General features: G+C 40.9%; 16 protein-coding genes, 2 long non-coding RNA genes and 1 pseudogene across 33 annotated transcripts; 13 read left to right on the top strand and 6 right to left on the bottom strand.

Annotated features, from left to right (window-relative positions):
- Positions 1-8,586: 8,586 nt before the first annotated feature.
- On the top strand, positions 8,587-9,715 carry LOC146571497 (eotaxin-like). Its single transcript, XM_085281298.1, has 3 exons — positions 8,587-8,682; positions 9,242-9,365; positions 9,493-9,715. The coding sequence occupies exons 1-3, from the start codon at positions 8,622-8,624 to the stop codon at positions 9,581-9,583; spliced, it is 276 nt and encodes a 91-aa protein (XP_085137424.1). The 5' UTR covers positions 8,587-8,621; the 3' UTR covers positions 9,584-9,715.
- Positions 9,716-13,589: 3,874 nt separating this feature from the next.
- On the top strand, positions 13,590-15,239 carry LOC146571496 (C-C motif chemokine 4-like). Its single transcript, XM_085281297.1, has 3 exons — positions 13,590-13,710; positions 14,399-14,522; positions 14,995-15,239. The coding sequence occupies exons 1-3, from the start codon at positions 13,650-13,652 to the stop codon at positions 15,086-15,088; spliced, it is 279 nt and encodes a 92-aa protein (XP_085137423.1). The 5' UTR covers positions 13,590-13,649; the 3' UTR covers positions 15,089-15,239.
- A 2,161-nt stretch (positions 15,240-17,400) lies between these two features.
- On the top strand, positions 17,401-19,824 carry LOC146571495 (C-C motif chemokine 7-like). 2 transcript variants are annotated; one of them, XM_085280733.1, is made up of 5 exons: positions 17,401-17,588; positions 17,715-17,742; positions 17,859-17,960; positions 19,126-19,252; positions 19,373-19,824. In XM_085280733.1, the coding sequence occupies exons 2-5, from the start codon at positions 17,733-17,735 to the stop codon at positions 19,473-19,475; spliced, it is 342 nt and encodes a 113-aa protein (XP_085136859.1). In that variant the 5' UTR covers positions 17,401-17,588; positions 17,715-17,732; the 3' UTR covers positions 19,476-19,824. The 2 variants fall into 2 exon arrangements, with proteins under 2 accessions (XP_085136859.1, XP_085136860.1); XM_085280734.1 differs by lacking the exon at positions 17,715-17,742 and having other exon boundaries at positions 17,403-17,588.
- A 1,406-nt stretch (positions 19,825-21,230) lies between these two features.
- Positions 21,231-32,864, bottom strand: LOC146571494 (uncharacterized). 2 transcript variants are annotated; one of them, XM_085281295.1, is made up of 3 exons: positions 32,817-32,864; positions 24,879-26,268; positions 21,231-22,368 (listed from the first exon to the last, which is right to left on the bottom strand). In XM_085281295.1, the coding sequence occupies exons 2-3, from the start codon at positions 26,262-26,264 to the stop codon at positions 22,234-22,236; spliced, it is 1,521 nt and encodes a 506-aa protein (XP_085137421.1). In that variant the 5' UTR covers positions 26,265-26,268; positions 32,817-32,864; the 3' UTR covers positions 21,231-22,233. The 2 variants fall into 2 exon arrangements, with proteins under 2 accessions (XP_085137421.1, XP_085137422.1); XM_085281296.1 differs by lacking the exon at positions 32,817-32,864 and adding an exon at positions 32,584-32,768.
- A 9,731-nt stretch (positions 32,865-42,595) lies between these two features.
- On the top strand, positions 42,596-43,391 carry LOC146571493 (parathyroid hormone-like). Its single transcript, XM_085281294.1, has 2 exons — positions 42,596-42,678; positions 42,771-43,391. Exons 1-2 carry the CDS (start codon positions 42,596-42,598, stop codon positions 43,027-43,029), a joined length of 342 nt encoding a protein of 113 aa, XP_085137420.1. The 3' UTR covers positions 43,030-43,391.
- Positions 43,392-43,648: 257 nt separating this feature from the next.
- Positions 43,649-66,577, top strand: LOC146571492 (BTB/POZ domain-containing protein 10-like). 2 transcript variants are annotated; one of them, XM_085280732.1, is made up of 8 exons: positions 43,649-43,814; positions 54,175-54,416; positions 54,503-54,806; positions 55,084-55,186; positions 58,180-58,300; positions 61,460-61,657; positions 61,977-62,087; positions 64,761-66,577. In XM_085280732.1, exons 2-8 carry the CDS (start codon positions 54,236-54,238, stop codon positions 65,213-65,215), a joined length of 1,473 nt encoding a protein of 490 aa, XP_085136858.1. In that variant the 5' UTR covers positions 43,649-43,814; positions 54,175-54,235; the 3' UTR covers positions 65,216-66,577. The 2 variants fall into 2 exon arrangements, with proteins under 2 accessions (XP_085136858.1, XP_085136857.1); XM_085280731.1 differs by lacking the exon at positions 43,649-43,814 and adding an exon at positions 48,419-48,779.
- A 1,427-nt stretch (positions 66,578-68,004) lies between these two features.
- Positions 68,005-100,266, bottom strand: LOC146571491 (basic helix-loop-helix ARNT-like protein 1). Of its 3 annotated transcripts, none has more exons than XM_085280727.1 (20): positions 100,131-100,266; positions 91,627-91,805; positions 88,284-88,347; positions 86,170-86,317; positions 85,718-85,738; positions 85,463-85,495; positions 84,128-84,157; positions 83,393-83,550; positions 82,884-82,963; positions 82,676-82,768; positions 82,289-82,406; positions 81,760-81,909; positions 76,437-76,683; positions 75,613-75,719; positions 75,359-75,509; positions 75,158-75,237; positions 74,930-75,038; positions 73,575-73,668; positions 72,277-72,370; positions 68,005-72,195 (listed from the first exon to the last, which is right to left on the bottom strand). In XM_085280727.1, the coding sequence occupies exons 3-20, from the start codon at positions 88,327-88,329 to the stop codon at positions 72,038-72,040; spliced, it is 1,917 nt and encodes a 638-aa protein (XP_085136853.1). In that variant the 5' UTR covers positions 88,330-88,347; positions 91,627-91,805; positions 100,131-100,266; the 3' UTR covers positions 68,005-72,037. The 3 variants fall into 3 exon arrangements, with proteins under 3 accessions (XP_085136853.1, XP_085136854.1, XP_085136855.1); XM_085280728.1 differs by lacking the exon at positions 100,131-100,266 and adding an exon at positions 99,809-99,952; XM_085280729.1 differs by lacking the exon at positions 85,718-85,738.
- A 5,746-nt stretch (positions 100,267-106,012) lies between these two features.
- dkk3b (dickkopf WNT signaling pathway inhibitor 3b) lies at positions 106,013-114,061 on the bottom strand. The gene is made up of 7 exons (XM_085280726.1): positions 113,754-114,061; positions 113,027-113,152; positions 112,790-112,870; positions 109,236-109,328; positions 107,409-107,553; positions 106,971-107,121; positions 106,013-106,875 (listed from the first exon to the last, which is right to left on the bottom strand). Exons 1-7 carry the CDS (start codon positions 113,946-113,948, stop codon positions 106,854-106,856), a joined length of 813 nt encoding a protein of 270 aa, XP_085136852.1. The 5' UTR covers positions 113,949-114,061; the 3' UTR covers positions 106,013-106,853.
- Positions 114,062-118,819: 4,758 nt separating this feature from the next.
- On the top strand, positions 118,820-121,455 carry LOC146571489 (E3 ubiquitin-protein ligase CBL pseudogene; annotated as a pseudogene).
- Positions 121,456-127,418: 5,963 nt separating this feature from the next.
- Positions 127,419-156,728, top strand: far1 (fatty acyl CoA reductase 1). Of its 2 annotated transcripts, none has more exons than XM_085280724.1 (13): positions 127,419-127,537; positions 138,787-138,888; positions 140,046-140,162; positions 140,809-140,984; positions 142,684-142,863; positions 144,523-144,700; positions 145,042-145,086; positions 145,384-145,511; positions 145,602-145,669; positions 148,186-148,357; positions 150,653-150,782; positions 151,997-152,124; positions 152,881-156,728. In XM_085280724.1, exons 2-13 carry the CDS (start codon positions 138,817-138,819, stop codon positions 153,038-153,040), a joined length of 1,554 nt encoding a protein of 517 aa, XP_085136850.1. In that variant the 5' UTR covers positions 127,419-127,537; positions 138,787-138,816; the 3' UTR covers positions 153,041-156,728. The 2 variants fall into 2 exon arrangements, with proteins under 2 accessions (XP_085136850.1, XP_085136851.1); XM_085280725.1 differs by lacking the exon at positions 148,186-148,357 and adding an exon at positions 147,501-147,672.
- Positions 156,729-160,457: 3,729 nt separating this feature from the next.
- ovch2 (ovochymase 2) lies at positions 160,458-176,258 on the top strand. 5 transcript variants are annotated; one of them, XM_085280721.1, is made up of 18 exons: positions 160,458-160,569; positions 161,191-161,291; positions 161,409-161,506; positions 162,383-162,480; positions 162,582-162,754; positions 163,718-163,813; positions 163,898-164,076; positions 164,238-164,439; positions 165,879-165,911; positions 166,002-166,092; positions 166,584-166,717; positions 168,197-168,340; positions 168,709-168,833; positions 168,924-169,017; positions 169,096-169,227; positions 170,552-170,611; positions 171,472-171,526; positions 174,543-174,679. In XM_085280721.1, the coding sequence occupies exons 2-17, from the start codon at positions 161,192-161,194 to the stop codon at positions 171,504-171,506; spliced, it is 1,794 nt and encodes a 597-aa protein (XP_085136847.1). In that variant the 5' UTR covers positions 160,458-160,569; position 161,191; the 3' UTR covers positions 171,507-171,526; positions 174,543-174,679. The 5 variants fall into 5 exon arrangements, with proteins under 5 accessions (XP_085136847.1, XP_085136846.1, XP_085136842.1 ...); XM_085280720.1 differs by lacking the exon at positions 171,472-171,526 and having other exon boundaries at positions 163,985-164,076; positions 174,543-176,258; XM_085280716.1 differs by lacking the exon at positions 171,472-171,526 and having other exon boundaries at positions 174,543-176,258.
- A 137-nt stretch (positions 176,259-176,395) lies between these two features.
- cyb5r2 (cytochrome b5 reductase 2) lies at positions 176,396-184,993 on the top strand. 2 transcript variants are annotated; one of them, XM_085280723.1, is made up of 9 exons: positions 176,396-176,547; positions 176,687-176,833; positions 177,431-177,503; positions 177,880-177,986; positions 180,448-180,577; positions 180,699-180,782; positions 181,153-181,238; positions 181,345-181,444; positions 184,631-184,993. In XM_085280723.1, exons 1-9 carry the CDS (start codon positions 176,533-176,535, stop codon positions 184,801-184,803), a joined length of 915 nt encoding a protein of 304 aa, XP_085136849.1. In that variant the 5' UTR covers positions 176,396-176,532; the 3' UTR covers positions 184,804-184,993. The 2 variants fall into 2 exon arrangements, with proteins under 2 accessions (XP_085136849.1, XP_085136848.1); XM_085280722.1 differs by lacking the exon at positions 176,396-176,547 and having other exon boundaries at positions 176,651-176,833.
- Positions 184,994-189,827: 4,834 nt separating this feature from the next.
- On the top strand, positions 189,828-203,999 carry poglut3 (protein O-glucosyltransferase 3). The gene is made up of 6 exons (XM_085280715.1): positions 189,828-190,185; positions 190,430-190,627; positions 191,579-191,862; positions 191,952-192,156; positions 202,430-202,626; positions 202,807-203,999. Exons 1-6 carry the CDS (start codon positions 189,948-189,950, stop codon positions 203,245-203,247), a joined length of 1,563 nt encoding a protein of 520 aa, XP_085136841.1. The 5' UTR covers positions 189,828-189,947; the 3' UTR covers positions 203,248-203,999.
- Positions 204,000-212,426: 8,427 nt separating this feature from the next.
- LOC146571484 (uncharacterized) lies at positions 212,427-252,095 on the bottom strand. Its single transcript, XR_014893132.1, has 3 exons — positions 251,875-252,095; positions 212,849-212,967; positions 212,427-212,774 (listed from the first exon to the last, which is right to left on the bottom strand). It is a non-coding gene; the product is annotated as an uncharacterized LOC146571484 (long non-coding RNA).
- Positions 252,096-252,186: 91 nt separating this feature from the next.
- On the top strand, positions 252,187-254,340 carry LOC146571483 (uncharacterized). The gene is made up of 4 exons (XR_014893243.1): positions 252,187-252,476; positions 253,170-253,218; positions 253,387-253,450; positions 253,846-254,340. It is a non-coding gene; the product is annotated as an uncharacterized LOC146571483 (long non-coding RNA).
- A 5,422-nt stretch (positions 254,341-259,762) lies between these two features.
- On the bottom strand, positions 259,763-262,180 carry rep15 (RAB15 effector protein). Its single transcript, XM_085280714.1, has 2 exons — positions 261,905-262,180; positions 259,763-261,816 (listed from the first exon to the last, which is right to left on the bottom strand). The coding sequence occupies exons 1-2, from the start codon at positions 262,178-262,180 to the stop codon at positions 261,277-261,279; spliced, it is 816 nt and encodes a 271-aa protein (XP_085136840.1). The 3' UTR covers positions 259,763-261,276.
- Positions 262,090-362,920, bottom strand: ppfibp2b (PPFIA binding protein 2b). Of its 3 annotated transcripts, none has more exons than XM_085280712.1 (32): positions 362,767-362,920; positions 332,732-332,836; positions 328,129-328,337; positions 311,524-311,610; positions 309,448-309,561; positions 295,132-295,281; positions 288,224-288,451; positions 287,226-287,318; positions 281,956-282,067; positions 281,749-281,781; positions 280,626-280,687; positions 280,456-280,531; positions 280,274-280,356; positions 280,108-280,175; positions 279,962-280,027; positions 279,820-279,880; positions 279,551-279,598; positions 276,757-276,913; positions 276,264-276,296; positions 275,105-275,137; positions 273,844-273,979; positions 273,628-273,747; positions 273,387-273,537; positions 271,034-271,145; positions 270,860-270,948; positions 270,599-270,721; positions 269,966-270,091; positions 269,692-269,880; positions 268,054-268,254; positions 266,165-266,230; positions 263,301-263,369; positions 262,090-262,228 (listed from the first exon to the last, which is right to left on the bottom strand). In XM_085280712.1, the coding sequence occupies exons 2-32, from the start codon at positions 332,811-332,813 to the stop codon at positions 262,205-262,207; spliced, it is 3,201 nt and encodes a 1,066-aa protein (XP_085136838.1). In that variant the 5' UTR covers positions 332,814-332,836; positions 362,767-362,920; the 3' UTR covers positions 262,090-262,204. The 3 variants fall into 3 exon arrangements, with proteins under 3 accessions (XP_085136838.1, XP_085136839.1, XP_085136837.1); XM_085280711.1 differs by lacking the exons at positions 262,090-262,228; positions 263,301-263,369 and adding exons at positions 265,132-265,271; positions 285,563-285,691; XM_085280713.1 differs by lacking the exons at positions 275,105-275,137; positions 276,264-276,296; positions 281,749-281,781.
- Positions 362,921-367,815: 4,895 nt separating this feature from the next.
- mical2b (microtubule associated monooxygenase, calponin and LIM domain containing 2b) lies at positions 367,816-429,198 on the top strand. 3 transcript variants are annotated; one of them, XM_085280708.1, is made up of 37 exons: positions 367,816-367,994; positions 386,585-386,975; positions 389,537-389,744; positions 392,436-392,552; positions 393,148-393,249; positions 395,493-395,648; positions 395,760-395,860; positions 396,787-397,044; positions 397,853-397,968; positions 398,130-398,256; positions 399,605-399,695; positions 401,907-402,054; positions 402,725-402,921; positions 405,442-405,536; positions 405,963-406,031; positions 406,139-406,267; positions 406,889-407,071; positions 407,170-407,442; positions 407,524-407,652; positions 408,026-408,496; positions 409,193-409,294; positions 409,481-409,573; positions 410,335-410,521; positions 410,605-410,678; positions 411,777-411,864; positions 416,511-416,663; positions 418,307-418,360; positions 420,622-420,743; positions 420,884-421,108; positions 421,290-421,465; positions 421,580-421,947; positions 422,848-422,921; positions 423,043-423,132; positions 425,980-426,073; positions 426,563-426,671; positions 426,745-426,818; positions 426,899-429,198. In XM_085280708.1, exons 2-37 carry the CDS (start codon positions 386,670-386,672, stop codon positions 427,117-427,119), a joined length of 5,580 nt encoding a protein of 1,859 aa, XP_085136834.1. In that variant the 5' UTR covers positions 367,816-367,994; positions 386,585-386,669; the 3' UTR covers positions 427,120-429,198. The 3 variants fall into 3 exon arrangements, with proteins under 3 accessions (XP_085136834.1, XP_085136835.1, XP_085136836.1); XM_085280709.1 differs by lacking the exons at positions 407,170-407,442; positions 407,524-407,652; positions 408,026-408,496; positions 409,193-409,294; positions 409,481-409,573; XM_085280710.1 differs by lacking the exons at positions 406,889-407,071; positions 407,170-407,442; positions 407,524-407,652; ... (1 more) ...; positions 409,193-409,294; positions 409,481-409,573.
- Positions 429,199-430,365: 1,167 nt separating this feature from the next.
- Positions 430,366-456,342, top strand: parvaa (parvin, alpha a). The gene is made up of 13 exons (XM_085280707.1): positions 430,366-430,700; positions 439,792-439,881; positions 440,147-440,217; positions 440,448-440,550; positions 442,397-442,537; positions 446,658-446,773; positions 449,082-449,140; positions 450,473-450,492; positions 450,575-450,636; positions 451,854-451,922; positions 452,213-452,314; positions 454,173-454,245; positions 455,504-456,342. Exons 1-13 carry the CDS (start codon positions 430,565-430,567, stop codon positions 455,578-455,580), a joined length of 1,119 nt encoding a protein of 372 aa, XP_085136833.1. The 5' UTR covers positions 430,366-430,564; the 3' UTR covers positions 455,581-456,342.
- Positions 456,343-463,504: the final 7,162 nt, after the last annotated feature.

Below are 463,504 nucleotides of genomic sequence, written 5' to 3'. Positions count from 1 at the left end.
TTGCAGATGCAAGCACGGAAGTGATTTAGATGCACACTTGCTCCTTTACACCACTGAACACAGATAAGATCTTGTGTGCATGAAGTTACAATTACTTCACTTCACCACACACACATTTTCATTAAAATGGGGGAATGACTCATGACAAACATGTTTTTGTGGTTTTGTTTGTGCATTTATAATGCAATAGTCATTATGCAGTCTAAAGCACCTCTTTATCTTATCTTTATCTTTGAATACTGGTTTTTACAATAATATAAAGAATAAACAACACATACAGTCAAAACTATTCCTTTAGCGAACAGTCAAACTGACTAGAATGTGAACATCCAAATGTGAGGAACACTACTGAAAACTACACATGAGGCTGAAATGAAAAGAAAATATTCAGTTGTGGAAATCAGCAAAAATGTATGAACGACTATATAGAGTTCTATAAACAGTGTAAACTGTATGTAGAAAGATAGACATGTGCTTTTTTGTAAGATGCTGTGTTCCTGTAGACTGTGTTCCTCATCATTGTTAGTAATCAGTCCACGACTGTTGTGTCATCTCCATCTAATGGAGTTTTTCACATGGACGGTTTCGTGGTTGAAGACAGCATACAGGCGAGGGAACAGCATACATCCATGGGGAATGCCAAGGTTCAGGGTGACAGGGTGCAAACATGACACTCAGGGGACATTTCATGTGGACCAGAGTCATCCTTTCACTATGGCCAAAGTGAGTGAAACTGGCCTGTGGTCATTTAGACTACCGATACTCACATGTTTCTGCTCAGGTATGGGCTCAGTGGTTTTGGATTTGAGGCAGGAAGGCATGATTGCTTCGGTCAGGCTGAGGTTGAAGATTTCCCTGAATACCTCAGCTAGCTGGTCTGCACATGCCTCAAGTACACGTTCTGGGACACCGTCAGGCCCTGATGCTTTCCAGTTTCTGACTCCACGCAGTGCACTCCTTGCTTTCCTTCTGTTCGGTCTCAGCTCCAGGTGATCCGGCTTCAACTGAGCCGTGTGTCTAGTGCCAGTGTTAAAATGAGCAAAGAACATGGTTAAGGTCCTCGGGCTGCGTGTAATTTGTTGTTGCAGTGTTGCATTATTTTTATCTGTGTGAACCTCCAAGTATCTGCTTCCCCAGATCATCACTAACACATGGTCACACTGGTCAGAAACATACACACAAGTAACCTGCTGTAGCAGCATTCCTGTTGTTTCTTCCTCTCACAAGGAGGCTCACGCCTCTTGGGTTGATGCCCTTCTACAGCCGTGTCTGGCTCTCCTTCTTTGACAGTGGTGGGAGACATAGTAAACATTCCAGTGGACTACCTCTGCGACCTGAATGAGCTCTTTTCTGAGGAATTAAGCTCCTAATTAAAAGAAAAGGTTGCAAGAGTCATCAAGATGCACAGCACCATGTAAGTTTGTACGTCATTCTTTAGATACTTTTTAAATGAAACCGATGACAAAATGAAAGATGAATAATTTATGACCCACAGAAAACTAAAGAAAGAAGGGAGTAAACAGATTTGTACTTTTTATTTTTTCCATCTGCATGTTTATCAGAGTCCACACAGGAAAAGATCTGCTGCAAACAAACTTTCCCGTGGGCTCAGGAGCTCTATCAGCGCTACAAAACTGAAGGCAGCTGCTAGCCACCATGAAGATACATGTCTTTTAACCCATAACAACTTAATATACTATTAGTACATAATTGTTATAAAATATATTATTGTGTACATCTAACTTGCCTTTTCTTCCTGACCCTTGTGCTGCTGTAACAAGAAAATTTCCCCAATGTGGTATTAATAACGTTTATATCAGTCTTTGTTTTAAAGCTCTTTTACTACATAATAATTTGATAAGCTGCTGTCTGGTTTTAGAATCTCAAAGGTGTGAAGATTTGTTTGTTGTCAGTTATTGGTTATGAGCACGGCTGTGTCAGGGACATTTACGTTTCATTAGATCTATTTTCACTAAAGGAGACTCCTTACACTGAGGGGTTTATGTCTAGTTCTTTTGTGTATGATGTGACTTTTTCTCCTGCCTAATATGTTTTTATTTTCTTATAACACACATTTAATGTCACGGACCCGGTTCCGGGGACTCGGGGTTCGTGAACAGTGTGGACCTTTATTGTTATTAGTGTATTGGATGTATGTTTGCTGCACTGTGTTCTTGTGTTCAATGCTGGTGTGTGTATGTGTGTGAGGCTGGAGGATGAAGGACAGCCACCTGCAGGCCTGATGGGTGTGGCCCTGCCAGCTGCTGGTCACGCCTAGCTTACCACACACCTGCTTCTGATCAGGATCGTCGGGGGAGCTACTTAACAGAGCGATGGAGCTTCCTCCGGCGCAGGATCGTTGAGTTAGACTCCATGTCAGTGTTTCTAGTGTTGTTAAAGTGTATGCCTGCCGGAGTTGGTGCCATAACGGCTGTGTCTGTGTTTTTCCCCAGGAGGACAGCGGAACACAGGACTGCAAGACACACGGGGTGTGTGAAGGCACAGGGGCAGAGAGCACGGGATACCAGCACTTGGGAGAAGACACGTCACGGGAGTCGAGGGAGCACTTTTGGAGATTCAATGTGTGGTGTACCATTACCTCACTGTAAATAAACCCACTGTTCATTCCATTAAGTCCAGCGTTTGGGTCCTATTTCCCCATCTCCCCACGATCTGCCAGCCAGACCGTGACATTTAAACACAGCCGAGTTCTTCCTAATGGTCAGAAAGTACAAAAGTCTGAGGTAACTAGTAAACATATCTGTATTCCATCTGTTTAAATAAAAGACTTTAAGGCAGTCATCATGCACAGTGATTTCTATTTTTTTACATATCCATCATTTTCAAACATCTGGATGTTTGAAACTCCACCAGTCCCCCATCCTGACCTAAATAATCACTTTCCTGATGAGTTTATGGGCTCAATCTCTTTTTTGGGACATACTGAATAAAACTTTAAAAGTATTTTCTATATTTTATTCATTCTAAGTCCAAAGAAGAATTACCCAGGGTATGCTCAGTGAGCATGCAGTCAGCTCCACCTTTTCTTAAGTCGTTTGGTTTCAGAAAACCAAGATGACGACTTTGGAAACACAGACTTCAAGGCTTCAAAACGAGACTTCACACAACAGGGAACGATGTCAGGGTATGAACTGTACATCTGTATTTTATGAATATGTTAATGACATACAGTGAAGAGGTCCAGTATTGTGCAGAGATGAGACCACCGATTGGCTCCAGCTGCCTGTCAGAACCAGCCATTCAGGCTTGTTATGAGGGGGAAACTACCCACAGAGGCCCAAACTGTGTTATATACCAAGCTATAAATAAGCTTTTTAATGCTGTAAAGTAATGAGTCTGTGGGGATTAGCTCCCTTTTTGGAAGCCGCCTCATGTGTTGCTGAAAGTAACTGTAACTTTTGCCACTTCCATGCTGGCATCATATTTCAGCTTGAGTCAATCATGACCCAGGCTAGCCACTTATCAATCAAAGGGTAGTTACACCCTAAAGCTTGTTATTTCTTTTTTTACATTAAAAAAGAGCCATAATTTACAAACACGCTTTATTAAAGACTGAAATTTGTTGACTGATGACATCAGCTCATCAGGAAAGTTTTTTCTGAGTCATTTCCTCATCAGCTTCCAGACACCAACTTGCCTCCTGCTGATCATTAGAAAAAAACCTAGAGACTAACTTTTACTTACAGTCTATGTTGCAGACATTTCCATCTAATGGCATGTTCCCAACCATCACAGCACAGTGTTACTGTATCATCAATGTTCTGCTGGAAACTTTCACTGGAACAGATTCAAGCATGTTATCTGATTGTTGAGGTTCTCTGACTAATACTAGAAAATCTTTATTCAAATCAATAAAAAGCACCTTGAGGTGAACCGATGCTATTTTCTGTAAACCTGAATTGAACCAAGTGTCACATGACCAATTTTAAACATGATCAGTGCATCAAATCTGCTGGAGTTCCACCGCTGAGTGAGAAACAGTTGGCACGTAAAAACATCTTGTAATTCAATATTTCTGATTCATTTGGGGTTCACATGGAAACATGAATCAAATGATGAGACAAAATAGAACAAAAAGCTGCTACTAATATTTTACTAATATTTTTTTACAGATTAATTTGCTAAACATTACTAAACATTTACAAATCAGAAAAAATGCTCTCATAGTTATCCAGAGACAAAAGCTGCTTTTCTTTGTGACATGTCTTTACAACCATTAAGAATGTGTTAAAAATAATTCATAGAAAATTTAAAAAATAGTGATTTTTTTTCATGTGTCATATTGCAACTACTAAAAAACCTAAAATGAATCATTGCAGTCTTGTTTCATGTTCATTAAGTGCTTGGTATTAGCTGTATTTAAGCATTAATAGTGATTTCTTACTATAGGCTTCATTCACTCAGGCTCTTTTTCAAACACACATTTACACACTCTGATGGGCGCATCGGGGTCGGCCTCGGGGTCAGCTTCGTCACCATGTTTGGAGTGCAAAACTATTTATAAACAAAATGAAGAAATGTTGTCAAGCAAATTTTGTGAGGTGAGAAAGTGCAGCGCTTCCTGTTGAGACGCTCGGTGGACTTGATGCTGGAACCAAAAAGTTCCTGAATCTGGCAAACATGACATTAAACGTTATCACCATGCATAGACTGTGCAACTGTTGACTGATAAATGTCAGCTGAAACCACAGAATCACTGCTAATTTCACAGAACTACAGCACATTGTCTCTAAAAACAGATTCTCATGTGAGAACATGCAGCTCTGAGTCAGCTTGCAAAGGGCACATAGTTCATGCAGTTTATATCGACACTGTACGATCAGGGCACAGGACTGCACATGAGCCCGAAATAATTGGACTAATTGGTTTAGAGACACTGAGCAAGTCAGAGCTGCACTGAGGGGGCAAAGTGCTTTGCATGTGTAAGAACTCTGACTGCTGATGATTTGGACAATCCTCCAAATAGAGCGTTACGCCAAGAGCCGAGGCTCGAGGAACCCCTGACTGATTTTTTGCTTGTGCCGATCTAAAGCTACTGATTGAAACTGAATAATGAAGCCTTTGAATTAAAATATTATGACACGCAGTCAAAGGAAATGGCGATCGAGCTCAGACTGAAACTCCGTGTGAGTCACTGTTGATCTACAGGTTACTTTTATCTTTAGTAAGAGCTATTTCTGTGCTATGATTGGTTAGAAACCTGATTGGTACTTATCACAAAGACCATGAGATAAAAGGTATTCCTTCAGCTGATTAAAAATAAAAATGTTTTCAAATATTTTGCTGATATAAAGAAAAAATCTATAATTATTCAAAACTGAAAGATACAGCGCATTTGAGAGAAAGAGGGAAAACTCCTGTCTGTTGATAATATTTATTACTTGATTTATAAAACACACACACAACCACACACACGCAGAGGTAACATAAAGAAAATGCATAAATAAATATATAAATAATATTATAAATACAAATAAATGAAATAAATAACAGCAGTCCATCCACGTGAGCCTTTTCCCTCACTTTGCTGAAGCAACATGTTCAACAATGATTATGTGAAACCAAAGGCCAATCCGGTCTCATGATCAAATACAAAGAAAAAACACAATAAATAATTTCACTCTGAATTATGCTAAAAAAAAGACAGATATGTGTATTTGTGTATTAAAGTTGGAGGCTTTTACTTTGAATAACCTTTAGCTTTACTTTTTAGTTAAAACTGTGTAGGTGAGACCAGAGCTGAGAATCATAGCTGTAATTTTATGCTGATCTGTGGAATTTCACACACGCAAATGTGTGAAATTACAGACGCACCACGCACATGTACCCAGACCCATGCGTTGCGTAATGGGTATTATATTTTACAATTTTACAATACCCAGATATGCAGTCGTTGTGTGGATTCCTCTCTGAACCACAAGCTGCTTCCTTGTGATAAGATCAGGGGCAACAGGCTTACAATGGAACACACAAATAGCAATCTCACACAATCTTTTCTGTTTGTCGCTGTCATCTATATCAGTCGAGATGGTATCACGAAAGGTGCTGGGCTGTGGTTAAAAGAGTACATTCTAATTTCTCAGATCTGCCTCTCATTTACTGGGGCTGCTAAAAGGTTAGAGACATTTTACTGCAACTTTTTACTTCATCATTGTTTCAGTTTTCTCGTAATAATGATTCACTGCTTTCTTTCAAGGAAACGCCTCCTCAGAGTGCACTTCAGTCACCTCGTTGACCACTCTACTGTTTTAATCACAATTCCAACATTTTGAGGCACTGACTTCTTTTTTTTTCTTAAAGTTACATTAAATATATATATTTAAGACTTTTCTGAAGTGGGGGAATGGGATGGGGTGATGACACACTGTTTTTTGTGGCTCTATAATTCCAAAATCGTTACAGATAAGGAGGAAAGTGCAAACTCCTATTCAAATTTCATGGTGAAATTAGTGTATAAATGCAGTTTTTTTGTTTCTGGCTTCACTTACAGCTGAACTTCAGAAAATGGTGATGGAATATTTTTCTGGGGCGTCAACCACAAAGCAGCACGGAGGCCAGCGACAGGGTTAAGGTATCTGCTTTTTGTGTTTTACTTAAGTCTCTTCTGGTGCAGAGCAACCCAAATGATGTTTGATGCAAAAGAGAGAAAATTTGTTCCTGTGATAACAGTTGCAGTGGTTACGGTCTGACCGACTAATGCTCGTCACACCAACACATGAACAGGAACTAAAGGTTGTGGTTAAACATTTGTCTGCGCCTGTTCATCTCTGAACTGTCCTTCACTTGTGAATAAAACAGTTTTGACTGGTGTTTGTTTCTGTTTGTTTTGCATGACTTTCCCATAGCTACTCTGTTCTGTGGAATTCATTAAATAATGCTTTCAGAAATAAATCCACACCACATACAACCACGTTGACTAAGGCTCAGCTGTCAGTGAAGCACCAGTAAGAGCACACGTGCATGCTGGAATATAAAAATTGAATTCAAATTCAAAGTTGCAAAGACTTATAAAAGAGTGCACTACCCACTTTATTACGTATGCCTGTTCAACTGCTTATTAATACTAATCAGCCAATCATATTGCGGTACTTTGGTGCATTTAGGCGTGTGCACGTGGTCAAGACAATTTGATGAAAATTAAACTGGGCGTCTAAATGACAAAAGAAGGTGAATTAAGGTGGCTTTGAACTTTGGCTGTTGGTGCCAGATGGGCTGGGAGCTTCTCCACACAGCCATGTCTAGAGTTCACATAGATTAGTCACAGTCTAAATAATACAAAATATCTTCTAAGCGGTTCTTTGGGTAAAAATACACTTTTGATGTGAGAGGTCAGAGGAGAGAGGCCAAACTAGCTTTCGTTGCAGTTGTCACGTTTGCTTGGCTGGAAAAAAAAAATGCTGGTTTGATTCGAGCTCAAATGCTGTTTGAGGTTGTGTCAGGAAAGGCATCCTGTGTAAAACCAAATCAAACTACTAACAACTAAACTAGTTGTGGTGGCCCCTTGTGTCAAGGAAGAAGCTAAAAGCAGCCTCTTCATCTTCGAGCTGATAGAAAGGCAATGGCAGATACAGAAGAGTATCTCTGAACACACAACATATCAAAGCATGAAGAAGATGGGCTTTGTCTGGTTAGTCTGCCTGATGGTGGATTAAGAATTTGGTTCAAATAACATGAGATCCATCCTACCTTGTCTGCTGGTGGTGGTGTCATGGGGTGTGGGATATTTTATTGGGCCTCTTAGTGACCACATCCATTACTTTTTAACCACAGTTTACCCATTGACTGACAGCTGCATCCAGCAGGATGGTTGTCGTGGTCCCAGGCTTGCCCATAAAAAACTCACAACCCTGGGTCCACACCCATGTGCCATGTCATGAAGCTCAAATCATCTGAAACTGGTTTCTTGAAGATGACAGCGCACTCACGGTACTCAAATGGCCTTCACATTCAGATGGAGAACCTTTGGGGCTTGATGGATGTGCAACCAACAAATCTGCAGCAAATATTTGATGTCAACATGGACCAAAACCTCTGGGGAATGTTTCCAGTATCTCGTTGAACCTGAGGCATGAGTGCTTGAGTCAGTTCATAAGCCAGATTGATTCAACCTGGTGTGATCAAGGTATAGCTGATAAAGTGTCAGGTGACTGTGATGTTGAGGGGGTCTGGAACCTCATACCAGCAGCTGTTTATCATTTCAGTTTTTAGAAATAGAAAATTTCCATTTTGCTTCCATTGCTTCTGAGTGAAGCAGGTGCCTATGAGTACTGTAGAGTCATGTGACTCGAGAACATATGGTAGTGAAAATGGAGTGATCGTTGTTAGTTGAGTTGAATCCATGTTACATCCTTGATGTTATCTATTTCTATACTCAAGGTGGAGGAGCTGCAGAGGTGTTGCTTGATGGGTGATTTTTAATCTACGTGTTTAAGTGACAAAGACATCTGTGTCTCTTACACTTCCTTTTACCCAAAAAGGCAAGTCACTACGACAGATCTGTTAAGACTGCCCTATTTATGAGTGTGGCAAAGCATTAAACTTTCAGATCACTTTTTAGAACGACAGCCAAAGAACATCATCACATCCAGAGTGAAGTCACCATGAAGGCCACAGTGGGACTGCTGCTTCTGCTGCTCACTGTTTATTGCTGCGCTGCTGCACGTAAGTCTGTCAGTCTGCATGTGGCTAAGGATAAATTACACCTGAGGCACTTTGATGTTTTTATTTCAATTTTCATCTAATTTAATAGTAATCATCATAAATTGCATGACTTACAAGGTTTGCATTTGACTAAATTAACCTCAGATTAGTTATGGTTTTTGGTGTGCTGTTATTTTGAGTAAATACATTTAAAAAGGTTGTTTTTTGGCTTTGGTTATAAAATATGCATGCGTAACAAAGATGCATTTGTACCACAGACATGATATTAGGTTTTCAGATGTCATGTTACAGAGTTAAAGTGACATCTGAAAACCTAATATCATGGATGAGGACCTCAAGGATGAGGTTTTGCATGGTGTCAACTAAGATGGATTTTGCAGGGTTAGCTTGTTATCATGAGTTGTACACTCATAACTAAGGCTGTGTTTAATCACTCATAGAGTCAGAAGGCCTCTGGCTATTTTTTGTCCAGAGGCTTCTTAGCAGGTTGATTCACGTAATTTTAACATGAAGGATGCTGAGGTCACTGAACTGATGTGGCTCTTTTTCTTTCTTCCAGCTGAAGCATTGGATGAGACAGCTCCTGGAGAATGCTGTTTCCATTTCTTTACAGAACGCATACCAGTGAAGAACATAGTCTCTGTCACCAAGACTCACAGCAGCTGTCTGGAAAAAGCATTTGTGTATGTCACCACAATGAGTAATTAGATTAATAATAACAGTTTCTGAACACAAAACAAATTGCACGAACATTTTACTGAGACACAGCGTAATATTTTCAGTACTAACTCTTTTGTAATATCCCTGCAGGATCCATACAGCCAAAGGAAGACGCTTCTGCGTGGGCCACAGTGTCACCTGGGCTCAAGATGCTTTTAAGAAAGAGCAGAGCAGTGACTAACAATGCTCTTCAGTGTCCACGATCAAGCATAATAACAGGCTCTGTTATGTTACTCTTCACTGCCAGCATTTTTATAATGACTGTATTTTACAAGACGCTTTGCAAAGCATAAATAAACCCATGTTCTCTTGATTTGCTTGCGATCCTCTCCAAGAATGTTTCAATTAAAAAAAAAAAAAAACAAGCATCTGCAGTTGTGGTCAGAAGTTTCATGTCGATGATGAGTGTATGTAGTGTCACATTAATTTTGGGACTTTTAATTATTTTTTTTGAACTCAGGAATCTCAGGACGAGTGTACATGAACTTGTGTACTGTAAGAACATGCATGGATGTTTTTAACTTAGTGAAAGAGGTTTCATCGTGGGTAATTAAACATTAAGAAAGTTAGTGAATAGTTAATGAAGCATTAAAACCGCACAGGTCAGCCGTTTGTCCCGGGTATGAAGTGAGAAAACATTTGAAAAGTTTGTCACAACATAGACAGACAGGCACTGATGTCAGGATATCCAGCTCCTACAATGAAGCCTGCCTTCCTCACAATTTTGTACAGGTGTGAAATGCCCCTCTTCTTCGTGCCGATAGAAAATCTGCAGCAGCGTTTTGCAGATGTTGAAGGAGTCTGTGCTGACTCCTGCAAGGCTTCTCTGCCTCCCTCGGCTAGACTCTGAGTACCTTCTGCATGCGCTTGAGCTCCTGCTGATCACCAACTTTCACGTTACCTGTGATCCAGGGCTTGTTGTTAGCATAGCAATATACAGTCCTTACTGGAACAACAACATCCATACAGAAGTTCATGTTGCAATAATAATGTATACTTTATTGATCCCCGTGGGGAAATTAATCTCTCTGCATTTAACCCATTCACTCAGTGAAGCAGTGTGCAGCCACTAATCAGGTGCCCAGGGAGCCGTGTGTAGGGACGATACCTTGCTCAGGTGCTTCTGGGTAGCCATTCAGTGGATTCGAACCCTGACCTTCCAACTACCTACTGAGCACAACATAGCCTGATATGGGGTCACAAGTTTTTCACTCCTGGAACAGTACATGCTACATTTTGACATTTATTTTTTTTTACCATATATTTTTGCAATTTCACCATTGGATTTTAACTGAAACAGTGAAGGGCATCAACAGATGTATAATATTAATTAAGAATTGTAGGCATTTTTATTCACAGTCCTCCATTTTCAGAGGCTTAAAGAAACTGAATAATTGAGTGAGAGCAGTTTCATGGCCAAGTGAGGCCTGTTCCTGGTATTACGTGACAAATAAGCAGTTTAATGTCTAACTTGTCTTAGAGAAGACAGAAGATTTTTTAAAAAGTGGATGATTGCAGAAAATCTTCCCTCACATCTTGAGGAGAAACGTGTATCATTCTCAAACTCGACAATCAAGAGAAACGTTCATGAATGGGAATACAGAGTTTACTGAAGGCGGCTGCAGTCAAAGAAGAAGATCTCAGGAAAGAAATTCTTTTTGTTGTGACTTTTATGGAGTAAATTACAAAAATGAACAGGAACGACTAGAAAAAGTGTCTTCCAGATTTATGAGACAGACCATCTGCCCATTCCCAGCATGATCCCTCAGGAGGCCAGCTTTTTTTATGGTCAACCATAATAAAGCTCTAGTTATTTTAATCTGTGAACAGATTAAACAGCAATTTTATAATGACTGTATTTTCTAAGATGTTTTGCAAAGCATAAGTAAACCCACGATTGTTTTGCTTTCGATGCCCTCCAGGAATCTCTCTAATACTGTGGTCAGAAATTTACATACACTCATTATGGCCAGATTGGGTGTACATAAACCACAACTATATGAACACACGGAAATTTTGAATGAAAAGGATACGCTTTAATTGCAGGGTGTTTTTGAACAAATGACACTCACTGGGCACATGTGGACTCTCACGGTCTAAAACTGAATCTGCCTGCACTCTGACAGTATAAACACTAGGGAGAGTAGATGTGCAATAGCTGACTTTTGAGATTTGTTGTGTTACGGAAAAATTCTAATTTATCCTCACATTTAGATTTATGTGTTTAGAATCTTACTGTATGATTTTTGTGTATCTGCCTGCTTAAGATGAAGCAAGTATGTGCCAGCATGACCTTGTGAAAACTGCTTAGCTAGGCCTAATGATGTTTTACTATGTTATCTGCTAACTGTTTTGCTCAGAGGGATGTAACCTGGGAAAGGATAGTGGGAGTCTTCTCTGTTCAGCAACAGCTGAAAGGCTGTTGTAACTGAAAAGATACACGGAGTTTGTGCGGTGTTATAAAAGGGGCGCTGCAAGGTTAGAACACTCATCGCTATGAACCTGTTATGTTTTGATGTGTGTGTGTGAGACCTCCTGCGTGCAGTAATAAATAGCTTGATCACAGCTCCTACCATGTTGCAGACTTTATTTACAAAGTTCCACGACAGCTGGAGCAGGAGATTCAAATTAATAAATAATATCAATAAATCTGCAGGAAGTGTGTGATGTTATCATGTCAATATGGATAAAAAAATCTCTCCAAATGTTTTCAGCACCTTTTTGTATCTATACAATGAAAAACGTGATACAATAAATATGGTCCAACTCAGTACAGTGTGCATAACTGTGTTCACTGAATGCATTTATGTGTGCACATATGCAACCTGTTACCATCCGAGTGACGAGTTACTGTCATTGCTGATTGTAGCGGGTGCCCACTACTGCAGAGTCATTTGGCTGGAGAATAAGTAGTAACCGTGCTGTCCAGTGTAGCAAGTGATGTATTCACCATTTTTGTGACCAAACAATATTTACAAAAATAAATAAGAAAGTCAACTTCTTAGTTAACTCAGTAAAAATAAACATAACTGAACTTAAATCAGCAGAAATTATGGTCACATGCACACAGCTATACTGACCTGGTCCTTTCTCCCACTAACACCAGAGTTCTTCTGCTATCCAAACAATTTCTCCTCTGAACTATTCCATGCAGTAGGTAAGACAAATATTACCATTCTCATAAACGTATAATGCTACTCTTTATTAGCTATAAAAACTAAGGTGTAGTCAATACATATCACAACAATAAATCCATTTCTCAACAAACACAAAGTCAAATTACAAGACTTTATCAAATTACAAGAATTCTCCCCCTTCTTGACCTGGTCTCTTCCTGTGATCTCAGACTAACCTGGACGCTATAAATACGGGGAATTGAAACTACATTTCCTCCTATTGTTCCTGGCACACAGGTAGGTTAGGTGAGTTCAAACTAGACAATTAACAAACTTGTCAGAGTTGATTTAAACCAAGATGTTACATTAAATAATCTGTAACAGTGCGAAACATAAACAAACCCGGGATAGTACACGTTTGCCTACTACAGAATACATATGAGATATGGCTAAATCAAAACAAGAATGTTAACTAAGAATATCCAGCTTTTAACTCTGAACAAAAGGTGTTCTCACCCACTTTGTCACACAAACATTATAAAGGAGGTCATGATAGCTGGCATATTAATGATCATGAAACTGACCTCATGGCCCATTATTAGTCAGTGGTGCTAGTTTCAGTCATTATGCAAATGTACTGGTTATAAGGTTGGGGAACCCTGCAGTCGAGCTGAGACTAAACAAGTAATTGAATAAGCGACAAAATGTTTCTTGCACTGAAGACGCTATGTCCAGATGAACAGAATCAGCTTTGGGGGATTATAAAGAATCATATGGCAGAAATAAACAGACATTATGCTGTTACGCATGTCTTCTCAAACAAAATTACTTTAATTAAAAAAATTTAAAATGTGGTCATCGTTCTCAGCTGACTTGAATAGATGGAACATGATGTTATCTGTTTCCATAATCGATGTGGAGAAGCTGCAGAGGTGTTGCTTGGTGAGTGATCTTTAATCTACATGTTTAAGTGGTGGTGTGTCTCTTACACTTCCTTTTACCCAAAAAGGCAACTCACAATAATAGATCTGTTAAGACTGCCCTTTGTATCAGTGTGACAAAGCATTAAGTATTCAGTTAACTTTCTAGAGCGACAGCCGAAGGACATCATCACATCAGAGTGAAGTCAACATGAAGGCCACAGTGGGACTGCTGCTTCTGCTGCTCACGGTTTATTGCTGCGCTGCTGGACGTAAGTCTGTCAGTCTGCTTTTAACTGGGGATAAATGCCCTCTTGAATGTTTTTATTAGATTTTTATCTGATTTTATTAGTAATCGTCATAACTTAAATGAGTTACAAGTTAAAAACTTTTACTGTTTATTGTGAATGAACTTCACATTACGTGGGTGAGGTTATTACAAAACTTCAAAAGGGCGATGAGTTATTTTAAAAATTCATTTTCAAATGTTTTGAGTTTGATGACAAAACACGTTAAAATGTTACGAAGACAAACTTTTGCTTTTATCACATACATGACGTGAGGTTATGTATGTGTTTACTTTATGACCGTTTGATCCAGATAAAAAAAATAAGCTGTGGCGTTTTTAGAAACGAAGTGACAGTTTGACCTGAACAACCGGTCGAAAGATAATAATCAGAGGAAGAAAGACTTTATTTTTGTTCTAAAGAAAGAAATATATATATATATATATTATATGTACAACACTACTGGGTCACTAACAAATTACACATATAGCTCAGCCATGGAGAGCAATGCCATGAAGCTCCCAGCACACAGTTTTGTGACCTGAGCGCTCTGACAGTGTTAATGTCATTGCCTTTCTATTTAAAGACTGAGTTCCAGGCTGAGTGCTCAACACCTTTGACACATGCTGCTATGAAACTGAATTTTTTACTGTCTTTTTATTTTTTCTTTCAGCTCAAGGATTGCATGAAATGTCTCCTGGACAATGCTGTTTCAAATTCTTTACTGGAAGGATACCACCGAAGAAAATAGTCTCTGTCATCAAGACTCACAGCGCCTGTCTGGAAAAAGCATTTGTGTATGTCACCACAATGAGTAATTACAGTAATCGTAATTTCTGAACACAAAACAGTGTGCATGCTTTTTTAGGGTCTTCTCTCACTGTCCCTCTTCACCTGTTTTTCTTTCCCTTCTTTCCCTAATAATAATAATAATAATAATAATAATAATAATAATAATAATAATAATAATAATAATAATAATAATAATTTTATTATTAAGATCTATCAAGTGGAGCAATTTGGCAAAGCCATGACCAAAAATAAATGGAAAAATAAATCAGTTGGGCATCTTTCTTGTCCTTCAGACAATAATCCCGGTAATAATAATTATTGTTAAGTACCGAATGGGACAGGCAAAAAAAAGAAGAAGAAGAAACCCGAAAAAAAAAACCCACCAACAGCAACAAAAACAAAAAAACTCCGAATCCATAAACACGCGAGTCACAGCGTGGTATCTTCTGTTCTAACTCTTTTGTAATCTTCCTGCAGGATCGGTACAGCCACCGGGAGGCGCATCTGTGTGAGTCAGAGTGTCACCTGGGCTCAAGACGCTTTTAAGCAAAAGCAGATCGGTGATGAATGAATGCTCTTCAGAGTTCATGATCAGCCATAATAAAGCTCTGTGTTATGTTAACCCATGCTAGCAGCAATTTTATAATGACTGTATTTTCCAAAATGCTTTGTGTATATATATTAAAAAAACAACCCACGCATGTTTTTTCAATAAAAATGTTCGGCTTTGAATCGGGCGTTTACTTTTTTGTTTTGTTTTGTTTTTTAAGGAGAAATTTCCACACTTCATCTTTACCCTGCCAAAAAAAAAAAAATCCAGTAGCCTATCATACTGGTAGCGGACACAGGGCCTTCTGATTAGGAGTGAGGCCGAAAACAGTGGTTGTTTCGTGTAACCTGAACATGAACTCTCGTGTTCTGATTAACCTTTCAACACCGTTTCAGCTTAAAGCTATTAAAACTGAACGGTGTTCCAGACGTTTCGCTGTGTGCTACAGAAGTTTAAGATAGCTGCGGTTATAAAGTTCTGGGTCCAAATCAACGTGTGAAATTACATTTTTTATTTTTTATTTTTTTAGTGTTCTTTGTTTGTTTGTGTTTTAATAATTTCATTAAATTGTTCGAGGAAAGAAAAATATCTAGTATAAAATTTTTAAAGGCTTTCAGATTAAATTTTGAACATTTAGTCAGCACCAAATTGATATGATTTAACAGATAAATATTGACTACTCACATTAAAATATGCCATCTTATTTGCTCATATGTCGATATCGGCCAGCAGGGCTAATATCACCCCATAATAATAATTTAAAAAATATAGATATATATATATCTTTGCATGAACTGCAGTTTAGCAACCAGTCACCTCAGCGGCTCTTCCTGCTTTTAATGCTTTTAATTTATCTGCCTGAGAGAGTTTCATCTGCGGTGATATTTCCTTTCTTGAACATGAGTCGCCCCCTGCTGGCTGCTAAAAGAATGCGACTTCAACCATTTGTAAAGGTGACAAAAGAAATCTGACAGATTGCGAGATGTATGGTGCTGTAATAAAATTGAATTTAACTCGAGGAATGAAAGGTGAATGAAACTTCGTGTGGTTTTTTTAAAAATATTTTTTAATAGTTGTTATGGGCCCTGTTAAAAACTCAGACATCTTTGTGACATCCATACTTATTTTTGTGACCTGGTAACAAAGTCCTAAGTAAAATTACTTACTTGCATTACTGTCTTTATCCTTATTTCCTGTTACATGTGTATTGTTACATCGCAGAGACTTACATTAAACATGGCCAGAGTTTCAAATAATGAGGTCAGCGTATATTCATGTAATCTCTATGACTGCTCTGCAGGACACTCCATATCAGACACCTGGACCTCCATTACTGACAAACAGCTCCCGTGGGCCTTTCTCACCCTGTGTGGAAGGCTCGGGTCTAAAGGTTTCAGGTCCTCTAATCAAGCTGGTCTATTTTTCTAGCAGAAGCTGAGATAGGAGGAGAGCTCAGTGGTGAAAAAGTTTTCTGTCTGTGTGGAAAGGCTCACTGTGGACCTGGAGTAATGACTTCTTATAGAGAAGGCTCATGACAGTGAGGTCAGTGTACTCAAATGGGCTCCACGTCACCCCTCAATCCAAAGGAGGACCTTTGGGATGTGCTGGAACAGGAGAGACACATCATGGATGTACAGCACACAATTTGCTCACCAAATTCTGAAATGTTTTCAGCATCTTTTTGAATCTGTGCCATGAAGAACTGAGACAGCTCTGATGGTAAAATGGGGAAAACCTGATAAAGGCACGTTGTACCAGAGAAAGTGTCAAGTGAGTGTAATTTTGGGACATATGGAACCACCCAGCTTCTGATTGGAGCAGGTGCCCATGACTGCTGTGAAGTCATTTGACTCTGCTAAATGTTTGTTATGTTGTTTCCTAGTGAAGCCCATATGGATTGTAAGGGTTAATAGAGGCGTGTTAGAAAAAAGAACTACACGTGGAAGAAAAAAACTGGAATTATTCTTTCACTCCTTTCTTTTCGTGTCACGTTCATGTTTTTTCCATCATGGGAGTTTGTGGATTTTAGGATTATTTAGAGCTTTTCTCTCAATTACTTTCATTTTTAGTTTTCTATTGTAATCTCTTGATTAACTTTTGTTTCCTGTTTATTTTCTGTTTAGTATTTTGCCTTCGGGTTTATTTGTTGTAGTTCTTTGTGTTAGTTTCAAAGCCTTTTCCAGTGTTTCCCAGAGTCTATTTTCTGTGTCCTGGCTTCAGTGTTTACTTACTTCCTGTTTTAATGTGTTAGCTTGTTTCTTTTGTGTCTTGTGTCAAGTTTTACTTCCTCTGTGTTGTTTTTCTTCTTTCCCATTTGCTCTCCTTAGTTTCCCTCCCATTTCCTATTGTTACATAATCCTGTTTTGACAGCCATCTCCCTTTAATCTTTGAGGTGGCATTTCTTTAACTCCTCAGTGATCTGCCTTTGTGTGCTTCTTGTCTGTTTCTTGGACTTATTTTGCTTTTTTTGCACTGTCTGGACTTGTTGCATCTTTTGGACTTTGGACTGTCCTCATAAAAGGTGCGTTTTCTCCTTGTACAGTATGCATTTGGGTCATCTCATTTCAGATTAATATATTTTAAATGTAACTACTTAGTTGAGTCGCATACATTTATATCTCTTGATGTTATCTGTCTCTGTATGCAGTGTGGAGTAGCTGCAGAGATGTCGCTTGGTCGGTGATTTCTAATCTTTGTGTTTAAGTGACAGGAAAAACTCACCGTGACAAACATATAACGGCCCTTTAAGTGAGCGTGAGACTGCATTAAACATTCAGATCACTTCTTACAGCAACAGCAGAAGGACATCATCACATCCAGAGAGGAGTAAACATGAAGGCCACAGTGGGACTGCTGCTTCTGCTACTCACGGTTTATTACTGCGCTGCTGCACGTAAGTCTGTCAGTCTGCTTTACAGTCTGAAGATAAATGTAATCTGAGGCCTTTTAATGATTTTATTTGATTGGTCAAAACTTTTACAAGTTACACTGAGAAAACGAGTGAACATTATACCTCAGATTAATTAACTGGGACCACATCTGCAAAAAGGTTTGACAGCATTTCTAGTAGATAATGGCAGATGGTTTGAGCATGAATTGAGGCTGGGGTTTGAGGAAGGCCTCAGAGGGGACTGGTCAGATAGTAGTGCAGGCGAGTGTATGGAGAAACGCTCCTGCTCCTGAAATTTAGCTGAATTATTTCCAATTATACCTGTTTTTATCTGGTTTTAAATAAACTTATTGTTGTTAATCAGTTCTATATGCTGCATTTTAATCTGTTATGAAACTTTTTGGAGGGATTTATTATGATTTTTTATTTTATTTTGTGCAACTGCATTTTAGAAATGTCAATTTCAAGATTCTGAATCACCTTTTTCTCTTAGTTTACAAAACATGTTGAAAATAATATCATCCTCACAGCTGCGTTACCAGCTGGTTAAATGAGCCCCAAATGGATATTTGCATCACTAAAGAACAGCGTCAACTAAGAGGAATTCTGCAGTATTAGCTAGTTATCTTGCCATGAGTCATTTAGGACCATTATAATGATCATGACTAAGGTTGTGTTTATTCTAATCGATACAGATTACTGTCACATGAGTTCTGGTTGAAGGGTTTAATGGGAGCTGATAGTTCATGTTCAGTGAGTGTTAGTAGAGTCAGAAGGGAACAAAGGTTCTGCTGGCTTTAAGAAATCCCTAAATAGCTGTGGTGTTTAAAAATCTTTTTTATTGTCTTTCAGTTCAATCAATGTTCAGTTCAGCTGAACTTCAGATTATATTTGGTTGTTAACTTTAACTTACTATTGTTAATGCATTTTACATGTTACAAAAATTGAAAGCAACTCCACTCTGTTTAAAATTTAATCTTGGGCTGATGAGTTATTTTAAAACATCACCAGTGTATATCATAAAGGACCTGAGCGCTCTGACAGTGTTAATGTCATTGCCTTTCTATTTAAAGACTGTCAGTTTCAGCAACAATGCTCAACACCTTTGACACATGCTGCTATGAAACTGAATTTTTTACTGTCTTTTTATTATTTTTTTTCCTTTTAGCTCAACAAGGATTGCTTGAAATGTCTCCTGGACAATGCTGTTACAAATTCTTTACTGGAAGGATACCACCGAAGAAAATAGTCTCTGTCTTCAAGTCGGACAGCACCTGTCTGGAAAAAGCATTTGTGTATGTCACCACAATGAGTAATTAAAGTAATCGTAATTTCTGAACACAAAACAGAATGCATGAAAACACGAGCCACAGCGTGGTATCTTCTATCCTAACTCTCTTGTAATCTTCCTGCAGGATCGGTACAACCAGCAGGAGGCGCATCTGTGTGAGCCAGAGCGTCACCTGGGCTCAAGAAGCTTTTGCATCAATGACCAATCCGCACAACGATTATGAATAAAGCTCTTCAGAGTTCATGATCAAGCATAATAAAGCTTTGTGTTATGTTAACCCATGCTAGCAATTTTATAAGACAGCTGCAGCCTGGGTTTTGTACCGGGCATACCCAGTTTCCTGTTTTATATTCTCCTTTTTATATTTTTGGAGGTTTTCAGTTTGGATGTTACCTTTGCCTAGGTTATGTTTTTATTCTGATATTGTTAGGTGTTAAGCTTTTCCTGTCCTCCTATGTTCTCCATGCCTAGTTCTGTTTTGCTGTAGTACTTCCTTGATTTAGTTCATCTCTGTCTTCATTTGTACTATGGATTTGCAGCTGCCAACTAAATAAAGGTCAGTCTTTGGTTATTCAAGGTTGCCTCCAAGTCTGCATCTTTGGGTCCATTTCCTGCCTCACCATTAAAGAACGACACGGCTGCAGAATGGAACCAGCAGACCACACCATGCTTTTGGATGGGAGCTTACTGGAGAGTTTTCATGGCTTCTCAGGATTTAGGCCCAGATATCTGATTCAAAAGATATCAAGGTACTAACAATTGCACTTTCAGATATGAAAAGCATAATCAACTAGCATCCTCAGCTGCTTCCATTCCCAACTATTTTGAACATGCACTCCACAAACACCCACAACGGAGAACAAAAATGAAAAACATTCACACCTCTCTCCTCCATATTCCCCGGTTCCTAGTTGCAGCAACGGCAGCAAACCCGCGCCGAAGCCCTGTCGCATCAGCTGCAGTTAGGGAAGCGAGCGGGAAGCTGGCTATCACAAAAAAAGGGAGCAATGTTTTGAAACAATAAGGTTGTGAAGGTCTTGAGACAGCTCATTGGTTTTACACATAGTGAAATGTTTCTTGCGTGACACCTTGGTAAAATACCTTTTTATAGGCCATTAGTTGGGACGGGACCAGTGGATATTTAAAGTGACACTAGTTGTGTTGTTTTCATGCTGTTAAGCCCATCTTGTAAGGGCAACAGCTGACCCCTGGTGGCCACTTTGACTTGGACTGAATTACACTGATTTTGGGGGATTTTAGGGAAACGTGAAAACACAAGCGGAGAAGAAAGAGGTGTGTTTCAACAAAGTAACTTTTTTATCTTTTTTTTAATCTTGTTTCCAGAATGATTAAAAGTAAGAATTGAAATAAAATTGGTTTCAGAAGAATAATTAGGAAAAAGAGAGCTCTGAATTCAATCTTCCATATCTGATTGCTGTGAGATGTGAGGCTGAGACCAGTGAGGAGTGAAGCTTTCCCAGGATCAGACTCTAGGATGCTTTAGACACATTTAAGCAATAACAGCTTGACCAAAGTGAAAACCGACTGGACTCTGACCAAAAGCTTTTTGTCCAATGAGACGGAGGTGCTGGATTACCTCTGCACCACTGCTGTTCGGCTCTGATGTTCAAAGAGTATGTTTCATTTGTGCAAGCAAAACACATGTAATACATCAGCTGGCATTTATTCAGTAGTTTGTGCATCAGAACTTATCTGCAAGCATGTTCTCCTTGTCTGTGATGGTGGGTCTGGCCCACCTCTGGATCTGTACTCTCACTAATCCATCTGAAAACACTGAGATCATTTTAAAACATCTGTTGCTCATGTAGCTTGCCTTTTGTAGCACTTGGTTGAATATAAGGTCTTAATTCATCTTCACATATTCTCCATGTTTCATAGCAGAACACACAAACTCTGCTGGCAGACAGACTTAAATAATAAAGATCTTTATTTAGCATCGTTTAAGAACTTGGTAAATACTGCATCAACACTCAACAGAAAGTGAACTTCTACTACGTCACAATAAATAAACTTTAACAACAGATTATTTGTTATGATGTTATGAACTACGACATGCTGTCATAGCGACATGGCATCAAAAAACTGCCACTGCCGGACAAACTTACAGAGCAATTTAAAAAAACATGACAGAATACTAAAAACTTTAGAACAACAGGTCAAAAGACAGTAATCAGTAATTTCTATCCCAGAAGTTTATTTTTCTTTTAATGGAAGCATGTTTCTTCTGTTCATGTTCCTAACATATAGTATTTGGATAAACGTACAGCTACACGTTACACGTACAGGAGCTGCTCAGCCATGAAGCTCCCAGCACACAGTGTTTGTGCTGATGTTGCAGGACCATGTTCATACTTGTAAAGGCAGACTGCACATCTGGGTGTATGATGTTTTAACCTTATGATAATGGGACCGAAAACACCTGAACTGAGGCGTGTGGCCCAATACTGTTGTCCATATAATGTAGATCAGAACTTTACAGCATATATAATAAAAGACCTGAGCTCACTGATAGTGTTAATGTAGCTGTCCTTCTACTTAAAGACCCTCAGGCACAGGCTGAGTTTCAGCAGGAATGCTCGACACTTGACACACGCTGCTTCTCAGCTGAAGCTCATAAAATTGAACAGTTTTCCAGACGTTAGATGGTGTCTGCTAGGAAAGTTTAAGCGTGCTCCAATTGTGAAGTTCTAGGTCCATATTAATGTGTTAAATAATTGTTTTTAAAGTCTTCTTTGTTTGTTCGTGTGGCAGTAACGATTTCATTTAATTGTTCCAGGGAAGCAAAAAAATCTTATATAAAAGTTTTTAAAGGCTTTCAGATGAAATTCTGAACATTTAGTCAGCACGAAATTGATATGACTGAACAGATAACTATTGGCCACTAACGTCAACACAAACGTCACATCTTATTTGTTGACGTCAGCCAACAGGGCTAATAGCAGCCTATATTAAAACCTTGTGACCTCAGCGACTCTTCCTCCTTTTAGTGTCTCTGCCCTGAGAGAGTTTCATCAGCGGTGACTCAGGCCTGGGTGACCGTCCCTCTCCTTTGGGTTTGAAAAAGAAGGATTCGTTGAGTTTCATCTGGACCGCTCTGACCTGAGGACCAAAAAAAGTCACAGTGTTACTGAACAGTGGAAGAAACTTCAGTTACTCCATTTCTCCTGAGAAACATTTCTTACTGCTCAGCAAAAACAGAAATTCTTAAGTGTTTATAATGTCAAAATACACGAACCAACTGAAATGGACAGCCCTGGATAATTTTCTTTCTTGAACATGAGTTGCCCCCAATAAGATGCCTAAATTTGATACTCTCAGCCTCCTAGTAGTGTGTCTACTAGGAGGCTGAGGGGTAGCACTGCTGGTCACCAGTATTTTTAAGGGTGATAAGAGAAATCTGACAGATTGAGAGATGTTTAAAAAAGTGAATGAATCTTCATGCATTGTAACATCTAGTCCTTACTGAATTAATACTTTTTATCGGCCCTGCCAACAACTCGGACATCTACGTGACACTAATTTTTGCAACTTGTCAAAAGAGTCCTAAACAAAAGCATTAAAGGTGACCATATTATCTTTATCCTTATTTTGTGTTATATATGTACTTTTACAAGGTGTTACTCATAATCAACATGGGCTCAAATATTGAAGTCAGCGTACATGCACGTAATCCTTATTAGTGCTCTGGACATACGATATCAACAATGGTTTTCTAGTCTTGGTTATTGGAACTAGTCAAAGAACGTCTGTCACTGATTGAAAGATAATAATAATAATAATATATACATTATTGATCCCTGTGGGGAAATTCCTCTCTGCATTTAACCAATTCACTCAGCCATTGGGCGCCTGGGGAGCAGCGTAGGGACGGTACCTTGCTCAGGTACCTTCCAATCATGGGGCCACCACGCTACCTACTGAGCAACCCCTGCTCCTAAAACTTTGAACAACACAATGGTCGCTACTAGGGCTGGGTATCGTCACTGATTTCTAGAATAGATTCGATTCTGATCCACAAGGTCCCGAATCGATTCGATCCACGATTCGATTCAATCCGATTCGATTCGATTTTAATCGGGGAAATTTTGCCTCAGTCAGAAATACTATAATTCTGATCACGCATCAGTACATTTCCATATTTTTATATCTATAAAAAGAAAGCTGACACTTGCGAGACTTTATCAAAGGTGTAAGCATCACAGCAGATGCCTTTGTGTCAAAGTAACACAGAAAAACATGAAGGAGATTTTCCTGGCCTGGGATTTTATAGCAGATGACCTTAAAAATATTCTGCAGTAGATCAAAACGAAAGAGAACCATTAATCAACACATGAACATTACCTGATGCTGCTGAAGTGAAGCAGAGCAAAGTTACAGAATTGCAACACAGCTAAGTGTTTTGCAATTTTGCATAATTTTAAAAAGTTTAAATTTGTTCATAATTGAACAGCAGAAATTAGGCTTTCTTTTCAGAAGCGAGTAAAAGGGGGGAAAAAACAGCGGCCGACAGCGCTGTAAACAACGGCAGACTTGTGTGTAATAAGCAAGCGAGAGAGAGAGAGAGAGAGAGAGAGAGCGAGCGAGCTCTGCATGAAGTGTGATTTTATTGTGGTGGAAGCAAAACAGCAAAACTGGGAGGGAATTCATGACGATGTTTAGTGTGAAGTGTAGTTTGGATCTTCTTTTGCTGCTGGTTCAGTCAATATTGTTTGGAGAGAGATAAAAACCTACAGCTTCTGAATCTAGCGCAAAAAGGGCGTAAACACAAAGCGCGGACTCGCCGAAACATCAGAATCAGCGAGCTGTCGGCTTCCAGCCCCGACCGTGTCCGTGCCGTCGGGTGAGAAAGCCACATCTCCGCGCTTTGTGTTTACGTCTTTGTGCAGAATCCGTGTACCTGCTCTTATTTACTGCTTTAGCTGTTTGGTGGTTGCTGAAATTTTGTGAGGTTTAACCCGAGATTCTTGCATTTCGGGCAAAATAAATTTATATTCAAAAATCGATTCAGCATTTTAATAAATCGATATCACGTTATCCAAGCTAGAATCGATTTTAATCGATAAATCGATAATCAAAATCCACCTGTAGTCGCTACTAGCGTGAGAGTGTCCTTAGAGCTGGTTAACTGACCCTGCTGGTGAGTGTGTGTTTATATTGAATACTTTTAGTAAAAAATAGGATACAGGATAGGCTTTGAGTGGCAAAGAATGGGAAAATAAATATCAATAATTTGTAACTGTTAAATCTGTTTTTCATATTTTATCATGGTTCTTACACCTAAATCTTCCACAAACTAATCTTTACAGTCATACTTTTATTTTTTTTAAATCTCCCAGTAATCTCCTAAAAGAGCTGTACATTACATTTTTTTTCCACAAACAGGATAAAACAGCAGAATTCCCATCAGTGGGACATCTTACGCCAGTATTTTCAGTATTTTTGTGAAAAAAAAGAGAGAACTGCGATTTCAAGAGGCTTGAAGCTGAAAAACACATAAAAAGATATCTGGTGTTAGCTCTGAAGTTTGTAATATAAAGTTCAATATGTAAGATGAATTAATTTATCATCTGTTGCTCTGTAACTACACAAATAGGATCATGTGGTATCACCTGAATCAGGTCCAGCTTGCCAGCGCGGCACGGCTGCTCGCTGTCCTCGCTGGATGTCGTTGTATCAGCAGACTTTTGATCAGATTCTGACAACTGCGGACTGGGAGTTGTTTCTCCTCGACCCAAAAGCACCTGATTTTCTTTCACAAGTGAAGACCCAGATGGACCCATGCCTCCTTCTCCTTCACGGTTGACCTCCATTACTGACAAACAGCTCCTGTGGTCTTTTCTCACCCTGTGTGGAAGGCTCAGGTCTAAAGGTTTCACGTCATCGAAACAAACAGCTGGTCTACTTTTCTGGCAGAAGCTGAGGTAGGAGGAGAGCTCAGTGGTGAAGAAGTTTTCTGTCTGTGTGGAAGAGCTCACTGTGGACCTGGTTGGAAGTAATGACTTATTAATATGTGGCAGGCATGAAGAGGAACGCTTATTTGGAGGGTAGTTGTTGCACTCTCCAAGATCCAGGGAGGAGTCGATAATGATTGGCTCCTCCAGGAAAGGATGCCCCTCACTGAGCTTTAAATGCACTGAAGGTGAGACTCTTTGCTCTCCAGATAAGTTTGTGTTTTCTTGTTTCAGAAGGGACTTTTTTCTCTGCTTATGTATCTTATGATGTCCTTTACCTTCTTCAGGTTCTTCTGGGTTTGGCTGCACAAAGAGCTGATGAGGCTGTGAGTCATGTGGCCATTTTTCTGATTCTTCATGAAATTGTTTAAGCTGTTGGCACTCGCCTTGCTGTGTTCGCACCTGAGGAGATAGCATAAGGGCTCCGTCATTGACTTCCCCGCTGGAGGGTTCGGAGAGCGATGTTCTGAAAGTCTTCTGGGTAATAAACAAGTCCTGGCTGTTGATGTCATCACTGGTGCCCTGAGAGTCCTGATCGCGGCTGTTCCCCGTCACTGCGTCCTGTGAACAGCTCTCAGCGCCTTTCACAGCCGCCTCCTCTTTGGTGGAGGATGACGCAAGTTTAGGCCGTTTGACACGGATGTAACAGGGTGACACTTCAAACACCACTTTTTTTTTTCTTTTGCATTTCTTTTTGGAGTCTTGAGTCAGACGATCAGGCTTCAGCTTTTCATTTTGTTGCGGCTTTGATGCTTCAGGCTTCTCAAAAGGTTTTTCCTGGGCACTACCGCACTGTTTAAATACAACACTGCTGCCTAGCTCTAAGGCCAGTCTCCTTCTTTGCCTTTCTTTCTTCTTTTCCTTTTTCTTTTGTTTCCTTTCCTTCTTTTCTTCTTTGAGCTGGGAGTTTTTCTTTTTCTTCTGGATGCTCTCTTGTGGTTTCACAGTCATGTTGGTTTTGTGTTTTTTGTCTTTTTTGAGATCTTTTTTTCTTTTTCTTTTCTGATTTTCCAAAATGAAGTCTGTCTCCTCAAAGTCAATCATGATTCTGTTTAACAGGAAAAGGAAAGTAGATTATTCTCAAATACACCAAGTTTATGGTTCTTTTTTGTATAACGAATTAATTTTATTACAGCAAAGACAAACATACCATTCAATAATATTGATGTCATATCACTAAGTGTGCTATGTTTTTGTTTAGAGCCTTACCAAGAGCCTAAAGCATTACACAAACTCTCCCACACTTTACATTATATCAGAAAGAGACACGACACTCAAAGAATCCTGAATACTTTGCATTACATAATTTGATGAGAAGATTAATAGGTAACAACAGTCATTGGAAACCAAAATCAGCAATGCTTTGAGGACTGTTTTCAAAATCATACCAACAACATTAAAAATTGAAATCCGAGGCTGATCAAACTTGTGCCATAATGTGGATGAGTCATGTTTATGGACCCCATGTCCATAAGACCCTCCGGGACACTGTCGAAAGATCAGGCTCCTCTCAGAGCTAAATCAGGTCACTGATGGGCTCCTGGAACTCTGTGGTGCTTTTTGGCAGCTTTGGATGCTCGTAACATCCCAGATTCTCAATTTGATTCAAATCTGGGGAACATGAGGGCCATCAGTGAAATGAATACCTTCATTATACAAGAACTGCCTTTACCCTTTCGCCACATGAGGCTGGGAATTGTCCTGTTTTGGTCCTGCTGGAGGTCCTTTTCTAGGCCTCCAGCAGTGCTCCTTGGGCAGATACTGGTCCTGCTGCTAGTTTGATGTAATTTTATAGCCCTGACCAGCTCCTCTCACGTAACATCACTTCTCCTGCTATCTCTTGAGATTGTAGTGGGAGACACAGCAAACCTTCTTGCAACAACATGCGTGGATGTGGTATCAGGGAGGAGCGGGACTACTTGTGCAACGTGAATGGCTGCAGGCGCAGTCTCATTGTGCCAGCAGTGATAAAAACACATAAAAAACTAAACTAAACTAAACTAAAACATATCTCAGAAGGGATAAGAAGCAATGATGTGTGGCCACCATCTCATGTTCTACTAGTGACTCAAGCAGAAGACATTTATGAGATTAAAAATTTAGACTGAAATGAAGTTTTTCTTTTACTTTTACAACACCGGTGAACATCCAAGGGAAAGACATTGAGATAGTGGACTCTTATAAGTACCTGGGTGTTCACCTCAACAATAAACTGGACTGGACTACAAATACAGACATCCTGTATAAGAAGGGCCAGAGTCGACTCCACCTGCTGAGGAGACTGAGGTCCTTCGGAGTCTGCAGGACTCTGTTAAGGACATTCTATGACACTGTGGTAGCATCTGCCCTTTTCTATGCAGTGGCCTGCTGGGGGAGTGGCTGCACGGACAGGGACAGGAGCAGGATTGACAAACTGGTGCGGAGGTCTAGCTCCGTGCTGGGATGTCCCCTGGAGTCTGTGGAGGTGGTTGGCGAGAGGAGGATGTTAGTAAAGCTGACATCCATCATGAACAACCCACATCACCCACTGCATGAGTATGTGAGTGGGCTGAGCAGCTCCTTTAGTCAGAGACTGAAACACCCTCGCTGCAGGAAGGAGCGCTTTCGCAGATCATTCATCCCAACAGCAGTTAGACTCTATAACTCCTCAATCACGATGTCATAAGTCACTGGACACTGAACATCCACGGTCACCACTTCATGCATAATGGACCTTCCATGTGTACGGACATGTGCAGGTATATATGTATGTATATGTATGCATATGTATATTTAGTGTGTACATGTGTGTGTGTACATGTCTATACATAGGAATAGTAGTGGTACAATAGTTATGCCAAGCTATATAGTTTATGTCTTCCATATTTCCAACCATATCCATAATCACATACTGTGTATGCTACCATTGTATATAGTGTATTATCTTACTTTTTTTCATTGATTGTACTTATTTGTATTTTTGTATTTCCTTCTGATGTCTGTACCTGAGCTGAGGTGACGCAAAAATTTCCCCGTTGTGGGATCAATAAAGTCTTATCTTATCTTATCTCTTTCTTACTTTGAGTACATTTCAGAACCTGTACTTTTTCACTTTTACTTGAGAAAAGAATTTGAATCTGTACCTTTTTCAGCGCTTTTATTTAAGTACATAATGTGTATACTTTTGCCACCTCTGCCTCTATGTGAGTGAAGTTGCCCCCCCCCCCCCCCCCCCCCACCTTCTTCAAATCCAACAAAAGTGGTATCAAACGTTTGTGCTAATTTGTGCTGCAAAAATTTTCTTTTGTGCTGCTATCATTTTAAAGATATTAATAAAAATTTCTAGAGGTCATCAGAGGTCAACCAGCCCCCCCACATGAATTAAATCAAACAAAATGGGTGTCAATCAACTGTGCTACGTTTGTGCTGGTTTGTGCTGCTAAAATTGTTGTTTGTGCTGCTTCTGTTTTAAAGATATTAATGAAAATGTAAAGGTCAAAAGGTCAACCAGCCCCCCCACAATACCCAAATCAAACAAAATTCATGTCAAACGTTTGTGCTGGTTTGTGCTTCAAAAATTTTCGTGTGTGCTGCTATTATTTTAAAAATCTTAATAAAATAACGTCTTGATGCGTGCCTAATCATCCAGGTAAGTAAATCCCAAAGGGTTGATACTGTTCATCTGGACATTTTCAGTGGGAGAAACATTTCATCACTCATCCAAGTGACTTCTTCAGTCTCAGCTGACTGCAGGAGAACCTTCCAGATGAGGCAGGTGCAGTAGATGGGGAGGGAGGCAAGAGAGGTCCCCACAATGCTCTCGGCTGCTCTCACTACCCGTTGTCATTTTTTCCTGCAGAACCCAATGCAGGAGTCATACCACACAGTGATGCAGCTGGTGAGGATACTCTTAACTGTGCCTCTGTAGAAGGTGCTCATAATGGGGGTTGAATCTCTTGTGCTTCTCAGTTTGCAGAGGAAGTAGAGTCGCTGTTGGTCTTCTCCACATTCAGGGACAGGTTTTTGTTGCTGTACCACTCTGCAAGATGGTTAACTTCACCCCTGTAGTAGATCTCGTTGTGGGTCAGCAGAATGAAGAGAAGGGGGCTCAACACACATCCTTGGGGAGCCCCCGTATTCAGTGTTCTTGGGCTGCAGGTGTTGCTGTCGACCCATACTGTCTGCTGTCTTCCTGTCAAGAAATCTAGCAGCCCGTTATACAGCAAGGTGCTGATCCCCAGCAGATCCAGTTTGTGAATGAGTTGCTGAGTTCGGTATGCGAACTCAAATGGATCCAGGTTGGGCGAAAGCGATAATTTGATTTGATGCATGACTAACCGTTCAAAGCACTTAATAAGGGTTAGGGTGAGCAGCACCAAGTTCCTGGGGGTCCACATCAGTGAGGACCTCTCCTGGACCACTAACACAGCATCACTGGCCAAGAAAGCACAACAGCGCCTCTACTTCCTGCGCAAACTCAAGCGGGCAAGTGCTCCACCACCCATCCTGACCACATTCTACAGAGGAACTATTGAAAGTATCCTCTCCAGCTGCATCACTGTGTGGGGCGGTAGCTGCACTGACTATAACAGGAAAGCTCTACAACGCATTGTGAGAACAGCTGAGAGGATAGTTGGTGTACCACTTCCCTCCCTGCAAAACATTTACACCACTCGCCTCGCCCGCAAAGCCATCACAATTGTCAACGATGCAACCCACCCCGCGCACTGTCTGTTCAGCCTCCTGCCCTCTGGAAAGAGATACAGAAGTCTCCGCTCCCGCACTACTAGGCTCACCAACAGCTTCATCCACCAGGCTGTGAGACTGCTGAACTCTCTTCCCTCCTGGCTCCCAGCCAGCAGAATCACCAGATTGGCAGAAGTATAGGAAGACAGACTGGACTCTACCCCTCCCACCCACCCCCATCCACGCACACTCTCCAACAAGGAAACACTCTCTGAACTAAGAACTGGAAAACATTCCTGACTGGAAACAACTACCTCTGCATTGCAATTGCACACACCTGCTGCTATATATTTTTAGTATTTCTTTTAGCACCATTTGTATTATTATATTACTATTACTGCTGCTATAGTCTTATGCTGCATTAAAACAAAATACCCCTACCAACCACAACCTGGGACTACCTCAAGTAGACTAGTATACTATTTTCCAGGGAACACTGTTGGAACACTTTTATTTATTTTTTTGTCTATCCTGTTACCTATTTAATATTACCTTATTGTTAGGGCTGTTTTTTGTTGTGCATCTGCACTTTATTGTTGTCAATGTCTACGCATGGGACAGTGTGAAACGTAATTTTAATTCCTTTGTATGGCAAGTACATTTGAAGAAATTGACAAATAAAGTTTTCTATTCTATTCTATTCTATTCTATAATGATGGAGGTGAGTTTGACAGGACAGTAGTCCTTAAAGCAGGAGGTAGATGACTTCTTGGGTACAGTAATGATGGTGGAGGCTTTGAGGCATGTGGGAACGACGGCCTGACCCTAGTGATGTGTTAAAGATGTCTGTGAAGACATTTGGGAGTTCCACAGCATAGTCCATCAGTGCTCGTCCAAGGATGTTATCAGGACCTGGAGCTTTGCGTGTATTGATTTTGGCAAGGGATCTCTGTGACATCATCGATGCATTTTGGGATGTAAGCAATGACAGTTTCTGTATATTCCTGAAAGTCTGTGGTGTTGTCATGTGTGGCAGCCTGTGGTGGAAAAGCAGTCTTGCAGTGCCTCTGAGGACCCTTCTGGCCACACCTGTACCTGCTTATGAACTGGTTTGGTGACTTTGACCAGGGGCCTGGGGGAACCCATGACACACCTAGGTTTCTGCCTAATAGGTGGAATTAAGACAGTTCCAAAAGCAAACACAACTGATCAGTGCTGAGAGTGGTCCTGTTGCTGAGGTTGGGGTGATCCTGTAATCTCTTATGAACTACCTACAACGCTTCCGTGACTGGGATGCAAGTGAAGACAGATGTAACATCTCTCTCTCACTGTACATGTACTGTTTATAAAATTAGGGAAACATAACCAGAACAAAAAAAATAATTTGCAGGACAAATGTTTGACATCCATTTTGTTCGATTTGAAGAAGGTAGGGGGGCCAACTTCACTCACATGTGTTTATAAGGTTGGGAAAACCTGCAGTCAGCTGAGACTGAAGAAGTCACTTGGATGAGTGACGTTTCTCCAACTGAAAATGTCCAGATGAACAGTATCAACCTTTTGGGATTTACTTACCTGGATGATTAAGCACACATCAAGACGTTATTTTATTAATATTTTTAAAATGATAGCAGCACAAATAAAAATGTTTGCAGCACAAACCAGCACAAACATAGCACAAACGTTTGACATAAATTTTGTTTGATTTGGGTAATGTGGTGGTGGGGGGCTGGTTGACCCTTTGACCTTTACATTTTCATTAATATCTTTAAAACAGAAGCAGCACAAACAACAATTTTAGCAGCACAAACGTAGCACAGTTGATTGACACCCATTTTGTTTGATTTAACCTCCTAGGACCTGGCGTCCACATATGTGGACATCACATTTTCGGTTATTTAGACCAAAATACTCAATCTTGCTCTAGAAGGGCCTGATATCCACCTACGAGGACATTATACTGCTACAGTTCTATCAAAATTTTAAACGAATATCCTCATATGTGGCTCTTATTTTTCTTAAAAATAAAAATAAGTTAAAAAAAATAAAATCTGGTAATTCTTTGTTTTTACATTCATCGGGCCCCAATATGCCCAAATATCAAAGAGAAATTAAAAATGAATGCCGTGGAAGAGTTCGGCTCATAGGAGGTTAATTAACGTGGGGGGGCTGGTTGACCTCTGATGACCTCTAGAAATTTTTATTAATATCTTTAAAATGATAGCAGCACAAAAGAAAATTTTTGCAGCACAAACCAGCACAAACGTAGCACAAACGTTTGATACCACTTTTGTTGGATTTGAAGAAAGGGGGGGCAACTTTACTCACATCCTCTAGCCTGCCTTTAACACTTCACTCCATCCTAAAAGGTGAGGGGAATGATACGAATCAGCGACTGAAACCTACTGAATGGAAGTATTTCGTGTGCTTCTCCACACGTTTCTTCCCCTTTCTGTACCTTATTATAAATTATGGTGCCTAAATCAGTAAGCTCCTATATAACTGGTTACTACTGACGTTTCAAACTAAACTGTTTAATGGTTGTAGGACCAAGCAAGGTTATGCTATCTTTACTTTTATTTGAAGATTCTAAGTACAAGTGGAGTGTGTAACATTGTAGCGATCAGTGTAACTGAATCTGGGGATTAGCAACACGAGTTAAAATGACTATATTACAGGGTAATGGATGTTCACTCACTTTTTTTCCAGTTCAAGGTGGCGGCGGGTGGGGGTGGGAGCTTTAGCCTATCCCAGGTTAAGAAGGGGAAAAAACCCGTGGCGAATTATCAGAAGAATAGACTGAAAGTTGAGGTTTTAAAAGTCAATTTCGTAGGTCAACTATTCCGGAGGGCGCTATTACCTGTTTAGAGCCTGAAAATTATAATATCATTATACAGAAACCTTTTTTTTTTAACATAAGCTAATTGTTACCTCCGAGGGCAGCTTCAGCTCCAGCCACAAACTGCACTTCAAAGGGACCGCCGAGAGTTCATGCGGCGTTCACGGACTTCTGTTAAATCCCGACTCTTGAGAGTTAGTGGAACGCGTATTAAAATATTTAGACATAATGCATTAGAAAAGCTAAGTGTATAAAATGGGGTTTTGTTTTTTATCGCTTGTAAATAGTTTACATTTCCCTGCTGTCACAGGTTACCAGTCCATCACAAAGAAAGACAGAGAGGTGTCTAGACTCATACTGGCTGATTTATTTCCATCAGACTTTATGAACATGTTTCTGGACTGTGAGAGAACAATACAAACTCCACAGAAGGACCCAACAAGTAAGCAATTTTCTTGTTTCCCACTAAGGGCAAGCACACTAACACTTTCACCTAGTGAAACACTGTCACCTAGTGGTAGACCAAATACTTTTACCAATAGTATTTTAAACTACAGTTTAAGACATGTACTCATAACAACGTATTAAAAAAAATTAAGGGGCATGGCGTTGGTGGGTATAAAAATCCATGAAAAAATAACGTTTTTTCACATTAAAGTGGCAAATTTTGGAGAAAAAAAGCGTGAAAACTTGGTGAGAAAATGACTAAATATATCTATAATTATATATTTAGATATATAATATATAAATCTCCCTCTACCATTGCTTTTTCTAAAGAAATTACTGTACTGTGATTCTATTATAACTTATGGGCAGATTTGGGGCTCAACATAGCAATATACAGTGCAGAAGTCTTGAGCCGCCAAACAACACAGCTTGAACTGTCTTAGCAAAGCGCTCCTGTAATTTCTTTCAATAGTCTTCAGGAATATATATATATGTGTGTGTGTGTGTGTGTGTGTGTGTGTGTGTGTGTGTGTGTGTAGGGAGAGAAGGGAGAGAGAGATGTATATATATATATATATATATATATATATATATATATATATATGTATATATATGTATAAAACCCTTTCCCTGGGAACTTTGCACATATACCAGAAGTATGTTTTGTGTTGCCATGCAGACTCCCAAAATTGTCAGCTATTTTTGGTCTGCCTGGGAGTTTGAAGGATGCTATGAGTAAGACTTTTGCTGCCCTGCAGCTCTAAATGACCGCAGTCTGTGGGGGCTGATGGGGGTGATTAACACGTATGACTCAGACGATACTTTGCCTCAGGGTGAGATTTCTACTCTTTTCACTCTGTTGTGGGTTTACAAAAGAATTTAGATACTAAAACAGCAACAATAAGCTCTGACACATGTGGAATAATCATTGTTTTTTGGTGGGGTCTAACATGTGGACTGATTTAAATCTCCTCATGTGAAGACTGACAATGAAGACCTATCAAAGGCATTAGCATGTTGGATGTTATTCCTATAATTCCTCATCTTAATGTTCCCATTGTGCTCCCACGTGAATCGTATTGGGGGCATCTCATTTTCATCTGGGGGGAGTTTTTCTGTTTCCATGCCAACCACATGGAGCTAGGCATCGAAGCTCAGAGAGAAGGGGTATGTGTGTATGTGCGAGTATGTGTGTGTCTACGTGTGTGTGTGTGGAGGTATATTTCCCTTCAGGTGTTTTGGTCTTAAATTGCTTCCCTCCCAATCTACCACTGTTGCACTCCAGATGACAGTTCACAGCATTACTGTGTGTGTCTCTGTGTCCTGAAAGAAGCTTTTAGGTGTGAGGTCTATATTTAATGCCATGCTACACAGTCCTTATATACAGGGAGTGCAGAATTATTAGGCAAGTTGTATTTTTGAGGAATAATTTTATTATTGAACAACAACCATGTTCTCAATGAACCCAAAAAACTCATTAATATCAAAGCTGAATGTTTTTGGAAGTAGTTTTTAGTTTGTTTTTAGTTTTAGCTATTTTAGGGGGATATCTGTGTGTGCAGGTGACTATTACTGTGCATAATTATTAGGCAACTTAACAAAAAACAAATATATACCCATTTCAATTATTTATTTTTACCAGTGAAACCAATATAACATCTCCACATTCACAAATATACATTTCTGACATTCAAAAACAAAACAAAAACAAATCAGCGACCAATATAGCCACCTTTCTTTGCAAGGACACTCAAAAGCCTGCCATCCATGGATTCTGTCAGTGTTTTGATCTGTTCACCATCAACATTGCGTGCAGCAGCAACCACAGCCTCCCAGACACTGTTCAGAGAGGTGTACTGTTTTCCCTCCTTGTAAATCTCACATTTGATGATGGACCACAGGTTCTCAATGGGGTTCAGATCAGGTGAACAAGGTGGCCATGTCATTAGTTTTTCTTCTTTTATACCCTTTCTTGCCAGCCACGCTGTGGAGTACTTGGACGCGTGTGATGGAGCATTGTCCTGCATGGAAATCATGTTTTTCTTGAAGGATGCAGACTTCTTCCTGTACCACTGCTTGAAGAAGGTGTCTTCCAGAAACTGGCAGTAGGACTGGGAGTTGAGCTTGACTCCATCCTCAACCCAAAAAGGCCCCACAAGCTCATCTTTGATGATACCAGCCCAAACCAGTACTCCACCTCCACCTTGCTGGCGTCTGAGTCGGACTGGAGCTCTCTGCCCTTTACCAATCCAGCCACGGGCCCATCCATCTGGCCCATCAAGACTCACTCTCATTTCATCAGTCCATAAAACCTTAGAAAAACCAGTCTTGAGATATTTCTTGGCCCAGTCTTGACGTTTCAGCTTGTGTGTCTTGTTCAGTGGTGGTCGTCTTTCAGCCTTTCTTACCTTGGCCATGTCTCTGAGTATTGCACACCTTGTGCTTTTGGGCACTCCAGTGATGTTGCAGCTCTGAAATATGGCCAAACTGGTGGCAAGTGGCATGTTGGCAGCTGCACGCTTTACTTTTCTCAGTTCATGGGCAGTTATTTTGTGCCTTGGTTTTTCCACACGCTTCTTGCGACCCTGTTGACTATTTTGAATGAAACGCTTGATTGTTCGATGATCACGCTTCAGAAGCTTTGCAATTTTGAGACTGCTGCATCCCTCTGCAAGATATCTCACTATTTTTGACTTTTCTGAGCCTGTCAAGTCCTTCTTTCGACCCATTTTGCCAAAGGAAAGGACATTGCCTAATAATTATGCACACCTGATATAGGGTGTTGATGTCATTAGACCACACCCCTTCTCATTACAGAGATGCACATCACCTAATATGCTTAATTGGTAGTAGGCTTTCGAGCCTATACAGCTTGGAGTAAGACAACATGCATGAAGAGGATGATGTGGACAAAATACTCATTTGCCTACTAATTCTGCACTCCCTGTAAAAAAGTCTCCAACATCCACATTTACACATCACATATTTCTTCATTATTATTCATTCATTCCTTCAAACTGACTGAAAATCTGACTTTGAAGCCAGACATATTTTTTTTCTTGTTTCCTTAAACCTCACGATGGACTACTTAAAAACTTTCACTTTTTATCTTTGGCACTCATGGTGATTATTAAGTGTGTTTGGTTTCACTGCTTTTTGAGAGCCTTAAGATTTTTATTATTGTTAGGTTGAGGTTTTGAATTAATTCAATTATAATTTGAGTAATTTTAAGCATTTATTCTTGTTGTAGTTAAGCTCTAGTTATAGGTTTGTTTGTTTTTTAGACTTTTGGATGCGGATTTAGATGGTTTACAGTTCTGGTGCTGTCTTTGAATTCAGTCCCTGTGTTTTCCCTTCACTGTCTCGTCTTTCTGTATTTTTTCCCTTGTCCTCCCTCCAGAGTCTCTTTGTCTCGGTCTTTTGTTCGACTTTGTATTCAGTAATATGTCTTTTGGATTGTTTCCTGTTTGCCTTGATAGTGTATTATGGGATTTACTTCCTATTTACTCTGTTCTCTTGATTACTTTCACATGTTTCTTGTCCCCTTCCTTATTGATATTTGTAGTTTTGTGTAATATCCCTGTATACTGTTGTGTACTCAGACTCCTACATGCAGCTACTAGAGTCAGGTTAACTGGCTATTTCAAATTGCCCATAGGTGTGAATGTGAGTATAAATGGTGCTCTCCATTAGCCTTGTAACAGATTGCCGACCTGCCCAGTGTGTGTGCCCCGCTTCTCACTCTATAGCAGCTGGGACAGGCTCCAGTTCCTCTACGACCCTAAAGTGGGTAAGCAGAAGAAGATAGATGGACTTTATGTCTTTCATATACATTCAAACTACCGTCACAGTGGTTTGAGTGTGTATGAAATATTTGCCAGATTTACTACTACTCATGTTTGTAACATATTTTGCTGTCAGTTTGGGCTCTTTTGCCATTAGTCAAGTTAATTTATTCATAAGCAAATTTAAAAACAACAGAGGAAGACCAAAGTGCGGAACACACTGAAAAAAAAGGATGACAAGACACAAAAACAAAGAAAAGTGGGGGAAAAAAAGCTTTAGAGTGTTAAAGTAACCAAAGAATTATTCCAGAGTGTTCTAGCTTAAAAGACAGGTCTTCCTGTCGTGTCCGATTTGGACTCAATGCAGAACTCATAAAATAGGTTTCATGTACAGGAAGGAACAGGAAAACAAACGCCAAATCAGACAAACGTAAGAATTCATAAGAGACAATTCCACTAACTGTTTGCAATTCAACAATCAACAATCAAATCCTCCACCTTAGGTAGAGAGCAGCCGAGTCATCCCAGGTGTGGGAGCTGAAGAGCGAGAAAAAAGGAGGACCCGCCTCTGAAACACAAGGCGTGGTTAACTTGCACACACTCAAACACCATACACACACTGACAGGGAGAAGGGGATAGAAAGATAGTTTAATAATAAAATAAAACAACTGCCTTCTCATCCCAGTCAGTACTCTAAGTGTTGACTTCTTGGCATCACTACAGCACCAATAAGGGCATCACCAAAGTCAATATAATTTATTTACTCAGAGCATCCACATAAATCAATTTAACTGATTTCTGACAGATACCAACACTTTGGCATTTTTAAAAGCCTTACTTTGGTTTGATTCAGTTTTATAGCTACCTGTTCTAGTTTGAAAGCCTTCGACAGATGTCAGGTTCACATTGTGTGGTAGTCACTGCTGGCCTTAACCGCCCAGTCCATGTTGGATTGATAACATTCAAAACTGGTGCCTTGACTTAGCTTTTAAAAATTGGTTTCAGGATTCCTTAGCAAGAGTGTTAGCTTGTAACAGCTTTCCCAAGATATTTTTTATCCATCAGTTTGGCTGTTTTCACAATCAGAGAGCTGAGTGCAGCAGAATAAAGTGAATTTATTAAAAGAAAACTGTATGAAGCTGAAAGCCAGAATCTGATGAATCGTAATAACCTACTTTTCAGCAGTTAGACTGCTTCAAATTGTCAGACAAACACTTTCTCTTTCAGCATTAAATGATGTACTCTGGCAAAATCGCAGAGATTGGTGGAATGTGAAAATGCCTTATCAAAGCAATCAGTCCAGCTACGTGTAGGGAATTCTGACTGTAGTAACAGTGCAGTGTGGTAGTAAAACCACGCCTCAGGTGGCAGTGTGCATCTCTGGGAGAAGAAGTGAGAGGCATGAACAGCTTGTAACCCCTACATCATAAATCCCACCTCCTCACCATTCTGTGTGCATACATGGAAAGGAGGAGGTGAGAAGAGCAACAGCAAGACCCTCAGCCCCAAATAGAGCAGGCATCAGTGGCAGCAGACGGCTTAAGTGGAGGTGGTGCAAAGTGGCCCACAGATGCACAGCAGTTTCAGCTTCAGATTAGACATTAGTCAGTGTGGGATAACATTTCACCTAACTAATGCAATCCTCAGTATTTTGTGAAAGCCTTACATTAGTGAAAACCTGTAACTGTCACAATCTTTTATACTAAACTGCATATTTCTAGCAGACTTACTCACAGGACATCTGACCTTTTTGTTACTATTTTCATCTGCAGCAAAAGCCCTTATATATGTGTGCAACATTACAGTAAACTGTTATAGATATCATCATTTCATGTTTCATGAGTTTTGCTCAAATCCCATCATATTTTTTATTCTTGCACTCTTCTAATGTTGCATGATTTACAGTTGGAAATAATCTTGTTATTGGGCTTTGGTGCTGCCCTTCAGTTTACTGATGATCTGAAACAAGTGTTTACAGCTTCCTACGGGGAATACGTTGGTTGTCCTACGTCCCCGTAGACAGAAATATGATTGTAACCCATGTGAAGTCAGGAAAGTGTTTACTGAGATTACAGAGAAAGAAAACCATTTCTTCATAGACTTCTAAATAACTGCCCATGGCAACTGTTTTCAGTGTAAAACATCTGATGATATGAATTGACTGGACTGATGAGCTGTGGAAACACAGTAGCCAGCTGGTGATGGTGTTTGCTGAGGTGATAATGTCAGACGCTGTGTTTTCACTGTATTCCATTTTCCACAAATGGTCAAAATGATCCATAACTCAAGATTTTAGTATTTAAATCACATGTGTGACAATCCACAGCCTTTAATCACACCCTACGTCTCAGTTGGAAAGAGCCACTCCTGCACTCCGTCGTTTGTCAATGTCAGCCGTCATCTTGGGACCTTCTAAAAGCCAAAACATCAACTGAAATAGGAATCCCCTTATTTACACCCCTTTACCTAGTTTTAATGCTTATGTTATTTAGCATTAATGCTGTTCACTTCTTTGTTTATAGCCTCACTTGCCCTTCTGGTGATACAGAGAGAAAGTCTTTTCCTTGTCTTTCAGAAATAAACCATCTTCTTACTTGGAGACAGAAATAAGGATTAAAAGAATACATCCGTCTCAGACAGTTTCTCCTGTCCAGTTTGAGAATATCAGGAGAAACACAGAAAAGCAGAAGGTAAAATACAACACTGTCAGTTTCCTTGTCTTTTTGGCTTTGCGTGCCATAAGAAAGTCTCTACACATTGAATGAGCATGAGGCAATAAGAATGACAAGGTCCTAAGCTAAGGTCAGAGGTCGCTGTAGTAGTGTCAAGGCGAGTGGAGGTCAGCCCGTCTGAGAAGACCCCATAAATCTTACAGGGCTGGTATGCAAACAACTTTAATCACTGAACACGAGACCTGTTTGTTGGATCAACGGGTTCAACAGCAGACTTCAGAGTAAAGCCAATATTTATGAATTAACATGTTTGCTTTGCATGATGGTTAAACACAAAAGGCTCTGCAGGTAAATCTAAAACCAATGATTTGGCTTTGTTGTCTCTGTGTGGATTTATAAATAAGACACATTTACTTCTTCTCTCACGTTTTAGTTATGAATGCTTGAGCTGCTTGGCATAACTAGTGATGCCGTCATTCCCGTTTTTACTCGTTCAAAAAGAGGTCAAACAATTGTCAGTATATCCACCGGGGATGATCACATTTCACGAGAGATGATTTTTTCTGCACTTTGTGAAGCGTTGCAATAAGACACTTGTTGTTTTTTGTTTAATTTACAGTAAGGAACAGCTCTCAGATTACAGTAGGTGTAGTGTGAAATATCAGTTTAATGCTGGCAAATTTAGCTGCCAGTACTTTACTGTAATTCGACAGCGTGTCATGACATAGACATCCCCGGCTCCTCCACATTTAGAAAACTCATACCTTTGTGCTTACCTAATATGCAGCGTATGTGCCCGTAATAAGGCCTAGACTTCTTCTTTCAAGTATAAGCTATTTGGTCCCGTGGCTCAATTACCCTTGGGACACCTGTGACTGAAAACTAACCCAGACGTCTAAATGACAGAGCTGCACTGAGTGAGACAGGGAAGGGATGAATTAGGATTATTCAGATTTTGTAAAGATAAAAAAAACGATATTGCTTTTTGTCTAATATAGTTTAAAACATTTACCTTCTGAATGCTGCAAAACTGTTATCAAAGCTTATGGGAGGTATGCCTGAGAGCCAAGAGAAGCAATAAATAAGGTTAAGGAAATACATAGTACAGTTACATGTTCCAGTCAGAGTCTGACGCTTTACAAAGAGAGAAATGATCATTTTGATTGTAATAAGAGTATTTTTTTTTAAATGTCTTCATACAGTACAAAGGGAACAACAAGCATCCAGCAAGTAATGCAACTTTTAGACATCATTAAACAATGCAACAATAAATGGAACTGGGCTATTTGGTTTAAACTAACAGGACAACTCAAAAAATATATCCATCCATCCATCCATCCATCCATTCGCTTCCGCTTATCCTTTTCAGGGTCGGGGGGGGGGGCATTTTGCTGGCGTGGTTCAGATGCACATGTCCCCTTAGAGGGAACAGGACACTGCAAATCAATACACAGATTTTCTGAACTATTGCCTTTCTCCTGTAATGCAACATTTTTATGGTTTGGATGGTATATAAATGGTCAGTCACCAGTTCTTAACACTGATCACCTACAGGGTGTTACAGAGCACTCCGTAACACATAATCAAAATGCTGAATAAGGGAAAATCTTTTAGAGGATCTTAGATACTTAAAGCAGCAGGTTTATGGTTCACTGATGGTGTTATTGTACGCGATCACCAAGAAATCTGTATGAAAATGAAAATGATGTTTTCTTTTTTTAATAAAAATCCTCACTATTTAAATGTTTTTTAACTTAATAAAAAAGAAAAATGTGTAACTCTCCATGTATGCTTGCCAGTCATGGTGAAGACGGTGACGGCAGTGGCATCACCCAGCCATGCACCTCCTGAACTACTGCTTACTCTTTGATTCAGGATGTTTCCTCTGACGTCAACTTGGTGCAAAAGCTCTTTTTTTGGGAGACAAACTCATTAAGATAATGTTAATTCTTGGGTAAGAAGTCGGCGTAACCAGGGCGACTCCCTATAAGTCAATGAGGGTCATAAACCCATCCAAATGTTGCTGCTATTGTTGTGAGGCGCACGGGAGTCAGACAAAAAAGGTCACTTCAGATGTGAACTAATAGATCTGGATGGCTCACAGAAATAAAGAAAAAACAAAAGAGAAGCATGCTAAATTGAGAATGTGGAGAGAAGTTTGAACTGAAGCTTGGGAATGTGTAGTTTTGGACCCTGAAACAAGACCCTCTGTGTAGTCCCACTACCATCATCTTATTACAATAAGTAACTTCATAACACGATTCTGTGCCAGTTAGAAAAACTGCACTGTCACAGTCACATAGATAAAATGTCTCCAGGCGCAAAATCCCTGTGCATAAAAGTAGTTAATGGATCTGCAATATACCAACAATGCATTCATTCTGACAAAAGTTTGTGTGTGTAAAATAAGTGTGTGTGGGTATTTGGGGTCAAAAGCATTTATTTGCTCTCGTATGACAAAAGTGAAAGCCTGGAGTTCAGAGGCGGTGTTGTCATTCCTCTTCTGCCCCCTCCACGAGCTAGAGGTGTGACATCAACAGCAATAATGAAGGCAGCTCATCAATGGCAGGAGCCCGAGGATATAAAAAGGAACTTGGGGAGTCCTGGTCTAATCATAACTGATAGGAGCGGACCACCAAAGCAGGCTGACTCACTTTACAACACAGGTAAGTTCATCTTGGGCTATACTTGGGCTAAAACGGAGGCCCACTAAGGCTTGAATCTAATTGAAGTTATTAGTTGTGTAAGCTTTATTGTAATATATTAGCATTTTTATACATTAATACATTAATAAAATTAATATATGTTGAGATAAAGGATGCAGTGGTTTCAAGGTAGATTAAATTTAAAAATAAATTGACACTTTTAAGACTAAAGGTCAAATATTTTTTTCATTTCAGGCAGTTTTAAAAAAAATATTGAAGTTTTGTTCTTTTTGTATTTTTTGTTTTTAACAGGTAATCAAAATGGGAAAAACTGACTATAAGATTCTACTTATTTCACTCTGCCTTTTACACTTCTCCGTTCACTGTCAAGGACGACCACTAAGGTAATCCTCACAGACCATTTAAGATGATTTTTTTTTCACCATAACAAGTTCATCACTATTAGATCCTAGCTATATCACATATCTGTGCACAGTAAAAGGACAGTGAGTGAGGTCCAGTTCATGCACAACCTCGGAGAGCACAAGCAGGTGCAGGAGCGCCGGGAGTGGCTACAGATGAGACTCCGGGGTATCCACACGGCAGGGGCCCGGAACAGCAGTCGGGAGACGGCGAGCCGGAGGAGGAGAAGGTGGCCGCTGCGTCTGGAGGAGCTGGACGAGCTGAGCGATCTGACTTCTGATGAGATCCAGCACGCTTTGAACGTTTTGGACGAGCTCCTCAAGTCAGAATGAGTTTAGATTTTTTTTAAAATTGTTATTATTATATGACCGCAGCAACATTTCCAGAACCTTCACGGTGCAAAACTTGAGGCTACTTTGTAGATTCTTGTTTCTTTTATAAGTGTTAGCCTGCCTTTACTGTCAGTGTGCATTTTTACTCTATTTATTTAGACTGATTTTATTTATTAAACTGATATTTATGAATTTTTTTGGATTAGGCAAAGCTTCCCTGTTGTGCGTGCACTTTTATATGACAGGTGGTGTGTAGGCCACTCATAAAAACGACTTCTACATCTTGAAGGAGATAAAATTTTGGACCAAATGTGTCGTGTTTTTAATTTCATATATTTTTACATGTATAAATTAATTTATATGATTGCATTGCAGGTTTGCGCGCTGTTTACTTTACTTTTGACTGCAAAGCCAAAATAAATAAGTAGGCTGCAATGCACTTCAAAAATATAAAAAATATAGTTTAAATGACTTTAGTAAGAAGTATGACACTAATGAAGTGGAATAAACGGAATAAAATATTTAAATGTCATGTCATTGTTGTAATTCTTATTATGTGCAGTGTGCGCCTGTGTCAGCACGCTGAACTGTTTTCTCGCGATATTCCACGCTAACTCCGCTCACCCAAACCAAAACAAAGAGTCCTCAAGCTAACAGTAGTTTGTCTACACAGGGTTTTCTTACAAAAACGCTCGTCTTTTTCTGCCTCTCCAATCTTCGGTTAAAGGTGCAGCGGGCTGTTTAAGCAACTGTCACGACTACAAATCGGAATGTAACGCAAAAAGGTAACAGGGAGCTTTTATAAACTCCTTTTTCTGGTAGCAGTTAGCTCCTAGCAGTCAGGAGATGCTGTAAGCGCTAACTTAATAGGCTAACCTGGTTTCTTATAATTTTATCAGATTACGCAGCTCAACTAAAGTTAACCAACTTAATTTGATATTAACTCAACTCTTTGCTGAGCTGGAGCTGCACTTTGTGTTTAGTGTAGTTCTGTTAAGTGTCAAAACTCTGTAGTGGGTGGTTGTTTGTAGTTGCTGTAAAATAAGAAGCTAATGTGATAATTCACCATTATGCGATATGAAAGCAGGGTACATTGCAATCCATATGGACAGACAGGTGATGTAATGGTTAATCCCAGCTTGAGTGAGTGAATATTTGTGAAATAGTTTGATGGCTCCACTACTTCTGGATCCATAAATTTATTACTGAGCTGGGAGTTGACCTTTGCAAAAACAGCTAATTTTCCCGTAGATGAGGAGGCGGTAGTGCTGTTGTTAATGCAAGGAAGGCTGTCTGTATTGATTTTTGCTGTTGTCCAGATCTTTGAGGAATGGTCTTATCAGTGCATGATGGTGAGAGTTATTATAAGTGCGCTTTGAAGCTTATCTTGGAGGTTAATGAACTGTCTTGTTGCCGTGACAGCAGAATAGGATGCTAAGGATAGGGGTGAGATAGAATAAGTAGTAAGAAGAGTCTTGTTGCAGGCTAAAACCTTTATGGATTAGCTATATACACTGCTCCAAAAAAATTAAGGGAACACTGGATCATCACAGCATAACACAAAGTCAGCTCATGGATCACATAAATCATTGTGAAACTGTTTAACCTGCTTTTTGTGCAGATGAAAGTGACAACAGGTCAAACAGGAGAGGCAACAACAAGACAACCCCTGTTAAAGGGAATAGCCACAGACCTTTGCTCCCTTCATATCTTTCCTGACTGTTTTTTTTTTCTTGAGTTTTGATTTTTGCTAGTGTCCTTGTCAGTGCTAAGACCGTGAGAGTATACCGAGGTATACTGATGAAACGGTCGATATAAAAATTTAACACGGTGTCAAACACAAACATGCATCATCATCCGTTCAGTCTCATATGTACCGATTTGTGTGCATGTAGACTGAATTTAGTATTTACGCCCACATTTGGAGGATGCAGGAATTAATTATTTTGTTGCTCATATCAGAGAACACAGTTCAGCTAAGACCGGTGATTTTTTTAAATAAAATGTAGTTAATTTTATTAATTGACATTACAGACAACTTGGTTTGGGGTTTGTCGGTAAGTGTCCAGGACTAGGTTCAAAAAGATTTCTCCTGACCACTACTCATGCGAGGGCCTTCAGCTGGGTCCGAATTTTCTCCAGGACACATGTCAGATTGACTACTTTTTCTTTTTAAATATTTATCTATTGCTATTACACACTGCGTCGTCTCACAGCATCACTATTATGTAATTAGTGTTGATGTTTCTGTGATCTTGCACTTTTCCAGCTTGAAAGCTGCTGAGAGACAACAAGGTTTTGTCCCCCTTTGCTACTCATGTCAATGCAGCGGTAACTCTTAGAGACCCGGGTCTTGTCTTTGTTTGAATGGTGTCCGTAGGTGAGTATGTGGAAGTAGTTAAAGATTTGAAGATTCTCCCACTGAAATACATAATAAATTATTGTTGAATAAAGTTTAATAATTGAAAAAGTATAAAAGTTAAAAGTAAGACAAATACAAGCACACGTGTCCAAAAGAAGTTCACAGGCTAGAGTCAAATGTCAATCATAAATATTCCACCCCTGTAATATTCTCAGCTTTGTAATTCTTTGTCAATATTCTTGATATTTATAATTGAGCGATTTTTATATATTAGTACTATTTCTTAAATTTGTAAACTCTGTAACATATTGTATTATTTAAATAGTTTAGTCTGTTACTGTTACTGTCTCGGAGCAACTGTAACCCACATAATTTCCGTAGGGATTAATAAAGTATTCTGATTCTGATTTATTTAGAGCAGGTAGTTGTACTGCCCTCTAGTGGAAGAGAATGTAATTGTTCTGCCCCTTCCTCACTCCGATGGCTTAGAGCAGCGGTCCCCAACCCCAGTCCGCGAGAGTTGAGGCTCGGGTGTGAAATTAATGGTTTCCGGGTTTTATCGGTTTTTATCATTTTTTTTAATAGTTTTTATCGTTAACTCGCTTTCCCTGGGTCTTTTCCCGTGTGTTATGAGTAAATCTTTTTTGGGGGGTACCGGTACTGGTTTTATTTTGTTGTATTTATCCACGACACCTTAAAGGCCGGTCCATGAAAATATTGTCGGACATAAACCGGTCCGTGGCGCAAAAAGGGTTGGAGACCGCTGTTATAGAGTACTAATCAGGTGGAACCAGATAACCTTCCACGGCACGCCTGATCATTTCTCACTGCACACCTATGTGCCGCTGCACAGTGTTTGAGAAACACTGCTTTAAAACTCAGCTTTCTTGGTTGCGATGGTGACGTGTTGAACTTTCTGCACAAAATATCTGCTGACTCACAGAACAAACGTGGCAAGTTGTGTTCACAAACATGAGCAAATAATTTTAAGTAGTGCAGCTGGCAAGTCCATGTACAAGGTACATGTTGTTGACATTTAGTCTTCTCCACCTTAATTCTTCATGCTACAGATTCAACAAAGTACTGGAAACATTCCTCAGACTTTGATAAATGCTGTCATATCATACACTCTAGGAAGCTTGGAAAGAAAAGCGAATGGACTTCTTTATGTTTTTTAAAGACTTAGATTACCATGACCTGGGTGACTCTTTACAGACATGTCATATTTACAGTTGTTGCAGATTTGTCAGTTGTGCTTCACTGACCATGGAGGCCATTTGTGTACAGTGAACTCACTGTCATGTTTAAGAAACCCCTTTGATGAATTTCATGAACATGGTCAACAACAGTATTCAGGTAAGCTGCGGTATTTTAACAATACACGGGACTATGGTCCCCAAAGTGTGCCAAGAAAATATCCCAGCAGAGGCCTGATCCACTGATACAAGGCAGATTGGATCCATGCTTTAATTTTGTTTACGTCAAATTTTGACTATGCTGCCCAAATCCTGCAGCAAAAATTAAGCCTCAGTTTGCTGTCTTAGCTGACAGGAGTGGCACACATTGTGATCCTCTACCACTCTATCCCATCTGCTTTAAGGTTTGACGTGTAGTGCATTCAGAGATGCTTTTTAGCATACCTGGGCTGTAATGAGTGATTATTTGAATTACCGTTGCCTTCACTGGAAGGTTTCTCTTTTTCAGTCCATTCTCCGTTAAACCTGGAGCTGGTTGGGTGAAAAAATCCCAGTAGATCAACAGCTTTTGAAATACTCAGACCAGCCCGTCTGGCACTGATAACCTCTAAATCAACACCAACAAAGTCTTAATCACCTTTCTTACCATTCTCATTCTTGGTTTCAAGTTTAACTGTTTTTTACCATGTCTACACGTGATTGGATGATTAGATGTTTGTGTTAACGAGCAGCTAAACAGGTGTACCAAATGAAATGGCCAGTGAGTGTATGTTTTCTTGACATTTCTTCAACTCAAATATTATCTGACCACCGTGTTAAGAATATTTAAAAAGGCTATGCAAGACTCAAAAAAAAGATTTGTTGCCAGGTTGCTGAAAGTTCAAGAGTTACGAATTGGGTATAAAGAATTTAGCATTTGTAGTATGCAGCACTTAAGTAGGTGTAATGCCTTAGACATCTAGCTGAAGATAGAAGTAGGCTGTGTTGAACAGTCAGTGCCCATGAAATGCAAGATTAAAAAAATGTATGTGTAAAATGTAGTAATAATTACAAAAGTAGCTCCATGTCTTAGTGGTCCTATCTAAAGAGATTTTTAACCCATTTACAAGGCACAATAAACAAGTTTTCCCCCACAGGAAATATATTAGGCAAAAAGAAATGGAGGAATAAGAGATAAAAAGACAACAATAAATAAGCAAAATACAAGAATATCCAGTTATAAAACACCTGGGGACTAAACTTACCAAATTAAGAAACAAAGCAAGGAGATAAAATATATTGCTTTCAGATGCAAGTCCAGGGTTTCTGCTGTTTCAGTAGTTCAGCATTCAGCACAGTGAGGGAGATTCTGCTAATGATATTGTTATCCAGGAATTCATCCTGTTTGTTCTTCAGTCACTTCAAACTGGAAGTTGTTGAAGGCACAAACAAAAAGAAAAAGAAAAAAAAAGCGTATTAATGCATTTTTATTTCATGCGAAGGGTTAAGTATAAAAGAGGCTGTGTTATCTCTGCATTTCATCTTCATCAAACTAGGATCCAGAGCCTATGAAATTTGAAGAATTAATCTCATTTGCGGTTTTTCAAATATATTTATGAGGAATGGGAAACTGGAGGATTTCCGTTTTATTAGATAATATCACAGTTTTGAAAATAATTTTTAAAGTTCAGTAACCTTCTGGATAAGCCAGGGTAAATTTTCTTTACGATATAATGTCAAACAAATAAATCGTTATAATTGTTGTGCGCAAAGAAAGAACGACTTAAAAGCAAACCAAAAAAAAATAAAAAATTAAAAAATACACGGAGCCCTGAGAAGTGGCAACTTACGAGGATCACGTGAAGGCAGCACCGCTCTGATTCAGCGAAGCACGCGGCCATTCACAGTTTAAGGTCCCTCCGGTGACTCTGAATGACTAGCCCGAGCGAGTCTTCCCCCCCTCGCCATCCAGACACGTTAAACGCTTTTGGTGGATTTTTATTTGTGTTTTTCTTTTTTAAACCAGCGAGTTAAGTCTGGCCTGAGTGTGTGTGTGTGAAACGATGCTGATGAAGTTGGAAAGTAATGAGCGAGGATGCTGAAGCTGCCGGCAAGCCCGCTTTGTTCGGAGGAGCGCAAGGCTTTTGTGCCGCTGTCATCCCGCAGCTCGTTCCCTGCTGCTTTGTCTTCACTTGGCCCTCTGATACCGAGCGGTAGGTGCACGTCGGCTTTCAAAGCACCGAGGCTTTTCAGCTCTGTCATTGTGTTACATGTGTTAGTGCTCTGCTCTCGGTATGCCTCCCTGTCACGAAAAGAATTATAATAGTGGTCCAAAAAGGAAGAGCAGTGACAGGAGGTTTATCCTTGATGGGACTCTGTGGAGTGTGTGATGATATAATGATATTTATGGTAGTCTCACATCCACTCATCCTGGGCAAGGGGTGGCATTTATATCCTTGTTATGAATGGTAATTCCCATTTTTATGCCTTTTTAATTAATTGTCCTTTTGTTGGATTTATTTTGTACAGGGCAGCTTCCCTGCCTTCGCCCATCAGTAGTGTCAGCTGCCCCTAAATAATAGATTGGACCCTCACCACTTGGGGCTCTCACCTCATGCTTTTAATAGACTGCCAGGACGCCATGCATCGTTGCCTGTCTTACTGTGTCTTAGATGGGTTGCTGACTTGCATTAAAACTGCACACACAGAACCAATGTACCTCTTGAGATGAATAAGAAAGTAGAAATGGTGGTATAGGAGGGGGGAGGGAGGGGTGTCCAGTAGCAGGAAATTAGACAAGTGAAATGTTAGCCCTGTCTGTGTGAAATCGTGGCTTCTGTAGACTTGCATTGCCATGTGAAAGATGAGAGGATCTGCCTGCCCTGAGTGAAGTATTGCCTTCTCAGTTCCTTTGTTCCCTCCACTCTGCTGGTGTGGCTGCTGGCTGGCAGCCTGTTTGGCTGCAAGACCCGCTTTTATTCTTAATTTCCCATTTCGGCCAAGCATTAGAATCCCATTGGAGATTCATGCTGTGTCAGGCACTGGTGTAAATACATATATTACATAATCAGCCACATCTTGCCAGAACTCTTAACTGTGGTGTTTTTGAAAAGGAGACTTCATTATTAATGAGCGTGTCATGAGTCGAGGTATGCTGTGTTGGATGACGGGCCGGGCTGTTGCTCTCTGTATGAATAATGGTGTTTTTCACATTTCAGCAATGGTCAGTGCCCGCTTTGTGTGTGCGCCTGTCGTACAGTTCACCTGAAGACACTGAACCTGAAGCAGACATTGGTGTTTTTGTGTGTGTCTGCACCCGTTTCTCCTTTTGCTCAGCTACTATGGTGACCCTTCCCTTCAAGGACACTGGCGGAGTCTGCAGCTCTTTATTAATACGGAAATTATTATTAATTTTTGTTTCCACTTTGATGTCTGAGAGGTTATCCTGCTTGAGAAGTTAACTATCTCCATGTGCATGGCTTTAAATTTTTATTTTTATTTTAGACACGCTAAATTTGTAGAAATTTGTGCGCAAACAGTTGAGCTTTTTGCTTCACAAGAGTGATGGGTTGCCGTCTGGTAAAATGAATAAATGACCTTGAATCGCCATAGAGGCAAGTCATTGCTGCATTGCTTTTGCGGAGAATTCTTTTTTTTTTTTTTTAATTTATCAGTTTGCTTGTCTTCTGACATTATGGTCTACCCTCCCGCTGACCCAGCCAGACAGTTAACCAATTAACCACTCAATCAGTCTGTCAGCCAGCCGGTCAACCCGTCTGACCAGCAGCAGCAAGCCGGCTGTCCGGCACGCTGAGATCTCAGCCAGCATCCAGGGAGCCTTTTCTAATTACCAGCCTTTGAAGCTCTGCCAAAACATGCAAAACCTGTTTAGTGGGCATGGTGCAGGGAAATAAAGTTCAGTTCTGCTGTGTTATTGAACAGCTTACTTAACCCTTGGTTCTAGAATAAACCCCAGTGATTTTCCTCACTTAGTGTCTTGTTAAAAACACAAAGTGCTGTCATTATTTGAATTATCCTAGATGTATATAAAACCATCCAAAGGGCGACAGTACTTGGAGTGTGCAGTCCTCCACTCTGGGTTGATGACAAATCCCTGGTGGCACTCCCGAGTTATAGTTATAGAGTTGCTATATCTAACAGTCTGGGGTATACAAAGTATCCAGAAATGCCACAGTGCACTTTTTAAAGGTTGTAATTTCAGGTGGAAAGGAAACGAGACAAGAGACGTTACTATTCACAGCTTTCCTGTGGAGAAAACTTCCAAAAGATGGATTTCTCTCCTGGTGTATTCACTCGACTAAAAGAGCTCACGCCACAAATGCTGTTGTTTGTTTTGTTTTACGCAAAGACTAAAACCAAATAAAGCACAGATATTGAAGTACTGCTGCCTGTGACCACAAATCAAAACTATTGTAATGTAAAGTTTGGATGGGTTTTAATAGCAAAAATACTGTAGACATTTATTCCAAAATTTGATTTCTTTTTCCTTTTTTTGTGCTTTACTGCCACCTTTTCATGGTTGTAGTGTGTTATGTCACATCAAGAGTGAAAAAATGTCCCCACAAACAATTTCATTTAAGAATAATGATTATTTGAATGTTCAAACACATTCACATCCTAAATAAAAGTATCCCACATTGTGGCAGTGGATGCTAGTTACTATAAGTAGACACTCTCACCTCTTCTCTGTTATCATCTTTATTTTGATGTACAGTTTGAGTGATGCCCTAAATGTTGTCCTCCTCGATGATCATGTTCAAGTTCAAATTGAAAAGACTGAACAGAATACATGTTAGAAATCCAGACCAGACGCTTTTTAGTGTATGTTAATGTAACAACTTATATGTGTTGTCATTGTCAGAGTTGAAGCCACTTTTACAGGACCTTGTTTTTTTTATGGAAGAAGTCAGCCTGTTTCTTCCATTTTATGTCTCTCTGATGATATCACCTCCAGTAGACGGTCATCATCATATTTCATAGCGACTCCTCTCGGGAGACCCAGCTCTCTTCATTACTGAGACCTGGATTTGTTTCTGCCTTATAAGCTCAGTGCTATTGATCAAAGAGCCAGCTGTACTGTCGCAGTGGATCTATAATGGGTGCATTCATCAACACATCTAACAGAGTTATCAATCAGTAATAACTAAATAATGATTTAATTATCAGAACCTTTGGTAGTACAGTACTGTGTTAGTAACTGTTTGGTTACATTTTTGTACACTTCAGTGATTTGTCAACCTTTAGGTTCTGGACTGTTATTAGGCTAAAGACATTCATGTATTTTATAGTCCTTTTCAAGTTTTCTTTCAAACAAATAAATAATTGAGTCAGATTAATCAATACTGTCATTAACCGTTTGGTACAGACCTGTGTTAATAGTAAATGCAGTGATATAATTATCACACAGCTATCCAAGCAGATTTTATGTTCCCTATTCATCCTATTCGTCTGCTTGTAACTACATTATATGACTTCAGTGTACTGCACCTGTATTCTGTGTAAGCTCATTTTAGCTCCATCTTTTTATTTTGGGAATCTCCTAAGGCAGCTTTGTATGATTCACAGTTCAAACAAATCCATATTTGTTGATCCTGGGTTAAAATTAACAGAATGTACTGACGGCATCTGAATTTTAGTATTTTTTTGGGGAAGAATGTGGAGAAAATTGATGTTCACATCTCTAAGATCTGGTTGAAGGGGACATGTTAAGCTAGTGTCCAGCTCATATAATAGCTTTGCATGATTAACAGTTCAAAATAATGATAGAGTGAGAAATCCCTGCTCTGTGACATCACAAAGATTCACGAGCAGATAAAATGTCTGAAACAGTGTTTAGAACAATCTGAACCTGAGCTTTGGGCTCCTGGGGATTGTTTTGTACCTTTTTGAAACTTTGTCAGTGTTTAATATGAGCACCTATATATGTAAAAGTATAGATAATGCTTTACATTTGGTATTTGTCATGTAGTTTAACATGACTGAAGATCCGTTTTTGCAAGTATTTCTCTTTCAGTCTTAAAACAATGAAAGCCTGAAGCCAATAATGGAAGCGAGTTGCTTTTCGCTTGAGTGTGCGTGCCTGCTTCTGCATTTCTCGAGTGCATTAATGCACGCAGGAGCTTGTGTGTTTAACTCCTTTCTGAAATGGAGGGCAGATATTGTAAGAGCTCTCTCAGGGCTGCTTGTCTGTCTCTGGAAAAAACACTCAAGGAAGCATCGCTCACTCCGAAGCAAGGTGGATCGGTCATTACCTATCTGTCAAAAACCTGTGAAAAACCAGCTTGTGGAGCAAATAAACAATCAAGACGATTTCTCTTTGTTGTCCTGTAGCCAAGTGAGTTCGTCTCACTCAGATTGTTTCACATGGATGCACCCTCTAATTGATGCTGATGTAGTGTGTGCCTGTAGCTGAAGGCTGAGGTCGGTGGTGCTCACAGTTTGGTGCAGTTGTGTTTCTGCAGCACTTAGGGCCTGTTGGGGTTCACGCGAGTTGACTGCAGACTTTTCTCGTCCCGCGGCTCGGCATGTAAAAAAACGACTCTTTTGCTCCTCGAGCGATTTCTGCACGACAGTGTGAATGAGTCTAGAGAGGATGCAGTCGACGCACAGAGTAATGTGCCTCGCCGCTCCATGAAGTCACGCATCAGTACTTTGGGTTTCTGTGCGATCATTAGTCCCGTCCCACTTGGACTCGAAGCTTTGAGCACATCAAACCTGAATGGCTGCTTTGAATGAGTTTCTAAAGGGATGCTTTAAATATAAAAACCTTTATGGAGTTGCTCGATTATCTACTCACTGTTCAGCTCCATGAAGTATAAGACGATGAGAAGCTGTCAGATATGAGGTGTTTTTCTAGAGCTACAGACACAGTTAATGAAACGCTTAATATATGTGTATATATATGGGATAAACATTTTAGAGATTGGTATACTTTAAAGTTTTGCGACCTAATAATTAATACCAAATCTTCTTATATTTTCCGTTTTGCTCTAATGAAATGATGCTAGTTGCTCTAAATATTAAGGAATAAATGAGAAGGGCAGATGAAGGTCATCATTGCAGCGGACAAACAAAGTAATGCAATTTCTGACTTGTATTGATTCCACTCTTAATTTATGAGAACCAGTATTTGGCAGTTGCTCTCATTAAATTAAAAAAACCTGTTTAATCTTTGCAATCATGGATTTCCATAAGACAGTAAAGAAATGCAGGATTATGCTGTTTTTATGTATATAAAAGCCACAGAAGTGATAGAGATAAATATACGGAGCCAAATTAGTGTACGAGTCAGTCTTTGTGTTGATGCACTTTCGCGGTCATTTACATGTTACTGCATTACACTATTAGCGCATAACTCGACATGTTCTGCATCCATTTCATATTAAAAGCATTGCAGGGTTTTATGTACCTTACACAGCTGTAGCTAGTTGACCTGACATGTATAACTGTAGGAGGCATCAAGTGTTCTTAAAAAAACTCTGTTAATCTTCTCTAGTTTTATTCTACTGCATCCTATTACTATTTATTTTTAATAATCGAACTTTACGAGATGTGCGTCATTGTGATTTCCTCCCATCTCTTCACAAGTGAGCAGTGTGGTGTGTCAGCGTTGGACTGCAACCACCAGCAGCGGCCGGAGGTCAGGACCATGAGTCTGTACGGGGGCGGTGCCAGTGGCGGTGCGAGAGAAAGAGGAGGAGGAGCAGAACATTACCGGGAACAGCAGCGGCGGCGCTCCAGCGATCGTTCACGCGACTCCTCCCATGAGCGGGGAGAGAGCCAGTTGACGCCTTGCATCAGGAATGTTACCTCTCCCACTCGGCAGCACGGTGAGGAGGATAAAGGTGCTTGTTGTAGATGGTAAAAGCAGGCCAAATATTCTCTGCATTAATTGTCCACATTTCTCCATCCATAGACCGTGAACGTGGCGAAGGAGGCTCATCATCCAGGTCCTCCAGCCCACGTCCACCCAGGGTTTCTCTTCCCCATTCCCACGTAGGACACATACCTCGTTCCCTGGCTTCCCCTGGAGGTGACCACCACTCCAAAACTTTGAGCCAAGGATCCTCTGATATGATCTACATCTATGACCTGAGCAGTAAAGAAGGACATCGCAGTGGGCTGAGACTGGGAGAAAGAGTAACACTCATTGTGGACAACACACGATTTGTGGTGGATCCTGCTATTTTCACAGCTCAGCCTAACACCATGCTGGGCAGGTAATTGTCCAGACCACATCAGAGCACATTAACTTTTAAGTTTTATTATTTTACCAACAAAAATAAGTATTGAGGTAGTCACTCTGAAAATCAGACGACGGGCAAAAAAAGAAGTTCTCTGTTAGATTATAACTGCATAGAGATAACACAGGCCAGGTATATCATCAGCAGCTTATGCATTTTAATGAACACAAAGCATGGCAGTACAGATAGATGGTCATTTATCTGTTCAGCCGTTGTTTGCAGTCATTAAAAAAAACCTGCCGTGTATTTTCAGGATGTTCGGTTCTGGGCGGGACAACAATTTCACTCGGCCCAATGAAAAAGGAGAGTTTGAGGTGGCAGATGGTATCAGCTCCACTGTCTTCAGAGCCATCCTGGTGAGAAAGGATGTACACGGTGTCTGTGTGTCGGTCACTTTCTGTGTAATCCTCTCATTAGTGTTCGCTTCACTGTCATTTCTTTCCCTGACTTTGTCTCAGACTTTTCCATTTCCCCTCTATTAACCACAGACCCAATGAGTGTCTTCTCTTGTATTCTCTGTGTGATTATTTCGGCATATTCATTCTTTTTTGTAACCTTTCTCTCTCTTTTTCCATCCTGTGTTTGGGGCCCAGAACCTCTCTGAAAACGTTGGATTATTTGCATGATCTAAACTCTCATTTATTATGGTTATCATAGGTCCTAAAATAAATATGTAGTTCCCCACACAGGGATTGCAATTACAGAAGCAGCAAAGTACCTCAAACAAGCTGATGTTGTATCCTAAAGACACAACATCAGCTCTTTTTATTCTAAGAAGCACGGCTCATTGAGGAAAGTTGGGGTCGTATATCTGCTGAGAATATTTGCAGTCTCAGTAAAGTGTCTGTTTCTGGTGGGATCCTATAGTTACAGTCAGACCTGTATGCCACATGCTGGCATATTCTAGTGGGTTGCAGAGGATAAGAAGCTGATGGGAGTTTATTTAAAATTGAAGCTCTTCTTCCATCTGTTCATATGATGTGGGCTAAATAGAAGCACCCGTACATTGCAGTGCAGTTCAGTCATATCCACCTATCCTGGTATAGTCTTGCTAAGATTTTGGGGGCTTTTGCTGCAATTCAGCAACTTTTGCAAATGATTTGTGTCCCTTTTAGAGAGGGATTGTGTGACGGAGACATTCAGTCCTCCAAAATGCTAGAAGCGGGTGGCCTGACAGCAGGGACTTTATCCACAGGTAGAATGCTGGTTGGCTTAAAATTGACTTGAATAGTAGAGAGTAGAGTAGAAGAAGAAGAAGTAGCATTAAAAATCGCCACAGTGGACATTTTCATCTGTTTTAACACTCTGCTTCACTACAAAGAATTTCTTTGTATATTATTTTTATAGTCACCACATACATGAACAAGAATATTACCATATTACTGCTTGTTCCACGTATTTTTCACACACTGCACCTATAAACTACCAGCACAATACCACACCATGCACTTTAGTCCCCACACTAGCTGTCTGCTTCTTCATTCTGTAGCCCATCACCAGGTAACAGGGATAACAGTTTAACACGCTCACACTCAGAGGTAGATTCATGTGAAAGTCCTATGTGCAGTTGTACTAGGTGAGTTTTAGTATCACTAAAATGTCAATTTGTGCCGTCTAAAGACGTCTAATACAAATTAAAGTTGAGGCATTGCAGTTAAATGTAGAGAGAGGAACTAAATGCTTCCTGCTCTTTCCTCTAACATAGATTATTACTCTTTTGTCATTTGTTTTGCCCGAAGAAAGAAAGAATCACTTTAATTAAATACTGCAGAATTTAAATTGTGCCAGGTGCAGCAGAGTACTTCCGGTGAGGATGCAAAAATACATCAGCCAAGTGTCTTGTTGCGTATCAGCTGCTAAGCAACTAGTAAATAAGGTGACATTTACCGGTGTCACTGTCGCTCATTTATCTGCTTTTGTCATGAAAGTTTTGCAGTGGCTAAGTGTAGAAAAATAACACATATCAGTTTTTAGGTATTTATCAAGTCAGATTTTATACCCTTAAATTCTTTTCTGCTAAAAGAAAACTGAAGGGGAGAATTATTACAGCGTGACACGTCGACGGCCGTAATTAAAAGCAAAACTGATAAAGAAGGAGCGGGAGGTAGGGATTTTTTTGTATGCACCAATTGACAACTAACCCCCAACATGAAAAAAAAAAACTGTCAGTATAAACTATTGCAAAAGCACTCAACACGTCGAGAACCCACAGCCCCTTGGGGCATGCTTTGATGGGAGAAGCTGGCTTATAATGCTAATACTGTGCGAACAAGCTGAAAACAAAGATCCCTTCTGAAAGAAACTTGGCCAGCTTTAAAAGGTGAATCTGACCCAGAGGCTGCAGGACTGTCTGGTTTGCTGGATCGTGTAAAAGTGTCTCGTAAGGCCGCGAAGGAAACTTTTATGTTAGTGGAGCTTTTTACAGAGGGGAAAAAACTGCAGGTGTCACGTTGCATGTTTTTATCTGAGAGTACAACGGAAAGAGGAACTGCTGGTGAAAATAATGTGAGATAACGTAAAGACTGTTATGCACAGATATGAATACAGTTGTGGTTTGAAATGTTTGGTATGTGTTACAGCATACTGCTTCTTCTTTTTCCTGGACTATTTACTGTCCAGCTGAAAGAGCACCCAGTGCACAGACCGCAGTGAACATGCTCATTCATTAATGCTGATTTCATCTGTTCATAGCAAAATAATCATTAGCACAACAGCAGCCTGAGGAGAGGAAATATTCTGAAAGCCGTCCAAGTTGTCTGCTTCCAAAAGTGTTTGTGGCAGGTGTAAAATGTTATGTGTTTGCCTCTTCTCTTTGGGAGAGCATTAGTAACAACAGGCGAAAAGCTGCTCGATTGTGGTCGTGGTATAATGGATTTTGGCAAAAGCCTGCATGTCTGTGGGAATTACACAAGGAGACATGAGGCAGAGCAGGAAATGAGATGTGCCAGAACTTTCTGTCCTGTGTGCCCCGAGTGTCTCCACTCTTTCTTTTTCTCCCCATCAGTAGAAAGTCTCCTGGGTAACAGCCACCGTGAGGGTGCACAGGGACAGACAGAGGATGGAAAGTGGGGCAGGGAGGGAGGCTGACGTCGGAAGCTTTTACTTTCATCACCCTTCACCCTTTCTCCTCTAAGCCTCTCTCTCCTCTGTGACGTTGCTTTTTACTTTCATCTCCACTCGCTCGCTCTCCATCCCTCCCTCCCCCCTCTCCTCATCCTCTCTTTCGCTCTCTCTCAGCAGCAGCAGCATTAATAATGGCGCCTTGTTTTTTCTCCCTTGCTCATGTGCGTGCACGAACATCCACCGCTCCGTCCATTTATGTGTGCGATCGCGCCGCTGAAAATGGCAGGATTACTACAAGTCGGGGATAATCCGCTGCCCTGACGGCGTTTCCATTCCCGAGCTGAGGGAGGCATGTGACTACCTCTGTATCTCCTTCAACTACAGCACCATCAAGTGCAGAGACCTCAGTGAGTATCTAAATGGCTAGCTGTTGATTTACTGCATGCACACTGATGTAGTTCCTCCTTCTGTCAGTGCACAGTTTGGTGAGTGTGTTGGTTTTTTACTTCTTTTGTTTTTTAATGGGAAAAAGTACACGTCTCTGCATGTTGCATGGGTACAGGCAGTTACTTCAGGAATAGGAAAGCAATAATTTCACACTAACAGGCTGGATATTGTTCACTGTCCTTTACTGAAGCCATCAGTTGAATGTGGAGCAGATTATGCGATTGATTTATTGTGAAAAAGAAAGAGCTGAAATAACATTGTTTGCTTAAATTTATTGCACAGCTACATTGTACTGGTTTGTGACAATGCTGCGTGTGATGGACGTTTGTTGTTGTTGTCGTTGTGCATGGCTGTGCCTCTTGTTTGTGTGTCTGAGTGTGTGGGAGGAGTGGCTTCAGCGCGCAGCCTGCTGCTTGCTGCTGCTCTATGCTGAGCTCTAAAGTAGGTCATGATTAGCTGTGAGATTCAGTGCTTGTTATGCAGGCACATAACAAGCCAAAGCTGGTAAAGTTAATTAATCCACAACAGGATGGGATTTTTTTTTAATTCTACTTTTTAGAGTTCTTTTTTTCAGTCAGCATGTCTCTGATTTCAATTGATTGCTGTTCCAGGTAGAAACACCAGGGATGTACTGATATATCAGCTCAGTATCAGAATACCCTGTTCAGTGATACTGGCAAATAAGATTACATTTACCGATGTCACTGGCTGATATTTATCTTTTGTGTCACAGTACAGCTTACAAATATTAATTAATAAACCTTAAATCTTAATAAACATTAAGTAAATACAACCACAGGTGAGCAACAACACATGACAAGATGATTGGCTGGTGTGAGGGGGAGGAGTCAGAGATTAATAATAACTAATGATTAAATGCAGAGTGGTGCATGAACACATGGTGAGTGAAAGGGGACACCCGATCCAGCCCTGACGGTATACTTTATCAAAAAGGAAAGTTTGGATTAAAAGTAAAAAGGGTGCCTGTCTCTTGAATCCAAACTGGGAGCTGGTTCCACAAAAGGAAGCTGACGGCTCTGCCTCCCATTCTACTGGTATACACGCTAGGATCCACAAGTAAGCCCACAGTCTGAGAGAGACTTAATTAGTTAACTAAGAAGGTAAGCAGCAGCCAGGTGCTGCTAATCAAATGCACTTGATTAACTGACCATCAGCAAGTGTGAGCACTTTTGAAAAGTTAGAAGTAAATCATCATCAAAGATCTTAGAACAGCAACTGTTGCTGCCATGATGTCAGTCTGGGAAAGGTTATAAGGCCATTTCTAATGATTTCAAAGTCCACCGTTATACACTGAGAAAGATTATCCTCAAGTGGAAAACATTCAGGACAGTTGCAGTTCTTCCCAGGAGTGGATGCCACAGGAAATACATCCCAAGGTCAGATGGCACAATGCTTAGAGAAACTGCAAAAATCCCAAGAGCTCAGGCTCTACAAGCCTCAGTTAGCTTGTTAAATGTTAAATGTTAAAGTTCATGACAGTATAATAAAAAAGACTGAACAAGGAAAGGTTGTTAGGAGAAAGCCTCTCCCCTCTGAAAAGAAAAGGGCTGCACAGTTTAGATAAAGTTGCATCTGAGCAAACCTCTACTGGAACAATCTCCTTCGAAGCGACGACACCAAAGTTGAGATGTTCAGCATTAATGCACCGTGCCACATGTGGTGAAAATCAAACACGGCATATCAGCACAAACATCTCGTATCAACTCGCAGCACAGCGTTGGAGGTCTATGCTTTGGGCCTGTTTTGCAGCCACACTGAGGCGTATTTTATAGTCAAATGTGAGGGCATCTGTCTGAGAGCTAAAGCTTGCGGTGGAACCTTAAGAAAGCCGTGCATAAACAAATGCCCGCAAACCTCAATGAACTGAAGCAGCATTGTAACGAAGAGTGAGCCACAATTCCTCCACAACACTCTGAGAGACTGATAAAGACATTCAATGAACGATTAAATCAAATTAGAGCAGGGCGATATGACCAAAAATATTTATCACGATATACATTTGAAAATTTGTGATAACGACATAACTGACGATATAATTGACACGAGACAAAATACTTTACAATTCCACAACTTTATTAGTGCAAAAAAAAAAATCAGTATATTTTCACTTAAACAAGCAGCTGTTTTTTTTTATGTGCATTAAAGTTGTAAAAAAATATAAAAGTGCAAATGCAAATTCCTTGCTGGCAGTTTAACCAAAACGCATTTCCAGTGGAAATTGGCCGACATATCCTCAGCATAACCATGTATAATATCCACAAAACTTAAAAAGAGGTTATACACACACAATAAGGTAATATTATGTTGAAGCACAGTACGTATCACTCCGCAAGGAGTACATAAGGCACACGGGATTATAAGGGGCACTGTCGATTTTCAGAAAATCAAAGGATTGATTTTAAGTGTGCCGTATTTTCTAAAAAACATGATAATAACAACGGCCCGCTAGCATGCGCTACCAAAAATAGTGCTTTGTTGTGTATCTGACGGACGAAAGTTAAACCAGTTGCACACCACTGAAGTTGCAGCATTTTTACAAACCAGTTCTGGTTCATCCGTTTCATTCAACGATCCGCTTTCGCTCTTCTCATTCTCCGTTGCCGCCATGTGCGTATGAAAGCAAAGGCACTGCGCATGCGCGTTTTACCCATATTCTATCGCGATATTTCATTTTCTTATCGTTGCCGAACATTATACCGGTATTACCGTGAACGGTATGATATGGTCCAGCCCGATTTCCAATTATTCCTGCTAAAGGTTGAATCATGTGGTGCCTCCACCACCACCTAAAGCTTCTAGTCTTCCTTAGAAATAACTTCTGTGGACACAAACTGCATTTTCAGAACTGTTAGTCAAATTTGATTAAAAAAACAACCCACAGTTAAAAGACTCCTCCATATGCTTCTATTCAGGATTATCTGAGTGTCTCGACTGTTTCTATTATTAATCCAATACAATAACAAGTTTGATACAGATAGTCGTTCATGTGGGGTAATTAAAGTCTTCTACTTGCTTTGATTAGAGCAAGAATCACAGCTCAGTATCGTTTCTGGCTTCTGCTTTCTGTCCACAATGACGTCTGGTCTGTTCGTCCTCAGGCGCCCTCATGCACGAGCTGTCCAACGACGGAGCCCGGCATCAGTTTGAGTGTTACCTGGAGGAGATGGTGCTGCCGCTGATGGTGGCCAGCGCCCAGAGCGGAGAGAGGGAGTGTCACGTGGTGGTGCTGACTGACGACGATGTGGTGGACTGGGACGAAGAGTACCCACCGCAGATGGGAGAGGAGTACTCGCAGAGTAAGATTTCATAGTGAACCCTGCTGCTCCACTGATCTGGTTTGTTAGCCTCATAACTGGGTGACATTAATCTGATGGAGGCCGTGCTCCACTTTACAGAAACCAGGCTAAGGTGCCTCGGTGTGTGAAAGCAGGCCACAGTGGCACGAACACTTCCTGCAGCTCCCGCTTACTTTCTGTTTGTGTGGCTTTTTCTTGTTCACCTTTTAAATGTCTCAGATAGGGCAGGAAAGTCGTGCATTCGGAGAGTTGTCGGTTTTGCTTCATATTTTAATGCGCTCACTAGTTCGATTTTGAATGTATCTCTTGTCTTCCGCAGTCATCTACAGCACCAAACTTTACCGCTTCTTCAAGTACATCGAGAACAGAGACGTGGCCAAGTCGGTGCTGAAGGACAGAGGACTGAAAAAGATCCGACTGGGAATTGAAGGTACACCACAAAGGGGTTTTTTTGTTACTCGTGGCTTTCAGAATAGTTTTTGTCTTCAAATGCAGTCTGGTCCTTGAATGTCTAAAGCCAATGTAAAATATTTTGTAAAAGTAATTGCTTTCAAAGATGATGTCACAAAGAGTCCTTATCAGCTTACCAGCCAGGCTGGCACAGGCACAGCCACAGTTGTCAGTGGAGTTCCTCAGGGGCCTATGATGGGCCCAGTATTTTTCACCCTATACCTGTTTCCCTTGAGTTTCAAAATAAAATTAAATTGGTGAGCTCTTGTCCTAGTTCAGGGGTCGGCAACCTGCGGCTCTGGAGCCGAATGCGGCTCTTTTGTCCTTATACTGCGGCTCCGGGTGGTTTGGGAAAATAAATTAGAAGTATTTAGCTGAAGTGTATTTTATTTGTGTTTAGTTCTTTTTTTAACTTTTAAGATTATTGTGATTTTGAAATATAAAAATAAAATTACATCTTATTATTTTTTCATCGCTCAAAATAAGCGCCACACTCGCGGAAACCGGTGTACCCACCGAAACGCCGTGCATTTATCGAGACTTTTGACCCCAGACCCCAGTTATGCATCTTCGAATCCACATTATGTCGGCAGCTGTTCTCCACCGTGAACTATGTTAAAAACAAACGCCGCTCACGCCTCACAGATTACAGCTTACAGTCCTGCATAAAGATGAAAGCCCCGATTTGCAGACGCTCTGTGCGCAGAGGTTCGGGACCATAAGTCTTATTGTAAACATGTCACGGCAGACCCGACGATGTTTCCATGAACACGCTTTTCAGCATCTCTTTATTGACCACTTTTCACACACGGTTGCTGTACGCACACAGCCGGCTGTAGCTTTTCCGCTCACAGCCCGACACACCAACACAACAGCAGAGAGAGCACAGACTTTAAGGCGGCGAGGCGTGATTGCGGGTGCTGCTCAGGTGCGTCCGCCTCCCCTGCAGCGGCGCTGCAGACCACGCCCCGCCACACACATTAACCAGGTAAAATACATATTTGTAATGTAATGTAATTTTCTCTGTAGCACTTCATGGATTTCTTAAGCAACACACCTTAGTTGCTCTGTGGATTCTTTTAAAAAGCAGTTAAAAACTTTTCTGTTCAAACAAGCCTTTTGTTGATCTACATATTTTATATTCTTTACATTATTTACATTTGATCTTTTACATTGTGTATAATGTCTATTGATTGTATTGTTTATTTTAATTTTGTGTACAGCGCTTTGTGTTAATAAATAAACTTTACTTACTTACTTTAGTTGTTCACACAAAGCATAAAGGTAAAAAAAACCAATATATACAGTGTTATCATCATTTTAGATTTCAAAAAGTATTTGCGGCTCCCAGTGTTTTCTTTTGTGTGGAAACCGGGTCCAAGTGGCTCTTTGGGTGTAAAAGGTTGCAGACCCCTGCCCTAGTTCTTCTCTATGTTTAGACCACATTGGTATCTACCGTCTCCTAATACAAGTGACTTGGTGAGGTCATGTCTGTGTGAGGAGAGGATGGAATGAATTCATTTAGGAGACATCAGTCACCTTCTTGATGATGCTTTATGATGGACCGCTATCTAATCGTCATAAGCAGCATAAAAGTCTGCAGAGTACAGTACTTGTCATGATGGCTTGTTATGCCTGCTCTACCTCCTGTAGTTCAGGAGGAAGTTGCTCTCCGATGCATCCTTTGGAGTATAAATGTTAGCTAGTACTCCGCTATGTAAGAATCACTCCATTTACCAAGCTAAAAAACACAACAGCAAACCTGGAAGGAAAAACAGTTGTAGGTCATGGAAACAGTTTCACAGGAACAAACGGGAGCGTTCCTGCGGGCCTGCAGAGGGACGTTTTTACCCACACTACACACAGTAAATGATGTTGTTTAACAGGTTGTTAAAATCTAAAAGGCCAAATCTGAGGCAAGAATTTCCACAACAACAGTAAAATGCCAGTAAATGTGGCTTTCATTACATGACTTTTAGGAAAATGTTAAATACAAGCTCTAGCTTCATGCTAAAACTCTCAGTAACATTCGCCTCTATGCGTGAAGCCAAGTAACACTTTCTTCTGGCATGTCTCAAAGCTGGAGCTCGAAAAGAATCAGGGCCACACATCCCACATTTTTTCAATTATCAGTAATTAACAATATCCAAGTTGAATTTTTTTTTTTTAAATATAGGTTAGTTTGATGCCATCAGCAGAGTCTTGTTGGTTTATTTTCCCATCATATTATATTAACTCAAACACCATTTGACTCAAACAGTGTTTGAGTCAAATGGTGAATCTCACAGAGTCATTAGTTATAGTTCAGCTGCTTAGTTTGGATTCGGGAGGCAGACAGCCTCTACTTTTAAGATTTGGCTTAAAACGTAACTTTTTGATAAAACATAGTTGGGGTTGGATCGGGTGACTCTGAATCCTCGCTTAGTTACACTGCTCTAAGCTCAGACTGCTGGAGGAGGCTACCCATGATGGTTTTATACCAATAACAGTATGTCATTAACTTGTGTGCACTCGCACCTGTAGTGAGTAGTTGTTTCTCCTCATCCTCCAACCAATAGATGCTGTTAGTGCGTATCTGTCTGCAAGCTATTTTGCAACCCAGCTCCACTCGAGCTTGTTTTGTCCCGATTACATATTGTTCCTTCCTTCCCAGGATACCCGACCTACAAAGAGAAGGTGAAGCGACGACCTGGAGGCCGTCCGGAAGTCATCTACAACTACGTGCAGCGCCCCTTCATCAGGATGTCCTGGGAGAAGGAGGAAGGCAAGAGTCGGCATGTGGACTTTCAGTGCGTCAAGTCCAAGTCGACCACCAACCTGGCAGCGGCGGCCGCAGACATTCCGCAGGACCAGCTGGTGGTCATGCACCCTCCCGGGCCGCAGGTGGACGAGCTGGACACTCTCCCCCAGCAGGTGGTGCTGGGGCCGGCGTCTGAGAGCAGTGCAGCCCCCCAGCCAGCACAGGCCTACGAGGGCCTGAACCAGCAGGCTCAGGACGGCTCGGGCCCGGCCGCACACAGCAACCAGCAGCAGCATAGCAGCGGCAGCCAGACTCAGGCCACTTACCGCTACGAGCCGGACCCCGACATGCCGTCACCCTCTGCATGAGACGGTTTGCTACACACTCCCCCCCTCCACCTCTGTGTTCACACCTCCAGCAACAAATGCTTTCACCTTCACCAACAAGGCTTCTTGCATTCTCATCACAGCTGCACACATGTTGCCACCTAATGAAGCACACACACGTGTGATTGGCCTTTAGCAGTCAGCAAGCGCACAAAGTTGTAGAGTTTAAGCGGCGTGTTGCTTTCAGTGTGAGCACAGACTTTTCCAGTGTCTCCTCCACCACCACCTCTTCCTCCTGAGTGGCAAAACACCAGTTTGCCTTGTGTTGCACCTCTGCTGCAGCTGCTTTCAGTCCACACGGCGTCCGAATGAATGAGAACTAGAAGCACATCAGCAAACCTCCCCTCCCAGCTCTGTTTACTCTTTGATTTGTCAACCAAAGGAGAGTTTAGTGGACCTTTGTGTACACGTGAGGAAAGATCTGTTTTACATGTGTGAATGCTGAGTGCTGTGTGTGTGTTGTAGAATACTGTACCTCACTGGGAAAGTGGATTTCAGTGCCTCTGCATATTTCTGTGGGGGGGGGGGGGGCAATAATTTGATGTGAAGATGGACTCTTTTTCTTGTGTCACAACGTTTCACACAACATACATGTGTTTACTTCAGAGGGGTGCACTACAGAGCGGGTTCAGCATTGCCAGACTTTGAGTTAGCTGATTCGACAGTAATTAAAACCCCCAGTATCCCAGAGATGACGGTAATAATGGTGGTTATAAGTTTTCTCTGTCAACACAGATTTTCTGCACGCTTCCATAAAACCAGGTGTTTGATGTGGCTTTTTACTCTTCTTCCTCACAAATCTGATCGAGTGCCATATATCTCACTCTGAGATATTATAAAGAGGGGATAAATAGTGTGTGTGTATAAGTAATATAAATAAAACAGCAGAAGGCAACACTGCTGTGGATTAATAAATTAGAACTCAGCATGCTCGATGTGCTGCTGTTTATTTGGACAGCTGGATATCAGAGCTATGAAACTGTGTCATGCACAGTTTGCAGAGCTGTAGCTTTACGGCAGGACTTGATGGTATGCTCTGCAAACAGAAATGTGCCACTTGCAACAGATTTTAAACCAAAACTCTGAATATAATTTGCTCCGGATCAGATTATATGATCATCACCTGTTAACTGAAGACTGATTTTCGTTTTGCAGTACACCCCTCTGATAAGTTAGGTGTTAGTTTAAGTCTTGTTTATTTTCTGCTCCACTCCTGAGTCTTGACCGCGGTGCTCTGAAACTCTGCACAGATCCATCATCACTGCTGCGAGCACACAGGATGTCAGAAAAGATGCTGAACACGTTTTTTGGTTTGTTTTTTTTAAATAAATGCTATTTACAACACTTTCAAGAATCACAGTCGCTTTCTTATTTAAGCTGTTTTCTTCATGTCTCAGAATTAATGAGGTCTTGGAAACATTCCTCAGATTTTGGAGGTGGGCAACTCCAGGCCTCGAGGGCCGGTGTCCCTGCAGGTTTTATATGTGTCCTTGAACCAACACAGCTGATTTAAATGGCTAAATTACCTCCTCAACATGTCCTGAAGTTCTCCAGAGGCCTGGTTACGAACTAATCATGTGATTCAGGTGTGTTGACCTAAGGTGAGATCTAAAACCTGCAGGACACCGGCCCTCGAGGCCTGGAATTGCCCACCCCTGTCATAAAGGGGTAGACATGGTCAGCAGCAATACTTGAGACCACTGGAACCTCTAAACCTGAAAGATGGTTGTTTGGGGAAATCCCAGCAGATCAGCTGTTTCTGAAATACTCAAATTAGCCCATCTGGCAGCAACAACATTAAAAGTCACCTTTCTTTTTATTCTGATGCTTGGTTTGAGCTTCAGCAGGTCACCTTGAATGCATCGAGTTGCTGCCATGTGATTGGCTGATTATAGATTTACTTAGATTAGGTATATATTAACAATTAGCTGAAAAGGTGTACCTAATAAAGTGGCTATAAGTATATACATGGCAGAAAATGAGTCCTCTCGAACCCTAAGGTGCTTATGGTGATTAAAATCTCCACCTCAGATGTTTCCAACACTGGCTGTTTACATGTTAATCACTCATTAATAAGTCAAACATTGTGTCATTTGAATGCAAGCCGTCCTGCTGAAGCCTTCTGCTGTTATAACAGCTTCACGTCCAGGTCTTGGCGCCGCACACTGATCCAGGCTGCGTGATTAGTGATGTTTGAAGCCTGCAGATGTGATCGGCGTGCAGTGACTCAGCTTTAGAAGACATCCCTCCAGATGCAGCAGCACTGAAAGTTTTGAAATATTAAAATTCAGATGCCTTCGCATAACACGCAGAGTCTCAAGAAGAAACTTTACTTTCAATTTTTAAAGCGGCATCTGAGGTGTTGTGAAGCTTTGGCAGAGGATGAAAGAAATGCTCAGTAACAGGAAAACGACCCAACCTCGGCTGGACAGATCAAATATAGATACGCTGCTTCCACTGTAACCATGATTATTTAATGTGCGTCCAGTGTCTGCTCATGCTTTGAGCAACTTTACAGGGCCGCGGGAAGCAAACCACGACGAACCTCTCGGGTTAACCTACAAGCTCTTTGTCCCGCTGAAGTGTGCTTTAACCGCTCAGCTCTATTCAGCTGCATGTGGCGGTGGAGAAGCAGCAGCAGCAGCAGCGTTTCTCTGTTGCAGATTCTGCCCGAGCTGGATGGCAACACCATATAAAAATACCAGCGGGCTTCACCGATTGGCTGAGAGTTGTGAATGAAGCCAGCAAGCGACTGTAAACACGGGCGAATCTCGATGACAGAAACAAATAATTTTATTTGAAAAATATTTCACTGCTGATACATACAATACACTCATCATACTCATATATATTTGCATAAAGTATACTCTTAACATGATAATATTTAAAGATTTGATACATTATCGTCAGGTGGGGCAGGGAGATATCAACAAGGAGAACACTTTATTGTAGTGTGTAGAGTAGAAACACTTAAAACAGAAATAAACCCACTAGAACAGATACAGAGGGGACCTTGCCAGCTGCTGCCTGATTGGAGGAGGACGGCGGAGGCGGAGTCTGAGCCCGGCTTAAACTTAAGCGGCTGAGGTCCAAACAGCAGCTGGTGCTGCAGCTGCCACTCTCGCAGCATTCAGCCTCCTCAAATAAGGATTTCTTTTAAAAGCTGCTGCCACAGTTGGTCGATGTTAACATTGTCTGCCCACGTGGAAATAAAAAAGGGGACTTGTATTAGCCCAGCTTGTGTCTCACATGTATTTTCTTTGAAAGTTAAAAACAGAAAACCCATCATGAAAAAGTATTTTCCTCAAGTGTTAGCCCCGCCCACATCAAAAGTGTTCTAAGTTTGACAGGAAGCCTCGTGTTTGTATAAGAACGTGCTGGTCACTGTGAGAAGCTGAGAAGTTATACATCAGCCCTTTAAAGACCTTTTTCATGTCATACACAAGAACACAGTTTACTTTTGTTTATGCTTTGCAAATAGAGCGATGAAGAAAACTTCTTTTGTTTCTGTGTTTTTTATTCATTTACTTTTTTTAAATACATCTCTGGGATTTCGTCTTTCAGACTCAAATCCAGGCTTTATCGCTGCGCCTCCAAACCGGAGCCTTCATAATGTATTTATAATGCAGCGCCATTAAAAAAATATTTCCAAACATCTAATTAGATTTTTTTTTTGTTTCCAAAACTGATTTCAGAAAGTTAAAAGGCAAATCTGATTGTGTCTTTGCTTCTTTTGGTTTTTGTCATGTCTGCCTCTAATTTATCAGACAACACAAAGGCCTGGGGCTGTGACAGCAGAGAGGTGAAGAGGTCAAATTAGGGATCATCTTCATCATCGAGGGAAAAAAAAGTCTATTAAAAATCTCTCGTGACCCCCAGAAACTGTTGCAGGAAGTGATTAGAGATGTTGGTGAGCTCCATCTTCGTTACAAAGTCCTCTTTGTTCACCAGCAGTTAGTAAGGTAGTTTGAATTAACAGTTGGGTGAAACGGGCAAAAAAAAAAAAAAAGACCAAATTTAAGAGTAAATGCAGTCTGGCAAGTCTGCAAATAAATCAGCTGAGAGGTTTTTTGGGGGGTTTTTCAGCTTCTTTTAGCCCCATCCAGGCTGGTTAAAAAAGGGGGTGGATCCTTCTGTGGGTGGTGTAAAGTAAAGCCCAAAGAGCCCATCCAGTCCTCTCTGCTGAGAACACAGTTCAACACAAGACTGAGAGGCTGAAGGATCAGTGAGGGGGTGAGCAGGTGGAGACCCTGTAACCCAAGCTTATTGGTTTTTATGTTAGCAGGCTGACGCCGCGTCGCCTCCCACATTGTCAATAAAATGGCAGTGAAGAACATTTCCTCATGGAGGAGCACTTGAACAGTCCTGGTTTGCTGTCGAGCACACCGAGTGTGCCCGCCCATACAGCTGCTGCTCCCACCGGACTCAATTAACCACCTTTTCCCCCCATTAAAGCCTCGTTCTTTGTTCTGACAGCTGTCAGAGCTTCACTCCAGCTGTTCGCTCCTCTCCTGCGGAGCGCTCGCTGCAAACGCTCAGAAGCCCACCAGAGATAAACGAGCAGGAGGCCGTCCACGAGGAGGAACAGATCTTCGCTGATGGTCTTTTTTTTTTATTATTCCTTTGACCTACAATGCTGGAGTCTTTCAATCTATGCACCAAGACTGTCTTATATTCAGAGCTGGTTTATGGGTCTCCCTGTGGGACTGTGCTGCTCGATTAGGTTCAGTGCAGTTTCACCCGTGTTTATAGGCCTTGTTTTTGAAATAATGAATGATGGGAGTAGATTTACACTTTTTAGCCTTTTTGGTCCAATAGAAATCAAAACGTTTATGACAGATTGGAGATTTTCAGTTGGCTAAGCTGATTAAGGACTGAGCTTGACTCTCATGCAGCACGTCGGAGCTGCAGACGCTGCCGACGCTGCCGACATTCTCTCAAGGTTTGGGTCTTGGATCGGTTGGGTTTTTCCCTCCTCTTTCTTCTTCGGGGAGAAACTTAACGCAAATAAAAGATTTGGCACTTTTTTTTCTTTTTTTAAATAGATGGCTTCAGTAGTTTGGACTTAAGATCACTACTGAGCACCAGTCATTTAAAAAGCTTCAGTGGTGAAAGGAAAAAGCTTAACGTTGGTTAATAAAGCATCACTTGCCAATAATGCAAAGATTTAAAACTGCAAGTGCAGCAGGCGAGCTGGGAACTCAGTAAAGATGACGCTGAAAAAATAAGATTCTGGAGTCTGCTCGAGTCTGAGTGATGCAAATTTGTCACAAATTACGAACCAAACGGACCTTCGAGGCTTTGCAATCAGTGAGTGTGAGGATCTGTGTGGATGTCTGCTCGCCTGCCTGTTCTCTGTGACCACATGGACTCATCTGTGGAGAATCTACACTACACTGCGTCCACGCCCGTCTACCTGCAGAGAGCATTTGGATTGGTATGAGGAAGAACCGCTCTGTGGGCTGAAGAGAAAGACTAAGTTCTAAAACAAGAACCAGAGTATTAAAACCACTGCAGCCACTGTCCGCTTTTATTCTGCATCTTTTATGTTCATACGCAAGCAGACAGTGGCAGTACCATCGACTACGTCATGTTATTACTGCAGCCGTGTGGCGTTTGGTCCTTGGTGTGTGAGTTTAGACCCGTGGCTGTGTTTAGTCCCTCTTAAATCTATCCACGATCCCGAGGCTGTTCTAATCGCCTGCTTTATTTCACCAGCGCCTTTTAAATAGACGGGAACACGTGACGCAGGGAACCCCGACCTAACGGAGCTCTGCACACCCGTCTCGCTTACTGCTGGGATTTTTATTATATTTGCAATGTTTCAACTTATCCCTCCTTCTTCCGTATAGGAAGCATGTCTGCATTCACTAGAAAATAACAGTAAAAAGATCAGTTTGATTTATAAGCAAGGCCACACAGGCCAACCTGTTAAACCTTACTGGTCTGTTTCTCAACACACACACACACAGGCACACGCACAGGGATCCTCAACCCAACAACCCCCCCCCTCAATTCCAGCGCTTTCGCCTTTTTTTTCTAGCTTCCTAATGCCTCTCTCAGAAGCACTGCAGGCTGTTTGAGTGAACACAGAAGGAAACTGAGAAGTTCGGTATTTCTGAGGAAACAGACGAGGATGAGCAGCTTGGAGTAAAAGTTTGCGTAAACTCTGGAAACAGCAGCTGGGCGGTGCCTTCCAAAACAATTCAGTCTTTACAAAAAAGAAGGAAGAAGTTAAATACATGAGATACACCTGGTAGTGGAATTTTGGGAATAAAGGTCCTCTGAGTATCTTCTGTTGTGTGTTCACGTCCTCGTGCTTGTACAGTATCCTACAGGGAAACCTCAGAGACAGGGGGCTCACCACCCAACACAACACCATTAAACTTCTGCCACCGTCTCGAGTGTCTTGGGGGAGGGGAGGGGGGCCTTCTGTTAATTTGCGTTGATGGGGTAGAGAGTGAAGGAGCATTGACATGTCAGCACCGCCGTTGTTAGAGAAATGGTTTCTCACCGTGGCAACGTTAGAAAACCAGCACTGGAAAAATTAGCATCTTAACAGGATCTCAGCTCCACCTGCAGGGAATGACGAACCAAAAACTTGGGGGTGAAACCTAACGGCCATCCAGTCTGATGGACACCTAAAGAGAGAGGATCTCCTCTGTATCTACAGAGCGTTTTTTTTTCTTCCTTTTTTTGTTAAGATGGACATTTTTGCGGTGCCGTCATGCACACAGGTTGGAAAACGTGGCAACCAGACGTCGACCCCACGTCAGCAGCTCCGGCTCGTCCCTCCCAGCTTCCTCACAACGGCCAGGGTAGGTCGCTGAAGTCGACGGGCCCCCCGAGGCCAGCGTCCGCCTCCAGCAAGGACATAATGACAGCCATGGCCGCCTCGTCGTTGCTGGGGCTGCTGGAACCGGGCTCATCCATGATGTCTATGCTCAGGTGGGAGTTGTCACCTTTACAGAGAGCAACTTGTTAAGAAGATGACTGATGAAGAGGTCATAATCATAAAATGACAGATTTACTCAGTGACTTACTCATGATGGACTGGTTGGAGTAGGGGTAGCCAACAGAGTCGGGTCCAGGAAGCATCCCCGTGCTTTGCAGCTCGGGCGTCCCGCCGTTCTGAATCTGCAGAGACGACATGAGTAAACATCAGTTCAATGTAAAAACATTGAACTTGTTCAGTGAGAGCGAACACTGAGGTTCGCGGAAGCATGAACTTGTATACACATGTTAAACTGTTAAGCAGCATTTTTATCATTATTAAAACAGGATAAAATAATTTTGTACATTTTGATCTTCTGGGTTTGTTCTAGGGGCATTTTTTTCAGGTTTTAGACAGACCCATGAAGTTCCTGCACTATAAATACTAAGATTAGACCAGACGAGTTTGGTGTTTCAACAATGCAATTATGTCTAAAGTAGAGACGAGGACAGTTATTCTGTTAGGGTAGTGCAGGAGCTAGAGCAGTGGTGTCAAACATGAAGCCTGGGGCCCAGAGTTGGCCTCTGAAAGACTCCAGCCCACTGGATGGCTCTGAAAAATGTGAAGGAGTGCATAGATTTGAAGTTTTAACAGTTTTTACAACTTCTCCTAATGATAAAGAACCCAGATTAATTGCCATTCACACAGCAAAGTAATTAGGTAATAGATAAACACTTAAATGACATAAAGTTCCTGGTTTTTCCGTATTTACTATATAAAATTATGATTTTTACATTAAGTACACAGGACATTTTCTCTGAATTAACAAAAATGTAATATTTTACAATTTCAGGACCATCTGGGCAAAGAACTACCAGAACCTTTTCTGTAATTATACACATTTATCGTGTAGTCTAAGGAGCTTCTTGAAGATGATTCACCTCTCATCTGAGAAGTGAATCATCTTCAAGAAACTCAGACTACGATGACCTGAATGACTAAGAACCATCACAGACATTCATCGTGTAGTTTCACTGATTCAGCTCACTCAGAGTCAGAGTCTGGATTTGGCCCACATTGTAAAAGGAGTCTGACATCCCTGCCCTGGAGGGTCAAACTGTTTAATTTTATCCTAAAATAAATAAATGTGCATGACAACAGAGAGATGACAATACCGAGCAAGTGATTTACAGAATTATTTTATTAGTAGTGACTTTTAAAGACACCATCTCAAAATAAAGGACATCTAAAGACTTTATTTTTCACGTTTTATTTACAGATATATGAATATTTTTTTTAAATGTCCTGCAGGAACCCCGAGCACGTGGCCCTCACCACAGTGCACGTTCACAGAGAAGCACACAAATTCAACTGCTTTCAGGTCAATTAGGTGTGTGTGTGTGTTACCTTCTTGCCCCCTGGGGAGCAGGTGTCGGGTGGAGGTGTGCTGGTAATATTCAGAGGGCTGGAGCCACAGCTGGAGGGGGAGGAGCCTCGAATCCTGATAGGGAGAAACAGATAACAGCAGTGTTTCTGAATCAGATCTAGGCTGTCTCCAATCGTCTATTCCTGTATTCACACTCGCCATTTTGAATGAACTGAAAAGTACAAGTACATGAAACACAACAAGTACACCATTCCAGGTACTCGTAGAGTCGATATCAAGTACCAACACGATGCTAGTGCTACAATAAGCCTATTTATTTTGTGACTATGTTAATTGCTCTCAAACACTTAAAGAAAGGTTTTTCCATTGCATGTATGCTGATCCTTTGTGGTTTCTTCTCCTAGCAACCAGTGCAGCGCTGAGGTATCACACACTAAATACAAGGGAACTGAACAGATTATACCTGAAACAGCTTTGTGAGTCCAGATCAAACATACTTCAGATTTAAATATCAGGTCGGTAAATCCCTCGTCATGGTTGGAGAGACTCTACGAGGTTTGCAGCTGGCAACAATAATTTGTTTTCCTGCCTCAGAACCTGCACCAGGTGGAGAATGTCTTCATGCTGCTCTCTTATGTGACATGCCAGAGCAGAACAAGGACGACTAATCCTCTGTGTATTTGCTAAAGAGGCAGCCAATTATTGCCTTGTTATTTTTTTGTCCTACAGGATAAAAGAAAATGTGCATGTTCACACGTACTGCATGAGTAATTACACACACGCGTGTATGTATCGCTGCATCAGGCATGAATTCATGTGGTCTGCAAATTTGACCAGTCTCAGAAGGTCAAACAGCATCTTTCCCTAAAATGCCAAAAAATCTTCCAGCACATGAAAACCCCAAATAAAAAAAGTCCCTCTTCTATCAGCCTCACTGAACACAATCATTTTTCAGAACTGCCATAACAATCGGGCGATCATTTATCAGCAGAGACAGTCTGTGGTATTTTGGCTGGGTTTCATCATCAGCCTTGAAGTTTCACAAAGCGAGGAGAAGAGCCTGCAGCGCGAACACACTGTCCTACTTTAGACAGCACAGAACATGTGCCTATTCTCCATTTTATTGTAACCTGACATTTGAAATGATTCAGTGCAGAAAAATGAGGTAAAATCCTGCATATGGTTTGTCATATACTCACCTGCCAGTGTGTACAGCTGGCTTGTAATACCTGATAATTCATTCTCTGTGTCACCTCTATCAGCATGATCTGAGTAAGAAACTAGGCCACGGTGATTTTCCATTAGAGCACTAATGCTGGTTTTCTGCTCGACTGGTTTGAGATTGTAAAAACCACAGAAATTCTCCTATTCTCACCTCTGGATCTCCATCACTTCCTCAGCAATCATGCGTCCAATCTTCCCAGCTCCCGCTCTTGTGCCGCCGGGGATACCAGGCACCGTCTGCAGCGCCCGCCTCCCCCCACCTACCAATCAGCAGCAATCAAGAGAAGAAGAATGTATGCACTGTGAAGAATAACTGTGGACATGGGCTGATGTTTTTGATAAATAAGCAGGGAGTGAAAGAATGAAGGAAGTCATTTACCCTCTGAGGTCAGGACGCTGTCCATACTCTGTGGAGAGGCAGCAGACTGAGGGTAATCTGATCCCTCCATCATAGGACACCTGAAGAAGGGGGGGAAAGCGCACAGGTGATGTACCCGAGTCTTCAAAGAGCCAAAATATTTTTGTTTATAGCTTAAAAACTTCCAGGTAAAGCAAATAAAATGCGTTTTCAGATACTTACGACACCACAGTGTTGGTAGACACGATGTACTCCACCTCCTTGGTCCAGGGGTTCATAAAGCTGAACCATCTGCTTCTTAACGTGATGAAGGAGCCATCTTTGATCTTGAACTTGTAACAGTTGGTGTTGATCTTCTCCCTCATCTGTAGCACTGTGGACATTTGCGATACATTCGCAGTGAGCACACGCATTCATTCATTCACATCTTCTCTATTAAACTCTAACAAGGATTCTAGAGGTTTCTCAGAAGGCACCTTGTCTATGACATTCTGCCAGGTGGCTGATGTCGTCCTGGTGGAAATACTCATAGAAGGAAGTTCCCAGCAGCTCCTGGGGTAGGTAGGCTAGGATGGCTGTGGCTCTGGAAGAACACACAGACACAAAGAGGATTGTTCGCTTGCAGCTGCTGGTGAGAGTCTTAATTATGGGCAACAAAGGTTTTCTAAGATAGTGAATCACCCAAAAACAGATCACTGTGTCCTGAAACCTCACTGCACTTAATGCACTGAGCAAGAATAAAACTCATTTAACTGAAAAGCTTTTCATCTGTACTAAAGGCCGGTTGTAACACAGCACCAAGGTAAAACAGTGTGTACTGAAACATAATGTGTTCATCTAAACAGCTAAAATTAAAAACTCAAAAATCACCGCATCCTAAACAGGGGTGTATTTGACTCCATCGTGTTTGTTGCTAACAAAGGCTGTGCTAAATGACACAGCGCTGCAGGTAAAAGCAGACTATTTGTGGCTCTACTCTGACATTTTATGCACTACAAGTTATTTCGATTTCTCTGAATCCATATTTCCTCACAGCTCTCACCCCTCCACCCTTCAGGAGGCAATTTCATATCAAACTCTCATATCAAAATTACAGTCTGTTCAATTTTTGGCCATTTTATCCTTTTATTATCCAATCTTTTGCTCTCTAAATATATCAACAAGCAGGCGGACTCTGAGGATAAGCTGAGGGAAATGCGACCTTGAAAATCATGTGAGTATGGAAGCAGCTGAACTTTACTGTCCTGTCACATAAATCAAGACGAGGTGACCTATTCGGCTCTCCCCTTTTGCCTCTCACCTCTGGTCAACGAAGACGAACTTGCCGTCGATGGCGTGCCGGGAGACGTACTCTGTCGGCTTCACCCTGATGTCTGCCAGGCTGGGCTGGGGGACGATGTGGGGGTGCAGGCGGCCGATGGCCACCAGGCAGCTCAGGTTGCAGCCCTCGTTGTCGGGTTCATTGTCTTCGTCGAGACCCATCTTGGTAGGTGGCCAGCTCTTCAAGTAGCCTGTGCTGTGGATAGTGCAGAAGCTCTTACGGTCCGCTGTAATGAGAGTGAAGAGACGCGAGAGAGAGGCGTTAAAATTAGAAATAAGCAGGGCCATCTTAGTGGGATACCGTCACCATGCTGTGGGGTATGATGGAGCATTTTTTACAGTTCACTGAACTGAATGTGATGGGGATTTATTTTTGATTATGAACCCACATCTGAACAGTTTGGCTGATTGATTCAAAATCTCTTACAAAACGCTGAGGAAGCCACAGCAGTGATGCAGTTACAGCTAATTAGGGCTGCTCGATTATGGCAAAAATGATAATCACGATTATTTTCACTGAAATTGAGATCACGATTATTTGACGATATTTATTTAACCCTTTAAGACCTACTATAGAACCAAGTCCACCAGAGCTTATATTATTTTTTTTACATGCTGTAGTGCCATTTGTGGGAGCATTTCAAGTTGCTATACATCAATACAACTGTTATAGCCCATATTTTAATAATATGTATGCATTAAGTGCATAGTAATTACATAAATTGCAAAAAAGTGCAATAAACTACAAAAAAAAATTGAAAATCGCTTTTGTTTTGTTTACATATATTTCTACTTGGAGAAATTTAAGAGGTTTATCCCTCAAAACTTTAAATACAATAAAGTTGCAAAAAATAGTTTACAACAACAGGAAATTTATTTTGAGTGTCTTCATAGTTTTATTTTGGAGATACAGCAATTTTTATATACTGCAGGAAAAACAAAAAACAATCCTATGATGCAAATTTGCAAAGAAAACAGCAGGTGCATCATTTCACTGTGGGAAGTGTTACGAACAGCTGATAGGAACGGCAAAGCGTGTTTCTGGAATATTATGTTTTTGTTCCTGCAAGCGCTTTTTATGCAATTTTTGCAAAGCTATATGTGGAACGAAACCGTGACCGAGGACAAGCTGATGGCATCAGATGTAAGTACAACTCCTCCGGTTTCATATGCAAAACAAATTATTGCGCTAGCTTACACAGTTCAGGTTCTACAGGGATTTAAAAATAGTTACGCAAAACGGAGCGTGCTGCTCTGACCGGCTTTAAAGGGTTAACAATGACTTTTAAAAAAATAATATAAAATAGTGTGCAACACCACTGAAGTTTTTTTTTTAAACTCTTTTCAACCAACGGCAGTCACTCTCCAAATAACTTCTGCTTAGCTTTCCGAGCTTCCCTCGGGTCCTCTTAATCAGCGGTCTCCAACCTTTTTTGCGCCACGGACCAGTTTATGCCCGACAATATTTTCACGGACCGGCCTTTAAGGTGTCGCGGATAAATGAGGGAGGGGCTAATAATCGGCTCAGTCATTTTTAATGATCGTTGAAAGCCCAGATCGTAATCGTGATTAAAATTCGATTAATTGAGCAGCCCTACAGCTAATTATCAAATACAAATCAAAACACTAGGCTGAACCCTTGAAGACAAATCATACGGTCGTCCCTGCAGGATTAAAGGATCACAGTTAATCAGCTAGTGCTGTGTGGACTTTGGCCTGTACCCTCTTTAAACTATTTTTGACAAATGAGCCCATCTGTGATTTTCAGGGCTGTTTATTTCTTGCTCTTTGCCATAAAACTACAAGATTAGAAACTACAAGAACCTCCTGCCTGGCAACTTCATCTTCAACAGCCTTTGTCCAGTATATCTGCCATCCTTCCTCTGCAAACGCCCAAACCATCTGGAACACCTTTCCACTCTCTATGAAGACGGGAGTACTTCTCCCATCTCCTCAACACATGTTACACAAGTAAAATACCTTCTTGGCGGTTTCACTTCTGTAGCTGTACTGAACTTTGCAGCCCCCCCCCATGTAACACAGAGAAGTGTGTCTCCATGAACGTTAACTGCTAACATTTTTTAACATGAACTGTGACAATCAGCTGCATGTATGTGCCTGCAAATGTTCCTCTGATTATAAAAGACGTTTTACACTCCAGTTCCTCAATAAGCTACTAAGTAGCTCCAAACGCAGCCAGCCATGTTTTCATTTGCTCTTAGACCAGTGGAGCAGATGCTGCTATGTATTCCAGGAAAATCTTCTTATATTGACTGATCGAAGTGCAAATGTCCCGTGCGTCACTTTCCGACGAGGAAAATTGAGCGACCCAGGCTCCGTTCGTGTCTTGTTCTAAACCTTTGATTTTTAATCTTAAAAACTCGAGTCCAGGCGTGATGTTACACTGCACTCCAATGTGTTCCAGCTAATTCACCACGGCTGAAACCACCGTCTGCCAAGCTGACTCAGACTGCTTTCAGCCCTGACCTGCTTGGCACACAGCTAATGAAGTGTGATATAGAGGTTGCCAGAACAGCCCAGGTGCAATTTCCAAATAAGATTCACACAAATCAGAATTTGGTCAGTTAAATGTGATTCAGCAGGTCCCATGTGTTGTTGTCGTTCATATTTTTTTACTTGATTAATGGGCCATCACGTGTTTCTGTTCAAATTAAACTACCTCAGTGCTTTTTAATTGCAACATAACATTTTCTTGTAGTTTGTGATGTTGTTAAATGATAGTCTGGTTCTTGCTCAGAGTTCAAATTCATTTTTGGCTTTAGCCGTTTTTGTGTTAACTTTTACTGTTTGGACCAACTCTGCAGAAATGAGCCGGAGGCAGAGCGTGACACCAGCAGAACCAAACTGTTTTCTGTATGATTTAATCAGCCTTACACACTGTTGCGGATCAATTTTGGCCCGCCCACTCTACCTTACAGTGTTACTTCATTGAGATTTTTAGGCATTTGCTCAGCACAGCTGAATCTTAAGGTCCAACCACATCATTACATTCAGGGTGAGGTCTGGACTTTTACTGGCCCATTGCAACTGTTCATCAACAACAAAGCAAACTGTTAAGGTAGTTAGGCCAAAGTTCACTTTAATGAGAACGTTGTCATCTTGCGAGAATAAAAATCCATCTTCACATTTTCACTCTGTGGATCTCTTCACAATAAAAGTCCAACTGAAGTAATCGTAAGAGTGAAGAAACAGCTTGATACTTTTCTTTCCAGCCACCCAGCTGTAGATTTGCTGCTGTGCAGGGGATCGCTGTCGTGTCACACGACCCAACTTCGTCATTTCCAAGCTTTATTAAGGGGCAGACGGCCTCAGATGTGTCTCTAGAATACCTATGTATACAGCTGAGTTCATGATCTTTTTCTAAATATAATGTTATGAACTTTAACAGTTAACATGTTAACTGAGGCCTGTAGAGCCGGAGATGTAGCTCCTGGGTTATTTGTAGTGCCTTTGAGCATTGCACAGTCTGACCTTGGGGTGAATTCTGGAAAGATTATAGCGTTATGTTATCACCCTCCTGAATGCTCCATAGAAGCAAACTGCACAACTTCTGCTTTTACAGAGGTAGTCATTCTTGCTCATCAGTTTGTCAAGTGCATTTGATTATCAGCACCTGGCTTCTTCTTCCCCTTTAAATTATAGAAGCAGTTAATAAAGATCATAAAGATTCCGGCAAAAATCTTCTTCATCTGACTTTACCGAGCAACCGCCTATCAGGAAAAAAAGGCCCTGCGCCTCAGGTTTCAGCTCCTCTCATCTACAAGTGCAGCGCATGTTGTTTGCAGATAAGCGCTCGCAGTCTCACTCAACTGAAAGCATCTTTGATTGATGCTTCATAGCTCTGACTTTCAGAGGCAGCCCTATTTTCAAAGATTATCACTGGTGAGATTCTTTTATGGCGTGTAAGCTTTGCTGATTAATTAAAAGGTTTTCAAATGAATAAATAAACTCTGTCCTCTCATCGGGTAATAGGACGCATTCATACACAGAAAACACATCATTCAAATAACTACTTAAACACAAAAGAAATACCTGAAACATGAATAAATAATCACTGCTCCATCATTACTGTTATAGCTTCCCCACCTGAGCCCTCATGCATTACCGAAATAGGATGCATCTATTTTAGCCAGTTCTAGTATAAAAGACAAGAAAAAAGCTGATAACTGTCAAATGTATCGTTTTCATTATAATATGAAAAATTTGAATAGTTAAACTAACAAAAGCCGACCAAAAATTTAACCTTTTCAAGCACTAAAATCTAAGCAGACAGGTCTTTCTCTAGAATTTGTTTTTGACAATATAGAGCGGGTAAATAAAGGTTAAATAAACACCATGCTCTCATGCCAACTGAGGTGCAATTCCTTGTTATGAAAAGGATGTGAACCTAAAAATAGAAGAACAGGAACACCAGGAAATGAGGGCTTTTGGTTTCATAAGGAGGTGATGGAGATATTTACAAAGCACTGTGTGAGATGTAAATAGAGAGGAGAGAGAAGCCGCTCCAAAGGTCTCTTAAGACACGGGATGCAAAACACTGCTGGCTTCATCGAGCTGATATAGTGGAAGCTCTCCGCAATTCAGACGTGGCTTATTTTTATGTTAATGCTCCTCACCCGTTCTGTCAGACGATGTGGGAGAAACGAGCCACAGCAGCAATACCTTTTACCCTTTAGGCCTGACAGTGATGTAAAATGCTTGAAATTAGAGTTTGTTTAAAACGACGATACTTTGGTAATTACAGATGCTACATCCTACATGTAGTCATGATGGTGCATCTACACCCTTAGATAATTGTTAAAGGGAAAAACACACCATGTCATTTATTGTTAGATCCTGACCAGTCCTATCTCTGTGTCAAGGGTAATTAAGTTCTTGCTGTAGTGCTGCGTGCATAAATGAGTGCATCCTTCTTTATTTAGAGATGCTTGCACACGGACCCTGCAGGTATGTCATTAACTTAGAATAAAGAGTTTTAGAAGCAACTGGGAACAACAAACTAACTTCAGCTGTTACTTTTTGTCAGATCTAGACACCAATCTCCAAAAGAGTAAGTGGTAACTTGACTGCACGTGCTTCATAAGATTGCTGTCACAGCTTTTCACAAGGCTGTGATCAGTCCACCCATACAGAAACAGCACTGACAAGCAGAGACATCAGATTTACAGAAATGAGTGGATGTCAGAAAGGGACCAGAGAGCTGATAAGCACAGAGCTTTTTCAGGTGGTGCTCTGACAGAGAGGAAGGTTGTCAGGTTTTAATGAAGACGATGGCACGCTACCTTTTTTCTTAGAGCAGGTGGAGGGAAAGTCTTTATCTTCTACTTTGACAGACTGCCTGTTGCACTTCATCCTGCAGAAAAATGACCGCCTAGCTCCAGAACAGAGTCTAGAAGGACCGGGGGTGATGTCCGTCTTCACAGGAAGACCAGCTGCAAAAATAAAGGAAAGAAAATAATCAGTCAACAGAAAACGACTATTCTTTCAAGCCTCAGCAATTTTAGAAAGAAGGACTTGCACACAAATAACAAAGGAAACGCACATGTGGAAAATAAATCCATTTGGAGCTCTTGGTTGCATTTTCTATTCTTAGTGCCTTGAATGATGCACACTTCCCCTGTTTTACCTCCAGCTGTGTTTGCCATCGTTAAATCAACAGGCTTTTCCTTTGAGAAAATGCACTGACTGTTTCTAGCCTTCAGTTCCCTATATGGGGTTCCTTTTTCACACCATTTGGTGTGACAGATTTTAACGGCATTGACCAAACTCTTGGCTCTACAAAACAGATTACACACGTCCATTTTTGCTTACTTTTAGCATCGATGAGTCTCTCTCGTGGGGCTGTATCAGAGGACGACAGCTGCTCTTTGACCTTGGCGATGTCCTTGGGGTGAAGGTAGTCAAACAGGCTCTGACCTATCAGGTCATTCTTGAGAGGAGAGAGAAAGATGAATAAATTTGAATTGTTTAATTTGTGGAATTTCAAATTAGGATGGATAGACAGATGTTTGCTGGCTATGAATTGTCCACTTGTTTGTGTAGTAATAGTGATTGAGCAGATTCACAGCATCCTTCTTTTGCTTTGTAAAGGAACTAACGCATGCCTGACGCAGATCCACAGTAAAGCCTTTTAAGGTGGCTTAAAAATCATCCACCATTAACAAAAAGATCCCTTCATTCCTCAGGCTGTCAGCGTACCTGGCTGTAGTTGAGAATCTTGTACACGGATTCAGAAACAAACAGGATCTTGCCACGATCGCATCCGACCACAAACAGGAAGCCATCAGCAGCCTGCATTATTAAACAGAACGTTAAAAACTGGATTAAAAGTTCATTTCTGGAGGTTTTTCTCCCCCTTTGTATAGTTATAAAAAGAACCTTAATTATTTTTGATTTTTCCACTCACCCTTAGTATCAAGTGCTTCAGTTCATCATCTGAGAGGAAGGAAGGCTTGTAGTTTGCCTCTGTGTACGGGTTGGCTGCACCTGCACACAACATTAAAACACACGCAGGTCACACCTGTGACTATTCAGACTGCACATGCACACATAAGAGCATTTTTAGAAAGCTGTATGCTCCCACTTAATCTTATTTGCTTTGAGTACCATGAATTTATCTCCCTTTAAGAATTGCACACAGTTCCATATTTGGAAATGTTTACCAAAGGATTACCAATATCAACTGACCATCATCAATTATCTTCTTTATTTGTCACCTGATCAGTAAAAACCTCTCACGTTTCCCATGTTTATGAATATGTTTCGTTGTTTAATCTTTATTTAACTGGGATGGAAACCCTCAGGTCCTCAACAGCGCATATTTCACATGTTAGTACAAAAACTGATGCGAGCAAGTGTTTGAATGAGAAGACTTTTCACTTCGTTGCCTCCCCAACCCTCCCAGTTGATTCTAACCTCTGAGCGTCTTCATGTGTTGGACAGCCATCCGGAGGACTGTCAGTTTATCCAGCTTGCGGGACATGGCATTGCAGGTGGGCACCAGTGACGCCAGCTCATCGATGAAGCTGTTCATCTTGTCTCTGCGACGTTTCTCAATCTGGCTATGGGCCTCTCTGTGCAGGAGAAGACATCAGACATCAAAAAAGTGTCAATGAACAAAGTCATTTTCCACCCATCTTGCTGGCAGAAATCCACAGTAAATAATAATAAACCAGCTTGGCTGAACTTTACCTGCTCTACAAAATACAAACTCCTAGCACCTTATCCAACAGACTCCACTGTCTACGCATTCATAGTCCTGTCTAACATGATATAAATCAGCTAGCAAGACGCAAAGAAAACAGCCTCAAGAGACATGAAGAAATCCAGTTTTTGTTGTTCTGCCGATCCTCCACGACTATAAGGTTATATCCTTCCTGCTTGTCTGCTCTCGCTTTGCACAGAAGCAGCTATAAAAGAGAATTCTTTCCATGTAAGAGAAAGACAGCTTGGCTTTAGCAATTAGGTTTGCTTTTACAGTCCCCTTCCACATAATGCTTGGATCTATACACTTCAATGTATAAAGTTTCTTATTATCAGTGTGCACAAAGATCTCTCTGTCCCCATCCACAGAGTGACATTTAATTCATGCAAGGGAGCTTAGCAGGTAAGGGGGAATGGGAGAGAGAGAAAGAAAAGGAGTGTTTATACCTGGCATTCTTAATCCTGCCCTGTTGGTCACTGAAAAGACAAAACAGAGAAAGAATTAGAGAGAGAAATTAGAGAGGACTGAAGGGTTTGATTGTTAAATTAATGCGATAGCACATACTTTAAAAGGGCAGCAAGAGGGCAAATCTGATGACTAATGCAGTACAAACATGACACATCTCTTTATCTCATATTTACAGTTAGGAAAAAAGAGCAACAACAAGGAAAATGTCCACTCCACTCTACAGACACACCCAGACGATGACTTCATAGTACATGCAAATGATTCCTTGACTTTCCAAAAACAATTAGGACGAGTTAAACTCGTCTAAAAAGTCAGGAGACTGACTTTATTTTGAGATAAAGCATCTCTCCAAACTCGGCGTTGTCTGTGTCTTTTTTGGGTTATTTCTGCTAGTGGAAGATTTGTCTAATCCAGTGTGTGGCGAGCACTTAGTTCAGTAAAACCAAAGGGTTAAGTAATACATCCAAAGCCCCTTAAGTTGCTATGTAACGTGACTACGTCATTCACTCTCCTTCAGGCAGCACTCCCTACTGCACCCCCAGCTGAACTGCAGACATGTCTGTACAGTAGTGAAATGGTTCTCCTCGATTGGCTTTGGTGTCACAGTGCAGTGTGCAAGAGATTTTCCCCTGGAGAGTAACATGCATTACAGCAGCTGTAGTAGTTTATGATACTTTTCCTGTGCAGCTTATTACATTCATTCAACTTTGCTTTAACTTTATGAACATTTCTGCAAAAAATTATTTTAATACACCCATCACTGCCTTTCTTTCCCTGTTAAGTGAAATTAAATTGCACTGATGACGTCCGATGCAATAAAATGATCGAACATGCAGTCCTAACATGGTGAAAAACTCTGACGTGTCAGATTTGGTCATATAGATCATGGCAAAAGTCCTCGTGGCGGAAAACTTAAACATCTTTACTGGGTGTTTATTACCCGATCGTTCTCTACTGTGCTCTAAAGGACAAACCTTGGAATCTGTGTAATATTCAGAGCAACATGGATTTTTATTCTAGTAAGAGCTGCTGTTGTTAAAAATAACATCTCTCAATACTCTGAGCAGCATCCAGTGTAAAACCTCCATTCACCTCCTCTGTGTTTATGTGGGCACTGAAACATCCAAATACAGATCTCTGAGATTCACAAATGTGAGTGTGAAAACACGAACGTTATGATTTGGCTCAACGGACCCTTTAAGTTGAAATCAACAGGGAACCCAATCGTGCCAGAAGCAGGATATTTCAAGAGCAATAAACAGACACATCCAGCAGATTAAAGCTCTATCACCATGGCAATAATGGCGCCTTACCTGCCCAGTTTATCTTTATCTGGGTCCATGTCACTGAGAAGGAGAAAACAGGAGATATAAGTTTCAGCAAGACCACAGGAACACATTCAAATAACCAGAGCACTTCACAAAGGGTTCACTGGGTTGAGTAGGTTTGCTTTTCAGTCTGTTCAATATTTCATGGTGCAAAAGATTATGTGTGAGGGTTCAGTGGCATTTCAGGCTGATTAATTGAGTTTGCTAGATCTACTAACATCGAGTCAGGTTTGAACTTACTCAAATGAGAAGCCATCAATTCTGCAAAGAAACACAAATTTATCAATCAATTTTTTGTCACTGAATGATTCAGATCATTATGTTTTTTTTAAACAACGTGTAAAGTGTTAGCAACATTGGCTAACAGTGTTTAAGGACACAAATGTTATGAATATTGTAGCACACCTGCACTAATGAATGCAAAAGACTTTGTGTCTCCATAATCAGACATGGTTAATAGGACCAGAAACACTCTGTCTATCTAGTCATTTCACTTTATCACTTCTTCCCATAATTCTCAGTCTGTATATTTTTCCCCTTTCTCTGTGCACCTTATTGCCAAGAATAAATTCAAGGTCTATTTATGTGATGTTACAGTTACCACTGCTGGTAAGTCAAGCAGTAGTAGCAAATATGTTTATATTACCAATAAAGTGAGCATTTGAGCTTCTCTTTCTTCCTTGTCTACTTACTGGTAGTCGGTGGTGCTGCCTTTCCTTTTGCGGGTGTAGTCCATGCCAGGCGTGCTGATGGAACTGGAGATGAGGTCAGTGGAGCTGGGGGACATGAAGTCGGTCATTGTAGACGAGATGTCCATCCTTTGGTCTGCCATCAGGTCATCTGCACAGCACAATGAGACACTGAGCTTAAAAACAGACATCTCTCTGTGTGCGGATTTAAGGCCTTTATACACAGTGTCACAAAAAAATAAATAAAAAAATAAATAAAAATAAATAAAAAAAAACCCCAAGATTCCATTCTTTTGTTGGTTTGTTTTTGGGGTTTTTTGTAGGTACGAACTGGTCGTGTAAAGCGTATACACACTGAAAGCAGTCTGTTTTTGTGAAAAATGCACTGCAAAAGTTGGTGTTTTTCCTTCATTTATTTGTCACCGCATTTGTGGCTTTACCAGTGCACAAGTGTTTCACCAAATTTAAAAAAAATACTACATACACATTTTTAGTAACCATTTTTATTTCACCGGCTGCTGAAGCTACATAATCTTAAGACAAACTGGCAACCTAGTAAACCACACTGCCAAACCAGAATAACAACAGTTGACGACTTTCTTTGTTGTGACTCTTTCTGGGTGACTCTGCAGTGGTTATCAAGCCGCCTGCCTGCACAGGGCTCCAGATGAGGAGGAGTGACTGCTGTGCCACTGCTGACTGAGATCACAACACTCTGCGTGGTTGGAATAATTACATTTGCCCCAAACGAGTTGGTGGCTGTGTGAGTCTATAACTCATATTCATAGCAAAAAGTAAAACAAAAGCTCCCACTCCTGTATGAGACATCATTGCGGCTATATAAAGCTCTTGCAGTTTGACCAAGTACGGTAAATGTTATTTTATTCACTTATTTATTTTTTTTTAAATTGAAGGACAAATGCACATATTTAAAGGGGACCTATATATTGTTTTATTGGTGTAAAGATTCTTAAACCACAGTCTGTTGTTGTAGACAGCAAACCAGATGGATGATGCCTCTGGCACACATTTCAAAAATCCAAAAGGACTATCCAGCAGTTTCAAATACAGCACAATAAACCAGCAACTGTCATGATTGCCAGATTAGTTCAACAGCTAAACAAACGTATCAGCTGCTGTTTTGACAATGTAGCACAATTACATGAATAACCGAGCTGACGCTAATCTGACACGTAAATGTATTAACCAGGGGGCGTTAAACAAGCTGCTCAGAGGACAGAACCGGCCAGCAAAAACATCCACTATGGTTCCCTGGATGGCACTGCAAAGTGTGAAAATTTCACCTCATTAATATCCAGAATTGTTCATTAAATGTAAATCATGGCGAGGTAACGTCAGCGTAACAGCACTGACAAACGCTGAGAAATTGCTTCAATCGTAGGAGGAAGAAAAAATGCTTATTCATAGACGAAGGCAGGTAATTATGAAACAGGTTTGCTGCCTTAAAGATGTTTTCTGTGGTTCGTGAACTAAATTTTTTAATATTTTTAAGACAGGTCTACTTTACTAATAGAAAATGAATGGATCCTACGGTTCATACACAAACACATTCTTGCTAAATGACAGCTGCAACATAAGGACGAATATTTCCCCAGAAATATAAAAATCCATTTGCAAATCTAAAAAGGCTCTTGTGCCAGATTTCAACAGACCCGTGTGCAACCTTGTTATTCAGTCTTTTGGTGATTAAACCCTCTCTTTTAAGAAATAGCTGCAATGCAGGCATCTGTGTGTATTAGAAGCTAAAATAAAAGAAACAATCCACTGTTTCTTTGCAGAAGAAAATAAGCAACACAGAGCAGACAGTCACACAAATGTCGCATGCATATGCATGCATAGACCGAAACTACTGGGTCTAAGTATGTAAATGAACTGACAAATAATAAGCGCGACATGTGCGGGATTACTCATATTATCCGTGCTGACAAGAAATCACTATAAAAGGTCTGAGGTCAAGATCAAAGCGGAAATACTGTAGTTGTGAGAAACGGAGGTGACTATCTGCACAGACCTTTTTTTCAATAAAGCGTGCACACTTAATTGAGAGATGCACAGAGGGAAATACTAATTTATTTTTTAGGAAGGGCCAAACTCACCACAGATGTTCATCACAGCCTGTGTGTTAAAATCATCTCCTTCCATCCACTCTGGAGCCCTCAACTGTGAACACACAAAAGCAACACTTTAAGATGGAATCATTCTGAGAATCTGCAAAGACAAAAACAAAGAAATCCCAAAACAAAGAAAATACAGACAGAGTAACTGTTGCCTGGACACATGCAGCAAACATCGTGTCATCTGGGTCAAGTGTGCAGGCGCAATAAACAGGAAGCCACTATTACAACTGCATGTATTGAAATACTGTAAGCTATTTAGGTCGCACCGTATCAGTTACATGACACATAAATCAGACTGGTTGAGATGTGCCATGTGCATTCCAATTCGCCAACTACAACCCTGGCAAGTGTTTAAACTTCAGAGATGATGAAACCTTCCCAAGTGACTCTGAGCTGACTGAAGAAGGCCTGTCGTTAACAAGAGTTCTTGCTTAATTATTCAGTCATTTTCTGTAAAGGTTTCGATTAGAGTTTTCGAGCACATGCATGCGCAAACAGGTGGCATGACTCATCAAGAGCCACACTAATGTTTCAGAGGAATGGGTGAACCCCCCCCAAAAAAAAAACAATATAAGCAAATGTATTTACTGTGAAGCCTCTAAACCAGGGGTGTCAAACTCAATTGCACAGGGGGCCAAAACTCAAGGCACACTTTAGGTCGCGGGCCAAACAAGATAAACATTTATTGAACATGTTTATGTTTTTTTAAACATAAATATGAATAAAAACAGACAGGAATATTATTCCAGATTAAATAAACTTAAAAAAATAAACTTTAACTTTAAATATTTTGCTCTTCATAAAAATATATCCTGTCAAAATTATGCAAGTTAGAAATATGAACATGCTGCCAAAAACCCCAGAAAAAATAAATGAAAGCATACACAAGGTTGGAGCCGCATGTAGACGGAGCTGAGGCATTGCTTCAGGAATGGAAATAATAAACTGTGCGGGCCATTCAGTGTCGTACTTTCCCTTGAGTGTATCATTACACTGCAGCTCCATCTGAATCTGCACAGGTGCAGTTCAGCAAAGTCCGCTGACTTGGTTCAACATTACTTGGCAACAGGGAAAGTGAGGCAGGTTGCACTGGTGCATTTGTGACAGCTTCACTTGAAATGCCTTCACCGCATCATACATGCCATGTCCATGAACTGACAGATTTCCTTGCTGAGCTCAAAAACTCTATTGAGAATTTTTATCCCAACTCAGCCAACCGACCTCTGTATGATGGCATGTCGGCAAACTCTGAATCTATTTCCCACATAAAAGACTGACATTGACGGTGATTTAAACTTTTAGCTCAGATAAAATTTACGGTTTACGTTACGGTGATCATTACATGCTCCATTTTTAGGACTTTACCACACAGCGTTTCCTGGTGTATGATGCAGTGATATGCTGTTAACTCACCGGTACAGTTCTCCTCCTGCATCTTTACTCACAACCTGCTGACTAGTTGCTTTTTTCACCGCACAACACCGGCGCACCATCTGTTGTAAGTCCAACAAGTTTGTCCCAGGGCAGTTTCATGTCGGTTACACTTTAACATACGTTTTAAAAAATGTCTTTCCCTGTCGTTGTCCTGTGCATCGATTTAATGTTCAATATTTCCTCTCCAAGGATGAAGATGGCCAGCTGTGCAATCAGCTGTGCAATGTCCATCATGTCTGTACTTTCATCCACAGCAAGAGAGTATGCGATAAAGTTTTTGCTTCTTTCACACAACTGTGTTCTTAAATCAGTGGCCATCTCACAAACCCGATCAGCAATCGTATTTCTCCTCAGGCTCACATTTGCCAAAATCTGCGTTTTGTCTGGACACAAGACGTCGCACAGCTTCATCATGCAGCTCTTCAGAGTGGTACCGGGCTAATTTGGCTCCTCTGCTACAATAAAACTTGCTTTCACAACAGCTTCACTTTGTGATTTTGCTCTGGTGAAAAACGTCTGCTGAAATGTCACATTCTTCTTTAGCTCTTCTACTTTCTGTAGTTTCTGCTCTGCGTTTAGGTTTTTCAGCTATCCTGACGTTTTGTCTCGTAGTGCCGTCTTAAATTAAATTCCTTAATTACAGCCACATTAGCTCCACTAATAAGACACACGGGTTTACCAGCATGTCTGTAAACATATATTCAGTCACCCACTGGCGCTGAAAGGCTCTGCTTTCAGAATCAACTTTTCTCTCCACCATTGTGAGCGGCTAGCTTCGCAATAACAGAAGTTTGACTTGTTTGAGGCGGGAATGTTCCCAGTTAGCCTAGCGTTCAGCAAGGAGGCTCCAGTGCTGCATTATGGAATCTGTAGTTTGTATATCATTAGCACCTCATATTGCCGGGCCATGCATAACAATAATAGTACATCTATAAAAAATATTCTCACGGGACACGTGCTCTAAACGAACAAACCTTTGCTATTGAATGAGTTTGCCAAGTAAATGCACTATTCATACAGCTCCAGGTCAAAACAATATTTGCCTCGAAGAGCTTTATACTGTAAGCTAAAGACTAGAGAAAAGCAAAGAGAAACCCAAAGATCAGATCATCCCGTACGGTTAAAGAACGCCTGTCAAAGAACTCCTTTGACAGGAAGAGACCTCCAGCACAACCAGGCTCAGGGAGTGGAGAGGTCAGGTGAAATAGAGGACAGAAAAGAGAAGTAAAGAGGAATCTCTATCTCTCACTGCAACTCAACACCACAAAAAAAAAAGGAAGTAGGCATCACCTCGTCATTCAGGAGTTCAGGATACGAAACAAGAACAAAACAAAGACAAAAAAACTAGATATTCGATGCCATTATCTATTCACTCAACCGCAAGCAGGTGTGTGCACTAAACCACTTGTTCAAGGCCAAGCATACCATTTAAATGTTTTGCAATGGGAGTGCTGTGTTTTTATAAGATGCTAAAAATGTCAGCAGCATGTGGAGGCGGTGAGCCTTTTTTCTGGGGTGAATGCTGATAAAGTTAAACAGCAGTCAGCCAGAATCAGATGCATGCAACATGTCACTGCTCTGAAAACATGACTCCTTTAAAACCAGATTTAGTCCTTAAATTGTGTAAGCAAATATAACAGAGGTGTATTAATACATAAGTTCACTGATAACTTAAATTGAACCAAACACTACAAATATTACATGGAAATAAAAATACATAAATATCACATTTTTAATGTCACACTTATTCCAAAGCAAATGCTGGCCTAGTTTTCAAATATGTTAATTATTTCTCGCACTGTGAAGGAGGACTCCTTGGTTCAAATTCACATCTCTGAAATATGAGTAGGCACCTCCTACAGATGGCGTGCAGAGCGGCTTCAGTTACCTGGACAGGAAACTGGAACAGGCTTCCTGGACGGGCCTGGTATCGTCTGAATCAATCTGGTCTGCTCGGTTGTGATCTGGTCTGAGTCTGGTTTGATTCAGCCTGACCTAGTTTCATCCACTTTGAAGTGGTCTCCCCTCATATGATCAGATCCTTAAGCAGCTGGGGCCCGTCTACATCTGCAGGGGGATGAAGAGAAATCTATGAGTCAGGTGCAAAATCAATCTGTCGCCAATCTCTAAATGTAAGCAAAATGTATTCAAGTAACACACTCAAAATCCAGGGCTAAACATTCATTCTGGTACGAGATAAAAGCCAACTACAAGTCACATTCTGCAAAATATTTACTCATTAGTCCCAGCAAATTAATGAATCACTTTTTGGAGTATATCTCCTGCACAGATTCAAGCTCAGTTTCATTGTCAGTAGCTTTATATTAACTGGATACATTGCTTCAGAAAATGCCTGAGTGATGGAGATGGGAGAAGCGCAGCACATCAAGGTGGCAACACGGCTGCCAACATAGATCTGTATGAGATTTAAGAAAAAGTATTTTCCAACACGGTGAGCTACCCAGCTGTTCCCACTGTGCTATAGAAATGTGAGGAGTAACTGGGTAAAGATTCTACTTTACATTTATGAAAATGTCAAAATGACGTCTGTGTGCAGAGACAAGTTATGGAGAAAGATCTTTTCAGCTTTAGTTAACAGGTGTATCCATCAATTCCAATCTTAAGAGCGTAATATTAATGAACCTTTATTAGAAAAAGTAGATGAAGATAGATGTAGAATGAGTGCCGATCGGGTTCATAAAACAACTATCTAATTTTCAGTAACAACACAATGTGAAACTCAAGATGCAGGCAGGAGAGTACTAGGTCAGGACGAGTTTGGTGAGCTCTTTTATTGGGACAAAGCCCTGGGCTAGAAGGGGAAAACCACTATGTCATGATTGAGCACTGAAAGGAACTGGTGCTGGAGTAAAAAGTGGGTCAGCCAATCTCTATGGTCTCTAACCAGCCAGCCTCGATTTCCATCCACCACCTACTTCTACTTCATCAGTGAATCAGCAAGGCATTCTGCTTTGATTCCCTGTTGAACAGGGAAACACCCACTCAGACAGGCAGGAAGCAGGCAGAAAGCCCGTTCATACACGAAAGACGCATCCAGCCGGCAAGTCAGCTGCCAAATCTCCCAAATACTTCCACCATGGCCAGTGATGGAACGTTTTTGTAAAGATGTGAAAAGATTTTACAAATATCAAATACACTACAAATTAATACTCGATGCTTCAAACAGGGATGAACCGAAACCCTTGCACTCTCATCTTCTCTTACCCAGAAATATCAAAACTGTACACTGGCTTGTGCAAAGACCTCTGGTCAGTGAAATAAAATGGAATATTTTAACGACTGCTATTATATCCAGCTTCCTGTGAGATTTAATAGTTTCAACCCCAACATGAGTCATTTAAAAAATAATTTAAAAAATTATTACAGCTTTCAGAGCTCCACAGATGGAATCTGCAAGCATGACATAATTCTGTGGGTACTTGTAATGTGATTTCACTCAGCATTAACTCTTAACTGGTGACTTTTAAACTCATAAAGCTTTAAATGTGCCCCTTTTGAATGACCAATTTAATTAAAAAATAAAAAATAAAACTCACAGTACAATGCAAACCTTTTGGACAAACATCACAATACAGCCAATTCTGAAATATGCAAGAGACTACAATAAGTTGACCTGTAAAACAACCTGATATACAGGTACAACTATGTCAGACTTTAAGTCCCTGCACACTCACACAGGTGTTTTCTTTTAATTCTATTCGTGGGTGGAGCTATTCTGGGAATTTCTCTACGTGAGGTCACCAAATCTTACGTGCATAGTTGGGGTTTGTATTGTTGCAGCAGTCAGGGTGTAGCAGCCTGTCTGCAAGGATGTGAAAGGGTTTACTGCATAGATTGAGTGCAGTGTGCTCACATTCAGCTTTTTACAGCCGAGAACTAACTGTGTGCCGAGGTTGAGTTTTTCATCATCACTGGGCAGGTCTTGCCAAACGATAACAATCCCAGCTACATTTCTAAACAAATGATAAACAACCGATTTAAATTTAAGCACTGACAAGGAAGTAAAGTCTGGTTGTCAAGTCTCAGGGCTCAACATTGCTGACCCAAGAAGACCCTAGCAGCGCTGTATGTGGAAATTATAATCTCAGATTCAGGGCAACAGGTCCAAGTAAGTGTCTGGATATGCTTGTTATCTAGAAAGACCTGTGCTTCTCTGGCAGCATGAGATTGCGCCCTGTCCAGCTGAAAAAAAAAAAAAGCACAGGTCAAGGTGCTGCTACAAAAATGGCCCGAGTACAGGTTGGAGCATTTCCATTGCGAACAATCAGATCACAGATTGTGCTCTCATGGATATGCATGGCTGCTGATCCAGCTGGGACACTCATGCAGGCATCCGGCATGCCAACAAGTCCAACCTCGGTTGATGGCGGCACTCATGACAATGCTGTGCACACACTGCTTTTTGTGTTCTGAGACGAGTGGCTAGAAAATGCAGAAATGTATATATTCTGTTCTTGTGCTGAGTAACATAGCAGTCATTACTGCTGTTATTCAAATACAAAGGCATAAGCTTATGATGGAAAAAGTAATGAATTAATACTCTACAGCTGGAGAGTGTTCAACAGGGAAAACGTCACATAGTGCCCAGTCTGTTGTTACATAGAGCGAGTGTCAATAACTGCACCTTAACTGAGAGACATCTCAAATGGCAAAGAGATTATGCAATCACTCAAGCCAGTGCTGGTGGCGACAAACAACATGTGCAGCGACAAGAGCGAAACCAACTTTCACTTTTGAGTGACACAATAAGCACCGATCCTCTTTCCTCATAGTAATAATAGACCCCATCCATCAAGACCCATCACAATGATATGACAGCACCAGCAGCCCCAGACACCAGTTTTAAATCTTTGCTTTTCTTGTTGCCATGATATCTGAAATCTACTTTGACAGAAGGCAGGTAATTATTACAGATGGCCATGACATTATATTTATTTATTACAATACAAAGTAATAAATAGAAAGGCCATTACTAAACAACAGGACTGCCACGATTACGTCGACTATTAAAATCGTGGATGTGTCGTTTGAAGCTTTGTAAGATCCTGAAAGACGCAGGAATAAGTAGTAGGATTTAAGAGTGTAATAACAGACTGAAACAGCAGATGGCAGCACTGCATGTCCAGGGATGCCAGCTGCCGTTAAACCCCAAAGAAGAAGCAGCAGTGTCTGGTTTCATAGCTGTGTCCAAATTTAGCGGCCGCATCCTTCGGAGGCCGCATTTGTAGGCCAATTACGTTACAGCGACGTGGCGAAGCCTGTCCAAATTTGAAGATTTCCCCAAACGTGGCTGAAAAATGCATCCTTCATTTCCCCAGATTTGAAGGATGGGTCGGGTGTATCCTTCGTGGCCCAAACTATTCCAGAATTCATAGCGTGGCCCAGCCAATTCCAGTTTTCAACAATGGCGGCAGCTACTTAGTTTTAATATTACTCTTATTACTATTTCTGGGTCACAAAATAAACTTTTAACATATTTTCAGGCGAGAATGTAGCTGTGTAGCTTCAAATATCTGCTCGGTTTATCAAGACATCACACTTTTGCAAAAGTGCTCCGACGTTTTCGGAGACGTCTGTTACCCACCAGCTCGATAACTAGAGGGTTCAAGGCTCACTAGAGCCGGTGAGAACGGCAAACTCCCGGGACATCATTTTCAAACCCGCCGCAGTCTTTCGCTACTCAGGTTAAACATGATATAAAAGCCACTCAGATAATTTAAAAATGTTATTGTTTGGCTTTTTTTTTATGTTTTATTTGTTCCTCAGTAAATCGGTTTGGCTGAGATTAAAGTTATAGTTTTTACACAGCTGAATAAACGTCAAACAGAGAACTGATTAAACAGAAGTGTGAAATGGTAGAGAATTTACTCCAGTGTCCTGTTATATTTCACATAGAAAGAAGAGATGGCCGAGTTTATTAAACTCCACCGAGACAATCTGAAAAATTCATTAAAAGTTTAATAAACTGTCATCTTGTCTTTATTTTTAGTTATCACATACATTAAACACTTCAAGCTGTCAGCTAATGATAGTTATATAGAGCAGACGCATGCTGGTGCAATAAGCTGTACGTTTTACGTCCAATGGATGCATGATCTGATTAGTCGACTAATCGCAAAAATAATCGGTGACTAGTCGACTATCAAAATAATCGTTTGTGGCAGCCCTACTAAACAATACAGTGTCCATCATTTTATTTGACAAAGTTATTCACAAGAGGAAAACATTCATAAAATCTTCACAAAAGTGGTCGTCCAAGCAAATTCACCCCAAAGTCAGAGAAACTTCTCAGTTAACAGTTAAATGTTAAAATTCATAACAGTAAAATTAGAAAGACTGAACAAATACATCTTATTTTAAAGGGTTTTCAAACACCTAATCTCTCTAAGAAGAACATGGCAAATGACTTAGATTAGCAAAATTACATCTGAGCAAACCACATGACTTCTGGAACAATGTTCATTGGACATTGAAAATGTCTGGGCAAAATCCACAGCACCACGTTTGTCAAAACCAAACCACAGCATATCGGCACAAACACCTCATACCTGAAGGGGTGATGATGTGGGCACCTTGCAGTAATTAAGGCAACCACGAGCTCCTTTGTAAGCAAAGTATTCTTGAGCCCAATGTGAGGCCATCTGTCCCAACAAGCTACTGAACCATGGGGTATACTCAGTTTTTACTTTAGTTTTTGTTAAACAAATGACAGTGCAATATGTTGTGAGTTGTTCCTCAACACAAACTGTATTTAAAAATTTTTAGAAGTTGATGAGGACCAGATGATTGTTTATTATCTCCCTAACTTGAGAATTGAAAAGAAGGTGTACTTTATTTTTTCCACTTGTGACTGTAAGTCAATTTTGAGTACAAAAGCAGTAAATAATTTCCATCCACCTAGCAACCCCTTCTTGTATACCTCAATTTCACAGTTGTACTCAACGGCCAGTTTAAGGTGGTAAACACGTTTCTTGTTTCCACATGTAGTGGAAACTGTTTTCTTGCTTATTGTTTTGCATATTTATAAGCTGGCATTTTTGGTGGAGCTTGTTGAAGTAGCTCCCTTTATAAACACTAAATACATGTCCCACTTTGTGTTGTGTATGCCAGCAGAATAAATGTATGGTGTATAGAATAGGACAGCTGGGTTAGACTTCCAACACCCTTGTGATTCTGATCTGGACAAGCATAAGAAGATCGATGCATGGATGGATGCTTCGAATCCCTTATGCAATCTATATGCAATGGGGAATAATGAGCAATATGTGCAGAAAGAATCCTTGGGATTTCAGGAAAATTGACCAATCAGGCCTGATAATATACAGGCCTGAAAAACCTGCATATTTGGAGACCAAAATTAGTCCAGCCAAGGATAAGGTTAAGTTTCCTTTTAAACATACTTAAACATACACCTGAGAACATTTTGTTTTTAGAGAAATTAGATTTTAATTTATTTAATATCAGGAAAAAATTACATTAAAATGCATTATTTGAAGTACAATGGAAAAAATTGTTTTTTTATTTATTTATTGTATTTACACGAGTTAAAATCTTTTGGCTTGTTATCTCTACTTGTGTCTTTTTATTTAGATAAACACATTTATTGATCAATTTTCCTTTCAACCCCAACAATTCTTTACCTTTTCCCTTTTTTAAACCACAGAAGCTTACAGGGGAGAAATAAGTAAGTGTCAAGCATCGTATCTTCTTAGTTACATGCAAGGGTTTCCTGATGGATGTGGAACCTCTCTGTTTAGTCAATGGCATGGCTTGTTAGGTTTGTCCGGCCAAAGCATATGGCCAGTCACTGTGGCCAACATCTCCTATTGGGAATTAGACAGGAGGCATCTTTATTAAACTTGGCAGGGTGCCTTGGTTACATCCATCCATTTTCTTAACTGCTTATCCTACTTAGGGAAATGCGGTGGAGCTATCATAAGATCAGAGGCCGGGTACACACACTGGACAGGTTGCCAGACCATCACAGGGCCGACACAGAGATAGACAACCACACAATCTCTCACCTGCAGTCACAAGTAAACTCAACATGCATATCTTTGGACTTTGGGAAGGAGTGGGAGTACCCAGAAGAAGCCCATGTAGGCACATAAAGAATGTGTAAACTCCACAAAGAAAGACCTCAGCAGATCAGAAGATCCAAACTTTGTTGTGAGGCATCAGCGCTACAAACTACACCTTCATGCCATGTCCTTTATTTATTATTATTCATTACTGACAATGCTATTCACCCCTTAAGAAGGACATTTTCAGTAGCTCTCATACATTCACCTCTAAATAAACTGTGTCCCGTAATCTCATTTAAGCAAGCCTCACCAATTGGAACTTTCCTTGAGCACTTGTGGGCTCTTATGTTGAAGAATTATCCAAATGAATATTCATTACAATGGTTAACAGGAAATAACAGCTACATGTGTAGGATCACAACTTAAATCTCATTAAAAAAAATATGTTTAATAAGTTTACTAAGGTTGCCCTAAAATAAGGTTTTAAAAAGCTTTTCCCCCACTAACGTTATACTTCTACCACAATATTAGGCATTGAAGAATTTTCCACATACATTTTAATACAAGAAACTTTTAGTGTGACAGTCTCTCTCACATAATTACTTAGAATGATCTCTAGTTAATCTAAATTAGCATCCACATAGTCATGACAAGGATCTTTTTCTCTATAACGTTTTATATCATACAGTTTCCTCATAGAAACCAGAAGTTTGTCATCTGGCCTTCATGATCAACAGGATGGTTAACTGCAACCCTTCTGAGTCATCACAACAAATGTCTGCTGTAAAAATGTCTTTGTGGCTACATAGATCCGTACTGATAAGATCTGATATAGGTTGCTACCTGGCTAGAAACAAAAACAAAGACACAGTCTGAAGTTCACAGCAAGTGCCTTTCATGTGGTGAAACAGTTAATGGATAATCTACTCAAGGCAGGCATGAGAAACTACAAAAACACAAGGTGCACCTGTCAAACTAACACACGAGACAGTAATCCAACAAAAAAAAAAAGATTAACAGCAAACTGCCTTTAACACAACGTCCAAAGGCTTAATATGATGTATCCCCAAATAGATCCATAAACCCTGTGTACTAAAAAAAGGCTTCAGTGTGGTGAGAGTGACTCAGATGATGAATCAACAGTGACAACCAACTGTTTCCTATCCTGCTCAAGACCATTTCATATCCTCCCAGTCAAAACCAGCTGGTCCTCAGCAGGACCCGCCTGAAACCAGGTATGACATGCAAGGAGACCTGCATGCTCATTGGCTAACACCTAATCCTCCTGTCTGTCTCTAATAATGACAGTACATTAGAAAATGTATTTGACGTCTTACTCAATGTGACCTGAAATTAGTTGCTGTGCCCATAAACACATAAGGAAAGTGTTTATTGATGCCAGGGCAGAGGGCTGTTTTCCCATAGACTTATACAGGACAGGAAGGCTTTTCTACAACCACAGGTATCGCCCTCTGGTGCTCATTAGCCTTGCCAGCTGACATCCCTGGGTATTAGGCCTTCTGCACTTGTTTCACTTTTAAGCCACGTCCACCCTTTATGATGCCCAAGATGTGTAACAACAAACAACTAAAATCGTCACTCACTCAGCTTTCGAGCGGTTTGGTTAGGTTTTGTTTCGGATTTTATATTATCTATCACACCCCATATCCTCCTGCTTCAATAATACACTAATTACATGCACAGTATAACCACAACCCAATCAAATAGTCTTTGATCAACCACAGCAGAGACACCTAGCGGTGGCCACATTTCCACAGCAAGTGCATACACCGTCGCGATACTTAAGACAAGCACAGGTCTCCAAATAAATAGAAGAATAGCACAGTACCGTTGAGGCCTTTTAAAGAGACAAGCAATGGAGGCTTTGAAGTTACCGGAGCAGGATAGATGCTGCTGAGTATACCCACCAAGGCCCGTTTTACACAGCTAATGCGCTAGCACTGGAGCTTTACTCACTTGGGTCACGTTCAGTTAATAAACTGAAAGCCACTGACCGGCACTTACCCACGCCCGAGCTTCCTCTAAGTCCCGGCGATTCCTGGCACCACTTAAACCAACCCCGCCAAACTAAAGGCGTTTTCCGCACTTTTTGACCATAACGGCATTTCTCCCCCGTCTGCTAACATTAGCATACAGCTCACTGCTAGCTACTGACTGTCAAGACTTGGCCAGCAAAGCTAAAGTCCCTCCTCCTGCTCTAGAAAACCACACTGACATGACCACAGCGCTGGGAAAACATCGACGATATCCATCACAGACTGAAGCCCAGCAAAGTCACACAGACGCGGCGTCAACAAACATATCCTCGTTCTTGTGTTATACTTACAAAAGATCCAGGGGGACTAATCCATCCATTGAACGCCGCTGGTAATATGTAATAGCAACACACAGAAGTGTGACATAAACGATTTTCAATCGGTGACCCAGTTTCTCTTCACCGTCATGCCTGTCGGACCACTAACCTAGTTTTTCAACCAATAGCGTTTGCCCTACCGTCGTAGGTGTCCTGTCAGCCAATCAGACGCGAGTTCAGGCTGGGAAACAATGACCGACGTGCTCATTAGCCAATGACGGTCGGAGATGAAGGGAACGCAGACGCTAGCCGTGTGTGAGCCGTAGGCCCGAGTCCAATCCGTCCACTGCGCCCTCCCACTTCGTGACGAACCTAACCTCTCTTCTCATTTCACAGGTTGTCCTGGAGGTTATTCTGCTCCGTAACTAGTGTTCAGAAAAAAATCCCATTTAATTGAATAATTTTTCATCATTTTAGAAAAAACATTAATGTACTTTTTATTAATTTTTTTTCTCTGAAATTTTCATTTACTACAGAAATATTTGCTTAAGACGGTGGCTTAACTTGATGTGACATATCAAGGGTTAGGGTTAGGGTTCTCAAGTTCCACAACCACAAATGTAAATTTATGACTCAATTTTTCTTGTTTGTTTATCACGAAGCTTCATTTCAATTATTTGATTCTGTTTTGTTATGTTTGGTCTTTCTTAACAGCCTGAAATAAATTTTATTGAAACAAAGTTTGTAGATCCTGGAGTCCAGACACCACACCAAAATGCAGATGTAAAAAGGTGAGCAAGAGACACCAAAAGAGGGGAACAGAACAAAAGGAATTACTTAACCTAAGGGATTTTCCTATTTCTCTCATTTCTGCCTCCTCTCTCCTCCGTTCTTCTCACCGTAATCCGAAAACACATTTCATTACACATTTTGAAGGACATTTCAATTCCTAAAGTGCATTTGGTCCAGTAACGAATTGGGGAATGACATGGGACTCAGTATACCACTGATTGTTCCTCTTACTCTAAATCACAGACATTAAGTTGGTGCAGTATTGTTACTTGTGTGAGTACAAGAAAATAATTATTATAATATGATGTGTTAAATTTGTTTAGATCACAGGAATAAGGAAGGATTGGTCTGTGTTTTAGTTTGGCTTAGCTGTAGGCCTGAGAGTGTGTGAAATTGTTTAGAGAGAAAGGAATTTATGGACACTGGGGGTCTGGTGTCATAAAAGGAGACAGGAAGCTACAGTTGGGGGTTGCTGATGCTGATGCTTGTACCTTTAATAAAAATGCATAATTGTTATAACTTAGAAGTAGGTTTGCAGGAGACTCTCCACATGCTTATCTGTAAATGTAAAACAACAAGAGGCCAATGGCCCAGTGGAGGCAGAGTGGGGGTCTCAGTGTTTGTAATATGTTAACTTGTTTTGTTTGTTGTCTAAAGGAACCTAGTGTAGCTTGGGTGAGGAGATTACTTTTGACCGGCAGGAAGTCACACACACACACACACACACACACACACACACACACACAGTGCTTTAACTGTTACGCACCCACACCCACATGCACACTCACTCACGTGCACACACATACACACGGGTACGCGCACACACAGGCACTCACGTGCTCGTGCATACACACACAGAGTTTACACACAGAGTTTGCAGCACATCATGGGGGTTTTATGATGGGGTCACTTCTATAAAGCTGGCTGTAACTAACAAAGAGGTGGAAGATTTGCAGAGGGACACCGGCCTTGCACGTCTTCCCTTCTAGAAGATGCGTGCTTAAATGAAGATGAATAAAGATGAATAAAGGTTTTGTGAAATAATTACTGAGTTCCGGTGCCGTCTCTGGATGCCTGAGGAATAAAAAGAACCGGGGTAAAACTGATTTCGTAACACTTGAAACTATGATAATGAAACTAATTGTGCAAAAGAAGATTGTGGCTTTTTTCAGGTGGGTGTCTCCTGTACTTCAAAAGTTATGAAGGTAAAAAAAAAAAAAAGAGCTGGACCCATTTATATAATATACTATATACACTATACAACCCACCTTTCAGAAGTAGTTAATTTAATATGGAGTAATTATTTTCTGGAATTGAGACATTCTTGAAGATGACGTTCAAGTAGTACAGAGGGTGCAGGAAACACAGGTTGTATCCCAATTCAGGGTCTGCAGCCTTAAAGGCCGCATTTTAAGGCCGATTACGTCACTGCGACGCGACGAAGGCTGCTCGAAATGCAGCCCTCAAATGTATCCTTCATTTCCCTGAATTTTAAGGATGTGGCGGTGTAGACTTCATGGCCCAACATATCCCAGACTTCATAGCGCTGCGGTGGGTGTGGATAATTTTGCCGAAAAAAACGGCTGAATCGGAGAGGCCAAAGAGTAAACTTTTAAAAGTAAGTACTGAATATTATGTAACTTATTTATGTGCTAGTGATGGTAAATTCGATTCTTTTTACTGAATCGCGTTTTAATGAGTCACTCACCAAAGTGAATCGGATTTCCTTGAGTCATTTGAGTCAATGAGTCAGTTGACCAGAGAGTGCAAAAATGTATATTTTCACTCAAACTTAATTTGTTTCTCTTTTAATGTAAATCCTACTGCTAAGATGAATGATTGTAAAAGAAAACAACTATTTTATAGAGCAAAAAAAATCTAAAGGGAACATTTTTATTTTATTTCATTAGTATTTTCCTTAAATGTGTCAAATATATATTTTCTCATCTAAATGTGCACTGAGCTGTGAGCCAGGGGGCGGTAATGCGCCTTAACATTGGTTGCCAACCAAGAAGAAGAAGAAGAAGCTGTGTGCCAGGAGGGAGGAGGTGATACACCAAAAGGACACCGAGGCTCCGAGAAAGAATGCAGTCTATTATACTTGCTTTCTTTTTTATGGCCAGCAGAGGGCGACTTGTGGAGTTACAAAAAGAAAGCTGTATAGAAGCTGAAACACTTTCCTGATGACGTCATAAGCTCAATCACTAGTGTTAAGTTAAATTTAAATTTAAGATGTTCATTTTTTAAATGAAGAGGGCTTTACTGTATAATTCCCATGCTGGTAACCTTTGAGTGTGCAGTATACTTGTAATTGAGTTTCTCAGTCAGATCTGCCTCTTGCTCGTCACCTCAGTTTTAAAACATTACCTTTTGACTTCATAACAGAACTGCACTAAAAGAATCATAGCATAATTAATAAATACATCAAAAATACTTGGAAAAGTGAGAATCAGAAAGGCTGGAGAAACAGCCTGCAGAGGTAAACTACAGAGACACAGACATATAGACTGATGGAGACAGCCAGTCTAACAACGGGTTGTCTTGACTGTGAAGAAGGAGTCAGTAATTACACTCTTACACTGCTGTGTGTTGATGGCATGGATGATTTATTTATTGTCTACTTATTTTTCCTGTATAGAATGAACTGTATGCTCTGGGGTATTAGTGACAGCAGACACATGCACCAATTTAGACAATAATGCATGTTAGTAATAAATTACTGTTGCAAAACTATGTTTATATTTTCTACCAAAAACAGTTTGAATGGAATGAGAAACATTAACTTTCATGAATTCTTCCACTCCCGGAGACCCCTCAGACATGATCTCAAATGCCTGTTTATGCCATCCGATCCGTCAAACACCTTCATACAGTTCATCAACAGCAGATGACAGAGGCTTCCACACTACAAACATTAGAAACAGGATATAAACTTAAAGGGGAAATTAAAGTGATATATAGTACTGACAGTGGTATGAAATCAATTTAAGGTGAAAAGCTGTGACACATTCTAACTTGTTTTTTTTTTTAAAGGAATAAACAAGGCTATTTTCAGATATTACTGGATATCTTCATTTTCTTTTTTTAACAGCCAAAACAGGGAACAAACCAGGGGCCAGCTATGCAGCTACTGCTTCTGCTGCCATGCAGTTTGTGCTATCTCCTCTGCTTGGTTCAGTGACTGCCAAATCCTGATGGAAAAAAAAAAATCAACGAAAAACAGGGAGACCAAAACATCAAAACTGGTCTGACACTACTAACTATATTTAAAAATTCTGGAGGATGATTTCAATATTCTTCTGGATTTAAAAAAGCAATGCTCAAGTAGAAGTGAAATTCTTGTGTTGCAGATGTAAATGTAACTGTTGTACATATGAGCTAGAGTTTAGACTAAAATCAACATGAGCTAAAGATAAATAGCTGCAAACAGAGGTGGACTCAGGTTTGAGTCAAAATGACTTTTTTAAAAAATTTTTTTTTATTAATCAACGCTTCTCTTCTTCACGATTAGATTTGTAGTTGTATTTTTGATCATGTAGCACTGCTTAGCTTTATTTTTTAGCACGTTTGTAATCTTGGTGATCCTTAAATAACAAACAGTGTTATTTTTCCCTTTTTGTAATATTATGATTTGGCATGGGCAATCAAAGAAGTTTTCACCAGTAAGTCTTTTGGGATTCAAGTCATTGGATTTTAAAACAGTTTAACAATATAATGTAAGGAAACGGGTGAATTAAAAGACTATATTTCCGGATGACTGACATAAATGCACTTTTTTCCTAATTAAAATATTGCCTTATTTAGCGATTTTACTTCATTTTGAATTTATTAAATACAGGACGAAGATTAAAAAAAACAAAAAACGGTCCGTGAGTCGTTTGGTACCGCTGTTATTTGGCGTTGGTGTTGTGCGCATGCGCCGCGTCTGCGCAGAAACATTGGGTAGAATGTTTTTCCAGGTAGGATGGATTCCCAGAACTCCGGCCTGCGATAACTTAAGCTCGGGTGTGAAATTTATGATTTTCCCGTGTGATATGAATAAACATTCTTTGGTTTTGGTACCGGTTTTATTTTGTTATATTTATCCGCGACACCTTAAACGCCGGTCAGTGAAAAAACTGTCGGACATAAACAGGTCCGTGGCGGAAAAAAGGTTGGGGATCGCTGTTCTAGTGTTTCTGTAATGAGGTCAGAGGAAAAGTGTGTGTCTGACTGTGAGCACCAGCAGGTGGTGATATTGCTCTACTTACAGATGAAGTGCTCAGACACTCATAAATGGAAAGCGTGACATCTTTCTTTGTAAGTGTTTTGCCCATGTTGCACCGTTACAACCTATGTTTTTAGGTGTGCATGCAGAGTCACCGCTCTACAATGTAGGCAACAGAAAATATAGATATATCTTTTTAAATTCCCTTTATTTTCTTTGGTCTAGTTTTATATAACAGATGTTTAAGTTGAATGTTTTATTAATTTAAAATACACTTTTTCCCTTGAAGAAGTTGAATTAGTACTCCCAGTTTTGCCAGAGTATTTTTAACACATCTTTTCTGCTACGTACGTGACAAATGTCTGCGCTTTTGCCCCCTCTGCTGTATTATATCTTGTCACATTGACAATTTATTACACTATTATATCTTGTTCATACAAATTCATTGCAACAGTTGGAATTTTCTAAATCCATAATTTATAGCAACACACCATCAGCCCTTTAATGAAAACAAACTATCAAAAGGACTGACAAATCATGTAAATGTTGATTAAAATTACATTTAATATTTTATGTCATAACCTGATCAACAGCCTGTTGATTATGCGGCTGTAATAACATCTGCTTCATATCCAGGTATTGTGTTGCATGAAGAACATAGATTTATATCCAGATTATGAGCTATATAACTGTTTAAAGTTAACTATAGTTTAATTTGCATTTTTATGCACATTTGTTTGTTTTGCCAGCATTTAGGCATCATTTTTAATTTTTTACTTTGGGTAATATGAGACAGCCTCCAGCCTGAACTCGATAAGAGATGAGTGGAAGAAATTTTTCTTCAGTCACAGAAAGGAGTTATACTGGATCCCCTTCCCAGCAAAAAACACAAAAACAAATGAAAAAACAAACAAACCAGGATCTATTTTATTTGTTTGCGTGGCTCTCCCCCGGCTTCCTCCCACAGTCCAAAGACATGCAGTTAGTGGGGACAGGTTAACTGGAAAACATAAAATTGCCCATAGGATTGAATGCAGGAGTGAATGTGAGTATGATTGGTCGCCTGTGACAGACTGGTGACCTGACCAGGGTGTACCCTGCCTCTCGCCCTAAGACAGCTGGGATAGGCTCCAGCGCCCCCCAGGACCCTGAAAAGGATAAGTGGATAGATGGATCCAACTTTTTGAATTTGTAAGTGATATTTTTCACCTCTGGTTCTTTTTTATATGACCTGCATGAAATAATATGAGTCAGAAAGTCAGGCTGAAGTACGATGTGCATTTTGTAGTCCAGCAGATATCACAAGGTTAAGGAGCCGAGTGCACATGCAGTCTGATTCACTGATTCTCCTCCTTATTAATTCTCCTTCACACATTTTCTTGACATTTAATAGTTTCCAGTAATGTCAATGAAAGGTCATTACAAAAAGAGATACCCACCAAGTTTTTAAATGTGTAAAAGTTCGCCCTCTAGTGTTCACTGCTGACAAACCAAAAATAAGATCACCAGTAAATAACAGAACGTGCTTTCCTTGGTTCTCAAAGCTGAAAACAAGTCATTTATTGTTGTTGTTGTTGTTGTTTTTAATATATATATAATATACACTGGCAGTAAGGCATAAATAATACAGTGAGTGCAAGTTCAGTCCTGAAGCAACAGCCTGTACTTTCAGCAGCTGTTGATCAGCAGAGGCGTCCGTCTTTGGATCGTTAAGGTCATTTAATCTAACTCTGCTGCACTGTAAATCTCTAGTACTGTTATCCACACACAGACCCACGGCTGCAAGAAAAGAGAAAAATGTGAATTTCAAGCAAAAAAATAATTACACTTGCTCTTTTTTCACTGTAAACGTGTGCTGCTGTGTTTGGTCTCACCCATGAGGCTGGCACTGAAGGTCATCGGCACAGGGGCAGTGGTCACGGGGACCCTCCTGGTCCCAGGCTAGCATATCCATCAGCAGGTTGGGGTGGCTTAGACAGGACTCCCCCTTGCCCGGTTTGGGGTTACATACTGGAAACAAAAGCTCTGATGGAAGCAGCAGTGAAAAAAATACATGAAGTTTAAAATTGCCTTTATTGAATCTTCTAAGTCATTGACTGGTCAGTCCAAATCACAATGTCTCACTTAGACTATCCCCGTTCTGACTTTGTTAGTCTTGGACTATGTTTGATTCCTAAATTCTGTCACCAAGCATTTAGAACTGGTTACAGGTTGAGATAATAACATATTACAGATTGCTTGAAAATAGCAAACAGATCCAATTAGGCACTTTAAGGTAGTCTCTCTGGTGTTCCAACCCAGATGAAACTTACCTGGTTGGAAAGCACAGCAGAGGTGTGGCCTGCAGTCACTCTGACTCTGACAGATGGTTCCCTCTGTTCCACTGGTGGCGTTCACTGTGCACTGGCCCCAAACACACATCTGATCAGAGCAGCACTCCTCATCCTTGATGCAGGGCTATGTGAGGACACGCAATCAGATATGTTAAAAAAAAGTATGTCAAGTGCATCCTTTTGGATTCATGTAGATAGCATTACATCACGGCATAAAGGGCACTTTTTTTTTTTTGCTTGATGCATTTTTATGTCACTTATGTTACTTTTGAACATTTTCAAGTCCAGGGGTGTGTGGAGAGGGGGGCATGGGGTGGTATTTCTATGTTATGCTACATTCCGCTTCTAATCTGCTATTTAGGAGCAAATATTGCACATATTGTAGTATACATCATTTATTTCAGAAACGTTGGTACCATTAATTAACCAAGATTATGGATTGTATTATGTAAACGATCTAAATACTTGTTTCTGCCACTTTACAATAGAAAATGTTTTATTCAAAACAAACATTCAACACAAATTATCTTTAAACTCAAGTTCAGTGCTACTTTTTGTCTACTGCACATAACATTAAAACTATGTCCAATATTTTCTATGCTGTATATTTCTAATAAAAAAAAACTGCAGAAATTGCAGTTCCTCTATTGGCCACGTGAGGCTTCAAATATATAAGTCCCCATATTGTCATGGTTTGCAAGGGCAGACTGTGTGGAGATGAGAGGTGCAGACACAAGTGCAGACAAGTAGAGAAACAGGTGGAGGTTTAAACTGAAAGTGAGCCTTTCATTGGTGGCTGTAAAAAACACTGTAAAGCATTTAACGGAAGGGGAACTGAAAACACTAACAAAACCTAAACTGGGAGAAGCTAAACAAAAGAACATGAAGAACAAGCAGATGATCCAATGAGGAACAGCGGGAAACATATATACACACAGAGGGAAAGGAGGAAATGGCAAACAGGTGAGGAACACAGCTGTGACTAATCAGACAAGACCAGACAGGGAGGAAGGAAAACAGAATACACTGACACAGGACACAGACTGTCAAAGTAAAACAGGAAATACACAAACGTAGAGTCAAGGATTATCAATACGTAGCACAATGGACACAAGGGAGGCACAGTAACACAGTAACAATGCTGTCCAACTTATCAGCATTATAAAGGATGTTTACAGCTTAGAACAGAATTAGCTTCTGTGGACGTTTCTCCTAGATAACAACTGTTTGTTTGTGATTTTTCAATTTTAATTTTTTCCCCTGTATGTATTATGTTGAGACAAAGTTAGCCATGTTGTCTCTGTGACTGACAGGTTTTAGCCAAGCACTGCTAATCTGAGTGACTGAACTGAACCTCTCAACGGCAGAGCTCCTATCAGTGAGTGAAATTCCAGTATTTTATTAGTCTGTTAGCACTTATCATCCAAACCATTTATGGATGCATCCACTACTCAAACTTTCAAGCATAACTGATAAACTTGTACTCCACTCTTTTTGCCCAAATTCCTTTGTAGCTCAACAAAAACAACATGGAGGCTAAAGCTGAGCTTTCAGACCGATGGGACTGACAGTCCAGAAACCACCAGGTTAAGTTATGGTGATTACTTTTACATGCAGCCAGTCACACTGTACTGTAGCTGGAAGGTTGTTCCCTCGAAAGCTGAAAGGCAATACTTCCCCTCCATTAGAGGGGAAGTGTGAATCGTCTGTGGGTTCATCGTGACTAGTGATGCTGTACTTGAAGCAAAGACACTGATTATAGTAGCTCATCGCAACCACAAAAGACAACACTAACTGTCTCCCCACCATGTCTGTTGGGATACAGGGGAGGCATTTGGAGTTCTCAATCTCATACAGGCAGTATTTCAGGTTGCCACAGTCCTCGTCCACCATGCATTCCTGTGGGATGAGAAAAATGAATTACAAATATATGAAGTGATGAAGAACCTAACAGAAGTATTTATATAGTTTTAGATAAGAAATACATGCATCTTGAAAATAATCTCATCTCACAATGGATATCATTATCAAGAAGCACTCAGCCAAACAGAATTCAGTGTAGCTGAGTGCTATTTGCCTGTATCACAATAACAGTCGTACGTTATTCCACTGCACCCCCACATAATGACTTCCCGGTATCTGCTGGGTCCATCTCCATGCAAACTGCATTAAGGATAACATCAGTGGCATCCGAATGCAACAGAAGGGCTGGGTCTCTAGAGTATCCCCTCCTTCTGTCCTCTACACTTGATTTGCACTCCAGCATGTTGAAGGTAAAGAAATTATCTTCAAATATGTGCCCTTTCTAGGATGACTCACAGAAAGAAACGGTGCTTAAAAGAAAACACAATTTTTTTTAATGCCTGAAACAATCTGGGCTTTTAAGACCAAGCTGGAAATATTATAAACTTGTTGTTAAATGATGCTAACTGTGAGTTTGTTGCAGGAACACCGTGTACACCATGCAACAATTCAATTCAATTCAATTTTATTTATATAGCGCCAAATCACAACAAAAGTCGCCTCAAGGCGCTTCATAGATACAACAAAGCGACAAATATTGTGCATGCTGAAAAATGCGCTTTTAAGGGTGGATTTTCCAGCAGAGGAAGTCAACAAGTCTTTATGCTAATGAGATATTTGAGATTTAGTTTGACTTGTTTCCAGTGGTGAGAGGAAACAGTGCATGCCAAAAACCATCCCAGCCACATGGGTGGATTTCTCTGATTTATCTTTGAAAGTGTGGCCTGTGAAAGTTTAACACAGGAAGCAAACAAAGAACATCTTTAAACCAGACCTCCTTTCCCACTGTAAATTTAGATTTCAGTTTTCTTGCCCGAAAGCGTTATTACTGTCTGCGTTTCTACCTCATCAATACAGGAAAACAGGTCAAATGAAGCTAAAAGGTTAGATATTAATCACACATTACAGAGTCCTGGTTTTATTTGTGAGGAATGGATGACTTAAAGTTCCTCTATGATCCTTTTTTGGGGGTTTCTTCTTTATATTTTTCTGAGGAAATGTAACATGACAAAGTTGCAAAGCTTGGAAATCAACTGTTATTTTTTGCAGGTCGGGGAGTCAAGTTCAGCAGATTTCAGATGCCAGCTCTCATCAGCTGGCGGCTTAGCAGATTCTATTCTGCTCATCCTATTAGCAAGTCTTATAGGAGCGTGCTATTTTGCTGCAAGCTGCTTTGTCACCCACCACCACCTCATATTGTTCAACCTGTTTGCGCTATTTGTCGGTTGTCTGCTTTGTTCTGTGGGCAATCCTTGCTTGCCTGCAGTGTTGACCTTTCTCTCCCTGCATTTGTGTACATTTGTGTGTTTCCCAGAGCCATGGCTACACAACTGTTATCACTGGTTCCCTGGATTGTGCACTTGTCCCATCCACCATGGCGCCAACTCTTCCGCCTACACTCTACAGATTGTTTATAATATAATTCATACTCTTTAGTGTTAATTTTTTTGTGTTTTCAAGTTAACACCTTAGAATTGTGCTGTGCTCCAGATTTCCTCCTTGTGTGCCAGGAATTCCACACAGTATTTTATTGTTTTGCTCTCTAGTCTGCTTGTTTGTTTTCACCACTCTCCTACAATGTCTCTCCTCTCTGGCTTTGCCTCTGAAAATTCCACTTCACATTATGAATTGGTGAATAAACCTTGTCAACTGCTTTTCTTGTGTCCCGTCCTGCTTCGGTTAAATCATAACAGTAGGAGGATCTTGCTGCTGTTCCCCCTCCTCTTAGGCTTTCTACGTATGATTTTCAAATGGCGGGGAGGTCCCAGAAATGCCACCAAATATAAATGTCTGAAAATGGAGAAACAATCCTAGGTTTGTCTGAAGTGCTCCTGGCAGAAGCTCAGTTATTCTCTCACACAGCTTAATACAATTTGTCTTCTCATTACTTATCTATCTTACAAGTTGACACAAAGGCACGGTTTCTGCCTAGTAGCTCTTTCAGCACACTCACAAGCAAAGAGGGAGCGCATGCCTTGCAGTTTTATTGGCAACTGACATTTTCTAAGAATGCTGCACTGCTACTTAACGAGTTAGGTAGAGAACTCATGCCAACGCAGTGTCTTAGCTGGGCTAGGTAACCCATCAGAAAATTCAGCAGCAGAAATGGAGGTATGCAGAATCAGGGTAAAAAGAGCACAGACCAGAGTTATGAAACCACAAAGGAGCAAAATACGGGACATTTAACGCAACAGCTGAAATGTAGTAGCCACAGTTGTCTGCAACGCTTTGTAGCAACAATAAGGCATTTGACTGACAATTGTTATGGACAGCAGTGCTGTAGGAAATTATCTAGGCCCTCTATTCACTTAAATCACATTAATCGCAGACTGCCTCTACTCATCCAAAAAGCATCCACATTTTAACCAAATGTTTCCACATTTTAGCTTACATGTGCTTTTCTTCAACTCCCCATGCGCTGACTAATTTTTTTTTCTGAAGCAGCAACAGTGCCATGCGATTAACTGACTCTACTCTACTGTGACTTAACAAATAAGGTTAAATACATATGGCATTAGTTGTTTAATTTGTTTGCTTGTTTGTTTTAGTAGTTTCTTTACAAAAGTACAGTTTTTTGGCTTACAATCTTCCTTGCTTCCTTGGCATTTTTTCCTCTATTAACATAACCACCATCTGTACAGCTGCCAGGAAAGAAAAAGATCAAAACCACCACCGTAAAGTAAAGAGCAGGCAGCAAGCAGCAGCAGCAACCTCAATCCAAACTGGCCTCCTCTTGGTGAAAACTATGAAAAGTATATGGTAGGTTTCTTTGCTGGATGAGATCATTCTTTTTTTTGAAAAAACGTATTAATACAATGGTCCCATGGTTTCAAAAACCTCTCTTTCTCTCTGTCTCGTCTTACAAATGTGGAATATTTCCCAAACTGAAGGAAAATGCATCTGAAATCAAGCACTCTAAAAGCTGATAAATATTTAAAATAATACTGACAGATTCTCATTGGAATGTAATAAAAAAGAGGCTTGAGCTTTTATCTGTTTCCAAAAGGCAGCCTGTAAACTTTCCATCGCTTTGAAAAGAGGTCTGAAACTAAGTGAGTTGGATTTTGTGTTTCTCCAAAATATTTCCAGAATCCCAACTTGATACAAGCCAAAATGTTAAACTATTAATCTCAGTACAAAATACTGACTCACCATAAGCAAACTTATATCACTAAAAGATTATACTGACTACTAAATACAATTTTCCATTGACACATAAAAATAGCAGCTTCATGGCAGCATCGGGAAAATGTGGACACAGAAGAAAAAGACAAAACCTTGTTTAAAACTTGGTTTAGGTTTAGGTCTGGATCAAGGACAAGAGGTAAAAGACTCACATGATTCATGTTGTTCCACTGGCTGGAGATCTCCATATGAACATGGGACAAATGAGTCTCCCCAGTGTTGTTGTTAGTGTCCTATAAAAACAGTAAGGGGGTGAAATACTGTATCAGACCTGGGGAAGAAAAACAACTTTTCTTTTCTTACCAATTAATCCTAAACCCACTCAGACACTGTAGACTGAAGTGAATGGCTTGTGTGCGAAAGTTACACGGTAATGAGTGAATCCCTACCTTGTCAGTTCTGTCTAGCACCTTAACTGCTTTGTCTCCGTTCTTTATCACCATCGTAGTCTCATTGTGGTAGTTAGGACCCAGCTCCAGTGAGCCTGAAGAGGATTTTGCACTCTCTGTAGTGATCTGTTGGAAGGAAAATTAGGGTAAATCTTAAATAAAGAGCAGCATATGTTATACTGTACATCTGTTGTTCATATTTTGGAAAATATGGATCCTTAAGGGGGCTATAAAAATGGATAGTTTGCATTCTCTGCTTGATGCAACAGGGAAACCTCCCAGTAGCCCAGAAATGATTAAAACCAGACGCTCACTGACATCAGGAAATGTATCGGACCTGCTGAAATTCAATTCTTGGGAAGGAAAATAACAAACACAAGGTACTGAAGGCTGTCTAGAAAAAGCTGTTTGTATGAAGTTCTTGCAGGAGCTCTTCCGTATTGCCTTTTCTTTTATTGAACTGAGTGTCTGGCCGGGAAATCTCTATTTTAAGCAAATACTATCATGATGAGTGACGGTGGTACTCAGCATGGCGTGGGTCAGATTTAAAGCAGACACGGAAACTATGTGTCTGCTAAAAGTAACTGAGCATTAAAATAATTTGAAACACTTTTTTATCCCCCTGCTTTCTAATAAAACTGTTGCGTATTTACTTTAATATGGACACATTGGATTTCTCTGCCAGTCAGCACTGGCTTTATATGAATGGATAAAATATGACGCCAACCTGGTCCACTGCCTCCTCCAGTATGTGCTGAGTGTCCTCCATCAACTCCTCTACCTCTCGGAACATATCGGTCAAGCTGACCGGCCCCCGCTCCAGGCTCTCCCGCGGGAACAAGGTCCCGCTCCTCGCCGTGCCGACGGCTGCCCACAGAAAGCACAAACCCCGGAACACCGACAGCTGCGCGATGCCGGACATCTTTCCTTCTCTTCCACCTAGTCTGTCTACCGAGCAGCACACGGGTGTGACGCACGCAGGGCACACAGCTGGACACAGCTGGATCCGTTTTATTTGGAAAGTATGAGGAGCGCAGCAGCAGCGGTGGTGAGGGGGAGGCGGAGGAGGGGAGGAAGGTGGGGGGGGGGGGGGGGGTATTAGCAGGATCAGGTTTAATGGGGTGGAAAAAGTTCACGCTGCATTTCGTGATTTAAACGTCAAACACAGGCGAGTGGCCTTTATAAAGACATAAATGTGAACCGGACTGTAAAACAAACAGAAGTAAAGGCTGACAGACGAATGCCAGATGTGATCTGTAGAGGCAAGTTCCCACGTAGGCCTGCGCTTAATCACCGGTCACTTCAGTGGAGCTGACAGCAAGAAATACACATCATGTCAGACAGCTTTAGTGAAGGTCTGCCCGTTCTTTTGAAAATCGAGACAAAGTTTGGACTCTTTTGCACAATCCTACAGAAAAAAAGATTTGATTTTAGTTATATTTATGTGATGAAGAGCAACTCCATGTTTCATTACTGATACTGTGTAGCTTGGATACTTAGTCTCCTCAGTTTATGACGCTTAATTTGAGGTTTTTCGTTCATTTCTGAGTGTTGGTTCTGGTTTGATCTTATTACCCTGATGATGAGTTTTAGTATTATAATTTTGGGTTAATGTCTTTATTACTATTATTACTATTATTATTATTATTATTATTAGTAGTAGTAGTAGTAGTAGTAGTAGTAGTAGTATTAATAATATAATAGTAGTATAATATTATATTACATTATTATAGTAGTATAATAATATAATAGAGTAGTAGTAGTAGAGGTCGGCTCTCCAGTGCCTCCCTCCGTCTGGTTTTAGTCCCTTTGTGTTCTTTTGTCTGTAACTTTTTATGTCTTTTATTATGTTTTGGTTATTTCCTGTTTTATGTTGAAGGTTAGTTTTACTTCCGGTCTCTTTCTTCCTATGTTTCCTTGACTGTTATCGTCTGCTGTCAGGTGATTCCTCCCGTGTCCTGTTGTCTAATCAGTCCTGTTTGTGTATATAGTCTTGTGTTACTCCTGCATGTCTAAGTCTCTTGTTTGTGGGTTTTAGATTTCACCTGTTGGACTTTGTATTTTAAGAAACGCTTACCTTTTCTTAAAATATCCCTCGCTGTTCTCCTATATGTTTCACATATTCAGATGGTTATGGCATCTTTTAGTTACATTTGTTTCAGTCTTGCCTTGTATTTTTGACTGTGTTTCCTCCTGCTGGAGTCTTTGTTCTTACTGCTTTTAGATCAGTCTGTATTCTGGGTTACCTACCTTAGCCACCTGAGCTGATTGCACCCACTCAAAATGATGCTTGGGGTTCCCCCAGAGAAGCAAGTTTCACAACTTGGCAACCATCTTGGATCAACTCCAGGTGTCTGAGAGCTTTATTTTTTGTCCGGAGGTTAAATATTTGGTGATTCTGCCCCCAAAATGAGATTTAAAAGAACAACTTCCTGGTCAGATTATTCTTTTGCACATTACACATGAGGTTTCACAACTTTACACGTCCTGAAACAACTGTGAACCTCAGTACATTGTGCATATATGTCAGTACAATAAAGTGACTGTCTGATTGTACAGGGTGTATTAAAAAAGCATCATCCGATTTCAAAGTGCTTTGATTCCACAGCCGTTCACCAATAAAGACCAAACACGTTCTGTTGGAAGGAGTACTGTTTGTGAGTTTCACATGGTTACCGGTAGGTAGCATAACAACAGCTGCGGCTACAGTGACTCCAATCTTACTTGCAGAAATATGAAACAAGTTTGAATATAGTACAGACATATGCTGTGTGGTCTGTTTCTATGTGTTAGCCCTGCGACAGACTGGGTGTATCCTGCCTCTTTCTCTCCGACAGCCAGTATAGGCTCCAGCCCCCCAACTACCCTGAATTGGAGAAGTGGAAGAGAATGGATGGACATACTGTGTATCCAGAGGGGTACGGCATACATCACGTGTGAACACTGTAAGTTTTTTGTATGTAAAAATATAGTCAAGTATTTTAAAGTTTACTGCAAGCTTCACTCTTTCATAAAGTTCTTTGTATGTGTAACACTTTTACCACCGGCTCGTGTGACAAGACTCCCCCCTTATGCCCTCGGGTGCAGTCTTGACTCTACTTAAACATTCTGTGATAAAAGATACATCTCGAAAAATAAATATCAGTCTAAGGTTCATATGATTCTCGTGTCTACACAGACAAGCGGAGGCTAAGGAAATACACTTAACCGATTAAGGCTAATACATGTGAATACTCAAATGATAAGACACCATGCAATAAACCCAACACAGGATCTCAGGGTTAGAAAATGTATTAAACAATTGCAGGAAATTCACATCCAACCCTTTTTTTCTTCATGAAAAAAACACATATACAAAACATACAATAAACCCCCGGGGGATAGATTTTAGTATTTTTTCCCTTAACCTGTCCAATGTTATTCTTTCCCCAGAGTGCACTCTTAGTTTATTTTTGTTGTTGGCGCGCTTTAGTTGGAGCTCTTAATAATAACAACAATACCTCCGAGTATCCGTGATGTCTCCACCTCCTCCGATGAATAACTCGCTCGTTGTGGTAGCAACCGTCTCCACTCGCGGCAGCGAGCAACGAATCTCCGGTTCCTTAGATGGCAGCAAATCATCCACGGTTAGCGACTCTCTCCCGAGACAACTCTCAAACTCCGTCTCTTCGCTCCGGCGGAATCTCCGTTAGCCAGGACCGTGGCGTTAGCCTAGCTCCAGCTAGCCAACGTAGCCAAACGTGCCTCGTGCTTAGCCAAGCACAAAAGATACGGGAAGCCCGGCTCAAACGCTCCGAATGATTACCGGGAAGTCCGCAGACGGGTGATATGTTGTTGCCGAACAACTTTGGTGACATAAGCAGTCCCGAAGTCCGTGCTTCGTCTATGCCATTTTAGTAATCCTCCTTTTTCTCCTCTCTTCCTCCCGAGTCTCTTTCCCCCGGAAGTCATCTGCAAGTCATGACCTCTCGTGACGTAGCATATAAGACAAGTTACACCTCCTCTCTTTTAACAGACATTCACATTCCATGAAATTATGTTTTTTTAACATAACTGATTTTTTCACACACGATTTATGCATTTTAATACAAACATTTATATCACATATTTATACCACTCTTAACCTCACCATGAACAATTATTTTCTCTTTAACTTATTCTCATGAAAACAAAATAAATACCACTGATATTTATCAGAGTATTACACTCTCCCCCCACCAAAGAAAAGCATGCCCTCATGACTTTGTACCTTGAAAACATAAACCATTATGGCACAACAGGTGAGTAAAACACACAACTAAGCAAAGATGGATGTACCTATCCACTTATAAAAACAAGAGACATATTTCACTGTAGTGGCGGCTACCACACTGGGATGACCTGGTTCATTATAAGTTAACCTCAAAGGAGCCCTCTTTAACCTCTGAGGTCTGGTCTTAATGTCAAAGTCAGGATTAGTCTCAGAGTTAAATCCAGTATCTTCTTCTTGCGAAATAAGGTCTGCATTCAGTGTTTTCTCTTTCCCTGCCTCCTCAGGATTCTCGCAAGTATCAGGTGATTCGGCTTCGGTGATCTCAACAGACTCAGATTCATTTACACTGTCCGTCTCAGGTTCCTCTACACATTCCTGTGTTACTCCCAGCCCAACTGTTTTTGGTTGTTCAGCTACGTCGCTTAAGGAAATACCCAAATCCAGACTGAATGGTTCCAGAGTATCACTATCCATGTTGCACCTGAGAGGTTCAACAGTCAGATCACACCAAAGGCCAAAATCCTCATCTTCGGAGTCAGTGTACTCTTTCTCATCTTTATCACTGGGTGTGACTCCTTCCCTTTCAGAGTCTTTATCTGCCGTTCTCTGTGATAGTGTCTTTTCCTTTCCAGGCTTGTCTGTGCATTCTTTCTGTTTCCTCCATCGCAAGACTCTCCTTGTAGGGGTGAGATCCGTATGGGATGCAGAGTCTAGACATATCCTCTCCCCAAGAGGCAGTAAGTGATTTCGATGGAGGATCTTGATTGGTCCATCACCATCTTCAGGTTTCAACCGGAACACTGGTAGGTTCGGCATCTTGCTTTCCACAACATATGGTTTTGACGCCCAGCGATCGGCCAGTTTATGCTTCCCCTGTAACCCGAGGTTTCGTAGCAAGACTCTGTCTCCAGGTAACAACTGTGCGAACCTGATTCTTTTGTCATACCGCTGCTTATTGTTCTCATTCTGTTTGGCCGCGACGGACTCTGCTAGTTCATAGGCAGCCTTCAACTCCTTCCTCAGGTCAGAAACGTACTTGAGGTAAGTTTTCTGTGGTGTGCCATCACTAGAAGTCTCGAAACACAAATCCACAGGTAACCTAGCTTCACGCCCAAACATAAGGAAATAAGGAGAGAAACCTGTAGCTTCATTTGGAGTGCAATTATAAGCATGAACCAAATGAACGACGTGCTGACTCCATTTTTTCTTTCTGTTCGGTTCCAGGGTCCCCAACATGTCCAACAACGTCCTATTAAATCTCTCGGGTTGAGGGTCTCCTTGAGGATGATAGGGCGTCGTTCTTGACTTTTCAACTCCAAGCGAACTCAACACTTCATGAACAAGACGACTTTCAAAATCTCTGCCCTGATCACTGTGCATCCTCCGTGGCAGTCCGTAATGAACGAAATACTTCTCCAGCAACACCTTTGCAACCGTAGAGGCTCTCTGATCTTTTGTTGGAAAAGCTTGAGCATAACGAGTGAAGTTTTCTCTCTGCATGAGTTTGATGTCGGATGCAGTAAGAGCACCCAGCACACTATTAAAACCACAGAGGACAAACCATTTCGGGAGAGGTCTCGTCGGTTGCCACCTGCTGACGTAGAGGCATTGAGACAGCATCTAGCGCAGCTAAAAACTGCTGGTGTTATTACAGAGTCACGCAGTCCTTATGCCTCACCCATTGTGGTCGTGAGAAAGAAGAATGGGAAAATAAGGATGTGTGTGGATTTTCGGACCCTAAACCGCCGCACCACTCCCGACCAATACACGGTGCCAAGAATTGAAGATGCTTTGGCATGTCTCAGTGGAAGCAAGTGGTTCAGTGTGCTTGACCTTCGGAGTGGATACTATCAAGTGCCCATGGCAGACTCCGACAAGGAAAAGACAGCTTTCATTTGCCCGGCTGGATTCTTCCAATTTGAAAGAATGCCACAGGGAGTGACAGGGGCTCCCGCTACATTTCAGCGGGTAATGGAACAAACTGTTGGAGACATGAACTTGCTTGAGGTGTTGGTCTATCTCGACGATCTCATTGTGTTTGGAGCCACGCTTGAGGAGCATGAGATCCGGTTGCTGAAGGTGCTTGACCGTCTAAAGGACGAAGGACTGAAGCTGTCACTGGATAAATGTCAGTTTTGTCAGGTTGTCAGCCACCCACCCCCAGAAGAGCCCCGGGCTAACCCCCTGTCACCAACCGAATTAATGGCCGGAAATCCGAGAAGGGGCGCCGGTCTCATCGGCTTGATGAAGGACGCCTTTCAGCCTCACCAGCAAGCTCTCCAGCCTCACCAGCCCGCAGTGGTTGACAAGAAAATGGTGGAAAAATGCTGGAAACTCATGGATAAGGTGGTGCATCTGTGCGAGAACCCCAAGGTGGCGTTGAAGAGCAATCTGCCCTACATCCCGGATCTTTTGCCGAATACCTACCAGCATTTACGCACCATTCTGTCCAGGTATGAGGGCAAAATAGAGATCCTCGGCGAGAACGAGTATTTCCGCGTGGTCATCGACAACTTGACGAACAAGACGAAGCAGACCATGAGTCTTTTTAAGGAGGCCAAGAAGAGGATGTACGAGGAGAACTCCCAGCCCAGGCAAAACCTTACCAAGCTATCTCTGATCTTCAGTCACATGCTAGCGGAGTTAAAAGCCATCTTCCCCAATGGCCTATTTCAGGGCGACAACTTCAGGATTACCAAAGCTGATGCTGCTGAATTCTGGAGAAGGTCATTCGGGGACAAGACCATAGTGCCATGGAGGACATTTCGGCAGGCTCTTCATGAGTTTCACCCTATTAGCTCAGGTCTGGAGGCCATGGCGCTCAAATCCATTATCGACCTCACCTGTAACGACTACATCTCCGTCTTCGAGTTTGACATCTTTACAAGGCTCTTTCAGCCATGGTCATCTCTTCTAAGGAACTGGAACAGCCTGGCTGTTACACACCCTGGTTATATAGCCTTCTTAACCTATGATGAGATGAAGGCTCGACTGCACAGGTTCATCAGCTATATCTTCAGGCTGAGCTGCACTCGGCTGGGCCAGTGGGTAATTGGCTATGTGACAGATGATGGGAACATCCTGCAGACCATCCCGCATAACAAACCACTCTTCCAAGCACTCATTGATGGATACAGAGAGGGATTCTATCTTTTCCCAGATGGCCGTGTACGGAACCCAGACCTTACAGGGTTGTGTGAACCGTCTCCACAGGACCACATCAAAGTTACTCAGGAATCGGAGGGTCAGGGCTGCCCGTTTAGCCGATGTGAGATTAAAGGCACAGAGCCTATTGTAGTGGACCCCTTTCACCCGAAGGCCACTGGGGCTTCCTTTGCTGGTTTCCAGGGGTCGAGCAGAGCAGAAGCCGCAGGCAAGGAAGAGGAAAAGGATGATCGGCTGGAAGACCAGCAACTTGTCATGATCAGGCTGGCCTGCACCAAAGTGGAGCGCCCTCCGTCTCCAGTGTCTCAGCTGCCTCCGGTGCCTCTGCGACTGGACCTCTTACAGCAGAGGTCCTCCACCTCCCATAGTGCACTGAGTCAGGGAGCCACAGTCAAAATGGTAGCCACTCACAGGGACAAGCCTCTACCTCTGCCTCCAGCACTGAGAGAGCCTCCCCCTCCTCCCCCACCGGAGCGCCCCTCCCTGGTCGGCCAGGAATCCAGACTCGAAAGGAGACCCCTCCCCTCCACCCTGGACCAGCCAGCCTGGGCAGCAAACTACATGGTGCCACGCCCTGCAACGAAGGCCCCACCACAACAGGGCTATATGGCGCTGTCTTTAAGGGAAAAATATAGATCTTGGGTTGTTAGAAATACCGGCAGATCAACAAACATGCTCAGACCTTCCGGCAGTGAGGTGGGGGACAGAGACTCTGAGGACCCCCAGGATTACGAATCCATGTGTAACATCCAGGCCCAGGCCGGCTCGTCGGAGACGACGCAGAACTCTGAGCTACCATCCTCAGCATTCAGCTGTTCCGCAGGACAAAAAGGAGGAGGCCAGTGTGGAGGATGTTTACGAGTATGACTTTCCCAGACCAGTGGTCCCTCCTGCCCCCGCCAGAAGAGCCCTGTCAGATATCGGCGGCCCTTCTGCAGCCTTCAGCAATCTCAACATAGACTCTGCAGTAGATCCCAGTATGTTTGTAGCAGGCGGCGATCCCGGACGAGCCCCCAAAAATGTAACACTTTTACCACCGGCTCGTGTGACAAGACTCCCCCCTTATGCCCTCGGGTGCAGTCTTGACTCTACTTAAACATTCTGTGATAAAAGATACATCTCGAAAAATAAATATCAGTCTAAGGTTCATATGATTCTCGTGTCTACACAGACAAGCGGAGGCTAAGGAAATACACTTAACCGATTAAGGCTAATACATGTGAATACTCAAATGATAAGACACCATGCAATAAACCCAACACAGGATCTCAGGGTTAGAAAATGCATTAAACAATTGCAGGAAATTCACATCCAACCCTTTTTTTCTTCATGAAAAAAACACATATACAAAACATACAATAAACCCCCGGGGGATAGATTTTAGTATTTTTTCCCTTAACCTGTCCAATGTTATTCTTTCCCCAGAGTGCACTCTTAGTTTATTTTTGTTGTTGGCGCGCTTTAGTTGGAGCTCTTAATAATAACAACAATACCTCCGAGTATCCGTGATGTCTCCACCTCCTCCGATGAATAACTCGCTCGTTGTGGTAGCAACCGTCTCCACTCGCGGCAGCGAGCAACGAATCTCCGGTTCCTTAGATAGCAGCAAATCATCCACGGTTAGCGACTCTCTCCCGAGACAACTCTCAAACTCCGTCTCTTCGCTCCGGCGGAATCTCCGTTAGCCAGGACCGTGGCGTTAGCCTAGCTCCAGCTAGCCAACGTAGCCAAACGTGCCTCATGCTTAGCCAAGCACAAAGGATACGGGAAGCCCGGCTCAAACGCTCCGAATGATTACCGGGAAGCCCGCAGACGGGTGATATGTTGTTGCCGAACAACTTTGGTGACATAAGCAGTCCCGAAGTCCGTGCTTCGTCTATGCCATTTTAGTAATCCTCCTTTTTCTCCTCTCTTCCTCCCGAGTCTCTTTCCCCCGGAAGTCATCTGCAAGTCATGACCTCTCGTGACGTAGCATATAAGACAAGTTACACCTCCTCTCTTTTAACAGACATTCACATTCCATGAAATTATGTTTTTTTAACATAACTGATTTTTTCACACACGATTTATGCATTTTAATACAAACATTTATATCACATATTTATACCACTCTTAACCTCACCATGAACAATTATTTTCTCTTTAACTTATTCTCATGAAAACAAAATAAATACCACTGATATTTATCAGAGTATTACATATGCTACGACTTCTGTTTTCTCTGGGGCAAGAGCTAAGCTAGAGCCAATAAAAACAGAAACAGGTGGCTGGAAATATTGTCTGATACTGTCCCCTGGTGACAGTTCATAGCTACAACATGAAGTCATGGCTCAGTAACACTGCGTAGAAATAGAAAGCTTCATCTTAACTCTATACACTACAGCATAGCCTAAGCAATAATGAGCAGAACTAAGTTCAGCGTATTGGTGCAGCCCTCCACAACAGTCCTAGTGTCTCATGTGGCCCCTTTGGAGAATGAATTGCCCACCCATGGAAGCCTCAGCCTAGCATACACTTTCTCAGAAATGTAGCTTCATGCTACAGGGACACGTACCTCAGCAGATCTGATAGGTCTGTTTGGCAGCAATATACTGTGTTGGCACAGTAATACAGTTAACGATAAGATAATATCTCTATGAATCTAAAGTAATTGAGCTAAGAGTCGGCGCCACGTATAGCTCAATTCTGAAGTCATCGCTTCATCCTAGTTTTTAACTTCCAGTAAAAGTAACTGTTGTTCAAGATTTATTAGCTACAGTTCCAAGGGGGAATCACCATTTGATCCAAAAGTAATTAAGTGTATGAAGTCAGTAATTTAAAAAGATCTGAACATGATTTTCAAGCACATCTTGAACCCTGTCCCCTCATACATGAAACTGGCTCTATGATTACAGATTTTTGTCATAACAGAGAAAGAGTAAAAACTGCTACATATGATACTAAAGATATACCTGCTTTGATCCAATTGTTGTCCCGCCCTCTAACTTTAGCTCATCTACATGGGTTGCAAATTCAAATATAAAGCACTGTGTAATTGTATTCAAAAGAGAGATACCAGTGTAACACAAAAGAACAGAGAAACACCTGTTTTGTGCAATGACAGTGGCATAAAAATGGATTAGCAGCATCACCATGCCGAAATGTGAATACAACAACTGTGTGTTTGATATACACGTTCAGATATGTAAATAAGCGCGAAGTATACATATTGTTTAGTGATATCAAACAAGTAAATGGTTATATGTTTGTTAAAATAATCAGGGGTTTTAGGTCTGCTAGTTTTATTGCACATGCATGCATTTATGCTATATGTTTTGTATATGTTTACACTATAACACTATGTAATACAAAGAGAATCCAAATATTTAAGTTTAAAAAATCCCAAAAAATCACAAGTACCTTAATACTTTGTGACCTTTTCTCATCTATCTATGTACTTTTCATTGAGCAGCACTCAGTTATTTGCACGTTGGAATCAAGTCCAAACACAGCCGTGAACACTAGAGGGCGAAATGTTGCCTGCTTTGTGTTTGGCAGCACATAACATTCTTTCACACACATGCACCCACCAAACCACCCACACTGGGAAAATGCTAAGAGGCTGATCCCCACATGATCATACCGTGGACTGATGCTGATTTTTTTTCTTTCTTTGATTTCCACATTAAGAGCCCGTGTTTTTCCACAAATAAATGTGATATCTCCAAACCTCTCCACACATACACACCAGACTCCCATATGTTCTACTTAGATTTTGATTCTTTCATGAATATGGATATTGCAGATGTAAGCCTTTCTGTAAACTCTTGGCTTATATTGTGTAAAGTATGGAAAAAAATTTCAGATCCTTCTCTTTCGTTAGGACTGCTCATGCCCTGCTCTTGCATCTGGAGCCTGCTGCCTGTGATTCTGTACATTTAGCTTCTAATTTTTGTACTATAAGTATACAAGGTATATCTTTAATAATGTAGTCTATGAGTAATATTGGAGCTGGAACACTACTCTTTCAGTATTCATCCAGAATGAAACAAGTCTCTGTTAAACTAGTTTGTCCACCCAGCTAAACAAAAGCACAGTCTCTTGCTTCTGATGATCTACTATTATATGTCCTTGTTAACTTAACATGGGGCCATTTTGTATTATTTCAGCGTAAGAGTGCTAGTTTAGCTCTGGGTTTCAGTAGATACAACTAAGCTAACCTGTTTTCTCTGCAGCGTGCAGGCAGAATAGGGAAGAATGAGCGTAGCTTTTGGATGTTCCCCAGGAAACTTTGACCTTCAAACACTTCATTTCCTGAATTCTGATGATATTTGTTTTCCTTGTGCACTGATTTGTGCCTTCTCTGCAATCATTTACAGTGCACATTTATTTATGTAAAAGAAAAACACAAAAATCAGGTAACACAGTGGCATATTTTACTGTTTCGTCCTCCTTTCTTGTTTCCTTGGTCGAAGTATAAAAGTCAAAGTGTATTCAGATGGCTACTCTGTCTGATATCAGCCCATTTTTGTACATTTTGTTTAGGGAAAAGTTGCGAAACTTGTTTGCATTTCTCTTTTACTTAAAATCTGTTTGATCAGATTCACCAAATTTTTATATTTAGAAATATAAAGCTATCTGATGATTGGTGTATTATTTAACAATGACCACATATGACAGAGGTTAGTGTCCAAATGTCTCAAGACATCCCTCTTTTTTTCATATTGTGCTTCCAAGGAGTAATTTTTTTAAGTGGTGCTGCGCAACAGTTCTCAAGTCTTTCTGCAGAGCTTTAAAAGTTTCAGAACCCTGTCTGCTTTAAGAGGAGAAAAGAGGGAGAGAGATGAGAGTCCACAGTGTCACCAGCTCCAGCACACTGCACTCTGCATACATGACTAATGGAAAATCTCAATTTTACTGCACACACACAAGACTCTCAGCTTCATAGGAAATACACAGTATCTGTGTTGGTGTTGCAGTTCAGTCAGTTGTTAATGTGGAGGCCCCAGTGCTTGTACTCAAACATTACATCAGCATCCTGTGTCAGGATAGACACGGGTCATAGAGCTGTCCTCTTCCTGTTGAAGTCAGTCATCGTTTCTGTTCTTATTCACACACATAACCAGATGATTCCTTTCAGGCCACTCCACAAATTACCTACTAATGCTCTGTATTCTTTCTTATGCTCATCACTAATACTTCCAAGCACTCCAACACTTTGTCATATTATCTCGTTAGTTGGCATGACCAGGCGTTGTACTGAAAGTCTGAGGTTTACAGGGTGAACAGGAATGGAGACAGTACAGACTCCTGCACTGCACATCAGACAGACCACCGTCCAGTCCAGAGTATACACACAAGTCCTGGAGGATGAAGGAATTACTACCACTGAGTGGCCCTCAGACGCCTGTCCTAAATCCAACAGAACACTCTGGAACAATATGTTTCGTAGTATCCAACCCCACCAGGTCGCACCTCAGACTGTCCAAGAGTTCAGTGATGCTGGTCCAGATCTGGGAGAGGATCCCCAGGACATCATCTATCGTCTCATTAGAAGCATGCCCTGACATTGTCACACATGCATACAAACACCTGGGGGACATACAATCTATTGAGTACCATTTTTAGCTGCTACTATAAAATTTTGGCAAAATGGATTAGCCTGCCACATCATTTTTTCTCTTTGATTTCAGCCCTTTATAGGCTGATCATTTTCTTTTCCATCAAACGATGTGGTATCCTTTCATTCATATCACATTACCCAGTACATATCAGTATAGATATGCAGAATAATTTTTTTTTCTTTATCCAGTTGTGATCTGATGTGTTTTCAGAGCATTCTTTTAATTTTCTGAGCAGTGTACTTATACACTGGTGTGAGTTTTGCATTTACATTAGGAATAAGAGGCTCGATGAAATCGACAGCCTACGACAGCATAATGTTACTTTTCCTCACTTTTAGAACAACTTCCATGGCTTTTTAATGGCCCTGCTTCCTTCCTCACTGGGCAGGGTGAGGAATTTCAAAGTACCTGCCTTTGTTAGGTGTGCCATGTGACCCAGAGTGGAGACATGTAACTACATGTAGCTAGTATAGTGTTTGCAGTCTGGGAACCACCCATCTACATGCCACTTTTTTTTTTTTTTAATTATCTAATCCTTTTAAAACCATCCTATCCACCTCATCACTGGTTCAGTGAATGGGACCAATTAAACCCATTTCCAAAAATAGAAATATGATTGCACACTTTTGCCGTTTTTGTTGCAGCAGTACATCATATTTCAGTTTCTATCAAGGAACTAATTTTCCCAAGGGGCCAGATGAGAAATAGGACTGCTGTGGAGGGCCTCAGCAATGAGCTCATACAGTAAGGAGGATAACATTTATATGAGCTGAACTGGGCTCTGTGTTTTGATGCAGCCCTCCACAACAGTCCCAGTTTCTCACGAGGCCCCTTGGGGAAATTAACTGCCCACGCCTGAGAAATGCGCTAGTTACAAAAATGTTATGACCTGATTGTGTCTCCTTTTCCTCAGCCCATGCTTTTCAGGGTGAACTGTTTGATGCTTACTCCGCCCACTTTTGCTATGTTAAAGATGCAAATTTGATGAAGTGGTTTCACACCAACGGTGCTGAAACAACAAAAGGTTTTGCACAGAAAACTTATTTAGTCCTAGCTACTGCCATTTTTCTTCATCTAACGTACCACGAGGATACTTCCAGTTTCTACGAAAGTGTTACTGTGAACGTGATGTCCTAATAAATTGATGATTTAAGGCTTAGAAAGCCTTGCAGGTTTTGCCTCAGGTAATAATGACCTCTGTCTCATAATTAAACGATAGTAAGTCATAATTAGGAGAAAAGTCTCAGTCGAAAGTCTTTTCGTGTCTCCGTAGGCCGAGTAGTTGAAACAGGTAGGAGTGAGACCTCATCTTCTTCCTATCTGTGCGCGAGACCGCTGTCCCTGACGTCACGGGGTTCATTTATTCCGCTGGCTTCCTGCTGGGGCTCCACTCAGTCTTTCGTAGCGGTACTCGCTACTTTTCGCTTCCCGCCTCACTTCAACACTCTCTCCTAAGTTTTCACGCCGGGAGGAAAAGCGCCGACATTTCTGGTACGTACACGCTTCAAATCGCCTTGTGGAGACACGCGCGCGCCCCTGTGTGCGTCTCTGTCCGTGTATGCTCGTGCTCCTGTAACTGTAAGCGGGGTTTCAGAGCTTCAAGTACCCGTGCGACAGGCTGTCAACGTGTAGGCAGAGATGCGACACAGAGAAGGGAGGGGTGGCTCGAGGCTTCTGTAGCGCAACTCCAACAAATTACGCAGATATGAGGACCAGCTGCGACTCTGCTGGCATTTCTCGCACATCGCGCACAAACGTGGCAGCCAGCCACCGCGAAACTCGTGCAGCATTTCTTGTGGGGTGGCCACTCTTCCTCGTTTTTACTACTTAAACGAGGAAGGGGGAACTACTTCAGCAGCACAGGAGACTCTTAATTTGTGGCGAGGCTCTAGCTGAGGCGCACACCTTCTAATTTCCTCGCAGATTCTGCTACTAATCACATTAAAGGCAGTCACAGCCAAACATTAGTCTGCGTGGTCGGTTTAATCGTCGCCTACTGTGCAAATGGAGAGTGAGTGGTGACCGTGATAATGATTTGAGGCAGCTGTGTGTAATGAGAATCACGGGCTCCACTGCTCACTCTACCTAATGGAGTCTGCCTTTTTTTTATTCCCCCTCCTCTTTCACGCTTTTTCTAATTACACACACTGGCTTAGGTAAAATCTCAAAGAATTACTTCATCACGATGATTATGGTGACATGCTGACTGAAAGAAAATGGAATTGTTGCAATCATCAGAGGGTTTATTGAATTTTTTCCCCTCAGAGATATTTCTGAGGTCTCCTACAAATATAAACTTTCAGAAGAGGTTTGTCTCTCAATGATTAACACACACATGTGTAAAATGTTTATTAAGTGCTCTAGGATTTGGCTCTGTTCCCACTTGGTTGGCATACTTAGTTTGAAACTAAGTTAACCTGCAATGCTAGTACATAGATGGCTGTGCTTTGTCAACCATTACAGGCAGGAAGTTGATTTTGACTGGAATAAGCACATTGTTGGCATTTGCACCTGCAGGACTTTAAGTCAACGCATGCTTGTTGGCCTCCCCAGAGAGCGAGCAAGTGATTCATGATTCCCCCCCCCGGTAGTTGCACTACCTCTACGAACACATTCTTAAAAAACCTGCCTAGCAGCAACAAAATGGCAAGGCAAACCTCTTTATCGCAACATCTGTGTTCAGTATAAATCACTGAAAGTTGCAATTAAGCACATTTAGTAGAATCTTCATTTAAAAACGGGACCAGGATGGTGTCAGTTGGAGATATTGATGCTACTACACAATCAAAAAGTCAGATGGAAAAAACAAAATGGGTTTCTATCAGTTAAGCTTCATTCAGCATCTCTGCAGTCTCACCCTCTTGCAAGATAACTTGTGCAACATCATAAAATCAAGTATGTTTGTTAGCAAACAAACTTCTGCTAAATCTTTACTTGCCTTTGTTTTACTTCTCTTTTTCAAAAGGGGAAGCCAGCTATCCTCTTTCTTTTTTTGTTTGTTTGTTTGTTTGTTTGTTTGTGGTTGCTCATTTGTTGGCTAGCTAAGGAAAAATGCACTGCCAAGGAGCACCAGAAATGTTGTCCATGTAATAAAACGATGTTAACCCCAGTTGTCCATCTTCAAGTGTAAAAACATGCAGTCAGAAATGCAAACACATAAACCAGTTAACTAATCGGAAGACTGGACGTTAAACTGGTGCTTTCAAGATGTTGTAAAGGGCTTTAAAAAATGTACGCACAGGATTAAAGTTGTCGTCACACTGGCCTGAGATATTGTTTTTATTTCAGTTGTCTTCTGCAAACACCAGGCTATGAATTGCATGTGTCCAGGTTTCGCTTAAGCCTGGAGACTCCGGGGAATGGGGGGGGGGTCCTCACCGAAGATGTTTTGCACATGAGATGTGTGTTTGTTTTGTTACTTTTTGCATCAGTTTATGATTCTGTCTTTAGTGTGGGGAAGTATCCTACTTAAATCTTAAGTCTTCACTCATTACTACTTTCAAGAAGAGGGAGCATCAGCTTTCAGGCCATTCAGAAACCCTCTGTTTTTAAGATTAGCTTTTTAACTTTCCTTTTTTGATAAAGATCATAGGGCTGGATCAGATGACCGTCCCTTAGATAAGTTGCAGAAGGCTTAGGCCTCTGGGGGCTTCCCATGATGCACTTTCTTTTCTTTAATTTGCATCTTTTTGCTCACAGTGTTTATACACCACACTGCATTTAATCATTAGTTATTATTCTCTGGCTCTCTTCTACAGTGTGACTTTTGTTCTGTCTTCCTCCCCTCACCACTAACCAGTCACAATAGATGCCCCACCCCACCCCCTGAGCCTGGTTCTGCTGGAGGTTTTTTCCTGTTAAAGGGGAATTCTTCCTTCCCCCTGTTGCCAAGTGCGTGCTCATAGGTGATCCTGTGATGGTTGGGGTTTTCTCTGTATTATTGTTGGAACTACCTTACAATATAAAGTGCCTTGAGGCAACTCTTGCTGTTATTTGGTGTTATATAAATGAATTCAATTGAATTAATTTAAATGTATTACTCTAAATTTTATTTAGCACATTCAAAAATGAGAGCTAACTGAAAGTACTTTCCGTTTGAAACAAATGTATTAACGTTTAAGCGTGTGAAACAAAATTGAACCGCAAAATCTACATAAACTGTGGTAAATAGAACAGTTACAGGGAAATCAAGTGCAACTGAAATGGAAAAAGAGAATCTCTAATCAGAATTAAATGAATAAATTACAAAGAAAATGTTAACATTACAAAAGGAGAACAAATATATGAAAAATTCCACAAATGGAGAATAAGAGAGAAAAGACACACAAAGGACTCTTTGGGTGATTCCCTTAGTGACCTTTAGTCATAATACAAAGTTAACAGACTTGTAATATAAGTGCTATATAGTCTGATGCACAGAGAGCGTTGAAAATGCAATTTTTAACTTTACCAGTGCAGCTGAGCTTAAACGGGAGCGAAGTGTTGTCTTCTCTTTGTACCAGTTAAGTTTTGTAGTTGCCACAGACTTGCATTACAGCATCCTAAAGCAAAACTCAATAACTTAAGCCCAGTGTAATGTAGGTAGATCTGTCCTCGTCTGGATATTTGATTGCATCACATCAACATAAGACAGAAAGCACACAATATACAAATACTTTGACTATCATTGCATCGCATGGATAATTTTAACCAGAACCAATTGGACAAATTACGTGTTTCATTTGTTAAGAAATTTGATGGCCTGAGGATTAAGCCTCCCATCAATCACAATATTATTTGCCTTGCTGCTTTATAAATGCTTTTTAAGCTTGGTAATCCAATTCCCAACAACCTACCAGCTATTGTTACCATCTTTTTAATTGCCTTTTTCTGTGCCTCAGAGGCTGTTACAAACCCAAAGATAATACAGTCAACACACTTTCAGTAAAAGCATGATCAAACGTGTGAAACATGTATTAAACTATAGCGTTTGTTGGCTACCCATCGCAACGCTAAAGGATTTTCTCATTAAATTTAAAGCAAGGATCTTTAAGGATTCAAGCATGAATAAAGTGAATTACCATTTCATATCATGACATTTTTATTATTATCATCTCTAATATCTTTGAGTTTGGTTAGATTAGTGTTGTGAATATATACATTTTAGTGTCTGTAACGCTTTATCATTTAATTCAAAGATCTATCGCTCTCCCACTTGTTTGGCATTAGGTGGGGTTTCACATCAGTCAGGTGTGGATTGTTCCTCTGAGAGCATTTGTCAAAAGCTTAGACTTCCTCTGTCTGTAAACAATTAAACCTCAGCCACAGGTGCCCAGTTGGGGCATTATAATGCATTTGATCAATTATTTAGAGTGAAGCATCAGGGATCAACTTGCTGTCTGCCTGCCTGCCTGTAGGCTTCAGTAGCTCTTTCACAAACATTTGATCAAACGCCTTAGCAGGCCCTGCAAGGCTACATCCAGGGACAGAGCTTTCTGTTCATTCACATGAAGACACACGATTTGAGGGAGTATTTCAGTGTAGGCTGATGAGTTTTCAAGGGCAGCTGTATGTGGGATGCTAGATATGTTCGGGGAGAGAAAGCTTTTACAGTCTTTTGTTCCAGGGTCTTTTTTTTTTTTTTTCCCTGTGATGTGCACACTTTCTCTGCAGCTTTAAAGGGGTTAATGCATGCATGATCCTTTGTTGTTTGTTTGTTTTTTGGTCAGGCTAAGAGACATGCCTCCCCTCTCTCCCCTGCACTCCCGTTTTTCTTCACAATCACATCTTGTTTGTTTTTCTCAATTATCTCATCTCTATAATCATAGACCAGGCACCACAAGGAAACATGAGCATTACTAGATTCCTGCCTGTGAAGCAGCTTCACAGCAATTCTTGCTATTAGCCAAAAAAGTTTGTCGTCCTCCAACCCTGGATATATTGGCCAAAAGAGGCATGCAGTGCTTCCAGGTAGGCTCTGGTGGGGTTTTTATCCTTATAAATACCATTTATAAGTGGGCACATGCTGGTATTTGTCTATATTTTGGTCTATCATTCTATACTGCCACTTTGATAATGTTTTTTCAATAGAGCTGGGTGAACTAAAAAAGAAATAAAATTAAAAAAAAAAAAATGACAGTTTTAGTATAGTGGATGGGGATTTGCGTCTTTATTTTTGAGAAACCAACAGGTTGGATGCCAAAAAGTGACTGTAAAATTACACCTCAATTACTCCTCAACCACTTGGGGAGTGGTTGCTGGAGGTTGGTGTCTAATGCTAGGTGGAATCGCTCACAAAGAGCACCATAAACCTTGTGATTGTTGATTCTGACTCTTCTGAAAACACTTACAAAAGTGCAAAGCAAACCAGAATATGAGACAACCACTGGCAGGTGGTCACTGAGCAGTGCCTAGGCCCGTGTGGTTTGCCCTTTACTTGCAGTGGACGGTGGCAGGCATGCCCCCAAGCAGACAGGACCTATTAGTAGCAGCAAGGACTTAAGCCACTTACAAGAATCATTGTTTTATATTTATGTGGCATATAGAACATGTTCTATGTAGTTTTATTTGTATAGCACCAAAACAACAGTCACCTGACTTTGTAATATGAAACTCTTCAAAGTGTTGGCGTCACCAGCATTGGTGAGAGAACTCCACACAACAATGACCTGTTTTACCGGCTGTCAGGTTATGTTTCACGAGGAAGTGAAGCTACACTCCACCACACTCAACAATCGACTTCTTTGCCAACTGCTGCTTTGAGTGGTTAGTCTGTGCTGGTTGACTTTAGAGTTTGAAGGTGCTTTGAAGGTCAGACTTCGACATAAAAATTTTTTGATCCCTCCCCCTCCTACAAACTGTCGGCTACCATGCAAAATGTATACAAAAACTGGCTGCTGGATATACTGCTAAATTCAAATGATAATTTAGGCATGTAGTGAATCAGTGAGTGCAGTAACTAGCTGCAGATTGCACTACATGAGTGATCGATTCAATGATCAGCATGGTCATTTGTGTTCATCTTTCAGGAGGTGCTTTGCATTGACCATTTACAGTTAAATGTGGAATAGCCCACATTTACTGGTTTGTAAAATCACTTGGTTTTACTCAGGCACTTAAACACTCTTTAGTTTTTATGTTGCAGATCCTTCAAGGGCCCTAAACACAAAGCAAGAAAAACTAGAAGGATGGTTATTCGCACACAGACACAAACAAGGGGCAAATCTACAGCTACAGCAGAATTAATAAATGCTTGCAGAAGGCACCTGGGGGTTTAATACAGCTGGCTTGTTGTTCTAGTCTTGGTTATTAAAGCACCATAACACAGCAGCGTGATGTGAATAATTGTCTTGCATGTTTGCGGTTTAAATGCCAGGATGAGTAGGCTGACACACCTCCTGACTTTCTAAACTCTGTGGCCTGTATAACCTTTGCATGATTGAATACTGATCCTGTTGGCTCCTGTTCTTTAGCTGGTACTTTGTTTTTCTGGCCACTGGTTTGACCCATCTTAGTGTTATGTAATACATTTTCCACACACTTTAATTCATATGATAATCCAGTTTAAGCATATGTACGTCCTCCTTAGTTTAGCTGTGACACTGCTGTTTTCGAAGTTGCTCTGCAGTGTGAGTTTGAAGAGTTTGTTCTGCTGGACACCTGCAGTTATGTTGTCCCCATTACCTCTGCTCTTTTGATCCAAAATAATCCTCTCACAGATATGTGTGTTCTTAACTTGATGCAGATACTTGATACTTTGACCCTCTCCAAAACAGAAAAAAGAAATCTGGCGTAGGAAGCCAGCAGTTGGCTGTTCTGTGACCATTTTAAATAACTTGACATTCTGGTGCTCGTTTTCTTCAAAAGGCAGACTTAGCTTTGTGGGGTAAGCCAACTACTGTCAGCAACAAGTGAAAGATGACAACAGTAGCTGGCCGGTCAAATAGCTTCACATTTGTGTCATCCACTTTTACTGCCAGTGGGTTTAGGTGTGTCACGGACATCGTGCACACGCTCCAGCCTCTCGAGCCCAACTTCCTCCCCAAATGACCTCATGCATTGACAGCTTTTGTGGGTGTTTTTTGTTTTGGTTTTCTTCCTTGAAACATGTTTAAGCTAATTTTTTTTTCTTAATATTAATGTGTAAACTGAAGTTTGTGCAAATTGTTAAACTGCTCAGCAAGAGCACAGCCCACTTGCATATTTGGAACCTTGTGGATCAGCTCAGAAAGAAGACGGATCCTAAAAGTAGATAAATGACAGAAATGCACACAAAGCGACGGTGCCTCTTCTGCTTGTGTTTTCCGTATCGTAAGATTCATCGTGGGAATGATCGGATAACCTTATCAATAAAATCTTACGTAGAGTTTGAGACGGTGGGAGAATAATAGTCTAGAGTGCAGACTAAAGGTTTAATAAACTACACCTGATGTTTGGGTTTGCTGAATAGAAGATAAGAGACAAGCGGCTTCAATTTTCCATATTGAAACCGAAAATTTAATTTAACCTTGGTTCTGAAAGTTCATGGAGTTCACGCAGTCCTGATAGGCTGATTGTAACATCAGCTGATGGCTCAGCTGAGACCCTTTTGTGTATCCCGTTGGCAAATTTCCCCAGCTTCTCCATTTCATGCTATTTCTGACTTAATGTGCTCCCACTTGCCTTACCCTGACAGTTGGTCACTACAATAGATAATCAAGCTCGGTTCATGTCAAATAGTGTTGTCATTTACTCCCATTAGTGGGCCTTTCAATGTGGCATTTTTAATATTCTGTACAGTTTTCCTTACTAATAACGTATTAGTAAGGAATAAATTTCTTATTCTTGCATGTTTAAATCCTAGTTTGGTTTTTTTTGTATTTTACTGTTATTAAAACGTATTTTCCCTGTTATTGCTTCAAGCTGCTGAATTTCATGGACGTTACATGGTGTGAATGCCCCTTTCAGCTTTCCACTTATCACTTGGGGTCAGAGCAATACCATGCTATAGAAATGATTGCAGATGCAGTAACAATACTTTTGACCAAATTGGTCCTGACAGAACTAGTTTTTGAACCATGCTTCCTGTCAGCGTTTAGTCTAAGCTAGTCTTTCCCTCCCCTTTCAGTTGAGTTTGGAGGCCAGTCACATTATGGGCATTGTGTGATGTTTTTAATAAGGTCAGTCTCAGGCCCAGTATAACCCACAAGCTATATCAGACTAAAATATCTGTTTTTATAATATAGATATTTATAATAAAGATCTTTTATAATCTCTTTCTGGTGTGAGTGCTGTTTTGCGCTCACACAGTGAAACTTGGTCCTAGTTGCAGCAGGGATCAGACAGATGTACAGCTGGAGCTTGGCACTTGGCACAAGATGTGATGCAGCAAACTGTGCATCTGCAGCACTGGCCAGGGATCCACGGAGCGTCTACAGCAGTGGGACCTGGGGAGTTGTTCCTCACATCAGTCCATATGAGCTCCAGAGCCCAGCAGCTGCAGTACCGTGTTAGCAAAAGTTATGCAATCAGTGTCCAGAGTTAATGTTTGTTTGATATTTTTAATCATCTGCTGTGTATGAGCTATTACTCTGCATCGCAGCAGAATTCACTGACAGTTTAAGTCTTCAGGCTGGTGGCAGTGGCTCTTTGCATTCAGTGAGCGTTGTGCCCACCAGGATTTTTCCACCAGCTGACAATGAAAATAAGGTGTCAATGTAGCCCTTGACTTGGTGTCTAGTTTTCAAGTAATAAATCAGTTTATGCTGCATGTCGTGATGTGCTGTTTTCTCAAGCAACCAGCCATCTGGTTTAGAAATGAGACTCCTGTAAAGCGATCTGTAATGTTTACCAGATGCTTGGAGTATAATTTAAACCTTTTATATAACAACTGAAAGGAAACTAAGATAGAGGAGGATGTTGCCCACCCTCGTCCTAGTCTGACAGTGCAAACCTGAATAACCAGTTTAACTGTAACTACGTGTGTGGCGATTAGGGATGGGTACCAGTAGATTAGGGATGGGTAAACGGTAGTAACCAGACCGAAAAGCAGCGCACATTTCGGTGCTTTTTAAAAAATTTTTCCCTTAGATGTCATACAATTTGGATTCCAGCCAATCATTTTACCTTTGCGAGCGTAGTAGGCGGGCCCAGGTACGTATGTTCTTTTAGAGCAGAGCTACAGATTAAAAATGCCCGAAGCGGTCAAAGTCTGGCTGTACTTCACAGCAAAATATGCAAACTCAGCAGCCTGCAACAAGTGCTTTAAGGTGATACTGTGATACTGTCAAAGGAGGTAACACCTCGAATCTGATTAAACATATGGCGACGTATAGCATTTTGTTAAAAGCCGAGAAATGCGCCGTATTTGATAGCTTGCTGCGAGACCTCACACCGTGCACATCTACTGCGGGTGTGGTGCCTGTTATCGGACCCGGAGTTAGCAACATCCCCCAAGAACCCGAAGAGTAGAGTCCTGGCCCCTAGCCCTGCCAGTGTAGCAGAAATGATGACGGATGATGATGGCAGCAGCCATTCTTCTCTGGGCGAGTAGCTTAATGTTGTTCGTGTGTAATTTACGTTGAGTAGGCTAACCACGTTATTAAATTAATGCATGTAAGGTGAACTAGCAAACACCGTCGTAGTTACATGCGGCTGTCTTCTTGTTTGATGGCAGATACTCCCTTCATCCTGGCCAAAAAGGCTAAAATGACCAAAGAAAAAGTGGAAAACAGCTAAACATGAGAGGTTTTTGGACAAAGTTTGTTTTTTCCATTGATTAAGCACTGCTTCCAGCCAAGAGTGATACCATATATGCCCCATAGCTGCAGAAAAGTCTAACATCGTTATCTTTTTACTAAAAACAGCTGGACATGGTTTTTGGACCAATTTTGTGTTCTCCATTCTTTAAGCACCGGTTCGAGCACCGTTTAAGCACCAGCACCGTTTCAAAAGTACCAGTTTGGTACTGGTATCGGATAAAACCTAAACGATAGCCATCCCTAGTGGCGATAGCGCCAAAATGCAAACATGAATGACCACGGAATCGCCCTTTAGCACTGTCAATGTGAACAAAAGAGCTGGATAGCTAACATGGAATCTTAGTTTACCCCCTTTTTTAAAAACTTTATACACTTTAATCTACAGTGGTTAAACAACCTGAGATAATCTGAAACCTGCAGTTTATATTTGCAGCTATGTGTATTTTTGTAATTTTAGAAAGCCATTTAATGCAAAGAAATAACTCTGGATCTGGCGGAAACTGCTCAGAGGAAAGGATAAAAGATAAAGTCAGTACGAGCAGACCATGATAACGATTTGCATGGTTGTTGTTCCTGTAAGGATGGATGAATGGCTTAGAGTATACATAAGTCTAATAGAAAATTGTAATAGCTTTCCAAACATTAGTTTCTTATATTTTGTGTGTTTATTGGTTGAATGGACCTATCATCACTCTAAATATATCATTTTCCCAGTGGAAATTAGGGAAGCTTGCGGTGTTGACCTTCTGATCTCATTTAAAGCCAGCTACTGTGTGTTATCACACAGGCAGACCGATGCACACAACTAAAAATGCTTCATAATAAATAAAATCATATGAATTATATTCACAATAATGCAGTTTGTTCTGAAAGCCACTTTCAGACACGCTGCACGGTATAAAGTTCTAGCAGTACAACACCCTAATAGTAAAACTGGAGAAGGATTTGGATTTCTGTAACGGTGCCGTACAATAATCGGCTCCAGTCAGCCGACGGGAGAAAACCACCTGCGTTAATGATTATGTGAAATATCTATCCTAGTGGCCAGTTATCAGCTGGACGGTGTCATTCTTCATAAAAGCCAATAATGCGACTGATAAAGTTGACACACATCAAAGTGCTTTGTCTACTGCAGTGTTTGCAGACTTGGGTTTAGAGCTGCAATCGACAGCTGATTTGATTTTGTGTGCGTTTGTGTTTTATAAGCCAGGCCACAGAACACTTGTTTCATATTTGGATTATCATTTAATAATTTGGTGCATTTAAAAAATGAGTAAATACATAAAATAACATGCAGTTATCAATTCATTATTTTGTCAGAAACTCACTGTGAACCATTATGTTCTTGGGGAAATCCTTGTTAGTGGTATTACAGCACTATTCTAAAAATAAACAATACTGTTCCTATACTTCATGGAAATTATTCAGCTTGTTAAAGTTATATTTGCATATTTGGAGGTCTTTCAAGGACAGCAAAGTTGTGCGCTTTGGACTTTTGTTTTCCTAATATATAAAATTGTCCAGGTCCAACTACTTCCTTTTGATTTATAGTAAGAAAACCATTTAATTGGTCTCTACTTTAAAGAGTTGTATAATTGATGAAGCCACCATGTTCTTATTTTTAGCATTAAATAATCAAAACATACTAAAATAACTGGAAAACCCTCCCAGTCAAGCTGTGGATACAGACTGGTTCAGTTACAGCTGCCGTTCTCCAGCTAAACCTACTTCAAACCAGTTTAGAAAAGCACAGGCATGTTTAAAAACTTTACACATTGCTATGTTGGAGACTTTAAAATGAAGTTAGATTTTAAAGTGCAGAATCACTTTCATGTTTGCAGCATTTCCTGGTGTGGTGTGTTTTCAGAAGGAAGCGGATGTTACAGGCTGATTTAAAATTTTGCACAAAACAGGTTTGGCAACCTTGAAGTTCCTCAAATGTGAGTCTGTGTAGGACTTCACTGTCCTTGTAACACAGCTTTATTTTATTTTACTCATCTTTTTCTTATCATGTCTATGCAGGTCGTGTGGTATTGAGAGACTGCAGACATCATGGTGAACATCCCAGAATACTATGCAGGAAAAAACGTGCTGATCTCCGGAGCGACCGGCTTCATGGGCAAGGTACAGTTGTGGTTTTCATCATCTAGCAGCCAGCAGGACTGAGCCCAGCAATATGAACTTTGGTAATCTTTAAAGTGGCTATCTGGAGAGTTTCCAGTCTGAAGCATGTTACACACACTTGACTTGAGTTGTATGTTAAAGTGAAGTGGCACACACGATGACTCTCCATCAGCTGGAACGTCTCTGCACAACTGCAGCCATCCAGTGAACTGCAGTGTTGCAGTTTTGTGATGATGCAAACACATCGAATTCTATTGTCAGCTACTATTTTGCAATATAGAGCTCAGCAGTGACCACTCATTTTAAAAGGCTCTGGTTCCAGAAGTGAGTTTCTCATTAATTTCCTCCAGTGACGCATCGCAACTTTTATATAAAAGATTTAAGCGTCAAACCAAGCCGAGCAGCTGTGAGTCAAAAATATTTGATTTGGGTCCTCAAAATAAAGGGAACCGGAAGAAGGCAAAAGTGCAAGAATGTGTACAGAACAAATCTTTGGCAAGAGGAAAATGATTACTCAACCCATAATGCATTGCAAATCTCAAGTTCCAACTTCAAACATCTTTCAGCGTTTTCGAATGTGATCTTTTTATTATCACTGTGTTTTTATATGGTTAATAAAAATGTTGCACATTAGTAGTGTGTATATATATGTTTGGAATGATATACAGTGTTTGAGTTTTTTGGTTTGTTAGGGCTTATTGGATTCAATTTCTAAGCTGCTTTTGGTTTGTGACTGTATAGCAGTCATGGTGATGATAAGAGTCATGTCCTGAATTTCTTACTTCCACTTTACTTAAGCTGTTAGAGGAGAGTCAGAAGGCCTCTTAGTCAACCACCATGTAGTGGTTAACACATTCAACTTGCATGTGACAGACCCCAGTTTGAGATGGGGATGGGACACGAAGTCAGCCTCACTGTGTTCACAAGCTAGTGTACTCCTTGTGCCAGTACCAAGCGCACATAAGTGGGAGTTGTATAAGGAGGACTCTTGTGCAAAATCTTTGCCTAATAAAATATGCAACCTCTTTGAAACAAGAGAGAAGCTAAAAAAACATTTTTGTTCTGTATCAGTTTGTCTTTTGTGAAGATTTAGCAGGACTGACCAGTTGTAACAATCTCAGTCCAAACTGAGTCATTTTGCTTGCTTGTTATTGAAGGTGCTGCTGGAGAAGCTGCTGAGGTCCTGTCCAGAAGTCAGATCAGTCTATGTGCTGGTCAGATCGAAAGCTGGTCAAAGCCCTAAAGCCCGCATCTCCGAAATCGTCAACAGCAAGGTGAGTAATGGGCAAAGAGAGGATGGTGTGATGTGATGAATGGTTTTGAGGCTCTTCTGTAGCTGGCAGATGGAACAAAAATGGCGCACAGAAATGTTATACTGCATATTTTTGCCACATTGACAACAAACACCCTCTGGATGGACTGCCTTTGCACTTTTGCAAAGTCCAGCAGTTTCTCATTTTGCTCTAGTTTGGTCTTTTTCTCCCCTCTTACTTCATCACTTCCACAGTTTGGAGACTGTAGTGGCTTGCGTGTGCCAAAATTTGTCCTCGGTCATCTTCAGAGTCTCAGTGGGGTTCATATCAGGCTCTGGGATCGCAGTGTCATTATTTTAGTTTCAGCCAATTTTGCAGAGTGACAAGCAGCAACATGTTGGTGAAGCAGCTTCTGATAAAGATTGTGCAGAAACCCCCCACACCGTGATACTACCACATTCTTTGGGAACAGTTTTCCAGTTTGATGCCAAATGCAATGTTTAAAAACAAGGAAAAACAGGCTGGTCTGAGAAGTGACGACTCTTCATCCTAAATTGTGACTAGGTCAAAAAAAAGGGGTCTTCTACAGCATGACAGTCATCTGTATTTGGTTATGGTCTTCTGTAATTTCCATGTCGTACTGACTTTACTTTTTTCACTATTTTAGCTGTTTGAAAAATTGCAACAAGATCAGCCGGACTTTGCAGAGAAGATCATTGCAGTGAACTCTGACCTCACACAACCGGAGCTGAATCTGAGTAAAGCGGACCAGAGCATCCTTGCTGAAAACATTGACATCGTCTTCCACTGTGCTGCCACTGTCCGCTTTAGTGAGCCACTCAAGTGAGTTATTTTTTTCCTCTTTTTAACCCTTTAAAACTGGTCGGAGCGGGCACGCTCTGTTTTGCATAACTATTTTTAAATCCCGGTAGCACTGCAACCACGTAAGCTAGCGCAATAATTTTTTTTTGCATATGAAACCGGAGAAGTTGTACTTACATCTTGTGCCATCAGCTTGTCCTAGGTCACGGTTTCCTTCCACATAAAGCTTTGCAAAAACTGCATAAAAAGCGCTTGCAGGAACAAAAACATAATATTCCAGAAACACGCTTTGCCGATCCGATCAGCTGTTCATAACACTTCCTACGTTGGAATAGACGTCAGAGCGAACTTTCGCATGTCCGCTATTACCTGCCTGAAACCGGAAGTGACGTAATTTTCGCGGAAATGTAGTTTTTTACCATCAGGGCCTCATGAGCCTGTACTGGTGTTTTTAAAAGTTATGTTTGACTTTATGACTTTCTGTGTCGTTTCTGGGATGCTTAGGACTCATATTGCACTGCTGGAAATAGTTTATTTTGATGCATATGCTGCTTTTTTGCATATTTGCATTATAATATTTATTTTCGTTTTTCCTGCAGTATATAAAAATTTGTGTATTTCAAAAATAAAACTGTGAAGACACTCAAAATAAATTTCCTGTGGTGGGAAACTATTTTTAACTTTTTTGTAGTTACAATTTTGAGGGATAAACCTCTTAAATTTCTCTAACTAGAAATATATGTTAAAAAAAACAAACGATTTTCAATTTTTTTTGTAGTTTATTGCACTTTTTTGCAATTTATGTAATTGCTATGCACTTAATGCATCCATATTATTAAAATTTGGGCTATAATGGTTGTATTGATGTATAGCAACTTGAAATGCTCCCAAAAATGGCACTACAGCATGTAAAAATATAATATAAGCTCTGGCGGACTTGGTTCTATGGTAGGTCTTAAAGGGTTAAATTTCTATATTAGTTTTAAGCTGTATGGTCTTATGTTTGGGGCTCCTGATTGTAGCTTTGCTCATTTATATTCTGACCTTGCACCTTCCTTCGTTCTTTGCCTAAAACTTGCTGCTTTTAGCTTCTCCTAAAAGCTTAGTTTCTTCTTATTAAATTCTGTGAGCCTGGTAAAGGGCAGCACCTTAGTGTGTGCGATCTACTGCCTTTTTAAAAAATAGCTGTTATTTATTCAAATGAATGGTGATGGAGTCAGTGTTTGCTTGGTGCGGCACGAGAAAAAAACAGCAATGTTGACGGACTGCCCACTGTTGTTTTGAACCACACAGACTGATGACACCTGACCCGGCATGCAAAGGGCACGCCTGGAGCTGCTTTGAGATTTAACTCTTGCAGCCTTTTGGAGATGGTACATTATGCTTGGAGGAAATTATTTGTGCTAAATGGGTGGAATTGGATGTTGTTTATAATTAGTATTGTGGACATTTGTGTTCTTGTTCAAAGTTTTCGGGCAGTGTGCAAGCAGGAAATTGTGCACATCAGTGTAGTGTAGATTTTGAGTCAGACTAGGAGTCAGGTAAACATTTGATAAGGAACTTTTGTTTGTGGAAGCTTAAATGATACTTCTGTGTTTTGCGACGACAGATATGTGAACCTTATGTAATCAAAACGGAAGTAAGCATTTTTAGGTGGAGCTGCAATCACGTCTTGCTTTCCTGACATGTACTATCCTGTCTTTTACCCTCTTTCACTCAGGGATGCAGTGCAGCTGAATGTCCTGGCCACTCAGATGATGCTGGCCCTGGCTCACAGGATGAAGCACCTGGAGGTTTTTATTCACATCTCCACAGCCTATGCCAACTGTAACCGAGAGCTCATCGAGGAAGTTGTCTACTCTCCCTCCGTAGACTACCGAAAACTCATCGATACTCTGGAGTAAGCTTATCTGGAATGTGATCAAACAGCACTGACACCAAACGTCTGCTTCACGTGTGCAGATATGAGGACGTAGCAGTCATTGCTAAATGGCAGCATTAAGTTTAATAGTTTTTTTTTTTTTTTTTTTTCCAGACTTTGATGGATTTAAAAGCAAGTAGGAAGTGCATTTCAAGATTAATGCCAGTGAAATAAAGCGAAGCACTTCAGCTTAACTCTGGCTTTACAGTAAATGGCTCAAGATAGATTAGTAAAGTCTGTGGAGTAGAGATTAGTGCTATGATTCTGGGGGATTTTATGTACAGAGCTGTTCAGTGAACGTTTGAGTGCGTGTGCAAAGAGACAGCATGCAGAGTTTGTTGTGTACTGTACACACTGATCTTCTGGATGGGCAGAGTTGCTCGAGGTTGTTGTGTAGCGGTTGAATAGTGATGAGTGAAACGACCTAATGAGCTGGAATATAATTTTTCCTTTTGCCCAACTCTGGATTTTATATGGAAGGTGGAGCAGATGGGCATTGTTGACACACGTAATTCGCTCTTCAGGTTTCTTTTTACCTTGTTCCAGTTATGTAATCATGACAACTGTGTTGTTCGTGTTTGCATTTCTTTGTTCTGAGCACATTTTTAGGAGTGTAATCACATGTGGTTTGCATGGAAGAGAGGGTTAAACTCTTTTCCCACCTGGTCTGTTGGAGACTTTTTTCCTTTTCTTTTTCTCTCACGCTTGAGAACAGTCCAAAAGAGCAAATCGTATTGCTTAGCAGACTTTCTGCAGACTGAATAAATTAATAAAACTGTGGGCACTGGTAATGAAATGAGGTATTTTGGTCCATTTAATGAACTTGTGCATCAAACAGCAGTTATTCTCTTTACACGCATTATCTATAGACTGTATATAAAAAATGGATATGTATACATGTCCATTTATTTATTATTTTTTTTTATTAAAAAAAGCAAAAATATGGAAGTTGCCATTTTGAGATGCCTACAACTTTCTGAATTCCACATTGTAGAGATTTTTGGATGTTTTTGGTGTTGACGGCCGTCCCAAAATCCCTTCTTTGTTCACTGTAGTTTTAGAGTAATCTTTGATGAGTGAACGCTGTTGGTTTGGCTTTAATTTGAGCTTAATGTAGCTCATTACTACTTGTTTGCCCTTTCCCCTGGTGTGTTTGTCAGTGAAATGTTGTGTGTAATGAGAGCGTGGTGCAGCGTGGGAGAGACGATGACATTTTACACAAACGGGTTTAAGCAGTTGGTGAATTCTAAGTCTAAAGGAAAATAAAGTGAAAAGAAGGACATGAATATTGTTTTGGCTGTTATACTTTTGTCCTGTAATTACAGCTGGTTTGATTTTTTTGTGTGAGTAAGGCTCCCCTGGAGGTGTGGCTTCCTAACACTTGAAGAGAGTTTTTCTGAACAGCAGCAGTAGTGCTAGTGACAGATGTGACAACCTACAATACCTACGTATTGCAAAGTGTTGAGGGGAATGTGCCATTGCTTTTTGGATATTCTCTGTTGGGGCAGTCACCCACACAGTGATTAGTACTGGAGAATGAGCAATATTTCTGTTTACTTCAGACTGGAAAGCCCTGCAGGTCATAAAATTAAATGAAGCAAATACAGGGCTAATCTCTCTCTGTCTCTCTCGGTCCAGCTGGATGGATGACGATCTGGTATCTACACTGACTCCCAAGCTAATTGGAGAACATCCCAACACTTACACCTTCACCAAATCTCTGGCCGAATATATGGTGCAGCAGGAGGCTGGAGACCTCAACGTAGGCATTGTCAGACCCTCCATAGTTGGAGCCAGCTGGAAAGAGCCCTTTCCAGTGAGTAATTCCAGATGCTGGTGTTACGCTGCGTTTTCATTATTACTGTAGAACCTTAAATTGGTAAAGAACAATGCATAATCGTGTCTTTTATATATTATTTGGATTTGTTCCCCCCCAAATTTGGTCTTCTTCACCTCTCCTTTTTGCCAAGCACAATTGTGGGAATTCTCCTAAAGTTTAAGCAGCAGTGTGATTGATTTATTTTTTTTATTAAGTCAGTTGAACATCTGCCTGAAAGTTATATTTCAGCTTTAATATTTTCATTGCTTTTGTTAAACTTTGTCATTCAGCTTTGGTGAGTAAGCGCATTGTTTCAACATTAATATTCTATCTTTCAGGGCTGGATTGATAACTTCAATGGACCCAGTGGGATTTTCATTGCAGTAAGTACACAGGAAAAATAACTGTAGGTGGGGTCTAGAAGCCTAAACTGTTTTATGATTGCTCGTATTTACAGCACAATCAGAGAGCTTTGAGTGGTATTGAAGTATTTAAGATTCTGGTGGTAATTTACTGTTATTCATGATGATTGGTTACATAAACAACTGTGCCGTATGTTTGCTTTGAAGAGCTAGTTGTGGTTTATTAATTGTTATAAAGTCTGTGGTGTGATTTGTGATTGTGGTGTGTTTTCCACAAATCGGTTGCATTAATACTTCCTCTACGCCACCCGCTCTTAGGCTGGTAAAGGGATCCTCCGAACAATGAGAGCATCTAATAATGCTGTGGCTGACCTGGTTCCTGTAGATGTGGTCATCAACACTACGCTGGCTGCAGGCTGGTACTCAGGATCACAGGTGCTTAACAGGTGAGAGACCCACACATTAACACAACTTTAGTCAATATTTGTTTTTTAATTCATCTTAGTTCCTCTGACATCTTTCCCTTTTTACGGCAGGCCTAAAAGCATACCCGTGTACAATTGTACAACTGGTGGGATTAACCCGTTTCGCTGGGGAGAAGTCGGTAAGACAATTTCTTGCCTAAACGCAGCCTATGAGGGGGAAGCCCCTGACAGTGGAAGCTTATGCGCTTTAACGTGGCGTCTAATGATATACCCTCACTGTAACTTGATTCCCGACCTGCCACACCCAAAGCAGAAGCTTTTGTTTACCTGTCCCTTATGGATATTGATTTAGGGCAGTAAAGTATCCCAAGCGCATCTTTCCCCAGTATAGAAGTTGCACATTTTGGAAAACTGTTCATAATCTCATCATGTCCTGTATTTGTGCTGAATTCTCTTAATGCTTTGCATTTAAATTTCATGGTTTAAACTGTAGCTCCTGCTCTAAGTGCAGTGTTTTAAGCTTTTAAATGTAAAACCGCTATGTCCTAAAACTTGAATTCTGGTGTGCTGGCAGTTAAATTACTGAGCCAGGTGCAGGGCTTGCATATATAAAATTAGGGTGGCAGCGACCGTGACAGAACGAGCTTGAGAGTCACTCCCCTTTGTTTAAAGTTGCACTGTGCATTAAAAAGGTGACAGATAACAGCATGACACAGTTTCAAATAGGAACTGAGAACGAAATGAGTTTATCCAGATCATGTAGAGGCTCGCCTCAGGGTTTAAATGATATTACACAATTTCTCAGTTTGCAGATCTTGACAACTCCTGCTGCATACAGTGCTGTGCAAAAGTCTTGAGCCACCCCTCATTTAATTAGTTTGCTTCCAAGTTGCCAGATTTCTTTAGTATTATTATTGGTGGCCGTGAGTAACAGTTCTCCAGGCTTTCTAAAGGTCCTTTAAAGTTTTTTTTGTTAGCTGCTTTTTTCACTAATAAAAGAAGTGAGACAGGGACACTGCACAAAAACTAGAGCAAAAACCAGCGGCAACAGGTCTGATGGAGCGATTCATCCAAATGTGAAATTATTGTTCAAATCATTAGTATGTACAGAGCTGGTCAAAGGTTCACAGTGAGTGTCTACACCCATCTATAGAGCAGGGTGGAGGCTCTCTCATGGTTTGTGGCTACATTTCACCCAGTGTTGTTGGATATCTTGTCAAAATTGGAACTGTGAACACAAACGTGCCTCTGTAGACTGATCCACTATGCAGTACCATCTGCTTGGCAACAGTTTCATTTTTCAGCATGACGATGATCCTGAACACACAGTAAACCTGGATGGAAAAGTGTAGGATCATCTCGACAGAGAATGGAACAAAGGGCACCCAAAATTCAAAGAAGAGCTTTAAATGCCCTTAAAGAACCCTGGAGAACAGTTCCTGAGGACTAATAAAAGAAATTACAAATTTTTTCTCCACATGGAGCATGCATTCACATCCATTTTGATAGTTTGGACAGGTTGCTGAGTTCTCATATTGAGGTGAAGTGTGATTATTCTCACACTGAGCCATTCAACAGCGGTAACGAGTAGCTCAAATGTAGAGGAGGAGTCAACAGGACTGAACAGGCCAATCGCAGCAGTTGCAGGCTGATCGCCACACAGGTGGTGGAGGTGCACATTTGGTTGCATCAGTTGCTGTTATGACACACCTCATCCCCTGTAATGCTGCCATTTTTAGATGCCTGATGTTATTCACCTTACATTATTTGTTATTGTATTAGCACCCTTTTGTCTAGCTAGTTTCCTAACAGCTAAGGCAGTTGAAAACTAGGAAATCTAACTTTTTCTAGTTCCGGTACAAACCTTGTGGCTTTGTATATCTGCAGAACATATAGTATAGTTTTCCCACATGGCTCAACCTTCTAGCCAGTCATAAAGGCAAAACAATGTAACGGCAATCTTAAAGCTGCTCATTGATGACTTGTGTTGAACAACCTTCTGTTTCTTAGAGTACCATGTAATATCCACATTCAAGAGGAACCCCCTTGAGCAGGCCTTCCGTCGGCCCAATGTTAATCTCACATCCAATCACCTAATCAATCAGTACTGGATCGCCGTGAGCCACAAAGCTCCGGCCTTCCTCTATGATCTGTACCTCAGGCTGATTGGACGAGAACCCAGGTAACCTCGTCATTGCCGTTTCGGATGTGCCGTGCCGCTGCTGTTCTAACAGAACCCCCTACCCCAAACACACACACACTCGCATTTCCGCCGGCTTACACTGTCACCCTTCCTTTATCGAAGTAGCCTAACGTCATAGCTGCAGTGCTGCTGTGTTAAAGATGCTTGTGTGCAGTTTTGCAGGTGAAGAATGTATAACCCAGCTGTTCTCCTGAACATGCTGGATTCTGCACTCTTTGCGTCTTTCTAATGTTTGTATTTTCAGTTAGATTTCCAAAACCTCGGCACCAAGTTCACTTCAGTCCAGCTCATAAATGGACTGAAGTGGACTCAAACTGTCTTGTTTTGTTTCCAAAGACTAGATCCAGTGTTCTGTTGTGCTGCTAATTAGACGATTACAGTGGGCCTGCGTCTTTCCTTGTATCAAAAGGAGGAGAAAATGAACGTGCATTCCTTTTCTTCTCGTCCTCTGTGTCCTTCCTGTTCCGTCATATGTGATTCTCTCTCCTACAGAGTACTGTATAAACATGTCCTTCAAGACCAATCCCTTAGAGCAGGCTTTCAGAAGGCCCAATGTCAATCTACGCTCCAACCCCTTTACTAATCAGTACTGGACCACTGTCAGCCACACGCTGCCAGCCCTGCTCTATGATGGCTATCTCACGCTGATGGGCCGGAAGCCCCGGTAAGGTTGCAACTGCCCCTCAACCCTCTCCTGTCTGCCAGTCTGCCCCCTGCCTCTCCCAATTTCCCCACACTCCACTCCTCCCTGAATGTGTCTTTTTTTTTTTTTTTTTTTTTTCCTGGGAAGGTGGAAACAAGGGCAGAAGGAACAATGTTTGCAGTGTCTTTTCTTGACGTCAGCTGTTAATGTAGGCAGTATCCGAGCATGTGTTTTCAATTCAAAGAAGATGCCACGTGCCTTTTTTTTCTTTTTTTTTTTTTTCTTTTTTTTTTTCTTTCGTGAACAAGCCATGCTGTGAACATGACATCCATTATCCGCCGGTCTTCACCCAATCATGGAAAATGCTGAGGCACCACGAGACTTCTTGACCAATCGAGAAAGTTGTGCTCAGTTGGACATCTTGTGTCTCACTGAAAACAACACTACTGCATGCAAACTGATTGGTAATTCATTCTTAGTCTAAATTCTAAAGCCACAAATATTTCAGACGGCAAAAGTGACACCTTTATAGTTTTAAAATCAGCAGTGCTGTTTCTGATTCTAAATAAATAAATAATAAAAATAAATGAAAAATGAATTGGACAAAACTTGCTGTGCTTAACTGTCTGAAATACTCATGGATGGCTGAATGGGTAATTTGTATTGAACCTAACTGGCTTTGTCACCAGCTACAAGAAATGATTATCCCTGCTTCTGTATGCTGATCAACCATGCATGTTTGTCACATCTTTGAATCATTTGTGTTCGCAGAAGGAATCTGAGTCATATCAATCTGCCTTCATTAGTGTAGCAGTTTAAAAGGACAGCATTACAGGCCTCGCGTTGCAGCCTGCCATTTCTGTTCATGACAAATTGAAACGTCTGAAGTAATTTGATCCAAAAGTGGTTAACATTTACAATTTACTGGATGACAAAAAAGGTGGCATTTGAAGACTCGGATCCCTTTTATCCTGCTAACAATATTGGCTGCTTCTTTGCACACTGATCACAACATCACCTTGAATCATTCCTACTAAAAATTTGATTATCTCCATCTGAACTAACACAAAAATTAAGTATCCTAACTGGATTCATCTGTGTTACCAGGAGGACAATATCACCTCCACTGTAAGTTTATTTTCTGAGGAACTTAAGCTGATTTAGTTCATTTTTGTGTTGAGCTTTTAATTATTTTGGGTAAAATATTGACCTAGACTGGGTCATGGGTTCATTTGAGTGAACTGTCTGTCCTCCTGGCCTATAAACAGATTAAATCCAGTTGATTTGTTTGCTGATTTGTGTGACTCACTTTGCCGCAGGGGAGAAATTGCCACCTTGACTTGCAGTGCTATGAAAAAGTTTGGAAAATACTCCTATCTTTCAGGCAAGCTATAACCTTACCAAAAACTGTGAAAAAAGTATGACCTCCAAATGTCCTAATCTGGGGTTTAATAAAATTATTACACGATTGAATTTAAATTGTCTGGAAAAACTACAACATGCTTCCTTTGTTCTCTCCAGGAGTAAGAAAGTTTTAAAAAGTGCTGGCAAAAGAAAATGATGTGGAGTAGCTGACAAATCTGTTTTCCACAAAGCTTAAAACTTTTTCTTGGCACTTTTTAAGATTTTGACAGGATGGGAACAATAAAAACTCAAAGTTTAGATCAATAAATCAGCCACAGCATTAACTCCACCTACCTAATAGTTTCAGATTGCTTCATTTGAGTTTTCTAACCAATCTGGTCATGGGCAAACATCAGCTGAGATGTACCTTTGGTTTCTGGCACCAGGACTTTGGTATTACTAGTTTGAGAATGTGGTTTGTAACACTGAGTGTTCACTTCTTCTGTCATTTGCGTTAACGCTGTGGCTGATGGCTACCGTATGCAATCTCATAGCACTGTACAGCTCAAATGATCACTTTTTTAAATCAAGATCAGCTTAATCAAATGTGCAAATCAGTGAAGTCATGCCCATAGCGTAATCGGAGAGGTCAAATCGATCTGAGATATACAGGAATAACAAATTTGACTGCAAACGGTTAATTTATATACATACATATATACATTGCTCTCTCTGGTACCTGTCTTTTATAGCCTAATATTTCTCTAGACTGTCTAACCTCTGCCCCTGCTCCCAAACACTTTGGCATACTCTTCTCCTTTCCTTCTCATCCTGCCTCTTTATCCCACCACTTTTTATCTGTCCTGTCCTCTTCCTCATCTTCCTTCTGGTCCTACTCTGCAAACACTATTTATCCACAACACTGCTGTCTTTTCCTTACACTGCCCCTCCGCTACATGCCGTTTGCCATAGGATGATGAAGACGATCACTCGCCTCCACAAAGCCATGATGGTACTGGAGTATTTCACCAGTCACTCCTGGGTGTGGAACACTGACAACATGGCCATGCTGTTGGCCCAGATGAGCCCTGAGGATAAAAAGGTAGGGAGGGTCGCGATGATTAAACAATGTTTAATCATCGCTCCGCACACTGCTTCATTCACACTCCGTGCCTCAGTTTCCCGTGCCTGCCCCGCCCACGCTGCAGTCGTTTACACGCTGTGGCAGAGTGGAGTGCCAGAGTGATAATGTCTAGTAGTCGGCTGGTAAGGCAGAGCGTGATTCATTCACTGCTGACGTCAGTTTGTTGTGAACGGGATCATTGTTCTGCGTTGCAACTGTCTGGAGGAATCTGGACTCAACATTACGACACTGACGTCTTGTGGAGTCTTTTCGAGAAAATAATCAGATGCTTTCAATCCGGGGCGTCAAATTCATGTTACACTGGCCACATACAGCATACTTTCATCTCAGAACTTTAGCTACACATTTAATCCCTGATGTCTTAGTAATTTAAGAAAGAAGGGCAAATTCAACAGTTTTTCTAATGTTGCTGTAGCAAAGAAGGAAATCTCCTGGGATGCCTCTTTGAGCTTAAAGTAATAAATAAATGTGCAAGTTCACAGAAAGTTCTGGTAGCTCACTGCCCAGACTAATTATGAAAATTATTAAATGAATTCACTACTACTTTTTCTACGGCAGTTCTGTTGCAAAGAACGGAAATTTCTATAGTGGATGGGTTACTCCGTTATTTAGGTGTAGCATGAATGGCCATCTGAGATGTTTTTATGTAGGAGAAGCTGTAACGGTTATGAAAATACAGTTAACTTAAAAATACTGGGCTTGTTCCAAGCTGTCCAGTGGTTTGATTCTGGCCCCCGGGCCTTATGTTTGACACCTCTGCTTTACATTATATTAGCAAAGTTAAACTTTTAATTTCACAGAATTTTTTTTTTTTTTTTAGTGCATTTGTCTCGCCTAACGAGGATACAGGCTCCTTAGACGGAGGATTCAAGGGCTTGAATTTCCTTACTGAAGCAGAGACTCTGTTCCCACGTCCCCCAACAGTTGACCACACAGTGCCTCGCTTGTATTATTTCCTAGAAGGCACCACTGGGGGGGGGGACTGCCACAGTAAGCTGGAACACTGTCAGATCCACAATGCAGCCTTCTTACCATGAAAGCGTCCCCTGTTGAGAGTTGATTTAAATGTTTGTTAATTCAGAATCGATAAAGGTTTGTCATGAGTACATCTCTCATAAACAAATGTTGCTGCTGAGGCATACTGAGGGTGTTTCTTGTTTCTCTTGCTGCAGATATTTAACTTTGACGTGCGTCAGCTGCACTGGGCAGAGTACATGGAAAATTACTGTATGGGCACCAAAAAATATGTCCTCAACGAAGAGCTGTCGGGGCTGCCTGCTGCACGCAAACACCTCAACAAGTAAGAAGTCTATGAAATTAAATCTGTCATCCTTTCCTCCAACACAGAGACACAGGAAGTAGTAGCATTCAAAGTGATGGGCTCTGGCAGGCTCTTTAAAGTTCACCACACAAAAGATGCTTTTCTGCATCGCCAGTTAAATGTGCTGTATGCAACTTTTCGTTAATGGGTTTGAAAACTTTTTATTGACAATATTTAAAAAATTTTTTTTAAAATATTTTAAATATTTTTTTTAATATTTAATTTTTAAATATTTGCACAAAAGATGCAGAATTGTTGCTCACAAATCCAAATACTGTATTGGCTGATTAAAGTAAAAATGCAGGGTGGTTTGTTTTTAGTTTTTTTGTTTTTCCTCTTTGGGGAGGGGGTGTTTATGCAAGACCCACACTGGGGTAGATGGCCAACTAGTTATAACTTGGCTACACAATATTTGTCTAGTATTACTTTGGCACATCCAACTCACTCTTATTATACTGATACAAGAGTACACAGGGTATATGCACCAGTGTCCTAGTTCGTGTACAGTGTACAGGACTTTGGTACATGCTGCACTCGACCATTGCAGGACAGTGTGATGTATATGGTATTACTGTTTGGTTGGTCGCTTATACACAGTTTACAAGCATGTCTTAACGCCTGTGAGTCTTATTAATTAGGTTATTATTAGAGAGCATTCATTGGAAATGACACATTATCAATATGAAACAGTCTAAGGTGGTGTATCGCATGTCTCACAATCTGTTTTATTTCCAGGCTGAGGAACATTCGTTACACCTTCAACACCATCCTGGTGGTGTTTATTTGGCGCATATTCATTGCCCGATCCCAGATGGCCAGAAACATCTGGTACTTTGTGGTGAGCCTCTGCTTCAAATTCCTGTCCTACTTCCGAGCTTCTTCGACCATGAGATAGTGACCGAGGGACGTGGTGGCGGGTTGCGAGGCGGAGCGACAAAAGAAAGACTGGCTGTGGATGGTGAAAGGTGCTTGTGTTCAAAGTGCTTGGAAAAGAAAAAAAAAACAATAAAAACATCAGTCTCTGGTCTCTTTTTCATTGACACCACCAAACCATTTAACAACTCAAATACAGATGGAACTACCTGACAAGCCTGGAGTTCACAGGGGTCTGTTGGCTATCTGGATCTCTGGCATTTCATAGAAACTCAGTGCATGGATTTATTGCACCATACAGCTCCGATTCATAGCACTTGGACTAGTTGGAACAAGCCTCGTTCTGTTTATTCCCAGCATGTCCGGTCCTCCTCCTCGGCGCCAGCTTTGCTCAAGAGCAACCTTCTCTAAACCTGCTCATCTCGCATCTTTGTGCTCGCCTGGCTGTCTTCCTGCAAAACGAAGCTATGCATTGGATGATGCTGCTGCAAAAATCCCCAGCTGGTTTTGAATCAGTCCAGGCTTCAGTCGCGTCAGATGTTTTAAGTTGCAAGTGTAAGTTGTATATCTGTCATCTGAAAAGATAACTGGTTTTGCTGTTTTTCTTCCGGATTGTCTGTGGTTTGTGTCATTTTTATGCTATGGAACGTTTTTTTTTTTTAAAGCAGTCTGTAAGAATCAGGGTTGTTTTGTTTTGTGTTTTTGTTTTTTGTTTTTTTGTTTTTTTTCACCTGACAGCAGCGTTGGCTAGATGCTTAAACAGTTGGTTGATTTGACATTTTAAGAGGCTTATTCAGGGACCGGCTGACCTAGGGATCACTGTTTAACTCTGTCATGACCTAACACCAAGAGCGAAGCCATTTTAGCTAACACGTGACATTTGCAGCGATGGCTTGTGGAAACTGAAGTATAAACACGGGAGGGGCTTGCTTATGCTGATTTTTATGTCCCACAAAAAGAATGGCCTTTAGCCCCTCTCGCTGCTTGTGAGAAAGAAACTGTCAGCAATGATGCACCTCTGCATGTTCCTCCAGTGGACTACGGTGGCAGACTCCCTAATTACAGCAAAGCACAATGTAGATTGTACTGTAGTGGCTTTACCCAGTGCCTACAAACCAACGGTTCTTGCATCAGCAGATATCCAGCTTCTTCTTCAGTTTCCTTTTTTGTTTTAAATCACGTCTGAAAGTTATTAAGCTACACTTTTGCCAAAATGCATCTTGGCTAACTTGCTCATACCTCTGTGAAACGGTGGGGGTGAGATGGTTATTTCTTTCTTCTCGAATGCTTTGAAATTAAACGCTCTTGTACCGGTACAAATCTTGAGTTCCACACTGTTCTTTTAGTACACTACTTTTCAGGTAGCACTAATTGTAGCTCGCCAACATTGTGAAGGGTTTAAGTCGTTTTTCTTTGCAAGTGCTTGTGTGTGCATGTGTTAGAGTAACTTCGCGGGACATACTGTATTCTATTGCTGCTGTTTATAACCTCTTGGACCATTCGTTGCCATGTTAAGTCTTAAATTGTTGGAACTGAGCTAATCTGCGCACTATGTTATGTTTGTCTTTTCCCCGAGCTTTAATGAAGCAGGGTGTGACTGCGTGCTGTTTGCTTGCATCTTAGGCCATAGAGATTTCAAGCACCTACATGTTTGTCGTGCCAGAGTCACTGAGGAGTGTGATTTATTTATTTTTTCTCCCCTTCTCCCAAATCTCACAGCATGAGTCATTTTGCATAGATCGTATGAAAGTCCAAGACTCAAACCTGAATTGTGCCTGAACTTTTGTCAAGATAATGTGAAAAGAAAGCAATCAAATCTGTTTTCTAGTTATTTTCTGTATAACTCTATTTAGGTAGACGACATATAACACAACAGATGTATTTTTATGCTGATAACATTGTGACTAGTTTACTGATAAAGAGCTAACTGAACCAACTTCAGCTGCTGTATATTTAAAAAAAAAAAAAAAAAAAAAAAAAAAAGAATTTAACCTGTTAAAAAAATGTAAATGCAGTAGATTAAATACTGAATTTGGCTGTTACAAGTTGCTCGTCATATCACTTTGTATATACATGCACATTTTAACTTTTTCCATCACGGAATGTAGTAAACATTCAACAGCCTGACTTCATTGCTCAGCCAGATTCTCCCTGACTGAGCTCTGAAAAATTCTGTAATTGCCTGTGATTTTAATATGGGAAAAGCTGAGGGACCATGTGACGAATTCTTGCTTAACTCTGTTTCCTTGCGAGGGTGTGAAGTCTCTGGTGTGATTATGACTGTTCTTGTGTAGTGTGGTGGGGGGAGGGAGGGGAAATAAAGCGCCGCCATGTCTAATTCAGGGTTTTCTCACTTCTGATGTCAGGAACTACTGAATCCTACCAGTGGATTGTTAAAACGGGGCATTGCACACAAGCATTGAAATGATTGTAAACCTCTGAAATCACAGCTTTGAACAGTTTAGGAATTGCATTGCGTTATAGCATTATTTTTGCAACAACCAGTTTTTCTTTGGGACATTTACATTTTTGTGATATAAGCTTGCTTGCAAGAATTTTATTTTTTATTTTTTTTATTTTTTGGTACATGTTAGAGGAATTTAATGTCATACAAGCAGCTTACGGAAAAATGTTTGGTGTGCCTCTGTCCAAAACGAAATCCAGCCACCAGAGTAGTTTCTGCAGGGCCAAACCTGATTGCAGCAGAAATTTGGCAAAGAAATAATGTAACACAATGCATAACAGACGTTTGTACGTTTTGATAGAGTAGGTGATGCCAGTTTCCTTTAAGCTAAATTACATTTTGGGACTTGAGAGGTATCCATAGACTGTAGATAAAAGATGTACCCACAGTGCCAACATCCACTGACTTCTTTGAAACAGGATGTGACCATATTTGGATAAAAGGTTGAGCGGGAAAAGTGATGCTACTGCTACTAATGGCTAGATAACTTGGTAAAGTGCCAAAGGTCAAATGTTATGCTAATGTTTGGCTAGCTTAAAAACTTGGCAGAAAACTGAACACAAAAGAACGGCCACTTAAGTGCATATCTTTAAACATGATTGCAGTTTTAAAAAGTATTTTCTTCATAAGATGCCAAGTTTGGATATTGCGTTGAGCCGGCCTCAAGTGGCCATTCAAGGAACTGCAATTATTGCCATTTCTACTGTGGTTTCATTTTCCTAGCAATCTATTTCCAACAGACTCGAGATCAAAATCTCTTACGTGAAACAACTTTAGCTCTCGTAACCTGGCAGAAAAAAAAATGCAATCAAGCAGAACCCTACTTTTCATAGAGGGAAGGGACAAAAAGATTAAAATGTGTTTTCAGGGGTTTTAAAAAGACTCGATGTCCTGAGTATTTATCCCCTGCATCAAAGGAGGAGCGGTAGTTTTATTTGGCCTTTTTAAATGATCAGTTGATCGCAGGGCACGTTTAAGGTGCAGAATAAAGCTTTCATCAGTGGTTGTGAATGCATTTAAAATGATTTAGTTTCAGTGTTTGATTTTTAAAATGTGAGGTTCTTGAGGGGAGGCCTGTTTAATCGCTCCTACTTTGAGTGCAGTGATGAATATCGGCCCCACTCTACTCTCAGAAGTTGGGAAAGGGATTCTTGTCATTCATTTTAATGTGACACTCCTCAAAATATATCAATGGGTGCCTTTTGTTTGTAAACCAAAAAGAAGGAATAAACAATGTTTAATCTTCTCCTAGTTCAGAAGTTATGTTTTTCTTTTGTAGTTGAGTCATTCTGGCACACAGCTGTAAATCACATGACTGAAGCATTAGTCTCAATCTGTCCAGCTGACCTGTTTTCCTGTTTCCTGTAGTGCATTACAGATCAGCACTCCACCTCACGCGCTGTATCTGGAAGCCAGATTAAAGTGGAAGCTATTAGACGGCTCCATTAAGATTCAATATGATCAGGATTATACTTCAGGGATGAGAGGATTGGCCTGTCATCATTTTTGATGGCTGTTTTCATTTTCTAGAAACCACGACTGGAAGGGCTGCATTTCTAATAAAGCTCAGAAGCCAATCATTGACGCTGCACTGTGTTAACCTTTACTTTGGTTTTAGACTTAAAAGTGTGCAGTCTTGCCACAGTTCTGAAAGCTCAGTCACACTGTGTGAGCCCGGACAGGAGCGGGTAACATGATTAATGTAAGTAAAAAGCACCTCCAGAAGAGAGGTTGTGGATGCTGGAGTCTGCATTCCAACAAGACTGCAGTCATGAGAGATTCCATCTTACCAGGTTTTATCAACATGCAGTTTGTTGCGCCACAGTTGGTGTGTATGCTTCACTAATGTCCTTTCATCAACGCTATTTCAGACCTGGTGGCGTATTGCTGGAGATCTGAGTAAGTGCAGTTATTTGGATAAGTAGTTGTCTAATTTTCTGACTCCGATTTATGATCTCAGATGTTCACACAGTTCCGTCACACTCTTTGTATTGATAAAATTGGAGCACTGTAAATCTGTGGACTGGCCTAAATCCATAAGTGTTGGGACAATGACACAATGGCTTCCTTCGCTTGCATCAACTTCTCTTTGGACCTTATATTGAGTTCCCGTAAACGGCTCCCAAATTCACTTGGATCAATCCCAGATCTTTTCTGTTTTGTCTGTCCTTGAATAAAAAAGGAAAAGGTGCTGTTTGTCATATAGTTGTCAAATTAGTGTTTGAGCCTCTGAAAATGGGCCATTGTGTATAAAAATGGCTGTAATTCCTAAACATTTAATGGTGTACTTTGTTAAATCACTTGAATTAAAACTGAAAGTCTGCACTTCAATCAAAGATTAGCAAGCTACTGTGACCATAAACTGTATTTTAAAGATGGATGTTGCCATCGTTATATCAGCTTTACCAACCTCAATGTTGGTGTTTTGGAGCCAATAGTGATCTCTGAGCAAGAGGATGGAGTTATCAGCTAATTCTGCAAAGTTTGATATGCAAGCTAAATACTGCTAAGCAAGAGAATTATAAAATACTAGAAGTTTTCTCACCAAAAGTGTAGCAAAAAACTTCTTGGATGGGTTGTACAGCATCGCAGCTCCTATGTTTTTGCCAGATAATTCGGTTACAAAAGCTCAAAGTGGTCGAGGGGTTTGGTTCTTGAATTTGTGGAGGTGAGTTCAAGTAGACGGTGTCAAACATGGCCTTAATTAGGGAGTCTTACCCTTAATTTCAAGTATCTGACTGGGAGAGTAATAAAACAAATATTACATGCATACCATTATGTGGAAGAACCAGCATGGTTTCTAATTTGATTGGAATTTTTAACACTGCACATTTGCTCACATTAGTTTTGGTTATTTGCAGGTACTTTGTTCTCTTTATATCAGAATTCTATATTAACTAAGTTATATGTTTTAACTTAGTAAATGCTCTTAGAAACTGGATCCAGAATCCCACTAACAAGGCTGGGATAAACGTACACAGTGAGTTCGGGGAAAAAGCAGATGTAAACATGCAACATAGTTTGGTGCATGTTAATGCTTCCTCTTTTACATAAAGAATTTATAAAGACTGAATTGCTTCCTACCAATCGGATGCTATTGTGTACAGCTACTACATATTGCTCAGACATTGATCTGGATTTATGTGTGAGGAGGGAACCTTTCATCGCTCCTCTTGTCCAGCTTTACACAAACAAGAGAAATGAAGACAATGATCCGTTGAAGGCTGACCTCGTTTCACGCTTCCATTTATTGTTTATGCCAATTGTTACCGACAGCACGGTATTTTACGCGTCTCTCTGCAACACCTGGCAACAGCAGCCCCGGCAACTGTGGCCAAGCAACTATGCCAAGCACTGAGTCACATCCAGCCATGTACACCCTGTGGGGTCTGGGCCACTGGGCTGCATAAACAGGAAGCAGGGGGCTTATAAGGCTTAGAGTGGGAGCCCCGAGGCAGAAAACACTCACATAAATACACACTAAACGTCTATTCCATTTTTTAATTCAGGGAATGCTGATGTGCAGGCTTTTAAACACTCGTGGTCAATAGCTGCTCATTTGTGTACTTGTTAACAAAATGGCGATTCAATCTATAAGTACTTTATGAAAGCTTTTGGAAGTGTTTTCATGTGAGTTACTTGGAAAACCCTCCGTGGGATTGCTGAGTAAAGCCGGGAAATGAGAATGTGGAAAGTTGATAGCAGGGATACTTGTGGCTATGGTTGTGCCTGTCGTCGTTGTCATGTAATTTATTGAGTTGTCATGTAATAATATGAGAAATTTGTAATCTGCAGTTCACCTCAAATCTGTGGAGTTTTTTAACGTCTTTCAGCTCGTCGTCGTGGTTCCGTGGCCTGCAATGCTACTTTTTATGATTTAGGCCATGGACCGTACAAAAGATGGACGTCGCTACCCACTGGTTTGTGAACTCCTGTTTAAAAACCCTGAGATGAGTGTCGCCATCTTGGTGTGATGAGTGAGGGTCGATTCTGATGGTGATATCCTGCACAATCCACCTTTTTTGACTCTCAAGGCCTTCAGGACACGTAAAATCCATGTGAATCTTTCGTGCATTAAAAATGTTTTTCGGATTATTCATAATGCAGCCGCTCACACCAAAAGTATACTCAGAACCAAGCTCGATTCTTCTGATTTTTCAGATACAACAGATCTAACTAATCGGATCACTGAATTTGGCAACAAGCGAGCTCGTACCTCAAATCGCACAGCGGTAGAGATTACACAGCGAGATGGAAATAGTAACCTCAGACACAACAAAACAGGATGTTGCTTGATGTTGACATAATTTTATTTTTACAGTGCATTTGGTGTGTGTACACATTACACAACGAGGTCAGATATGGAAGATTCAACATGTTATGTCATTTTTTTCATCACACATACGATGTGTAACGGCCTTTAGAATGATCAAAACTTGCAAAATGGATTTAATGTTTTATTCAGTATAAGTAATTTACTACATCAATAAACTCACTCTGTAGAAACCACAATTCTTTTTGCAACCACAGACATCAACCTCTGGTGGAGTTCAAAGAGATGCAGGTTTAAGGCACTTGCGCTTCACTTTAGGATCTGAGAATTAAGTGGATCTTTTATGCCGTCTGTGCTTTATATGGTCAGCAAATCTGGTTACAAAGTTAGCATGAAGCTGGACTTGGTGGAGCCCAAAGCAGAGCCAGAAGAGAGGATATATAAATATATTAACCTAATAGATTATTATGCTCATACCTGCACACTCATGTCTTCCTGGCTGTTAATGAAACAATATGAGCAGCTTTTGATGAAAATCTGTTTTTACTTGTAACCCACTGGTTTTAGTTGGAACAATGTATTTCTTAAAATATCTACAGTACACTTTCCTTTTGGGAATACTCTACTGATACTGCTACTTTGCTGATATGCCACACTCGGTGTGTATCTAATTTCCACCTCTCAGAGCAGAATACTCCTCCGCACTTCTCAGTCATTTGCAAATGTAACTGGGAGAGGAAACTCTCATGTTGAGGTATTTTTTTTGTAGCACAAGTTAAGAAAAAGAGAAACGTTCTCACAGTGCTGCTTTCTGGTAAGTAAAATAACTTTTCAGCTGCCTGTTGTCGTTTTTGTTATCACAAAGTGACAAATGCGATCAGGACTTGTTATTTTTAAGCTTTTACAACACATTTCTTGACCAAGCAATACAGTAAGTGGTGTTAATCTAATATCCAATAAAGCAAACATCTCTGAAAATGAGATTTGTGTGAAATTTTAAAAATGTAAATATTTTTCTGAATGTCAGATGATTCAGAGGACTCCTTCACAGAGGCTGCAGCTTTGGAAGATTTTGTCGTTTTATTTCTCTGCTTTCCCCGTTTCCTCCCTTTCTGGCTGCTTTTACGTCAGCACTTCTTTTCACACAGGCTGTGCGGCAGTAAGTGTGCTCTCTGTCCTTTTGTGCGTGTTTTATGACTGTTTCTCCCCCTTGAAGGCTTTACAGCTGCTGCCCTGTTTTTGAGGCACCAATAACACTCTGCACACCTCACCACAGCTGACCTTGAGATGATAAACACTTTCACCACTTTTCTCCAACTAATTTTTACTGCGACATTTGAACTCACCAATCACCATCACGGCCAGCCTTTACTGGTTTGTTTGTGAGTATACCCTCACATCACACTAGTCCTTATAAACCTTTTTGTCTGCCCAGTATGAGACCTTTTCTCCATGCTCGGGTTATGATGAGGACCACCGCCGCTCTGCTCTCTCTGTATTTTTGGGTAAACACTGACATCCATGCTGCTCAAACAGGTGAGTAATAGGATGGGTGCTGAAAAAAGGAACACACAACCTTTCATGTCTTAAAATGACACAGAGCTGAGGGAAAATGTTGTCAGTGGTCTCAAAAGTATTGATGCTTTCTGTTAGGTTCGAAATGTGGAATTTCTCAAGTGTGGAACCCGACGGTTTCCTCTCTGAGGGTGGTAGGAGGAACTGAAGCCATGTACGGATCACACCCGTGGTTGGTCAGTTATTTAGTTCTTCTTTCAGGTTTCTCTCTTTCTTTCTTTTCTTTAGCTTAGCTGTCTGATCTGACTGCTATTTTGCTTATCTTTAAAGATGCATATCAGTGGTTAAAGTTATTGTTGAACTTTCCTTTCTTGTTCACCCCTGATGGTTATCAGCGGCCATGCAGGCTCACCACGTATTCTGTCCTCCACAAACATGACATGGTTGCTCATGCTGGTATTTCCTGAGGATCACTCAATGACAAAGAGATGGGAGTAACCTTTTACACTATGAACCAAAAAGGACAGCTCCGTGGAATTTTGTGGATAAATTGCTTCGTTGCTCAATTGCTCTGTTTAACCCCTTTAACGCCTAGTATATCATATTTGACACATACAAACTTTTGAAAGTTTTTTTTAAAACTTCTAAATCATCCGTGTGTTTTTCCCCTAGAAAAATGTAAATAAATCACACACACAAAAATATAAAGTATGTAGCAAACAAAATACGAATTGAAACTTGTTTCTTTTTTTTAATTATCAAAAGGTTCAATAAATGCTTCACTTTCAAAAATATATATATTTCTCTGGTTATTATTTAATGTTTCAGGCTTTAAAGGGTTGCTATTAAAAAAAAAAAAAAAAACTTATTCAGCACCGCAGTCCTGCAATATGAGAGACTGCAACTTTGCTCATCATTTTAAACATTTAAACTTCACACATCTGCTGCATTTTACATGAATCTTGCATTCATGGGTCTGCATGAAAAAAGTGTCATTTTTAAGGCTGGCATAGCAAACACAAAGAAAAGGGTAAACCAGCCTTTTCTTTTAGTGACAAACTGACTCATGCTGTTGGCTCTGCTTAATCTTCTTATGGATCGTCTGTCCTCAGGTTTCCCTCCAGAACAGGGGCTCTCATTTCTGTGGAGGATCCATCTTGAGTGACTGCTGGATAATGACTGCTGCACACTGCTTCACATCTTTGTCAAAGTATAAAGCGTTATGTCGCTGACACGACTTATAATTGAGCAGAATTGAATTAACATTTTATCTAACGGGAATAAATGATAAGCTTTGAATGTTCTCTCTAGAGAGTTTCTCAGTGGTGTGAGAGTCCTTGTTGGAGAGTTTGACCAGAGAGTACACGATGAGGAGGAGCAAGTCTTTCTGGTCAAGTCTGTCTCAGTCCATGAAAAGTACAACCCTGCTCTGCCGATGAACTATGACATAGCTCTCATAGAGCTGAACCAACGCATCCAGATGGGCAAGTTTTCTGTTCGCATTGGTTCAAAATCAAATAACGTGTCATACTGATCACTGTGTTCGACTCAGAGACTCAAACAAGTGCCTTAAACCTGCATTTTGGGTCATATTGAGTAAAAAATCAAGTCTACTGTGTGAATTCCAGTCCAGTTCCGCTCATTTGCCGATGATTTGCAATTGAGTCGATCAGCATGTTTTCTCAGATCCACACCTCATCTGTCACATCTGGTTTCAAGACATCAATATGGTAAAGGAGAAAATGTTATTACAGAAAGCTATGTGGCTACAAATGGAGCAAATCAACTATAAAAATAGAATTATATCTTTTGTATCAACTCTTTCTATCAAATTTTAAAAAAAACAAACCAATTTCTTCTGGATTATTTCACAAGAACCGGGTATCTGAATCTAGGTGGGAGGTCTCTGTTACATTAGAAGTTTTCTGACAGCACTGAATTTTTAAGTTTGAAATGCTGGGATGGTGTGGCTACATGGTGCATGGTTAACACATTCACTTAACATGTGACTACTCGTTGTTTGAGACAAATTCCTCAAGAGTTGTGAGGAAGATTGTCCGACCAATCAGATATGCAGATTTGCTGCGGTGACCCTTTGCAAAGAAGGGAGCAGCAGACTGAAGGTCAGTGCAGTTTTAACATGTAATGGCTCTAAGATGTTCCTTCAGATCCTCAGAGCACAGTGATGTGTATGCAGTCTGCATGCTTGCTTGAAGCATCATAGCTCGTCACAGGACACACATAGCTCACATGCAAGCAAGTACAACTTACAGATTCTTTGTCAGGTTCAACAATGACAAAAGTCACACAAGGACACTGCTGAGAATAACATTCAAGCATGATGCAATGATGTGAAAACAGAAACAAGGAATGTTGTGTTTCTGTTGTGTTTTGTACTTTCGGGCCACCATGGTTTTTAATTTGACCTGATGTGACTTTTTCAACAGGAGCTCGTGTCCAGCCGATATGTCTGCCTTTACCTAATGACAATATCCTTCCTCAGACCGCTTGCATGACGGCTGGATGGGGGAGGATAAAGGAACGTATGTCGTTTTTCTGACTTTTAAATATTGTTAAATTAGACTGGAGCTTTTTAATCTATTCCAATCTATGTAACTGTTTCTTAGGGGGTCATCTTCCTATGGTTCTGAGAGAGGTGCATTTGGATTTGGTTGACCGAGCCAAATGTAAATATGTCCTCCAAACTCTTAAAGGTTCTATGATGAACCAGAGACTCGTCCGGCCTCAGCCGAGCATGACAGTTCTGTGTGCCGGCCCAGAGACAGGAGGGAGGGATGCCTGTCAGGTATTAAAAATCTTTTCATTATCTATAACTTCAGATTTTTTCTCCATCCTCACAGATGCTCTATTTACAGCACAATTCAGTGCCGTAAATCAGTCATTCTATCCCACTGAGCTTTAAATAATTGACTCATCCCTTGACCCACGACTTCATCCTCTGTCCAGGGAGACTCAGGAGGTCCTTTGGTGTGTCCAGCAGGGTCAGAAGGTCATCGCTGGGTGGCGCTGGGCGTGACTTCCTGGGGTAAAGGATGTGGTAGGAGCTGGGGAAACAACAGCAGCCGCCCCCCTTCCAAACGAGGTTCTCCGGGGATTTTCACTGACGTCAGGCTGCTGCTGCCTTGGATCAAGCGTAAATTGAGAGAGGGTAGGTTTTGATACAGCATATACAGCATATTTGCTTCTAAAGAGTGTGATAGACATGGTGTGTCACATGATAACCATATATGGAGGTAGTACAGTGCTGCTACAAAGTGCCTATTACACCCTGAGATCCATCTGATAACATCTGAATGTCACTTTGTAGTTTAGTCAGGGACAAACTTAAAAAGTAGCTAAAGCTTGTAGAAACATATTGCAGTAAATATGCCTCCACCCACATATCAAGGTGGTGAGAAACCTGTTTTCCTAACCTTTAAAGTGCTGCTTGACCATCAAAATGTGATGTAACAGACAGGAATGTAAACAATGTCTGTTTGTTGAAATATCAGGAGATGAAGGTAAAGATTCTTTGTTTCCTCATCAGCAATCGATTCAAATATGTTCTTAAAAAACAGACCTTCATGACGTAATATACAAACACACTTGCCTTTGTGACATTCCTTTAACTAATCGCCCAGCTTTCTAAGTGTTGTGAGTACAGTACTGTGAAAAAGCATTGAGTCACCTTTCCTTTCTTTATACTTTGCTTCCAAGGAGCCCGACTTACTTGTAACTGTTTTTAAAGAGCAGTCTTAATAGCTGTCCCGGCTCTCTGAAGGCCTTTCCAAGTTCATTCCGGCCCTCGTATCGGACCCTTATCAGAGCAGTGCTCCTTTCCTCTGAAGAAAACCACTTAACACTGTCTAAACACAACAGATAACTCAAATAAACAATAAACAAAAGTTAAGATGTATGTGATACTTTGTTACTACTGTTTGTCACAAAAATGTCTCATTTCTTGCCTTTCTGTAGTTGGATCTATGAAAACAATAACATATTATTCCTATTTTCCAAGCAGAATATGAAGAAATGAGGGTTTCCTCAGGACTTTTGTACAGTAGACGCATAGCATCTTGTATGTGTCATCCCTGTATGATGACGTTAGCTTTCACACAGTGTGTGATGCACAAACATGAGCAGCAGATTGTCTGCAGTTCATTTAGCAGCTGCTGCTGTTATTAATATTTAACGTGATACAATTTAAAGCTGTTGCTTCTCCATATGGGGCCACTTTGTGGATCCCAACAAAGACAACTTTTGAGGCTGAGCTTTATCAAAGCATGCTGGACTTAATCTGATGCTGTCATCATGGTTAGAACAGATTTTTATTATTATTTTTATGAGAAGAAAAGGTTACAAAAACCACGTCTGTAGGCATTTTTGAATTGTTTAAACTCAGCAGTGTCATTCTGAAAATTAGGAGAAAAAACATTTTGTATTGAATAAATATGAATTAACTAATTAGAACATTTTAGATTACGTTAATCTGCGGTTTAACTCTGTGGGGTTTTGTCCACAGTTCCTCCAGAAACAAATATTCTGATGACAGATGAACTTCTTCCATCTATATTTATGTTCTCTCTTTCATCTTTCTACTTCTTTCAGCTGAGCACCAGCAGCAGACAACGGTTTCATCAAGTGAGTTGTCTTTCCACTCATTACACCAACTCTTGTTCATCTATATTTCATAATGTGCTCATGCTTCTTTGATGTTTGCGTGTGTCTCAGGACTCTGCAGTGTGAGAGATGGGCCTGTGTCTGACATTAACGGGGTAATCAAAAATCCCAGGCTCCATGGCGATCGCTATGACAACAACCAGTGAGTGACACGTCAGAGAAGAACTAAGCGGCGGTGCTAACTGCCTGCTCAGTCAGAATCAGTGTAGTCAAGAGAACACTGTAAATCCATCTGTAGTGATTTATATTTGAGGCCATTTACGTGCATAAATTTAAAAGATGGCAGAGAGAGCAACAACCAGTCCATGCAACAGATGCGATATCAATTGATTTCGATGCAGACTGAATGGACAAGCTGGGGTGGAGGTGGGTTATGAGGTGGCTTACAGATGTGCAGCCTAAAGCAAATGAATCAGATGTGCTGATATGAGCAGTCACTGAGATCAGCCGATGTGCCAGAAGCTGCCTGAGCTAACGCCATGCTTAATAAGATAACTGGCAATCAATATTTCCTATAATTCTGTGAGGATGAGAAACTCTAAAAAACTAACATTTGACTTTTAGCTCAGGATTATATGGATGTAAAGAAGGGAAATACAGTGCCCTGGTTAAACTGTTCATGCCTTCCCACAGGTTGTGTTTGTGGAGCATCAGCGTTCCTCCAGGTTATAGTATTCTGCTGGAGTTCGATCTTTTTGACTTGGAGAACGACTCATACTGTCGGTATGATCGACTCACTGTTTCAGTAGGAAGCCATCGGCCTGTTGGTGAGTTTCAAACACCTTCATTTCAGCTTACAGTGCACTGACTCACAATCATTTCCTGGCTAACCTCAACAATAACAACTAGTTTGTATGTTGTGGGAATCGCAGAGTCTCACAATACTATCATTATATGTAGTCTATTGTAGTAATGTAATGAAAAATATCAATATATGTGCAACTGAAAAAGAAAAAGCCAGTTATTGAGCTTCTGTTCAGTTCACCTTCATTCATTTAATACGAGCAACCATGGGGGTCATGAAGTAATGACTCTCCTAACTCTTTCCCACTTGGAGCCCGATTGGAGGAGTTGTGAAATGTCATCTTCATGGGTGAAAGAATTCAGATACTGTAAGGGAAAGGAATCCAATACACCAGCTTATACTGTACTAAAGATGCATCAGAGCCAGCCTGGACCTCTGGGGATGGCTGTGTTAAAGGACATGTGAAACATTTCTAAAAATACATTCTTATATATCACGTCTTTGAAATGAGAAGTAATATTTCTGATATGTCTGGACTTCATGCAGAAGTGCCCACAATGGCAACCTCAAACCGCGATGTTAAAATACCTTTAGAAAACATGTTGGTGAACAAAATAATGTGGTCTCCCCTTTTGTAACAACTCTGTTTTTACACCTCATCCATTTGGATGCAGGTGAGGCTTAAAATTAGAAGCGCAGCCACACTGAGTGACATGTGATGACACATGCAGCTGTAGCTCATGGCTCTCTGCTGGGCTTCAGTTTCACTAAGTCACTTATTGGATTTTTTTTTTTTTTTTTAAATTATCTTCCAAATAACATGACCTGCTATTTGGCACAGACCTAAGAAAATTGTGCGTCTGTTCTGGTAAGTTAGCCTGTTACAAATACTAAGTAGCAGATGTGGATGTTGCACCCATTGCCAGTAGGAGCTGATAACTCAGCACTCCACCCTCTCCGCTTCAAATGTGGTCACTTGTGGCTTAAAAAGAAGTGAATATGGTTGCTAAACCACTATGAGGCTTCAAACAGAGCCCACCAACCCAGTGATTGGTATTGTGGAGGCTATGCCCATCTTTTATATACAGGGTATGTTCCTATTGCCAGTTCAAATAATTTACAAATGGCTGTAAGAGGTAGCAGTTTTTCTGTGTCTTGGCTGTGAGTTAAAACTGTGCCGGTGTCAGCATGTGGTTGGCCTACATAATATATCTTATCGTAAACAGCTTGGCTGAAAACATGAAGCTTCCCACAGCTTTGACGGTGTATCTAATTCTTTCTTTCACATGAATTGATGAATGTAGGATTAGGATTTTCTGTAGGATTTTTTTTGATGACCATGCAGCTAAATGTTGCTGGTAAGCACAGGTTTAGTCTTTGCAAAACACTGAATGACACCCCGAACGCACACACTGACAACGAGAGAATCTTGTTCATGGAATACATATCAAGAAAAGTGTGTGTAAATATCTAAACGTCTTCATGTGCCTCTGTGTTTCAGGGATATTCTGTGGAAGTGTGCTGCCCGGCCCAGTTCTTCTAAATAATTCCCACAATGCCACACTTCTCTTTTCCTCTGATGTTAGCAGAGCAGGAAGTGGCTTTGTAATTAGGCACCATGCGGTCAAAGGACACTCTCATCCTGGTGGGAAATACAACATACACTGCAAACATACACGAGCGCATTGTGCAATCCAGATTATACACTATACAGCTGGCAGAGTGATGCACGCACTGCGTACTCAGCTCATACACAATTTTAGCTTCTGCTGTGTCTGTGGGTTGTGGTTTTTGTAACAAACAGCAAATTATGCAGGTGGATGCTGCTTGAGACACCAACAGGCTAACTGAGGACTCTAAAAAATACACACACGCTCTAGGTTTAAAAACAGCACATTTGTGCATTTGTGTGCAGATGAGTGTTCTTAAATGTTTTAAACTGAACTGTCTAATGTAAGCGTGTGTGTGTGTGTGTGTGTGTGTGTGTGTGTGTGTGTGTGTGTGCGCACTCAGGATGTGGAACACTTGTTCTGGTTGACGATAAGGCTTCTATACACAGTCCAAATCACCCACAAGCCTACAGTAATGACTGTGTCCTCCACTGGGTAATCCATGCTCCTCTGGGTCATGTGGTTAAGGTGAGCTGCACAACTTACCTACCTGGTATTCTTCTTAAGGTATTATTAGGACATGTGTGATTAGAAGCTGGTTGATTTCTATATTTTCAGCTGGAGTTTACTGATTTTGACCTGGAGGAGTCGGAGAGATGCTTGTATGATTCCCTCACTGTCCTGGGAGATGTTGAAGGAACAGAGGAGATTGGTAGGATGGATACATCAAATCAGAATTCATCTTTTTATACCTGTATCACTCAGTATCTTGTTGCATTTCTTTGTTTAGCCTTGCTGTGTGGCGGCAGTATCCCTCCTCCTGTCCTTTCCTACCACAGCACCATGGTGCTTCGGTTTACGTCGGACAGCAGCATCGCTCGTAGGGGTTTCAGGGCTACACTGACATTCATCAGCATTACAGGTACCCCACTGCACGTGTGTTTCCCACCACTGAGTAACTACTAACATACCAAAGGTCTAGCGATATGGGTTTAGTGGATTAGTGATGGGTTAAATGTAGCCGGCCCGCAGACCATATCAGTGCCCCATCTTATTTCCCTGTAAAAGTAAAAGATGTTATGAACTCTGTCCCACTGGAGGCCACTCCACTTACATGTGCAGACTAACATGTTACAGTTATTGTCTGTGAATATGATTTTTTTCCTTCATTCAGTAATATGAGTCTATTAGTAAATAGTAATACCAATGATTGTAAGCCAGCCCAATAATCTGTTGTCTTTACAAAATTTGTGGAGCTTTGTTTAATTTAATACTTTAAATGTTGTGTAATTATCTTCATCTACCGTATCCTAGTGAGCATGAGCCTCTGAAAAATGCTGGCCAACAAGAATAAACAAACCTTTACTTTTAAAACAATATATATCACACGTTCCCTTATATTCTTTTATGCCTGCACACTTGAGTTGATGATGGCTGCACTTAAAAATTACCTTTCATTAAATCCAAGTCTGGCAGGTCAGCTGATGAGCTCAGTGCCATCTCCCACCCTTTCATTACACATGAAACTTTATCAGTTGTTATATTTCTCGTCTGTTCGGTGCTCGAGTCCTGTTGCCCTGCTCTCTGACGTCTCAGGCCAAGAGTAGAGCCATGTCCCCAAATACAAATATCAAAATTACAAATTGGAGACATTATTTTCTAACTATGGTGTTCCAAATGTAACTGGAATGAAGTTTCATGACTGTGTGAAGGCAGGAATTGTGGACCCAAGAGCAAACTTGTGGAGGCAAAAGTGAACTTAAAACTACTCAGCTTTATTGCTCGACAGCAGGCAAAACAGAAAACTGGCAAAGTAACTAAACTAAACAAGCAAACAGGCGGGCAGACAAAACGCACAGTGGGGAATGACGCGACAACGAGCAGGGAGAGACGCAGACACTAAATACAAGAAGTGAACAGGACTGAGAGGAAACAGCTGGGAGACAGGGCTGACACTCATTACACAGACGAGAAGGAGGAACACAGACCTTCAAAGTAAAACAGGAAACTCAACACATATGCAGAGACAGACTCAGAACAGGAACAGAGGGAGTACAGAACCGAAACCTACCAAACAGCAAATCTTAACAAAAGACATAACCAGAATAAACGAGAACAAAAGTTAATATAAACAAACACAAAACACAGAATCATCAGACTCAGGACATAAAGTTAAAAAGTAAAACCTATAAAGGTAATAATTACCCATGAAAGTATGATACAAATCTTGTTGCATTTTTCTGCAGACCTTCAGAACCAAAAGAGGACAGATGTTGAGGATCTGCCAGATGTTTTGACAACTTTTGGTTGGTGCTTTGCTCTTTTTTTTTTTTGTCTTTAATGTGTTTTTTCTTTGTTAATTAAGAAATAAGGAACAGTGACAGTGGCCGGTCTGTCCGTGCTGCTCAGGAGTTCCTGAGCAAGGCATTAAATATTGAGCTGCTGCAGTGGAGCTGCTCGCTGGTCAGGAGTGGAATGAGTGAATAAATGAGTGAATGAATTAATGAATGAATGGTATTTGCCAACTCCAAGTGTTGAGCTTATCCACCGGTGGTGTTATGGGCCCAGCAAAGCTGTGTCATTGGCATTTAGAATGGCAGTAAGACATTTAACACTGGCGTCACCGCTTACAATGTGAGAAACAACAGTTTGTATAAAGCAGGCTGATGAACACATTTCCAAAAGACTGTTCAGCTTTATATGTTATCTGTTTCATGAATTTGTCAAACACAGTATTACTTTTTTTCAAACAGTCTTCTTGTAGGGCCGAGATAACTGAACTATTTTTTAAATCTTTGTAACAGATGATATTGTTTCATGAATTCCCTCCTTTGTTTTTGTCATGGTATTTTCTGAGAAATACTCTGTAAAAACTAAATATCTGAGTGCAAGCTGTTCCAAAAATGATACAGAAATGGCTTTCAGTTTCTGACTGAGTTCATACCCTGTAGAGCTCTGAGGGTTTCCTGTGAGCTGCTGTTAAAGAGCATTAGACCTTTGGCATTACTACTAGTATGTGGGTGCAACATATCAGTTTTCAGAATCAAATCCACTAGTCTTGATGTAATGCATCCTCTGAGAAGAGACACGTGCATTCATCACATACAGTATATGCTAGTCATTTAGTCGAGCTTTCCATGTTTAATGACTCTACTGTGCACTGCAGAGAGACAGAGTCCCTTGGCAGGCTGCCCCTCATGACAACAGCACCTGAGAAACAGGTAGTTCCACCTGTGTCTGTGTGTGCGTGTGTGTGTGCATGCGTGTGTGTGTGTGCGTGTGTGTGTGTGTGTGTGGTTCCACCTTCACCTCTCTCACTGTCTCGCTTCTCAGTGTTTTTTTTAATCCTTTGAATTGGGATTCAGATCTGTTATGACCTTTTATTTTAATTGAAAACATTTTGTAATTTTTTTCTGATCTGTTCTGTTTTTCATCAGCTCTCTGTCTAAACCTGTTAGTTGTCTTTGCATGTCTGCCGGGTTAACCGCCAACCACACCCAGTACCTGTGAGACCATGGTGTTGCTTTGCTGTTGCTTTTTCCCAACTGAACCTCATCTTCCCAGTTCTGAGAAAGTAGAAGCTCCACCCCGTTTCAAAGACTTTGATTAAATGAAATGACTCAGGATGAATGTAGGTGGCAGGTGTGTTTGAATGTTTGACGGTTTTCAACGATGCACATGAAGCAAGAAGTAAAAACTGGTCAGTCACATTTTCAGGTTTTAGCCTCTAAAATTTTATGAAATTTATATTTTCTGTGATTTACCATCACTTCTCAAAGCATGTTGTTTATTTAATGATGTCAGGACTGAAGCCCGACTACTATTGGATGGAGATCTGGCGGCTGTTGAGGCCAGTTTGATGCTAGTTTGATTTGTCATGTTCAAGAAACCAGTTTGAGCTCATTTAAGCTTCTGACATGTTATTGTTGGACGTCCTCATCAGAAGATGGTCACACTTTGGTCATAAAGGGATGGACACGGTCAGCAGCAATGCTCGGGTAGGCTGTGGAGTTTGAACGACACTCAGTTGGTACCAAGGGTCCCTCGCACTATTACACCACCACCAACGTGAACTGTTGATACAGTTTGCAGGTGGATCAATGTTTCCACATTTTTATGCCAAATTCTGATGCAAACAGCCAAACGTTGCAGCAGAAATCGATACTCATCAGACCAGTGAAAGTTTTTCTTTTATTACAATCTTGTATTGTCTAGATTTGGTGAGCTTGTGTTAATTATAGCCTCAGTTTCCTTTTCTTAGTTAGGTACAGGAGAGGTACCAGGTGGTCTTCTGCTGCTGCAGCCCATCTGCTTCAAAGTTTGTGTTCAGAAGTGCTCTTCTGCATGCCTTGGTTGTAACAAGTGGTTATTTGAGCTATCATCAATACATCATTTTAGCTGAGAGAACTCCCACTCGCTGGATTTTTACTTTGTTCCTGTATTTTTCAGACTATCCTGTGTAAACCCTACAGATGATTATGTCAGAAAATCCCAGTAGGTCAGCAGTTTGTGAAATACTCAGACCAGCCAGTCTGGAATCACCAGCTGTGCCACATTCAGACTCACTTGAATCACCTCTCTTCCCCATTCTGATGCTCAGTTTGTGCTTCAGCAGGTCGTCTTGATCACGTCTATATGCCTAAATGCATTTAGTGATTGGCTGATTAGATATTTGTGTTGATGTGCAGCTGACCTAACAAAATGAGGGGCGGGTGTATATTTTACCAAAAAAAAAGGTCATAGCTATTTGTCTTTCAATCACAAATCCATTAATTACATTAAGAAAATTAGACCGGTTCAGGGCTTTCTCTTTTACCAGGCTGTCTGGGTGCTTGTAAACACAACAGGCGCTGGGCAGAGATAAACATCACATGATGCAACAGCACACCACTGTTATGGCCTCATAGCCTCCCTGTTTCCCCCAAAGATTATTTTTAGATTCATTTCACAATATTTAACTGATTTGATATTAAAAGAGGGTGATGAGTAACCTGCAGTGATAACCTGCAGTGATAGCGTTTGACTTTAAAATGTTAAGCATTTGAGATGCATCTTTTGGTTTTCATGCTTCTCTTTGTGCTGCTTTGTGTTTTATATATATATTTTCACATGCTGAGTATTGAGAGTACCTAAAATATTTTTAGTTAACCCATCATCAACCATCGTCCTCAACAGGAAGCATGAAAAGGATTCACGTGATCAGCGAATCAAACTTTTTTTCTAGACACAAGTCTTGGTTCAGACCGCCTGACTGAGGCTGTGCAAATGTGTGGGTACAGAGCGCCCTCTAGTGATATTTTATGGGTACTGAAGGTAAAGCAGTTTTAAAAAAAGTTGCTGTTGCTAAATACCATTTCTGATTCGGCATTTGCCATTTAAATTGCTTTAATATTTGCAAATGTAAAAAAACAAACAAAAAAAAAAAACATCTCTAGTACTTTTTTTATTTTCTGTGCACACAGGCGCAGTTTTCAGGAAACGTGCAGATCATCTCAAACAAACCCGTTTTGCTGGCGTTTCTTGATAACTGTGAAGGTTATTATCCTCCTTGGTATATACTGTAAAATAAGCTGCAGTGAGTCAAGCTTTTATTAGTGATTATTATCAGGTGTTAGCCAAAACTTTTTTTAAGACATGAACACAACTGATACAACAAGAGTTATATCAGTTCCATTTCAAAATATAATGCACAGATTTATTAATGCAGGATCTATTGTTTAGACGAGGGGTGTCAAACATGAGGCTCCTGAATCAAAGACTCCAATCCAGCCCGAAGGGTGGCTTTGGAAAATGTGAGTTAGGACTTTTAACTGTATTTTCACAACAATTTTACAAGTTTAACAGCGTTTCCTATTGATAACGATCTCGTCATGGCCATTCACAATACACCAGAGTAATTAAACAATAGATTTGTGTAATTTTACACATTTTCTTCTTACAAATTAGGCCCAGAGTCATGCTGACAGATTTCTTTCATTTATTACTGCACTGTTTCATTATCTATAGAAAAACTGAGACATAATGTCAAAATTGTGTTTCTGTGTCTCAGAAACTGAATGTGTAGTTTAACTTCTTTACAGTGATGGAAACTCGAGTCCAAAATTGGAGTAAAATGGTTTGACATTCCAGGCTTAGTTATATTCATGTAGTATTTTGCTTTCACATTATCCCACAATTACATAATGAGATTACGACTGGTTCACATAAATCTTTTTTAATTTAACATCTGTGTTGCAGAACTAGTTGTGCAGCAGTACAGAACCAGAGCCCTGCCTCACCGGGCCGATGTGGACCATGACGCCTCAGAGGATGTTACCTTAAATGTGGACCGGAGTGTAGATGAAGATTACAGTAGGGAATCATCAGAGCTGGCACAGTAACCTGCAGGAAGGAGGCTACCTGTTAAATTCTGCTGTCTTTAAGTCTGCTGCTGCTGCTTGGGAATGCAAAAACGGGAGTTTTCAATCGCTTGTCTGTTACTTGTTGCTGTTTCCTAGAATGTTTGCTCTCCAGTTTTCAACATACTGATAGTTCAAGAACCACACTGGTAGTTTAGTTTAGTCATTTTTGTTACAGAAACCTCAGGATATTCCTCGCACCATTTTGTCATCTTGCTATTTTCTTACCCTGAAGTTATGCTCAAGTATTAAAGACTGTATTAAAAATCTGCCTCATAATTTTGCAACGATTTGGTCAACATTTGTTGCTTTTAAATCATTTGACTTGACACAGAGACACAGAGTGCATTATTCTACCCCGTGCTATGTTTTTATCAGTGTTGGTGACTGTGACTAAACAAAATGGTTAAAATGCTGCAACTGTTACTGGGTACAAATAAAATTGGCTCATCTTTTTTAGGATACTCCCAAAGACACGCAGTTGGATGTTACATTGATTTTTAGCAATTCCAACTGCCAAAAACATGATTTTTGTAAAGAATAAAATATAGTATCTAATAAAAGGAATATAGTGGCGTATAACAAAAGACCACAAAGCCAAACTCAGCTTCAATCCCAGGAGATCAACTGGACACCAGCTCAGTGCAACACCACATGAGGTGACGGGTCAGCTGGTAAAGTCTACACTCCCAACCAGCTAATCTCATACAGGATGCAGTATTTGAGCAAACCACTTTGCAACCCACCTCCACCCAGCCCAATATCATAAATGTCTGCTTTGTTTTCCCAAATATAATTTTTGTGATTGTCAATAAATATAGTCCTGACTGAGCTATACTTAAGCACAAATTCAATGAACTTGCAGCTTACGCATGCATTGCCATAATATGCTCTTGTGTACTTTGCATTTGTAAAAATTCTTAAATGATAGAATAAGATACATTAATCCATGCAACATAGTACAACATTAAAATACTATTGTTTTAATGCATTCAGTGATTATAATGATAGAGTGTGTTATTGCAATAGATTCACAGTGACTTTTGCTGCATTGAGCGCTTTTACTTTTTACTGTTCTTCAAACACAAATGCATTAAAAACAATGTAAGGATTCATAATATTTGCCCCACTTTTTCTTTCATTAGTATAAAAAAACAAGTTTTTGAACATTGTTCTCTAATTTCTCAGATTTTTTTAACCAAACTAAGTTTGATCATGAGATATGGTGGAAAGGCTGATTTTTGTTTTTCTTGCCTTTTTGTATTTCGGTTACTTTGTACCGAAAAAGAAAGAAAGAACTTGCTTCACAGTGATTCATTAAGACTGGGCTCACAGTTAAAGATTACTAGTTAACTCTAGGACATATTTAATGCCAGCTAAAACTTTTATCACTGTTGTGTTTAACTTGAATAAATTAATGAATTAGATGCCTTTTTGTGGAAATATTCATACACGAGTTCATTATTTTCTGAAAAGCATGTTTTTCTCTGAAGTGAGTAAAGTATTTTGTGCCCCTGTACAGAGCAGTGAAGGTCTTTGTTATATAATCTGATATGCCTGTCTCTCCTCCCCTCTGTCAGTGGTGTGATTTCAAGGCTCTGCTCCTCACTGTCTGAATACCACCTCTGTACTATATAGCGTCATGATGAAATCTGTCTTCCTATTGGTGCTTCGGGCCCCGTGTCACCTTTCACCTCAGTGGGAAGCCAAGCCCCTTTTGAGATTTGTGTGTAGAGTGAATGTGGCAAGGCTGTCACTGCCTTAACTGTGTGGACTCTGGTCTGTGGGAGGAGAGGGAGGCTCTGACTGACTAATTTGTCACGTTAAACATGGACGAGACCTTGGTGAGAAAAAAATGAGCTTTATTTCTCCTTTCAGTTATTGAATGTAAACTGTTTCTCTATCTTAACTGTTGTGCAAGTCGCTATGCGTGCTACAAACGGCTGAATGCAGCATGTTCACACTTTGATCTTTGTCCTGCAGGTGATCCCTGGATTGGTGGCTGTCTTTGTGTTGGTAGGAACAGTTTTCTACTTCCTGCTAGGTTCTTCAGGTGAGAAGACGAAGAAGCTGCCCGTCACTCTCCAAGATCCCACAGTGAAATATCCTCTCCCACTTATACGCAAAGAGGTGGGCTGCATACAAACTTACAGGCTTAACAAAATCCAGTGTGTGTTTAGACCTGCATCTATGTTTATGATAAATAAGCACGTACATTTTTAAATGACTGCAAAAAAAAAACAAGATTTGCATATTTGTAGTCACAAGATTTCTGTTCAGTAATCTTTGAAATTCACTCAAAGACCCTAAAAAAAGAACAGTTCAGATTTAGTGTACCAAGAGCCCGTGTAAATCCTTTCACACACCACATTTTAAACATTAAGGTCTGTTGAGTTGCATTGTGGGCAATGTAGGACTCATTCTTTCATCAAAAATTCCCATCATAAGAAAGTATTATTGGGGGTGCAGTGATAGATTTGCTGCTCTCACTGAGTTAGCTGTAACAGCTCTGTTTTTGTGCAGTGCACCGGTTTGCAGGCCTGGAACGGTCTTTATGTTTTAAATACCCTTAAGATGCAGTTACATAATAGGACAAATATCTGTTAATGTATTGCATAAACATAAAGCTTCAAACAGAAGCCATGGGAGATTTATTTAGCCAGCCCAGAAGGATAATATTATATGTATTTTCTCTTTTTATGGTACTGTGGCTGTGTCCTTGTGCAGGAAATCAGTCATGACACAAAGAAATTTCGGTTTGGCCTTCCATCTGCAAGTCACATCCTTGGGCTGCCAGTAGGTACTGTACCAGCTCTTTTCTTTCTCTCTTCTGATAAAATCCTAGTAGAAAAAGCAAGCATGCAGATTTTCTTATCTGAGCACTCAGCACTTTTAGCACTTCCTCATACTTATGCTGCGGTATAACCAGACAAAAAAACAAGAAGGCAAGCTCACTTGCCGATTACACCGGTTAAACATCAAAAATAAAAAATTATTGGACTTTGATTAGAATAGATAAGTATTAGCACTTGACAGTGATTCTCACGATTCCTTGCTGCAGCCGTAGAACTGCCCTCATTTCCTGTATCAACATTTTCCCCACCGTCCTGTTTCACTTTAACCCAACACTACACCAAACCTGCCACTTCTCTTCCCCGTCTCTGTCCACTGTGCAGGCCAGCACGTGTACTTGTCAGCAAAGGTGAACGGCGTTCTGGCGGTTAGAGCCTACACTCCAGTCTCCAGTGATGAGCACCAAGGATATGTTGACCTCGTGGTTAAGGTGGTTAACCTTAACATGTTCACATTTGATCTGTAGAGCAATTATTAAGAAATTTGGTAAAGATCTGAGTGTCTGTATTGCATCCTGAGCTACTATCATCAGTGAGATTATCAGTTGGACAGTCAGTCATTGCTTAATAAACACTTTTATCACTTTTATTACACTATAAGCCATTTGTACAAAGCCCTAGAAACTGATGAAAGGCCATGAGTTTGTTTTTAATAGGCAACCAAGTCTGAAGCAATAATACCTTAAAAAAACTGAGCCTGTTGGAGCAGGAGCGTAAGTTCCAGGGGGGTTAGGGGGGTTATGACCCCTCCAATAATCAGACCCAACCAATATATACCCCCCCCCCCCCCCCCAATAAAATTGTGAATTATCTTGCATAAATAGGCTGTTGATTTTCTTTACTCATTTCAGTTATTACCAACAAAACAGTTGCATGTTTAATCATCTGGGAATGAGTGACTGTCCCACTCTGCCTGAAGTCCTCCACCATAGTCCCCTTGCCTAAGAAGCCCCACATCACCGGCCTGAATGACTACAGACCGGTGGCACTCACCCCAGTGGTAATGAAATGCTTTGAGAAGCTGGTCCGCAGACACATCACAGCAGCCCTGCCCCGCAGCCTGGATCCACACCAGTTTGCCTACAGAGCAAACCGATCCACGGAAGACGCTGTAGCCACAGCACTCCATGCTGCATTAACTCACCTGGAAGAGCATGGTAGCTATGTGCGGATGCTCTTCGTGGATTACTGCTCAGCTTTTAACACCATCCTTCCACACAAACTGGTGGCCAAGCTACAAGACCTGGGGCTTCCATACAGCACCTGCATGTGGATCAATAGCTTCCTCTCGGGCCGTAGACAGAGAGTCATAGTTGGCCATCACACATCCTCAGCCCTGAGTCTCAGCACTGGCTCACCCCAGGGCTGTGTGCTCAGTCCACTGCTCTACTCTCTCTACACACACGACTGCACTCCTCGCCACCACAGCAACATCTTTGTGAAATTTGCAGATGACACCACAGTGGTGGGGCTCATTTCCAAGGGAGACGAGTCTACGTACAGAGACGAGGTGGAGCAGCTGACGTCATGGTGTAAGGCCAATAACCTCCTCCTCAACACTTCAAAAACCAAAGAACTCATAATAGACTTCAGAAGGAAAAAGGCAGAGATCCAACCACTATTCATAAATGGGGACTGTGTAGAAAGGGTGGCAAGCTTCCGCTTCCTGGGAGTCAATATAGAGGAGAACCTTTCCTGGAGTGTGAACACCTCCGAGCTGCTGAAAAAGGCCCAACAGAGACTGTACTTCCTGAGAATTCTCAGGAGGAATAACATCACACAGAGACTGCTGGTGTCCTTCTACAGAGCCACCATTGAGAGTGTTCTAACTTACTGCATATGTATTTGGTACACTAGCTGCACAGGGGCTCAGAGGAAAGCACTCCAAGGGATCATTAACACCGCCCAAAAGATCACTGGCTGCCCTCTCCCCACACTGGAAGTTCTACACAACGCCCACTGTTTTAAAAAGGCCCAAAACATCATAAAAGACACCTCACATCCTGGCCACTCCCTGTTCGAACTGTTGCCCTCAGGCAGACGGTACAGGGCAATCAGAGCAAGGACTAATAGACTCAAACACAGCTGTTATCCAACTGCAATAACACATCTGAATACTACAAAAAAATGTCCATCACGCCACTCTTGTGTTAATCTATGCACGGCCTGAAGCATGTGTGTGGGAATGTATGTGAATGTTTTACTGTTATATCTTATTAGTATTTTAAGTATTCTATCTATTTTATTTATTGAATTTTATTGTTTTATTTATATTTTGATATTGCTAGGGATGATGCAATGATCGGGGACCATTCTTAATTTCGTTGTTCTCATGACAATGACAATAAACTTTCTGATTCTGATTCTGATTCTGATTTACCCAGATTTATTTATTTAGACAGAGATCTTGACCCTCCCCAATGTCTAGCACAAAGTTACGTAGATGTTCTGGAGTAATTTTATATGTATATAAAATTAATTTTATATGTATATAAAATTACTGAGTGCTAAGCTAACAGCTAACACTAGAATATCATTCATACAGAAAACTGAAGCACAATGTTGTGAGATGCTTTGTACCGCACAGGTTTTATCATTTGTCACATAACTGTGATCGTGATGCTTTCTCCAAAAGCATAAATAAAATTTTGAATATTGGTTTTACATACTCTTTTTCTGTTTTCTGGATTATAGGGAAGCTTTTCCAGTAAGAGAAAAAGGCCATATCAATAGTAATATTAGACAATATGTCTAAAGTTTGACATTTGATTATTACCGGCTGAGTGGATCATTTGAGAGCCTGGAAGTCATTTTTATTGCACTGTTGTGGAAAATGAGACTGCATAAGAAGGTGAAAATAAAAATGTGATGTCCTTCTGTAAACTCCTCCAGGTCTACTACAAGAACACCCACCCGTCTTTCCCTGATGGAGGGAAGATGTCGCAGTACCTGGACGGCATGACCATTGGAGACACTATTGACTTCAGAGGGCCCAATGGACTCCTGGTGTATAAGGGCAATGGTGTGGTGATGGTGTTTTTTATGAAAAGAACCAAAAAAAGAAGTTTCTACATTAACCTGCTGACACCAGCAGGAGGCGCTGTGTGATCTGCTTTGGTTGAGACTTTGTGTCATCCACTCAGGTCAGTTTGCCATCAGACCAGATAAGAAGTCGGAGCCAAAGGTTCGGAAGTTTAAGCACGTGGGAATGATCGCTGGCGGAACAGGTCCATTTTCAGATCACTCTAATAACTTTAACTATACACGCACTTCATTCAGAGGAACATCACAGAGGACAAAAATCTGCAGAAGTGTTATTTACCTTAAAGTGATTCTAAGGCCTGCGTGTAATCACACTTTTCAAGTGCTTTACTGCATCATGTTATTATTTTAGTGTGTTTTAGACGACTGGGATGTAATACAGAGCGTTTGAAAAGAGCTGTTCTGCTCGTGTGGTCCTCAAATCTGTGACATGCTTTAACTTTTAGAAAGTTTTGATATTTGCTTTGCACTGCTGACACATTCAGTTCACTGGAAAAATGAGAAAAGTCTGTATTTCACCTCTGAGACTAACTCCAGTGTCTTTCACCCTCCCAGGTATCACTCCTATGCTGCAGTTAATTCGCAGTATCTCATCAGACTCCACTGACAACACCAAGTGCTCTCTCATATTCGCCAACCAGGTCAGCTGTGTGCGGGATATTGCGTTGTCTCAGTTGAATTCTATAACTGCATATAAAGGGAAAGTGTTGTGGTCAAACCGCTTTACTGGGTTTTACTTTATCTTAGACTGAGAAAGACATCTTACTGAGGGAGGAGCTGGAGGAGGTGAAGAAGAACCATCCTGAGAGACTTCAGCTGTGGTTCACACTGGACAAACCTCCACAGAGTAAGAGGAAATGTCTTCATCTATGGATCTAAAATTCACTCTGTGTAATGTTCACTCCAGAATAGAGTGGGAGGCTCAGTTTAAGCACTAATTCATAGTCTGAATGTGGAAAAAAGCAGCATTGAGACAAATGCTTCCACGATTACAATACACTTAATGCATATATAAAACAGTATATTCAATAAGATAAAGCTATATCACTACAGTTATTTCTTTTATCATTTATTTTTGCTGCAAAATGCAATTATCAAGCATACCAGCACTGTCGCTAAAACCTGCCAGACTATAAATGTTGCCAGACTAATATCAGCCTGAATCGGAGTTTCTGATAATACAGCAACTAACTGTGATAAATCAGCAAAAATCACATATCTGTTGGAGTCTGCATAGACAGAAAGTTCAATTTCATAGAAGTTCAATTTTAACGGTGCTATAGTAAATTAACCAGAATACAACCAGATTCAAATCCTGTTGATCTGTGCTCACTGACAAAGACTCAGACTGATGACAACTTATTGGTAATTTGTCTGCATTTATAACTAGACATCAACTATTTGCAAACCTTCAACAATCTCTGAGAAAATGATTGCAGTCAAAGTCAGACGGCGACTGTTTGCAGAAATGTTTCTTCCTATCAGGCAACTTGTGCAATCAAAAGCAGCTGTGGATGTGCAACATCCTTAAGGGGAACTATTTAGTCACCACAAGTTGCAATCGCTCACAGAATGTGAAATAATTCAGTACGACAAACGCAGGCAGCCGATGATATTTTTCAGTTGCAAAGAGGCTGCTGTCCTATTTTTCCTTGTGTGACTGAACCATTAACCATGAGCTCTCAGGTAGAAGGGAAAAGCTGGGTGTGTTCAAATACTGAATGTTTTTCAGTTGAGACAGTTCAAGTAATATATTGCAAATATCATAATCACCACACAGAATATTCCAATATTATTCTGTATGGATTGTTTTTCCCCACGCTTACCAACACTGGCTCTAAAACCTGCCATAAATGTTGCCACAAGATGGAGTCAAGTCGATATCAGTCTGCATATGAATGGGGTCAAGTTGGCAGCTTCAGTTCATCAGGTGCCTAGAAGCACAACTCTGACGAAATTCTCATGCTGCTCCGTCTGCAGAGACAACACTTCCTTTGTGTTGCAAATTCCCAGCCAGTGTTGTTTTTTACTCCCTCACTCGTGACTGCCATGTAGCAGTGCACCTGTGTGACTCACCTGTGATGTGTGAGTGCACGAGTTGTACAGAAGAAGTTCTGCAAAAAGAAAAGGAAGATGTTTGTAAATCCATAATGAGTTTCACCATTTGTTTTATGAATATATGTGAATATGGACCTTCTTATCTTCACCTAGTCTTTCATTTCATTTCTATTTATGTTACTCTGAAGATGTCTTTGTTGTCTTAGAAAACCAACAGGGAATGAAGATAAATCATTACTAGTATTTTTCCCTTTTTCTTGTGAAGTAAACCAGATATGAGTAATATTTTCTTGGCTTTAAAAATACGCCTGATATCAGGAAATAGCAAATGAAGAAGATGATGATGAGATGTCAGTCGCAGGTCTTTTGCCCACAACCGAGATGACAGACCTTGCCGACCGTACATACAATACACAAACATCACATTGGGGAGACAGGTCAGGCCAGGTAGTGAGGAAAAAAACATTGAAATGTGTAACACAAAAGGATAATACAGGAATGCAAAGATATCAACACACCATAGCACAATAAACACAGACAAGCAACATGGGAAAGAGTTCCAGTGTGTACATCTGATCTGGGACCGCTGCAATCTTTCGACTGCGCCTCCAACTGACCCGATGTCCACATCAGAGGGGAGGTAAGCGTTGGAGGTGGCGTTGGATCCGGAGCACTCAGGCTCACCCAAGCCCAAACTTCTCGTTGAGAAAGGGGTGTCAATTGCATTTAGGGACCAGCTGATCCAATCCATAATTCCTCTTTTAGGTTTTAGAGAACAGACTGAGATGCAGGTCGCATGAACAAGCTGACCCTGACCTTAACCCTAACCTTTTGGAGCCCCAGATGAAGCTTAAAATGCTTAGAGATGATAAAATTGCTGTGACCACAGCCTTACTCAGATTATCCATTAAGGAAAACCTTTATTGTTAAAAATGACCAATAGTGACTTCAAACTGATACTTGTAACCTTTCCAAACATATTGGCCAGACAGCATCCAAACATACATACAAATTAAGTCCTACAGTGGCTTTATAACTTTGTAACTACATTCAAGTTGATGCTGAGAAACATTTTCTGTGACTAATTTGATCATTTTACCACACAGGATATACGGCAGGCCTGTATGTGAGTATTAGAGACTCTCCAGGCTACATGCAGCAGGATAAATCTTGATACTCAGGCGTTTGGTTTCACTGCTGACACCAAACAAAGACGCCTCAGCTGAAGGAAAATCCCTGCGGGCTGAGGAGGGAGATACTTCCCACGAGGTGTTACAGTAGCTTAGCAAAACATTCCCGTTTTCTCTCGTATAATCCTTAAAGCCAGCTTGAATTAACAAGCATATTATTGTTACATAATCTCTGTTGTGGAGACCTTTTATTTTGTCGTGTCACGTCTTCATTAGCTCCCCTCAGAAAGGGGACACATCAGCCCTTGATCATTATTTATTTGAAGAGCTCTTCATTAGCAGTGCCATTATTTGCTGGCCTTTGATGGAGAGATGACTGTTGTTGAACAAGCATCTTCAGCAAATGGCTTCATTGACACTAAAATCTTCGTCTCACCAAAAACCGCAGCAGACAGTGTCATCTTTCTTTGAATGTCTCCTGTTTTATCTGTTAATGGAGGTTGTCTTTTAGTTCTGCCTGCCTTTCACCAAAAGGCCTCCCTTCCTTTCTCTGAGGCCTCGAGGACAGAGACAGATTCAAAATGAGAGAAAGAAGAAGTGTTTAATATTCAGCGTTTAGAGAAGGAGTAAAAAGCAGAATAAAAGACACGCTTCTATGTTGAATAAGCCATATATAGATCGGCTGTACTGTTTTTTCTTGTGGCTGTTTGGTACAATAAACCCTATGACATCATGCACGACTGAAACGCTTTCACATTTCAGTAAGCATGTGCTAAAAACACGACCCGAATTGTGCATATACTGGTGAAAATTCAGCTTTGTGGTTCTTTGATCTTATTCTCCAGACTGGAGCTACAGCTCAGGATTTGTGACCTATGACATGATCAAGGACCACCTCCCCGCTGCATCCAACGATGTCCTCATCGTCCTCTGCGGCCCTGCGCCTATGATCCAGAATGCCTGTCTGCCAAATCTGGAAAAGCTGGGACACAGAACGGAAAACATCTTTACGTACTAGTATCTCGTCGTTTAGCAGTCGCTGCAGATGTTCCTTCCATTCAAAATCACAAACGACTGTCATTTAAATGACCTGTTTGTAATTTTCTGTATTTCATTCAGGTTATGTGTGAGTTTTGATATCAGTGACACTACCACGTGTAAAAGATGCAAAATAAAGACGAAAAACAAGTGTTGATTTTGTGTATACATCATGCTGCATTAGTGTTTTTGTTATTCTTCACATTACCACTTAATTCCTCAAGTGCTGACTAATCAGTGAGCAAAGGTGAACAGAAAAGGTGCAGAACATAACATGCAGCTGAAGCAATATACAAACGTCTGCTTTTGTTAGAAATGTGAAAATTAAAATGTATTCACAGTTTATTCACATCACTTTTTAAAAAATTTATTGCAAATGTATTTACCATATAAGTTTTTTAAAATCTGATTATTTTCTTCCAATAGATTGAACAGGAAACCATCCATCCATGCATTTTTCACATATCCAATCAAATATGCAAAAACTGTTGAATGAACTGATTCATAACTGAAATTGTTTAATGACAGACCTGACAATTATTTACATTTTCTATTTTGTTGCCACACGATGCATGATTCATAACCCTGTTATTTTGTTTATTGAGTGAATGTTGTAGGCATCCACACTTTCCTGTTTCTCTTTATTCTTTCTCTTTATTATTCTTCTTGCCTTCGTATGTTTTTTCAAATTTTAGAATATTTCTGCTCTTTACAACTATATCTTTGGTTTGTATATTTTTTATACTTTTTAAAAAGGCTAGCCATCCTATCGAAAGCTGTTCAGTTCAACTTGGAGGAGGTGAAAGAATGTAGACAGAAGGTTAAAGAGTTGGAGAGAAGATATGAGCAGCTGACCAAAGACAACTACGATCTGAAGGAGTCGGTTCGGCTGTCTGTTCACTTTGCTGAGGTACTGCCGCGGGAGGATTTGGAAGAGAGGAAGCAGATGTGGCCTCAAATTGAACAAGCAAGCAAGACTGACCTTTTTCCGAGGTCCTCGTGGATACATTGAAGGACGGAGGATTGGCGACGCTAAATGAAAGGCTCAGACTGTTATACGGTGGATTATTATTAATGGGACAACAGAGCTCAGCTGAAAATGAGAGGTTACTAGTCACTGAGTGGGTGACAAGAGTTATGGGTTAAACTCATACCTCTTTATTTTTTTCCATTTCATTTTTTCTTTACTTGTTATGGTTCACTCACAAATTATATTTAGTTCATTAAACATTCAGGGTTTGAAGGACCTTGTTAAGAAAAAATGCACTTTTATTTTGCAAGGGGCAAAAATGTCACTCTTTATTTCTACAAGACACTCACTCTGTAGATGCTGATGTTACATTTTGGACTAATCGGTGGGGAGACCAGATTCTTTTCAGCCATGGATCTAATCCATCTGGAGGTGTGGCGATTTGTTTTAATAAATTCCCAGGGTAAATTATAACTTACAAAGCTGACAGAGAGGGCCACTGGTTAACTGTAGTGTTGAAATGCGAAGGTTTATTCCTTATTGTCACAAGGCTTTATGGACATAAATAATCAGGGTCAAAATAAAAGTCTATTGGAAAATTTAACAAATGTGATTTCAGAGTTAAAGTTATGTACCCCACAGATTATATTGTCGTTGGAGGTGATGGGAACGTGACACCAGATGAATGGATGGACAGATGGGCGCCTCGCTTAGGAAGGAGGCAGCAGAATAACATTATTGAGAACTTTGCTTGTGATAATAATTTCACAGACATTTGGAGATGTATGAATCCTGGACTTAAGAAATATTCGTGGTTTAAACCTAATGGAGAAAGCAGGTCAGGAATTGATTATTGGTTGGTGAGCGATGCCATTTTTTGGTGTACCTCACAATCTAAAATCTCTAAAGCCAAAACCAACAAGGAAGAAACTTAGTAGCAGGGGATATTAATATTGGGAATTCAATGCCAGCCTTTTAAATAGGGATGAATATCGTGATGAAATTAGACATATAATCAGAGATACTGAAAATAAGGAATCAATAGTGTGTATTATACAGAAATTGGAATTTGTTCAATTCAAGATCAAAGAATTTACTATAAAATTCTGCAAATAACTGAATATGGAAAAATGAGAATATGAAAGTAATTTACTTCGAGAAATAACTCAGTGCTGTAGTAAAGAAAAACCAAACAGAAAAACAGGGAAAACAACAGAAAAATAAATTGATGGAGTACCAGACTAAATTAGATGATCTTTACCTTGAGAAAGCCCAGGGTGCTTTCATAAGATGAAGAGCCAAATGGATTGAGGCGGGTGAAAAAAATTCATTGTATTTTAGTAAGCTGGAGAAATGTAGACAGCTGAGAAATTTAATTACAAGCCTGCTGATAAATGGGACTGAATGCAAAGATTTCATAGAGATTGAAAGAGAAGTCTTTACTTTCTATTCCAAGTTGTACTCCTCAGAATATTTGGCAGCTGCGTTTATTAAGGCTGTTGTTACTTTAACATGTTTTAATGCTTTGTATCTTGTTCTATTTAATCTCAACAAGCCCCTAAAAAGTCGGTGATCACTGTCAGTCTCTCTTGGTTATTATTACCACTATTCATTTTAAAGTTCAGTTTTACAATGTAACTACATGCAGCAGTATATTAATGACTAACCTGGTATTGTGGATGGATTCTCTCAGTTGTTCTCCTGACTGAGGTTTGGGCCGTTTACAGCATCCTGCAGTGCATTTGCATTTGTCCCTAACCATCAGGAACCCTCACATTAACTTATGGAGTGGAAAGGCAGGCATCACTGAAGTGTTTGAAGGCCACCATGGTCCGGTTACTGGACTGAGCTGCCACAGTGCTGGAGGACCTGTTGATTTCTCTCACCTCTTCATCTCGTCCTCGTTTGACTGAACCGTCAAACTCTGGAGCACTAAGAGTACCCGTCCACTATACTCTTTTGAGGACAGTTGTGACTACGTCTACGATGTGATGTGGTCTCCAACACACCCTGCCCTGTTTGCTTGTGTGGACTTAGCTGGACGTCTGGACTTGTGGAACCTCAACAATGATACCGAAGTTCCAACTGCTAGTGTGTATGTGGATGGGGCTCCGGCACTGAACCGTGTCAGATGGTCTCACACTGGAAAGGAGATTGCCACTGGGGACTCAGAGGGACAGGTTCAGGTCTATGATGTTGGCGAGCAAATCTGTGTTCCCAAAGCGGATGAGTGGACCCGCTTCGTCAGGACGCTGGCTGAGATCAATGAAAACAGAGATGAAGCTGAGGAACTGGCCAATGCATGATGTTGCAAACCCCACCCACCCTCACACACAACCACTCATACAATTCTCTCCAGTCCGCTACACCTATAGTACATTACACAGTACTGCCAGAGGAGCTGCGCTCGCCTCTCTCTGGTTGCCAGCTTCTCCACATTCTACATTTGGCCTGAGGAGATGTGCAGAGCTAGAATGGATAGAAGTGGCAGCTTTAGATGTGTTTTTGAATGTCTCTTTCAGAGTTTTAGAGTACATTTGTAGGAGCAATGAATGTCAGGTGTAGTAGTAGCACAAAACCAGAGTAAGTTGTTGAAAGCTTAGAGGAATAGAGGAAAGTGATTTTCAGCGTAGATGTGGCTGTCCACTCTGAACTTCTAGCTTTGATAACATCCTCAGGGCTCCAGAAACTGCTCTTCTCCTGAGGCCTCAGACTCGGCTCTTTTTTTAAATATGCAAACCTTTGTACTTGCACCTTTTTATTACCACTTGAGTGTTTTTACATGTTTTCCCAGACACGCTTGTGCACAGCTGGCAAATTTTGAAAAGACTGAAAACACCCTTTTATTCTGAGAAGCACTAAAACAGCTAATGCAATCACACACATAGATACCTGGCCTGTGTCATCTTACATTTTAACCACTATATTTAATATTTATCACAGTGGTTGTACTTATTTAAATATTGTGTGTATTATTTTAAAGACGCTGCTTTGTACTAAAAGTTTGAATTGTACAATCTTGAAATTAGCACTACAAGCTTCTTAATAAGCAAAAATATGTTACTCTACTTGGCTTGAATTTATTGACACTAGTACAGTGAAAAGGGGATGTGTTTTTCCTGTACCAAAGGTTAATGTTATTGGAAACAGTTCCCTGACACATCCTCTTTAAGAGGAGCCAGATAAACTAAATTAAGTTTTAGATGAAGGCATGAAGCAAAAGTTGGAAACTAACTTAACCACAAAATGGGAGTCCTTTATTTCACTTTTTGTCCATCCTGTTTTTCATTCCTTCCATGATTGATGGATTCAACATCCTGCCTCACAAAGTTAACATTTAAAACAAAGAACAAAGCTTAAAGCACACTGAAGCAACCACACCTGATGTAAAATAAGACAAGTGCTCTGCTTACACTACTTGTACTGTATTCTTCTCCATTTCTGTTCCTGATACAATGGATGGTTGCACTTTCCCATTGGAATAAAATTTGAGACATACTGGTAAAATTAAAAACAAAAAACAAAAAAAACATATGGAGTGGAAAAAGGTTAGCGTTCAGCTTTCACCTTCACTGTTTATATTATGCAAACAGAGCTGCGCTGCTACACAATAACAATACAAATAAATAAATAAATAAATAAATGAATAAATAAATAACAGTACCCCACCAGCTACAACAGTAAAGGGATTTGTGAATTGAACGCAGCACAGGTCAGCCACATATATTGGCCTGACGGTACTTGTGTACTTTTGCTCAAGTAGAACTTGAACTTTTACCTGTAAATGAGATGCAATAATATAAGTTTCTGATGTAGTAAATCTGAAGACTTCCTTTACCCCTGACAATAACTAATCCTGGTGCTGTTATCTGCAGTATTTTGCAAAGTTGGTTAAAAAACAAGAACAACAACAAAGGAGTGGTTAATTAGTGTTAAGATCTTTTTTTTTATCAGTAATGTGGAGTATTTATGTCTGTAGGGGGCGTTCACAATATGTATACCCCCCAAAATTTCCAACTTCCCGTGAAGGCGTCACTGGCCATCACCAGTGGGCGTGTTGTCTTCACCAACATGTCGGAGTAGGAGTTTCTATCAAAACTTTGCACTTAAAATTTAGTGACTGTACACGTTTACTTGGTGCCAGCTGCTGGAGTATGGCGTGTTACCGGAACGTAGATGTAGTCGAGCCGTTTCCGAGTGGTTTAATTAGCCGATTTGTAATTTTACTAGTATTTCAAAGTACAAGCTTCCCGGTTTGTGACTCTGAAGGAATCAGTCCAGAGAGGTGTCTGATATGGGGTCCGGGGCTAAACCCGGACACCGTGTTACCAGTCCGCTACTTCTTTATTCAGGCAGTGAATTCAAAAGGAGAAAACCTGACTCTGTCTCCAGGTAAATGACCACCAACGCGACATTATTAGCTCACTAAAGTCCTGTTGCAGTGTTTTTAAGCTAACCTTAAACTGTTTTTGCAGCATTCTTTTGTTATTACAACCCGGTGGCTAGCAAGCTACGTTTAAAGTTTTTGGGGGGCTAATGTTAACGAAAACGTGCACGAGCGGCCGAATATGCATAACTGTTACTTGCGTTAGCACTCAAACTGTTCATTGAAATGCTTTTTGAATGTGGTGCTCAGGAAAAGACACGTTTAAAGTGAAGATCGGCTCACTGGATAAGAATGAGTACCTCCGTATCCACGTCCCTCCACCTCTGGACAGAGGAGACGGCTCCTTCCTGTTGAGGTATCGGCTCTACAGCACTGCTCACAAGGGTCTGAAGATCCAGGTCTCTTACAGAGATGCTGCTGTGGCTAGCTCACCCTACACCATCCAAGGTTAGTCAGAAAACCTGTTGCATCACCTTCTGTCCTCAGACCCTTTATACGAAGGTGAAAAATCAATTTAATGGTGAGAAATCGGGATAAAAATGACGAATTGCTTTTACATGCAAAGTTTATCTCCAGAGTGCATTGCTCTTAATTATGATGCCAGTGTTTTGCACAAAAAATAAAGTCAGGATTGATAACAGAGCCAAGAGTGGCCACAAACTAAAGTCTCACCACTCCATGGGTAACCCACACAATGAATGATGAAGATAGATATGAAAGGGACCTCAAAATACTCATCCTAGAACTGCAGCATTTATACTTAAACTCTTCCATCACGAGTCACACTGTCCACTTCATGTTGTACTACTGGAAGACTGATGTTTACTGAAGCACAGGAAGGAGTAAAGACTTAAGAGCAGAGTGACTGTCAGAGCTATTAAAATTATTTTAAAAAGAATGCAGTAAATGTTACATAGACTGGTTCATGCAATTACTTTTCTCTACACGTAAGTGCTTTTTATTTAACACTCACACTGCGATGAACACGCTGGAGAGCAGCTTTGGGTTTGGTATGTTGCCCAATTATACTTTGACATGCAGACTCAAGTAACCAGATGTTTCACCACCAACCTTAGATAACCTGCTCCACCTCCTCATTACAGCCAGCTCATATGTATAGAGCAGAAGAACACTAACTATAGCATTGGCATAAAGAAGTGTTGTCTTTGTGCTGCTTTGTAGTCACATTTGGGGGTGAGTGCACATACATACGCTAGATTTAACACAGCTTTACATCCAGTAACTTGTGTTTTTTGGGATTTATCAACATTGACTGACTTCATCGACTGTTCCAGATATTTTGGGGTTTGTTTTTTTCAGTAAGTTGACAGTGACTCCTCATCTTCCACATTGCATTTATACGTGTATCTAACCCTGATGGCTCATTCCCATGCTCAGGTCCAGTGCATCATGAATACTGTGACTGTCCTGAGCCCGATGCCTCCGTCTGGCAGAGCGTCATGCAGTGTCCTGCCGATGACCGACAGATTCTAGCTGACTTTAAGTCTTTTCCCACCATCGACCTGCAGCATCTCAGGCAGGAAGTGCCTCACAGATTCTCCAACAGAGGAGGGCTCATTCACTACGCCATCATCAACAACCACGTGTACCGGCGCACGCTGGGAAAATACACCGACTTCAAGATGTTCTCTGATGAAATTTTGCTATCATTGACGAGGAAGGTAGAGTTGTTCTGCTGTTTTTTCCATGCTGTGCTGTTGCATATATATATATAAAGTCTTTACAGTCACACAGCGATGTTCTGTTGCAGGTGAGGGTGCCTGATGTGGAGTTTTACATCAATGTGGGTGACTGGCCGCTAGAGACAAAGACGTCGGCTGCTGTTCCGATCTTATCGTGGTGTGGCTCCACAGACACACGGGATATCGTCCTCCCTACCTATGAGGTCACACACTCCACCCTGGAGACACTGAGAGGGGTCACTAATGACCTCCTATCTGTCCAAGGGAATACAGGTAACTTTGATACTCCTGAGCAAAACAGCCCTCAGTTTATGTTATCATCATTCGTATATTTCTGTCTGTGCTACAAGTTGTTAAAACTTCTTATTGAGTATCTGAGTTTGAAGGAAATTGCACTTAAACTGCAACTGGCAGGAGTAAATTATGTTGGGATGTACTTCTACACAGAGGTGTACTTTTTATTGATTTATTGCTTTTAATACTGTGCAGCAGTTTAAGACCTTTTATTGCTTTGAACTTGCCAGCGTTCAGCAAAAATAAAATAAAAAAGAAAGAAAGTGCTGCCTCTGCTGTATTTTCCCAAAATGTTCTCAAGAGCCATAAAGCACTACCTTTTTTAAAAAATCTACAGTGTGCAAGGTTTCCTGAACTACATAATCCAACTTAGTGGGCTGTTCTTCTTCAGGCAGTATAGAGGTTGAACTTGTTGTAGAAGCTGTATGTTTAGCTGCAGCTAGTTTAACGAAGATCCAAAAGATCCCAACCAAAGAATCCATCTATGAGGGTGATGTCACGTTATGAAGGCAGTTTCTCCTTTGGTTTGTTTTTGTAACTGTCCACCAGAGGGCACCACAGTCCATAGACTCTATACCAGGGGAAGGCAACTGCAGACCTCGAGTGCAGGTGTCCTTCAGGTTTTAGATATCACCCTGAGTCAACACAGCTGAATCAAAAGTCATTACCAGGACTTTGGAGAACTTCAAGACATGTTGAGGAGGTCTTTTAGCAATTTGAATCTGCAGTATTGGATCAAGGACACGTCTAAAACCTGCAGGACACTTGGCACTTGAGGCCTGGAGTTGCCTACCCCTGCTCTATACACTATATGAACAAAACCTACACATTACACCTACAGGAGCTGCTGAGCCATGTCATCAACCTCCCAGAGCACACTTTCTGTTTTGATGTTGATTCCAGAGGCGGTTTGGGACTGTGGAGTTTTTGAGTTTGCAACACTTGTTTGTAAAAATATCATAAGCCTGTTGCAGTGGGACTGAAAACAGATGAATTCAAAGATTAAGAGGTGTGAGCCAATACGTTTGTCCATGTGATGAATGATAGATATAAGATGGCACTTCTTTCTGCGCACAACATTCCCAATGTCGGCCGACATGTTAGATTTTTGGAGTCAGAAGCAGTTTTCATCTAAAGTCACTGTTTTTTCTAAATTACACATTCTGCTGTTGTTTGTTAACATTTTAAAGATAGAAATGACAAGGAAGTGGTTTTTTTAATGGATTTCATACATATATTGACTCAGATGTAACTTTCAGGAAATCTGAGTGTGTGTGTGTGTGTGTATATATATATATATATATATATATATATATATATATATATATATATATATATATATATATATATATATATATATATATATATATATATATATATATATATATATATATATATAATGTGTGTGTATATATATATATATATATATATATATATATATATATATATATATATATATATATAATGTGTATATGTATAAAAAAACACCCAGCACGCCCCTGCAGGCAGTTTATCCTTCAAGCTCGGGTCCTCTACCAGAGGCCTGGGAGCTTGAGGGTCCTGCGCAGTATCTTAGCTGTTCCCAGGACTGCGCTCTTCTGGACAGAGATCTCCGATGTTATTCCCAGGATCTGCTGGAGCCACTCGCCTAGCTTGGGAGTCACCGCACCTAGTGCTCCGATTACCACGGGGACCACCGTTACCTTCACCCTCCACATCCTCTCGAGCTCTTCTCTGAGCCCTTGGTATTTCTCCAGCTTCTCGTGTTCCTTCTTCCTGATATTGCTGTCATTCGGAACCGCTACATCGATCACTACGGCCGTCTTCTTCTGTTTGTCTACCACCACTATGTCCGGTTGGTTAGCCACCACCATTTTGTCCGTCTGTATCTGGAAGTCCCACAGGATCTTAGCTCGGTCATTCTCCACCACCCTTGGGGGCATCTCCCATTTTGACCTCGGGACTTCCAGGTTATACTCGGCACAGATGTTCCTGTACACTATGCCGGCCACTTGGTTATGGCGTTCCATGTATGCCTTGCCTGCTAGCATCTTGCACCCTGCTGTTATGTGCTGGATTGTCTCTGGGGCATCTTTACACAGCCTGCACCTGGGGTCTTGCCTGGTGTGATAGACCCCAGCCTCTATGGATCTTGTGCTCAGAGCTTGTTCTTGTGCTGCCATGATTAGTGCCTCTGTGCTGTCTTTCAGTCCAGCTTTGTCCAGCCACTGGTAGGATTTCTGGATAACAGCCACCTCCTCTATCTGCCGGTGGTACATACCGTGCAGGGGCCTGTTCTTCCATGATGGTTCCTCGTCTCCCTCCTCTTTCTTGGGTTTCTGCTGCCTGAGGTATTCATTGAGCACTCGGTCAGTTGGGGCCATCTTCCCAATGTATTCTTGGATGTTCGTTGTCTCATCCTGGACTGTGGTGCTGACACTCACCAGTCCCCGGCCCCCTTCCTTCCGCTTAGCGTACAGCCTCAGGGTGCTGGACTTGGGGTGAAACCCTCCATGCATGGTAAGGAGCTTTCTTGTCTTTATGTCAGTGGCTTCTATCTCCTCCTTTGGCCAGCCTATTACCCCAGCAGGGTACCTGATCACGGGCAGGGCGTACGTGTTGATGGCCCGGATCTTGTTCTTACCATTCAGCTGACTCCTCAGGACTTGCCTGACCCTCTGCAGGTACTTGGTGGTTGCAGCTTTTCTAGCGGCCTCTTCATGGTTCCCATTCGCCTGCGGGATCCCCAGGTACTTGTAACTGTCCTCTATGTCTGCAATGTTGCCTTCTGGTAGTTCAATCCCCTCAGTTCTGACTACCTTCCCTCTCTTTGTTACCATCTGACTACACTTCTCCAGTCCGAATGACATTCCAATGTCATTGCTGTATAGCCTGGTAGTGTGGATCAGTGAATCGATGTCTCGTTCACTCTTGGCATACAGCTTCATGTCATCCATGTACAGGAGGTGGCTGACAACTGCTCCGTTCCGTAGTCGGTATCCGTAGCCAGTCTTGTTAATGATCTCACTGAGGGGGTTCAGGCCTATGCAGAACAGCAGTGGGGACAGAGCATCTCCTTGGTAGATCCCGCACTTGATGGTGACTTGTGCTATGGGCTTGGAGTTGGCCTCTAGTGTTGTACGCCACATCCCCATTGAGTTCCTGATGAAGGCTCTTAGGGTCCCATTGATCTTGTACAATTCTAAGCATTCCAGTATCCAGCTGTGGGGCATTGAGTCATAGCCCTTCTTGTAATCAATCCAGGCAGTGCACAGGTTGGTCAGTCTGGTCTTGCAGTCTCGGCTGACTGTTCTGTCTACCAGTAGCTGGTGTTTTGCGCCTCTGGTATTCTTGCCAATTCCTTTCTGTGTCCCGCTCATGTATTGACCCATGTGCCTGTTCATCTTAGCCGATATGATGCCTGACAGGAGCTTCCATGTAGTACTGAGGCAGGTTATTGGTCGGTAGTTGGAGGGGACCGGTCCCTTCTTGGGGTCCTTGGGGATCAGGACCGTCCGACCTTCGGTTAGCCATTCCGGGTGTCTCTTGTTAACTAGCAGCTGCTTCATTTGTGCTGCCAGACGCTCGTGGAGTGCAGTCAGCTTCTTTAGCCAGTAGGCGTGAACCATGTCGGGCCCTGGTGCTGTCCAACTCTTCATACTGGAGACCCTTTCTTGGATATCTGCCACTGTGATGGTTACTGGACCCTGTTCAGGGAGGTCGCTGTGGTCAGCCCTCAGATCCACTAGCCACTGAGCATTGCCGTTATGGGTTGCGTCCTTCTCCCATATGCTCTTCCAGTATTGCTCCGTCTCCAGCCTTGGTGGTGCTGTTCTCTTATTGTTCCCTTGCCACTGAGAGTACACCTTTGCTGGTTCTGTGGAGAACAGCTGGTTTATTCTCCTGCCTTCTATCTCTCTGGTGTACCTCCTCAAGCGGCTGGCCAAGGCTGTGAGTCTTTGCTTGGCAGTTTCCAAGGCCTCAGGTATGGACAGCTTGCTGTATTTCTTATGCACCTTCTTTGTCGCACCTTTCTGCAACTCCGTTAGTTAGCTAACCTCCCTCCGTGCTACTTTGATCTTGCCCTCTAGCCTCCTTCTCCATGGAGGGTACTGCCCCTTGTCGCTGTTCAACTTGTAGCCAAGCATCTCACTGATCACTGCTGCCATATTGTAGATCAGCTTGCTGTCGGTAATCGTGGTTGTAGGTATTGCCCATAGTGCTGCATTAACATCATCTAGCAGACCTTCTGAGGGTACTTCACGTAATCTTGGTAACCGACTATGGGGGATACAGGTTTCAAGCTTGGCCATGATCCTATTTTTCAGGTCAGTTCCTCTCGCACTCAACGATCCTTCTCCTATAGCACTTGGGGCTATGTACCCAATCTCGGGTGGGGGTGATGATATCTCCCCCCTGACCTGGCGTCCTGACTCCTCCTTGCCATAGCATTTGTGTTGTACCTCGTCAATCTCTAGCTGTGAGAGCAGTCTCTTCTTTCGAATGTTGGAACACTGAGCTACTAGTTGTTTCGCCGTCATTGTGGATGTTGGATATCGAAGAATCCATAGGTCCCGCATCCTATTCATGTAGCCCCTTCCGCCGGGGTACTTGCGTAGTAGCATTCCAACAACGCCCTGTTTTTGTGTCTTGCCCACCGATGCCTTCTTGTTCCAGTAGGCCACTTTTCATCAGGGTGCCCTGGTTCCTCAACACCTGACGCGGACCTTGTTGATCCGGGCGACGTCCGAGCCGGCATGCCTTCATATTTATCTGTCTCGCTCATGCTTGCTTAGCATAGGGGGTCTAGCCTTAGGACCCTTAATGAATGAATGAATGAATGAATGAATGAATGAATGAATGAATGAATGAATGAATGAATGAATGAATGAATGAATGAATGAATGAATCTATCTATCTATCTATCTATCTATCTATCTATCTATCTATCTATCTATCTATCTATCTATCTATCTATCTATCTATCTATCTATCTATCTATCTATCTATCTATCTATCTATCTATCTATCTATCTATCTATCTATCTATCTATCTATCTATCTATCTATCTATCTATCTATCTATCTATCTATCTATCTATCTATCTATCTATCTATCTATCTATCTATCTATCTATCTATCTATTCCGCTGTTTTCATTCAAATTCCGCTGTTTTCATTCAAATTCCGCTGTTTTCATTCAAATTCCGCTGTTTTCATTCAAATTCCGCTGTTTTCATTCAAATTCCGCTGTTTTCATTCAAATTCCGCTGTTTTCATTCAAATTCCGCTGTTTTCATTCAAATTCCGCTGTTTTCATTCAAATTCCGCTGTTTTCATTCAAATTCCGCTGTTTTCATTCAAATTCCGCTGTTTTCATTCAAATTCCGCTGTTTTCATTCAAATTCCGCTGTTTTCATTCAAATTCCGCTGTTTTCATTCAAATTCCGCTGTTTTCATTCAAATTCCGCTGTTTTCATTCAAATTCCGCTGTTTTCATTCAAATTCCGCTGTTTTCATTCAAATTCCGCTGTTTTCATTCAAATTCCGCTGTTTTCATTCAAATTCCGCTGTTTTCATTCAAATTCCGCTGTTTTCATTCAAATTCCGCTGTTTTCATTCAAATTCCGCTGTTTTCATTCAAATTCCGCTGTTTTCATTCAAATTCCGCTGTTTTCATTCAAATTCCGCTGTTTTCATTCAAATTCCGCTGTTTTCATTCAAATTCCGCTGTTTTCATTCAAATTCCGCTGTTTTCATTCAAATTCCGCTGTTTTCATTCAAATTCCGCTGTTTTCATTCAAATTCCGCTGTTTTCATTCAAATTCCGCTGTTTTCATTCAAATTCCGCTGTTTTCATTCAAATTCCGCTGTTTTCATTCAAATTCCGCTGTTTTCATTCAAATTCCGCTGTTTTCATTCAAATTCCGCTGTTTTCATTCAAATTCCGCTGTTTTCATTCAAATTCCGCTGTTTTCATTCAAATTCCGCTGTTTTCATTCAAATTCCGCTGTTTTCATTCAAATTCCGCTGTTTTCATTCAAATTCCGCTGTTTTCATTCAAATTCCGCTGTTTTCATTCAAATTCCGCTGTTTTCATTCAAATTCCGCTGTTTTCATTCAAATTCCGCTGTTTTCATTCAAATTCCGCTGTTTTCATTCAAATTCCGCTGTTTTCATTCAAATTCCGCTGTTTTCATTCAAATTCCGCTGTTTTCATTCAAATTCCGCTGTTTTCATTCAAATTCCGCTGTTTTCATTCAAATTCCGCTGTTTTCATTCAAATTCCGCTGTTTTCATTCAAATTCCGCTGTTTTCATTCAAATTCCGCTGTTTTCATTCAAATTCCGCTGTTTTCATTCAAATTCCGCTGTTTTCATTCAAATTCCGCTGTTTTCATTCAAATTCCGCTGTTTTCATTCAAATTCCGCTGTTTTCATTCAAATTCCGCTGTTTTCATTCAAATTCCGCTGTTTTCATTCAAATTCCGCTGTTTTCATTCAAATTCCGCTGTTTTCATTCAAATTCCGCTGTTTTCATTCAAATTCCGCTGTTTTCATTCAAATTCCGCTGTTTTCATTCAAATTCCGCTGTTTTCATTCAAATTCCGCTGTTTTCATTCAAATTCCGCTGTTTTCATTCAAATTCCGCTGTTTTCATTCAAATTCCGCTGTTTTCATTCAAATTCCGCTGTTTTCATTCAAATTCCGCTGTTTTCATTCAAATTCCGCTGTTTTCATTCAAATTCCGCTGTTTTCATTCAAATTCCGCTGTTTTCATTCAAATTCCGCTGTTTTCATTCAAATTCCGCTGTTTTCATTCAAATTCCGCTGTTTTCATTCAAATTCCGCTGTTTTCATTCAAATTCCGCTGTTTTCATTCAAATTCCGCTGTTTTCATTCAAATTCCGCTGTTTTCATTCAAATTCCGCTGTTTTCATTCAAATTCCGCTGTTTTCATTCAAATTCCGCTGTTTTCATTCAAATTCCGCTGTTTTCATTCAAATTCCGCTGTTTTCATTCAAATTCCGCTGTTTTCATTCAAATTCCGCTGTTTTCATTCAAATTCCGCTGTTTTCATTCAAATTCCGCTGTTTTCATTCAAATTCCGCTGTTTTCATTCAAATTCCGCTGTTTTCATTCAAATTCCGCTGTTTTCATTCAAATTCCGCTGTTTTCATTCAAATTCCGCTGTTTTCATTCAAATTCCGCTGTTTTCATTCAAATTCCGCTGTTTTCATTCAAATTCCGCTGTTTTCATTCAAATTCCGCTGTTTTCATTCAAATTCCGCTGTTTTCATTCAAATTCCGCTGTTTTCATTCAAATTCCGCTGTTTTCATTCAAATTCCGCTGTTTTCATTCAAATTCCGCTGTTTTCATTCAAATTCCGCTGTTTTCATTCAAATTCCGCTGTTTTCATTCAAATTCCGCTGTTTTCATTCAAATTCCGCTGTTTTCATTCAAATTCCGCTGTTTTCATTCAAATTCCGCTGTTTTCATTCAAATTCCGCTGTTTTCATTCAAATTCCGCTGTTTTCATTCAAATTCCGCTGTTTTCATTCAAATTCCGCTGTTTTCATTCAAATTCCGCTGTTTTCATTCAAATTCCGCTGTTTTCATTCAAATTCCGCTGTTTTCATTCAAATTCCGCTGTTTTCATTCAAATTCCGCTGTTTTCATTCAAATTCCGCTGTTTTCATTCAAATTCCGCTGTTTTCATTCAAATTCCGCTGTTTTCATTCAAATTCCGCTGTTTTCATTCAAATTCCGCTGTTTTCATTCAAATTCCGCTGTTTTCATTCAAATTCCGCTGTTTTCATTCAAATTCCGCTGTTTTCATTCAAATTCCGCTGTTTTCATTCAAATTCCGCTGTTTTCATTCAAATTCCGCTGTTTTCATTCAAATTCCGCTGTTTTCATTCAAATTCCGCTGTTTTCATTCAAATTCCGCTGTTTTCATTCAAATTCCGCTGTTTTCATTCAAATTCCGCTGTTTTCATTCAAATTCCGCTGTTTTCATTCAAATTCCGCTGTTTTCATTCAAATTCCGCTGTTTTCATTCAAATTCCGCTGTTTTCATTCAAATTCCGCTGTTTTCATTCAAATTCCGCTGTTTTCATTCAAATTCCGCTGTTTTCATTCAAATTCCGCTGTTTTCATTCAAATTCCGCTGTTTTCATTCAAATTCCGCTGTTTTCATTCAAATTCCGCTGTTTTCATTCAAATTCCGCTGTTTTCATTCAAATTCCGCTGTTTTCATTCAAATTCCGCTGTTTTCATTCAAATTCCGCTGTTTTCATTCAAATTCCGCTGTTTTCATTCAAATTCCGCTGTTTTCATTCAAATTCCGCTGTTTTCATTCAAATTCCGCTGTTTTCATTCAAATTCCGCTGTTTTCATTCAAATTCCGCTGTTTTCATTCAAATTCCGCTGTTTTCATTCAAATTCCGCTGTTTTCATTCAAATTCCGCTGTTTTCATTCAAATTCCGCTGTTTTCATTCAAATTCCGCTGTTTTCATTCAAATTCCGCTGTTTTCATTCAAATTCCGCTGTTTTCATTCAAATTCCGCTGTTTTCATTCAAATTCCGCTGTTTTCATTCAAATTCCGCTGTTTTCATTCAAATTCCGCTGTTTTCATTCAAATTCCGCTGTTTTCATTCAAATTCCGCTGTTTTCATTCAAATTCCGCTGTTTTCATTCAAATTCCGCTGTTTTCATTCAAATTCCGCTGTTTTCATTCAAATTCCGCTGTTTTCATTCAAATTCCGCTGTTTTCATTCAAATTCCGCTGTTTTCATTCAAATTCCGCTGTTTTCATTCAAATTCCGCTGTTTTCATTCAAATTCCGCTGTTTTCATTCAAATTCCGCTGTTTTCATTCAAATTCCGCTGTTTTCATTCAAATTCCGCTGTTTTCATTCAAATTCCGCTGTTTTCATTCAAATTCCGCTGTTTTCATTCAAATTCCGCTGTTTTCATTCAAATTCCGCTGTTTTCATTCAAATTCCGCTGTTTTCATTCAAATTCCGCTGTTTTCATTCAAATTCCGCTGTTTTCATTCAAATTCCGCTGTTTTCATTCAAATTCCGCTGTTTTCATTCAAATTCCGCTGTTTTCATTCACATTCCGCTGTTTTCATTCACATTCCGCTGTTTTCATTCACATTCCGCTGTTTTCATTCACATTCCGCTGTTTTCATTCACATTCCGCTGTTTTCATTCACATTCCGCTGTTTTCATTCACATTCCGCTGTTTTCATTCACATTCCGCTGTTTTCATTCACATTCCGCTGTTTTCATTCACATTCCGCTGTTTTCATTCACATTCCGCTGTTTTCATTCACATTCCGCTGTTTGTTTTAACCTGATTTCACAGTTTCATAGCCAATGATAAATCTAAAGTAATGAAATCACAGCTTAACTATTATTTCAAAATACGGTGTCAAATCTCCACCCCACCAGGAGACAACAATGAGCGTCTTAATTTCTAATAGCTCAGAGTCACTCCCAACATAAGGAAATCTATTTTTAGAATAACAAGGGGGGAGGGGAGGAATCAGAGATTCTTCTCCCAGTTATTGAATAATTTACAGACCTTGCCAGTGTACTCATTAAAGCCTCCACGGTAGGCAGACAACGAGGGGGTGGGTGGGATGGAGGGAGAGTGCTGTCAAATGGAGAGGGAGAGAAAAAGAAGGATTGGCTATTTGGTAAGACGGCTTAGAGGAGAGGCGAGGAGAGAGAGCACGGGAGATGTTGGAGACAAAAGAAGAAAGAGAAGGAGTACAGAAAATACTGGCATATCAAGGGAGATGGAAGGGGAAAAAACACTTCCTGTCAGTGTGATGATTAAAAGATTTATGGGAGTTGAAAGGGAGGGGGTTGACTCTTCCCACAGCCACTCTTCCTTTTGTCTTCTTTGAACTTGGGATGTGTCGACAGGCTAAGGGAGTTTGGTTAAACCCGACTGATCGCACATATGAGGTGCCGCTTGGTCTTTGAATTAGCAGGTCCGGGAACAGACTCGGAGGGAGGACAGAGAAAGGCAAAATGAAGGAGGTGTGGTGGCATGAGAAATTGGAAGTGTGGTTAAGGGAATCTGTGGAAAGCAGGTCAGATAGATAGATAGATAGATAGATAGATAGATAGATGAGAAGCAGTCAACACCTTTAGGAGAAATATGGTTATGATCTGTGAATTTGTATGTAAATGTAGACAATTCTTCCCACTCAGTAATATATACTTCCATCAGGGCCTCCGTGGGTGAATAAAACTGAGCGGGCGTTTTTCCGGGGTCGGGACAGTCGAGAGGAGCGTCTTCAGCTTGTATCACTGTCCAAAAAAAACCCAGAGCTCCTTGATGCCGGCATCACTGCGTGGTTCTTCTTTAGAGACCAGGAGAAACACGTTGGCAAAGCATCACTTGTTGGATTCTTTGACTTCTTTAAGGTAAGGAAGCGTAAAATAGTCTTCTCTTTAATAAATATAATTATAAATATATACATCCATACGTTACTCACTTCACTACAATGATTTAGTTTAGCTCCTTGATGCCTCGTCTTTATGAATAGATTTAATACATCCATAACGTGTGTATGCAACTCGTGCCACCTTGTCTTCATCTTGCAGTACAAATATCAGGTGAACATTGATGGAACAGTGGCAGCGTACCGGTTTCCTTACCTGATGCTCGGGAACAGTCTGGTTCTGAAACAAGACTCTCAGTACTATGAACATTTCTACAGCCACCTGAAGGCAGGAACACATTACATTCCTGTGAAGAGAAACCTGTCGGACCTTCTGGAGAAGATCAGATGGGCTAAAGAGAACGACGCTGAAGCACAAGAGATCGCCAGAGCGGGCCAGGCAGCAGCCAGAGAGCTGCTGCAGCCCAGCAGGCTGTACTGTTACTACTACAAAGTGCTGCACATGTATTCAGAGCGACAGACGGGACAGCCGACACAACACGCAGACATGGAGCTGGTGCCTCAGCTGGATGACCACACTGCTGCCTGCAAATGTGAGCGTAAAAGCTACAAAGAAGAAACGGACGTGAAGGATGAACTATGACGGGCTCCGGCTTTAGTCTTTAAGCACTCGAGTCTCTTTTTCTGTGTGAAAACATTCCTGATATCTAAAGAGTGAAGATGATAACGTAATGTTCCTGATGCCTAAGGGCATATGAATGCTCAGCATTCCACTTTAATTTTGGACAGTAGAGGGATTTTATGATAAAACCATAGCTGTCAGAAATTTTGAGATCGAGCTCAAAAACAATCTGTGATCATGTGAGCATTAATGTTTTAAAATGTGTTTTATGTTGTTGTTGTGGGAGTTTTTTTTTTATACCTGTTTAGTAATGGAGGAACTTGGATGAGTGTAAATGTACCTTTAAATTGGATACTTGTGTGCTTTATCTAAACTAAAAACTTTGTCTTAAAATATTTAACAAGTGCAGATTTTTTTATATTGTTGTGCATACAGCTTTCACTGCAGTTTCGAGTAGTTATTACTCTGTTGAATCACTAAGCTACATTAGTAATTGAGTGGGCAGCGTGGTGGTGCGGTGGTTAACACCATCGCCACACAGTGAGGAGGTCTGGGTTTGAATCTACCGGCCAGCTAAGGCCCTGTGATTCTCTCTGGGTGCTCCAGCTTGTTCCCATAGTCCAAAGACCTGCATGTTATGATAATTGGTGATTCTTAATTGGCTGTAGTTGTGACTGGTTGGCTGCCTCTCACCCTGTGACCACTGGAATGGGCTCCAGCTGCACTGCAACCCATAACTGGATGAGGGGAAGAGAATAAATGGATGTGTGGAACATGTTAGTGGTCTCCTTTGATGACATTTTGAGTGGGTAAGTACATCTACTGTGTCCGCCCCTTTCTGTAGCTTAACCACTGGTCAAGCTGTACTAAGCTCTAACACCAGGATTGAAAACATGACTCTGAAGTTGTTGTAATACCTAATAGGAGTTTATTTGCATGTCACGTATCAAAATCAGCGTTAGAAAATGCTTTCCAAAAACAGTATTAAAAAGGTAAAAGTTAAAATGAAATGAAAAGATAGAACTCCAAACAATAATGAATTAAATAATAGAATTAAGAGAAAAGAGGTAACATGAGGGGGAAAAAGTAGAACCACATGCAGAAAGCACCACCAAAGAAGTGAAACAGATTTTCAGGAAGCGCTAAGTGGAGTTCCTCAGGCAGGTTGTTCCAAACGGCAAACATACAGTTACCCATTGGCCACTTTGTTGGGTACACCTGTTAACTGCTTGCTAAGACAAATATCTAATCAGCCAATCACATGGCAGCAGCTGATTGCTGTAAGGCATGTAGACATGGTGAAGACGACCTGCTGAAGTTCAAACCGAGCATCAGAATGGGGAAGAGCGGCGTAGTTGTTGGTGTCAGAAGGGCTGGTCTGAGTATTTCTGTTCAGCTCGAATACCTTTTATATTGTTACAAATGGATTAGGTTTCAATTTCTTATATGTTTATGATATAATTCTTTTTATATATCATATATAAGAGTCTGATATATTTATAGAATGCAGACCCTCTTTTGGGGTGTTTCTATCTGTAGTGCCTGTGGTGCCCCTGTGTTGCTGATCACCTTGTCAGACACACACTGTGGGAGACGTACAAATTGTGGTCTTCCTGTCAGGTAATCAACAATCCAGGACACCAGAGAAGCATCCACCTGCATCGCTGCTAACTTATCACCCAGGAGGGTCGGCCTGATGGTGTTGAAAGCACTGGAAAAGTCAAAAAACATGACCCTCACAGTGCTCGCCGGCTGGTCCAGATGGGTGTAGACACGATTGAGCAGGTAGATGATGGCGTCCTCAGTTCCGAGACGAGGCTGATAAGCGAACTGAAGGGGATCCAGATGTGGTCTTACTATGGGTCGCAGCTGGTCCAGGATGGGCCTTTCCAGGGTCTTCATGATGTGGGAGGTCAGTAATCCTGGGGGCCACTGAGACGTGGCGTCTTTGGTACAGGGACGAGGCATGATGTCTTCCACATCACCGGGACCCTCTGCAGACTCAGACTCAGCATAAACAGTTTATGAAAGACTCCACACAGCTGGGGGGCACAGGTCTTGAGGACGAGGGGACTCACTCCGTCTGGTCCAGCAGACTTGCCTGAGTGAAGTTTCCTCATTTGCATCTCAACCTGGTATTGAGTGAAGGTGATGGGTGGGGGAGGGGTGTCAGGAATCTCACAGGAGGCAACATGTGAAGAGAGAGGCTGGCACAGTGGTGTGGTTCTGGATTCCAGGCTGACTACAGGTGAGGTTGTGGGGGTGGGAGCAGACACTGTGGTGTCGAATCTATTGAAAAACAGATTCAACTCATTGGCTCTATTCTCACCTCCCTCAGCTCCCCTGCTGTTGGTTGGCCTGAATCCAGTGATGGTCTTCATGCCCCTCCACACCTCTCTCATGCTGTTCTGCTGGAGTTTCCACTCCAGCTTCCTCCTGTAATTGTCCTTAGCCTCTCTGATCTTGTCCTTTAGTAACACCTGGATCTTCCTCACCTCCTCTTTGTTGCCCCCTCTGAAAGCCCTCTTCTTGTTGTTGAGGAGGGCTTTGATGTCCGTAGTCACCCACGGCTTGTTATTTGGGTAACAATGAACAGTCTGAGCTGGAACAATGGAGTCGGTGCAGAAAGTTATGTAGCCTGTGATACACTCAGTAAGCCCATTGATGTCCTCGGCGTGAGGCTCACAGAGTGTTTCCCAGTCGGTCACCTCGAAACAGCCCTGTAGTTCCGCTATTGCCTCCTCTGACCACCTCCTGACAGTCCTGGTGGTCACAGGTTCCCTCCTCACAATTGGCACATAGCGGGGGGTGAGGTGAATCAAGTTATGATCTGACCTACCAAGTGGGGGGAGGGAGGAGGAGCTGTATGCATCCTTGACGTTAGCATACAGTAAGTCTAAAATTTTCTCTCCCCTGGTGGGACAGTCCACATATTGTTTGAATGTTGGTAGTGTATTGATAGTGTACTGATAGTGTATTACACATATCAGTGTATGTGTGTGTGTGTGTGTGTGTGTGTGTGTGTGTGTGTGTGTGTGTGTATCCAGAGTTCAGCTGAGACAGTGTCCTTCGCCCCGACAGGCTAAGTAAACAGTCTTCCAGCCAACCCAGGTGGCCTTGCATGGGATGGGAAGAACAGTCATAACCGTGATGGGGGTCCGCAAATTTGATAAGCTCAATGTTCTGACTGTCACATGAAGTCTTTCAGGTTGTTTTACGTTTACTATCACAAATGAATGTTTTTTTCCCCTAATGAATATACATTTTAGGTCTAAAGTGTCTAAAATCTGCAGTTTTGGAATTTTTCATGTGGGATAACAAAATTAAAAAACAAAGAAAAAAAACACTCCAAAAAAACAAGTGATACATGTGATGAAGGACTGACATAATTTGATTCATAAGACTTTATTTGATATTCACATACTGTAAGCAGAAAACAGCTTTAACAAAGGAAACTTGATGGAAAGGACTAACACCAAGCTTATCCATCTTTTCCTGTAAAGAAAAACTGAAAAATCAAACCAAAGTAATAAATTACAGATCTCCCTTAAATGTAAAGTGAACTTTCTAATAGGCTCTTCTGGCCTTTGTCTGCAGTCATAAAACATGGCACGCAAGGTACCCACAGCTGTTTTGTCCCCGTACAGTTCTTTAAATTGAAGAAAGATCTTATCTGGCGTATCCCGCTCCACTTGCTCTCCTAATGCACTCAGCACAAAATCACACTGCTGCTCTATAGACCACTTTTGAGCATGGAGCATTGCACTAATCTGGCTCTCCCGGTCTTCATAATTCGTGTTATGCCACAAAATTCTGGTACACAGGGTGCACCAATAAAAAATGGTGACACCATATTAACGGTTTCAGATGGTTCATCAGCCATATTGATCAGTCTAAGGCAGGTGGTTTTGTATGCTGGTCAAAAATCCTGTCAACAAACGTCAAATGTTACGTATGGTTCAAAATGACTCCCGTACAAGAACATTGTAAGGTCTACTATTGACCAGTAAGAAACCACCACACTCACACTGCAATGGGGTCCACAAGATTTAGTTTTCTTCCTCCAAGTCAGACTACAGGCTGAGGACACAACTCCGGCCTGGAATCCAAGGCCCAAAGCCATGAACTTCTTCTTTTTGCATGTTGTTGTAAGTTAAAATCCTAATAAAACGTCTAATTATTTATTTACCTGCTGACTGCAAAACAGCCACCACACCTCCGGCTGTCACTTCTCCTCCATTAGAAGCTGCAGCAGACGACATCATGCCTGCAGCGCAGGAGCCTGCAGCTATTCCAGCTGAATTGAAACCTGCAGCTCCCAGAAGAGCAGGAGCAGTGACTACAGCACCTACTGCAGGAAGACAAGACATGTATCAGACATGGATCGGGCTTTGATTCAAATTAGTTAAAGATAAATAAACTGCTTACTTGCTCCTGCAGCAGTACACACAGCTGTCACTATAACACAACATAAGAACACACATTAACATCTAACTGGGCCATAGCTCAGCACACAGCTGATCAAGGATTTAGATCAAGTAACTGAGCTACAGAGAAGACGGGGAGGCTTTATGTTACGATGGAGTATTAGAGCCACAAGAAAAAACTTGTTGATATGGACATTACTGTTCCACAACAAACTGCTATAATTACTGTTTCTGCTACAAAATTCCTTATTTAGATGAGTTAGTGAAACAAATTGATCAGGCATTGTGTGATACAACATTCAACCTCTTTATTGCACGAGGATGTAACCATCGATAACCTTGCATCTGTCCATTAGATCGTGGCTCAAGAGTTGGCAGTTTGTCTTGTAATTGGAAGGTTGCCGGTTCAAGCCGCGGCTCGGACAGTCTTGGTCGTTGTGTCCTTGGGCAAGACACTTCACCTACTGCCTACTAGTAGAGGCCAGATGGCGTGATATGGCAGCCTCGCTTCTGTCAGTCTGCCTCAGGGCAGCTGTGGCTACAAAGTACCGCAGTGTAATCCATTTATTTCAACAAAGTAACTGTATTCTGAATACCACCTTTTTAAACGGTAACTGTAACGGAATACAGTTACTCATATTTTGTATTTTAAATACGTAACGGCGGTACATGTATTCCGTTACTCCCCAACACTGGTTACATGTAATTGTTTCAGGAAGAAACACTTGGTTATTGATCATCAGGATGCTTCACGATGAATACATGTATTGATATGTATTTACCTATGAGTTTTAGAGATAAAAATAAATAAATAAGCAAATAGGTTTGTGATGGCTAAGGCTGTCACTGAAACACAAGAAAGAAAACTAAAGATCTCACCACAGCTCAGTCTGGAAATATTAAGACATTTTCTGTAATGCTAGAATCATCAACTCATATAATGTAGAGATTGTTACGTTCCCCTGAGGGGTCTAGGCGGGGAGGGGGAAGTAACAAAAGGGACCGGGTCAGAAAAAGGAGTCAAGGAGGCAAAGGGGTTAAATTAAAGAGTTTTATTAAAGTTTCAATTTATACTAACTAAAAGAGACGGACAAGCCGCTATTACCATTTAAGAAAACAAACAAAACTCAGGCGTTGGTCAATAAAGTAAAACGTAAGCCAAAAAGAAAGAGCAGCTCACTAGCTGAAAACCACCAAAAACACAGCTCACTAGCTGCAAACACAACAACCACTCAGCTCACTAGCTGTAACCACACTACTGGCACTCTGGCCCAGAGCTCACCTTTCCCTGGGCTTAAATACTTTTAATTACTGATGTGAGTCAGCTGTGTAACAGGGAAAGGTGGCACCTCAGGCAGAAGAGGTGGTGGGACACGCCCACACAGGCACCTTCAGGAGGAGGCCCTGCTAGGGCCGTAACAAGATGATGTGAAAAAGGCAGCTGTACTCACATAGACCCATTGTTCCACTCAGGATGAGGAACCTAAGATTGGACTGTGTCTTAAACAGAAGTGAGCATCAGCTGTTACTTCCTGGATAATGAAACTGAATGGGCGTCACTGGGTCTGTGACGTAAATAAACTTCCTTTAGTCATCATAGAACAAGTGATTGTGAGGCTGGATCTAAGGGGATTTGACATATTTATTTATTTTATGTTTTGTATTATGTATTTCACACACATGTGTTATTTCAAGGATTGTTCTTTCTATTTTAATCCTTATGTTAAATCAACTGCTTAAAATAAACACAAACAAAAAGGAGGTTATGATACGGAGCGTGTTTGAATGTTATTTGGGTCACTGAAAATGTGTCTGCATTATGTGTGCCCTTTCTTTGGGGTGTGGTATGTAACATAAGAAAGACCGCGGGTACCAATTAGTGTAGAATTTCCTCACATACTTGAGTCATACCTTGATTCTGGTTTAATCTTGTTAAGAAAAATAGTGAGAAACAGAAATGGAAATAAAATGGGTGAGTATAAAAGGCGCCACACAGCAAGAAGGTCCTGAGTTCAATTCCACCATCAGGCCGGGGTCTTTCTGTGTGGAGTTTGCATGTTCTCCCCGTGTTTGCGTGGGTTCTCTCCGGGTACTCCGGCTTCCTCCCACCGTCCAAAGACATGCAGCTTGTGGGGATAGGTTAATTGGATAATCCAAATTGTCACTAGGTATGAATGTGAGTGCGAATGGTTGTCTGTCCCTGTGTGTTGGCCCTGCGACAGACTGGCGACCTGTCCAGGGTGTACCCTGCCTCTCGCCCTATGACAGCTGGGATAGGCTCCAGCGCCCCCCGCGACCCTGAAAAGGAGAAGCGGAAGTGAATGGATGGATGGATGGATGGAGTATAAAAGGCTTATCACAGCAGACACAAGAGCAGAAGGTGAGAGGAGTTATAAAAACAACCAACGTCTGAGAAGCCCTGGACAGGAGATCCTATGAAATGGCAGCACTGGAGATCATGACAAGACACACGTTCAGGAAAGTTTATTATACTGCATTTAATCCCAGTCATTTTCAGAGAGAGATTAAAGGTTGAAGACTGATTTATAACAAGTCCCCACACAAACATAGATAAAGCACTAAAAGTGCCTCACTGACGAGCAAGAAGTGCAATAAATAACTGAGAAGTGATACATGCTGTATGGGCGTCGCACATATGACGAGTTAGGAGTGAGAACGTGTTGATCTGCAGGGAAGCAGGAGACTGCTGTTATAGAGTGGATTGAAGATTTTTATTCTTTATTTCTATTTTTCAAGACTTTGTGAATTGTCTTTTTTTAAATAACTTGGCTTACCCTTTTTGGTTTTGTTAATATTGGCAATAGTGTGAAGTACTATTGTTGGGTTCGATAATATTTATTATATAGGTCATCCAGTTAAGGTAAATGTCATGTTTTGAATTGTTAGAATCTGATGAGCATTATTTTATTTTATTTTTTGTTGTTTTGTTTTTCTGTTTTCCCCCTGAGAGATTACCACCTTAACGTGGTCAGGCGGTGTGATGGCTGCAGTTACAGCCACACAGTGGTAATATCAGTGTAGAGGCTTACACACAACACTGCATCCACATTGGTCTTTCCTTAAATATAAGGTTTAATTTACAGGATAATAAATAACTGGTTTTGGTCTCAGTTAGGTTTTTGTGTGTTTTACCCCTTTTTGTGATTTTTGTGGGCTGATCAGCCACTATTTAAGTTTCCCCCTTTGTCTTCTTTAGTGAGGTCAGTTTGTTTGAGGTATCAGTATTGGTTGTTGTTAACTTTGAGTAGAGTTCTGTGATTTTGACCTCTTTTATGGGCACATATGATTTTTTTTTTTGTATAATTTAACCAACTATGTTGTTGGGTTAAATTTAAAAAAATTGGGGGGGACTGTACTGCGGTGGCCCTGAGAGGCCGAACGGACTGCAACTTAAGAAAACACCAGCAATAAGAAAAACCCTGCAAAAGCACACAAAACACAGCGGAAATAGGAAAAACAAAACAGAAATAGGAAAAAATAGATTTCCAAAAGCACAAGGAAAGTGTTTCTGGGGAGACAATAACCCGACAGACCAGTTGCAGGAACCAAAATATGGTAAGAATTGCGCTGGGAGACACTTAAAAGAAGTGGAGGATCACACATGATGGGAGGAAAAGGACCAACGTTACTGACACGCAGTAGTGATATATTAACACACTGAGAGTAAAAGACAGAAGTGCTCAGTGCATGATGGGAAGTTAATGAGCAGTTGTGGCCTATAACAGCATAACTAAAGGATGGGACAGGGTCAGCTGATCCAGCTGTAGCTGTAAGACTGATCAAAAAGGAAAGTTATGAGTTTAATGTTAAAAGACGAGAGCGTTTCTGGTTAAACAGGACAGGGACAGGAAAGCTGAAGGCTCAGCCTCCCATTAGACTCATTAGACCTCACCAGAGTGAACAACTTTCTCTGCAGCAACGCAACTCATAACTTTTATTCACACCCTGTCCTGATACTTCATCTGCTATTTCATCTGCTATAAACAATAACCATACACTATTATTGCAATCTATACTACAGCTCAAACGTCTGTAGAGAATTAGAAATGTCTTATTTACTGTCAACAGTGAAAATCTTTTGATGTTTTACTAAATTAATCAGAAGCGTAAAGAAATATAAATAATTAATGGTAACATTTAGCATAAATCACAAATGAGATTTAGTGGAATATCTACTTAGTGTTGTTGAGACAACGTCGGTCTCTCCGATTCTTTTTGTCTTGGTAGAGATCACGCAGAGATGTTTCCAAATTTCACACAATCCTTTCATTACCCATTTTCCTTACAGATGCATCTGGAGATCAGCACACTGCATCCTGTGCAGTCCTACTCTAAAGGCTGATCTGAAGGGTTTCACACAACAATTACAGTTATAGTCTCTGGTCTCCAATTTCTACAGTAAATCCCCCACAATGGAAAAACACTGGTAAAGTGGCCTGGGGTGCTGACACCCTGACCCCCATCTCCTTTTAAGGTAATGTACATTGGCAATTGTCTGCCCCTCACCCTCAGTAAATCTTGCTACTGTCCTGTGTTTGGGGGTTAACTGCCGCACTTCCCTGCACCTCAGTTCTTTGTTCCCATCCCAGGACTATTTTCTATTTTGTAATCTTAAATCCTATCAACAACAAAATCATACTACGACACACACTAATAAACTACATTCACTATGACCTCAATACCTAATACACAGTCCATTATTTCTACAGTGTACTGTTATGAAAACAACAGAATTCAATTCAATTCAATTCAGTTTTATTTATATAGCGCCAAATCACAACAAAAGTCACCTCAAGGCGCTTCATAGATACAGAGAAAAACCCAACAATCATATGACCCCCTATGAGCAAGCACTTTGGCAACAGTGGGAAGGAAAAACTCCCTTTTAACAGGAAGAAACCTCCGGCAGAACCAGGCTCAGGGAGGGGCGGCCATCTGCTGCGACCGGTTGGGGTGAGAGAAGGAAGACAGGATAAAAGACATGCTGTGGAAGAGAGACAGAGGTTAATAACAGGTATGATTCAATGGTAGTGAAGGTTGTCTGGAGGCACACTCAGACACTGTCACAGAAGGTCGTGGAGATCCGTAACGCTGAAACGTCTGCACAGAAACAGAGAGTGAGCAAAGGCAAGAACTGATGGAAAATGTGACATGACTGTGGCATGATACGTTACCTTGGTACTGCAATGATCTGGTTGTTTAGAAGCCAGCATGAAGACCTCGCGAGGAACAGGCGAGTAATCAGCTGATTCTTCACAAGTGACTGAGGGACGGGAAGGTGGAGGAGCATCCCCTAAAAAAGACAAGCACACGGACAACAACACAGGCATACACCGAAAGAGGAGAGAGAGAAAGAAGCAGGCCAGCAAAAGAGGGCAAGGGAACCGTGACATCTACAGAGGCCCATTTTTATTTGGTACATCGTGTCACCAGATGTCAGTTTGTGATGTTACATCCAAACTTGTCAGTCAAGAAACCTTTTTCCAAAGATATCAGCACAAACCAAAATCATTGTGTGGATTAAAAACAGTAAAATATCGAGGTTTCTGATGGATCATCCCATTTTCTGTTTGTAATCTGATTGAATCAAGTGTGTTCCATGTGGCCATAAAGGAGTGAGTGTTACTAAAATTTGGTCCATGTATAAATATGCAGACATTTCCTAATGCATCATGAGTGATTTAACCAATAAAAGATTCATTAAACACACATCTGTGAAAACATTACTGGTAAACTTTGCGTAATATTATGTTAAAGCAAATATAATTTTACAATTAAGACAAGAATGTTTTAATCTGACCACAAACTTTTGAGCAGTAGTGTGTGTTGTATGCATGTGTCTGTCTGTATCTGACCAGGATTTTGTCATCAGTGTCAACAAAACGCTCATTTTTTTAGCTGTGTCCATCATCAAAATTGAGGTGGAGTGTTTTAACTCTGATGGCAATCTCTCCCTAACAAGTCCACTTTATTGCGTGCTCATTTTCTCCTATTAGTGGCTCATACGTATATAATTAGGAAACATGCATTAAGTCAGCGGTCTTCAACCTTTTTTGCGCCACGGACCCGTTTATGCCCGACAATATTTTCAAGGACCGGCCTTTAAGGTTTCGCAGATAAATACAACAAAATAAAACTAGTACCGGTACCGAAAAAAAGAAGATTTATTCATATAACACTTGAAAAGGCCCAGGGACACCGAGTTAACGATAAAAACGATAACAAAATAACCCTGAAAACCGATAAAAACCCTGAAAACCATACATTTCACACCTGAGCCTCAACTCTCGTGGCCCGGTACCAAACGACTCACGGACCGGTACCGGACCGAGGCCCGGGGGATGGGGACCGCTGCATTAAGTGCACTAATTTCTCACACTTATCAGTGGCTCATGGTTGCTTAAGGCCTATGTCTGTACTTGACCACAGAGGCAGAGCATCATTCAACCTGCCAGCTGCCTATCTTGGGAGCTTTTCAAGGATGACAGACTCCACTTTCTCTGCAGCAAGACAGCTCATAACTTTTTTACAGTGTCTCCCTGTCCTCATACTTCTATATATTCTTCTGTAATAGATAACTATACACTATCATTGCAATCTACACTACAGCTCAAAAGTTTGAAGTCAATTTTCACCTGGTTTATAACCATGTGATCGGTCCACACAGCAGTGATTGTTTCTAAGATTTGGCGCACGTATAAGTGTGTAGACATTTCCTAATGCATCATGGGTGATTCAACATAAATGATTCATTAAACACACATCTGTGAAAACATTTCTGATCATTTTCATGTAATATTATGTTAAAGTAAATGTAAATTATTAATTAAAAGACAACTGTTTGAATCTGACCACAAACTTTTGAGCAGTAGTGTGTGTTGTATGCATGTGTCTGTCTGTATCTGACCAGGATTTTGTCATCAGTGTCAACAACGTTTCCCAACCAGAAGCCGTGGGTGGATAAAACCATCCGCGACGCTCTGAGATCCCGCACCGCTGCCTACAACACGGGACTCATGACGGGGGACATGGACCCGTACAAAGCCGCGTCATATAACGTGCGGAGGGCGGTGAAAGAGGCGAAGCAGCGCTACGGGAGGAAACTAGAGTCACAACTCCAACAGAGTGACTCTAGGAGCCTGTGGCGGGGACTAAGGACAATAACGGACTATAAAGCACCAACAACCGGTATGACGAACGCGGCCGTGACTCTGGCAGACGAGCTGAACACTTTCTATGCTCGCTTCGAGGCTGCAGCTAAGGTCTCCAACAATGCTAGTGCTAGCGGCGCTAACGGCTGCAGACAGGAAGATACTGCCAGCACCGGAAACGTGCTCGTCATCTCCGAGCATGAAGTAAGGAGAGCCTTCAAAAGAGTGAACACCAGGAAAGCAGCAGGACCAGACGGCATCCCAGGTCGTATCCTAAGAGACTGCGCATACCAGCTAGCTCCTGTGTTCACTGAGATATTCAACATCTCTTTATCTCAGTCGGTGATCCCCACATGCTTCAAAGAGTCCATCATTGTTCCTGTCCCGAAGAAACCCCACCCTGCTTCTCTCAATGACTATCGCCCTGTAGCCCTCACCTCAGTAGTGATGAAGTGCTTTGAACGCCTGGTCAGAGACTTCATCATTTCTTCACTACCAGACACACTGGACCCACTACAGTTCGCTTACCGTCCAAATCGTTCCACAGACGATGCCATCTCTCATCTCCTCCACACATCACTCACTCACTTGGACACTAGAAGGGGGAATTATGTTAAAATGCTCTTCATAGACTACAGCTCTGCATTTAACACCATAATTCCCTCCACACTCACCACCAAGCTGGAGCATCTGGGACTCAGCTCATCTATGTGTCAGTGGATCTCCAACTTCCTAACTGGCAGACCACAGGCAGTAAGGATGGGCGGACATGTCTCAGCCTCCACCACTCTCAGCACTGGAGCCCCCCAGGGGTGTGTTCTGAGCCCCCTGCTGTACTCTTTGTACACATATGACTGTGTGGCCACTACCAGCTCCACCACCATCATCAAGTTTGCTGACGACACCGTCGTGGTGGGCCTGATCTCTGATAACAACGAGACGGCCTACCTGAAGGAGATTAGGAATCTGGAGAACTGGTGCCAGAGGAACAACCTCCTTCTAAACGTCAGTAAGACAAAGGAGCTGATAGTGGACTTCAGCACTAAGCAGGAGAGGAACTACCAGACCCCCGTCATCAACGAGTGCCCAGTGGAGAGAGTGGACAGCTTCAAATACCTCGGAGTTCACATCACGCAGGACCTGTCATGGTCCTGTCACATCAACACCGTGGTGAAAAAGGCCCGACAGCGTCTCTACCACCTCAGACGCTTGAGAGACTTCCAACTGCCCTCCAAGGTGCTCAGGAACTTTTACTCCTGCACCATAGAGAGCATCCTGGCGGGAAACATCTTAACCTGGTTCGGGAACAGCACCATGCAGGACAGACGAGCTCTACAGAGGGTTGTGCGGTCAGCTGAGCGCACCATCCGCTCCGAGCTCCCTGACCTGCACTCAATCTACAGCAGGCGGTGCTGGACCAAGGCCAGGAAGATCGTGAAGGACCTCAGCCATCCCAACAACAGACTGTTCTCTCTGTTGAGGTCAGGAAAGCGATTCCGCTCCCTGAAGACCAACACAGAGAGACTGAGGAGGAGCTTCTTCCCGCAGGCGATACGGTCTCTCAATCACACCACCACACAGTACTGACCCACACATATGGTTCTTACACACACACTGGACTTTCTGGACTTTGGTTTTGCACAACACTGGTCACTATATTCTTCATTTCCGGTTAATACTTGTACAGCTGCTGTTATTGTGTATATATTTATTTATATTTAGATTTCTTCATACATTCTTATATAGTTCTATATTGTGTATTGTGTATTTTGTTGTACAGTTATTTTATTTTCAACTTTAATTTATATATTTATCTTTATCTTATTCTTCCCAGTTAAATTTACCCTTCATTCTAATTTGTGTTGTACAGTTATTTCATTTTTAACCTTAATTTATATTTTATTCCTTCCTAGTTAAATTTACCCTTTTTAATTTTTCATATTTATTTCCTATCTTATTCATAGCCTTTTCCTTTTTTGTTTTCTTTAGGTCACGAGCAGTTGTCCAAGCATTTCACTACATATCGTACTGTGTATGACTGTGTACGTGACAAATAAAATTTGAATTTGAATTTGAATTTGAACAAAACGCTCATTTTTTTAGCTGTGTCCATCATCAAAATTGAGGTGGAGTGTTTTAACTCTGATGGCAATCTCTCCCTAACAAGTCCACTTTATTGCGTGCTCATTTTCTCCTATTAGTGGCTCATACGTATATAATTAGGAAACATGCATTAAGTCAGCGGTCCTCAACCTTTTTTGCGCCACGGACCCGTTTATGCCCGACAATATTTTAAAGGACCGGCCTTTAAGGTGTCGCAGATAAATACAACAAAATAAAACTAGTACCGGTACCGAAAAAAGAAGATTTATTCATATAACACTTGAAAAGGCCCAGGGACACCGAGTTAACGATAAAAACGATAACAAAATAACGCTGAAAACCGATAAAAACCCTGAAAACCATACATTTCACACCTGAGCCTCAACTCTCGCGGCCCGGTACCAAACGACTCACGGACCGGTACCGGACCGAGGCCCGGGGGATGGGGACCGCTGCATTAAGTGCACTAATTTCTCACACTTATCAGTGGCTCATGGTTGCTTAAGGCCTATGTCTGTACTTGACCACAGAGGCAGAGCATCATTCAACCTGCCAGCTGCCTATCTTGGGAGCTTTTCAAGGATGACAGACTCCACTTTCTCTGCAGCAAGACAGCTCATAACTTTTTTACAGTGTCTCCCTGTCCTCATACTTCTATATATTCTTCTGTAATAGATAACTATACACTATCATTGCAATCTACACTACAGCTCAAAAGTTTGAAGTCAATTTTCACCTGGTTTATAACCATGTGATCAGTCCATACAGCAGTGATTGTTACTAAAAATGGGCCCATGTATAAGTGTGTAGACATTTCCTAATGCATCATGGGTGATTCAACATAAATGATTCATTAAACACACATCTGTGAAAACATTTCTGATCATTTTCATGTAATATTATGTTAAAGTAAATGTAAATTATTAATTAAAAGACAACTGTTTGAAACTGACCACAAACTTTTGAGCAGTAGTGTGTGTTGTATGCATGTGTCTGTCTGTATCTGACCAGGATTTTGTCATCAGTGTCAACAAAACGCTCATTTTTTTTAGCTGTGTCCATCATCAAAATTGAGGTGGAGTGTTTTAACTCTGATGGCAATCTCTCCCTAACAAGTCCACTTTATTGCGTGCTCATTTTCTCCTATTAGTGGCTCATACGTATATAATTAGGAAACATGCATTAAGTCAGCGGTCCTCAACCTTATTTGCGCCATGGACCGGTTTATGCCCGACAGTATTTTCAAGGACCGGCCTTTAAGGTGTCGCGGATAATTACAACAAAATAAAACTAGTACCAGTACCGAAAAAAGAAGATTTATTCATAACACACTTGAAAAGGCCCAGGGACACCGAGTTAACGATAAAAACGATAACAAAATAACCCTGAAAACCGATAAAAACCCTGAAAACCATACATTTCACACCTGAGCCTCAACTCTCGCGGCCCGGTACCAAACGACTCACGGACCGGTACCGGTCCGAGGCCCGGGGGATGGGGACCGCTGCATTAAGTGCACTAATTTCTCACACTTATCAGTGGCTCATGGTTGCTTAAGGCCTATGTCTGTACTTGACCACAGAGGCAGAGCATCATTCAACCTGCCAGCTGCCTATCTTGGGAGCTTTTCAAGGATGACAGACTCCACTTTCTCTGCAGCAAGACAGCTCATAACTTTTTTACAGTGTCTCCCTGTCCTCATACTTCTATATATTCTTCTGTAATAGATAACTATACACTATCATTGCAATCTACACTACAGCTCAAAAGTTTGAGGTCAATTTTCACCTGGTTTATAACCATGTGATTGGTCCACACAGCAGTGATTGTTTCTAAGATTTGGCGCACGTATAAGTGTGTAGACATTTCCTAATGCATCATGGGTGATTCAACATAAATGATTCATTAAACACACATCTGTGAAAACATTTCTGATCATTTTCATGTAATATTATGTTAAAGTAAATGTAAATTATTAATTAAAAGACAACTGTTTGAATCTGACCACAAACTTTTGAGCAGTAGTGTGTGTTGTATGCATGTGTCTGTCTGTATCTGACCAGGATTTTGTCATCAGTGTCAACAAAACGCTCATTCTTTTAGCTGTGTCCATCATCAAAATTGAGGTGGAGTGTTTTAACTCTGATGGCAATCTCTCCCTAACAAGTCCACTTTATTGCGTGCTCATTTTCTCCTATTAGTGGCTCATACGTATATAATTAGGAAATATGCATTAAGTCAGCGGTCCTCAACCTTTTTTGCGCCACGGACCGGTTTATGCCCGACAGTATTTTCAAGGACCGACCTTTAAGGTGTCGCGGATAATTACAACAAAATAAAACTAGTACCAGTACCGAAAAAAGAAGATTTATTCATATAACACTTGAAAAGACCCAGGGACACCGAGTTAACGATAAAAACGATAACAAAATAACCCTGAAAACCGATAAAAACCCTGAAAACCATACATTTCACACCTGAGCCTCAACACTCGCGGCCCGGTACCAAACGACTCACGGACCGGTACCGGTCCGAGGCCCGGGGGATGGGGACCGCTGCATTAAGTGCACTAATTTCTCACACTTATCAGTGGCTCATGGTTGCTTAAGGCCTATGTCTGTACTTGACCACAGAGGCAGAGCATCATTCAACCTGCCAGCTGCCTATCTTGGGAGCTTTTCAAGGATGACAGACTCCACTTTCTCTGCAGCAAGACAGCTCATAACTTTTTTACAGTGTCTCCCTGTCCTCATACTTCTATATATTCTTCTGTAATAAATAACTATACACTATCATTGCAATCTACACTACAGCTCAAAAGTTTGAAGTCAATTTTCACCTGGTTTATAACCATGTGATTGGTCCACACAGCAGTGATTGTTTCTAAGATTTGGCGCACGTATAAGTGTGTAGACATTTCCTAATGCATCATGGGTGATTCAACATAAATGATTCATTAAACACACATCTGTGAAAACATTTCTGATCATTTTCATGTAATATTATGTTAAAGTAAATGTAAATTATTAATTAAAAGACAACTGATTGAAACTGACCACAAACTTTTGAGCAGTAGTGTGTGTTGTATGCATGTGTCTGTCTGTATCTGACCAGGATTTTGTCATCAGTGTCAACAAAACGCTCATTTTTTTAGCTGTGTCCATCATCAAAATTGAGGTGGAGTGTTTTAACTCTGATGGCAATCTCTCCCTAACAAGTCCACTTTATTGCGTGCTCATTTTCTCCTATTAGTGGCTCATACGTATATAATTAGGAAACATGCATTAAGTCAGCGGTCCTCAACCTTATTTGCGCCATGGACCGGTTTATGCCCGACAATATTTTCAAGGACCGGCCTTTAAGGTGTCGCGGATAAATACAACAAAATAAAACTAGTACCGGTACCGAAAAAAGAAGATTTATTCATAACACACTTGAAAAGGCCCAGGGACACCGAGTTAACGATAAAAACGATAACAAAATAACGCTGAAAACCGATAAAAACCCTGAAAACCATACATTTCACACCTGAGCCTCAACTCTCGCGGCCCGGTACCAAACGACTCACGGACCGGTACCGGACCGAGGCCCGGGGGATGGGGACCGCTGCATTAAGTGCACTAATTTCTCACACTTATCAGTGGCTCATGGTTGCTTAAGGCCTATGTCTGTACTTGACCACAGAGGCAGAGCATCATTCAACCTGCCAGCTGCCTATCTTGGGAGCTTTTCAAGGATGACAGACTCCACTTTCTCTGCAGCAAGACAGCTCATAACTTTTTTACAGTGTCTCCCTGTCCTCATACTTCTATATATTCTTCTGTAATAAATAAATATACACTATCATTGCAATCTACACTACAGCTCAAAAGTTTGAGGTCAATTTTCACCTGGTTTATAACCATGTGATCGGTCCATACAGCAGTGATTGTTTCTAAGATTTGGCGCACGTATAAGTGTGTAGACATTTCCTAATGCATCATGGGTGATTCAACATAAATGATTCATTAAACACACATCTGTGAAAACATTTCTGATCATTTTCATGTAATATTATGTTAAAGTAAATGTAAATTATTAATTAAAAGACAACTGTTTGAATCTGACCACAAACTTTTGAGCAGTAGTGTGTGTTGTATGCATGTGTCTGTCTGTATCTGACCAGGATTTTGTCATCAGTGTCAACAAAACGCTCATTTTTTTAGCTGTGTCCATCATCAAAATTGAGGTGGAGTGTTTTAACTCTGATGGCAATCTCTCCCTAACAAGTCCACTTTATTGCGTGCTCATTTTCTCCTATTAGTGGCTCATACGTATATAATTAGGAAACATGCATTAAGTCAGCGGTCTTCAACCTTTTTTGCGCCACGGACCCGTTTATGCCCGACAATATTTTCAAGGACCGGCCTTTAAGGTTTCGCAGATAAATACAACAAAATAAAACTAGTACCGGTACCGAAAAAAAGAAGATTTATTCATATAACACTTGAAAAGGCCCAGGGACACCGAGTTAACGATAAAAACGATAACAAAATAACCCTGAAAACCGATAAAAACCCTGAAAACCATACATTTCACACCTGAGCCTCAACTCTCGTGGCCCGGTACCAAACGACTCACGGACCGGTACCGGACCGAGGCCCGGGGGATGGGGACCGCTGCATTAAGTGCACTAATTTCTCACACTTATCAGTGGCTCATGGTTGCTTAAGGCCTATGTCTGTACTTGACCACAGAGGCAGAGCATCATTCAACCTGCCAGCTGCCTATCTTGGGAGCTTTTCAAGGATGACAGACTCCACTTTCTCTGCAGCAAGACAGCTCATAACTTTTTTACAGTGTCTCCCTGTCCTCATACTTCTATATATTCTTCTGTAATAGATAACTATACACTATCATTGCAATCTACACTACAGCTCAAAAGTTTGAAGTCAATTTTCACCTGGTTTATAACCATGTGATCGGTCCACACAGCAGTGATTGTTTCTAAGATTTGGCGCACGTATAAGTGTGTAGACATTTCCTAATGCATCATGGGTGATTCAACATAAATGATTCATTAAACACACATCTGTGAAAACATTTCTGATCATTTTCATGTAATATTATGTTAAAGTAAATGTAAATTATTAATTAAAAGACAACTGTTTGAATCTGACCACAAACTTTTGAGCAGTAGTGTGTGTTGTATGCATGTGTCTGTCTGTATCTGACCAGGATTTTGTCATCAGTGTCAACAACGTTTCCCAACCAGAAGCCGTGGGTGGATAAAACCATCCGCGACGCTCTGAGATCCCGCACCGCTGCCTACAACACGGGACTCATGACGGGGGACATGGACCCGTACAAAGCCGCGTCATATAACGTGCGGAGGGCGGTGAAAGAGGCGAAGCAGCGCTACGGGAGGAAACTAGAGTCACAACTCCAACAGAGTGACTCTAGGAGCCTGTGGCGGGGACTAAGGACAATAACGGACTATAAAGCACCAACAACCGGTATGACGAACGCGGCCGTGACTCTGGCAGACGAGCTGAACACTTTCTATGCTCGCTTCGAGGCTGCAGCTAAGGTCTCCAACAATGCTAGTGCTAGCGGCGCTAACGGCTGCAGACAGGAAGATACTGCCAGCACCGGAAACGTGCTCGTCATCTCCGAGCATGAAGTAAGGAGAGCCTTCAAAAGAGTGAACACCAGGAAAGCAGCAGGACCAGACGGCATCCCAGGTCGTATCCTAAGAGACTGCGCATACCAGCTAGCTCCTGTGTTCACTGAGATATTCAACATCTCTTTATCTCAGTCGGTGATCCCCACATGCTTCAAAGAGTCCATCATTGTTCCTGTCCCGAAGAAACCCCACCCTGCTTCTCTCAATGACTATCGCCCTGTAGCCCTCACCTCAGTAGTGATGAAGTGCTTTGAACGCCTGGTCAGAGACTTCATCATTTCTTCACTACCAGACACACTGGACCCACTACAGTTCGCTTACCGTCCAAATCGTTCCACAGACGATGCCATCTCTCATCTCCTCCACACATCACTCACTCACTTGGACACTAGAAGGGGGAATTATGTTAAAATGCTCTTCATAGACTACAGCTCTGCATTTAACACCATAATTCCCTCCACACTCACCACCAAGCTGGAGCATCTGGGACTCAGCTCATCTATGTGTCAGTGGATCTCCAACTTCCTAACTGGCAGACCACAGGCAGTAAGGATGGGCGGACATGTCTCAGCCTCCACCACTCTCAGCACTGGAGCCCCCCAGGGGTGTGTTCTGAGCCCCCTGCTGTACTCTTTGTACACATATGACTGTGTGGCCACTACCAGCTCCACCACCATCATCAAGTTTGCTGACGACACCGTCGTGGTGGGCCTGATCTCTGATAACAACGAGACGGCCTACCTGAAGGAGATTAGGAATCTGGAGAACTGGTGCCAGAGGAACAACCTCCTTCTAAACGTCAGTAAGACAAAGGAGCTGATAGTGGACTTCAGCACTAAGCAGGAGAGGAACTACCAGACCCCCGTCATCAACGAGTGCCCAGTGGAGAGAGTGGACAGCTTCAAATACCTCGGAGTTCACATCACGCAGGACCTGTCATGGTCCTGTCACATCAACACCGTGGTGAAAAAGGCCCGACAGCGTCTCTACCACCTCAGACGCTTGAGAGACTTCCAACTGCCCTCCAAGGTGCTCAGGAACTTTTACTCGTGCACCATAGAGAGCATCCTGGCGGGAAACATCTTAACCTGGTTCGGGAACAGCACCATGCAGGACAGACGAGCTCTACAGAGGGTTGTGCGGTCAGCTGAGCGCACCATCCGCTCCGAGCTCCCTGACCTGCACTCAATCTACAGCAGGCGGTGCTGGACCAAGGCCAGGAAGATCGTGAAGGACCTCAGCCATCCCAACAACAGACTGTTCTCTCTGTTGAGGTCAGGAAAGCGATTCCGCTCCCTGAAGACCAACACAGAGAGACTGAGGAGGAGCTTCTTCCCGCAGGCGATACGGTCTCTCAATCACACCACCACACAGTACTGACCCACACATATGGTTCTTACACACACACTGGACTTTCTGGACTTTGGTTTTGCACAACACTGGTCACTATATTCTTCATTTCCGGTTAATACTTGTACAGCTGCTGTTATTGTGTATATATTTATTTATATTTAGATTTCTTCATACATTCTTATATAGTTCTATATTGTGTATTGTGTATTTTGTTGTACAGTTATTTTATTTTCAACTTTAATTTATATATTTATCTTTATCTTATTCTTCCCAGTTAAATTTACCCTTCATTCTAATTTGTGTTGTACAGTTATTTCATTTTTAACCTTAATTTATATTTTATTCCTTCCTAGTTAAATTTACCCTTTTTAATTTTTCATATTTATTTCCTATCTTATTCATAGCCTTTTCCTTTTTTGTTTTCTTTAGGTCACGAGCAGTTGTCCAAGCATTTCACTACATATCGTACTGTGTATGACTGTGTACGTGACAAATAAAATTTGAATTTGAATTTGAATTTGAACAAAACGCTCATTTTTTTAGCTGTGTCCATCATCAAAATTGAGGTGGAGTGTTTTAACTCTGATGGCAATCTCTCCCTAACAAGTCCACTTTATTGCGTGCTCATTTTCTCCTATTAGTGGCTCATACGTATATAATTAGGAAACATGCATTAAGTCAGCGGTCCTCAACCTTTTTTGCGCCACGGACCGGTTTATGCCCGACAATATTTTAAAGGACCGGCCTTTAAGGTGTCGCGGATAAATACAACAAAATAAAACTAGTACCAGTACCGAAAAAAGAAGATTTATTCATATAACACTTGAAAAGGCCCAGGGACACCGAGTTAACGATAAAAACGATAACAAAATAACGCTGAAAACCGATAAAAACCCTGAAAACCATACATTTCACAACTGAGCCTCAACTCTCGCGGCCCGGTACCAAACGACTCACGGACCGGTACCGGTCCGAGGCCCGGGGGATGGGGACCGCTGCATTAAGTGCACTAATTTCTCACACTTATCAGTGGCTCATGGTTGCTTAAGGCCTATGTCTGTACTTGACCACAGAGGCAGAGCATCATTCAACCTGCCAGCTGCCTATCTTGGGAGCTTTTCAAGGATGACAGACTCCACTTTCTCTGCAGCAAGACAGCTCATAACTTTTTTACAGTGTCTCCCTGTCCTCATACTTCTATATATTCTTCTGTAATAGATAACTATACACTATCATTGCAATCTACACTACAGCTCAAAAGTTTGAAGTCAATTTTCACCTGGTTTATAACCATGTGATCAGTCCATACAGCAGTGATTGTTACTAAAAATGGGCCCATGTATAAGTGTGTAGACATTTCCTAATGCATCATGGGTGATTCAACATAAATGATTCATTAAACACACATCTGTGAAAACATTTCTGATCATTTTCATGTAATATTATGTTAAAGTAAATGTAAATTATTAATTAAAAGACAACTGTTTGAAACTGACCACAAACTTTTGAGCAGTAGTGTGTGTTGTATGCATGTGTCTGTCTGTATCTGACCAGGATTTTGTCATCAGTGTCAACAAAACGCTCATTTTTTTTAGCTGTGTCCATCATCAAAATTGAGGTGGAGTGTTTTAACTCTGATGGCAATCTCTCCCTAACAAGTCCACTTTATTGCGTGCTCATTTTCTCCTATTAGTGGCTCATACGTATATAATTAGGAAACATGCATTAAGTCAGCGGTCCTCAACCTTATTTGCGCCATGGACCGGTTTATGCCCGACAGTATTTTCAAGGACCGGCCTTTAAGGTGTCGCGGATAATTACAACAAAATAAAACTAGTACCAGTACCGAAAAAAGAAGATTTATTCATAACACACTTGAAAAGGCCCAGGGACACCGAGTTAACGATAAAAACGATAACAAAATAACCCTGAAAACCGATAAAAACCCTGAAAACCATACATTTCACACCTGAGCCTCAACTCTCGCGGCCCGGTACCAAACGACTCACGGACCGGTACCGGTCCGAGGCCCGGGGGATGGGGACCGCTGCATTAAGTGCACTAATTTCTCACACTTATCAGTGGCTCATGGTTGCTTAAGGCCTATGTCTGTACTTGACCACAGAGGCAGAGCATCATTCAACCTGCCAGCTGCCTATCTTGGGAGCTTTTCAAGGATGACAGACTCCACTTTCTCTGCAGCAAGACAGCTCATAACTTTTTTACAGTGTCTCCCTGTCCTCATACTTCTATATATTCTTCTGTAATAGATAACTATACACTATCATTGCAATCTACACTACAGCTCAAAAGTTTGAGGTCAATTTTCACCTGGTTTATAACCATGTGATTGGTCCACACAGCAGTGATTGTTTCTAAGATTTGGCGCACGTATAAGTGTGTAGACATTTCCTAATGCATCATGGGTGATTCAACATAAATGATTCATTAAACACACATCTGTGAAAACATTTCTGATCATTTTCATGTAATATTATGTTAAAGTAAATGTAAATTATTAATTAAAAGACAACTGTTTGAATCTGACCACAAACTTTTGAGCAGAGTGTGTGTTGTATGCATGTGTCTGTCTGTATCTGACCAGGATTTTGTCATCAGTGTCAACAAAACGCTCATTTTTTTAGCTGTGTCCATCATCAAAATTGAGGTGGAGTGTTTTAACTCTGATGGCAATCTCTCCCTAACAAGTCCACTTTATTGCGTGCTCATTTTCTCCTATTAGTGGCTCATACGTATATAATTAGGAAATATGCATTAAGTCAGCGGTCCTCAACCTTTTTTGCGCCACGGACCGGTTTATGCCCGACAGTATTTTCAAGGACCGACCTTTAAGGTGTCGCGGATAATTACAACAAAATAAAACTAGTACCAGTACCGAAAAAAGAAGATTTATTCATATAACACTTGAAAAGACCCAGGGACACCGAGTTAACGATAAAAACGATAACAAAATAACCCTGAAAACCGATAAAAACCCTGAAAACCATACATTTCACACCTGAGCCTCAACACTCGCGGCCCGGTACCAAACGACTCACGGACCGGTACCGGTCCGAGGCCCGGGGGATGGGGACCGCTGCATTAAGTGCACTAATTTCTCACACTTATCAGTGGCTCATGGTTGCTTAAGGCCTATGTCTGTACTTGACCACAGAGGCAGAGCATCATTCAACCTGCCAGCTGCCTATCTTGGGAGCTTTTCAAGGATGACAGACTCCACTTTCTCTGCAGCAAGACAGCTCATAACTTTTTTACAGTGTCTCCCTGTCCTCATACTTCTATATATTCTTCTGTAATAGATAACTATACACTATCATTGCAATCTACACTACAGCTCAAAAGTTTGAAGTCAATTTTCACCTGGTTTATAACCATGTGATTGGTCCACACAGCAGTGATTGTTTCTAAGATTTGGCGCACGTATAAGTGTGTAGACATTTCCTAATGCATCATGGGTGATTTAACATAAATGATTCATTAAACACACATCTGTGAAAACATTTCTGATCATTTTCATGTAATATTATGTTAAAGTAAATGTAAATTATTAATTAAAAGACAACTGATTGAAACTGACCACAAACTTTTGAGCAGTAATGTGTGTTGTATGCATGTGTCTGTCTGTATCTGACCAGGATTTTGTCATCAGTGTCAACAAAACGCTCATTTTTTTAGCTGTGTCCATCATCAAAATTGAGGTGGAGTGTTTTAACTCTGATGGCAATCTCTCCCTAACAAGTCCACTTTATTGCGTGCTCATTTTCTCCTATTAGTGGCTCATACGTATATAATTAGGAAACATGCATTAAGTCAGCGGTCCTCAACCTTATTTGCGCCATGGACCGGTTTATGCCCGACAATATTTTCAAGGACCGGCCTTTAAGGTGTCGCGGATAAATACAACAAAATAAAACTAGTACCGGTACCGAAAAAAGAAGATTTATTCATAACACACTTGAAAAGGCCCAGGGACACCGAGTTAACGATAAAAACGATAACAAAATAACGCTGAAAACCGATAAAAACCCTGAAAACCATACATTTCACACCTGAGCCTCAACTCTCGCGGCCCGGTACCAAACGACTCACGGACCGGTACCGGTCCGAGGCCCGGGGGATGGGGACCGCTGCATTAAGTGCACTAATTTCTCACACTTATCAGTGGCTCATGGTTGCTTAAGGCCTATGTCTGTACTTGACCACAGAGGCAGAGCATCATTCAACCTGCCAGCTGCCTATCTTGGGAGCTTTTCAAGGATGACAGACTCCACTTTCTCTGCAGCAAGACAGCTCATAACTTTTTTACAGTGTCTCCCTGTCCTCATACTTCTATATATTCTTCTGTAATAAATAAATATACACTATCATTGCAATCTACACTACAGCTCAAAAGTTTGAGGTCAATTTTCACCTGGTTTATAACCATGTGATTGGTCCACACAGCAGTGATTGTTTCTAAGATTTGGCGCACGTATAAGTGTGTAGACATTTCCTAATGCATCATGGGTGATTCAACATAAATGATTCATTAAACACACATCTGTGAAAACATTTCTGATCATTTTCATGTAATATTATGTTAAAGTAAATGTAAATTATTAATTAAAAGACAACTGTTTGAATCTGACCACAAACTTTTGAGCAGTAGTGTGTGTTGTATGCATGTGTCTGTCTGTATCTGACCAGGATTTTGTCATCAGTGTCAACAAAACGCTCATTTTTTTAGCTGTGTCCATCATCAAAATTGAGGTGGAGTGTTTTAACTCTGATGGCAATCTCTCCCTAACAAGTCCACTTTATTGCGTGCTCATTTTCTCCTATTAGTGGCTCATACGTATATAATTAGGAAACATGCATTAAGTCAGCGGTCCTCAACCTTTTTTGCGCCACAGACCGGTTTATGCCTGACAATATTTTCAAGGACCGACCTTTAAGGTGTCGCAGATAAATACAACAAAATAAAACTAGTACCGGTACCGAAAAAAGAAGATTTATTCATAACACTTGAAAAGACCCAGGGACACCGAGTTAACGATAAAAACGATAACAAAATAACGCTGAAAACCGATAAAAACCCTGAAAACCATACATTTCACAACTGAGCCTCAACTCTCGCGGCCCGGTACCAAACGACTCACGGACCGGTACCGGTCCGAGGCCCGGGGGTTGGGGACCGCTGCATTAAGTGCACTAATTTCTCACACTTATCAGTGGCTCATGGTTGCTTAAGGCCTATGTCTGTACTTGACCACAGAGGCAGAGCATCATTCAACCTGCCAGCTGCCTATCTTGGGAGCTTTTCAAGGATGACAGACTCCACTTTCTCTGCAGCAAGACAGCTCATAACTTTTTTACAGTGTCTCACTGTCCTCATACTTCTATATATTCTTCTGTAATAGATAACTATACACTATCATTGCAATCTACACTACAGCTCAAAAGTTTGAAGTCAATTTTCACCTGGTTTATAACCATGTGATCGGTCCACACAGCAGTGATTGTTTCTAAGATTTGGCGCACGTATAAGTGTGTAGACATTTCCTAATGCATCATGGGTGATTCAACATAAATGATTCATTAAACACACATCTGTGAAAACATTTCTGATCATTTTCATGTAATATTATGTTAAAGTAAATGTAAATTATTAATTAAAAGACAACTGTTTGAAACTGACCACAAACTTTTGAGCAGTAGTGTGTGTTGTATGCATGTGTCTGTCTGTATCTGACCAGGATTTTGTCATCAGTGTCAACAAAACGCTCATTTTTTTAGCTGTGTCCATCATCAAAATTGAGGTGGAGTGTTTTAACTCTGATGGCAATCTCTCCCTAACAAGTCCACTTTATTGCGTGCTCATTTTCTCCTATTAGTGGCTCATACGTATATAATTAGGAAACATGCATTAAGTCAGCGGTCCTCAACCTTTTTTGCGCCACGGACCGGTTTATGCCCGACAATATTTTCAAGGACCGACCTTTAAGGTGTCGCAGATAAATACAACAAAATAAAACTAGTACCGGTACCGAAAAAGAAGATTTATTCATAACACACTTGAAAAGGCCCAGGGACACCGAGTTAACGATAAAAACGATAACAAAATAACGCTGAAAACCGATAAAAACCCTGAAAACCATACATTTCACACCTGAGCCTCAACTCTCGCGGCCCGGTACCAAACGACTAACGGACTGGTACCGGTCCGAGGCCCGGGGGTTGGGGACCGCTGCATTAAGTGCACTAATTTCTCACGCTTATCAGTGGCTCATGGTTGCTTAAGGCCTATGTCTGTACTTGACCACAGAGGCAGAGCATCATTCAACCTGCCAGCTGCCTATCTTGGGAGCTTTTCAAGGATGACAGACTCCACTTTCTCTGCAGCAAGACAGCTCATAACTTTTTTACAGTGTCTCTCTGTCCTCATACTTCTATATATTCTTCTGTAATAGATAACTATACACTATCATTGCAATCTACACTACAGCTCAAAAGTTTGAGGTCAATTTTCACCTGGTTTATAACCATGTGATCAGTCCATACAGCAGTGATTGTTACTAAAAATGGGCCCATGTATAAGTGTGTAGACATTTCCTAATGCATCATGGGTGATTTAACATAAATGATTCATTAAACACACATCTGTGAAAACATTTCTGATCATTTTCATGTAATATTATGTTAAAGTAAATGTAAATTATTAATTAAAAGACAACTGTTTGAAACTGACCACAAACTTTTGAGCAGTAGTGTGTGTTGTATGCATGTGTCTGTCTGTATCTGACCAGGATTTTGTCATCAGTGTCAACAAAACGCTCATTCTTTTAGCTGTGTCCATCATCAAAATTGAGGTGGAGTGTTTTAACTCTGATGGCAATCTCTCCCTAACAAGTCCACTTTATTGCGTGCTCATTTTCTCCTATTAGTGGCTCATACGTATATAATTAGGAAACATGCATTAAGTCAGCGGTCCTCAACCTTATTTGCGCCACAGACCGGTTTATGCCCGACAATATTTTCAAGGACTGGCCTTTAAGGTGTCGCGGATAAATACAACAAAATAAAACTAGTACCAGTACCGAAAAAAAGAAGATTTATTCATAACACACTTGAAAAGGCCCAGGGACACCGAGTTAACGATAAAAACGATAACAAAATAACCCTGAAAACCGATAAAAACCCTGAAAACCATACATTTCACACCTGAGCCTCAACTCTCGCGGCCCGGTACCAAACGACTCACGGACCGGTACCGGTCCGAGGCCCGGGGGATGGGGACCGCTGCATTAAGTGCACTAATTTCTCACACTTATCAGTGGCTCATGGTTGCTTAAGGCCTATGTCTGTACTTGACCACAGAGGCAGAGCATCATTCAACCTGCCAGCTGCCTATCTTGGGAGCTTTTCAAGGATGACAGACTCCACTTTCTCTGCAGCAAGACAGCTCATAACTTTTTTACAGTGTCTCCCTGTCCTCATACTTCTATATATTCTTCTGTAATAGATAACTATACACTATCATTGCAATCTACACTACAGCTCAAAAGTTTGAAGTCAATTTTCACCTGGTTTATAACCATGTGATTGGTCCACACAGCAGTGATTGTTTCTAAGATTTGGCGCACGTATAAGTGTGTAGACATTTCCTAATGCATCATGGGTGATTCAACATAAATGATTCATTAAACACACATCTGTGAAAACATTTCTGATCATTTTCATGTAATATTATGTTAAAGTAAATGTAAATTATTAATTAAAAGACAACTGTTTGAAACTGACCACAAACTTTTGAGCAGTAGTGTGTGTTGTATGCATGTGTCTGTCTGTATCTGACCAGGATTTTGTCATCAGTGTCAACAAAACGCTCATTTTTTTAGCTGTGTCCATCATCAAAATTGAGGTGGAGTGTTTAACTCTGATGGCAATCTCTCCCTAACAAGTCCACTTTATTGCGTGCTCATTTTCTCCTATTAGTGGCTCATACGTATATAATTAGGAAACATGCATTAAGTCAGCGGTCCTCAACCTTTTTTGCGCCACAGACCGGTTTATGCCCGACAATATTTTCAAGGACCGACCTTTAAGGTGTCGCGGATAAATACAACAAAATAAAACTAGTACCGGTACCGAAAAAAGAAGATTTATTCATAACACACTTGAAAAGGCCCAGGGACACCGAGTTAACGATAAAAACGATAACAAAATAACGCTGAAAACCGATAAAAACCCTGAAAACCATACATTTCACACCTGAGCCTCAACTCTCGCGGCCCGGTACCAAACGACTCACGGACCGGTACCGGACCGAGGCCCGGGGGATGGGGACCGCTGCATTAAGTGCACTAATTTCTCACACTTATCAGTGGCTCATGGTTGCTTAAGGCCTATGTCTGTACTTGACCACAGAGGCCGAGCATCATTCAACCTGCCAGCTGCCTATCTTGGGAGCTTTTCAAGGATGACAGACTCCACTTTCTCTGCAGCAAGACAGCTCATAACTTTTTTACAGTGTCTCCCTGTCCTCATACTTCTATATATTCTTCTGTAATAGTTAACTATACACTATCATTGCAATCTACACTACAGCTCAAAAGTTTGAGGTCAATTTTCACCTGGTTTATAACCATGTGATCGGTCCATACAGCAGTGATTGTTTCTAAGATTTGGCGCACGTATAAGTGTGTAGACATTTCCTAATGCATCATGGGTGATTCAACATAAATGATTCATTAAACACACATCTGTGAAAACATTTCTGATCATTTTCATGTAATATTATGTTAAAGTAAATGTAAATTATTAATTAAAAGACAACTGTTTGAATCTGACCACAAACTTTTGAGCAGTAGTGTGTGTTGTATGCATGTGTCTGTCTGTATCTGACCAGGATTTTGTCATCAGTGTCAACAAAACGCTCATTTTTTTAGCTGTGTCCATCATCAAAATTGAGGTGGAGTGTTTTAACTCTGATGGCAATCTCTCCCTAACAAGTCCACTTTATTGCGTGCTCATTTTCTCCTATTAGTGGCTCATACGTATATAATTAGGAAACATGCAGCGGTCCTCAACCTTTTTTGCGCCACGGACCGGTTTATGCCCGACAATATTTTAAAGGACCGGCCTTTAAGGTTTCTCAGATAAATACAACAAAATAAAACTAGTACCGGTACCGAAAAAAGAAGATTTATTCATAACACACTTGAAAAGGCCCAGGGACACCGAGTTAACGATAAAAACGATAACAAAATAACGCTGAAAACCGATAAAAACCCTGAAAACCATACATTTCACACCTGAGCCTCAACTCTCGCGGCCCGGTACCAAACGACTCACGGACCGGTACCGGACCGAGGCCCGGGGGTTGGGGACCGCTGCATTAAGTGCACTAATTTCTCACACTTATCAGTGGCTCATGGTTGCTTAAGGCCTATGTCTGTACTTGACCACAGAGGCAGAGCATCATTCAACCTGCCAGCTGCCTATCTTGGGAGCTTTTCAAGGATGACAGACTCCACTTTCTCTGCAGCAAGACAGCTCATAACTTTTTTACAGTGTCTCTCTGTCCTCATACTTCTATATATTCTTCTGTAATAGATAACTATACACTATCATTGCAATCTACACTACAGCTCAAAAGTTTGAAGTCAATTTTCACCTGGTTTATAACCATGTGATTGGTCCACACAGCAGTGATTGTTTCTAAGATTTGGCGCACGTATAAGTGTGTAGACATTTCCTAATGCATCATGGGTGATTCAACATAAATGATTCATTAAACACACATCTGTGAAAACATTTCTGATCATTTTCATGTAATATTATGTTAAAGTAAATGTAAATTATTAATTAAAAGACAACTGTTTGAAACTGACCACAAACTTTTGAGCAGTAGTGTGTGTTGTATGCATGTGTCTGTCTGTATCTGACCAGGATTTTGTCATCAGTGTCAACAAAACGCTCATTCTTTTAGCTGTGTCCATCATCAAAATTGAGGTGGAGTGTTTTAACTCTGATGGCAATCTCTCCCTAACAAGTCCACTTTATTGCGTGCTCATTTTCTCCTATTAGTGGCTCATACGTATATAATTAGGAAACATGCATTAAGTCAGCGGTCCTCAACCTTTTTTGCGCCACGGACCGGTTTATGCCCGACAATATTTTCAAGGACCGACCTTTAAGGTGTCGCGGATAAATACAACAAAATAAAACTAGTACCGGTACCGAAAAAAGAAGATTTATTCATAACACACTTGAAAAGGCCCAGGGACACCGAGTTAACGATAAAAACGATAACAAAATAACGCTGAAAACCGATAAAAACCCTGAAAACCATACATTTCACACCTGAGCCTCAACTCTCGCGGCCCGGTACCAAACGACTCACGGACCGGTACCGGACCGAGGCCCGGGGGATGGGGACCGCTGCATTAAGTGCACTAATTTCTCACACTTATCAGTGGCTCATGGTTGCTTAAGGCCTATGTCTGTACTTGACCACAGAGGCCGAGCATCATTCAACCTGCCAGCTGCCTATCTTGGGAGCTTTTCAAGGATGACAGACTCCACTTTCTCTGCAGCAAGACAGCTCATAACTTTTTTACAGTGTCTCCCTGTCCTCATACTTCTATATATTCTTCTGTAATAGTTAACTATACACTATCATTGCAATCTACACTACAGCTCAAAAGTTTGAGGTCAATTTTCACCTGGTTTATAACCATGTGATCGGTCCATACAGCAGTGATTGTTTCTAAGATTTGGCGCACGTATAAGTGTGTAGACATTTCCTAATGCATCATGGGTGATTCAACATAAATGATTCATTAAACACACATCTGTGAAAACATTTCTGATCATTTTCATGTAATATTATGTTAAAGTAAATGTAAATTATTAATTAAAAGACAACTGTTTGAATCTGACCACAAACTTTTGAGCAGTAGTGTGTGTTGTATGCATGTGTCTGTCTGTATCTGATCAGGATTTTGTCATCAGTGTCAACAAAACGCTCATTTTTTTAGCTGTGTCCATCATCAAAATTGAGGTGGAGTGTTTTAACTCTGATGGCAATCTCTCCCTAACAAGTCCACTTTATTGCGTGCTCATTTTCTCCTATTAGTGGCTCATACGTATATAATTAGGAAACATGCAGCGGTCCTCAACCTTTTTTGCGCCACGGACCGGTTTATGCCCGACAATATTTTAAAGGACTGGCCTTTAAGGTTTCTCAGATAAATACAACAAAATAAAACTAGTACCGGTACCGAAAAAAGAAGATTTATTCATAACACACTTGAAAAGACCCAGGGACACCGAGTTAACGATAAAAACGATAACAAAATAACGCTGAAAACCGATAAAAACCCTGAAAACCATACATTTCACACCTGAGCCTCAACTCTCGCGGCCCGGTACCAAACGACTCACGGACCGGTACCGGTCCGAGGCCCGGGGGTTGGGGACCGCTGCATTAAGTGCACTAATTTCTCACACTTATCAGTGGCTCATGGTTGCTTAAGGCCTATGTCTGTACTTGACCACAGAGGCAGAGCATCATTCAACCTGCCAGCTGCCTATCTTGGGAGCTTTTCAAGGATGACAGACTCCACTTTCTCTGCAGCAAGACAGCTCATAACTTTTTTACAGTGTCTCCCTGTCCTCATCCTTCTATATATTCTTCTGTAATAGATAACTATACACTATCATTGCAATCTACACTACAGCTCAAAAGTTTGAAGTCAATTTTCACCTGGTTTATAACCATGTGATCGGTCCATACAGCAGTGATTGTTTCTAAGATTTGGCGCACGTATAAGTGTGTAGACATTTCCTAATGCATCATGGGTGATTCAACATAAATGATTCATTAAACACACATCTGTGAAAACATTTCTGATCATTTTCATGTAATATTATGTTAAAGTAAATGTAAATTATTAATTAAAAGACAACTGTTTGAAACTGACCACAAACTTTTGAGCAGTAGTGTGTGTTGTATGCATGTGTCTGTCTGTATCTGACCAGGATTTTGTCATCAGTGTCAACAAAACGCTCATTTTTTAGCTGTGTCCATCATCAAAATTGAGGTGGAGTGTTTTAACTCTGATGGCAATCTCTCCCTAACAAGTCCACTTTATTGCGTGCTCATTTTCTCCTATTAGTGGCTCATACGTATATAATTAGGAAACATGCATTAAGTCAGCGGTCCTCAACCTTTTTTGCGCCACAGACCGGTTTATGCCCGACAATATTTTAAAGGACCGACCTTTAAGGTGTCGCGGATAAATACAACAAAATAAAACTAGTACCGGTACCGAAAAAAGAAGATTTATTCATAACACACTTGAAAAGGCCCAGGGACACCGAGTTAACGATAAAAACGATAACAAAATAAACCTGAAAACCGATAAAAACCCTGAAAACCATACATTTCACACCTGAGCCTCAACTCTCGCGGCCCGGTACCAAACGACTCACGGACAGGTACCGGTCCGAGGCCCGGGGGTTGGGGACCGCTGCATTAAGTGCACTAATTTCTCACACTTATCAGTGGCTCATGGTTGCTTAAGGCCTATGTCTGTACTTGACCACAGAGGCAGAGCATCATTCAACCTGCCAGCTGCCTATCTTGGGAGCTTTTCAAGGATGACAGACTCCACTTTCTCTGCAACAAGACAGCTCATAACTTTTTTACAGTGTCTCCCTGTCCTCATACTTCTATATATTCTTCTGTAATAGATAACTATACACTATCATTGCAATCTACACTACAGCTCAAAAGTTTGAGGTCAATTTTCACCTGGTTTATAACCATGTGATCAGTCCATACAGCAGTGATTGTTACTAAAAATGGGCCCATGTATAAGTGTGTAGACATTTCCTAATGCATCATGGGTGATTCAACATAAATGATTCATTAAACACACATCTGTGAAAACATTTCTGATCATTTTCATGTAATATTATGTTAAAGTAAATGTAAATTATTAATTAAAAGACAACTGTTTGAAACTGACCACAAACTTTTGAGCAGTAGTGTGTGTTGTATGCATGTGTCTGTCTTTATCTGACCAGGATTTTGTCATCAGTGTCAACAAAACGCTCATTCTTTTAGCTGTGTCCATCATCAAAATTGAGGTGGAGTGTTTTAACTCTGATGGCAATCTCTCCCTAACAAGTCCACTTTATTGCGTGCTCATTTTCTCCTATTAGTGACTCATACGTATATAATTAGGAAACATGCATTAAGTCAGCGGTCCTCAACCTTTTTTGCGCCACGGACCGGTTTATGCCCGACAATATTTTCAAGGACCGGCCTTTAAGGTGTCGCAGATAAATACAACAAAATAAAACTAGTACCGGTACCGAAAAAAAGAAGATTTATTCATAACACACTTGAAAAGGCCCAGGGACACCGAGTTAACGATAAAAACGATAACAAAATAACGCTGAAAACCGATAAAAACCCTGAAAACCATACATTTCACACCTGAGCCTCAACTCTCGCGGCCCGGTACCAAACGACTCACGGACAGGTACCGGTCCGAGGCCCGGGGGTTGGGGACCGCTGCATTAAGTGCACTAATTTCTCACACTTATCAGTGGCTCATGGTTGCTTAAGGCCTATGTCTGTACTTGACCACAGAGGCAGAGCATCATTCAACCTGCCAGCTGCCTATCTTGGGAGCTTTTCAAGGATGACAGACTCCACTTTCTCTGCAACAAGACAGCTCATAACTTTTTTACAGTGTCTCACTGTCCTCATACTTCTATATATTCTTCTGTAATAGATAACTATACACTATCATTGCAATCTACACTACAGCTCAAAAGTTTGAGGTCAATTTTCACCTGGTTTATAACCATGTGATCAGTCCATACAGCAGTGATTGTTACTAAAAATGGGCCCATGTATAAGTGTGTAGACATTTCCTAATGCATCATCGGTGATTTAACATAAATGATTCATTAAACACACATCTGTGAAAACATTTCTGATCATTTTCATGTAATATTATGTTAAAGTAAATGTAAATTATTAATTAAAAGACAACTGTTTGAAACTGACCACAAACTTTTGAGCAGTAGTGTGTGTTGTATGCATGTGTCTGTCTGTATCTGACCAGGATTTTGTCATCAGTGTCAACAAAACGCTCATTCTTTTAGCTGTGTCCATCATCAAAATTGAGGTGGAGTGTTTTAACTCTGATGGCAATCTCTCCCTAACAAGTCCACTTTATTGCGTGCTCATTTTCTCCTATTAGTGGCTCATACGTATATAATTAGGAAACATGCATTAAGTCAGCGGTCCTCAACCTTATTTGCGCCACAGACCGGTTTATGCCCGACAATATTTTCAAGGACTGGCCTTTAAGGTGTCGCGGATAAATACAACAAAATAAAACTAGTACCAGTACCGAAAAAAAGAAGATTTATTCATAACACACTTGAAAAGGCCCAGGGACACCGAGTTAACGATAAAAACGATAACAAAATAACCCTGAAAACCGATAAAAACCCTGAAAACCATACATTTCACACCTGAGCCTCAACTCTCGCGGCCCGGTACCAAACGACTCACGGACCGGTACCGGTCCGAGGCCCGGGGGATGGGGACCGCTGCATTAAGTGCACTAATTTCTCACACTTATCAGTGGCTCATGGTTGCTTAAGGCCTATGTCTGTACTTGACCACAGAGGCAGAGCATCATTCAACCTGCCAGCTGCCTATCTTGGGAGCTTTTCAAGGATGACAGACTCCACTTTCTCTGCAGCAAGACAGCTCATAACTTTTTTACAGTGTCTCCCTGTCCTCATACTTCTATATATTCTTCTGTAATAGATAACTATACACTATCATTGCAATCTACACTACAGCTCAAAAGTTTGAAGTCAATTTTCACCTGGTTTATAACCATGTGATTGGTCCACACAGCAGTGATTGTTTCTAAGATTTGGCGCACGTATAAGTGTGTAGACATTTCCTAATGCATCATGGGTGATTCAACATAAATGATTCATTAAACACACATCTGTGAAAACATTTCTGATCATTTTCATGTAATATTATGTTAAAGTAAATGTAAATTATTAATTAAAAGACAACTGTTTGAAACTGACCACAAACTTTTGAGCAGTAGTGTGTGTTGTATGCATGTGTCTGTCTGTATCTGACCAGGATTTTGTCATCAGTGTCAACAAAACGCTCATTTTTTTAGCTGTGTCCATCATCAAAATTGAGGTGGAGTGTTTAACTCTGATGGCAATCTCTCCCTAACAAGTCCACTTTATTGCGTGCTCATTTTCTCCTATTAGTGGCTCATACGTATATAATTAGGAAACATGCATTAAGTCAGCGGTCCTCAACCTTTTTTGCGCCACAGACCGGTTTATGCCCGACAATATTTTCAAGGACCGACCTTTAAGGTGTCGCGGATAAATACAACAAAATAAAACTAGTACCGGTACCGAAAAAAGAAGATTTATTCATAACACACTTGAAAAGGCCCAGGGACACCGAGTTAACGATAAAAACGATAACAAAATAACGCTGAAAACCGATAAAAACCCTGAAAACCATACATTTCACACCTGAGCCTCAACTCTCGCGGCCCGGTACCAAACGACTCACGGACCGGTACCGGACCGAGGCCCGGGGGATGGGGACCGCTGCATTAAGTGCACTAATTTCTCACACTTATCAGTGGCTCATGGTTGCTTAAGGCCTATGTCTGTACTTGACCACAGAGGCCGAGCATCATTCAACCTGCCAGCTGCCTATCTTGGGAGCTTTTCAAGGATGACAGACTCCACTTTCTCTGCAGCAAGACAGCTCATAACTTTTTTACAGTGTCTCCCTGTCCTCATACTTCTATATATTCTTCTGTAATAGTTAACTATACACTATCATTGCAATCTACACTACAGCTCAAAAGTTTGAGGTCAATTTTCACCTGGTTTATAACCATGTGATCGGTCCATACAGCAGTGATTGTTTCTAAGATTTGGCGCACGTATAAGTGTGTAGACATTTCCTAATGCATCATGGGTGATTCAACATAAATGATTCATTAAACACACATCTGTGAAAACATTTCTGATCATTTTCATGTAATATTATGTTAAAGTAAATGTAAATTATTAATTAAAAGACAACTGTTTGAATCTGACCACAAACTTTTGAGCAGTAGTGTGTGTTGTATGCATGTGTCTGTCTGTATCTGACCAGGATTTTGTCATCAGTGTCAACAAAACGCTCATTTTTTTAGCTGTGTCCATCATCAAAATTGAGGTGGAGTGTTTTAACTCTGATGGCAATCTCTCCCTAACAAGTCCACTTTATTGCGTGCTCATTTTCTCCTATTAGTGGCTCATACGTATATAATTAGGAAACATGCAGCGGTCCTCAACCTTTTTTGCGCCACGGACCGGTTTATGCCCGACAATATTTTAAAGGACCGGCCTTTAAGGTTTCTCAGATAAATACAACAAAATAAAACTAGTACCGGTACCGAAAAAAGAAGATTTATTCATAACACACTTGAAAAGGCCCAGGGACACCGAGTTAACGATAAAAACGATAACAAAATAACGCTGAAAACCGATAAAAACCCTGAAAACCATACATTTCACACCTGAGCCTCAACTCTCGCGGCCCGGTACCAAACGACTCACGGACCGGTACCGGACCGAGGCCCGGGGGTTGGGGACCGCTGCATTAAGTGCACTAATTTCTCACACTTATCAGTGGCTCATGGTTGCTTAAGGCCTATGTCTGTACTTGACCACAGAGGCAGAGCATCATTCAACCTGCCAGCTGCCTATCTTGGGAGCTTTTCAAGGATGACAGACTCCACTTTCTCTGCAGCAAGACAGCTCATAACTTTTTTACAGTGTCTCTCTGTCCTCATACTTCTATATATTCTTCTGTAATAGATAACTATACACTATCATTGCAATCTACACTACAGCTCAAAAGTTTGAAGTCAATTTTCACCTGGTTTATAACCATGTGATTGGTCCACACAGCAGTGATTGTTTCTAAGATTTGGCGCACGTATAAGTGTGTAGACATTTCCTAATGCATCATGGGTGATTCAACATAAATGATTCATTAAACACACATCTGTGAAAACATTTCTGATCATTTTCATGTAATATTATGTTAAAGTAAATGTAAATTATTAATTAAAAGACAACTGTTTGAAACTGACCACAAACTTTTGAGCAGTAGTGTGTGTTGTATGCATGTGTCTGTCTGTATCTGACCAGGATTTTGTCATCAGTGTCAACAAAACGCTCATTCTTTTAGCTGTGTCCATCATCAAAATTGAGGTGGAGTGTTTTAACTCTGATGGCAATCTCTCCCTAACAAGTCCACTTTATTGCGTGCTCATTTTCTCCTATTAGTGGCTCATACGTATATAATTAGGAAACATGCATTAAGTCAGCGGTCCTCAACCTTTTTTGCGCCACGGACCGGTTTATGCCCGACAATATTTTCAAGGACCGACCTTTAAGGTGTCGCGGATAAATACAACAAAATAAAACTAGTACCGGTACCGAAAAAAGAAGATTTATTCATAACACACTTGAAAAGGCCCAGGGACACCGAGTTAACGATAAAAACGATAACAAAATAACGCTGAAAACCGATAAAAACCCTGAAAACCATACATTTCACACCTGAGCCTCAACTCTCGCGGCCCGGTACCAAACGACTCACGGACCGGTACCGGACCGAGGCCCGGGGGATGGGGACCGCTGCATTAAGTGCACTAATTTCTCACACTTATCAGTGGCTCATGGTTGCTTAAGGCCTATGTCTGTACTTGACCACAGAGGCCGAGCATCATTCAACCTGCCAGCTGCCTATCTTGGGAGCTTTTCAAGGATGACAGACTCCACTTTCTCTGCAGCAAGACAGCTCATAACTTTTTTACAGTGTCTCCCTGTCCTCATACTTCTATATATTCTTCTGTAATAGTTAACTATACACTATCATTGCAATCTACACTACAGCTCAAAAGTTTGAGGTCAATTTTCACCTGGTTTATAACCATGTGATCGGTCCATACAGCAGTGATTGTTTCTAAGATTTGGCGCACGTATAAGTGTGTAGACATTTCCTAATGCATCATGGGTGATTCAACATAAATGATTCATTAAACACACATCTGTGAAAACATTTCTGATCATTTTCATGTAATATTATGTTAAAGTAAATGTAAATTATTAATTAAAAGACAACTGTTTGAATCTGACCACAAACTTTTGAGCAGTAGTGTGTGTTGTATGCATGTGTCTGTCTGTATCTGATCAGGATTTTGTCATCAGTGTCAACAAAACGCTCATTTTTTTAGCTGTGTCCATCATCAAAATTGAGGTGGAGTGTTTTAACTCTGATGGCAATCTCTCCCTAACAAGTCCACTTTATTGCGTGCTCATTTTCTCCTATTAGTGGCTCATACGTATATAATTAGGAAACATGCAGCGGTCCTCAACCTTTTTTGCGCCACGGACCGGTTTATGCCCGACAATATTTTAAAGGACTGGCCTTTAAGGTTTCTCAGATAAATACAACAAAATAAAACTAGTACCGGTACCGAAAAAAGAAGATTTATTCATAACACACTTGAAAAGACCCAGGGACACCGAGTTAACGATAAAAACGATAACAAAATAACGCTGAAAACCGATAAAAACCCTGAAAACCATACATTTCACACCTGAGCCTCAACTCTCGCGGCCCGGTACCAAACGACTCACGGACCGGTACCGGTCCGAGGCCCGGGGGTTGGGGACCGCTGCATTAAGTGCACTAATTTCTCACACTTATCAGTGGCTCATGGTTGCTTAAGGCCTATGTCTGTACTTGACCACAGAGGCAGAGCATCATTCAACCTGCCAGCTGCCTATCTTGGGAGCTTTTCAAGGATGACAGACTCCACTTTCTCTGCAGCAAGACAGCTCATAACTTTTTTACAGTGTCTCCCTGTCCTCATCCTTCTATATATTCTTCTGTAATAGATAACTATACACTATCATTGCAATCTACACTACAGCTCAAAAGTTTGAAGTCAATTTTCACCTGGTTTATAACCATGTGATCGGTCCATACAGCAGTGATTGTTTCTAAGATTTGGCGCACGTATAAGTGTGTAGACATTTCCTAATGCATCATGGGTGATTCAACATAAATGATTCATTAAACACACATCTGTGAAAACATTTCTGATCATTTTCATGTAATATTATGTTAAAGTAAATGTAAATTATTAATTAAAAGACAACTGTTTGAAACTGACCACAAACTTTTGAGCAGTAGTGTGTGTTGTATGCATGTGTCTGTCTGTATCTGACCAGGATTTTGTCATCAGTGTCAACAAAACGCTCATTTTTTAGCTGTGTCCATCATCAAAATTGAGGTGGAGTGTTTTAACTCTGATGGCAATCTCTCCCTAACAAGTCCACTTTATTGCGTGCTCATTTTCTCCTATTAGTGGCTCATACGTATATAATTAGGAAACATGCATTAAGTCAGCGGTCCTCAACCTTTTTTGCGCCACAGACCGGTTTATGCCCGACAATATTTTAAAGGACCGACCTTTAAGGTGTCGCGGATAAATACAACAAAATAAAACTAGTACCGGTACCGAAAAAAGAAGATTTATTCATAACACACTTGAAAAGGCCCAGGGACACCGAGTTAACGATAAAAACGATAACAAAATAAACCTGAAAACCGATAAAAACCCTGAAAACCATACATTTCACACCTGAGCCTCAACTCTCGCGGCCCGGTACCAAACGACTCACGGACAGGTACCGGTCCGAGGCCCGGGGGTTGGGGACCGCTGCATTAAGTGCACTAATTTCTCACACTTATCAGTGGCTCATGGTTGCTTAAGGCCTATGTCTGTACTTGACCACAGAGGCAGAGCATCATTCAACCTGCCAGCTGCCTATCTTGGGAGCTTTTCAAGGATGACAGACTCCACTTTCTCTGCAACAAGACAGCTCATAACTTTTTTACAGTGTCTCCCTGTCCTCATACTTCTATATATTCTTCTGTAATAGATAACTATACACTATCATTGCAATCTACACTACAGCTCAAAAGTTTGAGGTCAATTTTCACCTGGTTTATAACCATGTGATCAGTCCATACAGCAGTGATTGTTACTAAAAATGGGCCCATGTATAAGTGTGTAGACATTTCCTAATGCATCATGGGTGATTCAACATAAATGATTCATTAAACACACATCTGTGAAAACATTTCTGATCATTTTCATGTAATATTATGTTAAAGTAAATGTAAATTATTAATTAAAAGACAACTGTTTGAAACTGACCACAAACTTTTGAGCAGTAGTGTGTGTTGTATGCATGTGTCTGTCTTTATCTGACCAGGATTTTGTCATCAGTGTCAACAAAACGCTCATTCTTTTAGCTGTGTCCATCATCAAAATTGAGGTGGAGTGTTTTAACTCTGATGGCAATCTCTCCCTAACAAGTCCACTTTATTGCGTGCTCATTTTCTCCTATTAGTGACTCATACGTATATAATTAGGAAACATGCATTAAGTCAGCGGTCCTCAACCTTTTTTGCGCCACGGACCGGTTTATGCCCGACAATATTTTCAAGGACCGGCCTTTAAGGTGTCGCAGATAAATACAACAAAATAAAACTAGTACCGGTACCGAAAAAAAGAAGATTTATTCATAACACACTTGAAAAGGCCCAGGGACACCGAGTTAACGATAAAAACGATAACAAAATAACGCTGAAAACCGATAAAAACCCTGAAAACCATACATTTCACACCTGAGCCTCAACTCTCGCGGCCCGGTACCAAACGACTCACGGACAGGTACCGGTCCGAGGCCCGGGGGTTGGGGACCGCTGCATTAAGTGCACTAATTTCTCACACTTATCAGTGGCTCATGGTTGCTTAAGGCCTATGTCTGTACTTGACCACAGAGGCAGAGCATCATTCAACCTGCCAGCTGCCTATCTTGGGAGCTTTTCAAGGATGACAGACTCCACTTTCTCTGCAACAAGACAGCTCATAACTTTTTTACAGTGTCTCACTGTCCTCATACTTCTATATATTCTTCTGTAATAGATAACTATACACTATCATTGCAATCTACACTACAGCTCAAAAGTTTGAGGTCAATTTTCACCTGGTTTATAACCATGTGATCAGTCCATACAGCAGTGATTGTTACTAAAAATGGGCCCATGTATAAGTGTGTAGACATTTCCTAATGCATCATCGGTGATTTAACATAAATGATTCATTAAACACACATCTGTGAAAACATTTCTGATCATTTTCATGTAATATTATGTTAAAGTAAATGTAAATTATTAATTAAAAGACAACTGTTTGAAACTGACCACAAACTTTTGAGCAGTAGTGTGTGTTGTATGCATGTGTCTGTCTGTATCTGACCAGGATTTTGTCATCAGTGTCAACAAAACGCTCATTTTTTAGCTGTTTTTGTCATCAAAATTGAGGTGGAGTGTTTTAACTCTGATGGCAATCTCTCCCTAACAAGTCCACTTTATTGCGTGCTCATTTTCTCCTATTAGTGGCTCATACGTATATAATTAGGAAACATGCATTAAGTCAGCGGTCCTAAACCTTATTTGCGCCACAGACCGGTTTATGCCCGACAATATTTTCAAGGACCGGCCTTTAAGGTGTCGCGGATAAATACAACAAAATAAAACTAGTACCGGTACCGAAAAAAGAAGATTTATTCATAACACACTTGAAAAGGCCCAGGGACACCGAGTTAACGATAAAAACGATAACAAAATGACCCTGAAAACCGATAAAAACCCTGAAAACCATACATTTCACACCTGAGCCTCAACTCTCGCGGCCCGGTACCAAACGACTCACGGACCGGTACCGGACCGAGGCCCGGGGGATGGGGACCGCTGCATTAAGTGCACTAATTTCTCACACTTATCAGTGGCTCATGGTTGCTTAAGGCCTATGTCTGTACTTGACCACAGAGGCAGAGCATCATTCAACCTGCCAGCTGCCTATCTTGGGAGCTTTTCAAGGATGACAGACTCCACTTTCTCTGCAGCAAGACAGCTCATAACTTTTTTACAGTGTCTCCCTGTCCTCATACTTCTATATATTCTTCTGTAATAGATAACTATACACTATCATTGCAATCTACACTACAGCTCAAAAGTTTGAAGTCAATTTTCACCTGGTTTATAACCATGTGATCAGTCCATACAGCAGTGATTGTTACTAAAAATGGGCCCATGTATAAATGTGTAGACATTTCCTAATGCATCATGGGTGATTCAACATAAATGATTCATTAAACACACATCTGTGAAAACATTTCTGATCATTTTCATGTAATATTATGTTAAAGTAAATGTAAATTATTAATTAAAAGACAACTGTTTGAAACTGACCACAAACTTTTGAGCAGTAGTGTGTGTTGTATGCATGTGTCTGTCTGTATCTGACCAGGATTTTGTCATCAGTGTCAACAAAACGCTCATTTTTTAGCTGTGTCCATCATCAAAATTGAGGTGGAGTGTTTTAACTCTGATGGCAATCTCTCCCTAACAAGTCCACTTTATTGCGTGCTCATTTTCTCCTATTAGTGGCTCATACGTATATAATTAGGAAACATGCACTAAGTCAGCGGTCCTCAACCTTATTTGCGCCACAGACCGGTTTATGCCCGACAATATTTTCAAGGACTGGCCTTTAAGGTGTCGCGGATAAATACAACAAAATAAAACTAGTACCGGTACCGAAAAAAAGAAGATTTATTCATAACACACTTGAAAAGGCCCAGGGACACCGAGTTAACGATAAAAACGATAACAAAATAACGCTGAAAACCGATAAAAACCCTGAAAACCATATATTTCACACCTGAGCCTCAACTCTCACGGCCCGGTACCAAACGACTCACGGACCGGTACCGGTCCGAGGCCCGGGGGATGGGGACCGCTGCATTAAGTGCACTAATTTCTCACACTTATCAGTGGCTCATGGTTGCTTAAGGCCTATGTCTGTACTTGACCACAGAGGCAGAGCATCATTCAACCTGCCAGCTGCCTATCTTGGGAGCTTTTCAAGGATGACAGACTCCACTTTCTCTGCAGCAAGACAGCTCATAACTTTTTTACAGTGTCTCCCTGTCCTCATACTTCTATATATTCTTCTGTAATAGATAACTATACACTATCATTGCAATCTACACTACAGCTCAAAAGTTTGAAGTCAATTTTCACCTGGTTTATAACCATGTGATCGGTCCATACAGCAGTGATTGTTACTAAAAATGGGCCCATGTATAAATGTGTAGACATTTCCTAATGCATCATGGGTGATTCAACATAAATGATTCATTAAACACACATCTGTGAAAACATTTCTGATCATTTTCATGTAATATTATGTTAAAGTAAATGTAAATTATTAATTAAAAGACAACTGTTTGAAACTGACCACAAACTTTTGAGCAGTAGTGTGTGTTGTATGCATGTGTCTGTCTGTATCTGACCAGGATTTTGTCATCAGTGTCAACAAAACGCTCATTTTTTAGCTGTGTCCATCATCAAAATTGAGGTGGAGTGTTTTAACTCTGATGGCAATCTCTCCCTAACAAGTCCACTTTATTGCGTGCTCATTTTCTCCTATTAGTGGCTCATACGTATATAATTAGGAAACATGCATTAAGTCAGCGGTCCTCAACCTTTTTTGCGCCACGGACCCGTTTATGCCCGACAATATTTTCAAGGACTGGCCTTTAAGGTGTCGCGGATAAATACAACAAAATAAAACTAGTACCGGTACCGAAAAAAAGAAGATTTATTCATAACACACTTGAAAAGGCCCAGGGACACCGAGTTAACGATAAAAACGATAACAAAATAACACTGAAAACCGATAAAAACCCTGAAAACCATACATTTCACACCTGAGCCTCAACTCTCGCGGCCCGGTACCAAACGACTCACGGACCGGTACCGGTCCGAGGCCCGGGGGATGGGGACCGCTGCATTAAGTGCACTAATTTCTCACACTTATCAGTGGCTCATGGTTGCTTAAGGCCTATGTCTGTACTTGACCACAGAGGCAGAGCATCATTCAACCTGCCAGCTGCCTATCTTGGGAGCTTTTCAAGGATGACAGACTCCACTTTCTCTGCAGCAAGACAGCTCATAACTTTTTTACAGTGTCTCCCTGTCCTCATACTTCTATATATTCTTCTGTAATAGATAACTATACACTATCATTGCAATCTACACTACAGCTCAAAAGTTTGAAGTCAATTTTCACCTGGTTTATAACCATGTGATTGGTCCATACAGCAGTGATTGTTTCTAAGATTTGGCGCACGTATAAGTGTGTAGACATTTCCTAATGCATCATCGGTGATTTAACATAAATGATTCATTAAACACACATCTGTGAAAACATTTCTGATCATTTTCATGTAATATTATGTTAAAGTAAATGTAAATTATTAATTAAAAGACAACTGTTTGAAACTGACCACAAACTTTTGAGCAGTAGTGTGTGTTGTATGCATGTGTCTGTCTGTATCTGACCAGGATTTTGTCATCAGCGTCAACAAAACGCTCATTTTTTTAGCTGTGTCCATCATCAAAATTGAGGTGGAGTGTTTTAACTCTGATGGCAATCTCTCCCTAACAAGTCCACTTTATTGCGTGCTCATTTTCTCCTATTAGTGGCTCATACGTATATAATTAGGAAACATGCACTAAGTCAGCGGTCCTCAACCTTATTTGCGCCACAGACCGGTTTATGCCCGACAATATTTTCAAGGACTGGCCTTTAAGGTGTCGCGGATAAATACAACAAAATAAAACTAGTACCGGTACCGAAAAAAAGAAGATTTATTCATAACACACTTGAAAAGGCCCAGGGACACCGAGTTAACGATAAAAACGATAACAAAATAACGCTGAAAACCGATAAAAACCCTGAAAACCATATATTTCACACCTGAGCCTCAACTCTCACGGCCCGGTACCAAACGACTCACGGACCGGTACCGGTCCGAGGCCCGGGGGTTGGGGACCGCTGCATTAAGTGCACTAATTTCTCACACTTATCAGTGGCTCATGGTTGCTTAAGGCCTATGTCTGTACTTGACCACAGAGGCAGAGCATCATTCAACCTGCCAGCTGCCTATCTTGGGAGCTTTTCAAGGATGACAGACTCCACTTTCTCTGCAGCAAGACAGCTCATAACTTTTTTACAGTGTCTCCCTTTCCTCATACTTCTATATATTCTTCTGTAATAGATAACTATACACTATCATTGCAATCTACACTACAGCTCAAAAGTTTGAAGTCAATTTTCACCTGGTTTATAACCATGTGATCAGTCCATACAGCAGTGATTGTTACTAAAAATGGGCCCATGTATAAATGTGTAGACATTTCCTAATGCATCATGGGTGATTCAACATAAATGATTCATTAAACACACATCTGTGAAAACATTTCTGATCATTTTCATGTAATATTATGTTAAAGTAAATGTAAATTATTAATTAAAAGACAACTGTTTGAAACTGACCACAAACTTTTGAGCAGTAGTGTGTGTTGTATGCATGTGTCTGTCTGTATCTGACCAGGATTTTGTCATCAGTGTCAACAAAACGCTCATTTTTTAGCTGTGTCCATCATCAAAATTGAGGTGGAGTGTTTTAACTCTGATGGCAATCTCTCCCTAACAAGTCCACTTTATTGCGTGCTCATTTTCTCCTATTAGTGGCTCATACGTATATAATTAGGAAACATGCAGCGGTCCTCAACCTTTTTTGTGCCACGGACCGGTTTATGCCCGACAATATTTTAAAGGACCGGCCTTTAAGGTTTCGCAGATAAATACAACAAAATAAAACTAGTACCGGTACCGAAAAAAGAAGATTTATTCATAACACACTTGAAAAGACCCAGGGACACCGAGTTAACGATAAAAACGATAACAAAATAAGGCTGAAAACCGATAAAAACCCTGAAAACCATACATTTCACACCTGAGCCTCAACTCTCGCGGCCCGGTACCAAATGACTCACGGACCGGTACCGGTCCGAGGCCCGGGGGTTGGGGACCGCTGCATTAAGTGCACTAATTTCTCACACTTATCAGTGGCTCATGGTTGCTTAAGGCCTATGTCTGTACTTGACCACAGAGGCAGAGCATCATTCAACCTGCCAGCTGCCTATCTTGGGAGCTTTTCAAGGATGACAGACTCCACTTTCTCTGCAGCAAGACAGCTCATAACTTTTTTACAGTGTCTCCCTGTCCTCATACTTCTATATATTCTTCTGTAATAGATAACTATACACTATCATTGCAATCTACACTACAGCTCAAAAGTTTGAAGTCAATTTTCACCTGGTTTATAACCATGTGATTGGTCCACACAGCAGTGATTGTTTCTAAGATTTGGCGCACGTATAAGTGAGTAGACATTTCCTAATGCATCATGGGTGATTCAACATAAATGATTCATTAAACACACATCTGTGAAAACATTTCTGATCATTTTCATGTAATAATATGTTAAAGTAAATGTAAATTATTAATTAAAAGACAACTGTTTGAATCTGACCACAAACTTTTGAGCAGTAGTGTGTGTTGTATGCATGTGTCTGTCTGTATCTGACCAGGATTTTGTCATCAGTGTCAACAAAACGCTCATTCTTTTAGCTGTTTTTGTCATCAAAATTGAGTTCATGGCAATCTCTCCCTAACATGTTCACTTTATTCTGTGCTCCTCAATTTACTCTACAGCTGAAAAAAGTTTCAAGTCAGTTAGAAACGTCTTTTTAAAAAAAAACAAAAAAAAAAACAACCAAGATCCGCTTTTAGATTTTGCAAATTAATTGGGAATGCAAATAAATATTATTCCTTAAAACTTGCATAGATCACCAATTATGAATGATGATTGATTAAATATTACCTGGTGTATGGATTACAATAATAATAGCAAGTGTGTAGATTATATTACCTTTCCTCAGTTTATCACATTAAATCTCAGCTTACTAGTGACCCAGCATTTTTCTAAGTACAGAAGCACTAACCAACATCATTTTTTCAAGTAATATAAAAATCATCTTTATATATTACCTTTTTAAACATCCCATTTTCTTTCTAATGTCATTAAAACAAGTTTGCACATTTGAATAACAGTAATCAGACCTCCAGATCTTTTAAGCTTTCAGTTTTTTTCTCAGTGTCACACATGGATTAGTTTTCGTCTCTTTCAATAAGAAAGTCAAATCTTCAAACCCTAAAGCAATCTTTGTTTCTTTCAATCATTCCAATATTTTTCATCTCCTGTTATATAATTGCAGTTAACCAGGGCTTAGCTACTCTGATCCACAGCAATTTTGGGGGTGTGGATACCTATTTTCTTTTTTTCACAGGTGCGGAGCCTTTTTTAAAAAAATAACGAATAAACTGCATTTTTTAAAAGTACCTTTAACATAAATGTAGACTGACAAGTAACTCAACCTTTAACACGGTGATCATAGTGAAGTTTCTAGTTCAGATCAAAATTATTGTTCTGATTAAGGAAACAGTAAATCTGGCCACATTATTGTCCCGATCCTCCAATCTTCCCTTTCCAATGTGACTAAATAAAATGCAACTTTTTTTTAATAAAAGCAGTTAATAAACCCAGATATTTCTTACAGTAAGAATCCTCCAACAACCTTTCAAAAGAATTTTTTTTGTCTTTCCTCAATTTTGAGACCAACTGAACCCACAAACCTGAAGCTGCAGACCCCAAACTAACCAAATTTAATGTTTCCTTAATCAGCACAGTAATTTTTAAGTCTTTATGTGTTATGTTTACTCACAGTTTTGATGCTTGCTTCTTCGACTTGATCCACGATTAGCTCTGCACCATCGCTCTGCTGTTTTCTCTCTCCTCATGCTTCTCCTTCATTCGTCCTGTCCTCAGATATAATCCAACCTGCCTCCTTGTTTCCTCCTTGACTTGTATTCGCAAAATTTCCAGTTAAATTAAGAGTAATCCAGAAAAGTTTCCCTGGTTCAAAAGCTCTTCCAGTTGCCTGTCTTCTTGTCCTCCTTCAAATGTGCAGTTTATATATTTGTATTTATTTGACTTCATATTGCCATGGCAACATAACACAGAGCATCATGGTAGATTAAAGCAGGTGGTTCTGTCCTCTACAGAAATGCTGATAAACTCAATTTATTTGAGTTGTCTTAATTTAGAAAAACTAAGTAAGACAGAAGTTTTTCTTCTCAGTGCGGAGGGATGAAAGATGTGTTTTGAAAATGCCACTCACTACCGTCCTCCTCCCTAGCACGGATCAGTCCGCAAGTTCATGGTGCCAGCATTTTTTATGGAATATGTTGAGCAAACCTAGGAAAGCGTCAGCTCAAGAGATTATTGTTGTCATTGCTGTGGATCTTTACCTGATACACTGACTTGGTGAGTAAATGTTTACTCTTATTCAAACTGATTTTGTGGCTTCTCTTAGTTTAGCACCGTGCTAGCTAGTTAGTGTTAGCCTAGCGTTGCTGCTGCGGCTGGGCTCATGTTACTTAGAAATGAACACCACAGCCTTAAAAACCTTATATAAAAATGTGTCTGTGAAATTTTCTGTTGATTGTTTGAAATAAAAAAGTGAGATAAGAGCCCAGACAAAATTCTTCGGGGGGGTGAAAACAATAAGCCAGGAGTTAGCTGTGCTCGCGGACTCTTACCAAGCCTTGACCTCCCGGTCAGCTATAACAGAGCTCTCGTCGGAGCCTGTGCGTACTTGTAAGCGCAGCAATGGTGGAGGAGCGCGGCTAAAAAACCTATTACTTTTTCTGGGTCACAAAATCAACTTTTAAGATATTTTCAGGCGAGAATGTAGCTGTCGAAAGTTCAAATATCTGCTCGATTTATCAAGACGTCACATATTTGCAAAAATGCCCAGACGTTTTCCAAGACGTCCATTTTTTTCATGCTTTGTGGCACCTTGAACATCTGTGGCATCTATTAATGTCAAATCTAGCCTTTATTTAACAACATAAGCAAACTCTATGTTACAATGATTGCACAGCCATTAAGGATCAAATCGGTTTCTGAAAAATGTTCTGTTTTTTCTCCCTCTGCTTGCTTCATACTGTCTTTGAGGCTCGGGACCAGCACTCCTGCTGTTGGACAGAAAGACATCAACTCAGTGGTAAGTATTTTGGTTTTCCAATATATTAGCAACTGTCAGTGACATTTATATTAATCAGGCTGAACTTTAATCATACTTTAGATCAGCCTGTTTTACTTATTGTTTTACTTCTTTTTTGGTTTGGGGAAGTTGTTTCTTTACTGATCTTTTCCTGTCTTCTGTTATTAGACTTGAGATATGACTGCACTAGGCTGTTGCTGGTGACTCCAGTTAATTCTACAAGACATGCTGTGTAAGTAAACAAACAACAACAGTTTGGTCTGCATTTCTTGAAAGATCACATCCCCCAAACTTAGTTTAGAGGGTCTACACTGAATATAGTGAAGTCTGCAAGTTTAACAGCAAAATTTGTTTTGTGCCCAAATCATTTTGCACATCATTAGAATGAAAGTTATTGGCCATCTTTGCATAGCCCTTTTTAAAATGATGCTTTCATGACATTATTGTGTGTCGGGTGGGGGTCACGGCTATCCAGACTGACAATTTGGACATTGAATGTCACCTCTCCAGTGGGGAGGGAGCCTGAGATTGTCTAAATTGGAGTCTGTTTCATACCAAATGCAGAAAAAAATGTTTTAAGAAAGCAATTAAGTTCATGTTCCAAAAAATATGATTGTTTGCTTGCAGGACAACAGGAGAGATGAGTCCTCCGTCACAGATGGTGTGGTCAGTGAAGATGGTCGCCTGCAGGTTCAAGCTCATTGCATCTCCAACCCACATCCACTGCCACTGTACTTAAGGGAAGTTAAAGACTTTCTTCTGCACCTATATTTGGATCACCTCGATCCGTGATAGTCATTCAGGCAGTAATGCCTGGACTGGAAACAAGCCATCCTTAAAATATTACAACATTCCAGCTCATGTGTTGGAATGAAAAACAAATGTGTTGTTTAAATTAGAGACTACACTTGTGACAGAACAACAAATATTTTATTTTGATTATATAAGTAATTTAAGTACAAAACAAACTTGTGGTAGGCCTAAACTTATTTTTAGAATAACTAAATCTGAGACTTTGTTTCATTGTAAGATTATAACCGTGATGGCAATATAATTGTTTGTTGTTCAGCAGAACAGTGTCCAGTATGTTGGCTGTTATACTTTGTTGTGTTTGAAAATAAAAGTTGGTCTGATTTTAACATCATTACAAAAAGTGTTGTTAATTATTTTTAATCATATTCAGGTTACCACAAATTGTTTTTCATTTAGTTGAACTTGAAATGTTTGTCAGTAAGTAAACAATTAGTACTGTACAGTCAGAAATATCAAGTTATTCTTAATACTGCAGACTTGCAATATTAGTCATCTTAAGTAAGCTTTACTTAGTTTTTTTGAGGCAACGAGTTCTGGGAACTAACAAGGCTGTACAGTGTACTCAAAATGAGTAAGTTGCCCTAACTTGGTCATCTCACTTGATCCAATTTTTTTGAGTTCTGGGAACAAATGAGCTTGTACAGAGTACTCAAAATAAACAAGTTGTCCTAATTTAGTCATTTTAAGTTAAGCTTTACTCAATTCTTTTGAGGCAATGAGTTTCCTCAATTTTTTTGAGTTCTGGGAACTAATTAAATTTTACAGTGTATGTTAATAATCTTTAAACAGACACTCCCTGATCCTGTAAGAGCAGGAATTTAACTACAAACCCTCATAGTTCCCATCAGTATCATTCATTCTGCTCTGCCTCAATGGTCACAGTGGCTTGTTTAAGTACGTTTGCCCCATAGAAATCCACTGATGTTCAGTGAGTCCCTTTGATACATGTTTAGACCTTCATAATTTTCACGGTGCATGAGTGTTATATCTCCATCTCATCCTAAACATTTTACCAACATGTAAAAGGCACACGTCCACAAGATTTTGATTTGTTTAATTTTAATTGAAACTTGTTTTTTTTTTCTGAATAAATGTGTGAGATGGCCCTCAGGCCTCTAAATCCACGTCCAGGTTTGGGTGACTACTTGGATTAGGGGAGAATTATTTAGAGCAATGTTTGTCACTTTGGTTAATTGCTAAACTCAGGCCGTTTTTGTTCAGTCTTTTTCTAACTGAACTTTCACATTTAACATGCTAACTGAAGCCTGTAGAGTCTGAGCTGTAGCTCTTTTATTTTCTGTATTGTACAGTCTGACTTAGGGGTGGATTTGCTGGGATTGGTGACTGTGTTGCATGTTTTGAATAATCTTCTTCAGCGTAGACTTTTGGTGTAAGATGATAGTGAATGAAGAAAACTATAAAAAGCTGCTGTGGTTTTAATTTTCCAAGAGAGGTAATGCACATAATACAGAGACGAGCGCACGGGGGATATCCAAATTCTAGGAAGGCAGCCTGCTGCTGTACACAGGCGGATTCTTCTCAGTCATAGTTCTTAACAACTTGACTGTTTTCTCCAACCACACAAAGAGTGCTGTTTCCATTCTGGGAAGTCTACTCATTGGTGTAGGTAGTTCTTCAAATTACCTATATATGAGCAGCTGTATTAGCTTTAACTTATCATATGTTAAATATTATACTTTCCTGGTTTAAAATTTATGATGGCTCAAAATTCAAACCTTACAAATTAAAACCCTGAATCATCACCACCTGTGTGAACTACAAGAGTGCCATCATTTTTCTTTTCAATCCATTAAGTACCAAATGTTTATTTTGTTTTATTTTCACTTGCTGAACATGGGACGGATTTGACTGGGGGAAAGAAAACCGAGAAAGAAAGAGGAAAAGAAAAACAGCGGGGAAGATGAACGTGATAAAGGACAAAAAAGAAAAACAAACAGACAAAAAAATACATATATCAATCACCTGGATCACCTGTCAGGAAAAAAAGAGAAAACGAGCAAAAAAGAGAGCAATTTAATAAATAACATCATCGCGATGATCTATGTGAATATAACAGTAAACACTAACTATTGAATATTATTGTGCAGCACGTAAGATCGACAGCGCACAGTGTGCTTTGAGGTAGGAGCCAGAGTGACGGGGGGGGTCACTGCTCGAGATCTCACAGTACAGTATAAGAGTCCCGCCACAAGGAGACACTAAAGGCTTTCAAACCAACAGTTTCTGCTTCCAAAGTGGCGCCAGCCGTCACCACTGATCATCATACTTATGTAACATAGACTGTGGATGCATGTTTAAGTTGATACATCACTTAAAGCCACCACTGTTCAGGCATCACATCTGTCCATTAGGTTTCCCTTTCATACTCAACATTTTTATCCCTGGGTACTAACTTTTTTGTTTTTGCTGACTGTTTATTTATTTGTTTGTTTGTCTAATGCTCTTGTTGCACTGCTAAATAGGCTGTAGCCAACATGATTTATAAAATGATTATAAAATCTAAGAAATTACTGCATTATTTTACCTACTCTTATTAAACTCACTTTCCTAAAAACTGATTGCAACTTCTAACTTGTGACGTAAATGTTATGCCTCAAATTTATTTCACATCATTCATGGGAGACCTGTTTGATAAATGATAAGTTAACAAGTCACTGCTACCAGCCTAATCTATTCATTGGGGCGACCTGCGTGTTGTGTTGCATTGTCTGATTTGGTGGTAGTGTGTAAACACCTCTAGAGGCCACTGTTGTATAGCTGCTGCAAACTGAACGTGCCCGTACCAGAGGTTATACTCAAAATGGCAGCTGCCAGGAAGTCTCTTTGGACATTTGTGTTCACCCTTTATGAAATAGATATGTTGTATTACAAGGTACTAATGCACCCTTGCATTGGTAAAATAAATTCTACTAGAATAGCTGATACTCCCTTACAGAAGATTTATTTTGACCTTTCTAAAGCCTTCTTTAAAAATTAGAAAATAAAATGAAAACAGGCATATCAAAACAAGCCTACTAGAAATACTACTCTGCATTACATCCTAACACTTGGCTAAATCCTAATATGTAATTCTGGTTTAATAGTTTATTTCACTAAATGTGATTATGCACTAAAAAAAACATGTTGGGTTTACTTAATTCAATAGTGGACACTGGTTGCACACTGATGTTTTGCTTTGGCAGGAGCTTAAACAACTGAGGTGAAGTTATTCATATTCAATAAACCTGTGCAATTTGTGTTGATAAAGTTTGATTGAAACAAAATATCCAATTTGAGCTCCTGGATATTTTAATCCTTCACAATTTTCACACTTTATTCCAACACTATTCAGTGACTTTTACCCAAATACTATTTGGTCACTGGAATACTATATGTTATCTTCAAATGACATGTTGGTATTATATTCCAAATACACAATTTTCCAGTGAAGGCCTTATAACAGATTGTATTGTTCTCTTCCAAGATTGTTGCCAGCATCCACTAGTAACCTTTCAAAACAAAAACGCTAATATCACTGCAGTGACAGTAGGTAAACCAGGGGTCTCAAACTCACGGCTCGGGGCCAACTTGCGTGAGGCCCGTGTCAGCCCTACTTGCCACCCTTACTGTTGACGTGAAGAAAGGAAATACAATTTGGCCCTTGAAGTTCGTTTTTGTTACGAGGGGTTTTGTTGTTGAGTGCAATTTGAAAATAAGTTGTTTTAAAAGCAAAAATGTTTTAAAATGAGGGCAATATGAGCAGAGTAAAAACATATTGAGGGATTGGCTGTATTAGTTCAGTGAGAGAGTTATATGTGAAGAAAACAATTTTCACTAGCAGTCAAAAACTAATGTGTTCACTTATGTCTGCATTTTTATTTTGTTAAATATGGACAAAACTATTGTAGAAATGCTTCCACGTGTCTGGCCAGAAAGAGAGTATCTTTCCTTTTTATTTGTTAGTTCAATAAAAAGGTTTCAGTTAGTGAGAAGTTTTTTGCATTCACATTTGCAGTTTTGTTATACAATATTTGAAACAAACAAACAAAACACTACATTTTCTGAAAGATTTGTGGGTGTTTTCTTGTTTGTTTGTTTTTGTACTACTTGAACACTAAAGTGGCCCTCCAATGACATGACAGTACCAGCAGTGGCCCACAGCTCATTTAAGATTGACACCCCTGCTTTAAGGTGTTATTATGTGGATATGTTGGTTTTATTTAGTTGCTGTCAACAAGTGGAAGGTAACCTAATGAAGCCTGTTATTTCTTTCTGTGGCTCAGAAGTTGGAAATTTCAATAACAGTGCGTTATCCAATTACTCAGATTGTCAGAGGAGTTCACATTTCCCTATATACTCGATTAAAATACCCCATCTTCGATCCATCCCATACAGGTCACCCTGACAACACTGAGCAGTCCCTTCAGTGACAGGCTGCTGCTGCTGTCAGACTGTACACTGCACAACAGCAGTGAATGTACACCACATATGAACACACTGGGGTCTTTACATATATCAGTGTGCAATACTAAATACCTGCTACTATTAACACCCAAACACTGCACTATGTTTCATTCTTCTTCTATTAGTAATCTGTATAATTGCATCATATATGTGTATATATGTATGTCTGTATATGTATGTGTGTGTATTTGTGTGTGTGTACGTCTGTGTGTATGTGTAGATAGATAGACAGAGTGATTTACATATATAAGTACATATCTATTCATTGTACCTGCATAGTCCATATTTCTTCTATTTTTGCAAAGCATTATTGCTGTTAGGTATGCTGCATGTGTTCATTTGTTCCTGCCTTGTGTACTCTGCTGCAGTAACAATTTGAATTTCCCAACTTATCTGAACTGTATCTAAACCCAGCTGATATCTGGCTAAATTTTCTGGTGAGCATCCAAATCACACTGGACTGAAGTTTACACTGTATAATGCCTGATTTCTTGTAAATATTTAACAAAATATATATTGATAAAATGCTTAACAGGCCACAGTGAACAATGGAAAATAAAATTTAAATAAATAATTAAAAAACACCCAAAAACACTCAAAAATATATATTTTTTAGAGATGTCTTAACCTGGTTATGCTGTACCATCCAGATGAAGTCGTGAGCCAAAGATCCTTTAAGTTTCATCTAATGAACTTACCTTTTCCTACATATGAGAAATGATCTGGTGTGAAGTAAATTGGGTTTGTATATATGTAGCCTCAGATGAGCATGAAACTTCATTTTTGACCTGCTTAATAGCAGTCTCAAATATTAAAGTCTATTAAATCAATTAACCAATGCAGCAGCTGAAATATGACACCAAAGGCCACTCTTAATACAGACAGAAGTCAGGTAGTCAAAAATCTCTTATTCTGCTTTTTGTATTCTGAACTCTGAATCTTGAGTGGACAGCCAACAATCCTACAAATAGACTAGAGCAGGGCTGCCCAATCCCGGTCCTCGAGAGCTACCGTCCTGCAGCTTTTAGATGCATCCCTACTCCAACACAACTGAATCAAATGAATGGCTTGTTATCAGGCCTTTGCCAAACACGATGGCATGCTGAAGAGGTAATCAAACCATTTGATTCAGCTGTGTTGGAGTAGGGATGCATCTAAAAGCTGCAGGACGGTAGCTCTCGAGGACTGGGATTGGGCACCCCTGGACTAGAGGATGTGCCTGAAATGTTTGTTAAAACAAATAACTGGACCTTAGTTGTTAATCAGAATCAGAATACTTTATTAATCCCGTGGGAAATTAGGGTTACAGCAGGCAGCACGCCAATGGCACATGCGCACTTACAAAGGAACCTTCTGACCAACTTTACACAAACATCACATTGGGGAGACATGTAAGAAAGGTAGGCTGATAGGAAAAAACAACGAAAATACACTACATGAGGTAAGAGGAGGAGGGAAAAAAACTCCACTCAGACTGAGCTCCTAGTGGGAGAACAGTTTGATAACAGAAAAAACACCTCAGCACAAAAGCACATGACTATCAATACACCATAGAAACACAAGACAAGCAACAGGGGCAGGTAAAGGGTAAGAGAGAGCCGGTGTAGACAGCGCATCCGGTCCTGCAGCATATCTGCGCTGGTCCAGTTGACTGCCATCTTCCCCGGTAGGGCACAATCATCGAAGGCGTATGGAAAGGGAGGGGGGATCAGTGTGTGCATATCAGAATCAGAATCAGAATACTTTATTGATCCCTGGGGGAAATTATTTTTTGTTACAGTGCTCCATTATAAACCAACATTAAGACAAGACAGACAATACGCTAACTAAGAATAGTACAATATATACATATATATACATACATACATAAGTCACTCATAAATAAATAGCTGGAAAAGAAACATGTGTAGCTGTAGCAGCAAACAGTGTGTTAAGTGGATGCGTTGTACAGGGAGATGGCCACAGGCAGGAAAGATTTCCTGTGTCGTTCAGTGGTGCTTTTCGGTAATCTCAGTCTCTCACTGAATGTGCTCCTGTGACTGACCAGCATGTCATGGAGTGGGTGGGAGGTGTTATCCAACATTGTCTTTATCTTGGACAGCATCCGCCTCTCTGGCACCCCCTTGAGGGAGTCCAGCTCCATCCCCACAACATTGCTGGCCTTACGGATTAGTTTATTGAGTCTGTTGGCATCTGCGACCCTCAGCCTGCTCCCCCAGCATGCAACAGCATAGAGGATCGCACTGGCCACAACAGACTCATAGAAAATCCTCAGCATTTTCTGGCAGATGTTGAAGGACCTCAGTCGCCTCAAAAAATAGAGACGACTCTGGCCCTTCCTGTAAAGTGCTGTGGTGTTTTTAGCCCAGTCCAGTTTATTGTCAATGTGTACTCCAAGGTATTTATAGTCCTCCACAATGTCAACACTGACCCCCTGGATTGAAACAGGGGTCAAGTGTTTCCTGGTCTTCCTGAAGTCCACGATCAGTTCCTTGGTCTTTGCCACGTTGAGCTGCAGATGATTCTGCTCACACCACGTGACAAAGGAGTCGACCACAGCCCGGTACTCTGTCTCATCATCCCTGCTGATGCATCCAACCACCGCAGAGTCATCAGAAAACTTCTGAAGATGGCAGGTCTCTGTGCAGTGGCTGAAGTCTGTGGTGCAGAGGGTGAAGAGGAAGGGGGAGAGGACAGACAGAGAGGACCAGATTTTGTGTGACCTTTGACCTCTTCGATACAACATAACTACGTAGCTCAGCGTGCTCGTCTTACTGTGATTCAGCTGAATTTAATCATGACAGTGATGGGTTCGCCTTTATTTTTGGTCATAATCGCCTGCATCATTCCTAAAGGCGTATGGAGATACCTCAAACCTTTAAAGAAGTTCTCGATCAGAGGTCTGTCAATCCTGCATTTTCCTTTGGCCGCCTCAAAATTATTGCTGAGGACGCCATAGATATTCACCTTGTCGGTTTTTTTCCCAAAAAACAAGAAGAGAGCGTAGCAGTCCTTGCCGATGGAGGTGCAGAAGTTCACCATTCTCTCGTACATGTTATTGTTGCTGGACTCCATCTGGGCCATCTGGATGGATTCACTGCAGGTGTCCATAGAGACCTTCTGCTCAGCCTCCTCCCTTTCAGACAGGTGCAGGACCTGCACGACAATCTGGAACTTGGGGTTCTTGGTCGGCCTCTCCAGCACTGCCCAAACCCAGTCAGCACCCAGGAGGACGCGCTGCTCAGGAGTCATGACTGTGCAGTTAAGGGTATCCTGCAGGTTGACCTCAACACTCCGAGTGATGTAGGTCATCAGGAAGACCTGTTAAAGCGTGAGATATTTCAGTAACTTCTCTAAAGCAAAATGTCTTGGATATTGATGACGTATTTTGTTCAATAAGTGTTGCTACCTGAGTGAGCACATCAGGACTCGGGCGTAACTTGTCCTCTGGATCCTTGAAGGTGAGGTACTCTTGGGTTCTGGCTGTAGCAGCAGAGATGCAGTTGCTGAAAAGATGTATGAACTCGTTGGGCCTGGGGACATTGCGCCTCTTTAGTGTAGCAAAGATGCTCGGTTGGGGGGATATATTATGATAAAAGGATGGTTGCCTGGATTGGCCACATTTGAAACAGGAAAACACGTTTCTCAGTGGGTTAGATGTAGGTTTGCTGAATTTTGCACCCATGGTCGACGGATGATGGGCAGCAGATCACAAGCTGGTCTCCCTGATACACTGGAAAGATAATGGTCAGATTTTGGTGTAAAATTTAAGCTGAAATGCACATACTGGTGCTAAAACATACTCAGATTTTCACATTAGTTCTAAATATAGATGAAAACAAACCCAGTTAAAAAAATTAGAAATATCAGAGTTGGTCGTTTGAGAAAAAAAATGAGCCAACATTACATGTGGAAAATTCCAAAAACTGCAGTTCCTCCAATGACCATTTGAGGCTGACTCCTAAAGCAAATCATCCCTCAGAGACTCTTCTATGGATAGTTTCCCTCAGATTTTTTTTTTTAAATAAAATAAATATTTCACATGAATACTTGAGTTAGTGGCATGGTCACTCTGACAGCTGTCCGGACACATGCAGCTGGATCCAATTGGAGTCTGCTAGGCTTCGGTTCTATTCATTAGAATCATTAAAAACGACCTCACGACTGTGTCTGTCAGTGCCTTCTAGTTCATAACAAAGACTGCTAGTGTTAGCCAATAACTTAGCACTCTTCTCTCTTCCAAATATGGTCCTCAAACCAGTGAATGACATCACAGCAGCTACGTCCATCCATTACCTTTAGGACAGCGTTGGTTTTGTGAAAAACCAGCCCTGGAGAAAGTGCAGGCTTCCTAAGTTTAAACTTAGATTTAGTTGCATATTTTTTTCTAAACAGAGGTCAAATGTTAACCTTTTACAGATGTGTAACAATGGATGGTTTTCTCAGTAAACAGACAACCCATATTTTGGATCCATTTGCTTAAATGGGTTTTCTTTATCTACTTTTATTAATTCTGAGGTCATATATACAGAGAAATGAAGAAAATTTAAAGGCTTCACAACCGTTTAAGCACTGCTGTGTGACTGCTATCGCTTTATATTTAAATCAGTTGCATTTTTGAGGAGCAAAAGAACCCACTGTCTGTTCTGCTTTTGTCCCAGCACATGGAATTAGTGTCACTGTTCATTTATTTGAGAGCATAATTGACTCTGACACTACTTTCCACATTAAATATTGATCAGTTTCTGGTCCACCAGCGCGTTGCACATAAACAGAAAGAGCATTGTCAATCAGTAGATACTCACCAGGACTGGTATGGGAGCTTCCACAGTTCCAAATACACTACATTTCCTTTCTTCTTCTCCCTCGTCCTGCTGAGATACACAGAGTCTGTGTGAGTGTTTTATGGTTGTTTGTGTCCTGATGTGTAGAGAACTTCCAGCAGAATACTGAGAATTTTCTGCTGAAGCAGAGTTTTCGCTGACAGTGGCAGCAAGGGTGTGGTGTTTGCATCTTGTCAAATTTTAGGTAAGTCAACAAAAGACTCATCTTACCAGTTAGCTTGGTGCAGCAGCTTGAGGACTGGGGTGAGCCTGAAGGGGTTGGCGGGTAAACAAAATGTGTAACTGTCTGCTTTTAGAAAGAAGCAGCAATGAGGACAGGTAGGCTGGGACAGCAACTTATAGTGTGGAGGCTCTCAAGGTCAGTTTAGGAAATGATAAAAGTTTCACAGGTGGAGAAATCCCAGATTTGACCAGTAGAGGTTAATGTAGGACTACAGTGAACTGTAATCCTACAAAACCGTTTAGAGGACCCAGTCTTATCATTTTTCTTTGATTTTTGTCAACCGAATATCACAAACTACTGTCCTACTGTTCCAGACTTCTACCATATATTTGGATGTGCTTTAAAAAGTTACTTGTAAAAGTAAATTTAGTAAAGTGTTCACATCACAGCTGGGGAGGGTTAAATGAACCATAGTAAATTCTGGTGTTAGTTTTGTGATCATGTTAAAATAGCTGAATAGCCATAGAAATTAAAGTCACAGAAACATAAATTTATATGATGTTTCAGAGCAAAGTCCAGGTTTTGGCCACTTTTAGTATGCTGAAAACACTGTGGGATTAAATTCTTTTACAAGCAACCAGACTTCTCTTTCCTGTGCACAATCTTTGATCTCTACCTGTAAACTTATTCCCTTGAGTTAGGGAATGAAATTAAATTCATGATGGGTGTCCTCTTTAGCCAAACTGCAAAGCTGGATGTAGTATCCAAATGTTCAGGATTAATGGAGTCAAACAACAATAATTTAATATTTTGTCCATCTAATTTATATTGTAGTAAATTTAAAAAGTTATGTTTCATGATTGAAATAATGCAGCTTGTTCATTTTCATTAAATTTTAATTATATAGCTCCTGTTCACAAAAGTATGGGTCTTCAGGTATTTAGCTTAACCCCACGATCAGACAACACACAACTCACTTAGAGCAAGCTCTGAGTGAAGGTGGGGAAAAAGAACTTCCTTTTAACAGGAAGAGACCTCCAGCAGGACCAAGCTCAGGGAGGGGCAGTGCTCTATCATGGCCAGTACTACTTTGAGGCAAAAGAGGAGTTTCAACAATTTTTTGTTCCATACAGTCATTTAGGAAGCATTGGTAGTTCTTGTAACTTCTTTATTTCAACATGTGATATGTAGCATCTTTCTCTGCAGAACAATAGAATGACAATGTCGAGGAACCAGCTCCTTCTTCTTTGGCTGCTCTGCTCTTAAAAATGGCTTCAACACCATTTTTGATGGAATGTCCAGTTTGTCCATTCTAAACTGCATGTTCACTGCTTTGCACAGTCCTCCCCAATGAAATACCAGCACAGTATTTACAGTACACAGTGGTCAGTATGCTCATTAAAAGCTACATTGCATAGGGAATTAAGGAAAGCAGTAACAAAAAAAGTGTATAAATAACTGTTCAATTCAGCACTCTAGAAAATAAAAATAAGACCTTTGATTGTTGTCAAAATGTGTAGGTCCGTTTGTGTTTCCCAGTCCTCTGTGCAGGAGTTAACTTGAGGTATCAGGGGCTAGTAGAAGTAAATACAAGGAGCTCCACGCTGCAGTGTTAGCTTGAGGGCTGAGGTACAATTCAGCTGTGAGACAGGTCGCTACAGGTCTTTGTGGTTGATTGACAGCCTACAGCTTAGGGTCATCGTCCTTCAAACTAGCGCCGTCTGTGAACGCCTCATCTCCTTCCGCAGCTCATCTCGGCTGAGCAGATACTGGGGGCAGAGCATCATGGGAGTGGCAATGGGTTAGAGAGATTAGAAGTTAGTGTTTGCTTCTGAGCTGGGGTCAGTATACTTTACTGAAATGAGAACATCAGATCCGATGTGAGATTGTTTTATGACATGTCACAAAGGAGAAGCATAGGTGGAATTTATAAAATGAAGATGCCCAACATGAAGATGAATCTGTAGGAAATCCTCAGACATGGCTACCTTGAATGTGTGACACTAACTCACCTTAGCAAATATGAACATTATTAATGTTTGTAAAAAGACTGTGCTTTTCATTCTATGACATCTTAAAAGGTCTGCTCTGAAAAAAAGTATGCCTTGGTTATCGTCTCTCTGCTCTCTAGTGCAATGGAAGCTTGTTGATTCTAATTACTGTGATTACTTCAAATAATAAATCTGAGGTTTAAATTCGCCCTTCCTTGTTCTGATGTAACTCCTGCAGATTCTTGGACTTAAAATTTAACTTCAAATAATAAAAAGATATAAATAATGCTCAAATTTCTTTTTTTACCAAGATCTTCACTGATGTACTGACGCTGCAAACGTGTTATCAAACATCTCAGACTTCAGTTACTGTCATGATTTTCTTGACTTGAACGAACAGAACAAATGCTAAAGAACCAAGCCTGGCATCTGGATGATAGCCGCAAGTAATAAAGAAGCAAGTACCAGCGAGCAGGTTTCACACTAGCAGCATTGCTTTAATTTGTACACAGACACAAGACGTGGTGTTTTAATGGCATTTCCATCTGAGTATCTGCAGTTTTCCATCTGAGTGACTCAAACTTCTCTTACAGCAGACTACAAGCAGATTCCCAGTGAGCGAATCAGCTGCACAAGTCATTAGGCAGCAGCTTGTGTGTGTTGGCGCTTACTGTGAGGTTGTTGATGCTTTCAGAAAGAGCTTCTATTTGCAAAATGGTACCCTCTGTGGTCTCCATCTGCAACACACACGCACACACACAGATTCCTTATAAACTCATTACAACTCACAATTACAGGCTTACTATCATCAAAACAATATGTTTCTTAAACCTTTTAAAATTACCGTAGAAAGATATGAAAACGTGCAACAGATCACTGATAATGAGGATTGTACCTGCAGCTGAGTCATAGTCAAACATGCACTTCCCATGTCACCTTTAACAGGGTTACCATGGTGATGATCATCAGCCATCTTGGCTCAGACCGCTCAGCCGAAGGGGGGAAACGTGGCGTCATAAACAGCAATGACAGCCACTGTGATGGTGAGAATGGAGATGATGATGATGATGGAAGCAGGTTAGTGCTTGATGTAGGTTATTAAGGCATGCTGCTGCTCGTGGCTCCGCCCAGCAGCGTAGTCTGTTACGTTATCTTACAGAAATACAGAATATGCTTCCTGAGGAATTCAGTGTTTTCCACATGAAGTCACCTAACTCTTAGTTTGTGAGTTCAACCACATTAACAGGCAGCATGCTTTGACATTGGCAGGGTAGCCGGGTCACTGTTGTTGCTGTCTTGATGTCACTGAGCTATTCTCCAGTCAGTCTCTTGTTCCCGCGGTGAACAGATTCCAACTCTACCACCTCGGACTGCTGGTAAAGGTAATCCCTGTTCTAAACTGGAAAACTGCTGTCAACTGGAAGTTGAAGCAGAGGGACAGCTGGTTCTGGTTACTAACCTGAACTTACTGCGGTTATATGCAGCAAGCCAGAAATGCCAAATATCACTTTGTGAACTGATGATGTTACAGAGCAGAACAAGAGCTGGAGTCGCTACATGCGGTAAATTTTGAGTCCTTACATAGAATGAGAAATTGACTTTAATGGCAACAATTTATGGCTCTTATAAGTTAAGACAGCATGGATGTTCCTCCTTTTGCACGTGCAATCTACCTCTGTGGGAAACACTGAAAATGTCCAGTACAGGCCCCTATACCGATGTACAACTAAAAACTAAATAAATAAAGGACATTGAACATTTTACACATCTGCTTCTACTCTGATCATCAGAAAGAATGAATCAACTTTGCTCATGTCGGATTTTGTTTATTAAATGATTTGATAAACCACACGTTAGCTTCCTTTCTTTGCTATAAAAATACTATTACAGTCAAATATGAAAAATAACGGTACAAAAATCACCACCTCAAGTTTCAAACAAAACATGCTATTTTATGATTTTCTCTGCAATGATATAAATAAAATCCCTCCATTATTTTATGTAAATATTGCACAAGTTCATCTCGACCATGTAACAGAACTGCATTCAACCTGGTTAGAAAAATCAAAGGTCACACATAAAAAATAATCTACTGGTGGTGCACACATGTTGGCTTAATACTGTACAAGAAGACATGTCTGTATATGCTGTATGGATTACAGGAAGTGATGTCACAGGAATCCAGAGAGAGGCTGTGTTCTCTCGTGATGAGTTAGAGTCATGGCACAGGTTTGAGGCTGAGGTTGGGTTAGTTAGGCATCTGACCGGAGCTGAAATCAAAATACTTGAATTGTGCTCGTCTCAGGACTCCCTGCAGCGTGACAAGCAGCTGACTGAGAAACAATCTCTAAATGTAAGGCACAGGGTCGGGCTGATGGGCGGGGCTTAAAGAAGCACATCAGGGGATGGACTGAGGTATTATGGGCTGCAAGCAAAGGAAGCAGAGTAGTAGCAGAGATAGCTGAATGGCTAATAGACAGGATGACAACAGTCATCCGTGTTGTTGGCGTTACAGTTGTTGCCATGGAGATGGGTCGGCTCTGCTATCTTCTAGCCCCACCTGGTCCCTGGAGCGGTCAGGCTCTCGGTCTAGGATGGGGCTCAGGCCTCTGAAGCCAGTGTAGGGCCGCATCTGCACCCCGTTCACTGCAGACTGTCCCGACTGAGGCGAGGAGGACTCGATGGGGCAGACATAGTCTGTAGATTCATCCGGCCGTCTCCTCCTGAGGTGAGTCAAGTTAGAGAAGCCCAACTTCTTCGGCTGCAGTGAAACAGGAACAAAAGCATCGTCATGCTGTCACGCTTCAACAAAGCAACAGTGACTGCTGAGAAGACTTTTAATGTTAGAACAATGTGACTAATGATAGGCTCTACAACAAGAAGCAACACGTTTAAAGCGTGCCAATCACTACTCCTACATCAACAATGTCAATAAGAATGATTACCCAACTCACTGATGTGATTTTCTTTACTGATTTGCCATCATTAACAGCTGCAGGCAACTAAATCTTTGATAAAACTGCACGTCGCGTGTCAAGCATCAAACCACAAACAGATGTTGTGACTAGCAGCTGAACTTTATGGAAGATGCAGCCGCCTGTTGAGGACTATATGGAGACCAAAACAGAGCTAAAAGGAGATTCCTTAGATGTTGTAGATTAAATGTTATTGTTACAAGTTATTCAGATGCAAACTGGAGATCTTAACACCAACACTACAAAGGGGTGGACTCCCAGTCCTATGCACAAAAACTACAGCAAGGACAAACAACTCTGAGAGCTTCCTTGATCAGATTTAAATCAGGTAATGGGGTTTTTGGTTCCCTGGTTCTTTTGATCACACCTTGGAAACTTGAGATGCACTGAATATCTTGAATACTTGTAATTCAACTGATACACTGCACTGGTATTACTGCCAAGTGAAAAGACCAGAGCAGCATGAAAGGGAAGCTGGCATTGCAGTGGGCTGCAAAGGAGCTTGCAGCTAAAACGCTATTTCTGAAATGCAGGCTGACACTGAGATCAAAACAATGCTGTGCTCAGTTTTGTTCCATTTCCTGTAATCACATCTGAATGGATTTCCCTAATATCTGCTCTTTTTTGTGTTTAGTAGATGTGAATGAGGGACACCGGGCAGCGACACACAACAACATTCATCAAATGTGTCCTCTAACATCTGTGATATCGTCACAAAGCACTGCTGGATTTTACTTCATAGCTGGCTCATCTTGAGGGGAAAATCTAACTTAACAATAACAATTTCGTTTTGGGATTTTTTTCCCATCCACAGTATTATATACCTCCACAAAAACATCCACATACATACTTCCTGCATTAGATGTCTAAGTGTCCAAGATCATAAGTGGATCAAATGCAAGCGTGAATTCTCTTATGATGAATTATTCTTCTATTATTACTTAATTATTTTCTTCAAGAGGCACTTTGAGCTGACGCTGTGGCTGATGGCTGAGTCTTAAAGATGTGAGGAGCAGCAGAGCAGTTCTCACTGGCTTAAACTTTTGGAAGAGCTCGGAGATTAAACCGAGCTGACACACTGAGGTCTCACCGTGGATTAAGGCGCTTTTCTCACACTTGCAGGGAGAGGGAAGGTGTTAACTGGTCTCTTATGATGCCTTATTTTACCTACTGCCTGTGCTACTCTCAACTTTATAATTGAGTCTTTTCTTGTATTTTCTTACCTTGACTTTAGCGGTGATGCTGAGTGGGGAGTATCCTGTCGCCTCAGTGTACTCCCTCTTCTCCTGCTGAGCCTGTGCTCCTACTAGGTTGTTGAAGTTGGTGGTTAAGTGGCGCCTCAGCAGAGTTTTCTGAGGAGGGATGTTCAGCAGCATGGCCATGCTATCAGAGTTAAACCGAGGCTCCAGCATCTATTTGAGGAGAAATGATGTCAGATGCTTTTTAAATTCTTGTTTTCCATTTTGCTCCAGATGCCGGCTGCTTTTATGTACTCACTATCAGCCCTCCATGCACGCCGCTGCCCCTCAGGTTTGGGGCATACTCTGCAAGGTCCACAGATCTCAACCACTCCATGACTCGGTGGTTAGACCACTGGACAACCTCACTGGGAGTGAACTGGCTCTGTAACACACACAAATGAATGTATTTTTTGTTCTAGTTTGACTTTTTAACAGTTTCCCAGCCTTACAAAGTGATGTTTTCTGGCAAATTTTGTTTGCACGAACTGATTAAAAAAATACAAACCAACATAGTTATATAAACTGTACTCAGTCTGCATGTGCAAATGTGGCACAAGTGGATGTCCCATTCTGACCACCAACATGTGCATCTGTGAGCAGGAATCTATGAACTTAGCTAACTCTGATGTGACACCATGTGATGCCACACACACATACAGGTAGTCAGAACAAGGACTTCCACAAGTGATGACCTTGAACGGGTGATCAAGTTTTTGACTTTCATGGATGGAGTCTTTATGAAAAATGCGTGAGATACAAATACAATGTACAAAAAGAACTTACAAAGAAGAAGACAGTGGATCTGATTTGAAGTTTTAATTTAAGAGTTCACTCACTAATGGCTCTTTTGCCATCTTTGTACTTTGCCGTATAAATGAGTTAACAATACCTCATTGCCGGGCCTGCGTTTGAGGCAGTTGGGATTGAATTTGTTGACATGGAGAACATGAATGGCACACTTGATACTGAGGTGGTGCAGCTGGCTGGTCACTTTAAGGAATAATAAGTCGTTCTAACATGGAGAGCAGAGACAGATACAAGAAGGGAAACATGTCATACATCCCTTTTATTTTTGGGCAACTGTAAGCTCATTCCCCCCATATGGTAACGCTGATTTAACTTCACATGAATTGATTAGTTACAAACTCACCACAGTGAGATACTGCAGCATCTGCCCATCCACTCTTCCTTCATTAAACTGGTCTTTGTACTGAGGAAGGCCAATATCATCAAGCCAACCTGGAACAAAGAACATAACTGTTTTCTCGGAGATTTTCCCATATGTGTGTCTGTGCGTATGTGAGAGAAAGAATCCTTTACATACGGGTAACCCAGAGGTAATCGAGCTCTGCAGATTTTTCAGGCTGTTTGCTACTGATTGCTTTGATGGACAACTGAAGCTTCTTCCTGTGGAGTGGATTCTTCATGGCCATCTCCTGTGGACAAAGAGAAACGATTGGCTTTTTCCTCCTGTTACAGTTTAGTCAAGTCAACCAGATTTAAAAGCAACATTGGTCAAAGTGCTGTACTACCAAAAAAGAACTCTTTAGAATATCAAAATTAATAAAATCTTACAAATAAATAAAAGCAAATGTTGAGGCTTAGTTTAAAAGCCAGTGTTTTGAATGGATTTTAAAACATTTCCAGTGTTGATTAGGTTCTGATGTGAACAGGTAAACCACAGTTTAAAAGCGACAGCAAGGGTCCTGTCGTAAAGGTTCTTCATGATTTTATGTGGCTAGGCAGCGATGTTCTGGAGCAGCTGCAGATGTGAAATCAAAGACTTGCTTACACTCAACTGTTGCAGTAGTCGCCAAGTAGTATGTCAAAATGCTACAACTCCCATGCCATTAAGAGTGGGGAGAAGGTCTGAACAACAGAACCTCTGCTATCTCTTCGTAAAGTCTAATGACATCCATTTTTAGCGTGTACGATCAGCAAAGGTTGTAGCATTACTGTAGCATCAGTGCATCGTCTGCATAGTGAAGTGCTGTAATGAACGGTGGACCTTTTTTTTAAAAAATTGACCCTCATAGTCGAATGTGGAATGATGCTGAAATAACTCCAATAACAGGCAAAACATGAAAGAGTTTTCCAAATTCTCCAAAGTCTCCTATCTGTGAAATTATTGTTTAAAAATATTTTAGTGCTTTATACATTCATCGAACAAGTGAAAAATCCCTGGTCAGATCATGGGAGGAGACGCAAATCCCTTTAGGTTCGCGTCAGGAAAAGCATCCAACATAAAACAAATCTGCCAAATATAACTTGCAGAGCTGCTGCAACAGCAGCAACCATCCATTCGCTCATCCTTTTCAGGGTGGTGGGGGGGTGCTGGAGCCTATCCCAGCTGTCATAGGGCGAGATATACCCTGGTTGCCAGTCTGTCTCGGGGCTAGCACACAGGGACACCATTTGCTCTCACATTTACTCCTGTGTTTTGGACTGTGGGAGGAAACCACGCATGGGGAGAACATGCAAACTCCACACAGAAAGATGGTGGAATTGAACTCAGGACCTTCTTGCTGTGAGGCAACAGTGCCAATGACGTGCCACCGTGCTGCCCGTGCTGCAGCAACCCTTTGTGAATAAAGCAACAGGTTGAAGTAGCCTCTTCTACTGCAAAAGTGGTTAAATTGGCAGATAATGTGGAGCACCCATAAATTAGTAAACCTGCAAAATATTAATTCAATCATTGATAAAATGACTGACAATCTGACCATCCATCCATCTCCTTCCGCTTATCCGTGGCCGGATCGCGGGGGCAGGAGCCTAAGCAGAGAAGCCCAGACCTTCCTCTCCCCAGCCATCTCCTCTAGCTTGCCTGGGGGAACATCAAGGCATTCCCAGTACACCCAAAAGGTGCCCAGGAGACATACTTGTCAGATGCCTGAACCACCTCAACTGGCTCCTTTGGATGTGGAGGAGCAGCAGCTCTACTCTGAGCCCCTCCCGGATGGCTGAACTTCTCACCCTATCTTTCAATCTGACTATCTGATGGTAATTTCATTGAATTTAAATGATTAAACTAACCTTTTAGTAATAAAAGCCATTCAAGTTCTGGTTGCACCTAAATTTAAAGAAATACTGCAAGCTGCATACCATAAAGGACAAATCTGAAAAGTATATTCAAAGACCCACTTTCTATTAAAAAGATGAAGAATTTAATGAAGAACAACTTAAAGAAAAATAACAAAATGGTCAAAAACCAAGGTAAACACAGTACATAAATAAACAAACAGTTGTGTACTCCTAGCAGAAGGATATATAAGGTGAGGTATTTAAAAAGAAAAACAGAAACTCCTGATACGGCGATCCAAGGTTTGACAGTTTCCATGGATCACAGTATTAATATAGATTAACCCGAAGAAAGAAACAGAACTGATCAAAATGATCTGGATGAGATGCAGAGAAAGGTTGGAGGTGGAGATGAGGTGTATGATGTGACAGTGTTGAAGGCGAAACTAAAGAGCTGGTTGAAAGGCAGAGGCAGGCGTTACTAAAGACCAAACAAACAGACAGACGGCAACAATGATCAGACAGGTAGAAATGGAAAATATGTGACACGCTGTATGGAAAACCAACACAGTGTGATTGTGTGTGCCGGTTGTCTTAGAAGCATCACTTTAGGAACCACACTCTATAAAGCAGTGATGTGTGCGTTTGAGTGTGTATACCTTCTCTAGGTCTTGTGGCGTGGCTGATAGCAGAGTCTGACCGCTGGTGACCCACTGGCGAGCGAGGATGCTGTACTGACCTAGTCCAATGTCTTCAATCCAGTCACACACCTGCTCTGTGTTCCACTTAGAAAATGGCGTCTTCAGATCTCTGCATAGGAACAAAACACCAAAAAGTGAACCGTGCACCTAATCACTACTATTCACTTTATTAATATAGATATTTTATTAATTAATATACTGTGTTTTCCCTGGACGGGCCAATCGAGGTCCAGCTGTAGCTCTGAATCCTCCCCTCTTGAAGTCTCCTAACTCTGGGTCATGAACTTGGACAGGACTACCCGACTGACTGCGACGGATCCTTGCAGACAGAAATGAGAACATGAGTATAAATATAAAAAGTTTAGGACACCAAACATGTTGTTAAGTGTGTGCTCTGTATATCCTTAAAACATACTTCCCCCAGAGTTTCCTAATTCCTCTGTGACCCTTCCTGTTCTCTGGTGAGACAGGAGACTGCTGTCCAGAGTCCACTCCAGAGGACAGCGGGGACTGGTCTGATGGAAAGCACTCCTCCAGCTTCTCTGAATGCTCTGCCACAGGAAAAAAAACAATGAGGAGGGGAATCACTGCAGGAACCTGAGAGGAGCTCTGGGATCCAGAGTATCTGTGTTTCCTGCTATGGACAAGAACAACATGAACATCTGCTGCTACAAATTAAATCACACGTACGGGAGATTGTTCTGTTTGGAAAATTGACCGTCTCACATTGAGATTTTTCATACATGCAATAATAAACCACTTTTTGTACAGCACTACACCTTTTATGTGCACCAAACCAACAGTTTGAAATTCCCAGTAAGGTCCTCTATTTCTGATCACAATATTAAAGCTCCTACTCATACCTATAGTCACTGTTCTGGAATTACTTTCCTGGCTACTTCTAGGTCATAGGCTTTGTGTTTAAGCAAATATTCAATACTAAAACCTACTACAAATAGTCAAAGGACAACTCAAAAAGAGATTTAGGATTACTCTAAAGAAATCCCAAAACACAGCACAAACACTACACATCCAAAGACAACACAAAAGTAACCAAGTGACCACAAAGACACAAGAGAACAATTGCAAAAAGAAGGCTCTATACACAAAAACAGAATTTCACTACAAAAGAGACACGAATTTGTGTCTGAGAGAGAGACAGGACTACCTTAGAGAACACAAATAACCATAAAGATATGCAAAAGACAAAACAAAATAACAAAAGAAACAAAGCTCCAAAGATTTGCATCCCACAGTGACCACAGAGATGCTAAATTGCTGCAAGAAAGGCCTTAGACAAGGCTAGAAACAAATCTGAAACGTCTGCAAAAAACATAAAAAAATATACCAAGTGACTTGGTACAACCAACAACACAAAGAAACAGGAAGATGCACAGAGCAGCTGGAAAAAAGACACCAAAGGAAAACAGCTACTAAGTGGAACAAAGACATAATTGTTAGAAAAAGACTCAAAACTACAGTTTGTGTGTCTTTCTCCTATGTTGGAGTGCTTACTGTGTCAGAATTCAAATGTGGCTGTTAAACTGTCCAATATTTGACAGTGCTACATAAAATGATGCAGATAACCTATTTAGCCCCAGAAACAGACAAGCTGGCAAATTCTTCTCAACAGGTTTGTAAGACTCCTACACTTAGGGGTGAAATGATATACCCACCAACATCATAGAGGTCATGTTTTCCAGGAGATCCTGATGCAGAAGAGGTTAGTTAAGTGAGAAGGATGCAAGCAGAAAAAAAGCAGAAGGCATTATTAGTCAAAGCGTCTTTATCTCCGAAATAAATGCTGAATACATGTTTGATTGTAAAGCAGAGCTGTTGACGGTTAAGTCTTTAGAAGTACTCTAAATTACTGCTTCAAGCCCATTACTCTAAATATCTGTCTCAGTTAATATGCGCTGACCTCTGAATATGCATGCTAGTCCATGCTACATCTATCCATCCTATCTGCCACTCAGCAGTAGGATCAAGAATATCTGCCCAAATATTCTAGAACCAGAAAACGATTTTCTAAGATAAGTGCAAAATATACAGGGTTTCTTAAAAGTCCTTGAATAAGAACAGTAATGTATTTTAAATAGTGCTCTCATAGACTGTATAGAAAGGATGGACACAGCCAACACAGTACCACAGACTGGTTAGTGCAGCCTTGTTGTGAAGGATCAAAATGAATGTTCTCCCCACAACAGTCTTCAGATTGTGAAACCTATTTGAAGCAGCTACCTTTTGATTTTGAACACTTGCTCCTTCAACAGGGAGCATCAGCTGTGGACTGTGAGCGAGTGCAACCCCAGTGAGGCCACGAGAGCGAGTGGGAGCGGATGTCAGATTGCATCCTTCTTTGTTTACTTTGGGGTGTTTTAGCTAGTTGAACTTCATACATACTTAAGCTTGCACTCCTCGCCCTCTCGCAGTCCTCTGATTACCCTCCTGCCTTCTTAAGCTCTGGCTCTGTGTACGCAGATATATACGGGTGGCCGTGTGCTTTTATGCCTATTAGCTTTAAAGCGTATGTTTAATTCAGCAAATGCTGATGCGAGAGAGGCGGGCATTATCTTCGACAGCTCTCTGAGTCGTGAGGGAGTCCTAATAATCCTGGGCTTTAAAGCTGCTTCATCCTCAGCGAAAACGGCTGCTCACCCTGACTCCGCTCACCTCTCAGAAAATCTTGTTTTGCTCACAAGATAGGTGATGCTTTTGTTTGCTCAAAGAGGCTTTCTCTCAGTGACTTCACAGTCACAGAAACACTGCGTTTCAGTTCTTCTGAAAGTGTATTTTCAGTTTTGACATTTGCGTTTCTGTGAGGGCATACAGTACCTAAAACCGGAGCACTGGCACTCCTGCAGCGAACTGCAGTCAGAGCACAAACAGGAGACAAGAGCAATCCGACAGCAGAGCAGGCATGAGGAGGAGGAGAAAGAAAAGGCACAGAAAGGAAGCAGTGGGCGAAGAGTTAGTTGACAAAGACAAAAAATATTTTTGTTTTGTTTTGCTTTGCAGTGCCAAATGATCTGTTCACTAAAATCACTTGCTTTATATTCCAAGGAAAAGTTACACAAGAGGGGAAATATGCATGTTGGCTTTCTTGCAAAGCTAAATAAGATGTGTATGGTCACTATGAAGCTACAGCCAGAAGGCTGCTTGATTAGCTCAGCCGAATAAATGTATTCCCCAAAATATACAAACATTTAAATTTTTCCCTTGAGTGCAAGGTCATGCAGATTTTTTAGGTTTAAATTACAAAGAGCGAGAGACCTGCATTTGAGATTTCACAGATTAAAACATGGTGCTTAACAGATACAACACTAACTCAGACTGTAGTCCTGGCTGTGGCTGTGGACAGGCGAGAGCTGGACGGGAGATAAATACTCTCCGTCTCCGTCGCCGTTCAGCTCGGCCCGCGGCTCGTTCTTTTTACTCAGTTTCCCCGGCAGAGTTTGGTACTTGTTCAGCTCCATGTGGGGATTCTGTACAATATAAAAAGCAAACAGTGTGTTACTCTTTCAGCCAAGTCTGGCATCACATTCCAGATATAATCTTAAAATGTATACAATTCAATAAATTCACTGCAGCTTTGAATCTAAAATGATTTTCAGACACCTCTGACTCTAACAAAGTGGACACCTTAATCTCTGTAGTGTTGCTATGTGGCTCCGATTCTCTTTTTTTACATTCTTCTTTAACTACACTGAAAGTTAGTGGCTTTACCCGATGGCTTTCATAAGATCACAGCGGGGCCGTGAGGTGATTTGTGTTTTTCCTCTGTTGCATAACCGTCTGTCCTTTAGACAGTGAATGTCTGATGATGCTGGAATATAACCGCACATTAAAGTCATCGGGGTCTGAGAGAATAACTGGAGAAAGGCCAGCAGAAAGAAACAGCTGGGAGGCAGCTGTGATGTCAAGTACTAGCGACAGCCACTTCAGGTGGGTCTTGGCCCTTTTGTGTGTGTGTGTGTGTGTGTGTGTGCGCGTTTGTGTGTGTGTTTGTTAGTGTAGACGCAGTATGATTATACGATTATATATTGACTATAATGCACTGTGAACTTGTCATGCTGAGAACAAGAGGTCAGAGGGCACCAGGACAGTTACATCACTGTCTGCTATAAAGCACAACATTACTACACATTCTAGCAGTTTATAAGTGGCCTCACAGAAAAGACGACAACGCTGTGAGCTTGTTTTTGTCTATTATATCCCTCGAACATATCACTAGGTCATCAGTCATTACTTGTTGATGTAAGTGCATCGGGTATATTTAAGAGATGCTTTGCCTTGTGTGGATCTTTTTATGCAGCCATATAACTACTCACACAGAAACTACTCCATTACTTTTTGCTTTTCTGTTACATCTCTCAGTACTCTGCCTCTTTCTGTATGACGAACACTCTGTGTACTTTCAATGTATGATAATTAGTATGTTCAAGTCTTAATTCATATGGCTTGATACTAATTAGTATGTCCCCTTGCCCTTGATTGGCTCCTCCACTTGCCTGTCCTGCTGCTGCCTCCTTCCCCTGCACCTGATTGGTTCCACAGTAGAACGTTCTTTACTGCTTATTAAAAGATCATTTCACCCTCCTGCTAGAGAGCTGGGGTCCAATCTCTACTTAACCTTTATTTATTAAAGTTACTTTTTTTAAAGTTAAAACTTAGTATTAAAGTGTTTCCTGTTATTTGTGAAACACGTATAATGAGGATGGATGACTTGCTGGCACAAACCAAATAATGCGAACCTGTTAGAAATCACTGAATAGGATAGAAGAAGGAGCGCATCATTCTAGACGTTTTAGACTATTTGTTTACTTATAATAACTACAAAATAACAGAAAATTTAGGAACTCTTAGAGGAAAGTTGCCCATTACCTGGACAAAAACAGTCACAATCACATTTTATAGCCAACAAATATTTTACCCTTTCATAAATAAATAGATTTTCTGCTTGAAAAATGTAAGCTGGTGGCCAAAAAGAAGTCAAAAATCATCAGGTGAATGACGTGATAGGTGAAAATTATGTTTGGCATTAAAAAAAACAGCAAAAGCAAGAATGTGGTCATGATCCAAATTTTAGAGGGATATATGTGAATATATCTTTAGATACAGTTTCTTATCAATCGGGGGGGGGGGGAGTTGGTCATGAAGATTAGTTAAGGAAGGAGAGAAGGAAAGTGGCCCTAATATATCCCTGTGGCCGCTGTAATAAGAACTGTCTGAATTCTCTTAATACTGAAGAAAAGGTGCTTCAGTGCTTCATTTATTGCCTCATTTAACAGAGGAAACCCTAATCCACCCTTTCTGAAAGGAAAGGTGATCATCTTGACAATTCAAAGCATCGCACGTCAGACCATTCACAACAATAAACGATCAAAGTAACTGACGTTTGGTGCAGATTATCACATAAATAAATCCTGCTTTCTTATTACATAACATGCAAATATGTGGATATGTTTTAGCCCAAAGCTGGACTATGAACCACTCTGTTAAAATTCTTGCTTTAATCAAGGCAACGACTACAAAGGATCATCTCTTTAGTCGAAAGAGAAAATACGAGTGGACAGCAGGGTGAGATTTCCTGCGGGGAGTCTACACAGGAGAAGATTAGTGATGTAGTAGAGACGAGAGACCACAGAACGTATGAACCTGTAGTTTCGCCAAGTAAGATAGCCAATGTGATATGAGCAGGTGGTGGCGACTACATTAAAGGGTTACCTCAGTAAGATTCACCGTGTTGTTCATTTTTATACAGCCTGCATAAAACAACAAGGTAAAAACAGACAAGGCAAAGTATCCAATATGTGTTTGAAGCTCTTTTTGTGCCACGCCAACATTTTAATGAGCAGTCGGATTCTCTTTTCCTTATGAAATTACATCTTCCCCTGACTTCATGGTGTTTTCCATACAGGTCATGGAAAAACTGATTAGGAGTCATTTTTTTTGACTAAAAAAAATAAAAAATCTATAAACAAGACCCAAGTCTTGTTTATATTTTGATTTATTTCATCTTCTTTACAAAAAATATATACTAATCCTGCAATCTAAAGATGTATAATGAATACATGGGATTTGTGTAGCTAAATGTGTGACATCATGTTGCAGATCAGTACCTCGGCCCCTACATCTGATTCACTTTCAAGTGGCTGGATCTCTACAGCCTACAGCCAACAGAGAGACGGGAGAGACCAGAGAACACACACACACAAACCCAGAATTAGAAGGTTAGCAATCACACAGTCAGATTAACAGGACGTTAAAGATTAGCTAGAAAGGACTGATTTAAAGTACTTTTTAGTAAGCAGATGTGATAGGCTGGATTAGATAGAGATTAGTATGTTTATATTAAACAAGCGAATCGTGGAGGCAAACACTAACAGACCTTTTGTAAAGATCCACTCTGCAACTCTTCAAGACTGCTGGACATCAACCGGCGTCGATGCCTGCAGAAAAAATATTGTATCACTGACATCTGGTTAAGCAGACGTACACTTTGAATGTGCTTGTACTGTAGCAGGGCTTACCAAGACCCATTAAACAAACTTGGGTCAGCAGCGGACACCAGCGATGTCTCCACAGAGTTCTGGAAACTGCAACAGACACCGCACAGAGTTAACTCAGAGTCTGGCGTTCATTCATCGCGTACAGTACGTGCACTGCACGTTCATACCTGAAATCCAAATCCCTCTGATACGGCGATGAGGACAACATAAGCGGTGACGATCCTCTTGATGATAGCTATGAAGGAAAAAACATTTTTTCAAAGCATTTGTGGAAGTGAGATTATTAACCCAATAATTCTTTGACTTTTATTTAAAATTTCTTGTGAATCCTACCTCTGATCTGAGGATGTCAGAGTGTGCTTTGTGAGTGATGGCTTTGAGCTTTAAACTGCCGCTCAGCTCCTCTTCACTGCTTCCTGGTAGATAGAAACCAAAACAATTGGCGGCATAGTGACGTTAGAGAGAAAAGACAGGTTTCCAAGCAGAAACTCACAATACAGAAAAAGGAAGCTCACCCTGCGTGAGTGCCATGACCTCCCTCATCTTTCTGTATTGGCTGAGCAGAATGGTAAGCTCCTCTATACGCCGATCCTGTTATCACCAAGGCAGAAATGGTCATTCTCTTTTTATTTAATCTTGTTGTAAATTATATATATTGTAGCAGTGGCAAAAATTATTTCATTACCTTCTCGTCATTTGAAGCCAACAAAGACTCCATCCCCACCTTTAACCTCTGGTATTCCTGGTCTAACAAAGAAGACAAAGAAGTTAAAAAGGATCCTATTGTACCCTCACGCTAGCTAGTTAGATCAGGGCAGCTGATGGGTGCACGAAGCGGTGCTGGTGACAGACACGAGAGCCGTGCAAATAGGACTAATCAAGCAAAACAAATACATGCTGACAGCACAACTGCCCATGCAGCATCACCTGGGACACACGTGGAAACTGAGCATTGTCAACAGCACCATTACCGAGAGAAGAACTAATGAGGCTTGCATCAGTATCAGCCACACAAACACGAGCCGGCACCAGATTTCATTTAACATCCTTTCAAATGCAGAAACTTATCTAAATGGGATTTTTTTTGTTTAATCAAACGACTCAGCTTTGAAATGATATGCATGTCATCGGTGGCTTTAGAGCAGCATTTATAAGGCAACAAGAAAGCAATGAACTGCAATATGACAATGCCAGGAGGAAAAACAAAGCACAAAATGTCAGGATACTGCAACGCTCTCTGGTGACTCCTCCTGCAGGAATCAATAAACTAGTTGCATAGTTTTATCTACTACTTGTCCCACTCTCTTCTGAGATTTTCTTTAGATGACATGTTTATATTATAGTCCTCTCAATGTGCTTGTTATGTTCTATTTACTCAGATTTGAATCTATTTTTTTACATGCCTCACTGTGTGCATTTATCAGCGTGTTTGTGTGGTACTTTTATACTGTACTTTATATTCTATGTGTTCTTCCCAAACCGGAAGGCACTTTGGGTGAACTCCTGTTAAATAAAGATGATTCGATGTGGTATAAGAAGTTTGCACAGGACAGTGGACGCTGCATAGCCTGACACTCTTCTGAGTCTTTTTGATTTGAAAGGATGTACAGGCTCACATCACAGACACACACTGAAGCTTAGCTGTGGTCCACATTCCCGATGAAGAGACTACTTAGCCTCGACATTTAAAGTGTTTCCCTGTTTGGTTTTAAGTTTCACATTTGAGTCATAAATGACCAAAACAGAAAAATCCAGCTGTCCAGGAGGTTGCTTAGAAATTAGCCCCATTAGCAACATAAATGCCTTACATTTGTTAATCAGATGCTTGATATACACCTCCTCTACAGCAGAGGGCAGCAAAGAGTGGAAAAAACACAAGCCAAGTGGAGAACAGAGAAGAGAGGAACTGTTGATTAGATGTTACAGTAATCAGAGTTGACAGACGTGCACATCGCTGCCTCTCACACATATCTGCACTGACAGATTTGATTGGTCAGACTGTCAGCTGAGTGTACCTCTCTCTGCGTTGTCATTGGCGCTGCCGCCTCTGGCCAGCAGCTGGGTCTGTAGGCACACGATCTCAGCATCTTTGGAGGCCAGGAGCTGCTGCAGCTCTGAGATTTCTGCCTGTGGAGGAAGTCAGAGTAGATGTCTGTGAACTGGGTCGATCTTCCAGGTCAGTGGATGTCTGTGAGCTGTAAGTGTGAAGCAACTAAGCAAATCATTTTTCTTAAAAAGGAATCATTTCTAAAAACCAACCAGCCAACTGATGAGCCATCAGAGTAACACATAAAATGAGTTGTGAATTCTGAGATTATTCTATATTATCATCATTATTATTATTATTATTTGGCACTGAGCACCTTCTTTCAAATAAAAACTACACAATGGAAATATAAAACAAGCACTGAAAGCCACATGTAGCCACAAGTTATTTTGGTTTTCTGCTTTAAATCAACCCCACTATTTCACTTTTTTACAATACTTTGTTAAAACAAACTCTACCACAGCTTTCTCCACACGATCTAAGGAACCTGCATCACCACTCAAGCATCTATCCAATGGAAGTATTTCTGGCAAAAAAACACAATTTCTGACACGTACTACAGTCTCCACCCTCAGCTGTTAACTGTAACATGACTGACATTACTGCATTGTAGGGATGGGTATCGAAAACCGGTTCTTGTTGAGAACCGGTTCCCACTGTTTCAATTCCTTGGAATTGTTTGCCATTTTTGCAAACGATTCCCTTATCGATTCCAGTCGCCCCGAATGACGTCACCACGTTCCGGAGCATCATTTACCTGGCAAACGCTCAAAAGTTTGGTTATACTTTACGAGAACAGATGACAACAGGGCAACTTGCAATACTTGCAAAGTAGATATTTCATTTAAGGGAGGAAACACTACGAATATGCAAAAGCATTTGCTCACAAAACACACGATAACCTTAAATGAATGTCATGTTTTTAATCCCGCTCGACTCGTGAATCTCAACCCAGCAGCAGCGGTAACGTTTGCACGTCCTCTCCCGTTAATGCGGCAGGTAAATAATCAACTAACAGTGCATATTATGTTAGCGCGATCTGCCTTATTACAAACCTGCCATTACTGTGCATTTAGGCGATCATGATGAGAGAGACAGACAGAGTCTGGCTCAGATGCTGGCAGTTGTCGCTGCAGCGGTGTGTGTGTCCGGTAGCGTCTCCTTTCAGGCCAGGATAGACGAATGTCACCGAGCAGTGTCTGAGTTTGTGGTCAAAGGCTTGCACCCATTTGCCACAGCAGATGCCCCGATTTTTGGTAAGTGAATGTGTTTAATTGTAGGCAGGGACATTACTGGATATTCTTGTGTAATTGCTACAGAATAATTTATGTTATACTTTGTTATTGTTACAGAAGAATATTTATTTTATTATTTTGTATTTACAATTTTTTTTTCCTGGGGACTCTGTGACCCCATTGAAGAGCCGTAGGCTGGATCTCGTAAGATCTCACTGTTGGGTTTGTAAGGCCATGTTACTCCTAAATTTCTATCTTGTTCAAAGAGAAGATATAAAACAAAGTTCTAAGCTAATCGACCTCTGTGTACTCCTTTTTTTTTTTTAAAGAATCGATAAGAGAATCTATAAAGAATCAAATCGTTAAACAGAATCGAAAATTGAATCGGAATCGTGAAAATCTTATCAATACCCATCCCTACTGCATTGTGCCCAAACAGCTGAAAATGAGGCCAGGACGATGTGCCATAAACTGCACTTGGCTGTGGGAAGACTTCTTAACAAATTTATAGCATAGTACAAAAAGGTTTTGACAGATTGTTTCCTCTGAATAATTGGTTCAGTTTTGTTGAATGACATTCTGATATTTATTTGATCTATCACTAAGCAAATATGTGTGTTTCTGTGCACTGCATTCATACAGTTTACGTAACTTTAGCTTACTAGCATTATCTGATAGCATAGCATGCCACCTTCTCATGCTAATATAGTTCTTTTTGGCTCCAAAAACAACATGGCAATGGTCAAACAAACAAAATTTGAGGTCCAGGAAACAATAGGTGGCATCACTTTCATAATGTCCATCTTTTATATACAGATGGTGTAAAAACTACATTGTTTTTGTAGATTTGGGGCAGAGGACATATTTAAAGCCCCACACAACACAGAACACCCCCACATATGTGCGTTTGTTTTATGTGCATTTGTCCAGGTGAACTTTTGTTCTCCGGCCAGTAGTGACAACTTTCAAGAATAACCATTTCAAGATTATCAATCACGTCCATCTTTTATATACAGTCTACAGCCTAGTGACTAAGAGCTAAGAGCTCAGTCAGACCTCTCATCACTTTAATTGAAGCCAACACAAACGGACAAATTAGGGTACCGATGCTTCCGTGTAGGGAAAATTCAAATACAACAGCAAAAGGGAATGTTAGCATCAAAGGAAGAAACATCTTCTGCAGTATCATTTTTTAAAAGAAACAATAATACTGATATTTTATACATATGCAAGCGTTAAGCCTCTGTCTTATTTTTCAGTATTGACCCTCTAATATAATAAAAACTGCTGTACTTCAGTCTGCCTTCAGTCACATGCAATCCACGTTTTCTTTATCCATTACAACTTTCCTATTCTCAGACATCAGATTAAATGACTAAAGTGCCAAAATAAGAATTAAACAGGAAAACATTTATCTCCAAAAAATCATAAAGTGGACCCTGTTATTTAAGCTATTTGCTTGTGTCTGCTCTGAGGCCTTGACATGTTATGACAACCTAATCTGAGTTAAGATGAAAAGAATAGTAAAAAAAAGTAATCACACATTATGCTAACAAATACAGTGGAGGCAACAGCTGAAGACAACAGGTGTGTGCACAGACTGTATGGTGGCATGCTATAAGTGCAAACTTAACAATGCCTGCAGCTGCTCTGCAATAAAACCCAGAAGCAAAAACCTACAATAGGGTAAGAAGCAGGGAAAGCCAGAGAATAACTCAGAGATGTGCAGGGTTTTGTTACTACCATCAGATCTGTGTTTGTCTCGAAGGCTCCAAATATTACAGAGCATATAAAATAAAATGAAAGGCACCAGCCAGGAAATCTGCTGAAGTGAGACTATGTGGAAGCCATCATTACCGTGTTATATCCTTAGTGCACAATATGAACACAGTAGGGTCGCACAAACACACAAAACTGATAGAATCAAATAAATTCACAAAATCCATGCAAACGCACACTAAAAATCACAACGACGGGAAAGAAAAAGCCACAAGTAAAAGGATGGAATCTACTGGTTTCTGCTTTTAAAAAATACAAACCTTGTCCTTATCAAAACCAGTGTAGGTTTTGATTTATTTATTTATTGTGTAGGTTTCTCTGTCCGGTCCCTTCCTGCTCAAAGGGACAGGACAGAGCTTCACAGCTATCGCAAGACCAACAAAAACAAATGCAACTAAGGAAACTAAGGAAAGAAAAGAAATGAGAAAAAAACACGAGAAGGGGAGGAGCAAGACGAGAAAAGTAGAAAAGAAGAGGCCAAACATAACACTAATCATAGGAAAGAAATCAACACGGGGAGATGACAAGCGGCAAGAGCAGGAGAGGAGGAAGAGGAGGCACCTGTGCGCTGCGCCAGCGCTCCTCCCAATGCTGCTTCTCCAGCTGTGTGTGCTCGACAGTCAGCTTGAGGCTGGACAGCTGGGTCATGAGCGACTGGTAACACACATGGAGAGAGTAAGAGATAGAGAGCTAGAGAGGGAGAGAGGACAGGAAGAGAGTAATGACGGGGAGAGATTTAGGGATGTGAAGAGAAAGGAGGAGCGGAAAAAAGTGAAGAGAGCAAGCCGCAGAGAGGGGTTAGTAGAGAAGAGGAGAGGAGGCGGATAGTGAAGGAGGGAGAGAGGAGGAAGGAAGCACTGTAAGCACAGAGAAACCAATGGCAGTTTGACCTCCTTCAGACAATATCCAACAATATGTTAGAGAGAGACTCTGTCATAACAAAGGAAATGAAGCTGCACGTCTCTGCTGCTGAGAAACACAAATGAGTGAAGCTCTGATTATTTCATCCTGATGAATGAAGGTTAAAGAAATTCACCTGGTGACGGTCTGATCAAATTATCGAACGTTTACGTATAACATCACAGTAACACCAGCTGTTAATTTTATCTTCTGTTACAGTATCCAGCATCCATTCTTGTCTACATCTGCTCTATTTCCTTTTTCATATGTGCAATTATCAGATTAGGAAGTCCGTCCTTTACACAGGTTTGCTGGAGTGACTTCACAGGCCAGTTTCCACATTTTGAAAAGTCTTCTTCCAGTGAGTTTGATGAGAAGTATACACCACACTCACATCTATGATATGAAGTTAGTCAGATTAGTTTAGAGCAATGTTTGGATTCGTTTAATGCAAGTCTGGAAGAAAAGGGGAACAAGCCGCCTGGCTTTGTCCAAAGGAAACCCACCCTAATGAAAACTTCAGAGCTCATTAAGTCCCATTTTTTTATTCATTTTTTATTTATTCTATTGTATTCTACACAAAATAACTCTCGAAAAAAAAGCAAGAGCTGCATTTTATTAAAAATAGTGGAAAAACACAACAAATCTCAAAACTATATATGCGCTCCTTACAATTTCACATCAATAATGCAATTTAACTTAAATTTAAGAAACGCCAAGAAAATACCAGATGGAAGATCTCAGAGACTAATGAGCTCAATTAGTGATGTTGTTGGATATTAAAAAAAACATCTTAAAGAGGCCGAGCTGTTCAGAAGAAAAACTCGGAAGGGACTAACTGCTCCGTGAAAAACTATGTGGGCAAAGAGTTCAACAATTTAAGGGTAAAATAACAAAAGATTAGAGAAGTTCAAAGTATTGGGGCATTGCATCATAACATTTAAAGATCCAGAGATTCTGGAGACACCTCTAGACCAAGTACCAAGGCTAAAAACCAATGAAACGCTGCAATTTTGGGGCCCTACGACAAGTGAAATGGACATCTGTGAAGACACCACTAATACTAAATGATGTTTACAGATTTTGGAGTAACATTGAAAGAACTTCTTTCGCACAGAAGACAATGCCAAACCACAATTTACATGTTTTCCAGCAGTAGTGAAACACATTTTTAAGTCTTCATATTTAAAAATATAATAAGATTTCTCAGTTTCAACATTTGATATGCTTTTTGTATATGTTACACAGCATCCCAGCTTCTACAAACAGATTTTAAGTGCATGTAAAATGCATTTTACACTGCTCTGTGTGCTTTAGCGAGTACCTTGGTGGCTCTTAATTTCCTCTCATACTGGCTCTTCTCTCCCTCCAACTCATCCACTTTGCTCTTCAGCTGCTTAACTTCTTGTTGCAAATCCTGCAGAAAAGCCAAACCATAGCATTCTTCAGTTAGCCAGACCACTTTACATACATGTGCACAATTACGAAACTTTTCTGATGTTTCAAGCAATTCTCAAAAAAAGTTATACATTTCATCTACATGTCACAATCGGCACGAGGTTCATCTACATGAGTGGGCACGCATGCCAGCATATAAATGGGAGGGTATTCAAACACCAGGTTCACATTCAGTGCAGTTATAAAGGTCCCCGGGGCCAGACAGTGGTTAATAAAGGGAACAAGATCCTCCTGAAACAGACACCACAACGTGCAGTTAACAACCAGGAAACCCAGAACACTACTGAAAGCCTTCCGGGTCGCACATCTGCCAGCTGCGCACTGCCACCATCTGGGGGAAACTTTGGACAGCAGGGTTATAGGGACCGTAACATGACCCATCCACCTGGTCAGTGTATTAGGAAGCTGACAGATGTAAACTTTGTTAGTGGAGGAATCACTGTCATGCAAGGAAACCACATCGAATCTAATACAAAACACAATTCTGGTCCTAAAGGCAAGCTTGAAAGGATTTATAGAGACAACATCCTGATCGGTGCTGAAATACATTCCAAATGTTTCAAATACTTGAGGAGTTCACTCTACGTCATACTGCTGGAAGACTTTTTAGGTAAATAACTCCTCAAATGTATGGAAGCATTTAGAAAACCCAATCGAAAGCCTCAATCACTGCAAGAACCAGAGCAGAGTGTGACCCCAACATCCTGCAGTACACATACAGACACTACAAGAGAGGTTGTTAGCTTGATTCTGTGGAATATTCCAAATACCGGGTGGTGTGTGGACTGGTTAAAAGGGAAGAAGAGAAGAGAAGAAATGATGGGGAAGGAGGGTAAGATGAGTTCATCCATCAAGTCTCCCTACGTGAACAGTCTTTCCTCCATTGTGCTGCCGGGCATCAGAGCCAGACAGGCTCAGGTCCAAGCCGACCAACCCAACTTGAGGGCTGTAGCCCTGGGCTTGGCCGTCTCTTGGCTCCCCCTGCTGGGCCTCCTTCTCCTCCAGGGCCCGTTTCTCCTGAATGCGAGTGCTGATCTCCTCCTGAAACCTGCACATCTGCTCCTGGAGCTCACTGATGAGATTTACCACACACTGGGAGGGTTGGAAGACAAATGAAGGGTGGCAGAAGAGGTGAAATGGTGAGATGAGGAGAAGAAAAGAGGAATAAATGAAAGTCAGTTGAGAGGAGGAGAGGAGAATAAAACATGAACTTATTTGTTAATCAGTCAGTACAGGGAAAATGGTTGATGCCACATCTGGATCACTGTTGGCCATTTGTAGTAGAAACTCAGAAAACACATAAAAATCTTGTGAAACACACAAAGCACAAAGATTTACACAAACACTTGAAGCGGAAGAAAGAAATGCTTAAATTCAACTGGAGAAAATGTTAGAATCCTAGAAAAGAAGGAGCATTACACCTCAGCACATTGACAAACAACTGAAAACACAAGAGTAACTTTTACTCCTTTAAAAACTTTTGCATTATGCAATGCCCTCCTCTTGTATTAGTGCTGTAACGGTGAGATTGTGGGAGACAGATGCAGGCAAGGCATCATGCCTCACCGTCTTACATTGTTGAAATAGTGTGAAAAACAGATCTGTGCTCATCTACAGCGCGAGTGTTTCTGCGCCACCTCCCTGCTGGCTCAATGTGACCACTGACAGGAAAGGAGCGACCACTTTATTCTTAAGGTTAGTCTGGGGTCAGAGGAAAAAGCAGGAAGTCTAGTGGAGTTTGGAGAGCAGCGGTGAGCAGACAAACACCTCCTGACAGCCAGAATTAGAGTGGGGTGGTTAAGAATGGGTTGTATTGTTTGGGCGAACTGTGCTCCAACTGAGTGGATGAATCATTGTGTCCAATTAAATCAAGACAGTGGTCACAAATCACTAATTTGTCTCAGAGGGTTTTCCCAGTCGAACCAGCTTTTGTACAGGAATTAAAGATCGAAAGGTCAAACACAACACGCCCCGTTGTGATACGACCACGACACTTTAGGCGTTCCAAAAGCCCTCAACCAACAAGTCTGTCATGCTGATGCACTTAGTGATTTTGCATTGTACTGGCTGTTAAGCTAATGTCGAGCGTATCCACTGAGGACAGATCAGGGCTAACATCTGTCTTCTGCTGACATTAGAATAGTTTCCATGGCAACTTCTGATGTTGCACAATATAAGTATGATACCATATTGTAAATATAAAAAATGGCAATAGGAACAAGCTGCCAAGATTTCAGTCTCTGTCATTGTGCTTCGTGGCCTATTTTACATGAAAAGCAGCTCAGCAGGCAGGGCTGTTTTAAACTACATAAAATCCACATTTCAGGCATCTAAAGCATAATTTTGTATAAGTAATAACCCCATCTGGCGCACCAGGGTTATTATATCATGCCTGAGCTCCAGCCAAGTCTAGTCGCATGGGAAACAGAGCCGTAACCCAGAATTTAGACCAATAAAACAAAACAAGACAGGATGTAAAGACAGGAAAAAAACAGAGCGTACAATAAAGAAGAGACATGAAGGTGCACAGAGCAAAGTCTCTAACTGTTCTTTTTGTTCACACACATTAAATGTTGAGCAAACTGTTGATCTAAGAAAATGTCACAGCTCAGGGGAATCTTGTTCCTGAAAAGTGGTTGCTTTAGTACTTAAAGGTGTTCGTGAGACGGCAGCGAGCCTGTGTGTGGTGTTGGTGTGGTTTCCTGAGGTGAAAGTGTTTGGCCCCGAGGAATGCTCAGAGTGGATGCTTGCCATTCCTCCTGACAGCCTACCGGAGCCTCGCAGCTGTTACTAACCACACACACAGACACACGCACAGACACACACATCCTGACTTTACTGACAAAAATGCAGCCCCATCATAACGTAAACAAAGCAAAGCACCTCAGCTGCACACCGGACATGTTGGATTCTGGTGAGTACGTATGTGCATCTCAATACTGAATCAATACTAAACCAAGACAGCACCAACTTATAAAAACGGCTCATTGACAGGACTGATGTTAGATTTATGTGGTGGAGCCTCAAGCTGAGAGAATAGGCCTCATGATCCCTGAAGCAGCCTGAAAAACAGACTAGATAAAGTGAATAAGTGCCGCCCAATTCCTGTTGAAGTTTGTGCTGCTTTTTTACATTTTTTGCAATATAACCTATTAAAAAAGGACTGCTTGATAATATCCTGCACTATTTTGTTTAATCTGCCTGTTAGATTTAATGACTCATTAACTGAAGGTGCCGAAATGCTGTTCCGGATTGTTCCAGCTCATTGGCTACATGAACTCATGCATGTAACCTAAATGGATTTTTTGGATACATTTCAGCACCAAAACTACTGTGTTAGGTACAGGCATGATGCCTTGGATTAACAGTAGCCACATGCTAGAAAGTGACAAGATTGCATGTAAAAGATGGGAACATGCTGCAAATATATTTCTAGGAGCACACAAACGGATTTACTAACATCTGCGATATGCAGGTTACTGCTAATTGCACCAGTATTTAATGCTGAAAACAGGTATTGCATTTTTTGTGCTGGATATTAAAATGAACTGACCACCCGTGCTAAGCAAACAGTGCAACTTTTGTAAATCACTATTTTAAACCAACATTTTAAACATCAATTTAACGGTAGTGTGAGACAAAGTGGTGCAGCTAGCATGACGTGAGTAGAAAGTGCCAAGATGTTGGCACTTTCTACTCAAACCAAGGGTTTGCAGGCAGTTTTCTTATGAAATAAGGATCATGTCAGGTACACTAAACTCAGGTTCACTGTACCTGAAATGGTATCTGAAATACTGGACAGCTCCCAGGATTTATTGACAGAATGTGGCTTCCTGACTGAATAAAAAAGTTTTCTGCTAAGACAAATGTTCTTCTTGTTATTGAGTGAATGTGAGCTTTGCACAAGAAGCAAAGTCAGCTCACACTTGGTTTTCTCATAGAATCCGACATCGCTGGCAGTCACGTCCTGCAGGATTTGCAGTGTGGCTATCATGCACGTTCAGTTAATGTGCACCTTACAGGTCAGAAAACAATATTTCAAACTACATCCTGTCACTTTTTGTACATCAGCCGTCTGTTCCTTCTTTTTTCTCTGTCCTCTCTTTTTTCATCTGTTCCCTTCACTATCTCCTCCCCTCTGTCTGCTTCCGCTGATGCTTATCACACTCCATCCATGTGCGGTTGCAGAGTATGGGCCCCTGCGTGTCAAAAATGCTGTATCGTGTTTATTCTATCAGAGCACGGCCCTGGATGGCTTGTGATAGCTTTACACACAGACACACACACAGCGAAACCACATGAGCAGCCTTAGTATCCGTTTGTGCCAGTGGGAAGCAGCTGGGTGTCACAATGAACAAAGTCCACACAAAGAAACTAGTGAAGACAAGCAAAGGCTGCTCAGCCGGACTTGGTTGGAATGCGTGTATGTGTGCATCGTTATTGTGCGTTCTGTCAGTGAGGGAAACAGCGTCCTAATGTAACTCTCACCTTCACCGAGGCCCAAACCTGTTGCTGAGCTGAGCAGTCGTTTTCACCTACAATCATTGGCCACTTCATTGGGTACACCTGTTCAAGTGCTTGCTAATCAAAATAGCTAATCAGTAAATCAAATGGCACCAACTCAATGGATTTAGGCATGCATGCATAGTCAAGATGACCTGCTGAAGTTAAAACTGAGGACCTACATGGTTGTTGGTGTATTTCAGTGGGTGCTGATCTACTGGGATTTTTCTGCATAACCATCTCTACGGTTTACAGAGAATGGTCCAAAACAGCGGTCCCCAACCTTTTTTTGCTCCACGGACCGGTTTATGCCCGACAATATTTTTACGGACCGGCCTTTAAGGTGTCGCGGATAAATACAACAAAATAAAAGAAGTTTTAAGAAAAGAAGATTTATTCATAACACGTGAAAAGACCCAGGAAAACAGAGTTAACGATAAAAACGATAACAAAATGACGCTGAAAACCGATAAAAACCCTGAAAGCCATACATTTCACACCTGAGCCTCAACTCTCGCGGCCCGGTACCAAACGACTCACGGACCAGTACCGGTCCGAGGCCCGGGGGTTGGGGACCGCTGGTCCAAAAAACTGAAGATACCCAGTGAGTGACAGTTATCTGTGAGAAAAAAACCTTGTTGATGCAAGAGGTCAGACATGAGCAGCTGCTTTGAGATTATGAGAAGGCAACAGTAACTTGAATGACCATTCCTCACAACCAAGGTTTAAGATCACCTCTCAACATGTCAAAGCTTGAAGCAGAGGAACTACAGCAGCAGAGGACTACACCAGGTTTCACACCTGTCAGCTAGAAAAAGAAAACCGAGGCTACAGTTTAAATGGGCTCACCGAAATTGGAGAGGACTGGAAAAATGCTGCCTGGTCTGATGAGTTTTCTGCCGCAGCATTCCTGGTTAGATCAGAATGTGGTGTGAACGGCATTAAAGCTCCAGCCTGGCTTGCATCAACAGTTCAGGCTGTTGGTGGTGTAAAAGTGTTGGGGGATATTTTAATGACGCACTATGACACACTCACTTAAATGCCATCGCCTACCTGAGTACTGTTGGTGACCAAGTCCATCCCTATATAACCACAGTGTACTCATATTCTAATGGCTGCTTCCAGCGGGATAATGTGCCATGACACAGATTGTATTAAAATGGTTTCTTGAACATGACAATGAGCTCACAATACTTAAATGGAGGGTGTTCACTTTTCTGTAAAAGTCATGACGGCCATACTAGAATTATTGATTTCTTGACTTCACAAGGTGGAAGGGCTTTAGGTGCACCAGGTATTAGTGAGGCTCGTGAGTTTCAGGTGTTTTTTCACAGTTTCAGTTAATTATTTCTAAAGTCTCCGATCAAAAACAAAAACTGTTCCGCTGACTCTTTGCAGGATGTGAGCAGGGTGGTGCTTAAACTACTGTTTGATGTGTTCTGGCTTGTTTCAGAGCCTCACCAGTGAAGTTTGTACCCCATCCAGACACATTTCATCATTACCTTTGCCAGTCAAGTTGGCCAGAGGGTGGGCATGTTTTCACCATCTGCCTGGTTATTATCTGGGTGACAGATATTTCAGGATCGCAGGACAGATTCTTCATTTGGCCTCTACGATTTCCATTTAAATGTGGGACAAAAACTGTGGGAAAATCCTGCTCGTGTGACTTTTTCACTGGTTTAGTGGGTAAACCAAACCTGAAAAACAACAAAAGTAACAGCAGGCTGCTGCTGTGGAAACGAGAGTCAACATGAGAGTTTCTAGAGAAAGCTGTAACGGTTTTTCCTTTTTGTTACACATGGCTTAAAGACAAACCGCTATACAAGCGTAAAAAGTTTAACCGTTACCATGAAACTTCAGCAACTGAAAGGATTTTTTTTAGAAAGATAGCAAGAGGTCTGTAAGTAAATCTTTGAATAAGAAAATTATGAAATCTGTACTAATTTGCATAAATTTCCAACAGACAAGTGTACAAGGTTTCATGTACAGACTGTGCCTTGTGTGAAATAGCCGTTGCCTATACAATAATGTACTTACAACTCTGAGGCTGATAAGAGCCCTGTGAATAGACCCGGTTAGCATCAAACACACATTCCACCAATCACACTCCTCTTTAGCGGGATCGTCTGCCACCAGCCGACAGGTGAGGTCTCACAGACAGGAGACGGGAGGAATCAGCGCCACATAGTTTAATCCACACATTAACATTTGTTTTCCTTCTTTATAAAAAGCTTGGATGAGAGAGTATAACTTGTGAGAACAAGCACAGACGCAGAAACCAAAGTTGCAGAAAGAGTTAAAAAGCAGACATGTAGTTACTGTTATATCTGTAAGGCAAAATATTGCAAATACATATTATACAATAACATAATAATCCCCCCTCCCCCCAATCTGTGCCTTTCTACTGTGACAGCAGTAGCCCCTGGTGAATGTGCATGTTCCCTCCTGGCTTTGAGACAAAAAACACAATAAAACCAGACAAACAGCTTCCATACATCCTTAGACAGCATGTCTGAACTCCCCAATCCTGTGGTACTGCTCGTACCACAGGATGCGTGTCCCTAAATAACCCCTCATGGAACATACGGAATAAAGATTATTAAGCTTTATTTGAAAAACAGTGGTAAAAACAATTGTGTTGTCTATTGATGTGCATTTTGAAGGTGATTTCATTCAAACCAAGCGGTGGCTGCAGACCTGATCATACCAGCGATGATGTTTTTGTTCCACTGGTTGCTCTTTGCAGCTGATAAATAGCCCAAACTAGCAGAAATGTAGTGAAGGATCACCCAGGCAAACACAGCTGAACAGTTAATGACAGTTGTGATTATTCAAGACGCTAATATCACATATTCTGATGTTGCATTACAGAGTTTTAGAGTTGGGCAAGATGAAAAGTATGAGACAGTCGGTATCTGGCCTTTCCACCTAATGAAGTACCTGAAAATCAATGTGTATAATCAAAGTACCAATAACTGTTTAATACCAACAAGTAAGTTAAAATAATACTCTTAATCTGTGCCCTAAAATTAGATAATGGTTTATTTCCCAACCATAAACAGGATTAACTGTGCAAAGTAAAATGTTCATCCTCCTGTTATTTAACTCTACAATACATCAATATGTACACAGAAGGGAAAACTTCCACTCAGGCAAGTGTGGCAGGGATCTTGGCTTATAGCCCATTAAACACAGACATCATACAAGTTTTCCATTTCTAGATCAAAGACTTGAATGTGTTTGAAAACATGTTTGTTGACTTTCCGTACCTCAGCTTTGTTCTGCTTTGTGTCTGTCGAATCCTGCGGGTGTGAGTTGGTTTGCGTCTCCTCCATGCTGACCAGCTTCAGTTTGAGAAAGGACACCTCATCCATCAGATCCAGCTTCTGAGTTTCTAGCGAGGTCCTGCTCATCAGCTCCTGGGAGAATCACATGTGCACCATCTAAGTCAGATGCATGGGAAGCAAACACGCAACTTACTCAAGCTAGAGCAACGCAGCTTTTGGAGATCGGTGTTGTGAGACTAAGCAGGCTACTCCACTCAGCGTATTATTGTTCCCACACTAACAGAGCAGAGCGGTTGGGGCCCAGACCCCACAAAGCTAAATATATACACACACACAAGCGTGCTAGAGACTCTATTAATATATGCCTTCTTTAGTATGAGAGAGAGTAAAAGAAAGAGCATCTAAAAAAGAGAGGGAACGAAAAAAAGCACTCTAGTGGACATGAAGGAACGTTTTTCTGACTCATACAAAACTCTGTTGCTTTCAATTCCTCATCTAAACTCCTTTAAATTGCACTTCCTCCTTTCTAAACTCAAACTACAGTTGACCTGGATTGCTGATTAAGCCTTTAACGTCCATCTTCTTGCTCCATACTTGTTTAGTATGAAACATTTAGAAAGAAATGGGAAGAAAAAACACCCCCAAACAGACCAAATATGAACTTACCAGCTTTTTGTGCACCAATTTAAAAAGCTTAATAAGGAAAAACAAAATTGGGACACGTGTAAAAACTAGGACTGCCAACTCAAGTGTGACCCCCACTCATGATAATATAACAATAACTGTGGAAAAAAAATTACAACTTTATATGATTCCAGGAGGTTTGGTTCTGGGGCAATGGTGTCGAATGGCGGTGGCTAAAGCTGCCATATCCCTGTTACTTTTAACTTTGCTAAACAGGACAAATGTCGTTGATATATGCAGGACTCAGCTTGTCCAGTTAAAGCAGAGCACTCGATTAGACCAGCTACGCCCTGTAGTCACACATGTGCGAGTCAAAACGCACAGTTGGGTATTTAACCGAGCAGTTAGCGTTAGCTCAGAGCGCTGTGAAGGCAAAGAGGAGTGGGAGCTTTAGAAAGAGCACAAACAAATCTGAAAATGAACTAACTGAATGAAGGCTCGCAAAAGTTCACCTCTTTCTAGTCCAGTCCTTCAGTCAGAAAAGCAACAAAAGCCAAGTGAGTGAGTCAGTGTAACGTAACCGCTTTGTTATGGGAAGTGATTTTCCCGTAGAAGCTGCCGCTTTGACAGAAATGTTTTTGCTGTAAGAGGTAGTCATATTTTCTTTAGTCACAGTCAGCAGTAGGTACTGAAAGTCTTTTACTGAGAAAGCAGAGAGCTGTGATGAAGTGCAAACTGAGGCTGTAAACATACATTTTCTGCTGTTTAATAGTTTTTAATGTATCACACTCTTGTTTTAAATCTCTCGTAGAGACATCGGATAGGCAGACTTTCTCAATGCCTCCAAATCGAGCTACTTTTATGTTGTCACTTGTGTTTCATGAGCCTTTGATTATTTTTGTGTGCTTTTACTGTACTTGTTTGTAATTCTTCATTTTCTTTGTTCTGCTTTTAACTGTCTTGTGCTCTCCCTCCCAGTTTTCTGTAACTGATAGGTTTGTAGCATAAACCTATTCGCTGAAACGTTAAGACAATATAATTACACTGCTAAGCAAGACACAAATAGGCAAAGTTCTTCATGTTACTCGTGCACGGGAGAGAACCGGACAACCGCTTGACTCCAGTTGGTCTCGTCCGTTCTCCCATACACTGTCCTTTTATTGAGGTTACATGAATATGCATAGGTTCATTAACATACGACGTCTACATACAAACAAAGAGTACCTTGCCTGTGTGTGTGTGTGTGTGTGTGTGTGTGTGTGTGTGTGTGTGTGTGTGTGTGTGTGGGGACTGCTGATCAAAGGGTCAAACATCCTTGGTCAGGAAGAGGGTAGCCTCCCCCTCACCCTAGATGGTTCATCCTAGATAACACGGTGAGGAAGTCCTGCAGTTCATCTAAACAAAGAGCACTTAGACTAGAACAGACGCAACTACGTTAATCCTACCATAAAATAATAAGACACGGTATGACCTCTCATGCTCCCAAAGTGCTGTCTAATACACACAAAGTTTGCAGACTATCAAGGATCAAAACCTCTACCAATCTACAACTAATTACAAAACTCTAAGCATATATAAGTAAATATTTCTAAGCATAAATGACAATCAACAATACAAATCTAACAGTAACCTTTAAATGTTTCTCAAACGTTTTATTACGATTTGCTTTACCGTGACTATCTTGTCTTGTGAAGCATCTTGTAGCCTTATAGTTGAGCTATATAAACGTATTATTAATGCAAAACTTTTTTGAGATGGTTTTGGAGCAGAACAACAATCAGAATCATTTTTTGCTTCTCTATTTTTTCATTTGTGCGTGCACATTTTCAAAATGCCAAATGAATCAAATTCAATAAAAAAGATGCTGGGATTTTTTTAGAATTATAGCCACACACTTCTCACATGAGCCTATTTTAAATAACATATATTTAAGACAGAAATTCAATGACTTGTGAGCGGTCAAATAAAGTAGATTACTGTCCATTAAATGTCAGACAAGGAATTTCTTTCTAAACGGAAACATCACACAGTAAACAAACTGTGTCAACACCACAGCCACACAAATGAACAACTAAACCCCATAATCACTCCAGCTCAGCAGCCACACACACACACACACACACACACACACACACACACACACACACACACACACACACACACACACACACAGATATTTAGAAAATCTCTTTCGTTATGGCAGCTGACTGTCAGTTTGCAATCTAACACCAGTGTCACTTACAGAGGGATAAGCCGCAATATTTAGAGGTAATTCATCCACACGCTGTGGTCATGGCCCACGGCTCAGCTGCCTGACATTTGCTTTCCTTTAATAATGAGGCCGTGCCGTGCATGTGACTAATTATCATATGCACCACATGTCATGGTCCTGGGCCATGTTGGCCCAGTGTTCTTAGTTTTCTTGTATGTTTGTATTTTGTTCCTTGCTTAGGCCATGTTTTCTGAGTTGCCCTGTTGTGTTGTTCCCTAAGTGTTTTCCCTTCATGGCTTTTACCCCCTGTGTGCCCCTCTGTGTATCTGTGAGCCCTCGTCTCTCCTTATGTTTTATTCCATGTTTCCCCTGCCCATTATGTCTAAGTTCTCCCCGTGCTCTCTCTTCCCCCTGTGTGCCCTCTATGTATTTATGAGCCCTTGTCTCCCTTTGTGGTTGTTTCATGTTTTCCCAGCCCGTTATGTCTGTGTTTTCCCCGTGCTCTCTCTCCTCCTGTCTGAACCTCTGTGCACTTCCTGTTTACTTTGTGACTCTCACGCCCGTACATGTCATGTTCAGTTCACCCCGCCCTGTCTCGTTATGATTATCAGTGTCAACTGTGTTCCCCGTGTGTTCCCACTTTCCTCGTTAACCCTCTGTGTATTTCTGTCTGCGTCTCCCTCTGTTCAGCGTGACGTCGTCCCTCATGTTGTGTGGATCTTCCTGTGCCTTCCTGCGAATGTTAGTTTACTTTTTCCCAGTTAGTTCTGTATTTCCTGTATTCTGCCGTGCCAGCATTAAAGCTGTGTTCTTTAAGTTTATCCCCATGTCTGTGAGTCTGCATCCTGGGTCCTTCTCCTGCCTGCCGCACAGCGATTCATGACAGTACAACGTCACCACAACATGGACCCAGCGGATTCATCCCGGGAACATGACCTCTCCCGCATCCACCGCCTGATCGAGCGGGTTTCCCTCACTAAGGACGCTAAGACCATGGCAGTTGGGATTAACGCTATAGAAGCGATCCTGGAGGGGAATCCTCATTTGCGCATACTAAAGGGATTTATGGGCTTCATGGACCAGCTGCATGAAGCCCAGGAGGTGCTACAAGCTCGGGAACTCGCGGCTTTTGCCCGCTCCCAGTTTGCTAACCCGAAGCCACCGCAGCAGCAGCCGCGGAGCACGGAGCTTCGCGCTACGCAGCAGCGACGGTCACGGGGGAGAGGCGTCTCCACTCCTCTGCCGCGGGATTCCTCCGCGTGCTGTTCCGAGCCAAATTCACCGGCCTCCTTCTTGGCAGCGATGTGGTCAGAGGATGAGGAGCAAGTTGTCATCCCTCCGCCATCACAAGTTTCCTCCGCCACTTCCGTTCCCTCGTCTGGGAGGAAACGCCGCTCACGCCGCCGGCACCCCTTACCTCAACTGGATTCGGGAACTTCTGAGCAGCCGGCTGGGGTGAGTGACAAGAACACTTTTTCTGTCTCGTCTGCGGGGGGCTGTTCCCTCTCAGGGGATTTAAAGGACTTTGTTCATTCTCCTTTGGAGCTTAGAACCATACACGGCAAACCGAAGGTTAACCCAGAGACTAAAAATTCCAGAGAAGCGCTTGTTGCTGCTAAACTAGCGTCTCCTGACCCTATTGGGCTAGTGCAGCCTGCTCTTCCCCCCACTGGCAGCTCAGCTGAGCCGTCTTTGTCTCCTATTTCTACTAAGAGCCCAGACGAGCTCAGCCTGCCTGCTAAAGACTGTTTTTTACCTGCCCACTCAGAGCAGGGGAACCCAAGGAAAACTGTTTTCTCTGAGCCCATCCAGCGGGTTAAACTGTGCTCTGGAGGCTCAGGAGAACATAGGCCACCACCCTCTTTACGTTTGCTACAAACACCTCTTCAGCCAGAAGCTCAGTTAGCTGCCCGGCAGTCCCCGGTTCAGTCTCCTCCTGTTCTCCAGTCAGTTCAGTCGAGTTCAGTGCACTCTCTTGTATTGCCAGCACCTCAGCCACTAGCACTGCCTGCACCTCAGCCACCATCTCCACCCACTCGTTTTCAGGAGGAGGATAGCCCCACACAGACTTTTGTTGCTCCACAAGACCTGGCTACCTTTGTGACTTTTGCTCTCTCCAGGGCCTCCCCAGAGGTTAGATGTCAGCATTCAGTTAACTCTGGCCCCCTGGATGTAAAGAAGCCAGCGCTACCTGTTTTTTCCCTGCCAGAGGTCCCCGTGCCTGCTGGTTCTGTTGCGTCCCTGCCAGAGGCCCGTGTGCCTGCTGGTTCTGTTGCGTTCCTGCCAGAGGCCCGTGTGCCTGCTGGTTCTGTTGCGTTCCTGCCAGAGGCCCGTGTGCCTGCTGGTCCTGTTGCGTTCCTGCCAGAAGTCTCCGCACCTGCTGGTTCTGTTCTGTGTGTGCCAGGGGCTCCAGTGCCCACTGGTTCTGAGACTGTTTTTGCTGGGGGGCCCGAGGGGCCCGTTCAGCCTCACGCCGCATCAGCTGGAGGGCCCGAGGAGCCTGTCCAGCCGCCACCTGCGACCGCCTCGTCGTCGCCTGGTCCGGCTGCATCCGCCTGTGCTTCTGCTACGCCTGGGCCAGCCTCTGCCTGTGCTTCTGTTACGCCTGGGCCAGCCTCTGCCTGTGCTTCTGCTACGCCTGGGCCAGCCTCTGCCTGTGCTTCTGCTACACCTGGTCCGGTCTCAGCCTCTGCTTCTGCTACGCCTGGTCCGGTCTCAGCCTCTGCTTCTGGTCCAGCTTTGGCTTCTGCTTCTGCTCCGCCTGGCCCAGCTTCAGCTTCAGCCTGTGCTCCGCCTGGTCCAGCCTCAGCCTCTGCAGCTCCGCCTGGTCCGGCCTCAGCCTCTGCAGCTCCGCCTGGTCCGGCCTCAGCCTCTGCAGCTCCGCCTGGTCCGGCCTCAGCCTCTGCAACCTCGTCTGGTCCGGCCTCCGAGTCTTCGTCCTCGTCTGGTCCGGCCTCCGAGTCTTCGTCCTCGTCTGGTCCTGCCTCGTCTGGTCCTGCCTCGACTGGTCCTGTGCCCACCAGGCCATGGCCAGCACGCCTGGGACTGGAGGGCCGCCGCTGCCTTCCGCGCGGTCGGCCCCCTGAACTGCTCCGTCGTCTCCTTCGCCGCCGCCGCCGCCTTCCGCGCGGTCGGCCTCCTGAACTGCTCCGTTGTCTCCTTCGCCGCCGCCGTTGCCTTGCGCACGGCCGGCCTCCTGAACTGTTTCCACGTCTCCGCCGTTGCCTTCCGCATGGTCGGCCCCCTGAACTGCTCTGTGTTTGGGTTGTTTTCTTGGGCTCCGGTGTTTGCTGTGCTCTTCTTTTGTTTTCTGTTCCGAGCCCTCCGTCCTGGGCCCCCGCCGCCCGCCCTGGGTTGTTTTCTGTTTGGTTTTGTTTTTCTGTGTTTGGGCTGTCTGGAGCCAGCCCTTGAGGGGGGGGTACTGTCATGGTCCTGGGCCATGTTGGCCCAGTGTTCTTAGTTTTCTTGTATGTTTGTATTTTGTTCCTTGCTTAGGCCATGTTTTCTGAGTTGCCCTGTTGTGTTGTTCCCTAAGTGTTTTCCCTTCATGGCTTTTACCCCCTGTGTGCCCCTCTGTGTATCTGTGAGCCCTCGTCTCTCCTTATGTTTTATTCCATGTTTCCCCTGCCCATTATGTCTAAGTTCTCCCCGTGCTCTCTCTTCCCCCTGTGTGCCCTCTATGTATTTATGAGCCCTCGTCTCCCTTTGTGGTTGTTTCATGTTTTCCCAGCCCGTTATGTCTGTGTTTTCCCCGTGCTCTCTCTCCTCCTGTCTGAACCTCTGTGCACTTCCTGTTTACTTTGTGACTCTCACGCCCGTACATGTCATGTTCAGTTCACCCCGCCCTGTCTCGTTATGATTATCAGTGTCACCTGTGTTCCCCGTGTGTTCCCACTTTCCTCGTTAACCCTCTGTGTATTTCTGTCTGCGTCTCCCTCTGTTCAGCGTGACGTCGTCCCTCATGTTGTGTGGATCTTCCTGTGCCTTCCTGCGAATGTTAGTTTACTTTTTCCCAGTTAGTTCTGTATTTCCTGTATTCTGCCGTGCCAGCATTAAAGCTGTGTTCTTTAAGTTTATCCCCGTGTCTGTGAGTCTGCATCCTGGGTCCTTCTCCTGCCTGCCGCACAGCGATTCATGACACCACAGAATTTATAGATCCCTTTAAAGAGGCTGTGCTCATCTCCAGAGTTAAATATGGCACGACTAGACAGGAGAACTTGAAGTATATACTATCTAACGTCTTGATGCATTCTCAATCATCCAGGAAAGTAAATCTCCAAAAAGTTGATTCTGTTCATCTGGACGTAGCGTTTTGTGGGAGAAATGTTTCGTCACTCATCCAAGTGACTTCTTCAGTCTCAGCTGACTGCAGGTTTCCCCAAATCTTATAAACAGGACATTTGCATAATGACTGAAACCAGCCCACTGAAGGTAGAATGGGCTGGGAGGTCAGTTCCTTAATCTTAACCTCATACCACAGGCTATACCCAGGGGAGTCTACACCAAGCCTGTATGGTTTACCAAAAATACATAAACAGGGTGCACCTTTAAGACCGATTGTCTGCATGATCAACTCTGTCACCTATAACATCTCCAAGTTTCTGGCTTCGATCCTCAACCCGCTGGTGGGCAGCTCTGAACACCACATCCAGAACACCCTGGATTTTGTTGAGAAGGTGAGAGATGTCATTATGGAGGCAGATGAAACCATGGTCTCGTACGACATTACATCTCTCTTCACTTGCATCCCAGTCACGAAAGCGTTGGAGGTAGTCCGTAAGAGATTAGGATGACCCCAACCTCAGCAACAGGACCACTCTCAGCATCGACCAAGTGTGTTTGAACTGTGTCTTCATTCCACCTACTTCACATACAAGGGTCAGTTCTACAGGCAGAAACATGGGTGTGCCATGGGCTCCCCAGTTTCACCCATCGTGGCCAATTTGTACATGGAAGAAGAAGCAGAAGAACTGCACATCAAGAAGGCCTTGAGTAAATGTGGTTATCCCAGCTGGACTTTTGTCAAAGTGGGAAAGGCACCTAAAGAAAGCTCCAGCCGATCCAGGAGAGAAGGACAACCGCTGCCCAAGTGAAAACCTGTAGTGATCCCATATGTGTCAGGAGTATCGGAGCAGTTGAGACGCATTTTTTCTAAACACCGGGTCTCTGTGGCTTTTAAACCCCAAAACACGCTGCGCCAAAAACTGGTCCACCCCAAGGATCGGCTCCCCCGACACAAACAGAGTAACATAGTGTACGCTGTTAAGTGCCAGGAGGATTCCCGGGATATATACATCGGGGAAACCAAACAACCTCTGGCGAAGCAGATGGCACAACACAGAAGAGCCACCTCGTCAGGCCAGGACTCTGCAGTCTGTTTACACCTACAGGCCAGTGGACACTCTTTCAAGGATGAGGATGTACACATCCTGGACAGGGAGGAACGCTGGTTTGAGGGCGGAGTCAAGGAGGCCATTTACGTGAAAAGGGAAAGACCATCTCTGAATCGAGGAGGGGGCCTAAGGATACATCTTTCGCCATCTTACATGCTGTGATTGCAGCCATTCCCCAACTCTCTGTGAATGGTACTCATGGCCATTGATCAGTGGGTTTTGGTCAGTGGTTGTTGATCAATGGTTATGAGAATTTGCATAATTAAGATTAAGGAACTGACCTCCCAGCCCATTGTTCCTTCAGTGGGCTGGTTTCAGTCATTATGCAAATGCCCTGTTTATAAGATTTGGGGAAACCTGCAGTCAGCTGAGACTGAAGAAGTTACTTGGATGAGTGACGAAACATTTCTCCCACAAAACGCTACGTCCAGATGAACAGAATCAACTTTTTGGAGATTTACTATCTATTTGTTTAAAAATTAAACACTCAATAAAATCGCAGAAGTAGAAGTTTGGTACTGTTTTTGCCTGTGAACTTACCTTTACATCGCTCACTATGTTCTGAAAACAAATCCCATGCTGTTCTATTCTCTCGGTGTAACTAGCATGCTGCCCTATTATATGTTACAGTAGGCTCTGGTGCATAGGTAATCTTCTTATATATTTACCCCGTCATTTTATGTCATGTCATAAGTAGTCATCTACTCTCAGCCCCTTTCAAATATGCACTGCTTCTGATTTTAACACGTCAGTTTTAGGTCTGTTTGAGCACCTTTGCTTGCTCCCCTGTAAAAAGTTACATCAGGCACTTTAAACCTAGCAACAGTTCATTTTTTATGTTTTTCCGCTATGTGTTGACATGCCAAAAGGTTATGGAGATATGAGTTCTTCACTTCAGGCAGGTGAGCTTTTTTGACTCAGACGTGACCATATTTGGACGAGAATGTTGAGATCTAAGTTATAAGCTAAGGCTTGCAAGCTCTGGTTTTCATGTTGCATCTATAAAATGTAGAGGTGCAAAATCAAGATACATAAAAATATCCTCATTTCACTCACCAAAAGGCAAAGCACAGATTCACTGGGCATTCTGTGTGACATGGTCCCAAATGACAGAAAAAGATTGCCAACACAGTGGAAAGGCTCAGTTCAGTGACTACAGTTAGCTGAAATGAGGCCTGACCAAAATCAGCTATGACTCTTCATGCTGGCATAGTTGTTAATCCAAGCAGTCGGCTGTTTAGGCTAACCTTAAATCTACCCAAATGTTAACACATTCATCTTTCACATGAAAGATCCCCGGCTCAACACCCAGAGGAGACACTAACTAAACCTCAAAGGGGGTGACAATCTAATGCACTCCTGGTCCCGATCCAAAGCCCAGATAAATGGGATGGTTGCGTCAAGAGGAGTGTCCTGTGTAAAATCTGCTCTGGTTTAAAAATCTGGACACAGCCACTACAGCAACCCCTTGGGAAATATGGAAGCAGCTAATGTCCTCAGACATGCAACTGGACGTTGACGCAGCCTGCACTGGCATAAATGCTGGCATGGCTTCAGCTTTGAGTAGGTTCAAGGCTCTGCTTAGATTCACCACAGAAAGAAAACTCAAGCGTGACCTTTAGAGCCAACCTCAAGTGCCAACAGCAATTTTGGCACTTTCAGGATCCTCAGCCTCAGTGGTTCTCATTTGATTCAAGCCATTCCCATAACTGTAGGTAGGATGTGGCAATCATCATCATTTGCAAGTTGCAACATTTTATTATTTTATTATTATATTATTGATATTTCTCAATCTCTGGTTGCCAAATCACGGACTGTTTTAGAGACCTCCGCCTTTTTGTTTTGGCCAAAAACGCAGAAAATAAAGAAACATCAGCCAGAGAGTGCATGGAAACCAAAAATACTGGGAAATTGCTGGGCTGTTGATATTTTTTGGATAATAATGAAGACAGTGAATGACGTCTGCTGTTGAGTCAATTACATTTTTAATGAACATGGCAAAATATTAAAACATAATGGCCCATGAATGTTTATGCGCGTTATACTTGTCTTGTATGTTGTTTAGGATACTGTGTAACTACAACAGTGTAAGCCGTGTAGACAGAAATGTCTCAGTACAGTAATTTTTATGTCTAAATAAAGGCACTGTAGGACATGTAGTCACAGTATGACTACATGTGTGGGTGGATATCCTCCAGCATGAGAACTCTGCACCCTGTGGTGTGTGTGTGTGCCCTGAGGGCTATTTCTTATTAGATTAGTTGTGGTTCCCACAGCAAACAGCAGCCCTGCAGCGCTGAAACATAATGCTGCATGGCTGGATAAACTCTTGTTCGCCTGTCGCTTGTCTCTCTCGCTCACACACAGACACACAACTTGTTTGTGTTTGCTCATGTGAATACTATCCTGTGAATACACTACACAGAATCAGACGTACAGCATCCATCTCCACGCCCAGCTGACGTCTGTTAACGGAGGCGCTCATGTTTGCAATGTGCTGCCGTGTGAAGTCCCTTAATTTCAGGCGTTTTCAGGTGTCCTTCTACCCCTGTACAACTTTTTGTTTTTCGGCTTCATGCTGACTGTCCACTTGAAGGTGCTGCACTTCACTTTTTCCCATTTTCTGGGAATAATCTAAGCTTCAAACATCTGTGGAGAGTTCTTAAGTCAGGGGTGTCCAACTCCAGGCCTCAAGGGCCAGTGTCCTACAGGTTTTAGGTATCATCCTGGGTCAACACACCTGAATCGAATGATTAGTTCATTACCAGTCACTTCAAGACATGTTGAGGAGGTCATTTAACCATTTAGATCAGCTGTACTGGATCAAGGACACATCTAAAACCTGCAGGACACCGGGCACGGAGTTGGACACCCCTGCCTTAGCCTCCTAAGACCTGAACTCTTCCACAGCATGCATTTTTAATTTCTCTTTGATATTTGGGCATATTGGGGCCCGATGAATGTAAAAACAAAGAATTACCAGATTTTTTTTACCTTACTTTTGTTTTTAAGAAAAATAAGAGCCACGTATTAGGATATTCGTTTAAAATTTTGAAAGAACAGTAGCAGTATAATGTCCTCGTAAGTGGATATCAGGCCCTTGTAGAGCAAAATTGAGTATTTTGGTCTAAATAACCCAAAATGTGATGTCCACATATGTGGACGCCAGGTCCTAGGAGGTAAAGTCAACTAACTTAGCATCCAACAATCCGGAGCTTTGCTGATATTTTGTTTTTCAAAATCTTCATTTTGTTTTTTTTCCCCACTTTTGCTAATGAAAGCATTAAAATATAAATGTGATTTTATGTGAAAACATAAACCCGCAGAAATCAGAAGATGAATTTATCGTGTGTCACAACCTCGGTATGATCCAAACCAGTGTACTCATACTTGTGTATTAGACACTGCAGAAGCAGACGTGTTTGCCACCTTTTAAATCCTTCAAACATGCCCTGTAATTATGCACGGAGAAGATTTAAGAGGTACATAACTGATAATAAAATACAACAGACACAACAGACGAGATAGAAACTGAAAACACCGGTCCACAGTTATCTTTCTCCTCACTCAGCCCTCATCTCTGCAAACCAAACATCTCATATCAGATTAACTATTTGAGCAGCGGTCGTAAACTGTAAAAGGGAACCACTCGCAGCTACTAACAAACAACCACAAACCAGGACGACAGCTGCAGATCAGTGCAGCTAAAACCAGGAAACACCACAAACGTCAAGTCACAAACCAAAAAGAAGATCAGTAGCAGCAGAGATTTTTTTTAAAAAAAAGAGAGAGAGATGTTTTATTCCTCCTGTGTTTTTACCTAAAACTGGTTTAGATCACTTGAAAAAACATCAACAGCAATAACTAATAGATAACAAAGGGTGGCTGGATGAGGGAGAAAAACGTCACGGCCGCGGTGGGGTATTTATTTGGGGGCTGTGGCCTTTTTATCCTCTGTGCCGACAGCGAGGAGGACAAAGAGCCTGTTGACGAGTCTAAACAGAAGCCTGATTCTGTGATGCACAGAGCTGCAGGCTTGTTGTGTCCAGCTTGGCAGAGCTCACGAGCTTGCCTCACTGGTGACGGCAACCAAAACAACTGAAACGACTAGAAGACTCTGCTTCAGAATTATGACCTACTGTGGGCAGCAGTAGAGAAATCCAAAGACTGGCCGGCTGAATAAACTTTCCATTTACTGCACTTTGCTCTACAATTATTGTCCAGCAGTGCCTTAAAGTGCTAAGTGCTTAGGAGCGCATACTAATGGGATTTTCAGTAAGGACAGACGTTGATGCACATGAGATAGTATTTATCTGTTTCCTGATACTGAAGACAACAAAACTATAAAACAATACAGATTCAACTGTTGCCTCTGTTCGCCTTGCACACATTTTGCAACATGTGACTGAGATCTTCACGCAGGATTAATATAGTCTGTATTTGACATTAATTTTCATATTCAAAAAACCCCAAAGGCTTGATGCTTTGACAATTCTTTTCAGTTAAGGACAAAGTATGTACATATAGAGAGATAGATTATATAGAAGTTATATGAAAATTGCTTTGATATTAAAAATAAATCTTTGATAACTCATAGGCCACATTGTACCGACACAAAGGCTTTGATCAATTCAAAGTGTATTCTTCTTTTTATTCGCTTGCTCTTAGTCCAGTTTAAATAGACCTTCAATGCTCTGTCGGTTTCCAAATATATCCCTTTGTTATTAACCTATGTTATAAATGTACTCACAGTTTACCAGATGTTGTAATGAAATGAATATTTAATAATCAGACTGGCCCATTTTCTGTCAACATCTTTCAGTAATGCTTTTGAAACACACAGGATTTCACCGCTGCTCATGTTTTAAAAACCATGTTTATGGAAACCTTTTTTCGGTTTCGTGTATCTGCTGCTGAAATCTGGGCTTTATTTCTATGTTTTGACTGATTCTCATCCCTCCAGGACCGACAGCAGTTCCATTAATGTAAAGTCAATATTAGTGGATTACATCCGATGAATGGGACATAGCTAGTAGCAGAACATTTTACATCCTTTATCTAAAAAGGTCACCTTCAAACTCACTGTACTGTAAGAGTAAACTCTGTCTAATCTCATTACATCTCACTGAACACTGAGTAACTTCGAGCTCTGACCCTTTAAAATCTAGTTGTTTTGATGTCTCTGTTATACCCACCACACAGCTAAACAGGGACAGAGTCAAAGGAGGCCAGCGAGCATAAAATCAAACTGGAACCCTCAATAAAACACTGCGCCACTCCTTTATTTATTCATTTACAGTAACAACTCACTCCTGCACTTTAGTCACTCTGAACATCCTGTTGGATAACTCCCTGCTATCACCTGAAGTCAGCGACTTGGTATTTGCTCTAACGTAAAACAGAAAAAAGACACGCCAAGTGACAACAAGGTCAACTCAATAAGTATGACCTCTGTCATAGTTTCATTTTCAGTTACCATCTGTCTGGGCACCATTTGAGACCACATTTAGTGTTTTAAATATAATACACTCTCCTCTTTAGGCTGATGCAGTTTGCACTGAGAACAAACAGCTACGGCCCTCTGTAGAGACCCTGTGTTAATACTGTTATAGCAATATATTTTATATACGGGGGTTAAAACAGCTTTCTTAATTGATTGAAATTAAACTAGTACAGAGAACCAAACAAACTGCAGTTCATCTAAAATCAACTTGAGGCTAGTTCCACAAAGTGAGTCACCATTACCACTGGCTCCTTTGTTAAAAGTCCCAAAGTTAGTGGTGAAATCTAAATTTTACAGATGATTTCACTCTCTGCTAGCCTAGCTTGCTGCCTTTAGTTGAGCCACAGTGTTAGCCAAAATGCTAACAATGACATCCAGAAACCACAAAGGCCATGTCCACCTTTTATGCAGTCTATTACTACAAATGCCATTTTCTTGCCATATTGTCTGTACTGTAGCATCAGAATCCCTCCAGGGTGGATCAAGCAACATGCAAACAATAATATTTCATCTGTTCAACATTTTTCTGTGACAGGTTTATAAATGGTGTTTTACACGTGCTTTACCTGTTGGAGCATTTCTTCAGTGGAGGCCAGTTTCTGGCGGTGTTCCTCCAAAGAACTTTCTAGGTCTCTGATCTTCTCTCCCTGGGCCTCCACCTGGTCGGTCAGAACGCTCACCTGGTGGGTGACACAGTCATACTGTATTACACCGTCCTCAGAGAGCGCTGGCTGATCACATGCTTAAGATAAGGAAAAAATAGATAGAAATATGCAGGAGTTTTAGTTGGTAAACATTGTTTCTGCTACACTGGATACTGGATTTTAGTCACTGATACAAGTTTTTATGGGAGATAGAATTACTATTACTATAGTACTATATAATATGCTATATATACTGTATAATAGTACTAATACCTGTGATAGACAAATATTATCAGTTTGAGTCTACCCTACATATTCAAAAGTCCACAGCTTTTGGTTTATGTTTGTGTCTTTATGTCTTTTTCTTCTTTCAATCCACATAAAAGAACACATCATCACATACTTCAACTCCAAACCAACACACACACATTTACTCAGCAGTCTGTCACCTAGGAATGTATTGCACACTTACTATAATCTCTCTGACAACCCATTCACCTCCTGCCAAACGTGCACCCACACACACACTCAAAGATCCCTCCTGTTCACCTAAACGATGCCAAATCCATCTGACAGCAGCTGACTCTCTGTCACTTCAGTTTCTCTGATTTTTACCCCTGCAGCCACGTCCTGTCGCACATTGCTCTGGCACAAAAGAATATTTTGTCAAGTTTTTGGCTTGACACTTGTAACCGCTAACAGAACATGAACATGTGTTATTACAGAGGGACTGGTCTGCTAAACCTGCCCTCCCTGGCACTGATGAACCATGAACAAGTGAGTAAATGAATGAACAAGTATCTGAATGAGTCACGTCTAAGAGCCTTGTGTTAGGTTTCGCACCAAAAACATGGATACCACTAACGCTTGACAAACATGACGCAAAGATAAAGTAAGTAAAAATAAAGAAACAACACGGCGTGATCTTGATATGACTGTATAAACTCCAAATGCTAAAGACAAAAGTTAAAAATACCCCTTACCTCCTTCCTCTGAGCCACACACACACAAACAGAGGTGAATGCTCTCGACAAAGCTAGAAGGAAGTTAGTTACTAACCACAGAGTGTGTCTATACTAGCACACGCTGAAGCAAGACAAAGCTTCACATAAGCAGTCTTAAAGTAGAGGCAGGTGAAAAGGCAGGAAGGCACTACGGAGGGGCAAACTGTCCACAGCCAATTAAATCACCAGTCAGTAAAAACAAGCCCCGGTTCACTTGGATCTCAACCAATCACGGGCAGTGTCAGTTGAGGAATGTGTAAGAAGTAGGTGTGCGGGTGGTGGTGGTGGTGGTAACGAACGAGATGTGGACTTTGTGAAAACTTTGCAAACCGGGGTTGTCCAGACGGGTGGTGCACTTATCATCAAAAAAAAATCATCCGCTCGCGTGGGCTTCCCCAGAGCATAAAACAAACATACACAGAGACACGGAGAGCATAAAGGGGCAGTTCCAAAACGACAAATTAACTAGGAGGGATGTAAAGACAGACTGTGGAAATCACAGCTGCATGAACTGGCTATTAAAGAGTTTTGACAGCACAGAGCACCTCCTGACATCATATAGTTAGATGACATATAATCATCTTTACTGCAGCCGACTAGGCGCTGGCGGTTACTGCAAGTCGTATGTAAACACCCTCACATGCTTTCGAAGGTGTCCGGACATGTTTTGTTATGAAATAACACGAAATATCTGAACTCACAGGATTACAGATTAAAGGACAAGATGTTTTTCCAGCGTGGAACAAATCCTGCCAGACAGTCTCCTGGCTCATTTATGGCAGGGATCAAAAAGTTAGATGTAGTTGTGCATGCCAAAATAATTACAACCACATCTGAACAAGCAAACTGGGACAGCAAAGGAAAAGTACACTCTGAAAATGTGATATGAAAGTACACAGGCAGCATAGGCACGTTGCGTACATACTGTATGTGTCTTTGTATTAAATGTTCAGTTGACACCGTCTATAACTTAGATAGATAAGAAATATCTGACCTGTAGCACCAGAGACTCCTTGTCTCCCTCTAGGCGAAGCAGTCGTTCTTGGTAAGTTTCATTGTTGGCTGGAGAACAGAGGTTCACCTGGACAAATGCACACAGAAGAAACACACAAAGTTCATGAAGAGGTTAAGGATGAAAGATAAGGGATGGCTTATTTTTATCTTCAAGCACTGAAGCAGAGAGGCACATCCTCTGTCCCTAAATCAGCAAAACTGCAGTCTTGTTTACACCAAAGACTGTATAGAAAAAATGAAGGTAGCCAAGGTGACCGTTTCCAAGCTTCTGTTAGCGGATTTTAGTCAGTGGCTTTTTTGGTGTGTATGTGAGAGGTGGAGATGACAACTTGTTAGCCTGCTACAAAAGCTTCCTAATGAGTGTTTATTTGTCTAAACCACAGATGAATAGATGCCTGCTCATCCTAAACATCTTAGTTTGGCACATGGAAGCTAAATTTGGCAGGTCTGATGCTGAATTACACCTTAACCACCCAACAAACGGGGGGGATGCGCTTCCCCAAGACAGGGGCAATTTCATCTAGCTACTCATAAGCCAGATACAACTAGGTTCTCTAAAGCAGAAAAGAGTATCTATTATTCACAAAACTGCACAAATACATGCTGTTGAAGTCAGAAAATAACTTATTTACTTTGTCTGGGATGCTTTGAACAAAAGCAAAATGCATGATTCAGCAAACATACATATTGCCAATTTAAAATACAAAGACGTGTAAACTGTTAGATTACAGGTAGTCAGACTGAAATATCTATACAGTAAGATTATAAACAGCCAGTAATATGGCTTAGCTGCTAACGTTAAATGCATATAAATGTCAGAATATTGCTGATTTTTGCGCTGCTGATGCTTCAGAGTTTGACAAAGAACCAAGCTGTACACATAATCCTCTCGCTTAATGTCCAGAGCTGGTCTGGGCAAGACTGCTGACTCTTGCACAAGGAACTCACAGAGCCGATGCTGTATAAATACACATTTTTCACAAAGCACATGATACGAAGTTATGAAACATCATCTGACTCATCTGACTTCTGTTAATCTGGAAATAGCAGGATAGCGGAGCCAAATCATCGACATTGTGCTAAAGCTTGTGCTATAATTTCCACCTTTTTCATCTCTGACTACTGTAAGTCTAACAAAACATATCAGATATCAATGTATTTGCAGCAGCCTGTCAGGAGAAAAAGCCGTGTCAGGCTCTGTGTCGAAATAGAAATGCTTTCTAATGTGAACTTAAGAACATGCAAACAGTGAAAGAGACATTTCCCTTTGGTCAGAAGTTCTTTTGCCAGTTCCTTATTACCCTGCTATTAAGGTTATGGCAGAATTATGCACTCCACAACTCAGGAAGTGAAAATGAAAGTCAAGCCGAACAATTTTTAAATGGCTTTATTCCTGAATGATGATGTCTGTCCTGTTTCCATTTCTCTGCTCAGCTTTAAGAGTCAGAATGTGTTTGAATGCTGCTGGCTCCTCCGCTCCCCAACATGCTGCTGCAAACATTTGGAAAGAGAGGAAAACATTCTTATGATAAGATGATATTTTCTGCTTCTGTCAGCAAGATTAGAAATACCACCTGTTGTTAGAAACACTTTGGCTAAATCAGTTTGCACTTGCAGGCCTGTTAAACTGCAGCTGAGATTTAGCTTTGTGCTAACCCTACATAATGTTAAGAAACAGAGTGACGTGTACTGGCCAGTAACACTGTATCAATGCCAAACAAAGACTGTGTGGGAAACAGCAATATTACATTACAGCTCAAACCGAATGAGCTCTTAAAACTGGAGCTTCAACACTATGTTTGCCCTTAACAGAAATCTTGCTATTTCTTTTAAACCAGATTCAAGAAGGTGCTGGAAACATTCCTCAGAGGTTTTGGTGTATACTGACATGACAGCTGTCAGTTAAACATCTATGATCCCAAAGGTGCTCTGCTGGATTGGTATCTGGTGACTCTGGAGGCCATTTGAGCACAGTGAACGCATCGTCATGTTCAAGACACCAGTTTGAAATGATTTGAGCTTTCAGACATGGCGTGCCATCCTGCTGGAAACAGCTGTCAGGAGATAAGGTACACTGTGGTCATTAAAGGGATGTATGTGATCAGCAATCAGGAAGGCACTTGGTGTGGTCTTCTCCTAGTTCTCATCTGCTTCATGTTTTGAAGTGCTGCGCATTCAGAAGTGCTCTTCAACAAATCTTGGTTGTAAGGAGTGAGTCTTTGAGTTACCGTTGACGTCTTACATCAGCTGGGCATTTTCACACAGGGAAATCACCGGATGTTTTCTTTTTTCAGACCATTTCAGGCTCTGCAAACTCTGTTTTATTTGGGAAAAGTAGATCAGCAGTTTCTTAAATGTTCCGACCACCTTGTTTGGCATCAACAACCGTGCCATTTCCAGAGTCACTTAAATCACCTCTCTTCTCCATTCTGGTGCTCGTCTCAACCATGTCTGTGTTTACTTGTGTTTAAGATAATTTCACTTGCACCTGCTTCTACATGTTTGATTGTGTTTTTCCCTCTCACCACCAAACATCCAGTGTGGATATATGCTATAAAAGTATGAACCTTGTATATGACTACTTGAAACACTAGTATTGACACCAGCCCAAAAGTCCATTATAGATCTGTTTCCACCTGAAATGACAGAAAGCAGTAGCAGCTGTAAAGGAACTGATGGTCATTCTGGTAATATATCAAGACTGTGTGTGAAATTTAGGCCTGAATTAAGTATGACAATTATTATTATCAATTATTACAATCAATCAAATGACTGTGGATAATGTTAAAATCACTTGTAGTAGTAAAACCACATTGTCATCGCTCAGCACTGCAGTTCACCTCAGCTGTTAGCACATTTTGGCTAAAACAATTAGTTTGTTTTAATATCTGAAGTACTGAACTTGGTTACCACTGATTTCCATCAGCAGCAGGTAGCTGTATTCATCAAACATCCCACTGGTGATACTAAAGCTTAAGTTAACAACCAATTTGCAAACATGAGATGGTCGCGTTTGTCCTGTAGGAGTTCAAATTGCATTTTAGATGAATGCTGAGGTTGCTCAGGACTACTACAGGATTACTACAAAGAACTAAACACTGAATGCGTCCATGTTCTGTAGGGCATGAGACAGTCCAGAGAGGACAGGAAAAATATATATTTCATTTGTTAAATATTTTTCTTCAAGAAAAGCTCATCGTGTTTTTGGTGGAATTAAATGATATTTCATTTTTAACCACAGACTATGCTGATTATGGCATCTGCAGTGTTTTCTTGTACAATGATGATCGTGTGTCGGTGGAACTTTCTGCATCTGTCCCTAAAGATTTGAGGGGGGCCCAGATTTGCCAACAATCCCCACAACCATTACTGTCATTTAAGCAATCAACATTTAAGCCTCTTACTGCCAAAAATCCACTCCACACCCATCTAAACTACGATTAGCTTAACTAGCTTCAAAGTCCAGAAAAAATAAATATATAAAACGCCTTTAGGCTAAAATATGCAGCAGTGTAAATGTAACTGTTTGCTACAAGAAGCCGACCTTTCCTACTATCATGACGATGACCCAGTTTTAAAGAAAACGTAAACATCGAGGGTTTTTTTTGTGCTTTTAGCTGAAACTCTTATCTGATGCCACAACAACTACTCTAAACTTTAGCTTCAAGGCACATTAGTGAGCTTCCAAAACCTTATCAGTCTCTTTCATCCCTCAAAGGCCGTCTCAGCACACAGATGAAAAACCCTAAAATCAGCCTGTAATCCTGGATGAACTGTCTGAAGCTGAGGTCACAGGATGTACACCAGCTAGGTCACCTGACGTGGACCATATGGATGCATTAAACCCATTATCAGACTTTAAATTAAACAGAGACGGGGGTAGAAAGGGGGTGGGGGACAAACTGTTTCTTTCAGAGTGTCTCTTAAGTTATAAAATGTAAGGCTGTAATAATGTTACATTTACAGTTTCTCATTCCAGTGGGAAATCTGCTGTAATCACAGATCTTCCCATCAGAAGACCGAAGAGAAGCAAGGCCATTTCAGGGTGGTGATGACACAGCGTTTGAATGGACCGATAAAAGAAACCAGGCCAGTCTGTTTTTATCTGTTATCGCCTGGTGGATTGAGTGAGAATGGACAGAGCAAGACGATTTGGGGCCACAGTGTAATGTCTTTGCACTATCATTATATATTACAGTTCTGCAGTTGTTTTTTCAGTTTCCTTGAGTTTTCCATTAGCACTTCTGACTAAATCTGGGAAATTTAGCTGAAAACTACTAGAATATTAGTAGCAGTAAAAATTTAATTAAACAGGTTCTCTCTGTGAACCTAGAAAATATTACGTTTTTAGAGGCGTTTCAGTTTGTATCATGAAGTAAAAGTGCTTCCAGTACAAGTAAAAACAGGGTGGAGCATCAGTTAAATAAATACTGACCCATTACCTTGAGTGGTTTTTGCTTACACAGCACATTTTTATTCAAATATATTAAATCAGGTATTTATGATAATAGTGAAATAGTGAAATAATTCCTCTAATCAGCTAGGAAAATATTTAAATCATTTAGAGCTAAATATGAAATTACCTTTTGAGTTTTTTCAGGATGTTCTCTCAAAAAACAGGACCATAAAATTCATATTTTGTTCAACACTAATGAAATTCGAATCATAGTTCTAGTACAATTTATATAAAGTGAGTACACTTCACTGCAGCAGACCAAATATTTAACAAGGCTTTGCACAAGAGGAGAGGAAACACTATCCACTCAATATAAATGATTACACTGGAATGAATACAGACATGTTTTATTAGTCGTACTTTTCTCGGTGTATTCACAATAAATGTTGTGGCCAGTGGAATGGGTGGAACTGTAATGACATACAGTGGCGTGATCCCAGTGTCTAAGAATGCATGACAGCATGCAGCACACTACCCACCTACTTTAAGTGATTCACATAAAAGTGCTCCAAAGGTCAGCGCTCTGTAAGCAGGTAACATGTACGTCCACAGAATTCATGTAGAATTTTACTGCTCACTTTCAAAGTCAAAGCCTGACCTTCTATCCAAAACCAAATGCTTTTAGTTTTTGGTTTTCGTCCCTCGTTGGCCCTAATCTGAGTCGTGAGTGCTCATTCGATTTAGCGCTGCAGCAGCGTGTGCAGCACATTAGCTTAGGTATTCTCTCTAGTCACACCACAGTGTCTCTAAATGCAATTTATAGTCCAATTCAATTTGCTGTCTGCTCAGCTTGACAGTAAACAGTCCCACTGAGTGTGGAAAGTGAATCTGAAGGTGAGTCAGTGGCATTTAGGATGAATTGTCATTTCTGTTTCTCCATATCCAAGTTTGATTAACCTTCATCTTGATCTTACCACTATAATCACGTTAGCCTCAGCAATTCGAAGATGAAAACAGCTGTTTACTGTTACGTTTGTTTAAAAAAAGACAAAGAAAAAGGAAACAGGACCAAGCTGGCAGTGTGGGAGAAGGGAATGATAGCTGGTTTAGTATACTACTAAAATAAATGGCCTTTTCTCTGTCTGGAAGTAACCATCACACACGCATTAAACAAAATGATCACCTAATTTGCTCTTTAAAACTCTTTGCTAATTTGGTCCTCATTATCTGAAGTAAATATGACCAACTGTCATAAAAACACTGAATTAACTGAGTTCCGATTTTGATGCCCAAATTTGAGCTGGCGCACTGGACTTCTCTGAGAAATCAAAAGTTAATCAATTCAAACATTAAAACAAAATTTTCAAATGCAAGTAAATAACTGTGCTCTCTGGAGTTTTTTTTGTAAAGCACTACATTTGAAAATTCATAGATAGCAACGATAATTGTATTTTAGCTTTAAAAATAGAATTTTGATTAGTAAGTAAGGAAGTGAACTTTATTTATATGGTGCTTTTCAAAGACATAAAAGCCACAAAGTGCTGTATAACAATAAAACACAATTAATATCAATAGAGAAGTGAGTGAAACTGAATAAAAATAATTAACAGAAGAAAGTCAAAAGGCCTGAACTTCTGCACACTGGTGCATTGATCATTACAGAAACATAAAAAACCTTACACTGGTCTAATAAACTTGTTTATCACTGTAGTCGTATCTGGAACAATTTATAAATGGCAGCTTTGCTGTTGTGGGACCCTGTGATGTTCTCTGAGCATATGTGGAAAGCCCACACCCACCCACAGAACAAATCAGGAATAAATGATCATATGCAGGACACTGAGGTGGATCAGTGAAGGCTGAAGCAGCGTGATGAGAGTTATAACTGCCAGAATGAGATGTGTAGCCTCAGGGGAGTATCAACTCACATGGGCTAGCATTGAGATCAAGCTAATCTGCTGAATGCTAACAAAGGCTTTATTCCATTTTTAACAAAACAGACTGAATGAGTAACTTAGCTATCTTACTAAAAAATAAGAAAAGAGATTGTATTGCATAAATAATGTTAATTTAATTTAAATACGTTTTAACATGCTAATGTTTATTTCACACATGCTGGCCAGGTCAACAGCAAGTAAAAGAACTCAGATGTACATCCTCACACACAGATGCATCTGTGCACCTTTGTAAGGGTTCATTTATTTAATGCTATTTCACTCCACCCCTAACTTCACTCTACCTCAGATACATTATAAGATGCAGACGTGGCAGTAAAACAAATCCTGTCAGTAATCTGTTGGACGATTTGAAACACTAAGAGGAAAATCACAACGATGCACTGACAGAGCAAAACAGAGTTCAGGACAGTTTCAGCTGGGTCGTTGTAGCCGTGCCTACTAGTTATTGGTTCAGTCTATGGTTAACTTCGTCATCCAAGTTCCTCTTTCCAACTGTAACTATAACATGAAGTAGCATCACATTTGTTCAGTGCACTGGAGGTAGACAACTGATTGTATCAGTGCTCCAGATTGAGCCATTAATAAACCTTAGTTTGGGGTAAGTTTAGCAAACCTCTTGACTGGTGACTTTATGAATGCAATGAGGGAAGTCTGTGCTTTTTTGCTTAGAGTGCTGAACCCTCCTACCGGACCTGGATAAGCAGTAAAAGATGGATGGATATTTTTTATCCCAGCAAACTTTGAAATGAAAGTTATTCATCTCACTCATTTAGCTAAAAGATAAAACTGACCTAATAACGTTCCTAGAAGTGTAACTCACCATCTGGTGGCCAAGTGGTAAGATGCTCTTATCTAACCTTATAACCAAGTCCTGACCCTCTCACAGCCTTTTGAATTAGTGTGATGAAGTGCAGACTGGCCAACATGTCTTCAGTCCAGGTCTACTTCAAGAAGTCAAACAAAGAGCCTGTTTTTACACATTCTCTGCCCTGGTGAAGAGTCATTTCTCAAAATATACGTCCACTGTGGCAAAATATAAAATAATAATCCATAAAAATGACACAAGGCTCATGGAAGTCTAGGGGGACTCACTGACAGGCTTAAACTTTCTATTATTCTGATGAGTCACTGTGTCAGAGAAGTCCGAGTAGAATAACGTTTTAGCGTTAAATGTTAGATATTAGAGAAACAGATAGGAAGTAATGCAGAATGATGTGAATGAGGCAAAATGCAGCAAAATCTTTTAAGCATGTGAAGAAGCCCCTTAAAAGAGACAGAGCGACACCTTCAGTGAAGAAAACTTTGCACAATTAATTTCTTATCATATATATTCACAGAATAAATCCCAGAGAGAGGCATCAATAAAAACAGCATAAGCTGATTTACTGTCACCTTGAGATCTTTGCCATTGACCTTAGCAGTTGCTGGAACTCTGTGAATGATCTGTGAATGTTAGTTTAAAGGTCACATCTTGAAGAAAGAAACTGCAATAATGTAAAACACTAGCATGCTTAAAAGCAGCATAGCTTCACGATTTTAAAGATAAATTAAATAAGCCTAAGTAAATCAGACAAATGTGGTATCTCATCAGTTAAAGACTTGCTCACAGGTCTTTACAACACAGATCCTGCAGCGCTAAGTCTCTCTCTGCTTAACCCCCAGAGCATTAGACGCTGCTTTGACAACAACAATCAGCTGATAGTGAATATTTCCAATCTGATAACACAGTCCTCGTGGATGCGTGCCTTCATAACACAACAACAACAGGAGATGCAGTCCAGCTCTTGAGCTGAGGGAAATTACATCACAAAGTCCGTCGCCAGGAAATAAAACAATAACAGCAGGACAATGTCAGGCATCTAAAGTGGAACAACTGCTTTGCGACGGCAGCTTCTCCTTCAAACATCTCTCCCCTCTCTCTGTTTTCCAACTAAAAGTTTCCTCCGAGGCATCAACCTAATGAAAGGAATGTGCAACACGGACAGACACGAATATATTTAAAAAGGGGGGAAGAAGAAGACGCAGGAGAAGGAGCATATAAACAAACCCTAACTCACCTTTTTCAGCCAGGAGAAGTGTCTGTAGAAGTCAATGGGAGTCTCCATGCTCCCAGCCCATTGCTGCCCTGCCTATTTTCTTGTGTTCTTATGGGACTATCAGCCTCTGAGTGTGTCTTATGTGCAAGTTTCACAAACTAACAGTGGACTGAGCAAACTGCTGCAGCATGTGAGTACTGTCATGCAAGTGTGCGTGTGACTGCGATGTTCACAGCTGTGGAGGAGGGCTTTTTATGATCTCTGCCTCCTCAGAGGGAAAACTCCCCCCTGCTTGGTCCCCCTCCTCCTACTTCTCTCTTTCCTTCTTTAGTCCCACTGTGTTTTCCCTCTTTTTCTCTCCCTCTCCCTACTTACTCCCCTTCTTCACTTTCCAACTTATTTGTCCTTTTCCCTGGACGCTCTCTGCCTTCTCCACGCCCTCTTTTATTCCCGTTTGGTTGGAGTTGTCGGTCCCCCTCCTTTGCCCTCCTTCCTTTCCCCTTCTCCTTCTCTTTTCTTCCTTTCTTCACTTTTGAATCGTTCCCCCTCTTTTCTCTCTCTCGCTCTCTGCCGAGGTCCATCTGACAGCCAAATGGTCAAACCGAAAAAGAAGGAGGGGGGACGGTGGGAGGGTTTGCCATTTTTCTTCTTTCTCTGTCATCTGTTTGTGTCTCAGTGTTGGCCTATGTTTCCTCTCTCCCGCTCTCATATGTAGCCTCTAAAGCAGCAGCGTCTGATGTCAGATAAGTGGGCAAAGCAGCAACAGGCTGTACTGTCAGCACAAACACAAATCATGCCAGGAGGTCCGTCTCCCTCCTTTTTTTTCGTGTGCTCTTTTAATTAAGTCACAGTGCCGGGAGACGCTGGCTCACTTTCTTTGCCTCCTGTTCGTCTGTCTCTGTGTGTGATCCTCCACATGTTTAAGCCCTTTAGCTCAGGTTTCCATTTCCTGTGTATTTTACAGAGTCCACCACAACAATCTCAGCCATTTGGTCTGAACGGCAAGTTTATTTACAGCCACACAAACCCCAGTAACAAATAGCGCTTCTGTGCAGGTGATTACAAGTGATTCAAGTCCTAAAATGTAAAAAAAAGTTGGATGTAAACTGTAATTTCATGGAGTCATGTTTTGTATTACTGAAAAGAGCTGTAATATGTCAAAATACTGCAAATTTTGATATGGCCACACTTTCTTCCTCCAACTTTGTCTCTTAATACAATCTTTCTGCCTCTTTCACGCTCCTGTGCATGCTCAAGCAGAAGGTCTGTCTCATGCATCATTTTAACGAAGCTTATGCGCAAGTTCAATAAGGTAGATCTACAGTCTCACATCTGTCTGCTCCCAGGTGTTGCCGGCTAAATCTGAGCTTCAAATCTCTTCCACTTTTACAAGCTGTCAAGCTGTTTGTGACATCAGTGGTCTAGTCCAATCATCTTTCTCCCAGCCTTGTTCAGACCAATCAGCATTCACGCCGCGTACTTTAAATCTCACTGCGCATCTTTCTCCTTTGCAGTCGCCTTCATGCAATCTGCCTCCTCCCCATCGCTGCCTCTCATCTTTCAGGCTCCATTCAAGTCTCCAGCTTCATCTCCACCAGCAGCCTCCGGGAGGTCCTGCTCTAATCTCTAACACCAACACGGCCATCAGAGCCTAACTGCCAAATACCTTTATCTAAATTCTGTTCTGTCCTCAGTTAAGGGGAGGGGCATGAAGAATGGTGAAAAATATAAAAATGATGAAAGGGAAACACATAATAGGTTTTTCAAATGAAGCAGAAAACTGTTAAACCCCATGAGATAAGTGAATATAATCGTTTTACAGGGTGGCATGTAGCTACAACATAGTATTGCAATATTTTGCATGGTGACAATACTGCCATTTGGATACCAAATGGCAGTATTTTATCAAATAAAGGAAAATACTTTGTGAATACTGTGAACAAGAGAGATAATCACCATCACGCAGCACCATCCTGAGATGACATTAGCCGAGCAAACTTGCATTAAATCGGCTCACACGAAAAACCATCGAACACTGGACACATTCAGTTTGACAAAGCCAGCTCCTAATTCATCACAACTTGTGGTGACTAATTGGTTCCCTACACCCTGAGGCTGTTGAACACTCATGACCACTTTGATCACAAGCTCAGGTCACCTGATAGGAGCAAACATTCCTGCACACAGTCACAGCCTGACGACTGCAGTCACTCTCAGAGATTGTCAAAGGTCTCCATGTTTAGGTCTGTCTTCCAGACATGAAGAGAATGTCTATAGACCAGTTAACCTTGTTTATATGCAGTGAATGGTTTTAACCTACTGTGCTTTGAGAACAAAAGGGGGACCAAAATCAGCTGAGGGTAAAACAGCACCCCGATATTTCTCTTTTCCTTTTTAATTCCTAATAGTTCTACCCACTCCTACCAACTGTCAGCCTGCAGGACGGGCAGAAAACCCGTAATAAATCGCACAACTATGTGTAACGTTAAATAGGGTCCTAAGCTACACAGAGTATTCTGGCATCTTCTGTCAACACATGGCTGTATTATAGACAAATCCATTTTTCAATGTAAAATACAAAAACAAAAAAAAGAAATATAACAAAATAATAAACTACTGAGTGAAAACATTAAATCGGGGACCCTGCTCTGTAAAAACAAAATCCTGACCTATTTTCTTTCATTCCATCTCATTTTTAATAAACTCTTGACAGTTTCTGCTGAAAGAACTTGTATAGTTGTATTTCTATGTATAAAAAAATCGAAGAGTTCAGGTTTTTTTTGTATATTTTCTCTTCAGCAGGTTTGGGGAAACTGAAAATGTTCATCTGCGTCACGAACACAGGAGACAACCATCTCTGGGTCAGCAGTAATGAGCAGCCGTCACCGGCTATCACAACTTCCTGCCAGAAATACACTTATGATGCTTCCTGTGTTTACATGTGCTTCACCATGAAGTATGCTCTGGAGAGAAGGCCGTGGGGTGCAGACTAATTGCAGAGCACAACTGACTTTGATCCTGTTGCTCAGGCTATAGAGATTGAAAATGTGACGTCATTCAGGGGTAAAACCGCAAAGGATTCTGGGAACTCGTGGCAAGAGGTACTAGCGCACGCAGGCTTTCAATTGAAATCAGTTACACCGCGATAAAAAGAAACACAAAAAATGGCAAGAAGCTGTTGTATTATTAACTACAATAGCCGGTGGCATGACAGCCACGGGAAGCCGACGGGTAAAGACATCAGTTGTTATCGGATTACATCGTTGAAGAGAAATTGTTTGCGCCATGTTCCCGAAGTAACAAAGAGCCGACGGAAGGGGGGAGAAGGTGGACAGGATGAGCTTGAGAGGAAGCAGCCAGCCTTACATTCTAGCTGCCTTGATTATCTGCCAGGCTTTTGTTCATCTGCTATTGAAATTTTCAGGCAATGTTAGCAGCTTTCCACTACAGGAACAGTCCCTCTGGAAACTGTTGACTGTGGATTATCCAGACTGAGTGAGACACTGTTCCTGTAAAGAAATGCCACACTTAACTCCTTAATCCCTGATCTACTGACTCAAATAACTTACGAGAAACTTTTTTAATGGTTTTTGTTTTGTTTAGTTAGTAATAACCTTCTACAAATACACAACTCGAAAAAGTGCTAGATTAGGATATCGCAAGAACTGAACACTGTATTAATGCATGAACTTTCCAAGTTGAAGAAAAGCATGTTTGTGTTTATTTTTGCTTCTTCTCCTTTCCTCAAAGTCATTTTCCTGTCTCCTCTACAGCTTTCAGCGCTGACACAGTGCTTTTAACTTAAAGTCACCTTGTGTGTACTTCTTCATGAGCATCTGCAGTTTAACTTGTGAAACTGGGTGTAGTAACCACCAAAGGGACTCCAGTGGATGATGTGGATGAGGAGAAATACATTTCCACAGACCTTTTTTTTTTTAAAAGCAGTGGTCCGGAGACTCAAAGGGATGAAAACACTTGGAAGGGAGAACGGTGTAGTCTGGATCAAATACAGTTTTGGCTTTTGCTTAAAATTTTAAACTCACAAAGGGAGAGGAACAGAAAGAACAAGTAATTCTTCTACCTTGACCTCTTTGAGTATTCATTTTAAATAAAATGCTTAAAAAGAAGAAGCAGGGAACTGGAGTGATACTGCATTAATGCATTGGGAAAAAGCCTTTGGCACTGAAGATGATTAACAGCCTCCAGACAGTGTTAGATTTTAAATGGTGACCAAAAACAGCACCTTATTGTAAAACACCCACCTCGTGCTGCTGAGCCGCATGAATTAAAATAACATATTAATAAAGACAAAAGTGTCACGTACAACACTGTGCACATCACACTGAACTTGGACTGAAGAGTGGGACAGCACTGTGGAGGAAAGCAGCAGTGAATCAAAGAGAGGAAGAAACAAAGAAGGCAAGAGGGAGGAAGGGAGGGGTGGAGGGAGGCTTGGCCAGTGATTGAGTGCAACATGTGAGACATCTGCTGTTGAAACAAAGTAGGAGTTCAAAACGCTGCTTTCCAAGATCTACTTTCCATCTCAATAACTGTGGGTAAAACTTTGCACTGCTGCAGGACAAAACTCGGCAAGAGAAGAAGAAAAAAACCTCACATAAATGACAAAAGCAGGAAAGTCAAAAAACTACATTTTTCACAAAATACCAAAAGATCCGCCTGAGCTGCAAGGTTTCAAACATCAAACCGTACCACATTTGCTATAATGTATTGGAGCAGTTAGACCTACCTTACAGCAGCAGCCCTGAGCAATCCAATCCTCTCGACAGACATTTGAGTGCCTAAATAGAAACTACCTCATTTACAAACAAGCTTGCATTAAAAACTAAATGGAATGTGTCCATAAATGCAAAGTATCAGTGAGCAAGAACAGTAGCTTTACAGGGAAAAAGAATGGATGAAGGAAAAGTAAGAGGGAGAGGGGGTAAAATAGCAAAGAGTAAACAATAAACAGAGATATTGGACAGGCTGAGAGGCCACACAGGACAGAGACAGGGTGTGAGGGAGGGAAAGCTGCACAGGAAGTTGATAATAATGGAGATGTAATGATGTCTCTGAGGAGAACCTAATGGAACTTGTCCTAAATCTCTCCGCTTATTTCCTCCTTTTGATGAAATCCATGAAAGGGTTAATAAAGATGAAACAGGCTGAGAGGTAACCCATGATGTGAAACGTATTTTAGTGTAAACAGTAAAAAAGAAAAGGAACATTAATATATGTGGAGCAAAACACACCCTGATAACATGTTTCACTGATATATAACCAAACTTCAGATGATGTATCAAAGCTATAGTCAGACATCGGGAGGGTAACTTTAGCTGTATCGTCCTGTCTTTGGCACACTGTATATGTCTAGCTGTCAATGCCAAATTAGCTCAAGTATGACTTTGTAGGAAAAGCACGACAACAAGCAGGAAACCAAAAAAGGAAAAGAAGCGAGCAAGAAAGAAAGCAGGAATAGATGAAACGTGGTGTCGGACTGGGACAGAGACCAAATGAGCCCTGAGCTCATCCTCACAGAGACATGCTGAGCTTGTGCAGCAGAGAATAACTATTCTGTAGCACAGCAGCCAAATTCCTCTCCTCTTCCTCCTCTCCTGACCTTTTGGCTGACCCCTCTGACCCCAAGGCAACTGTCCCCATGCTGTGAAAACACTAGATAATGCAATACTTGCATGTGAGTTCCCTCACTGTCAAATCACTGAATATGATCATACTCAACTTCAAAGCTGAACATCTTGTTTCCGTTAGTTCTGAGACGCAGGCAGCCTCGTCTTTACTAGCATATGCTACAGCACCCTCCGCACAATATGCAGATTAAAGAAACATGCGTTGGATTTGGATTGAATCTGAATGACTTTCAAAAAGCACTAATGAAAGCAGTCTGTTTGTGATCCTGAACCAGCGCTCCTGCACTAATCACTGCTGACCGAACAGATGAATCCAGCTTTTCTTTACTTATGCATTCCGATCTACTTGCTACAAAAATAAATATTCACCCTGTAAGAGAGGCTTCAACAAAAAACAAAACATCTGGTTCTTTTTGTTAACATTTTGCATGTCTGATTTCATTTTTCAGATGCTATCCTCCTCTAAAAAAAACAAACAAAAAATCGGCTGCTATTACTTTTGCATCTCCAGCCAGTCTACCCTGCTCTGAGTGCAAGTAAACATAACTTGTCTCCACAGAGACATGTACACTCAGCATACAGTGCAAATTTCTAACCCATCTGTGTAATCGCTTAGGATGGCGAGAGTCTCACTGCAAATTTAAAATGAACAGCTCAATGAACTCCCGGTTTACTGAGAGAGACGAAACAGATCTCACAAAGCGTGTAATAGTGTGTTTTCAGCTTTGATAGCGCTCCAGCTCTACGGATGGCAGTCTGTCTGTTCATCGCTACATCCAGCCTGAAATATCACAACAGCTGTAGTACACACATTCAGGGTCCCCCTTTCAGAACGTGGGTGAATGTAACCAACAGCTCCTAATTTATTAATGAACAGCACCAGTTAGCTGTTGGATCTATGATGTTAAACAACCACCTGCCACTAACCAAAGCCGGTAGATGGTAGCACTCCAGGTGGAGAGTCATCTGTACAAACATGAGTGATTCCTCCCTGCTGTATGTAGTCTGTATCAAGTGTGCAACCGCATTCTGCACGAGTGAAAAAGTTAACCTGCAAGAAAAGAAGGCTGCTGGAGCTAGCACTGCGAGTCTGACAATGTGTGAATGCAATGAATTATGCAAAATTCCATGTAAGCAGCATTGCATGCAGTATTTGTACAGACATCTGTGAACCTTGTCCATTGACCTGCGTTTAATTTTGACTCTTTCCTGCGTTTTTGATGAGTTATTAGTCTGATTTTTTTTCCCCTGATTCTCCTGAAGAGGAAATAAGTCACCAGGATTGTCAGGAAAGGTTAAAAAACTCACATCACTATATGCTTAAGAAAAATAGAATATAACATAATGAAAATGTTATATCAGAAACATTAAGACCACTGTTCAGCGCTTAACTGGAGTTTCTGTACACAAATAAAAATTAATTTAACAAATACCGTGTCCAATTTATGAACTAACGTCAGCTTTAAGACTGTGGCTCTGTCAGCCCTGGCTGTGGGATTTTAAGCGACAACAAGTCAGAAGTCATTTTGCCATCACATAGCCACAGCCTAATTTAATTTCATACAGAAAATAATATCAAATGCATTAAGCTCACAGGTATTTGACCCGGTCATACTTCAGACTGAACTGTAATCCAGTTGTCGAGCTGACTTTTCAACTAGCTGATAATAATTTGGGAGAAAATGTCCAGCACTTTAAATCATTGCAAGTAAATTAAATATCGAGTATGTGCTACACAATAATTGTTACCTCAGCACGAAAGCAAGGGAGTGTTTGCTTGCTTGTCATCTTGCTAAAATGACTTGAGTTTCTAAGTGTGAGATGTAATTCGAGTATGTCAGAAAACCTGAGATATTGAACATGTACACAAAGACGTACTAATAAGTTCATGCCTTTGTTAGGCTCAGGTTTCCCCTGCAAACATCAGAAGAAATCACCACAAACATGTGAGTCAACGCTGAAACCCCCACAGAATATGGTTTCTTTGCACATTAAATATTTAACAAGTATTTAATAAAGGCATGAACATTTTTATCAGTCTATTAAAAAAAACAGTCAGTTGTTGATTTTTCATGGAAGAATCTGTATACACATCCAAGACTGTTAAATAACCGCACTAATAAGTGGAAAGGCTGCATCGAGACTTGGTGCATGTAAAATGCCTTTCAGCCTCGTTCATGCACTAACAAACATAAAGGGCCTGAAAATTCAAGTAGAAGAAACAAATATATAAAAATGCTTTACAGGAACAAGAACACAGGAATTCTCACGCTTAGAAGGCGAGAATAACAAAATGAGCTGTGCAGACTCTCCAGTCTGGAATGATGCTCATTTTCAGCTGCAGAGACTAAACACGGGGCAAACAATGGCATAAAGAGTCAAAGCCGATCCATCACACTGAAATCCTCTGATACAAACTCAAATACAGACAAAGGAAAAGTCACATTTCCATTTGATGTCACAATTTTGTGCATAAACACTGCTTGTAGAAGACGATCAACACTGAAATGACGGATAACATCAAAATGAATCACACGGTGTACTCACAGCTCCACTCTGCAGCCAGTCTACAAGAGCCTGTGCGGTCTCTGCAGGCAGCTGTGCTCGGAGGCTGTTTCGCTCCTCCTGGCTGGGTCGAAGCTCCAAGGAAAGTTTGAGGTCCTCAGCTAACTGAAGGACCTGCAGCGGTCCAGCACTGACGGGGGAACCCAGGTCATACATGCTGTTAGAGAACTCCATCGCTGCTGCTTTTGAACCTGGTGTGTGAGTGATGGAGGAGGAGAGGATTAGAGGACATTAATATTACTAAGGAAGTCAAACTTTAATCAGAGCCATACATCTTTCTAATACATGGCCTCCAAACCGTCCATGTGTCACCTGGATCATTTCCCTGCACTGTATGGCCCAAGCTAACAAACATCTGGATGCACTTAAGCAATCGTGGCTCTAAAACAACAGCCACACATTGCAGAGGCTTCAGACAGCAAACAGAGCCCAAAATTAACAAAAGAGCACGCAACAGAAACAAGCTGCGTCCATTTATCATGAAGAGGCTGAGTTTAAGCTACACATCTGTGGGCTTACTTTATTTGAAATAAAATAAGCAGAGAGAAAATCTAGGATGCTCAAGCACCACTGAGCTGGTATCTATGTCAGAACTGCTTCTAATGTGCGATGTTTCTGAAAGATCATCGCTGACATTTCAGCTGAAATGCTGAGAATTCTTAAAGTGAATTATTTTATCTGCACTATAAGGAAAAAAAACGAGAAAAACAAAAGCTTTATCAAACAAAAGTTGTTGTTTTTTTTTATTATTTGTCATGGTCTTTGGATTTTATAGAGAGTTTGAAAGGTTTAGCTTCCTGTGTTGAGTTAATCTGATATCCTTCATTGTGTCTGTTCCCTGTGCTTCCTGTGTTGCCCTGTCCACGGTCTCATGTCTCACTTGTAGCCGATTCCTGTTTTATTTTGGAGACAGTGTTTTTAATGTGTCTCCTGTTGCTTTTATTTTGTTAAAGTTGTGCTTCTGGGCTATAATTTGTTCTGTTTTGTCATTTATAACTATACCCTGGAGATATGGCTGTTATAATCAGTGTTGAGAAGGTTACTTACAAAATGTATCCCACTACAGATTACAGAATACATGCCCCAAAATGTATTTTGTAACGTATTCCGTTACGTTACTCAATGAGAGTAACGCATTCTGAATACTTTGGATTACTTAATATATTATCATGCTTTTGCTGTGTGATTTATTACTATTACTGAAGGATAGTCACCATACCAATACCAACTAGATGTTTAAATCTTAATATAAAATGAGTAACAGTAGGTGGACATTAGGTAAGGCTGCACTTTTTGCAGCGATCTCGTATATAAAACAGGTCCGCGGCTCCGAACCGTAGTAAAGGGACCTCTGGCTAATACGTCGGGTTCGTGTCGGGCTCGTCGCCCAAAACTAGCTTTACTTTGTCGCCTGGGTCGACTTTGCTAGCGAGGGACAGAGAGAGGCATTGAAAGGCTGCTCCAACGGAACTTGTTGTTTCGGAGGAAAACACGAACACAGCGTACAGTCGAGTCTTAATAGCTTACTTACAGCTGGGCTCGTCAGGCACTCTTCACTTCAGGCTGCAGTGGTTATTATTATGTTTACATGCTTACACTCTACCTATTGCCTTCATATTGAATAATTATTTTGAATAATAATTTTTAAAAATATTTCGTCACGTCATTATGCGGGCCGCGAAATTGAGTTCTGTTGGAGGTTTCTTCCTGTTAAAAGGGAGTTTTTCCTTCCCACTGTCGCCAAAGTGCTTGCTCATAGGGGGTAATATGATTGTTGGGTTTTTCTCTGTATATATGAAGCGCCTTGAGGCGACTTTTGTTGTGATTTGGCGCTATATAAATAAAACTGAATTGAATTGAATTGAATGTCAGGTAAGCAAAGCATGCAAATTGTGATGCAATGGCAAGTTCAAGTTGCCCGCTACTTAGTACACTGTCAAGGCCTTGTATTAGTAAATGTGTATGTAACTGATTACAACTGTAAAGCATTTTAATTTCAGAGGTAGTCCTAATAATTTATTTCTGCACCATTAACAGCCTTTACTCTGTGACCCGTCTGCGTCTGATAACATCTACATCCCAGGACTGGCAGCATATAGACAACTTATTAAAAGGTAGCTGTGATAAAGGTTTGCAGCTGCTCCTCTGCCTGCAAACAGATCAAAAACAACACCAACACCAAAATCGTTAACCAGCAGAGTGCTTTCACAAGTATTACCGCAAGAAGCTTTTCGACCCCAAAAGCACAGAAAAAGCTGTCTTGATCATGGAATGCAATATGACCGACATATCTAAATTCCTGATAAGTGGCTCTAATTTCCTCGTTAGCGACTGGCTGATGCTATCGCTAATGGCATTTTTAATGTCTTTCTATTTGTGGTCAGTGAGAGCCGGAACAGCAAGCTCAAAGGCCTGGGTGAGATCAGCACATTGATGGCAAATAGTAACAACAATTACAACAATGATAGCAGTAAAGCCTCTTTTCTCCACTTGTCTGTGTGAAAATAAGTCGCAGGGCAACTGTGAGAATACAACTGCAATTTTATTTCATCTGCTGATTATTTTCTCAATTGATGAACTGCCTCGACTAACAAAACTGGGAATAACTGACAGTGTTATTTTTAAAAATTACTTGATTGATTGAAGTTTCCACAGATATCCAGCAAATGAGAAAATTACAAAAAATGATTAACTCACTATCAAAACAGTTTCATCAGTCACCACAAGAGATAGTAAAGTAACTACTAATAGTTTACCATTTACCAAAATTTTACTTTCATTAGTGACCAAAACATTTCTGATTCTGACGGATTCACAGGAAATCCTCCGCGTCGGTCCTTCTCTCCCTAACCTTGTGACTGAACTGATGTGTTTTCCCACATCATGCTGCTCGATCACATTAAACATTTACCCCACTGTCAGTCTAATCTTTTCTGTCCAAGGCTGAGCTGCCTGCAACAAACTTTGTTATACTGTACAAACACAGAAAACGAGGCAGTCTCACCATTGCAAGCCTGCCATTTATTAACCTGCTGTGTTCAGAAATTTTACACTGTTACATGGGGTTAATATCTCAAAATGTTATCTTATTAACTCAACCTTTTGAGAAAATAACTCAAAATTGAGAAATTAGCTTGAAATTTGGGGTTAGCAAGTCAAAAGTTTAAGATAATAGGCCAAATTTTTAACTTATGGATCACAAAAAAAAGGTATGAGCTGAACTCAAAGCAAACCCAAACACTGAACTATATCATTTTTAGCTCTAGTAAGTTATATTTTACGGATGAAGAATGGTAAACAATCTGCACTCATGTAGCCCTTTTGACCTTTGACCTTATAGGTTACATAATGTGCTTGACAATGTGTTTGCTTGTCATAAGTTGAAGCTTTATCAATATTGTACATAATCATTTCCTGCAGCTCTACTGTAAAAAAATAAATACAAATGCATTGTCACACATACACCTATGACTGGGGATGGATATTGACAAGATTTTATTGATACAGTTGCCACAAACGACTCAGCTCTCATGTCTGCTTCCTTACTGGGTTCTGATCAATTTTGGGTGCAGGGAAAACCCAGTACTGACAAATGAATCGACAAGCCTGAAGGTATATGAATCAGATGGATTAGACAAGGGCAGCGACTCTGGCTGCAAAAACACAGACTTCCAGCTGTATAGACGGATAAGGGGAAACCACCCTCAGGTTTCCTTGATATGTGACTTCAGTAACTACTCCAAAAATACTTTTCACTTTGTAAATTATGTTCCCCATCAATGTTCAGAACGAGGATAAAGCATTGCATGCTTCAGAGCAGGCCTATTTTCTGCCTGACAAGCCACTAATGCATGAGCATGCTGACTCCTGGTTTCAGATAGCAATGAACAAGAAGCTCAGGCCAAGGCTTTAAAATACAGGCCACGGACAGTGCTACCTGTCAGCCTCCTAGTAGACACGCCTATCGTATCAATTTAAAAAGTCTTTATCGCATTGTTCTTAAGTTATAGCATTTCTAAGATTTTCAGAAAATTTGACCTCTGACCTTGTGGTCGAGGTCACTGAGACTCATCCAAGATGTTTAGCAGATACGCCTACGGTATCATTTTAAAACTCCTGCGTTGCTTCATTCCCGAGTTATCACTTTCACAAACTTGGGTGCCCACCTCACCCACCCAGCAATACCTCATCAGCCTTTTACGTCGGAATGGTAAAAATGAACCAGAGTGCGTGACATCATAGTGGTTCAGTCCATCTTTAACATACAGTCTATGAGTAGCAACAAATATACCACTTACGTTCTGGACGCTTCTGGTGCCGGCAAACACATTTTTTTTATTATGTTGCTGTGGCTGATGCACAAAGTTTCCACTTTAGTTCTCAGTAACAATCACTAATTGCCCAAATTACAACAGCAGTACGGAGCAGTGTTACAGCATTAATACAGACCAGATGATGCTTATTTGTAGCACACGGTGCTGGAGAAGCCAACCTGTGTGCAGATACTGGTTCATGACATGCTGAGACTTCCACTCACCTCTAAATACTAACTCAAAGTTTACACCTGTTGCTTTCTAGCCTTTACCTGCAATGATGTCGTCCATCTGCTCCAGTGCCGCCTCGAGCATGTGACTGGCCTCTGTTTCCATGGTGATGGCAGGTAGCATCAGATCTCAGGTGTTCTGATGTTCTACAGAAGAAATAAAAAAATAAGTTAAGTAGCAACTTGCTGTACAACGTACTCAAGACTTTGACAGAAAAAAATATATATTTGTGGATTTCTGGAGTAGCGAGTGGTTCCCCAAACCAAAACATAGAGACCAGTGCTGCACCACTCCTAGAGACAGGGAGGGTTTTACTTACCCAAAGGTTATGCATATTCATATGGAGATACAAAAGAAGACTAAATCTGATTCTTTTTGTGCTAAGAAAACAAATCTTTATTTTTTTTAAAAACTGGTCTGTTTGAAAGTAGTTATAGCTGTTCCCATGATTTTTCTTACATTTCACCAGTTGAAAATGGATGGATTTTAGTATTTGGCAACTAATATGAAAATAACAAAGTTTTACAGTTTAGAGTAAAAGATCTATCATATATATTTAATCTATATAATATTCTGGATATTTAAAATTGAGCTGTTGTATATATTAGAGCTATTCCTTATATTTTATAATGTTGTAATATATTGAATTCCTTAATTTAGTTCAGTCTGTAACTGTTCTTATTGTCTTGGAGCAACTGTAACCACATAATTTCCTTACGGATTAAGTATTCTGATAATCTCTCGGATGGCTTGGGAACGCCTTGGTGTTTCCCCGGATAAACTGGGCTTCTCTGCTTAGGCTGCTGCCCCCACAACCCCGCCCCGGATAAGCAGAAGAAGATTATTGATGGTGGATTCTGATTCTAATATTACTAATAATAACCATAAATTCTGCCAGTATCGGTCAACAGGGCCAATAACAACAACAACAATAGGCCGATATATTGGTGCACCGCTAGTAAAAGCTTAATTGCATCAATGGGTTTTTTGAGGTTAACAATTTTTGTCCCTAACAGTGACTCACAGGACAACAAAGAGTTACTTTGGACTAAAGTTATATACCTATGTGGTATGTGACTTTTGTTGCCATGATGCCAGGTCTCTCTTGGAAGTAAGATTTTTAATCTCAATGAGATTTTTTTACCTGGATAAATAAAGCACTAATAAAAATAATAAGCTGCATTAACCATCAGTCACCACCAGGGTCCAAAAAAATGACGATAAATGTTTAAATGTTCTTTTAATTTGATTAAAAATCTCTCTCAGGCTTTTTGCTGAGTTTTGAGGTCTTTGCATTGACACAGCGTACGTCATTGTTTTGTGTTTTGTTTTATTTTACAGACACAGATATAACCCACAAACTCTCTTTAAAAAATCCTCACTACGTGCACAGAGGCAGCATACATGTAACTAGGAACAACCGTACAAGAACAGCCATGGCTTTCCATCCATCATCACCGCCTCCGGCTGCCCTCCGACTCCTGGCATCCTTGTTTCCTGCTTTTCAGCCCTCCCAGTCCTCCCTTCTTTGCCTGGCACTCATCCTTTTTCTGTCATCTCTCCTTCAAGGCTCTCACACTGCTGTCACGCTGTCATGCCAGCTTACAAACAAACAGACATCATCATGTTCAAATCGAAGAGGAAGGACGGTGATGTAATCTACTGACGCGTGGGAGAATAAACCCCCCTGCACAGCACACTAATGCTCATCTGCATTAGCACCAACTGGCACATCATCATGACAAGTGACAATGAAAATCAACATGAAACACACTGAATGGAATTACAGTAACATGCTGTCATTACTCTGTAAGACAGCATCAGAATTCCCCAAAGATTCCCCATGATGTAATGTGATGGGTGTGTGTGTGTGTGTGTCTGTGTGTGTGAGTTTGTCTGTCAGGACTGTCAAATAAAATATGAAATACACGAACAAAATCAGTCTTCGATTGTTAAAAAAGAAAGAAAGAAAGAAACAGCAAAGCTGGCCGCTGTCTGCCTCTGGAGCTTTGCAGTACGCTGCAGGCGGCTACTACTCCGGGGGTTAATGGAGCCTTTGAAAGCATTTAAAATATAACAATAATAATAATAATAACACAGCAGGGTAGAGTAGGTGCAGAGACAAAGACTAATGAATGACTTTACCTACTGTAATTAAGAGAACATAATAGGATGACTGAACATCCAAAGGTCCTTGTGTTTATTACTTATTACAGTCATATTAGTAAATATAACTGTGCTTGTAGTATTTTATATGGAAGCCCGTTTCTGCCACAAAAAAAAGTATCCATAACTTGAAATTTCAAGTTATCGTCCTTGAAATTTTGACTTATTTACTCAAAATTTTGAGAAAAGTAACTCGAAATTTCGGGTTAGCTCTGCCAATCGGTAATCTACATGAATGACGTCATTTTCTTGTTATCCAGAAGGATACGGCGCAGAGGAATGCGCATTCAAAAATCGAGAGTACGTTTGCTGATAATAACGCCATGCGATTCAGCTAATAACACAAGGATTTCATAATTTGTGAAGCCACGCTGAAAATAGTCAGCAATTTGTGTATTCGTGACTGGCTGTAATACTGGTAGCTTAGCTGTAGCATTTGTAGCTGAGGGCTTCCGGGTAACACGGAAATGACGTAATTCCCGCAGATTGATACTGACTGGCAATGCTAACTTGAAATTTCGAGTTACTTTTCTCAAAATTTTGAGATAATAAGTCAAAATTTGAGAAAATAACTCAAAATTTCAAGTTATGGATACTTTTTTTTAGCGGCAGAAAAGGGCTTCCATAATTTTGCCATTCTGTGGGAACAAACTGACTTTTAAATGGTTTAAACCTGCGTGCTTTTTTACAAATGACTACCCCAACATTACTTTTTGGTAACTGGACAGAGCTACAGTGTGCATTTGTGTGCACAGATGAAGAAGCATGTGTTTAAATAATGCCCAGTGTTATGTTCATTATAAATGACTCCATATTAGCATGCGCAGGCCGAGGGTGACAGCACCATTCAGATACTGTGACACACTGTCTCTGTCCAGCTGCATTGTTGCCCTCGACAGAACAACACAGCCTTTGTGTCCACTGTATGTGTGTGTGTGTGTGTGTGTGTGTGAGCTTGAAAGGGCCACAGTGTGTGAAACTAAGGTAATCACAGTTTTACAGTGAGACTGCATATAAAGGTGCTGATACACAGAGATTACTGATCTCCACAGAGCTGACTATACAAAGTGTAAAGAACAAGATCCACTGTGGAGAGAAGTTTCTATGTGAGAGGGTTGAGTGGTCAGGGTGTGTGTGTGTGTGTGTGTGTGTGTGTGTGTGTGTGTGTGTGTGTGTGTGTGTGTGTGTATGCGTGTGAGAGCCTCTGAGTTTGCGTGTGAGTGGATAGATTGCTCTTGCTAAAGAGATGTGTCACACTGAAACTGCTTCACACTAACTGAAAATTAATATATTTTCACTTTTATCATCTTTTCACTGCTTTCTTAAAGCACCTTAACTAAGATGACAATTTTCAAACTTACTTTGCAGAAAGAAGCTATTAAAAAAGAGAAAGTACATACTGGAGAGCTTATTTAAGGTGTTTGATATCCCATCAGTCGCCTGTTACAGTCAAACAATCAAAGAGCAATTAGGTAGTGTGTGTGAACATGACAGGCTTGCTCATTCATGGATGTGAGAAAACAGACACGCCTTTTCCCACGATCGCAGATGCACTCCAGAAAAACATGTTTGTCAAACGTGGAGATAAATGTGACCTGTTTCTTACAGCTACACCCTCCTCAGTGTTGACAGCTCTCTCACCTGAGTCAAAAGGAAAGCGGATACTCGGCCAAATTTAATCCGGTCTCTAACCTCATGTGCTGACGGGACATATCCGAAACTTCATGTCTACAGCTAAAAATACACATTTTTTTTAAAACTACTTTTACAGCTTAATTCAAGTACCAGTTTCATGAGTAAGATGAGCCCAACACATCTCATTACTCAGACCATTACAACCTGTCCTCTAAGCAAGTAGGGGCCTGTGCTATGATGCAGGATTTGGGACTTAGTGAGGGTTAACGCTGGGTTTTCAGCGACTCACATCCTACTGAGGTATCTCGTTATGTTAACTTATAGTGCAGAACTAACAGGCTCCACTTAAGTTATGCTCAAGATAAGAGATGAACATGTACAAAATCAAAGCCTAAACAGAAAGCAGAGCTGACATTCCTGGAAGCTGCTTTGGACCTTTGTGTGCAGACAGAGAGAAGGTTTATGGTTCTTACACATCCGGTCAGTGGTCATTTTCTTTTGGCATAAGAAAGCATGTCACTTTTATTCAGTTTACAAAACTTTATGGAAAGATGAACACTGTGTCGCTTTTAGTATGTATTACATGCTTAACTCCTTTGTATTTTTTGAATTTTATAGTCTATACTGCTGTAAGTAGACCTGTCTGTGCTCTCAGCTGGTCATGTGATGCCAATACTGCCTCTTTTGTGAATGTGCTCACAGTTAGATTTGGAAATCCTGGGTTATACTGAAGAGTTGATAACCACCTTCTTGTGACTGCCTAGCCTGATTTCTGATGTCAGGGAAAGATAAGGAAAAGTGGGTAAACTTGCTTTGTAGCCACTGCTCCAGTTTCACCAGGTTTCCATGTTGACAGAACAGCTTCCGAACAACAATGCACGACTGGTCAGCACCTCTCTGCATAGCCACCTCTTGCATTCACACCATTTAGAAATACCTACTGCCCTGCAGCCTGCTGCAAGTGGGGATAAACTGCTATCTAAATATCCTCAAATCCAGCACGCTGCAATCCAAGCACATTTGTCTCACAAAGCGACTCTATATGCTTGCTGCAGGTTTGAGAACCAAACACTTCCCATTTCAGACTGAAAAAAAAATCCAAAGTGCTTTGATTTAAAAACCCTTCAAAGAAATAAAACAGAATCTTCTGGCGCCGGACGAGATTCAGGTGTTGAAATTGTTGACTCGGCCAACGAGGGCTTCAAAACAAAGCATGCATTTGATCCACGAGTGTGTCATGTGATCAAACATCTGCCTGTGTGAACTCATATCAAGAGATCTGTTCCGTTCACTTCATTGAAAACCAGGGAGTTTGTCTACTGTTATATGCCATCGCACCCGCTCCCCCCTCGTCACCTTCATGCTCTGTGCAACTGAACAACACTGCCAAAGCTTGTATGAAAGAGACACTGCATATGAAAGTCAGGAGGTAAAGACTGTGAAGATAAACAGAAAGGGTAGCTAGATTAGTACGTCTATGTGTGTTCATGTGTTCAACCACATATCCAGAGTACAGCAAGCAAATAAATCAAGTGTTGCTTACAAGAATAAAGTAAAAGCAAACAGAGAAAGTGCACAGAGGAAAATGTCGAAACAAAGTAATTATGAGGAAAATAGGATGAAGTCCAGCATCAAACAAAGAAGCAAAAGAATAAAAACATCTAATGGTGTAACTCTGTGTTGGTTGGCCGAATGTTTCAGTCTTTGGCGAGAAATCAAAAAAAGCAAAGTCAGCAGAGAAAACTCAGACTAGCCGTTACTCAAACATGAGGTTAACAGAAAATGAAATCTTATCAGACCTGGTCCAAACTGTCATGGGAGTATTTTAGTTTTTAGTGCCTCTAAACTGGCACTGAAAACTTTACCTGACAATGGAAACGGCCATTTAAATGGCACGACCTTTCTTTTTCCCCACTACAGCAAATCTCAAAAGGCCTCAGTAACTATGTGTGTGCTGAAATGTTTGAGAACAGAAAAAATGCACAAGCAAAATTTAGATCATGCAGGTTTGTTCCCAACATGCGTGTCCCACCACAGTCTCTGACTCGCCTGAGGAAATGAAATATATGGAAATCACAGTTTTTTAGGCAGCAGACGTGTTAATTCCATATATAAAGTCAGGCATCGAAACAAAATCTATGGGGAATGACTCCCTTTTGGAGCCAGACTCAAGTGGCTATTAGAGGAACTGCAGTTTCTGACACTTAAAGCTGCAGTACTTGATTTTCTGCCACAAGGGGGCAGCAGAACCAGCTGTAACCAACAGTTACCTAATATAATAATAAGTGTTTGCAGCATTTTTTTGGTCTCAGCATCTGACTCAGTAGTTCCCTATATAGTCATTACATGCTAGACTACATGATCCAACCCTGGGCTCCTGTCATCCCCCATCACTCTGCCAACTGTCAAAGGCCAATACCACCACTGCTGGGAAAGAGGGGGCACAGTGTTCATGATGAAATCCACCCTCCATAATGCAGACTGTATGATTCAAACACAAAAACACAACAGGAGGAAGTTTATTTTCCACTTCCAGCATGATGAGAAAGAAAGTGCAGAGCCTACTTCACATACAGCCTACTGTAGTTAGTGAACAGCAATGCAATGGGTATTAGCTCACAGTAGGAATTCTTAACATCTGCTTGCTTCTTCTTTCAGTCTACTTTAGGGCTCTAGTGCTGCTTACTCATTAAAATTTTATATCTCTAAAATATGTCTCTGTGTGGGGAGGACACAGTCAAGGCAGACTTAATGCATTCATTAGATAACAAACTTTAAAAAAAATGGTTTTGTTTATAAGCTAGCGCGACTCACTCTGACCATCATCGATCGACCCATCCGCAGCATGAATTAAAAACCTTCATTTCCAACTTACACAAATGATTGATACTTTCTCAATCCAATTGAAAACTCAAAGTGACTACCTTTTACTACCTGCCTCATTCAATTAATCACACACATTCATTCAAGTGCTTTTTTTTCTATTCGTAAGCAAATTTTACAAACATTCTTTGATTTAGAGTGAATATAAGTGACCATTCTCGCTTTATATTTACCTTACTTACTCATTTGATCCATTGTAAGCACAAAAAAGACAAATTAACATAAGTTTAAAGTCCACTGATAATATCTACTAAGACACAGACACACATACGTTTGTGGAAATTTACTGGTAAAATTACAAATGCAAATATCTGACACATTCAGGTCCTGGCGGGACATGGGGTAAAGCGCTAGCTTTGGAGCAAGACATGAACACTTCCACTGACTGTACTGATTTGCATCGTAGTCAAGATTCACATATACTTGATGTAGAGGAAAGTGCTCTTGGACAAAACTGAACTCCTACAGTGACACTGTGCCTTCTGAGATAGCTTTGCTCTCCAGCACCTCAGCCTCCATGGCCCTATGGTTGAGTTTCTGCTTTGTCAAAACAGCAAGAAGTCTAACTTTCTTTCTTTTTTTAAGGAAGATTATGTCTCTGTAAGTGGGCTATTGTCTCCTCAGGCTCACCACCAGCGTCACACACAGACACATACAGAGAGAAAAGCTATAAAAAGCATCTTCTCAAAGCTAAGTCTGTGGGCTTGAACACGGGTTAGATTATCTTTTCTAGTGTGTGACTGTGGGTGTGATCCGTGAACCGTGGCTGATGCGTTGCTGCTGGGTGGCCAAGAATATATAGTTTAATGTGACTCGCAGCGCCGCACTGCTCCGTGTTGAACTGCTCAGCTCTTTTTTGTCCTATTTAGTTCTGCTGAAGTGCTTTTGATTCAAGTTGGTTCTGCTTCGTTCAGGTCTCTCAGTGAAACGTGGCTCTGTTTTCAGCTCTCTGCGGATCATCTGATTCTTTTTTCCTGCAACTGTGTTATACTCCATCAGTCCAGTTGACTTCTGCTCTCATTTCTACTGTAATCTATTTGTCCTCAGAGTGAGGGTAATGAACCATAACACAAAACAACACATGACTTCCAGTCAATGATAATCATGAGGGCAGCAAACAGCAATGGGAATATCCAAACATCACTTCAAATCTATTTCCAGTCTGTTTTTCATAAGCTTCGTGTTATTTACATGAAGTGAGGACAATCTATGCAAGTCATAAAAGGTAAATAAAAGGGCAGGTAAACTGGAGCTGTAACAAATTAGTACTTATTTGTTAACTAGGCTTCTTTTACACTGTCACAACGCATTCATTGTGACCATCATGCTGTTATTACTGTGTACAGGCAGACTGACCTGGTGTCCTCTAATGAAATGTGTCCTTTTTCTCTTTAGAGGACATCGCCTAGATCCATGAGAGGATGTTTTATAACTGCAGAGCTGATTTTTCCCTTTAAGTAGGCACTACTACTCACAGTAGGATATACATGTGTATTTTCCATTTAGAAAAAACACATCAACAACATGGATTTTCCTACATTTCTTTTTTAAACGGGTCCAAATCTTTCCCAATCCGGTGCGTGAATAATAACTCCATGCCTGAGCTGCCACTGACAAGAGTCACAGGAAGAGTAAATGAGTCAGAGGAGTCATATCATATCAAATGTTTTCCAGAGATATGAATTCTATCCGTGGCACTGTTTTTGACACTACTTGAGTGCTTCTCCTTGTATTGCACACAGGCTTTCCTAAATTAATTGTTATGTTTCTCTGCTGCAAACATTAAATTTGCTAAGTGGTATTAGAGAGCAGTTAGCACCAATTGTCCTTGTTTCAATATGTAGTCTGTGTATAGTGCAAACAATCCAGCTTTCAAAATGCTGCTGGGTCTGGTTAGAGCGGCCCAGGTCCAAGCGGATCTTCCAAGCAGAGGATGAACTACCATTGCAGCTGCAGTTCAACATGGCAGAGTGAAAATGAAAAACTCACTGAGAACCAAGAGCTTTCGTTGTCCATCAACAAGCTTCTGGCATAATTCTGGCTGGCTGGATTTGATCACTCATCTTGGCAGAATTAGTAGAGTTCATTTAAATGGGTTGGTTTCCTGGCACCAACCCAGCTTTTAATAATAGTCCACAAATTGTCAATAGGACTGAGAGCCGGTACAATGTTCTTTGGTTTGAAAGCCTCACCTTTACTCCACCAAACACACCTGTTGTCATTATGGCCAAACTGCCCAGTCTTTGTTTTCTTTCACTATAAAAATCTTCTTCCGCTTATCCAGACCCGGATCGCGGGTGCAGCAGCCTAAGCATGGACGCTCATGGCGATATAAAACTTGCTTCACTGTCGACAGTGACGCTGGTGTGCCAGCAGTTTCCAGGTCATGGCAGGCTTGATTCCTGTTGGTTCCTGGGTTGTTCCTCGACATCCTAACCAATTTTCTCTCATGTTGGGGGGCAGTTTGGGTTTTCTTTGAGACTTTGGAAAAGTAAGATGAATAGCAGATGAATAGAAATTCCTGGAAATCTCAGTTGAGACCTTCCTAGCTTTTGTAAATCTACAACTCTCCTACCTATCTTCACGGAGTTCCTTGGACTTTCCCCATTTTCTGAGTATTGGTCAATGCAATGAGTGCTTTTTGACAACACTCACTTTGGTGGCTTTTTATGTCAGCAAAGAGAAATTACCAGCTGTTGTCAACCATCATTCTTAAAGAGGAGCTTATAGGCGTTCATCTTGTCAAGTTCAAAGACACTGTAGAACAGTTAGCACAATTAAGTATATATAATATATATATTATACTTTTGAGCCTTAGAGAAAATCTAAAATAAATTCAAACTTGTTCACCCAACTCTAGTTTTTTAAAGTCATTAAAGATGTATTCATGTGTAACAGTTCAAAGAAATAATTTCAAGACCAAAACTACCATGACATTCATGCCTATGATGAGTGCATGTTGACTCCAAGTTCTGACAACTGTGTTATAATAAAACGGTTAGAGTATATAATACAGTTAATGTTAATGCTGATAGATAACAGTAAACCTTTACAATAAAATCGTTTATTTAGATTGCTAATTTCAAAAAGCCTGATCAGTCATTTGACATTCTTGGAATACCATAAAAAATAATTTCTTCCAAGATGAATAAGCCTATCGACTTTGACTGTACATAGTTAAACTTGTAGCAGCAGCCTCAAGGAGAGGTTACAGGCAGAGGTGGGACCAAGTCATTGTTTTGCAAGTCTCAAGTAAGTCTCAAGTCTTTATCCTCAAGTCTCAAGTCAAGTCTCAAGTAATGTCAGGCAAGTCAGAGTCGAGTCTCAAGTCACTGGTGTAAAAGTCCGAGTCAAGTCACAAGTCTGAAACTTTGAATTTCAAGTCCTTTCGAGTCTTTAAAAAAAAAACGAAAAAATAATGTTGCAGTTATGCTAAATGTAAATGTTAGACCATGTAATTTTAAAATCTGTGTTTTTCTCAACACATGACAAAATAGTGAACTTAGAAAATATACACAAATTGTGAAATTGCACCTCTTTAAAATGCAGCTCAATTAAACTTAGCTCCAAGAATAATTTTCACCAACAGTTCTGAGATAAGCTGCATGTTATTCTTGGATGCGGTTGTAGGACCGGCTTTAAAATCGCATGACAAAAATATCATACACATTAAAAAAAACTGAATCACCAACGTAGCCTGGAAAACATTTGCTAGTTAGATGAAGTCAGCTATCTCATTGTAGCATATTTATATGCATATTTATAATCATACGGTTCTTGGAGTGAGTGCATACACTCATGAAGTTTAGTAACTTCAGGTCACTGCAACAAGCCCAGGTACAGTTTACCGACGGATGGGTGCAGGACCTTGAAATGCACCGTGTAGAACGAAAGACCATCGTACGTATCATAAGTTTACCAGTCTCACAAATCGTCTTCATAAATACACATTCGTTAACCGTTTATTAATAGGACCTTTGAGCTCAACGGTAATTAATTAGCAGTGGAAATAATTTCTGGTAGCATCACAGAAATGTAGCAGTGACAATAATACTGTATGCTGTAATCGTACTGGACAATTAGTGATACAAAAAACCTGTTTTATCCTGTGAATAAAAGTATATGTTTTTGTCAATGTACCATAATAACAGAAGCGAAACACAATATTGTGTCAGGACAATTCACTATTTATGCACAATAAACACAGGAGCATAGCGTGACAATTTCTGTTCAGCGCCAGACTTGCTTGTAACCTATATCACCAGTTATGTTAAGAAAAATGACGTATTAACTACTAAAAAACACTGACCTTCGTGTAAATGCTTGGAGCAGACTAACCTGTGAGCTGGAGTGTTCTGGGACGTTATATTTGATCTTTGAATGGCTGCAATCCAGGCCATCCGTCGCCTCTTTGTTACTTCGGAAACATGGCTCGAACAATTTCTCTTCAACGACGTAATCCGATAACAACCGATCTCTTTACCCGTCGGCTTCCCGTGGCTGTCATGCGACCGGCTATTGCAGTTAATAATACAACAGCTTCTTGACATTTTTGTGTTTCTTTTTATCGCTGTATAACTGATTTTAATTGAAAGCCTGCGTGCGCTAGTACCTCTTGCCACGAGTTCCCAGAATCCTTTGCGGTTCTACCCGTGAATGACGTCACATTTTCAATCTCTATATAATATGCATGTTAAATTTTATATTTGGGGTAAAATATCAAGTCTTTTCAAGTAAACCGGTTCAAGTCCAATTCAAGTCCCAAGTCATTGGTGTAAAAGTCCAAGTCAAGTCACAAGTCTTACAACATTTTTTCAAGTCAAGTCTAAAGTCATAAAATTAATGACTCGAGTCTGACTCGAGTCCAAGTCGTGTGACTCGAGTCCACACCTCTGGTTACAGGCCCCTCTTGTGTCAGTATACACATACCAGGAAGGTGTCGAGTACTTCCACATTCTTGTAATGTCAGCTGCAGAGCTGCCTGACTGTAGTAATTGTCAGTGTAACAACTTGCCCGAGGGGACCAACGGCTAAGATCAAAAGATTAAAGCTGTGAAAGAACTGTGTGCCTTTTTTGTGCTGACAGTTTAGAAGCACAGTGCAAAGAATGATCTTTGATTTAACCATCAGTGCACAGGTGGAAATTAGGACGAGATGCGGCATCTAAGGCATTCCTGGCTAAAAATCTAGTCATTTATTTTTCTCTATTGGTCGTTGTGTAATACATATTTAAAGCACTTCTGCAGCAGTGTTCAAAGCTAAAGAGCCTATCATGGCTTTTCTTGTACTGAGCAAGCCAAAGGCTCAGACTTCAGTCTATCCTAAATGCACAGTTTCAAACTTTGTCTTCTCTTCCCTTTGTATGATGTCAACCTATATAGAGGTGACATCACCGATTTTGTCATCCTGGGCATTCAGCTCCAGCTTTGACCACAAAAGCTTCATCCACCTGTTGAAGGGTTTTCTTGATGAGGGGCAGACAATCAGAACAAAGTTGTCTTGATGCATGCTTGATGCATGCTAGTGTCAGTCATTGTGCAAATGCCCTTCTTCAGCTGAGACTGAAATAGTCATTTGGATGAGTGACAAAATGTTTCTCCCACTGAAAGATCCAGATGAGCAGAATCAAGCTTTTGGGGCAGAACAAAGTTGGCTGAAATTGAGACGAGTTAAAATGCTTTGTTGTTTCAGGGAATAAACTGAGAGCTAAACTAAGATAAAGAAAGGCTATTTTTGAACTATGAGTTAGATAAAGTAAAAAATATGACTCCCAAGAAACATCCAAAACAAGATAAGATTCTGTCATCTGAGCCACTAACAAAGACAAGCTCCAAAAATGCTGCAGCTGAGCAAACAAATAATTCTCCGTTTTGACAGAATTCAGGAACTATGACTTCACGAACTGAAAACAATCAGAAGAAGCATCTAAAAAGCCCAAATGTTGAAGTTCATGCCTCTGACTGGCTCATAGCTAATGGATCTGGGCTCTTTTACCTGAAACTTATGCATTTCTGTCATAATTACATGAAGTATACCATTTAAAAAAACATAAAATAATCTTCTCACTTAGCAAACCCTCAATTCCACCAACTGCCATTTAGCGCACAAACTTTCGGCTAGCTTTGATAACATGCAACTCGGATCATAACAATCAACACACCATGAAGTAACGAGGCCAGATTATCACTCGTACTATAATTTAACCAAATGCACATGAAGACAAGACAAAGTACAAAGAGACAGTAGAAGAGAGATTTTACCCACAAGGCAGAGCTTCCTCAACAAATGCAAACAGCAGAGCTGATAGGAGCTGACAATGAGCGGCACTTAGCCTCTGGACTGTCATCATAAGCACAGCTTATTACTAATCATCAGAAGAGGATGATAGAAGTACAGACACACACACACAAATGGGTTACATATAAGTGAAACACATTCATTGTCACAGTAATTTCTCAGCCCGCTAGTCATTCAATCATCTCCAGAGGAGCTCCGGAGAGTCTCTGCTAAAGAAATTGTTTTGACATGTAATTCAGTGCAGATTGCAGCCTTTGCTTTACAAATGATTCTCAGAGACAGAGCGGCACTGAAGGCAGAAGCAAAACAGCATATTAACGAAAACAATATGGGAGGATTTATACTTACTCGTTTTAATGCACTTCAAATGCTACATACTGTAAGTAGCAGCAGCAGATGATAAATACAGTCAGGAGGGCATTACCTTAGAGGAAGACTAACTTCTTTTTACACGTCCAGAGAATTCAACGGTCTGAAAACATAGACTGAAAAAGTATCGCAATGAAATACAGTGTATTTTCTTATTGTACTGCGGACTTTGATGTTATAATTTTATGTCTTTCTTGTCTGGATTGTTATTCATTGTCTGACAGTTTGTTAATTTTCTTATTTATCGTTTTTATATCTGGAACTACAAACAATATGGTCATTATTAGGCACTATCTGTTTTAAATAAATACATTTAAATTCCATCCATCTTCTTCCGCTTATCCGGGGCCAGGTCGCGGGGGCAGCAGCCTAAGCAGAGAAGCCCAGACCTCTCTCTCCCCAGCCACCTCCTCCAGCTTGTCCGGGGGAACACCAAGGCGCACCCAGGCCAACCGAAAAATATAATCTCTCCAACGTGTCCTTGGTCTGTCCCAGGGCCTCCTCCCAGTGGGACATGCCCAGAACACCCCACCCAGGAGGTGCCCAGGAGGTATCCTTGTCAGATGCCTGAACCACCTCAACTGGCTCCTTTCGATGTGGAGCAGCAGCTAAACAGATGACTGAACTTCTCACCGTATCTCTAAAGGAGAGGCCAGCCACCCTTCGGAGGAAGCTCATTTCTGCCGCTTGTATCCGTGATCTCGTTCCTTCAGTCACTACCCACAGCTCGTGACCATAGGTGAGTGTAAGGGACGTAGATCAACCGGTAAATTGAGAGCTTCACTTTTATACTCAGCTCTCTCTTCACTACGACGGATCGGTACAGCGTCCGCATCACTGCAGCAGAACTGCAGAACAAGACCCCGAGATATTTAAACTCCTCCACTTGGGGCAGGAACTCGGCCCTGACTCAACGTGGGCACTCCATTTCATTTTCAAATTCAAATGTGAAAAAATGTAACTAAAACTAGAGTGTTTTCTTTTCTTACAGGATCTTAGCCTGTTATGTCGTTTTCATAAAATCAGTAAAATAAAGAGGAGTAATCTAAGCTTATTAAGCAAAAGTTTTAGCAGCCAGGCCCTTTGACATGCCTGCTGTTCACCCAAGATATGTTTTACTGCTCTGGAAAACTGCCACAGTGACAAGAATCTAATATTCCACTACAACAATTAAGAATTTAACAGTGGAAATATGATGTTCCTGTGCGGAACGTGACACAAAGAATTTGTGTTTTTGAATATTGCACCAAAAGTCTCAAAGGTGTAATATGCAGAACACTACAGTGGACTATGTGGTGTCACAGTGGCATGCAATCACTCTGGATACTAAGCTTTCTTAATTTGTAGGGCACATGGATATTGTAGTGACCGGCATTCACTGCTTCACCATCAAAGTCTTTCACACACTCTCTGCTGGAGAAACTACAAAACCTCTGCCTGCTGTGGGGCCCACATCCCTTCCGACCTCCTGTTTCCCACCAGGAGGTCGGAAGGGATGTGGGAGGAAGCTTGACCCTCGCTGTACAGCGCTCCCGTTAACCCTTTACTCCAGTGGTCGTTTTCCAACAGTTTCATCCATCACTGGGTTACTGCTTCATTTACTGACATTGACGATAAATGAGAAACTCATTTAGCACCATATTTTTACATTTGCAGTCCCTTGTCCCTTTGGGGGTTGCCACAGCCTAGCATCCTCTACACCAACACCAGCCCTCTGAAAGACCTCCTTCACAGCATCCAAGAATCTTCTCTGGGGTTTTCCTCTTTTCCTCCAGCCTGGCACCTCCATCTTCAACATCTTTCATCCAATATATCCACTATCCCTCCTCTGCACATGTCCAAACCATCTCAGTATTTGTTTTTATATCAGTACAAAGCTGGGTTCACCCATCACTACACTTTTGATTCTAATACAAAGGGATATTTTACAGAGGAGCGTGAAGAGCTGAGAAAAACGCTGCTTGGATAGTTTGCTTTCTAATTTGCCTTACAAGAACAGAAGGTCGGGAACATTATTCCAACATGTTCACATATGCACAGCCTCTGGGCGAGACATTTGGATGTGCATACATCACAAATGCAAATGATGAAATTTCCTTAAAAACATGTTTACAGTTACATAAGTGCGTCAGGTTATTCTACATTCACTGACCTAACGCTAGCCTTCTACTCAGAGATTAAAAACATTGGAGAAATGCACTTCTTCTCCAAACAAGAAGACAGCAGAGGTCCCAATCTCAGCTTCCTGTCAAACATTTTTTAGAAAGCCATCAAAGCTGCTGCAAAATGGGAACGACTAAGTCAGAAATTCCAGCGTCACCAAAACCTTCACAAGACACAATTACTGCGATGGGCTTGTGCAAACAGGAAAAGCCAGAATGCCTGTGAACCTGCACAGTTAAACATTAACACTTAGACAAAAGAGACACACACACACACGCAGAGGTGGTGGTGGGAGGGGGTTACCGTTCCTCCTCATTTGACTTAGCCTGTTTAGATTAGTGTCACCAGCTAGAGGCCAGACCTAACCCCCCCAGGCCCCTGCTGTCACAGAGGGTAAATACAACTGTGTGTGTGCGCGTGGAGCAGAGCCAACAAGAAACACCAGATTCTTTACCAATTAACATCAACGCGACAGCACCACTGACATTTAAGACCAGGACGCTCCCTGTTCTGTCCTTTAGTTCTCCCTTCTTTCTCTCTCTATGTCTCCGTGTCTTTCTTCCAACTCTGCTATTTGTATTCAAACATTAGCGTTTCTTTCTGCTGCAACGGTTACAGAAATTTTGCATGAAAATCCTAAGTATCAGCTTCTGGGACTGAAAGATTGAACAAATCCACAAGTGCAAAAAAGCTGCAGTTCCTCTACTGGCCACTGAAGGTTGTTTCCAAAAGCAAGTAAATCCCTGTAGACTCCCATGTTAAAATGCTCAGCTTTGCAGCAGAAAAGCAAAAGTCACAATTTAATTGTCAAAAGGTTTGATTGCCGAAGATTTTCTACAAAGTGGCCACAGTTTAAATAGAAAGAATATAGAAAATAACACCCCCACCCCCTCAAAAAATGGCAAGGCACTTCTCCAGAATCAGACTTTTTGTTTAGACTTTAAAAAGTATCACTTGATCATCACACTGATAAAGCTGTAAGGAAACAACAGCTAAATTCCAGGTGGGCCAGCTGATTGCTCAGTTACTTCATATAGTTCCTGTCTAGCCTGTTCCTCTAGTCGTGTAACTCGATGCAAAATTTCAGTCAGCATTACTTCCAATGGACAAAGCCTCTGTTTGGGAGTTTGCTTTTTATAATCTATGATTTTAATCTGCAACTCCAGCAGCTTTTGCTGAAGGAAAATGGGACAGATGTTGTTCTTTTGGTTCGTTGGCCCCAAACTCTTAAGGATGTCTCAACCTTTTCCTCTACATTAGAGCATATGAAAAGAAAATCATAAACGCAACATGTGAGGTTATCTTTACAGAAGAAAGCAGGACTTAGCAAAGACACCTAAATTGTTTTGGGCTTAAGAAACAAGCTATGCATTTATGTGTATGGACAAAATAATTTTATAATGAAGGCTTAATTTGTCTGGGGTTTTTTCCACTGCTCATTTATTCCACTGCTGGCGAGTAATTTTGCTGGATGACCTGGGAATCAGAGCTGACTGGTTTTATATTAATAAGTCACAAGACAAAGTGGCAAAGCAACATTCAAAGACTGCTTTTGGGACTTGGTTATACAATAACTAGTGTTGAGGCTGGCAAAGCACCATGGCCAGCAGCCTAACCACAAACTGGGTGTCATTGCTAGCCTAGGACTCTGAGTGATCAGTTCTCTAAGTTTGTTAGCTTATATAGTGTATTCAGCAGAAATGTTTTCTATCATGGAAACTCATCTGCATGCCTCCTTTTTCAGGTTGTTAACATGAGCAACAAACATAAGTTTGGGCAGCAGACCTGTGGGTGGTTGGAGATTGGGTCACGTGAGGTTATTTAAATTACCATGAAAATGATTTTTTATCCAAAACGTTCAAAAATCCATGTGATATTAAATTTTGTTTTATTCTTCTTTTATTGGGTCAATTTATTGCTCAAAAGCATTTTCTTTGTCTTGATTGTTGGCGGAGAGTTAGTGGGCCGTTAGTGGTAGAGAAATGGAGCAGTGGTTATCAGGAATCGCGCTTGTTGAATTTCAGTATCTCGTGTGTTAATTACAGATGTAATTAAAGGTTTGGGTGAGCAGAAGATTCCAAAGCGAACCACGGCATTCTCAAGTTTGGGAATTCCTGACATACTGTATTTAAAATATACTGGTTTGGTGAAAGCTATCATAATAATTCAGGTGATAAGCGGACGAGCGGAAACAAACAATTAAACTGAAGTTTAATGGAAGACAGAAAGAATAATATTAATTACGATAATAATAAGCACATCCTCTTTAAGTTATATGTTAAAAATCATCTGGTACCTATCACTCTCAAAATTAGGCTCTGTGTTTCGTTCCTTTGCCTCCTCAGTCTGTCTTGTCTTCATGTATGTTTCTCTCCGGTCCCTGTGTCAGGCCCATGCACCTTAGTCTCGGTGTCAGTGTTTGTACTTCTTGTTTTATTTTGATAGTCTTCTGTTTCATGTGTATTCCCGTCAGTCAGATTAGTGTAAGCTGTGTTCCCACCTGTGGCCTCTTCCCTCGTTATCCTCCTTGTGTATATATTGTCTGCATTTCTCTCTGTTTGCTGTTTTGTTTTCCCTCTAAGGCTATGTTCACACTGCAGGCGAAAGCGCATCAAATCCGATTTTTTTGACCCTATGCGACCCATATCCGATCATGGTCTGACAGTGTGAACGGCACAAATCCGATATTTCCAAATCCGATCTGGGTCACTTTCGTATGTGGTACTGAATCCGATACATATCAGATGTTTCAGAAAGCGACTGCTGTGTGAATGGTCATGTCGCATTAAATCCGTCTTCTACGTCACTGACACAAGACAGACGCCAATTATCAGCGCCGGAGAAGACATCGCGAACGCTTCCTGGCCATCCAGTGTAGATGTCAGTGAAACTGTTGGGAAGACAACGTTGGAGAAACGTGAACATTTTATTTGTTCTGTATAATCTGTAGATTCTGACAGAAATCTGCAACTATCCTTTGAAGCACTGCTCCTCTAAAACAGCAATAAGGATAATTATTAGGTTATTTACATTATTATGTAAATAACAAAATAACTTAAAGCAAAAATTGGGAAACGTAAAGTCGGAAGTCTTTATATCAAGGGCCATCAGTCAAACAATACTGTTTGCTCAGGGTATAAACGGAGTTCGTTGTGTGTGACGTCTTCTTTTGCGCATGCGGGCCGCTTTGAGCGTTCACACTAGAGCGCGTTTGCTGTCGCATTTTATTTTTAGTGGGAACGAGCAGACAAAAAAATCGGATTTGATCAAAAAATCGGAATTGAGCATTAAGACCTGCAATGTGAACGTAGCCTTAGTATGTTTTCCTTGTTGTGGCAAAGGTTTTAGTTTCCTATTGTTGTTATTTTGTACTTTAGTTTAATAAAAAAAAACACCTGTTAGTTTATTGTCTGTGTTCTGAGTCCTGCGTTTGGGTCCTACCTTTGTCAGCCACACAACACCTAAGACATGTAAGGCTGTTTGCAAACAATTTGAAGTTCATGATTCTGCAACAAAAAACTTTATGCACAAGTGGAAAACATTCAAGACAGCCGCCAATTTGACCAGGAGGGGACATTCCCAAAAAATCCCGCCGAGGGCTACTTCTCAGAATCTACAGGCCTCAGTTAGCATGTTAACTGTTAAAGTTCATGACAGTAAAAGTAGAGAAAGACTCTACAGGTATGGCTTGTTTGAAAGGGTTACCAGGAGAAACTCTCTGTTCAGCACAGTTTCATCTGAACAAACCAGAAGAATTTCTGAAACAACATCCTTTGGACAGACAAGACCAGTGGAAATGGAAATGTTTGGCGATATCACACAGCATCACATTTATCAAAAAGCAAACATGGCATATCAGCACAAGCGCCTCATACAAGCTCAGCATGGGGATGAAAGGGTGATGATTTGGAGTCACAGAACCTGGGCACTTTTCAGCCACTGAGCTGACCGTGAATTCGTCTGTATATCAAAGTCTTCTACAGTCAAATGTGAGAGTATCTTTCTGACAGATAAAATCTGTCCCCAAACTGGGTCATGCAGGACAATGATCCCAAGCCCAGCTGCACATCTCCAACAGAATGGCTGAAAAAGAACGGAATCAGGCTGTTGCAATGGCCCAGTCAAAGTCCAGACCTCAACCTGATTGGCTGTGCGCAAACAAATACCCGAAAACCTGAATGAACTAAGATATAGAATATAAAGAATAGCAAGCCAAAATTCCTCCACAACAATATGAAAGGCCAATAAATACAGAAAACTATTTTTTCATATTATTGCTGCAAAAACCAGCTCTCCAGGCTCCTGAATCATGGGCTGCACTTAGCTATTCAAACTCTGCTTCTTTATTATAGGTTTAGTTTTAATAAAATAAAACACGATGTGTAATATTTTACATATTTTAGTTCATCTGAGGTTTTTGTAATTAATTTTCTGACTTGATAAGTATTAGGTAATTCTATGTGGATGTTCTCCCTGTGTCTGTGTTCTCTCCAGGTACTCCAGCTTCCTCCTACAATCTAAAGACATGCAGTTAGTGGGGTTAGGTTAATTGGTGATTTTAAATTGGTTGGCGGTCTGTCTCTCTGTTTAGCCCTGCGACAGATTGGTGACGTGTCCTGGATGTAGCCCACCTTTCGCCCTATGCCAACTGGGAAAAGCTCCAGCCTCCCCACGGCCCCAAATTACGTAAGTGGAAGCTGAAGGAAGAATGGATGTTCATCCTGATATGTAAAACCTCAGAAATGACAGAGGGCGTTATTGCTGTTGTTTTTTTACAGTGACTGCATAAACTCTGGTTTGGTAAAACTGTGACACCCTTACTGCTCACACAACACTGCCTTTATATTTTTCTCAGCGTAGGCATGTAATCAGCTAAGTTAAGCTTTGTGCAACTTACAGTAGATTCACTGTTGTTATAATTTTCATTTAAGAGGCTATAAACCTGCCCGCACAAAGGAGAAAACATATGGTAGAAGTTTATGGGCTAACCTCATTCTTAGCATGAGGTTAAAGAAAAAAAAATAACACTCCTACTACTACCACCCTGTGCACTCCTCATTTCTGGCATTAATTTAAATACAATAAAAACATTGCAACATGGAAAGGAGTTGGTTTGCTTTGCTCTGTTCCAGAAACAGCATCCAAAACACACCACGAAAGAACACAACTTAGCAGCAATAAAGCAGATCATTATGCTCAAGACAAAGCATTTTAAGCTAATGTAGGTTTACTCATGCAAGAATTTCAAGTGATTTCCTTAACTCTTCTCCCATAGGCTGCCTATTAGACGTAACCTTTGTTTCCACTTTCTGAACTGAGCAGTTTCTGTCATATTTCATGTCTGCTTCCAGGACAAACCGACTGGGTGTGCATTAGAAATTAGTGAGGGTTATCTCTGCTTGTACAACTACGAGTACCCTTGCAAAAGCCCAGAAAGAGTTATTTAAACTCGCCTTTAACTGCACAGGGAGGTCCTCAAATGTCGTCTTTATGGGGGAAAGGGTTCAGACTATAGATGATGGATTCAGCATATTTATGTTGTTGTTTCGCCTGGTTACATCATTTAATTGCCTCAAGTAAAAATATATGAAACTAAAATAAAAATAAAGTCATCCTCATAATAGTAAACTTAAAAAAAATCTCTCATCCAGCTGTTAACCCAGTTAAAAAAAATTACAGGGTTATTTTGAAGCAACACCTGGACTAGGAAGTCCAGCTGGACGAAGTTTTGTCTTTCCAAAGCAAACTCGGATTTGATTTTTTCTGAAGCCCTGATGTGGCCCCGGGTGCAGAAACCAGCAGGGAGCTCAAACACCAGTGTCAGCAAGCCAGTGCTGTAAAAACAACATGTCAACAGCAGTTAATACATACACGTTAAAGATGGCCACAACTTCATGTGACAGGCGTGACTAACCAATCAGCACTTAGGAGGGAATAAAAACGAGCCAATCAGAGTCCCTGTGAGGCCACAATAAGATCGTGCACTCATTCTGCCATGTGATGAAGCTGATGACATGACAGAGAAAACATGACAGGACGAACTGGCACACAGGCATCGTGCCCTGAAAATGGTGATTGTTTGTTATATGCGAGCTCTACTTACTCCAACAGTAACCTGCTTAAGGCAAAGCAAAGCAAAAATGTTATATTTTCAACGGGAGTAAGGAATCCTGCAGGTGTAATTAGCTACTTAACAAAATGTTTGGTAGGATACTGAAGCCAGACAATAATTCCCTGTTTAATAATACATCTGTTTCCAAATAACCACTTAAATCTGTCTGCGGTATATGAAAATAGTGCATCTTTGCCACTTCTCATATCTACTCCACCTACCATAAGAGTTACAAATCACAAGTAAGTTTACTTAAGTACACAAAAGTTGTGATATTTACTCAAAACACAAGAATGTGCTTCTCATGGCCCCCTGTGACCAAAGCTCTTTGTTTGTTTGGTATACTTTTCAATTTCGTGTAGTTATACAGAATTAGTCCAGATAAAGGATAAGCACTGATGGGAAAATAGGTTTATTTTGCAGAATAATAAAGTTACCATTGTTTAGCAAAGTATAAACCACTTTATTGAGCAATATAATGAACAAAGGTGCAGAAAAGCCAAAATGTAACGTCATCAAAGGAGGACACAGGGGCTCAGGGGGACCAGCACAGGCTCAGAGTGCAAGCTACCAGTTAGCCTTAAAAAGCTGAATGACTTAAAAACAATTCATTTATACAGTTTTTTAATGAAACAAATTCTGAAGATGCCAGTTTTCATTTTATCCTGAAGCCTATCCCAGCTCAGAGTAAAGAGAAGGTTCAGCCTGGACAGGCTTAGCAGCACACAGAGAAGCAACCACCAACTCTCCACACCTACAGCCAGTTTTGATTAAACAGTTAACCATAACAAGCACATCTTTAAACTTTGAGAGGAAACTAAAGCATACAGAGGCAGAATGTACAAAATGCACACTGAGAGGACCCAGTCAACCAGGAGGTTAGACCCGAGAACCCGAGGCGGCGGTGCTGAATACTGAACCACTGCGCTGTAAAGGTTTAGGGAACCAATCACAATTTGTTTACAAATCAATTGATCAGTCGACCTGGACACTACAGCAATAACATATTTGATGCCAATTTATTCTAAAGCTGTCACCCAAAAGGTATGTGTCTACATTTCAAGCTGGAGGATTACCAGTGTCAGTGAAGTGTATTTAAAGATCAGGACCAAATTCAATGGCGATCAATATAGTGATCGTTCAACAGACCCACAGCGCCAACCACAGAGACCTGCCACCGTCTGCAAGGCATAAAAAGGTGAAAAGAGAGATAATTTTGGATTAACAATCCAAAACACTGAATTAAAAACATTTCCCAGAACTCTTAGCATCATTTTGTGTGATCGTTAACTACCTGGTAAATGATCTGTCCAACCTTGTGATCCAGTTTCAATGATGTAACTGTGATCATCATCCTCCTCCTTTAGCCGAGGACAACACTTTCTATTTTCAGAGTAACAAGCAGCATGTCATGACCAGTACGCTGACCTTCAAGTGCAAAATTGAAGGAGGTCAAAGAAGCAGAAACAGCATTTTTCTCATGATTCCTCTTCAAAATTCCCCATCTTCTTTTTCCAGTTACAGTTACAGTTTGGAGCTATATGTAACTTTAAAAATTTTTTAATATACATTGTATATAATATTACATACAGTATCACAACGTTGCTACAAAGTTAAGGCTAACTGGCTAACCACCTCTATGCTGTCCATTACTCTCATAGTTTCCCAGTTTTCCCACAGTTGAAGACCACCTCCTAGTTCCCTGTTTCACAGATAGTCCACAAATTTGCACGACCCTCAAACTATGACATGAAGAATTGATTATGCATCAATTCGGTTTTTTATGTGTGTCCCAGTAGAGCAAGCCAACTGGTGCTTTGCAGCTGATTCAGATGGAGCTCAAGGATTCTGGCCGCCAGCCTGGTCGAGTGCAGTCAACTGGCATCCTTATTACCCTCCATACAAATTCAGGCTGAAAAGAACGATTTTCCACTGAGTAAATAAAACACCAAACACAAGTTAGCAGGATAGTAAAAACTTCTAAGCTTCTAAAGTCGAGCACATCGAGCAGGAAGAAGCAGTGAAGTGCGAGAGGCCAGCACCTCGGCTGCAGCAGACTAGGGTTACACAGAGTCCGAGTCACAACCTCCTAACAAGCTATCTGGACATGATCAGAGACGGATCACGTTACCTGATAATGTTACAGCCGCATGAGAAGCTCTGTGTGGTTCAGGTAAATGTCATCCTGAAGGAGACACGCAGACAGTCTGACACACAAACTCATTTAATTTCAGCTTACTCAACCTTAATGTAAAGCTTTATGGACACTCAACATGACTGCTTCCTGGGCAGACACAGCGCAACACGTCCAGTTTTCCATTTTGATTTGAAGAGGAAAATTACAGGATTATCTTCCTTCACACTCAAGCTTCAGTTACATCAAAAGAGCAAGTAATTGGGCCAAATATTTGCAACCCATTCTTGTGTGTTTATAAATTTGTCTTTATTATTGTATTACTTGTTGAAGTCCCAAGTGAAACAAAAAAAGTGACGCTTAAACAACACTAGTGGTCAAATTCCTGGAATAAAACAACTGAGCACAGAGCTCAGCCGCTGCAGTGAACACAGCGGGCGTCTCCGATTCTTGCATCAGAGGATAGAGCAGAGGCAAATACTACACTGAAATGTAATCCAATACAAATATTGACATTGGCCAAGTATTCAGGAGTGAATATTGGTACTGGACTTAGTTAAACTAGGATGAGGATTATATCCTCACAGCACAGAAGCAGAAATGAAAACAAAAGCCAAATTCATAGAGTAACTGAAACACAGCATAGCAGCGCAGCTAAAAGGCTAAAATGTCATAATATGGTAAAATATTTGATATCATTGCTTTTATTATTAATAATTATTTAAAAATCGGGATAAAGAGGGCAACATTTTTATTTATAGACATTTTAACATTTTACTGTCCTTACAGAGTCACTGCTGGCAGACATTGGGCTGGGTAATAAGGGCACAAACATTGTCTCGACATTATAAGGCTGATACACAATACATATCTCTGCATTTTCTACACATCACACACTTGTTTTTTATAGACCAAATTCTGAAGGATCAGAAGAAAATACATAAAAATAACTGTCTATGTGGTACAAGTACAAGGATCCCACATTATTGTCATTACACATGTATAAATACAGGCTAATGAAATACAGTTTGCATCTAATTAGAAGTGCAAAGAGCAATAAGTGCAATAAGAGCAGATTATATACAGAAAGGGGTAGTATAAAAGGTGGGAATAGTTATGTACAGATTATGTACAAATAAGTGAAGTATATAGATGTTTATATTGCTATACAAAGAGCAAATATACAGATGTACTACGGAGAGATGTACTGATGTATACATATGTACACAGATGAACTGTATAGCAGTCCATCTGTGTACATAGCGGAGGACATAAAGCCACATACTGCTGTGGACACTCCCAGCAAATGTCAGTCACTCAAAGGAATCACTGTAGGTTTAGGTATACGCTGTATTCTGACCATTTTCACTGTTCATGAGGAGATGAAGCAATAACGTGCTGCAAGATTCAAAGACCAAACAGTTTTTGCATTTTTTTAAATGTTTTATCCAAAACATTAAAAAAAAGAACAATAAACCAAGTTCTAGATAAATTAGTTTGAATCACAGCATTATTGCTATTAAATTATTATTTCTATTAAAATCTTGAGCCACTATAAGTTTCTTAGAGAGGTCTGTGAAAATCTGATATCAACACAGCTCTACTTTCTTCTACTTAAAGATGTAAACAGAAAAGAAAAGAAGACTTATTTAATATAAAATATAAAAATATCCATGCACCAATAGTGCAAATGTTGCTCTGAATACCTTTTCTTTATACTAATATATATTAATAATCAAGACTATAGGACTCTATGCAGTGAACACACCACTAGTGCTTCATTGGAATTTAGTAGGTAAATAGCAGTCAGGTGCTGCCAATCAAGCATCTGATTAACTGATTATCTATAAAACCAGGATTTCTGGCAGCTCGCTGGTCTGCAGCATTAAAGTGCGCGTGAACACTATGTCACAATCTACCTAGGAGTTGGCATCTCATTAAATGAATCACTTTATTACGTAACTCCTGCTGTCAAAGTGTCCTTAAACTCACCACTCTTTACCTTAAATGTGCACCTCCCCTCTCCTTACTTCCCGATTTATTGCCCTGTAAAGCTCTTCTTCACCTCCTCTCTGCTCTCTTCATCAGCTGCTTTGTTTGATATCATTTCTGACAAGTCTAACTGTGAGATTTGATCACTGACTCGCTCACATGCCCAGACCCATGCATGTGCATGAGTGTTTCAATGCCATAAAAAACCGAGCAGCTTCAGTACAAAACACATGAACGTATTACCCCTTAAAAAACAAATGTTTACTCCCATTAATCCAGAAAAGTGGACAAAATTGCTCAAGTGCAGTGCCATCTAACAGTCTCAGAACAACTCAACAAGATTTACCTACCAAAATCAAATCATATAAGCTTTTATCTTCAATGGCTTTTCTTGATATCCACTTAAATAACACTGTAAATCAATACGTATGAATATAAGTTTACTGTAATGTTCATTTAACAAACAGCTTTTATTTTTCTACATTTGCACTTGCCTATTAGCCTTCTGTCTTTTCTTTCCCTGCCTCTAGGAAGGCAGGTGAGACAGCACAAAGAGCCACCAGAGCGGGTATGGTTTGCCCCCTCATATGGGGCTATTATTTTTAAACATGTTTGACTTTTTTACTTGCTTTTAAATCTTATTGTGCCCCGTTTATCATCTACCCTTCTTCAAAGGGTAGATGATAAACCCTCGATGCAAACGTTAGCTGCTTTAACCCCCTCAAACAACCCCCCACCTTTTTTTCTTAATCAGATCAAGTTGCATAATGAGCATAAAAATGATATTTCAGGCTGTCATACAAAAGCTAATGGGGGAGTTTTACAGTAACAAAGCAGGACTCAAATAACCACTCTTGTCTTGAAAACAAAGTTATGCAGAAGAGCATCTCTCAATGCACAAAAGCTTGAACCTTGAAGCAGATGGGCAAAGAAGGAGCAGAAGACCACACCAGGTGCCCCTCCTGTCAGCTAGGATCAAAAACCTGAGACTGCAGTTCCCACAGGATCATGAAAACAACAGAAGACTGGAAATATGTTGCCTGGTCCAATGAGTTTGTGCCGCAACATTCAGATGGAAGGGTCAGAATTTGGCATGAACAACATGAAAGCTTCGATACATCCTGCTGTCAGCCGAGCATTGTTTAAACACCCAGCCTATTTCATTATTCTCAGTGGCCATGACCACAGTGTCTCCATTTTTTGTAACGGCGTGATGCTATCATGCCAGTATGGACCCAAATCTTGCACCTTGATCAATTAAGCCAGTTCTCAAGGAAAAAGAGGGGTGAGGGTTGTTATTAGCAAGGTGTGCCTAATAAAGTGTCAAGTGTGAGTGTAAGTCACAATGACTGGAAGGCTCAGGCACAATTCGTGGACATATAGTAAACTGTGGCTGGTTGGTGGACGCAGACATTGGAATTATAGTCATAAGCATCACCTGGTATCACACCTGAGAGGCGGAGGTTCTTTTTGGCAGGTCAGAAATCCTCAAAAAACATAGCCATGCTTGGTTTTTGAAACAATGTCAAACACCCTCAGTGAGTCATTAGTTTTACCTCCTTTCTAGAGCAGCCTCCAGTATCCACACACCGCAGGCTGCACACTTATTGCACTCGAGTAGGGGGATTAAAGATGTGCTGAAGTTCCATAACACTTTGACATGATACATTTGCATATTTTTACACATTACCGAGCACTTCCACCAACACAGTACTCCCTTTTATCAAATGTTAAACCTTTAACTCATCCCTTGCACACTGCGTTGCTGCAGCGAGGATTTGAGAAGGAGCAAAATAACGTCTGAAAAACCAAAGAAAAACCTAATCCTTTCGTTTACCTTCTTTCTGCTCTGCTTATTCCTCCTGGAATCCGCAAATTTCTTACTACTTTATTTTCTCTTAAATGGGACAACACAGCATGAGCAGCATCTAGCCTCTGCTGTTCTCTAACACCTCTTCACATTCCTCGACAAAGAAAGCCAAAGATCGCCTCGGACAAGCCAGAGTTTCTCCTCTTTCTCTCTCTGACACTTTTCTTTCACTCCTTCACTTCAGCAAGATTAACAGCCTGACTTTGTCTTTTCAGGTTTCTACGCTTTTCCTCTTTTTGCTATTTCGCTTTCATTCCTCTCACCCATATCTCTCCTCTTCTCCTTTGTCTCTCCCTCTAAGCAGCAGTGGAACTACACCATAGCCGTGGACGGCAGCGGCTGTAAAGATGACAGAGCAATCATCTGAACATGGCCACTCTGGGACTTAGACGAGCAGCTTTGATCACAGAAATGAGTGCCATCATCTGCTTGACCCAGTGTGTGTGCACCCTGCGTAAACCTATCACGACAAGCCGATGAGCGCTATTGTCAAAAATAAACTGTTGCAACAATAAATGTTACCAATTTAGGGCTTTTATCAACTGCCACTTCAGCCGAGCTCCTGTGTGCATTTCTTCTGTTTCCGTGTGCTAATGCCACCCAAGTGCCAACCTCAGCAGCGTTAATCAGTTCACTGTCGTCAGCGGCAATGATGCCTTTCAACTCCGTCTCTTTTTAAAATGAGATTTGCAACAGAAAGGAGGCACCGGCCTGATGTATTCACTGGCAGGAGGCTCCTTCAGCTCTCTCATGTCTCTGATGTTTATGCGTGCATGTGTGTGTGTGTGTGTGTGTGTGTGTGTGTGTGTGTGTACTCTGTCTCCAGCCTTAGATGGAACAGATGCTTCAGCGAAGGGGGGCCACACATCAACCTTGATATTCTGCTGTTAGCATATCAGCGTCCCCCCTCTTTCACCCGCCCCCTTTCCATTTTACTCACGCTGTCAGAAATTGATGATCTGCAATTACACAGCATGTGTCGGTGCAACTAAACATAATTTAATAGCTCCGAGCTGACAGTACATGACTGAGCAAGCAAGCGGAGAAACACCCGTGTCACAGTGAAACTACCATGTTGTCTCCAACAGACCATGTTGCATTTTGTTGTTATGTAGAAAAATATATATAATGGGATATACAATGTAGGCAAAATTAAGGGTGACGGGGACGATTTTGGAATTTCTGGCTTGTGTAAACTTTCTTGTTGTAAATTCTAAGAAAAGCTTCAGCCCACTATGTGATATTCTGTAAAGATGAAGAGGTTTAGCATCTATTTGAGCTGGAATTAAGAGCAGATCATACTCCAAGAAAGCACACCAAACCCTTTTTGTGTAAAAAGACCCAAAGCGCTATTTTCGTAACATCTCCCTGTTGGGACCGAACATTTGACTACTTATTTCAGCTTTGCTAGAAACTTACAGCATGTTGCACAGTTTGTGTCATACTTGTCCTTTACTTTGACATAATTTTGCTTTTTTTTTCTATCATATTTCTGTCCACAGTCATTACGGTATAAAACTGCCTCACTTTCACAGGAAATCACTTACTAGTGGAAATAGCTGGGTACTGTCATGGTACTGTTACGGCCCTCAGTGGGCGAGGTGAGGGTTTTTAAAGTACCCACGTCTGTTAGGTGTGTCATGCATTTGTGCCATGTAGTGACTCAGAATACAGACTTCATCACTACATTCTGTAGAAGATCTGAGTGACTGGGTGTCGGAGGTCACTGATCTGCAAAATGCAAAGTTCGTCTCTACTGCGAAGTTAGTAAGGTGAAAGGACCAATCAAAAATACCTATGTAATACCTTTTTACGGCAGCAGCAACAGCAGCATATTACCTTTATGCGTATGCTAAGTTCCTCAGCCTATGCTTTTCTGTTTGAAGCTAGCCCCGCCCACCCGTGTATGCCACAACAGCTTGCACATTTATTTTTCATTATTTGGTTTCAGAGCTCCGCCTTAACAAAAGAAGTTGTCATTTTGCATGTACAAGGAAGAAAACAAACCATGTATACTTATACTGTCCCATTCAACCTTATGTCCCAATTACTCTTAATAGAAAGGCTGATATGCTCGCAGCACAACCCCAGCAGGATTATCACTGAAGCATTTTTAAGACTTAATACAATATTTGAAATACAGGCTGTGCTGAAGTCTCTCCTGACATAACTGAGTGCCACCATAAGCACTATCTGCGAACCTCGGACCACAAATTCACTTTTAAGTAAAAGAAGACAAAAACATTAGCCGCACTTTAACTCGCACATATTGAACGCTAATTACTCAGGAATTAGACAACTTGTCAAATATTTGGTGCTTTTTTTGTTGCAGCAAAACAACAACTTGTAAAATGTAATTACCGAAATGAAAAAGCTATTTTCACACAAAAATAAGTTGGAGTTTAAATGTATTAGAGATGCGGGGAAACTACTACATTAAAGTCATGTTACTCACGTTGTGCGACCCTCTGACGCGCAGTCCAAACAAATCCTTTAACTGCGTTTCTGGGAGACGCTTGAAGATAAAGTGAGAGGGCACAAACGCGCCATTACGCGTACATACAGCAGTCGTGCGCGCAAGGTGCCCTGACCTGTGTTAACTGTCTGTCTGTGTGTACTCTGCGCTGCACTGTAGCGCCAGCTCCCTCAGCTCTATCACCTGCCATGTGATACGCACGATGCCTTTACGAGCTCCTCGGAACTCCTGAAACTATTTCTCTCTCTTTTAGATCTACATTGAACATTATGATATGTTTCGCAGTGCGCTCATAGAGAATGAAAAGGAACCATCTAATTGTAGTACTTGTATCTTTTCTTCTTGGATCCAACAAATACCAATGATGATTGTAATACTGTGCAGTACTAGTCAAAGTTGCTGTTGTGTTTTATTCAAATGATAAGCCAAAGATTTTAACGTCTTAAATTAGCCTCATTATCCTACAAGTGATGTCTCCGATATTCATGAACGCAGCGAGGCATCGATCTGTGGTAATCCGGATAACGATTTGGTTTTAAGACTCCAAACTCAAACGTTTGTCCAAAAGGTTCTTCACATTGCCTGAACCTGAAATATGTGCTCTGCATTTAAGGGAAAAGAGGGGGAGTGATACCACTACTACTAATAATAGTAATAATAATGAGAATAATAGTAATAATAGTAATAGTAATAATACGAGATTTCAAGATTCATAGAGTCATACAAGTACAACACACAGGGAAATGCTTCCTGAACTGCTCCTTGACTGTGCAAAAATATTATAAACAATAAGTAAATTTAAATTAAAAATCGGAAATTTGAAATAAAATAATAATATTATTGAATAATAATAATAATAATAATAATAATAATAATAATAATAATAATAATAATAACAATTAATTTATCTTTAAGAGGTTGAGACAGTAACATCCGAAATTGCAAACAGCTAAAAACAACCAAACAACGTGGGGGGGGGGGGAAATGTCCATTTTATGTTTAGCTTCGCTTTATTATTATTTTTTCTATAATCAAACACTGCCATCTAGTGATGTAAAGTCATAATTATACTTGAGTGTACATTATCAGTGCAAGAAAATCACTGATTGCATTCTTTATTAATATTTACTTTTTTAAATAAATATCGCCATTGATGTGATAAATTCTACAAAAACAACGTGTTACAGCTGTTGTTGTTTTCTTTGTAGCAAACACAAATCAGAAACCAGTAGTACACACAGCACTGCATCTACACGAGAGCCTGTTATTGTGATTTACACACACACACACACACACACACACACACACACACACACAGTAACAGCATAGATATTCTACATGCTTTCAATATCTGGAATCCAGAATCCAGGCGTTTATAAAGTTCACAATGAGCTCACCCGAAACCTTGGCTCATGTGATTAGGTAGAGGATCATCAGGGGTCCTTTGTCCCTCTTTGAGGGGGAAACTCCCACTGGGTTTAAATCTGGGACTCTCCACCATTTGACCCTTAGAACTGAAGAAGCTTCTCGAATGAGAGGTGAAACGTCTTCAAGCAACTTAAAGAAGTCCAGACGCTTTTATTTGCAAGCTCCTTAGACTACGATGACCTGGATGACTGAGAACCTTCACAGACAGCTGAAGTTAAACCACCTAAAATCAGCCATGTCTTCTTTCTCCAAAACAAAGAGGACTGTGCATGGGATTTCCAAAGCAACAGCAGAAATGATCGTGCAGCAATGGATTTTTAATCTCAGTAGAGAAACAGTTCCTCATGCTTTCACTATTGATGGCTCAGGTAGTGAGTATATCAAGAGATTATTTCAAAATTCCTGGTGTCTACAATTAATTAATGACAAGTTGCTGTAATAAGCCACTGCAGGTATGTTGAGCTCCCCCTTATTATCCATTACTGTTTTATTGCTCTGTGAATACAACTGGTCATAATCTATCAGTTACCAAAGTGATATTTTATAACTTGTTTAAGAAAGATGACATGTTTAAGAAGCTATTAGACGTATCAAAAGCTATAGCACTAAATCATAACAACAGTTGCTTCAAGGTGCTTTATATTGTAAGGCAAAGACACTATAATAATATAAGGAAAACTGAGAAAACCAATCATATGTTTATTTCACAGTCAGTGTTGGAGACACTGAAGAAGGAAAATGAGATCCTGCAGTATAACTGTTGGAAAAACAAAGCAATCACAGACTATTTAAAAGAAGCCAATAAAGAGGTAAACTCTGTAACTTTAACTTTAGCAAAAGTCTTTAGTCCATAAAATATACAATCCACTGGTACAGCAGACACAAACTCATACCCACTGTCAGGACGATGATCAAATCACAGCACCGCCTCCACTGGAAGATGAACTAACGTCAGACTCTGTGGAGCCTGAAGTGGTTAATGGGCCTCCTGCAAATTGTGCACAGGCTGCTGACACATCTGAGGGGAAACGTGGGCAGGATGGAGGAGAAAAGGAAGAAATATCCAATATGTTTATGAGCACACGTGTACAAAGTGTAGTTTTGTTTGGCTATAACATCATTAAAGAAGAGCAGCCCTTGTAAAAACACCATTAGCCTGATCAGGTGGTTAGTTAAGAAAATCTGGCTTAAAGTTGAGGAGTGAGATTTCAATAAGGTTTAAAAACCTCCACACTGGCATCATCACTGACATTTGTAAAAACTCAAGGTGCTAAGCTGATGAGGCGCTCAGTTTAATGGATTTTGGAGATCCAGCAACTGACAATATGATTGTGTTCTTTCAAAGAACACGTGTTGACATTGTGAGGATAATCTAATGGCATCAAAAGGTTCCTCTCACCTGTTTGCATAACTGGATACAAAGTCTCTGAGGAGATACCTGTTATGGAATTGTGATAGTGAATCGACTATTTTATTAATACACATCCACCCAAACTTCACAGTGGTCATTTTGTGTAATCCAGAAGTCCCTGTCGCTTGATTTAATATTTGCTCTGTTAGGATAACACACACACTGCGCTCTATCAGGATGATATAGCAGTTTTCCACCACCTGATGGCAGAGCAGGACCAAGCATCGCAGGGAGAGAGTCTGACCGCTGAAAGCTGGAAATATAAAGGTGACAATGTCAAGAGGAATGTGTTCGGTAGCTTCTAGTGTGTGAGTTGTCATCTCGGTAAGATGACACAACCTGTAAGATATCTTCAATGCTAAAATATGTGATATATGTATTGCATGACGCAATATGAACAAGTGTAGGAGAGCTTTATTTGGTAAGTTCAGTTTCCCTTCCACAGGAAAGTAGGTTAGCCAAGAAAGACCATTGTTGTTTTTGCTATTATTATTATTATTATTATTATTATTATTATTATTATTATTATTATTATTACATTTTCCTTCTGCTATTTAAAATCAATAGCTGATTACATTATTTTAGTATTGCGCTATAAGTATAGCGAGTACTACAGAAGTCTTTGTTGTACTTGCGTTACTTTTGGTTTCCTCTGTGATTTAAATGCAAGGTGAGAAAAATACATTTGAATTTAACACTCAGTTCCCCATTAGATATGATTGGAGACGCTGGAAGACCCGCCTTTTTCTGTGTCAAGGTAGCCGAGATACAGGAAACTGTACAAAGCAAATTCAATTTCAAAATAAAAGTCTGAACCTGTAGATTTAATGCCATGTGCCCAATTTACATTTAAGTGTTAACATTGCTGGCATATAATATTTACATTATCTAGGAAAGCTTTATGGAAAAACTTTTTGGTGTAAATAAACTCTGTAAGGACAGCAATGTCTTTAAATTACCTTGGATAAAGTGTTCTTGCCCAAACTTCTGACATTGGTGATTATTTTTACTTGTCAAAAATGGGGCTTCCATGTAAGAACTCTAAAACTGCAGCAAGTAGAGCTGTGTCTTTTTAATTAATGAAAAATATTAACTATGTAGCTGAGTTTATAGACTTGTATAATAGATATTTGATTGGCTAAATATTTAAGGTTGTGATTTGTTAACATTAACAAAATATGCATTGTTTTTGCAGAAAAAAACCCAGAAATTACTATTTTAAATTATAGTCAGCCTATTTCTCTAAGATATCAGTCAAGATGGAAAAAATATATATTTTTAATATTTTTAAATTGAGATTGTTTTGAGTTTTTCAGAACATTTGCAGACATAGTCATACGATTCAATGCAATAAATCATTTCGGTGGAGCATTTCCAATCTCTCCCATAACCCAGCCTTTATTTGACCCAGCTGTTGGTAAGGTGGTAAAGCGGATCATCCATCAATAACAAGGACAGCTGATTGATCTCAGCCTTTCCAGTTCATGTATCAAAGATACTCAACTCAGAGTGTATCCATCAGAGTGTGAGGAAATGTTAGATAAAAGCCCTGTATGAATGTGTGTATTATTGGGTAAATGAGACTTGAATTTGTATTTGATTTGGTCAAACTGAGTAGAAACGTGCCAATAGCAGCCCATTCAACCATTTATTTCCATATGTGATGCAAATTGAAACAAGAATGTAATTTCATATATGTTTTTAAACCCAGCTCAGACAGACTGTGGCAGAAGATATTGCACACAAAAGAAAAAAGTCTCCAAAAGTTTATTTCTGTTCATCCGGACGTAGCATTTTCAGTGGGAGAAACTTTTTATCACTCATCCAAGTGACTTCTTCAGTCTCAGCTGACTGCAGGTTTCCCCAATCTTATAAACAGTACATTTGCATAAAAAGACAAAAGTATTTTCTTCATTAGGAGGACCCTGCAGTATTTTCATATTATGTTATAATGAAGTGGAGCTCACATCGTCACAAGTTGTTGAAGGTATTGAATGTTTATTTTTAAACCTTTTAAATTCGGAGTGTAACAGTGAACTTCACACTTCTGTGTAATGAATCTCTTTCCAAGTTGCCTAGTTGAGGTTTTTGTGTGCCTCGGGGCGGGGGGGGGGGGGCAGTAACCGGAAGTGCTAACCTCGCTCTGTAGTCTCGCTCTTAACTAGACGCTCGTCGCGGGGATCGGTGCTGATACGGTGACTGTGCTGTGAGGAGCAGGTTGCAGACACGGACGCGCTGCACTGTTAACCGCCCACGGAGTACATAAAGCCGCGTCTCCACGGCCGAAAGCTGAGCGTTGTTAGCCGTGGAGGACTGCGGCGGGACCTCTGACATTTCACCGGCCGCTGGGCTTCATGGAGTCTCCGGTGTGAGTATCTGACAGCGAACGCACCACTGAGCGCTAATCACGAATGCTGGTTTTAAACGCCTCGTATGTTTAACTTTCACCGCACACAGTCTTCCTTACTCTGTTTAATACATTAAAGGTGCTGGTAAGAAACTGCAGGTAATTTATTTATTTAGCAACAGTCCCACACTATTACCACACACCCACAGACACACATACGGGGATGGCAGGTTAACACGGGTTTATATTTTGGTGACTTTGCTGACAAGTCGGATCTTGAGCCCCCTCATTTGCTGTTGCTGCTGTTGGTAAATTATTTAGCATTTGCTGCAACTTAACACGTCGCAAGCGCGCAACAGGTGGCATGACAAGAACAAGCTCAAATCACCGAGAATCTGAAAAAAGGAAGAAGTTAAACTTTTATTTTGAAATCTGTCGAGAAAATAAATAATGTGCGTGGCCTGTTATAGAACTGCTCTTTAACATTTGAATGCATTTATATGAATCAACACAATTTCCATACATCAATTAAATGCCATATTTATGTCGTTTATTATCTTTATCTTTTTTCTCTCTGTTCTTGCAATTATTTATAGCCAGAAAGACATTAAATTTGAGGTTTTACAACTGAGTTTGAGCAAGAGCCTTTGCAAGGCTTTATATTGTTGAAAGCAGAGAAGTTTCTATAGTGGAGACTAACATATGGACCCTTCTCCCATCAGACATACAGGAAAGAGGTTTACTAATTTGCTGAAGTTTCCAACAAGTGTAGGTGCATTAAAACTTTTGTAGTGAGGTGTTTTTCCTTCTGTCCTCTGAGATGTGAAATTCAATCAGGCACCGATGACTAGTTTCATTTGAGAACCGCCCAGTTGTTGTGGATTAATGTTTCAGTAGTTGGACAGAATTACACTCAGTTTATTCTTCTTCTAAAAAAAACAACAAAAAACTGGATTAGTATCATTACAATAAAGATTTACGCGCTCCATTTTTACATAACCACGCCATGGTGTGAAGAGACTGTTCTCAGTTGTTGGACTTGAGGAGAAAAACAAAGCTGGGAGCCAACTTTTCGTACGCTGTTAGTAGCACCTATTGCAAGTAGCTTACAGCTTTTAATGTGAGTGTTGGTCAGAAGCAGCTTGGTCACCATGGAGGCCTAAAAAGTCAGAGATGCAGGAATTAGATAAGTCCTAAATGACTGTTCTGAACACGAGTAATTGCAGGGAGGAAAATATTTGTTGTTGGCTGTGCTCCTGTGCAGAACTTCAGAAAAGAGTTGATTTCAGGTGAAATGAAACAAACTCCACAGCAGGAGTTGAGATTGTCACATCAGTAGGAAGCACGGACCCGTCTGCAACCACACAAAGTTGTAGAGACATCCCAGTGGCAACACTAAGTGGAAAATGCACTGATAAATTAGCTGATGGTGAGGTAGACTGGTACTTAATATAGTGTCTTTGTACTCGGTTGAACACTCGAAGTGCTTTCATGTTGTTGGCTTTGCTGACTGATATTGGCTTGGCGGCAGATAAGATAGCATTTACCAATATCGTTGGCTGGGTCTGTCACAAGTGGTGGGTAAACGTTAAAAAAACAAAACAAACAAACCTGTGTATAGACGAGGCAAATTATTATTTGGTATTTGTTCTGAATCTCACATTTTGCTTTGTTCTCAATCTTCCAGATTTTATTTGTTGTTGGTGTTTTTGTCTGCTGAACAAGGAAACCAAATTTTAAATTCAGCATTTCCACACTCTGTACTACCCACAGCAGCTGACTCAAATCTGTTACCAACAAACTAAATGAACGTTTAATGTTACTCATGCATTCTCTGTGTATCCTTTTGCTCCAACGAGCACGCTCCACGTTTCCAGGTTTAACATTTTATCCTTTTTAAATTATTAGTGGACAATCCACTTGCTTCTTTTCCCCACCCTTTCCCTCTCGTGTTGCCCCTCTGGTTGGTTTGCTGGACAGGTTGCTGTTATGGTTGTCAGCTGTCTCTTGTCTTACACTGGGAGTCCAATTCCACTGTATTAGGCTTCATAGTGTGAAGCACTATTATACATGAATGCTGGTTTTGCCCTTGGCCTACTGGGAGATTTAAAAAAATAAAACCTTTAACCTTTTGTCCTTTAATTGGTGGCACTGAAATTTGTCATTTGTTGTTTAGATTCCCTTTTTATGGCCTTGGCAGAGATTCCTTTTCTTTCAGTAAATCCTAACTGACCTAAATGTGACAGTAACAGTCTGTGGAAGTTTTTTTTCCATAGACTTTGATCTTCACATCCTGATGCCAACCCTTCAGATGTTAATCTCAGCCCTTTTTAAACTGGTGTTTCCTTTTTCCCCTGATGCCAGTGGGGAAAGGAAAAAAGCTGTTGCACAAGCGTTCACTTCCTGGAATGAACATTTGACTTATAAGGGGGTGCCACTGCACATATCAGCTACGGGGGGCAGCGAGACAAAAATACACCAGGGAGCCAGGCGTCACTGTCACTGGCTGACCAGAGGTGCTGCTATCAAATGAGAGAGGCCAAGTTTAGTTTGAGTGTGTCAGAGGGTTTTTCTAAGGTTATGCTGAGAACTTAAATTGGTTAAGCGCATGATATTTAAGATTACTAAAGAATATAGCCTGCAGCTTGTAGGTTTGGACTGATATTGGTGGTAACTGCTTCACTTTTTTCACCTTCATGCCTTTATTTATTTATTTTTTGTAGCTCCAAAGCATCTTATCTTATTTCCAGTCAAAGTTCAGAGCTGTGTGGTTCTTGAGGTTTGAGTTGCCTTATAACACAGAGCTAAGTTTGGCAGGGCTACTGTACAGCAGCAGTCCACAGGTCTAATTCTTAGCCTGCAAAATCCTATACCTCTGCAGGACATATGGGTCTAAATCCTTCCATAAGTTGTGGTCTTAAATTTACTCTAGACCCATTTAAAATATGTAGAAATTAGTATTTACTGCAGCGTTATCATGTCTACAGATGCTTTGATGTTGGACCCTTGCAAATAATTTACTGAAAGCTTGTCATTCACTTCCTTTTAAGTGTGGACATACTGTCTGGCATTTAATGTCACAACTGCATGCAAGTTGTGGACATAATCAAGCCTTAAACCTCAACAGTGTGCGGTGTTAATCCCGTGAGGATTAAGGGTTTGATTTCAGGGCTCACACGAACCAATTAAAGCTTTGCTCAGTACAAACAAACATATGGCATTGAAGCCAATTTGCAGTAGCCTTTGGGACTGAATCAGGCTCGACTCACCACTAAGATGCGACTCATCTGTGATGCTCTACTTGTGAGCTAATTGTGCAATAATAGTTGGAAGGATAAGTGGCATGGATAGGCAACATTTCAGTTTATGACATTTGTCATTCATTTGTGATGTACAGCACTCTTTTAATATTACCACCTCCTTAAAGTTGCGTGGGTCCCCTTCGTGCAATAACAGCTTTCAGCAAACTCTCTGATGGTCTCCTGTGGTATCAGGCACCGAGACATTAGCAGTAGATCCTTTAAGTCCTCTAAAGCTGGGCGCACATTTAACGACTGTCGGGCCGATTGCGAATGCGATTTGGATGTGACGACTGATCAAGCCCAGTCTGTGTTAACAGTTGGGAAATAAAGTCATGCACTGTGTGTAGCGCTTCCAGTCTTAATTCTTAAGAACAATCAAAGCAAGTCATCTCTTCTTAAGACTTCTGAAAAACATCTTTACAACTGAGAGTCAGTGCAGTTGGTGTTGCCCAGGAGAAGATGAACAAACACAGGATAAGACATTTTGCTAAATGTTTGTAAGAAGTAAACTGAACAGAATCTCTGTGTTTGCACATTTTGATCAGGCTAAACATGTACACTACCAGTCCGAAGTTTGGGCACACCTTCTCATTTGATGGTTTATTTATTTATTTTCACAACTATTTACACTGTAGATTCTCACTGAAGGCATCAAAACTATGAATGAACGCACATGGAATTATGCAGTAAACAAAAAAGTGTGAAATAACTCAAAACATGCTTTATATTCTTGAAAATTGCCACCCTTTGCTTTGATTACTGCTTTGCACCCTCTTGGCATTCTCTTGATGAGCTTCATGAGGTCCTAAAAAACCTGAAATGGTTTTCCAACAGTCTTGAAGGAGTTTCCAGAGATGCTGAGCACTTGTTGGCCCTTTCGCCTTCACTCTGTGGTCCATCTCATCCCAAATAATCTGGGTTTGGGTCAGGTGACTGTGAAGGCCAGGCTATCTGGTTCAGCACCTCATCAGTCTCCTTCTTGGTCAAATAGCCCGCACACAGCCTGGAGGTGTGTTTCGGGTCATTGTCCTCCTCAAAGTTAAATGATGGTCCAACTAAACGCAAACCAGATGGGGTGGTTTGCATGTCACTGCAGGATGCTGTGGTGGTAGCCTTCAAATTTGAATAATTCCCCAACAGCGTCACCAGCAAAGCACCTCTACGCCATCACACCTCCTCCATGCTTCACGATGGGAACGATGCATGTAGAGACCATCCGGTCACCTTTTCTGTGTCACACAAAGACACAGCAGGTGGAACAAAAGATCTCAAATTTGGACTCATCAGACCAAAGCACAGATTTCCATTGGTCTAATGTCGATTCCTTGTGTTTCTTGGCCCAAATAGATCTCCTCTGCTTGGTGCTTTTCCTTAGTCTTGGTTTCTTAGCAGCTATTTGACCATAAAGTCTCCTCTGAACAGCTGATGTAGAGATGTGTCTGCTACTGGAGCTCTGTGTGGCATTTATCTGGGCTCTAATCTGAGGTGCTGTTAGCTTGTGATTTCTGAGGCTGGTGACTCTGAATTTATCCTCAGCAGCAGAGGGTACTCTGGGTCTTCCTTTCCTGGATCGGTCCTCATGTGAGCCAGTTTCGTCCTAGTGCTTGATGGTTTTTGCAACTGCACTTGGGGACAAGGTTTGAGTAATTTTCTGACTGACTGACCTTCAGTTCTTAAAGTAATGATGGACTGTTGTTTCTCTTTACTTAGCTGATTGGTTCTCGCCATAATATGAATTCTAACAGTTGTCAAATAGGGCTGTTGGCTGTGTACCAACCCGACTTCTCCACAACACAACTGATGGTTCCAACCCAATAAGAAGGCACGAAATTCCACAAATGTACTATTATTTGGTGTACAAATAACAAAAGTAATATTATGGTAAATGTATAAATGTGTTCTTTGGTTCCCAACTTTTGACACTAAAACGTTTGACTTGCTTGTGTGTACTAATTTACTTGAAAGCGCTTCTGTTTATTTTTTAGCAGCTGAAGTTTTACTTGAAGCAGGCTTGTATTGGGAAATGGATTTTTAATTCTCCATGTGCGATTACTTTATGTAATTCTTTACTTGATGCTCCCCCGACCAATGCAAAGAAACTCATTGTTTTGAAACCTTTTCACAACATGGTAAATTCATGTTGTGACATTACGTATTTGCTTTTTATTTGTGGGATTGTCCACCGGCAGAATTTCCAGTGTTATGTTGTGTTGTGTTGTGATGGACATGACCAACTTGAAGCCACCCACTTGATTTAAGCTGTTGGTTTTTGGTGTTTTGAACAAGACGGCACAAGCCTGAGGCGGTTCCTGAGAAACAAAGTACAGCCCACATTGGCTAATATGTCTGACACATTGTTAGCTGGTTAATCTTCCTTTCTGTGTCCACAATTTACAAAATGGCACGCATTCATGATTCTTTAATTACTTAAAACCGTTGATTTAGCCCTCAAACTTATCAGGAAAGTATTAACTAAGTGAGCCAGAGAAACGGCCGTTTCTCAGACTTCTTCTGAAGTCTTTTTTGGAGTCGCCCCCTGCTGGCCACTAAAAAGACTGCAGGTTTGGAGGCACTTCCATGTAAGCTTCACACTTCAGGCCTTCTGTGCTTCTGTAGTGGTCTATATCAGTCGTTAGTGCTCTTGTGACTATCAAAGAGCACAATCTGCTGCAGTCGGTGAAAACATTCATTAGATGTGTCGTGTCTTCTTCAGATAGCAGTTGAGTGTTGAGCGCAGCTTCAGTTGCGAGGTGGGACTTACATAGAGTTGTTTTTCCAGCACATCTCACAGTGTTGATCAGATTGAGATCTTTTTGGTTTTCACGCAGTTCTTGAGCAAGTTTTGCTGTTGTGATGCACGCTGAATTACACTGCCACCTGGTCTGACACAAAGCTTGTGCAATCATCAACATCCACGTGAATGCAGGTTTACCAGCTGAACTCACTTAGCTCATCACATCACAGGGTTTCCCCTTTTGAGACAAGTGCTGTATAAATACTACAGTTTACACACTGTAAACTCCCTGCTATTGTTGGCGCTTCTGCTGCTGGGCATATTTCTGACATGTTCCATCATGTAAATTGATCAAGTATCTGTGTAAGATTCCACACCGAGGAATAATTGCTGCTGATCTCATTTACAGTCCTTCTTTTAGAAGATAGGAGGAGGAAGAAGAAGGTAAATAAAAGTCAGATTAGCTGAAGCTGAATTGTTTGCATGGTGAAAAAGGCTTTCAGTCGTCCCATAAGACTGGAAAACACTCCATAACAAAGGGCCGTTTCCTGCTACTACCTTCGGCCACCTTTGTGGTGTTCCTTGTCAATAAAGCACCTGATGTCACAGAACATGTTGCGATGCTTCTGGTCTCAGCAATACCAATTTAGGCAATTTATGTCGCTAAGACTTTCCTTTTACAGTCAGATTAGTTTTATTGCTGTTTACTGAGTGTTCGAACACTCCCCTGTTGTTCAGTGCAACCTTTGTACCAAAGAGGACTAACAACACGATGCCTTTATTAGTAGATTGTATGTACAGAAACAAACCCATTGTGGTATAGTAAATCCCTAAAAGGAAATTTCAGCTCTTCAAATTAAACTCTGAAAATTGACTGGCTGTTGAATACAGACTTTATCTTGGTCTTGATATATATCCCTGTTAATTCTGAAGAGCAGAACTCATTCAGAGTTCTCGGACCATGTGTCATTCTTCACTTCATGGTATGTACAAAATGTAACATGTTAACACTGAATAACAGCTTTTGAGTTTTAATCAGCTCTAAAGAATCGGCTCTTTTGTACTGAAACACTGAAGTAAAAGTAAACAAGTAAATCATGTGGATTATGTAGTAGTTGGTTACTGCTGCTGGGTATTATCTTAGTGCTTCATTCACATGCAGACCCAGTCTACCTTTGTAAGATTTTAGGTGGCTTGAAAAAAATTTCCTATAAAATATCTCTGTGCATCTTTTTAAAGAGATTAGAAAATAGTTATTTGCGTTTTTCAGAGATTTTTCGCTCATGACTTAAAGTCTAAATCTTTACAGTTTTTTGCAAAAACATTTTCTGTGTTTTGTTCTGTTAGTAGTTTGCAAAGTGCGACGATGGCACTAACCCATCGGCCTGAGTTTGAGAGCAGGTGTTATCTGATTTTGGTTTGTGACTTTGCTTTTTCTGTACATATGAATCTGGAGGGATTTGCATGCATTTGAATTGTGGATATTTGGAGCTTTCAGCTCCCTTATTTACATGTGATGAGCCAGACTGGATGCAAATCTTACTTCCTTTTTCTTCCTTACGTAGTTCCTTTTTTCATCTGTAAGGAGAAGAAGGAACAATGATGGGTCCGATTGTATTCATGTTTTTTTCCTGAATGCTTTTGGTCAGTATATCTGGGGTTTTTTGTTTTCTTTTAAAATTCACTGAGACTTCCTGAAAAATCAATCAATATGGTGACACAATCCTCTGAGCCTAACAGTCTGCTGGACTCCTATATGATTCTTTACTTTTTTCGTGGCACTTTGTTATCCTGCTTTCAGTTTGTAACTCTGTATTTGTTTCAGTCGGCAGCAGTTTGAAATGCTATATGACTGAACTTTACCATCATGGAAGTTATGCTGTAAAGGTTCAGCTGTATCCTTGGAGCTGGAAGGGCAACAAAATTTGTCAAATGGGCCAAAAATGCATGAATAAATGTGTAGAGATGCAATTATTATTGAGCAGAACTGAGTTCAGCTTCTTTGTATGGCGCTCCACAGTAGTCCAAGTTCCTCATGTGGCCCCTCTGCTTTATGCTCACTATTGGTTTCATTGTGGTAACTTATAGAAGTGAAATTCTTAAGCTGTGATAAGCGTGTGTATGATATCTCAAGAAACACAGTTCTTGGTATCTCTGACTCGTGTGGCCTGGACAGTATTAAAATACAATACTTAAGGAGGACACTGGGGAACGTAAGAAGTTCTGAGATGCAACAGGAAGCAGTAGTTTCAGATGTGCCGTTATAAACCTGAAAATGTAACACACTTTTCTTACAGGTGAGTCTCTTTTAGTAAATCTGGTAAAACTATTCTGTGTTGGAACAAGCTCAATAATTGTTTTGATATATTCTTTTAGAATACATTCTTGTTAATTTACTCATTGTCAATCAAACTCGCTGCAACACAGGATTGTGTAATCATGTATCCCCTGACGTCTGTGGGCTTCATGTAGGTGAGGAATGCAAACGTGGCAGTGAGGGGTCAGGTGTTGTCCTGTACAGTTATAGGTCTGACTGACAGAACGCACATGCTCAAGATCACAATTGGAACCTGAGAGCTGTCGACTGTGTGCTAGGATACGTGTCAACCTCATTGTTCTTCCTGTGGTTGTCCTTGGAAGGTTGTGAAATTGCAGATAGAAATCACAGACTGTACATAAAAGATGGATGTACAGGGTTTCTGCCAGAAACTCAAACAGTGGGAAATGATTCAGTACAACTTAATGTTGCACAGGGTAAATGGACTGCTACTAATTTTTAAGTGTGTGTTGATAGCTCTGCATACAGTAGGACAGCGCTTGTTGAGAGCACAGATTTAAATTGAACCCTTTTAACCCTTTAATTAGTGTGCACGAATATCAGTAAATCTGTTACATCATCATAACTTTTGCTTGGTTCTTTATTCCTTTGTTTAATTGCTTTAGTTTTCCCCCCATTTTCTATGATAAAATGGTTAACAGGAAGAGTTGTCTAATAAAGTACATACGTTAGCATAATAGTTGTAGTGTTAGGCTTTTGTCTAATTAAAAAAGTGAAGAAGAATCATAGCTTTTGCTTTATTTTTCAGATTTGGAGGTGGGCACTTGAAAAGCCTCAAGTGGCCATTCTAGGATCGAATGTTTTTGGCACTTCTGGCTTAATTTTATAGGCCTCAGAGTTGTTGCTTGGTGTACATTTAAAATGACATGTGTGACTTACCCAATGGCAGATCACATGATCCAAGTTGCAGCAGAATCTCCAGTATCTCCATGTGTCTTTGTTAAGGAGCTTAACAATATAAACCTTTTGCTTAATTTAACTCATTTTACACTTGCAGGTCTACTTGCACAAATGCACAAATACCTTTTTGCCTGTATCCTGTACTTTTACATAATGACCCACTTCACTGTGTCTGCCACCCAGGGGATACCAAATATGTAGCTGACGAAGAGTTTGGCCCCCCTTTGAGCTCCTTATCTGTAGGTTAAGTATGGGTGTGTCGTTTTCAGATGTGGGCTTAACTGATGTGCCTATAAGATATTGTCCCTGTGAAAGGCATTTAGCAGCGTGAGCAGCAATGACTTTGTATGTTTCTTTAGTTCTTCAGAAAGCGTCTGCTGAGTGAGAGTAAAGAATAAAATGAAAATCTAAAACAACTTCTTACTATGGGACAAGTCTGAACTGCACACACACATTATTGTGTCTCCTTGTTAGCTGTCTCATGTCTCTTGTGCAAATTTGTCTGTTTTTGTCCTAATGGCAATAATGTGAGGGGGGGAAAAAGCAGGACCAAGGCTGCTTTCTGGGTCTCTTTTCCTCTTATACTAACAAACTAGGCTTATGTGAAATAGGAGGCCACATAATAAAAAGAACTCAACAAAAGATGGTAACCCTTTGATCTTAGCGTCCTCTTTGCTATAGTAGCTCACCTTCTACTAGCTGGTGCACTGCTCTGTGTTGCAGCTACACAATTTATGGATGCATCTTGCTAGCGTTAGCTGATAACTAAATATGGACCCTTCTGGCTCCAAAATGGTGAAAATGCTGATGTTGAGACGTCTAACTGCAGATTCCAAACACAATGAGTGATTTTTGCAGTGGCTATGTCCAGCTTTTATTTACAGTCTTTTCATGACGCACCAGGTAGTTAGGAAGTAGGTGTTGGGGACTGGGTGCTACGCAGATGAATGTGTAAATTATACTCACTGTCATTTTGTTTTCCTTATTATATTATGCAAGATGATGATGATGATGATAATGGATTGCATTTATATAGCGCTTTTCGAGACCCTCAAAGCGCTTTTACAATACACTATTCATTCACTCTCGCATTCACACACTGGTGGAGGCAGCTACAGTTGTAGCTACAGCTGCCCTGGAACAGACTTACGGAGGCGAGGCTGCCATATCGCGCCATCGGCCCCTCTGGCCAACACCAGTAGGCAGTAGGTGAAGTGTCTTGCCCAAGGACACAATGACCAAGACTGTCCGAGCCGTGGCTCGAACCGGCAACCTTCCGATTACAAGACGAACTGCCAACTCGGATGGATTCAATCTGTTGATCTTACAGCAGCGATTTAGGCTAACAATGGACTAGAAATACAGAAGGCTGTGAGTGGTTTATGGGAGGAAGAAGGGAAATTGTTTTCCTTGTGAAATTGTCCTTCAAGTCTTACGTAGTCAGAAGGTTGAGCTCAGTTCACTGGCTCAGTTCTTACTAAATGAATGGCTAGAAATGATACTAATACTAAATGATACTAATGTAAGCCTAATGCAGTTGGATCCAGGAACCCTGCAATAAATCAAATCTTCATCTGGAGGTTTTATTGACACTGTTTAGTGTGGTCATTTTAATGGCTTTAGCTTGTGTGTGTCTCTCGAACTGTAAGATTTTTAAGAGGTGTTTGTCCTTTCATTATTTAATTTTCACTCATTTGTGATCATTTTGTGCTAGTGTAGGGTCTGATGCAGTCACTTTTTGTGTGATGCGTCTCTGAAGACAGCAGCTCCACACGTTCCAGCTGTTCATATTTCCTGTTTTTCATAACCAATCCCTGCTGCTGTCTCCTGGCCAAGTCCTGCACTCCAATCAGATTCAAATTCCTTAAATTTCAGTTCTCTGAACTCTACACCCCCAGTTTGTATTTTTCCCTGTCATTTCTCGCTCTGTTTTGGCATCCAGTCTGTCTGGGTAGAAACGTGTTGACTCGGCTTTGATCCCTCTCTCAGAGCACTCTTGGACAGGCCATTAACTTCACACAACTACAGTTCTGTTACGTGGCAAGTAATTAATTTTTTTCAAACAAAGTCTTGTGACCTACAACTGAAAAGCTTTTACACTGTTTGTGGCAGATTATTAAAATAGGCTCGAACACCTCATCTGTCATTGAGGGTTGGAGACTGGGTTCAATATACATCTTTGTCATTCTGTCAGTGAGTTTCCAATTAGTCTTTTGTTGTCATTCAGAGGTCAGTTTCAAAAAGCATAAAATGTAAGTGTCTAATTTTGGTTTCTGTGAATATCCTATTCCACAAAAACACAAACTCTTTGTTCCCAAGGGTGGGAGGGAATAAAGCTTCCTGGAAATATTTTATTTGCAAATTACTTTGTGATGAATAAATGGCGCGATATATTTAGCTGCCTCTCCAGTGAAACGAGAACGAACCCCGACTGCAGCCGGCCACAGCGGTCATGTTCTGCTCCATAGTTTTGATAAGGTGCAGGGATCGGTTCTCCCCCTGATGCAGGTTCTGGGTTCTAGTTCAAGTCTTAACATAAGACAAGATCTGCTCTTGAATTATACTTAGGACTGCTAGACAATAAAACTTTCAAAATAAAAGCAAAAGCGCTGTCTCTTTGTAAACTGACCACAAATAGTTTCATTCTCTGACAGATTTTTTTAAAGAGTACAACAACAAAACCACACAATCGATTAGCTGCCAAATATGCCACTTGGGTTGCCTGCCCAGGTAAAATCTGTTGCATACACCAGCATTACTACTACACCACTAAACTGTAATGGGTAACGCCAGAAGTACAGATGTTAATTAGTCCTTTAGTCTGTGTCCGACAAAATTTCAGTAGATGATCCTTTCAGATTGAGCGTGCAGCACAAAACTTATAATGTAAAACAAATGAAAGCAGACAGTCGTTACATTCAGAATACCTGACCACAGTCGGTGAGTTTTCATGGTAGATGACTTTATTCATCTATCAGATGTGTTGGCTAATCTGCTCTAAACACAGGTACGGGTAGCTTTACTTTCTCTGGATCTTATATTTGCATCTAGATGCTTTTTAATTTAGTAACTATACTCGCAGGACTAGTTTGAGCTGCTGCAGTTGCTGAGCTAACTCACTGACTCACCAAGTGACCGTTTTTGACTCAAACGTTTCTTTCCACAGTTTTCCACCTTTGCTCGACATTTGTCTTGTTCCAGTAATTTGATATTAACTAGAAAAATCATGCTCTCTGAATTTAGAGACTGGAGGATGATTATAAGGAGCATGACTTGCAGCTGAGGTCAGTATCCTAAAACTTGGCTATTTAGGCTGCAAAAGCTCAGTCCCTTTTATAATACAGTTATTGACTGTGCCCATGCCAGCTGCTTGACTGAGCAAGTCCTCAAACTCTAACATTATTTCAGATTTATAAAAAATGTGACAGTGTCCACAAATCCTTCAAACTGAAAGTTGACCATTGATTGATCAATCAAAAAAAAAAAAATCATTTCTATAAGTTAAAAGCTTTAATCTACTGTCAGTGCTCCTTATAGTTATTCCTCCACATGAATGTAGGATTCTGTGTAATGAAACATAAAGTAGTATACAGCTTTGCATTACATTTACAAATGACCACCAGTGTTGTAACGTTTGGGAGCGTTTCATCTTATAAATCCAGAAACTAGCCAGTTCTTCGAAGTATGTGACGTATGGAAGATGCTCATTTGTACCAGAGATCGTGGTATCAGTCACATGGGAAAGAGCAATGTGTACTCTGTATTGTTTTAAATGAACTGAGAAGTGTTACAGATCACACGTTTTCCAAAGGATACAAAGGAAAACTGAGAGTCAGCAAGTGCAGTTATAATGGGTAATGATGTGTTGTCGTTGTGACTGAAGTGTTGCTTTGTTTGAAGTCCAGGGACACATTTCTCCTGCTCTGCTTGTCACCTGTACGCTCCAGTTCTTTGTAACTAAGGGACTTGTTATCTTGTGCAGTTTGCAATCAGGTAAACAGACGTAGCTCTAAACTTGCTCTGATTTCTGACCTCCTTTGACTTCCTGGAGATGTGAAGGATTTGGGAATCCCAAACCCTGGGTGTTGTCTGGGTGTGTCACTTTGAAAGCAGCTGATATAGCTTGCTGTCAAGATTTATAATGCTGCAACAGCTTTTCTTGAAAGACAAGATTCAGATAAGTACTAAGTGAAGGAAAGCCCTTGATTTTTAACCACACAGATTCCCTCAGGCCTTCTCTGTGCTCACTTTAAATGTCGTTACAGAGCCATCTCAGCCCATTTAATGTAATGGACAACCTCTGGATATATATTTATTTTATGCCTGAAATAGTCTCCACAGGTATTGACTTTGTGCATTCATTAACATACAGAACAATCAGTGCAAAGAGCCACGATGATAAGTTTATAGGATGCATTTAGTGTTTTTCCATTACTTTAAGAAACAATGGTTATAGTAAAAGCATATAGTTTTTTATCTGAAGTATATAGTAAAGCCTGGAACAAGGTAATCATGCAAAATAGTCTTTTTATTTGTGAATGAAACAAATTGTTGTTTAGCTTTGATTGTGCTTTGCCATTCACATGAACAGAATCAACGCTTTGGGGTTTCCTTACCTGGATGATTGAGCATGCATCAAGACATTTAACCCACTTTGACAAGTGCAGCTCAAATTATTTAGGTTCTGTCCACATGGTGTGGAAAAAAATAAACTGTGACGTCTCTCCGATATCAACTGCTAACTAAGCAGAGGCTCAAAGAGGGATAGTATTACATTAAACAGATTCCCCCAACACACACGTTCACACGCTGAGTCAACCCTGACCTACAAAACCAGTTTGAAAAGTAGAAAATGGCTTTTAAATTCATTTTAGATTTGTATTTTCTTTCTATGTATGCTTAGTTTGTACTAAATTAACTTAAAAATAATCTTTCTCTTACTTTGGTCATTGGTGCAGTCTCTCAGTTCACCCTGAGTCTGAAACGAGCTGTTTTAAGCTCCCTTTAAGCCACCTGTCTTCTAACTGGCTGCTGCCTGTAAACAGAGCCTGCTGGGTGGGGTACTATGCACAGCCAGTGCTGTGTTCCTTAGATAGTTATGATAGGAATACCACTGTCATTGACATCATCTAGAGATAAGGATAAAAAAAACAAAATCTGACATGGAGCCTTTAGATGCAGCTGGTTCTTTTGTCTCAAAGAAACTCTTTAAACGCACATTTCCTTTCTGTAGTTTGCACAAGTGCACATACACATGCCTTTAACATGTATCAGGATGGTATCACAAACACACAATGTATGCATACGGTGCATAAATAACTATCCATAAGTGATCTAGCCTTGTGTTACTTCTGAAGTGTTCTTGTATTTCATATCACATCATCACTGTGGACACCCGACACAACTAAAATGACTCACCTAATTAAAAGGTCACTCATTCAAGTACTCGGGAATAGAAATATACAGTGTATGAATGCTTGGTGTCAATAGACTTGGACGTGTGTGTGGAGGGGCTGTCAGGTGTAGGTTCCACTTACAGGGCGGTGAGACTTGGAGGCCCAAATTGTATTCATTTGTAAACTTTAAGTGCATACTGCATAAAATAGGAACACGATACTTCAGTATGACCTTGCACCGTAAACTTTATTCCTCTTGCTGTAGGAGGAAAAGGCATTAAAAAAGCTGCAGACATTCATCTGTTGCGTTAGTTTGTGACTGAAACAGGCCTTGAAATGCAGGCTGATATGGATATACTGTGAGACAGAAGTGAGCTTGGAAGGCGATACAAAGTAAACCACTTCCTCTATCATGCTTCCCAGAATGCACCCTGCCAGATGTGGTTATATACAGTAGTAGTACAGCTTCCAAGGTTAGGACTTTTCCCATAACCCTCCAGCTCTGTGAATCTCAACACACACATTACTATATTTTTCTCCTGACCCAGCTGGTCAGTGGGAGCTGCAAGTAGAACAGTTGGCTTCCATGCTGTTTTCAGGACGCAGTTTCCAAACACATTCCTCGATATTTTTTATTTTTTTAATTTTATTTGCTCTGAGCCGTGTCTCAAGTTTCCTTTAGAATTGATATGGAAGGGAGCTTAAATGTGAAACTAGTATGGGTGTTTTGCTAGGCAAACTGCTAAATGCATTCATGTATTATTTCAATTAGATGGGAAAACCGGCAACAAAGCTTTAGAAAACTTTCTCCATTAAAATGGCACGAAGGGTCTAAAATAAGCATGTGTGAGTGTTTCGGGGGAGGAATAGTAATTGAGACGCTACTGTCTGCTGCCAAACTGTTCGGTAGCAGAGACCTGAGCCCCCCTTTGGGCCACTCAAGGATTTAAAGGGAAGGTCTGTCTTTCTTGCGGAGTGTGGGGAATGTGACTGGCACAAAGTGAAGGCCCCACCAGGTGTTCTGCTGCATGCACATCCCTTGCCGTGACGCACACTCTCCTGTACAAACACAGATTTTCATGCGATTCTGTTTCAGGTCTTTTGGATGCCGTGTGCTGCGTGCGTAAGCGCGCACGTCGGCTCCCGTCTGTAGATGAAAGAAATGCGATCCCTCTCGCAGCTCCTCCAGGAAAGCAGATTCCATGACTGTAACAGTGATGCTGAGAGGCTTCCAGTGATTGGGATGTGATACTTTGACAGAGATGTTATCCAGGAAATGGTTTGGCTTTGGCTTCAAATAACACGCAAGCCTGTTTTTGGGGATAGTTTGAGACGTATAGAATAAAAAATACTTTTTAATATTAAGGAAGTTACTGAGTCGAAGCATATACAAGGAGGTATTAAGCAAAGTAAAATTCTGAAACGTTTAAACTTTTATTTAAAGAGTAGAGATTGAAGCTAGAGATAATTGCGTATTACAGTTTGTTGTGGAGGAAGTAGTGCAAAAAAAGATGTTTGGGGTAATTTAAGATGGTCTATTCAGCCGAGCAGCTCCAAAGCACGTTCCAACAAACATAACAGAGTCGGGGGTGTCATGGCGTGGCCAATGGAGGACTAACAGAAAAGCGATGGGGCCCACAGGAAGTCTGAAAAGCTGATTTCAACCCTGTGCCCTCACACAGATGGAATTACACAGCAAGTAATACAAGAGTTAAACACTGAATAGTTGTTAAATGAGTATTTAGAATCTTTACTTAACAGTTAAATAAAGAAAATAAAGAGTTACCAGGCATCTAAATAGTACGAAGCACAACATTTGCATGGCAAAATATGATTCAGTAGACGTAGAAATACAAGTACATTAAAACATTACCTGTAAGTACTTGAGTGCATGTACTGTTGGATCCTGTGAGTCGGTCCTGCTCATGCTTTCATCCACTGGTGCTGGCCACTTGCCTAATAGTAGGGATGTAGTTGTGGAGATGAGGGAAGCTTAATTTAGGGTCAATGACATATCTTAAGCAAGTGACTAGTACTGTTTTGAGGATTTATACTCATGCTGATGTTCCCGTGGTGCTTTGCTGAATGCACTAGTCAGCAGTAGGGATTCTCAGCCAGATGTCTTGTCATTTGAAATGTCAAACAGTTGAAGTGAATGTGGTGTGCATGCTTGGAAGTGTTATGTATGCAGAGAAATCAGCTGAAGCGTAGAATTTAACTGTCAAATGTTGTGACATTTGACGACTTTTGGCCCTCAAAGCACTGGAATCGCCAAAAGTGAAGGCAAGTACATGTTAACTAAAGGCAGTATGAGCCTATGTCTCACTGAACATTAGACTTATTAATCATTTATTTGAAAAGAAAAGTGTGACATCAAAAACAAAGGTCCAGTATTAATGACTGAGATATTAAAGTGAAAATATCATTAATCTTATTTTCAAGCTTCGTATTTTAATTCTTGAACTCCTGAAATTAAAAAAACGAAACTACTGGGAAACTGTCAGAGCGCTCGGTTTAAAACCTGAGCCTTTGGATCACAGGAACTAGTTTTGCATTCGCTGACCTAGTAATCTGAAACTCTCCATGTTTAACATGAACATCCACCAGCTGAACAGTACATGTACATGACAAATTTAGAGGCTGCTTTCTTTCAGCGTTGCATTTACATCGACAGTGACAAGGTGGGTGTTTACTTTCCTGAATAGGAACATTTTGTGGTGATTAATTGGTCAGGTTGTGAGAAATGAGTTGAGAAGCATTTCCCAGAAAGCCGTTTATAAGCTTTTACAGGGTGGATGAATGTTCTTCAAACTTTGGGATTAAGTTGTTAATATTCACATAATCCATCCTTAAAGAATTGAATAGTGCAGCTATCAATGCTTTTATGATGCGACTGTTGACTTCAACAATAGAGACTCATGGATTTGGGACAGGATGTCCAGACTTGACATGTGCAGACTATACTTATAACATCTCTTATGGAACGAACTGTCTCAGGATAAATACTCAGCAGAGAAGTGCTGCTATCTTGATATTTGGTCGTCATCTTCATGAGCTCTTAGTTATGAACATAAATCAGTTTGCACGGTTTAGAAGAAGTGATGTATTCTTCCTTAGCTTTTGCTTTTTCCACATTTTGAGCCTCCCTGAGTTGCTGCTGGCACATAATTATAACTGTGAAAGTGTTTTCTCTGTATTTCTGCAGCTACAGGGTTTGAGCTGCTCCCATGACTGCTCAGCTGAACCCTCCAAATGCACATGGGGTCATAATCCTATCAGGTAGTCGGGGCAAATATCTTTGTTGCACAGTGGACAAAAACTATGTTCAGCTTATTAAGACTGTTTGAACTCCACAGGCTTGTCGTTGGCTGGAGGTGGATGTGTAGGCCTGTACAGGGATGTATTGGTAAAGCAGTGCTAGTCCCCGGATACCTCACACAGAATGCAGGACATGACACTCTGGCTATATGAGACAACATGCTGACCTCTGCAATTTACGTTTGAAACGTGACCTTGCAGGAACTACAAGGGTGTTTCCAGACAGCGATGCAAAATGAATACTTGAAAGATGTCACTGCAGTCGCAAACATGACCAGAACGGAGCAGGGCATAAGCACCTCATCTTTTTGTAATTATTATAACAAAGTAATCTCGTCACCTTTGACAAATATTGAAGTCTTTCCTGGCGGTTATTTGTGCATTTATTTTAAAATTGTATCTAAATTGACTTTAATTTCAGAAATCACCAGGACATTAAAACTCTCTATATAGAATATCCAGCTAAACCTGGGGAACAAAACAAAACTTTAGTTTGCTGACTTTGCACCAAATGATAATCTCACCTTTCCCTCGCTGACAGATTTACTTCTGTGAACTCTGTAACAAGTTCTTGGTCTTCTTCCCCTGTGTCTGTTTCTAAAAATCTGTTTTCTTTTATTCAGCTGAACACTGCACAAATGCTGGGAGTCCCGTGCTGACTGTGTGGAAGGAGAGGATAAAAAAGCGGGAGAGCAAAGGTGGAAGAAAATGATTAAAGGAGAGTGGACACACCGGTCATCAACTGGGCAGATGGGTGAGAAAGAGGATGAGCGTACGGCTCAGGCCAGCCAGCTATTTGAGAACTTTGTCCAGGCATCTACCTGTAAAGGGACTCTGCAGGCTTTCAGCATCCTCTGCAGGCAGTTGGAGCTGGATCCACTGGACCACAGCAACTTCTATAACTCACTGAAGGCGGCAGTCAGCACCTGGAAAGTCAAAGCCCTTTGGACCAAACTGGACAAGAGAGCTCAGCAAAAGGTCTACAGCCAGAATAAGGCCTGCCAAGGCACGAGGGTAAGAAAGACCAAGCACGACTGACCTCTGAAGGTTCTGAAGTGGTTGTGTGATGTTGTTCTGATAGTGTTGAAGGCTGTTGAACAGCAGTAAACACATGATCCAAACTCTGAGGAGTAGAATTAATATAAATCGATGACTGAGATGCATGCAGAAACATTTACTTAGTGTAACCTGTGTTTTTAACACATGCATCCCCAGGCTTTTACCTTTCTACCTATAAAACCTGGAGAGCAGCCAAATGGCTGGTAGGCTTTTAGCTAAGCTTTAGCTTCAGCCAAGTGGAAGCTAAATTGGCTAGTCATTCATATGTATATTAGGTTGTTACCTGGGAATTCTGGAAGGAGGGGAGTGGGGGTGTGTGATTGAGGGGGTGGGGGAGCTGCTAAAAGCTGTGCACTTCCTTTTGTGTTTCATCTTGATGCATTCTCAATCATCCAGGGAAATAAATCTCCAAAAGTCACCAACTTGGAGTGTTTCAGTTTGCCATCTTAGGGAGAAATCAACACACATGGGTGTATGTCCTTTGTTGCTGAGATTTATTGATAAAAACAGTACAAAAAACCAACCATTTGTACACATATTTACAAATAATAATAAAAAGTGAGTGAGTACATTTCAACATTTTCAGCAATCACTCACAATCCTGGCACTGCCATGGTATCTGTAGTCTGCATTTACCACATGTGTGTCTGTAGCAGTGAACACATCGCACAGTGGCATGATTGTTCTTGCATTTGCACATGGCTCTTTTTCCAGGGCTAGGTGTGGAGGGTTGTGTCCAAAGCAACTGTTCTTTTCTTGCCTTCTTCGCAGCTACATGAGAGTGAGCCAACTCTCTTGCAAGCTCCACCAGGAAGTCCACCCGTCTTTCCTTCGTCCCGGTGCATGCTTGATACAGCACATGAGCATTCAGTGCTGCCATGTCAATCATGTTCGCTGCAATTTCCAGTGTGTGGGGATCATTTGTCACCAACTGCATCACGTGCTACAACCCTGGTCTACATATCACCGTTGATGAACAGCTTTTCCCATCAAAGACTCGGTGCTGTTTCCTGCAGTATATTGCAAGTAAACCTGACAAGTTTGGGATCAAGTTTTGGGTGGCTTGCGACCTAAAATCCAAGTACATTTGCAATGTCTTCCCATATCTTGGCAAGGACCCCAATCGTCCCACTGGGGAGAGACTTTCTGAAAATGTAGTAATGAGGCTGATGGAACCATTCCTAGACAAGGGCAGAAATGTTACCACGGACAATTTTTTCACATCGCTTTCACTTGCGCAAAAACTTCTTAGACGGTGTGTTGATTTCTCCCTAAGATGGCAAACTGAAACACTCCAAGTTGGTGACCTTTGGAGATTTATTTCCCTGGATGATTGAGAATGCATCAAGATGAAACACAAAAGTGCACAGCTTTTAGCAGCTCCCCCACCCCCTCAATCACACACCCCCACTCCCCTCCCTCCAGAATTCCCAGGTAACAACCTAATATACATATGAATGACTAGCCAATTTAGCTTCCACTTGGCTGAAGCTAAAGCTTAGCTAAAAGCCTACCAGCCATTTGGCTGCTCTCCGGGTTTTATAGGTAGAAAAGCCAAATGGCTGCTCTCTGGGAGTTTAGTATTATTTGCTCAAAAACATTATGAAAGTTCACATATGCATTTCATGTGATACAATAAGGATCTCCTCTTTGGTATTTTCTGTCACGTGAGTTTTGTCTCGCCATAAACGAATGGATATTCTGAGCACTGTGTTTAACGCAGCACTGGAAAGCTCATTTCTGAAGGAGAAGATAAGAAGTCTGGAGGGAAATGAGGCCAGAGACTCACAGAGGGGAGATTGACACAAAAGGGCTGGGTTGGGAGTTGGCCAAAAATAACAGAAACTATTATTTCAGGCTTTTTTTTTTTCCAGGAGAAAAATGGTGGGCCTAAGGCTGGGTGGGCGATCTCTCTTTTAAAACTGTATCTATTCTCAAAATGAGGGCAGAGGATTTAGCAGTTTGGGACTTTGTAGAGTTCTGTGAATCTATCGGTTTTTCGTTGTTCTTTTTAATAAGGTAGCCGTTAGAAATGTACCCTAACAAAAATTATCCAAATTGCTGTGCTAACTGTTTGGCTACGTAATTTCCTGTGTAGCTGTAAAATAGCTGCATGCCAATCTGGAAATGAGGCACTGACTGTGATTAAAAAGAGGGGCGCTAGCTGCTGCAAGACATTTGAATGATGCTTTCCCACTCCAGCTGCATGCATGGCATATTTGCATTAGGGGTTGAAATTCAGTAATCTGTAAAGTATATGTTTAAGCTTACATGCTGATATTTTAGGTATGTTGAGTGATTCACAACCTGATTGGGTTGAATAACATGCAAGAGAACATTTCAGTTACTGTCTGTTGCCGTTTGCCTTCAGACCTCTCTGTGAGCTCCCTTGTTTTATAAGCTAGTGTTAAACAAGCTAGTACAATGACAGTGAGAGTCAGACAGGCAGACGACATGCTGGAGTTGTTCCTGTGTTGCAGTACAGATTCTTAAAACTGAAATCTTCTCCCATTCAGTGTTTGATCATTGGCGGCGGTCCATGTGGCCTTCGGACGGCCATCGAGCTGACTCTGCTGGGCTGCAAGGTGGTGGTGATTGAGAAAAGAGACACCTTCTCCAGGAACAATGTGCTCCACCTCTGGCCCTACACCATTCACGACCTCAGGGGACTCGGGGCCAAGAAGTTCTACGGAAAGTTCTGTGCTGGCTCCATCGACCACATCAGTGAGCGTGCACACATCATTTGTCTCCTTTTTTTAAGCTTTGATGATAATCTTCCAAACAAACAGCGCAGCAGACTTGTTGAAGTTGACTGAAAGTTAAACTGTGACACACATTCTTTGATTTTTAGCTCTAGGAAGGAAGACTCATCCTAATTCTTTTCAAATGGCTCCAATTTATGATTGAATAATTCATCTGCTTTTAAAGTTATTTACTGACCAGGTTCTAAATGGTTGTAATAGGAAACAAAACACGAGTCCCATGGTATCTTGATAATATAGTCATGAAACAATCTCATTTGAGACATAAGAAAAATGAATTAAAATTCAGTTGCTCTGCCTGTCTGAAATTTTATTAAGCTATAATAATATTTTGGGAAATTTTCCATCTTTTATCTCTTAATGTGGTTTTTGTGAGTGCATTTCTGGAGATCTGAGGAAGTGCAGTACCAGCTTTGATGTCGGGCTTGTACTTTGGCTGAAAGTTGGTACCATCCTTTAGCCCAGAGGAAGTTGCTACTTTCTCCACTCTGTGTGTAAGGGGTGGGGCACAGACATTAGTGGATGCCCAGGGTTCTTACCCCTTAGTCTTAACTAAACGTGAATTTCCTATGCCAGCTGAAGAGGTGTCAGATTATAAAACAAGTCTGGCAAAAGTTCTACGTTATAGAACATTTAATCGCTCTGAAAATTTTCTAATATTGGTTTTATTTTATTTTATTTTTTTTAATGTATTCATTCTAATCAGATTTTTCAAATTCTAATTTCATTTCTAATGTTATTTTTGTTTGGAGCGGTATCTTTATGATTTCTTGCATGTGATGCGTTTGAAGCACATTTGTAAAAATAAAATGGGCTGTAAAGTCCTCAGAGTGGCACCGCAGTAGTGCTTTAACAGAGAAAACATGCAAAGTACTGTGAAGCCATAACATGTAAATGGTTCCTGCCTCTGAGTAAGTGCACTGTGTGTGTGAGAAATCACTACTGTGCAGTAAATGCGATGTTGTCTGGCCACAAAACCAAAGCCAACGTCACAGAAGTGGATGTGTGACTCTGTGTCATGTGAGAGGAGGATTGTTTTTCCTGCAGCCTGACTTGCTGCAGCTTGCAAGTAGCGGGGCGATCGTGGCTCAAGAGTTGGCAGTTCGTCTTGTAATCGGAAGGCTGCCGGTTCGAGCCCCGGCTCCCACCGTCTCAGTCGTTGTGTCCTTGGGCAAGACACTTCACCCGTTGCCTACTGGTGGTGGTCAACCTCGCCTCTGTCAGTGCGCCCCAGGGTGGCTGTGGCTATAATGTAGCTTGCCATCACCAGTGTGTGAATGGGTGAATGACTGTATGTAGTGTAAAGCGCTTTGGGGTCCATAGGGACTAAGTAAAGTGCTATTCAAATACAGGCCATTTACCATTCACATTTCCATTCGCACTTGTTGCTCTCCAGCTTTAGTAACTGTCATGTATCTCATTTCAAAGATGAGGTCTGCTGACTCTCTTCACTTCTCGTCACATCTGTACTGTACGGGCATTCTTTGCTAATGCATGTGAGTACAGTGTAAATGCTTCGGCATATCAGATTCTTACAGTAGTGTAGGGGGAATCTTCTTCCAGCTGCTACAGCAGATCATCTGCCTCCATCTCATCCTATCCCTAGCATCCTCCTCCGCCACACCCACCCACTGCATGTCCTTCTCCTAACTTTAATTCATTCTGGAGCACAAGTGGAAACATGTACAAACAACTCGCATTATATTATTCTAAAAACTAAAAAAATCATGCTTATGTTGATTTTAAATTTTGACTCATTGAGAGTCTGTTGCCATGTCTCTGCAAGTATCTACTCTTGTCAGTCTGTTTTATGGTCTGTTTGGTTGCAGTACTCTGTTGTACCAGATTTGTATGTGACAGATCCACACAAGTACGGTGTCCTTGTCTTTGTTGCTTTGGATTCATTCAGTCGCAGCAGCAGCAAAGCTCTATTTTTATAATCCTTGTGATTACCTTTTTGTGTCAGCGGTTCTTCGAGTTATGTGACATGGCCTACTTAAGAAGCATAAAAAGGTTCAAACCCCCAAACTATTTATTTCATGAATAAATAACATTAAAAACTCATCTGAGTCCAATTTCAGCAAAATAAACATCAGCACGAAAGCATCAGTAAACCACATTCCATACCAAAGGTTGTATATATTAAACTTAGTTATATTTGTTCCCCTGCTCATCAACACCCAGAATTTGGGGGTTTTAAACCATTTTTGGTCATTAGTTAATTAGTGCTAAATGACAATAAACGAAAAGCCACCTGTTTTTAAGCCTTCCTAAAGTTTAAGGGTTAGTTGTTGAAAATCCACCCACCATAGCGTTGTTATGGAGGCTTTAGAGCACAGTTTACAGCCTGTAAAGTTCATTCTAACTTTAAAATCCACCCTGGAATGGGCTCGGGTCATTTTTGGCACTTCTCTGTTGGCATAATTTCTTTTTATCCCTGTAAGTTGCTGCTTGGTTAGAAGAATGCCTTTTTTATAATCATGGATCTTGGAGGACGTTGGCTTTTTTAAAAATTTCCCAGTTTTATTCTGGAGATTTAATTGATGTGTGTCAATAACTACTAAGTATGAAGAATTGCTGTTTTTTGCCAGTAGAGATGGTTCTTTTCTTGGTTTGCTCTGTGAACATACTTGTCTCTTTGCCCCTGCTCCAGGTATCCGCCAGCTTCAACTGATGCTGGTAAAAGTGAGCTTGATCCTTGGTGTCGAGATTCACGTCAATGTTGAGTTCATCAAACTGCTGGAGCCACCAGAGGAGCAGACAGATGTCGGTGAGTATGTCCTCATGAACAAATTCATTACACCAGTGTGTGAGTCAGTGCATTGCTCTACTATGAAGCCATTTTCAGTTCCAAAGTCAGTAAGTATCCTCACAAATACAGAAAGACAAGTGTGTCTGTGAGTGTGTATTTGTGGTATTATCTGTATGTTAAAGTGTCACGAGTGGCAGTGACATGCTGGGACCCGCCTGCATATCTTGGCTATATAAGGAAAGTTCCCTACACACAGTGCATGTTAAAATGATCGCACATTTGAAGTGTATATAGAGTATTTCTAATAAACTGTGTGGAGAATAAAGATAAACTGAGTGTGCTGTTAAATTTTAGTTGAACTCTGTGCTGTGTTTTCTGAATGTCTTAAAATAGCATGTCCCACACAGCATGTCCAGAAACTTTCTCACTCTAACACTCCAAGGAACATGACACAACTATGTGACACTGAGAGGGTAGTTGAGATCCAACCTCATCTGCTCTGTTTCGTGTTTTTCTTTAAAATCAGCACTTGAGCGTGCCTTCCTGCCTTCCTGCTTGTGTTTTCTTGCACTGTCCTTGAATATCATATATGGTTCCTTGTGTTCTTCCTCAGGTCATGGTTGGCGGGCAGAGATCCGACCCTCTGGCCATCCTGTCTCGGACTTTGAATTTGACGTGGTGATTGGAGCTGACGGACGCAGAAGCACATTAGATGGTGAGAAAAGATTATAGGTTACAGATGCGAGTGGTACTGTGGGTCATACTTTGTTATGGACCTACATTTCAGGAGTCAAAGCTCCGTTTGTTTGTTTTTTGTGGAAATGAGGTGAGGTGGCGCAAAGCTGCTTTCGGCCACTTGGTAAAGCATTTCCTGCTGACATAGTTTCAGCTGGAGGCTTAATGGTGCGTATGGGGTCAGAGGGGTGTTCTGGTTCATGAACTGTTGGAGAGCTTTGTTGGCTTTGTCAAAGCGTACAAGTTGCAGTGTTTATTTTCTGCTCGTGTGTGAGTGTGTGTGTGGCATATGTGTGTTATGAACATGTTTACTTTCCCATAAGGACGACTGATGGGAAGCATCATCCTCCTGAAGGTTTGGTGTCTCTATGACTGCAGAGAAACTCTTTCAACTGCATGTTGCTCCGGGACTTTCCTCCAAGGAATATTCTAAATAGGATTATAATGGTCGACTAGTAGGAGGGGGGTGTTTGTGCAAATTATTTGTTAGGGAAAGAACAACATTATGACTAACTCCTGACTGTCATCTACACTAGATAACTTGAGAATTGCAGCATCTGTATTAAAAATACTAAATTCCCCAATGGTTAGGCCCTGCAGGGATTTTCTTCAGATATCCATGATGAGGATGGCAAAGAGTCTAAGAAGCTTGGAAAGAAAAGCGTCTGGACTTCTTTAAGTTGCTTGAAGACGTTTCATCTCTCATCCAAGAAGTTTCTGCAGTTCTAGGTTCAAATGGTGGGGAGTCCCAGATTTAAGCCCTGTGGGAGTGAGAGGGACACTGGACCCCCTAATGATCCTCTACCTAATCACACGAGCCAAGGTGTGAAAACGGGTGTAGGTCACCATCAGCCAAGGTTTCGGGTGAGCTCATTGTGAAACCTAGCCCCACCCTATCGTGTGATTTCCTGAGGTCAAAAGGCCCAGGATGTGATGTTAAGGCATCTGGGAAGGGATCTCAACACTGGATGGCAGACAGCTGGTGTCGTAAACCACTGCCTCTGTTCAAAGATGGCCGTTCACAGTGGACATAGATGGCTTCTTTCACTCCTCTTTCAAACCGTCGGTCTTCTCTGTCCAAAATGGGAACATTGGCATCTTCGAAAGAGTGACCTCTGTCCTTGCAGATGGACCGCTGAGTCTTGTCCCGGGATAAAGGATGTGATGTACACTTGGAGCCTGTTTGATAAGTACTTTTGGATTTTGGAGAGTACATTAGCGGTATTGAGGGAATAATATCTACATGCTCCCTCTCATTCAGAGTATTATAACATTTATTGTCAAAAGTATGCAGATGACACACAACTCTACACATCAGTGTCACCACATGATTGCAGTTCCCCTACACTTAAACAAAAAGTGCATTAAGCAAATCGGTGGTTGTTTTCACCCCCAAAGAAAACAGCCTATCTAGAAAACATGATGCACAAATTCAGCCTTACATCAGAGGTGCTGGAGCCTATCCCAGCTGTCATAGGCCAAGACGCAGGGTATACCCTGGACAGATCTTCAGTCTATCACAGGGCTGGCACAGAGATGCACTCACAGAAACACCTATAACCACTTGAGACACCAGTTATTTTAACCCCATGCATGTATTTGGGGAGGAAGCCAGAGTACCTGGAGACTCCACAAAAGGCATCTCTTGTAAATCCAGCCTGGATTCAAACCCAGGACCTTATTTCTGTGAGGCAACAGTGCATTTCCCTACCGTGCTAGTACCATAGGAAAAATATTGGAAAAATTAAAGGATTTCAGTCTGAAGCAGATGCAGAAAATCTTGCTTGCACAGTATTCAAATGATCACATCTTCAGCGGATTATTGTAACTGTGTCTTTACAGGTCATAGTAAAACTACAGCTCATTCATAATTCTGCAGAAATCTAACAAACATCAAAAAGGTGGAGCACATTACTCAGTAAAAAAGAAATCACTGCATTCCCTTTGAATAACTTTTAAAATCATTCTCATGTGTAAAGCACTAAATGGACTCTTACTGAGTTACATTTTTAATTCAGCCTTTGCCTTACAAAACATCCAGATTGCTGAGGTCATCAGGAGCAAGCTTACTGTTTTCCCACTATTGGAACAAACAAAGTGAAGCTTTGTGGATTGTATTTTCAATACTTTTGTATTGATTTACCAACTTCAGGAAATAATAAATGATTTGAAATGTTTGAACCCTTTTTTTGTTTTTTTGTTTTTCCTCCCCCACCTCTGCAGGTTTCAGGCGCAAGGAGTTTCGTGGGAAGCTGGCCATCGCTATAACGGCTAACTTTGTCAATAGGAACACAACAGCAGAGGCCAAAGTAGAAGAAATAAGTGGCGTGGCCTTCATCTTTAACCAAAAGTTCTTTCTGGAACTCAAAGAGGACACGGGTGAGTCAGGAAAGAATGTTGCAGTGGGAAAATGACAGCTTCTCCCGCTCTAAATGCTGCTCCTTCCTGCGCTAAACGTCCTCTGTTAAGTAAATATGTTCATGTTTGCAGGAATCGACTTGGAGAACATAGTTTACTACAAAGACAACACCCACTACTTTGTCATGACTGCAAAAAAGCAGAGCCTGCTGGACAAAGGGGTCATCATTAATGTAAGTTTACTCAGCTGACTTTGATTTAATCAGACACACAAACATAGATTCGACTCTTCCAGACTCCAATGGGTCACAGTTCACACCCTCCCTCTGTGGTTAACCCTGGTTCCAGGATTCAAAGGCCGTTCCCAAACAGGAATGCGTGCGTGCTCGCCAGACCAGTGAGTGACGGGTCGGCATAGAGGAGGTTGATGAATGGGGTTCTAATTAAACGCTCATGCGCTACACACACACACACACACACACACCTACACACACACACCTACACACACACCATTAAAGAGATTAGACATTATAAATGCGGTTATTACAGTTGCATTAGGACATCAACTGGATCATATTGGAAAGGCTCCATGTGACCCTCAGTCTAACCACCCAGTAATGTCTGCCAAACCAATTATCTGAAAATACACACACACACGAGAGTATTGGGGATGGATTGGCATACGTATGAGGGCTATTTATTAATTTTCTTTCTCTCCCCTCTCACATACCTTTATTACCAGTTCAAGGCCATTACATGGATTTCTCTTAAGATCCTGGAAACTCTCCCTAAACCTGTTACAACTGTTTCTTTTAAAAAATGTAATTATTTCTTTTAAGATAATTTGTGACGATGAGGTCCCCACAGTGTAAAAGAAGGCAGATGTTTTCCCCCACAGTGGGAGTAATATAGGTAAAGACGCATGTGTTCAGTGAAAGACGGTGTCTTTGTGTTGAGCCTTTTAATTTTTTTTACATCAAGTTTTAGCAGAAATATAAAACTCATTTCTGAATTATCCCGGTTAATATTTCTTCGTTGACCATCAGCCTTGCTGCTTTGATTAAAAATGATGGGATAACACTAACTTTTTAAATATGGTGGAAAAGCAACTGTCAATACAATGTGCCTAAAACTAACTGTCTCCTTCTTCTTAATGCAGGATTACATGGAAACTGAACGGCTTCTGAGTCCTGACAACGTCAATCAGGAAGCGTTGCTCTCATATGCTCGTGAAGCGGCTGATTTTGGCACAAACTACCAGCTGCCATCCCTGGACTACGCCATCAACCACTACGGACAGCCAGATGTAGCCATGTTTGACTTCACCTGCATGTACGCCTCAGAAAACGCCGCCTTGATCAGGGAGAAACATGGACACCAGCTGCTGGTTGCACTGGTGGGAGATAGTTTGCTTGAGGTATGAGAAGTTGTAGCGTTCCCTTTTCATTGACAGTCGCTCGGTTTCTCCCTCCGCTCAGGTTAAGAGTCTGCGTGTCATCCTTGACGGCGCACTGTCCTTCCACCCTCACATCGTACTTTGATCTTCGTAACATTAATCGCTTCCATCCGTCTCACCCAACAGTACTGCCGTGCCCGCGTGTTCAAGTTCAACCATAAATTTTAGCTGTTCCTGAGCTCTGCTGCTCGCACCATCACCAGCTCGTCCATTAACCACATCATGCTTGTCCTTCAGCAGCTTCACTGGCTTCTGGTTCAATATTGTATTGAGTTCAAAATTCTGCTCCCAGCTTTCAAGGCAGTCACTAACCTTAAGTGCCTCCCTGAACTTCTGGGTGCGTTTCTCCATTTCATTGTGGCATCCACCCGTTTGACTGCTATGGGCTCGACAGGCTTCACCTTGTCCGTCCATCACCTGTGGAACTCCCTCCCACCAGACATCCATAACACCGACTTTCTGCTTTCAGATCCCATCTCCAAACACCATCGTTAAACTCCACACACAGTCTGATCGTTTCCCACCTGCTACTCTGGTCATAATGACTTTATGTATTGTAAACTTGTTTTATTAACTGTTTTATTGAATCTTTTATTGACTTAATGAGATGTATATTTTTAAGTCTTCTAATGTGATCTTGAGTGTTTTTGACAGGTGCCTAGAATAAAATGTACTTATGTATTTATTTATCAGTGTCGTGAAAGTTGTCCAACACTGCTCTTATTGTGTGCCAGGCTCAGCTTGTGTGTGTCATGCTTTCTGTTTACAGCCGTTCTGGCCGATGGGTACGGGTTGCGCTCGGGGTTTTTTGGCTGCCTTTGACACTGCATGGATGGTGAAGGGCTGGGCAAAAGGAAAGAGCCCACTGGAGATCCTGGCTGAGAGGTGTGTGAGCATGTTCATGGATTCAAACGGATTATGTCTTCTAATAATGCCTGAGCTGGTTTGTTTCCACATGAATGCACTTTTAAGTCATAGAACTCTGGGTTCCTTTTAAAAGCTGTTCTTTCTTAAGTCTGATAGTTAAATCTTTCTTTCTACTCCAGGGAGAGCATTTACCGTCTTCTACCCCAGACCACCCCAGAGAACATCAGTAAAAACTTTGAACAGTACTCCATTGACCCTGCTACCCGCTACCCCAACCTCAACGCCAGCTGTGTGCGCCCACATCAGGTGAGTCCTGTGCTCAACAGTGTACCTGTAAAGAAAGAAGGCAAGAAGTTGCCTTCTACACTTAACAGAAATACTGGATTGAAATCTCTACTTGTCTACCTCATTATAAACTAGAATGTTAGGGGATCGTTTCCACATTAATATGGTAGATGTCACATAAATAAACCCGCGTTTGAAGAGATTTAGATGTTTCAGTTATTCTCCATAAGGCATCGACAACGAGCTCAAACTTTTTCTGAGCAAATTCTCTACAAATTCTGCAGTGTGAGATCAAATCTCTACTGCTGCTGGTGTTTTGGCACCAACCAACTACACCCTCAGTGAGAGCTGCGTTTCTAGATTTACATCGATAATATTCAGCTCTGCAAATAAGGGCACTGGGGAAACTCAGTATGCTCACTTGAACTATGCAAATATATCACATTTGCCATCACAAATTCTGATGATTCAGCACTATGGTGCAGCTGAGAGGGGTCATCAAGGAGTAATTGCTATGATTCTGAATATGAAAATATGGGGACTGTCTGGTGAAATCAAGAAGGGTGGAATCTGACATCCCTACATTGATATAAACAAACTTATGTGGCTGTTTCATTGCATTAACAAAAAAATAAGTAGTCATCAACACCAAACATCTTCAAACCCGTGGTCACACAAATATTCCTGGATTTGGTAAATGGACTGGTTCTTATACAGCGCTTTTCTACTCTTCTGAGCACTCAAAGCACTTTATACAACTTGTGCATTCACCCATTCACACAAGCACATTTTTCTAAGTGCTTTCTAACATTCACACACGCATTCATACTCTGATGGATGCATCGGAGAGCAATTTGTGGTTAGTATCTTGCCCAAGGATATTTGGCATGCAGACTGGGGGAAGCGAATCGAACCACCAACCTTCCGATCGGTAGATGACCTGCTCCTACCGCCTGAGCTACAGCCACCCCCAAATTTTGTCTTTTGTTTTTCGTCTTCATAGCCATTGGACAATAACAGCCAATCAGTTTCAAAAGATCAAAACAGGAAATGAGAAAACATCTCTCAAAGTATTGGTTCTCGTGACACTGGAAGCCTGCAGACTCTGAAAACTCAAATGTTTTTTTTGTGCAGTCAACACAATCATGTAATCTTTCCACTGAATGTGGAAATGAAAGAGTGCCAAGTACATTTTCTTCCAACAGAAACCTTTGTGGTCAGTATCATATATATTGCAGTTCAAATGCCATGTACCAATGTAACATTTAAAGAAAAAAAATATACAAATTTTAGTCGACAGCCTACAGTTTCTATCTGCACATCCCTAGAACCTATATGTCATTAGGCCTCCTGATTTTTGTACTTCCAGGTGCGTCACCTGTTCATTGATGGTCATCAGGGACCAGGTCAGATAGAAAGAGGAGGACCAGCACGTCGATCAGTCAACCTGTCCAGGAAAGGTAGATGTTCCTCCAAGCTACAAAGTGCACTCCAACCATCAAACATGAATAATGGATTTAATTATAATCGTGTCAAGTTGTAACCAATGGTAACATCAAAGAACCTCAACGTTATAGTGCATTACAGAAAAAGACAGTTGATGATAATCGAGCTCTCCTCGTCGTGTTCTTGGACCTTTGCACTTTGAGAGCATTTGATGCATCTGGACAGACCCAGCATGTCGAACAGCTTCATTTTCTGCTGTGTGAGTCTTTAATAGTCACAAATTGGAGATTACAGTCCCAGCCAATCTACTTTGTTCACGGAGCTATAACAAAGAGCAGATTGTAGATGTGCCTAATATGTAGCGGCATAAAGGATTGCTGCCAACTGCTCAGGTGGGACTTAATTAGTCTGTAAAAGCTCCCAGTCTTCTTTTAATAGTAATCTGATCATTCTGACTCATCAGTAAGACCTGGATGCATCTGCAGCCTCATTAACACTGCATGAAAGCTTTCTTTGAAACATCAAATTGAGAAGCTCATACGAGGTTTCCAAAAACATCTTAGCACCGGTTGGCAATGTCATCTAATACCCCAAAAAAAGAGTCTGAATAAATTCCTCAGATTGGTTCACAGAAGGAAGGCCGCTGACATCATACTGAATGCTTGCTCAGCCCTCCTGAGGGGAAACTTTAGCTCCATCTCAGTCACAGGCTCGACACGCCTCATTGCAGACAATACAGGTGGATAACATTACACCTGCACGAGGGTCCAACATGAGGCCTCTTTCATGCATGAGCTGACCTGATATGATCTGGAAGAGCAGATGCACACAGTGTAGGGCTTTGCATTTAAATTTGCTCAATTTAGTAATATTAGTACTTTTGGTTATGTTGCATGAAGTCGTACTTTTCAGAGGCACTATGGAAGTATCTGTTCTAAAACCTGGGATGCAGGGGTAATCAAACATTGCATTTGTAAATAAAAAAAAAAAAAAAAAGGTAAATATTAACAATTTTAACAGTGTTCATGTCTCCTGCCCCCATAAACGATGCGCCCTGAGACGGCCTCCCTGTAATAATATGATGGCAGTATTGGAGCACAGGATTAACTGGAGAGCTAAAAAAAAAATGGAGTTGGTAAAGAGCTGCGATTATCCTGGGAATATTATACTAATTAGGACTAGGGTTTTGCAATAGAGCCTCAAAATTATATTGTATTATTTCAAAGGAAATTTGTAATACTTTTGAGAATGTAGGAAAAAAATGGATCGAATCTGTAATAAATAAAAGCTGTGCTGCAGGCTGCACCAAAATGAAGAGCAGTGAGCTTCTGTAAATCTGTGGCCACAGAGTACCAGCAACATATTATATAGCAATAGTAGTGACACAGCATAAGTCAAGCCCAAACGTAGCCAAGGTAGCGTTTTTCCCAGAAAAAGTGCTTAAAACTTTAGTTTAACAACAGCTAAGTCAAGTTCAGCTCTTCAGGAGCTGCACAATAAAGGTTTCCCACAGGTTGCTCTTCCTGTTGTGTGGAGTTTAACTAACTAGTGCATCAAGAATGGAGAACTGGCTGTTGTTAGCTTAACATCATATGAAGGATTCGTGATCTGATTGTACTCGGTGTTTGTTGAATCCGGTCCGTTTTCTTGCATTTTTGTTTTCTTTTAAGTTGTTGTCCGAGGCTGACAAGCAGCTGTCGCTGCATGGGCCTGTCTTGTTATTTGTGCTAGGAAGGAAGATGCATGACGTATGACATGACATATTAGTATCACATGCTTTTTATCATGTAAAATCATTAATAATTCTCACTAAGCCTGTGCTATTTCATAAGTTTGTTTAAAATCATGCACTGAAGAGGACACTGGTGTTTTCTCAGAAGCAGGGGATTGCATTGATACCCCACTGCTCCCAGTCCCGCTACCTATAGTGTTTTTGCAGAAAGAGTACTGGGACCCATTGGACACTCTAATTCCTTCTCTTGTTTGTGTTGCTTGAGTTTACGGTCATGATTTAAAGCATGTCCTTGCATGTGCTCTGCTGCCAGTGTTGCTTCAGGCCTGGGAGGTCGTTCAGGTTTTGCAAGTTCAAACCAACCCGTACTTTATTAACGTGCCATAGTGTCAGCACTGTCTGAGGAACATTTCCAGCCTTGAGGAAATAATGGTGACGATGAAGATGCCCTTTCCTGTGATGCTGCATGCTGACAGACTGTTTCTCTCTGTAGAGTCTGAGGTCCATCCTGGCCGCCTGCTGAACTGGTGTCAGAGGCAGACTCATGGGTACCAGGGAGTCGATGTCACCAACCTCGCATCTTCCTGGAGGAATGGCCTGGCCCTCTGTGCTCTCATCCATCGGCAGAAGCCTGAGCTCATGTAAGGAGAGCCAAAGCTTGCTAACAGGAAACACTTGCACTAATGCTCGTGATAATTCAGGCGACGATTTTTGCTTCTCATACTCATGCTCCGTCAACAGCTTCAAGAGCAATGTTTGGTTTAGAATAGCTTAGTAATTGAGTCATATGATTGTGCAAATTAAAAACAAACAAAAGAAACCTTTCAGAGCTATGTCTCTTTGGCTCTCTCCTCACAGTTTAATTGACTTTTCTTGTGCAATGCTCAATTTTTAAATTGCTTGCTTGATAATTGCTTGATTTCCTGCTGTAGTGGAGCCGTCAGCAGTAACTGGAATGCCCTCAAATAGTCAGCAAGCATAGACTGCTTTATGTATGCTGTCATGAAGCCTCAAGCTGTCACCATCTTGGCTTATTGAAATTGTTCTGAACACAGTGCAGATCTGTATTTTGGTTAATGACTTATATTTTTGTCATATTTTCCTTTAGTTGTTTTTATTCAGCTTTGCTCTAATGTGTGAAGCATTTACGGGACATCTGTAAAATCTAGAAGCTAAATAAATGGCTTGAGTTATCCTCCACAAACGGCTCTATCTCTAGATTGTTTTCAGTATATGGAATATATATGAAGAAACCTCCTGAGCGTATACACACATCTCCTAACCTCACCTTCATCTCCTTTTCCATTTCAGTGATTATGACTCTCTGAACGAGGAGGACGTGGCGGGGAACAATCAGCTGGCGTTTGATGTGGCTGAGCGAGAGTTTGGCATCCAACCGGTGACGACAGGAAAGGAGATGGCTGCAGATTCTCAACCTGATAAGCTGCTGATGGTCCTGTACCTTTCCAAGTTCTACGAGGCCTTCAGGAACTCGCCAGCAAACAAAGGTCAGCTTCTTCCTCACAGAACCACAAAGATTCTTACATGAATTTTTTTTTTAATTCAATCATGAACAACCCAATGTTGTTGGGTTTTTTGTTTTTTTGTTTTTTAAAGTTAGTCTTCATCGTGTCTTTAAATGTAAATTTCTTGGACTGGAAACGGTAGCCCTAAAACCTGACCTCCTGACCCCAGTTTAGGAACAGGAAATGATCATTTAACATTTAACCGTGTGTATTGATCTAACCCTGAACACACAGACGGGGAAGCGGTCGAGGCAGTTATCCATTTGCCAAAAAATGTGAAATGCTGTATGTAACCCAAAAAAGCTGTGAAAACAAGGCTCTCCATCCACTTTATTTCTCTTAAAGGGCAAAACGATACTTGAGAAAATATCCTCACGTGGATCACATCAAGATCCTTCTAGTGTTTTGGTTGGTAGACAATGATGCTGCTTACTGCTGCTGTGGACACATTTTCATTGTCTTTTTAAATTGTGGAGAAGTCCCTCTGCTAAATTATAGTCCCAGCTGAGTCTTCTACATGAGCTAAAGTTACATGTTACACAACTGTGGTTGAGTTGGTCCCTGCCAGAGACCTGAGTGGTATGCGAGCTATGTCTGTGGAAGACATATCCAGTCGCTTGGCGTAACTCTGGACGCCTTCAGGTCCAGCACCACTGCGAGCTGCAGCCTCAGCCACGTTTTACCTAACGCACTTTAATGTTGGTGTTTGCAGACTTCTGCTGTCTGCTGAACTCAAAGGATGGAAAAATGACTGACTTTCAGTTTATTTGGTGGGAATTTAGGATCTTTAAGTGCATGACTTGAGTTATATTTAGTCTTTACACTGGGCCCCTTTGTGCTGCTGAATAGCCTCGGGTTATTTTGGAAAGATGCATTAGTGGTTTTTACTCCAGTTCCTTTTTTTATTTGGAGTCTAAGGATGAACCCTGGTCTAATTAAGTCCACTGCTCAGACTTGGCCTTATCTAAGTTTAGACTTATCTAAGTTTAAACAGGACTTGTTTCCAGTCCCATGTTTTTATTCTTGGACTCAAATAAAATAGCTTATATCAAAATAATTCACATTTTTCTGAAATTAGGCCATGCTGCTGCCCCTTAGCTTTAAAAAAAAAAAAAAAAAAAAAGTTGTTCCCATTTTTTGACTTTTAAGTGGGCTCTGCAAACGGCAGATTTGAGCAGTAGGTGGGCAGGATTTCTGTATTCATAGCCAACACAGCAAGCCTGAGATGGCCTTATAAAGAATATTGCACTTAGTGACATCAAACAGAACCAAAAGTAGAAAAAAATAGTGAGGGAGATAAACATGTAGAGCAGTGTTAGACTCTAAATGTGAAGCAAGCGCTTTGGGCATCAGCTTTGTGGAAAAGGCCTTCAGGGAGTTGATAAGTTGCTGAATACGGATCTCCGCCCACCTCCCCTATGCTAATGTTACACGGCACTCAAACAATTCCACAATAGCAAAGATGGTGCTTAAAGTGTGACTTCCTGGGGTTTTAATGGTTTTTATGCTTTTTTTTTTTTTTTTTTTCTTTTCTTTTTTTTTTTTCAAGCTGACTGGATCATGCAGGAGGGCAGAGTTCTGTGCACAGTTCTGTGTTCAGTGCCGTCCTGGCATACACAGGAGTCTGTGGTTGAAGATGTTCAGGTCCCGTGTCTTTAAAACGAGCTTAAATCATCATCCCTCCACCGCCGTGCTTGACAGTTAGAGTGAGGTGTTTTTGCTGACATGCTGTTTGGTTTTGCCAGACGTGGCTCTGTGCATTAATAGCCAAACATCTCCACTTTGGTCTCGTCTGACCAAAGGACACTGTTCCAGAAGCCTTGTGGTTTGTTCAGATGCGACTGTGCACACTTGGCTGCGCTGCCATGTTAAGAAATAAACTTGCTCCTGGCAACCTGTCCAAACAAGTCATGCTTCTTTAATGAAACTCTATTTTCATGAACTTGACCTGTAGTTTCTGAGATTTAGTTTTTTGGAATTTGCGATTTGGGCATTGGTAGTTTTGAGTCCTCTGTGTTGCTATTTTCCTAAACCATTTTTGACAGTGTTGTCCAGTGCGTTGTCTAATTATGGGAGGACCGCTGTTGCTGGGGACTGCTGTTTCAGCAGGGTAGTGTCTGCATCAATTTAATTTTCCTCTAGGTTGTCAGGACCCAGAAAGTCCCATTAAAGCTGCTCTGAAAACAAGTGATCAGCGATTTTTACTCCACCTGTCAGTGGTGGTTGTTCATGTAAAGGGAGCTTTTGTGTCCTTCTCTCCCACTGCCTTGTATGTGACGCATACAGGGTTTTTTTTTTTTTGTTTTTTTCCATTACTCAAATCAACAAGTGTCGCACTTGCAAACAAATCCACCTCTAAAATAGGAATTTTACTGTTTCCAGCAAGCCTTGTAATGACATTTGATCTTAATAGTAATTTTACATTTTCTTGAACTGTTTTAGCAGAATTTCCTGAAAAGATTGGATAACTTGTATGTAAACTGTATTGTGCTTATTTTCCAGTTTCCAGAGAAGGAGATGAAAATGGTGAAGATTATCAATCTAAAACCAACCACAAGGCGCTAAACCTGCCTCAGCCCAGAAAGAGGATTCCCAGGGTAAGGAGAAATGCTGATTCTTGCATTTTGCTGCTTTTTGTGTGATATTGATTTGATCTGAACATTTCTGCTGCTCAACAGTAGTCATATAAATTAGATTAGAGATCAGGTAGCATTAAAGGTCAAAGTAGTGTTTGTAATGCGTGTGTTATCTAACCATGAATCTTAGCTGTTAGTGTGCATAGGATTTATGAGTGCCGGAGGAAAAAGGCGTATTAGTGTAGAGCATCTGTTGTGATAAATAGGTTTGCTTTGTGGTTAATACTCCTGCAGGTTTGCAAGTTTTGGCTTATTGAGAGTACAACAGCCTTTTATTTTGAAATTTCCCACAGGTTTGCCTCTTTTAAAGTCTTTATTTTATTTTATTTTTTTAACGGATGAAAGTGAGATGCACTTTGTATATGTTTGTGTTGTCTGATGCTGCAGGATGACAAGAAACTGGAGGAAGATTCTGATAACAAGAAACGGCGAAAGGGCAACCACTACCTCACAGAGGTAGGTTCTTCTTTGAAATAGCTTCATTCTTCCAAGCAATGTGGGTAATGCCACTTTTTGCTTTTCAAATTGATCTCACTTTCTCTTTCTCCTTTGTGTGATGCCAGTTGTCCTGTCACAGTGCTCCCCCTGCTGGTGAGGATGGGGAACAACGGGAGAACAAAGTCCGCTCCATGGCAACTCAGCTGCTGGCCAAATTTGAGGAGAACTCCGCAACAGTAAAGGCTCGAACAAAGGTGAGTTTGGTATTTATTTCCTCATCCTCCCTCTGCTGTCTGAGCAGTCTGTGTCGCCTGTGGGGTTTCTGCCTTCTGACTATGTAAAGGGTCTTAAAGGTTGTTAATTTACTTGGGATTTGCCTGCCTGCATCGGATGTGTTGCAGAACAGTTGGCTGTCATTGTATCCGTCTGTAATCTTTTAGCTTTGACGGAGAACATGATGCAGTTTTAAGCTGGTTAAAGAATGCTGTTTGCAGGTTTATTTGATGGTACACCAGAAGGAAAAAGTGTCTGACTCAATACTTCATCTTTGAAGTATTTTCTGTGAGTGTATTTCACTTAAATTCAATAATACTATCTTATGGTAAACGTGGTATGTTGATATTATGAGACTTCCTTTCTCATGATGGAGCATTTACATCCAAATCTTGGTCAGTCTGACAAAAATCTATTTTTTGCTTTTACTTTGGAGAATTGATTTAATGCCTGTATCTTCCTCATGCATGCATTTGTTTTTGCTTGCTGTCCTCATATCACAAACTGGCTTCTTTGCGAAGTAACCCTTTCATGCTCTGCACACCCTTTTCTCACCCTTTACTTTCCTTTTTATTTTCCTATCCACGCCTCCGTCGGATCAGGACCCATCAGATCCATCCTACTCTCCTGCTCAGTCTCCTCCAACTTCCCCACTTCCTTCATCAGATGAGGAGGATGAGGAAGATGGGGAAGTGGAGAGAGAAAATCCCCGTTTTGCAAAGCCCAAAGATGACACTCCTCCTCCTCCTCCTCCTAGTCTGCTTCCCACTCGCCCCAAGTGGCAGGTATGCTTGCCTCTGAGCGCCTCTGAACTTCTTCCATTATGTCATGTAGCATCTGTGCGCATCTGTGCATAATCCATTTCCTCTTGCCTTTGACCCAGCCTTCCATCTACCTTCAGTTGCTTGAGAATCCCGCTACTTTCCTCTCCTCCCCCAAATTCTCTCACACTCGGAGCGCCTGCAGTCGGTCTCCATCGCCCCCACGCTCAAAGAGCCCGTTGAGTCCTCCTCGCTCACTGAGCCCTGACACTCCTGAACATTACTACCCAGAACGCACCTCTCCAGACCTCTCACCTATTCGTCTTTCTCCCTCTCCTCAGTCTGCTCTGGGTGTTGGGCAGTCCTCTGAGAGATCAGGGGGGGTTATGCGGCAGGTGAATGTCATAGCAGTTCTTTACAGTATTTATTTATTTTGAATCCATTCCAACTTTGACCGCCACCTGCTGTTCCTTTAGAGTAAAGACCAGAGACTGTCTGCTAGGGACTTTTCCAGGAGGAGTATAAAAGAGAGAGCTAGCCTCCTCTCCTCCATGTTTCCAGGCTCAAGCAGATCACCCTCAGCAGCTCCTCTTTGTCTACCACAGGTTGTGTATTATACACACTATTGGCATGAAAATGTTCATCCTTTAATCATTTTACTGCTGCATGTTCATGATGGCTAAATTGGGACTAATGCTCGTTTGAGATGTACAGCTGGCTGCTTTTCTGCTCTTTAATTGGTTGTCTGACAAAATGACATCATCTGGGAGGTTTAGACAGTTTGCAGTTTTTGTTTTTGACACTTAGAAGTCCTGCAAAACAACAACTTTCAGTTTAATTCCCAGCAGTGATTCTAAGATGGTAAATGTTACACCGCTCCTCTTCACTTTAGAGTTTGATAACCTTTTAATGATCTTGTTTCTGCGCTTTCATCATTTTATTCTACTCAGCCTAATGTTTCTGACTCCTCTTCTTTAGGTGGAATCATCCATTTCCTCTCCTCTTTCCTTGTCAACACCTCCTCTTGTTCTGTCTATACCTAAGAGCTCCACCGTCTACCCTGTGGTCCACCCTGTCCCTGACCCCACAGCCCAGGCTGGTTTCTCCTCTGTCCCACTTTGCACTCCTGGACACAAGGACAAGACACACACTCCCTCTTCCACTGACTCTGAAAAAACACAGGAAATCTGTTCACTTCATCCTGATTCCTCTGCACCCAACAGCGAAACATTTGCTGCTCTTTCCTTGCCTTGCTTTGGGAGCCAAAAGAGCTCCTCTCCGCTCTCGGACGCTGGCTGTGAACATGAACAGAGCGGCTCGTCAGGCCTCGAGCAGAATTATGAGAATATGTGTGAGAGTTCACAGAACGATGTGGAAAATGAGCAGGAGAAGGTTCACAAAACTGTGACAGTTGATGATAGTAACGCATCTGAAAATAATCACACGGAGGTAACAGAGTCATTGTGCACGTCGATGGCCTGCATGAAGACCGCTTGGTAGTCGGTACTGCTTATCTAACAAAATATAAATGTAATGCTGCCTGAGCTGCATGAGCTTTAAACCTTCTGCAAAGTAACCCATTTCTGTGCCTGCATGAGTTTCCATTGTTGTGTTAACTTGTGAATGTCACGGAAGAAAACTAACAGCTCTAACATACTTCAACATTCAGTATACAGCAAGAAATCGCATTATGTTAATGAAAATTCAAATTCACAGTATTCTTTTGCAAAAATTCTCTTTTTCTTTTTTTTTTCTGGTTTATTGTGAACCTACAAATATTATTTTTGGAAGTCTAATTCATAACAAACTAATTTACTAGCTATCTCCCCAATGGATAAAATGGAAACATTTCACGAGAATGTAAAAAATATTCTGTTAAAATTAAAGTGTTAAGGCTATTAACCTTAAACCTGCTTATTAAGTAAAAATGTTGCCTTCCAATTAATTTATTTAAAAAAAGCTTGTTTTATAAACTGACTTCATGACCAGGAACTATAAACCCCATGGGGGCATTAGGTTTATAGTTTATAGCATGGGGGTCCTGCTCGTTGTTTTTCCTCTTGTATTCACATTCGCATGTGTTCAATAACACATTTATTCTTTATGAAATGAATCAAGCTGTTGCTCATTCTGCTGCTCATTTAGCACTCGGAGAGGTCTGGTCCTGAGGACCTCAGGAGAATCGTTCCAAAGTCACTCGCTCGCTCCATAAGTTGTCCGACTGGGGCTCCTCGTTACAGCAAAGAGGTACCAAGCAGTGCCTCAGTCTGAATACAGTGTGATACCGTTTAATACAAATCATCCATTTTCAGCCTTTTCCTTCTGCCCTCTTGATAATTCCTGTCTGATTCCCAAACTTTCACCCTTTTTCCTTCTTTTTTCCCCTTCTCGTCTTTTTGTCCTCCCGTCCTCTTCACCTGTCATTAATGTTAGCGTACAGTTGGAAAGGTATCATCAGCCATAGATGCTAAAGCTCAGATACTGGCCATCCTCTATGAGACAGACCACAGGCCCAGTGCTCCACCGGTAAGATGCATGTGGCTTTAGCCCCGAGTCTTTTTTTGTCTGTGTTGCCGGGGTTCATTTAAAACTGCAGCTTGTATTCAATTTAATACTATTTCATCACAGCAAACACAACTCCAGATACTAATATTCATGAACTGATGGGAAATGTGTACGCCATAATCACGGGTGTAAGATGCATTTTGGGTGATGTAGGCAGGATGTCTTCTCTGGTTCTGGTACAGGACTTAGAACCTTTATGACAACTAAACAAATAATAAAATGTTAAATTGGTGAAGTTCTCTTTAACGGCATCTTTCATAACTAACAAAAAATGACTGTACTTGCTTCCCTGCTTTGACACATACACAGGCCTGGAGCAGGTCTAAACGTCCATGAATCTTCTGCTCTTTTTACAGTCCTGTAATATCGCCTGAGAATAAGTATCCAGACTGTTCCTGTGAACTGGAAGTGGTTGTTTTATTTTTTATTCTTGTTATTGACTCTTGCACAAAATTATACTGTGTGTCCCTAAAAACTTTCATATACTGCTTCAGCAACTTTACAGCTATCAAGAGCAACACTTTCTGTGATTGTGACCAGCTTTGCAGCTTTGACAGTTTCTTTATGCTGCAATCTGGCTGTTTGCTCCTGATATGTGTGTTTTTGTTTGGGGGTTCTTTTTCTTCCCCTCCTCAGGTGTCTCTTGGAAGAAAACGGTCCTAAAAGCTTGCTTGAAAGAATCTTTCAAAAATCTAACCCTATGCTGGCCTTCTTCCTCTCAGTGTGTGGTGCGTAAGGACTTCCCTCCCGGGTTGGGCGGCAGCGACATCTGCCACTTCTGCTCCAAGCGGGTGTACGTGATGGAGAGACTCAGCGCCGAGGGCTACTTCTTCCACCGAGAGTGTTTCCGCTGCGACGCTTGCAACTGCACTCTCCGCCTGGGAGGACACACATTTGACTCACAGGAGGGTACGTTGCATTTGCTGGACTTGCCTTTAAAACCTGTAGGAGACGTCACTTCAAAATATATTTTTTTTCTGCTTTCTGTACAGCTAAATTCTACTGCAAGCTGCATTATGCACAGCGCCTGTACAGCAATAACCCAGGAAGAGTTAGGAGGAGAATGGTAAGGAACCCAACACCCAACATTTACTTATTACAAAAGTAAATGTTTATTACACAATGTAATATCCATATGTAATATCACTGTTCAGTTCTATTAGCTAGCTTTTAGAAAAGATCTTCTTTTATAGCACAAAGGAAATGTTTCATGTTAACCTCTTTTATAAGGAGCTTGGAAAGAAAAGCGTCTGGACTTCCAAGTTTCCTTGAAGAAGTTTCACCTCTCATCCGAGAAGTTCTAAGAGCAATGGAGAGTCCCACATTTTAAACTCTACGGGAGTGTCCCCAAGAGGGACATGGACCCCCTATTGATCCTCTACCTAATCACACGAGCCAAGGTGTGAAAACATGTGTGGGTCACAATCGGCCAAGGTTTCAGGTGAACCCATTGTGAAGCCTAGCCCCGCCCTATGATGTGATTTCCTGTGGTCAAAATCCCAGGATGTGAGTTGGCGTTAAGGTGTCTGGGAAGGATCTCAAACCTGGATTATAGATGACAGACACTTGGTGTCGTAAGCCACCGCCTCTGTTCAAAGATGGTCATTCACGGTGGACATAGATGGCTTCTTTCACACTTTCCTCTAAAGAGGATGCTAATGTTCACATTTTGGACATTTGGATATTTTAGGTAGAGGATCAATAGGGGGTTCATGACCCTCCTGGGGACACTCCCATAGGGCTTAAAATCTGAGACTCTCCACCAATTACTCTTAGAACTGAAGAAGCTTCTTCAAGGAAACAAGGAAAAAGTCCAGACGCTTTTTAGAGTACGATGACCTGGATGACTGAGAACCTTCAGACGGTTTTCTTCACTGTTATTCATATGAACGAGTACCTATTATTATGGGATGGCATTCCACCCTGCTTAAAGGATACAATCAAACCTTCAGTGTGGGTATCTGTCCTCCATACTCTAATTCTGGATTACCCTATATTCAGCATGAAAAGAATAGCAGTGTTAGAGCATCGGTGTGAAACGGTAGTTTTAGTGGAGTAAACTTGTGTGGTTGTCTAAATCTTCTTGTTGAAAAGTTCCCTGTTGTTGTTTTAGAAGAGTGTGTTGCGTTTCTGAGTTCTTTCTCTGTGTGTTGTTTTTGTACAGGAACCCCAAAGTCGTGTCGCACCCTCGTCCATGGACGGCGGGAGCTACACCACCGCCACCACGGGCAGCACCCAGCTGCAACCCCCAGGTACCCTGGTTTCCTTGCTTAGGCGAGGCTTGAGCCTGCCGAGGCGTGCTAGCCGGGCTGTGTGTGTGTTGCCTCAACAGCTGTTGGGAAGTGTGTGTGAGTCTTTCTCAGCTGTGGGGTCGCACGTAAGGAGCTACTCGCATGACTATGTGTTGCTGTTTGAGCTGCTGAGCCTGGGCTGTCCTCTGCTCTACATGATGCATGAGGTGTTGGGACAGATCTACCAGGAGCCCCAGATGGCCCAGCAGCATCTCGTCGGCCACCAGCTCACTTAGGAGGGAGACTAACGGGGGGGTCATGGAGCCAGGTGGCCAGATAGGAGCCCAGATGGATTTCTTTTTCTTTTGCATTTCCCAAAAAAGCGTCAAATGTGCAATGCTTTCCATCATTTCATTTCATTTTAGTCTTGTCTTTTTGAAGCCATCAGTAATTTATGAAGCAGGACGCCATGTTGAGCGCTCTACCCGGGTTCTTTTGGTACATGCTTGTTGACCATCAGGCTCTCCTGGTGTTGTAACCTTCTCTGACTCACATGGGTTTGTTCCAGGCAGATTTTTACCCACTGGGCTGTCACAGAAATGTCCAACCCAGACCGCAAGACACTCTAAACAAGAATCTGATTAGTTAATATATCGTCAGTATTATAGTAATTGCACTAGAGTGACCTGGAACACGCTCTCTGCTTCAATCTTTTTAAGCCATCGGGACTGAGTGTTGGTTTTTCTCAGTGGACTAAACCAGTAATTGTGGTGTCTGCACTCTGCCTGCTGCCCCGTAACGCTGCAACACCAGAGTGTGCAATAGTAATACCAAACTTTTCTTCTTTCTTTTTTTTTTTTTTTATAATAAATACATTTTTCAGGAAGTGCTTTTCATTTTTGTATATCTTTTTTTTTTTTAATCTCAAAGTATTTCACTTTGTGTATTTTCTTAAAGGTAATTCACCGATGTCCCTTTATTTATTCAGGATTCATTATTTATTGTATTGTTTTCTGTTAAAAATCATTTTAAAAATATGGATGGAATTCAAATTATTTAAAAAACTTCTACTACTTCTGTTTTCTAATTGTCACGAGAGCACCCACTCTGTGTTGGGGTTTTTTGCAGTATTTTCTTGCATTGGGTTATAAAATTAACTCAAAAGCACATTATTGCTTTTTCTTAAAAAATAAAACAAGAACAAAAAAAGACTCTTTATATAATGATCATTTCAGACTGTTTTTTTTTGTTTTTTTTTCTTTCGGCCTCCCTGTTGGCCAAAGTCATTGAATCCAAACCTACTGAAGTTCTTGACTCAGTGAAAATGTTCACTTTGTTTTTAGCTTTGCAACAATGTAGCGCTTTTATTTTGTGAAATGTGAGCCTTATTTGTTATATTCTGTTTTGTTAATGATACCTAAGGTGTATTCAGTGCTTAATATCGTAACGTGAGAATTTCAGTGCTGATTGTACCATTTCCTGTAATTCTCACTATATTGTGCATTTTTTCCATCTTTCCATTCATTCTCCTTTATCTTATCTGTCTCCTTTTTTCTCCCCCTCCCAAATTCATTTCCTCTGTCTCATTCACTTCATTTTGTTCAGTCCGTTCAAGTTTCCAATGCTGCACCCTCTGATTGGCTGAGTCCTGTGAAGGTGACGATTGGCTGGCTTTGGCCATAAGAGCTTGTCTGCTTTCGTAGCTCTGTACTGTCTCTGTGTAACCCAGAGTAACCAGCATGAACCACACGTATCGCATGCTATAGTTGATAAAGGTGTTACGTGCAGCTTTGTGGTATGTTAAATACTATATTAAATATTATGCAATGAACAGTATCATGCAAACAACTCGCCAAGAATACTTACATGAAAGGATGAAGCTGCCATTATCTTCAGTTCTTTGGTATCTAAACTGTGCATCAAACTGAAATTAGCTTTTCTTTTTAGCCATGCTAGCGGTTTGGCCCGTGCATAGACTGTATATAAAAGATGGAGCTTGCAAAGTGAAACAAATGTGAAATGGTAATAAACCAGTATTAATTCGAATGACCAGCAGGGGGTCAATCTTCTAGTTGCAAAAACATGTCCAGCTGTATAGAAATATATGGAAAATAGTCCTCCGTTGATCGATCCCTTCGTAAATACTTTCCTGATACATTTCTTTTTTTTGGTCATTGTCACCAGTTTCAAGTCTCACTAAAGACGTTTGATCATCTTGCATATTTTAGTGTCCAGAACTAGCAGGCTGTGCAGTGCCACCCTCTGCTTGTGAACTCTGGTTTTAAAAAGGTGCTAAAAATGTTCAGTTTGAGGCTTTACAAAATGCTTTCATCATTTATATACAGTCTATGGATCTAGGGATGGCGCTATTGGTTTGACGTCAGCTGACCAACAACATTTGTAGGGATTCTCTTCACAGAGCCTACAGATGAAATAAGCTAACTTAATGTAGCCTTCTATTGACCAATATAAATATAAGAGTTAAACCAGTGGTGGATTTTTGTGTCCGATGTTTGGTCCCCATTAAATGTGCTGGGCCATTGTTCAACTTTCTACCACTGTACTTCACAAATGAGGCAGAAATTGAACTGAAACATGGCAATTGACTCTCTGCTCAGCCGTGGTGCTACATGTGCTGCACAAAGTGTTGAGAGAAATTTCAAACGGTGCAGAGAGAGCAGATCACTGTGTGATGATACCAAAGCTCATATGATAATGCAACACAACAGACACCAGTACTGGTGGAGCTTCAGGATTAATGGCTGATATTGGCCAACTGTATCAGTTTGACACAGGCTCCTACCTGCTCTTTGAAGTATTTAAACTTTGGATACATAGAAATATCTAATTTAACCTTTTTTATTTTTTAGTGGTTTAATTGGATTTGTTCATATAAAGGGACATATAAAGGTTAATGTTGCAGGTCCACTATTTTTAAAAACCTTGGATTAAACTTCATAATCTTATGGTTAACGGATGCATATGTAGCACCTTTTTTTAGCCAGTTTGCGCAGGCTAACCCTCGTAATGCTCATGTTGTGCTCTGCTTGTCCCTCACTCCTCTAACACCAAGCACCGACATGAATGCCCCTGGATTGATTTGTTCTCTAACACAGCAGCAGCCTCCCTTCTTCTTAGGCCCGTTCGACGGTAACACATGTCCACATGTCTGTGGTCTGTCTGTGGTTCCCTCTGTTTCAGAAGGAAGCCTCCCCCCCTCAGAGCCCCTCTCCAGGTCCCTCTCATGTACCTCCTAGTCTTTGCTCAGGAGTGAAGCAGCCCAGTAGCAGCTTTTTGCCACAGACCTTCTTGTGGCTACTGTCTGTGTTACGCAGTTATGTTATCTCAACGCAGCCTTCCAGCCTTATTTTTTCCACATTGAGAATTCCTGTAAAAATGCTAATTTATGATATTTATAAGCTGTAAATATATTTCAAAATAAATCAGTTTGATTGCATAAATTACTCGCGTCATCATTTGTTGTTACAGTTGAACAGGGGTTGTCTCATAATTGAGCAGTTAAATTAAAAACAAACAACTTCTTTTATAGGAAATCTTTTTTTCTTTTATGCTAACATCACCCACACAAATCATGTTCACGATCACAGCTTTTGTTAACCATTAACTTGAGCTTTTTGAGAAGGTGACAAAAAATGCTGGCTATTAATAACAATAATAACTGTAAAGGCAAACAAGGAAGAACAAGGTTCATGCAAAAGCTTGCATATAATTGGAAAAAGCTCAAGACCTAAACAGAATTGAAGTGAATCTTCTGTTAGCTTTCTCATGGGTTCTGCTAGCGGGTCTTCTCTGTCCTTTCCTTCAAATTTGACATCTCTGAATCCTAGCTTTAAAGGGTTTTTTTTGTTTTTTGTTTTTTAAATTATTATTATTATTGTTTCACTTTCACTTGATCCCAAACCTTTCAAGTAAATTTTTTGAGCCAAACCAAAAATGGATAACTGGTGCCATCAGTGTTAAAAATAAGAAAAATACCTAGGGGCCCATTTATACCTGTGGTTATACCGACATCTTTTCATTTCTTTGCTGTTACCAAGTGGAATCCCCTTCTGTACAATGTTGACTTCGTTACTCTGTGAGTACTCATGAATATGTGACTGTGTATTTTATCTATGCCTGTATGGAAATGAAGATTTTCTGTGAAGTTGCAGTTCAGTCAGACCACTCACCTTTACCTTTTACTTCTTACAGCAGCACTGTGTAGTTAGTCGTTCAAGCTTCGAGCTCAACAGTCCATGTAGATATTTTGCATGTAGAAATTGGGGAGAGATGGGAAAATGCAGCTTAAACAAACCAGTCGTGTGCGCGTGAAGCAGCACATTTCTGGTTGTCTGACTGAACTCGTCTCACTCTGTGTGTTTAAACAGCTTCTGTGTCCCTAAGAAGCCAAAATATGCTTCAGATTAAATTCTTGAATTTAAGAATAGTTCTGTTTAATTTTGCAATGCTTAATTAGCGCCTAGCATCTTTACTTTGAGATGCAGGACTAGTAGTTCAGTTCTTGTAACTGTCAACTTTTTTGTGCTGAAGTTCTTAAGTCTGTTCTTAAGATCACAGGCATGAAACGCGCTGTTTAATAACATTGCACCGCTGATTAGTTTAACACGAACTTGAATGTAATGGCTGCATACTGTTGTTACTTGCAGACGAGGCCTCCAGTTCACTCTCTGAACCGCTTGATAAAAAAGTTCCCGACGATGTGGATGTGGCAGTGGAAGCTCACGATGCTTCCTGTTTAGTAAAATCCAAAACGCAAGATACCGCCGCAGCAAAAGGTCAAAGCCAGGACTCTTCCAAAGGTCAGTGCGATTTTCCTTTTTTTGAAGAAATGAGGATGGTAGGCTGGAGGAAAAACAACGATTTCCAGTTGCTCGGATGGCTTTTTAAATCCCCAAAGTTTATGTTTGTTGTTTCATTCATAGCATGATATTCCCTGAGGGAGAATCTCAAACTGGCTGAACTCTAACTCGTGACTTTACTTTGTTTGTGTTGGAGACCCTCCTCCGGTTATGTGTGGGAGACAGGGGTGTGACTGATTTTATAGTTTTTGTCCCACACCACTGTAACAGTCTGTCCACATCAGGGGTGGAAAAGTACAGACATACTGTGAGTAGAAGTGTGTTGAAAAATACTCCAGTAAAAGTTAAAGCACTGGTTCAACTTTGTTGCTCAAGTAAAAGTGAAAAAGGACACAGGAACTGGACTTTCTGCTTTTTTAATATAGTACAATATAATATTATTACGTGAGTGCAGACACTCTTTGTGGATTTACACAACTGAATTCAACCAGATGTAAGCAGATGTTTCAGTTCTGTTCCATTTTATTGTCTTTACACCAGACGTTAAGTTGTTATAACGACTGAGTTCAGTGAATGAATCCAAGCATCATCAACTTAAATGTAAATGAATCTGTGCTACACTTGATGTAACCCAACACTCTGACCTTACCAGTCCAACACAGGGCTTTACTGCGAACTCACCACAGTCCTGCAAACTAAGCTGTTTACCTGCACAAAACTTCCCAGAACTTTCATGCGACGTTTGAATAACATAACGTTGGTGTGCTTAGTTTGTTTCGCAGGACATTTCACAATATGAAAAAACATAATTTATCAAAACGCATCATATACAGATCCAACACGTGATTAAAAAGGATGACATTGTGTGCAATCTTTAAATGTGCAGCTCATCAAGTGTCACTGAGCAATCTGTACCTTTTGAAATATAACCTCTCTTCTCTGGTCTACATAGATTTCTCCACATGAACATTGCAAACTCTTAAAGCTGAGGTTCTTAGTATTCGCAGAGTATCTCCTCTTATCCAGTAAGAGATTCTAAAGCAGAATACAGAACATCTCAATTTCGCTATTCTTCCCTATTTAAATAGGACAAGTAACACCTGCAACATGAGATGTGCTTGAGATATCACTCAAATCCATTTATTACCACTTCTAATGGATATTTTTCCACCTGTTTAAGAAGCTCTTTGTTAAAATAAAGAAAGGAAGCAAAATGTGTTTCCTTTACAGCAGGAATGCATGAAAAAGCTCTTCCCAGCTTTTTAGAAGCACGTTGCTAGCTTCAAATTTAAAATATCACATATTTTACAAATGGTATGTCATATATTACCTTTGTGCTATTTTCTGTGAAATACGCCTTTAAATTAGTTTCACATTATTGCATTCTGTTTGGATTTACATTTCACACCATATTCCAACTTTTTCAAAAATGTCGCACATTATTATTAAAATGTTCTTTTTCTTACCTGGTGAGATGAGCTTTTTCATGTGACTCACACCTGATCTGTTCCACACCAAATTCTTACCTGACAGCATTCCCCACATTCACTTAATCAGCCTTCATTTCATTTTTTCTGTGTTTAATTCATTTCTGCTTAATGTTAACCTTTGCAACTTATAGAAATTCTTCCCTTGTTTTGCAGATCACTGTAACCCCAAACACAAACACAACAGATGGAAGCGGAAGATTCGAGCAAGTGAGTAGCTCAGATTTTCACTCCGGTCTTGCCTCTGCCATCATCATCAATCTTCCTGTTGTTGTCGTCATCGTTTCAATGAGAACCGAAAACTTGTTTCTTGTCTGACAGCTATTAATAGTTTGGTTGTGAGACTTAGTTGTTTTTACAGTGCAGGCTGTTACTGATAAAACATTTCACTCTACAATATCTGTGCACAAATAACGTGATGTGACAAACCAGATGTCAGTGGGGAAAGTGCCCAATTACAGTTACTGTAGGCTTGTGGTTTTTATGTAGTTGATAAACTGTCATCCAATGTATTCAACACTAGAGGTCACTGTTTCCCAACTTTGTAGTGTTCTGGGCTGTTTGTTGTTTTCTGCAGAGTGATTTGATTCCTGTGACGTGATGGACAGACAGTATTCCTCCTCCTAACTGCAGCCATGACTGACAAATCCTCAGAAAACAAAAAGTTTTCCTTCTTTATGTGTCAGGTTGATAATTTTGTTTTGTGGTTATGGCTGCTTACAGTTCATACATATATTTTTAGCATTATTCAATCTGCCACCTGTTTCAAGGTGGTTTGGCTCACACTGCTTTTGAAGACTACACACCTACACTTGTACTCATTAATCTGTCGTTAGTTAGCGAACCCTAAGATACAGGTTTCTAAAAATAACTTGCAGCAGGTATTTTCATTTGTCACATTTACGAAAAGGTCTTAACAGAAACAAGGGGCTTACTTTGTGTTAAATCTCTTAAATCAATCTTTCAATTGAATTGTGATATCTTAGCATACTTTTGTCAGACACTGGACTTTTAAAATTTAAAACTAACTGGTTTGAAATGATTTACTGACTGGCTGTGAGTTGGACAAAGCTAAATATTACTCTATTCCATTCAATTCAATTTTAATAATATATAGCACCAAATCACAACAGCAGTCATCTAAGGTGCTTTATATTGTAAGGTAAAGACCACAACAATCAGATGACCCCCTATGAGCAAGCCCTTGGCGACAGTGGGGGGAAAAAAAAACCTCTTTTAACAGGAAGAAACCTCTGGCAGAACCAGGCTCAGGGAGGGACGGCCATCTGGCACAACCGGTTGTGGCTGAGCGAGGGAGGCAAGATAAAAGACACTGTGGAAGAGAGCCAGAGATTAATAATAACTAATGATTAAATGTAGAGTGGCATGTAAACGCATAGGGAGTGAAGAAGAAACACTCAGTGCATCATGGAAGTCCCCCAGCAGCCCATAACTAAGGGAGGATTCAGAGTCACCTGGTCCAGCTCTAACTATATGCTTTATCAAAAAAGAAAGATTAAAGGCTAATCTTACAAGTAGAGAGGGTGTTTGTCTCCCCAATCCAAACTGGGAGCTGGTTTCACAGAAGAGGGGCCTGAAAGCTGAAGGTTCTGCCTCCCATTCTACTTTTAAAAATTTAGGAACCGCAAGTAAGCCAACAGTCTTATCACCCCAATAGAGCAGTCTGAGAGCAAAGTGCTCTATTGGGGTGATATGAGGTCTTTAAGATAAGTTGGGGTCTGATTATTCAAGATCTTTTCCAAGGATTGTCATTAGAAAAGATACTGAACCCCAAACTGCCCCTCGTGTGCCCTTCAGTGTGTGAGCGACTAGGATTAAAGCGTTGTGTAAATGCAGGTCAATTTATCATATTGTACTGACTGCACAGATTGAAAGAAAATTGCGCTTTGAACCAAGTTTTTGCTGCATGACTGAAGTGGTACCAGCCACTCTTTAAGAGGTGTGCTGTATTAAGTGCACAGTGGAAATCTTTGCAGTGGAATCCCATAGGATGCACATACGTTTGCATACATTTCAGATAAGAAAGCCAAAACATCAGCCATTTTGGATTAGCACACTACCTCGGATCTGCTTATTGTGGATGCTAACAGTGGCTTTATTTCAGAGCTGCCACCTGGTGCACTTCTTCCCTTTAATTCTGGATATTGTAAAGTTGGTGTTAAAATTCATACAACTTGCATTAAGCTGTAAGAACCCTGTTGAATTGTGTCAGTCACTTCAGTGGCATCATTCACATTTTAAAGATGTAAGAAGTAATGTGAAGCTGAAGTTTTGATGTCTGATGTGTTTCACATTTTCCATTTGCATGCTGAACCTAAAAGAAAAAAGACAGTGTTTCGTGCCTGTATTATATTCAGGTAAATTAATAGTTGCTGGGTAACAGAAAAATGGTTGCAGTATTTGCATATTTTTTTGTTGTAAAATGTTCCCTGTTGTGTCTCTTTATGTAGCCTTCCCTCTGCTTTTCATCAAGCGCTATCCCAAAAGCTCACAGCTGGACAAAGACGGACCTGATACTGTCCCTGAAGCCGACTCTGACTATGAGGAGATCACTTCAGCAGAAAAACAACCTGTATGTTATGACTAATTTACATTCACTGGATACAGAACGGTCTTGTTTTTAAGGAATATAACTAAGAGCAAGGGTGTCTGTGTAATTCATTGACGTTGCACAGTGTGAACAAAAAAGACTATTTTCTGCTCTTCTTTCAGCACTCGGACAGCAGTTCCAAAACCTCAGTGGATACCCTGAATCCTCCAGAGGTAAATGAGACGAGTGAGGAGCGCTCGGCCGTCTGCAGAACATCTACGCCAAGGAAACGCTTGGCCTTGTCCTTTTCTGCCAAAGAGAAGCTTCTGAACTGGGACGTGGAGGTCAACCCAGAGGGAACTCCCGTTAGCACAACCACCGAAAACGCACCACAACATAAGGACCAGGTGGAGATTTGATCTGTTTATTAACCTGAGAGAAGATGAGCCTGGATATGAAAGATAGTTTTCTCATCTTTTCCTTCTATGCTATGTAGAATGGCTCACGGACAGTGATGTGAGAGATATAAGAGGAATTAATCCTACATTATATTGAATACATTTATCCTCTCCTCTCATGTTTTATCAGGTACAGGCAGAGGCACAACTAGATGAGCCTCGGAGAAACTCGATCCAGAGCGGGGAGGCTTCCCCGAGCCAAACTTCAGCTTCATCCCCCTCAGCCTTCCAGGCTATAGCCAACGCCTTCAGGAGGACATTTAGCGGGACCAATCAACTCAGCAGCTCCAACACTGCAGTCATAATGTATAAAATACTTGGCTCATAGTTTGCTGTTATATAAACCAAGCTGTCTTCTCTACTGCTCTCTATGGGCTTCAAATCAGATTAAATTCTGATACTTTTCCTCTGCTTTAACAGGAGACCTAAACACGATGGTCCCCGCAAACGGCGACCCATGTCCGAGGGAGCGTTTAGCTTTAGCTCACGCTTCAGTGCCATAGCGCCAGAGTCATCCCGAGAGGACCAGGCCAGCATGCGTGAAGCTCATTGGGCAGATCCATGGGGGGCGGGGCAGGACCTGCCTTCCCTGTTGCAGCAGGTGTCCTTAAAGGGCCGTAAAGACTCTGGAGAGGTGTTCGCTGATGACATTGGCCCATTTGCACGCAAAAGGGTCAACTTGTTCTCTTCCTTGAGGCTGAGGAAGAGGGAATTGTCTGGGAGTGAAGGGAAAGACCAGGAGGTTCAAAAGGAAATCACAAACATCCTCTCTAACCTCAGAAACAAAGGTTAGTGTAGGGACTCCGAAGCTTGTTTGTAACAGTGCTTTAAATCCTCTGGATTTTTTGCCTTTAGCTTGATCCAATTTACAAGTTCCGCACTTTAACTCAGGTCAGTGGGCAGCTGCAACTGCAATAATGTCTGATGATCAGAGAAGTGAACTAAACAAAACCCTCCAGACAGAATCAAAGGACCTTGTTTTACTAAACGTGTGTTTTTGAGGTTTAAAGGGGATCTATTCTCCTCATTTTTAGGTCTCTGATTTCTCTACTGGGTGTAATAAAAGTAGTTTTGCATGATTTGCACACCCTAGCCCTTAGTGTAGCCCATCTGGTCATCCACTGTGTGAAACAAGCCTTTAGCACCTTTTCCTTTAATACCACCCTCCATTTAGGCTAGCTTTCTTGTAATTGGCTGCCCCTCATAGACAGAAGGCTCAAACAGCGGGCGGGTGGGGTTTACTGCCCACACTCAGAGCTGTGTGCCTGAGATGACCACGTTAAGCTCCTCTGCTCTGTGTTGTACAGCTCCAGCAATAGAGAAAGCCATCTGAAATTGAGGGTTTAGAGCAATCTCAAGCCTCCTTATTTAAAAGTCTTGCCATGTTTAATTTCAGTATCCACTGCTGAAAAGAAGGAAGAGGTTTTTGGCCCCCTTTATTGCTTATTTGCTTCATGCTTGTGTGGTTTCCATACTTTTTGGAGCCAATTTTTTGTGTTTGGAGTGCAGGCTTCTGAACACCTAGAAGAATTTTTCATCCATGGGATTATCATAGTAAAATTTCATGCTGACTTTTAAAGTTTATCTGTATAATCCAAAAAGGCTCTTTTTTTTTCCTCTTGCAAATCTAAAATGCTAAGAGTTTCTAATTATCCTCACTTTTTAACTTTTCACTCTTACATATCCAGCATCCAGTCAGCAGAATTTGGAGGAGCCCTCCTCAAGTGATGATGAAAATGAAAACCTGGTATCCAGTCAGAAGGTTTGTACATTCCTGTTGAGTGAGACACGGCACATTCCAGTTATTCCCGCGTGTACTGGGTTTGTTTTTTGGTTTTTTCCATGTGTACATTTTGTGAAATGTTCCACGCTTCCTGTCCCAGCTGCATTCAGAGAAACTGAGGAGGAAGCAGGAAAAGACAGTGGCCCAACAGGCTAAACGAGAACAGCTAAAGAGGCTTCACAGAGCTCAGGTATCGTAATTTCCTTTTAAATTCAGTCTGTGGTTAATAGAGAGATTTGTGCTGGAAAGCTGTGCATTGGTCTGACCTGACAAAAATGTAAAAACCCCTGACTGAAGAGCTTTTTGCTACCAGTCATAGTTATACATTTTACATTTACCTGATGCTTTTACAGTACAAAGGTTTGCTGCTCGCTCAAAAAGATCCACGATGTTTTTATCTGAGAGTATGCCCACACTGATGACACTGAATATCTAGCAGTTATGACTTTAACAGAGAGGTGTTATTATGTTTCAACTTTCTGCTGTAGTCAAAAGTTAATTTATGTCTATGAGCACATTTATATCTTTAGTGCTGTGCAAAAATGTTGAGCCACCCCTCGTTTCTTATTAATTTTATAATAAGTAGGTGCATTGATTTTATTTAAACATGTGAAAACATACAAAGAAATATAAAGTCTAAAACGGATTCTGTGCAGTTCTTTTGAGCTTGATAATCAATATTTGGTATGACTGCCTGTATCATCAAAAACAGTCTTAAATCTCTTTGGCAGCTTTTTCTATAGTCTTCATTGTATAGTCCCAGTCCCAATTTCTGTCCAGAGGATTCAGACCTCACCGTTAGAACTGCTTGAATAGTTCAGTTCATTTTTATTTCAAACGTGTACATTCACCATCATTTCGTGATATCATTCCATTCTTTTGTTTGAAAAGGAGTAAACAGAAGTATACACTTATTAGTCCCTACCCCCACAAATTTTTCATCTCATTCATTTAGTTTTCTTTTAGTCTTAAATCAAACAAACAATGAAACAAAAGAAAAACAAAACACAAATCATCACAATATAGTTTCTTTCATATAATAAAAGACAGAATATGTAAATTAGCAGATTCACAATAAACCAAAACATCACTTCAGTTACTGTCCTGGGTCAACCCCGTTTTCTTCATTCTTATATTTGTTTAAAATGAGGGGTTTTTTTATATTTTATTTTAAACTGGTTTATGTTGTTACTTTCTTCACTATTGAGATAGACATACTTTTTAAAGTTGTTCTAGCACTTTGTATTTTTAAATTCCATTTCCTCCCCCCTCGTCTTTCTATAAACAATTTACGCATTTCTTTTGGAAGCATTTTGTTTCTTGCTTTATATATTATTTGTGCTGTTTTAAACTTCACCAAGTCCTGAAATTCTATGGCTTGCATTTTGATAAAGAGTGCATTTGTATGGTCCCTGTACCCTGCATTATTTATTAATCTAATGACTCTTTTCTGCGTTATGGTTATTGGTTGTGTATTACTTTTGTATGTGTTTTCCCCAGACCTCTACACAATAGCTCATATATGGTAGTAGTAAAGCACAGTATAATATGTGCAGTGCTTTCTGATCCAAGATTTGCTTTGTTTTCCCCAGGACGGCAATACCCCGTGCCAGTTTCCCCCTAACATAAGTAATATGTTAGGTTCTGATAGTGTTGAGATCCGGGCTGTGGGGAGGCCCATCCATGACTCGTGGTGTTCTGTTGTATGTTCTTCTGTCCCAACATGCTTTGACTGCTTTGCCAGTGTGTTTGGGACCATTGTCATGCTGAAACCCAAAGCTGTTGCTAATCAGATGTTTTCAGATGGCATTCCACGGTGGATCAAAATTTGATGGCACTTTTCTGCATTCACAATCCAATCAGTTGTGACAAAATCCCCATCAATCCAACCATGAGAAGAAATAATTAGAGCTCGCATTCAACCAGTTTTCAGGTGGTTGGGTGTGGTATTTATTAGGATTTTCTCATTTCACATATGACACCAGCTGGTTCTTGGCCATAAAGAATGAAAAGGAATAAAACAGGGCAGGCTATGGAAAAATGCTTTGACTAGTAACAAATGGAGCCGCTCTAAAGGAATTTAATAATGATGCTATTTGAGTATTTATATATATATGCATCTGATTATATAAAAGGACTCAGGCATGAACAAATTGGGGGGAAAAAAATCAATATAACATATGTTAATAAGGTAGTGGGCCACCATGTGACACCAGACGTCAATGTTTGCTGGCAGTGATTCTTCACGTCTCCTGAGCTCTACCACACGGATGCGCTTTTCTAGAAAAGCGCTACATAAATGCAATCCATTATTATTATTATTATTATTATTATTATTATTATTATTATTATTATTATTATTATTATTATTATTATTATTATTATAGTGGGGAAGACTGCTGTCTAACACGTCCCCCCAAACATCATTTCCATTCTCCATCAAACCTTTCAGGGAGTCTGTTTGCCCTATGGATGAGGGCATCATCACCCGGGAAAAGGCTACTCCCACCGTGACGGAAATGTTTCATCAAAGGATAAAAATGACCAGCTTAATGTTTATTTGCAGTGACCTTTCACAAACAGAAGCACTCCTCACTGTAAGAGTCGGTGCTTCAGGTTTTTCCTTCAGTTTGTTATCCTTGTTTATTTCCCAAAGAATGTCACAATATTCCTTTCCCTGCAGACGGTCCCTGCTGATATCAGTCTCTGAGATTTCTTCGAAAACCCCATTACAAGGATGGCAAATGGAACATTGTAGTGCTCACAGAAAAAAAAAAAAAAAGAAGAACGGCAGTGTTTTCTATAAAAGAAATGGGGCCTTTAAACTTGTTCATTACAAGTTCTCAGAATTACCCAGAATAACAAGGACACTTCAGAGAAAGAAGGGCTAATTTTATTTGTGAACACCACAAATCAATTTAGATCCTTTGTATGGAGGAGAAAGCAGAAATTTCAAAGAACGATTTCTCCGTTGATTAATCTCCTTTGATCACATCTAACTACATGTGTCATACGGCGACGTTGTTGCGTTGCACAGGTGATCCAGAGACAGTTGGAGGAAGTCGGAGAAAAGCAGAGGGACCTGGAGGAGAGAGGAGTGGCCATAGAAAAGAGCATAAGAGGAGAAACAGGTACATTCAGACCAGTGCCTTACAAACCTGTGAGTCTCAGCATTGTGTAGCTGCTTTTATTTGACAGAAGTCTGTACCATAACACCTTGATTCACTCTACTCTACAGCTCAATGGAATTCCACAGTGAAAGCTTCATTCTTTTTTTTCCTTCTCGTTCTGTTTAATTGCACTGCCCATACTTCTCAGACCATTTAGAGAAAAGCACTGCCTTGTAATCCTGGTCTGGTTAAAAGCCTCTACATACGGTTAATGGCTGTGCTCACAATAGACACTAGGGACTTTATTGTTGCTTCATCTTTCTACAATACAAGCTTCTGTTTGTGTTCCTGTGAATAGTATATGACCCTGTGACATGATGTGTATGTCATTGAAGTTCTTGCAGTGGTTTTTAAATAATTGATATAAATTCTGAAATGTCTTTCTTCTTTTTTGATCCCTATCAAACCTCTTTTTTCCTCCCTACATCGTTCCCTCTTTCCCTTTTACAGAATCTCCTCAGACGGACGACAGTGACGAGGCCCAGCTCTATCAGTCCTGGTTTAAGCTCGTCCTAGAGAAGAACAGATTGGCACGCTATGAGTCTGAACTCATGATCTTGTAAGCGAATGCATTATGAAAGCAGTTCCCTTTTCTCACATGTAGAGGTCTCACTATTTTCTCCTGTGTTCAGCGCTCAGGAGCTGGAGCTGGAGGACACACAGAGTCGGCTGCAGCAGGATCTGCGACGCAAAATGGCAGTAGAGGGTACGGCCTTGAGCACACAGCGCTGCAGTCTGATATAATATAGCTTGCTCTTATTTCTGTCTTCCTCCTACTCTTTTTAGATACAAAGAAGAGTGCCTCAGAGCTGCAGGAGGAACAGGTGATCCTCGCAGAGATCATGAGAACAGTGGAGAAACGAGACATGTTGGTCTCTATTCTGGAGGAGCAGAGGCTCAAGGAGAGGGCTGAGGACAGGGACCTCGAGAGCCTTGTGCTCTCCAAGGGCTATGAGTTCCACTGGGCCCGCATGGATGATAGCTGGGGCCAAGAGAAGCAGGAGTGATGGCTGAAAACCGAGGATCTCACTCTGAAGAGGACAGATTAGAAGGAAAACAGGTTCCCACAATAGTTTGCTTTTGGCTCTTTTTTGCAAAGCTACAAGTCTGAAAAATGTTGAAGGAATCTTGAAACACTGACGAAGATTGTAAGACTTGATCGTGTTAGAAAGAAATTGACCCTTAGATAATGGCTTCCCGTATAGCCACGAGGGTTAATAACTTTTCTGCCAACTTTTCTCAACACTCAGAAGTGTAACTGCAATGTCCCATGCTGATACTGACCTGAAACTTGATGTATGATATGCTTAACCACCTCTGATAATGTGAGCCACTGCCTTGAATGCCTGCACTCATCACAAACCAAACTGCCTTATTTGTGGCTGCTAGCCATAAGAGTGGACTTGTTGCGACAGATTGGTTATTACTGTAACACTGTATCTTCACTGGATAGCACATGGAAGGAGTCAAAAGTTTTTCTGGAGACTCTTGCACAGCGTGAGTTGTTATAAAACCAGAAAAATGCTTTAAGTATTTCACTATGAGTCACTTTATGTGCAGCCTTGTTTGTGACTGTAAACTCTTGTGCATATTTTAAATTTATTCACTTTTCTTTGGATCAAATAAAATATATTTATGTATGCTCAGGCACTAATTAACACCAGAGAAATGGAATCTGCCATGGAGCTGCTGCACAGACTGAAACCACAGATATCTAGGGGAGCCGTTCCATTCCTATTTGTCTCATTGTACAGTTGGCTGGAGCTCAGCTAAAAAAGCAGCAAACAGCAGTAGCAAGACAGTCCACAGTGAATGGTAAAAGCATAGACTGTATATAAAAATGGATGGGCCGCTTACTCCTCGTGTTGAATTCTCAAAATCAGCATTTTGGTACCACTGTGTAAATTTTTGGAACCAAAATGATCGTGATCTTGTTTGGAGTGGGAATTCATTAGCCTAATATTGTCAGACTTGAAGCTAATTAGTGCTAAGTAACAGACAAATACAACGGTTGAATTTCACTCACCAAAACTAAAGCACCAACTTCTTGGACAGACTACACCACCCTGTAAGCAAGGCACCGACAGCACAAACACTGTGGAGGTCCAGTTCCGAGACTTAAACTAAAGAAGGTAAAGCCCAGCAAACACAGATGGGCGGCAGCTTCCTGTGTTGGGACACCTGGCAATGCAAGCAGCTGCAACCTTCTCTAGTATTAAATTAAAGAAACTTCTATGAAGACCAAAACAGGAGGCTGTAACCGGATATTTTTGTTTAGTTTTTTTATTGCTGTAAAAATGTACATTTTAACATGGGATTCACTTTCTGTGTGTTTAAGAATCAAATGGTTATCGTGGTTGAGGAAGACGACTGGTATCAGAAAACTGCTGCTAGAAACGGCTGCTGTTGCTCGCTTCATCTGTGAAATTCAAATGTCAGTGCTGGAATGTTGTTTGTTGTCCCCAAGTGTTACACAGAGGTAATTTATTACAATTTGAAATCAGGACTATTCTAAAAATTTACTCACTTCTTGATCCCCTTTATCACAAGCATAAAGAAAATGTCAAGAGGAAAAATCTTCACTCCACAAAATTTAATTTTTGGTCTAAAGTTTCACTCATTCTGGACTATCTTTGAACCGCCGTGTAGGAAAACTGGAAGTCCACAGAGTGGGAGTTCTCATGTACTTTTGTTGAAACTTGCAGATATCTCTGGCCTTGCTCCAGTAAGGCATACCACTAGCTGTGACATCCTGAAAGCAGCGTGCCCAAAGTGGATTCATCATTTTGTTAACTACTGTGAATCTGTCTGCAATTCACTGTAAAGGGCTGTGAGTCAAAATGCCATCAAATTGTCATCTCATGAAAAGATGAATGTGTTTACATGAGTTTTAATGCTGATGCAAACTGCCATACTATTCTCTCGGTCCTCGGGCGTTAAATGTTATTTTGTTTATAATACAAATGAATGCAAATTAAATATCTGTAAGTTTGGTTTTCTTTAGCAAAAAACTTTCATGTTTTATTTTAATGCTGCTTTGAGTGTTTTTAAATGAAATTATCTTAAATAAAAATGGATTTTTGGTACTGTTTTATTCTGTCTTCCTCTGTTGATTATAAAAGCAACCTATTTCTTACTGCTTAACAACATAAAGACATATAAACAGTCTTAAAAAGCTGTTGGGCCTCAGTTTTCTTTGGCATTGATGCTACAACTTTCTGGAATGCTGTTGTGGTTTTACAGACACATGACCACTAACCACATGATGTTAACTTGTCTGCCATTTTGAACATGTGACGATGTAGGATCAAGTGATTAAGGCCCCAGCCACACAGGCTTAGAGACTGGTCCCCAACCGGTCATGAGGGAAAAATTAGTATTCCCCTACCTGTTGTGAGTGGTTGCTGGAGCTTGATGGCAGTTGCTGGGAAAATAATTGCTAAAGCCCCAGTCACAGAGGCTTACAGACCCTCTGGCAGCCACTTGATATTATTAACAAAACATACTTGTGATTGGTGTGGGTGCTAGCATATTGCTGTGGTTGTGCTTTAAATGGAAATGTTCTACAAACACTGGCCGGCTACTCTCCAAGCTGTAGTGAAACTATAAAAAAGTGCAACACAAACAGTCTTGGAACACACTGGTTGCACTGCTGAGACCCAACTTTTATTTTCAAGGTCAACCACGTCCCCTCAATTGAAGTTTTCTTGTTAGCATTTAGTAAAAACTATGAGCAACGGTGGTTTTTGGTGCAGCAACCTCCAGGAACCACTGTCAGCCAGTAAGAGACTACCGGTACACAGGAACCAGTGGTTGTACCCCATCCAGTATAGCGGACAACTCTTAAAGAAAGTGGACTTGACATCGCTAAGAAACTTTAATTGGAGGCTTGAACAAAAGAATAAAGTGAGTGGAATAAAAAGATTTTAAAAAAATAATTAATCAGACAAAAAGAGTTTAGAAAAAGGTCCTTATGGGGGGTGGGGGAGGGGGTCATATTTCAGGAGGGGCTGGTAACACCCCATGTCCACCCCTCTAGGTATGGCCCTGTTTGTTTATTATTGGGTAACTTTGAGAAGCTAGAAAAAACCCAAGTAAAAATTAAAGGGCTTTAATTATAACGAGGTCACTTTTAGGGTCCTTTGCATCTATTTCTGTTGCCTCCTATTTTCACCTCCTGCTGCTCCCAGGACAGCTCTAGACCGAGTTGGACCCTGTTCCCGCGGTCAGAAGCCTCCCGCCTGCTCCCAGCCCTCCTCCGCAGAGGAGGGGCCACGCACTCCAGCCAACCTCGGGAGAAAATGTCTGGAATTCCGTTTCCGCTTTAGGGAGTGGACAGCGATTTTCTCTTAGTTTTTTTTTTTTTACTTTGACTTTCTAACAAACTTTGATTTCCACGTCAACTCGGACAGTTTTGAGTTAACTGTCCCGGATTTAGTTGTCGTTTCGGCCATGGCTTCTTCGCCTCAGAAGTCCCCTTCGTCTCCTAAGTCTCCGACGCCCAAATCTCCGTCTTCCAGAAAGAAAGATGACTCTTTCCTTGGGAAACTTGGTGGAACTTTGGTAAGAAGGAAAAAAGCCAAAGAAGGTAAACAGCTAACAAAGTTAACAGTCTAGCAACTCTTCTGCTCCTCTGAATGCACTGTTTTCTGAACTAAACCCTCTTACAGACACATTTTATAGTATGTGCACACAGCGTTGTACTCTATGAACAGCCTCCAAAAAAGTAAAAGTCACTACTACTACGCACTGAAGTTTCAGAGAGCCGACATATTTAGCACTTGGTTATGTTTAAGCTTAGAAGAAGTTCTTTAACTACAACGTGTGGTGTCCTGTGTGTGCTTTCATGGCCGCAGGCTGTGTGGTCTGTACCCATGTAAGGTATTGAATCCGCTACTACTGTAATAAGTGAGGAATGAGGCAAGAGGGAACACAGGCCCGCTAACCACTGTAGAGGCAGCACCCATCGTGCTTTCACAACAGCTTTTATTTTTTTAGTTTGACTTAGTTGGAAGGCAATAAGGAGACACATTGGGCGTTAAACTAGTTGTTAAAGGAGGTATACATATACAGAGACAATTTATATGTGGATTAGTCTCTTTTTTTCCCCTTCCAGAGTGCTCCCACCGGGTCAACTAATTTAATTTAGGTAATAAAGAGTTCATGTGAGGTTGGTTTTATGGATCATGCTTTTAGCAGCTTAACATTTTGTGTTGCAGCTAAGAAACATTTCACTTTAACAACAGAGAAATTTACTTTGGATCAGACATACAGGCTGCAGTTATTTCAGCATAATTACAAGCTACATACAGATGCAGATCGGTAACAAATTGGGGCCACTTGTTCAAACTCATTGTAGTTTGTGGGTGACATACACGAAATTTGATCTCAGGTGGGCAAGAACAGTAAAAACAGTTAAATAGTAACAAAAAATTTTTTTTCCAAACTATTGGATTATTGTTATATGTAATCAAACGTCCACTTACAAAACTTTTGATTTGAACTATTGAGATGTGTTAACCTCTTAACATCCAGCAGGTCATTGGCCACCTGTCTGGTGTAAATTGGAATTTACAGCCTCACGTCTGTGTCCGCCTGGTCTTTGGGTATGCAGAGGAAAGGATGATTGTTATGTAACAAACACAGATGTGTTGGCATGCATTACTCATAAAGAAAACAGACACATAGCCCGTGGAAAGGACGCGGCAGCTGAGTTCGTCACAAAGAGGTAGAATCCTGAAAACACTTAAAAAAATAATATATCCCTTTCTTTTACTGAAGGGAAATATTAATATGTCCCAAAAACGTTCACATTTGATGAATCATTTGTTTACTAAATAGACGATAAACAGGCTGAGATGTGTTAATATAAAATACGGTCAGTTTCAACACTTCAGCTTAGTTTTTCCACATTCAGTTAGTCGACTGTCATTACAAAGAAACAGACCAGCAGAGCTGCTTGGCATAACCAGCTTACTTTGGAAACATCTGTAGTTCAGACCTCTGGCTTGGATGAAATTATTAACTGTTGTGTTACCACTCTCATGGGCTCATTATCAATGACTTGCAGCTTAAAGCTTCCTGGTGCTGAAAGTCCAAAAATGTCAGTTTTGTCCTCCGTTTTAAAAATTATATTCTGCATGTCCAGTGGACCCTTTGGCAACCTAGTTCATTCATTCATTCATTCATTCATTCATTCTGGTCTGATATATTAGGCCAAGCTCTCCACTCTCCTTTCAGTATATTTCCAAAAACATGGAGAATTATTTCCAGGGAGGACTGAGTAATGCCTTACTACCATACAATATTAGCTTTATTTGTAAACCACTTTAAAAACGACCCACAAGGAACCAAAGTGCTGTACAGAAGACTAGATAAGAGACATAAGGACATAGTAGCTCAGAGAAGGAGGGTGAGGCAAGACCACTGAGGGCTTTATTAGCAAATAAATTCATTCTAAAAGGAATGGGCAGCCAATGGAGGGAGACGTGCTCATATTCACATGTGCCAATTAAAAGACCGGCAGTAGCATTTTGTACCATCTGGAGACGAGCGATGGAGGAACCACTAACGCCCATATAAAGTGCATTACATTACTCCAGCCGAGTGGTGACAACGGTGTGGATTACTGTGTCAAAGTGTTGCCTAGAAAGAATTGGCTTTTATTTTAGCCAGCTGCCCTGACGTCAAGCTAGAGGTCAGCGTCCACTTTGACCCCTAGCTTTGTGATAGTTGGCTTGATATACTGGGCCAAGGAATCCAGATCTATAGGGGTGGTGCGAGTGGTGCTGCCAAAAACCGCTTCTTCTAAAAACTGGAGAGCCATGCAAGCCCTTATGATGTCAGGACACTTTGCAAAAATCTAACAGAGTGTGCGTCATTTGCTTGTTTTAATTTGCCTCAGTCTGTATTTATTTAAAGTGAACCTTTTTGTCATATATGCACTATTTCAGCTGTGGATGATCATATTAAACATGGGCAAAGTTCCAAATATTGAGTATGTACAAGGAATTCAAGCTTATTTATATGGTAAGGTCCAGGAACTCAGCTCTTGTTATTACACAGAAGCACCACCCTCCTGCTGGCCAAAGTTTTGTTTGTGAGGGGCTACAGATGAAAGTTGGCTTGAAGGAAGGAGAGGTAAAACAGCTTGTTTCGAACTGTGAATCCTTTAAAGATGCTCTAGTAGAATCCTACAATGGTTTAATAGATAGCAGAGCACGTCTGGTTTCAAAACACTAAGATCAGTCAGCTTGTGAGCGATGAATGATGTCTCGGTACCATCAGCATATCTCTGGAAACATTTGTCATAAAAGCTGGTGAAGACACTGATTATTTGGTTGACCAGCAGTTATCTGTAATGCACTCGGTCTTACTCGCTTTGCTCCACATGGTCAGAGGTCAGGATCAGGTACAGAATAGCAGCTGTGGAGCTCATAGCGATTCACTCGACTTCTCATGGACACCTCTGCCCGCTTCATCTTCCTCTGTAATAGTTCTTTAACCCCGCTCTATTTTAACTACCAGGAACGTGTCTTCCAAAAGGCTTCTTTTAAATGCTCAATTCAGTTTATTACCATGCCGGCTTGCACTGGAAATACAACAGGCTCCACAGATGACATTCATTGTTGAAGGCCAGGTTTTATCATGGAATGAGAAAGGTCCCCTTCAGTCGGATGATTACTTTCTGTCAGTCAGGATACTGTTGCACAGCTGAGCCCCATTTTATGTTTGCTTTGCCCATAGGACATGCATGCAATCTCATTATATCAATACGGGCTCATGTCCCCTACACACACACAGACACACACACAGAGTATATATGCACAGAGCAGTGTGTAGGACGTCTGCAGTGTGTTCTATGATTTGATGGAAAACGTGGGCTGATCGCTCTCGTACTGATCAGTGAATAAATTTAGGTCCATGTGACATTTATGGCTGTCTCTGCATGTGCCGGGGAGAGAGAGGGGCCGCCGACTGGAACGGGAGTAATGACTGGATGAGAGGAAGAAAGGGAACAGGTTGGAGGGGATGTGAAGGAAGGGAAGGAGAGCTATGTGATGTGGACGAGGTGGTATGAAAAGAGAGGAGAAGGTCAGGAGGTTTCAGAGCATTAGCGAGGGCTCTGCAGAACTGTGTACACTGAGTATGGAGCAAATACAATACATGAATCAGGGGAGGTAATTTTATATCCTCTGTGAAAAATCAAACAATTTTAATATTTATCTTGGGGTCAGTCGGTGTATTAAAGCTATTAGAGAGCTCAGCCTGTGGAGAATGAGACGCAGGGGACAGAGCTGGTCCTGCTAGCCAGGAGAGGATGCTTGTGACTGGGGGACGGAGACAGACAGACATGGGCTGTGGAGCGTTATGCCCTCCAGGTAGGACATCAGCATGCAATCTTTCCCCCATATGTAGCACTGGACAGGAGGCATGCAGCTATTTATTGTGTTACCCTTATTTAACCAAGCGGATGGATACGCATCCTCATTTTATGACAGTGGACTGAGGAGGGGGTGGAGTGGAGTGATGTGTGGTGAGAAGACTCGGGATGCCTTTTAATCCCTTTCAGTGCGCTCGTAATGTCACTAAATGAAATCTGTTGTGCAAAAAGGGGTGAGCAAAATCTTGCTCGATGCAGAATCCCAGCAGGGGAGTGAATTAATGCCATATTCAGATGAATCTACCCGCCATACTTCCTCAGCACCTAGCCAGGGTTAAACAAAGTCGCTCTACCTTAAATAGCACAAGTGGTGGTTAACAGTAATATCACATTGTGCTAATTAGTATGGTGTCATTGTACCGCAGCTGTACCCCCACATGAGACACTGAAGTTTCAGCCGCTGAGGGTGGCTTTCACAGGTCTTCAGGTTATTTGTAAGTTACAAAATGTAGAGTAGACCACAGAAAGCAAAAATTATTCCCTTTTTCCATATGTGTCTTTGTTGAACTGTGATTGAAATAGAAGAATAGAGGAACTAGCCCCATTAGGGATGTTCCTGGCGACTAGTTTCTCAGTCGACTAAATAAGGAAAATAAAACTAGACTAACCGACTAATCTAAAACTAAGAATCACTCAGGTGTTAAGTTAAATTTAAGAACTGTTTAATAGGAAATGTCAAAAACAAGTAATAAAGATAATTGAAACCATTAATCACATTCTTCAATAATGAATCATGCCACTTAAATGTGCAGCGCCTCGTATCCTGCGTTATCCACGTTACACGTTATACTCCAAACAGGCAACAAAGAAGAAAAACACTTAAAACAACCTGATGTTAAATATTATATGAAGACCTGTTACTACAAAAGATGTTCACGTATTACTAAAATATTACAAAAAGAAATAATAACATATGAAAAACGAATAAACTGGGCCTACTCCTGGTAGGAGGTCGTTGGAACGCCTTATTCAGAAGGCAGACCGAACTCCTCACACTATTGCTAAGCGAGAGCCCATCTGCCTTTTGGAGAAAGCTAATTTCTGTTGCTTGTATCCGCGATCTCATTCTAATAGTGTTAGCAAAAAGACGAGGCCTAGATTAACAGATTTTTAATGTTTCTCAACAACAATGCGCCACCTGGTGGCAGAAGGCTGCGTAATGTTTAGGACACAATCATTTACTGGCATTGAGCGTTAGTTAAAATGTTAAATGATTAGATTAAACGACTAGTAAATTTGGTACCAACCAGTGATGACAGCGATGATTAGTAGCCTAGTGGCGCATGTTACTAACCCAGTATACACTTTTGTTTTGCAAAAAAAATAATAATAATAATGTGAGAGAAACCTGGTTTGAAGGTGGGTTTGATAACCTGATTCAAAACGTGGTCATCTCTTCTAATTATCTAATTATCTAATTCTAATAAATATGTAGAACCCAAAGGCATGAGACAAGTTTTTTGGTACTGGTATCTGTTGGTATTCTTAGCAATACTGACCAATAGCGTTTGAGCAGGCTTTCAATGTATAAAGGTAAGGAGCCCATGTAAAGAGCAAAAGAGATCTTGCATTTGTGAGTCCCAAAGGCATTGCTTGTCGTAGGACTGGGCAGTAGGGCTGCACGATATTAGGAAAACCTGCGATGTGCGAAAACTGTGATCAATACTGCGATAACGATATGACTTGCGATAAAATAAATAGCAAAACAACCCCCAAAAATGAATACATAATTTCCGTTTTACTGCAACAGTTTTATTTAATGAAAGCTGCTGTATTAGCAGTGTAACAACAAAGTGCACTTTAACATTGAAACATTGCCCCCATAAAAAGATTTCTGAGGCTTGAATTCTGAAAGACATCCTTCCCGGTCTCTAGAATTAGTTTTAAATAAACATAATTATACTGCAAATTATCTCAATGCAGTTAGTACCTGTGTTTGGAGAACGTCGTCTTTATCAAATCCAAAGTACCTCCAAACAAGCGAGGTACTATTTATTTATTTATTTATTTTTAGGCACGAGTTCATAGTCAGTAGCGTTCTCGTCATGCGTCTCGCTCTCAGCCTTTACAACTGTGACTCGTTGCTGCAGCGTTGTTCGCTCCCCACCTGCGTAGGAAGCGGGCCTCTAATCCATTTGATTGGTTAATGCCGTGAAGGGCTCTATTCGACTGGTCAAATGTGTAAAGGGGTTTCTTTGATTGGTAAATTCTTTAAAGCATGTGTGTAAACATTTTAAGGTACCCAATTATCGCAGTTTACGTCGTCTTTTGCGATGGGCCCATCGCGCAGGCTGATATCGTGATGACAATAAATTTTCGATTTATTGTGCAGACCTACTGGGCAGTATGACCAAAAATTGTAATATCGCACTTTTATGATAACTTAAAATAAATTTGAATGAGTGTCTCTTTGTATAGGTTTACAGTGAAACATTGTTCTTCCTGGAGGATTGAAAATATAAATAAGAATAACTGCCATCATAAAAAAGAAATAAAAATCACGCAAACAAAACACTAAACAATCAACTTACTCAGGCCAATAATGGGTGGGTGCTTTAGCTGTTCCCTGGTGTAGCTGTACATCTGGGAATGACGTTCCTCTTTGTTAGCTTTTTTAAAATTAAGGCCATATTTGTAAACAATGATTAGGACATGGTACAGGAAGTACTTGCCCGGATATCCGCCGGCTATACCAAGAGCCCGGAAATATTGGCCTTTCTCCACAGAGACTTAGCGAGCAGAGTAGCTGATGGGTTTTCCAGATTACAATCAGACCTAATTGGCCTGATGACCATTCGACTTTCTGCGTCTTTGTCAGCAGATCTGCAGTGGGCAGAAAAATACAAGAAAGCACGCATACCTTGTGAGTGTACTCTTGCTGTGTACTTCAGGTTACAAAGGTTTAAATGATTTTAAATGATTCTGGCTGAGATAAAGGGCTAAAAAGCCTCTCTCGTAGTCTTACCACTGCATACATACGGGGTTGTCTGATAGATCTTGTGTATACATGCAACAGCATGCCCCCCTCAGCAATGCAGCTATTTGTTATCTATTAAAACAGGCCGGTGTATGCCTGCTATAACTTCATGTTAAATCATTGTAGATGAGCAAACTGAGAACATTTTTCAGTTTGGGGGTATTTTCTTTTGTGTTACCTTGTAAATCAAGCAGCAGATATTAGCTGGACTGCATTCAAATTAAGTAACTTCAAGCTTACTTATAGGTTATCCCATCCCGAGTCTCTAGGACTGGAAAAAAGTTCACCAGCCTTGGTGACTAGCTCGTTGTCACCTGATTTCCAACCACTTTTATCTACAAAATACAGTTGCAAAGGTTGCAAAAAGAGTCTGTGGGTAACATTGATGTGTTTATGGGATCAGTCGTTTGTTTGGGGTCATACTGAAAAGAAAATTGGGGTCATTTTGACTTCTGGTCATTATAAGATTCAAGATATGCTCGCTGGCAAACGACTTGTCAATCTTGAATACTTTCTTGAGGGGAATTAGGTGGAGGGTATTACCACTTGCATCACTGACTGTACCTTCTCATTGAAGCTTGACGTTTTTCCACAACACTCACACGTTGTCCCAGGGGAAACAAAAGTGGGTAAATTGGTGGTAATTTACGGATTGAAAAGGGTGAGGTGTGTGTTGCTCTGTAGGAATATTCTCATACACCTCTGTGTGATGTGATGTCTGCTCATGGAGACACAGTGTACATCCAGGCACTTGTGGATGGTGTTGATTAAGAGGATGTTTTTCCAGTGAAGGCAGAGTAATGCACGGGATGTTCACTCCACTGCGTGCACACACACACACACATACAGATCAGCAGCGATCAAACCTCCTCAGGTATCTGACATGCTGTGAAGGAGGGCATGCTGGGCTGCTTTAAAGCCCACTGAGAAGCAGGAAGCAGCACTGCTCTGTGTTTGGTTGACGTCAAGTGGCTCCCAACACTTATTCGTGGAATCGGGGGGACGTCCGAACTACTGCTGAACACCTCAAATGATTATAATTCTGGTCTTTGTCTTAGCTGGTGTGCCTTGCATGTAGAGTTATCAGATTGATTGGCATTTCAAAGATGTGTCACACAGCTTTTTACTGTTTATTTTTTGAAGTAAAGCTGGTTTCATTTCTTCTCCTGGTGCTTTTGATAACACTGGCCAACAAGCCAGTGCTGCTGGGATTCTTTCACCTCTAATAAATTTCACTTGGTGACTATTTTCGTCTAGCACGTCCTGGTTTTTTTAGTTATGGTGTTCCAAGTATTGGACAGCTAGTGTGACTGGACAGAAAAGAGGTCACGTTTCAGCATTTAAGAAAAAAGTGGAGCTAAAATTAAGGAAGGCGTTGATGCTTGACGATGGGTTCAAAGGAAAACTGAAGCCAACTACATCAGCAGCATTCGTGCAGGTTGTCAACAGTTTTGTTTTGGGTTTTTTTTGGGTTGGGATAACTTTCTGAAAGTGTATCAGAGTGTTACTGAAGATGCAGTTTTTGTATCCTCATGTATTGTATTCCCACTAAATCTGGATGACAGCAATGAGCATAGGGCAAGATTTCATCAAGGTATAAAAGTGAAAAACTGATATCAAAGAAAATTGAATCCGAGCACGATGAGTAAATGTTTTTGGTTCAGAACAAGCACAAAATCAGGTGCCTCAAAGATTTTTGAGCATACTGGGCTTGCTTTATTTTGAGCTAAATTGACAGAACTACACATCTTTTGCATGTCTCTGATATTGCGTTCTGGCCTGTTTTTAGAATGACATTAAAACACTTTTGGTGGGCAAGAGTTGAAATTCCAGACATTTTGTTGATACATTGATATTCAAAAGTGTCAAAATGTCAGTGATTAGAAACAAAAACTTTTTTTTTTGTAGACCAGTGTGTATGTGTCTGCCTATCTGTGTCCGTGTATGTCTGTTCATGGCAGAAATGGTTAATGGAAATGATTTTTCTATTACTAAATAATTATTTGTTAAAATGAGAGTGCTCAGCTGCTTGTGAAAGTCTGAAGCACTTCTGAATTATTGGTTATTCTTCTACAATTGGCTAACATTTAAAAACCCACAAAATTTCACTCTTCTCATAGTTTAGATGTTTATTGACACATGAGATGTAAATACATGTTTTTTAAAGAACAGGCTAACAAAAATTCAGCATGTCTTATATCTTGATTGTTTATGTGATTGTTTTACTCTGATGGTGTGATTGTAACTTATTTGTTCTAGTGTCTGAGCTTCAGGAGGAGGGGATAAATGCCATCAACCTTCCTCTCAGCCCTTCACACTATGAGCTGGACCCTGAGGACACCATGCTCGGTAATCAGCTTAAATCACTCAATGTGCTGAATGTCACTTGTATTTGTTTCTTTAATCGTGTTATATTTGTTGTAATTTCTGCTGCCCTCTCGGCTGGGCCTCCTGGAAAAGAGATTTTTCCAACTCGTACCTGGATAAATGAAGGATATAATCGTATTTTTAGCTAACCCAAAGCATTTTGGGATCTACAGTTTGAGATACTTTAATGCTCCATTGCTTTGTACTGTTGTTTGGTTTATTTTGCCAACTTTTTCTCATCCAACAGAGGAGAACGAGGTGCGCACCATGGTGGACCCAAACTCCAAGAATGACCGCAAACTGCAGGAGCTCATGAAGGTTTTTCTTTTTGACCTGCCATTTAAGAATTTCTATATTGCTACATCTCCTAACAACTTAGACTAAGGGCCCGAGTAAAGCTTTGAAAATAATTTCTACGTTTTATTTGTTTTTTGTGTTTCTTTAAAGGATATATTGAGGTATATTTAAAGGTAGCTGAGCTGTATCATAAAAAAATATAACATTGTAAGCCCCCAATGAAGCACCTGTTTCTTCTTCTGCCTGCGTAGGTGTTGATCGACTGGATAAATGACGTTCTGGTGGGCGAGAGGATCATTGTTAAAGATCTGGCTGAGGATCTGTATGATGGTCAAGTTCTGCAGAAGCTGTTTGGTAACTTAACCTTCGCACATTGTTGTGGTTTGACAAAGAGTTTGCAGATGGGAGTTTGCAGATGAGAGCAGGAAGCAGGTGGGAAAAGAACCTTGAGAGGTGGAGGTATGAACTAGAGAGCTGAAGAATGAAAGTCATTAGAAACAAGAAAGAATACATGTGTGTGAATAACAGGGAGACAGGTGAAAGGTGAACATGCAGGGAGTAAAGGTAGTGTAGGTCACTCAACCATTCAAAACAGAGGACGGTGCTCAAGAGAGGTGAAGAAGAGAGTGCAGGGAGGGTGGAGCTGGTGGAGATTTGTGACAGAAGGATGGTGACGAGATTGAAGGGGAAGGTTTACATGATGGTTGTGACTAGGGCAGGGCAATATGGTCAAAAATATTTATCACGATATACATTTGAAAATTTGCGATAACGATATAACTGACACGAGACAAAATACTGTACAACTCCACAGCTTTATTAGTGCAAAAATCCTCCACCAAATATCCACTTACGAGGACATTATTCTGCCACTGTTTGAAACAAATGTCCTCTTATGTGGATCTCATTTTTCTCAAAAACAAAAATTAGATAGAAAAAAAATCTGGTTTTTACATTCTTTAGGTCCCAATCAACCCAAATAACAAAGAAAAATTAAAAATGCATGTAATGAAAGAGTTCGGGTCTTAGGAGGTTAAACAAGCAGCTGTTTTTTTTTATGTGCATTAAAGTTATATAGAAATATAAAAGTGCAAATGCAAATTCCTTGCTGGCAGTTTAACCAAAAGGCATTTCCAGTGGAAACTGGCCGACATATCCTCAGCATAACCATGTATAATATCCACAAAACTTAAAAAGAGGTTATACACACAATACGGTAATATTATGTTGAAGCACAGCACGTATCACTCCGCCAGGCTCCTGCCTACGATAGCCGTAATGCTCCTCCGATAATCCATCAAGCGGTGCGGCTTCGTAGCTTACGAAAGTCGCACTGAAACATTTGACAGATTTTCGAGCGCCGTGTACATAAAATCGTTTCGAGGTCAGTAAACACAACCAGAATTCATACATAAGGCACACGGGAATAAGGGGCACTGTCGATTTTCAGAAAATCAAAGGCTGATTTTAAGTGTGCCGTATTTTCTGAAAAACACGGTAATAACGACGGCCCACTAGCATGCTCTACCGCTAGCATGTGCTTTGGTGTGTATCTGATGGACGAAAGCTAAACCAGTTCCACACCACTCAAGTTGCAGCATTTTTACAAACCAATCCTGGTTCATCTGTTTCATTCAACGATCCGTTTTCGCCCTACTCATTCTCCGTCGCCGCCATGTTTTTTCAGCCATGTGCGTATGAAAACAAAGGCACTGCGGATGCCATATTCTATTGCGATATTTCATTATCATTGCCTGACATTATACCGGTGTTACTGTGAACGGTATGATATGGCCCAGCCCTAGTTGTGACTCCTCCTGTGATGTGTGGTTTGGAGATGGTGCCTCTAAGAAAAGGACAGGAGGCCAAACTGGAGGTGGCAGAGATGAAGATCCTTAGATTTCCACTGGGAATGACCAGAATGGACAAGATTAGTACATCAGAGGGGCAGCTCAGGTTGAGCGGTTTGAAGACAGCAGTCAAGGGTGACATGCGCAGAGGAGGGGATGGGATATACTGGACAAAGGATGTTGTAGACGATGCTGCCAGTCAGGAGAAAAGAAAAGATTCTTGGATATAATGAAGATAACATGCTAGGGATAGAGTAAGATGGTGGCAGATGGTCGATCTGATAAGTAGTAGATTAGTAGTTGATAGCTGAAATTCTGAGTTTAAAATTTACTGTAAATTCTTCTTTTAGAAAAGCTTGAAGGCGAGAAACTGAACGTGGCAGAGGTGACCCAATCAGAGATCGCCCAGAAACAGAAGCTGCAGACGGTTTTAGAGCGGATCAACGAGTCTCTCAAACTCTCCACCAGAAACATCCGCTGGAATGTTGACTGTAAGAAAGTTTCATTATTTCTTTATTAATTCCTACAGTAATGTCGTCTCGCCAAAGGCAGCTTTTGGTTTTGGTCTTGTTGTCGTGCACTTTCAGTTATTTAGCCTTGAGAATGCAGTGCAAACACTACAGTGAGATGCGCTGCATTTTGTATTTGTGCTGTGTGAAGTCCTTGCACCGCTATCTCCATGTATTAGTTTAATTTGATGAAATTGAAATTTCTTTTAAGACGGTGAGCCATCTGTCCTCCAGTCATTTGAACGACTGTTGTGAAACACAATATGCTGTTATGTAACACTTGCGATGATATGACAGGACCTAATGAATCCCTGTGGGGAAAATGATGTTTGCATCTACAAGAGGAAAACAGTCGAAGGATAGATGGCAAAAAATAAATAAAATTAAAAAAACTAAATATTTTCACACACAGCAGATACAGCATAGTAGAAATCTTTCACTCATATTCATCATCTAGTGACCCAACACTAACAAAAATAGATTGTGGCTCTTTTCTGCTTTTTCTTATCTTCTGTCATGTATATACCATTATAACAGTGAATGCTCATATCAAACAAAGTTTTAATGAGGTGAAGTGGACACCGGAGTTTGTGAATGTGATAACTTGAGAATGAGGCGACTCGACAGTTTTAAATTGATAGCATAGCTGCAATTGCTAGGAGGCTGAGGGGTAGCACTGGTCGCTGCCAGTACTTTTTTGTTTTCGATTGCAGCAACATGTCTAAAAAAACAACTAAACTAAACAGACTAAACAGGAAATCGACTGCCGTGCTTGGTATCAGCGCTAATTTAGTTCCGCATCAGTGTCCCGAGGCCGTCTTTTTCAGGAAAAGTGTTGCAAGTTTCAGCAGACAATGATAAACGGCATACTGCGTCTATTCCAATAGCATGAGTTTGCAGTAGAAGAGTCTGGCTGCAAAACATATGAAACGTAAAATATGACGAAAGATTCCCAGGATTGTCGAGTGATAGAATTTTATATCAGACAACAATGGGACAGCATTTCTCTCCCAAAAGTCCCAGGACTTGTGTCCTCCTCAGTTCATGGACATTTACAGACTGTTGTTAAAAGAAGAGGAAAAGACGTGTTACTGCCAACAAATCCAAAATGACGTGTTTCTTCAGAAGAAAGTCGAATTAAAGGGAGGTCGGCTAAAGCAGCTTGTTTCAATTAGAGGCTGAATTGACGGGCTGCAACACGACCCAATATCAGATAAATAAGGCTTATATTGAACTGTGACATACAAAGTTACTCTACTAGAATCTAATATTACGCAATTTTTTTTTTTTTTTTTAAAAGAACAACCACACTGGTTTACACAGATTTTTTTACTATGCTATACTGCACTGTAATGTACTATATACTGTGTTATTTCACAGTATATTGTTATTTTCTGCATCACCAAACAAATGCATGCACAATACAGTTACAGTGCATCGACAGTTTGCACTCGATCCAGGGGTTTTATTTGCAGTTTAGAACAAGCTGCAAATAAAAGAACCAGCGAAAACACGCCGCTTCCATCTTCTAGCTTTGAACTGAAACTGTAACATAACCGGCTATCAACCAGGTCATGTGTTCAGGATAAGTTTGGGCTTTAACATCGACACAAATCGTTAATCTGGCTTTGTAGTACACCCCTCTGGTTGTTGTGTTTGTGACGTTCCAAACACGAGTTGCAGAGTCCTCTGTGTTGGATAAACTATGTCAAATCAGCACGTATAGCAGGAGAAAGGTGTTTCTCCTGTCTCTTCTTTACTTTTAAATTTTCATCATCAAGTATAAATGCTGGGGTTGATAGATAAGCAGATAACTAATACTGACCCATCGATCAGCCACTACCACGCATTGTCTCCACTGACAAGGTGGAGTGGTGGTTTTGTTATTCTGTGAATTATTATTTATTTATACAGAAAAACTGTATAAATCTGGCGCTTGTCATGACCCTCATTGTTTCCTTCCTGTGTGGAAAACGGTATTTGAAGGATTTGTGTCTGAATGTACTCATCTGTCCATTGGATTAATATGCTTCCTGCTGAGATGTAACCGTGTAGCCGCGCATGTTAAGAGAGCTCTCCATCTGTCCTTTGATGGCACTCTTTGATCTGACAGAGTGAGTAACAATAATTACTGTTGAGCTCCCTGCACACTGCCTTTTTACTTTCGTCATTAGCTGCAGCATATAGTACTGGAAGTTGGACGTTGACAATGAAGTGTGAATGAGCCCAGAAATAATGCCATCAACAGTCTGTTCATCAGCTAACTTCACACACGAGTGCAACAAAGAATACTTACAGATTTTTAAGGTACTTGGCAGATTGTGTTTTCCCCAAGCAGCAAGGAGAACTTGCACGGTGAGGCTCCCTAGTACTGAGATCAGACTTGGTGTTTTGAAACTAGATGTGGATCTGACTGTGAAGCTGAGGACACCGCAGGCTCATTGGCTAACAGCTAGTTGTTCGAACATGAGCATACCCTGAGTAAAACTTCTTTCTGATCCTAATAATGACAATAATTTACTGAATGAGGTTCATTTCGTATGTTCTGAAACGAGAGATTGAGCCCATAAAATGATCAGGAATAGGATTACTGAGAGCTGTGTCTTTTGCAACCAATGGAGTCGCCAATGGAGTACTTTCTAGTCTTTAGATGAACTGTGTACATTGATTGGTCCACCACAGGACACACAGAGTCCAGGCTTTCCAGTATGCTACAAAGGAACTATAACAAATTGTAACAAGACTAAAAGAAAAATGTGAGACTGCAGCAGTAAAAATGTTTCAGGCTCTTGGGTTACCCAGTGAGTACTTAAGTACCCAGAAACCTCCGAAGGCAGTTATGTGGTATAAAATACAAAAGAAAGATTAAAAAATGATGTAATAACACACAGAGAAAATCTTTAGGATAACGAACACAACTGATTTTGTTATGTTCTTTTAAAACTGAAAAATCAGGCTTTCCTAAATGCGCCTCTTGTAGAAACTGTGTCCTTGAAAAGATATTACGTACGAGATGTCTTCAAATATGCTAAAGAGCACAGTTAATAGCACAGAATGTAATTGATTTGGCTGTCCTTTTATTTGAGGAGCTTTCTTTTAATCAATTTTGTTTGTGCCTGCTTTCATCTCACATCCAGAGGCCGTAGAAAACCCTTCCTGATGCTGCCTATTTAGGTCCTCATGCAGCAGGGATCTAAGGTTTTATGAATGCTTTTAGCTTCCTCTCTTATTTGCCAATACCATTTGGAACAACCAAAGGCTTGCTTTAGACAGTTAATTGATCCTGATTGATTGATGTATCCAAAGGTAAATCTTTGTTTGGATGGCTAACTGCACATCTCTTGAGTGTTTCTGACTGATCACTGCAGCCATTCTCACTCTGTTTTTCTGTGCTTTCTCCCTCCTCACTGAAGCTCGTATTTTGTAGCTTTTATAATATCGCTTCAAGGCAACTTTTGGCATCTTGTGTTTGTATGTACACGACCTTGCCACGTAAAACTTTTCATTCTAAATTCCTTGAACGATATTAAAAAAAAAACCATTGAAAATATGTGCCTTGTTATTTGGCATCCCAATGCTTTGGGTGAGGTATTCACATTTAAAAAATACAAAGGCTAAAGATTGGGGAAAGAAATGGTGTAGAAAGAGCTGTGTGTCGGTGACATTAGTTGAAGAATGACGACATTATGTGACATTTGAAATTGTTGACTAAATCGGTAGCGCACAACACAAATACAAAACTCTTTTGTACTGTAAATACTAATACTTAACTCTATCAAATGCCACAAAAATAGAAGATATGACAGAGAAAGTTTGTAATAGAAATATAAAGGTGCTAATTCTGGTTCACATTTTTTTACGTGAGTGCTTGCTTCCAGGGCCACCACAGTATGATCTGTGGGATGATTTTTGATATATTTAACATTTAAATAATAATAATGTACCTATAATGATGTAAATAAAACACTAATTGTTCTCATTTTATGCTACAGCTTACAGACTTACCTCACCGTTATCAGAAACCCCCGTGTGAAGCAAAATCCTGATCTCACAGATCTGCTAGTTATTGTTTCTGACTATTATTTCTGTTTTCTTACATTAGCGGTTCATGCTAAGAGCATAGTTGCCATCTTGCACCTGCTGGTGGCGCTGTCACAACACTTCAGAGCACCGATCAGATTGCCGGATCACGTCTCGATTCAAGTAGTCGTCGTCCAGGTTGGTGAACGTTCTTTTTTTTTTTTAATCTGCTGCTTATAAAAAAAATCAGGCATGTTCTCCTTAATTCGGCACGAGCACCAGGTTTTACTGAGCAGTATTTGTGTATTATTTTAAACACTGGATAAGTCTGAATGCATGCAGCATACGGCCACATTAACAAGACACAGCGTATTGTGTCTCTCCTGCATGTTTACGAGCGAGTTAGCACTTTAAAATACGTGATTGTGTTTTCTGGGCTTTGTTCTGCACACACATCAACGAGGTTCAGAGCTCGATGATGTTCAGACGAGGTCTGAACATCAATTTTTTTTTCTCCACCATTAATTGTCAGGGACACACAAAAGTCTCAGCACCATTAATGTTTACTGAGTTTAGCTGTAAAATTTGACATCTAGTAAAGATTGAAATGTCTGTAGAAGACAATTTTTCAATAAAGGCTTTACCACAATGAAGATGGAGTCAGTGACAGGATAGATTGATGTAGAAATTAGGTTGTTGATGTTACGCTCCCTAAATCTATGGCTCAAAGGAACCCAACATGTGAGATGCTGCTGCCATTCATCAAGCTTTTAATAACAGGAACATAGTTACTCACAAAAGGACAGAAAGAAACAAAAGAACACGGGCGCTAGAACAAACAAAAGAGGAAGAAGACCATGAACCAGCCACATAATGGGCCGTCACATTCCAGCTTCTCCCTCAACCTAGTCCAGAAAAACTAAAATAAAAATAAGCAACACTGCCAGTAACTCCCACTCAGCCTGTACTTAATATACAAAGCTATAGCAGCAATAAATGAATAAAGCTGGTGCTTATGGAGATCAGGTAGGAGGAGAGAAGGACGAAGACCCGATCACATGCCCCGCCTCCTTTGGGTTTATATTCCTGGACTAATCCTTTCCACAACCAATCAACACTTGGAATAAATCATTAGAAAGAAGGAGAGATGGCATCTTATAGGGCTGTGCGATATGACCAAAATCTCATATCCTGATATAAAACATATATCGTCCCGATAACGATATAAATCACATTTAACATTTCCTGTAAATTCTGTGACTCTTGGGTAGCTGAAGTGTTTCCAGCTGCGTGTCGTGTATCTGGAGTCGAGTGTTTTAACTGATGCATGAAACTACACATTTTTAGACATAGGTTGTAACGGCCGCCGTTTTCTTTGTGAGTATTTATTACACAGCGCGCTGCGGGGAAAAGCCTGTTCTGTTTGAGTCTAAGGTTTGTTTGTTTTTTTTAGCACCTGGCGGCTCTTTTTTGCTTCTCATTTGTAAATACTCTGCACACTTTTTCACGTGATTCAGTTTATTTTGAAAAGTCTCAACAGGATCTTGAGCTTTATTGTGAAAGGTTTATGTGGAAAATAAACAAGCGGGCACGCGATGGTTTTACTGTCGTTGTTGCTAACGACAACACATAAACACAGGCGCTTGTCTGTCCGTAGTGTGGTTATATTAAATATAAGAGAACTTTAAGAAATTAATATAGCCACTATGGTGACCATCAAAACAATGAAAAAATATCGCCGTAAATAGTTTATTTTGCGACACCACGAAACAAACGGTAGCGTAAAATGAAACGATAGACGTTTTTATATCGTCATCCGATATATATTGTTATATCGAACTATATAAACTCCACAAACATTGACTGACTTCCTGAGGTAACAGTTGCTGTCAGCATTTTCTCGTATATTAAAAACCTGCTGCATCAGACAGCCTGCACGATGGAGACATTTACATACGTGACTCTACAGTGGTTTTTATAGATTATTTAGTTTAAATTATCCCCAGCATTGAGGTAGCATTAGTTAGCATAATATCTGTCAATCAGTCAGTCAGTGAAACTAGCTTGCATAGCGCCTTTCATGTACACAGATGACTGACAAGCAGATTATAAGACGGAGCACAAAGTAATAAAAGAAAAAGTAACAAATAACCAATTTCGAATCAATTAAAAAGACAAAACAAAGGAAAGTAATTAAAATAAAATTAACCCTGAGGCACATCCACTGAAATTTGAGAACAATTAAAAATAAAAATAGATTAATTGGATTAAGAAACAATAAAAAAAGGTACATCATAAGATGTATATTGTAATCCTTGTGGTTTTTACATTAGGCTGACAAGTGAATGATTCCTGGTTCGATCCCAGCAGGAGACGCATATCAGTCAAACATGTAGGGCTACCTGCTGTGGTGTCACTTTGTGAACGGCTCAAAATAGGTTCTACTTGTATCAAGCTAAACAATGTATTGCACGTGAACTTACTATCCTCCCTTTATCTTTTCCAGAAAAGAGAGGGCATCCTTCAATCAAGGCAAATTCAAGAGGAAATCACAGGCAACACAGAGTAAGTACGCTCCACTGTGTGACTCAGTTTTTACACCTCACAACACATGTGCTGCACTCAGCCTGACACATGTTAGTGCTGGTGATAAAAAGGAACCAGCTCGATATGATTCTTTGCATTAAAACATTATCCACATTAATAAAAAGGAGCACACTGCCCGACTAAAGACCTCGACAGAAATCCTTTCCCGTGTCTATTTTTGGTCGATTGTCATAGTCTAGCCAGGTTAGTAACCATGGATATACTGGATGTCCGAATATAATTACAAAGAAGTAAACAAGACTGCGAATGGATGAATTTGTGTATCTTTGTCACACCGGTCCCAATGATAACAGCACTGTAGACCCAAAAACCAGAATCTGAGTAGCCTCCTGTGTTTTATGAGGGCTTTCAGAAGAAATATTGTGCACTGGTGAGCAGGCAACCATTGTATCTGAACAAGAGATGTGATGGCACCCTTAGCCGAAGAATTAGACTATTTAAATCGCACACATACACTCTGTCACACACACACTGTTTGTCTCCCTGCGAGGCTGTCCTGCAGCCTGACAGCAGCAACGAGGGTGATAACGGCAGGCCAACACACACATTTTGTCATGGTAGATGGAGGCTGCTAATAAAACACACGCACTCACACATGCACTGAGGCTTACACACACTCACATGGTCACAGTGGATATACAGTTATTACCACACCACCAGGACCATTGCCCAGACCTGCTTGCCTTTGCCATCACAGATTACACCATAAACGTGTGTGGGAGTGCTTCTGGGTGTGTGTGTGTGTGTGTGTGTGTGTGTGTGTGTGTGTGTGTGTCTGCCATTTCTTGCTGGTCTGCCCGCTGCGATATCTCTTCCTCCGGGACACTCGTGCTGCACTTGCTCCCTACCCTCCAAAACCACCTGACCCTTTCCAACAACAGCAACGTCCTCCAAAGTGCTAACATTGTAATAACAGACAAGAGGCCCTCCATTCCCATAGAAAACCTGAACATCTTCATTCGTTGTATTAATTCCCTGCATTGTTGTCCTATTGAGATTATTGTATTGTGCTGCAGTATGTGCTCAGTGTGACCATGCCACTGATGATACCCAGGTTATTTGAATACCCAAAGTATACATGTGCCTATTGTTAATCAAATTATGAGACCGCAGCTACATTATTGTGTTGTTATGTCTGTGACATAATCCTTTTGCATTCCTCTGCGATTGAACTGGAAGCGTTTGTGTTTTGTTTTGTTTTTTCCCTCTTGTGTGGTGTAAATATTGCAAAATTGATGATGTAAAAATCAGTTTACCTGACACATTTTGTTTCCCTTTTTTCTTTCTCAGGGCCTTCTCTGGCAGACATGGTAGGTTTTCTTGAAAGAAGTGACTTATGTAACACTTTTTTCCCCAGATTTATTCACGGTGATCTATTTTTATTCTCCACAGAGCGTGATGCTTTCGACACCCTATTTGACCACGCTCCTGATAAGCTGAGTGTTGTGAAGAAGGTACTGAGACTCTGCAGTAGCATTGTACTATGTGGGACTATGGAAGACTGAATTTTTACAAAAAAATCTAAATACAGTACTGTGCAAGTCTCGAGCCACCCCTTTACTTTTTCTGTTTTCCTGGCAAAATGGTGAAAAGGGCAGTCATTTATTTAAACATGCAAAACATAGATAGAAACACGGTAGATGAGGCAAAAACTGAGTCTGGGAGATACGAGCTTGAAAGTGACTGCCTTTATTCTTCAACACAGTCTTAACTCTCTCAGGAAGCTTTCTAGAAATTTCTTGAGGTAGTCTTCATAGTTCTCAAGGCTTCATGAAGGACATTCGAAGCTCCTCTTTGGATGTCGGTGTCCTTTTGTTACATTCTATGTTAAGGTGATCCCACACTGCCTCTGGGCAGGCCAATCCATGATTATGTGCTTTTCTATCCAGGTAGTTTTGTTTGTTTTAACTGCATTGACAGTGTGTTTCTGACCATTGTCATGCTGAACGATGAAGATGTTGCCAATCAGATGCTTTCCAGATGGTATTGCATGGTGGTTAAGAATCTGACGGTACTTTTCTGTGTTCAAATCTGATCAGATGTGAACACCGCTGGTTGAAATGCAGCTGCAAACCGTGACACAACCATCCAGGTCATCGTGGTCAAAGGAGCTTGGAAAGAAAGGCGTCTGGACTTCTTTAAGTTGCTAGAAGACGTTTCACCTCTCATCCGAGAAGCTTCTTCAGCTCTAAGGTCAAATGGCGGAGAGTCCCAGATTTAAACCCAGTGGGAGTATCCCCCCAAAGAGGGACAAAAGGACCCCCTGATAGTCCTCTAATCACATGAGCCAAGGTGTGAAAACGGGTGTGGGTCCCAATCAGCCAGGGTTTCGGGTGAGCTCATTGTGAAATGGACTCTCCGCCATTTGACCTTAGAACTGAAGAAGCTTCTCGGATGAGAGGTGAAACGTCTTCTAGCAACTTCAAGAAGTCCAGACGCTTTTGCTCCTTTGACAACAAATTCTATAGTAATATCTAAAGCTATCTTTTGCTCAGACGCTGTAAAATTAGGAAGCTTGAGGATATTTTAGTGTCAGTTGTGAAAACCTTGCGTATTGTTGCCGGTCCGTCTGGAACACCCTGCAGGGTCTTGTTGTTTCTTTGGACTATTTCCTCTTCATCTTTGAAGCAATTTTTTTGTGTGTCTGACACCTTCCTTTGTCTCTTCTCAGACACTGATCACATTTGTGAACAAACACCTGAACAAGCTCAACCTGGAGGTGTCTGAACTGGACACGCAGGTACGTCACACACCTAAATACACACAGAAACGATGTGATCGGTTTTCAGGTTGACAGATGATATTTTCAACGACAACTGTTACCCCGTTTGGATGATTAAAAGCTGTCACGCTGACACACACGCAGGCTCACTGTTTAATGATATTTGTAGGTTTTAATAGCCATTTGATGATGTCACATCTCTTTTGTTAAGTCTGTAAACACCGTGCTCAATGTCACATGTCTATAAACCAGTTCGACTCGTTTGAACAATTCTCTTACACGCCCCCGCTATTGTGCTGCTGTTTCAGTTTGCAGATGGTGTTTATCTGGTGCTGCTGATGGGGCTGCTGGAAGGATACTTTGTGCCGCTCTACAACTTTTTTCTCACACCAGAGAATTTTGACCAAAAGGTAAACGGTGGTTAAAGAAATGTCTCACCAAAAACACGGTACCTCAATATGATCACTATTTTCCAAGGACTTTACCTTTGTAGCTATAAGGCAGAGAGGTACGGGGCTTAAGCGTCAGACTAGAAGAGGTATGCATGGTTGATGCCCCCTGTAGTGCAGTGTCTAGAGATGTGCGTGCATATCTGTATGGGGTCAGTTCACACTTATTTTGTATTTGTTGCTGAATAAAAAGGCTGTCGTGACATTTGATGAGTCGTTCACCCGTAAAACAGCACAGACGTCACAGAATACACAAATGCAGCACTGTTAGCTTGTTTTTGAAGCAGGATAGTAAACTTGTTGTTGTGAGCTCCGCCGTCTAATATTTTTCTTTCAGAGATCTGTGAGAAACATGGCCGACACCAATCTTTAGTCCTGACCTATAGTTTAGGGAACACGCCTAAATCGATACTCCATTTCTGAGGAGCCTCACATACTTGGAGCCAAGACTCTCTCCTCTCAATAGCTTGATAAATGCCATCCGTTTTCCCCGGAGCCCATTCACTGCAGAGCCATCTCTCCTCTCCATTGGCCTCTGTAGTACTACGGTATTCTGAGCAGGCAATCTGCGGAGACACCACAGTAGCCTTTTGTTTGGGTTTTGGCCAGCTGCCCTTGCCAAGCTGCGAAGCAAAATGGGCATCGGGTGCTTCAATGTACACAACTGCTCGTTCGCGCACACACACACACACAGACATTCCTGGCCCGGAAGAACAGGCACCAGCCCCACAGCATCTGTAATCTCCTATTGCACAGGGAAACACTGGAGTGGCTTAGGGGCTCAGCTCTTACTCGGGGGGGGTGTGTGTGTGTGTGTGTGTGTGTGTGTGTGTGTGTGTGTGTGTGTGTGTGTGTGTGTGTGTAGGCCCCAGAGGCCTGTGGGCGATACACCAGGGGTGGGCTGTGCAAAGTAGCACGAGGCATCAAGAAAGCACTCCTGCTTCTGCTCAGTGGATCTCTACTCCAGGCTCTTCCTTTCTTTTTTCTATTAGATGGGCTAAGGTCACGCTTTTCACACAATAAGCCCTTGTTGGGCAAAGCTTTTAGTACTTCACAGCAGGGAGAGCATACACCGACAGACACAATGTGCGGGGAATGGAAAACCTCTTTCAACCTCTTCCCTGTGATTGGATTCCCATTTTTTGAGTCAGACTGGCTGAGAAGTCTTTCCTCAACAGGAGAGCACATCTGCTCGTCTAAATGCACTATATGTGAAAAATCTTAACCGCCTTTAAGCAGTTTACCTGGACACAAGTCCGGTCCTACCCACATTAATATCAGCTCAGCTTCCCGGCGTCATAATTATCAGTTTTCTGGAGAAATCCCATGTCTCCACTTTGCACTGGCATACATTGCTCGGTAAATGTACAAAGGCAGCGTAAAGATGAGCTGAAGGACTTTAAAGCCGCCATTAAAGATTCTTTTGTTTCCTTTGGGGCACCTAGAAGAGTTAATAAGAACAAAATCATAGTAAACAAACAGGAAAGAAATCCAAGCAGCTATTTGAAATATATCGTTATACTTTGTTACTCATTCACCTTTGATAGCATGAAGAATGTGACTGTATCGCTTTCCCAGCATTAGGAGGGTTTTTTTGAGTGACACTGGTGTAATGTATCCACTGATAAATGAGGGAGCAGATTGTTTGTGCAGCTGCTGAAGGCTCATGATCTTACAGAACAGAGCCGTGCTGTGTTTGCCGCGTCGGCCCACAGAGGATGTTCCCTTATCAACGAGGACCTGTGTGCAGTTTGTACGATTTGTGTTTCTGCGTGTATGCGACGTGTTTCCTTCAGCAGCCTCCTCACTCTGTCTGCAGGTTCACAATGTGTCCTTCTCCTTTGAGCTGATGCAGGATGGAGGTTTGGAGAGACCAAAGCCCCGACCTGAGGGTAGGATGTTCATTCAACATATTTGTGCTTTTGAACCTTTGCTTCTTTATACACTGCTGTATGTGGTGACACACCAGGGTCCACTAGTTTTTGTTCACTTTTTAGCTGCAGTAATCAATCATCTTTTATTAGCCAAGGATCAGATTGCTTATAATGACATACAAGCAGATAAAGATCCCTCCAGCTTAGAGTTGGGGTTACAAACCTTTGCCATGTTCCTTTGGCTTTGACCAAAATAAATAAATAAATATGAACAAGTCTTATTTTAATTTTAATTATTTAAATTGTATTTATTATGTCTTTATAATTCTTTACATTACTGAGTGTACAATGTGTAAACAAGTACATCATATCCTAAACCCGCTGCTAAATTTTTAAAATGTTTTCTACAATATTTTATCATTTGTAAAGCTACTAAACTGCTATTTTTAAATTTATTTTTCAAGTAGGCCACTTTTCATTCGTTTGCACAAACCCATGACTCAAAATATCATTTACAGCTCTAAGTAGCTCCAAACATGCTAATCGATATTTTTTCCTCCACTTGACATTTGTTATGCTTTTTTATTTTGGATGACAACGGTTTATAAAAAAAGTATAAACAGTTGTCATTCATTTTTAGGTCCTATCATTTGTTTAGTACAACAAAAACACAGAATTATCATAATGAGAATACAAAGTAAAGTACCCAAAAAAATCATAAAAGCAGAAAAAGATGGTGATGGCAAGAAGGTAATAATGTTGAGACTTTTTTGAGATTAAATGTCTCGAGCTTAACTTGATCTTTTTGTCACTGAGCTTAAACCCAACGTGCACGTATGATACTTGTTTGAGATGTGGTTGTTTGGCAGGGGAGTCGCTAAAACACAGCCAAGTTAGTTCGAGCATCCCTCATAAAGGATTGTATGTGCCTCGTCTATAATCGCATATGAATCACAATAACTGAACCATACTTTCAGACCAGAATGATGAAAATCATCATCATGTCATCCAGGTATCTGTTGCTGCCCATGTGCAAAGTAGTGACTTATAAGTTTGTGGTGCCACAACATCTCCAACTGTGCCAGTGGCTTAAGCTCACTTAAACCATCATCCGTAGTGCTGCTTTTCCTTCTAATTACGCTGCTGCTGTGCAGAAAAAGGGACAGTCATACACCTCGACTGAAATCCAGCCACACTACTGCTGACTGCTTTTAAAAGGTTGAACCCTTGTTGAATATATGTACCCATGTGTAACTCTCCTTCCTTTGTCCTTCAGATATTGTGAACTGTGACCTCAAATCAACACTGCGCGTCCTCTATAACCTCTTCTCCAGGTACAGAAACGTAGACTGAGCGTGACGTGCATCAGCAGGGAACACTATATAACATGGACCACGTTCTGAAGCTTAATACCTTTTTCCTTGTATTGCTATGAAAAACTATTTTTAACTCAGTGCATGCTTCACATTTTGCTTGTTGGATAGTAAATCAAACACAAGTCTGTCTTGTTTATTTTTGAAATTTCTGACTCTACAATATGAATTGAACATTGAACTAAATAACAGCCGTTGTTGGTGTTTGACTACGACACAGAGGTAATCCTGTGAGGCGGATTTGTACGTTTTTAATTCAGAAAATAAAATGTTTAATTGTATTTATTGTACATTTTGATACACTACTTGGTTTTCCAGTTTTTTCTTTTGTTATTTCATTCATATTGCTTTTTATGAAATGTGGAAAGTGCCTTTATTTAAACATGCGAACACTGTCAGCTCTTAATACGTTGATACTGTGCTAACCAGCTACGCAGTGGTCTTAATGCTCCAGATTTCCTTTCAAAACATTTTGACCAAAGCTCTGTTTTGCTCAGCAGCTGCTCGCTTTACTGTATTTTATATTGTTAAATTTATCTTAGTATAAATTGCATATGCATTAATCACACTTTTTATAAGTTTTCACATCTTTCTATAAGACCAGTTAAATTTGACTGAATATATTAAATGTATGTTGTATTCTACTTTCAAGCCAATGTCACATCTGTGCAGACACGCTCTCTATAATGCATCTGTTTATGTTTTTAGTGCATTAAATTCAATAAATACTTCAATCCCTAAATGCAATGGCGTTTTTTTATGTCCCTCAAAGGAAGCAAAAGGAAAGCTTTTCCAACAAAACAAAAATTGGGGTCAGATTGGTTCCAATTTTGTCCGCACAGAAAGACAAGTGAACCTCCACAACAATTTTCTTTCCTCTAAATTGAGATGGACTGTTAGAAAAGCTGTGTAAAAGCTTTCTGAATTGCGGCTGACCCCAACATAGACTGAAACAGATAGGACAGTTACTGAATGGATAAAAAGGTTCATTTTCCCTCACACATTCCACAATAGCCTTTAAAAAGAAAGGCAGGGGGTGGGGATGGGTGTGTGTATGCCGCGTATGTGTTGACGTTATTATTGATAATACTGAGGCACTGCAGTATTCATCCTGTAGATGCAGACGTGTTGCTGGCGATCTCGGTTCACTATTCTGTGTTTATGTTGTGATCAGAAGTCCAAATACACTCATTTTGGTCACAAACGTCACAGTATTTTGGGGCTTTTACTGATTTCTTTGAACTGTTCCTTTTACAGGGTGGAATTATTTACAGCTTACATATTTAATGACTTTAGAAAAGAGGAATTGTGTGCACAAGTTTGGATTTGTCTAATCCACACAGGATCAAAAGTATACATACGCACAGCCCTACTAATACTGCTTGATAGCCGTCAGCAAGTTTCTGGGAGAATATTTAACCGCTGTTCTTGGCAGGATTGCTAGAGCAAATTTAAACTGGTTGGTTTCTGGGCACAGATGCTGCAGCATAGACGAGGTTGGGTCTGTGGGCAGTTCATTCGTTAATGCTTAAAGTTAGCCTGTTTTATCCATTCCAACACCCTCTAATGTACTTGGGATCACTGGGAACACCCAATTGTAATTAATCTAACCCTTTTTTACTATTACATTAACTTTGTGCAGCATATCAGTACCACTGGTAGCAAAACAGCCCTATAGCAATGATGCTACCACTACCATGCTTGAAACTTGGTACAGAGTTCTTAGGTTTTAAAGCCTCACCTTTATTGCACCAAACATAGCTCGTGTCTTTGTGGCGAAAAAGCTCAATCCTTTTCTCGTCTGACCATAAAACTTTTCAGCTGCAAATTTCAGCCGAATTTAAAGGTGTCAGTGCTGGAACACTGGTTGCGACTCATGGTGATGTTGCTTCAATTTCGACAGTGACATTTCCAGTTCATGGCAAGCTTGAGCCTTGGTGTTTCGTTTATTGTTCCCGAACATCCTGACCAATTTCCTCTCCTCCGAGGGGGGAAAGTTTTTTACCAAGGTCTTCTTCCAGACTTTAGCAAAGTGTTGACACACCTGAATAATGTGTACTCACGCACAACTGCTTGAACTGATGATCTTGGGATCTGCAGTTGTTTAGAAATGGCTCCAGGAGCCAATTCTACACAACTGCTACTTCTATATACAACTTCTATAATTCTTTTTAGACCTTCGCTGAGTTCCCTGGACTATCCCATTGTAAGTATTGGTCTGTCCAGTGTGTACTGTATAACAAATCCTTTTTATGGTGGCAACAGTTATAGTCAGTCATGATCACTAACGGGAAGTTAATAGGCCTTGGCCTTGTCAAGTTAAAAGACAGCGTAGAACCTTCAGCATACTTATTAAAAGATTTAAGAGGTGTATTTATATATTTGAGCTTGTGTGTATGAGTGGGTTAGAGAAAGTTCAAACTCTACATCCCAATCTTGTTCTTAAAGAAATCATTAGAAGCCCAAAATTACCATGACATTCGTGTCTATTATGAATACTGTATGTAGACTTTGGACCACAAACTGTATTTTGTGAGCTCCTGTGTGATTGTGTGTAGTCCCTAAAACATTGCGCAAGTAATCCTTTTGCACACTGTTAGAGGGAGCCCTGTGCTGGCTCTAATTTAATCCTCAGCTGAGAGTTTGTAAGAAAAGGCTTCTGACACAGAGCCTGAGCAGCATGTTGTTGTTTTTTGTATGTGTGTGTTGTTTTTGTTGTTTTATATGGAGCATAGTATTTCACCTTCAAAAAGCTTTTAAAACCTCTGCATTTTGGTAATTGACGTGAAAAATAAGCTACAGACTCATATAAAGTAATTGTGCGTCGAGCATGACGTGACGTTCGGTACAAGTAACATTATCCGGTGATGCTTTCCCTCTCAGATGCTCTCATGTTGTCTGCAACAGATCCTGAGGGATCTGAAAGCATGTTAGAATCATTTCCTCCCCGCTGCCTCGCCCAGGGAACAATTCAGCTGCTCTAGTTATTACCTAGTTACATTATTGTTATTGTATTATCGTTACATTGTCGCTCTGTGCGGGGGTCACATGGGGACAACGGACGCATTCCTTTGATTGAAGGCACCGCAGTAATGGAGAAATAGGGGAGTCCTTGAAATGAGAATGTTGGTTTAAAAAGTTTAATTTGTTACGAGAGTTGGAGCATGAATGTAATTAAACTGTGTTATTACACAGTTTGATCAGGAGGCTGCTCGCTAGCAAGCTTATTTAATATCAGGCTATGGCTACACCGACTTGTGTTTTATTCTTTTTCTTTGTGTGTGTGTAGTTTTCACTTTGCTTTTTGAGGTTGGATGAATTTACCCTGAATTATTTTCGATTTTTAATATCCAAAGAGACAAGTGAAGGAAAAAAAGGCACATGCTCATTTTTAGTTTAACTTTGTATAACTTGTTAATTCATTTATTTTACATTTCTAAACTATTCTGCTCTGTGATCCTGAATTAATTTTTTGACCTGTTTTTTTTTTTTTTTGCTGTCACACAGTAAGATCTGGAGCAAGGTGAGCGACTGTCCTGCAGCTTTTAGATGCATCCTTGTACTGACACACCTGAATCTCTCAGTTTTATGTCCTGTTGTTTCTTCTCTTGGATTTCTTGATTTTTCCAGAGCTTCATCAAGCTTTCCTTGGAGCTCCTGGTTCTTTTTGTCCATGCCTTGGAGATTCCTTTGTTTCTCCTCAATAATACCTTCCTTTTCTTGAACCTGGTCAGACAATTTTTTTTAAATTCAACGCTCTTTCTCTCATTTTCTTGCATCAAGAACATAATCTTCTCTCTGCTCTCATTCTGCATTTCTTTCAAGCGTTTCTCCTCTAGTTCTACTTGTCCATCCCAAGGAAGAGACCTGAGGAAAGGGTCTTGTGGTTCATCCCAGGGAAGCGAGCTGAGGTCAATTTCTTGCCTTTTTTGATCTTCTCTCTGAGACATGTTGGAGTCTGGATACAGTGACCATGAAAAGGATCCAAATGTTTTAAAATGTTTCTCTGACAAACGTTTGAATGCTGCAAACATGAATTGCTGTAGTTCTGTAGTTCTTTTGTACTTTGTCAGTCACCCCACACCTTTCAGTCACAATTTATTCGTTTTTCAGGTGTTAAGTTGTCATATTTTAGTAATACGTGAACATCTGTCATAGTTACGTTTTCATATCATCAGTTAAGTGTTTTTCTTCTGCATTGGCTGGAGTATAACATGTAATGTTGATAATGCACAATGCAAGGTGCTGCACAGCGGCATGATTCATATTGAAGCTTGTCATAAATCTTTTAAAACAGTTTTCTTATCAGTTTTTGACATTTTCCATGACATATTTTTGTCATCAAGTGAGGCACCACAATCCTCTGCAGCTGCCATTGACGTCTGACCTTTTTATGAACTGGGTCAAGACATGAGCCTATTTTGCTAGCGAGGATCAATAAAGTATCACATTATTATATTATGTGACATTAGATGAAAGGGTCAGCCATATAGTCCAATGATGTTTTGCTGGCACTAAACATTACCGCTTAGGTAATGTTACAAAGCAGAGCAGGATTGCCTCATCAGTAATAAATGTATTGATGTTATATGTTCATGCCCTGACTTGGCTTCCCTTCTTATTTCCTCGAGGCTCACGTCCAGTCCTCTGGACGAATGTCGGCTGCAGCTGTCTGACAATATCACAGTGAAGAGGCAGAGAAACAGGAGATGATCAGAGATTATCAGATGACACTCCTATAGTACAGTATATCCCATTATGTGTTTGTGTGTATATGCAGTCCCTGGTACTAGTGTGAAGTACTCTCGCAGAAAGAGCTCTTGGATATCATGATAAAGGCCAGCAGACAAAGGCTGCTTATTATACATGGGGAACTAACATGTAATGCAAGTAGGTCACTCTAAATTATCTATATTTCCAAAGAGTTATAAAACACAGAGTACCTATGAAGCACTGCAGCACTGGAGAGGTGGGATTGTACAACTAGGTCCATAAGTATTTGAATAATTATACTTTTTTGGGGGGTAATTTTGCCTCTGTAAATTTTTAAATCTGGATTTTAAATCATGCAATCAAGATGTGATTAAAGTGCAGACTTGCAGCTTTTATTTAGGGACTTTAACAAAATAACTGCATTAACTATTTATGCATTAAAGCCATTTTTATACACAATCTCTCCTTTTCAGAGGGTCAAAAGTAACTGGACAGTAACCTGACTAGGCATTCCCTCATTATTTCATATCAAACGAAGCCACTTAAAGATTTGTACTTGATTTAAAACCTGTTCAGTGAAAATCTCATAATGAGCTCCAAGGAGATGTTAAGCAAGTAAATCAACACCCAACATCAGCTTATTATAAAGATAACAACAAATTAAGAAATGGCCAAATCAAGAATCTGATACATTTTTAAAAAGAAGACAAGTAAACTGAATAAAGTGGATTATTATGATCCACATTATGAGTGGATGATCGAAGAGTTATTTCCTTGAAAAACAACACAATATCTAACCAAGACAAGAACACTCTTGGCGAGGTCGGCTTTTTATTGTCGAGGTCTAAAAGGACCTCGACAATAAAAATGACCAAACCAGTGATTACAATTAAAAGCAGGAAGTTCCAATTTAGACTTTGTCAGAAAACATCTAAAAAAGAAAACCAGAAGAGAATTAATGGCTGCCAAGAGAACCAGGTCATTAATCTTATACACTCGAGTTGATAGCAACTGAACTTTTTTTTAGGTTCTTCAGAGCGTCTCACCTCCCATCAAAAAAGCTTCTTTAGTTTTTGGTGTGTGTGGACTGTGTGGACTGGTATAGTTGATGTTAAGGAGAATCAAACAATGCCCCAGTCAATGATCTATGGCTTTTAGAAAATCACCATTAGGTCAGGGCAATTTTGTCACGTTCAGCATTTGGTTGTATTGGAAAGTGTTGTTTGCTAACTAGAATTATCATCCTATTTAATATCACTGATAACTTCCCCTCTCAAGCTTTTTACTCAAATACATTCACATCCAGCACCAAACAAATCAGATCAAACAACCAAACTGTCAAACTCATGTCTTCAGAAGAGGTCCTCAAACCAATGGATGACATCATAAAGTGTATAATATCTGTATTATGGCCTTCTTGATACACGTTACTGCAAGCTTCTCTTGGCTTGACTGGTCAGCATAGTTGATTTTTCCTGAAGAAGCCCCTCGACTGACTGCTGCTTTCTGGACCCACTGTTGAGACTTCATATTGAAAACTAGCACTAGCTGGATTCATCCTCTCAGGACCAGGAATGTCTCTATAAAATTTAAAGGCAACGCTTCCAGTAGTTGTTGAGCTATTTCAGTTTGCTCTGAAACAGTGGGCCGAGAGGCTAGTGTTGCCATGGAGCCGCACTAATAGCAAATTAAAAAAAGCCTAGATACGTTATTAACATGCCACAGTACCCATGTTTCTAACAAAGTACTCCTACTAGCATATTTCGCTCCCTCAGTGCAAAGATAAGGTTGTCCAGGTTTCAGCAACAATGCAATATTGTGATGTTTAAACAAGCTATATATACACTGTATGACTGGGATAGCAATAACCATGATATGAGCGTGCTGGACAGTCTGTTATCTTAAAAGATTAAATCCTAAGTAAGATATGCTGTATCATAGTTAACCTTCTAGTATCTCGTGAATAATCAGTTGTTCATCCCTGGAACATCTCTCCTGCAGCTGTAACCCACCAGGACAGGAAAGTACAGGCTGGTTTCTATTTGAAATGTTGTCCCTGACCACTTATCATGCACATAATGACACAAAAGGTAAACTGATTAGATCAGCAGAAGAGCAAAGGCGCTTGGGACCTCCTCTGACTCGTTCATTCATCCTCTGTCCCTCTCCGAGCAGCCTGATCAATGCCGATCATGGAAATTGAGCCCCATAAACCTCGATCCTGTAACTGCTATCTTTCATGTCTGCATGGCTCTCGCTATCCACGCATCAAATAAATGTCAAAAATTCAAAAGGAGGCTGCTCTGCACCCCCTTTGTATAAAAAGGAGCGTTTAAAAACACAAAAGGAGAGGAGGCTCGGTCTACCTGAATCCCAATGTTCCACTGGCACAATCCATCTGCCATTTTCTCTTTTTTACTGCAGGACACTCTGTTGAGGGTTCATTGTGAATTTATTGTGTTCAAGTAAAAAAAAAAGTGGAGCCTGGCCAGCTTCCCATAAGGAAGAGTCACCTTGGCCCTCAGAAAGTAGATCCGATTAAAACCGAGCCCTGCGGAGAAAACAGAAAGCTTCACCTCATGTCATACAGACTTCCTGTACAAAGGACATTGTTCTAGAAGTCTTTTGTTTTGTTCAGATGGAACCTAAGCTGTGCTTTTTGCATTTTGCAGCAGGACTTAATGAGTAAACCCGTTTATTCTCCTTTGTGAAGCTAATGTGGACCATAATTTATTAAATGACCATCATGTTGAAATCAATAATCAAATCAGTAATCAATCAATAATCACTAAACTAGTGATTTAGCCCATAAAATCATTAGAAAAGTGTTTATTGAGGTCACAGAACAAAGTAAGATGTAGGGTCGTTTTGTACAGTTCAACTTTTATTGTTAAACCACAAGAGTCTCCGTCTGCAGACTAAAAGAAGCATTTAGATTGAGATTCAATTCAATTTTATTTATACAGCGCCAAATCCCAACAACAGTCGCCTCAAGGTGCTTTATATTGTAAGGTAGACCCTACAATAATACATACAGAGAAAAACCCAACAATCATATGACCCCCTATGAGCAACCACTGTGGCGACAGTGGGAAGGAAAAACTCCCTTTTAACAGGAAGACACCTCCAGCAGAACCAGGCTCAGGGAGGGGCGGATGAAGGAAATGAAAGGAAAATGAAGGATATCAGCA

Source organism: Mchenga conophoros, linkage group LG7 (assembly GCF_057382185.1).
Source record: "Mchenga conophoros isolate Kocher_MC1m ecotype Shallow Benthic linkage group LG7, M_conophoros_male_GT1.1, whole genome shotgun sequence".
In the NCBI taxonomy this organism is placed as follows: domain Eukaryota; kingdom Metazoa; phylum Chordata; class Actinopteri; order Cichliformes; family Cichlidae; genus Mchenga; species Mchenga conophoros.
Note: the sequence above shows the minus strand (reverse complement) of the source record. Positions and strands in the feature narration are given on the sequence as shown.

Excerpts from the sequence above, each read along its gene's own strand:
- far1 (XM_085280724.1), top strand. The coding sequence starts at position 138,817 with ATGGTGAACATCCCAGAATACTATGCAGGAAAAAACGTGCTGATCTCC. Across the intron at positions 138,889-140,045 it reads CGACCGGCTTCATGGGCAAG|GTGCTGCTGGAGAAGCTGCT; the intron begins GTACAGTTGTGG and ends TTGTTATTGAAG. Across the intron at positions 140,985-142,683 it reads CGCTTTAGTGAGCCACTCAA|GGATGCAGTGCAGCTGAATG; the intron begins GTGAGTTATTTT and ends TCTTTCACTCAG.
- cyb5r2 (XM_085280722.1), top strand. The coding sequence starts at position 176,651 with ATGCAGCATGTTCACACTTTGATCTTTGTCCTGCAGGTGATCCCTGGA. Across the intron at positions 180,783-181,152 it reads AATGATCGCTGGCGGAACAG|GTATCACTCCTATGCTGCAG; the intron begins GTCCATTTTCAG and ends TCACCCTCCCAG. Across the intron at positions 181,239-181,344 it reads CTCTCATATTCGCCAACCAG|ACTGAGAAAGACATCTTACT; the intron begins GTCAGCTGTGTG and ends ACTTTATCTTAG.
- ovch2 (XM_085280716.1), top strand. The coding sequence starts at position 161,192 with ATGAGACCTTTTCTCCATGCTCGGGTTATGATGAGGACCACCGCCGCT. Across the intron at positions 162,481-162,581 it reads TGCTTCACATCTTTGTCAAA|AGAGTTTCTCAGTGGTGTGA; the intron begins GTATAAAGCGTT and ends TGTTCTCTCTAG. Across the intron at positions 164,077-164,237 it reads GAGGGAGGGATGCCTGTCAG|GGAGACTCAGGAGGTCCTTT; the intron begins GTATTAAAAATC and ends TCCTCTGTCCAG.
- LOC146571492 (XM_085280731.1), top strand. The coding sequence starts at position 48,652 with ATGAGCGAGGATGCTGAAGCTGCCGGCAAGCCCGCTTTGTTCGGAGGA. Across the intron at positions 61,658-61,976 it reads GGGAGAGGAGTACTCGCAGA|TCATCTACAGCACCAAACTT; the intron begins GTAAGATTTCAT and ends TGTCTTCCGCAG. Across the intron at positions 62,088-64,760 it reads GATCCGACTGGGAATTGAAG|GATACCCGACCTACAAAGAG; the intron begins GTACACCACAAA and ends CTTCCTTCCCAG.
- LOC146571496 (XM_085281297.1), top strand. The coding sequence starts at position 13,650 with ATGAAGGCCACAGTGGGACTGCTGCTTCTGCTGCTCACGGTTTATTGC. Across the intron at positions 13,711-14,398 it reads TTATTGCTGCGCTGCTGGAC|CTCAAGGATTGCATGAAATG; the intron begins GTAAGTCTGTCA and ends TTTTTCTTTCAG. Across the intron at positions 14,523-14,994 it reads TGTCTGGAAAAAGCATTTGT|GATCGGTACAGCCACCGGGA; the intron begins GTATGTCACCAC and ends ATCTTCCTGCAG.
- rep15 (XM_085280714.1), bottom strand. The coding sequence starts at position 262,180 with ATGGGTGCAAAATTCAGCAAACCTACATCTAACCCACTGAGAAACGTG. Across the intron at positions 261,817-261,904 it reads GTCCTGATGTGCTCACTCAG|GTCTTCCTGATGACCTACAT; the intron begins GTAGCAACACTT and ends ACGCTTTAACAG.
- dkk3b (XM_085280726.1), bottom strand. The coding sequence starts at position 113,948 with ATGTCCGGCATCGCGCAGCTGTCGGTGTTCCGGGGTTTGTGCTTTCTG. Across the intron at positions 107,554-109,235 it reads CCTGTATCCCAACAGACATG|CCCTGCATCAAGGATGAGGA; the intron begins GTGGGGAGACAG and ends GTCCTCACATAG. Across the intron at positions 106,876-106,970 it reads CTTCAGTGCCAGCCTCATGG|CCGTGGGTCTGTGTGTGGAT; the intron begins GTGAGACCAAAC and ends CTTTTCTTGCAG.
- LOC146571495 (XM_085280733.1), top strand. Across the intron at positions 17,961-19,125 it reads TTATTACTGCGCTGCTGCAC|CTCAACAAGGATTGCTTGAA; the intron begins GTAAGTCTGTCA and ends TTTTCCTTTTAG. Across the intron at positions 19,253-19,372 it reads TGTCTGGAAAAAGCATTTGT|GATCGGTACAACCAGCAGGA; the intron begins GTATGTCACCAC and ends ATCTTCCTGCAG.
- ppfibp2b (XM_085280711.1), bottom strand. The coding sequence starts at position 332,813 with ATGCTACCTGCCATCACCATGGAAACAGAGGCCAGTCACATGCTCGAG. Across the intron at positions 279,881-279,961 it reads AGTTTGTTTAATGGGTCTTG|GCATCGACGCCGGTTGATGT; the intron begins GTAAGCCCTGCT and ends TTTTTTCTGCAG. Across the intron at positions 265,272-266,164 it reads AAAGCATCAACAACCTCACA|TATCTGCTCAGCCGAGATGA; the intron begins GTAAGCGCCAAC and ends CTCTGCCCCCAG.
- parvaa (XM_085280707.1), top strand. The coding sequence starts at position 430,565 with ATGGCTTCTTCGCCTCAGAAGTCCCCTTCGTCTCCTAAGTCTCCGACG. Across the intron at positions 439,882-440,146 it reads CCCTGAGGACACCATGCTCG|AGGAGAACGAGGTGCGCACC; the intron begins GTAATCAGCTTA and ends CTCATCCAACAG. Across the intron at positions 450,493-450,574 it reads GGCCTTCTCTGGCAGACATG|AGCGTGATGCTTTCGACACC; the intron begins GTAGGTTTTCTT and ends TATTCTCCACAG.
- LOC146571494 (XM_085281295.1), bottom strand. The coding sequence starts at position 26,264 with ATGATTGACTTTGAGGAGACAGACTTCATTTTGGAAAATCAGAAAAGA. Across the intron at positions 22,369-24,878 it reads GCAAGCTGGACCTGATTCAG|GTCAGAGCGGTCCAGATGAA; the intron begins GTGATACCACAT and ends TTTGGTCCTCAG.
- mical2b (XM_085280708.1), top strand. The coding sequence starts at position 386,670 with ATGATTAAAGGAGAGTGGACACACCGGTCATCAACTGGGCAGATGGGT. Across the intron at positions 409,574-410,334 it reads ACAGGCCCAGTGCTCCACCG|TGTGTGGTGCGTAAGGACTT; the intron begins GTAAGATGCATG and ends TCTTCCTCTCAG. Across the intron at positions 411,865-416,510 it reads CACCCAGCTGCAACCCCCAG|ACGAGGCCTCCAGTTCACTC; the intron begins GTACCCTGGTTT and ends TGTTACTTGCAG.
- LOC146571493 (XM_085281294.1), top strand. The coding sequence starts at position 42,596 with ATGGGAAAAACTGACTATAAGATTCTACTTATTTCACTCTGCCTTTTA. Across the intron at positions 42,679-42,770 it reads TGTCAAGGACGACCACTAAG|TAAAAGGACAGTGAGTGAGG; the intron begins GTAATCCTCACA and ends ATCTGTGCACAG.
- LOC146571497 (XM_085281298.1), top strand. The coding sequence starts at position 8,622 with ATGAAGGCCACAGTGGGACTGCTGCTTCTGCTGCTCACTGTTTATTGC. Across the intron at positions 8,683-9,241 it reads TTATTGCTGCGCTGCTGCAC|CTGAAGCATTGGATGAGACA; the intron begins GTAAGTCTGTCA and ends TCTTTCTTCCAG. Across the intron at positions 9,366-9,492 it reads TGTCTGGAAAAAGCATTTGT|GATCCATACAGCCAAAGGAA; the intron begins GTATGTCACCAC and ends ATATCCCTGCAG.
- poglut3 (XM_085280715.1), top strand. The coding sequence starts at position 189,948 with ATGGCGTGTTACCGGAACGTAGATGTAGTCGAGCCGTTTCCGAGTGGT. Across the intron at positions 191,863-191,951 it reads TGCTATCATTGACGAGGAAG|GTGAGGGTGCCTGATGTGGA; the intron begins GTAGAGTTGTTC and ends GTTCTGTTGCAG. Across the intron at positions 192,157-202,429 it reads ATCTGTCCAAGGGAATACAG|GGCCTCCGTGGGTGAATAAA; the intron begins GTAACTTTGATA and ends TACTTCCATCAG.
- LOC146571491 (XM_085280727.1), bottom strand. The coding sequence starts at position 88,329 with ATGGAAGGAGATGATTTTAACACACAGGCTGTGATGAACATCTGTG. Across the intron at positions 86,318-88,283 it reads GGCTGTGATGAACATCTGTG|ATGACCTGATGGCAGACCAA; the intron begins GTGAGTTTGGCC and ends TGTGCTGTGCAG. Across the intron at positions 75,039-75,157 it reads CAGCGTCCTGACCTCAGAGG|GTGGGGGGAGGCGGGCGCTG; the intron begins GTAAATGACTTC and ends GCTGATTGGTAG.